Raw genomic sequence first — 552,921 nt, 5'->3', positions numbered from 1 at the left:
ACACACAGTTGACATAAAAGGATGGACATGTTAAGCAACAATACTGTGGTAGGTTATGGTGTTTCAAAAGACAAACAGTTGATACTAAGAGGCCAAAAGTCTGCCAATATAATACCCCCCTCACCATTACACAACTAATCACCAGCCTTCATGTTCATGCCGAGTTCTGAACCTGGACAGGCAACTTTTTTTCGCCCGGTGTGGCGTTTTGCTGCTGTAGCCCATCTGTTGTGCGTTCAGAGATGCTATTCTTCGTACTTTGGTTGTAACAGGATGTTATTTGACTTGCTGTTTCCTTCCTATCAGGGTGCTCAAAGTATTCTCCTCTAACCTCTGTCATCAACAGGGCTCTTTTTTTTTTGCCTACAGAACTGCTGCTCACTGGATGTTTCCTCTTTTTCAGACTATGCTCTGTAAACACTACAGACAGTTGTGTGGTGAAACCCCAGTACATCGGCACTTTCTGAAACACTCAGATCAGTCAGCCACCAACAACCACATTACAAAGCCACTTATATCACCTTTTTCCCCCATGCTAATGCTCACTTTAACTTCAGCTGGTCCTCTTGACCATGCCTATATGCACTGAGTTGCTGCCATGCGATTGGCTCATTACAAGTTTGTGTTAACGAGGAGTTGAACAGGTGTACCTAATGAAGTGGCCGTTTTTACCTTCAGTCTTTGGTGTGTTTTAGCTTTTAAATGTTAAATTCTCCCCTTTCAGTTTGCTGCATTGTTGAGTCATCTTGCAGAGCAGGAATCGTGCGCTGCTTTGACACTCATGAATTTCATGACTAATAACACTCTTACTGTAGAATTAAGCTTACATTAAATTCCGAGCGATGCTGCAAATGCCATTAGGAGAAAATTAAAATGATCAGCTGCGATGGATTTGAGCTCAGACCTCCCGAGCTGAAAGCCTCCACTTCACCGACGCACTCGGAGCAGGTCAATGAGCCCCTGGCCTCGGGAATGATGATCTGTTGTTGACCCTGCGCCCTGAGCCCCGGAGGAAAATAATGTTACCTCTGCAATCAGAGTGACACAGAATCACCCCAGAGAGATAACACTGAGTATCAGAAGGGTCTGCTGGCAGCATGTGATTGATGCCCAGTGTTAGTGTTTGCATAATGTTGTGCTTGCTTCTGTATACAGTTCTTCAATGCCAGCTGTGGTTGACTGCATTAAGAAGAATGTTGTGTTGCATCAGACAGCGGCAGCTAATGGAGGTCAGCAAGATGGGTGACACTACCTCTAATAGGCCACAAAAACGCTTGTTTTACAGGGCTTGACTTACATATGATTGGCTTAAGATATTTTCCTCTATTTTCTTTCGACGGTGATTAATTTTATGAGGTCTCACAGCTTTTTAAAAGGTGATTATGTACTCGAGATGAAGCTTATGGGGCTGGGAGAGAACACAGATGCACAGGTAGACATTATAAGTCATATAAATAAGCACAGTAAGTCCGTACACTTCACATTAAACCAGACTGTGTCACTTTTTTTAGCGCAGCAGTTTTAATAGAAATACCAAAATTTTCACCCAGGGCTGCAAGTAATATAAAGCTGAACTGCAGTAACCTTTATTATGTAAGAAATGATTCAGTATGTCCAGCAGGGGGCAGTCCAGCATTATCATAAACTTCTGCTGGGGGATTTTTTTTCTCTTTGATCTACCATCAACATCCATGTGATGAGTCATCACTCAGGATAGAAGTAAATTAGTTCAAGGGCTAATAGGCTGCTGCTCTCCACAATACGAACTCATTTGCTTGTGCCTCTATAAAGCCAATGAAAGTGCCGTCCCTTTTATCGTGTTTGTGTTCCGTTATTAAATGCACTCGTTAGACTCTCCAGTGAGAAATGCTCATCTAAACGTGCTCCCTGTTTTTGTCCTGCACAACTGAAGTGCTTTTTAGAAAAGAAAAACCCCACTGAGCATGGAGTGAAAATGTGCGTTTGAAGAAATCTTTTGATGTGAAACCACGAACCAAAACCACTTTGTTATGGCTCCAGCTAGTTTTTTTTTAAAGTAAAACAAACAAACAAACAAACAAAAAAACAGGATTATTTACTTTTCCTCACACTGTCTTTTGCTTACGGTGGTCACGCGTAGTCAAAGCCAACCACGTTGGGCGTGAGAAATTAGGTTAAAACCTCTTTATTCATCTGACCTGGTTGGGTAGCGAGAGCCTTTCAGGGATAAGCGTGATGCTTATACCCCCCCTCTCCATTTTGTTAAACAGAATTCCTAGTTTTCTCTTTGCCCTGCCTCGTCCCAAAGATTATCTGCAAATGCAGGGCTGCAATCCTCTTTTCCCAGGCACTTTGCTTTCATCCAAGGTCTGGATGGGATATTCTCAGTCTGCTGTTGTATATGTAGGCTTTTATTTTGGTCTACAGGTGTCTGCTCTGTGCCTCTCCTGGCAGAATTTCTTTACATGCTATAAATACTAATAAATTCAAGAAGCTGTCTGGTCATGAGAGCTACCACATAACCCGTGAAACACTCCAAAGGTGGCGTTAGCAGTCTTATGTGCATTTGTACACATAGTTCTGTGTAATCTCGAGCTCATTCGGGCATTTCTGTGGTGATCCTATTTCCTCAAGTCATTTTTTAAGTAGCTCTAGATTTATAAAGCCCCAGCCGAGGGTTACTGTTTTTTAGTCGTTCTTATAGACTGTATATGAAAGATGGGCATAGTCCCTCATCAGGTTGTCAAATCCCTCTGTTTTAGCATTTTGGCCATTTCAGTGTTTTGTGTTTTTTTTTTAAGCAACCTTAGTTATAAAGGTGTCTGGGTATGGGTGTATCACACACACGTAAACACCTGCCAATGAAACACAACTTCACAAACCAAAGCTGGAGCACCGACCTCTTTGACTGGTCAGTGGTGTAAGCAATCAAAGAACAAAGTCACTTTATTCATCAGATATTTCATGGAAAGTGTTCTAAAATGCACAAAACACAAACACTGTGTGCAAGCGCATGGCGTGCAATGGACTTTAATTCAGACCTTTTGAGCTAAAGTCTCCACTTCACTGAAGTACTTTGAGCAGGTCAATGAGCCCCCTCTCCCAGCCTCAGGAGATGATGTGAGGAGAGTAATACTACCTTTGCAATCCCAGTGACACAGAATTTCCCCGGTGAGATAACAAAAGGTTCAGCTAGCAGCCCGTGATTGCTGACTAGTGGTAAAGATGGATAATAAGAGGTCTGGTTGAGTGCATTGAGTCACGGTGTAATATAATTACACAGTCACACAATTAAACAGATGGGGAAATTGTAAAAAAAAAAGACACCCCTTGCAAATATGGGTCAAATTAAACATTTGACACCAAAGAGGTTTAAAGGTGGGTTCACTTGCTTCTGGAGACAGCCTCGAGTGGCCATTTGAGCCACTTCTCAGCTTAGGAGGTAGCCACCTGCTCATCATGTGTGACTTCTGAGCTATATTTTGTAGCTTGATTGTAGCCCTTTTTTAAGCCAACTCGAAAAAAGATGGCTTCTCATCAACATTCTAGTTGAGTTTTTCTACATGATTAAAAAAAAATGCTGCTGTAGTAAATGGAAGAAATCCATCAGTATGGCTTTTTGAGCTAGACTGCCTAGACCAGGGGTGGGCAATCCCAGTCCACGAGGGCCGGTGTCCCTGCAGGTTTTAGATCTCACCTTGGGTCAACACACCTGAATCACATGATTAGTTTGTTACCAGGCCTCTGGAGAACTTCAGGACATGTTGGCCGTTTATCAATGCCCAAGTACGCGAGTACGTACTCGCGTTCTCGGTGAGTATGTACTCGCCGAGAACGCACGGGAGTACGTACCCGCCGAGAACGCGAGCACGGACTCGCGATATGTACAATTGGAACACCTGCGTATGTGATGATGTCACAGGTCCGGAGTTTTTACTGCCGTCCCCTCCTAATTTAACTGTGAGTAACATGTTATGAAGCTTAACTGTAATCACAGCCAAACCGGTTTACTCAGGAACAAATAAAACACTGAAATACACCAAACATTAACATTTAGAAGTGATCTAAGTGACTTATATATCATTTTTAACCTCAGTAGTGAAACCTCTATTAATAAAAATAGTGTACATGTACATACGTGTACATACCTTAATAAAAACAAGCAGGTGAGATGTTAGAACGCTTTTATTTCTATTTTAGTGGACACTCAATACTATAGACAGCTGCTGGGGTTTCTTTAACCTGAGTAGTGAGAAGACCGCGAGCGGGGGGGTGAAAACGATGTGCCGGGAGTCCGCTGTTAAGTTTTGGACGAAATGCATTCTGGGATATATAGCTGTACCAAGTCCACACCGATGCATGCTCGATAAAACGGGCGGATCGAGAACACATCCGGGACTTTTTCGCGTTCTCGGCCTGATGCGTACTTCGAATTGGAACAGTACTTGGTCTCCGACTGATGACGTATCACGAGTACACGAGAACGCAAGTACGCACAAGTACGCATATTGATAAACGCCCGTTGAGGAGCTAATTTAGCCATTTAAATCAGCTGTGTTGGTTCGAGGACACATCTAAAACCTGCAGGGACACCGGCCCTCGTGGACTGAGATTGCCCACCCCTGGCCTAGACTGTCCCATAAATATAAAATATAAAGCTTTTGTTAATTTTTCACTGTGGCAAAACAGGAACTTTTCTGTCATTTAATTGTTTATCTATTCTTAATTAACTTGAAGTATATAAATGGCTGTAGGGGAGGGCTTTATCAGTATAAAACTGTAAAACGTCCAAGTTTTGCCCTCCTTCATATTTTCCAAAGCCTTAAAACGAAGCTTTTGCTGGGCCGATTCTGGCCCCCAGGCCTTATGTTTGACACCCCTATTCTAAAGTATCTGGATATCTGGGCTGGACAAAATGCGTGCTAATCCAAGCCCTAAGTGCAGCATAAAGTATTGAGATCATAATCTAATCACTCTACCTGACTCCTACTTGCTGTACTCGATTAATATTGATCACACTGTAATATGAGCAGCCAGAGGGTAAATGCAGTATGATCACATTCTTAAACAATAATAACACCCAGCGAGTTAAAACTCTGTTACTGTATGTTGTATTAGCAGAAAATAACAGCAAAGTGTAAATGTTTTGGATGATGTAAGACATCATCTAATTTCAGCCAGCTGTGTGTGTGTGTGTGTGTGTGTGTGTGTGTGTAAAGACTTATTTAAGTGCCTGTTCTCAGAGACCCTAAGTGCTCCCTTGTCCTTTAAAGGGCAAACACTCTAACCCTCTCTCTCCATCTTCCCATTACCTGATTTGCCTGTCTCCGTGTCAGGTTACATCTCAGTATTGACCGACTCACACTTCTAGCTTTATTTTCTTTCCCGCTGCTCCCACTCCTCCGCTCCCTCCGCCCCTGCTCTTTTCCTTTCACCATGTAATGCTTCTCATTCTCAGCGTGGGGGGTCTGTTAGCGAGGAGTGGCGAGATCCCGTCAGAGTGGATGTATGCGATTGGAGGAGAGTAATCCTCTGTGTGCTTTGCTTTCTTAGATTTTTTTTTTTTTGAGATGGAGGGTTGGGGGTCTTTGATGTTCTGTGGATACCATTTGAGACTGAGGCATTAAATGCGGATTTACAATTTCTGCCATAGATACTCTCATCCCTTATTTCCTTTCTGGTCTTTAAGTTGCGCATCTATTATTTAATGTATCCCTTCTTTTCGGTTGTGATGACAAAAATAAACACATTTATAGTTGTGATTTAAGGAGCAGTTATGCCTTCTTCGTGCTCGGACTATAATAGCATTCTGACATGACCGTTTAGCGGGGTGCTTAGCAAGAGGCCGATAAAACGTTTGGCAGATACTTGAAATCAATTCGGCCATGCCTTACTCTCAATAAGCCTACCGTCACACACGTCCCATTACCATGTGCTTGTGATTAAGCCCGGTGTGTAGGGCGGGTGAAGCCCTTCAAAAAGCTGTAGCAGACGTGCCACGTTTGAGAAGTCTTTGGTTGGAGATGCGTGTATATGAGTAACAGTCTCCTCCAGGGGAGCTTCTGCCTAATGTTTCACGGACTTACTTCATCTGTGCCTTTCTGTCATCTGAGATTTGCTGCTGTCTGATGTGACACACTGAAGCATTAGGCGCTCCTTGAGATCGTCTGACACAGAGACTGGAGATTTTCTGAGGGGTAATAACGGATACGCTCTCGTATGCACATTCTGCGCTCATGTGGCAAGAGTGCAGACGTGGATATACAATACTGACTCAACGCTCGCTGTGTTCTCACGCAAAGCCCACACGGGCGAGACACAGCTGAGACACACTTGCGCGGAGATGAGATGTGACATGTTGACTAAATACATGATTGGATGCACACCGTTCAGCCTGGAGTAACGAATGATCACGCGTGACGTGCACTTTCACAGAAACATCCAGCCTAACCTTTCCTCCGCTGATGAATGAGTCACAACCCGGACGCCAAAGGTGACCTTACATGGTGTGTGCCTCTCACTGTTGTCAGTGTCTGTACTTTTGAAATCATATCTTGTGGTTTTATTTCATTTAGGAACTCACGAAGAGTCTTTTTGTATGGGTGACAACAGCTCCATACTGGAAATTTTGGTATCAATCCAATACCAAGTAAATACAGGGCCAGTATTGCTGATACCAATACAGACACTGATGCTGTCAGCCTATAAAGACGGCTTATGTAGGGCAGAGGAGTGTGTCATGACTTATGAGATGAATTAAAATGTTGCAAAATCTGTAATGACCTCACTGTGAAATTTATTTTCCAACATAATTAGCTAGCACACAAAACACACCTTTTAAATGCACCTGCCGCTAAATCTGTTTAAATGTGCTATAGGCTTGAAATAAAAGACGTGACAGTCAAAACGATTCAGTGAGCTGAGTCGATCCAAAATGTGACGTCAACAGACTGCATGCTACCGATTGGCCAGTCAGTGGCATCACTCGATGAGTCATGAAAGTGACTCCTTCACAAAAATCAGAACCGCTCATTTTTAACCCAACAATGAGGGAAATGGCCCCACAAAAGCACTACACCATGGTCCCCGAGTCTGAAAAAAGCCATACACCGAGCAGTAGTGCTGGGCGATATGGAAAAAATATTTATCACGATATGAATTATTTTATATCACGATAACGATATATATCACGATATACCACCTGACCTGTGGTCATCTGGAAAGTATGCAGTCTGTAAACAGCGAGTGGAGAGAGTGCAGTCTTTGTTTTGAATTACTGTAAAGCATGTCGCAAATCCGGGTGCACGTAAAGCAGCACCATGTTGCGAAACCACAAGACAGAGTTTCTTTGCAAAAAATATCATTTTTTTATACTTTATTTTCTCTTGCATAAAGTTAAGAGTATGTATAGTGAGAAGACAACACTAATATATTTGCACAGGCTATTTAACCCTTTAAGACCTACCATAGAACCAAGTCCGCCAGAGCTTATCTTTACATTTATTTATTTTGAGTGTCTTCATAGTTTTATTTTTGAGATACACAAATTTTTATATACTACAGGAAAAATGAAAATAAATAAATGCAAATTTGCAAAAACACAGCATGTGCATCAAAATAAACTATTTCCAACAGTGCAATTTGACTTCTAAGCATCCCAGAAACGATACAGAAGAGCATAAAGTCAAACATGACTGTTAAAAATACCAACATAGGCTTTGAAGCTTAAAAAACTACATTTTCCGCGAAATGACGTCACTTCCGGTTTCGGACAGGTAATGGCGGACATGCGATAGTTCGGGCTGACTTATATTCCAACATAGGAAGTGTTATAAACAGCTGATCGGATCGGCAAAGCCTGTTTCTGGAATATTGTGTTTTTGTTGCTGCAAGTCTGGAATATTATGTTTTTGTTGCTGGAAGTGCTTTTTATGCAATTTTTTGCAAAGCTATATGTGGAAGAAAACCGTGACCTAGGGCAAGCTAATGGAATAAGATGTAAGTACAACTATGATTTCATATGCAAAAAAAAACATTATTGCGCTACCTTACGGTTACAGTTCTACAGGGATTTAAAAATAATTAGGGAAAACGGAGTGTGCCTGCTCCGACCGGTTGTAAAGGGTTAATGATATATTTTATGTAATAATTTGTAAAATTCGGGTTAGAAACGATATAAACGATAGAAGACAAATGGCACGATAGACACTTTTCTATCGTCCACACGATATATATCGTCATATCGCCCAGCACTACCGAGCAGAGGTTACACCATCACCTCGACGTCCTCCATTGTTGTGTTGTGTTTGTGTCCCATGCAAATGATGTCACAGGACTTTGGGCCACGTTGCTGTACCGACCCCATGAGGTGGCAGTGAGTTGAGAGTAGAGTTGAGGTGAGTTGAATCGATCCTATCGCACTAGTATTGGCCCGATACCAATACCAACATTGGTATCAATATTTGGATTGATATGCCTACCTCTATGCTTTACCTCAACGAAATGATTTTGATAAAGGCAAGCACACAAGTTGAAGTGAACAGACATTACTGCCACATTTTGACCAATTGCCACACAGTACTGTTGATGTATTACTTTATCATAATAAAGCAAATAGCTTTTGTCTTTTGATAGTCCAGGTAAGCTGTTAAAATATAAACTTAATTAAATCTTAAAACTATGACGTCACTCTACTTAATTTGATGTGGCAGGAAAATGCACGACATCCACAGATGTTCTTCTTACCTTTCAATCTTGGCCAGTGAGCCAGTCCTGGAACACATGTCTGTGGAAATAATACTGCATGTCTTTTTGGCCGCTCTCTTCAGGGGTCACCACAGTGGATAATCTGCCTCCATCTCACTCTGTCACAAGCATCCGCTTCTTGCCCTTCTCCCCCTCTTCTGTCTTTGGCCAACAGTAGCACAGTTTCCACCGACGCCCTGCTGGTCAGCAGCACTGGTGGTGGTCATTGTTAACCCAGGCCCTGACCGATGTGATGTGAAAATCTTACTGAGGATCTGCATGTTTGATTTGGCAATGATTTTACGCCGGATGTCCTTCCTGACAGAAGTCTCCCATTTACCAAGCTTGGGACTGGCAGTAGGAGTAGATTCGTTTATGGAGCCCTGTGGTTGGGTTAGAAATGATACTGTGTCCTGTGTAATCCATGCTTTTATGGCTAATACTGTGTACTGCCCAAATATTTTACTTTTATCCTTTAGCAGTACTATTCATTGAAACTTAAGCCTCATTGCATTGTACTGAATTGAAGTGATACTGGAAAGGATCAATGAACTTTCATGCCTCTCTTATGTTGTTTGGGGGTTTAAAGCCCAGTTTATAGCACTGCATTGAGTCTCTGTGGTATATTTGCATTCCTCTGCCATCATGACCAAATGTGCTCATGCAGGACTTGGAGCTAATAAATCTCGGAGAGCAGTTAGTTTTATTGAAACACATTGCAGGAAAGTGAGCAGACTTGACAACACAATCTGAGTCCATATATGGACTGTCAGAGGTATGAAAATGAGGAAAAACGGAGTTTGTTTATATTGTCAGAATACGAGCCATTTTATCAGCATGCTAGGCAAAGTTAATTCACCTAGGTTATCTTCTAAAGAGGTATTATCTTTGTGGTTAGTTAATATACTGTGTTTACCACCAAAAAGACATCACAGTTGTAGACATCTTCGTTTTGTGGGAAGATGGATATCAAGGGATGGTATAGGTCTACATGCTACATCTTAGCCTATGCTGTAGGTTTAAAACAGTTCTTTAAATCAAGCATTTGTCCAGCCTTTTCATTGGGTCACTCCTGAAACTTTACCAATGCTGTCTTTGGTATATGCCTACAGCAGGGGTGGGCAACTCCAGGTTTCAAGGGCCTGAAGGTTTTAGATATCACCCTGGGTCAACACACCTGAATCAAATTATTAGTTTATTACCAGGCCCGTGTTGGATCAAGGACACATCTAAAACCTGCAGGACACCGGCCGTTGAGTTGCCCACCCCTGGCTTACAGTGACTGTCCTGCAAAAAGGTAAATGTCATTTGACACACAATGAAGGTACAGAACACTGATCTCAGACCTGATGTGTTCCTGTGACGTGTTAGTGTTTTTATTATTTTAACTTTCTTGAAGCTTGCCATCTGTTGTCTATTCTCTTTCATTTCTACTGCCTACTGAGATATACAGCTAAGCTGCCATGTTAAAAGCCTCTAGTGGGCTTGCTGATATTTGTTGAGTTTGAAATATATTTAAAATTAACTACTGCTTCATAAAAAAGTAACACAGTTTATGCTCGCTCCACTCGTTTAGCTATATACTGTTGATAAATGCTGCAAGTTCATCGACATGTACATGCATGAACACATGAAAGTGACAAGGACGGAAACAGGGTGCATGTTAAGTGGTAATGTGCTCATAATATTTCTACTTCCTGATGCATCTTGACAGCATCGGCTGGGAGGGATGCCAGGCTGAGGCACAGATGTATTTATTTAATTAAGGGTACCAAAACGCTGTTCGTGGTTGTTTCACAACCTTTATATCTGTTTACAACCAAGCTTTATGTTGTAACTGATTCAAAAATATCCCTAAATCATTTTTTTAAAATTCCCAGTGCTGAACTGCTGCATATTAGTTCCTTTTTTGTGTAGCTTAATTGCGCTCTTGGTTTGTTAGCAAACTGGAAGCACTAGAATATTATAGTTTTGTAGTTTCTAATTGCTTTTTTTAAAATTTCATTTTGACTTTTTATATTTAATTCAGTTTAGTTTCACTTAGTTTCCAGAGTAGATTTTCTTAATTCAGTTTATTTATTGTTAGAATATTTCATGTTTAAAAATGTTTAATTTTGGTTTAGTTTTCATTATTTTCACTCTTGGTATTCTTAATTATTATTGTATGCAGTGTTGTGGAGTAACAGAACACATGTTGCGTATTTAAAATACAAATATGAGTAACTGTATTCCATTACAGTTCCCACTTAAATAGTTGCTAATTAGAATACAGTTACTTTGTTGAAATAAATGGATTGCATGGCGGTCTTTTCCTGTTTCATATGTTAGGCTATCCCCTCTTTAATTTTGGCAATTCCACGCATTATTGGAAACCCAAACAAAACAAGCAATAAGAGGCTCTGACCGGAAATCTGACTGTGCAATGCAAACTGTGTTTGCCAGCAGCCAGCATCAAAAGACTCCACCTACACCCTAAAGAAACATCTGGAAGTAAGTTCTTTTTAAAAAACTAACGTTAGCCTACTGCAACTACCTTGTTTTAGTCGTGGTAGCTACCTGGGTTATGTGCCACTTCAGTATGCTCGATGTACTATTGCTGTGTGGTCTGTTTAGGGTGACCAACCGTCCTGTTTTTTGCACTTGTTGACTTGTAAAAGCCTATATGACATTTTTTATTTTACCAATCATTAGCCGAACAGAGAAGGCATCGTTTAAATATGTTAAAGTTGTCTTTAAGCAAACAGTATTATTAAAGTTGTTCATGACTGAGCCAAGTGTCCTCTTTTTTTGGAAATCAAAATATGGTCACCCTCAATTTATTACTATTAATGAAGGCTGCATTACAACCTGCTAGCTGCAAATAATTGTGCAGTTCTGAAAGCAGACAGAAAGAAAACATATTACTAATACAGAAATCGTTTTCTATACGAGATCACTGCAAAAAGTGCAGCCTTATCTAATGTCTGCCCTGTTACTCATTTTATATTAAGATTTAAAAATCTAGTTGGTATTGCTTTCAGAACTGCACATGATTATTTGCAGCTAGCAGGTGGTTAATGCTGTCCATCAAGTCTAACAGTCTGCGGTCTATGAACTAACCTCAGCTAACAATGTTAGCTTGGTGGTGAGTAGCCTTCAGTAATAGTAATAAAACACACAGCAATAGCATATTCATGTAGTTGTAAAAAGCTTGACAATATATCAAGTAATCTAAAGTAATCAGCATTTGTTACACACTGAATAAGTTAATGTAATATGTTACAAACTACATTTGGGGCCATGTAATCTGTAATCTGTAGTGGAATACATTTTAAAAGTAACCTTCCCAACACTGATTGAATGGAGGGCATGTGTCAAAGGCGAAATCTAAGAAAATCAGCACAGGTGTCACAATAAAAACAATGAAACTTTTGAAAGCAGTTGACTCAGCCTTGTAGACAACCGGATTCTCAATAAACATGTTCATCAGTGCCACATTAGGCATATTGTAAAATAGTTAACTGTTTTTTCCTGTTCCCACTGTTTTAGTTAACTATAATAACCTTAGGAAGACCTAACCTAAAGTTCGTCCCTGGTCCCTGACAGAGTATTGGTTACAGTTTAGTGTAAAACCACTTATTACTATTATGTCCGGCAAGGAGGTCATAGTTTTGGTATCATTTGCATACTTGTCATTCTGTCTATAAACACAATAGGATTTTACATCTGTCTTTCTTTCAAGTTGATCCCAGAAAGTGTGACATCTTTAAAAACAAACAAAGACAATGAGCTGCCTAGCTAAGATAAACTAAAAAATTGAGGCACAAGTACTTAAAAATGTATGTGCCTTATACGTTGATATTTTATGTTATCTGATGTCCTACCTCCAATCATGGAAAAGGTGGGGTATTTTTTACCCCAATAAGAGATGCCCTGACAGAATGCTACGTCTCCATGCCCAGTCTCTACTGCACAGGCTGTGTTTTCAGTATGACTGAGGTTGTTGGTGCTGATTGCTTGTATGTTCACTAGCAAGAGTGTGCAAACACTGCGAGTTATAAGTTCATGATCTTGGAGGAAAGGATCACTTTCTTTAAAACTGTAATATATGGCAGTTGGCCTTGGCAGAGGGCCGCTGAAGTTAAATAATTAAATTAACAGCAGGAAGGAAGCAGAAGCCATTTCCGTGATATTCTTGGCTTCACTTCTGGAGACCTGTCATGTCGTCCATCTAGAGTGCTGCTCAGTTGACTGACCACAGCTTGGTTCCTCCATTCATGGTAAGCATGGACACCCCGTTTCGTTCATGAACAGTTGCAGGAACGGAAGCACCATGCGGGCCGTTATGTGGCAGCTCAACAGTGAAAGCCATTTCCTTCACTCAGATTCTTGTAAACTGTCCAAACTGCATCATTCGAGGAATCATCTGATCATCTTGGAGGCTCTGTTGATGTTAAAAAAACAAACCCATCCAAATGCACTAGTAATACTGGCAATGAATGCATGGCCCCGTGTGTCTCTGTAATGTGCTAATTACTGTTTAAATCAATTTGACTCTCTTGTGTCACTACCTTGGTGATGATTCACAGCACAAAAAACAGTGTGTGTTCAACACACAGTCTTATTGATTAAGATGTTGTTTTCATTGCACAGTGGTGTAGATGTGCAGTTTGAAGGCCACCGCACTGACCCTGACATTGCACCAACCTTGAGGGCGAGCAGCTCCAATCTCCCTTTGATTGTCGCCATGGCTACACACAGTGGGAGTCCTGCAAATGAAAATGTGATGATAATGGTGATAGTGATGGCGTTGGTTGTCATAGTTTGCCCCCAGGGCTTATACTTTCGCATCAGACCCACTATCCTCTGCCCGTGACCTCTGTCAGCTGCCCCGGGGAGACACTTGCCAGGTGAGAAAAGCGCGCAACAGGAATTAGAAGGACCAGGTCGACTGTATGTCCAGTCCCTAGAGCAAGGTTGTTTTTGTCTGTCCTTTTTTTTTTTTATACACACATAGTAGGGTTATTTTCTTTTCCAACTAATTTGGGAGCGGAGATGCATTTGGTGATATAATGAGAAGAGTGGTGTTGCCCTTAATGAGATTTTACTTTCTAATCATACTGAGTTAGCGTCAACTTTGGAGCCATTACACAGTGTTTAAACATGCAAGGAAAAAATAATGCTTTGGGAGGAGAAGGTCGTCCTTGTTCTAATAAGTGAATCAGACACTTTTTATGCAGTTTACAAGGGCACGTGCAAACTCGTCAAAGAAATACTGACTATGACTTCTGATTTACCATTTGTTTGGAAGATGCTGTGTTTGTTTCCAAGTGATTTATCTGTCATTTTTTGCTTGAGTGTTGTCTCCCATGGTGTATATGCAAATGAAAATGAATAAGTTAAAAGAGGTTTGATCTTTTTTCTCATTAAAAAAATTCTGTTCACAATTAAAGGTTGGGAATGTAGCCCAGGATTTGCAGGTTTGTTTTTTTTCACTTCGTTTCCATCCTTTTATTTTAGCTTTAATTCGCTGGATAGGGTTGAGGCTCCAATTCTTCTCTGGTGTGCAGTGTCTAGTCAGCTTAGTAGGCAAAGCTGGGAGCCTTTGTTTGGCAGTTTTTGTTATAGACATCTCGTTTTCAATTGTTATCCACACAGGTCTGGTCTCTCATTACAACAATTGCATCTCTCTTAGGCCAAACTTAGAGGCTGGTCATCATCACCCTGGCAACCTCCAGTCACTGGGGAAAAACGTGATTTTTTTTTTTTTTTTTTTTTTTCCCCAACCAGCAAGTGGTTGCTGGCAGTCACTGGGTGAAATTGTGTGTTTAGAGGATGCTGTACCAAAAACCTCCCTGTTATTGGTTTTCCCACTAGCACATTGCAGTTGTCACCCGTAAACTGCAGGAAAGATCCTGACTTGTCTGCGGACGCTTGGCATTTAGTGAAACTTGAAAAAATACCATCCATTTAACGGTGCAATTTTTACTTTTCTCCTTTGTCCAGTTTGCATTGCACATTTCACAGTTTCTCTACCGTTCAGCAAGTAGTTTACAAGTGTTTGCAGACGAGTTGCCACCTTCCGTAAAACTACGGGCTACCACAGCACTCTGCTACTGACCAAAGCAATCAAAGGTAGGTTTTCAGTGCAGTACAATACACCTCTTTGTGATCACACTAGTGACTGCCAACAACCTTCAGCACCCACTCGGCAAAGTTGCAAAATGCACACTTTTCCCTAGTGACCAGTGGTTGCCAGATGGTTGAAGACTGTTCTCTAGGCCGGTGTGATTTAAGTCTCAACTGCCTAAACATCCTCACGGACTTTCCTGATTGATTTTGGCTTCGTTGATGGTCCTGTACAAGCAAGTAGTAAAGCAAAAGAACAGTTAATGAAACTTGGACAAAAACTGGTGCCACCCTCCTCTTTTCAGATCTAGAGTTTAATTTAATTGCAACTGTATAGTTGCCCAGGAAGTCACCTTGAAATACTGATGCTTCATATCCACTCTGGCAGTCTCCCATAACCCATCAGTGGAACATCTCCAAACCTTTCCTGTGATCGCATCATCACAATTTTGTCTCTTCTTTCTTTTTATTAATTTTATCTTTAAGTGAGAGATACTAATATACCAGAAAATATCCCAAGATCACAAAACATGTCCCAAGCGAAACCTTTTTTTGTCACTGCAGGTGATAGGTGGGGAGAAATTGTATTCCAGAGCAGCAACCCGACTAAAAATACCTTAATTGGTATGTATCTGGGGTGAACAGAGCCCCACAGTGCTCTCTGAAACCATCTTAATTAAACCCCTCTCTCCTTCTTTAGTTTTGGTTTATGCAGGAGGATGATGTTAGTCCAGTACATATCCACTTTTAATGAAGGATAGTTCTTTTGGTTTGAGGCTACAAGCAGGTTGTAGATGAGAATATGTTCCTTGCAGGTTTTCCAAATGGGCAAACACAATCATGTACTCTTTATTATAGTTATTATAATTACACAGCAATTCTGATTTATTGTAAATCAGATGTAAAAGTAGACATATAAACTTGTGGCTAGTTTGACTTTTTCCTAACACACCGAACGCGATAGACGCGAGCGAAAACGCCCCAAACGCCCCTAATTTGAGGCGTGCACATTCGCACCTCGAGGCGTGTCCAAGAAAAATCCATCGCGCGTCAAAATTGCATATTTTGACGCGCGTGAACCGGAAATGTGGGAGGAAGTTGTGCCAGACAGTATCTTTGCTAGATGGCAGCTGTCGAGCTAGCGTTTCTATTTACTGTGGAGAGCAGAGCAGCAGCGTTAAGGACGTCCTCGCCGTACCTGGGTCCATCAAGTCCTCCAGACGGGTGAGCAGTTTGGTGAGTTTCACCACTTGCTCCAGGAGCTGGGCCTGGATGACGGCCGATTTCAGCGATATCGCCGTCTTTCCCTCGCCCAGTTTGAGGACCTGCTGTCCCGCGTTGGTCCAAGCATCGCCCGCCTAGACACCAACTACAGGCGCTCAATCCCACCTGCAGAGCGCCTGTCCATCTGCCTGAGGTCAGTAAAAGTGTTTAATACGGTAGTCCTTTATTGATACCTGTGCTAACATATGCTAAACTATCGTTTATACACTGCTAACATGGCTGTGGTATGCTAACAGTGAATGCCGTCGGTGTTTACTGATAGCAAACTGTGGTATGGAGACGACTGTTTATAATATTTCTAGTGATACTTGAAAGGTCTCATCAAGTCCCGATTTAATTCAATTTATGCTGTTATCAGTGTTTGCATTGATAGCATGGCTGTGGTGTCTATCAGTGTATGCTCTCTGTGTTTGCTGATATCAAACTGGTACAAGGACCACTGTGGGTTAATCTTTGTAGTGATACTCACTCCTTATTTACACCTGGTTTAATTCTGGTATAGATGAATATTTGTATGTAATCCTCGCAGCTGTCAGACTCTATAACAGGGGTCAGCAGCCTTTCTTAAATCTGAGAGGTAGATAAAATTGTGAACAGTTTGGTTCATCTTTAGTTATATGGTTCTATCTTGATAAGCTATGTCTTATCACAGATTAATTTTTCAAAAATATTAATGATTTAAGCAAGGAAAGGGCTACATGTCAACATACAACTCTTTATTTCTATTAATGTCTTACTTCATTCCTGCCTGATTTACATGTTTAGGAATTATGAGTGATTGGCTCACTGTAGTGGTAAAAGTTGCTACCAATCAAATTATGATATGGTAAAGTTAAAACAAAACACAACTGTTTTATATTATATCTAATATATATTATGTAATTATCCTTATAATTAGAAAATGTTTTATGTAAGATTTATGTTTTGTAATTTAAATCTGACATCACAAAAGTATTTTGGAATTTGAATAATGTATTTTGTAACTGCAGTACACATAATACTAATTTTGAACAATTTTGTCCAGGTTCCTTGCCACGGGGACTCCTTCAGGACCATCGTTCAGTTTCAGAGTCGGTGTGTCCACGGTGTGCCAGATCACCCCCAGGTAGCGACGGCCATCTGGGACTGTCTAGTGGACGACTTCATGGCTGTGCCTTCACCTGGAGACTGGCGGTCCATCACAGAGGGATTCCAGGAGCGCTGGAACTTCCCTCTCTGCTGTGGAGCTCTGGATGGGAAGCACGTCCAGACAAAGGCACCCCATATATCATATAGGAGACACACACATTGATATACACTAAATATTTATTTCATTTCTTTTTTTGTGGTGCCCAAATTTATGCACCTGCTTGATTTTGTTTAAACAATTATTGCACACTTTTTGTAAATCCAGTAAACTTCTTTTCACTTCTCAAATATCACTGTGTGTGTCTCCTGTATGATATATTTAACTGACATTTTTTATTGTAACAACTAACGATTTATACAGGAAAATACTGGCTATTAACAAGGTTGCCCAAACTTTTGCATCCCACTGTATTGGTATATTCTGTCATTAGTATAATATGAAATAAATTCTACATGTGTCAAGTCGTGTGCCAACATTTGCTGTGTAGTAGAACTGAGACATTAGTCATTATAAAAATTTATTTGAAATAATATTAAAATTCTCACAGAGAAAAACATTAAACATAAATATATAAAATATAACTATTTACAGAGAGACAGGAATAAAAAAAAAATAAAAAAAAGACCCAGCTGCTCTCCAGAGCAGGAACAAGGCTGAGGAGGAAATGCTCCATTGCAGACTGGCGTGGCCTCTTCAGGGACACCAGGATGGCCAGCTCCACCGCCGATGGACCGTCCTGGGACAGCCTTCGTCGCCTCGCCGTGATTTAATCGGCCTACAAATGTGGCCTCCGAAAGATGCGGCCCCTGAATTTGGACACAGCTACGATTGCAGAGACTGCTGCTTCTTCTTTGGCATTTAACGGCAGCTGGCATCCTTGTAGATGCATTGCTGCCATCTTCTTCTTTAGTCCGTTATTACACTCTTAAATCCTACTACTTATTCCTGCATCTTTCAGGATCTTACAAAGCTTCAAATGACGCGCCAGCTATTAAATTAGTTGTCAACGATTTTGATAGTCGACGTAATTGTGACTAGTCAACTAATCGTGGTAGCCCTACTGTAGGCATGTATTTTAATAGTGCAAAGTTGGACATTTTAACATTGAAGTCTATGGGGGTTCACTCACTTTTGGAGCTAGCCTCAAGGGCGACTAGAAGAACTGCAGTTTTTGGCACTTAGCTCTGGCTTCATTTTTCAGCTCTGGATGTTTCTGCTTGATATAACCTACTAAATATCCCCCTAAGAATTATCATTATAGTCTCTAAAGGTTCTTAACTCTGATTTGTACTCTCTGAGGACAAGATTAAACAAGGTAATAACCATGTTGTTTACTATTTGTACGTCTGAACATCCACAATAAATGGCAGAGTAAAATGTTGACCATCATGTAGATGGGGAAGAGGTCTTCTTTTTCCTCTAGGGGTCGCCACAGTGGATCATCTGCCTCCACCTCACACTGTCTCCATGATTCTTCTGTGGTCTTCCTCTTTTCCTCCTGCCTGGCAGCTCCATATTTGACATATTCGATATCCTCATACCTCCACAGGTATATCATCTGGACAACCTTCACACTCTGCATAGCTGCCCTCACTCTCTCCTTACTAAATTTCTTCACTTCCTGATTTACTAACTGTCCTCCATCCGTCCTCTTCTTTTTCTTTTTCTTCATTCGTCAGCTCCTCACACTACATCTTTTCAGCACACTCCCTTCCCCTGTCAGTACATTTCCTTCTCTATTCTTGGTCACATTAACCTGCTGTACATCCTTTTATACTCCATCTTTCTGTCTATGGAAAAAAGATGGGGGGAGAGGCGTTGTTAACATTTGAGCAAGCACTCTGTTATGGAAACATTCATGCTATTATAGTCAAGAAAAACTGCTTTTTACTCAATTTGCATTTCAGCTATTTGCCTATGACTAATCAATATCTCTGACTGAGCAATTAATGGTCCCATAGATGGCCTTGCATAATGCTGAGTCCCTGTGTGTGCTTTTGGAAAACAATAGGCCATGCCATACAGTGAATAAAGCTTTCTTTACTGACTCATAAGGCCATTCAGAAGCCTTGGATGGAAGGAAATGCAAGATTAATCAAAGACTACAATAGCGGAGATGGGCAGTTTATGCTGCACAGCCATCAGCAGAAGTGGGTTACTACTCACTAAAGCGCCTACAATACCAGCAGACTCCCATGCAGACATAGCCCATAAGCACTTTAATTCCTCCAGAGTTACTTTGTGCTACCATCCTATCCACTTGAGAGCCTTGACATCATTAATCCATTAAACTTTAAATTCCAGAGGATTTCTAGCCCTCCTGCTCCCAGATTAGCAGTTCAGTGCGTTTCTGTGTCAGTTCACTGGGTTGAAATTAATTTCTCGACTAATTTAGTAATTGCATGCCAAGCTTTTTTTTTTTTTTTTTTTTTTTTTTTTTTTATCTGTGCGAAGCATAAACTGCATCACATTGCCACTACACTAGAGGCAGGTTAGATTTTTCGGGAACTGTGTTCGTATTCAATCTGCACCCCGAGCTTATTATTACAATTTTGTATTTTTTTTATTTTGAATCAGTAGTCTACTCATAACACCTCATGCACAGGCAAAATCTGACTAACCCAATAAAAGCCAGATGAAAACAGACATTTCCTATTAAATATGTGAAATACGCATAGTGGAACGGTGCGTGCTGTGACCTGTCACTGAAAGGAAGCCTACATCAGGATGTAGACAGTGAAACATGCTAATTGGCACAAGCTTTTAACCACTTTCTCTGAATGTCTGCTCTCACTGTGAGTACGGTATTACACAGGATGGCGGCTCTGGGTAAGTGCTTCACTGCTACCGCCTGTTTTGCCCATTACGGATAAGCTCCTCTGACACACTGATGTAGAGGCTACTTCTTTCATACTCTATCACACGCGAGTGTGTGAGCATGCTCTTAGTAGTGTGGGTGGCACTGGCTGTAATGAGGGAGGGAAATGATGTAGTGTGTGATGACGAGTGACTCTCAATCTTTCTCTCTCCTCCCTCGGTCCCCTTCCAGTCCACAGGGTGAGTCACGGTGTGTGTCCCCCCCCCCGCCCAGTTCGCTCTCCAGAGAGGACGGAGACGCGCACCAATAACAGTTTTGTGCTGGCACGGGACGTCTGGACGCCGTCCCCGCTGATCGCCGACCACATTTGACATCTCTGCCTCTCAGTGTGACTCAAGTTCGCAGGGGGTCTGGTTTTGTCATGAGAAGGCATCAGCCAAAGAAAAACAAAAAAACCCTGTGGTGTCTCATCACCCGTGTATCCGCTTTCTCGCCGCCTCTGAAAAACATGACAGCGTTTCAAAAGCACATCAGCGTTGTTGTGACACTGACTAGAATTACAGTAAATTACCACATTGCACAGAGGTGTAATAACAGCATTTCTACTCAGCGTTCCCATGACGCCGGCTGCCGCCGCTCCGCCGCCATGGGGGCCCATCTGCCGACGGAGATGTTCAGCTCTGCCTTACAAGGCACGCACGAACACGAGGTGCACCCTGTTATCACGGCTCCCTCGCACATACGCATTCTTGCCCGAGGTGTGAGAGTTGTGATAATGGTGTGTCTTGCAAAACCCAGTCATCACGTGTCACTTCTGACAGCCACCGCTCGCCTCCTCTGGGCACACACCCACAGTCACAAATGCTGTGGTTGTCACACAGGTATGATGAACAGAGAGAATGGGGCTGGCAGGTTGTGCATCCAATCCAGACACTGAGGATTACATCCAACGTAATAAAACCGTATTGAAGAACGGGTCTCGCCCTATCTTCAAACCACATACCACATCTCTGTTAGAGAAAAAAATGCTATCATCTCTTGACAATAACATCATTGCGGTATGATCTCAGGTCTTCCAAGCATATTTCCAGGCTGGCAATAAGTGGAGCCGGTGGCTTGTGTGCAGTTGGTTAGAACTGTGTTCTCTCTGCCATCATCCCTAGTCATCCGTAATCCTGTGACTGCAGCTGTACACACAATGGGTAATCCCATCATGACTCAATTGTGTGTGGAAATAAAGACACACGTTGGCTGTGAAGAAGAGTTATTTGTTAAGGCTCAAAGGGGGCAGGGGTCTGTTGTTGTGTGTTCGCCGGGGAGGAGTGAATGGTATTAAACGTTCACCTGCCAATACGTCTCAGCTTGGACCGGGTCCAGCGTTGCTCCTGCTGCCACCACAGAAGTAAAGGGGGAGGTATTTTATTTTTTCCACCCGTGAATGAAGGTCTCACTCTTTTCAGTTTACTGAAGTTGCTGGATAACGTGCACGGTGTATTTTTAACAATGCGTCGAATCGCAAACACCAGCTTTCCTCGGGGTGAAAAAGCTTTTTATCTGGTCTAGGCCTTTTGCAATCTATTATTCAAGAGACAGGCAAACGTGAATTAGAATATGGTCGCTCGCAGGTTTTGTGCTCATGGAAAAGAGGAGGGGGGGAAGAGCCCCAACTGTAGTCGGTAATTGCAACTCTATAACTGGCAATTTCACAGAGGGATTTCCTATTTACAGAGGGAAACCATGCGCAGCTTGGATGCTCGGCATCACCACAGGCTGTCTTGCGTTGATGCCCGTTTGCGGTTTACGAAGCTACTGACCATGCTAGTGTGTGTCAGTCTGCCGTGGCCTCTATTCCTGCTCCTGCTTCACTGAATTTTGTGCACTGGCTCAGATAATGAACAGCCCAGCCCAAGGGGGACAATTAGCTTCTTAATGTGTCTGATCTGATCGACGTTTGCTCTGGCGAGTGGAAATCCTGTGGAGGAGCGAGCGGCGCCGCGCTAAGGCCGTTGGAGCCTACGAGGCTGTTACTGTGACACAGAAAGGATCAAACATGAAACATAAGCCTTCTGTCTGGCACCGCTGCGTTTCGCAGTTGTACAAGGAACACGAAGCCCTCTATGCATTTGGGATTTGCTGTCTGAACATTTTTTTTTTTCTTTTTTTGCACAGTTCATCCTCCAGATTCCCGCTGCTCTTAACACTCGAAGTCAGCAATTGCCTCAAGGAGCCGAATCCGGTACCTTTGTCTGGAAACTCCCTTGACACTTCAATCAGGCAGAGAGGCAGGGCAGACGCTTGGAATTTTAATCAAAAAGAGAATAATGAATTTGTAGAATTTGAAAATGTGCCTCTCAAACAAAATGCTCCCAACCCTCTTTGATATGGAAAAGCTACCACTCCCCTCTCCCTCCTTCATGAATGAAATTATTTTTCCTGCCTGTACAGTTGGCTAGCCCAGGGCACTATGACCCTTATTACACGAGCTGTACATGTGAGAGAAAACCCTCCACGTCTCTTTATTTGCCCTCCCATTTTTTTTCTATTTACTTTCCCCTGAGACTCGACTCTACAATGGCGCTCCAGCTGAGCGGTGACCCGGTGGTGCTCGGTGCCGACAGGGTGTTAAATAGGTTGTGGGGAGGTCTGGAGGTTATATGAAATTAACAGCTGGGGGTAGTTAATTACTATAGTGTGTGTTGCCCTGTTATGCACTTAAACCCCCTAAAGTAAAAGAAAAACCCCACTTGCTCTGTTGGAAGTTAACATCATACCAGAAACATTTGTTTTAGAAGTCAGAGAAATAAAATCTTGCTTGCTGTTTGATCTTAACGACTTTCTGTTCCTGAGTGCCGTAAGACAATTTAAAATTCTTTTTTCTGCGCCAATAAGTTTTTAAAAAGTAATGAAGTGTTTGAAATTTTTGTCCAACTTTTGTATTTTAGTGCACTGGTGGTTTTAAATTTTGTATCATTAAAAAAAAAACTACTCTCCACTATATATATTAAAGGATGACTGTGCAGCTGAACCACCAGAAACTCCATGTATTTAAAAAGCTTGACAAATGGGCTCTTAAATGTAATTAAATGTGCACTGGTTTGCCTGGTTTGTGCTGTTTGCCCTCACTGTTACATTGTGATTGGTCAAATGAGTTTACTTAGTCTGAAGCTTAACTCTGATAAGCTGATAAAACTGGTATAACTAAAGTGCTAATTGTTGAATTTCTATGTTTGCTGCCATTATTCTCCTGTCCACAACATTCATCCTTAGAATGAAAATTAAAAAATGACTTATAAATCAGTAATAGCTTCCACTGGTTTCCACTCCATGGAAGCCTACTTCTGCGTCAGTTCTGAGTCGTCACTTACGCCATAACCAGAACCCCATTTTAACTATGCCTCAGACTTCATGTAACCTCACATGCACCTCCAAGAGACGTAACTACACACTGGGTGAACATATATGATGACAACTTGAATGCTGTGGAAGGTTGTGGTGTAGGGATAAAAGGAGTTTCCCATTACTACGCAAGATAGGGTGTAGGTTCCCCACAGAAGTCTAAATCAAGCTTAAATTTTAGCATGATGGTTGCTGCTGTAGCCAGAATTAACTGTATCTGCACGAGTCCAAACCATCGCAGCCTTTTCCTCTTTAAGTCCAAACTGCTCAAACTGAGCTGTCCCTCCGATTTATTATTTCCAATCCTTTCCACACTGGTCACTCCAACTCAATTCTTAGCATTTTCAACTCTGCCACCTGTCTTTTTGGTACTGCTAATGTCTCAAACCCATATATCAACATCCCTGACACTCATCACCCATTCCACCCTGCCTGCACTCTCTTATGCACTTTCTGTTACCTTGGAGGTTTGACCCCAGGTATTTATTTATCATCTACCTTCATTACCTCCTTGTCTGTTCAGCTTTCCACCTGTCTCCATCTCATTCACACACGTATTCTGTCTCTTCAATGTATACATGTATACCAGTGTATACTTACTCTCACTGCAGATCAGAGTGTCATCTGCAAACATCTTAGTCAAAACCAAATCCACTCAGTATTGAACTGGTGAGCTTTGTGTAAGGCAAAAACGTTAACCAAGCCATGAGGGAAACTCCCTTTTTTAATATCCTACAACAATAATTTAACAGCACTTATGATGCTACTATCCAAATACATATGTACTGCATATATACTTAAACATTTGGGAATTGAATTGAACAATATCACCTTTTATTTTAATATGCTAAACCTGTTAGAACAGTTGCTTGTTTAAACAAATTGCAAAGTTAGCACTTACTGGAGACGTGTTTATGCCAGAGGACAAATGCAAGTCTGATGCTGAATCACATCAGTAAAATATCCTTTGCTAGGGTTTTTTTTTTTCATAGCTCAAAACATTGAGCTATGACCACAATTATATAAACAGAGTTACAACAAAAATGAACAAAACTGCCAAACGCAGAGGAAAACTTTAACCTGCAAGAAATAATTTGTTCCCATGATACAAAATATTGATTAGAACAGAAGGACATAGCTGTTATTAACTGTCAAAATACTGCATCCATTGATACAATTATAAAGAGAAAAAAGAAGAAATTGCAGTTTACACACAATTTGCTTTTATTGCACAGAATGATGTCTGTTCAGAGACACTCTAGAAGACAGTTTTCAAATTCATCCACTGACAGTCTGAGCTTGTTTCAAGTCTAAGTTTAAAGTGTGTAGCTGCAAGCAGGATTTGTGACATTACAACTAATCTGGGAGCCAATCCCGCTCCAGTAGCCGTATGACACAAAGTGATGTGAAAACTTGAAGCTTAGACAACTCTAGCACTAAGACGATGTGTGCTGCTGCAGACGGGAAACAGAGACATGAAAACTACTAACTTGCTCAAATCTTGAATTTTTAGGTGCGATAGTCATAGATGTGGCTTTCTGACTTTCTAAACACGTGCTTTAAATGTTGCAATGATGAAAAAGAAATGTTGCATTTTTATGGATTTTAATGCATTTTTATACCAAAAATGTTGAAATATTCCAGCTTGAATATGCATATATTATTGGACTGCTATCTATTAATTTTAGAATGAATCTCAGTATTTTCCCTTACTTTGAGGCTAAACATGACTTATCCCCATGCTTTCACTAACGCCTTTGCTCCCTCAGGGTTCCTGTGAGTCTCACCCGAAACCTTTTTTTCTCTTTCCTTAATCGAGAATAAAGATTAAAGGTGACTGGTGCTTTTGCTGTCAGGGACCCTGTGGGCTACTTCGCCTGAGAAGCCGAGGCTGCCAGTGAAAGTCTTTTCTGTCAAATCACTCCCTAATATTGTGTTTTATTTGGACGGCTTTTTCAGTCCTCCTTGTTTTACTTGGATTTATTGGTTTTCTTGCATTCTGCTCCTACTTATGCACTCAATTTTAGTCTATTTGATATAGTTTTGTCTTTTATATTTACTTTTTATCTTTATGTAATGGAAAAACTGATGAATGAATGATGTGGTGCAGTCATGTCTATGTTTTATAAAAAAGCAATATGGCTCACATTAAATTCATATTAGATAAAGGAGATCCAAGGGATTTTATGGTTTCGATAAGGGGAGCATAAGGATCTAATTTGTTTTAGTTCTGCTCTAACAGATACAGTAAGTCAGATGCTCCAGGTTGTGACACTCTGGAGTTACTGTTAGCTACAGCATATGGCAGACTCTTACTCTGGTTTGTGAGCCCTTTAATTAGCGCAGCGATCCAAATGAGGTTACTGCATTGAAGGGGAAAAAAATCGAATCAAAAAGAGCAGGGAAGCAAGAGAGATTGTGCGTGTAAATGGGATGATGGTGGGCAACAGTAAGGTTCGGTATGAAAGCGCAAAATGTTATGTAATTCAGTGTCTGATTATGTAAGTGCTCAATAGTAGGTATGGGCTGTGAGGGGACTCAAGTTCCCCACTATCCGCACGAGCACATGCTAATCATTGTTCTCCTCTGAAGTTCAGGCTAATTGTTTCTCAGGAGAGGAGCCTGGCATCCTCTTCTGCTCCTGCTGTGGAATCAGAGATGGTGTTGCATGCTGTGTTGTCAGACGTGCACAACTTTATTAGGCAGGTTTACCCCAGTGCCATTTAACATTAAAGACATGGGTCATAGGGAATTTTCTAAAGTGACTTGCTAAAGTACTTTGAACTTAAATTGCATATTTACATACATACATCATGTCCTGTGCTCTTGTCTATATTTATATTAGTGCTGTCAATAGATTAAAAAAATTAACTAATTAATCTCACAATTTTCTGTCATTAATCGTGATTAATTGCAATTACTTGATCAATAGCCTGGCTGCAATTACACTTTTTCAACTTTATATTTAAGCTTGTAACTGACATTTATGCAATATAATGAAGTAAATGGAGAATAAACACAAAGAAAGTGTGTTTAAATTCAAAGAAAATTTGAATCGTTTTCTTTTAGCACAGGTTCTCTCCTGTGAAATACAACTTTTAAAAAACCTATATACTAATACAGGGGTCTGCAACCTTTTACACCCAAAGAGCCATTTGGACCCGGTTTCCACGCAAAAGAAAACACTGGGAGCCGCAAATACTTTTTGACATCTAAAATGAAGATAACACTGTATATATTGTTTTTTATCTTTATGCTTTGTGTGAACAACTAAGGTGTGCTGCTTATGAAATCCATTAAGTGCAACAGAGAAAATTAAATTATATTTATGTAATCAACACATTTTAAACTCTTAAAGAAATATAACAAAAGGAAAGACACCCAGCTGAACTAAAATGATCCATGTAGCAAACAAAAACTGTTGTCAGCCGCCACCCTTATATCACCTTTGGGCTGTTGGAGCCTTGACCTGACTCTTAAAAACAATAATTGGAAAAAAGCACTATGCTGCTGAAAAATGAAAAATAGATATAATTCTGCCTAAATATGTATTTTACCTGGTTAATGCGTGCGGCGGGGCGTGGTTTGCAGCGCTGCTGCAGGGGAGGCGGACGCACCTGAGCGACACCCGCAATCACGCCTCGCTGCCTTTACGTCTGCGCTATCTGTGCTGTTGTGTTGTTGGTGGTGTATGTCGGGCTGTGAGCTGAAAAGCTACAGCCGGCTGTGGCGCGTACAGCAACCGTGTGTGAAAAGTGCTCAATAAAGAGATGCTCAAAAGCATGCTCATGGAAACATCGTCGGGTCTGCCGTGATTTGTTTACAATGGGACTTCTGCTCCTGAACCTCTGCGCACAGAGTCCGCAAATCGGGGCTATACAAAGTCAGTTTATGCAGGACTGTAAGCTGTCATCTGTCAGGCGTGAACGGTGTTTGTCTTTTAACATAGTTCACGGTGGAGAACAGCTGCTGACATAATGTGGATCCGAAGATCCATAATTGGCCTACCTGGGGTTGAAAGTCTCGATAAATGCACGGCGTTTCATGGTATACCAAGCTTCCATGAGTGTGACTCTTATTTTGAGCGATGAAAAAAATAATAGAATATAATTTTATTTTTATATTTCAGTATCACAATAATCTTCCAATTTAGAACTACGAGTTAAAAAGAACTAACATAAATAAAATACACTTCAGCTAAATACTTCTAATTTATTTTCCCAAACCAGGCGGAGCCGCACTATAAGGACTAAAGAGCCGCATGCGGCTCCGGAGCCGCAGGTTGCCGACCCCTGTACTAATAGGTAATTGGTATAATATATATTAGTGCTGTCAGACAATTACAATTTTTAATAAGATTCATCAATGGCTTACTCTGGATTAATTTTGATTAATCACGATTAAATATCATTCATTTTATTCTATATTATTCGCATTTCATTTTGCATGAGCAAACAGACTCGAGAAAAAAGGGAAAATATACGCACTTAACATGTTTATTGAACATCTTGCACATTCATGTTAACAAAAAACTCTGTAAACATTTATCCACGCTCTCTCTCTGTGACTCTTGGGGAGGCACTTCAAGTCCTTGAAACGAGGAACCAAAGCTATGTAACGTGCGTGTTCTCAAAGATATTAACAGGTCTACAGTTTGTTGCAATCCACTTGGCAATTGTGTCAGTCAATATTTCCGAGGTAGACTTACTGAGTCCCCGATGCTCCGTGAGTGGTTTGTCCCAAGCTGGGTGACGCATTAGCCAAAGTCCTAGCAGCATTACTGACTAACGTATGCTTCGCGTCAATGTGATATTTTAAGCTGGAGGAGCTTCGGTGAAAAGAAAATTCCTTCTTGCACAATGTGCATAATATGTCGGTCGACTGTTCCATCTTATTTTTTTAATACTCAAATTTCCCATCGAGAGGACCAATTTGTGTTTATCATCTTCCATATTGAGTTGATTGGTTCAGCTGCCCCTCACTACCAGATCAAGTGCCCATTTGCACATGTGCGAAAGTAACTCTGCTTGGACAAACTGCCCGAAATGCGTTGACAGAAAAATTTTCAGGGATTTTGAGTCATTCTGCACTCCAGATGCGTTAATAGCGTTAATTTTTTTTTAATCGCATTAATCGTGATGGCGGCTTAATCTGCATTAATGCGTTAATTTTGACAGCAATAATTTATATTTTATTACAATTGCTGCAATCTGTTGTAGTGACATTACATTGATGGTTATTTGTGTGATGATATAACTGGATGGATAAGTAGTTTGCAAACCCAGATTTGTTGTTTTTAAAAACATGTTTTTTCATTGTGACCAAGTAGCTTTATTGAAACTGTGACTATATGGGTGTGACATTAGGAAATTCAGTTCAATTCAATCCAATTTTATCTATATACTGCCAAAAAGCAAAACCAGGCTCAGGGAGGGGCGGCCATCTGCATGAATAGATTGAGAGAAAGACGGGATAAAGACGCGTCTTGAAAGAGAGCCAGACGCCGGCTTCATGGACAGATAAAGTTGGGTGTCATCTGCATAGAAGTGAAAATATATGCTTTGCCTTCTAATTGTACTGCCTAAGGAAGGCATGTATAATGTAAACAGCATTGGTCCTAGCATGGAACCCTGTGGAACTCCATAATTAACCTTAGTGTGTGAAGAGAACTCTCCATTTACATGAATACTTTGGAGTCTGTTAGATTTAATTCAAGCCACTGCAGCGCAGTACCTTTAATAGCTACAGCATGCTCTAATCGTTGTAATAAATTATTATGGTCAACAGTATCAAACACTGCACTGAAGTCTAGCAGGACAAGCACAGAGATGAGTCCACTGTCAGAGGCCATAAGAAGATCATTTGTAACCTTCACTTCACCTGTTTCTGTGCTGTGATGAGCTCTGAAACCTGACAGAAACTCTTCAAATCAGCCATTCCTCTGCAAATGATAAGTTACCTGTTTTCCAACTACTCCTTCAGGAATTTTAAGATAAAAGGTTGAAGATTGGCCTATAATTAGCTAAGTCAGCCTGGTCAAGTGATGACCTACTTGCCAGCTTGAAGGCCTATGGATAGGTGGATCGTATTTAAGATTGATGAACAGAATATAGAAAGGTGTTTGGCGGTTAGACTCCAATGGCACGTCTCGGCAGAACAGAACCCCAGCTGTGAAAGGCATTAGAGCAGGACCCCCTGGAGCCTAGACGCTGGTGGTGGAGATGAAGGTAGCTTGAATGGAGCTTGAGTGATAAGAGGTGGAGATGGGGAGGAGGTGGATTGCACAAACGCGCCTGCGAAGGAGAATGACAGATGCGCAGTGAGATTTAGTACGCGGCATTATTGCTTATTGGCCTGGAGAAGGCTGGGAGAAGGTGATTGGACTAGACCTGTCATGACACAAAGAGCTTGACAGCGTGGAAAAGTGGAAGTGATATAGCTTAGATTTAGCGGGCAACACCTAGACAGATGTGAGGCCATAGATCTTCCCAACCTGTTGCCCTACGATGACAAAGGACTCCTTTCCCCACGCTAACAGATCAATATGAGAACTGGTTTTACGCAGAGCTTTGAAGGGTTCATTCGCCAGGTGACTATCAGTGTGCCAGTGACAGTAATGTGGAGCAACTGGTCTCTTAGCTAGTTAATAGAGAGAGAATTTTTTTGTAGTGAAATTATACAGTCTTAAAAACGGTGTAACTTGTCCACTATCTAAGAATCCCATGCTGCTTTTTTTGGTTTTGATTACTTCTTCCTCTTCGTAGTGAACACCCCATCCCCAATCCCCATTCACTTACAAACAACTGTATGAATAATTTTAGCTCACTGTATAGATCATATATTTATATACCAGTCAGTCTTCAGAGCCAACCATAGTGCTACAACAGCTCTCATAACTGTAATGAATGCCTTTAAGATCAAAAGTGACTCACAGAGAACTTTGATTTTAGCGTCTCTTGATCTCATGGCTGCCATCGACACTGTTGTTCATGACATTTTAATTCAAAGGCTTCATGTTTCAGTTGGCTTAGCAGTTCCTGTTAGCTGGTTTTCATTCTAATTATTGAAGAGTTGCTTTTATGTTTGAGTAGGTAGCTTTAAATGTGTTGTAACAAAAATTCTCTCTGGGGTTCCACAAAGGTTAGTCCTTGCTCCACTGCTGTTCAACCTACATGTGCTGCCGCTTGGTATCATCGACATGCACGCGGCACATGGCTGTTCATCTGTGTTTCCCCCCAATGATCTTAGATATGTTAACATACATCTTAACATCTTAGCCTCTTGCTGTTGGTCAGATCAAATATACCATTAATGTGAGGTGAAACTGAAAAATGTATTGCAATGCAAAGCAAGTATTGTGAGGTAAGGCAAAAGTAGTGATTAAAACATTTCTCTAATTTTTTTTCTTTTTGGGGGGGGAGGCTCAGTAACTCAGAAATCTGCATACTGTATGCATGCAGATTGTGATACTAACATCGACTTCTCTGAATTAGAGATATGCTTGAGAGTGTGTTGAGCATCCTCCTTGTCTGTGCTCTAAGAATGATAAATAATGGATAACCTACAATAATCACATTAACTGGCATACACGGGAAAATAATGCACATTGCAGATAATGAAAACTATAAGAAAACCCACATAAGCAAAGCGAAGAATCTGGATTTTCACTTCAGCTCAAAATGTGTGCCAGAATCCAATAACATGCACACTGGAACTCTACATGACACCTGTCAAGTCCGGGAAATGGCTCTTTTCTGTTTTCCAGTCCCCCCGCTCCTTCAGGATGGCCTTGTTCGTTTTCTCACTGTAGAGACAGAAGATCACAGGCGCTTCTTCTTCTTACATCTCTTTCATTTTCACCCTCTCTTGTTTCTGCACTTTTCCTCTTTCTCTTGCACTCTTACGTCTCTCTTTCATTCGCCACGCTTCTGTCTTGTTTCCTAGCTCTTTCCTCCGTCTTGCACTCCATTGCTTCTTGTCTCTTTTTTGTTTTCTGAGCTTACTCTTTGTCTTTCAGGCCTTCCCCTCCTTCCTCGCAGCTGAGCTGCTGCTCTGGGATTATCCCAGATCATTTGACATCAAAATATCTTCTCCTCAGTGTTGCCCTGTGTTCCCCTCATCTAGACCATGTAATATTAAAGTCAGAGGGGACACCCTTGCTGTTTTCAGTGAGAGCTTGTTTGCAGCAGAGAAAAAGAGACCAGGAGCAGGAGTGGGGAAAGCGATGTCACCCACAGCAGAGCCAGCGAGATGAATGCACTTTGACTAAATCTTCCCTTTAGCCACTTATTATTATTCAGAGAGTCCAAACCCTGCTCTACTGCAGCTCTAAAAACGCATATAAAATGTGAAGGATGCATTTGTCAACACACAATGCTTTTTAAGGCAAGGTTGAAACTGAGAACACGCCTTCCTGACTGATTATGCACATAGATTAGTGCTGTACAGCTGCCACAAAAGTCATTGATCAGTCATTGAATTTAATGCGTCTCCTTGACGGGTGGCCAACTGTTTTGGAACTAAATGAACCATAAACATTCACCTATCAAGAAAGCCGTAGGGGACTTTTACTGTGGGCCCCGCTGTTGTGCAGCACGCCAATGAGGCTACATAGCAGCACATGTGCAATTAACACAGGACAGATGGTCCAAGTTCACATCAAATCAATGCCGAAGATGAAGTGAAGGGGAGGGAAGCCCGACTAGCCTCATGGGGCCCCCACGGCATCACTGTCACTGATGCATGCTTCAAATTGACATGTTTGATTAGGTGACTCCATGAGAGCGTGTTCACTTTGAAAGTGAAATGTTTGCCAGAGAATATTTACAGTACCCCTCTGTGTTTCGTAACACAGGTGGATCCGCTTTACGGAATCTGTCATTTCAGATTACTGTCATACATTATGCATGTGACGTGCCATTAGTAAAGACAGGTAGGGGCAGAGCAGAGCCAGGGGGGTCTTAATGAATTTTTCAGATTATGATGATAGGAGGATTTGCATTTGCGGTTGGCGACATTGCGTTTATTCTGGAAAATTGGCTGAGATTAAGGTTCATGGTTATGGTGTCCCTGGTACCTGCTAATACTATTACAAAGAGCAGCGAATAACAGGCCGTGTGTTTTGTGTGTTCCTTGTATTTGGTTAAATGAATTAATCTCTGTAGTAATCCTGACCTTGTTATGTTAATTTCCATGTAATACAGTTTACCATTGATTAAATCCAAGGGTGACAGTGTTTGCCACGCAGCACCATTCACATTATGTTTGACCATATTATCAGATTGTTGGTTATTGCATTTCACTTGTTATTTTCATGGTATTATATGACCATCATACATTTTAAGGTTAAAAGCCATTTCAAATCTCATCTCAGTATTACATGAAATATGGTCAGCTGTCAGGAACAGTTTTCTTAGGCTTGGTGCTTTGGAAATCTTTGAAAACTGGGGTGTAGGAACCACTGCAAAATTTGACAAGTCATATGGGAACAAAATTAAAGTGAAGCAGTTATTTGGTGTGGGATATATGGACACCCCATAGTTGCTGCAGATTTGTCAGCTGCAAAACTCATGATGTATCAAATCCCAACTGTGAGATGATCTGAGTTTTGTGGAATGCTGCTTTATCCACCTGGAAGCAACCATCAGAAGAGGGGGTGGCTGTAAAGGGATAGACATGGTCAGCAATAATACGTTTAATCAAGGATCAGTTGGGGCTGAAAGTGTGCTGAGAAAATATTCCTCACTCCATTACACTACCACCAGTGGATCCATGCTTTCATGTTGGTTACAACAATTTGATTCTACCATCCAAATGTTGCCAGATCAGACAACTTTTTGTTGTCTGATTGGTGTAAACTATAGCCTCCATTCCCTGTTCTTAGATGGCAGGAGTGACGCCCACTGTGGTCTTCTGCTGCTGCTTCATCCGTTTTAAGGTTCAACTTGACACCCACGTGTGCTCTTCTGCAAACCTTGGCTGTATCAGGTAATTATTTGAGTTATTATTGGCTTCCCATTTTTTCTGAGATTTTGCTCTGTGCTAACATGGCACATCACACAGTTGCTCCAGGTTTGTTGGCAGATTTGTTGGCTCCTCTTCTATCACATCTCGACAGGTGTCCAAAGCAGGCTGGCCATTCTTCTCTGACCTCTGGCATCAACAAGGCACGTCCACCAAGAGAACTGCTGTTCACTGCATAATTTCTCTTGTTCAGACTATTCTCTATAAACCCTAAAGATGGTTGTGTGGGGAAAAAACCCAGTAAATCAGCAGCTTCTGAAATGTTCAGACCTGGTTTATGGTTGAACAATGCTTATGATGGTACTTATAGGGAAAAGGAAAACAATCCTCATCACATTTTTAAATGTAAGATAAGAGGACAGTTGAATAGTGTATCATACATGATCTGCACCAATATAATACAAATAAAAATATAAAAAGGCAAGATAAAGCCACTATACAGCACTTTTCTACTCTGAGCACTCAAAGCCCTTTGCACAACTTGCCTCATTCACACAAGCACTTTTTCTATGCTCTTTCTACATACGTGCTTTCTATCTAACATGCACACACATTCATACTATGATGAATGCATTGGAGAGCAACTTGGGATTAGTATTTTGCCCAAGGATATTGGGCATGCAGATAGGAGGGATCGAACCACTAACCTTTTGATCAGCAGATAACCTGTTCCTTATATCTACCACTAAAGCCTCTTTTCCATTAGTATCTACTCGGTTTGACTTGACTCAACTCTACTGGGTTTTGGTCGTTTTCCATTACAACTGAGCACTATACCGGTATCTATACCGACTCGGCCAAAAGTCTCAGGATGTCATTTGTATGCACCACAAATACAGCAGAACAATGGAGGACGTTGAGGCAATTCTATACCTGCTGCTTGGTGTATGGCTTTCTGTCAGACTCGGTGATCACGGTGTTGGTTTGTGTGTAGCCATTTCCCTCCTTGCCAGGTTTCAACAATGGCGGTTTTGATTTTCGTGAAGGAGTCGCTCATGACTCATCGAGCGATGCTACTGACTGGCCAATCAGTGGCATGCAGGCTGTTGACGTCACATTTTCAGATCACTTGGAACCCTGGTGTACTAGGTACTATTACCTAATTAAAACCCTAAAAACTGAGTCGAGCCAAGCCGAGTAGGTACTAGTGGGAAAAGGGCTATAAGCATTTGTAAATAAATAAATATAATTCCAGTGTAATTTCAGACAAAATACATGGAAGTTCCATTTAATACAGGAAAATTACACCCTTCATCACATTTTATATTATAAAGTGTTATCACATTTGATAATTAGCACTAAGACACAACTGATGTCACTGGTTATGCATATATTTGTTTGGGTTAAGAGGTCAAAAGAATTTATTTAGAGAGCACGAATTTCCTTGCAGTGAAGTCAGTAATTGTTGAAATGACATCCCAAGAACCACATTGCCCAACTAAAATGCTAATATCCGATTTATTTGACACAACATAGATTTTATTTAGACATAATAAAGAGGAAGCACATTTTGTAAGTTGATTTATTATTATGCTTCTTTAAGTTCAGCGATTTATAACTGCAAATTAATTTAAAACCTAAACTAGGATGCTAAATATTTCAGACTGACTTTAAATTTCAGCCTCTGTCGGTCGAAGATTTGTTGATGATAATGGTGTAGTTTTTTTTTTTTTTTTTTTTTTGCTTCAACTCTGAAAAAGACAGGTCATAAACTGTTTTCTCCATTTGCTGTGGTCTGTTAATATTGTACCAGAGGCTGTGGTTTAAACTCAAACAGTCTTCACCAAGCAGAACAGAATATTTATATTTCACGCTCTGGCTCTACAGCATCAATGCAGAGCAGCCGTGATTATAACTGAAGTGTTGCGATAATGACCTCGCTTCGGGCACATAACAAAATATTAATTAGACTTTGCTGTGTTTATGAGTCAGCTGTGGTCGTTATGCAACCCAGGGAAGCAAAACAGCGAACAGTTTTTGATGTAAATTCAAACACAAATCCGCGGCGCCTCGTCTTTGGGAGCGAAATGAAGCTGCAACAGAAACAGTGGCACTATTACCCAGAGCAACGATTTCTTGACACATATTCATCAATAATGAAGGCTATGCAATGAAAAATCAATATGGCATAAATAAAGTGGCAGTTTTAATAGAAAGCTTCTTGCCTGATTTCCTTCAGCACCTGCAGAAGAAAAAGGAAGCTGTTTGCAGGGGAGGGGAGGCACAGCACAGATAGCATTATAAGCATCCTTGCTAATTAACTGCTTCTATTTCCCTAACCAAAGCCTGCAGTCTCTCTCCTTTGCTCTATCATTCCCTCCCCTCCTCTTGTTTGACAGCCCAGTCTGATTTGTATTCAGGTGGCTGTCTCTCCTGCTTGTGTGTGACTCTGCAGAGCAGGTGTCCATGGCTGTGGCTCAGACAATGATAGCCCACTGATAAGCTGCCTCACACAGGCTCAAAGACAGGCAGAGACCCTGTGTTTTCCACTAACAGGACAGATATGCTTTCAACTGATATTTTGTAGAAGATTATAGAGATTATATATGTTTTGGGGGAACACAGCTAAGCCTAAATAAATGTGTTAAGGCAGTTTCTGTTTCTACCTGTATAGTCTACAGGACTTTTTACTTCAAACCTGAGCTAAATTGACGCAAATGTCTCATTGCAGGTCTGCGTGAAAATGCTAGCAGCCTGTTAGCTTCCCTTAGCTTAGCCTAAAAAGGGTAAAACAGTTAGCCTGGCTCTGTCAGAAGGTAAGAGAAGTGCTTCTAAAGCAGAGATGCAAACTCTCATTTAGACTATGTGTGGATTTTTTTTTACAGTTTTCATTGCTGCTCGGCTTTACTGAGGAGTTTATAATGTTATGATACTATGATATTAATACTATTTAACCGTGTGACTACAGTCATCACAAAGTTGTACTTTTATTGATGTCACGAGCTGTAATAAATGTGAAGTTCTAGAAAAATGTAAATGAGGCTAAGCTTACCAAGCATAAATGAGTGTTTTGCTATTTTTGGAGGAGTCTCTGTGCGTGTGCCTTGATCAGCTGTTTGTAGACACGTGGTAGTACTTAAATGTACTTATGTATTCCTCTAAAACATAAATTAATTATTGATTATTAATTCTATTAAACCTGTACTACTAAGATATAAGCAAGAAACATAGGCCTAGCATATAGCATATTCCTGTCTGAGCATATTGGTTTATCTATAGTTGCCTGTGAGTAATCGTATCACTATTAGCAGCTGTATCCAATTCCTTCTCCTGGTTTTGTGGTGTTTTGATTCATGACAATGTGTGTGCATCACAAAATGCACCTTCAAGCCCTCTGAAACCATGCATGGCCGGAGGTGCACTGTTGTCTTTTAACGATTGTTCAACATATGGCAAGATCCCACAGGTCGAAGCCGTCTAGTATTCCCCAGGAGAACTCTTTTGTGTGATGATATTGTGCTGCCTGACCCCAGCATCCGGCATGGTACCACAACGATTATCTCCTGTAATCTTTAATAACATTCCAGGAAGGAAGGAAGGAGGAAGAGGGAGTGCAATAAACTGCATCTGCTGCTACAGGCCCTGGACAAGCAAAGCAAGAGAGAGAGGGGGAGAGAGACATGTAGTGTGAAGCACTGACCTGCATAGTTTGGCCTCAGCTCAAGTTTAAACTACTTGCACACAGTAATGGAAATTTTGCCTAGAAGCTGGGCATCCAAATTCGTTTCTGTCCAGCAATTAAACTGGTACAAAAGTCATTTATTGTTGCTAAATGTCAAGTTCATTTGGAGTTAATATTAAAATCTTTGTCTTTTTAAAATTGATTTGTATTAAACAAAGTAACTTTGTGACTTTGCTCACAGGAGCAATGTTTATGCTTAAGTTTCCTTAACAAATGGGGCCTAAGGGTATTTCACTCCCCACTGAGCTGCAGCGTTAATGTCAGTGTGTGCATCTGGGTGTATAATTGAAAAATAAATACATATAAATTAAGGATGCCAAAGTAACAACATGGTAATGCGATGTAAATGGAAAGCGAAATAAAAGGAGCAAAAGACTGAAATACTAACAAACTGAGCCTAAATTACATCAGCCAACTATCTTTGGAGAAGTTTATTGATGAAACTGATTGAGAGAAGATGCTGAGCAGCTGAGCTAACTGAGGCTACAAAACGCAGACTATGGAGTAAATATTCCAAAGGGAACTAAATATAGTTTTCCATTAGTCATGTGTCAAATGTCAGTGACTGCTATTGTGACGAGTGCCACTCAAGGGTTAAAGTGGGTGGGAATGATCCAGAACAGCGTTTCAGCACCTTCAGTTAATGAGCAATTAAATCAGATAGGCAAGTTAATGCATATGACTGTGGAATAAGTTCATTTTTCTTTGTGCTGCAGCCTGGGATTGCTTCCAGTGACAGCATGGACATACTTGCTCAGTAACAAGAAAATAATGACACCACATGAACCACTTACACCTTCATTACATCTGTGTTTATGGTGCAGATTAAGTAAAGCTGTGGTCAGGGTACTTCAGGAGGAGAGGCGTACACTACCTTTGAGTCATTTAAAGGTTGCATGAAAACATTAGGCAGTTTAGTAAAGGTAAAACTGCTTAGCTTGCAGTACTGTGTTGCATTATGTTACACTGATGCCAAGTGTTTGTGATCAGTGTTAGGTTCCATCAAGGGTAGCAAGCATCCGTTTTAGGTGATGGTGCTGATCATATCCTCTCACTGAATTCCACCTTTTATACAAGCTTTATAATGTCTAGTGGTTGGAGCTCAGCCATGTAGGGTGTGAAACATCTGCCCGTATCTTGTTGAATTCAGCTGGCGAAAATTGAAGTAAGATCGTGAAAAAAATTAACTGGAGCTCACAAAATAAGATCTTATGTGAATTATATCTGTGTGTTTCTTTTTCCCACACTGCATCGCTTTAACTGATCCTGACAAATCCCACTTTAACTTCTGGTGCCACTATTCGTGGAGGATTCATATAAAATTATTACCCAACCTTCCTTATCCCTGATACGTTTCAGAGTGTTTTTGTAAGCTTCTACCTCACTGTTCAGGCACACTCTCTCTACTTTTGTCAATTTTGTTTGTTCCTGATGTAGCAAAAAGCATTTCTTCCTGTAAAAACAACTGAACAGAACAGCTGAGCAACTTTGTGAACACAGTTGATCACTTAGCAGCTAAAGAGCTAGATATTTCATCAGAATTTGGTGAGGATCAAATCAAAAGTTGACAGAATGATAAAGCTGAAGTTGTATGTGGACATAAAAAACTGAGATAGTGAATAAAAAACTTCATTATCTCACTTTTCCATGTGTATGTGTGTAAACCCCCAGAGGACTTAGTAATAACAGCAGGCCTTGTGCACTGGCTATCAACCTGTGCAGTGGGGGGAAAAAAGATGGTCCGACAATCAAGGACAAGCACTAAACTGACCATATCAATCGTACATTTCGTGGAGGGGTACGAAGCTCAAGGTGGCATTTTTGGGTGATGGCGATGTTTGCCGCCTGTGATCATGGCTGAAGATTCATGGTGGCCGTGGATGCTCCATGTCTGCCTGAATCCAGGAAGGATATTTATGTTGACAGCGCTCCTTCTCCCACCAAGCCCAGGAGGAGGATCACACAACCCGTCACTCAGATTGATGTCTCCCCTGACGGCATAAGTTAAAAGGAAAAGGGGGAGAAGGTAATGAAGAGAGGCTAGGGGGAGCTGAATGCTCCTAGGGTTAGAAATGGATGGATATGATCTCTTGCTGCTTCATCATCGGTATTCAATTCACTGCATTGACATTCACACATGTACACAAATTATATGTACTGGGAGTTGTACCCAGAGCAGCGTTATGTAGAGCAAAGCTGCTCTGTTTCACAGAGGATTTGTTGAATATGCCTTTCATGTGTTGCCTGTTGGTGAGAGCAGGAGAAAAAGTGTGTAAAAGGGAGATACTGTATCAAATAAAATGGAAATAAAAAGACAAAATGAAATATCCTCCATGTGATCTCATTGTATATCGCCGTAATATTTATTTGGGATACAGCACTGCGTATCTAGCCACATCATCTTTGAAATGGGATGTTTTGTGTGTGTGTGTTTTTCCAGGTATGTTATTCAGCCATAGCCAAGACTGAATTTTTCAATCTCTGCATTCTTTGATATTAGAGGCGATTTGTTTTCGTATCATAGCGGCGCATTGTGCAACAGAGAATTTTCTTTGCACGGTGAGTGCCTCTACATAATGATGAGAGGAAACATAATCTAATTTCAACTTTCATTTACAGGACAGATTGTTCAAATAGAGTAATAACCATCTCCTCTGCCCCGCGCTGCCTCTGCTCCTCTCTCTCTCATCCTCGCCCTCGTTCTCTTGCTCTCTGCCTATTTCAGGCCCTATTCATTCCTTGAAGAATGCATTTGAAACCGTGCAAATGAGAACAAGTGAACAAATGAATGTTTCATGAATGTTTTCATGATGAGAAAATGCAAATGAGGATGGGTGAATGAATGAATGTTTAATGAACGCTTGTTTAATGAAAAGGACTTATTAACTAGAGTGCTGACTTAGCAGTGCGCCACAGCCCCAACCGACCATGCATGAAAGGCTGATACATTTAGATGAATAAGCGCTGCCTATCAGTTGGACCTGATTGACAGGACAGGGACATACTGAATAAGTGTTTAACTGTCACTTTCTCTTGCCCACCCCTATGTGCTGCACAAATATACAATATGATGTGGTAAAACTGGGCTGTGCCAGTTGAGCTATAGTTCTGGCTCAACTGGCACAGCCTAGTTTTGGTTGAACCCTGGATATTGGCCCACACAGATACCCATTCTATTTCCCTTATTAGTCCACGGCACAGGAAGAAGGTTCCTGGTTTCTTTGTGGAGTTTGTATGTTTTCCCTGTGTCTGTGTGGTACTCCCACTTCCTCCCGGTCACAGTCCAAAGGTATGTGTGTTAACTGATGTTTCTGTAATTGCGATGTGAGGTAGGTAAAGTGTTTCAAGTCAATAAAGCATACTGATGTCAGTTGTTGTCTAGAGCGCTTTGGGGGGGTCAGTGGCGAGGTTAGGGTGGGTGTATATACAGGTATTTTCTTTTTTTTGCTCCTTTACACCACAGTGGATTTTAATCCGAACAATCAAGCTTTTATTGAAGTGTAGACTCCCAGCTTTAATTCAAAATACTGCATTAACTGTTTAGAAATTACAGATCTTTGTTTACTCAGGACACATTTTTTGAAGCTCAAAGTTAAATATTTTTAAATACAAGGATTGTATTCAATATGTCTCAACCCATTAATATCTACAAATACTGCATTGCCCCCTTTAAGTGTTTGCCTTCAGTTTAGGACCCAGTAACTTAAAGGTGTGCTCTGTTAGGTTGAGACAGGGAGACTGATTTGGACATTGAAGGATTTTGTGAAAGATTTCTTTTGCCTTGAAGTGCTTGGATTGCACAGCTGAAAATGCATCTATTCAGACAGACTTTTGGATAATGGTTCTGTGTATTATGTTGTTTTTGTGTGATTAAGATAGTTTCATTTAACTGTATTTTTTAAAATCATTGTAAAGGACTTTGTAATGGAGTCCTGCCTTGAAAACTGCAATAGAAATAAATTAGACTTACTTACATTATCAGTTTGTACTATGAGGTCTGTACAGTCTGAACAGTCTTGCAGCTTTTGTCTGAATCTGATAAGAGAGTATGGCCCTGTTAACTTCATAATTCATTCTGCTACTTCTATCAGCAGTCACATCATCAATAAACACTAAAGGCCTTGATTGTAGACAGACACCTAGCTCAAGAGTATTCTTGACTTGACTTGATGTTCAGAGGTTGTTGTTCTTAACTTAACTGGCTAGTGGATTCCTTCTATTTAATTTCTACTTCTGGCTCTATTTAAAAGTGTCTTTATGGGATCTCCCTGCTGCCACCATTATGCTGCCAACCGACCACCATAGCAAACCTGGAAGAAATGACTGTCTTGCAAATTGGAACCAAAAATGTAAGACCACAAGGTATTTGTGCAGCTTGGCTTTAATATTAAAATGAGCACCTGAGATGTTACATCAGTAGCACATTGCATTTTAATTCACAAACACATTGAATTTAATATAACCTAGCACACAAAAATGCCTATAAAGTGAGAAACTTTCATTCAGACATTCTGATCTTGCTATTTGATAATTGAGTAATCTGTGTCTGGTGTTGATTTTAAAACAGGTTTTTTCCATTAAAAATAAAATGGCACTAAATTTGGTGTCATCGATGCTAATAGACTTTTTTGAGAAGGTTTTTAAGCTCAGAGCCTCGAATTTGTTCAAGGGGTGTTTTGTTGCTTACCTACCGACCGACCGACCGACCGACCAGTTCTTGTAGTAACTCAGGACCAGACGCTGATCCTTTCAGTTCTGTCGTTTGCAGGGTGGGGCATAGTAAGTAGGGTATTTGCAAAGTACATAGTAATTATAAGAAACACTTTTGGTTCAGATGACTGTCATGGTGTAAACACAAAATGGTGAAGCAAACATCGCCATTATCAGTGTTGGGTGTTGTTAAAACAAATAATGTAACCAGTAGTTAAGTGTTTTATTTACTTTTGCAAATCTGCATGACCACAGTTCAATTTTTCTCATGTTTCTCATGCCAAAAAACAAATAAAATAAAAAAATCCCAGTGTCTTTACACTCCGTGTCACAAAGCCATTTACTAGTAGAAAGTATTGCACCTTTGTAGTAAATATGAACCCTACCCCTCATTAAATCCAGGTTTTAAAACATCCATGGAGAAACGCTAATGTCATTCATACTTTAGGTTTAATCTGTCTGATGATTCTTTCTGAATGTATTTAGCTCCACCAAGGCGGTCATGTTTTTGGTAGTATTTGGGTGCGTGCATTTCATTCTGTCTGTCTGTAAATACAACAACTCAAAAAGTTTTGAATGAATTTTGATAAGACTCTGTAGGGGTGTAGAGTTGGGTCATGCTAATCCATTATAATCTGGTTTACATCCACCAAGGTTTTCAAGGTCAACTCAGTGATTTATTGGTAGAAAATTGACAAAAAGCCTTATAACTTAACTGTAACTATGATTCTTACAAATGTGGTGTGTATTGAAAGATTTAAGCCATTGTGTTGCATTTGACATAAAAAGTAATAAAAAATAATTATGCTTAAAATGATATCAAGTATATTAAAATGTGTTTCAACAGTTCGAATAAAAAATAACTACTTGTTTTTAGAAACTTCTTAAAAACTTCATAGTTACAGTTAAAAAGAACGAAAGGAACAAAATGAAAATATATAAAACACAGAACTATTTCCTTAAAAGTGGGGAAAAAAGCGAGTTAGCTGCCTTGGCTGCGCTTCGAGTGCTTCTTGTTATGAATGTAACTAATTCTGTGTTAATATTCTTGAAGCAGTTAGGCAGTTCATCAGCTGACAGGCTAGTATGTCACTTCCTTCAGGTCAGCCAGCAGATGTAAACAAACAAAAAACCAAAAACTCAAAACAACAACAAAAAAACAGGGCTCATCATGTCGCGGCAGAGTGGCACAGTTTTTTTTATCCCTAAATGAATTCAAGTATTTCAGCTCTAAACCGAACCATAGTATTCCAGTAACTGTCATCGTATTAACTTGGCAGAGAAAACACGCCAAATGGCACAGGCCACTCCGTCTCCTGTTTGACCTTCTACACCCACACTCCCTGCATATGCTGCTTCACTCTCTCTCTGTCTCTTTCCCCTCCATCCCCAAGCCCTTGCCTCTATCTCGCCATCTCCTCTCTCTCCCCCGTTGCTACAGTTGTGTTAGAGGGAAATGGGGCTTAACAAAAATATTGTCAAACTGCCTGGAAAGCCGAGGGGAGGAAGCTGGGCGAGCATATCCAAATAGCCTTCATTTGAATTGCTAATTTGAGCTCCAAAACATTAAAAAAAAGTGTTGACAGAGAGAGCAGAGCAGAGGAGAGTAGGTCCTTAATCAAGCAACAGTTTTAACTCTTGGGTGAGCAGCTTCAGAGTGATCAAAGCATTTTAAAACAGGGCAGACTTAAGCTTCTTCAAGGGACCTTTCTCACACATAGGCACCTCTCTCTCAGTTTCCCACTAATTCTGTCCCTTCGGTCGCTAGCCTCAACAATCCCCTTTTTTCACAGCTTGGGCTTTTGGATGAGAACTGCTTCTTCCTCAAAGAGCATGCAAATGTGCAAATGTATGTGCAACAGAGACAGAGAGCGCTGCAGAGAGGAGAGGGAGGAAGAAGGCGAGCTTTGTTAGAAATGTCTAAATTTGGTTGCCTTTGTGCAAATCCACTGATCTCTTTCAAATGAAAAGCAAAGAGCGCTTTTGTCCCACTAATAGGCTGTCCACATACCATGAAAACGCTTGCGTTGTGTCTGCACGCACACGTGTGTGTCAGTGACGAGGACCGTACACGTGGGTTTACATGTGCAGCCCAGTCTGCGGTCTGCAGATGCATGCAGGTCAGACAGGAGGGAGCTGCACATCAAATCACATAGTTACTCATGTGTAAGAGTGTTCAGTCACTAGAGGAGACACACAAACGCGACTGATTTTAAAAACACACCTTTAACACACATCTTTAACTTGAGGTTTCTTGGTCAAAGAAATTGATGTTAAGTGAGCAGTTTTGAATTCTGTTTCATGTTGATTATTGCATCATGGATGTAATAGAGATGAAAACATTTTCCCCACCTGGTCCGTGCTTCATGTGTCGGTTTTCTTCGGTTACTCTGGTTTCCTCCCACAGCTCAAAAAATGCATGCTGGGTTAATTGGTGATTGTAAACTGGCCATAGTTGTGAATGTGAACATGACATGAATTGCTACGCGTTTCTCTGTTAGCTCTGTTCTGAGCTGACAACCTGTCCAGGCTGTGCCCTTGCTCTCCCAGTGCCACTTGAGATTAGGTAGGTATAGCTGAATGGATGGATAGCTGGAGGGGCCATTCTTCACCAGAAGAGTGGGGATAGTGTAAGAGTATGCTTACACCATGCCAATGTAAGCACAGATAAAAAATAAGCAGAGTTGAGTGTCGCATGTCACTGTAATCACATTCCATTGTTCAGTAACGCAGTAATGTAACGCGTTGCTGTACTTAATTCAGTAACTACCTTATTGTTACATTTATGTTGTGACTCACGCTACAATGGCTCTTCAGTTATCTGCACTGCTTGGTAGATGAGTGATGAGTGCAGATATGGACATAAGTCATTTTCATATCAACAGTAAAGTGCAAACTGCATCCAGGATAGAAGCAACCACATTATACTGCTAACGAAACTTCTGCTCTTTGTGAGCATCTGCACAGACAGCATGGTAACACAAAGCTAGCCAAGAACCCAGTGTGATGATAAAGTTGAGTGCATGCTGACCCGAGCACAGCAGCCAGAGTCTGAAGTTAGTGATGAGCCGTCAGGTATGCAGCCTCTGTTTCTATCTATTCATGTTTCTACAGTAGAATCACTGTGGTGTCTCTTTGGGCTGGTTTTCAACTTTGCATTGTGCTGTTGGCTTTGTGCTCATATGTAAACACTAACAGAAAGATTGTACATCATTAGGATGGGGATCTGTGTCGGGGTGTGGGACTACAGCCTCAGGATTATATTCTTAAATGGTCATTATGTGACAATGCGGTTCAGATCATTTTATAGAATAACAAGAAAATGATTTAAAGAACAGTGTAACAAATGACTTTCTCTGGCAAGTAATTACATAGCGTACTACATTACTTTTAAGAAAAGTAAGTAGTAATGTAATGCATTACTTTTTTGAAAATACGAGCCCTCAGACATATTTTATTGGTTGGTTATCTTAATGACCTTGTAGTACCATATCACCCCATTAGAGCACTTCGCTCTCGCTCTGCAGGCTTACTTGTTGTCCCTAGAGTATTTAAGGTAGAATGGGAGGGAGAGCCTTCAGTTTTCAGGCCCCTCTTCTGTGGAACCAGCTTCCAGTTTGGATTCGGGAGACAGACACTATCTCTACTTTCAAGATTAGGCTTAAAACTTTCCTTTTTGCTAAAGCATATAGTTAGGGCTGGACCAGGTGACCCTGAATCCTCCCTTAGTTATGCTGCAATAGAGACGAGCTGCCGGGGATTCCCATGATGCATTGAGTTTTTCCTTTCCAGTCACCTTTCTCACTCACTATGTGTTAATAGACCTCTCTGCATTGAATCATGTCTGTTATTAATCTCTGTCTCTCTTCCACAGCATGTCTTTATCCTATTTTCCTTCTCTCACCCCAACCGGTCGCAGCAGATGGCCCCGCCCCTCCCTGAGCCTGGTTCTGCCGGAGGTTTCTTCCTGTTAAAAGGGAGTTTTTCCTTCCCACTGTCGCCAAAGTTCTTGCTCATTGTTGGGTTTTTCTCTGTATCTATTGTGCAATATAAAGTGCCTTGAGGCGACTGCTGTTCTGATTTGGCGCTATATAAATAAAATTGAATTGAATTGAATATTTTTCATATTAATTTCAAGTCAGTTTGAGTAATTGGAAACTGCTGTATAATAAACCTTGCACACTTATTTAGGACAACTACGATTAAGATGGATAAGCAACAGAAACTAGCAACAGTGGATGCGATGTCAGTTTGACATAAGCTTTTTCATACACTTAGCGAGCTGCTGGACGGCGTGTATAATGGGCAGTGTTGGGACTAACGCGTTATTAAGTAACGCGTTACAGTAACTACGTTATTATTGTGGTAACGAGCACGGTAACTAGTTATTATGCCAAAATCAGGAACGCGTTACTCGTTACTGGGATTTAGATAGGCTCGTTATTCGTTACTTCGTGTGGTGGATATCGCGGAGCTTCCACAGATTCAGTAACATTAGCAAGTGGTGGAGGCCAGCAGGTGGATGAGGGAAAGTGGAGGCAGGAGGAGGAGAGACTTGAGGCGGCCGCCGGTCCGAGTGTCAGGTGAACTGAACTTCAGGTAAGAAGTTATGACCTGCAGTCTATCTGGGTCAGATATAAACCAAGTTTAGGTGCAGTTTATTTTCGTTATGCTGACTTTTTCGTACTGGGTACTAGCTAGCATGACGGAGTTTCTATACAGCTGGGTGGGTGCTATGTTACTGATGTTGAACTTTATTTTGTTCATAAGATTAATTATTAGAGTTGCCAACCGTCCCCTAAAAAACAGAATCGTCTGGTATTCAGAGAAAATATTACGCGTTTCGTACTGAGGTGAAAAGGAACACAGTTTGTCCCGGACTTCAGCTACAATGAAAAAGACACAAAGCTGAAGCTGCACAGCTGCCTCTTCTTCTCTCATTCTCCCCCCTCCTTCTCCTGTTGCTACTTCAATCATGAAACTGATCAATGATCAGCTGATCGGCTTTTCTCTCTTGTTTGTTTATCGCCCACTTTGCGCCAGAAAGAGGAAACCAGCGGATGTCGCGCTAAACAACAGCAGCACGTTTAAGCTTGATCAGCTGTTGTTAGAATTTATTTAATATTAATTTCTAGTATCAGCTGATGTTTGCTGGAGCCACAGCTGTAAAGCTGCTGGTCATGATATCGGTTTGGATATGTGGTGAGAGGGAAACATGCAGATGAAACCAGGAGATGTCCTTACTGAATCATCAGAGCTGAACAGGTGATGGAGAAACAGGTTTATCTTTTAGGTCACATGAATGAGTTGAAGTTATGAACTGTTTCTGAGACACAAATAACACCAGGATCCTTTTCTATGTAGCTGACAGCTGGTAACTGTGCAGGGGCGGATCTAGCAAAGTGATGCCAGGGGCCAGGTAGGGCATTAACAGGAAGGGGGCACAAAGAAATACTTTTCATTCTTATTCTCATTTAAAATGTCTCGCTTTTAATAAATAATTATCTGAGTCTTACAACAAACGATTGATAGATTGATACATATATACCATCAAGACAGTGTACATCACTGTCACAACAGTGTTTGTTTTCATTCAAAGGCTTTATGATTTTTCCTATAATGGCGGGCCGGTCTCTAGTCAAAATGCCCGGGACGATTTTTTTGTCCCAGTCCAGCTCTGTATGCAGCTCATCTGCAGTCTGGTGTTACCTACATCTTCCTATTCAGAAGGCAGAATTTCTGAGTTCTGAGTACAATCAAAACCACCACAACTGCAGTTTTTGTGTTGGATGTAAAAAGCAGGCTAGAATCATGGCGGCGGTCGACGATGGTCCAGGCGTGGGATTTCTCTCATGGAAATGTGCACATTATTTTTTCCTTTCTGTTGGTAGGTGGCACAGTGCACTTGTGGCAAGTAAGCAAGCTAGAAGACTGGCAATCTTGCTGGGTATCCAGTTACGGAAGCAACACATTAACAAGAGAAGTCTGAGTAAAACCAAAGTTACTTTCCCTAGTAACTAGTTACTTTTAAAGTAATGAGTAACTTGAAGTAACTGAGTTACTTTTGATGGAAGTAACTAGTAATGTAACTAAGTTACTAATTTAAAGTAACTTCTCTCACCCCAACCGGTTGCAGCAGATGGCCCCGCCCCTCCCTGAGCCTGGTTCTGCCGGAGGTTTCTTCCTGTTAAAAGGGAGTTTTTCCTTCCCACTGTCGCCAAAGTTCTTGCTCACAGGGGGTCATATGATTGTTGGGTTTTTCTCTGTATTTATTATTGTGCGATCTACTGTACAATATAAAGCGCCTTGAGGCAACTTTTGTTGTGATTTGGCGCTATATAAATAAAATTGAATTGAATTGAATTGAACACTGATAATGGGGTCCTCACCTTCTATCTATCTCTATTGGCTTACCTCCTCCTCATTCCACTTTTTCCAGTGCATCCTATAATTTAGTCCTTTGTACTAACTGTGACACCAGTCTTAGATACTTTAGGTAGGAGCAGGGGCCAGTGTTATTTAGATCATCTGTCATGTATGGAGGCCCTACAAGAACAAGATGAGATATCTGAAGGTTAACTTTGTGTTATCTCTCAAAAACATCAACAATACTTCACAATACTTCTGCTACTAAATCTGTTAAAGGTGTCAAAATGTCTCTACTATTGAAATTACAAAAGGAATGTAACACACACACACACACACACCTACACCTACCTTCTGGAGGCATTAAACTGAATGAACACTGTATTTCATTTTCAACAATGTCATAAAAGTTTGTGCAGTTGACTATATAAAATGTGTAAAGGTGTTAAATTGAAGGACTAGTTCACACACATATGTCTGCAATATCTACTTGTTTCACACATCTCGACCAACATGAGCCAAATATTCCACACATGATCCATCAATCCGTATTTTTCCACTTATCCAATTCAGGGTCACTGGGAATAATTCAACCATGCATATTTCTTTCTGTTGTAACAAACTGAAACCCGCAACCATTTCTTCACTCTGTCTTTCCCTTTTCAAAGCCACATATTACAACCAAAAGAAACTGCTGTCGGATCAAACAGAATACACTGCGTTTAACCACAACACGACTTGAGATTAGACCGATCTTTGCTCTATGAATAAGTAAGGCTGCTCACATTTCACTCTGCGGCTGTAGGAAACCCATGAGTTTGGATCGTGGCCATGGCAAGGATGAAAATATTTTACAGTGAAAGAAGACACAGCGGAGGAATTAGTCGTCAAAAGAACGGAAATTGAATCTGACAAATGAGAGTGTATTTTATTTTTTCTGCTGCTTTTATCAATAGTGAATATGGATTTGTCAAGAGGTCTGCATATAATGTATAGGGTTCAGTCAGAGAAAGAAGAAAGAAGCCTGTGACGTTTTCTTTTTTAATTTTTTAAAATCGCTTAATTTTTCTTTTTTTGGAAATGTATTCTTTTTATAGCGTGAATGAAAGTCTCCCACCTCTTCCACTTGAGTAGTAGTTCAGGGATCCCAAGCACAGCAGCAGAATGTCTGAAAAAGAAAAGAATCAAGGTGTTGCAATGACCCAGTCGGTGTTCACACCTCAACTGGACTGAAATGTTGTGGCTGTGCATAAATGAATGGCTGCAAACCTCAATAAACTGAAGCAATGTTACAAAGAAGAATGGAATTAAGTTGCTCCACAATGATGCGAGAGACCAATAAAATCATATAGAAAATGCTTACTTCAAGTTATTGTTGGTAGATATATCTACAAGCTACAGAATTATGGTGTGTACCTTCTTTTCCACATGACTGTGTTCACTTTATCCACACCTTTTTCTGCCATTTATCTTGATCCGTGTTGTGGGTACAGCAGTCTTAGCAGACCTCTGCGACCTCTGTCTCCCCAGCCACCTGCCCCAGCTCCTATTGGGGGATACAGAGTCATTCCCAAGCCAGCCAAGAGACATAATCTCTCCCTCATGTCCTAGGTCTGCTATGACATCTCCTCCCAGTTGGACATGCCCAAAGTCGAGTCCAAAACAAAATGGTCTCAAAAGACTCAGGAGCACAGAGAACAGTCTAAAGCAAGACAGGTGTCAGGAGTCCATAACACATGGCCAACGGCTCAATAGTCCATCTCAGAGCACTGGAGCCCAGAGAACAGGCCAAAACAGAACAGGTGTCATGAGCGCAGCGAGTCCAAAAATCGCGAAGCCAGAAGCGGCGACGGGGTTCCAAAAGCCGTCCACAACAACGAAGAAATCCAGCCAGTGGCCTGGAAAGTGGCCGGTGAAGGCAAGGTGGTTCAGGCCGAGCTGAATCAGATGGTGGTGTACCAACGGTAGGACCAGACGAGGCAGGACCAGACGAGGCAGGACCAGACGGTGGCGTCGCATCCGCAGGCGACAGCGTGGATGCCGCTGATGGTGGCTGAACAGAACAAAAAAAACCAACAACCCCCAGCTGACTTGGCATGATGCTGGCCGGGCTCTCCAGAACCCCCAGCTGACGGGGGTTTCATCAAAACGTATGATGCCTTTTCTATGGCCTGCTTTAACAACGTGCTAACCTTATTTACAATCAATATTGTATGATTGTAAATAAAGCTGGCCGGGCTCCTTGGACCCTCCAACTAACTTGACATGATGGTGGCTGGGTTCTCCTGAACCCCCAGCTGGAACAGATGCAAGGCCAGATGGTACGGAAACCCCTGGCTGAGGCGAAGCTAGCTTGAGCTGCGTGAGACAGACAGCCAGTTCGGGTTGACTTTCAGGCTGCAGCAACACATAGTCCATTGTGGGCTGGATGAGTTCGCCTGAGCCCTCGGTGAAGGCTGATGCGGACTGTGGGGACAGCTCGGACGAGCTCTCAGCAGAGACAAGAGGTGGAGACAACCCAGCAGAGCTCTCAATGGAAGCTGCTGTGGACCGCTGGGAAGGGTCGCACAGGCTCTCGGCAGAGACAGAACACTGAGACGGCCCGGCAGAGCTCCCAGGGGAAGCAGCTGAGGGAGGCTGAGAGAGTTCAAACCTCTCAGCTGATGAACACAGTGACAGGTGGTTGAGCAAAAGACAGAGCTAATGACAAAACGGTAGCCTGAACTGAAGACTGAGCTAACAGTTGAGCTGATGGTTAAGTTAATAGCTGAACCATACACTGGGGAGAAGGCTGAACTGCAACCTGAGCAGGTGACTGCAACCTGAGCTGATGGCTGCTGGGCAGGTGACTAGGCTGATGGCTGCTGGGCGGCTAACTGGGCAACAGACCGGGTTGCTAACTGGGCTACAGGCCGGGCGGCTAAGAAATTAGAAAATTAGACCTAACGAGACAGAGGAAGCAAAACTAGAAACACTGACATAAGATGTAAACCTTCAAAATAAAACAGGAAACAATTCACAAAGACGCAGACTTGACACTGAACTAAACACGAGAGCACAAGAACAAAACCTAAGAACTAAACCCTTAACCAGAATAAACTGAAACATAGATTTATAATAATGATCAACAAAGCACAACAAGGGAATCAGAATATAACCCATAAACCAAAACATAAGAACTGTAAATGCTGGGTCAAAATGACCCAGAACCGTGGCAGTATTTATGATAAAGTAACAGGAATTAATGGGAGTACATGAAATCTTATTAGAAGTATTTGTTACTGAAATTGTGATATACAAGTTATTATTTCTATACACAAATTTAAAAGATACAGGTGGATTAAGTGTGCATTTAAACTACAAAAAGAAGAGAAAAGAAGCTCAGATTTGTATTTTTTTCACTAGCGATAAGTGCATTACCAAAAGAAGTCAGCATACCTCATCTGTTATTTGGAGTACAAGAGTGCTACAGCTTATGGATGTGCTTTTTAAAACTCTGTCTAGAGACTGCTGTGTACTGAAGTGCAGCTCATCCCGGCTATGTGGAGTATAATGTAGGTCAGATGTGTGAGCTGCAGTGCCAGTTCACAGCGATGACCCAGTAACGAGCCCTCTGTCCTGCTTGCTGTCAGCCCACCTTACCTGGCACAGAAGGTTAGGCTAGTCCCTCTGTGTCATGCAGGAACATCCAGCTGTCTGATCAGCTGCTGGATCAGCAGATGAAGGCATCCAGGATGTCATCGTGTTGACAGCTGGTTCTCAGTGTAAGGTCCAAAAGGAGGGGGAGAACAGCAGCAGTTGATGATTTTCATTAAATTAAATAATTATTCATTAAAGACTTTTTTTAGGGTTAAGGCTGTGGCTGTGATATTTTACCCAACATAAGCAAGTCGGGGGAGCTTTTAATTATTATGATAAAGTCACTCTGCACCAGTTAGCTCAACTTGTCTCTTTGCAATAGGGAACTTGACTTAACTGGTTGCCAGCTGGTTGTATTCTGGTTATATTAGTAAATAAAAGCAAGGTTGCAGAGTGCTCATGGACTTAAATCACAACTATGCCAATATGTGTGGAGGAATTTCTGAATTTCTGTTACAGGTCTATGAAGTCTGTGGATGTAGATAGCAGCAGATTTGCAGTTTTCCCCAGTTTATCATAAGATCTGCTTTTGCCTTTTTATCGCCATCTTGACGCGCTAAAGTCGCTTTGAATACAGCAGTATTTCTGTCCCCGAGTTCGAAGCAAAGACAGTCACATGACTGCAATAATTTTAGTCATGCTGTGACCTCCAACCAAAGACAATAATTATTTAATAATTTTCCCAAAGCCAATCAGAGGCTTCCTTTAGTAACAGAAGTGTAGCTAGAAAGTTGTGGTTCAGTTCAGTTGAAAAAAAATTAAACTCCTATCAAGAGAAAAATCCGCTGACTGATTTCTCACAAAGCCTGAAAACAGCTCGGTCCTTTAATTAATTAAAGCTACAGCTACAACAGTGTAATATAACTGCCCCGACAAACTATTTGAGCCAGGGTTGCACTAGTCAAACCTGTCCCAGTTTTCAGAAGGAACATAAAAAACAGAGAGGCTTCTTCTGTCGCACATGTATCTGCTGCTTTGATTTCACAGGAGGACCTTAGTTCCCTTAATAAAGTGCAAGAATAAACAAATTCGTACGTGGATAAGTTTATAAGGTTTACATATGAATTTGTGTATGATATAAGCTCTACAGTGTAGCTTAGGCTGGTGACTCAGATGAATTTCTCCTCAGCGGCACAGAAATCCAGCACCGATATGCACAGCCGTGAAACCTAATGTCTCGAAAAAGGTCATCCTCCGAACATTGCAGTAAAAAACGTAGATGTGGGGGGTCTGTGTGTCCTTTTCGTCACACCTGTTTTTTCTCCTGTGATAAATTGAATTAGCAGGTGGTACATTAAGCATCTTATGTTTAGTTTATGATGATAACACTCCCCCCCAAAACCTTTTACACCTCAGTTCCTCAGTCCCTCTTTTTCTGGCGGATGTTTAGTCTCTTCCCTTTGCTCCACCTTACTCCTGTACCTGCCTGCAAGGCTCCACGGTGGCTCTGTGTGTCTGTCGACTTAACGCTGAAGCAAGGCTCTAATCTGCCATTAAAACGGGGGGGGGGGGGCTTACTGGTGTTTCTCTTACAAATCCACTTCCAGAAAACCCCGGCAGAAATGCTGCACCGCATCCCGATGGATTAGCAGTGGGGCTACTGCGGGAAAGAGAGAGGAGACAGGATATAAGAGAGAAAGAGAGAGAGAGAGAGGAAGGAAGACAGAAGAGGTGTGGAAAGAAGAGGAAGAAAAGAAAGAAGAGGAAATGGTTTGAGAAGAGGACAGGAAAACGAGGGGATGGGAGATTAATGGTCAAAATGAAATGATGTGATGGAGGAAAGGTGAAAATAAAAAGACAGGTGGACAGGTAGACAGCTGCAAGGACAGCCGAAAGACAGACGGAGGACCAGGAGAACCTGAGTGAGAAAATGAAAGTGTGTTTTTTTGTTGTTGTTGTTTTTTGTCCAAACGCATCATTTGTGTGCGTGCTTACGTGGGAATGCTCAAGAGGGAGAAGTGAAAAGCAAAATGACACAGAAGGGGAAGGGTGTAAGAGCACAACAAGGAGGACAAAAGGTAGAACAGGGAGTGAGAGAGATGGTGGTGCTGCGTGGGTGTGCTGGTTGTACAATGACAGTTGTGAGCTGCAGCGTTTAATATCTGGTAACCACACAGCGTTTACTTAATGTTGTGGGCAAATATCAGTTACCGACAGGTCCCTGCTCTGTGTCTTAACCCCTCTCAACCTGTTCAAATATAAAACACATTTACTCTTGCGTTACTCCTCCGCTCTACCTTTTTTCTTCACTCTGCTTTTGGTTTAGCGACGGTCAGGCTGCCCGGCCCTCCCGGTGTCACAGCCTAGGCATGGGTGACACCTTTCTGAAGGCTGTCCATCTGTGGTGGGAACACCGGAGAGCCAGAGCAGGGGGCTGAAATGAAGCGCTCCTGACAGGCAGATGGCTCAGCTCCTCTGTGCCAGGACTGTGCCCAGTTTCCTCCAACCTCACCCCACCCCACTCCCATAAGTCACCCCCTCTTGGCTCAGCCCATCTGTGGATTGGAGTTGAGGGGGCAGGAAGGTGTCCTTACCTGGGCTGACCACCCAATATGCACGATGCTCATTTTGTTCTGGTTCTTTTTAATGTGTTAGAGGTCGGCGCAGCCTAAATCACACTCAGCACACGCAAAACCACCCACGCACATCCAAGTAGCTGCCCTTCTAAAGGTAAGCGAAAGGTCTTTTTTTTTTCTTTTTCTTTTCTACCCAACACTCTTGGCTTTCCGTGGGCAGTTGCCATGGCTACGGCAAAGTAAGCGACCACCTGTGGGCTCGCTTCTGATGTAAAACAAGGGGGAAAAAAAGCAAAAAGAGACAAATCACCAGACTGCAGACTGATTGACCGAGAGTACCCTGGAATAAATCCAACATTTCGTCTTCTCTGATGTTTCAGTACATTCAAGCAGGCAGATTTTTTTTTTTAAAAAACCCCCAAAACATCTTGATTCAGCAGACAGCAGAGTCCGCCGATCAATCAGATAGCAGCTTAGACACAGTGGGCACGGCCAGCAGATTTTTCAGCCCGGGTCAGAGCAGCCCGAACCCCCCAGAGCAACTCACTCCACAGATTCTTCTCCTGCTGGACATCAATCTTCAGAGCTGCTGTCTTGGCAAAGAGCAGATTTGATTTCTCCACTGAACAGTACTCAACCCTTGACCTCCCTCCCCTCAAAGGCATGGTACTTCCAAGTAGTTGCTATGGTTACTGTAAATCGGGTGGTGGTAACGGTTGCAGCCCTGCAGGATGCATAGCCACTGTGAACATTACAGGAATGGATATAAATTTGTACAAACCCCTTGCGAAGTGTAATTGAATGTAGTCGGTGAACCCACCCCCTGCCAATAAATTACCTGTTTATTTCTGGCCTTGAACAAGGTGACTGCCTGCAATATGTGCCAGTGTTCTGTGCAGCACGATGCTCCCAGCCTGGTCAGGGGTTGGATCCTGTTTAAAAACTCAGTCATGTTTGAGTGCTCTGCAGTCCCGTGCAGACGCTGCATGTTTTTCTGTGCACGCGTGTCCACAGGAGCGTGTGCTCTGTGTGTACGTACATGTGTCCAGGCGTGCGAGTACGTGTTGACTTGGTGCCAGTGGGTTCCTCGTGCCAGCACCGCAGTCTGGTGAGGCAGAGCGGCATGTCGGCTGCACAGCTGCGCGCGGCCAGCTCCCATTGGCTGAGGTTAACGAGGTAGAGAGCACATCTGCATCGGAGCAGGCCACGGATGAGTGAGAATGCAGCGCAGGCTGTTTTAGTCTCTCGCTCTAACTAGACTGTGTCTGTGGTAGACTGTGTGTTTTTCTTATGTGCGTGAGAACGTGCATGACTGTGGATTTATTTTTATACCAGGAAGGGTGGAAATGTGTGAATGGAGTAAAAATATAGTTTATTCCAGTGCAGGATTCAAAACATTCACTGCATGTGCAAACAGATACTCTGTAACAGCGTGTCATGTCACGTAAAGACCTTATAGCAGGAATAGATCAAAAGTTTCCATCATATAAAAACTTGAATTAGTTTGGCTGATACACGTTGAATGTGTGTACACTTTCTTTACAGGATGGGAACTTCCAGCGAGTTGGGTCACTGCAACATTTAAAAACGCTTGCGATCACTTCCTGTGATCTGTGGCGCTGCGTCATCTGGTCAGGTTATACACCAATAATGCATAACATTATGACCACCTGCCCATATTGTACAGGTCTCCATTTTGCTGACCTTGTTGGGGTATAAACTCTACTGGATCCTGAAACTGTGCTGTGGTATCTGGCACTAATGTGTTAGCAACAGATCGTTTAAATCCTGTAAGTTGCGAGGTGGGTCTTCATGGATTGGCCTTGATTATCAAGCACATCTTGCTGCTGTGCTCCTTAAACCATTCCTGAACCACTTTTGCTTTGTGGCAGGGAGCATTATCCTGCTGAAAGAGGCCATATACCTGCAGGGAATAAATGGCCTCCAACAATGCTTAGGCACATGGTATGTGTCAAAGTAACATCCACCATATTGTAAAAGAAAAGGAGCCTCATCAGACCAGGCCACCTTTGCGTATTGCTCATTGGTCCAGTTCTGATGCTCAAATTCTCATTGTTTATGCTTTGGTAGTACACAGAGGTCAGCATAGGGACCCTGACTAGTTTGCAGCCATGTAGCCCTGTTAGCAGCAAACTGTGATGCTCTGTGTATTCTGACATTCTATCAGATCCAACCACACTGGCCAGCCTTCCCTCCCCATGTGCATCAGTGGGCCCTGGGCACCCTTGACTCTGTCCTTGGTTCACCACTGTTCCTTCCTTGGCCCACTTTTCATAGATACTGACTGCTGCAGATAGGGAACACCCACAACTGCTGCAATTTTGAAGATGCTCTGACCCAGTTGTCTAGCCATCACAGTTTGGCCCTTGTTAAACACGCTCAAATCTTTATGCCCATTTTTCCTGCTTGAAAAAAGTCAACTTTGAAGACAAATGTTCACTTGCTCTCTAATGTTTCCCACCGACTAACAGGGGCAACAATGAAGAGATAACCAGTGTTACTCACTTCACTGGCAGTGCTCATAATGTTATGTCTGATCAGTATATATCAGCAGTTTTTAAAAAGTAACTTGCAATATGAGTTGCAATCAAAAAGTTCAGGGGCTTACTAGTAAAATCAAAAACCTTACCTTATTTAAATTTCCTTATACCTTCTCTTGTACCTCCTGTGCTTTTTTGGCCTGGTTTTGCTTATATTTCTTCATGAAAGTCCTGTTCTGATCAGTAGTGCGTATCCAATTTCACCCAGGAACTCAAAGTTCAGCAGAGAACAAGCAACCTCTGTCTCAATGTGACCCAGGTTTCACCTGCAGGATCATCAGCATTGTTCAGCTGCTGTTCTGCAACCCAGCAGGTGTTATTAGATTTCAGTTGGAGACTGAAAGTGGCCCAGCCCTTTTTACCTGGAGTGGCACATCAGTCAATTCAAAACCACACTGAAAAACTTTTGAACACAAGAAGTCACTCCTGGAATTACATGTGCATCAGACAAACTCAGCTTATCACAGCAAGAGGTGCAGTCATGCAAAGGGAATAATTTAAGTGAGCAATGACTGCTTGACAAACATGACAAAGAACTCCTTGCACTGTTACTGAACATTTTTGGGAAGCTTCAGCTTAAAGATGAAACTTTAGCAAAACCACTGCCCTGTATCCCGCAACTATTGATGCAAAAAACAGTGGGTGGAATGACTGTACTCTGGCGTCCCCCTCCTCATCTGTGAACTGATCTGCATGAGAGTTCACGCTCGTTTCTGCATGTGCTGTCCTGTGCACTCACTACTACGTCCAAGCATGATTGTGAGTGCACTCGGTCATGAATAAATATGCTTTTGTGCTTAATGGTGCTGCAGCACACAGTAGTATCTATCTAGGACAGTAGCATGTCGTGATTGTTGTTTACACAGCCTATTTACATTAGAAAGCCCCGTAACAATAAGCAGTCTCACCATGTAGAGCCGATAGCCGGGGGTTTTCACGTTGAAGCCCATCGTCCTTATTGTCTGCCTCACCCGGGGAATGTAGAATTAACAGATTAGCCAACTGGAGGGGTGGGGGGGCTGGTGGAGGAGAAGAAAATGCCTGCATCTGCTGTTTGATTTCAAAAAGGAAAGGCAGCAGTGATTGTTTGAGCGAGCATGTATGAATTCATATGTCTATTTGAGGATAATGACTGAAATCGTATGCGCACGGCACCTGATGAATGTAAGCAGGCCTTGATAATGTGCTAAGCCAAGTGTCTTCCGATCTGTCTTGACTATTTGGGATTTATTTTTCAGTCTGCGTGTGTGTTTGTGAACTGACACACTATGAAGTGACGTGCATGTGTGTGTGCATGTGTGTGTGTGTGTGTGTGTGTGTGTGTGTGAGATGGGGAATCAGACGGAGAGAGCAAGCATGGAGATGTGAAGAGAGAGGGCAAACATATTCCTCTTTACCTTGGATCCACTGGCTGAGTCACTGCAGATGGAGGGCATTTTTCATGCTGCATTGCTACACAGTTCCCTTTACTGCGTTATTTTTTATGACACTCCTCCCCAAGGATGCTGGAGTCTTAAGGAGGCCTCTGACTGTGATTAATATAACAGCCTTCCGTTACTGCCTGACATTTGAGATCTTCTCCTACATCAATGCACATCTGTCTCATTCTTCACCGGGCGGGTGATGGCGACAGCCTCGCGTCATGCTAGGGGAGGCACGGTGGTTAGCAGAATATTCAAACCTCCATCTGGCTCTTTTTGTCTTTCTTCCATTTTACCCCCACTGTCTTCTTCTTTTGCCTCTCTTCCTGTCATTGACTGCTTCCCTCAGACTCGGTTTATCTCACTTCCTTTAAACACACAGGTAGTGTCTCTCCCACTCCTGCTGATTTTTCACATGCCTCTGATGCTTCTGTTCCCAGTGGGTTCTAGGTATCACTCTTGGTTGGCCGGCTTAAATAAAACTCAGCCATCAATTATCAAACAACACTTGTTTGTCCCGGGAAACTTGCTGGCGTAATTATACAGCAGGCGTTGGAATCCAAGGGGTATTTTACTGCAATGTATCACAGAACCCCCCCCCCCGTAGAAGAAATCAAAACTGGGTCAGAGCTTCAAAATATCAAAAGAGGAGCCTTATTATCATTTCTGTGTATTGTTAAGCTTCGTATTCTGCCAGAGAAGAACTCTCTAAACAATAGGATAGCACATCTAGGATGGAAATTAGGATACAGTGGGAGGAGAGGGATACCAAGACTCCAGATGTCAGGGAAGAATGCTCTGTCGTGGTGTGTGTGTCCAAAGCAGCCTATCACTTCTAACACATATTCAGTGGCTCCTGCATGACGTTTAAAGCCTTCAAATCTCGGTCCCTGCACCGTTTACCTCCAGAATCTTCAGGGAATATCTTGGACCTGTGTATGTGCAACAGATCTAAGAGGGTAACACATATCTGTGTGTATATGTGTATCATGTAAAGTGCACGTGGGTGGTTAAATATATATGTCAGTTAGACACGAGCAATGTGCAGCAGCTGCACCCACCTGACTGCTTGTGCTGAGGAGTGTGATGATGCAAAGATGTGCATAGTGCCTGTCAGTGCAGTGAAAGGGAGGTCTGAAGGTAAAAAACATGGCTGTAGCTTCCAGGTCCCAAAAATGAAGCCAATCCACAAGTTACTTACAGCTGCGTTCTATTTGAAGGCCAGGAGATGGCAACACCTGTGGTTGCAAAAAGACCTCTGGTCCTAAAGAATCTATGGAAAAACAGCTTTCTGTCCTGACCTGTGTACACACTTATCTTTTGAGTTTATAGGCTCAGTCACTCACTTTAGGACATACTGAACAAAAATTAAGTGTATTTTGAAAATTTCGGTCATGCTGCATTTCAGAATGTAAAATTGTCCTTGGTATGAAACCACAAGCTCACTGGCTAGTAATCACAAGTCAGTAGCCAATGAGTGTGTGGTTTCACAATCAGACTATATCTTTTTGCAATCAAGATGGTGATGGCAGAAATGCCCATCTCAAGGATTCAAAACAGAACTTCAGAAACTAGTGGGGGATGTCGCCATAGCTACATCCATCTTTTACACTGTCTGTGATGCTGAGTCATTGGCTACACTAACAGGCTTGACTGGCAGAGTGCATCCCTAGACTGTATGGAGGAAAGGGAGAGACACAGATACCTGTAAAGTGCTGATAAACTACACATGAGTATTAAATTACTACAATTTGGAGGTCACACTTCTCAGCACAGATGCTAACAGAGCAATTATACAGGAAGACATGAGTGAGGTATAATTATTAATAATGCTCTAAAAAGTACCAAAACCACAAGCAAGATTGAAGCTGTCAATCAAAGCAACCATGCTGCTAATAGTGCATAAACTAAGGCTTTACTAGAAGTCTACTGCACCACCAGGTTAGTACTGTTGGCTCACAGAAAGAAGGTTGGAATCCATTGGCCAGCTCGGACCTTTCTGTGTGGTGTTTCTCCAGGAACTCTGACTTCCTCCCAAGACCCTGCATTTTAACCAGTGTTGGGGAGTAACAGAATACAAGTATCGGCATTACGTATTTAATCTCCTAGGACCTGGCGTTAGCTGAGGTTAGTTCATAGACTGCAGACTGTTAGACTTGATGGACAGCATTAACAACCTGCTAGCTGCAAATAATCATGTGCAGTTGTGAAAGCAGTCTATGAACTAACCCCAGCTAACGCCAGCTAACAATGTTAGCTCAGTGGCGAGTAGCCTTCAGTAATAGTAATAAATCACACAGCAATAGTACGTTCATGTAGTTGTACAAAGCATGACAATATAGTAAGTAATCCAAAGTATTCAGAATACGTTACAAACCAAATTTTGGGGCATGTAATCTGTAATCTGTAGTGGAATACATTTTAACATTGTATTTTAACATACATTAGCATATTCATTTTCAGCCAAAACTTCATGTCAAAACTTCATGTCATGAACCAAATCGCATTTAAGACAAAAAAGGAACATCATACAGGGAATTGCATTGTGAGGTTAACCATTCAGTGTAGATTTAATTCTATTTGAACATCTATATCAGTATTGTAGTGAGAGTGTGGATGCAGATAAGTGGAAATGCCTGCCACAAATAATCAAAGAAAACAAAAGCCAAACTACACACCAATCAAAAACCTGCCTGCTGGAGAGGATGGAGTGAGTCATATTTTGTTAGCAATATTTCATCTTTTAAGTATCATTGTGATCACTGTGGAATCCATGCTCCGAACAAGGATTGTCTGAATCAAAAACAAGTCAAATCTCCAAACTACAGACACTTTTTCCCTTCCCACTGGCTTCAAAGACCAAAGGTCTCATCAATGTGGACATTTTTGCTGTGAAGTAATGGCACACGCGGCAGGCAGTGTGGGAGGTTTATTTCCAAAAGGGGAAAGGCACAAATTTATCTGTGGTTCCCTTTGGTCCTGTATTTGCTGTCTGCAGTTAGTCCTTCTCTGATGCATTGCTTTAAAAGGCATCAGGGAAACCCGTCTCTCTCTCTCTCTCTCTCTGGATTCAATTGACACTAGTTTGTGTGTCTTGGGATTTTCGGCATGTGCAATACACACACACCCACACACACGACCTAAAAAAGCATATCCGCGCACACTCTGAGCCACACGAGGTGGAACACACATACACAAACACACCCCCTCTATGCAGCGCAGTAAATACAGTGATTTTGGCTCCATTTTCTCCAGGGTGGTGACAAGTCTCCCCCCCCCCCCCGCCACATGGTTGAAATGAAATCCAATTATATCCGTAATGCCTCTTCAACTGTTCTTCTGCTTTGAAGGAGTCAGCTTCCTTGAGTCACTACTGCTGGACCCAAATGTGCTCGGCAAACCAGTGATGCGCAGTGGTGCAAATGTGCAGTGGAGACAGATGTATTGCGTGTGTGTGTGTGTGTGTGTGTGTGTGAATTAGCGGCAGAATTCTTCTGTTTAAGTCAACTATCATTCAGAAGTGACTTAACTCCCCGCCAAACTTTGTTACTCCGGTAAGTGTGTCGCGTTGTTAGTGGGAATGGCTGTCTATTTGCATATTTTAATTAAATAGCAGGAATTTAGAATTAATCACTTTCTAAATTTATGGGCTAATTATATGGTTTTTGTCCTTGACATGTCAGCGTCACCCACCCGTGAATAAATTCATCACGGCCAAAGTTACGCTGACACCTGCAAACTTTGCTTCCTTCACTTACCCCTCAATTAGCCTCTTTTATGCTCTCTTCTGACACAATAAATCACATACTGTCACATTGTCTCTGTCATAGCACCCTGTGACAGCCCGATCGCGGAGATGAGTGGGCGGAAAATGCACGTACGGTGTGTGCGCATGTGCCCACGCATGTGCACGTAAAGCGACTTCTGAACACCCAGTGCACTGGCTAAAACAAAAGTAAATAAATAAAATCAAATACAGGCCCTCTTTGATAAAGTGGACATGGACGAGGTCTCGCATGTTTCCATGCCTCCCTCCCCAAAGGAGATGCTGTGTGCTTGGGGTTGCCGATTGAGCAAAGAGCGCATTGTGTTACTTTTTCACGAATAGCGCTTAAAATGACATGAAAGGGAGATCACCCTTTTGTCAGTTTAAAGAGAAAAGTGATCAAACTTGTGCAGATGAGGCTATTAAACGTGCACAGCTTAGTTTGTATGTAAACACGTGACATCTGCATTGTCTGCGCTTCATTTACACATCATTTGCACACAGCAAACAACCAAATTGGTGCTTGATGTGCACATCTCCCCGCGCTGTATAATGTCGTGAAACAACAAGAACTCGGCGGGGGATGCAGAAGCAAGAAAAAGGAATGCAAATGGCCCAGAGTGGAGCCAAATTTCTGCTACAGTCAAGATGTTCACCGCAAATAAGTGACATAAGATGTGTCTGCACGCTAGCCTGTATCCGAGCAGTGTACAGAGGCAATGTATCCACATTGCGCTTTTAATTAAGAACGCGAGTTTGGCAGATGGGTGTAAATCCAAGTTCCTTTTCCAATCCAAAATGCAAACTGGCACTTGTCATTGTCCATCTGCTTTATTTCCTGTTCTTGGGATTTAATATCAGCGGCTAATAAACCCTCACACCTTGAGCTTGAGCTCCGACCATGTGTATCCTCCACGCTGAAGCTAGACTAACTGCTTCCATGCTGCCACTTGTTATTCTGCATACAGTATGCTCCAGTGTGGTTCAAGTGATCGGCTGGATATAAATTCCAGAAGCATCACAAAAATCCTCAAATCCCCGCTACCACCCCACCCATCCACTTCACTGCTGATAGTTTAAAATTCAATATTCATGCACGGTGGGAAAAAAATAAAAAATCCAAGGTTAGTTAGAAAACACAGACGCCTTGTTACACTGACACTAATATAAAGCTACGGTATGTAGATCTTCTTTCGACCTAGATAGAAATCGAAGATGGGGTTTCATCTTCACAAATTAGTGCGTGCATCTGGATTTGCATGGTCTGATTATTTCAAGATTTATCAGCAAGATTTTCTCCAGACCTCTTTGACCTTGAAAAGACAGCTGCTCCGGCTGCATGAGATTAACAAGCCGGTGTTGTGGTGTTCTTGGTTGAGAAACAAAAATGGCTTAGAGCAAGACAACAAGGGTAAAGGTGTGGCACGATACTGAAACAAAGTTAAAGCCCCCCTGAGCATCGGCACTGCATCTGTTCAGTTGCATGAATCCTAATGCTGATTCACTACCTTTTTGTAGCTTTTCATTTCTTGACTGCTGCTTCAAGGTCACAACACTTAATCCTTTGAGACTGAAGGATCAGTTAATACTAAAGCAGTATTAACTGATTTTTTTTTCCTGTTTGTTTTGAGCAATATAGGGCAGTGGAGCAAGCTGTTTTCAGCAATGACATAAAACGTGGATATGTCACAGATGTTAGCAAACAGCTGCCTTTTGAAAGCACACAAAATTTAATATGGAGACATGCTGGCATGCAAATGTTTCCGCTCAAGCCAAAGAAGAAGTGCTTAAAGAGCATTTCATGCCTCCCATTTCCCCCTGTGGTCTCAGCATGATCGTGTTGAATAGGACCATACTCAGACCACACTGACTCGGTATGATCTCAGTCAATAAGTTATGATTTTTAAAAGTTTCTGGGTCTACATTGATGGACAGTTGTGGACTTGAACAAATAGTCGACTTGCATGCAATTCCATACCAAACTTCCCAACAGAAACACATTGCACTACTTCCAAAGACATGCTAACTACCACAAAACAGAACAAGAAACCCAAAAGTACTACTATAAAATGATATTAGATTAGAGGATGGATGAGTCCATTAACTGTTTAGGAAATACAGCCATTTTTATGCACACTTTCTCATGTCTTTATGCGTTCAGTCTTGTATTTAATAACTCTATCGGGTTGAGATCCAGTGACTGACTTGGCCATTGAAGAATATCCCACGTCCTTCCTTTGAGAAACTCCTGGGTTGCTTTTTTCCATATGCTTTGGCTCATGATCCACTTTTGTGACATGCTGTCTGATCACTTTTGAATCTGAGCAGAGAGTGCAGCACTGTACACTTCACAATTCATCTTGCTACTTCTATCAGCAATCACATCATTAGCAGCCATATCTTCCCATGCCATATTACTGCCTCCACCGTGTTTGACAGATGATGCGCTATACTTAAAATCATGAGTTGTTTCTCACCGTCTCCATGCTGTTGTCTTCCTGTCATTTTGGTTATGCATAAATAAAAGTATGGTTTCATCTTTCCAGAACTGTGTCAGCTCATCAGAAGTTTCTTTTAGATTTTGCTTTTCATTTCAAAAATGTACCAAATTCTTGATATATTTGTATAAAAATGGCTGTAATTCCTAAACAGTTAATTCACTATTTTTATAAACCCACTTCAATTAAACTTCAAAGTCTCGCCTTCAATCACACCATGGTTTTTTGATTCAAAATCCACCGTGAAAGCGTGGAGAGGCAAAACTAGAAAAAATGTGCCTTTGAGCAAAAAACTATTGACCTAACTACAGTAGCAGTGCAGTCCCAGCTCATCTACACAATAACTGATAGTCACATTGAACAACTTGCTCATTTCCTTCAATAATAAATATGAGCACTACCACAGGTGTTCTGTCTCAGTCCCCTGAGAAGTGTGCCCTCTAGACCCACAGCCGATGGAGTACATCATGATTACCCGTGGTACCGGAAATGAAGTGGCCCGGGGTGAGAGCGATAAAAGGAGTGGAACTTCTCAGCAGCCGGAGTAGTCAGAGTCAGGGGTCACATGTCATTTATCGATGTCAGGCTTTGCCCCGCCGTGCCTCTCTGAATGCTAATCGCTCACACTCTGCTGTGACAATACGATTAGACTTGATTAAAACAGTCTATTAGCATAGAACCCACAGGCTGGGCAAACATCCTTCTTTCCTGGAAAACATGCTCACTCTGAGTGTCAAAACTGCAACTGACTGGACGTGCACTCACTGTTTGTGTTTTTGGCAACCTTCATGCCCAGAATCAGAGGCAAATCAGCACTCTGTTTGTACAATAACCTTTTTCTTTGTCCTTGAAATACATATCGTGACCCCAAAGCTGCCGCTCTGACTAAAACCGGGAACTAATTATTGATCAGCTTTCATGCTGAGGTTTTGCAAGGTAGCCACCAGTTACCCATCTCCCCTTAGGGAGCTGACTAATCAGGGTGCGGTGATGAGAATTTTGACTTAACTAATCTCTGGATTGAATGGAGATTAAACGCCACGTGGGCTGACGGCTCTCCTCTTTGTCTTTTTTGTCTGGACGGGGATCTGTTCTCCTTATCTTATCACCCTGCCTCATTTCTCCAGGGCAGTTCCCTGCCGTTATCAACGTGGCTCCATCTACATGGAAATCAAAGCCTTTCCAGAAGTGGAATACGATTAGGGAGGGGGAGAAAAGTCTAATCTTTCCCCTTTTGGTTCATGCCACCAAAAAACCTATGATGAGCCGAGCAAATGAACAACAACACTCCCTGTTATTCTTAATTTAGGGACTGTGTGCGTATTTGCCTAAAGAGAGCCTGTGGAGAGGGGTTTGTTAATGCTGACTGGTTGACAGTGGTTGGGAACAGGGAATTGGGGAATTGACAATGGCTGCAGTGGACCCTTTAATCATTTGTAACTCTCAGTTTCACTTCAGCTCTTTATATAACTTCACTCTTCTCTGTGGATGACTGACTGGCCATCAGTAACACAAACAATAGTTGCCCACAGACCAGTTGTACCACATATTTTTGACATTGCCCCCATCTGATAACATGTGCTTGCTGCAGGTGGACATTCAACCCACAGCTGCCAATGCGTTACCACCGCTGAACCATAATTTCCCCTTCACAGTGGAGGTGGATGGATGGGTGAACAAGGTGGCACAAAAGTGACGAGTTCCTGCGTAACTGCGAAGCATTTCATCTGCGAGGCTCCTTTTTGTCTCTGGGCCTTGGAAATGAGGATTAACTCTCGCCTCACAGGACACAGCTGCCTGATTCCACTCCTGACACTGACCTCCTTTGTTTCTTTTTAATGACCAAAGAGTAGATGACTGTGTGTGTGTTTGTGTGCTTGTTTGTGTGTGTGTGTCCAGTAGCAGGGGTGTCCGATAAAGAGAGGGAGGTTTACAGAGGGGATTAAAACCCAAACAGCAGCTTCCCTCCCTGGTAAACAAAAGTACATGGGGATGTGCAGTGTGTGTGTGTGTGTGTGTGTGCGCGTGTGTGCCACTGCTCGTGACACCAGACAAAAAGAGGAAGACTGAGTCCATCTGTGAAAGCAGCAGGATTAAGCTGTGCTCAAGCCAGAAGCTACACGTCAATCAACCACTAAGTGTTTGTGCGTGTTCTTGTGCCAATGTGCATGTGCATATATGTGTGTGTGTGTGTGTGTGTGTGTGTGTGTGTGTGTGTGTGTGTGTGTGTGTGTGTGTGTGTCACATGCACAACTGTACATCCACATACATGTGCTCTTCTGATCCCACAGCGAGGACCCCAACTTTGCTGAATTCGTTCATAATCTGTGGGATGGAGCGAAGCCAGCGATACGTCAGTCACCCAACAAAAAAAAAGAGACAAACTTTATTTTTTGTGAAATGTGTGAACTCAGTTGGCACCCGAGCATGAATCGTATGTGGCTGACATCTCCCTCAAACTGTAATGTGGGATGAAGAAGATGCTTCAAAGTGCTTCAAAAACAACTTTGACAACAAGACGGCTGACAAAGTAACTAAACAATAATAATAAAATAACATAAATTCATTCTGCAGGAATGTTCTACATCATGAGCGTGCAGTCAGTCCCCCCAACACAGGCCACCCCCTCTCAATGGTTGCTGGTGCTCTGTCTCTCTTTGAGAAGCTTGTTGTCTCCCTGTCAGGACCCCCGACTGTTTGCCCATAATGCACCACCACTCCTGCATGGCACCCTGTGAGGGGTGGTGGTGGAGGGCAAGTCTGAAGCCTTCAGTGCGCAGGCCACAAAGACCAAAGGTAGGCGTGTGCTTGGAGAGGTGGGGGGCTTGACCTGGATGTTCCTCAATAAAGGACCTTGAAGGCAGGGGGTCATTACGCCTGCATGAGCCGGTGAGCGAACCTGGCTTTCTCCCCTTGACAATCTGAAGGGGTAAATTAAAATCAATACAGCCTATGATGAGGCGACTGCAGTGAGACAGGGGTGAGGGAAGGTAGGAGGTGGGGGACAGAGAGAGAGAGAGAGAGAGAGCTTGGACTTGATGGATGGCTGGTTAAAGGGGGATGATCAATTACCCTGATGGATTGCTTTTTGGGGATCTCTGAAATGAGACCGATCTCTGCTCTTTAAAGGCAAATTCAGAAGGAATGGAGGCTCCACTCCAGTTTGCATGAGAGCCCTGCAAGGCAGGAATATTATTCACTTACATCTTTGTTGTTGTGAGAAGTGGCAACTGGTCCCTCCTCCTCTCCAGAATCCTTTATTTTTCGAAAATGTTTAATCCCCTTCGTCCCCTCCCCCCTCCACACATTCTCCCTCCAACGGATCCCCTCTCTACATTATTCTCTGTGCATTTTAATTTTTTTTTCCTTCTTCTGTCACCGGGGGCCCAGTTTTTCCCCGCCTACTCTCCTCATTTAAGCTTGAAACTAGAATACTGGAGCCAAGAAATAGTTAATCTCTCCGGCTGCTGCTATGATTGGCCGCTGTATGCAGCGCTTCAGCCTCCTTGAATGAGAAATAGGGGTAACCAAGCAACTTCAGTGCTGGAGAGAAGAAGATAAAAAAAAAGCAAAAAGATGATAGGGCTTTACGGGATTTTCACAATGATGGAAGAATTTTGAAGCTGTTAACAGAAGAAAGAAAAAAAGAGGCAGAGGCAATGTGATTTCACCTTGAGTGTCCGGCAAATGGAATTAACAAATGGATTTTCTTAAACGCGCTTCCTCCCTCTCTCTCCCTCTCTCGCTCATTGAGGGGGGGAAATAGAGCGCTCAAATGAAGGAGACACAGATGTGGATTAAAACGCACAAATGGGACACTTCAGAAAAGCATCCACTGAGAAAAGGTGAGTAACATCTCAGCTTTTCTTTCTTTTTTGGGAGGGGTGTGGGGTGAAGAGGTGCTTCAGCATTAAACTGTGAAACTACAGAGCTGTTTAAGGATGCAAGGCAGCTCAGCGACATGTCAAGATTTATGGATAGGATGCGTTGAATGAAAATGGGTTGTGAACCAGTCCGCTGTGGTTGACCGGGATACAAACATACAGAGTGAAAAAAAAAAGAAAGAAAAAGGGAAAGAGAAACAAATGTGATCATGAAGCTGTGAACCTGATCGTCGGTGCTGCTTTGATGGATTTGAATGTGGAGTCCGCTGAAGCGCAAACGCCGGTTGCCTGTCAAATAACCCGCTGTCCCACGTCGAATTGCGCATAAATTACAAAGTGACGTTTGGGTTTTGATTGTTTTTAAACGATTTCAGCGCGTTAGCTGCTCACGGGGGCTTTTGGCTGTGGGATTTCGTGTAAAGGAACAAGTGTGAGAACAGGCGAAATCTTTTTTTTTTCTCCCCACCACGTCTGTTGCTCTCCCTCCCTCCACAAATATTCAAATGAAGAGATGTTCTGCTGCAACAGCAGTAAGTCATCCTCAAACGAGTGCGTGTTAGCCCGCTCCGATGCTGAGCGAATGGATGAATGATGACGCATATGTTGATAAATGTATTGATTTCAGTGCGGAAGCGGTCAGGGAATGCTCGGTGGGCTGCAGTAGTAGGGGCTGAGTACCTGTGGATGAACGGTTGGATGGGAGCGCACAGCGCACAACGGCGCCGGTCTGTCCGGCAGCGGTGAGCCAAAATGTGCCAGAAAAACCAGTGCGTGGGCCTTCAGTGTGAGTCCTCCGGTCAGCAGCGACGTTCGTGGGTCAGTGTGGAGGTGGAAGCATTCCAGTTAGTCTTGGAAGACGTGGATGAGGTGGGTGGGGGGTAGCGTGAGACACGACTTCCATTTGCGTCATTTAAAATTTTTTATTTTATTTTTTATGTTGATTTTTAATATATGTCTGGATTTGTAGGACTTACTTGTGTTGTATAAGCATGGCTAAACTTTGGTTATTTTATTTTTGTAAAGTCTGCTATCATTCTTGGTTCTATATTTAAAGATAACCCTAGACAACAAGGTGCATCCTTGGTCCACAGGCATGTCTTTATTAATTAAAAAGAACCACATATAGACAAAATATAGTTTTTTGTGTTAAATCATCCAATAGAACAGGCTGCTGTCCTGGCTGTTTATTATTTTGTTTTTCATAATCATAACCTCTCAAACCCAAACCCCCTCCCCCTTTGGGTAAAATTGAATTGGAGCCAGTGTTACCAGTTCAAATGCAAAGTTCATTACTGGACCATATGTCAGTCATGATGCTCTGTGTTTTCTACATGGGTGCTTGTGTGAGAGCAATCGTAAATGATGGGAAATGAGCATTGTAGTGGAAATGTAGTAACACAGCAGCCATCAGCTACAGACCAGGGTGCTGCTGAAACACTGTGGCTCACCTGCATCTTGTTTATGTCGTGGTTTGGTGGGATAAAAGTGAAGGTCTGGGGCTAGGATTCTCACGCTGGTGCCAAAGTTCACTGGCGATTTCTGCAAGTCGCCCAAACTATCCTTCGTAATCTCCTTAGTGAGGATGCTCTGCAACAGAGCCTAAGCTGTGCTCAGTAGCTCGATCGTGGGATGGATGTGTTACCACTCACACACACACATGCTACAATTTCCAGTTGTCACCCCCAGACATTTCTTTGCAGCCCAGTGTGAATTGTGGGGCTTAAGATAGAGCTCAACAAAACACTAGAGAGCATTAACTTCTCCAGTAAGGCCTTCTTTGTTGGGTCTCCCAGTGGAATCAAGGCGCTTCATTTAGCTCCTGAAAGCGAAAGCAGCCGGTGCATATGGTGGATATAGCTTATCCAATTAAGACCATAATGAATTTTCCCCTTTTGCATTTGGAGGAAAGGTGGTTTGGGTATTTCTTCTCTGTATTAACTCTTCACGATTGCATTGCAGCAGTGTTGGAGCAATTTCAGCTTGTTGTTTTTTTGCACTTCTTAAATCTTTGGGCTTTTTCACCCCTTTGCTGTACCGTGCCACACTCTGCTTCTCTTCTTTTGTTTCTGCTGAAAGCCTGGTGGATTATCGCATTTGTAGTTTCTCTTCATCTCGCAGCGGCATTACCTCAACGTGAACTACCAAGTGTTCTGAGGTAATGCGTCTAACGAACAGGGCCTCGCACTGACGCTAATGCAAAGTTTCAGACTCAGACACACGACTCCTGGAGTGGCCTGAATCTTTTATAAAAAAGTAGCTTTAACGAGCAAGATTGTGCCTGAGTTCTGATTTTTGCTGGCGGCCTTATCACATTTAGTCTGTTCATTAATAAAGATGTGGCCCCTGGCAGAGGCAGGTCAGGGGTGACCTCGCTTGCCGGAGTTGAACAAAAGGGGGGAGATTGCTCCGATAGCGGTGTATTGTAGAAAGCTGAATGATGCACACGTTCGCCCCCCACCACCACCCGCCACCCTCCTGGGAGTGTAATCACCATGACAGGTGCAGGGAAGGTTGGGGCAACTTAATGTGTCAGAAGCAAGAACTCAGACTACATGGTGTGAAATCAAAGAGCAAAAAAACAGCTTTCCATTTTACAGGGTGCCATGTGCTGCACTAGGTTTTGGGATGAGTAACTTTATTGAGTTTACATCAGCAAACTGGCACCATCTTGAAGTAGTCCAACACAATCCCCCATTAAATTGTTTTGTTTTCTGTTAATTTGATGAACAAACAAAGTGCTAAATACTAAACTTTAAAGGTATTGGAAGGAATAGCAAGTATAAGTTGGTTGCCATATTACACCGTGGAATCTGTCAGTATCACACATTGACCTGACAATATGTCCATTTTTGCTGTGGTCAGTTGGTGGAAAACACAAACTTTGAGGGGAGGACACATTTTGTAATTTTCTTGGGTCAGAGTTTTCATGTTGTTGTTTCTGTATTAAAAAATCATACAATATTAGGCATTTAAAATGGACTTTTATTAAAAAGTTGAAGGTAATAGCTTTGATTTGAATCAGTTCTTCACTACCCAACCAAAGCCATTTGGTAGCTAGGTCTCACTGTTACCCTGTGGTTGATTCTTTGTTGACAGAATGGTTTTTGTTGAGCCATAAACCAAAGGGAGTATGACTTTGTTGTGTTGTCTGCTAAAACTGATCTCACAAAGACTTTATCCCTGAAAAACAGAGGTATATGTTTGTCATGACTGACTTGTGTGATGCTGAGTGATGTATAGGCTTGCTAAATCACAACAAGCAACCTTAAAATGGAGATCCCAGAAACTTTCCTTACCTGGTTGATCGAGCATGCATAAGGACTTAAATGGAGACCAGTGAGTTTGATACTGATGCAGTTAATTTTTCTTCTCACGTTTACACCACCTTGCTCACTATTGCTCTGGTTACCTGTGGGAAAATCTTGCAAAAAAACCCCAAACTGTTTGTCTTTTAAAAGATATAGAGAACTTCTGGCCTTTTTAAAATTATATCAGTGATACATCAGTGGAACTTGTTCTCTGTTGTTTTAGTGGCTTTAATAAAAGTGATATCGTTAAAGCACTGAGAATACCTTAATTTCACTGCTCATAATACACAATAATTATCACTTGTTTAAAGTCACAGTTTAATTACAAGGTGTAATAGATGGTGTTCATTTCTAAATTTACATTTAGAAACACCATTGATAACTATCAGGACAACCAACCCCAGTTGGTTTTCACAAGGTGTCATTGATGGTTAATTACTGTGTGTTACAATTAATTGCAAAAATGAAAAGGATACCCATGTTTAGCAAGCACCTTAAGCTCTGATTTAACAAAGGAATAGTTATTGAAAGCTATTCAATGATCAGCAATTCATGCAAGAGCAAAAAGTGTAGCAACAAATCCTGGTCTACCCTACTAGCTGTTTGGCTAATGAGGAACTTGGATAGCACCACAAAGTAGTGCCTTCCTTTTTTGTTTTATAGTTGCAGAGTTGAGAGTTGCATATGGTCACTAATAGAGATTCATTCCATCCATTGTTGTGACTAACAAAGAACAAAGCACGAGTATTTAAGTCTTCATTCCCGCACCGGATAAACTTCTGTGCTAACAAGCTAGTGTGCAGCCAGTGGAGCCAAGCTAAAGCTAGCTGTTGCTGTTTGGTTTGAATCTTTATGCTAAGCTGAGCTCACAGGCTGCTGGCTCCAGCGTCTCATGCAGTTTAAGGTCATGTTGCCCTTATTGATTTTTTCATCTAACTCTCAGCATGAAAGCTGTTTTTAACGTCCTCTAGGACAGCCATCCTGCTAAGAACCAAAATATCCAGCTTGGACAGACTTCACATCAGCAATATCATGGTAACAGGACTCGCTTATTGAACAATCTCTCAGTAGCATCAGCAAGCAGTCATGCAGAATATAAAATGCGAAACTGGAAAATGTTCAAATGAAAATACTCTTTTTGGACCTGTTTCAGTATAAAAATTGGAAATAGTCCGCACTTTACATCCTCCACAGGACAGAGGCTGTACTGCCTTGCAAGTTTCTGTCTTTCGCTTCATAAAGAGTATCTGAATGGAAAATCTAATTCTGTTTATGCCTTATTAATACATATGTTAAGTTGTTTCCAATTAAGCTATTATATCCAAAATTAAACAAAGGCTGAAGATATTAAGCAAATAAAACCAGTCACATTTGCAAACAATCAAACTTATAAACTTCTCCATCCAAAGTGATCTCATTGTAATTCAGACAATTGTAGATAAATATGTACATTCTGCAAAAACAGCAATCAAGTACTGCTTTCCTAACCTCATGTCACTTATCGCACTGATCCTGTTGAGCTGATAATGAGGCACTGACCCTAACGCTATAAACAGTTTCACTGGAGTCAGATGGGGAAGTGAATTACCAGTCCGTCATACAGTTATTTCCATTGTGCAGAGGCGGGTGGCTAGTAATCCCTGTGCCTTGGCCTGTAACATCTGGTGAGTGAGTGAAGTGTTCAGTGTGAAGCCAGCAGTGTCAGCCTGCCTCCTCTGTTCAACCGGGGCAGCCATCACTGCCCGCTTCACTTCCAGAGGACTGGGCAACTTCAATGCATCAATGACACCAGCCATCACAAGGGACATGTAGCATGCCAAACCAATGATTCATTAGGACTCAATTAGCTGGGAGGCATGGGGCGCCCTGCCATATGCCTCGAGGTTCAACAGCAATCTGTACCCACTCCCCGTTACTATAATCTCAACTGTATTTTGGCACTGTACAGTCTGTACATGTGTGCTGTATCAGTGGTGTACAGTAGCAGCACAAGGTCTGCAGTCTGCTCCTTTCCGCAGAGGCATCGTCTTTGTGCTATTAAAACAAGTCAGTAGCAGAGTTTTAGCAGCTCTGTTTCCAGCCGGCCAGCTTTTGAGCTGGAAATGAGTCACAATGACCTTCAGCTCAACTCATGTTGCGCCAGTTGGCACCGTATGAAATACTCATCCATCTACTGAAGTATGAGACTGTGGAGCTCCAGATACTGTAAATCTTAGGAGGTAAGAAAGGCCCTCGCTCAGTATCGACTTCTCTTCCCTTGCCAAGAGGCGGCATGCGCTGCAGACAAGATCTATCCGCCCTCAAATCTAGTTTGTCTTCTTATCTGTGCCAAGGTAAAGGACCCCCTCACCTCATTCCACATGCCCCCGCCACCTAATCAAAGCCTTCCATAAACAGAAATAAATGAAATCAGATAGGAGCAGGAGGCAACCCCTTCAGGGTAAAAAAATCCATTAATCATCAACACTTTTGAGATTTGAAAAGCAAATGCTCATAATTTGCTTTGCATAATTTTACACTGATTTGTAGAAATTTTAGGTCAGACGTCCTTGAAGGAACGGCTGAAGCAGGTGTAGGGTTTTCTTTAGCGTATATATTTAAAGTGAAACCTCCCGTGCACGTAGGGAAATTAATATCGGCCACACGCCTCCCTCCCTCCATATCTCCAGCGTTTTCCGGCATATGATAGGACGGCTTAGCTGCTCATCCAAATCATATTTGATTGGATAAATTTATATGTAGGGCAGTGAAAGCAGGATGAGTCACTGAAAACACTTAACAAGAAAGGGTTTTTGGTAAGGCAGTGTTCTCCACACAAACAGGTTTGCATCTCACATGAACATCTTTAGTGGAAACCGGCCATCGTTCAGGAGGTTCTGTTGTTTTGGCTTTTGAATTTTCACATTTTAATTTTTTGGAGCAAGAAATAGAAAATGAATGCACATTTTTACACATTAAATGCCTAACGTTTCAAAAATGCCAGCAATGAGTGAGGATACAGGCAAAGGAAGTCAAGTCGGAGCCACTCTGCCCCAGTTGTAAGCACGTGCAGCCACCCAACTGCACTCCTCCAGCGTTTTCACCGCATTACCCAGAAACGCTGCGTTCGCGTGACCCAATTTATCAGTCTCTCCTCCCCATTCATCTGCTCTCACAGATGCACTACAGGAGGCTCCATAAGAGCATCCATCACCTCAGAGTAGTCAGATCCTTCAGTTTCATCCCGCTGGCCCGTTCTACAACCCTGTTCCCAACAGGCAGGACAGCGGGTCCATATGTGGCTGACGATTATAACAGAGTGCCAGGCTGGCAGCAGCAGCCTCGTGTTTCAGTCTGTAAAATATGTAATCAAATATAAGCTTAGCCGTGTTTTTCTTCCACTGACAGTCAATTTAAATATTGTCTCTGCCACATCTCCTTACTGCTGTACTTCTTCAGCCCGCTGGAGATAATTGGGATGTTTAGTTCAGCCCGGAGGAGCTATCAGATTAAGTTTTCATGTGATTTCATCTCCCCAGATTCATGTCTTTTTTTTGTTGTTTTCCTAAGTGCTGCCATTTCAATCATTTACAATTTCGGAGTATCCGAGAAGTTAATTTTTTTCAATTCACGAAAAGGAGAACTTTATGCCTCTTATGGGAGGCTGTAGTTTGTGTTTCCAATACTCGGGATGCCCTCATTGGTATAAAAAAGGGAATCCTCACACATCTAAAGAAGTTTCAGCAGCAAAGGCTACGTTACAGCATAACCTTCAGGATTCACCGGAAAGCTGGTGTATTAGACTGCATTAGTATCTTTTTGTAGCGGATAAACTGACTAGTGAGTGTAGAATGTCTTTCATGTGGCCAAGCTGGAGAAGAAGCAGGAAAAAAAATAGAAAAAACATATTATTCTTTCTATTTGCTACACCGTAAAGATGTAGAAAAGCATAAACAGCATAAATAGATGCTGTAAAACTGCTGTAGCTCTTGCTGAGATCAAAAGAGAAATCTTCAAAAACCCAAAGTTCTCATTCTACCCTTAAAAAACACAAAAAAAGAGACAGAATTTATATTCATGCGATCGAAAGTGCGGGGAATGATAGTACCACCTGAGTTATGCTTTTATTTTATCAGCGTACCGCGTGTTTTAATGAACAAGTCTGCTAAATTAAAAGATGCTGGTGCAGAACGTATCGTAGCAGCGCCTGCAGGGAAGAGCCTCTGTATTTTTTATTTTTTTTGATGTGGAGTTGCACCGAGCAGCGAGCATCTGGCACAGCAGCGGCGGTCAGCATGACGCCTTCTGACGAGACCCTTTAGATCACTTCTCATCAGAGCGTCGCAGTTGGAGACCACCCTGATACTTTGCTCTAATCAGCCGTCAAGTGTCATATTCAGAAGGCTTCACTCAGGCTTGTATCCAGCCTCCACTTTTGGTTTATACAAAACAACACCAAACACCGAAGGAGCAGCTCCTTAGAGAGAGAGACGACACTGGTGTTGCTTGTGTGTGCATGATGTTTTTTTGGGGGGGGTGTTTTCGCGATCTGTGCGAGATCCTGACCTTGCGACGCCATTGTAATGAGAGGCAGTGGAATATTTCACTTATCATTAGCAGCATGATTAGCTGCCAATGGGCTGTGCCTGACGTGGTTTAATCCTCCCAGTCTCCAGAGTGCGATAACATATGAGATGACAACAGTTTCACACCCAGTTTCACACCTCCCGTGGTTCCATACGTCGCAGCAGCCTAATCACTCATGTGAGATTAATGAGAGACGCTGAGGTGTGGTGGGAGATTCACTAATTACACCCGCGCATGCTGTAATGTAGTCGGGGGACTGGAGAGTTTGTGTGTCCGAGTGTATGTGTGTGGGTTTCTTAAGCTCCTTTTAATGTACAGTTTTATGAGATACCTGTTACTCCTTAGTGGGCGAGGATGAGCTACAACAAAGGTGACCTCGAGAGGAAAGAAGAAATGGCTGTGTGGAGAAGTGGAGTAACAAAGTCAAATCACTGCAAAATATCTTTAAACCTGGAACGTTAAAAAGTTGTAGTGTAGAGTTATTAAAGGTGCAGTTAGTAATTTGGAGGGGTTTATTTCAAAGAAAACAGATTGTTGCACTCATGAATGTGTGTGTAATTACGCCTTCAACAATCTGATGCATTCACACAGAAAATGCACAGGAGTGAGTGCAGATTTGTGGAAGCTGCTAAGTTCCTAGCATATTTGAATACAGTGGCTAGGAGGACATCTACCTTCCAATTAATCACATTTCACATATGTGGTTGTTGGAAACGTGTAGTACGCAAAGGAGAAGAAAAGTTGTGTAGTCGCTTGTAGGGACATGAAGGTTCATAGCTACGTTTTATTGTTAGAGACGGGGTCCCCTTCAGCAAAGAAGCAAAAAATGCAAAGAAAATGCAAAGAAAAAGAGACAACACCACTAGCATCACACACTCACATGTGCATAAACATGTTTGTTTATTCCCATACTGTCGCACTTACTTATTGTCAGCAGATTGGATTAGATTAAACATGTGACTGTTCAGGCTCTGGACTAGATTATAAGTGATAAGCTGATTATAAGTTAACATTATGCCAGCTAATTTTATGCTCAAATGTCCCCAAAATCACACTTTCCCTCTGATGAACTTAGTTTATTTACTAACCATCAGATTCCAATCTTAGATCTATTTCAAAGGTAGTTTTGCTAATGCTGGCTAACAGCAGCAAAACCAGCAACGCTTACAAACAGAAAGGTTCAACATATCCTCATCAGCTCACCTCAGTATTGCTGTTATTGGTCAGAAGTGAGCTTCACTTACTAATCAACTCATGTATGAGTCTTTTACAAAGATTCATAACCTCTTTCAGTATAAATAAAGGTGGCTGTTTCCCACCCAGCATTGATAGTGGACTGACAGCCTACATAACAGGAAAAACCTCAAATGCAAATCTGTCACTTTGCTATCTCAGTACACACATTACAGACAAATGGCAGCCAGAGTCTTTGATTTAACTGATTTCATTTGAGTGTTGATATTATTCAAATAAACTCATTACAAAAAGTAAGGGAATTTGTGCGTTGTTACAGCAATTATTTTGTTGCTGTAATGATTGTTCAGCAGAGTTGAGTATGTGGGCTGAATAACTGACCTGGAAAACTTCTCCGTTATCCAGGTCATGATTGTTTAAGAAGCTTGGAAGGACAGAGTATGAACTACTTTAAGTTTCTTGAAGATGTTTTTTACCTCTCATCCAAGAGGCTATGTCAGTTCTAAAACCAAATGGTGGAGCTTCCGAGATCGTCAAATCCTGGGACTGTCCACCATTTGGCTTTAGAACTGAGGAAGCCCCTCGAGTGAGAGGTGAAACATCTTCAGGAAACTTAAAGAGGTCTAGATGCTTTCTTTCCAAGCTCCTTAATCTGCCACTGAACCCACAGATGCATTACAAATGTGGCACAATTTAAGTGGAAATAAACAGGCAACAAACATTGTTACAACAAAGAAATAATCCACCAAACTCAATTTCCTTACTTTTTGTGCTAAGTTAAAGTAAAAATATGGTGTGTACAAAATGTATTTTTATACCAACAGAAAGAAACACACCAGCTGATTGCAGTCATTATGGAGAAGTCGTAATTTAACGTTTTTGATCTCTCTTGGCTGACTAAATCATACCATAGCTAGGATTATGCATTTGAATTAGGAGGGGTAAGAAAATAAAACTTAGTTGACTGCAATCTGCAATCTACTGACATATATTGGTGAAACTTTACACACTGTAATCACAGGAATCTTTTGGGCAGGAAATTTGGAGGGGCGACCAAATTAATTGCGGCACTTTTAAAGCAGAAGAAGGAATGTTTCAGAATCAGAATTCAGTTCCACCAGCTTGATGTGCGGCCATAAAAATGACGCGTTCGTGTGGAAGTGATTCGTAGTATTTGTTTTGGTAAGAAATACCAGACCCTCAAACTCAATACCAGACTTGAGGAGAAATCACTTTTTAGACACAAATAATTGTGTTATCTTGTTAAATCACACTGTCTGTTAATGTTATAGACAGGCAGGACTGATACGATTTACTGCCCAGCTCCCATTTTAACATTGCTCTTTTATTATTAGCGAAAGCTGCTAGCGTCTCTCTGAATGATAACCTAACTGGCAGCTAATAAGGCTATGCTAATAGCACTGGTCTTCTGTTTGCTACTGGGAATTTCAGACCTGCTCAGTTTTTCGTTTCTGCTATGAAATTCAATTTAAGCTTGCATGTCATGTTTTTGAGATACATATCAACGACATTTTGATACTTTTGAATATTAACATATATGGAATTTAAGCAATTTCCCACCAAAATTGTTGAAATGTGTTTAATCTAAAAACAGAGCAGAAGATGACACTAGAGATCCGTTAAAACATATTTCTGTCAATTTAGCTTAAAATAAAATTAGGTCAGCGTGCTAAAAAATGTTTGAGGCACTTGCTTTTGTCCTTGTGCTACACATCCATCTCTCGCTGCAAGCACCAGCGGTAGCCACCTCATCATGCTAGGATCAAATGTTCACTGATATCGGTTTTTCGTCGTGTTTATATTTGAATGAAATCTTTCCCCGCGTTCGTTGCTGACATCGCCCAGATTTGGTGAAAAAAAAGTTGAGATGAGAATGTAAAAAGTGGCATTCTCATTAGCTGGTACACGTTCAGCATGCTATCACAAGCTCAGCGTAACTCTATGCTCTGTGACAGAACCTGCACAAATGTTTCCCATGCTTCTTTTCTTTTGAACTCATCATGAAGAATCCGTTCAGATTTCAGTAAAAACAAACACCTTCCTTAATTTCGATGTCGCTTTTCTCGAGATCAAAGTTTTTTCTTAAATGCTGAAACGCATCGCCGTTTCTGTCCAGTCATCCTAGCTGTCTAACACTTGGATCATCATAACTAAACAACTGAACTTTGCAGGAAGAGAAGATGGCACTGTTGGTCAGATGATTATTAACTGATTACCTAATCAGATGTTAATTTTTAGAATCAGCTAGAATCTGAGTAGCATTTTTTACCACCCTGGTTTGCATATAAAAATTGTCTTTTACTTGCTTCACTTTCAGCAGCTTAGATAAGCCAAATCAGCATTTAGATTTAGATTTCATCTGGCATCCAGTAAATGAAAGTCCAACAAATACTCTTTCCTAGCTCTAATTCAGTTTTCCACCACTCAAAAAGTTGCTACCTGTTTCTTTCTTTTTTTGGTCTGCTTGATGCTGAGACATTAGAGTACAGTGGGATTTTCCAAGCACACTTCTCTGCTGTAACTAAATATTACACTATGGCTGTTTTCACACATGATATTGTTTGGAGTAGTCCTTTCTCAAATCTAAGACACCTTCTCACTTCTGAACATACCTCATTTTGTTGTGGCTCCTGGTTGACTATTCAGACATGTTCTCACATAAAACTCCTTCTGGTAATATAAAATTTGGGGCTATGGCGCATGTGTGAAAATGGCTTGTGAGAATGGTGAGAGTGGAGCAAAAAGATAAACCGTTTAAAGCTCAGTAAAGCTGACAGAGCTGCAGGTTTAGCGCATAATTCTCTGCAGGCAGATCTCTATGAGAAACCCACCTTCACAATGTTATTTAATGGTATTTTTAAAATGTAGACAATACCACTTTGTGACCAATATTATTAATCTAAACAGGTTAGAAATCTGAAGAAACTTTCGACAAATCTTTCACACGTCTGTTGCTCATTTATTTAGATCTATACAAGGATGTACAAATAATATTCCACATTACTACGAATCACTTCCATACGAACGCGTCACTTTTATGGCCGAACATGAAGCAGGTGAAAATGAATTCTGGTTAAACATTTCTTTCTTCTTTAAAAGAAAGTGACACAATTAATTTTGGTGCCCCTCCAAATTTCCTGCCCAAAAGATTCCTGTGATTGAAGTGTGTAAAGGTTTCACCGCTATTGCACTCAACTAATTTCCGTTTTCTTACCCCTCCTAATTCAAATGCATAATCCTAGCTATGGTGTCTTCTATAGGACACCCAGTGTTGGGAAGGTTACTTTTAAAATGTATTCCACTACAGATTTGTAACATATTTCGTTACGTTACTCAATGAGAGTAACGTATTCTGAATACTTTGGATTACTTAACATATTATCAAGCTTTTTACAACTACATGAATGTACTATTGCTGTGTGATTTATTACTATTACTGAAGGATACTCGCCATACCAATACCAACTATTAAATCTTAATATAAAATGAGTAACAGTAGGGTGGACATTAGGTAAGGCTGCACTTTTTGCAGCGATGTTGTATAGAAAACTATTCTGTGCGTATATAAAACAGGTCCGCGGCTCCGAACCATAGTAAAGGGACCTCTGGCTAATACGGTGGGTTCTGTGTCGGTCTCGTAGCTGAAAACTAGCTTTACTTTGTTGTCTGGGTCAACTTTGCTAGAGACAGAGAGAGGCGTTGAAAGGCTGCTCCAATGGAACTTATTGTTTCGCAGAAAAACACGAACACAGTGTACACTCGAGTCTTAATAGCCTATTTACAACTGGGCTACACTGCCCATGAGGCTACATTCTTTAGGGCTATGCCTGTAACACTCTGCCTATTGCCTTCCCATATGGAAAAGAAATAGTAAAAACTTATATGATTTACTCATGAAAGTGGCCACTTTCTCATTACTTTCATATATTGTTTTAGTAAGTATCCAAAACATACAAGTTTCATTTATATAATTTTTCAAGGGATCTTATATCTGTTTTCACTCTTGCATGCTTTTCATACAAGTTTCACACAAGACAGATACAAACTTTGTAAGATTTTTATATATCTTTTCCATATGGGTTCATATTAAATAATTTTTTGAACAATAATTTTTAAAAATATTTCTTCACATCATTATGCGGGCTGCAAGTAGAGGTGACATGGGCCGCGAGATTGAGACACAGGCATTAGAGCCTCTTAATGTGTGTTTTGTTTGGGTTTTCACCGGCGTGGAATTACCAAAAATAGAGAGGGGACAGCCTAACATATGAAACAGGAAAAGATGTCGTGTAATCCCTTTATTTCAACAAAGTAACTGTAGTCTGAATACCACCTTTTTAAACGGTAACTGTAACGGAATACAGTTACTCATATTTTGTATTTTACGTAACGGCGGTACATGTATTCCGTTACTCTCCAACACTGAGGACAAGCAAGTTTAAGTTAGCCAAGGGAGTTTAAAAACATTCAATTAATGCTACTCCATAATGACTGAGGTCAGCCGGTGTGTAAAAATACATTTGATTCATGTTTTTTTGCCATTTCAATCTTCCCCGCGAGAGTCTCAAAAATGGTGTTGAATATTTTCTTGGGTATTGGTGTTGACTTTGAAGTTCTGGTATTGTGCCAATCCTAATGGAGTCAGAACTATTGTGTTCTTTAAAATCCTAACTATAAGTGCAATATTGTGCCCATCTCAACATAGGCTTTAGCAAAATGGTGTGACAGCAAGTAGAAACAGTAAAAACTTTCATTTCAAGAAGGATGTTTTGGGTTTCCCCTCAAGTTCATTAATGTTTTCTTGCAGACCACAGGTAAGGCTTTTGTGCTTGATCATGAGCACTTTAATCTCTGCTACACAGGACTGTTGTTGGGAGTACTCCTCATATACCTGTCAATGATTCTGCATTAAACGTGCGTCTTTTAAGATGCAAATAGTTGGAAAAACAAACCGTGAAACTGTAATTCACTGTCAAGTTTCATGAAGAGGCTGCTTGTGTATCTTAATTATACCCATGACCCGTGTGTAATTAAAGAGGACACCTTTTGGCTATTTATTTAGTTCAAAGAGAACACAGAGGGAAGAGGGGGGAAAAGCCCTAATTGTCTCATTAATTACTCTCCACATGAAATAATGACCAAACCAAGGTATCCACAGCTCTTTTGTAACTGACAAAACAGAACAGAGGAGGGGTGGCAGCAAAATAAAACATGCTTTAACCTCTTTTCACAAACAGGCATTGTGTTGGAAGAGAGGGAGACAAAGAAAAAGAGGGCAAATGAGATCAGGGGCAGGAGGGAGGGGAAAAAAGAGGTGAATATGGAATTGAAAGAATAAAAAGGCTGAGATTGAAAATTGTAAATACAGAACAAATGAAAGAGAGGGAAGCGAGACAGAAGGAGAAAATATTGGCTGTGAGGTATCATGGTGTTTGTCCAGGCTTTCTCGACTCTGCCCAGTTTTCTCTCCCACCGAACATGGTAAATAGGCTGTTTTAACACACTGTTCAGGCACTGAGACACAAACAAACCAAATCAACACTAAATTAAAGACTCCTCGGGGAGACCACAGACTAACATCAGAGGGGGTGCTTTGGAAAGCCAGATTCAGCAATTAAGTGTTCCAAGAGAGGTCCTGGAGTCTCGCGCCAGTTTCCAGACCTGCTATATTGCCATGGCTGTAATTAGATGAATAAGAGAGGAAACGTAGTGTAGCTTGTTTTCTTGCTTTTGTTTACTGCTACCATTGGGAGCAAGTGACACTTTATTAGCCTGAATACGTCTTTTATTGAGGCAGTAGAGGCCTAAGAAATGAAAACTTCCCAAATAAACCCCATTAATATTTGCATCTTGAGACCTATGCTGTGAGTGTATTTCTTTATTTATGTCATGAGATACACACACAGACACTCACCCCCTCCTCATACTTGTTTGATCTAAAATGGGCCCAATATCCTCCAGCTAAGCTGGTCAAAAGGATAATGCAGGGGCACTTTGAAGGGCAGCTTCTCACTGCCCTTTGCTTGCCAGCCACGAACATGCTGGAGCCACGCCTTACTGAGTGCACAGCTCGGAGGCCTTTACGAGCAAACTTTAAATCTGCACAGCCAAGCAGCTGCATGACAACGCTTATTTATACCCTCAACTGAATTTTTTGTATGTATTTTCTTCCCCCTACTTCACAGCTCACACACTTCACTATTCTATCATCAGAGGCCCTCCGTCTTGTCAGAGAGAGGTGAACTAATGGGCCGCGGCTGAGCAGCCTGAGCTCAGAGGCTATCAGTTCCCCCGGAAGGCCAGGAAGGCAGAGAAAAGGAGAAAGGGGAGGTCCTTCTGTTCTTTAGCCACTATATTTCTTCTTCTTTCTTTTTCTTTTCTTCTTCTCTTTGGGATAACCAACTGCCCTCAGTCTGTTGGTTATCCCTTCCACCACACTGGGTCTTCCTTAGAGCAGGGAAACTGGGACCGTTTGGGGAGGTTAGCACCAATAAGCTTACAAAGACATAAAATTAATATTGATCAGAATTGTAACTATGGTTAAGGAAGTGATTCCTCCACTTGTATCCTCTATAATGCTATGTCTCAACACGATGCGAAGCAGGTTTCTCAACTCTACACCCACAGAGGTCCATTATCTTGTGACTAGTGTTATATCCTCATAATACTGTGGCTTATCTGAAAAAAAGCAATAACAGTTGCTTAAGCAGCTGATAATGTGAAAGTTAGAGGAAATGGTGTTGCACTCATTTAGAAGGTCTTATTTTGGCCTCTATTAAAGAAGCCCTCTGTAAAGCTGGAACATCTTTCTATTTGTCACCGACTGAGAAAAACAGTAGCTGTTCAGCACTATAAATAGAGCTCTGTTGAACCAAGTATTCCTTTAACCTTAACTAGCAATGGCTTTATGAATTTCTACACAGGTACAATGTTAACCATTAGAGATAAAATATTCAGAGTTGTCCCACAGATGTGCCTTTAGGTACAGCAACTATAATAACTACTGATTCTACTTGGATTCTTTCGCTCTGATCAGTCTGCATTATTTTTAATAATGTCTTCCTTTAAATCATTAATATGCATTTTAGACCCCATTCCTAAAAGACTGGTCAGGTTTCACCATTAATTAATGCTTCAAATGGATCTATCTTTATTAACAGACTATGTAGCAGGTTTTTAAGGTGGCAGTAATTATACAAATACTTAAAAAGGCATCACTTGATTAAGCTGCCTTACCTAATTATAGACAGATTTCTAACCCTTCTTTTATTTCAAAAAAATGTTGAACAAGTAGGTGTAAAACAGTTAACTGATCATTTATAGAGGATTTGATTATTCAGTCAGGATTTCGAGTCTTCTTTACGCACAAAGGTTAATTATGGAGTTCCACAGGGTTCTGTGCTAGGACCAATTCATTTTACATTATGCATGCTTTCTTAGGCAATATTTTTAGAAAACACTGTATACATTTTGATTGCTGAACAGATAACACCCAGCTTTATTTATCCATGAAGCCAGATGAGACAAATTAACTAGTTAAACTACAGGCATGTCCTAAAGACATCAAGGCCTGGATGACCTCTGATTTCTAAATTCAGATGTAATACTCAGTCCTAGCTGGGACTAGAAAATGAAAGCATATTTCTCCCCTATTAGCTCATCTTTAATGAGTCATTAAAGATGAGCTAAAATTCAGAATGAATTTAAAACCCTTCTCTTTATATACAAAATCTTGAATAATCAATGCTATCTTAAAGACCTTAGATCTTATTACCCTAACAGTTCAATATCCTAACAGAGAACTTCACTCTCAGACTGCATGCTTACTTGTGGTTCCTGAAGTTATCAGAAGTAGAATGGGAGGCAAAGCCTTCAGCTATCAGGACAGACATAGGCTTAAAACTTGCCTTTTTGTTAAAGCTTATAGCTAGGGCTGGATCAGGTGAGCCAGAACCATCCCTTAGTTATGGCTTAGGCTGCTGGGGGGCTTCCCATGATGCACTGAGCATTGTTTTTTTAAACTCACTTCTTCTCGTTGTCTATGTGTTTATACAGCACTCTGCATTTAATGATTAGTAATTATTAAACTCTGGCTTTCTCTCCTGTAGTTTGCCTTTTTTTCCTCTCTCTATAAAGTCCTTAAATTACAGCCTTGCAGAACTATTTCTATGGTGGACCATTACTCTGAAATGCTAACTTTAAATTCTTTAAACATTTTCTCGGTGGCCTTACAGCCATAACTAAGTTCAACGTGATTAACCCTCTCAAACCCCTGAAACACATGGGCAGAAATGTTAATAGATGCCATGCTACCATGAAGACCCATGTACCAATGAACCACTCGCTAATCAGGAATCTAATTTGTCCAACAAAATCAAATTAATGTTATCATAGATCAAAGGGCCATCAGACTCTGTAAGGCCACATAGGATGACCTTATTGTTGATTGTGAACCTGTGATAAGGCCTCTTTCAGAATAGAATAAAATGTCCAAATAAACATTTTCCAGAAGAAACAGCCGGTCGGTCTGTACGACCGTAGATAACACAAGTTAGCACAGCAAGGCTATTCTGAGAGGAGCTTTCCTAGGCCAGGTTGTGACAGTTGTGTCCCACTCCATAAGCTGGAGGGCATTTAGTAACGAAGATGACCAGCGCGAGGTGCCAGAGCCGGTCTGTCGAACAAATGCTCCACGAGCCCCGGGCCATGCTAGGCTCAGCTTAGAACAGACAGAGATGGTCCTGGGGACAGGGCCTCCCCGCTCCTCAGCTTCAACGTGCAAGCTGGAGTGCAGGCTGCACCTTCCGTCGGGACCACCGTGAATAGAGGTGTAATTGGCCATATCCAGTGATAGAGGGGTGTTCAACCTTTGTTGCTCATCAGTGGCATAGAGGCATACACAGAGGCTTGTCTCACAATATGAGGTTGATTGTGCAGTCTATTAAATACCGGTCTCAGGAGGAAGTGTTTCTCCTTGGAATGCTGGAGCTTAGAAGAATCTCCAGAAAGATCTGATTTAAAAATCGTCTCGTGCTCAGTGATTGCCTATTATACCCCAGAGACAGTAAACATGATTTAAAAATTGATCACGCTTAATTAATTGCTTTCCTCAGCAGAGACGACTAAAGAACTAGACTCAGTAAAATTGTTCAAAAATCACAACCTTTTGTTTCTCAGAAGCATAAATCAAAGCTGTAAATTATAGTTTTTATTTCATTCCAAACCAATTATCATGTTATGCAAATTTCTGGTTGTATGATACATGCAATAATTATGTAATTATGGAAAGCATTTCATCCTAATACAAAGAGTCTGCATGACAAGATACAGACACCTGCATGTCGCCCAGAGGGTCTTTATGAAGAGAAGGTAAATGTTCATATTCCTGTTGAAACTAGAAGGGCTGAATACATTGTGAGCGTCGTGTTAAAGAAGAGTCACCACACAGTAGGTTTGTGATGTTGATTTCTACAAACCAACAGGGTGAAAATGGAGACACAAACAGGTGATGCACATTTCGAGTTTTGAAAGTCAGGCAGATAAAAAAAAATGCCAGCAGTGGGTTAGTGGAGGAAAATAAAGACATGCATGAAGAAATGAAATTGACTTTGCTCAAGGAAGTTTCCCTTTGCACGTGAGAGCAGCAGAACAAAAATGAACAAATTAATAAATAAGTGGTGGCTTTTGTCGAGGGCTTTTAACGTCCCCTAACAGTTGAGAGAGGCAGGAAAAATGAGCGATGCTCGTTAACTCTGACCCAAATCCTAAGAGACAGTGGGAGCTGTTAAAACACGGAGCAGATTGGGGAGTCTGCGTGACCTAGATAGCATTGGTTTTGAAAAGCAGCCGTACTTCACATTAAATCGCTCCTACGTCTAATATAATGAGGCATATCTCCCTGGTCGGTAATGAAAATTACATTCTGATAAGGTTCTTTGTGACATCGAAAATACCTCTCCCACCACTGACACTCCGAGGCTCTGTCTGAGACGCAGTTGGTAAAGTGCGCCTTCGTCTGGACTTGGGTGGCATTATCTGGCTCATAAGCGCACATGAATTGTGACACATGGGCTAGACATCCAGAAGAGAAGCGCTAGTGATGAGACAGCCAGTGGCCAACTGTTGTTCAAAGACATTATATGTGTCTACAATTGACTTTGGAGACTAGTGGATTAATGCTACACTCACACTGGGAAAAACAGTGATTGGAAGCCATGGTATGACCAAAAGTATTGCAGCTGTGTGCAGTGAACTTGTGTGAAGTTACATATCAAGGGACTATATGTGACCAGTCGCAGTCACCTACCATCTTCAAAGCACCTTTGGCGTGATGGTAGTAACACAGGAATAAGACAGAGTCAGTCTGCTCTCAGTTTGTGGTCAAATTAGGTCAATTTGGTGATTGTATGCAATCTATTTGTGATAATATGGTGACTGACTGTAAGAAAGTCCAGCAAAATAGTGATTGATAGTGATGTGGCTGCTGCAGGGCAGGAATTTAACTACAAAATGCCATAGGTTTTTACTTTTACATAGGAATATAATCATAGTACAACCTCTTAGCAACCAATAGAGCCAAGTCCCATGTTGCAAAGAGATGTGTTGCAAATAAGTTGTGCTTGTCAATGTAGACTGACTCAATTCATTTCAGTTCAATTTTATGTATGTAGCCCCAAATCACAACAACAGCCAACTCAATGTGCTTTATATTGTACGAAGAACCCCAACAATCAGACAACCCCCAATGAGAAAGCACATGGCGACAGTGGGGAGGAGAAACTCCCTTTTAACAGGAAAAAACCTCTGGCAGAATCAGGCAGCCATCTGCCATGACCAGCTGGGGGTGAGGGGAGGAAGACCTATACTGATTTGCAATGTGTGGGCAATCTGTCTGTGTTTATGAATAAGAAGGTAATTATTTGCAAACCTTAGCCAGTCTGTCTGAAAGTGTTTGCATTTGAACTGTTGCAGTACTAGAGATGTATTTCATAGATAAAGCTGTTTTATTGAGCTTGTGGGCAGACAGGAAACACCTCTAGGCTCAGAGAGCACTTATATAAAACAAATTTAAATATTTATTTTCTAGACTGGACATAAAAGATGGACACTGTGACTGTGCCACTCATGCGGCAGCATTGCATATATTAGAAGGCAAAATGTGTCCACTGGATACATTGTCTATCCAGGTATGATGATTAATAAATAGTATGAAATGTTTTGAAATTAATCATAAAATGACTCACTGATCACACTCCTACTACACAGACTCACAATGTCACACAATGTCACGCGGGACAATGTGTGGCCGGTGCTCGATGGGCTGCATCTCTTTTCAGGACAGCGTAGGCTCAAGGCCTCTTTCTCCAACAATGGCACGTCACCATGCCAACAGAAGCTGTGCCAGCCACAGCGTCAGTTTGGCACAGCCACCGTGTTAGCGGTGGATGATTCAAGGGCATTAAAGCACAGTGTGTGTGTGTGTGTGTGTGTGAGTGTGGTGGCGGGGGGGTTCTAGTGTATTGGTGGCTGTGCCAGGATTCCCACCACAGTTTGCTCTGAAACAGCCTGTCATTCATTGCTTTCCGCTACTTCCCCTCCTCTCGTGCTGTTGGCCCGAGCTGGGAGCATTACCAATCCATCTTCTGAAAATTTGTTTTGCATGCACAGAAGCACCGGTCATGCTCTAATGTACTATATTTACTCAGAAGCAGAACATAAAAACAAGAACATCAAATATTTCACCACAGGTCTTCTTCAAGGGTGGGCGCAGAACAGCAAGCATTTGCTGCACTCTCATTACGGACTGATGATCCAGAAGAGATAATAACATCTTTGTTGATTTGTTAAATTAGTTCCTGCCATTTCATATCTTAATGTTGTAATGAGTGATCAAGGGGCATGTGTCTTTTTAAGTTCTTACCACCTCCATCTTAAAATTAACCACCACCCCCTGTCTCCTTGTCTTGCAGCGCTCAGAGCAAGTGACTGTGATGGGCTGTCAAACCGCATCTAAAGTACTCTACCAAAGAATAATATCCACTCCTGACCTACTCTGAAGAAAAATATTTCATTCGATCAATGTCGCAGTCTCCCCCGCAGGGGAATTACTCTTGAACAATAGGTGAACCCTAAGAAAAGAGCAACACTGGACCATGTGATACTTGACCTTCAAAGAAAGAACTCAGGTACACTCCAGAAGATGTCAAATTGGATCTGAAGCAGCTCTCGAGAGGATCGCCCAGCTCATAATTCAAGCACTTTTTCATGTTTTGTTTTATCATTACTCAAACACCATGGGCCAAAAGTGACAGAACATAGTTATTTTTGCTGGATCTTCATCTAATGAGGAGTACCAGACATCTCACCATGGATTTGAAGGAGATTTTCTTCACCAAAGAGCAACAGTGAGAAACATCAGAGTGGAGGGGGGGGATTGGACACTGGTGGCTTGGAGGATTAGCTAGAGTGCTGCTAACCCATGGTGGATCTGCTGTGAGTGGGGAAAGGGACTCAGCGGTGGAGGATGTCAGCAGAGGCCGAACTCCAGCCGGGTGTCAAAACCAGCCAGCGAAAGGAGTCCAGGAGGATCAAAGGTATGTTCTTACCTTTGCAACACCAGAGCGTCCGTAACATAGATGCGTGTAATACATCAGGCTCTGTTATGTTTGTTTGTCAAATGAGATAAAGGTCTGAGATATAACGTTAAGGGAAAAGTACTCAAAAGACACGAAACATGACAGGACGAAATGGGAACCTGAAAGTTTTCTTATCTTCATCAGGTGGTGAACGTAACTTTTCACCTCGTCTTGGATAGAGTTAAATAACGCTGGGTTGCACGGAAAAGGCTTCACTCAGTCAGGCTTGCCGAAAGGCTCCCTGTCTCATCCCGGGGATCCAGATGTAGTAACAGCTATTCCATGTAGCCCCAGGCTTTGGTAGCGACGTGATTTAGGTGTCATGGACAGGGTAATTCGCACTCTGTCGCTTTGATGAACAGTATAAGTGAAGTAATAGGACGAGGCATTCTCAGAATGTTCACTGGGAGATTGAAATGGGATTGAAAAGGCTGAGAGGGGGGAGGAACGAGGAGATAGAGGGGCAGAGAGAGTGGGATTCACAGGGAGGGAGAGGAAAGTGAGAAAGAAAAGGATGCTTTCTCTTTCTTCTTCCCCATCTTCATTTTGGCTTTTTTGTTCTCATTTCTCTGTCCACAAATAAAGCCACTCCCAGCTAGTCCAGTAAATCTGGCTTCTGCGGGCTCGCTGTAACGAGGCCACGGGGCCGGGTCCTCTGCGGCTGTTTCGCTGGCTCTGTCGACTTGCTCAGATAAATGGCCCGCTGGAGGAGGGCCCATCGATTTGAGTTAAGTGGAGGGGGGGGGAGCAGAGCGAGGGGGCAGTTGCACACGTGGCCATGTGGCTTATTGGTGGGGACTATCAGCACAGGCTATCAGCCCCTGACTTTACCATGCTAATCGCATGTGCTGCAGGGACTATTATCACAATCAGCAAACATGCTATTTAGATCCATATAAATGGAAATCAGGCAACATGAATACAAGCAGACTGTCAAGCAGCATGGTGACTTTGAGCCAGCTGGGGCGAGGTGAAGGGCACTATCAAGAATCGGGCTTATGACATACAGAGGAGGGGAGAATTATTAGCCCCCATGTACATGTCATTTTTTTAAATAAGTATTTCCGAAGTGCTATTAAACAGAGCAAGGAATTTTTAACACAGCTTTTCCAAACATCATGGTTTTATTTTGGATGCTTGCATTATTTTACTTTACACACAAACAGAATAATGTCACAAAAACCCAAAACTACAGGTCAACAGGTCAAAGTAATTAGCCCTCTTCATGCTAAAAGTCAGTTATGTGGCCTACTCGCTGGATAACAACCTCCAGTCATTTGTTGTAATGTTCTTACAAGTCTTTCATACGTCTCCTGATCATTTCCAGCTTATTCCTCTTTGGTGAATTTCTCTAAATTGTCCAGATTTGATGGTCTTCTGCCACAGACCGTAGTCTTCAGTTCATCCTACAGATTTTTAAGTCAGAGCTTTGTGCGGGCCAGTCAGTAACATTCTCTTTGGTCGTCTGTTTTGGGTTGTTGTCATGTTGGAAGACAAAGTGATGACCCGGACCCAGTTTTGGTGCTGACTGCTTGAGGTTTTCTTTCAAAATCTTCACCTATCCTTTATTTTTTAGGTGCCTTTTTAGTGTGTGAGCAGGCAGCCACATGCCAAATGGTTAGAACGCAGCTGTCCCGGTTTGAGTCTCCCCCGTGGCCCTTTGCTGCATGTCTTGCCCTCTCTTTCTCCCTCATATCCTGTCTATCTCAATTTACTATCCAATAAAAAAGGCCAAAATTAAAACTATTTATCCTTCTTTCTTTATGATTCCTTCCACCTTGACAAGTTTCCCAGTTCCTGACGCACTGAAGCATACCCACAGCATTATACTCCCACCACCGTGTTTCAGTGTGAGGATAATGTTCTTTAGGTTTAACTGATCTCCCATCTTTCTCCAAGAGTGTCTGTGGCCAAAGATCTCTAGTTTCATCCCATCTGACCAAAGGACGTGCTCCCAGTATGCATCTCTCTCCAGGTTGTCCTTCCTGTAGTTGTTCTGGGTCTTTAGAAACATCTCTCTCAAGTTTTCTTTCCAGAGTCTTTGAAATCTTTTGTTTCCTAGCTCCGTATATACTCTGTATCTGGAAAATAACACAGGGGGTTAATAATATTGACCCTGGTTATTCTAGAGTTTTATCTGAAATAAGTTTGTTATTGTGTGTAAATAGAAATAATGAATGCTTTCTAAAGAAAAGTGTCGAAAATCCCTTGCTCTTTAAAAAAAACACATGGGAAACTTTTGACAAAAACTTTAAATTTCATAGGGTGGCTAATAATTTTGATTTTATCTGTATATTGATAGATGCAATGAAATTTATGAGTTTAAAGCATATGGCTGTGATTATTTTATGTTTCTTTCTTGCAAAAAAGTTCACTTTAAAAGACAAGTAAAAAAAACACTACAAAAACATACTGAACTGAACAAAGAATTCATTCATGGTGCTTTAGCATTTGTCCCACCTGTATAGCACCTGACCAGCGGTGAATGAAAAGAAGTAAATGATTCAATGATCATTCAATCAGCGATGATTCAACAGAACCCAGTGTCCATGCTGTTACAGGAACAATATTGTAAAATAACGTAAAACTCCAGTTCCATCAGTTAATGAGTCTGGTACCTAAATGTATTCTCATAACAACGAACTTAAATGAATAGATTTGAATTTCAAAAGATAAACTTATTTGCCTTTTTTCCTGTGAGTTAATTAGAAAGGGTTCTTTGTTGTTTTAATGAGCCTACTCATAAGGGCTATATCCACTCACCAACCAGGTACACCTGTTCAGCTGCTCGTTAACACAAATATCTGAAGAGTCATTCACATGAAGGCAACTCAATGCATTTAGGCATGTAGACATGTGCAAAATGACCTGTTGAAGTTCAAACTGACATCAGAATATAGAAGAAAGGTGAATGAAGCTACTTTCAGTGTGTCATGGTTGTTGGTGCCAGACACGCTGATCTGAGCATTTCAGAAAGTGCTGATCTCCTACTCACACAACCGGCTGTACGGTTCACTGAGATGGGCCTGAAAAAGAGATGATATCTAGTGAGCAGCAGTTCTCTGTGTGAAAATGCTTTGATAATGTCAGAGGTCAGAAGAGAATGGCCAAAGTGTTTCCAATAGAAAGGCAAAGCTAACTCAAATACTCACTTGTTACTACCGAGCTATGCAGAAGAGCATCTCTGAACAGAAGACCTCATCACATGGCATGGGTTACAGTTTGTACAGACTCAACAAAAGAAGACAAAATGTTGCCTGCTCTGACTAGTCTCAATTTTGGCTGCGACATTCAAATAGGCTCAGAATTGTGGGTAAAACAACATGAAAGCATGCATCCATCCTGCCTTGTATCAATCTGGCTGGTGGTGGTGCAGTAATGCTGTAGGGGAAATTTTCCCGTGACACTCTGGGGCCCTTTGTGCCAGCTGAGCATTGTTTAAGCACCATGGCTTACCTGAGTGTTGTTGCTGACCATCTCTTTTTGACCACAGTGTACCCATCTTCTGATTGTTGCTTCCAGCAGGATAACCCGCCATGTCACAAAGCTTAGATCAAATTGGTTTCTCGAACATGACCATGAGTTCAATGTACTCAAATGGCCTCCACACTCACCAGATCTTGATCCAATACAGCACCTTTGTGGTGTGGTGGAAGGTGTGATTCACATCATGGATGTGCAGCAGACTTATCTGCAGCAACTGTGTGATTCTATCATGTCAATATGGACCGAAATCTCTGAGGAATGTTTCCAGGAACTTGTTGAATCTATGCCACAAATAGCAAATAGTAATAGTTGTACCTAATAAAGTTTGTGGTGAGTGTCTGTTTATGTTGATACTGGATAAAATATCTAATTCAGTTTCATTCTGGACCTGGAACCACAAGAGGGCATGACAGTGACAGCCTCATTTGTATTTACTGCTCTCCTTCTGCTTTCCCATTCCCATCAAGTTAAGCTTATTTGCAGACTGTTGGACAGATAGACAACGTCTTGCTTTCTTTTCAAGATTATAGTGAATTTAATGAAAGGAAATGACAGAAAAGTAAAGTTTTGGTCAGTAAGAGCAAGAGCTGCAAGATATGAGCAGAAAGACAGACAAAATATTGTGTTTTTATTTAATGACCTTGATGATGTTGTTGGTTTTTAGCAGCTTTGAATTCATTTTATTATTTTTCCTCATCTAGCACCTATGTTCCAAGTGCTAGATTCGATAAATTGTGCAAGGACACAGGTTTAATAGGCTGTTATCTTTAACACTAGGTTTTAAAAAAAAATGAAAGAAAGAAATATTTTACTATGAAACAAGAGAATAAATGTTCCTATTTAGCCTTTCAGAGACATGATTCATTCCAAAAAAGTCTCATGGCAGTTTATGACATCTCATCTGCAGAATTTTGTTCCTACTGCCCGACCATTCGGTGGTGACCTGGCAAACTACATCAAGTCGTATATTATGGATGCAAAAAATAGGGAAAATTTTTGAATCCTTTCAAAATGCCACAATCTTGCCACTCACAGAATAGAAAAAAATTGGAGATAAGCTGCCCATTACAACATAAAAAGATCTGCCCCCTTAGTCATGTCCTGGTTCATCCTCTAATGCATCACTTATTATTTAATTGCTTCTGTATCATTTTCATAAAATTCTGATGCATTTGTGATGAATGCGAAACAATTTAGGGTGAACTTGGTTTTTTGGGTGTCCGTTTTGGTTTTGGCACGCACTCATATCACTCTTCAATCTTCTCAAAACAGTGAGGAAAAATTCAAACCTGACTGCAGCAAAGTCTGCCGTCATAAAAACCAAAGCTCCCCTCTACCCATCGTCAGAATTGCTTTACATGCGTGACTTTACTCTATCTCCATAGCAACTGTTGCTCTCCCAGTGTAATCTGTGCACCAAAAAAGAGAAAGAAAGAAAAAAAGATTCAATTCAAAAAGAAAAGCATGGAGTTGGGGACATGGAAGACACTGAGAGCAGGGGAGAAAAGGGCAGAGAGCAGCTAGTAGACAAGCAGCAGAGTAAATCACCGGTCGCCTCCCATGCTCTAAGAGGCAACACAAATACTACCCATTCAAATCTATTCAAACACTATTTGCCAAGTCATTTGCAGGTATGCTTTTTCCCAACTGGGTCTTCATGTTGCGTCCCCATCAGCTCGGTAATAGCATCATGGAGCCCCCCCTTCCTAAAGTATAATCCCCACAAAATGCCAGCCAGCACACACCGTCTCCTGTGTGTGACTCCACAGCGAGTCACTGATCTATCCAGTGCATTGACAATTTGCACAATAGCCTTCATTAACTCTGAAACTGCTTTATTGATCAGCCGTTTAACCAAACCCTCAATGCTGCGTTTAGTGCCAAAGTTTGGTCGAGGAATTTTCAATTTATTTGTCTATTTTTACATCAGTGAGGGCTGGACGGGGAGAGCGCGCACCGCTGTTGAGATTTGTAAATGTGCTTCTGTGTGTTTGCTGAGGCTTGTGAAATTTCTTTTGCGCACATGGGGGGAGGCAGATGGCGCGGACAGACTTTGCTTTTCTCAGACGTGCATTCTCTTCGCTGCTACTTCAGCCTCCTGCGCTGACAGGAAATACCTGTCTTTTCATTTCAGAGAAAATATCGGCTGCTATTGCATATTTCATTATAGCTCGGAGGATGGTGTGTGTGTGTGTGTGTGTGTGTGTGTGTGTATGTGTGTGTAGGTGTGTGTGTGTGTGTGTGTGTGTGTGTATGTGTGTGTGGCTACTGGCAAACAGCGACTTTAAAGGAAAAGGACAGGAAGGCACAGATACACACCCAGAGAGGTTCAAAGGTTAAGCTGCCTCTATGCCCAGATCCCCAACAAAAAGTTTCTTGTTGCCAAGTCCTTATATCTGGAGGGGCACTTCTGACTCTCCATCTGCCGCCATCTGTCCCTTTGCTGTCCCCATTCTAGTGTGGCAAGAAGACGGATGCAACACTGTGATCAGAGACAAGCCCTGAAACAGTATGGAGCAGGGCGAACAGTAATTGTTCTCTCCATGGTCCTGGTGCAGAGCCTGCGTGTCACGTGGGAGGATTGGAGCGTTTGATTTAAAGCCTCTGACATCCTGGATTTTAATGCCCGACTCAGTTTTTAAAAAAAATTAAATCTTTGTAAGACTACTGAGAAACAAGGGATTTTGGAAATATTGGGAAGCAGGAGATGAGGTCTAAATTTTAACCCTGGACACATGCACTTCAGACCACCAGGCACCAGGACAACCCCCCAGCCCCCCGCTACCCCAAAATGGTAGGACTGTTGTGCCAGGATACATAGAGACAAACAGCAGACAATACCTCAGGCAATCCACTGTCAGAAAAATTATGAGCATCAGCCTTACGGGCCAGAATCATTGTGAGGACCGTTCAACCTTGGGTAATTGTAAATCCAGAAAGCCAGAGGAATATGTGTCACCTCCCGTCACGAACCCATACACACACACGCACACACACCTTCTCGCTTCTCCTCTCTTACAGTGTGTAACAACATGAAACAGCATGCCCCTCAGCTCTTTAGTTTTCAAATACAGCACACTCGCTCATCTGGATCTGAACCCAGAGCACGTAGTGAACAAGTTATGCCACTGACTCAAGACTCTCATTTGGTATGCAAGGCCTATTTTTTTTTTTTTTTGAGGATCTGTGCATAAACCTCTAAATCCTTCCTGAAGTGTGAGGAGGGCCGTGTGCGGTATGTAAAGAAACAAATGGCACAAAACATCTGGTTACAGCTCATCTGAGAGAGTTGCACTGAATTGGACCGATTGTATTTAAAATGCATCTGGAGCAGCATGTATTTTACATTACATTACAGAGTATATGAGTCAGTAAAATCAGGGTGGAATGCATAATACTGCGTGAACAAACCGCGGTCGCTTTGTGATCAACGATAATTACCTTCAAAGCAAATAGCACACGTGTGGCTACAGTTCGTATTTTTAGGGAGTTCGTCACTAAATCTGAGCGTCCGTTTCTTCACGCGCTGCGGTTGATGTTCAGATGTGCCCATTAGCTGTATAACTCCTCTGGCAGTGAAATAAGTCTAAATTAGACCCAGATTTGACAGTCGCTTGCTTAGAGATTTTAATGACTTTAGCATCCTCAAGCCCTTCCCCCTTTTAGAGAATTGTGCCCTCATGAATTAGTGAAGGAGTGTGCACAGCCAAGACAAGCACTTGCATTTCACTAAGATGGGGAGGTGGTGGTGGTGGTAGTGGGGGGGGGGGGACGCTTCTTAATCTGCCCTTTTCCGTAGTTTCCAATTTTTCCTTTTTGGTTTTGACTTAGAAATTGCAGAAACGGAAAACGGGAATTTGGTTAGATGTGGCAGGCAATGGCATTTCTGGGTGGAATAAGCCGATTTTGGCATAAATGTGACTTTGGAGCACAGCCTGACAGCCTCTGTTAAGGATGTTACACCTTGTCTCGTTGTCGCCCACAGCTTAGCCAGCCCCTTTAATGTGCTGCTAACTGATGTACTGCATGGTCTCCTGACCTAGATTTGAATGAGGAAGAGGCCTTGAAACTGTTAAATTCTCCAAGGTGCCGGTGACCTTGATTCGAAATCCCTACTATCTCTTTGTGCGACTGCAGCAGGGAGCCGGTGTTTTGCGAGTGACAAAGCCTGCACAGGTTATACAATGTAGACCTACGAGATAACGCTTGAGGCTTGAACCCACATAATCAAAACAGCGAGCGCTGAGACAAAATGAGAAAGGTGTCGGTATCAAGGAGATGTCAGGGTGGCTGGAGAGACAGAATAATCAGGAACAAGGAGGGGAGGGGATGACAGTATAAAGCCTCAGGCCATCCAGACACACACGTGAACACCCCCCACTGCCCCCAGCGGCTCACACCATCAGCCCGCCACCTTCTTGCCACCACCCTACATCCATCACACAGAGAGGGCTTGGGTGGATTGTGGGTGAGCGCTGGACCGAGAAGATTCCTCTCAATAGGAGCCATTCAGGCTGGTTTGTCGCTACCAATAGCACCCATGGGAACTCCAACCATGGGTAGCAACACTGGAGTAAGCACCCCCTCCCTTCAGTCCTGCCTTTGTGTGTGAATGCCCTACAATGCTCTGCGACAGGTGACTGTGGCGCTGACTGTTTTTGATGTTCCAGTTGTTTTCTCATTTAGTGCGCCGGCTTTATCCAACTTCATTTTCAATTTCAAGTTCAATTTTCTTTCCATCTTTGCGCGCCGCTGCTAATTTTCTATTCATTCTGCGTTTCCTATTCCATAAATATTAATACCGGAGCACAGAGACACACACACGCGCAAATACGCACGCACCTACGCACAGACGCCGCACGCAGAAGCCCGCGTACCCTCGAGACGGGCACGATAGCAAACGTGTTCAATTCATTTGAGCTCACACGTCCTCATTTCCTGTAATCACTCTCTCGTTCTTATTTCTCCGACTCTTGTCTGTTTCTCTTTCTCTTCCTCTGCAGGTCAGGACCGCAGTGAGGCGGGGCTTATTAAGCGTTTCCGCGGAGATGGCGTGCGCTACAAGGCCAAGCTGATTGGGATTGATGAGGTGACAGCCGCACGCGGGGACAAGCTGTGCCAGGACTCCATGATGAAGCTGAAGGTGCAGACTTCTTTGTGTGTGTGTGTGTCTGAGTCTGTGTGGACATCACTGAGCATCTTCAATCATCTCAGTCAGATTTGGAAAAAGCATGCTCAGACATGGCTGTACTGTCTGTTGTTGAATGAATCACGGTAGCTTGTCTTATCCTGTGTATGACTCACTGAGGGTCTGTTTGAACTGACCAGATGGAACAAATGAAAGTCCAGCCTTATTATTCCACAGCTCTGTGTCCTGTAGAACGCTACTGTAAGGTTGGCTTGTGCAAAATGGAAGCAGCTTGTACTTTATTTTAATAGCCTGCTTTATTTTTAGTGTTGCTCAAAGCTCTTCGCATTTATTCATACGTCGTTTTTTTTTTTTTTTTTTTTTACCTCCGGGGGAAACTGGCTCCCTATTCTGAGATACTTAAATCAGTATATCAGTTAAGTTAGAGATTTTTCACTTTTCAGCATGTGCGAGGAGAGTAACCATCCCATCCCCCCACCCCGATCTGTCTCCTGTATGTTTTCTCGTGTCACTCACAATCTATTTTTACAACCAATTTCATGATGTTACACTTGTGGCACATATGCAAACTGCGATAACATGACCCAGATAATACTTCAGCCAGTTTTCCTTGCGAAATATTGAAAGTAAACTAGATCAAATTCAGCCCTACAGACAGAGAGAGTCAGAAAATGCCTGCATAAAAAGTGGTGGATGAACGAGTTGGGTATTCTTGAACTTACTACATCATCTGTGCGTTGTTTCAATTGTTTTTAAATTAGAAAAAGTGTCAGAGAAGTAAGGTAAATGGTGGGGCTGTGGAGAAGGCTTTATTGGGGATCAGGGGCAGCTCCGGGGCTGAAATCCCCACCCACCTACAAGCGAGCGAAGCAGAGGAGAGCGCAGCAGGAGTGAGGCAAATGAAGGGGAGGGTGTGGGACACAAGAAGCAACAACAAACAGGTATGAAGGGCAGCGAGGATTATGATAGGAAGGAGACAGTTTGATGTATGAACTTCTACTTAAAAGGAATTACTCTATTAAGTCACCTTTCATGAGCTTCTCTCCTCTAAGTGACTGAGCCTGCACATACTGGATAGACAGACTGGTGAAAATGCTGCCTCTCTTTAGGTTTGTTGATTTGATTTCATGTAAAAGACATAGTAATAAAGACAGAGTACAGAGTAAACCATGTCTCATTACAATCAGATGCTTAAATCAGATATTTTATTTTTCAGCTTTGTTTTAATTTTTAGACCGTGGACAGCCACAGCTTTAGCTTTTGTGGCTTTTGTTGTTGTTGTTGTTGTTTTTTGTTTATTTGTTTGCAGCCAGGAAAAGTGATTATAATCATGAGTTGTAGTGGCTATTAGCTGACGCTAGCTTGGTTATCAAAGTCTATGTGCATCACACAGACTTGGATATCTGCCAATGATAATAAGGTTCAATCAAAAAATTATAATTTTGCTCAGTAAAAGTGGAGCAAAGACTCTTCAGATAGGCTCTTAGTACGTTTCAGCGAGCCATCTTTTTTGGTCAGATAATTAGATTGAAAAATATCTCAGAAAGCATCAACACCACAAATGCAGTCAAGAGGTCCAGTTCAGTGTTGTATATTAGCTGAGCTGAAGCCTGGCAGACAGCTTGCGGCAGCAGCTGTCTGTCCACCTGCCATTCAAAATGGCCACAAATTAGAAGAGTTATTTACAATTCTTCCCATGCCCAATAACTATACCGGGTGAAATAAGGTAATAAGAGATTTGATAGAGACAAAAGAAAATCTTATAGAAGGCTGGAAATGCAGTATTATTTCGCTTTAAAGTGTGCCATTTTTGGACAATATTAATGTCTTTGGGGACTGATTCACTGTCGAGCCATGAGTTCTGTTTGAAGAAGTCTAGTTTTTGGTATCATTTCATTGGCTTCTTGTCTGTTTTTAGCGCTGAAAGTTGCTGTTTCTTTGAATTTGGCAGTGTTTTGGGGGAATCTGCAACAACTAAACATTTTGAACTGCCTGATGATTTTAACATTCACAGCTCTGATGTGATTCTTATCTTTGGTAATGGTCATATACAAAATTGATGAATAAAACCTGGCTTCTCAGAGACAAAGACGATGTACTCTATTGAGGTGTACTGCAAATAGACCGTTTTAATGTATCATAAAGGCTCTGGTTTTACACTAAAGGAATAAGACAAATGAATGGCAAGTGATATTTATCAGTTGTGCAAAGAAGCAGCGCACAAGCATCACTGCAGTAAGTGGCTGCAGGATAACGCAGATGAACTGTAAATGCATATTCTCAATGACTTTCCTAGAGCTTAGATGTGTGGGAAGCCCCACTGGAAAAGCAGTATAGCCAGAAGGCAAAACCTCTCATTGCCCATACCCTTTTCAAACGATACAGTACGTCTAATAAAGCAACTTTTTCACTGCTTTGATCAGACATTTCTGGAGTGCCCTCCATATGACTCCGGTAGTCACCAGCTCCCAGCCAGTTACAGTCAATGGAGCAGTCGATACAGACCTGCTATTATCTGGACAGGGGATAGAGAGGGGGTACAGGTCTCTATTGAGCTGCCGTTCGCTGCTGTGCGGACTAATCCGCCAAATGGGGATGCCGATGACTGATTGACAACATCCATTGACTCTCCTGCCCACCCGCCTCTTTCTCATTTGCTTTATCCCTTTCCTGCTCCTGTTGCTTGTTCCGCTCTTTATCCTTCTCCCTCCTCCTTTATGTACTGTTATTCCTTCAGCTTTTTACTGTATAGTTATTTAAAGCTAGCTCGAAGGTGTTTACTGCGAATCAGGGTTTGTGGTTGTGTTATCAGGTAGGCTTTCAAAGAACTTCCCCTCCCCCTCACATGCCCCACCAGTCGTAGCAGATGGCTCCCCTGCCCCGAGCCTGGTTCTGCCGAAGGTTTCTTCCTGTTAAAAGGGGGTTTTTCCTTCCCACTGTTGCCAAGTGCTTACTCATAGGGGCCCATCTGATTGTTGGGGTTTTCTCTGTGTTATTGTACAGTCTTTACCTTGCGATTGCCATTGTGATTTGGTGCTGTATAAATGAAACTGAACTGAATTGAATTGAATAGCACTGATGCAGTTTTTCCAGACATACTGAGCGCAGAAGGCAAGCTTTTTCTACCCTTATCTCATCTTTCCTCTTCTCCTCTCTTCTATTTTCTCCCAGGCGTTGTTCTGTGAAAGACATGTCAAGCACACAGGTCGCATCAAAGGGAACACGGTGGAAATTTTAATTGTTTTCTTTATCAGAGCTGAGAATATGAGGAAAAAGGAGCTGGTGAGATCCATGGGAAAAAACATACTTCAAAGGCTGGATTGGGTTTTCAGTCAGCACTATGTGAAGTTGCCGAAGCGAGCTGACGTCGGTCAGCGGCGTGATCCATTCTGTCAGCAGATCTCACCTTATTGTTGTTAGCTAGCACTTGTGTATTGCCACGTTGAGGTGCAGCACACTTACTTCAAAAAAAGGGAGAGAAAAATGGTTCTAAAGGGGGAAATGGCAATAATAATATAACTCGCTGCACAAGGCGATGTGTGGAAAAAAAAAGAGCGCATGAAAGAACATCCTGTCCTATCACACTTTATGTAACTCCTGTCACCCTGCCCCCAATCTCTACCCCACATCTCCCACTGCCACACTCACCTGAGTCAGAATAGAAGAAGGCTTCATCACCTCCTTTTATCTCCTCATGTCGTTCCCTTTAATCTCCTGCAGGGAATGGCTTCCTCGGCACGTTCCAAAGGGGAGCACAAGCAGAGAGTCTTCTTGACGGTGTCTTTTGGCGGGATCAAGATTTACTGTGAAAGATCAGGGGTGAGTAGCACATTAGCAAACAGGCCCGGCTTGGCAGGGCTGCACTGCCGACCTCTGTGCCAGCTGCTGTATCGTGAACCTACACTGCAGGACATCCAGAGGGCAGACGCTCGTACGGCTCAGTTCACAACGGCTGCTCGGGCCGCCATCTTATAAGCCTGACTGCCACAGTTGACATATTCTTGCAGCTGCATTACCTGTAACACATCTTTCAGTGCGTTGACCATATTTCAATCTCTTCTCCAAATGCCAACACAAATCACGAAATTGCATGATTCATACAGGACAGTTTGCCCTTTAGCCCCTAAAAGTTAAACTTGACAGCACTGGATTGTGGGCCTTGCATTTGCTATACAACCCAAAGCCAAGTGGTTTACTCCAGTGCGATTAGGGGAGTGCTGCAGGACCTACTTAAGATCACTCAGGCCCTGTCTGTGTGCTAATGATAGTGCAGTAAGCAGTGTTATGGCGATGATATGAAATGGGCTGTTTCCGCCTGCATCCTGGCTTCCACCCCCACCCGGCGGACTCAGAGGCCTGCTGTTCCATTACAGGATGATCAAGGGGCTCGCTTCTCCCCCGTCCCGCGGCGTAGTGTTGGCTAGATAGGCCCACTCTGCTCATCAGCGCTAACCGATAATTAGCACTCAGTTCCACCCCTTAATGATCATTGCCGCTAATGCTAATTACACCGCCGGCTCCACCTCAGCTGTCATTAGAGCTAAACTGATAATTATGCAACAGCGCTTGTCCCGTGGCTGCCAGCTCCCGCCCGACCACCAACAGCCTACCCCTCAGCCCACCAAACAAAAAACCCCTCATCTTTTTGATAATATCTCTTGTCAATGTGACTGGTGGTGATAGTAGTGCGTCTTTCGCCTCTAATGAAAAAGAGCATTAAGCCTCCCGCCACGACCCGCGCAGCTCACCAGCTTTTTGACATGCTCATTTGTTGCTCGGAAATCATGCCCCCTAATGCTCCTCTTTTTATTTACTGATTACTGGCAGTAAATAACACTCCACACTTAATACCCCTCTTGACTTATTTAGGTGGAAATGGGGATCGCTAGAGCACAGGCTGTGTCAGCGAGCATTTAGATGGAAATGCTTCATGTAAAGCTGATGTGATTCGCCACTGAATTGAGTGCCCGAGTCGTATTAGTTTTGTATTTTACATTAATCTGAGGCATTACCGGCGACACTCGGCGCCGAATATCGGCTAATATTCAAACAAACGCTCCTCCCTGGTGTCTAAGCACATATCTTCTAAGAGAGGAGGAAGCAGATGGGTGTGAAGAGCTGAGTTACTCCTATAAACTTACAACCCAAAGTATAGTTTTGCAACTGCTGATATCTCTTGCTTGCTAATTTGGCGTTTTTTCGTCGAACGGCAACTCGAGTCTTGCTGACATCACAAAACAGCACAAAGCTAAAATCATGCCACTGGTTTATATCTTTAATGAATGCTAGTTCTGTAGCTACATTATCCATAAAGTTATATGCAGAGATGAGAGCACTCTTTGAAGCACACTCTGTGTTGTGTTGCATTTGGCTCAACAATATGCAAAGATGTTTTAAGTAGCTTTGACCTACTTTGTCTCCCAGCACAGTTTACAGTACTGTGGTCTTTTTTTTTAAGGGAGGATTTTAAATCATACATCAGGTTTTCATTTCTGCATCTTAAAGTAGAAGAAGACAAATAGGACACGTGGCACAGAAGACCTTTTTTTGTTTAGTTTTAGCTAACACTTGCATCTTTTTGTGCCATCAAGGTGCTCCTTCATCACCACTCAGTCCATGAGATCAGCTACATTGCCAAGGACACCCGGGATCATCGCGCCTTTGGCTATGTCTGTGGGAAGGAGGGCCACCACAGGTTTGTGGCCATCAAGACCGCGCAGTCTGTGAGTACTTTTCCCCTTATTACTTTTCCCCGTCTTGTTCTTTACATTTGGCAGAAAAGAGAATAAAGTTGACTTTGACTCTGACATGTTAGTTGATTAACTTTCCTACAACTCTGTTTAAGTCTCAGATTACGAACAGTGTAATGTTTGATTTCTTTCATATTTTAAGTACTATAGGTGATACTTTGATTATATACCATCTATTGCTAACCTTTTCTTAATTCAGTCCTTCACCATCATATTCCAATTCTCTCATCCAGGCGGAGCCTCTCATCATTGACCTGCGTGACCTCTTCACACTCATCTACGACATAAAACAGCGGGAGGAGATGGAGAAGAAGGCCCAGAAGGACAAACAGTGTGAGCAGGCAGTGTACCAGGTAGGATTTCCTGCGTGAAGTCTTTGCGTTTTCTTTTTTCTTTGTTTTCCCCTCAGTTTCATTTCTAATTCGGAGGTGAGATCACACGTTATAACTCCGCCTGCAATTCATTCACACAACAAATATCTTAACACGTTGGAGCTTCCTTTAAAGTGCGACGCTGTTTTGTGTGTTTGTCTGGACCATTGATTTCTGTTCTGAATATCTAACTACAATGGAAAAGCAACAGGTTTTGCTGGTTTGATTTTATCGTTATTATTATTATTACTGTCACTTCTAGGAAATATGTGTTGTTTTGTCTGTGATGTGCCAAATTACTGTTTGATTAAAAAGCAACATGCTGTCAGTCTATAATTGTGCCTGCTTGCAGGAAATGTCACGCTGCGATGAGTGTATTTTTTTGTCGTTGTTGCTGGTGGTGATGGGGGTTTTTTTTTATCATCTTCTCTCAATTTATTCTCTAATGAGACTGAAAAACAAAATGTGTCATCTGCCTTCTGTTCCGCAAACACAGACTATCCTGGAAGATGAAGTGGATGATCCAGTTTACCAGGTAGGTCCGTAGGCACTAAGAGCGGGAGCAAAACACTGCTGACTTTGATGCTTTCTAGCTGTTTTCACTTTTTACGCTTGGAATAAATATATAAACAGATAATCCTTAATTTATATCAGCCACTGACATGCTTGAATTAATGATTCATAAATATTGCACCATTCCAGTAATACACAGTAGACCATCTAGTGGACAGTTTTGTTCAACCATTCAACACCCATTTGCCAGTGCAGTGTTGTAAAACCATATTTTTTCAGTTGATCTGTGTCAATGTTCTGATTTCTTCCAAAGACATGCCCCCCTCCCCTTGACTGGTTGTTATTCCCGTCCCTTTTGCCCTGTGCATTTATTTGGCTCAACATTTTCTTTCTCTGTGTTTGCTCACACTGAATACAGACAACACTAACTCTTACTCTGAATGCTATGTTCAGTGATACGTCCAACCACCTCCCAGTTCACCTCTGTTCTTTGCTCTTCAAGTATGTTTTCACGTATGATCATTCCATTTGCAGCTTTCAATTTATGTTGATGTTGGTTGACAAAACTCCAGCCTGCTCCCAGAAGGAACTGTTTGACATCTGGGGAAACGTGCTTAATTGATTTCTTGCGAAGAGTTAGATAAGTGGACCAGTGCAACTCTCATGTCTGTATCACAGACAGTGTAAAAGCTAGACTTAGCTAACATGACTTCATTCATTGGTTCCTAAAGTCTTAGGATCAGTTTTACGAATGCGTTGTGCCAGCACAAATTGGGTTTAGGCGTAAAAACAAAGGGTACTGTTGGCATTTACAAAGACATCACAGTGACAAGATTGCGTGCAAGAGGTGGGAACTATACTTGTTGCACATGTAGTTCTCAAGATGCAAAATATAGGGACACAAATATTTAACTCAAGTGCACAAAATTATGTATTAATGTTTGTGACATGCAAATTATTGCTAAGTGTGCAAAAAAAGCACATCTTATTTTTGTGCTTGATATTGAAATCAACTGACTGCTCCTGGGTTTAGAGAGCAGCACAACTTTTGTAAATCACCTGAACAACTAAGCACACCTATAAATGCTATTTGGGCATTGCGCTCATGAGCTACTTTAACCCATTTAGTTAATCTGGCCCTTGGTTTTCAAGCTTCGAGGTTGGTGTTCTCACCATCACAATATTGGTTTAAAAACCCCCCACTAACAACCATATGGTAAAATGGTAAATGGCCTGTATTTATATAGCGCTTTAACAGTCCCTAAGGACCCCAAAGCGCTTTACATATCCAGTCATCCACCCATTCACACACACATTCACACACTGGTGATGGCAAGCTACATTGTAGCCACAGCCACCCTGGGGCGCACTGACAGAGGCGAACCATATGACAAGAGGGGCAGGTCTCATTGTGAACCCGCTCGCTCACTGGCGAAAAAAACTTGTAAGTCATTGGCCAATAAGCACAATACTGATAGTCCTCCATTCTAAAACATAGTATAACCAATATGACCTGAAATGAACAACTCAGCCCATAATGTCATCAGGAAAGACTTTGCAAGCGCATAACAGCTAATGACTTAACTTGTTGGCCATTTTGGTCACACTGTAGGGTTACTGTTTACAAGAGGAAAACCTGGTAGCTGAGGTTTGATGTTGCTTTTGTTGAAGTTGCTTTTTCTCTCACGACCAATGGTTTCATGTCCTGTAGGTTCAACATCACTTTCGAGCATTGTGGGCTTCAAGTCACACGAGAAGCCAATGTAGGCTCTGTAGTCTTTTTGCAACCACAGCCATCTGGTGGCCTTCTGATAGAATGTAGCTTTAAAGCACTTCCACTGGCTTCTCAGACTCAGAGGATACATTCATGTGTTATCCTGCCTATGGTCTGAAAACGGTACCCAAACCTGGAACTACAAGCCAGTTAGCTTAGCATAAAGAACTAATAGCTAGCCTAACAACCTGGCTGGGTCTAAAGAAAATAAATTAAGCTTACTAGCACCTCTTAAGCTCCCTTTTAAATAGTAAATTTTGTGTTTTTAGTACTTGGAAAAATCAAAGGGTAAAAATGACATTTTTGCTCATTTTTCCTCTTTGCTAACTTTGCTAACTTTCTTGAGGTGCTGTCCACCAAAAAAACATCCTAGATTTTTTTTTATAATTCAGTAATTGATATAATACATACTATATAACTTCTATCATTAATTAATGTGCTTGTTGCCTGGCTAGCTCTTTTCTGGTCTATATGATAAGCTAATTAGCTGGTTTCAGCTAAGTATTTACGATTGCCAGTGTGATAAAGTAGCAGTTCTCTCATCTTACTCTACACGCAAGATGACTAAGCACATGTCCCAAGACGTGAAACACTTCTTAAACGTTAAAGGAATTAATGACAGATTTTAAGACTTCATTAAAGGATCTTAAGGAAAATATTCAGACCAGTAGGTCTGTTTTCTCTGAAAGAGGTGGAGCATTTCTGAGGTTGAAGTAAGACCTCAAGCTAAAACCTCTACATTGCCTTGAACTATTGCCTGACCTGTTATACTTGTGCTCTTTCCTCTTCACACCTCACTCTTTTTTTCTTCCTCCTTTCATCTTCCTCATTCCTTTTTCCCATGCCCCATTTTTATACACTTCATATTCCTATCTCATTTCATTTCCCACTTGACGCCATCCTCACTCCTGTGTGCTTTCATGTATTCTTGTTATGTTTCACTACCTCCATCTTTCTGTTTTATATACCAATCTGTCTCTCTCTGCTCTCTCTCTTCCATCTCATTATTCTCTGCACCTATACGCCTTGCCCACTACTTCTGTTCTTTAGTACATAGTGTTTGAGGCTGGACACGAACCCCTCCGTGGCCCCCAGTCAGAGGAGAGCGTTTATCAGGTACAAAGACAAACATTGCCCCCCATTCTTCCTCCCTCTTCATACCCTGTGATAGATAATACAAACAGTACTAATATTATAACTTCGTAGCACATCTTAAAGATTTCTTAAAAATGCCAAACTTTCATAAGTACACCAAGCTAATGTTCCTCAAGAGGAAATTCTGTAGTAAAATTTCATGCAAACAAAAGAAAAAACTTTCATGCTGAATATCATTACACGTTGAGCACCAGCAGATCATGTTAAAGATGGTTACCTTGCAAACAATGATATCTACTAAATGGTAAAGGCTAACGCTGAAAAGTATCATAAAGATAATGAATAATGTTGGCATTAAAAAGGCATCAGCTTTACGTTCAAAAAAATGATGTCAGAGTCAAGGTCAGTTGTTTAGTCTGAATAGTTCACCCACAGCCTGTATAACATTCTGCTTTTATATATCCAATACGATGACCTTTTGGTTTTAGACCATTTGAAGCTCCAACTAGGACTCCAGGGAGCTGTCGTACGGTTTAATCCAACCCCCCAGCCTCCCTTCTCTTTCGCCCTCTCTTCTCTTCCTCCTCCTCTTTTTGCCTCTCTGTATCTTGCCTTCTTCTGAAGATGAAAGATGCAGAGAGAGTGTGAGATTAATCACTTGCCATGCCATTTGATCTCAGAGTGAAACAAGATCAATAGACTCGGGGAAAAAACGTAACCAAAAGTTAACCAGTCGAAGGAGCGTGGAGGAGCGGGGGGTGTGACAGATGAGTTTAAGAGCAACAGATAGTTTGGATAATTGTGAACGAAATAAACAGAACAGGCCAGAGCTCAGGAGGTTTTTTTCTTTATATATAGCCAGATAAACTAGTTGAGATGTGCTGTTGCCGATTAACAAATACTCACAAGCCCAGCACACACCTTTCTCAGGCACTGTTTGCAATCGATATTGATTTAAGTAGAATTGATTCGGTGGCGCTACTTTAAAATCTGCATAATCCTATTGCGCTAAACGATGAAAACGCATCTAAATAAATGGCCCAGATAGAAATTGATTCAGACATGTTTCAGCTCTTGTAAGTTCTTGTTCTTAAATACTCAGCCAAGAAAAAAAAAGGTGTTGAATGTGACTTACGTTTGACTCGACCTCCAATCCAATGCAGGTCCCAACCAGTCAGCAGAAGGAAGGGATCTATGATGTCCCAAAACGCCATTTCATGACTGTAGGTGTTTTGTTTTTTTGAATTATTATTTACTTTTCCTATTTTTCTACTTGCAAACCTCTCCTTAAGATCCTCTTGAAGGAAGTGCCTTAAGCCACCATCCATTTCTAGTAATTTAATCTGCTGTTATCTAATGGTTGCAGTTATGAATTACAGCCGACAGGCTTTTAAAAACAAACTTCTCGAGACAAGGACGAGTCACACAGGGGTGTATGTGTGTGTCTGCGTCTGTTTTTTTCTGTGACAACAAAGCTACTGATCATGATAAGCATGCTTAAAGAATCGAAACTAATTGATTTCTCAACCAAAAGCATGCATGTCAGCAATTTCAGACAACGTTAGAGGACGGGTCTCATAGCCGAAATCTGAATCGTTGCACAATCTGATTCATGTCAAGACAAAGAGTCTGTTTGCTGGTCCCAGCTGACTGGTGCAGGGGGCTGATTAGATAAACAAAGGAGTGGCTGCTTCATCTTCCTCAGAGATCGAGGACGAGAGGTTTGTAGGTGGGGGTGGGTGTCGGGTTGAGCTGCATGAGGTGTAGTCACAGTTACATACAATCCAAGGCCGCCAAACACTCATAAAAGCTTTACTTTAACAAATAGCATCTGACCAGAGAACGCCATAAAAAAACAGAAATGCACTTTTGACCCCCATCCCCCTGCCATGTCATCTAACTGAAAATATATTTCATCTCATCTTGCTAGGCTTTATGAGTTCTTCACCGCCATGCAGTGACTACGCTGTTACATCTCTCAAGTCGCTTGTAAAGAATAAAAAACATTTATTCAAACCAATTTTGTCAAGCATTAACCCAGTAAGAACCTCCATGTAACCCCTGAAAACAGCTGCGGCAAAGTGCTCTTCTTCTCCTCCTTCTCCTCGCTGTTTCTGTGCTTGTTGCTCAGCCTATCAGACAGATAAACTGTCCCAGCCCCTGTTGCTATCTCACCTGAACAGCCCATGCCAGTATATTAAGTAGCAGCGCTTCCATATCTCTAAGTGTTACTGCTTGTCTGTTCATTCAGTTGGAGCTTTCTGAGAGCCTTGAGCTCCCCTGATGTGTGTCGGTGCCGGCGGGCAGAGATCTGTGTACAGTGTTTACCTCGCTCCAAATTCTGACTCATTCTGTCCCCCTCGATGGTTTCGAAATGCAGTTACAATCGGTTATGTCCCAGCTTATCGGAGGAGGACATAAACGCCCTGTCCGCAGCAACGTGGATTGCTGTGATTCCTCCCCCTTTTCCTTTCTTTTGTTTGACCACGTTGTGTTTGTGTGTTTGTGTGTTTCTTTTACAGCATGTAAATCCTGTGTTTTTGTGCATTTTATGGTGAATCATTGTCTGCTTGTGCATGGCCCCCCCCTCCCCTCAAAGACATTTCACGCAACTTAGCCATCTCATAGTCTCTCCCATAGCTAGGTCTCCTCTCCTTTAAGTAGTGTGAGTGCAGGACAGAGGGGACTAGAGCAGGGGTCACATCTGCCTATAGGGTGAGGTGGCCTCATTGCCTCGGTCGGGTGGTTCCAGGAGCTTCTTCCTTCATTCATTTGATGATATAAACACAGTCCTCCCGTGTATGTGCTCACAGAGGGAAATCAGCATGATAAAGCAGCCCGAGCTCTCATGGGAGGGGTGGGAGTGGGGGGGGCTCTTGATTGGCACACATAAGAATATCTAATCAGAGTCTGCTTTACAGGGCTGAATAGCCTTTTACCCACTCAATTATAGCGAGCTACGAAAGATTCATTTTAGATCCATTTTCTGATAATGAATCGAGGGGACAGTTGTTTCTTGCCATCCGCGGCACAAACTGCCTTTGTGAGTAACATTCACTTCCCCGCACCTACCCACCCATGCAACCACCGTACCCTATCCGGAGATGAATTTAAGGCTTCATGGTTGTGCAAGTCTCATTTGCGTGATGTATCACTGGCCTTTGTCTTTCTCTCTCCCTCATCCCTCGGTTCGACTGACAGAATATCAACCACTTTGATCTTTTCGGCGACATGTCAACTCCTCCTTCGGTGAGTACTATAACTCAAACCCTCTTTTTTTTTAGCTCCAACATGTAATGTCACTTCATTTCATTAGGTTATTCACTGAGATCTAAATGACCTGAATATGTGGCAGACACTGCAGCCAAAGATATTGTGACTTTTAGGTGACTTTGATAGCACGGTGACATCTGTGCATGTGTGTGTGTGTGTGTGTGTATGCATTTCCTCCCAGATGCCCCCATCACCTGCCAACACGCTGGACCCTAGCAGGAGCAGCCGCCAGCAGCAACACACTCCTGCTGAGCTGTACGCCCCCTTCAGCCCCACCTCTGTGCCGTCAGGTATCCATACCCAGGCTGAAACGCTTCCTCGTTTTCCACAATGCGAGAAAAAATAAAGAACGCCGGTGGCAACGCGGCTCTTTGATGTTCGGTTCATGAAAAATCTTGCCAAGATTTAGCAGCGAGCGAATTTAAGGACCACACACAGAGATGCAGTTTAATTAGGCTGTAAACCTGTGAAGAGATACAGCAAAGTGGTGTTACTTGAAGGACCACTACAGTGATTTTGCATACTTTACTGAAACAACTGGCATTGTAAAAAAACTGAAGAAAAAAAGATATATCGTTTAAAACAGCAGCTCGCTGAAGAGCAACATCCTTTTAGATGCAAGAAACAGCAACCTTCACAATCATTCTTTTCACAGTGTGTCTGTCTAAGATAACAGCCCTTATAATATGAAGTCTGCAGGCCTCATGCAGGAACATTGTTGTAGTTCTTATATATACTACATGTGCAGCACTGGTTTCCAACTGGATTGTACATTGCTTGTTAAGCAACCTCTGTATGTTCCCTAATATACATTTATAGCCAGCCATCTGTCCGATTTTGACTTGGTTTCATTCACAGTAAGATTTAAAGAGTAATTTAAGTCATTCTGATGACTTGGAGCACTACAGCAGCAAATCATTTTCAAACAAGTTTGTGACTGTACTATCACAAATAATAGCATAAATGCGACAAAAATATGATTTGGAAAGATTATAGTGTCAAAATGAGGTCAACAAGAAAAGTCCCTGTGCTGAATGTAAGACTGTAAAAAACAATGATCTCCTCAAGTGCATCTCTTCTGCTCTTATGTTCAGAATTAAATAGCTCATTTTTAAAGATTAGAAGTATTTATAGATGAGTATCTGTCATTTTAATAATGTGCACTGAATTGGTAACCACGGAGACCTTTAATCGCTTCCTTTTCTTTTCTTTGTCACTCTTGTTCCTGTTTCAGGTTATATGACCATGGGTCCTGTGCAGGCAGCACAGTGGGCTCAGCAGCCATTTCCCGCCCAGGCTCAGACTCTGGCCTTCCCTGTGCAGGCACCTCTGCAGGTGGCTCAGGTCCTCCCCAGTGGTCAGCCGGTCATCTGGAGCCAGGCCAACATTTTCCCTGCCACACAGCAGCAGTGGGCAGCTATGGCAGCCTACATGCCGGCCCAGACAGTGGGCGTGGGGGGCCACGCCATCCCGGCCGCCATGCTCCAGGGCTTAGTACCCATAACCACAATGTGCCCCCAGGCCTGCGACCTATCAGCCCCGTCCTCGGCCATCACCAGCCCCCAGCATACGGCCGACCCCACCCTGCTCCAGAAGCAGCTCAGCCTGGGTAAAGAAGGCCTCGACTCAGATGCAGGTGAGGGTCCTTCCACATCGGGAGCAGCTGTATCAGTAGAACCTGGTGGTGTATCAGCAGGGGTGAGCAGGTGCGGCACCCCAGGCCTCATGAGTGTACCGGACACACTGGCCTGCAGTCAGCTCCTGCCACCTCCAGCTGCTGCGACCCAGGAAGAAGAAGGGAGCTGTAGCGACCTTGATCTCTCTAGGATGACTCTGAGTCCCGGTACATCGACTTCACCGTCTACTGAGTCTCGTAAGTGTTTTTTATTATTTACCTTCTACATAATTACTCAAACCAGTATCTGTGCCACTTTATTTTACTAGCTCAACGCATTTTTTCATCTTCTCGATCCCCTTTTGAAAAAGGTCAACACTTTGGACAACAGTGGGCTTACAAATGTTTGATTTAGTTCTGTGCAGATATTCCTTCATAGAGAATGACTGAATTGAAGTATTTTCTAAATCCACCAGGCATGTGAAATGTTTTTAATCACTTATATTATAGTAACAACTATATGTACTACCTTAAAATAAGTTACATGCATAGTTTTAATACATGTAATTTTAAAAAACTGGCTGCAACCACTTGGCTAACATTAGCTAAGGACTTATCAATCGCAAGTCATTAATCAATGAAAATACCACATATAATTGTACATTTTGTAACATAGTATGACCAAAATTTACAAAACACTTGTTTTATATTCACTGTGGTACAAATCAACACCCAGGCTAATTAGCAATTAGCTACTTAATTAGCTAATTAATTAGCAATTAGCAACTGGGCTAATGAGCAAATGTTAGCACACTAACATTGCTGTACACCTGCTAAAAATCAAAAAGCATATTAGCATGCAGACATTAGCATTCACCTCAATTTTATATAGCCTATGTAATGTCACAAAACTACTAGCGTCTGTACATCTTGCCTTGTGTCTTTACAGCTTTAACCAAAAAACTGTTAACCTTAAGAAAATGAAGAGGGTTGTCCTTTGTTTTATAGAATGTCAAGTACATTAGATAAAAAGGATAGGTGATGACAAGCAATAAAGGTCATAGTTTTAAACTTACTGCTTCCCTATAAGCACATCCATGCTACCAGCCACGATGCCAGAATACTCACAGAGCAGATTAGCACAAAATCCATCTATAAGTCCTTTTACTGTGTTCTGTAAATATTTTTTGTTCAACTTTATGATTATGTTCTTTTCCTTAGCATCCACTCCAGCCCCACAGCAGAGCTCATCTTCAGACTGCCCCCCTTCCCAAGGCAGTGACCCACCCACAGATCACTCCCCTGTTGACCCTGAGGGCAACTCCAGCAACGCTAAGGAGGAACAATCGGTGAGGACGGCCCCTCTGGGGGTCATGTCAGTCATTTAGATTCATAGATTTTTCATAGAACAGCTGACTAGCATGATGCTACAATCCATTACTGCCACATGGGTGACCTGTTCTCAATTATGTAACATGTAATTACGCAGATTAGAATGTCGTGATTATTATGGTCAAATTCGATGGGAGTTTAACCTTTTTTCAAGAAAAATGTCAAGTCAATTAAACACGAAAGGTCAAAAATGATTTAAGTGCTTTGATTAGATCATGTATAATAAGGCAGCATTTCAAGGTAATTAAACTCGATGTCACTTTCCTAAATGTTTTCCTGTTTTTCGGGAAATGCAGGAGGTTTAACAAGCTGAGGATCGCCTGATCTTGACAAACACGTCACGTCTAAAGGAGAAATTTTATTGTGTTTTCTCTCTCAGGGCTCTGCCGTTGTGCCCAGCGAAGCTGCTGATCCTCCACAGGATCAGACATGTCCACAGGAAGACAGCTAGAGAACATCAGACAGTGAGTGGGTATTTCATGGTTTCCTTCTTTCTCTGATTTTCTCAGTTAAATATCAGCTGTCTTCACATTGTTGCATTTGGGTCCTCTCTCCCCAGCTCCTTTCATCCTCCTCTTCCCTCTCTCTGTCTCTTTTATTATCCTTGTATTTTCACCTGTCAGTATATCTCCTTTTTCCGTGTGAATGAGTGGCCAGTTGAGAAAGGGCCTTGGTTTAAATTCTGTTTCTGTCCTCCAGCTCTCTGCAGTGTCCCAGAAATAAGGAAGGCACAATGTTGCCACCTTGTGACGAAAGTTGTAACAGCACTAGTGCTACTAAGTAATTTTGAAATATTTGCTGTTTGTCTTTTAGGGTGATGGAAGCTCTAAAGGCCGAAACATGAGCTCACGAGAAAAAGAAGAAAAGAGAGATGAGCGACTGTGAGCAGCAGCATCTCACAGCCTGAAACACAGACTGCTGTTTTTTTTTTTCAACCTTTAAAGGATGTTTTGGCAGTTATGTAATAGCTGGCTATCCTAGGATCTGCTTTCCTCCAGAGGCCGCTTACTGTACTGTACTGTACTCCAGACTTTGGCTTCATCGTCCAATCAATTGACCTTTCAACCAGGAAGTGACCTTTTATCTTTGACCGAAACTGACAACAGGAGGTGATTGCGTCCTCCTGTTCTGGATTAATGAGTTTATATCTGCAATGATATAAAAGACAAAAGAAAAAAAAAAACAACATGGTTACACTGATGATGCAAATTATTTTTTGGAAAAGAGAGAGGAGCAGCGTCCTACTGGATGCGGTTGACCTTCAAGTTCGTCAGCTGCCACCAGCAAACACTGTGCACAGCAGGAAGATTTGCCAAATGTTCTCATAGCGTCGCTCCACCGACTCAGCCATTTGCATGAACAGACCTAACGTGGGTTCAGCGGACTCGGCTGTGAGCAGAGCTGATCTCCGCGGCTTCCTTCTAGGCCTGCAACAAATTTAAAAAAAAAAGAAAGGTTATTTCATTTTTGTTTTTGTTTTATAAGCTGTGAATTCTCGGTTGATGACGCTGAGTCACTGCAGATATCCACATGACTCTGAGGCATCAGCGTGGAAATCAAAATTTGCCAAACATCTATTTTGTAAATAAGAATCTTCCCACTCCCCCACACCCGAGCCTCTGTGCCATAAGATAGCTCTCTGCCTCTTGGATGCCAACTACCTGTGTTTCTCTCAAACAATGCCCTACCAGCACCTCCTCCTTCTTCTTTTTTTTCTTTTTTTTTGACATCTGGACATTTGTTTCGCCTTTTTCTTTTCTTTTTTAAATTTCAAAAACTGTCTTCTGTTCAGTTAGTGAGAAATGAACTGTGAATCTGTGTTACATTGTCATTAAAAATACAATTTAAAAAAAACCTACTGGACCCAGTTTTTGCTCATTTTGAACTTGAAAAATGACACGAGCGACGGGGCCGAAACGACAACCGCTTTTTCTTTTTTGTTGTAGTGATAGGACGCTTTGCTTTTTAGATATTTGACATTTCCAACTGAGGTCACGTTGTTTACACTTTGCCTGTCATCTAACCGTATCTCTGGTTTAATAGGCGAGCAGAATCAACTCATCCTGCACTGACGTGGCTCGATCATGCCAAGCTCTGAGACGGTCGATAGCGTTTCGATGCCTTATCAGGTTTCTTTTTATCGTCTTTTATCGTTTTCTTTTTCATTTGTCGGTGTATACAGTAAGCAGGTCATTGTTGTGACAAAGCACTTAGGCATACTGTAGGTCTGCTCCACTGAAGTAAGATGGTTGAAAAGACAGGCAACTTTATATAATATGAACAATAGAGATATCACTATTAACTGCTAGACTTACAAAAACAAATGGTAACTGTACCCCTGCTTGTGTGAGAAAAATGAGAAATAGTCCCAAAATATTTTGTAAATTTTATTTATGGAATTAAGAATTGTCATGAAAAAGGGAAAAAAAAGGACTTTTGTACGTCTATGACTTCCCCCATACACTGTACCCATGCCACTGTTCAGTCACAAATAAAATACCATGTGATTCCCACCTTTGCCATTGCTGTTTTTTTTATTAGTGTGTGTGTGTATGAAAAATTACATCTCCAGACTTTTACAGATTCATCCACATTTAAGCAAGAATTTTAGAGGGGAAAACCCTTTGCTGAAACTGCAAAAAACTCATTGTCATCTGCTTTTTCGAAAAGTGGTGACTCTTTTAGTGACAAATCAAAAAGTTGCTATTGTGCAATTTGGTGTATCCTAGTTTTTTCTCCTTGTTTCCCTTTGTTAATAATGGCTTCCTGACAGCCACTGAGGCCATTTCTGATTTAAATTCAGTGAACAGTAAATAGATCAGCTGAAGATTCAGATGCGTCTGTTAGGACCTGTGTCGGGTCTTTCCTGGATTTTTCCCCCAGCGTGACTTTCAGATACTGTTTATCACTTTCTTCTGTCTTCTATTTGTACAGTTTCCTCAGATTTGTGAATGACACACTACACACCATGCTAAGCTAAGATGTGCCATTTTTGCTGCTCCTTATTGGTGCAAAAGTATGTCTGTAAAACTGTACTTTGGCATTTTTCATAGATGCAACTAAAGAAATGGGAACAAAATATCATTTAAATGCATTGGTTATTGGTTATGTGTAGACACAACACTGGTTTTATTCCTTGTTAGGTGCTTTCTAATGCTTGAAATATCCGTAGGTCAGTCTTAAGTGGTTTAACAACAACAACAACGACAACAAAGCCCCTCGTGTGAAAATGATCAGGTACATAGACAGGACTGAAAATAAGTGGAAAAGTAACCAATGTAAGAAAATGTCTAAAGACACAATTTAATTTGCTGGGTTCTGTTATTCTAGCCCAGTTTGAATGAGTAATAGGTCAGTGTTAGTGGCTCAACAAACAAACAGAAAACATTCCTGTAAAAATGGCCAGAAACATGGACTGGACTGAAAATGAGGAGAAAGAAAAAGAACTTTGAAAGACCTTTGGAAAGCCTGGAAAACTATCGCTCAAGACCACTTTAAAACATCACAACAAAGTCTGGCTCCTTCAAAACAAAATAGAAAGAAATTCGGGGTGGCTCAAGACTTTTGCACAGGAGTGTATATACTTTAGTACCGTACTTAAATGTCTGCATATGACTTAGCTTCTACCACTACTATCTTTACAAAGCAGAAGCCAAAATTTTGAGTGTATAACATGACAAAGCAGCCGTTGCAGACTCAGTGTGAGTAATGGCAGTTTCATTACTTTCACTGCTTTTCACGAAGTACAGCTGACTCCTGTGGTTGTGTCATTCTGTGAAATCCCACAAACCAGTCAAGATAAATAAAGCTTAAAGGTCGCACGTAGGGAAACATGATTCAAATGACTTTGCTGGAATTTTCTTCATTACAAACTCTTGATATTTCATCACTGGCATATTTTAATGTGTTTGAATAGGAAATACTTTATAGGCATCCAGAGTCATTGATTCCTACAGATTATACAGACTAAGGTTTATGAAAACTAAAAATACATCCATATATTTTGGGTTGACCTAACCTGCAAGCTCTGCAAATTCTATAATGTTTAAGTAAACTTGAGGTATGTGTCCCAGCCACACAGACAACACCATAACACTGGCTTTGTGGCCCTGAATGCCTGCAGTATTCTGACTCCAGCTCCACGTCTGACTTTAATGGCAGCAGTGAGTTCATATACAGTCCATTATTGATCAGGCTGTGTTTACATAGAGAGCAGAGTGTCTTCTCCTCATTCACAGTCAGTCACAACACACAAACATGCTTTCTATGGTGATACAGAGCAGTGCAATCAATTTGCACAGCTGTCTGCTCCACGTTACTTTGAGCTTGGTGCTGCTAAGGTAGGAGATTTATTTTTTTTAACTGCAATGAATTGATAAGCTTACTTTTCATTTGCTGAGTAGATTCAACTGGGATTAATTGTCGTAACTATTTATCTGTCAAAGACCAGCTGGCAAACTAGTAAGTTTAGAAGCACCTCATTTGACACTTAAATCTGTATTCCTTTCACAAGCTATTATATTTTGATTAGATGCTTTTGAAAAAAACACATGACCTTTGCTCCCAGTGCCGCATTGCTCTATTTGTTTTGATGTGGGTTTTTAATCTACATGTAACAGTAATGTTGCAGTGGCCACAGGAAGCAATGAAGACCCTAGCAGTCGTCAAGCCCGGTCAGTGGGTGACCCAGTGGTAATTCACCCAGTGGATTGCATTTTGTCAGAGTGGAGCGCATGGTCACGTTGTGACATCTGTCAAAAGAGGAAAGTAAGTATAATGGCTATGAGATGTTAGTTAAATCAGCAAGAACATACGGAGAAATCTGCAGAAATATGACTGGATCTCATCAGACAATCTGATTCATGCAGCTGTGCATAAGCAAAGCGTGTGCTGCCTCACAAAGCAGCCGGTCAGCTGCTTTGTGAGGCAGCACACGCTTTGCTGAATCAGAAGCTTTGTAAAGATAGTCAACTGACTAATACAAGCAGAAGTTTAGTCTGAATGCTTTAATAAAAAATTAGAAAGAAATACAGTCATTGTTAGTCCAAGAATGTGGAACAGCCTCTGATTCAGCCTCATGTGAATTTACCCCCAACAATGGTTGGTCATTGGTTATAGCAGTCGGCTAATAGTAGATCACCTACAGTGGAAACAGCTTGCCTGGTTCAGTCCACATGTAGAATTTGCCTAGAAGACCTGTATATTTTTAAAAAATCTGCTAAATTATGCTAAATATAAATATAAAATGCTAAAGTCATGATGCATTCTCAATCATCCAGGAAAGTAAATCTCCAAAAGTTGATTCTGTTCATCTGGACGTAGCGTTTTGTGGGAGAAACGTTTCTGTGAGTGGTACTCATGGCCATTGATCAGTGGTCTTTGATCAGTGGGTTTTGGTCAGTGGTTGTTGATCAATGGTCATGAGAATTTGCATAATTATGATTAAGGAGCTGACCTCCCAGCCCATTGTTCCTTCAGTGGGCTGGTTTCAGTCATTATGCAAATGTACTGTTTATAAGATTTGGGGAAACCTGCAGTCAGCTGAGACTGAAGAAGTCACTTGGATGAGTGACGAAACGTTTCTCCCACAAAACGCTACGTCCAGATGAACAGAATCAACTTTTGGAGATATAAAATGCTAAATTAGCCTGCGAACTATCTTAGCAGGGTTTCAATGGGAATTTTTGGCAAAAGGCAAATAAAATATACTTCCTAAAATATCAAAAGTTAAAACAAAATCTTTCATCTCAAACTCAGAAATCAAGCAATACTATTTTTAGTTGAACTAACCCACAGAATTTCTAGCCAGATAAACTTCTTAAATCAAATGTTACATTTCCATAGTCAGATTAGCTTAATTTAGCTTAGCTTAGACTGGATGAATCATTCCTATGGGGCTAGAATTGAGAGCTAAATCTGGAGCATTCTACATTTTGACACTTGTGACCTGTTTTTGTGAAAGCTGAGAGCTCAGTGTCTGGTGAAGGACTCGGCTGATATACTTCAGTGCTCTATTTTATCCACTTTACAAGTAAAGGGATTAATAACCTTGACATGACAAAGTGGAAAGAGCCCACTAATGTGATTTCAGCTGATAGCTCCCCGGGAGCAGTTTTCAGGCCACCGTTATTGGATACTGACAAAATCTCTTGTGTTTCTGTGACCCGCAACATCACAGTATCGCTATGCTAAAGTGGAGCAGCCTTCTCAGTTTGGAGGGGAACAGTGCAATTCCCATGCCAGGGAGGAGGAGGCCTGTAATGTTCCAGCCCGCTACACTTGTGACAGTGTTCCTCTCTGTGAGGGCTTCCTCTGCACCCAAACAGGTAACTCCAACACTAGTCGGAATAGAAACCACACAGCAGTAGTTTTTCAGTGTTTAAGAATTCACATTGCATGGACGTTACTGTTATGTGTTTGATATAATCAAGTCTTCTTTCCAGTCAGAAAATGTCAAATTATCTAGCAATTTTACTTTTACTGGGTTCAGCCACTATATAATCTTAAATTATCTAATTTTAAACAAAATTTTTGACTGTCCAACCTAGATACAACTTAAATTTTACTGATTGATCTGTTTTCTGAGTGACCAGAAGAACGAGATTGCAGCACAAATGAGCATCCTCCAAAGGGTGACAGAGGTTGAAATAGAGCGGCTAGTCCTCCACCATGCAAGGAGCCAGTTGAGGTGGTTGAGACATCTGACCAGGATGCCTCCTGAGTGCCTCCTAGGTGAGGTGTTGTGGGAAGAGGCCCCAGGGAAGACCCAGGATTCACTGGAGAGATTACATTTTGGGAATAAGTTGTGACTTTCTGGAGTGAAGATTCTTTATTTGGAACAGAGTCCAACTTGCTTTATTCCCTAAGCTTAGCAAACTGATGACCGCCACTTGACACTGAGACATGTTGAGAATCAAATCAACTCTTCATCTAATTCTTATCTAACTCTTCACTTGAAAGTAAAGATCCACTTTTGAAACAAATTTTTTGATTTTATGTTACAGATAATTTTGCAAAATGGATCCAGTTCTGCAAACATACTTATTCTGCACACTGCCTGTCTGGAAAGAAGTCATGGTTAAACGCCATATATTCCTCTACTCTCTGTCAGGTCGCTGTATTCCTAGAACTCTGCAGTGTAATGGGGAGGATGACTGTGGGGACATGTCAGATGAACATGGCTGCAGGAAGGTTCCCAAGCCCTGCAGGCAGGAGGCTGAGGAGTACTGGGGAATCGAAAACCTTGCCAAAGGGTGAGCTATGTTTCCACTAGTCTGTCTCTTGTGCGAGTCCAAATTATTGTTATTATTTGTGTTTTATGTACTTTTTATCTATCCAAGCATGCTACTCTTCTAAATCCAATCCATGCACAGTTAGAATTATTGCTGTTCTTTCAGAATAAACATCTTGAACAGTAACCTGGAAGGAGTGGTGCTTGATAACAGATACTATGCAGGCAGCTGCCTGCCCCACTACATCCAGGATGTCAGATTCAGGAAGCCCTACAACTTACAACAGTATACCTTTCAGGTGAAAAAAGCAGACAAACACACTTCTGCCCAGTATTGTGGTCTAGTATTCATAAACAAATTCATTTATTAACGGTTTATTGAAGTTTTAAAACAAAATTGTTACAAAAGTTTTTATCCTTCCTTTTGCTATGCCATTGTTATATCATTGCAGTATCATCTGTGTTCAAAGTACTCTTAATATGACTATTTTTTTTAAGTTTTTGTTATTTTTGGAACATTTAAAGAAACAGACATGTTTCTTTAAATGTTGGGGTGATTATAAATAAACCGTTGCTCACACAAAACACTTAATTCAGACTATATCTCACATTATCATCATGCTGTAGACCCATAAAAACAAAAACTGTCCCATTTTTCTGTTACAGGCTCTGTTTTGCTGCTCAGTCTTCCCAGCATTTTGTCACAAGCTGCATTTTCAGTCATTCTCTCCTTCCACCTTTTCAGGGATGGGGTCCGAGGCTCTGTCCAAAGTGTTAAAATAAGACGAACACAGGTCACAAGCCCAGTGTTTAACACTGAAGCCTGCTTTTTCTAGCTCTGGCACTTCGCCTCTGTTCCCCAACAGGAACAGTCTTGGTGATCTAGGAAACTTAAATTTGACCCAGCCCTCCATATATTTAAAACGTTTTCCCATATTGGGGAGACCAGTGGACATTCCCACATAGCATGCACTAGCTTGCTTTTTGGCACTTCCAACACAAGTCATCTTTACTAATTTTATAAAGTCTCATCTGTGTGTAATAGTACCTGTTGAGAATTTTATATTGGATAAATTTACCTCTAGCTTCCCTGATTTAAAACCCATTTTCAGAGATGATTGAATCCCATGTTCCCTCATCAAAGGAACAATCCAGATCTTTTTGTAAGTAAGTAAAAGGAAATTCTCTATAAGATTTTTCTCCTGAGGAGCTTTATTTTATCTTTCAAACAATCTCTAATTTGCAAATATTGCCAGAAATGGCCGGCTCCTTCCAAATTGAACTTTACCGTCAGATTGTTAAAAGACATGAGCGTGTTCTCTTCATTTAAATCACTTTTTTGTGCCATTGTGGCCAGTAAATTGTTTGTTTACCTTTTTTAATTTTGGGGTTGTGCCACAGGGGTGCATATTTTTGACAGTATGGGGACAGATTAAATCTCTTGTGAACCTCTTGCCACACCATTTTTGAAAACTTTAAAATAGGGTTTTCTACTCTTGTCTTGTTTTTGAGCTAACACCTCAATGGGGGTGAACAGAAAGGCCAGTTCACACCTAATATGACTAATTAACCATTAACATTTAGTTTTCACACATAACATTTAAATGGTTTTTCTGTCCACAGACGAGAGGCTCCTATGATTTTAGCCTGCAGGCTTTTGAATCCTACTCTGACTACATGGACTACACCATGAAGGAGCGCATGAGCAAAACCGTTGTTTCCTTCGGCTTTGGCATTCCAGGAATTGTCGAGTTTGGCTTCAACTACAATGATAACAAATACAGCAAGTCAGTTAAGAAACTTCGCAGTGCCTCTGGGAAGGTGAGGTGTCATGTTTTGTTTTGTTTTTTAATGCGTGCAGATCTCTTTACGTTACCTTGAACTTCTCACTCTATTTTCAAATATCCACATATCCAAAGTGTATGTTGTATTCTTAACACAGTAGGCACTGTGGTAACTTTGACCTGCATTCTCTGATGCCCAGACAAACAGCTTTGTGAGGGCCAAGGCAGAGCTGGAGTTGGCCCAGTACATGCTGAAGACGGATGATTTAATGCTACACCCCGAGTTTCTGCGGCGCCTACGCTCCCTGCCGCAGGCTTATGATTATGGGGAATACAGGCAGATTTACAGGGACTATGGCACCCACTATGTCACCGAGGCTGCCCTCGGAGGAGACTATGAGCACACCATTATTTTGGACAAAGAGAAGCTTGCAAAGACAGGTAGGAGTCCTCAAGAAGCTTTAGTTAGGCATGCTCAGTCAGTTGTTTCCATATTTAGATGACATGACAAGAAATCCTAGACCGTTATTTTGATCAGATCATGAAATTCCTAGAAATAAGCTGTCAACACTTTAAGACTGTTTGAACTAGTCTTTGCTTTGAAATAAACGGTCTCTGAGGGTTTTTTTCTCTTTATCCCAGAATATTCTTTAGAAGACTACAAGAACTGCGTACAGGCAGGTTTAAAGGTTGGCGCAAACATATTCGGTGTCTATGTATCAGTGGGGTTTCACGGGGGATCCTGTGATGGCCTGCTGAACGAGATGGGAGGTGGGGTCTCCTGTTTGATCATAGTTCTGTCAGTCTGTCTTACATTGAGCAAATAAGCTTAAGTAAGTAATTTGTCTCTTTCCAGAGGAGAAAGGGACTGAGAGTGAGGTGGAAGACTTTGTTGCTATTGTAAGAGGTGGAAGTAGCGAATCCGTCTCTGCTTTGTTGTCCAAGAAGCTTCCCACCCCTGAACTAATGAGGCTATGGGGTGAAGGTGTGCGGTTCAACCCTGACTTCATTCGCCAAACGGTGAGTTCAGTTCATTTCAGTTCAATTAAATTTTATTTATATAGCACCAAATCACAGTAACAGATGCCTCAATGTGCTTTCTATTGTAAGGGGAAGATACTAAAATAACACAGAGAAAACAACAACAATCAGATGAACTTCTATTAGCAAGGAAGAGCCAGGCTCAGGAAGAGCAGCCAGCCTGGGAACCCCCCAGCAGCCTAGGCCTATTGCAGTTTTTCTGTCTATTGCTTCTATTTTGGCAGTGCTACATGCTGGAGTCCCACACATAATACTCTACAATTGGTGTGTTTGTTTTCTCCTATATTTTTTTTTTTTACATAAATGCAGTAAATACTTCATTTTGTTCATTTTTTAAAATACTTCTCAGCTTCAGCTCAAAAATGTGAGGGAATTATCCACACGGCATCTGACCTCACTAATTGATGCATGACAAGCACTGGCACAATCACACAGAGGCAAAGTACAAACTGAGCTGATCAATGGCAAGAGCAAACACAAAATGATGCCAAATAGCAAGTGTGCCAAAGACAAATAGGCTGCCTTGCTGCAGCACAGTCAGGTTTCAGCACTTGTGGAGCTTCCCAGTAAGCTCAATACAAAAAAAAGGAGAGAATTTTATTTGGACAGTAAAAAGATCCTGGATTTAAAACAGTATTTATGTCTTATTAGACACGGCCACTCTATGAGCTGGTGACCTCCAGAGACTTTTCCCATCATGCTATCCTGAAAAGAAACCTGAAGAGAGCCCTGTCAGAGTACCTGGCAGAGGCTAGTCCGTGCCGGTGTGCTCCCTGTCGCAACAATGGAGTGGCTGTTCTGAAAGGTAACCCAGAGGATAGTTGTTGTTGTTCAGCAACAACTATTAACATGGAGTGATTCCTTTGTTCCACCTACTTTTTATCATAAGCTACTTATGATAGCTTTACTTTGATTTAATAAGAATGTGTCTTTCATCAAAGACTCAAGAAGTAATTGCAACATATCTCATTACAATCCCATTTTTCTAGTGTTTTGTTTAAGTTTCAGCTGGGACGCAATCTAAATGTGATATCTGGTGACGATTATAGTGATGGCAAATAGTGACAGTGAAGGAAATATCTTTTTTCCTTCTTAACAGGTACAAAGTGTGACTGTGTGTGTCCTGTTGGCTATACTGGAAGAGCCTGTGAGATCACTAATAGGAAAAAAGGTTAAGACAACTTTAAAAAGAATAATAATAATAATCTGGTAAAGGTGTTGTATTTGTTTTATTTATGTCCACTAATTGTGCTGACACACTGACATGAGGTATGGTATGATCCGTTCTGACAGAAATAGCCATTGATGGTAACTGGAGCTGCTGGGGTGCGTGGTCATCCTGCAGTGGAGGGCAGAAGACAAGGAGTCGACAGTGCAACAACCCTCTACCCAGCAATGGAGGCATGGCATGCACAGGACTGCAGCAAGAGTCTACTGCCTGCTTTTAAAATCCCCTGTCAAAGATGCCATAAAGATTTATAAAAGAGATGTTCAGTGTCTGGTACATTTGTCTTGTATTTGACTGTCCAGTGTGACATGATGATTCTCCTTGACAATGCTTCATCTCCTTATGCAAGTATTAAAAAAAATGTTAACCCCAATGGATTATGTCTTGATTCTAGGTCTCGTCTTTGTATTTTTTATCCCGACCTGTTTCAGATACTTAGCTTCTGTCAACAAGATTCGACCGTCAGTAATTCACAAAACTGTCACATAAAGTACAGTACTGTGCAGCCGGAGGTGCTGGGGTGCGTGGTCATTCTGCGGTGGAGGGCAAAAAACAAGGAGAGAAGTGGTAAATGGCCTGGTTCTTATAAAGTGCTTTTAAAAAATAAAAGTATATATATATATTTATTTATTTTTACCCTACTTGAGCGCTCAAAGAGCTTTTTACAACATGTCTCATTCATCCATTCATGAAAGCACTTTTCTCTGCGTCTAACACTCACAAACATTAACACTCAAATGGGACCATTTGGAATAATTTGGGGTTCAGCATTTTGTCCAAGGATACTTTGGCATGCAGGCTGGAGCAGTCCAGGATCAAACCCCCAGCCTTCCATTTGGTAGATGATCTGCTTCTACCTCCTGAGCCAAAAACACCTCACAGTGGAAAATAGGTGCAGAGATTTATTGAAACATATGAAAGGATCACAATAAATACAGTATGTAAGGCAAAAACAGAGTTTGGACAGTGGTAACAACCATTTCTCATTGGTGAGGATCAAATGGCACGTCTTTCAGATACTTTTCATTTGCTGTAGATAGTCTTTCGGGCAAGTTACTTTTTCATTTTTCCTCCACTTGTCTAGTTTCCTCAAATTTTTATTGACACACTGCACTTCTTTGGGAATCAGCTTGTTGGTGCAAAAAATACCATTTTATGCCTGTCAACTTGTGTTATCTTTGATATTCTTCATCAAATTGAAAAAAAATTCAACAAAAGAAAAGAGAACAAATTAAATCTTTTTGTGACAGGCTGCCAGCAACAGTAAAGGGCCTAATTTATCATTTAAAATTTGTTCTTATGTATAAAATTGGTTCTTTGTGATGTGTAGACACAACACCGTTTCATCCCTTGAGTTAGGTGTCTTTTTTTGCTTAAATGATTCATAGGTCAGTGTTAAGTGCAGCAAACAATAAAACCTTCCTGTGAAAATGTTCGGGTACAAGAACTGGACACACAAAATCTGCGTAAACATATATTTATTTGGAAATATAGAAATTCCAATTTTCTCTTTTATTTGTGAGCACTCCAATGTTTACAAAGGAATACAAAAAATGCTCACTAAGTAGTTAACACATCTTCACTCAGCAATCTGAAAGAAACCTGTGTTTAACAGGGCCACGTCTGAGAAGCAGAGCCCAAGCAGGTGGCTCCACCATTCTGAGGTGGAGGATTATTACACACTCTTGTCCTGGTCTTCCTCCTCGATGTACAGGGTGACCAGGCCCCCCAGCAGGACCACGATCCATCTGCCTTGGTTTCTGTCGATAAAAATTAAAGGTGTTGATTATGAAGTGTAGGGTGTAGATCCATTAACAGCTCAATTTTTGAGTTTCACTAAAAACAGATTAGATGACTATTTGAATATGAATGTTGAATCAGTGGAGAACTATCACCGCAGTCGGTTCACTCTACAAAAAGGCAACAGTCTGCAGTAAAGAGGAGCCGCTCCCTTTTTTTCCAAGGGGCCACTACAGCAGATGGAGCCACATATTTTGATTTGGCAAAGATCGCAAGCCAGATGCTCTTCCTGACACAACCCTGCCATCTAACCAGGCTTGATGACTGGCGCTAAGAGTACATTAGCTTGTGATCTTCCTGAGGCTGGGTTTGTGTTTCCTTCCCTTCTGGAACCGGGGAGCTTTTGGATTTAAGGTTTATGTGTTAACCACTACACCATGGAGCCACACAACAGTCACGGTACTGGGTCGTGTGACCCAGTGTTTGAGTTTTATTGTATTTTGTTATTCATTTGTGTTCTAGTTTCAGTTTAGTTTATCGAATTAATTTCTACAATGCCCAGGTTGCTGTTCTAGTCCTTTGTTTGTGGATCCTTTTGTGTCTTCTCCACCTTCTAAGTCTCCCTGCTTCGTGTGTCTACCTGTCATGTTTCATGTCTCTGTGGTTCTTGTTGTCAAGCTCGTGGCATGTCTGCGTCTCGTCATGTTTCCTGTTTATTTGGAAAGTCTTGTTTCCATGTTCTATGCGATGAGTTTACACTTCCACTGTGGCGTCATTATGTTCATTCTAGTCAGCTGTTTCCTCATGTGTCTCAACTTCCCCAGATCTCTTCATTTGTTTATTTAAGTCCTCTGTCTTCCTGTGTTCAGTGTCGCGTCGTCTGCGTAACCCTCCCAGTTATGTCTCGTCATAGTCGTCACAGTTTTCACAGTCATAGACTTAGTCTTCATAGTGTCATAGCTTAACCACATTTTCATAGTTTCAGTATCATAGGTTTTCATAGTCTGTTTTCCAGTTTAGTTGTCTTGCCTGCACTCGTCTTAGCTTTTGTTTTGCCTTCTGACATCAGCCATAATAAAGGCTCGCTTTTTGTTTAAAGTTCAGTCCCGTCTCCTCGCCTGTCTGTTCTTGGGTCCACCTCACACTCAGTTCATGGCAAAAACACCAAAAAACCAAACAGAAAAAAATAAAGTACTTAAATGCATTCAAGAGGAATAATTTTCTCTTGTATTTGCCAAGCAATCTAAAAGGTGACCACAAACTTTAAAATTACTTGGTTCTTATATTGCTCGTGCTCTACCTCTCCACCAAGTTTCAGACAGAATGACAAATGATCGTAGCATATTTCGTGGCTACCTACTCCTTAACAGAGCGGATGTTCTGAATGAAACATCATCACACATAAAGCAGTTATTAGGATTTCTTAGAAATCCCAGTTCTTTTGATTTTCCTATTCATCATAACCCTGTGAATGAAACATTCTCACATCACAGTCTGTGTAACATGACACATTTAACGGTAACCAAAATTTGTATCCATGACAGAATTTCTTCTCATGTCAACATTAACTACACAATTAAAATCAGAAATAAAGTCATCATAGATATTTAGATATCAACAAGTCATTCCGGTAAAGCTGAAGCCTGACCAGAGGGCTTGCATGTACCCTACAAGTACTGCAAAATTTAATGTAAAAACTAATTTTTAATTTTAAATGTTTCCTGTTCTATGTTAAACGATCAGCCTGTTGGCAAATTTAGTACAATGTGTATTACATTACACCTGTGGTGTTAAACTAATGAACAGAGAAATAATAAGATAAATTAACCATATGTGTCGGTGTCATATACAGAGATGGGCAGTAACTCATTACTGTAATCTGATTACTTTCCCCCAAGTAACGAGTAACGTAAGGGATTACTATTGCAAAAAAGTAATTCGATTAGTGTTACTTGTTGCACGCTCCGTTACTGCGTTACTAAACCGTGATTTTGTTTGTGAGAGTGTCTCATGACAATAACATATGAGCGTGCGACGTCCGTGGCAGCAACAGACGTGTGCAGATCAACAATGGATAATATGGAGTGCGGGAGAGAGTACGACCATGCAGCATTTAAAGCTTGGAAGTACTGACATTACTCTCAGTTTGATTCCGTAAAAAGTGACAAAAACATTAGCGTCCGCTGTACACTCTGCGTGGGAAGAAAACTTCTTTCTACAGCGAAAAATGAAACTCCAAATCTCAGCAAGCACCGAGCACGCCGCCATGGGAATGTGAAATTCAGAGAAACCCCCGGATCCCCCCCACTGACATGACCGCTGCAGCACCAGGCAAACCTCCTTTCCTGCTAAACAGGTGAAAATAGATTCAGGAGCAACAGGACTTAGTGCTGCTGAACCTTTGATTTTATTTATTTTAAGCTGTGTTTTACTTGCATCTATTTGAAAGAGTGAGTGTAAACACAAAAAAAATGTATTTTCTGCATATCATGGAATATGCAGAAAATAGGTTTAAATGTTAAACAAATTCCTTCAAATCAAGGAATGTTATATATAATTTAATTTTTGCTTGATGCAATGTGCATAAAGTTAAAAGATTAAAACTTTTAAGAGACTTTTTCATTTGATTCAGTTTTATATGATGGATTATTCAGAAAATAGAATTGGGCTGAAAGGTACCTATTCAGGTTGTGTATCATGTTTTTAAAAAGTAACCAAGTAATAAAGTAACTAATTACTTTTGAAAATAAGTAATCAGTAAAGTAACAGGACTACGTTCTTGAAGAAGTAATCTGTAATTAGTAACTAATTACTATTTTCAAGTTACTTGACCAACACTGGTCATATACAAGCGAAGCTTGTCTGCTGAATGTTAAAAAATTACGACTACAATATTTGTCACAGTTGTATTTTTACTTGTTTCTAATATGTCTTTTGAAATACTGTGTGTGATTTGAACATGTTCAGCTTGTTTCGGTTTCTTCTTCTCACCTCCTCGGTTGGTCTCTTCGCAGGCGTACCCCTGATAGCCTGAGCTACAGATGCAATTACAAGAAGTGCCTGAGAGGACAGGAATCCCATTGTTGCTGCAGGGGGCACAGCGGCACGGGTCAAACTGCTGCAGATACTCATCAAAGGCTCGCTGCAAGTTGGCCAGTCTGTCACCTACGTGGTCAGCAGCTGTGCTGATACGTACAAGCTCATGAATCGGCATGATCTAGTTTACAGGGCATGTGGGACAGAGACAGGACGAGAAGAAAGAGGAAAGTTCATTACAAGAAGATGTCAGCAGTGTGTAGAGATAAATGACACTCAGATTTATAACATTTGTTGAAGAGCAAGATTTATAATTCATCTTGATTCATACATAATTTTACTTATTTTTACTGAGTTACCTCATAATCAATGAGTGTTGGGTTATATTTAAGAGATAACCCCCACTTCCGGTATATGTCAGGGTTCCTGATGGCCCTCAGACCAGCGCTGCTGTCTGTGATTCCTCCGCTTACTTTTGTGACAACGTCCTGAATAATAGCTGAACTACCTCTTCTATCTGCGCGTACAAAAATAAAATAAAAACAAACTATAATCCTGTTTTTATAAGAAATGGAAAAAGTTACAAATAAAGCAAATACAAAATTGCATTTTATTAAGAATTTAACTAGCTAATGTAGATAAAGACAGAATTTCCATTTTTCACCTTCACTGAAATGTCCGCCTTTTTTGCATAATTGCCCTGACACCTTGGACTCTATTGCTGCAGCGGTGCCAACTGGAATACTCAAACCAAACGAGGCACCAAAGCATGAACCAGCTTGATCAGCGTTAATATCTGTAAACGTTGGGGAAAAGACAAAACAAGGGTTACTTTACATCACATGTGATAATGTGGTAGGGTACTCTGATTACAAAATGGAAAACTCCAGTACTTAAGTTTCTCAGTGTTGTTTTGTTGACAATCACAACATGTTCCAGGGTTCCCCCCATGGTTCCCTCTGTGATATAGTGGGTGCCAAATGTGTTGAAGAAGCGAGAGTACATCCCAAAGTCGTATTCCTCTGGGAGCTCCATGAGTGAAACATAGAAATCTTCATGAAGCATCAGCTTATTAGTTCTCATCTTGAAGCGAGCGGTTTGCACTTCTGAATTAAGCCGAATGAAACCTAAATCCTGAGGGGGAAAAAACAAAAAACAATATAACAACTAGATTTTGCACTTTGAATGTGAAACAACAAATATACAAAGAAACAAAGTGTGCCACCCTTCAGTTCTTTATATTTTGTTTCTGTGGCAAAGGGGTCTGGGCCAGACCCAAGAACCCAAGGTGCCCCATTGAACCTTGGTTGAACATAAAATAGTTTTTCTTTTTTTTCTTTTTTTACCAATCAGGTGATTGCCAAAGTGCTTTCAGTGTGTCCTTAAAAAAATAAAAAACCGGAGGAAGAAGTCTCAGGTTAAAAAAAAGAAAGGAAAAAACTACAGCAGATGAACAATGTCTGAAAATTATCTTCCCAAGAAATAGAAAAATCGAGCAAAAGAGGAGGAGCTGAAAGATGCATCTTCACTAGATCCATTTGGATCTTGTTGAAATTGATGGAATTATGAACACAGACAAGTACCATCATATTTTGAGCTACCACACAATACCATCTGGGAAGCATCTGATTGGTAACAGGTTCATTGTTCAGCATGACAATGATCCCAAACACACTTTTATGTTTTAATATAACATAATATAATAACATATGTGAATTCTGACCAGTCACAAGAGACAGTTTCACATGGACCTAAGTAAAAAGTTCATGGTTCAAAGAGTGCACCGCTCAGTCCCTTTTTTTTCTTGCTTTGTCTCACCAATATGACAGAAACCATATGAATAAGATGACATTTACTTAATTACACTTTGGATCTCACATTTAAATGAATGGAACGCTTACTTTGGTCTTCACAGTTCACAGCCAATTGTTTTCTTAATTTGTACATGCGTGTGCTTCTGTAATTATGAGCCTCAGCCCAAACTACTTTGGTCCATTAAAAACCAGAATCCTGACGGCATGCCTGCCTGAACGTTAACATCACTGAAGCAGTGTGGGATAATTTTGACCATTTTGCTTTGAAAGCCCTTCCAGAAGCCTGGAGAACTATTCCTGAAAACTACTCAAAGACATCTTGCTTAGAGAGTTTAGACTATGTTAAAGAGCAAATGGTAGTCATACCAAATCTTGACTTTCAGACTGATTTGAATTGTATACATTAAATTGACATATTTACCATTTTAATACCAAAATATAAAGAAATGAAGAGGAGCTCAATAGTTCCACACAGTACTGTACAATCTTGCTGACACTATATTTTTGTTTGACCACTGAAGCTAATGCTAGGTAGCTTAAAAGTTCTTAGCTTAAGGCACCTGTTGAGCTAGCTAGCTCAAGCCAGTTGGATTAAATGTGTCCTCTTGTAAACAATATAGTTAGCCATAGGTTAATTATTTGCTGGTAGCCTCAGTAGCTAGAAATAAGCTATTTAACTCTAAATTATTTAATGCTAAATTAAAAACGAATTAGCAGTGATTTTAAATAATTAACATTAATATATTAATATATTCGGGTGAAAAGAATATACCTGGCTTTTGAACCGTGTTATGTTATTGAGAAATGATTCTTCATTGCTGCCACTCAGTCCCACTTCCACATGGTAGATTCCAACTGTGAAGCCACCATTGGACGATGACATTGTTTTCCTTGCTTTCAGCAGGCTCACCATGTCATCAAAATATTCAGAAGAGCCCTTTGATGATGCTTGGGCCTGTAACAGGTTAGATACGTTCAAATATTTTTGTAGAAGAAAATAAAACAAAAATCAGAACATTACAGTACCATAAAATGGTAAGTATGGTAGTTGTATGGTTTCCTGTAGTTTTTTTCATCTTCATTGTAGTGCAGGTTCTCGCAGAATGCATCATAAGTGAATTTTCTCCATTCGCCATTATAGACATATTCACACTCTCCTCCAAAATATCTTGGGTCAAGTACATGATCCATTAATTCTCCACTTAAAACACTATAGCTACAAGAAAGAAGAACAGTGCAAATTAAGAAATTACATTTAGATACAGATATACACTTTTTAAAGACAAAGAAATAGTGTGATATGAATGCATATCAAAGGTGCAATAGGACCGGCATTTTGCAGCTAAAACTGTTTCTGGAGCAAAGCATTGTGTTTTGGGGGGGTCACAGGGGTGCCTGTCAGTACGAAGGTCCTGGGTTAAAATTCAGGCAGAACTTTCTTTGTGGAGTTTGCATGTCACCCATGCCAGCATAGGTTCTCTCTGGGTGTTCCAGCTTCCTCTCACAGTCCAGAGTATGGGAGAGGTTTATTGTCCACAAGTAGGAATGTGAATGGCTGTCTATCTCTCTATGTTATGTATACCTTGCTTCTCATCCTATGACTGCTAGGATAAGCTCTAGCGCCCCGTGACCCTGAAATGGATAAGTAGAAAAAAATGGATGGCGGAGTGAAATAGTCACAGTTTTAGATCAAAGTAAAAGATATGCCGTTTAACAATTGTCGACTACAGAAACAAACTTTAAGAAGAGGTACTTAATTAACGTATTACATAAATATTGATCACCAATTATCAGCTGATCACCAGTGGGTGTGACTGCTGGAGTATTATCAGGGTTGTGATTCACATTTATCCCAGCTACCATAGAGGGAGAGGCAGGGTACACCCTGGACCTTTCAGACAACACAGAGAGACAGGCAACCATTCGCACTCACATTCACACCTATGGGCAATTTAGGCTACGTCCACACTAGCCCGGATAGATTTGAAAACAGCGTTTTCGTTTGAAAACGCTCCGCGTCCACACTAGCGTTTTCAGTCGTTTTCACGGAGTTGTGCGTCCACATTGAAACAGCCGAAAATGCTTACGTTCCAGTCCCGCGCATGCGCAAAAGCGAGTGAGAATTAAAGAATTTGAAGAAAAGCTATCTGGAGCATGTACAAACTGATATTAATCTTTTTCAGGGCTGTCAAAATTGAGAGCAATCAAAACAACTGCTGTATAATGCACTCCGCTATCTTTGTTTAATTGGTCACATGACTGTATCACATGACTAAAATGCGTCATCGTTTTGAAATGTATGCGTTTTCGAGAGCGTTTCCAAAACGCTGCATTTTTCCTTGAGGAAAACACCGTCTCAGTGTAGGCGGGAGGCCAAAGCGGAGAGAAAACGATGCGTTTTCAAACGAAAACACATTAGTGTGGACGTATCCTTAGAATCACCATTTAACCTAACCCCACTCCCTGCGTGCCTTTGGAGGAAGCCGGAGAACCCGGAGAGACACCCACGCAAATATAAGGAGAACACGCAAACTCCAATCAAACCCAGGACCTTCTTGCTGTGAGGCAACAATGCCACCGTGCTGATATTGTTTGACAACTCCTTCATAAAAAAAGCAAAAAATGCTTTTATTGTGGCAGGGTCATTTTAATGCATTTATTTTATTTATAAGGTCTTGAAACAGCTTTGCATTTTATTGTTCACACAAAATATATTTTGACTTGAGGTGACAAAACTGAGTTCTTTTTTAAAAATACACACTCAAAGAATCTGCTAACAATCTTTTTACTTGCTGTTATATTTTAGGTTCTATTTTATAGCACCTTCAAAAGGTGCAACTTTTACTTTGAAGGCAAAATGTCAGTTTCTGATATGCATCGCATGTGTTTTTTCTTTTTTTTCTAATTAGTTTACAGATAATTGAATAAGCGAATGGTTCAGTGAATGGTAATCCACATCTTTATCCAAAACAAAAAGGAAGGCAAACTTTAGAGTGAACATTTTCTTCAACCTACTGGTTGTGATTAAAAAAAAAAAATCTTAGTATAATACAGAAAATCTCTGTTTGCGTGTTTGTTTCTTTGGCCACCAACTCCTCCTACACAATCAAGAGTTGAGCCACCAAGCTTGGCACACAGGTAAAAATTAGGCCCCTGAGGTTTTAATCAATAGCAGATATTATGCTTCATCGTGTTGCCTAGCAACTACCCAGCAGCATGGGTAAAACGTTGCTGGGTAGTTTTACGCATTTATGCACCTAGAATATTTTGTAAAAACATGAGATTATTTTTATTTTACCACAATTTACCACGTTTTTAGCCATAAAGGGTGAATTATAAATTGCACAGTGTCATGTTGCCTGGCAACCACCTAGCAATGGGCTAAAATTACCTATTTTTCTACATTTATGCACCAAAAACACCTTATAAATGCATTTGAATCATTTAAATCTTAGGCCACAAGCGGGCCAAACAATACTTGAAGGTGGTTAGTACCAGGGTCACAGCAGTATGCCAGTTTCGAGGCATAACCATAGACATTATAAAAGATGGATGCAGCCACTGAGATGCCACTGACTGCTACTGAAGTCCCATATTATACAACTTTCCATAGGTGATGTAAACTACATGTGCATGTGCATTCATCACAGCACATTCTTTACCCTTGCGTGCCACGCTCCGCACCAGGGATCGGTATGAGGGTGGAACACTTGTCGTTTCTCAGGTTAAAATTTTCACATCCATCCTCATCAGAAAAATCATCACAGTCTGACTCTCCATTACACTGAAGCGAACGGCTGATGCAACGCCCTAGAAACAAAGTAAGTAAGGACGCACATTTATCAGAATTGACTTCCTGACACACAAATGCTTGCAGCATGCCATGCATGTTAGTGAAAAGACAGAGAAATCACCTTCGGCATTTGTTGCCTGAATGGTCGTAGATGGTCCTTACCTGTTTCTTTGCAGGTGAAGCTCTCTTCACAGTAATCTGGGACCAGACACGGTGTGGTTGATGTGGGACACATCTCCCTCCTCCAGAGTATATCAATACACTCAGTCCCACCAAACTGTGAAGGTCTCTCTAAGTATCGGAAACTGAACTAAAACCAAGTTCAAAATGAGTTAAATTCTCTGAATTCATCCATTCATGCTCATAGTAGAAGAATTGTACAATTAAAATTGTACAACATTTGATATTTATTGATGAGTTATAAAGTTATAAGCGTGCTTCCAGGAACATCGGGGACAGAGTACAGCCACGGCCCACTTTATTGACTCTCCTGATGTGATCTGAGTTACTTTGCAAAACAAACTGTGAAAAGTCAGTGTTTGGAAGAAAGTTGCAGTAGCGAAGTATTGCACAAGCCAGCCATACCAAACACTGTGAACAACATTAATCATATTTAAATGTTTAGTGAAAAAAAGCATAATCACCTTTCTGTCTGTGCAGGAGTCACATGGTGTCCAAGATGACCAGCTCCCCAGTCTACAGTCGATAGGTGTTGGTTTGTTCACAGCTCTGGCCATCCTGGCCCACATAATGGTATTATTATCTTAGTTCCATTTATAAATCCCATTGTGCATGGGATATGATAAATAAAAGCTATTAAGGTGTAAATGCAAGAAGTGGTGAGGTGAAAAATACTGTACCTGTTTTTAGCTCTTGTCCATGGCGTCCTGGATGCGTCCACAATTGTGTCAGAACTGACAAACAGATGCAGTGTGCATAAACCAAGGAGTAAACGAAGGAATGTCCCCATAGTGAAAATAAACAGCGATTCCTAAAGACTCAGAGCCACATCGCAAATCAGATATTGTGATCCTGAAGGGGTCCTGAGGGGACTCTTGACACTGTTGTCTTGATCAGCCACAGTAAATCATTGATCAAGAGTAAACACATGCGATTACAACAGTTAGGAAAGTTTTTCTCTGTCTTTTTTTAATCATCTATTATAAACTTTTTCAATGACACACTTTACAAATGTGAAACTGAACCTTCACTGTGTGCAATGTTGATATCCATTTATTTAAATTATGATATGTAATGAAATTTTCCGATACCTCACCGAATTTCATGAATCTTGTTGGAGAGGTGAGAGTTTGACAAAAGAAGAAGCGTTAAAATTAAAAACTGCAAATGGAAAACTAATTATCATTATCAAAATAAATCCCTATCTACACACGTTGCGCCTTTCGACGCTCCTGATTCGTTGATCAAGGAAACGTGAACGCGCACGTAAGTCGAGTGCAGCACGCAGGTGCGTTATTCAGCGGCTCTTTCAAATTGTTTGTTTTAGCCTTCACCGTGATTAACCAAAGCTGTTTAAAAAAAATAAAGTAAACAGCGTCTCGGTATTAAAATTGAAGCCGTCTTTCAAATGGTCGGTCCTTAACAGTGATGACAGACAGAAGCTACAATGGAAGAGGTAAAGTTACAAGGCTTTTATAGCAGGTTTAATTAGCTAAAGGGCAGTTGAATAGAAAGCTAATTTACTTGTATTGCTTTTCTTTCTGCTAATGAGCTGCTGCTGCTGTTGCTGCTGCTTTACTCTTTCTAACACATGAGTATGGCTTACTTGAATAACCGATAGAAAGGGGTAAAAAATACTTTTGAAATAACTAATGTATCATTTTTACGACCAACCCAGTTAAATATATGAAAGTCGTTTCGGTGCTCGCAGTGATAGCAGGTTTTCTTTTGATCGCTTTTGAGAAACATGGATGTCTTAAATTTTCTACATCTATTATTGATTAAAACAATATATGAAGGCTTAATCTGTTCAGTAGCATCTTAATTAACCAACAAACACTTGGGTTTTAAATGACCAGCGACTTGTGAAAAAAAAAAAAAAAGCCTCGCAATTACCAAAAGGATGTAGAAAGAAAGCTTAAACCAGAGAAATTAAATTTAGGTGAGCGGATCCTACTTTAAACTCTGCAGTTAGAAAAATAGTTTTAAAGTACCAAAAAAAGGTACCTTCACGTGTCATTTGTATGATTGGTAGGTAAGGCAGGATTGGAAACTTAGAAAGTTTATTTTCATTCCTGTTTCTCAGCATATGCTAGCATTACCTGTTGAATTTCGGGAATTTTGTTGGACAGTTGGAACATAAAATTATTTCTGTATTACTTCCAGTGGAGTAAGTGAGGAAAAATTGTCTTTTGTAATTTTTGTAGGCTTATCTCTTTACCCCTTGAAAGCCTAGCAGCGGGAACCCTTGAAGCTTTTTTTTTTCTTTCTAAACTGAACGGTTTCTGTCATATTTCGGGCCTGTTTATAGAAACAATGACTGGGTTTGCATCAGAAGTTAGTGATGGCGGACTCTGCCCGTGTAGCCGTCCTTGGAAAAAGACAAACTCTTCTAATGGTTGTCACACCTCGTCTTTATGGGGGAAAAGAGTTAAACTGACCATATAACATCTATGTACTTGTGTGCTTTCTTTTACTTACGTTTTTTTTTTTTTTCAGGAGGGACCAATCAACTTCAAAGCACTGAGGGCCAAATTTCAGGAAGAGGCTCTCCTGGCTCAATCCAAAACCAGCCGTCCAGCTGTTGCTGAAAAACCCAAACAGATTCTTCCACCTGGAGGTCACTGCACTGTGGTTAGCAGTATTAATGCTGTTGCAGAAAACAAGACACCAGCACTTCCTCGTGTCATTTTCAGAGATGCACTGCGAATGTCTGGAGGCAAGAGGCCGATTTCCTTTCCGCTGCAACCTCAGTGGACCTCCCTGTCATCTCAGCTTACTAATGGAGACGGCACAGCAAGGCATTCTCGATACATGCCCTTGGTGCTTCCTGTCCTGCCCGCAAAAGATCAGAAGACAGAAACACCAGTCAGGAGAGAGTACAAACCCGAACCAGAGTCGGGGAAGGAAGCCTTGCCACAAACTAAAATCAAGAAGAAGGCTTTGCTGCTTCCATTCAAATCAGTCAAAGCATCAAAGGTCAGTGCGGAAAGCGGAGATGAGCCCACATATGATGATTTGACCACCAGACCGTGTAGCGCTCCTGGTGAGTTGCCATCAGTGGAAAAACAAACCACAGAGGATGGGGCTTCACTCCAAAGTGACCAATCGAACAGTGAATACCCCCTCTCCAGTCCAGATGTCCCAGTCATCCCTCCTTCAGCAGAGACCACAGTCGATTCCGACAATAAAATTATGAGCACTTTGGAGAGGGCCAAGAAGAAATTCTCACGCCGAAACATGTTGATCTCTTCCAAACCCAAGAGCTTGCATTCCCCTGACAACACAGGCAAGGAGTTCACTCCACCACCGAGGACCACTGACAGCCTTGGGACTGATCCGCCCACCCCCCCACCAGTGTGTCTTTCACATCTGGCTTGTATCTCAGCCCGGCCTTTCTTCAAAACCAACAACGCTTTAGGCAGTAAGCTATATGCAGAGTGACAAATGTCAAAATCTGCAGTTTCATCATTTGTGTTAATGTTATAACATAAACTATTATATACATTGCTAATACTATTCATATTTAATGCTTTTTCCCCTCAAGAATCAGGACTGGATAAGCAGCTTGGCAGAGAGAAATCTGGAAATCTGCCAGTGAAGACTGTTGAACTTCATCCACCATGTGTCCCACTAAAGAAGCCTCTGCCTGATCTGAGAACGCTGGGGCCAGTGCCGGCAAAGCCCCCCAGACCTCCATTAGTAGATCTCAGCTATTACCATGCACCTCTGTTTACTGGTATGAGAGTCTCAGCGAGTCTACAGACATGGCCACTGGGAGCAATAGCGGAGAATAGATTTGCATTAAAAACCTATTAGAAAATGTCAGCGAAGGTTAGCTGATGCGTTTTAGCAAATTCTGTCCTCCTCTTGCTGTCACATAGACAGTTTACCTGCATCTCAAACTGCGCATCAGGTGTTGGAATAATCGGACAAATGACTTGGGCTGCGATCAGTCATATTAGAAAACGTAGTTTACAACAAAAGGTTTCTTGATCTTAAGATGAACCTGATTAATGTTGGAAAAATAGGAAAAAATGTATCAGTCTAACATTAAAGTTTGGTATTAGGTTTTAACATCAGCTGCTGTCTATATACTGTCAGTTAGAATGATTATTTATTAGCAGTACTCCTAATAACATCTCAGGTTAAACAGATGCATGTTGGAAAGGGCTATCAGTCTGTTTATAGAGATTAATGTTTCATTTCTTCTTTTTTTCCCTCTTTTTGCATCTTCAGTTCTGTGGCAACAGTTCATGTGCTTAGGCATCAGTGACTTAGCATTATCCTCTCTGCAGTTCACATTATTCCTCTTTTTGTGGTGAGGCTTAACATCTGTTCAAATACTGCTTTTACTTTCTTATTATAGTGGTGTCACCAAGCGTTAGCCAAGCAGAGTCTGAGCACCCACCCGTCTCCAACCCTTTGCTGGATGCCCCAGAGTTTCCAGACTTTGAAAATACAGAGATGGAAACAGCAGAAAGCGGAGGTGTTGATGTTGCTGCACTAGAACTGGAGGCCTTAGACTTAGTCAGCGCTAACCCTCACACAGCTGTCGACGCTGAGCGTCCACAAGCTGACTTGTCAGCGCATGATCCTGCGGGGCCCGGTGTGAGCTCCATCATCCAAGATCTGAACCTTGGCAGTGAAAACATAATACCCCTTGATCCAGCCAGCTTCCCTGAACCAATAAACTTGTTAGAGTTCCCAGAGCCTGCTATACCACAGCAGAGGTCCCAGAGCAAAGAGGTGCTTGTCGATTCTTTTCCTAAATCTCCGTCTGATGAAACTGATGTGGGAGTTGCTGAGTGTCAGTCTTTCCCAGAGGAAAAAGAGCTTAGTAGCCACTCATGGTAAGTTTTATACTAACTGGAATCAGTTTTTTTTTTTCTTCATATAACAGTGTGTTGTTTATACATTCCCCTTACAGTGGACATCAACAGGACAGTTACTATGAAACGTATACTAACATATATGAAGATGTTGAGAATTTGAACAAATTCACTTTGAGCCAAAACTCCACTAAAAGAAAAGGCGGACTGAAGAGTAAGTACTTAACACACATTTTATTCTTAAAATAAAACCATTTGCAGATATTTATTCTCATTTTTAATCAGTTTGTTTTTGTTTTTTACAGATCCATATGCGGACCACCAACCAAAGGTAACTCATTTTTAAATCAGAGTATATAATCATCATAGCGACTTTAAAAAGTGTATTTTAGTGTGTATTTTGTATCTAGTGTTGTCTTGTTTGTTTTTTTTCTCAAAAGGAGTCGTCATGTGTTAAAAGGCAAAAGAATCCATGGTATGCTTTTTCTTTTCTTCATTCCCTCCTTCCCTTCTCGTAAACGTAATACTTTTGTTCTGTCATTGACACTGTGACATCCGTTCCCTTCCTATGGTTATCAAACTGCAGGGTTAGTGTATCGGGTGAACATTTGGCCCATAATCATATGCACAGGTATGTCAGACATGTAAATCTTTTTACTGAACATGTGGTTTAAAAAACAAACAAGCTACTCGTATACCTAACCCCTTTTGTCACATTTTTATTAGCATGATGAACACTCCCAACCCCGCCGACCATAAAGAACAGAAGAAGCGGGAGAAACAGCGATTGGAAAAGAAAAAAAAGGAGCAAAAAGAGAAGGAGAAGAAGGAAAATGAAATGAAAAAGAAGTTCAAAGTAAGGGGGGTGATTTGTTTTGAGATGACGACTTTTGATTTTAGTTTCCTTTGGCTACTGTTTATTCAGTTTTTCTAAGTCATCAGTTGGTTGGGAAATGTTACTTCCTGAATTTTTATTTTTTTTAATAAAATTTCAAAAATGGAATCCATGCAGCATCTCTTCAAAGATGTAAAACATTTTTGTGCTTTACTTTTTTTTGCTGCTTAGGTGTTTGTAAGACAGTGCAGCTCATATAATATGATAAGCTATAATAAGCTATAATGTATAACAGATGGGTGTGGCTTTAGGGTTTGAAAAAGTACCATATACCTTTCTTTCTAATAGCCAGCAGAGGGTGACACCTCTGTTTTTTGGAAATCCTTTCATCTATAACCTCAGTAAATGTGTTCCTGATGTGATCAATTTCACTGACTATAAGTCTAATTTCAAGTCTTTATGAATACAACAAAATGAATATTTGTTTTCAGTTTGCCAGCCTGTGAGTGTGTGACATCCAAAGGCAGCTTCTGAAAATGAAACCAATGCAGAAAGTGTTTAAAAACTCCAGTACCTTTAGGAATCCCCTTAGTCTCATGTTAAAATGTCCAACTTTACAGCATTAAAAAGCTTGTTTACAACCTGGTACAAAAAAACAGTTTTCACTGCTGTGGATAGTTCACTTGCTCATAACAACTCTGAGTGGCTAAGTTGATTTTACAGGTGTTCAGACACAGACAGCTGAAGCCGATCAGTAAGTGCTTTGTAATCTTAGCAATAATTAGTAGGTGTGTGTGTACGTTGCAGCCGCAGGGTTTATGAATGCAGCTTGTTCTCCAAGCTTGCAAGCATTAGCAGATTAATTGGCACTCCAGCCTCCATCAATCCAAAAAGACAGGGCAGTGGTCAAAATGTTAATATTGAACCTTAAAACTCTAACGTCATCGTGAATATGTCCATCGTTTACATACAGTCTTTTACGTGACCTCGTAGGTGACTGGGGACGAAGAGCCGATGTACCATGCCAAGGTGATGGTGGCCAGTAAAGTCCGCAAGAATGATCTGCCTGTGAAGAGCGGGGACACGGTCAGCATCATCCGCACCACCAACTGCCCCAAAGGCAAATGGTTGGCCCGAGACGCCAACAACAAGTGTGAGTTCACTTTTGTGTTATTTGTAAGTATGAAATAAGAATGGCTTAATAACATCTGGACTTTAAAAACATAGCATGGATACAACAGACGTTGATATAACAGGAGTGTTTCCACATTTGGTGTCATTACTTTGCTGCTCTCTCCTTGCCCTTTGCAGATGGTTATATTTCAGTGATGAATGTGGAGCTAAATATCAAGGAGATGCTGGAACTCGGCAAGAAGGCTCAAGCAGCAGGGCGAGGAGGCAACGTGGAGGGAGATAACATAAGTATTGGAAGCAGGTACTGGGTAGCACACTGATCAAATTTTTAGTTTCTCAATTAAAAAAAAAACAACAAATAAACAGTGTGTCATGATTCATTTTTTCTTTGTTTTTCAGATCCTCAAACCAGCCTGTTATAACAAGCAGTTGTAAGTTTCAGGAGGCTCTGCATGACTGACAGAGTGCTGCTGCACTGAGGCTGGATCCCAGCCAGTGTCACTTAACTGCTGTCATCTGCTTTACAGCCGGGTGTTATTTTATGATACTGATGGAATTCATGGGCTTTCATTAGCATGCTTGTCAGGCTTAATTGTTTATTTTATTCCTTTTTCCTTCTTCACACAGTCACAGATGACAGTGAGGAGTGGGCCTATGAAGATGAGACCCTCTCACCATTCAGTGAGAGCCAGTAAGATGTTTGGCATTTATTCAAAGCAGCTTTTTGATCAGTGTCACTTCTAAAAATGACAAATGAACACTAAATATTCTTTCTCTTCAATTTGGGTAGCAGCTTTTCTCAGCAGACGGCTTCAGTGCCCGAGACGCGTGAGTACATTTTTATGTCCCGTCCTTTTGAAGTTGAAACTGGCCAACAGAAGATGCCTACCCCCACCCCCACCCCCAGCCTCTCCTGTTTAAAGGGAACTCTGGTTGTTTTATGCAATGGCAGACTGTAACAGGCCTTTGATGTGCATTTTTACCATATGTTTTTCTTACTTACTCCCTCTAAAGTCTGCGTTTTAACTAACCCCGTTCCTGTCTCACCCTTCCGCTTACACCTCTGCCCTTCATTTGTTCACTTTGACAGCATGTGTTTATGCTGGTGCCCAGAACACACCGAATGACGCCAACCTGGAAGACCTGCACTCGCAGTAAGTCTCAAACACACGGATGTCAGAGCAGACACATTATTTCCCTTTCCAACCCTTCATAAACATTACTGCACTGCTTCTTAGCAAGTGTGTATATATACTGTGTTGTGGACTAATTTATGATCACTTACTGTGTTAATGAGCAAGTAAATATTAAAGGTGGAAGAGAAGCAAAAACAATATTGGGACACATTTTACAAGAGGTCCTTGAAGCTGTATTGTAGCGATACAGGGAGTGTTTCTAGAGACCTCTACTGATTACAGGAGAGACTAAAGACTATCATTGCCACACTGGATGATAAACTTAAAAATCTTAGCTGATTAACAGTCTGCCTGAGAAAGGCGAATCGCCAAACCGAGAAACCGGTTCTCTTTTTGTTAACCTGTTACCTGTGTATGGGTTTTCTTGATTGGCATAATTTTCTTTTACAAAATGATTAAAAACTCCAATTATAATCATCTGTGAAGTATTCCAGTTTATTCTTTTGTGCGAGCACCTTATAAATCTAAAAGCTATTCAATTTGTAATCACATCCAACAAAGGGAGGGCACCAGCTGGTAAAATATTGGCCAATTTACTTGAAATTTAAGCGAAATAATGAATCAGAAGTGAGAAAAGCTGCTGATTGTCTAAGTGAGCAAAGCTTGAAGTCCAAAATATTGGGATATTTTAAATCCTAAGTGGCAGAAATGGTTAAATAACCAACGCTTGCTACTTATCAACATCTTACTAACAGACAGATGGTCACTATTAGTTGTTGGGTTTTTTTTTTTTGTTTTTTTAAATGGTGGATTTGTAACATAAGTTTTTTTGTTTTTGTTTTTTTTATGGTACACTGAGTTTAGGTTAAGCCTAAAACTAAATTATAAAACTGACTTTGATATCATTGCCTTGAAGACTTTTACCTTAGCTGAAGAAAGCTTTTTGAGCCTTTTATCACCAAGCTTTTACTTTGAAATCTCAGGCCAATACAAATTTGCTAAAACGTTTTGTCTTCTGTTCCAGGAAGTTCAAAAAGTAGCCTTTAATAAAAAGCTCTGCTTCAAGGACTTTAGTCAAGGTGGTGTTGTGGTTGGGTTCTACTCACCCTGCACAGTCTTGTTTCTGTGTAAGAAAATTGAAGCTGGACAAAATAAAACAACTAAATTTGCAACATTACTTCTGCTGTTCAGAATTAAGCATGAAGCTCTGCAGAAGTTGGCAGTCTTCTTTCACCAGACCAAAAATGAACTTGATGATGTCCATGATGATGATGATGATGATGATGATGATGATGATGATGGAGCAAAGTTTACAAGGTTTTATTTTTGTAACCTTTAACCTCAGACACTATTTATGCAAACTTGTCGTGTTTCTAGCTGCTTGTCTTTATATTCAACAGCACTGTTCTTTCCTCTTCTTGTGTCCTGTTTAGCAGTGAACCTCAGAGTAAGTAGTTTGTTTTGTTTTTTCCCCTCCCCTCCTCTTCCATGGCTCCACTATTGTCACCACATGTCGCCCTCACTGATAATGGTGAAGCTAAAAACAGGGTACTCATACACACTGGAGACTTTTTCCCTAATGGAAAATAACTTGAGAAACCTTTATCTGCTTTAAATGACCTGGAGTCATGTTGCCGTTATTTTGCGTTGCTGGTTGTTCAAAGCTGACGTGACACTTGTATCTGTTCGTCTTTATCTAGACTTCTTGAGTGCGGTTGAGGAGCCTCCATATCCGTAAGTGTCGTCTGTTTCCTTCTGATCAGAAAGCCTAACTTTGTTATTATGACAAACATTAAACTGAGTACCCATAGAAGCATGTACTGTAGTACTTGATGTTCTTTACAACAGTTTATGAGAAAGATGGCAATGCCCTGTGTTCTTCTTGACAGTGAACAAGAAGTCGACTTCACAGAGCTGGAACTTCTTCCTCCCCCACCACTATATGCTGACACCTAATTATCACCCTGTGGAGCTTGATATTATGACTTTGACCCTCTGCTGTGAAGAAAAAACCCATCATGAATACTAATTGGACTGTGATATCACCTACTTGTTGCGAATGGTAGTAGTTGTTTTTTTGTTTTTTTTCTCTGGAGGTCACTGAAATGAGTAGATGGTGCACATATTAAACTGTTACACTTTGTCCAAATACCAGTAACTGTAGTTAAGTGTTCACTTGTGGTTGATTAGTTATGAATGTTTCCAGAAATGTTGTTTACATTTCTTTCTTTCTTTCTTTTTTGTTGTTGTTGTTGTTTCAGTGTAACATCTAATAAATAGTTGACATTGAGTTATGCTTTTAGGACACCGTTTGGTTTTCCTCTGCTGTGTTTATGTACAGTCTTCATTTCTTATGACTGAGGTTGAGGCAGGTGTTAGCAGTGGTGGGGGAACTCCAGGCCTCAAGGGCCGGTGTCCTGCAGGTTTTAGATGTGTCCTTGACCCAACACAGCTGATTCAAATTGCTAAATTACCTCCTCAACATGTTTTGAAGTTCTCCAGAGACCTGGTAATAAACTAATCGTTTGATTCAGGTGTGTTGACCCAGGGTGATATCTAAAATATGCAGGACACCGTCACATGAGACCTGGAGTTCTCCACCCCTGTGTTAAAGCATCCCAGCTCGGAGGCTGTGCTTATCAGGGTTACAAATGATATCTTAAGAACATATGATATGGGTGGGTGTTCTATCCTTGTATTACTTCACAAATGTGTTCTTTACCTCACTCTGGGTACTCTGGTGTCCAAAGACATGCACGCTGGAGTGAATTGCTCTCTGTGTTCATTGATATAAATGAATAATCTGGGCTGGATTTAGGCGGTGGCTGTGGCTCAGTAAGTTAATTTTGTCAACTGTAACTTGCATCTATTGGTGCATCTATTGCAGTTTATGTAAGAGCATGTCAGGCATAGGTTAAAAGTACTTTTTAATGAATGTTTGTGTAAATGGGTGAATGAGGATAGTACCAAGAAAGCACTTTGAGTGCTAAAATTGCTTCAGTCCAACCGCAACCCTGAATTGGATGAGCACAAAATCTAGGAAATTTTCCTACTGGTTTTTCCCTCCATCTATGAGTTATTTAAAGTGGAAAATGAGAACTTGCTCCAGAATTTGAAGGAAAAAAAAAAGTTTCTTTTTCTTTGCTTTGTTGCTGCTGTGTTGACTGGGGCGCCCCTCAGCCCTGAGAGGTGAGTGGGGTGAGTCCCCACCGGGCACATGGAATTAATTGAAAGAGGAGGAGCCGGAGGAGGGGTTTTCTTGAAAGGCTGTGACAGGACCTATCCCTGCAGAAACGAGTAAAGGATGGTTAGAGGAAGGTGAGCCAGTAGTGAGGAGCGAGTAGTTTCCACAGTGTTTTCCAGCTGATCAAAGATACTCGCGTGACCGCTCCTACTTAGGATTCCTGTAGAATAGCGAGACACGTGTTGTAGACCGAGAAATAAACTCCAGTAGCTACCAATTCATTTTTAGTCTTTCTTCTACTTCTTTTTTTAACCAAACGTGCAAAACGCTTTAAATGCAACGCTGTCTGATCTATGAGAAAGCCATGGCAGCCGACACGAAGAACGGCGGGAGTTCGCTCAACAACAATAACTGCAAAGACCACAGCAGGAGGAAGCTGCTGGTCGGAGTGGATCTGTTCTGCCTGTTTTTAGGTAAGAGCCCGAAAAATCACTTTCGCCGCGTCACGTTACCGTGGGGACCTTTGGCGGGAAGTTTGCGGCTTCTTACTCGTTTCATTGTTACTTCTGGCGTGTTTCAAATGGGCCGATTCTCGCTCGTGTGTGCCTGCCCCGGTTTATACGCGATACCAGGGATGCCGAACTCGTTTGACGTCGTGACACTCACTTTAAGTGAAAACTAGTTTTTTACTGCACATTTCATTCCCGACGCTTCTCAATATAAGAACAAGAAGTGCAGTTTCACGTAGAAATGCTGCTGCAGTTAGTAGAAGAAAGTGGACTCTGCAAGACGCTTTGGCCGGAAATTGTAAGAAATTTCAGATTAAGAAAGAAGTCTGCCCAGGCTGTCCTGTATTAATAAAGCTAAAGTTTTTGGTAATTCATTCATTGTATTTCTTTATTTTCTGTGGAGGCATAAAAAGAACAGGCATGTAGATTGTGGAAAAAACAGGAACTTTACTGTCATTTAATGATTTATCGGTTGCTTCATTACTGTAGTATGAATGGCTGTGGGGGAAAGTCTTAATCAGTATAAAAAGCTGTAAAAAAAAAATTCTGAATATGCAGTTTAAAGGTCAAAATGTATTCCTTATTTTCCAAAGACATCCAGGGAGGGAGATTAAAGTCCTTGCCAGGCTGATTCTAGTCCTCAGACCATATGTTTGACACCACTGAGTAATAATATAAATTTATTTTTCCTGTAGTTCATTTGTGATATTAAAGCACTGCATTTGCATTCTCTTTTCTTCATGTCTGCTGTAAAAATGTCTATTAAATAATGAGACAAAACGTGATAATATCACCAGTGATTCTGCCACACCAGCTTTCACAAACTTTGTAATTAAAGCAAAGCATTGGCTACTCTGGCCTGTTTATTTGGCTATTAAAGTACATGTGGTTTTCCAAAAATTACATTAGCTTAACCCCTAAAAAATGCAGTCCAAGTGGAAAGAAATTAATAAAGTGCTCCAGGAGGGATACATTTCTTTGGTCTCCACCCACACCTGTATGGACTTCTGCTTTGACTGTTCATTTTATTTTCCAGAATGTCCCACATTCCAAAGCAGCAGGAATTCTTCAGATCTGAACATCTGGCATAATATTTCTGTGTGTGTGCTGTAATTAAGGGAAGTGGTGAAAAGGTCAGAGCCGAGTGTGTGTGTGTGTGGATCAGTTCTGGTCCTGTGATGTTCAGCAGCTGCACACACTGGGTGAAACGTTCAGAACATGAAAGTCCCAGTTTTAAAAGTGGGGAGGGTGCTGTGTGGTTCAGACCTTTGACTTCATTTTCTGCTGTGATACAACCACATGTTTGCATTGTGTTGTTCAGTGGAATATTGGTGTAAAGTCATGATTGCAAACACCGCAGCAGTGGTAAGATAAAGCCACATCTATACTGGATAGCAGTAAAGCTATTGTTAACAGTGGTTTAGACTATAAACAATCTTTCTTTGACAAGCTATATTTAGTTTAAGTGTAATTCCTTTTTTTTTGTATCTCTGTGGAGGGTAAATCCCCGTCATTTCTTCTGTATGTACATAACTTCCCACAGAGGAGCTTGTCAACAAACCAAGTGTGTTTTTTCTGGCTAAAGATGTGGCTTGAACAGAGCAACCACAAAGAGGAAACGTCGGGCCCGCGCTGGTTAATCACCACTTCTCCTTCATTCTCACACACTGATTTGTAGTTCTGGGGAAAACTGCATCCCAGGATATTGCTCCCCAGCTCTGTCATGCACTTTGAGTGAATGTGCTCCCCATGGACCTGCCAGTGCATGTAAAGATAACAGGGGGAGTCGGCTGGATGAGAAAGTCATGCTGATTCAGTGTTGACTGGAACTCAATTGGGAGAAGGAAAAAGAAAGAAATGCCCCTCAATCAGCCCCGGGGCGAGGGGGTGATTGGGTTCAAGTTTACGCTAAGCTGTAGCAACTGATTCTCCAGTTAATCGCCTGATCACGTTTACCCGTGCCTTTGCCCAGCTTCACAACTAAACTCGTGATTGGCAGTTAATGGGTAACAGTCTGATTTTTTTTTTTTTTTTTTTAACCACACCTCACACAGATTTAGGAGAATTATGCTGGGGGTGTTTTTTTTTTTTTGCTTTTTTAAATCTTAAGGCTTGCTCACCAGAATGAGAAAAACAGAGAACCTCACTTTCGTAATGTGTTTCATTACTAATTGTAATTGGATGCGTTGGAGGCCAACACAAGCCTCTACAAGCAAAACTGAAACTAAAAGTGTCTTTATATTTAGAATCTGGTTAAACGGACCCTTTGGGAATAGTAAACATGAGCTTGGTTTCTTTCTGAAACAAGTTATTTCCAGTTAATCCAGTTCTCCTTCCAGGAACTCCGTTCGTAGGCTCCTGGATTCCTTCTTGTGACACAGTTTCCATAAAAAAAGCTTGACCCACAGACCTTCCAGAAAAGAGAAAAGCACTGAGGTGTTCCAGTTTAATAAATTTGTGTCAAATGACATTGTTAGTCCAGTGTAGCAGGCAAGATGTGAGATTCACATTTGATTTCACTGGGATTTTCATTAAAACCCAAGCAGGCAGACCTGCCCCCGCTGAAATTGTGAACTAGCTCAATCCCTGGATGACTGCGTGTGTGGGGTGAAAACCACTTCATCCGTGTATATGCCACAGCTGCCTCAGACATGTATGTATACATTTCTAGGCCAGCAGACAGTGAGGGATCCCTGCAAGTGGAAAATGTGCGTCTGTTTGTTTTTAATAGCCGTGTTTGGCGTGTTGGCGAACGCCTCCCGGAGTATAGTGAGGATTGAATTCGGAGTGTGCGTTCATTGCATATTTATTCTAGTTTCCACAAGGTGTGGCTGCATGGAGCTGTCTGGTCTTGATGATGAGTCTTCTGCCGTGTTTTGACGTTACACTGCGCTCATTCGTGAGCTGAAAAAGTAATCATCGGTCTTAGTTTACGGGGTTTGCTTATTTTCACGCTTGGTCTCCTCAGTTGTTTCGGAGAAGACGTGCAGGAAGGAGATCATGAACTGCAGAAGAAAAATCTTCCAACATTCTGCTTGTTTTTTATTGTCTTTGGGCCGATGCTGCTAGCGCGAAAGGCAGACTCGCGCCTGCTGACTGGTGTTGTTGTTGGCAGTGATGAGGACACCCTCCACCCCCTCGCCCTCCCCCCCCCTGACTTTTAGATGAGGGGAAAAAGAGGAAGGAGGGGAGGGAAAATCCCAAGATGCCACACTCACTGCTGATGCTGCAGCTCTGTTTCGGATGCAGGGGGTCAAAGGACTGTGGAAGAAAAACCTGAGGCAAGCAGGGGTCACTTTTTCTTTTTTTTTTCTTTCTTCCCCCCCAATCACAGCTTTGGAACCGTTGACCTCACGCTGGTTCCTCAAAAGCTGTGGCCTCTTAAGTTCATCAGGCCGTTTGCCATCCATTGGTTTCTTTCCATCAGTCTCTGGCCTTGTGGTTTGTGTGTTTGTGAATGTGTATAGATGCGGTCGCAGGGGTCAGGGCTCTTGGGTCAATGTGTTTCACATGTAGCATTTTGAGCTTCTGTGCCCTTTTTTTTACTTTTCCCCCCCTAAATCCTTTGTATCAGCAGTTTGAACAGACTAAGTCCCCGCTTTGGAAAGGCTCGTGTTGCTCTTTTCATAGCCAGACTAACCAAACTGAAGGGATCAGACATGCAGGATTTAGCCGACTTTAAACTGCAGCGTATTTTTACAGTTCCAGAGTTGTTAATATGTCCCACCCTGCTCTTTTTCGTTTTTCTTCTTCTTCTTCACTGGACCTGCTTCACAGCCACTCCATCCAGGTGTTTGTTTGAAGAACAACAGTGAAAGCGAGAGAATTAATAATGTGAATCCTGCTGAATGTGGCAGGACTTGCCCCGGCATTCAGAGTGCCAGAGTTCTGTCTGTAACCTGAGCTCAGCCCACAGCTGGACCTTCAAAGGCACCCCCGAGTCAGCTGTATGTTTGTGTGTGTGTGTGTGTGTGTGTGTGGATGTAAAGGGGCTCAGCAGTGACTGGCGCATGTGTTGACATTTATTTTGAGAAATTGTGCCCGCTCCCCCCCCAAAACGACCACCAGTCTGCTTGTTTTTCTTTGTGTCTGCAGATCACGCACGTCTTCAGAGAGTGGCTCGAAAGCTAAACGTTGCTTTGAAGTCGTTTGACAGTGCGTTTTCCAAATTCTGTCCGAGATTTGAGGCCTCCCCCTGGGTACCCTCGAATATCAAAGTCCTTGCTGAAGTCTTTTAGGAAATTGACAGGAAAATAAGCTGTTGTTTAGGGGGGGGGTTTGCTTGTATCTTAGCTACGCCCACTCTGTTTGTTGTCGGAAGATAAATAAGATCTTTTTGGCACTTTTGCCGAAAAACACTCGATCTATCGGACACAAACACCTCCCCCGAGGTGTCTTTTAAAAAGGCCTTTTTAAGAGTACTTGAAAGCCTCGGCAGGAAAGGAAGGAGGACTGATAGCGTGTGTTTTTTCTTTCAGTTAACAGCAGCGTTGCCTCCTAAGAACAGGGCCCATCTTACCCTCTTAATGGGAACTTGAGATCATTTGATGCTATTCTCGGCTCAAGCGGTTCACTTAAGTGCAAAATGATGATGATTTAATTTAATGGTTATCATTTTTTCTTCTTTTTACGATAACGGGCAACCGGGATGCGATAATCTCGTAAACTTACTGTAAATGTTTTGAATGTGTTTGTTTTTTTTCTCTGTTGATCCAACGTGTCTGTCTTTGGTCCTGTGTCTTTCCAACCATGCAGTGATGCTCGTTGCCGTGCTGTTGCACAAATTTCCCTTCCCGCCTTACCAGAGAGGATTCTCCTGCAGTGACAGCAGCATCCGTCTGCCCTATAAGAACAGCACAGTGTCCACCGCGGTGCTCACGGCAGTGGGCTTCACTGTGCCTGTGGTCTCAGTAAGTTCCTGCGCGGTGAAGTAAGAAAACGAGAGAACACGTCGGGACGCTCTCAGTTCATTACCGGCTGCACTGTGACACCTTAAGGGGGGGGTCTGATTGGTTCAGCAGCCTCTCGCTCACTCTCAGTGGTTTTGTCTCATTGACTGTAAATCATGTACATTACCGCCAACCATTTTCCACTGTGTGGTATCGTTAACTTTCAGATTTAATTGCTATCCTTCAGGCTGCCTCGGTTTCCATTTATTTCACTGCTTCAATAAAATTAAATATTTTACACTTTAGAAATGGGACTATATAATAATGCAATTACCAGCAAATCCCTAAGATGATCAAAGAGTCATCTAGTCTATGAAATAATAAAAAATGATCCTAAAAACACACACACACAGTTTCCCACAGCTCTTGCTTATGTGCCTTTTAAAAAAGATTATCAATTCACTACATTTTCTGTCATCTGCTTGGATTTGGATATATGCCTTATCCCAAAATACAGATATCTGAGCTCGTTTTTCTGTCAGAGAGACAGAGAATAAGTCAGTTTTAAGCTGGCTTGGAGAGTTAAGTCTGAAAGCAGTGATCACATGGATTGTCCAAAATCCGGCTTAAAACGGGTTTTAGTTTAACAAAACTGGAATAATTTCTCCATCGGTCACAGATAGCAGCCACAGAATGAACTGGAACTGAGTCCCACGTGTTCGCTCGTTACCTCTTGCTTGCATCCGCGTCCTCCTGTAATTTGCGTGGCATTAACCCAGCACCTCCATCTCTCTTTTCTCTCCCTCTCCCTTTCTTCTCCATCACCCATCCCCACCAACCCTCCTTTCTCTCTCTGTGCCGCTCGCTGCTTCTTCACACTAGCCGCCCTGCCTTTTTTGGTCATTGAGACCAGCGCAGTTCAGCCTTACCATAGAGGGTTTTACTGCGACGATGAGTCCATCAAGTATCCGGCCAAAAACGGAGACACCATTAGCGACGGTGTGCTTACCGCTGCTGGCATTCTAATCACCATCCTCTCTGTAAGTCCTCTCACCCTCACCACTAATGTCATCACCTCCTCTCATGTTTTTGCACCTTGCACATATACTAGCAGCACCGTTGAACTGCAGTTGATGTTAACCACATCCTTTGTCATCATCCATCAGTTTTTATTCATTGTTACAGCCATGTGTCCAGCACACAGACGATTTGTAGTAACACTGTTACACTTTTCCAGCTGTTAAATTAGTAACAGTTGTGTTTTCCACCAAGTAAACCCGTAATCTTCTCTGTGGGCTTTACTGTATGTGCTGAGAAATGTGGGGTTTATCGCTGGGCTTTATCTTACTGTTGATGCGTTCTGGCTATAAACTGAGATTGCCCTGGGAGATGGCTGGAACCACGACTCCTCGTACCTCCACTATCACACCTTGTTATTAGTTTCACCCCATTCTAGATAACAGCCAGTCAACATTTTCTCAGCGCTTTGCCTTGGGGGATGGGGGGTGGGGGCTTAAGATGATTCAGGTGATTGCAGTAAAAGGAAAGCACTGAGTGGGTTTTTGGAAATTCCTGTGAGAAAGCGATGACGACGTATGGCGAACCTGTGCACATTTCCTGTAAATCAAATCACATTTTTATTTGCCACGATGATGAAGCCCAACAGCCCTTTCTGCTCCAGATAATGTTGCTGCTTCAGGTTTCAGATGGCCCTCACCGGGCCCTGTAGAGAGAAGCCTAACATTTCACAAACACCTCAGAGTGCACAGCTGCACTGAGGCTCAACATAATCCACGCGTGTAAAACATGTTGATGCGAGTATAGGGTGTATAACAATCCTCGATAATGTTTAGACCACAGTTTTACTTGACAATTTCATTTGTACAACAAAAAAGCGGAAAAATGTTCATTTTACGAGAGGCCTGGTGATGAGGTGATGATTCAGTGATGATACAGTTGATGATACAGTTTGATGATACAGTCAACACCTGGTATTCGCGGGGGTTAGGGACCACACCTGCCACGAAAAGCTCAAATCCATGAATACCTGAGACCCCGTCTAAAAACGCTTGTAACTGCCTATTTTAATAGTGCAAACCCCAAATATACCTTAAATTATCATCCTTATGAAAATAAGGAGCGAATATTTTAGATGTCCTTTTTGAAAAAAATCCATGAATAGTTTGGAATTAGTCCACAGAAAAATCCCCAAATAGGCGGAAGGTAGACTGAAGATTAATTCCATTGTTGTAGTGCATTTCCAGTTCACTAGTTACGTAAACGGTTATTAAACATTACGTCTCAGCAAACTACAAACCTTCAGCATGCATTAAAGGCCTCACACTGGTAATCATGGTAAAGGAACTGTGGTACGATGCTGTAGATTCTTTGATCGTGGTTTTAGAATTGCAACAGGATGAATGCGCGCACACACAGTATTTTAAAGAAATACCACTGACATGCAAGAAAGTGAGCACAAACATCCAAATCACATGCAATAACGGATAAATAAGACTACAATAAATGGACAGCAAGGTAACACAAGCACTTTCTTAACTACATGCGAACCCATTATTCTTACATTTATAGTCTCGGAAGCCCATTCTCAGCCAAGAAATGCCCTGAAATACTCACAGTATGTATACATTACAGGTTGTCATTTTCCAAATGATTTATGTAATGGGTTTATCAATAAGACAACATCACACATCAATGAAAAATCACACGAATGCGTTGACATTTCTATGCGATGCTGCAGCCCGGACAGGAACATGGAGCATACACACATTAAAAATAATAATAATAATAATAATGATTCTGCTCAGCGCTGCTGCAGCACATGCTGTCACCTGACAGAGCGACATGTCGCCGGCTGTCATCGTCTCGCCCTGCAGTCACCAGAGCAGACTCTGGGCCCTCAGGGGCTTTTAATGGTGAGGAGTCCTGGCTGTGCAATTATGGTTGATGCAATGGTTGTTTGGTTAAATACTGTAATTGCTGGGGTGGAATTGTGGCGAAAGCCCCAAACAAGAAGGCTCTGCCAAATATCGCATTTTCCCCTGGCGCAACATGACTTTAAAATCCACGTTTTCTTTTTTTTCTTTTTTCCCCCCCGGAGCGTTCTGGCCAACCTCTGTTTTCTGAACCAGAAGGCGCAAACATTAAGCCATTTAGTGCTTCGTTTCCCACTATAAAACTAGAATCCAATGTGTCGTAAATGATTTATGCCCAACTTTATTAGAAGGGAAGAAAACACTGTGTCACTTTGGAAATGCGAAACTTTCGACATAAGCCACAAATCAGTGTCCTGCCCCACGATTATCTTTGAGGTTTCAGCGCAACAGCCATAGATGCTCGAATGCCAGCTCGTTCGCGAAATATAAAACAACAAAAAAAATCTCTCAAAGAAGGAGAACCAGATGTGTTTTGTCCCCCTTCCCCTCTTTCCCATGAAAGCCGCTGAGCTGTGTCGAGCCGGCTCTAAAGGCCTGAGTGGTGGGAAAATGACACGCTTGCACTATCAGCTTGTTAAATCTTCTTAAGGGGCTATCCCTCTGCAGAGAGACTTTCCCAGAATCCGACTTATTTCTGTGCCGCTCGAAAGAATTTCTTATGAAGCTGAGACACTAACATGAAAACAACCCACACGTCCCTTGTGAAATCTGAGCTGTTTCGGTAAGGCGGCCAGCGGAGGGGAAAAACAAACGTGTCCCCGACGTGCGCCTGTGGAGTCTGGCCACCAGAATCAGACACAGCGCCCAGCTCAGCGATTCTCCTGATTAGAACCACCGGGGCCCGGCCCCTCTGCCCCTCATCCCTCCTCCGATGCTGTTGCTCTGACTTCCATCCTTCCACTCTCGAGCTGAGACAACAGCGGATGAGGAGGGAGGGGAGGAGGGAGGCTGAGGGGGGGTTGCGAGGCGTTTTTGAGCTCCAGCAGCTGTTTTGAGTTACCTCCTCCTAAACACGCCTCACTCCATCAGTCGCTTGTTTAGACTGCGGTCTATTTACACACTTCTAGAAAACTATACATGGTGGACTCGGTCTGACTCGCCCCCCCATGTCATCTCACTGTTTTCATAGTTGTAGATGGCACAGGTAAACACTTCAAACTCTAAACAAGCTCTTCTCGAGGCCCTTCTTAAAGAAATCACTGCATTCTCTTGTAGCTGTAATAACAACATCTTTGGTCTTAATACTTAATAGTGTGTTTATTATTTATTTGTTCTGATATTTAAAAAATAAATGAATAAAAACTCGCTCAGGAATAGGTCTGTGTTGTCTTTGTTACAAGTTGTGTCACTGACATTGCTTTCCCGTCTCTCCCCCTCAGATTATAATTGGTGAGAGCTACAGGATCTACTTTTTGAATGAAGGCTCCAAGTCTTTTGTGGGGAACCCGTACATTTCTGCTCTGTACAAGCAGGTCGGGGTGTTCATCTTCGGCTGTGCAGTCAGCCAGTCCTTCACCGATATCGCCAAAGTGTCAGTGGGCCGTCTGCGTCCTCACTTTCTTGACGTGTGCGATCCTGACTTCTCCACAATCAACTGCTCTCTGGGCTACATCACTGACTACCAGTGTCGGGGCCCGGAGAGCAAAGTTCAAGAGGCCAGGTATAACGAGCAAAGCTCAAAATGTTCTAAATATCACAAATAAAATGCTTGATCGGCCACTGTGTTTTTAAGCCGTTTCCAAATGCTGACTGCCATCTGCTCTCCTCAGGAGGTCTTTCTTCTCTGGACATGCATCCTTCTCCATGTACACGATGCTTTATTTGGTGGTAAGTTTCTGACCTTTTTATTCTCGTACCATCTTACTCATCCTGTTATTCTCTGCATGAATACTCAGTATGTCAACGTCTCTCTCTTGCAGTTTTACCTCCAGTCTCGCTTTACTTGGCACGGAGCCCGTCTTCTTCGCCCTTTAACCCAGTTCACCCTCATCATGATGTCTTTCTACACCGGCTTGTCCCGCGTGTCTGATCACAAGCACCACCCCACTGACGTGCTGGCTGGTTTCGTACAAGGAGCCCTGGTGGCTTATTGCATAGTGAGTGGCTGCGTCGGAAACTTGTTTACTAGATTTGTTCAGAAGTCGAAGAGAGCACAGGCTAAATCTTTCTAATAGAATGATTCCTCTCTGATTAAGCTACTTAACAAGAGAGGATCTTGTCCAATCATTAGATTTTCTCCAACTGCTTTTTTGTGTGTGTGTGTGGATGCTGTTGGGGTCTATATGTTAAGTCTTAGGATGACAGTGAGCATTATCTATGGAGTGTAAACTAAAGATTTCCGTATCAGTATGTAAGAAAAAGACAGTGGTAATGATGTACTGTATTGGGTGAGACTGTGCCTTGTAAATGATGAAAGGATCTTTCCTTTCATCATTTAAACGCACAGTCTGTTTATAATTTATGTTGCAAAAAACATGTTTACAAGTGGAAAAAGCAAAGGGACCACATACAGAACCCTGAGGAACACCAAACTGTATTTCTAACGGACAGAAAGTATCAGTGGAAGTAGGAGGAATAAGACTTTAAATGGGGGGGGAAAATAAAAAGCACCTTCTCCACATTTGGAGTACTGACATACTCATAAAAATCCACCCAGGTAAACAATGTATTGTCTATTTTCTATCTTACATTCTTAACGTTATGATTAAGTTTTTAACATTTTGCAGTTGCGATGCTCAGACGTTAAATGAGTTTTCTCTCTATGCTCTCCACAGGTCTTCTTTGTGTCAGACTTGTTCAAGCCCAAAGGAAGACGCTCTACTTTGTCTTCAACCCCTCTGAAGAAAGAACTTGTTCCCGCCGTAGACATCAGAGAGCGGAGCAACCACCTCATCATAGCATAGAGAAGGCTGCAGAGTGACTGTATATAACCCTGACCTGTGCCTTTTTCTTTTTTCTTTTTAAATCCTCACTACTACAGCCACTAGTCAATACTGGATAATGGAAACTTCAAAGATCTGGAAAATGCAGACAGATACGGAGTCTTGAACATCTCACTGGATGAGAAGACGCTGCGGAAAAACAGTTAAGCAACTTTAGCGTTCTGGATGGAAATTTGTCTTTATTTCCCGTCCGATTCACCAGACAATCTCAGAGTGGAAAAGAGAGCTGAACTCCTTTTGATTGAGAGAGCCTTGTCCCTGTTTTCTCTTATGAAGATTGCTGGAGGTGGCCAACTGTCAGCTTAGAAATGGCAGCTGTAAACAAAGCTGTGTGCGGCTTTCTTGCCTCGGCTGCATCTATGAGTGCCGGGTGACACTCTACTCCTGCCACTTGCTCACTGTGTGACCTGTCCTAACAAACCATGACAACCAAACAAATTCCTTAATTTCAGGAAGGATGTTGTTTTCATTTGGTTTGATTGCAACATAAGCAGTGTGTATGATTTATAGCACTAAACTCAGTATTCTTTGTCACCACTTGAATGACATGAAGTGAAGCTTTTGGAAAGCTTTGTAAGCTGTCGGGTTTTTAAAAAAAAAAATGTGCACGATGTAATGTTGCTTAGAAGCTGCACATAAGTAACAGTAGTTGGAAAGTACAGTGAAGGTGTATGTTTTGGATGTGGGCCTGTTTCTGCTGGGTAGGACAAGCCCCCACTGAGCCATTTAATGAAATGCCTGTTGTATGTACCAAACGGGTACTCACAAGTGTTAGAGGTGTGTGTGTGTGTGTGTGTGTGTGTGTGTGTGTGTGTGTGTGTGTGTGTGTGTGTGTGTGTGTGTGTGTGTGTGTGTGTGTGTGTGTGTGTGTGTGTGTGTGTGTGTGTGTGTGTGTGTGTGTGTGTGTGTGTGGCCTTTATGGCCAGTGTACCTTAATGTCAAGTTTATATATCTCAGTGTTTATAGCCTACTCTCCAGCCAGAGAACAAGCACCTGCTCCAACCGACACATGTAACTCAAAACAGGAGCACTGTTGGGTGCAGGGGTTGCTGTACTATTACTAATTATGGTGATGATTCCCATGATGACAAATCCTGTGATGTATTGGATTCTATACAGGTGTGTGGGTGTGTGTGTGTGTGTTCAGTAAATCTACTGTATATGCAAACATACACCTAAAAACAACAAGACATGCACTCATAGAGCAGCAGCTACCCGTTTCAGTACCAAAGCACAATTTAGTCATTATTTTCAGCACATTGTAAATGTGTAATAACTCAGTCTTGTAAAGTAATACAAAAGGGCTAGCAACAAGCTAGGGCTAGCTCTGCATTATATAATAGACGACCGTTTTATAATGATGTCAGTATATTTGTATGTTTTTAATGTAATTACCTAGCACAATGATAACTGTAACCACTGGGTGAAATATCAAAATGTCATCCTGACTCGACGGAGTTGAAACTTTAATCTGACGTGTTTATAAACGTACTTTATATAGAATCTGAGCATTCTTGTATATATTTTTTATTTTTTCCCCCCCACATGTTGTTTCATGCTGCGCTGTGCGTGTGTACAGCAGGCATTTTGGTGAAATGTCCACTATGACTCTGACACCTGTGTAAATGGAATACGAGCTTCTTGAAGAGGCAGAGCATGAATATTAAGTTTTATAAAAAACAAAGCTCTCTAAGCAGACAGCTTCAGTACTTTTTTTTTTAAAGAGTTTGAGTATTTTTGTAATTTTGTGAAATTTTGTACAATGAAACTTTGTGACTATATCAAAAATAAAAATGTCTTTAATAAAACGCCTAAAACCAAGAGCGAGAGTGTTTTGTTTTATTCTACTTGAAGACAAAAAAGAAATTCTCCGTTTTTCTTTATCTCGGTAGTCGCTGGCAAGCCAGTGCGTGTGATGGAGCGATTTTTGGGTGTGGGGGCGATACTAGACTTCCATGTGCAGCTTCCTGTGGGGGAAATGGTGTACATTCCAGGCTTTAACCCCTCTCCCCAATGGCTCTCTGGAATAATATAGAGTCCACACAGAAACTATGGCAGAGTGGTAAAATACATTCACATGTGAAAACGCTTGGAGGCTATATAGTTTGCCTGCCCTTATATACTTCTATGTTGCCCGTAAATGTATATGTTATCCACAGGTTGTGCTGTTTAACTGTACGTTTCTTTATGTGCCAGCATGTTCTCCTGAGCTGCTGAGGCACGGCGCCCAGAGGGAGACCAGAACTGATTAGTTTAATAAGCTGCAAAATGTGTTTTGTTTACGACTATGTCAGGAGTAATGCTATTGTGTACCAGCTGCCTTGTGTTATGACTACTACTAAATTACTGTTTCCAGTGTCTTAATTTGCCACGAGACTACACCCTACTGTGTGTTTGTGTGTGTGTGTCCGCTCTGAGCTAGGCTACATTATGGGTTATTTTTATGTATTCTATCTGGAACACAGTCCAAAACAAAACATCTCAACAATTCCTGAATGGATTCACATAGCTGCAGTACAGACCTTTTTTGTACACTTCCTAGGTTCCTCCTTAAATCCTCAAGTTACCCTACACTGCCCTCTCTGTCCCACTGATACTCGCTTCTGCAGATCTGGCAAACGGGCCGTTGCTGGTTCATGTAAAAAGTATTACTACAGCTGTGTTATTGTCACCAGAAACTCTGCATTTAAAAATTGGGCATATTTAGATGCTGATGGCTTGAATGTAACAGACGTCTGTTTTCACGTAAATGTTCAGCACTCCAACTTTGAATTACATTTATTCTCTATAGAGAATGAACCCAGTTATTTATGGTGGTGATCATCACAGTGTAAAACAATGTAGGAAGCCATAAGCCATTATGATACCATTTCATCGGCTTTGCTGCAAATGAAAGTGACAACAAGTGCACTGGAGAGGCAACAAAAAGACCCCCTGTCAAGAAAGGGAACAGTTCTCCTTTCTTAAATATTGCAGATTTGTTGACTGCACATCCATGATGAAAATCTCCCATTCCAAAGGTGCACAGGCACCTGTCTGCAGCATCCAAATGTGCAGCAGAAATTGATCCTCATCAGACCAGGCAATGTTTCTCCAGTCTTCTACTGTGCATTTGTGGTGTGTGAACTGTAACCTCAGTTTCCCTTCCTTAGCTGACAGGAGTGGTGCCTGGTGTGGTCTTCTGCTGCTGTACCCCCACTGTTTCGAGGTTTGACGTGTCACATGATCATAGACGCGCTTTTGCATGCCCTGGTTGTAACAAGTGGTTATTTGACTTACTGTTGCCTTCCTATCAGCTGGAAGCAGTCTGGCCATTCTCCTCTGACCTCAGAGCTCAACGAGGCATTCTTGTCCAGAGAATATTATCTTTTTTATGGGCCATTCTCTGTAAACCCTAGATATGACTATGCAGGAAAAAATCCCAGTAGATCAGCAGTTCCTGAGATACTCAGATACCCGCCTTGTCCGGCCGACAACCACTCCACATTCAAAGTCAGTTAAATCACCTTTCTTCCCCATTCTGCTGCTCAGTTTGAACTTCAGCAGGTCGTCTTGGCCTAAACAGATTGAGTTGCTGCCATGTGATCACTTGATTGCATATTTGCAGTCGAATGGGTTCAGCTGATAAAGTGTCCGGCGAGTGCATACAGCCTGCACCTTTTTCATTAATTATTGTACCTTTCAAAATAAAGGAGTAAGAAAAAGTGTGTCAGACTTCGGCAATTACACCATTTCATTTGGGATGCTGTGGTTACATTAGACACGCCCGGCTAAAGTATTCAAATTTTTGTGTCTCAGTGCCTCTGTGTAATTAAAAACACAAGACGCTGTGAAAGAATACCAGCTGAGTGTATTTGAGTTGTTAAAATAAGAACTTTATGCGTAACATGTGTGGTGTAATCAACTCGTTTAAATCCTGAAGACATTTCACTTTTAGTTTGATCAACTGTTGGAAGTTTACAGCGTGCCAAATATGGCAGCATCTTCAAACCCAAGACGCAGAGTCGCATTCTCTCTTCAACAAATGCGCACATCCACTGGCACAAGCTTGACGCTGTGTTTCTGTTTGTGACCCGGTCCTGAACCACTTCATTAAATCATCAGTGGGGCATCAAGCTGTGCTCGTATCAACAGCTGTTACTGAAGGCGACAGAGGCTGTGTGCAGAGTACATTTTTACGAGTCACCAGACCAACAAACAAAGTCCTGTTCTGTTTTTTTGTTTGTTTGTTTCTGTGTTTTCCACTTTTTTTCGTTCCTGAATGTGATTCAGAGGCTTTCTTAATCAGCAGCTCTCAGCACTGAAATACTGAAATCCTTTTCATGTGGTTTGGAGGGGATAAAAAAAAGAGAAGTTGCTGCTGTGTTTTCCCACTGTGGTTTAACCCCTGTTATTTGTGAAGTAATTACTCTGTGTGACTTACAAATTCTTCCCATGAACTCTGAGCACTGTTGTGGTTGGTCTGAAGTCTTGCTTCTTTGTTGTTTGCCCCCTGCACACACAGAGACTTTAAAAGCCATCTAAGATTTTTTGCCATGCAACTCTTATTAGCGATGGTGTTTCTCGTCATGCGTGCACAATGTTCCGAGAGCTTCCTTTCAGATGTTTTTTGGTAGTTTGGACAGAAAAGAAAAACAGGATTTGTGTAGTTGTAGTTTTTTAATTAATGCAGTTAGAAGAAAAACGAGACCTGGTCTATTCTTCGACAAAGTTTGGACTTGCTGCTCCTTCAGTCAACTTTGAAGCCTGTCGTGGAGTTTGACGCCACATGATATTACTGGCAGGACTTGCTGAGGTCACTGGTCCTCTCCCTCTGACAGATGGAGGGATGCTGAGAGGAAGCGTGGCACACCCTCCGAGTGCCCTCGCTGATAAGTGACCTCATTACGGCTCCGCTGGGCGTGTTTTTCTTATTCACAGAACAGAATGATGACGGCTGGCTCCTCCGGGGACCTCGGCTTTTGAGCTGTGCCAAGTTTTCTGACTTTCTGAGAGTTTTTCTCTTCTTGGCTCATGGCTCACAATTAGTTTCAAAGACAATCAATACCAGGCTGAAATACTCACATTACACAGAAACACATCGCATTATGTGATGTCCCTATACCAGCAGCTTGTGAGAACATTTAAAGACCAGGTGTTTTTAACATGTTATTAAGTAGGCTTATTTTATCCGCTCCATCACTCATGCTAATACAATACAAGCTAACGCCCCTTCGGAGAACCTCTAAGCGCTAATGTTAGCCATAATATATTGCGTCCATGCCCAGAAGCTCTTATTCTTGGCAGAATCTTGGGGTTAAGTTCTGCTGCTATAAGCAGTTTTCTGAATACGTGTCTCTTTCCTCTCTCCTCGTTTCTCTCTTTGTTCTCCTTTTACCTGCAGAATGTAAACATCAGGAGGAAGGCCAAATTTCTGCCATAACATTTCCCGTATCAGGAACCTCAGCCTAAATCACTCTGAAATATATAGACTGCTTTGAGTTAGTAATGTTAGGATTGTACAGACACTACTGCTTGTTCCTGAAGTTTTGGAGACATCTCTCTTTGTCTGTGGAAGTCACATCATGTGTGGATGGCTAGCAATGATTATGTTTTTTTGATAGTGTCTTTTATTGCTTGTGATGGGGTGCTGATGATGACCGATCTATTGATCTGAGACATTTGTCTCCAGGGATCAGACCGACTGGGCTTCCGTCTTTGAATGGTTTGAAAAGGAATCCGTTGACATGATTCGGGCATTTTACAAGAATGCCTCCTGGACACCTCGTGGGTGAGGTGTTCCATGCATGTCTTAACGGGAGGAGGCCCTAGGGTAGACCCAGGATAAGCAGGGAAGATTATATCTCTCGGCTGTCCTGGGAGCACCTTGGTGTAAGCGGGAGGAGGTGGCTGGGGAGAGAAAGTTCTGGGCTTCTTTTCTTAGGCTGCTGCCCCCGTGACCCTTGCCCCGGATAAGCTGGAGAAAATGGACGGCTGGATTCTGACATCACAACAACCTCTGGGGAACTTTAGTTCGGTTCTCAGAGCATTCCTAACTATTATAATGACCTTTTGTCTGTTTAAACAGTCAAATTCTCTCGTAAAAAAACTGGATTTCCTGACAGTAAAAGCTTTTCATTTATTTATAGTATTGATTTTATACTGGTTTCTTTTCCCACACATTCCATAATGTAAAAGAGTGATTACATAATACATGGTGCATGTAATGACATTACTCAGATAATCATTCTGTTGAAATTTGGCACTTCTGTGATGTCTTTTGGTAACTGTTTCCTCTCTAAAGCGTTGTTGTTGTTGTGGTCATGTATTAATGGAAGAGAGAAAAATGACAAGATTTCCTCCAAGTTAATGTGTGCATTAATGTGTGCTCAAATATGGGACCTTGCAGGAGTCCTAGATTTTCTTTCCAAATTTTAACTCGCCAGTTCTCCAAGATTTTTTTTTTTTAGATGTATCTGTCCTAAATTTCAGATCCTGATTCATGTTGATGGTAAGGAAAAACAGATTTCAGAAAAAGGTTCTGAAAGTGTGTTGAGGGACCAGTATTTGATATATGATGTTTTCAGTTAATACATTTTCTGTTTGTGTGTGGTATTTTGCATCTATGGCTTCGCAGTCTGTCAGACAGATGCTAACATTTCACATCATTCAGATTCTTCGAGGGATGATCCGTTTCAAATTTGATAACATGATTATGAGGTGGACTTTGCAGTTTTAGCTACCCTAATAACTACAACACTAATAGAAGGTATGGTGAAAACTTACAGACGATTGTAAGTTTCATTTAGTGGGAATTTTACTTTACTTTTACTGCTTTCTATCAAGCCAAATATATTGACCTCCATAAAATCTCAATACCCAAGCAACATGTTACTCAAAGCCATTAGTCACAGAAAACCTGCCTCTACGTACCCCAGAAACATATTCCATCCCAGCCCCAACTCCTCAAACTGATTTCCCAGTCCCAGATCCCAAGGCCATGTACTCCCTCTTATTTCTTTCTCCGCTGAAGAATTTGAACAAATTACCTCCATATGTGTCTGAAGGAGTCCCATGGGAGGAGGGCCAAGAAGAATATAGTGCTGACAGAACACAAACACTGGCTTCATCAAACATTGCAAGCATGCTCTGATGCTCACCATATGCTCACCTGGCACTAGCAGGCATTTGCTGACAGCACAGCAGCATCTCACCAGTGAGGTTCTTTATCTTCTTCTGCCACATGTTCAGTATCTGAGGAGCGGAGGCGCGCGGAGGCTGGTCATGGTAGCTGCTATCACCGCTGAGGCAAAACATCACCGCACGGAGGAGGGTCTGTGTTTACACAAGCCTTCGAATGATAAGTTAACAGTGAGATAGCAAAGATTGAAAATGTCAATCAAATTTCAATATTTCTCTCGTACGTTAACAAAGCGCTCTCTGTGGAGCCTCAAAGAAGCAGAGAGGAAGACAGAGTATATGTTTCCGTGTGTGACTGACTTTACACCTCAGGTACTGCACTCAATCTCACTGAAACCTGTATTTCCACTGGCACCTGGCCAGAGGCTTTTGACCTTGTTCACTTTCGTTCTCATGCCACTTGCCGGTGACCTTTCAGGCAATGAAAAGCATGCCTCTGGAGAAATATCGCTTACAGAAAGCCTTCGCTGGTTTTAAAGAGAAAAATCACCTAATTAAGCGCAGCAGTAATTCATACAATCATCAATGTGTCTGGAGCTACGGTCCTCCCTCTGCGCTGACCTCCACCATTAGGAATGTGTGATTCAGCAGGGGAGAGAAAAGTGGACTGCTCCTATCTACTGAGCAGCAAGCTGTGCTGTAACAGAGCTACGGGCGGAGCAGAGGGACTCCATCAGCGGGCTCTGCCTCCTCCCAGGCGTCTTTAACAGCACAACATGCACAGATAGATTGAGGGGGAGGATCTTTAAGGATTTGGCAATAACAGCCTTTCTGAGTAACAAAAGTGCTATTGCACTGAAGGTTGTTTTATTGTGTAGTATTCCATTTGGACCCTCTGCTCAGCTGTTCGACTTGTTATTTGATGGTGATTAGAGATCCTTAGTAGAAATCCAACAACACTGGGTGCTGGTTTAGCTCAGTGGGTGAGCAGGTGACCATGTGCCAGGTTTGAGTCTGATCTGCATGCCTTCCCATTTCTCTCGCCGTGATTTCCTGTCTATCTTCACTGTTTCTATCCAATAAAGGCAACAAAAAAAAAATAGAAATCCAGCAACACATTCCACATTAGGCTGAACAGTTATATAAAATACCTTACTGCTGTTCTGCTGGACAACACTCACAAGAAAGCTCTAATTACTAAAGTCACCCCGTGGGAGCCCAGCAGGTTGGAATCAGTGACTCTGAGCACACTGGAATTTTGATTTGTTTGCTCTGATCATCTAAACCTAGCATCAGCGTCTTTTTACTGGAGGAGGTAGACAAAATTCTGACAAAGCAACATGTGAGTGAAGTCATGCAGCTGACTCACATCTGGGAAAAGAGATGGAAGGTGATGACTTAAGCCTTGGAAATGAAAGTAGCTGCCAAAGCATGCAATAGCCTCAGTCTGTTCTCGTAACCAGCGCTTATCAGTGACAATGGGTCGAACGTGTGATGTGAAAGTGGTCACTTTCTGTGGAAAACCCACAGGAGATTGTGTCCATCAGCTAAATGGTGTGATTTTCTTAATCTGATTATTTTGGTTTTAAAACCCACAACTTTACACTTCACTGTCCTCGGTTCACCCTCCCTGCTCTCGTTGGCTCTGTTTGCAGCTCTTAAAACCTAATGCACTCTACAGGCAAACCTTAGCAGCTCAAAAGCCAGACGTTGCCCTCGGCACTCGACGAAGAGTAAAACAGAGAAAAAGGAGAGAATACTGGACATCGTTTACAGACAGCTCCAAATCAATGACAATGTGGGCATTCCCACGAGTGGCCAAAAAAATCAATAAATGCAGTTAGAAAAAAACAATAATACAAGAGGTGGGGATATTGATAGTTTTTCTGAAATGAGATGCTATATGTATTGATCAACTGGCGGTAGCTATATTGATTAAGTTGTTCATCAATATTTCTGTTGTTGTACATCTATTAGTGTAGCCTCCTTTAGTCTATATACATGCATGTAATCTTGTTTATTGCTTATTTAATTAAGCTAGTAATAAAATAAGTATAATACATATGGGTTAGTGCTTTGGTAATCTTCTGTGGACAGTATATTAATAAGTCTGGTGACTTGATGTCTATAATGATGGATTTACTGCATTATATTCTTTGGAACAACACCTACAGAATCACTTTGTCTACACAGCCTGTAAATTAAAGTATAATTGTGGAGCTGTTTAATGAAACCAATACCAATAATAGCAAGTAACTAAAGGTAAAATGGAAGAATTGTGTTTTATAGTCTAGTAAGTTCTATTGTTTCCGTTCACCAGCTGAGGCAGGGTAGTTGGATTTGGTACTGTGGGATCCTGGCTTGGATTAAACAGTAACACTTGCGGAACGAGCCGTTTTATCTAACTTATTCAATTCAATTCAATTTTATTTATATAGCGCCAAATCACAACAACAGTCGCCTCAAGGTGCTTTATATTGTACAGTAGATCGTACAATAACAAATACAGAGAAAAACCCAACAATCATAGTACCCCCTATGAGCAAGCACTTTGGCGACAGTGGGAAGGAAAAACTCCCTTTTAACAGGAAGAAACCTCCGGCAGAACCAGGCTCAGGGAGGGGCGGGGCCTCTGCTGCGACCGGTTGGGGTGAGAGAAGGAAGACAGGATAAAGACATGCTGTGGAAGAGAGACAGAGATTAATAACAGATATGATTCAATGCAGAGAGGTCTATTAACACATAGTGAGTGAGAAAGGTGACTGGAAAGGAAAAATTCATCATGGGAATCCCCGGCAGCCTACGTCTATTGCAGCATAACTAAGGGAGGATTCAGGGTCACCTGGTCCAGCCCTAACTATATGCTTTAGCAAAAAGGAAAGTTTTAAGCCTAATCTTGAAAGTAGAGATAGTGTCTGTCTCCCGAATCCAAACTGGAAGCTGGTTCCACAGAAGAGGGGCCTGAAAACTGAAGACTCTCCCTCCCATTCTACTTTTAAATACTCTAGGGACAACAAGTAAGCCTGCAGAGTGAGAGCGAAGTGCTCTAATAGGGTGATATGGTACTACAAGGTCATTAAGATAAGATGGGGCCTGATTATTTAAGAACTTGTATGTGAGGAGCAGGATTTTGAATTCAATTCTGGATTTAACAGGAAGCCAATGAAGGGAAGCCAAAACAGGAGAAATCTGCTCTCTCTTTCTAGTCCCTGTCAGTACCCTTGCTGCAGCATTTTGGATTAATTGAAGGCTTTTCAGCGAGTTTTTAGGACATCCTGATAATAAAGAATTACAGTAGTCCAGCCTGGAAGTAATGAATGCATGAACTAGTTTTTCAGCGTCACTCTGAGACAGGATATTTCTAATTTTAGAGATCTTGCGCAAATGGAAGAAAGCAGTCTTACATATTTGTTTAATATGTGCATTAAAGGACATGTCCTGGTCAAAAATGACTCCAAGGTTCCTCGCAGCATTACTGGAGGCCAAGGTAATGCCATCCAGAGTAAGAATCTGCTTAGATACCATATTTCTAAGATTTTCAATACAATAACCTCAGTTTTATCTGAATTAAGAAGCTAACCCTACCCCTAATACTTATAAATAAAGTATTCCTAAAAGAGTTCAGTGTCCACCATTAAGTATACATCGCTAAATCGAATGAAAATAGCAGAAATGTAGAAGTAAATGTCCAATTTCTATTATGAATTAACTCATATGTCAGCAGATACAGCAGATACAGCAGTATTTGCAAATAAAAAGTAAGTGCAATTTTGCGATTTCATTAGTGCAGCATCCATTTCAAGAGAAACATCCCAAAGTGCTTCACAACAAAATGCTAGAACATAGAAAAAGTTAACCAAGGGCAAGTCTAAATGTTAAAGGGTCTAATGCTGGACTTCATTGGACTGTGTTGGTTTTAGCACAGTGTACCCAGTAAACTGTACTGCTGAACATTTATCAAAAGTAGTATCAGAAGGGACATCAAAAACAAAATATCTAAAATTCTTTCATGTGTTGGAACTCGCATCAATTCCCAGAGGTTTAAATGTTTTCTTGGGAAGGAAAATCTTTCCTCTGTGCACTGGATTCTCCAGCTCCTCCTTACTCCAGGCAGTAGAGATCCCTGAGTGATGCCTGGCCTTTCTCCGGAGCTCTGGGAGGAAAATCCTGTTTAATGTCTCCACAATAACATTCCCTGGGGTTATTTATTCAGGAATGTTAATGTGCTTAGAATCTACTAGCCAGTATGGCCTCTGACACAGGCTCCTCTGGGTTTTCCTATCAAGCATTCAATCAGGCGCAGCACTAGCTCTTTGGTGCTGCTGCCATCTGTTTAAACAACAAAGATTGATGCAGCAGGAATCTATTGATGACCCTGCAGTCAGACAGTGCGGCCTATCAGTGTGTGCACAAGACTGCCCGGATGCTCATCCACGCAGTGTGCGCTTCTGCCTGTGCTTTGCTTCAGTCTGACATTGTGACGTGCAGCAGGAAACAGAAGCAGTTTAATGTTTGCGAGGCCTTCTGTAACAAAAAAATTCATGGACTACTTAGCATGCCTGTCATGCATTGTAAATGCTGCGTCCTCTTCCAGGATCTGTGCTTTATGTCATGGTTTGACTGAGCACAACGCCATTACAGGATGTAAATGGGCCTCTCTTTACATGTGAGATTCATTACTTTTCCACATTCATTTAATCTCTCTGTAGGTCCCTAAGTGGAAACAGATGCACAGAGCAGCGTGATTGCTTAACTAAAAATTCACACACTGCAGGAGTTATTAACTAACAGTTCCCCTCTTTACACTGCACCTTTACTTTACAGTGTTTAGGCTTACTGTGAAATCCATAGAATAAATGTTTTCAAACACATACTTACTTGAATTCTTTCGACATCAATGAGAAGATCAATAACGCTTTCATATCTGCTATAAGGCGCCTCCAGCAGTGAGGCAAAATATTAATGATGCCATATAACTGATCATCAATATAGGCTAATGTTGTTATTTTTTTTTAAAAAAATGTAGTTGCACAAAACAAACACCACATCAATTTGATTTACCGGCGTGGGGGCGGTTTTAAAATCAGTGAGACTAAAGAGAATGAGGGTTTACACACTTGCAGTCAAGAAGAAGGTGGGGAAAAGCTAATCATAGAGCTAATAAATCAAAAATAAAGCATTATGAAAATTTAATTTTTATGATATACAGTAGTAGGCACATTTTTTGAGCCACCCCAAATTTCTTTATATATGCTAGGAAAATAGGAAGTAGGTGCAGAAGTTTTTGAATCAAGTACAAATTTACATTTAAATATACTGTAAAGAGAAAAACAAGATGGATTCATCACTCCATCAGACGCATCACCACGGATCTTCTGTAATTTGGTGTAACCTTCAAGAAGAAAGCACCATCAGGTATTTTCCACAATGTATTACATGGTGGATCAAAATCTGATGGTACTTTTTTAATCAGTTTTCACAAGATGCCCAACATCAGTGGCTGAAATGCAGCCCAAACCATGACACAGCCTCCACCGTGTTTTACAGATGGCTGTAGACACTCACTGTTGTACGTCTCTCCTGACCTCCTCCATATGCATTTACAATGATTTGAAAAAGTGGTGTTTGCATTCATCACTCTGTAAGACCTGCTGCCGTTAACTTTAGTCCAGGGTTGGTGTAATTTAGCATACCTCAGCATTTTCTCCTCGCTTTCCTTTTGTAAAAATGGCTCCTTGACAGCCAGCCACTGAGACTTTCTGAAGAGGCTTTGGCAAACTGTAGATGATCAACTGGAAAGCCAGATGCATCTCTCAGGTCCTGTGTCAGGTCTTTGCTTTCAGATACTGTTAATCTGATGTAGACTTTTATTTTAATTCCTGCTAATCATCTTTTTCCTCCACTTGTTTAGTTTCCTTACATTATTATGCCTGTCAAATGGTTTATATTGAGTTTAAAAATGAGAACAAATGATGTGTTTTTTTCCACAGGCCTCCAAATTATGGAGGCCTGTTGGAGGCCTGGTCACGGCAGATGGCCCCGCCCCTCCCTGAGCCTGGTTCTGCCGGAGGTTTCTTCCTGTGAAAAGGGAGTTTTTCCTTCCCACTGTCGCCAAAGTGCTTGCTCATAGGGGGTCATGTGATTGTTGGGTTTCTCTCTCTATGCAGGGTCTACCTTACAATATAAAGCGCCTTGAGCCAACTGTTATAATTTGGCGCTGTATAAATAAAATTGAATTGAACGGAATTGAAAATTATGCATTAAGACTTTTGTACAGCACACCTACATTATCAAGGGGCCATTTTCTTCTCCCTCACCTACACAGACGTCATCACAGAATCATTGTGCGATGTTTCTTTGTTTTCACCAAAGCTCACCAGATAAAGTCCCAACCTCTGTGCTAAGCCAAACAAGAAGAAGCATATGTGCACATGTAAGAGTGGCATTAATCTTCTCATTTAAATTCAAAACTGAGGGAAATATACATTTTTTTTCCCCCAGTTGTTGAACTTTTCCTCCCCTGTTTCCTAGTCTTGTTGTGCTGTAGGAATCCAGGGATCCTCGTCCTCAGTGATTGGCTTTGTTTGCATGTGACTGCCTTCCACAGACCACGTGAAGCAGCAGGATTTCCTGGCTTGCTCGCCTCATTTGTAATGCTGTTTTTCTGACCCTCGACTCAAACATGTTTGCCCTAGTTCATGCTCATTATTTGTGGATTTGGGCTCTAAGGATGTTAATATATCTATCTTTTTTTCTTTCTTTCTTTTAATGATCAGGGTGACTCTCTGCAGTCCAGTGAATGTGGTTTTAATTCTGCTCTTCACATGTTTCAGGTGTTTGAGGAAAAAAAAGTAGGGTAACTCCTGTAACAAACCTCCTGTCCTCTTTATGATCCTCAGTAAATCACGTTTAATTATAATGGCAGAAGCAGTAAAATCGTATCTGCTCGTAATGTTCCCCTTTCAATGATATCCACATTTTGACCATTTTTTAATGTTTACACAACTTTATAATTTCCCCAAAACTGGAAGTCAGAGACCCTGACTCATAAAAAAACAACATAATTCCTTCGGTGCGCAACTTTTTTATGATTAACCACTGCCTCATGTAACGCTGACTTTAGGGTGACCCACACATTTCCTGGAAGAGGTGGGTAGTAATTTATGCCCCCGTACACCAAGTGAAACCTGATTTTTATTCACTCCTCACTTCAGCTTCACGCTTTTTTTCCAGTCCAGGAAGCTGCAGAATGCTGTGTCACATTTGACAAATTTACCATCAGTGTTAATGCTTCTCTCTGATGAAGTCACTGAAACGTGCTCGCAGCAGTCGAGCACCTTTGTCAACAAACTTGGACATTTAATGGCCGAGCTTTCCTATAAAGTTACAACAGCCACATTCTCCTGGTATACACGATGACCTCACGGTGTTGACTTAGGCTTCGTTTTCAGGATTTGACAGGCTCAGTGGCGAAACTTGATCCGTACTCTTAAGAAAACAAAACTAGTGATTGTAAATCCCTGAAGTGCAAAGATATGACTTGATTGTTCAGACCAGAATGTGTCACCCTTTTACGGAGAGCTTGGAAATGTTGAATACATGCTGCCATCTGCAGGCCATTTCAGAAAATCTAGTTTACATTTGAGCTTCAGCTGAAGCTCTGTTACCAAGGTCAAAAGAAGGTCTTATTTATAGTTCTTATTATTCTCACTGAATCAAAGTGTTTAGCTGATGCACATTGTAAAAATACAGCAACTAAGTGGTTTAGAAGGTGAGAAGAGGTCATAACTTTTTGCTTTAGTAATGCTCAAAGATGGCACAAACCATTCTACAGGAATTTTAATCTTTGATATAAACCTTGCACTCATGGTTAATGCCAGATGTTAATTTTGTAATTTTGATGTAGGTTAAACAACATCTTTTTTTTTTAAGACAACATGTACAGGGAAAAAAATGTGTGCATTTATCTTATTAGCCCTGTGACAGGCTGGATAAGCAGAAGAGGATGGATGGATTTATCTGTGCAAAAGTTCATCTTTCAGGGAAGATTATGTAGTGCAACTAAAAGCAAAAACAAAATAGCCATTAAATTCTTACATTTATGCTTCGTGTTTCTAAAAATAAATTAACAACAATGACAGCAACACATTTCTTTCTACAAAAAGTCTTGATCCAGCCCTCATGACTTTTTATTTTCCTTCTAAGCAGCAACACTTTCCTGTTATTTTTAAAGGTTTCAGTCATTTTCAGTCCAGTCCTTATACCTGACTTCTTATACATAATTCTTATGTGCTTGTTTGCTTCTTTGTTTGTTTGTTTGTTTGTTTGTTAGCCACTTAACACTGACCTATGAGTAATTCAAGCCTAAATAACTCATTATAATCATTAGATTCCCATCCCCCATGTAATACCATCTGGATAGCATCTGATTGGAAATGGCTTCACAAACACACAGTGACACACACTGTTAGTCATGCAGTAGATTGGCCTCCCCAGAGCCCAGAGCTCAACATTACTGAAATTTACAGTAATTTGCTGTAATTTCTATTTACAGTACAGTTACTGTAAATCTCATCTACAGTAATTTGCAGTAATGTGGAATCATCCTGAAAACATCAAAAGAAGAGCTGCGAATGTCCTTCAAGAAATCTGGAGAAAAATTCCAAGGAAGCCTGACTAAGAGAATTCTGTCTGTGTTGGAGAATAAAGGTGGTCATACCAAATATTAACTTTCGGACTCCTTAGAAATGTGCTTAACCTGTTTTTATATGAATGGGGGTTTTTTTTGTTGTTGAGTTCTATATTTTGAAGTTTCAATAAATTGTTGCATCTTTTCTTGATTTTCCTCACAAAACGTTAAGAAATAAGAGTTGGCTCAAGACTTTTGCACACCAGAATACCTGCATATTAAAAACACAGTTCTGATACTGAATTTGATCCATTTATACAATTTCTATGAGGGCAGTAACAACAGCAACTACTGTGACTCCTATATAAAGTTTACCTGAAATGGTCACTATAACAACAGCATCGTCCTGGTGGCTGCTGAGCAGCTCCAGTAAAACCAGTGATGTTTTCTGTTCCACTGCTGAGATTTAAATGTAAAGGTGAGTGAAATTTACGAGCCTCTAAACCGAGGGAGGTAAAGCTAAAGGGCAGAAGAAATTCATCTTTTAAACCATGCATGAGATCATGACTCATTCTTTAACATAAACACTGCGCTCCCAGCTCACGCACAGACATGAACATTCGTTGTTTGGATTTGGTGGACACTTTTCGATACTTATTTTCAAATGAAGATCTCCAAAAGTTTTGAACTGCTGCTACTGTTTTGTATGTATGTTTGTGTATTTTGTTAAATTTCAGCACCATCATTGCATCATTACCTTGATTATATCACACATGAAACCTTCTGAAGTCTTGGATCTTGTTCATTATGAGGTATTGGCAGTCCCTCGCAGGCCTGTGATAGGTCCAGGTCAAGTTTTATGAAGCATCACTAACATGTTTTCTGCACTTTGCTTCACATTTTTAGTTAGGGAGATACTGTATCATCATTGCATATTAAACAGGTATTAAACAATGCATTTTCTGCACAGAAACGGGTCTTAGATGCGAAAAAGCAACAAGCATATAACCATCGGTCCAGTTTTAAAGAGGCATGAATATGGGGCAAAATGACAGGCAAACAAAAATAAGTCAACTATTTTAGCAGCTGGCAGATGTCAGCTTCCTCCCTGCTTGTTTGACCCATCTATGAGTCTAAAAAGTAGGTTGTGATTCTTTCCACTTGGGGCTTTGCAAATCTTGAGCACTTAAAGAGCCCATACAAAGGTTTGGGGGTTTTGTTTTTGTTTTTTTAATTGCATGAAATCTATTTGAGCAAAACACTTATGACAGCAATGATGATGAACAAGATCAACGTTACTCCAACAACACACTCAAAACAAACAAGTTCATACTAGCAGAAACACAACAACATGCTCAGTGGAAAAAAATGGTAAACAACACTACGCTTTGCATTCACTAGCATTCCATTAACAGCCCGATGAAGTACAGCTGTGGGCGATCCAATTTTCAGAGTGGATGGTGTTGCCACGAAAACTGAACCACAGTGAAAGAAGAGGCCAGAGGAAGGTCAGTGGGCTGATTAACTAATAGTTTGGTAGGTAAGTCAGAACCTACCTAGCAAACTATTGCAAGCTTTACAACAAATGCAAACATTTTGCAGTGATGGAGTTTCCACAAGCTTTGCATTTTAGGAGATCTGTCTCATTCTTCTCAGCAGATCTACTCAGCCTTTGTTAGTCTGGGTGTCAGTCACCTGTTAACTGTCATCCTTGGGTTCCTCCACAGATGGAGGAGTTCATATCTTAATTTCTTGAACTCCAGTTCTCCATGCCCCTGCACTCTGAAGTACTTCTTCTATCTGTATGGTTACATTATTCTTTCCTCATGTTGGTTCATGAATACAGCAAGGCAGGAGGAAAAGAGCTTAGATGAGGTTGACGTGAAGGAGGACATGCAGAGGGTGTGACAGTGAAGGAAGAAGAAGAAATATTTCATTAGTCTTTAGAAAAGCATCCTCATAGCATTGTACCAGTGCTACATCTGCCATCCCTCACCATCAAGAGGCCTGCACTTGCCTGTACATTCATTTTCTTCTTATCAGAGCACGTTTTTCGCCATGCTCCCATAGATCTTTAAGTGAAATTTAGAGAACTATGGGCAGTCTTGTGAGTAAAAGCTGTTACTTAGAGTTGTTTCCATCTAGCACTAATCTCACTTAGCTGGGTGTCTTATAGGGAACGACAGTTTGGCTGAACAATAACATAAAAAATAATCTGATGGTTCCAAAATTTTTATCATTTTATACTTCACTGGTTAACCAGCTTTTACTGGTTTCATACCATAATCTAAGCTGGTAAGGTCTTCAAACACTTCCTTTGAGCTCATGACCTCGTGTTTGTCTTATGTATACTGAGATTATGCGAATGCACCACTGAAAAACACAGGAAATCATTCCTGCCTGTGGTTATCTTTCTTTATAATCCCTTCATCTAAAAACACAAAAATTACACATCGTGAAATTTGTACACCCTTAATATCTGCTCATCTTTTACAGGAAAAAGGAAAAAAACTGTCAGTATTATAAGAGGGGCACCTCAATTTCAACTTTATATTTTATATTTTGTGTGTAACATATCGGGGATATTTATATATTAGAGCTATTTTGTAATATATTGTATTATTTAATATGGTACTTATTGTCTTGGAGCACCTGTGACCAGATAATTTGCTCTGGGATTACTGAAGTATTGTGTCGTTCTGGTGTGCACTGTGTACTGGGAAAACTAGTCAGTGGAATTTCCCACAGATGGACTACAGTCAAGTTTGAATACCTTAAGGCTTAAAAGAAAGCGAAACCAGACCGCCCTCTGAGTTTACGAGTAATCTGGATTAACAGGTAAAATACATACTACCCATTTAAAATTCAACCTGAAAGTGTGTGTGTGTGTGTGTGTTTATGATTCGACTCTATAAAGGCCAGTAAAGTCAGTCACGTGATTCCATATATTTACAGGGTATCCGGCGCGCTCTGGTCTGCGGCAGCTCGGTGCTCGCAGGTGTTTCTGAAGCTTGTCAGTGTGAAATTCCTGCCATTGTTTGAGGAATGCACAAAGGGCATTTCCACTTTCCGCCGTCATGTTCCGGGCTGCATATCTCTGTAGTAGGTTGTGAATGGTGACGGCAGTCAGCTGCCGCACTTGGTTTGTTCGTTCATACTTCCAGCGTTTTCGTGGCTTTTTCTGCGCTCCCGTGACAAGTTTTTGTTTGTTTGTTTGTTTCCCAGTCGCGGTCATGCTGAGCTGTGGAGCGTTCAGGAATATAACGCTCGGACTGTGCTGTAAGTCGACAAGTGCGGGCTGGTTTGCGTGTGTGTGAGGTTTAAAGGGAATTTACGCGCAAGTGTTCCTTCCCATCCAAAACCAGCGATCGGGATGGCAGAGGAGTTATTCAGGGATTACTTCCCGGATCTAACAGAGCTGGAAAATAAGATTGGGCTGAAGACACCGGAAAGTCTTCTGACCTGGATGAGAGATGCTCCAAATTGTGAAGGTGGCCGGAGGTCTGAAGTGACCGGCAGGGAAAACCACAGCGCTGATTTCCCCGAGGCTTTATCTGACAAAATTAACAACTTAAAAAAAGAGCTGGTAAACATTTCTGTGCTCACTAATAATTATTTCGTGTGTGTGTGTGTGTGTGTGTGTGTGTGTGTGTGTGTGTGTGTGTGTGTGTGTGTGTGTGTGTGTGTGTGTGTGTGTGTGTTATAGGTATATTTATAGAAAAGATTCCAAATGGAGTTTCCATTATGCGTTTTAGTGACTCACCATTTCCTGTGTATTTTTCCTTACTTGGTCAAAGCTAAGCTACAACTTGTACAACTTGTTTAGCAATCACTGTGACATGTATGAAGTGCCATTCTGCGCCACTTCACAGGCAGCAGTTTATTTCTTATGACAGCCACTCTTACCTGTGTTCTCACCACACCTGTCAGTGCCACATTCTGACTGGATTCCTCTGTTGACTCCCACCACCTTTGTTCCACTCTAATGCAATTAAAATGAGCATGATAGTGGGGTGGAAGGAGTGGAGAAGTTCATAGTACACACACACACACACACACACACACACACACACACACACACACACACACACACACACACACACACACACACACACACACACACACCTGTTTCTTCAGTTACACCTTAACACTCACTAACTCTGTGGCATTTCATCAGAGATCGCTCCGTTCTGCCGATGTAAGGATCCTACGGCAACTGGTGGCTTTGCACGAAGGGATCGAGACCATGCGCTGGCTACTGGAGGATAGGGGTCCTTTAACCAGTCATGGCAGCAGTTTAACAGGAAGCCTGAGCAGCCTGGAGAACGGGTCTTTGATGTCTCCCTCCAGGTGGGTGACCAGGTGTCCCACTCTCTTGTCTCCATGCCCCACATACTAAGGCAATGTCTCACATTTTAGTCTGCAAAAGAGAACACAGAGACACATAGTGTGATTTTCTTTTTAATTTTTTTTATTGTGATTGCTCCAAGCATGCAGTTTTAACAGCTTTAATGTTTTCAAAAGAGAACACAACCTTGCACAAAGACTGTTGGGATCAGGGTGTTAAAAAAAAAACTTCCATTTATGCTTACAGGTTATTTGTTTTACCAGCGTTTAATCTGCATACCTTTGACATGTTTTAAAATAAAACTATGTGTCAATGTTAGTAATGTGTCCCACACAAACATATTTTTTGCCCCACATTTAATTTATTGTGTTCTGGTCACCCAGCGTGTTACCCATTTAGTCTTTTGAAGATTAAATGAAGATGTTAAATATGCATACAGCTGCTAAGAGGATACACTAGGAGTAAGGTAAAGCTCTTGAACTAGAATTTTCTTGCATCCCTGCAAATATACACAAGCGACAGTTTCCTAAATTTAGTAGCCTATAGCATGTTGGCAGCATAATGCAAGATATTCTAAAAGCGGTTAAATGGAGAAGTTGGGGACCAAAAGATAGTCAAGGAGGTTTGTGGCAAATTAGATTCAACTGGAAAGACATAAATCACAAAATTCGTACATAAAATGCTGGCCAGGATTTTCAGGCCTTTGCACAAGTGGTCAAAAATGATGTGTTGCTGATTAACTCTAACCCATCAGAATAGACTTTCCTTGAGAGGAATGAACTTAAATCCTGCCTGTGACTGATGCATTTCTATTCCTTTTCCCACAGAGAAAACCCAGGCTACCCTGAGGAACTGACTGAAATAATGGGTGAAAATTCAGAGAATTCAAACCCTAAAAGCTATGCTGACATTCTCAGTTCAGACTCTAGTGAAGGAACATCTCCGAGTCCTTCCGCCTCCGAATTTTTGATCAGTCATTCTGCTCCTGGAAGTTTCGGTCAGACGTCATTTAGTCCAGCCAGTGGATTGAGTGATGAACAACCACAGGACTTTTTTCTAACGTATTTACCGCCAAAAGTAAAAAATCGTGGCGACACCATCAGAAGAGTTTTGCTTAGATCTTGCAAACCAAGAAAAAGCTTGGACGTGGAGACTTTTGACCCCGCTCCACTTCCACGAGAGACACAGACAGTACACCAACCTCAGGAGAGATTCACAGCACCTCACACCAATATTATAGAAAAGGAAGACAGTGAAACCAGTGAAGAGGAAGTTTTCCTAGGCTATGATGTCCAGTGGTCCTGGGTGCAATCAGAAGATGATGTGACATTTTTATGACGACCTCTGAACACAACTTCGATTTATGATCTTTGCTTTAAAGCTTTTCAACCAGTGGTCTGAGAGTTAAAGCACTTTGGCACACTTGTTAGAATAAGATTAAAGCCACTGACTAATGTGAAGACTGTTTCTCTCTGTGTCACTATATACTCTGTGTATTTGACTTGATATTTTTAAATTATTTGTTATAAATATTAAATAATCAGAAATGAATGATGTGATGAAGGTTTCAAACACCTGAATGAGATCTGAGCATCAGATTTTGTGTATTTGTTGTGTAACCATCGGGTCTTATGTTTTGTATTTGTTTAAATAACTTTGCTTAGCAGTTTTCTTATCTTGAATTTTATGGACACTGTGCTTTCTTCTTAAATCTCTTGAAGACACGGGGAAAAAATAGCAGAAGGTGATTTTTTTTTTTTTTTTTTTTCAATTTAGAGTAAGGCTTTTTGTATTTATGAGCCTAATGTATCTTTTTTATATAATTGCCAAGACAATAAAAGTAATTTATTGATACTCTTGTTTGTTTCTTAGAAGAAAAGCATGAATGTTAAACGTCATTATTGGTGAAATAACTGTTGTGTCCTAATATAGTTGGGGAATACATTTTTTTAAGGTAAAAAGCATCGTCTAACTTGTTAAAAGAACTACCATAGGTACTGCGCTGAGTTTGGATCTGGTGATTGCTAAAGCTGCGGCCTGTTTGACATCATTTTCAAAGTCATCAAACCATTCAGGGACACGTTTTTGCCCAGTGGATGGAGGCATTTTCATCCAGGAACTCACTGCCATCAGGACATGTTTCTGCAAAGGTTAAGGACAGGTGGTCTTTCACAGTGATCTGCAGTGATTCACCCCTATGAACCAATCCAAACTACTCACAAAATGCCCTCACAGCATAACAGAGCCGGGACAATCTAGGATCACAGGAATTTTTTGTTCCGCCTGTGCGAATTACAAATGTCCTGAGACTAAATGTAAACTTGGTTGTGGAAAAAGTGGCTACAAAAAGACTAATTGCAATTGTCAAAGCGGTTCATATAAGTTAGAAGTCCACTTTTTTTTTTTTTTTTTTTTTAATTTTGTTATATCCCTCTTACTGTTTTAATCAATTTGTTTAACTTCGGCATATTTTAAAGAACAGGAACAGGAAGAAACCAGGTTCGGCAGAGGGATCCAGTTGGAGGCTAACGAGAGAAAGATGGGGCAAAAGACATACTGTGGAAAAGAGGCAGGGATTAAGTTTTAAGCCTAAAAACTGAAGGCTCTGCCTCCCATTCTACTTTTGAATATCCTGGGAACCACAAGTAAGTCAGCAGTTTTATTATTTGTTTCTCTTTAATTTATCGTGATAATCATATGTCCATTGTTAGTGGTGTAATATGTATTAACGCAAATCCACAATTGATTATTTTAATTATTTCATGTTGGGGTTTTTTTTTTTGCTTTATTAGCAAAAATCGTATTTTTTCCTTTTTTTATATTTACATATTATCTCTAAAAACTAATGAAATTACGAGGGAAATACAAAAGCCTTACATAGTATGTGTGTGCTATTCTTTCCGATAGCACCTAAACGCAACGTGACGTCATGTATAGAAAACAGGAACTGTTTCAAAACGCAGGGATGTCTTCTCCGGGAAGGTAAATTTGCAAGTGCAGGTGGGTACGGAAGATGTAACGACTCGGATAGTTGGGAAGGAAACATGAAAGTTTGGTTTCTATGTAGTCTCCTTTTCGTCGCCCTGACGGATTGGACATCAGGAGACGACGGTAAGTGTTTCGGGCAGAGGTCACATAAAGTCCGACGTATTAGCACTTTTGCTAGCAGTCATGGCTGGCTTGCTTAAGCTTAATGAAGTTAACTCGTGAAAACACCTGAGAGACGCACTGAGCTGCCAGCGCTAGTCACTGAGCTCACAGTATATCTATGCAACGATGCTACTAACTGGTTATTTACCTTGGTCAAAGAACGCACTTTGTTTCTACTGGTCTATAGACATGTTTAGCCTTCATTGTTTGTTTGTTTGTTTGTTTGTTTGTTTGTTTGTTTTTAGTCTTATCTTGTCAAGTGTCCTGTATGCGTTTCCCTTCTCCCAACTATGTAAATATTTCAGTGTTTCATATTGGAAATGTATATCTATCTATATAGTGTAATTTATTTTTTATATAAGGTCAACGACGACAACCTACTCCTCACCCCACCCCAAGACACACACACACTTAATAAACAAAAAACAAACAAACACACAAAACCCCTTTCTTATACTGCCACATATCTTTGGTAGTATGAGTTAGAACAGTTGTTCATGAGCTCAGAAACGTATGCCTACATCTTGATATTAAAAATGTATATTTAAATATATTAATAACAAAAATAACCCAGCTAATTTAAAAACCTTAAGCAGTGTGTGACACGATTAACTGCTAATATCTGCAGAGGGGACTAAAATATTAATTAAAGATGAAGGTGTTTTGCTGGTTAAACTAATGACATTCAGTCCACCAGGTGATTTCTCATAGATGCTAATCTTAAAGTGCTGACGGCATCTTGTTAATTTGCCTGTTTTGTTATACTGGACGTGGTCAGAACTGCCATCTTTGCTGTAACATCAAAGCTTTCCTTGCCACTGTGCTAAAGGAGTTATTAATAAATTTTTCACACTCTATTTTCTCCACATCCCACATGTTGGCCAAGGTTCCTAAGAAAACAAAACTCATCTGTTATGATGCTAAATCACTGAAGCTTGCCCATGCCAGCTGTGTTTCCACACAAAGAGCATATCGTAACTGATCTCAGAGCAGTGAAAGCTGAGCCAGCAGCAGATTAGATGCTGGTCTCCCTTAAGTTTAGAGTCAAAGACCAGAGATTTATCCACAATGTGTTATGTGCAAATGACTATAAAAAAGGCTGCTGGCCTCTCAGCTTGTCCAGCTCCAGTCACTGTTATTGGGAACGGGGACTCGCATAAAATGGAGACAGCTACAGTTTCCTAAGAGCACGAAACAAGTGCACCTGTAATAGTTTAGTGCAGCCACAAGATGTAATGTAAAGGATGGATGCACACAGGTGAAGAGCTTTATGACAGCACTGTTTGAGATGAAAGGGGAGAGATAATTATGATTGGTAGATTTTAAATATGTCTATTGTTGATTGGACAAGGGGAGGACTGCTTGCCTTGCTTGTCCTGACGGAACGCCACTGCTTTAGTGTGCGTCTCCATGTTTTGAGAGAAACTCCAAGATGATAAGGTGAAAGACTGTCTTACTATTTTTCCTGCAGATGGACAGGTGACATTTGTGTCAGAGCTGTCATCCAAACCTGCCCAGAAATTGTCAAAGTATGGCTGGTACGGGAATGCGAGGCTGCAGAGGTTTCACATACCGGAGGAAACCGCCATTGCTCGCTGGCTCTTTTCTGTGACAAAGGGCCACAGTTTCCACTGCGGGAGGCATAATGTCACTATGTAAGCTATGAAGTTTATTAATAATGACCTTTTGTGACTCTTTATGATGTATTTTATCCCCCCCTAACCTAACTTTATGTTATAACCATTTTGCAGCTATATTCGATGGGGTGCCCCTCCTGTTATAAACCCCACAGGGCAGGAGTTTCCCAATACGACACTGTGGACCCCCTGTTTGTCTCTGACTTTACCTGTAATCTCAGAGAACTCCACAACTTTTAACCTCTCTGACCCCGCCGCAGGTGATTGGTATGTTGCTGCTCACTTGCCTGAAGATGATGGCCGCATAGAACAGAAGGTTGGTATAGAGCAGCGTATGGTGCATGTTGCATGTTGCTGCTGCTGCCACAGTTAGGTTATCCACCATTTTTCTTCCCTGATCCAGTGCATTAAAATTTCTGTGAAGTTACCAGAAGTATATGGAAGAAAGAATTTTCGTGGCTGTTATCTAGGGCTGGGCGATATATCGAGTTTTTAAAAATATCGATATATTTTTATACGAGATATAAGATGTGACAATATCCTTTATATCGATATAGTCTATGTTACGTTATAACTATGCTTGTGGAGCCGCAAGTTTGCCTCTCTTTCGTCCACTGTTGTCTCTACGCAAGTTACTCGGCCTCGCCTCTCCTTCACTGAACACAACTCCCCCTCCTCCCCCATCGCTTCACCTGCAGGCAGCGACAAGATGGACACGGCAAATCTCCGTTAACGAGTTACTGCAACATTTTCTCAAAAGTTGACTGCGCGCCTTATGTATGAATTCTGGTTGTGCTTGATGACCGCGAACCGATTTTATGTGATACATGGCGCTCAGCAATACGTAAAAAAAATGTTTTAGTTCGACTTTGGTAAGCTACGGAGCTGCACCGCTTGATGGATTGTCGGAGCATTATGGCTACCGAGGAGCCTCGCGGAGTGATACGTACTGTGCTTCAACGTAATATTACCGTATTGTGTGTGTGTATAAGGACCATAAATGGCACCTGTTAAGAGACATGGTTACGAAGCGGATTTCAAACTCCAGGCTGTCAGTCACGCAGTAGAAGTTGGGAACAGAGCAGCTGTGAAATCTGTATGTTATTATGCTCAGCGTCTATTAGTTTACATTTTGACTGCACAATTGTGAGCTCTTTGTTATGCACAAAAACAACATAGTTTTCTTTTATTTATGGAGCATTATTATTTAATAAATGCTCATAATTTATTTTTGAGTAGTTGTTTTCATGTACATCTATGCTGTATGTTAATAAAAGTGCCTGTGTGACATCTGGGACACAGCTTTGACTAAGAACTCTTTTTGTTCTTACTTTATGGCTTTAAAAAAATATCGAGATGTATATCTTATATCGCCATCCAGCTAAAAAATATTGAGATATGAATTTTGGGTCATATCGCCCAGCCCTACTGTTATCGAATTTTGACAATTATGTAACCTTTGTACTTGCGTGAGAGTGAGAGGGGGCAGACAATGTACATTGTTAGTATTCTGGTCATGTTACACTAGTACTCAAAATTTCCTTTATCACTCTAACTTGATATAGCAGTTTTGTTTTTTCATGCTAAACCGGCTGAACCACGTTCTTTGGCTCCGTTCCTCCTGCAAAAGTGTTTTCTTACTTATCATTTGATCTGTTTACATTTTATCTTAAATCTCTGCATTGTGTTGGTGTGCAGTAGTCTCCTATTGTTCTCCTGTAATCTCTCTTATCACCTCCTCTTATTCACTTATTCAGACTGAATGGCGCCCATCTGTATAAGAAGAAGTGTGCACCACAATCTTTTTACTTATAAACTTTTGTCTGTCTGTCTTTATCTGTTAGGGTTTTCCGTCCTGCTCCTATTTCTTCCAGCCTCAATTGTCAGTCAGGAGAGCAGTGGACACACCTGTTTTGCAGAACGGCACATTCCTGACACAAACTGCAGCCCCTGACAAACCTGCACGCCTTAAGTAAGAAGTGCATGTTTTATTTCCTGTATTTCCAGTCTTTGCACATTTTTTCTTTGCATCAGTCAGAAGACCGTAAGTGAGTGTATTTGTTCTCTCGCGCTTAGGTTGTATGTTCCTGAGTTTGCCTCTTCCCTTTCGGTTTCCGTGGCTGGCTGTTCATCAGAGGAGGGAACGGAGATGGGAAACTGTTTCCTGGTCCTCAGGCTTGGCTCAGCTTCTCTGCAGCAGGGCCCAGTAACTATGAACTGCTCAGGGTTTAGTTGCTCTGCAGCTCTCTCTAACCCACCTTGGGACACCTGGATACGAGTTGTTATTGAGAGCACCCGAGCCAACCGTACTGTTACCTTCAGCGTTGTCTCAAACTACACAGGTGAATAGAGAAATATGTACACACATTACACCTGTGTGTGAAATCACTCTTTACTCACTACAATATATAAACTATGCTGTGGGCCCAAAACATCCTCCAGTACCTTAAGAAAACGAGTCTAAAATATGGTCACTCTCTCATTGCATCATCATGAATGAAAAGAAAAAAAGTAGCCTGTCACAAAATAGACCCACATTTCTTTTCTCTTCCACTTTGCCAGTGAGCTCCAACTCTTTAAATAAGAAGTGTTGAATGAGTGCATGATTCCAGACACAACCTGTGTTTCTGTTCTAACCCATTTTCTTGTGTATCCATTTTGCTTCAGTGGGATGTAAACCAAAAAGTGTTGGCCTCAAAGCAGATGATGAGATCTTTAAGCTCCATGGCAACAGCAGTTATAGCAACTCCTCATCATCAAGCAACAGTTCGGTGCTTGCAGACACAGGTGTCTTCAGCAATAAATCGTTGTCATGGATGTCATGGTTGCTGGGGTCGGCGTGTGTGTGGAGCATCCCTGTGCTGTATGAGGAGGTGGATGTCTTGTCACTGCGATTCACCCCTGTTGGTGGAGCCAATGTTAGCGTTACAAATACACACCCCACGCTGCTCACGTACCCCCTGCACGCGCATGCCAGTGGTGGCACACTCAACCTGCAGCTCACACTCAACTCTGTGAGTAACACTGAATCGCTGTACTTGCATAGACAGATTGGAAAGTCACAGAGTTGAGCTTCCGTGGAGATTTGCATTGATACATGCGTCTGTGTGGTGCTTTTGTAGACTAACATGACATTGGGGAACAGCAGCAGTGTGGTTGCCTGTCTCTCTCCCTGGGCTCCAGTCCTTGAACTGAACCACTCTCAGTCGTGTCGCACAGGTACAGCAGCACTGATTCAAATTCACACACATCAAACACCAGAAAACATTGCTTATGCCTAAATGATCAGAACGCTTCGATGAAGAATTCCATGCAAATGTCTTAATTTATGTAGATGGATTATAAATCAGCTGAAAAATTTTCTGTTTAAATTATTTTTACATAAAGTTCAAGTGGGTTTTCTATTCCAATTCACTTTGTTATCATTTAGTGTAGCTTTATGGGATCTCTTAAATGTGTGTCATCCATTTGTCGTAGCTGTGGCTCAGGAGGTAGAATAGGTCATCTTCCAATCATACGTTTGGTGCTTTGATTACATGGTGCATGTTGAAGTGGTACTGAACCCTGAGCTGCCTAAGATTCTTAGGTATAGAAAAAAAAAAGTGGTTTTGTGATTGGGTGAATGACTAAAAAGTAATTTGAGTACTCCAGTACTGTTGAAAAGTTCTATACAATACCAGTTCTCTTATCATTTCAAACAAAATCTAACACAAAAAAGGTATACAGTATTGACAGTGGGTCTGATTTTTAGATGATAATGTGCTCTGTAGGCAAAACAGTGTGTTGTTGATTTGATGACAGATTTATTTGGAGGTTATGGTGTTGCTGTGAATGCCAGCGTTCCTAAAGCTGTGGTCAGTCTGCCTTTTCCTCAGTCAGCAACGTGGTACCTCACCCTGCAGCTTATATGCAACAGGTAAAGTACACACACACACTGCAGTAGCAGACTGTGTTTAGTTCTGCAACTTTTCGTGCTTCAGATATTTTTTAAATGTACACTAAATATGTACCACATCTTACATTCAAAATTTTTAGTTTGCATTTTAGAAGTTTGAAATTTCATGAAATGAGATGTCATTCATTCATTCATACTTTGTGTGTGTGTAATGTATGTATAATAATACATGCATGTGTTTGTGCTTTTTCTTGCAGTAGTAACTGTGGTAATACATCAGTGGTGTCTGTGACCCCAGAGGTGTTCCTCAGTGCCTGTGTAGAGGACTGTGGGTTATACGGTGAATGTAGACTTCTGAGATCTTACAGCTACCTGTACGCTGGATGTGTATGCAAGGCTGGTACGCCCACACACACACAGACACACACAGACACACACAGTCCCTCTCCCCTAAGAAAAGGCCTTGTTAAAGTTGTAGTAGAAGCATTAAAAAAAATCAATCTATGTCTTGATGCATGCTCAGTCATCCAGGTAAGGAAATCCCAAAAAGTTGATTCTGTTCGTCTGGACGTTTTCAGTGGGAGAAACGTTTCGTCACTCACCCAAGTGACTTCTTCAGTCTCAGCTGACTGCAGGTTTCCCCAACCTTATAAACAGTAAATTTCTTAAGGTACTGTTTTTCAGCAATTCAGTTTTGAGCAATTTGACTGAAAATCCTCCAGAAAGCACAGAGCCAGCTGCTCAATGAATGAATGAGACTAACAAATTTTACCATCGATGTGCTAAAATCAACAGAAGAGCAGATCCGATAGAGACTTGCAATGATTCTAGATAAGAAAATTCTTCAAAAGGTGTTTGAATTCACTGAGAAGGCTCATCTACCACAGCATGAAAAGTCTAAGACCAGTCAATAAAGGAATTTCGACCTACTTGTTGTACGTCAGAAACCACAGCAAAATACGGAGAGTGTCCTCAGTGGCCAGAAGACAGAAGGATGCCACACTGAGGATGTGGACAACAGGGTGAAAAAATTTTCTGACAGACAACTCATTCAAGCAGAGAAAAACATCCTTGCAAAAGGGTTGAACTTTGCTGTGACGCAGAGACAAATTCCGCTAGATCACAGCCACAGAAACAGCGATTCGAAACAACAACATTGCAGACGTGGAAGCAGAGCAGCTACGGACGAGAGTTTTGGCTGGGCTCAGCAATGCAAATCCCCCACCATCCAAAATCAGCACAGAGGTGAGGAAGGCACTCATATCGCTTAGTAATGACATCAACAACATCATCATCTCAAGGGTAGGTGGACAGTTTTGCTAAAGCAGAAAGACTATCGTGAGAAAATATTGTCACCGCTCACTGAAGCAGTGGAGGTAGCTCATAAGTGATTACAGGATGACCCCAACCTCAGCAACAGGACCACTCTCAGCACCCACCACGTGTGTTTGCTTTTGTAACTGTGTCTTAATTGCACCTATTTCACATAGAAGGGTCAGTACTACAGGCAGGAACATGGGTGTGCCATGGGTTCCCCAGTTTCACCCATTGTGGCCAACTTGTACATGGAATAAGTGGAAAAGAGGGCTTTGTTATCCTACCCTGGAACACCACTAAGTCATTGGTTGAGGTATGTGGATGACTGTTGGGTGAAAATCAAACCTCAAGACGTGCCACAATTCACGGATCACATTAACTCGGTGGACCAGAATTCACCAGGGATGATATGAAAGTGGCAGGTTAGCCTTCTTAGGCTGTGAGATTTCCATTAGTAATTGGGGACATTTAAAAGTTGATGTAAACTTATGATCAGCATTTAACGTTTGACTCTCATCATCCACTGGAGCACAAACTGGGTGTCATTAGGATGCAACAACACAGACCCAACACCATCCCCACAGATACAGCGGCCAGGGAAGCAGAAGAACATTGATCTATGGTCGTGATGATTTGTATATAAATGATCCAGAAACTGACCCCCACAGCCGTTGTTCATCAGTGGTGTTGGTCTCAGTCATTGTGCAAATGTAGTGTTTATAAGGGTGTGGAAACCTGCAGTCAGCTCAGACTGAAGATGAGTGAACAGAATCAACTTGTCACTGCAGCCTATATTTCACTAATATTAAAATATATCATGATCTCCTCCTTAGAAAATTACAGTCATGCATTTATTTATTTTCACTGTGTGTGCAGGTTGGAGTGGTTGGGGCTGCACAGATGATTCAACAGCTCAGTCATATAGTCACCAGTTGTTAGCAACTCTGTTGCTCACGCTCAGCAACTTGGCTTTCCTGCCTGCCATCGTGGTTGCAGTCAAACACGGTTACATCACCGAGGCCTCTGTCTACCTCTTCAGCATGTTTTTCTCCACGGTAAAACATTCAGGAACATGCATGTTCCTTTTTATACATGTAGACATAGTTATGAGTGTGTTTCTGATACATAAATAGGTTTAAGAGTCAATTGTTATGGTGTGGGGTTTTTGTAAAGAGAGAAGTTTTAGGAAATGAGACGGTGAACTTTCCTGTTTCTGCACTGTTCATTCACAAGCTTGGATTCTCACACATTGAACTTTTATAGCTTTAATATCATTTTGGCATAGTGTGTAGGTAGGACTGAGATATTCAGTAAACTTGTCACCAGTAAAGATGATACAAAAATAGTAATAAAAAAACAAGATGACCATCGGCAAATAATAATAATCTTAGTTTAAACTTTGATATTAACCCTTACTGTCATTTTTGTCCCTCTTGTTTGTAGTTCTACCATGCGTGTGACCAGCCGGGCATTGCAGTAATGTGTATAATGGACTATAATACTCTGCAGTACTGTGACTTCCTAGGATCCATCTGCTCCTTCTGGGTCACCATCCTGTGCATGGCTCGCATCAGAAACACATTCAAATATGTAAGATGCTGATTCCTGCCTCTTCTTTCATACCGTTGACACACTCTGCTAAGGATTGGTATATTATAAAAGCCTGTGTGGGTTTTTCTCGCCCCTTTGTGTGTGTAGACTCTGTTCATGCTCGGGACTCTGCTGATAGCCATGTCAATGCAACTGGACCGCACGGGCCTGTGGAACCTGCTGGGCCCCATCCTCTGTGCCATACTGATCATGGTCATTGCCTGGGTAAGAGATGCATTTTCCATCTGTTGCAGATGTTGATTATATTTTGGATAGTAATAAAACTGTTTCTCCTCTTCTTTTCTGTTTACAGGTGCGCAAAGGGGTCCATCGACGACATTGTTACCCGCCCTCTTGGAGGCGTTGGGTCTTCTACCTGATCCCCGGGGTGTTGTGCGCCTTAATCGGCCTGTGTTTGTACACTTTTGCTGAGACGGAGGACAACTACTATTACACACACTCGCTGTGGCACATCCTGGTGGCGAGCTGCGTGGTGTTACTGCTACCACCAAAGAAGAAAAACAGGGACATGTTTGGCTGGAGCAGAGGCTGGAGCCTGAACTGGAGCTGGAGACCCCGGGTTTGTGGATACACTCTCTGTGAAGGCAGCAAAGATGAACTCTACACTGTCACATAGTAGGTCAGGAGATGCTATGTCTAGGCAGTGGCTGTTTGACACCCTTAGACTTACACGAGCATCTGATCCCTGCTGGTGTTGACATTTTACAAAACGTTTCCAATTAATGTATTTTAAAAATCAAAGTGGACCTATATTCTCTTGGGTCTGCAGGTTTCTTATTCATAATTGCATTAAATTAAGTCTTAAACAGAACATGCACAAACACATTTGAAACCTCCACAGTGGACTATTTGATCAGCGGTTCATTGCACCAGCTTAATGTAGGGTTGAGCATCTAAACCTTAGACTTTATGCCCAGGAGTTTATGTGCTTTGTGTATATTTTACTAGTGTAGGACATTAATGTTTGAAATATTTATAAAGAAGTCTTAGAAGTCTTTATATTTAGTCTATTGACACTACTATGTTTAGATCCATTCGACACATGCTTGATCTTTAACTAACAGGTAGTTTTAATACTATCTTTTTTCCAGGGCTGCTACGCTCTGTCGTGCAGTCGTCCAAGCGCAATGCGCAATAAGACAAATTTATTAGACCATTTTAAACAAAACAACACCTTTGCCAAAGTCTGCTTATTACATTTCTCATGCCTTAATGTTCAATTCAGTCTCCTAAAGAGTGTTGGACTCACAATTGACTGTTTTATAGTATCAAAATGACCACTGCTAAAACCACAGCTAACAGCATCTTTTGATTTGCCCGTTCTTCTTTTTAGCACCTACACTACCCACAATGCAATGCAACACTTGCACAGTCAGTTGTCCCAGTAAAGAGATTATCTTTGACTCTATACACAAATATATAATATGGTACTGTAAACAAACTTTAATGTATAAAGTCAGTGTGATTCCTTTTTAACTTGCTCTTAAGTTTTTGTCCAAATAAAAACTGTCTTGACCCTTATCTGAGTTGCCATCACCCCTACAGACTTTGAGTTAGATGATATAAACAGGTGGGGAAATGTAAGTGTAATAGCAGTGTAGTAAATGTTAGCGTTGTAGCTGTACATCACTATATCTGAATGTTCAAATGTGTGAAGTGTATCTCAACATTTCTACCTGTTTCTGAGTCCTTAAGGATGTTTATAGCCGAGTGTGTTATTTTTGTGAACTAATGAAAAGGATTTGCGCACAACTTTGTGGTTGCACACATGTTTGAGTTCACACAGAACTCCTCTCCAGTCTACCAGTTTTACTTAGATTGTAAAGTGATATAAATGGAGAACAGACCACACTGTCATTTTTACTGCTTGCTGAAGCCTCACTGTAACCACAGTAACAGCACAGAAGACTCACCTTTTTATCCTTTTATCATTGCTCGCATATTTTTCTGACAGATGCACGTTGCAAAACAATGATGTCAGACTTTTGGCAGTGGAACTTTTCCACACCAGTCACATGGCTGACTGGTTTTTGCTATTCTGTTTCTAAAAACTATTCACATCCAGTGATAATAAAACAGCTTTATTGATGCTAAAATCCTGTGTGGGTCTACATTGTACCCCTCAGACGATATGTCAAAATCAGTAAGAGAATAGGAAAAGAATGTCACCTACAAGCAAACCTGACAATGGGATTGGTGTCATTAAAATCATAACCAAAGCCGTCCCTAGTTATGGGCTTTATTTGTACTTGGAGATGCAACTCATAGCTATAAATGTTAAAACTGAGTTCACTAACAATTGCATGTTTTATTGGAAGGTATCCATGCAAGTCTCTTTCATTTGTCTTCACACTTGTCTACAGATCTGCTTGCAGATACAAAAAAGTTCTCACATGTAAAATGTTTTACACATTCAGATACAGTAATACACAGCCAGCATACTTACGGCCCTGTTTTGTTTCCATATTCAGTTCGATTTCCATAATCATTGCTGAAGCTAAGTAACACCATGTCCTTCTTTTAAACTCTAATTCCGTTAAATTCTACTCCAAAACCACTTCCTGTATTCACCTGACGCACTTTATGATTAGATGCAATGTATATAGCTACCGATATTACATAGCAGAGCAATCCAGTGTTCATAGTGTGCAAAGTGAAACTCATTGAATGTATATTCAGAATTTAGTCTTGTGCCTCTTTGTGTACTTTGTATGCCTGAATGTGTGTTTTTTCTCTTCTACCAATAAGGCTGCTGAATACTTTCCATACTGTTTTATGTAAGATGTACACACTGCTTTACACTGTCTAGTGTGTTGCATACTGTAAGGGTTTTGCACATGGTTCAAACTGAATGTTTCCTACTAACACTCTTGCATTCCCTTTCTTTTATTGTTATAATGCTCTTTTTCTCTCATGTACTAGCGCGAATCGCATTGTTGAATAAGTAGGAGGATGAATAGGATTTCTTCAATCGCAACACACTGTTGCTCCCTTTGTGTAAACATGGAAAAATGTTATGTTCGGCATCAGAAGTGATTTTATTTCCCTGTACTGTCAGTCTGTCAAAAACCCAAACAGCATTTTAACCTACCAAAAATAAATCCATGTATAAAGAACATAATTTCATTTGTTGTAAATGCTTTTTATGTGGCTGTTCTTTTCCATTCCTAAGGCGAAGACACGCCATCGCCAGCACTTATACTTGGATAGCAGAGAGGGGATGGGGAACAAAGGGAAGCAGATTATCTTAATCCTCAAAAATGCTGAAAGTGGTTGTGCTGAAAGACGCGGTCCTGTGCGTGGGGGAGTATTTCCCTGTTTCCATAAATAGCTTCCCTCCATTAGTAAAATTGATGGTCCTGCAAAGCTTAGAGATCACAACATTAAGCTGAACTGCTTTGGTGTGGTTAGCGTGCGTGTAGACCTACCTCAGAAAAAAGTGTGAAGAATTTAAGAGCCTGTTTTTTTTGTTAACACATTGTTGCTGTTGAGTTGCATTTCAAAAACTCTGGAATCTACACTTCCTGTAATATATAAACTTTTTTTCTCTGTAATCCTGAAAACTTTGGAGGCTTGGTTCAGATCTATAGAGCTGAATGAAGCTTCCACGGGCTGAAAGAAACACTACAGTCACACTACAGATAAAAGTGGTTATGCACAACACAAAGAAAATTGTTGCAACTGTGTGTTTGTGATCTTGTTGCCCATGAAATGGTTACTTCAGAGTTGGGGACCAGGTCTGTGACCACTTAATTAGTTGGCCTCTTTTGGTGCATTGAGACGGTAATGAGGCAAAGCCAGTCTATCAATCTGCAGCTGAACTGGGCAACTGCTTGCAATCTGACATACTACATTGATTAACCTTGATAAATGTGCAAAAACCAATAATGACCACGAAATGGCTTCAGTGCTTGAAATACAACCATTTGGCATGAAGCCGAGTTGAGTCCCGTATATCAGACCAGTTCCACTCATCAGTGCAGACTGACCTGAAAGTGAATGGAGTCAGTCTGAGTCAGACTACGATTGTTTGCAGGGTCTTAAGGTGTAGATTTTATTTTACACATTACTTTTACATCTTCAGACTTCAGATAAAACGTTCTGAGAAGGAAAAGGGTGCTCACAGCTCAGGGATCACACCTGCCACAAAGGATCACAGGCTGTAGTTTTTCCAGGAAACGTGAAAACGTGTCGCTTTGGTCACATGCAGCCAGTAGAGGGAGCCAGCACAGAACGGTTATAAGGAAGTAGAAGCAACAGAAGTGTTACTACAAATAATGTGCCTTTTAAAGCTCCTGCAGGTAGCCATAGGAAGGGTTAAATGACCAAAGGTACTAATTTCAGTGGGAACGTTTGTTTAAATTTTTTTTCTGAGGATTTAAAAACTGCTTAAAGAACCCATGAAATCGATTAGCAGTGTGTGGTAGAAAGAGAGGAAGGAAAGGGAGCTCTAAAACCTGGTCACTGTATCCACACACTCCCACGGGTATTCACAGCATGCAGGGCTGAGGCCGTAGCACCACACTAACTGCTGCTGTGACATTTTATTGAGCTGAGAGCATGCTTGAGAAAACTGAACAGCAACCTGCACAACAATCACAGTCACACTGAGGCAGATCTCTGAAGAAATATCATGTTACCAACACCTTTACCTAAACCGGCTCAGGATTCTATAGAAAAAGAACACTTGATATGGGGATCATAGGAAAAACTATTCAGCACACTGTGATGGGATGACGATGCAACAATGAAGGGTGTATAAAAAGCTCTTCTCTGTGGTTCACTGGTCGTCCTTCAGTTTCATGCTGCTCAGGTGTGCCATGACACCTGTTTCTCAAAGCTTTAGTGATGTTGCTGCGGTGTACGAGAAGCTCCGTTTGACTTTAAAGAAAAAAACTCAGACTACAGAGTAAAGCGACCGAGTCTTTCTCTCTTTTGGGTTTTTTTTTTTTGTTTTTTTTGGCCTGGATCAGAAATGCGAGCCAGCTGCAGAGTTGGCACCTGCCCCCTTGGCAAGGCCTTCTTCCTCTGCTGCCTGGGTGGCAGTCTGAGCAGGGGAGGGGCTAGAGTGCCTCTGGCGTCTCATGAAGGGGAACACACTGATGGGAAGGAGAAAAGGAAAATGCGCTCAATAAATACATGCTTAAATTTGGATGGAGAAAAAAAAGTGGGATGAGTATAAAAATGCCACCTTTTCTTGGTTTCCTGGGGGACGATGGCTTTGGCCAGCATGTTCTTGTACAGGTCAGACTTGAGATACCTTGGGTAGGAGTCCTGGAAACAGACACACATACACAAAAAGCAGCTTTTAGCTCATGGGAAAGAAAAGATGGACTTCCACATCAGTCAAAAAAGTATGTTTTTTGTTTAAATCTGATGTTCAGAAACAGGAAAAGGCAAGTCACACATTTATTGTACCCAACCAAAGATTTGGAGAGCAAAAAGTAGAAAAATAAAAATTGCTTTCTGGCTTCTTTTTAATGTGTTAATTTACTTTCCTGCTGAGTGTAAGAAGGAAAGATCAATACACTCTCATATGTCATGCAATATGAAGCCGGTGCAAAGAGGTATCCAGCTTAGCTTAGCATAAATACTGAATACACAATGAAACAGCTTGGCTCTGACCAAAGGTGAAGCAGCACTTCCAAAGCTCACTGGTATGAAACTGATATTGATCCTCTCGTCTGACAAGGAAGCAAATGAGCTTTTTTCCCAAACTGTATTCCTGTAAAGCAGGACTCACCTAAAAGCACCATTACAATCTAGTAAGTGCATACAGTAATGTGCAAAAATCTTGAGCCACCCCTCATTTTTTTTTATATTTTGCTAACGTAAGTAGGTAATATAGTATGTAAGGCAGAAAACAGGCAATTCTAACAAGCTTGAAAGTCATTGTTTGGTGTGTTCACCTTTAATCTCCAACACCATCTGAACTTTGGGGAGGCCAGTCCATGACTGATACTGTTATACAGTTTGTGTTTTTCTATGCAAGTGTAATTTTGCTGCACGGGCAGCATTTGGGATCATTGTCACGCTGAAAAACGAAGTCATTGCCAATTAGTTGCTTTCCATGGGGTATTGTAGGGTGAATCAAAATCTGTGCATAAAATTATTTGAAAATTAAGTTTTCACTGATTTTTAGTTCAGTTTGTTGTCATTTAGCAAAGCTCAGCCTTTTGAGGCTTATTGACAGCCAGGCTTGTGCTGAAAAAGCTTCAGTGAATAATGATCGACTACATGGCCAGATGCATCTCTCGGATCCTGTGTTGGGTCTTTGCTGGAATTTTCTTCCTACTTCTCAGGGGCACGGCTTTCAGATACTGTTCATCTGCTGTAGATGCAACAATTTAGACCAGTTTAAAACAGGTTCTTTGCTAAGTTGTCTGTCATGTGTATAAACACTGGTTCATCACTTGAGAAATTGCCTCTGTGATGCTTGAATGATTCACAGGTCAGTGTGAAGCAGCTTAACAAACAACATTTCTCAGAAAATGGTCAGGTACAAGGACTAGATGGAAAATGAGTAAGAAGCAAGCCAGTGTCCAAAGAAAACCCCTGCAAGACCTTCAGAAAGCCAAGAAGAACTATTGACGAAGACAACTTTAAAAAATGACAAGAGTCTGGCTCTTTAGAAGCTAAGTATAAAGAAATGGCTCAAGACTTTTGGACATGACTTCATAACATAGCATAATTTTATTATCATTTGTGGGACAAAGGAGAGCGATAACCTTTAATAAATACAGAAAACCCACGTCAGGTGAAAAAGTATAAGAAGGATATGTGTTCCATATTCATGGCTCGCGCTTGCTTATAATGCATTTTTTATGGTTAATGGTAAGTGCTGTTACATAAAGGTACAGTGTGTGGGTGGGTGAGTCAGAGGTCAGACCTTCTTCATGAGGAAGTAAATGTGCATCTGCGCGTCGTCCATGACAAAGCGGTGCGGCCGTTTGATCCCCTCTAAGGTTTTATCCATTGTCTTGCTGTCGATGTTGACCCAGCGGGCCGCTCCGGGAGCCAGGAAATTCCTGGGTTACATAAAAGATGAGGCGCTCATCTTATGAATATGAAACACATGCATGTATCACGTGCTTGTCCACTTACTTGTAGACGTCTTCCACTTTCTCTACGATTTTGGAGTTTTCTCCATGTCTGATATCCTCACACGCCTGCCAGAAATACAGGTTCTCCGCTGAGAGCGGAGAGACACGCGGTGAGGAGCTGCGTGTGTGGTAAAACAAACACTGACGCAGGAAAATGTGACACACGGCAAGAGACTTTTTATAGCTGTGGAAAGAGTTCACACTGTACACATGCATGGGTGAGCAAATCCTTCTCCTGTGTTTTGCTCATGCCTCCTTCCTCTCCACATCTCACTCTTAAATGTGGCCCTTCCTCTCTCCATTCTTTTACCTTTTAACTTTGCCACATCTGTTTGTGACCTTTTCTGTATTTGAATTCTTCTTCTAATGATTTAAAAGATTGTTTTAACTGATTGCTGTGCAGCGCTTCGGCCCACGTCTCTGGTATTTATACAGGGCACATAAATATACTGAATCTCTTTTTCCAGTCTCGTCTTTTCCATCTCTCACCGCTGGGACTGGAAAATATCATTAAGAGAGATAATCAAATTCAGAATAAAGCTGATGTGAAAAACAATTAAATAGATTTTCCATGTGTAATATTGTAACAATCTATACTATATTCCTCATATTTCATGGATATTTTACACCTGTTATGCTGATTTCCAGCTGCAGTTTCAGCCTCGACAGGGACGTGGCTGAAGACAGGGTATGTGAGGACACCTCTGGTGCCCGCCAACATTGTGTTGTATTGATGCAAACATGAGCTGAAAGTGCAGGTGGATACAGACATTGAGACCTGCTTGACTGGGAAAATGGGTTATGGATCACTTTAAACATACCTATGCACAGTAACCGTTATTTTGGAACAAGACATAAAGTTTTGCAGTTTTGCCTCTGCACACCACCAAAGTGCCAGGTCTTCATTGCTCAGACAGCATTTAATGATGTCCATGGGTTCAAGACTTCAGGCGGTCACTGACTAAATCCATGTAATAACAATAATCCGTCTATTCTCTTCTGCTTATCTTTGTCAGGGCCACAGAGGAGCTGGAGCCTAACCCAGCTACTGCAGTGAAGAGGCAGGGTACACCCTGGACAGGTCGCCAGTCTGTCAGCTAACACATAGAGAGAGACAACCATTCACACCTATGGACATCAGTGAACCAAACCCCACTAACTGCATGTCTTTGGACTGTGGGAGGAAGCTCGAGTACCAGGAGAGAACCCACGCAAACACAGGAAGAACATCCACAACTCCACACAGAAAGGCCCTGCCCTGATGGTGGACCTTCTTGCTGTGAGGCAACAGTGCTAATCACCGCACCACCGTGCTGTCTTACAAAAACAATCCTTATATTTACGATTATTTTTGTTTGTACAAATTATTTTGAGCCTCTGAAAATGAGGGATAATGTTTAAAAATATTTTTTTGTTAAACTCCTTGAATTAAAGCTGAAAGTCTACACTTCACTCACTATTGAGTGTTTCATTTAAAATTCACCACGGTGGTGCACAGAGGGGAAAAAAACTACAAAGTCTGTATCTTTGTCCACAACTGTGATAGTGAACATAATAATATGAATGGTATAACAAGTGCATTTTGTTTTTTTATCCTCCAGTATTCAAAGCTAAATGCTCCATATTTGTAATTGGTTCCCTCGCTCCTGTTTCTCACCACTGAATTCCTTCTCCAGGTAGGTCATGAACTCCTTCCTCCCCATGGCATCGTTGAGGAGCTCCATGAAGCTGAAGCTCCAGCGTTCTACTCGTAGACGCGTCGGGACCGGCACTCTGCTCAGAAACGCACAACAAACAGAAATGTTACACTCGATGTATGATGCTGAGCTCATTTGTATTGTAACATGCTGATGTTTCTGTAGCGCTTCATAGTCTCAATTACTACTTAGTGTTAAATAAGGAAAAGCATGATAAGTACAGTACTTCAACTGTGAGAAAATATATATGATCTAACATGCTGCTGCTACAGGACTCGATGAAGTCTTGAACGTGTGGAGTACTGTACTGTGTGGACTGGTTATAATCTCTGCATTGTCTCACATTTCTGCGTTCATCGTCCAGTGCGCGGTGTCATCAGAGATCCAGGGGTTACTGGGCAGGCAGCCTTGCATAATGGGATCGTGGTTCAGGTACTGCTCGCTGTATTTCAGAAAACTGCACATCCACGCACCAGTGCAGTGGCATGCGCGCACACAAGAACACACATGCATGCACACACACACACACACACACATTATTATTGTATTAGTCCTGCAGATCATAAGAGTTAATGGCCACTAATTCCAGCTCGCCCCGGGAAGCATCCATTAGTGGCTCTTCTAGAGGGAGCACTAAGCTTTATGTGCATGTGTGCGCGTACTAGAAGACGCCGAGTTTGACTCGGGCAATCAGACGCCTATTATGTGTGTATCTGTGCGTGTCTGCATGTGAGCCTTTAGCAAACTGACACATACCCTTCTAGGCAGATGGATGATTTTACACGGTTTCTTCCAAGAGCCTTTCTACAGGCTTCAATCTGCAAACAAAGGCAGGAAGAAGAACGTTGTATGTGCACTATACACTTGTACTTAATCTGATGGCATCTGAATTACATGCTGTACTTACCTCTCTTTTGTAGTAGTCACTGTTCTAGTTCTGTAAAGAGTAACACGGGGTCATCATGTGAGGTCACACATTAAACCTTTATATAATGTATGTTACAGTTATAGAAACATATACATTTGAGGATAGCTTCCTTGTGACCAAATGTGTTCACAGACACACAAACAGTAGCATTAAATATATAATCTTATAAACAATGACAGCCTAGTATGAGATTACAGACTAACATAGTATATAGTGAATTAGATTTCCCATTTGGGACAACAGACACGACTGACTCTACCCTGTCATCTCAGGTCCTCGACTTTTTAACCTTTATTTACAATCATGATTATTTTAATACACTTTAATCATTCCTAATACAGTGCAGGTCTGTGGTAAACTTACTTTCAAACAATCCCAGCGGCAAGAAAGAACAAAAGGAGGCGATTAAACACAGAGTGAAAAGTTACATCATTAATGCATTTCTTTTAAGCAGGAAGTAGAGAAATACAATGAAGTTGCTGACCAGTGTGACTCTGCAGCTGAAGTTATTTGGTCGCTCCAATCCTGTGTCCAACACATTATTAACCCCAGGCTGTAAAAAAAGACGAAGAAAAACAAAAAATAACATATGAGCACGCAAAGTAAAATCTAAGTACAGTGTATTTGATGCATGTGTCTATACAATATCTGTGTGTGTGGGTGTGTGTGGGATGAGATGCGTGTGAGCGAGCACTTAGCCTCCCTAGAAGTTTCCACTCCACTAGCTCTGACTTTTAGTCCCAGGTTTCTTTCTTTTTCTCCAAGCCCTCATCCGTAATTCATAAGGTCAAGACAGGATGGAGTCCCTCCTCCAAAACCCTTATCCTCTTATTCACCCGCCTCCCATTACCCCTTTCATTTTCCCCTCCCCACTTTTCCCCGGCATGCATGCACACGCACGTGCACGCTTCTTCCTTCCCCTTTGGTACTTCTCTCTGCCTGTCTGTCTCTATCTAAGAAAAAACCAAACAAAGCTGGTGTTCAGCTAACAAACAGATGTGGAATATGATGATTTTTTCTTGCTCTCCTTGTTTCTCCCTCTCTTGCTCTGACTCTCTGTATATCAACTGAGGCTCTTACCAGGTTGAATATTTCATGCAGAAGGGAAAAGGGACTGTGGGTGAACTTTAGTGGGACTGCTGTCTGTTTTTATGCTGGGATACAGCTTTAATAGTTGCCTAGTATAGAGATGATCATGTAGCTGTGCTGTAGCGTAGCATGTACGACACAGTACAGTTGAATGCAGTACAGTGTTATTGAGCGTACCGGGGGTCTGTTGATGAGCCAGTAAGCCTGCTCCTGACACTCCAGAACAATGCGGTCAGCCTTCCGCCTCTGTTTGGACGCTCTGAACATAAATCACAGAGTTAGTCTCTGCACGCTGGTAATCGCACGTGCGTGTGTGTGCGTGTTTGCAAAAGAGTGCACCTGAGTTGCTCTCTGGCTTGCATCACAACAAAGTCCCAGGTGTGGTTGATCCTCTTGTGCAACAGACTGTACCTTTCCTAAAAAGGAAAAGGAAAAGAGGGAGGAGAGGAGGAGGAATGATGACACAGACTTCTTGGCCCAAATCTTCCTGCTGCATATTTCATAACACAAACACACACACTTTCTCTGTCTTTTAGATGCACATACACACACATGCTTTCCTCACCTTCTCATATTCCATCAGTTCACCTTGTTTTCTTATATTCTTTTTAGCCAGATAGATTGCTGTTAGGATATAAGAAAGAAAACAAAGAGAAAGAGGTGAAATCAGAGGTCCAAAGACCTGTACCTGTGTTTATTATATGTTATAAAGGCTCCTTTCTGCCTTCAGCTGCTCACTTATTCACATGGGTCTTCACAGCAGGTAGCTCCGTATATTTGATTTGGGATTTTTTTTTCCTGGGTCTCCTCCTGGTCTCAAACTGGGCTTCTCTTATGTGTCAGGTGAATTTATAAACCACTAAAGTATAAAAACTTGTGTAGGATTTTTTTCGCAAAGTGTTTCATATAAATAATTTTTAAAAAGAGTGAAAAAGACAGGAATCGTAGGATACATGTGAAAAAGAGCTTACATGTTCGTAATCATGATTATATAATGTTTTATATATGACATGTCCACTGGGAAGTGGACGTCGTCCCTCAGAGATCACATGTATATTTTGAGTTTTTTCTTACCATAGTCCAGCTCTGAGGCGGGCCACCTGGTACTAGTCCAGAAATATGGGGTCTGTAAAAAAACAAACAAACAAACAAACAAAAAGAAAAAGCAACATTTTTCTTCTTCCTTTTTATTTTTTTTTTATCTTGACTGAAACTGATGTTGAAGCAGTTGATGAAAAAGCAGCAGACTGGCAGATGGATGAGGGATTAGGAAGTAGGCTAATGGAGTGAGAGTGAAAATGGGAGATGAACCCTAATAGAGAGAAGGTGATGTTTTACTGAGAGATTGATGGAGGAAGGGCCAGGGTTTTAGAAAGTAGGCAGAATGGACATACTGAGCGGCCTGACCTGGAAGCGGTAGGGTGACTCATCGGGCCGTAGCACAAGGCACCTCGGCTCTTTGAGGGGGTAAATATATCCATATTTCACCAGCATGTTGCCAAGGTGCAGAGCCTCTGTCGAACACCACAGAAGAAGTCTCAAACATCTCACCAGATTGTTATTCAGGTTTTTTATTTATCACCGTGTCATGTCTGATGGCACCTGAGAGGGGATGCTGATTTCATTAGGACTAAAGCTTTTAGACTGAACTGACTAAGTAGCTGTGATTGGAAAAGAGCTGTTGGCACTGCACTTTTCTTTATCAAACATGCGAGCACTGTCAACCATCTCTCATAAATCGAGGCTTTGCTCCAGCAATGAAATGCCTCATCAATCTTCAGTCTCTCCTCATTTGTTAAAGAGCCCTACTTTTTTGAGTGACAGCTCCCAAAAAAAGCTGTGGGATGCATTTTAATCAGCTCCTACCGCTCTCTCTCTGTCCCTCTCTGCCTGACTCCACTCTTTTCTTTACTGCTGCTCTGAAGCAAAAGGGACCAGCGGGCTACTTTTTTCCCCCTCAACGTCTAATTTAGTTTAAAATCTCCTGAGGTGAAGATCTCTTTGGGGACACTAATCAAACTCAGATCATCAGGTGAGTTAATCAGACCCAGACCCACTGGGGCTAACCCCATTCCTGTTTACTGGAAACATCATCCCCTACGATGCACACACAAATAACTACCTACCGCGTCAGGCACCATATCCTGGCAACACAACAACGACACACAACATGCCGCTCACACAGAGATAGGAGAAAAACAGCAGATACGTAACAGTCAATCATCAAGCGCACATCGTATGCATCTGTACACCTACCCTCCTCGCTGATTCTGTATTTGTGCGTCAACCAAGTAATTATATCATGGCCTGTAAAAGAACGGAAAGAAACAAGAGGGGACGTGAGGAAAGAAGTTCCTCTCCAATCTTGGCAAAGCACACAGGATTCTCCAAAAAATGAATGCTGAATTATGCATGACTGCTGGGACAAAGTCAAGCTGCAATGTACCTATCCACCCAAGCGCACTGATTCCAATGCATACTGACACAAGGAGCATACTCATACACACACACACACACACCTGTCATGGCATGTGGAATGACAGTTATAAGAAGCCTCTGGTTTCTCATCTTCATGCCCATGTCAGGGTCCTGCATGGCCACTATCACTTTCTCCATCTGCAAGGGAGACACACACACACACACATACACACACACACACACACACACACACACACACACACGTAAACATGCACCTGGGCAACGAGAATAAGACCACTACACGAATAATAATAATAATAACAACAACAATAATAATAGTAATTTTATATTAATTTGTTTTTCTTCTTTAATCCAGTGATATGTGTTGGATTTGTTCAGCGCTGGATTTCCAGGATATTCTGTGACAAAATTAATACAACCAAAGAGCACGTGATCAAGCAGTCTTACCTTTCGAAAGCATGCCATTTGCTCCCGATGACACCCTCCTTTAGCCAGGGTGTTGATGGTCATCTTGCGGGATGCTTGGGATCACTCGACGGGACGGCAAAGTGCAAAAGCAAAGTGCTACCGGGAGAGCGATCCGAGAGAGAGAGAGAGAGAGAGAGAGAGAGAGAGAGAGAGAGAGAGAGAGAGAGAGAGAGAAGAGAGAGCGAGAGAGAGGGGGAGAAGAGAGAGAGGGAGAGAGATGGAAACATCAGGCTGTCCCGTGCCCGCCGGGCGCGCGCGCGGCTGTGTAGATTAGAGAGGATTACATGTCGAATAAATTTTTACTCAAGAGTTTCGGCACAAAAGAGGCAACTATAGCTTTTCTCTGTTTCTTTTTACAGAGAGGCTATATGATGAACTGAAAATGAAAAATATAGCTGTATACGAAATGTAGGCCTTACCAAAGCGTACCATATCAAGTTCTTTCGCTGTTATTTGAATATATACATATATTTAAAAAAAAAATAGTTTTACATTTGCAGAGAGTGTTTGGCTGGTCTACTGACCTGATAAGGGTAATAAATATAAAGACACTGCATATTAGTAAGTGTGCTGTGAGCTAAATAACTAAAAGGTTGAATAAAACATGACAGATTGTTGAAATGTATTGAACTGATTACATTAGTCAATAAATAGATGAATAAGCAAGCAAGCTTAGTATTTTTCATTTTATGCCATTAAAAACAATAAACTGGCCCTGAACGTCTGGGCTAAGAAATACATTTGCTGTTAAACAAATTTTCGTAACAGAAATTCTTAAAGATGCTTTCTCTGCTTACACATATTAGAATATCAACAATTACAGTCATTTCGAAATAAACTGGTATTTTGTATCTTTAACTATCTATGACAGCAAATACTGGTGCTTAATGATTTCTGTGGATTAAAATGGTTAAATGTTTTAATGATGATGTATTATATATCCTTAACCGTCATGTATTATATTTATAGCAAAGTTGCTACATATTGTTATGGATTTTGTTCCCGTCTCTCTTTGCTATAGTATCCGTAGATGTGATTTTGTCATATGGCTGTTTGCTTGTTTGTTTGTTTCATATATATACATACATACATATATATATATATCTATATATCTATATATATATATCTATATATCTATATATATATATATATATATATATATATATATATATGTGTGTGTGTGTGTATTTGAATAAAATAGATCAATTAATCAAACAATATCCTATCCTACTGTGTTATGTGTCATTATGTGGAACTAAAGATAAAATTATCAGAGTGAAATATTTCTGGTTTCTGCTTGGTAAAATAATTTACACAAAAATATTTAAATTAAATTAAATTAAATTAAATTAAATGCGTTGCCAGTTTACATCCACATGATTAACGACAATGAATGAACGTCAATGGCTGTCATTTTTGTTCCACACAGGCTTCCGTAGTAGCAGGAAGCAGTTCCGTCGTCGTTTTGAGACCTTTCGTGGTCCTGTTTTCAGCTAATTTGTGAAAGGGAATAAGAGTTTTTGCTGAGGTAAGTGCTTAACTCCTGCTTTTTGAATACTGCCGGGTTAACTGTAACGCGTAAGCTCTGTAGCGAAGGAAACACCTAGTGTTAGCTGCCAGCTAACACTAGCTGTAGCAGGATGGAGCAGACCATTGAGGAGACTCAGTGTGGAGCTGGTCCAATCCAAAAGTATTGACACTATAGACACGGCAAAAGTCATAGGCATAATTTAACGTGAAACCAGAGTTCAGAGTCTCTTTTTAAAAAAAATCATTGTCCACTGTTCCGTCATTTTGGATGATAAAACAAGCACAGCTAATGTTTTTGTTACATCTAATGTGCTTTGTTTGTTGTGTTGTTTTCTTTCTGTGGCACATATCACAATGTGTCAAGATTTAGCCAAACAAAAACCTGCAACATCTTAACAGCCCACCATGCAGTGCTGTTTAAAAACCTGCAGAGCCAATGTTACTTCATGAATTAAAACCGTTTAATACTTTCACAGATAGAAGAGACACAGCCTTGTTACCATGGACTTTTTATTAATACACTTCACATCATCATCATATTTAACGTCTTTCACATTGTTTATGTGCTTCTGTCAGGTTAGTGATGGGTGACATCCGTCAGTCATTGCTGCCTCGGGATGTGCTGAGTGCAGCCAAGGAGCTGCTGTACCACCTGGACATTTACATCTGTAACCTGGTGCAGTCTGGGAGGCAGCCTCCTCAGGTTGACTCAAAAACCCTGGAGCTGGTTGAGGAGTTCATTCTACATGCACCCAAAGATAGAAACACCCCAGCCAGGGTAAACTGGGACCCCAGAATGCTTAAGCACCAATATATAATATGTAAACACACAAAAGAAATCAGTCAATAACTCAAGTGTGGTTTTTTTGTTTTGTTTTGTTTTTTGTTTTGTTTTTCTTTCAGAGAATGAGTGCTCTTCAGGAGCTCCAGCTGTTGGAGATCATGTGCAGCTGTTTTCAGGAGCAAAGTCGTGATGCTGTCCGTCAACTTATGTTTGCTGCCCTTTTTAATCTCCAAGGCAACCAGGCAGATGAAAGCCGCATGGCACTGCTGGGCAAATTGGTCTCCATGGCTATTGCTGTGAGCAGGGTTCCTATCCTGGAATGTGCTGCTACCTGGTTGCAGGTGAGGACTCAGTCCCACAGTCCTGTGTTGTTAGTTGTGAAATCATGAGGTCAGGGAGAAATGACTAAAAAACACAACCACAACAACTGTTCTTACACTAGACTTTGATACCTGACAGCAGACGTTGTTGCATCTGGACGATGTATTGCTTCAGTGATGGTGCCATGTGTAATTTGACCAGTTTCACCAGCCCTTATCACAGTTGGCACTTTGATGCTTTAAGGTCGATGTTTTTCTCCTGACACTGTCCGGACCTGATGTGTCAAGAAAGGACTGCATGTATGTGTCCCTGTACTTTGGATGTACTAATCGTAGGCTTCTGGTTCTGTTTGTGCTGTGCAGAGAACCCATCGTGTGTACTGCGTACGCTTGGCACAGGTGCTGGTAGATGATTACTGTAGTATGGTCCCAGGCTCTGTGCCCACCCTGCAGAATATCCACAGTGCAAGCCCGCGCTTCTGCTGCCAGTTCATCACTGCTGTCACCACTCTTTATGACTTCACCTCAGGTAAAAAATAAATTAATTAATTAAAAAAACTTGAATGTAAAAACATGGAAACAGTTCGAAAAAAGACTGTGTTCGTTGGGGGAACATCTGATATTTAACACTTTTGTGTGTGTTTTCAGAGGAGCTCACCCCCCCACTCGAACTCCTCCAGATGATCGTATCGTGGATCCAAGATGACCCTCGTCTAGTCCTGATCACCTTCCTGAACTCGCCCATTTCCGGCAGCCAACCAATCACCTCGCTCGATGTCACACCGTTAGGGGGTTTGGTGCGTTGGTGCATCAAAGCACCACTGGTCTACAGGAGAGACAAGAAACAGGCGCTGACCAATGGAAGCTCTGAGAATGAGCCAGAAGTAGGGCCTCTCTTCTCTGCACTCCACTTAAGTGTCCTACAGGTTTGTGTTTGTGTTCAGATCCATCCAGTAAAAGACACGTTGTACACGTAAACCCTTGCAACGTCCACAGAGAAGGTCATTAGCCATCTCCTCCTTGTTCCTTATTTAGGTCTTAATGCTTTTGCCCACCATACTCAACGAGAAGGGGCTTTTTGGTCGCCTGGCACTGCTTCAGATGGAGTCCTTGGCTGCTCTGACATCTGATCTTTCCCGACTTTTGGACCAGGCTGACAAACACACGCACACGTCCTCCGCTGATACACTTGCACTGTCCCAGCTGGCCCTCGACCGGCTGGCCCAAGCCCTGCAGGTGGCCATGGCCAGCGGAGCCCTGCTCTGCTCAAGAGGTAACAGTGTGGAAAAGTGGTGTAGTGAGTGCCTGTACATTGTTGTGCCTGGGACTGGAAATTAATGTAATATTCAGCTATTCAAATCCAGCTCCATGTATGGCTTCTAAGTTCATTTTCTAAAAGAAACAAAATGACAACAAAAAACACAGCTGTAGATACAGTTGAGTCTGCCATTAACTCATCTGTATAGTATTCTAAGCAAGTATTCTAGAGTCAAATATGTGGCCACCTGTCTGACAGCTAAAGCTTGGTCCAAACTGGGTCATGTCATCATGTCATTTGATAATGATCCCGAATAAAGCAGCAAATCTACAACAGAGTGACTGAAAAACAAAAAAAATCAGACTGTTACAACATCTCGGTCAAAGTCCAAATGTCAATCTGAGTGAAATGTTGTGAAGAAGAATGAGCCACAATCCCTCCACAACAATGTGAGAAACTGTTGAAGTCATAAACAAAATTATTACTTTGAGTTATTGCTGCTGAATGTGGCTCCAAAAGCTGTTGGATCATGTCTTGTACTTAGTTTTTCACAGGACTAAATAGATTCCTGTGAAATCTACATAAACATTTACCACGTGTTGCAATTACTCTTTTGTTTTTTCTCTTATCTTTTAAGTTAAAGACCTAAAAAGATTGAGTGCATTAGTATTTAAAGACAAACTGATTTTTAAAATGTCACCTTGAAAATTAAGGAACTTTAACAAATGTTATATATGAAGGAAATTTCAGCTTTTAGAAAAGAATTTAGTAGCTAGGTAACCAGTTGTACTTTGTCTTAGCACACTATGTCTTTTCAAACATAATGTTGTCTTCACAGAGGACCTGAGGGCCATCTGTTCCCGACTCCCCCACAACAAGTAAGATCCAAGTGTTTGTTGTTTAGTACATCATTTCCCTTCACAATGTGATATTTGCACAGTGTTGTCGCCTACACTGTGCTTCAGCTTCAGGGTTTGTTTGTTTTTGTTTTTTTAACAAAATTACATAAATGTACCATCTTATAACCAGCGCCCTAGACTATATGGGAAGCTGGTTAAGGACTGAAGTTTAGTTGTTGAAGTGAAATTGAACAAACTTCCCCATTGGAAAAAAATTTACCGCTAAAGCAGTTTTATTTAAACAATGCAGTACCTGTCCTTTAATTTGATTACAAATTTAATTCCTGTGATTTTGGTTTCGTTTTGGCTTTTGTGGACCTTCCATTCTCATCTTTTTGTGTATTTGTGTTTCCAGTCTGCTCCAGTTGGTGCTGTCTGGCCCGGTGATGTACTACAACAACATCCACACACCTCCGCTGGCCTATAGTCCTCACGCCGCTCATTCACCCATCGCCCCACACCCCACACTCCCTGCACTCCCCACACACCGCGCGCACACCCCGCACGCGCCACTTGCCCCACACCCTTCCTCTCACCCTCAGTACCCAGCTCAGCCTTTTATGACAGGGATGCCGTTCCCCTTCCGACCCAGCCACTGAGAGAAAAATCCCTCAAACCGCTGGCAGATGTGAACGTGCGTGTGGACGTTTGGTAGTATGAAGTGAGTGTTTGTGTGCGTGGATTAATATGTGTGTTTGTGTAACTAGGGTGTATTGTCTGATGTTATTAGCACGTTTGCTTGTGAGAAAGTCTGTGAGGCTTACATGTTTGTCCAATAAATATTTTTTTACTTCCACCATGGTGGTGTTCTTTTTACCAACTATTTGTGGTCACCCTAGTCCTGTTTCCAGCACTAAACACTGAGCTTGTATTTTCAGGTGGACAGTTAGAAACTGAATCATCATTACAGGAATTAACCAAACCGCCTGTTAAAACATGACGTGACATGTGCAAGTGTAGGCATAAAGGCAACTTGACTCAGAGTGTGGACAAATGAGTAAAGGTAGACTGTTCGGCGTGTCCCAAACTCAATGTGCTTCATTACGTAACTAGGAGATGTCAGAGCTTTTGGAGCCCTGCCCTGTGTGCACAAGTTCACCCCTGTTGCGGGGCAGATAGCATATCATTGAACTGCAGCACCTCACCCTTTTCAGAGACCCCAGCTGCCCTCATGTAGGATGAAAATTGCATCATCTGCGATATTTTCTCTATAGCAGAAGCAATGGATGCCTTTAACAGAACAAAAGGTTAGGATAGGGTTGAATATTTTTGCTTCACTTCCTTATAGCATGTGCTTAGAAGGAAGTGAATAGTTTTCAATTTATTCATGTTATTTTGATCACTATTGTTGTCATTGTTAGCCATTCTGCTTCCTTTTCTGTTCTTACTGGAATTGCACTAATAGAGATGCACTTAGATTTCCTTCATTCCGTCCTGGAACACGTGCGACGAGACATTAAGTCTTGAATCCGCTCCAACAGTGTCAACATGTGGCGGCAAAATGGAATCCAGTTCACAAATGCATTTTGCTACAGCTTAAGGCTGATGGTAGTATATTCATGCATGTGCTGACTGTTTGCCCCCCCCCACACACACATCTCATGGGCGGAGGCAGCGATAAGGATAATCTCTTCCTAGAAAATGATGCTTTACTGTTGGGCCTTTAAAGGTGACACACGGAGATAGTATTAAAGTTAAAAAGGCGGGATCGATGAGAAAGCGTGTGAGCTTTGTTTCTACAAATGATAATGAAACCGGCCGGGCGGACTCAGATTTTGCATTCCAGTGTGTATTCTAACATGAAAGTTGTGTGGTTTGGTAAAAATGTAAATTAAAGCAGAATGCGATATGTCGCATATCATTTCCAAGATATGTAGTTTACTGAAAATTGTACAAAGGCCTCGCCTCTCCTTTTAGCAACACTCTGTCTTCATTGTCCTGATGAAATAAGAAAGGAATGTGTGGCCAACATTAAATAGCTTTTCTATTTCCGATCATGCAACTATTTAACCTCATCAGATGTTAGATGTTCCAACATTTCATAGGTAACTGAGTCTTCCAGCTTTTTTTTTATGTGTTACTGCCATTAAATTTCAGTTTTAACATTTGATATGTTCTTGTCGTACTAATTAACATTAGAAAATTATGCTGCACCATGTTGGCACACATGCTGGCCATAGCTGGTTTCATCTGTGCACTTACTGTAACAGATTTTCCGTCAGGGTTTCAGAGGATATTTTGGTTTGTGTTGGTTCAGTTCACCCTTGCCAAAGGTGTGACTGTATGGTTGGGCTGGACTGTGTGTTAACAGCTGCAGAAGCAAGGTTTCTGCAGGAACACCCCCTCAGTCACACAGATGCACCACCACCTTCATTGAGGCTGATTCCCTCAGAACTGCAAGCTAACCATAAACTAGATGGCTGGATTTTAATTTTTAATTTCAAACTAAAGTAATGCACATCAGTTATTAAGCGGTGAACGCCTGCAGCCCCTGGGCTAAATGTTACACTAGGTTTTCAATCTTTAACTGTGAACTCCTAAAGTTCATTCATGCTTGAAACAACATATCAGCAAAATAAATCATGGCACAAAACGGCCTCTTCCCCTTCTTCACTTTGCTTTTGAAAAGAGTGCAGGTGTTCAGTGGTTCTGCATACACTTCCTCTCTTACAAATACAGCAACAAGTCTGAAAGTCACCGGCAGTTTCAGCACCTGTCGATCTGAAGGTTTAAAGTAATAAAAATCAAACTGTCACTGCAGGACTCAAAGAATAAAAACAAGTATCTTTCACCAGTTACTCGTGTAACTGATTCTATTCTCTGAGTGAATGTGTACAATACATGGCATCAAAGCTGTCATTAACAGGTTTGTTCTATCATATCCAACAACACAAGCCTCTCTGAATAAAGAGCTGTAAGTCGGGCTGTAGCTGCTCTGGGACCACCCTCATTTGCTTTTCTCAAAGACAAGGATCAATACTGCTGACTGTACATCCTGCAAAGCTTGAGCTTATAATTCACTTTAAGCCAGAAACAAGCAGAAAGAGGACACAAAGCTGTTATTTTCAGGGGATTTAACAGTGATATGGGAAACTCAGGACAATTCTTTCCCATATCGTCCTGAAAGCTTCCAAGAAGCTCCTGAGATGAAGGTTTCATTAGCATCAGTGTGTGAGTTTGAAAACAAAGCCGTGCTGCTTTTCAGTTTGGAAAAAATACACATAGAAAGGATACTATCTTCTCTCATTCACTATTCTGCTTCCTGGGTAATTTATTAAGTCTGTATTAATGTGTGCACGGTGATGCATGTTAGAGGAGGAACTAAAAGTCCCTGCTACCTGCACATCCTAAATATTAGGGGCTTTTAGCATTTACCTGAATCACCTGCATGCTAGCATTTCCCAAACAGCCCTTGGAAGAAAAAAAAAATGTATGAGGCAAAACTTTGATTTTGCCACAGTGATGCACTAAAAAACAAACTCTTCATTCATTCATTCAAACTCTGAAATGAAATCAAACCTCTGCAGGTGAAACTGTCAGTGGATCATAAGATGCATTAAGATCTTCTTGGAGCCATTGATGTGTGAACAAACATGGGCATTGATCCATATCAGTGGATATCAAATTAGTTTACTGAACAAATGGCGGTAAAGAAATTTATTGTACCATAGTGCACTTTTATGATGGGGTAACATAATATTCAGAGGTGTTTCTGGGCCAATGAGCTGCAAACAGGCCAGCACAGCACCATTTTTTATCTGTGATCTCAGTGAGAAGAACATTATTAAAGTCAAACATTCCTGACGGCTTCATCAAAATCGGAGTATTATGAGCTTAATAAGAAACACAGAACTGAGCGCTCAGGTTGGATTTGGATTTCATTTGATTGCACAGGTGTGCATGAAAACAGGAGTGTATTTTATTCAGAGAAACAAATGTCAGCCTTGTGCAGCTACAGTAAAAGTCAGCAGAGTCTGCAGGATTTGTTCTCTGAGAAATGTCGTGTCTGCACAAATTTTCATGGCAGCCTGGTTGGTGAGATCTCCCTATTAAACCTATTCAGGAGTCTTATTTTGAAATATTCTCTAACTTAGAAAAGAGTCAGGGACCCATCAAATGTCATTAGTTTCAAAAAGAAACCTCATTTGCTTCTGTTTATTCAGAAGTCAACATTTTCGTGAGTAGAAAGGAAGGAAGGAGTTGCATGAGGTATTTCTTAATGATTTCAGAAAAGCGGTTGAGCCTTACAGCCTCTCTCCGTGTGCACAATGTACACGTGTGCCTTAGTAAATGTTTTGTTTTTTAAATTCCAGACATCTTGTTTTTGTCTTGTCTTTTTTTCTGAGAAAACATTTCCTCCTCTGTTATTGCACAGTTGGATTATTGTTACAGACGCCACACATGCTGGGGCATTATTACCCGATGCCTCACTACGGATCAGTGTGCCAAGTAATGATTAAAAGAGACAGCAAAAGCCGGCCTGAAAACATTCCTTACGACAACTTTACATTCTTGGCTTACACCAACACGGAACTACAACGACGTCTTGCTGTAATAAATGCTCTTGAACTTTCAGAACTCTAAATCCTTAAACGTGAAAGCACAGTTTCCCATGTCCACTGTTTTGTATAGAGAGAGATATATACACAGTAGTGTGCTTCTGAGTCCTAGCATTCAATGTTCTCAAACAAGTGGACTTCCAAAGCAGGTGTGACACAAAAATGTGGGGAAATGATGGCGTGGGAACATTATTAAAGCCGGCGCTCTCGTCACCCAATGACTGCTTTCTGCAAAATACATGTAAGCGGCCTGATGTCGGGCATAAACATGCAATTACTTAAGTCAACCCAAAAGAGCAATTACAGGGACAATTTCACAATCACACTAAGGCTGTTTTGGTTCAATAATCAATAATTAAAAGTGATGGCAAATAAACGAGATTGCAAAACCAGCTATGAAAGAAAGTTTACAAAGACCTGTTTACAAAGATTTACTAATAATTTACCATCAGTGGCGACTGCTTCGCTGCTGCCCACCCTAATGCCCAATCCCAGGGGTTGTTGATTGGTCAACCCTGTCTGAATGAACATGACAGTGAGTAGTATAATCACCAAATTATCAATGTTGTCTCCTTGTTTGGCTACTAAAGGCCAGACAGCATCAGTCTTTGCACTAAATTATTTACCAACTTTGGCTCCAGTGGAAATTTCCAAACTTTGCACTTCTAAGCCTTAGTTGTAGAATACTGCTCTGTATTAATTCTGAATATAAAGCATTGTCTTTACTTCTGTGCTGTGTGGGAATAAAAAGCAGAAATGGGGGGGGGGGGGAAGAACTTCAGACACTGACCACAGTTAATGGACCTTCAACTCTTTTCTTCTTCTAGACATTTTCACAGCTGCAGCACAAAGACAACACTGTTTTTGGACTGTGGGTGTATGACTCCCCCCCCCCACCACCACCACCACCACACACACACACACACACACAGACAAAAAAAACCCAGCAGACCGCTATCATGTCTGCTGTTCCTCATTTCAAGGTTTCAGTTGATGGAAGAAAAGCCACGATTTGTCTGGAAAGGTCATTCAAGGTAGACTGTGGTTTTAAACACAACCAAAATACTAAAAATACTGGAGGGAAAAAAGTACAGTTATAATATTTTATTAGGAAATGTTAAAGGTATATTTACTTACATAGATATAAATGGTAATTTCTAATTTTCTGGTTATAATATTCATTCTAGACTTTATAAACCATAATTTTGAAGGGTAGATATGGTACAAGGCCACAGCACAGCACACTATGATTCTTTTAAAAAAAAAGCTGAAGCTATTATAAAAAAGCAAATCCAGCAGAATTCAGGGTTGGATTTCAGTAAAGGTTTGCATCTTCCATAATTTGCACTTTCAACCTACAAGTAAAGATCAAGAAGCTTGGAAGAATATTATTAGTCTTCTCTGACAACTTTAATATTGTGAGTTATCAAAGTGGAGCAAATTTAACCTTTTCATACACACATACTTGGTTATGTTCATTAGCTCCTAGAAATATTTTATCAAACAAGTAGTCTCCATCACTGACAGTGTCCTTCTTCCATCTTTATGCATTTCTGTTTTGTGTGATTTGGAACATTTTAGTTTAAGTTAAAGATTGGCTGCTTTATTATACCACATAATCCCTCATCTACAATAGGTTATTCTTTGTTAGTACCTCCTCATGCTTATAAATATATAAACACAACTGCATGATGAATACCTTCAGAACCAGCTGGTATTTGCAGACAGAATCTCGCATTATTCATGTGCCATATGCTGTGCAAATCCTCCTTTCTTTTCTTTTACCTTTCTTTTAGGAAGAAACATGCTGTACTTTCCATCCTCACATTTGGTTTGTGGCATTTGACCTTAATAAAAACAATGAAACACACACTGAATGCAAAAGCAAATTTCCTGTTCTGCGAATAATCTCCTTGTCCCTCTATTTTGGTCTTGTCATTTACATATTGGGTTTTTTCACTTTTTTTTTTAATAGTTGATGCTATTTTATGTCATTTTGTTCCTTTATAGTAAAGATATTTCATTTGGCTGCATTGATCGTTGTGACAAAGACGCTTCCAAGTACCACGTCCACAAATGTACATTTGTCAGAAAAAACGGTCTACTTTTTGTGAAAGAAATAGAGCAATATTTTACGATGAAGATGTCGTCACAAATTAAAGAAAAAGCGAGCTCATTGCCGTCCTGTCGTTCTTTATTGCCCCCTTTCCTTCTCTGTTTCACAACACCTACTGCCTCTTTGATGTTCATACCTTGCTTTATACTGGCTCACAGTTTGATTTGACGGTAATAAAGGCTGTAAAAAAGAAAAATTGGCGCTTTGACGTTTCCGCTGTGTTGACGTCACGCGTGCGTAGCTCCTGCACGGCCAATAATAAGCGGGGTAGTTGGTGAGTGCAGTGTAACTCCCGGCTGGAGGGTGGAAGAGCACCGACCGAAGAAGGAACCGCGTGGTAGTCCTGTCACACAGCAGAAGGTCACTCAGGTTGGGTTGTGCTGGAGAGAAGGTGAGCTTTAAAAAAAAAAAAAGAAAGAAAGAAAGAAAAGAAACGATAACAATAAAAAATGAAGGCCTAGCTACACTATTTCAAGTCGAGCTGGGGAAGTGTTAAAGCTTATTGTAGCTAAAATAGATAAAAGTCGATGCAGATGGCACATGGCCAGCTGTCGCTTTCCTCAGAGTGCGATGTATTAAAATGTTTATATATCTCATATTCAGTTTACTGATGTGTCAAACTTCTGAGCAAATTTGCTAGCTCCGTATCCGAGCACGTGCACGTAGGTAGCCGGTCTCTTCGTGAACGCCACCTGTCACTTTGTCTCGCGAGCTACACGCTGCTGCTGCAGGGCGCCATAATGAAGCAGGCCGGTTGTCACGTTCAGCCAGCATTGCAGAGTATTGTCTCCCGTTCCGGTGTAAGCTAACGCCAGGTCCTCGTAACGACCCGTTCCTGTAACGTGGAGGTAACCGGGCCAGTGTCGAGCCTTCTCATTGACCTTGTCATACAAGCAACTGGCGGCTAAATATAAGATGATGCAGACGCACATGGTTGGAAGATTTTCAGGAACTTCTCAGATAATCTAACTCGCTGGTCTAAATAAAGGTGACAGTCAAATTGTCTCACATAAAACATGTGGAGCTGACTCTCGCTATGGATGAGTTGTCAGAGCAGCAGTGGGTGAACTTGACAGCCCTGTAGACTGCGAGCTGTCATTATCTTAATGGGTGCAGTTTTAATATAATACTTAAGACAATACTCTGTAGTACTGATTGTTATACAGGCATAGATGGCTAAATTGTGCAGTATCAGAGTATAACCCACAATAGTGAAAGTGAACAGGAAACGAAACTGTCCTGAAATGTAAGTGCAGCTCACGCAAGAGCATTGTCTCAACTTTGTTCAGTAAATTCAGGGGCATCCAGTGTCGCTCCTGATACTTTGAATCCAGAGTTTCCTGCTGTTTGAAAATACTTCTTTAAAAAAAAAAAAGGATTTGCCTGCCCTGCTTTTCCCCCAGTGTGACTCTCACATGATTTGCTACTCCACAATAACTCCTATGCACCGCTGACCTCCTTGTCCTCTGCTATTCCCACTATTGTCTTTTTTGGGGGGGGCGGGGGGTCTCTAGCTAGAAAAGGAAAAAAAGGCTATGTATATATGTTTAGCTAGAACCTGCTCATATTTCAACATATGCAGTCTAAACTATAAAGTGCATCATTTCATGTACATTGGTGAATGGTCAGGTGAGTTTTTCACATGCTGTTTCTTTGTTTGTTTGTTTGTTTGTTTGTTTTTCCCAGCTAAGGTTAACTGTGCTTGGGTGAGGTTTCCACCTAATTGTGTGGTATTTGGATGTAGGGAGTGTAGTCTGTCTTCAGGAAGGAAAAGGTCTTGTCAGTAAGTAATTGGCTTGTCATGGAAGGAATACTTCTTGAATGCAAGTGCATTTGTGGTAATTACATTATTTTATGAACTAATTGTGCTTTAAGTAATGCTCCAGTACTAGATTACTATTGGGATTTTTTTTTTTTTGCTTTTGGAAGCTGAATATACATAAACAGACAAGTTGCATAAAGAGCCCTTCACACACACAAGGGCTTTAATTCCCATAATGACTGTTGTTATGCTTATGTCAGATTTAAGGTGGCAGTGGCTAGTAATTATGTGATGTCAGCATTTTAAAATGGTCGGTTAATCTGGTGAATGAGAGTAATTGGTTCAGTTATTGTGTAAAACATTGGTGTGTTCCAACCTTTTTGTCCTTCTTAATCACCCTCATCTTTACAACAGTTCTGTTCTTGTTGCCAGATTGTTCCTCATGATGAAGCAACAGTTAGCCCTTTTTTTTTTTCTTCCTTTTTTTTCTTTTTTTCAGACAAAGGGATTTGTTCAGTTCTGAACTCTGTACGAGGAAGTTGCATTTGTAGACCCAGACTGTACTCCACCTCTCTGACCCTGACAGTGACATTTCCTTATTTTGCAGGACTGTGCAGTCCTTGAAGGTTGAACTTGAGGCATACTCGATAAGGAGCTGTGTCTGACAGCTTGAATGTTTTTTGGGAAGATAATCTTGTAAAAAGAGACAAAGTGCAGTGTAGTATTTTGTGGAAAAACACAAAATAACTGGTGAGAGTGGCTCGCTGTTCCAGATCTTGTTTTAATAACCTTGACCATGGTTTCACGGGGGGCAAATATCTCCTGTTACAGCTTGGTGGTGGGAGGGGGGGTGGACCATGCCTGCCAGTATCCTTCTCAGAAGGGTGGGGGACACACTCACTATCTCTTGGGCGCACACACACATGTTCAAAAGCTTCTTCAATGGAGATACAGCTTGTGCCTTATTGCTATAGTTATGGTTCAGCAACTGATGTACAGAAATGGACTTCTCCTGTGATGCAAAAATGCTTGTTTTAAGTAAAGTGCTGTTGAAATTGAACATATGAATTCTTGATTTCTATTTAATATTAATATCCATATGTTTCAAAGTCTCAAAGAGTAGCTAATCTGATTAAAGGATCGGCTTAGCTCAGAACCGGTATGCTTGGTATGTAAGGCTGTAGACACGGCTCTACCCACCTTAGAGATCAATTAGCTTTACACGGTAACTAATCCTTGCCTAGTTCTACTTTCTAAAGCTCACATCAGTCACACTTAAAGTTGTGCTGTCAAGCAGGCATTGAGCAAGAAAAATATAAGGCTGCTCATTTGTTGTCCTTTTTAGAGCTGATTTTACTGCTTTTCAGTGTGGTTCTGGTTTATTACCCTGAAGGTTGTACTAGTCGAGGTAGTCCTGCCAAGCCATGCTCTAAAGTTAGCTGTACTTCATAGTGCTGAGAATAGACAGTGTTTCCTGAACAACCTTACTGGGCAGGTTCCAACTTGCCTGTGCTCTCATTTGCTTTGTGGAAATATTAAGCTTTTTGTCTATTCTGTCTTGGAAGCTTGCCATCGAAGTCTATTAAGGTTGTTCTTCTGCTGCAAATTAGACCGAGCCTGCCCGCTCGCCTGTTTGTGTCCCCTTGGCATTTGCCCACACAGACCTTCCACACGCACTATCCAGTTAGAACATCTCGAGCTCCCATCTGTAGTTGCAAATCGGTCCTAAGGATAATTATAGGGTTTCTCCTGATAACCTATACCCACTATTGTCTATTTTAGTTTTGACTTTGTATTTAGTGTTATTATTAAACACTTCCATACCATTACAGAATGCATCAACCCGTGAATGCACAATTTATTTGTATGCCAACTCTCGGAGCATGTGGATTTCAAGTCGGAGTCAACAAAACAATGTTTTCAGTGTTTTTAATCAGGCCAAAGTTCAATGACTGTGATAGCGGTTCAACCCTGTGATTCTAAACTTTCCACATAGTAAAATGATCCACTCCAGGGTTGATGAGACAAGATTTGAGATGGCTTGGTGTCTTTTTGTTCTGGAGGGCACAGCTATTGGAAGAGACGTTGAGCCATCAAAATATAGAATGAATATATACATATATGTATGTGTGTATATGTGTGTATGTATTTTTTTAACATTTATTATTTGAATAAGCAAATCCCACAAAGGCCTGTTCTGATACAGGAAAAAATAATCTGTGCATACCTTTGAATACACAACAAGTGCTTAATGTTAAGCAATCAAAATGTGAGTATTCAAAATGTTTCTGTAATGTGGCCATAGCTTATCAACAAACATCTTTTGTGTAGCAGTGCTGATGGTTGGGAAATTTCCCCTGAAATTGTGATTGCAGTATGAATGTTGCAGCATTGTTTCACATTGTCTGCATGTGGTTCCTGTGAAGAGGAACTCCACTCCTTGGATTTTAAAACCGTTCAGTTACATTTTTGTCAGTTTTTTACCTTGTAAAGCATAGCAAGACAAAACGCTATGCTTTCAGGTCCTCCTTTAACATGCTGCGATTTCCAGTATTTAAGATTGTATGCAGAGAACTTTTATTTCAAACCTTGTTGGCTTTGTTAAACTGACACCTTGCTTTGTTTGGCATATGATTTTGTGGGAAGCCAGTGGTTTTGCATTCAGTTGGAGTTTACAGGGGTCTCAGATGGTGTTTTGTGCTGGACACTAGCCTTTTGTGCCTGGAAACGGCACTGTTTTTCTAGTTAGTAAGATAGGAAGCCCTGTGGATGTTTAGACAAGAGGTGGGGATGTATTGTTTGGACAATACACAAGTAAAACGGTAACACAGTGGGAGCACTGTAAGGGAACTGAAATTGAAGCAAAAATAATTCAAGGCTCGCACTACGTGAAGAAGAGGGTTGGTTCGTCACCCTTTATAGATTCAGTTGTGGCTGCATTCACCTACTCTGCAATGTATAACTTACTTTTTTCTTCTTCCTTATCTTTTCAGAATTCTGAGACGCAACAATGGACCAAGCAAGGTCAACAATATCCAAGATTGTAAGTATAAGTGTAAACCCTACAATAACAGGCTTTACTTTAAGCTTTCATCCTAAACAGGACATCATCATTTCCACACCTGAAATGACTGTTATTGCAAAAATGAGAACTTGCATGACCAGAATTAGGTCTGTGCGATATGACCAAAATCTCATATCCCGATATAAGACATCTATCGTCCGATAACGATATAAATCACAAAAATTTAACATTTTCTGTAAATTCTGTGAATCTTGGGCAGCTGAAGTGTTTCCAGCTGGGCGTCGCGTACCTGGAGTCGAGTGTTTTAACCGATGCATGAAACTATACATTTTTAGACATAAGTTGTAACGGCCGCCGTTTTCTTTGAGTATTTATTACACAGCGTGCTGCGGGGAAAAGCCTGTTCTAACGTTTGAGTCTAAGGTTTACTTTTTAGCACCTGACGACTTTTTTTTTTTTTTTTTTTTTTTTTTTTTTTTTTTGCTGCTCATCCGTAAACACTCTGCATACTTTTTCACGTGATTCAGTTTATTTTGAAAAGTCTCAACAGGATCTTGAGCTTTATTGTGAAAGGTTTATGTGGAAAATAAACAAGCGGACACGCGATGGTTTTACCGTCGTTGCTGCTAACGACAACGCATAAAAACAGGCGCTTGTCCGTCCGTAGTGTGGTTATATTAAATATAAGAGAAAGAGAGAACTTCAAGAAATTAATATAGCCACTACAGTGACCATCAAAACAACGAAAAAATATTGCTGTAAACAGTTTATTTTGCAACACCACGAAACAAACGATAGCGTAAAATGAAACGATAGATGTTTTCATATCGTCGTCCGACATATATATCGTTATATCGAACAGCCCTAACAAGAATGTAATTTTTATTCTATTTTGGGAATGAACACAGGAAGAACCTGATAAATACAGTTGTTACATATTCAGAAATGCATTTAATGTTAAATTGTTACATTGCATAATTAAATCAAATCAGAACAAAAACCTCTCACCTCTTGTAAGGTGGAGCCCAGATCCTGAAATCAAACCACTGCTGTTCTTTGGGAGTTACTGAAATCATTTATTGTGCTTACCCTAACTTTTTCTATTTCTGATAGTTTAATGGGGAGCCCCACTCCTACACACGATTCAACTTGACCCAGAATATGGAGGGTGACAACAGTCAGGTGGAGATGAAGCTGTCATCTGAAATAGATGAGGAGACTGGGGGAAATGGCGTCGGCGGCCGCCTGAATCACAACTCAAATCGCACACCCTATGTGGCTCAAAAGCTTGGACGTACACCCAAGAACCTCTGCTTTATAGCAGCCACAATCTTCCTCATCTTCATCATCGGTAAGAGAGAGAGGGGAAGGAAGAAGCTCTTTTTAATGTAGTGCACAATAACTTGAGTGGTTCTTTGGGGATCTGTCCCAGTGGATTGTGTGTTACTTGTGAAAAAGTGGAAGTTCACTGTTCGACAGCTATTTTAACATCATTTTCCTGTGTGTGTGTGGTGGGGGATGGGGGGGCACTTACCATGTGTCATTGTATCAGGAAAAACATGGCTTAGCTTTGAGCTGTCATCTGAGTAAGACACTTCAGTCAGGGTTTGGCTTGTGCCACTTAATTCAGTTGAGTCTGTTCCCATCCCTTATCTGGAATCACTGCCACTTTCAGGCTATTTGATTGGCTACCTGGTCCATCGAAATAAGGATTTGGCTCCCACCTGTGCACCCTCTGCTTTCCGTTATGAAGATATCCCCCATGAGACCGGTGCTGCTCCCCTCATGGACTGGGATGATGTGAAAAAGCTTCTTGCTCAAAAACTGACTACATCCAGTATGGACGCTGTCCTTGGGTGAATAGAAGCTCCATACACTGCCGCACTGCACACATTTTGTTATGTGTATTGTAATTTTAACAATAAGTAACCCGTTTTTGTTTTCCCTGTCACAGTCAGCTGAGCAGTAGCAACCACCGGGCTGGTTCTCCTGGTGATGAAGATCTGGGGAACAAGGTGCTCAAGAAGTTTAAGGAGTACGGCATGAAGACCTGGACTGATGAGCACTTTGTCAAGGTTCAGGACCCCCCAGCATCTGGATACAACAGAATAGTTTTCAAGAACGGGTCAGAGGAACGTCCAACAGGTTTCCTGTCCTACAGCGCCAGTGGAACAGCAAGGGTAATCAGAAGGCTAAATTATAAGTAGGAAAAATGTACAGTGACACTTGCAGTGACATTTCTGTTTCTGATGGTTCCAGGGTGCAGTGCTGTATGCCCGTTATGGAGAGGAAAAGGACCTGAAGCAGTTAAAGGACATGAACATCGACATGAATGGCAGAGTGATGCTGGTCAGAGCTGGAAGGATCAGCTTTGCTGAGAAGGTGGGTGGTTTCAAAATAAGATGAAACATCATTTGAACAGGACTTTATTCCCTGGGGTCCTTGTCAATATTTGTAGATGTCGTCTGTTCTTAAGCTTCAATAGAATTCTATTAGAATTTTCCATATTCCTGCAAATCCCAAAAGAGGACACTTTTCAACAGTTTTAACGCCTACATTTAGCCAAAACAAAACTTGTGTGTTTTTGTAACAGGTATATTCTGTACAGGTGAGACCTTCCAAACTGTATGATCTCTTAAGATTTGCAGATTTATACTCTTTGCCCTCCTCTCTTTCATCTGCCTCCTCCATCACTGCTTTCTCCTTTGCCTGCTCCATCTCATCCTCTTTCTCCCCAACTCAATCAGAATCAATATACTTTAATCCCAGAAGAAATTATGTAAACAAAGCCTCACGCTTCCCCTTTTTAGCATGAAACATCATATTATATTGTGTGATTCATTCAAATGATTTTACTGTTGGTGAACTTAGCTTCCATTCCCTTGTTTCTCTGCTTATAGGTAGCCAATGCAGCCAAAGTGAACGCCTCTGCTGTGCTGATCTACCCAGACCCTGCTGATTACTCGATCGGCGAGAGCAGTCCGCTCTTTGGACATGTGAGTGAAGACCGTTTTCACCCCTCAGGTGTAAATCACCTGGGAAAATACTTTAGATGAGTACACTGAAGGAAAGGGGAAGACTGATGCTTAAATATGAAATGAGAGGACAGATTTTTGACATATCGACAATACAAATGTTGTGAAGTGCATGCAAACCTAGCACTGTTCATAAGAGGAAGTAGTTGCGCTTCCTCTACCAGTGCAGTAATCTAAATGATAACCACAATAATAATAATAATAATGGGGTTCATGTGTTTAGTTTGATTAAAGCTACCTTTGAAAAGCTGTCATGATCCACTCAAAGCTCATCTTTCCATCTGTCTGTTTCCCACAGGTGCACATGGGCTCTGGGGATCCCTACACCCCAGGCTTCCCCTCCTTCAACCACACCCAGTTTCCACCTGTGCAGTCTTCAGGCCTGCCAAATATTTTGGCTCAGACTATCACAACAGGCATGGGATTGAACATTCTGAGGTAAGACACACACTGAACTGGTATCAGAAAGATGGTTGAAGCTTTTAATAAACAGGGCATCAATAAAGGGTTGATGTTTGTCTGCATCCCACAGGCAGCTCGGGGGTAGAGCTCAGCCAGATGGTTGGGAGAGCATCAACAGACTTGGAGATGAGAGCGATGTTATTACTGTGGAAGTCAACAATGTCCTTACTGAGAAAAGGATAAATAATGTCTTTGGGGTCATCAAAGGCTTTGTGGATGCAGGTACAGCAAAGATGATTAATGAGAGAGATCCTGTGGTCAGGAAATATGGAAACGATGTGAGTGATGAATGTCCTGTGACCGTCTGCAGATCGATACGTGGTCATTGGGGCCCAGAGGGATGCGTGGGGCCCCGGCTTTGCGGCATCAACCGTGGGCACCAGCGTCCTCGTTGAGCTGGCGCGTTCCATCTCTGACATGGTGGAGAACGGTGAGCACCTGTTGGCAGCTGATGTTGGGTTTTTAATTTCCAAATAAAATGTTCCTGGATGTACACATCATGTCAGATGCTGAGCAGCTAAAGAAGGTGCTGGCTTCATGAGTTTAAATGTTTCCACTTTGATAGATGGATTCAAACCAAGGAGGAGCATCGTGTTTGCGAGCTGGAGTGCGGGAGAGTATGGGAGTGTTGGCGCCACCGAGTGGTTGGAGGTAAGAAGTGCATGGCAAAGGTTTAGATTAGCTGCATTTTTCTTTCACTCAATAAAAATAAATCTTACCATTGAACTTTTTTGTGATTTCCTTCATCTTTGGTGCTAAAAGAGGCCACCCAAATGCATGAGATATCAATGCAATGAGATATCAATGGAAAGCCCAGGATGTCTTCCTTTTCTAATTTTATATTCTAAATTTATATTCTAATTTTTGCTTCAGAAATTTTGCACTGTCCACTTCCTGCTGTGACAAAACAAATTTCCCACGTGTGGGACTAATAAAGGTCATCTTATCTTATCATTTCGTACATCAGGACTTTTTAGGATGGCTCAAATAAGTCAAAAGATGTAGACCAAAAACTAATGCCCATTACAGAAGATGTAAATGAATAGGCTGGGTGTGAGTAGGATAATTATTAGTGATTGTGCTCTGTCTCATTCCTTTATTGGATATTTCTTTGTTCCAGGGTTATTTGTCCTCTCTGAGCATGAAAGCATTCACCTACATCAACCTGGACGGCATTGTGACAGGTATTTACTGCCATGGATGCAGACTTCTTGTACCCATGAAGCTGTTTAATGTCTAACTTGTACATACACATGCAAAAAGCATCACTTATTTTTCAGGATAACTAAATATTAGTGGTCTTGTCATTTTAGGTCAGAATGGGTTTAAAGTAGCAGCCAGCCCGTTGTTGCACAGCCTGGTCCAAAACGCTCTGAAAGAGGTAACTCCACAGCTGATCTCTTCAGTAGAAATAATTCTGTTGGTCAGTTTTATTTGTAAAATAAAACAAGAGTTTAATCAAAGCATTTGTTTTCTTCTTAGGTGAACTATGACAAGGACAAGTCTCTTCTTTCTCAGTTTGGAAAGAACAACTGGGAGTCTACTATGTGAGTCTGTCTAATTAAAGATAACAAAGTATAGCCAGTGATGATTATCACAGCCTTCTTGTTTGATAGTAGGCTGTCATTCTCACGCTTCTGTTTTTGCGTTTGATTTTGAAGTCTGGAGCCTCTGAGGATGGACAGTGCTGCGTATCCTTTCCTCGCCTTCTCCGGCATTCCCTCAGTCGCTTTCAGATTCAACTCTGGAAGTTCAGTAAGTGAATTCTTCTGTACTATAAGTTCTTAAATAGTTTCTGAACTCTTTTTAACTCATGCCAACTTTGTAGATCTGAGAGTAATTCTTAAAACATCCCGTGTGCCTCCTCAGGACTACCCGTACTTTGGCACAACCCTGGACACCCAACAAAACCTGAACTCTATCACAGCCAGCCAGGTTCCTCAGCTGGCTGTGAGAGCGGGCCAGTTTGCAGGTCACATAGCGCTGAGGCTGGTCCATGACCACCTGCTGCAGATGGACCTGAAGAAGTACAACCAGCTCATACGCAGCCACGTGGTTCAGATTAATACGAGAGTCAAGAATGTTCAGAGGGTGAGTGTTCACCAGTGTCCTTGTAAATCAAGATAGTATTTACCTTGTTGAGAGCAGGGCTGCAGAAATCAGGAGCAACTTGACTGTTGTCGTGGGTTTTTTCATCACTTGACCTAAAAATGATCAGTTTATTTTTTTAATGCCGTTTTTGTTTTGCCTGGTTACTCCTCATCGTAGAAGTCAACTGTGGTCAGGTCTTGAATGTCCAGCTTACCAACTTGAGTTTGAGGGAGGAAAAGTCATCCCTGCATGTTTGTGTGCTTGCAGTTGCAGCCCCAGCTGTTGCCCAAAGCTCTGACAGTGCGGTGGTTGATCATGGCCTCTGGCTCCTACAGCCGTGCCTCTAGCGCGCTGGCAGCCGACATCCAGAACAGCGACCTGGAGGACATCGAGATGTGCCGCGTGATCAATGACCGCATCATGACGGTAAGGGGGAAAAAAACTCAGCCCAGCAAGTTTAGTTGATTTCACAAGCTGCCACCTCTGCTCCTGATTAGCTGAAATTACAACTTTAGTGTTGGTTTAGCTACCTTTGGATCATATGTATTAAATGGGATACATCACATTTTAATCACAGTAAAGTGTAATAGTTGATGTAGGTAGGTAGTCTTCGGTTGCTGCTGCCTGCTTTTCAAAGGACAGGGCTGTCCAATACATTTGTTGATAACGTTGGTTTTTATCCAGCTCGTTCATGATGTCCGTCTTCTTGCTATAGGTGGAAAGGAACTTCCTGTCACCCTACGTTTCTCCCAGAGACAGCCCCTTCCGTCACATCCTGCTGGGCTCCGGTCCCCACACCCTCAAAGCTCTGACCAGCCACCTCGACTCTTTGAAGACTGCCAACCCCGACGCCGACGCCAAGCTGTTCCGCAAGCAGTTTGCCCAGGCGACCTGGACCATTCAGACCTGTGCCAACTCCCTAGCAGGGGACATCTGGTCTCTGGATAATGAAATCTAGAAATCCTTTGCCCTCCCTTGTTCATGGTTTGGCCCTCTTATTACAACTGGCAGTGCTGTTGTGATTAATCACCACATTTTCAGCGGATATCTACAAAGTCATCATATCGTTTCCACGATGTTCATTTTCCTTTTATCTGAAATTCTCTTAAAGCCAAACATGTTGCAAAGTGGTTTGTAAGCCTTCCGCCTTAAAAGGACTAACCTCTAAGAATCTTGAATTTGAACATGTGGTATTTAGTTATCACAGTCTTAAATCCCTTGGTGCTAATAATGACGACAAATGTTATGTGGAAGTACTACTTTAAATTGGTGTTACCTCTGAATGAGTTGGAGTTGGATTTTTCTTTACTTCCAGAACAGTATCAGGTCAGAATCACAGTAAAGACTGTGTTTGCCAGCTCAGATCTTTAGACCGTAGAAGCGCAGTATAATAACAATAAGCTAATGATTTTGTATTTGTTTACCACGAGGCAAACTGCTGGTATTTCTGCTACTGCTGCTGCGGCTTGGTGTTCAAACCTGAGCTGGTTTTTATTGGTAGCTAAAATATCTCATACTGTGCTGGATTCTGCTACACAACTCAGTCAGAAAATAGATTCAGGCATTCAGCTGCTGAAAGAAGTGCAGATTGATTTACAGCATGCAGCAGCAACAGTGCACACAGATTTGGAATAATTGGCTACTTTAAATGGGGGGGGGAAAAAAGTCCTGATTATATGCAAGAATTGGGGGAAAAAAAAAAAGTGATCTGAGTCAAATAAGAAACACATTTCTTGGCATTGGAGCTAATCTGTGCAGACCTGTCAAAGCAGGGAAAAGGTCCTCAACCATGTGGCACTGAAACGGAAACCGTATGTTTATTTATTGTGTTATTTATTTATCAGTGGCAGGGTTCACTATAAATAGTTTTTAATCACGTTTTATATAAAGTATAATTATCGGGGCAGTGTCTTCCATAATTATGACAGTTATACTGTCGAAATGACAAAAGCAGCATCTGCTAAAAGAAGTGTACATGTGCACCGACAGCTGGTACACAGCAGCAGTTTTCCCTCTCTCAACTGACACTGAACTGGTCTCTGAGCAATGCCAGCTCACACATCACACCTGACAATATTTACCCGTACCTGTCCTTTGGTGCATGTACACTTCTCATCTTGATGGCATTATCGGGAGCAGTGATTTCCATAATGTGAAAAACAGAAGGTAGTTTTGCCTACCAGTGTGTGCCGTATCGGAGGCAGTGCCCTCCATATTTCACTGTAGGGGTGGATGTTTTTTATATATCGGGGACAGTGTTTCCCATAATGTGTATATACAGTACAAAGCTACACATCGCACACGTTTGCATCTTTGCAATCCCATCTGGCGTTCCATGCTAATTTCTTCAGCGTTCCTCTCTAGACAGGCAGGTTGGCACCCGAGCACCTGATCACAGATCAGTGTCTGTGCCATTGGTGAGGCCAAGCAACCGATGTGCTTGTTTTTAGTGGGACGGTCTGTTTTGAAGCTTAACGCTGGTCTGCTTTGGTCTTTTCTTTGTATATGGAAAGTGTCTTTGCTTTAAGGAAAGCACAAATGCGTAATGTGGTTACAACAGCGTGGTCCAGTATCTCCGTAATCAGCTCCCACCCTGTGTTATGGATTTAGTTTAATGAATTAAAGTTCATCGTACCTTCTCTTTTGATGAATTCACTGAGATTTCCTTGTGCCTCTTCTTTTTGTTTCTGAGCTGACGAATACTTGGATTGTTTAGTTTCATGTATCAGGGTTCAGTTTGTTGTTTTTTTCCTGTTTCTCTAAGAATCAAACTAGTGTTAAAGCAGAGTTGCTAGACAGAAAACAAATGGATGTGAGTCCATTTCAAATGACTGAAAGCAGGATTCTGTCCAAAACCCATCTGACTGATTGTAGTTCACCACACTTGTTAACATGATACATTAACCATTCGTCATTTGAGTGATTTTACCTTAATCCTGTTGGTTTATAATGGGGCAAGTTCTGGAAATTGCAACTCCATTTTCAGCACTGGCTTGTAAGAATTAGCAGATGAGTTTTGGGTCAAAGGGAAAAGTGTAACCCTTGTTAAAGAATGTTTGAAAATGGTCGATTATTATTGTGCGTGGTTTTTTTTTTTGTTCTTTTTTTCCTTTCTCTCAAACTGTGCGCACATTTGCTTAGCTTTATTTCAATTGTTTTGTTTTGTTGCTGCAATAAACAATCACAGCTATTGGAGTCTTAGTTTCATTATTCATTCTCAATAACATGGACACTTTGTATCTTGTTTGTTAGGCTACTAATAAAACTCTAAAATTTGGCACTGTATTGTACGTTAGCTTATTTCTTTAGTTCTTAAAAAACAAAACTACCAATGACCTTTTTCATTCTTGATTGCCTCGCTTAATGGTGCTGGTGATCATGGTTCTCATGGTCATCTGGCGTCCTCTTCAGTCTCTAACTGCCCCAATGAGGGTTTCTCTCGTCTTATCAGCAGAGGTGGGTAGTAACTAATTACATTTACTTTTTGGAAAAGAATTACTTTCAGGAGTAGTTTTACTTGAGTAATATTATTATGAAGTATCACTACTCTTACATGAGAAACAATTCTGGCTATTCTACTCAGTGTGAATAACTTCAGTAAATGAATAATAAACACGTTTTAACCAAAATGCACGAAACACAAACCTACAGTTTATGTTGAAATGAGACTTCTTGTTTGTACATAAGGTTTGTTGTTTTAATATTATTCTATCTGCTGAGCCTGTTGTGCCATTTGAGAGGCAAAGCAACACCATATACTTATATTACCTTCTGTAAATATTAGTTTAATAATGATTTGGAAAAGTGTTTCTTAGATTTATTATTTTGTAATCATGTTATTTATATATAGTATTTCTTTTTCTGTCTTTAGTGCAAATTTTGGTATTTTAAACGTTCTTGTCTGTCTGATTATCTCATTTTTAAACATTAAATCAGATGTTATGATCAGTTACTCAATACTCAAGTAGACTTTTTTAATAAATACTTTTTACTCTTACATGAGTAATTTCTTGGATGGCTACTTTTTACTTTTACTTGAGTAAAACTATATTAAGGTAGTGCTACTTTTACTTGAGTACAATTTTTGGCTGCTCTACCCACCTCTGATTATCAGCAAAGGCTCTACTTTTGGCTCTGTATGATGTCACTGAGAGCAGCTGTCCAGAATATGGTCAGCTTAGCTACACGGCAGCCCCACCACCAGCTGTTAAACCTTTTTGTCTGTAAGTAGCAGCCAATCAGTTGGTATAAAGCCTGCCTGTGCATTGTGCTGACCCCAGGACACGTGTGACACTTTGGTTGTTCCTTACCCTTTTATTAAAGAAGTGTACCAACTCACTATTTTTTTGTAAAAAAATTTTCCATTTTATTTTTATTTACTTGTTTTTAAGGGAAATCCCAGCAAAACTTTGTAGCTTTCTTTTTTTTTTAAGGTAGCTGCTTTTGGTGATTGACCTACCTACTTGTGTGCCAGCCAATACACAACTTGCATGAAAAACAACAGAGATGCAGTAAGCAGAGTTTGAACAAAAAACAGACTTTATGCATTAATTTACTCAAGTCTACGTCCCAGGACAGAGCTGGATAAAATTACCAAAAACTGCAGCCCATTCTCTGATTAGGAGTTTATCAGTTTGGTGGCCTCAAATGTCCTGAGGGAAAAAAAAGCATTTGAGAATGTACCTAGTACCATTGAAGACGGTTAGGGCTGAAGAAAAAAACTTATTTTCTTTTCACAATTCTGAAAACAAAACGTCAGAATTCTGACACTAATCTTACAATTCTGACATTTCTTGGCATTTTTGACAGCTTTCAGAATCACTGAGAAAAAAAGGGAGTGGTCCTAATCCTTGACCTTTCCAGGGTGTAACCTGCCTCTCACCCGATGACGGCTGTGATAGGCTCCAGCCCCTGCGACCCTGAATTGGATAAGCAGAAGAAAATGGTCCGTCTTTTAAAATGCATGTACAGCCATTACAAGCATACAGACTAATTTCACTTTAGGTCAAGTTTACACCATTACAGTGTTACCCAGTCAGTATCACATCACTTTGTTGTTGAATTTCAAATTAAAAGTCTGCTGAAATGAATAAGTGCAGTTTTTTTTCTTCACATTCAGAACGCCATTATAAGGAAACCTCGTGTTTCCACGGACTCATTCACTTTAGATCAACAGCACACACCCTCACCATCTTACTCGTTCAATATTAAGTCAATCTGGTTTTAATTTTACTTTAAGTGAAAAGTATACAGCTTCACAGTGTTAGTCAATTAATATCAAATTATTTCAAAAATAATAGCAGTTTGAAATCACTTTTTTTTTACCTGAAATTCTGAATGCCATTATATCCAAATTTAATCCCTGCACAGCAGTTATCTGATTTATATTTCTTACTTTGTTACGCTCTCGCTAGATCCTTATTCTACATGGAAACGACACCAGCATCCTTCCCTCTATGGTTCAGCTTTTGCAGTCATACCGCAAATCATTGTGAGCAGGGAGACAATGTCAGGGTTTCAATTAAGTTCACTGAGACAAAGTCTACAAATGAACAAAAACACTTTACTGGTAGTTCTGTTGTTTGCTGGGTAATTTCCCCTGAATGTGTATTTTAGCCCATCTTGTTTAGATTCGTGGCCAATTTTAGTCACACGCAGTGTCTGATAACTATTAATCTACAGTTAAACTTTGTGCTGACTAAGGAGATGAAAAACCTGAAAGGCAAGTTTCATTTTGGTAAAAACTGAAATGGAACTTGTTGCAATTCTGGAGAACAGAAGGAGTAAAAAGGTTCTTCCCTGCTCACCACCTCCTCTTTTAATAAACAACAAAACCAGGAAGTAGATCCCCACTTTCTTTTTGTTTGTCCCCAAAGACGGTGACCATCCACCTTTTCAGGCTCTCGGGAATCTCAAATAGTAAGTTCAGTTTATTAACTCTTGAGGAGACTGTTTGACAAATTGTTGATATGGTGATGTTTTATATCAAATTGAATTGAATTGAATTATTTTTCTGCTTTATTTTCACTATTTAAGCAAATATTTATTTATTTTTTTGCTGGTTTTCTCATACATCATTATCTATGATGTGCTTTGAGCACACAGGAAATATATGCAGGTTAAGAGACAAGTTACCTCAAGAAAAGGACTGAGAAGGTGAAAGAAGGGCTAGAAAGAGTAGATGAGTGTGAAAGTGAAAGGAGACAGCTTTCCTGTGTTCATAATTTTTGACAGCTTGTCATCTGATTTTAAAACAGCACCTGCAATTGGCACATTTAAATGATGAGTTATTTATTAGAGGCATGTTTATGAAGAAGGAAAATGACATTTTTCACAGCGTGGGAAATCACAAGCTGGTCTTAATACTAATGACTAAACTGGTAGAGCTGTTAGATACGGTTTATAAACTCTTTATTTCAAATATGCCTGACAGAAAAGAAAAGATTGTGTCCCAGATCCTGATGTCATGGCTCCCATCAACAAACCATTCATGTCGTTTGGAAAATACAGAAGTGATATTTTCTGATTACCATGATTTTTTGGTTTTTGTCAGTTTAACAGTGAACCACACTTCTACACATGATTCGACTTACCCAGAATATGGAAGGTGACACCGGCCATGTGGAGATTATACAGTCATCTGACATAAATGAGCCGTTTGGGGTTGGAAATCACCTCAATCGCAAGTCAAGCCGCAAACCAGACGTCCATCAAAAATGTGGATGTACACCCAAGGTCCTCTGCTTCACAGCAGCTGTTATCATCCTCGTCTTCATCTTCGGTAAGAGAGCAAGTTGAAAGAGGAAGCTGTGGTTTTGTGTAGTGTTGGGGGGGGGGCACTTATCATGTGTCATTTTATCAGGAAAAACATGGCTTAGCTTTGAGCTGTCATCTGAGTAAGACACTTCAGTCAGGGTTTGGCTTGTGCCACTTAATTCAGTTGAGTCTGTTCCCATCCCTTATCTGGAATCACTGCCACTTTCAGGCTATTTGATTGGCTACCTGGTCCATCGAAATAAGGATTTGGCTCCCACCTGTGCACCCTCTGCTTTCCGTTATGAAGATATCCCCATGAGACCGGTGCTGCTCCCTCATGGACTGGGATGATGTGAAAAAGCTTCTTGCTCAAAAACTGACTACATCCAGTATGGACGCTGTCCTTGGGTGAATAGAAGCTCCATACACTGCAGCACTGCACACATTTTGTTATGTGTATTGTAATTTTAACAATAAGTAACCCGTTTTTGTTTTCCCTGTCACAGTCAGCTGAGCAGTAGCAACCACCGGGCTGGTTCTCCTGGTGATGAAGATCTGGGAACAAGGTGCTCAAGAAGTTTAAGGAGTACGGCATGAAGACCTGGACTGATGAGCACTTTGTCAAGGTTCAGGACCCCCAGCATCTGGATACAACAGAATAGTTTTCAAGAACGGACCAGAGGGGCGTCCAACAGGTTTCCTGTCCTACAGCGCCAGTGGAACAGCAAGGGTAATCAGAAGGCTAAATTATAAGTAGGAAAATGTACAGTGACACTTGCAGTGACATTTCTGTTTCTGATGGTTCCAGGGTGCAGTGCTGTATGCCCGTTATGGAGAGGAAAAGGACCTGAAGCAGTTAAAGGACATGAACATCGACATGAATGGCAGAGTGATGCTGGTCAGAGCTGGAAGGATCAGCTTTGCTGAGAAGGTGGGTGGTTTCAAAATAAGATGGAACATCATTTGAACAGGACTTTATTCCTGGGGTCCTTGTCAATATTTGTAGATGTCGTCTGTTCTTAAGCTTCAATAGAATTCTATTAGAATTTTCCATATTCCTGAGAATTCCAAAAAAAGGAGAATTTTCAACAATTTTAACACCTACATTTTACTGTTGGTGAACTTAGCTTCCATTCCCTTGTTTCTCTGCTTATAGGTAGCCAATGCAGCCAAAGTGAACGCTTCTGCTGTGCTGATCTACCCAGACCCTGCTGATTACTCGATCGGCGAGAGCAGTCCGCTCTTTGGACATGTGAGTGAAGACCGTTTTCACCCCTCAGGTGTAAATCACCTGGGAAAATACTTTAGATGAGTACACTGAAGGAAAGGGGAAGACTGATGCTTAAATATGAAATGAGAGGACAGATTTTTGACATGTCGACAATACACATGTTGTGAAGTGCATGCAAACCTAGCACTGTTCATAAGAGGAAGTAGTTGCACTTCCTCTACCAGTGCAGTAACCTAAATGATAACCACAATAATAATAATGGGATTCATGTGTTTAGTTTGATTAAAGCTACCTTTGAAAAGATGTCATGATCCACTCAAAGCTCATCTTTCCATCTGTCTGTTTCCCACAGGTGCACATGGGCTCTGGGGATCCCTACACCCCAGGCTTCCCCTCCTTCAACCACACCCAGTTTCCACCTGTGCAGTCTTCAGGCCTGCCAAATATTTTGGCTCAGACTATCACAACAGGCATGGGATTGAACATTCTGAGGTAAGACTCACACACACTGAACTGGTACCAGAAAGATGGTTGAAGCTTGTAATAAACAGGGCATCAGTAAAGGGTTGATGTTTGTCTGCATCCCACAGGCAGCTCGGGGGTAGAGCTCAGCCAGATGGTTGGGAGAGCATCAACAGACTTGGAGATGAGAGCGATGTTATTACTGTGGAAGTCAACAATGTCCTTACTGAGAAAAGGATAAATAATGTCTTTGGGGTCATCAAAGGCTTTGTGGATGCAGGTACAGCAAAGATGATTAATGAGAGAGATCCTGTGGTCAGGAAATATGGAAACGATGTGAGTGATGAATGTCCTGTGACCGTCTGCAGATCGATACGTGGTCATTGGGGCCCAGAGGGATGCGTGGGGCCCGGGCTTTGCGGCATCAACCGTGGGCACCAGCGTCCTCGTTGAGCTGGCGCGTTCCATCTCTGACATGGTGGAGAACGGTGAGCACCTGTTGGCAGCTGATGTTGGGTTTTTAATTTCCAAATAAAATGTTCCTGGATGTACACATCATGTCAGATGCTGAGCAGCTAAAGAAGGTGCTGGCTTCATGAGTTTGATTAAATGTTTCCACTTTGATAGATGGATTCAAACCGAGGAGGAGCATCGTGTTTGCGAGCTGGAGTGCGGGAGAGTATGGGAGTGTTGGCGCCACCGAGTGGTTGGAGGTGAGAAGTGCATGGCAAAGGTTTAGATTAGCTGCATTTTTCTTTCACTCAATAAAAATAAATCTTACCATTGAACTTTTTTGTGATTTCCTTCATCTTTGGTGCTAAAAGAGGCCACCCAAATGCATGAGATATCAATGCAATGAGATATCAATGGAAAGCCCAGGATGTCTTCTATTTCGTACATCAGGACTTTTTAGGATGGCTCAAATAAGTCAAAAGATGTAGACCAAAAACTAATGCCCATTACAGAAGATGTAAATGAATAGGCTGGTTCTGAGGAGGATAATTATTAGTGATTGTGCTCTGTCTCATTCCTTTGTTGGATATTTCTTTGTTCCAGGGTTATTTGTCCTCTCTGAGCATGAAAGCATTCACCTACATCAACCTGGACGGCATTGTGACAGGTATTTACTGCCATGGATGCAGACTTCTTGTACCCATGAAGCTGTTTAATGTCTAACTTGTACATACACATGCAAAAAGCATCACTTATTTTTCAGGATAACTAAATATTAGTGGTCTTGTCATTTTAGGTCAGAATGGGTTTAAAGTAGCAGCCAGCCCGTTGCTGCACAGCCTGGTCCAAAACGCTCTGAAAGAGGTAACTCCACAGCTGATCTCTTCAGTAGAAATAATTCTGTTGGTCAGTTTTATTTGTAAAATAAAACAAGAGTTTAATCAAAGCATTTGTTTTCTTCTTAGGTGAACTATGACAAGGACAAGTCTCTTCTTTCTCAGTTTGGAAAGAACAACTGGGAGTCTACTATGTGAGTCTGTCTAATTAAAGATAACAAAGTATAGCCAGTGATGATTATCACAGCCTTCTTGTTTGATAGTAGGCTGTCATTCTCATGCTTCTGTTTTGCGTTTGATTTTGAAGTCTGGAGCCTCTGAGGATGGACAGTGCTGCGTATCCTTTCCTCGCCTTCTCCGGCATTCCCTCAGTCGCTTTCAGATTCCACTCTGGAAGTTCAGTAAGTGAATTCTTCTGTACTACAAGTTCTTAAATAGTTTCTGAACTCTTTTAACTCATGCCAACTTTGTAGATCTGAGAGTAATTCTTAAAACATCCCGTGTGCCTCCTCAGGACTACCCGTACTTTGGCACAACCCTGGACACCCAACAAAACCTGAACTCTATCACAGCCAGCCAGGTTCCTCAGCTGGCTGTGAGCGGGCCAGTTGCAGGTCACATAGCGCTGAGGCTGGTCCATGACCACCTGCTGCAGATGGACCTGAAGAAGTACAACCAGCTCATACGCAGCCACGTGGTTCAGATTAATGCGAGGGTCAAGAATGTTCAGAGGGTGAGTGTTCACCAGTGTCCTTGTAAATCAAGATAGTATTTACCTTGTTGAGAGCAGGGCTGCAGAAATCAGGAGCAACTTGACTGTTGTCGTGTTTTTCATCACTTGACCTAAAAATGATCAGTTTATTTTTTTTAATGCCGTTTCTGTTTTGCCTGGTTACTCCTCATCGTAGAAGTCAACTGTGGTCAGGTCTTGAATGTCCAGCTTACCAACTTGAGTTTGAGGGAGGAAAAGTCATCCCTGCATGTTTGTGTCATTGCAGTTGCAGCCCCAGCTGTTGCCCAAAGCTCTGACAGTGCAGTGGTTGATCATGGCCTCTGGCTCCTACAGCCGTGCCTCTCTAGCGCTGGCAGCCGACATCCAGAACAGCGACCTGGAGGACATCGAGATGTGCCGCGTGATCAATGACCGCATCATGACGGTAAAGGGGAAAAAAACTCAGCCCAGCAAGTTTAGTTGATTTCACAAGCTGCCACCTCTGCTCCTGATTAGCTGAAATTACAACTTTAGTGTTGGTTTAGCTACCTTTGGATCATATATATTAAATGGGATACATCACTTTTTAATCACAGTAAAGTGTAATAGTTGATGTAGGTAGTCTTCGGTTGCTGCTGCCTGCTTTTCAAAGGACAGGGCTGTCCAATACATTTGTTGATAACGTTGGTTTTTATCCAGCGCCTTCATGATGTCCGTCTTCTTGCTATAGGTGGAAAGGAACTTCCTGTCACCCTACGTTTCTCCCAGAGACAGCCCCTTCCGTCACATCCTGCTGGGCTCCGGTCCCCACACCCTCAAAGCTCTGACCAGCCACCTCGACTCTTTGAAGACTGCCAACCCCGACGCCGATGCCGAGCTGTTCCGCAACCAGTTTGCCCAGGCGACCTGGACCATTCAGACCTGTGCCAACTCCCTAGCAGGGGACATCTGGTCTCTGGATAATGAAATCTAGAAAAGTCCTGTGCCCTCCCTTGTTCATGGTTTGGCCCTCTTAATACAACTGGCAGTGCTGTTGTGATTAATCACCACATTTTCAGCGGATATCTACAAAGTCATCATATCGTTTCCACGATGTTCATTTGTGAAAAGCGCAGCATGATGACAATAAGCCAATGACTTTGTATAGTTTACCATGAGGCAAACTGCTGGGTTTTTTTTCTACTACTGCTGCTGCGGCCTGGTTTTTAAACCTGGGCTGTTTTTTTATCACTAGCTAAAATATCTCATACTGTGCTAGATATAGAAATTTCAAATTGATTTGTACAGAAGCACCAGTGCATAAAGATTTGGAATAATCAGCTGCATTTAAAAACAAAAGGTAAAGCCTTGATTATATGCAAGAATTTAATAAAGTGATTTGAATCAAATATGAAACACATTTCCTGGCATTGGAGCTAATCTGTGCAGACCTGTCAAAGCTCCGGGGAAGGTCCTCAACCATGTGGCACTGAAACAGAAACCATGTGTTTATTTATTGAGTTATTTATTTATCAGTGGCAGGGTTCACTATAAATAGTTTTTAATCACCTTTCATATAAAAGTATAATTATCAGGAGCAGTGATTTCCAAAATGTTAAAAACAGAACGCAGTTTTTTTAATATTATGGGGATAGTGTTTCCCATAATGTGTACTTTCAGTACAAAACTTTCTATTTTCGCATACACGCAATGCGCCTATTCAACTGAATTACTTGATTGGATGAGTCACATCACGTGGGATGGCTTACAACGTACGCGATTGACCCGTTCCTGTGTACGTACGTCGAGTACCGTAAATACAAACGAAAAAACTGCGTACATCAGAAATAGCCTTACCGTAAGTACGTGGAAAGCTGCGCAGAGTAAAATATAAACGGTCTGGTTCCACACAGAACTTCATCTGGGTCCCGATCCGGACCGCGGTCCACCCATTGTCTACTCATGGGTTAGAATAAACAATGTAAACAAAAATATTGTCGTTAGAAAAAATGAGAGGAAGTATGTTACCACTGAGCGGTGACTCCAAACTCGTGATCTCGACCTTTCACGCCCATTTCTTTCCCAACTGCGCTAAAGATCTTCCTGCTCAGAGAACTGCGTCCCCCGATTTATGATGCTGACATCGGGGACAGAGAGGCAACAGTCTGACACAGTAAGTTCGCCATGCGACACATCAGAGAGAATTGAGATAAGGGTAAACGTATGTGCCATGAAAGTGTTGCGCATTTGTTTCATTTGCTCATTAATTTGGTAAAACACACTCTGGTGTAGTGTAGTCTGTGTCGTGGAAAGGACATTATCTAACTAATCAGATTAGTTTTCAGATCTATATTTCTCTGTGTAAGACACGGTCTGAGTGACTACAGAGACTCTGCGTGGAAACAACATCAACACCCGTCCGTGTGCTGCACAGTTTCTGCAGTCGTAGCGCGAATTGTTTTGACCTGGGAGCCGAGGTCGAGGATTCAACTACTGTTTGCTGAGCAGAAAAAGTTTAACTTTTTATTTGTTGTTGTGCTATTCCTTTCGTAACTTCCCCTTAAATGGCCCACATGTCACTGCAGTATGAATGTTGCAGTTTTTTTCAGCTCCCCCTTCCCCTGTATTTTCAATGGAAAACATGCTACGACAAAAGGTGCAATTTACGCCCTCCAGTTTAGACTCACTGTCCGCTTTAGTCACATGCGTTGTCTAACTTTGAATCCACAGCAGAATTCTGCATGTGCTTCGTCTATGACAGTCCTCAGCCAGCAGTGGAAAGCCTCTAAGTGGCTCTGCAGTATCACATATGAGTTAATGAAAAACAATCCTGAGTGATCAGAAACTCTCTTCTGTAATCTTGTCGCGGGTATAGTGTTTATGTGGCATACGTTTGACATTATGTGCATGTTTAACAGAAATATTTCTTCTGATAATGCACGTACCTGTAGATATGATAAGAACTGTACAGGAAAGCATTACTCAACCCATAAGACCCCAGACCCATTTTTACTTTAAGGAAAACAGTGGGACAGTCAGTGTTAAAACTTTAACAGAAACCTTCCTCAGTGTGTAAAGAGGTTTCTTATGGGCTAAAGAGATTCTTATGATTAGCTTGTATAGATTCTGTCCCATAGCTGAAGCTCCTTATACAACTGGCCTTTGACTTCTTAACAGTGGGGGAAATAATTATTTGATTCCTGATGAATTTGTAAGGTTACTCCACTTCCAAAGAGAATAAGAGTCTGTAATTTTTATGGTACTTTCATTTTAATGAAAAGAGACACAACTACAAATCCACAAAAAACACATTGCATAAAAGTTATAAATGTATTTGCATTTGTCACTGAGTGAAGGAAATAGTTGATCCCCTACAAACATCCAGAATTCTGGCTCCCACAGATTTCAATCAAACAATCAATCAATTACAAGCACTCCTGATCGCAACTCTTTATGAGTATAAATCGACCCAGCCCACAGAAACAGTTTATCCATTCCTACCTCGCCACCACGATGGGCCAGACCAAAGAGCTGGTGGTGTCACTGTGTCGACCTGTGCAGGACACTTGCCTTTTGTTCCCCTGCCAGCTCTGCCTTCAGGATAAGAAGAATCGGACCAATGACAAGACATGGGATATATTCTTTGGATAATGCAATGTTCCTGCAAGTAAAAAGCAGCAACACACTGCTCGCACTGTGAGGGATTTAAGTTGAATAAAAGTTAAATTCATGCACCACCTGCCTTTAAGTCTCTTTGAAGGATAAAATGCCTGTCATTTAAAGACTTAAACTTGGCTGGAGTAGTCCAACTTTTTGGTTTATCTTCTCAGAATCCTCTGAAGCAGCCATGGACCAAGCAAGATCAGCGATATCCCAAATTGTAAGTATTCAGTGAGTGTTATAAGATAAGTCTTAAAATAACAAGCTTAGTATTAAGCTTGAATCCCTCCCTTTATTTATTTATTTTTCCATTTCCAACTCTCAACCGAAAGGTTACTTCAAATATGCATTTCACTATGCAGCATTTCCTTTGGCACAGGGACACTCTACCAAAATCCAATTCACAAACCAAGACACTTTTCTCTTGGGGGATAATACAAACTAAATCCAAATGGAAAATCTGAATCTAACTTACCGCGTGTAGCTAATCACTAGCCTGCTAGTGCACTGCACTGAAACTGCTCCGGTGTAATGACTGACCTGCTTAGAGAAACTGTCGAGGCCGAACACAAGAACTTCAGTTTTTGGCACTGAGATGGAGAAATTTGAAGACTTTGAATTAGTAATGACAGTGAAACAGTCACTGAGGCAGGAGAGACTGTTGAGGTTTCTGGATTAACAGAAAAGTAAAATGGTGTATCGTCAGCATAGCAGTGGTAGGAAATGCCTTTGAAACTGTTTAATCGATGACTCGTGGTAACATATATTAAGAACACAGAATTGGATGAGTGGGCATGCTGTCCATGACTCCCACCCAGTTTCTATATTCTTTGGTTTTTACTGAAATAATATATTTTGCTTACCCTGACTTTTTCCGTTTCTGTTTTGTCAGTTTAACAGTGAGCCGCACTCCTACACACGATTCAACTTGCCCGATAATATGGAAGGTGACACCAGCCAGGTGGAGATGATACAGTCGTCTGACATGAATGAGGAGGTTGGAGAGAATGGCGACGAAGACCACCTTAGTCACAAGTCAAACCACAAACCACACGTGGCTCAAAACTTTGAATGTACAACCAAGAACCTCTGCTTCATGGCAGCTACTATCGTCTTCACATTTGTCATTGGTAAGAGAGGGAGAATGGCATAGTTGGCATATTTCTGCTTGTCTGAGGAGATACATACGCCTAGAAAGTTAATTTTTTTTAAACATTTTCCATTTGTGTGTGTGAAAACTTACAAAGTATAATTTTACCATCTGAAAAACATAGCCCAGCTTTGACCTTGCATTCATCTTAGCAACAGTTTATAGCGTGAATTTAGTCTGGAGGTGTAAGCATTCGTAGTATAAAAACTTTAGGTCTCTTGGTGCCTCACTGCTATTTTAAAATGCTGACTCTGTGCTTTGGTCTGGTCTTGGGTGTGTTCCCTTTCCTTGTTAGTAATTGTTTCCTCATTTTAAATGACTGCCACATTCAGGCTATTTGACTGGCTACCTGGTTCATAAGAATAAGGATCTGAATTGCTCCTGTGCACCTTCTGAAGATGATGTTACCCATCAGACTGGTGCTGTCCCTTTCATGGACTGGGATGATGTGAAAAAACTGCTTGGTGATAAACTAAATACATCCAACTTAGAGATTGCACTAAGGTGAATAGAAACCCCACACATTGCATGTACAGTGCTGTACAAATTTTATGTGCATTGCAGTTTTAAAGAGAATAACTGGGCCCTGTTTTCTTGCCTCCATTTGTTTTGCCTGTGTTCTGTCACAGTCAGCTGAGCAGTAGCAACCACCGGGCTGGTTCTCCTGGTGATGAAGATCTGGGGAACAAGGTGATAACGAAGTTTAAGGAGTACGGCATGAAGACCTGGACTGATGAGTACTTTGTCAAGGTTCAGGACCCCCCAGCATCTGGATACAACAGAATAGTTTTCAAGAACGGACCAGAGGAACATCCAACAGGTTTCCTGTCCTACAGCGCCAGTGGAACAGCAAGGGTAATCAGAAGGCTAAATTATAAGTAGGAAAAATGTACAGTGACACTTGCAGTGACATTTCTGTTTCTGATGGTTCCAGGGTGCAGTGCTGTATGCCCGTTATGGACAGGAAGAGGACCTGAAGCAGTTAAAGGACATGAACATCGACATGAATGGCAGAGTGATGCTGGTCAGAGCTGGAAGGATCAGCTTTGCTGAGAAGGTGGGATGCTTAAAAAGATGCAAAACTTGTATTAGTAAACTATTCAAACAGGAATAATCTTTCCTGGGGTGACTTGGGTAATACCTGTGCGTGTTGTCTCTTTGTAATTCCTTGGAAATCTGCCATGTCCCTAAATTTCAATTTGAAAATGTCAAAATATCAAATAGAAGTTGTGTGATTTTAGTCCAGTTAAAATCTGTGTGTGTGTGTGTAAAAAGTTTTGAGTTCTCTGCACTTTTCTTCACCCTCCTTCCTGCATGAGGCTGTGATGAATAAAAGCTTGGAGAACATTTTATGCATAAATTTGGGAGAAACTGTTTTGCTAAATGTCACAGAGATTCACACATAGAAGGGACATGTCTAAATCCATCAGATGAACAGGCTTAATATGTGGCAGCTGATTAACATAAATATTGGGTCTGCTGGTCAGATATCAGAAAATTTGAATAAAACAGAATTGTAAATCTGATGAGGTCATACCAGTGATACCAGTTTAGTGATTATGGGACTTAAGTTTACTTCTTTTTGCATGAAACACTGCAAAAAGATGGATGGATGGATTCATGCAAAATTGTTTGCTGTTGGTGAACTTAGCTTCCATTCCCTTGTTTCTCTGCTTATAGGTAGCCAGTGCAGCCAAAGTGAACGCTTCTGCTGTGCTGATCTACCCAGACCCCATTGATTACCCTATTGGAAATGATACTTCACTCTTTGGACATGTGAGTGAGGGCAGTTTTAAAATGTACTGGAATAAAACCCACTGAAGTGCTCTACGTGCTTAGTTTGTTTGATGTTCTCAAGATTCAAAGAATTGGAATGCAGTGGGAGCTTTTATGGAGTTTTGAGCAAGTGAGGGTGCTACCAAACAAATCATAACTCCCTGGCAATTGTTTGATTCCTGGTCATACAGTATTGCTGGTAGGTTCTGTAGAAGTATAGACAAAAAGACAGACAGAGAATATGAAGACTGATTTGACATGTCTTACGAACTCTAAAGTCTGTAAACCTAATACTGTTGCTAAGAGGAAGCGATTGCACTGCATTGTGTTTTTCTTCTGTTTCCCACAGGTGCACATGGGCTCTGGGGATCCCTACACCCCAGGCTTCCCCTCCTTCAACTACACCCAGTTTCCACCTGTGCAGTCTTCAGGCCTGCCAAATATTTTGGCTCAGACTATCACAACAGGCATGGGAACCAAAATTCTGAGGTAAGACTCACACACACTGAACTGGTATCAGAAAGATGGTTGAAGCTTGTAATAAACAGGGCATCAGTAAAGGGTTGATGTTTGTCTGCATCCCACAGGCAGCTCGGGGGTAGAGCTCAGCCAGATGGTTGGGAGGGCATCAACAGACTCGGAGATGAGAGCGATGTTATTACTGTGGAAGTCAACAATGTCCATACTGAGAAAAGGATAAATAATGTCTTTGGGGTCATCAAAGGCTTTGTGGATGCAGGTACAGCAAAGATGATTAATGAGAGCGATCCTGTGGTCAGGAAATATGGAAACGATGTGAGTGATGAATGTCCTGTGACCGTCTGCAGATCGATACGTGGTCATTGGGGCCCAGAGGGATGCGTGGGGCCCGGGCTTTGCGGCATCAACCGTGGGCACCAGCGTCCTCGTTGAGCTGGCGCGGTCCATCTCTGACATGGTGGAGAACGGTGAGCACCTGTTGGCAGCTGATGTTGGGTTTTTAATTCCCAAATAAAATGTTCCTGGATGTACACATCATGTCAGATGCTGAGCAGCTAAAGAAGGTGCTGGCTTCATGAGTTTGATTAAATGTTTCCACTTTGATAGATGGATTCAAACCGAGGAGGAGCATCGTGTTTGCGAGCTGGAGTGCGGGAGAGTATGGGAGTGTTGGCGCCACCGAGTGGTTGGAGGTAAGAAGTGTTGTTCATGTAAATACACGCTATTTATTACACTTTATTAGTTGCACCTTGCTAATACTGGGTTGGACCTCTTTTCACTTCAGAACTGCCTTAATTTTTCATGTCATATATTCAACAAATTGATGGAAAAGTTCCTCAGAGGCTTTGGTTCATATTGACATGATAGCATCACGCATTTGCTGCACATTAGTGAGTTGCATCTCACATCGGGTTCATGTCTACATGCATAAACTGGCTTATTAGAGAGCAAACATTTGAAAAGGTGTACCTAACAAAGTGGCTGAGTATAAATTTATTTTGGCTATTTCTTTGTTCCAGGGTTATTTGTCCTCTCTGAGCATGAAAGCAGTCACCTACATCAACCTGGACGGCATTGTGACAGGTATTTACTGAATGCAGACTTTTTATACCTCTTTAGTGTTCAGGTTTCTTCTCATGCATCTTCTTAAAAGACTAAATTAGGCGACATCATGAAAACTAAACATTAGGGGGTTTTTTTTCCAGGTCAGGATGGATTTAAAGTAGCAGCCAGTCCGTTGCTGCACAGCCTGATCCAAAACACTCTGAAAGAGGTAACTTCACATCTGATCTGATCTCACCATGTAAATGAAATAAATGCGTTTTATTTGTTTTATCAATTAAACATAAAATTCCCCATTAATTCCCAGTTAACCACAAATTCTACTAACATCCCAGCTGCACTGCAAATCCTTACACCCTGTTTTAGAGACACTGCAATCAATTCACCCGTGAACCAAGCACTGCAAACACTGTGTCTCAGCACAACTGGGAATAAGTGCTGTGTTTCACCTGTAATGGATTTGCAGAGGGAAGTGACACAAACCAAAAAAAAAGTATAGAAAGAAGTTGGACCGCTCTCACAGGACTCCCGTGCAATCTTTTACAACGGCCTGCACGCCCAGGCGGACTAACTAAAACACAACTACAAGTAAATCAAAAGAAAAAAGGACAGTAGAGACAGCCCAACAAACACAAAGTTTTCAATTAAACTTGCAACACACTCGATTTCATCAAGATCTAGGTCTTGATGAAGTCTTACTACAAATCATATCCACTCACACCAGAGTGAGTTAATCATCTGCTGAAATTCCCACTTTCTTTTTAAAGCTCCTTTGCCAATCACACAACAGAAAGCATCAAACTGCCAGGTGGCACTTATTACAAGTAGAAATAATTCTTTTGGTTTGTTTTGTTTTGTAAAATTTCTGAGAGTTTAATCAAAGCATTTGTTTTCTTCTTAGGTGAACTATGACAAGGACAAGTCTCTTCTTTCTCAGTTTGGAAAGAACAACTCTGAGTCTGTCTAATTAAAGATAACAAAGTATAGCCAGTGATGATTATCACAGCCTTCTTGTTTGATAGTAGGCTGTCATTCTCACGCTTCTGTTTTGCGTTTGATTTTGAAGTCTGGAGCCTCTGAGGATGGACAGTGCTGCGTATCCTTTCCTCGCCTTCTCCGGCATTCCCTCAGTCGCTTTCAGATTCAACTCTGGAAGTTCAGTAAGTGAATTCTTCTGTACTACAAGTTCTTAAATAGTTTCTGAACTCTTTTTAACTCATGCCAACTTTGTAGATCTGAGAGTAATTCTTAAAACATCCCGTGTGCCTCCTCAGGACTACCCGTACTTTGGCACAACCCTGGACACCCAACAAAACCTGAACTCTATCACAGCCAGCCAGGTTCCTCAGCTGGCTGTGAGAGCGGCCAGTTGCAGGTCACATAGCGCTGAGGCTGGTCCATGACCACCTGCTGCAGATGGACCTGAAGAAGTACAACCAGCTCATACGCAGCCACGTGGTTCAGATTAATGCGAGGGTCAAGAATGTTCAGAGGGTGAGTGTTCACCAGTGTGCTTGTAAATCAAGATAGTATTTACCTTGTTGAGAGCAGGGCTGCAGAAATCAGAAGCAACTTGACCATTGCTGATATATCAGTATTGACATTGATACAATGATGCCAATACAACAAGTTTTTAAAAAAGGAAAAAAGAGAAGAGAGAAACACACTTCAACCATGTTATGAGTGTTGATGTTACATAGTTTGTCCACCAGAGGTCATTCTGAGACTTCGCTGTTGACAACGTGTAACTGGAATGCCAGAAACACAACAACTATCTGATTACAGGCCTGTACTTCAAAGCTGGAATTCTTCCTATCCGGGTAACTAAAAGGTTTCTGTATTACAAAGAAGGTTCACTTCTCCTTCATTTTTATTTATATAGTGTCAAATCACAACAACCGTCGCCTCAAGGCAATTTATATTGTAAAGTAAAGACCTTACAATAACGCAGAGAAAACTCCAACAATTAGATGACCACCTATTAGATAGCACTTGGCGACAGTGGGAAGGAAGAACTCCCTGTTAACAAGACTAAACCTTTTGCATAACCATGCTCAGAAATACGCTTTCTCTTCCTAATCCCTGTCAGTACTCTGGCTGCAGCATTTTGGATCAACTGAAGGCTTAATTACAGTAGTCCATCCTAGAAGTACTAAATGTATGAACTAGTATATCAGCATCACTTTGAGAAAGATGTTTCTAATTTTAGAGATATTGCGCAAATGCAAGAAAGTAGTCTTACATATTTCTTCAATATACACACTGCAGGACATATGCTGGTCAAAAATGACTTCAAGATTCCTCACAGTGTTACTGGAGGACAAGTTAAGCCATCTATCCTAATGGCATATCCCAGCTACCATGGGGAAGTACACCTTGACCAGGTCAACAGTCTGTTGCAGGGCTTATATAAGCCTGTATTATGTAAACAGAATTGGTTCTAACACGGAAACCTGTGGAACTCCATAATTAACCTTGGTGTGTGAAATAAGACTTCCCATTTACATGAACAAATTGTACTGTATTAGATAGATATGATTCAAATCAATGCAGCAGACTTACAGCATGCTCTAATGGCTGTAATAAAATATTATGGTCAACAGTATTGGACGCTGCACTGAGGTCTAGCAGGACAAGCACAGAGGGCGTAAGAAGATCATTAGTACCCTTCACTAAGCTGTTTCTGTGCTGTGAATTCTGAAACCTGACTGAAACTTCAAATAAACAATTCCTCTGGAGATGATCACTTAGCTGTTTTACCAGTATTCTTTCAAGAACGTCTGAGATAAAGGAAGGTTGGATGATACAGATGTGATATTGAGTCTGAGAGATTAAGAGTTGAGATATTAGGTCTAAGTCACACAGTTGGCATTTTGCCGGCATTTCTTTCTGCCTTCAAATAGACTAAACTTTATTTATATTGTAGCTGTTTTCAGTCTTATAGTCTTCAGTCTTAGCCTGGATATGCTGAGTTCGCTTTGGGCTCTGAGCAGAGTCGGGCAAAGCGTAAACGATTAATCCAAGACTTAATTAGAGTAAAAGCAGATTATTTTGAAACTAGATCGTTATTTTATTAAGGACTCATTAACAACTACATAAAAAAATGTTATATTTAGTTAAATTAAATCTATTTATGTAGTTGAAAGCAAGTTGAAGAGATGTAGAGTAACTTGACCTCTCTTACTCTTTTGCCCAGACTCTGGTCAGATCTTGCATGTCCAATTACCAAATTGAGTTTATTGTGAAAACTAAATCACTCCTGCATATTTGTCTGTTTCCAGTTGCAGCCCCAGCTGTTGCCCAAGACCCTGACTGGGCAGTGGTTGGTCATGGCCTCTGGTTCCTACAACCGTGTCTCTAGCATATTGACAGCTGACATCCAGAACAGCGACCTGGAAAACATGGAGACGTGCCGCATGATCAATGACCGCGTCATGACGGTACGGCTTCCAACACTCAGTAATTCTTCTTGAGATACTCTGTGGAAAATACGGATATATCTTAGCAGTTCTCAGTAGACAGACATAGGGTCCTGCACTCTAAACATTAGCCTTCTTTAATTAAATACATAAATAATACACTGTAATTGAAATACCTCATGGAATGAGCAACATAATATAAAATATATGTTAAAGAAATAAAGGTACAAAAAAAGTTTTTATAGCAGATGATGTGTGACTCAAGTTACATCTAGTCTAAAACTTATCTGCTAAACCTAACTAGCTGCTTAAAAAAACAGGTTACTAGTTAGTTATCTGTTGCTGTTATCGTAAATATTTCCTTCTTTTAACTGATAATTATTAATTTAACAGGTTAATCAACGCAGCTAATGAGGTGTTGGCTTATAAAGTGGAAACAACAAAAAAGCTAAAGCTAAGCTGCTATCTGAGCTTTTGGCCAAAGGATTTTATATATTTTAGTAGCGGTGCAACAGATCAAAAGACTCACGGTTCGGATCGGATCAATTTTCGGATCAGCAAAAAAAAGTTTACATCACCATTTATTTATTTAAATATTTTTTGCCCATTAAAAAAACATTCAACTCAAACCTCATTCCACGCAATTATATAAAAACAAATTAAGGTGCAATATAGGGCAGTACAGGGAATCTACCACTCCGCTGTGATATAATGAGCGGTCACCGTCATGTAGATTTCCTTTTTTTTTTTCTTTTTTTTTTGTCTGTCCCATTTGGTTCTTTAGCCGTCAGAATTGTTGTCTGAAGACCAACAAGGATACCAAATGGATTTATTTTGCCAAATGGATCATCATGGCATTGCCGTATTGGTCCATTTGATCAAACTTTGTTGTTATTATTTATTTTATTTTCAGTTGTTACAGATGGGACAGACATGACTGGGGGATAGGAAAGGGAGAAAGAAAGAGAGGAAGGAAAAGAAAAACAGAAGGGAAAAGAGACAGTGAGAAAGGGCACTTACAAAGACAAAGAGAAAGGAAAAAAATCTCCTGGATCACCTGTTGAGAGAAAAAGAAGAGAAGACAAGCAAAAAAAACCAAACAAAAACAAAGCAACATACTAAACACAACACCATCACGTTAATCTAGCTAAGTGTGAACATCAGTAAATACTAAATATTGAAAGTTGTTGTGCAGCATGCAGGACAGACAGCGCACAATGTGCTTTGAAGTAGCAGCTAAGAAAGGTGTAGTTTGTCTACGAACAGTGAACACCCGTGTGTACACCTGTGTGGATCAACGCGCTTGTATACAAAAGGTTTCCCCATGTAACGGTCTGCTAGAGGGTGTGGAGGGCCATAGCCCGTCCCCAGGGCATGAAGCAGGCATGGAGGAGATCCAGGCTCCAGACATCCAGAGGCCCCAGAGTGCGAGAGCCCAAGGAGTACCACCGGAGGGGCATCCGTGCCACCTTCCTGGGAAGGGCTGAGGAGATCCCCAGACGAGGGGTCACCCAGTAGCCACGGAGCAGAAGCCAGAGGGGCTGCACTGGCGTGTGCCCGGCGGCTCTGCCAGCAGCCAGCTGTGCCAGAGTGAACCGAGTTGCAGGCCCGAGGCCAGAGGCCGAGGGCCCCTTTGCCCCGGAAGAGGCCTGACCGGCGACAGGCACCAGGCCCAGCCAAGTAGCCACCGGGAGTGAGCTGGTGCATACCTAAGCGCCCAGCCCGGACACCAAGAACCACCAATGCACCAACCCCTGAGGGCATCAGTTACCAGCAGGGAGTATGGTGAGGGGAGATAGCCTCCACACTTGGAGGGCCTGGGAGTACCCAGGGAGGTGGAGTCTAAGACCCGACCTGACATATAGACACAGACAAACAGGCACACACAGACATAAACATGCTTTCCCACCCTCATGCACACATATACAAACACTCAGCACTCACCCAACGTAGGGATAGACATACATAGACATGTACACACAATCATACTCCCCAAACATACTCTATGCCCCGGGTCCAGGTACCCTCGCCCCCAGAGGGGAAAGCGGCACCAGACCCAAGAGATGTGACCCTTTCCCCGGGGTGGAGGCAAGCAGACCGCCCAGGCTCCGCAGCAGCAGGGAGGCCAATCGGACAGCCAACACCTCCTCCCAGCCCCCGCCCGATGGCTAGTAGAAAACGGGGTGTGTGAAGACCCCATACCTCCCTCCTCCCGCTCATGTGTAGTGTTGCTGCGTGTTGTTCTAAAGTGCATTTAAAACAAGGGAGGGCATGGTGCTGCTGCCAGAGAGCAGCAGGTGTTAGCACGGCCCCTCCCGAGAACCCTCAATGTCTACATGGATTTAAAATTGAGAGGTGGGCACCGGCGCCAGAGGTAGGGTTGAATACACAGACCGTCCTCTGGGACGCCGTTAACGTGGTCACCCTCAAGGCCCTATATATATATGTGTGTGTGTGTTATGAGAGTGTGAATAATGTGGATGTCTAAGTTGTGAAATAAAATTGAGGCACAGGTGGCCAGAAGGGGACAGAGGGGGGGGGGAATGCCTCCCCTGCACCCTGGTGACACACCCGCACCCCAAGGCCCTACCTGTGTGGGTGGGTGTGGTGGAGCGGGAAGAGGGAGGCAGCCGGGATGGGGAGGAAAAGAAGGGAGGGCAAGATGCCCCTCCTTAGGGCCAACTCCCCGCTGACCCCAGTAGGCACCCCGTCCTCTAGTACCCACCAAGGCAAGGGAGCCCAGGCCCATCCAGACCGGGGCCTATGGCAGCAGCACCGCTAAGCCCCACAGGACCTGGGGAAGCCCACCCCACCCCACCGCAGAGGAAACTATACCCACCCCAACATTCAATCATCTCCAGACTACACAAGACAACAGACACCCAGGTTAGGTTTATTCTCCACCTCTCCTGTGTCTCTCCCCACCTGCAGAGTGGACTTCTGCAAGGATGGAACAACAACCCCTGCCAGTTGAAGAGCCCCCAGTTAGGCTGATGCACCAGAGGCCCCTGCGCCAGGGCTGAGCCCCGTGCACCCACCCGCCCACAACCTCGGCGACACACCGGCGAGGACCGAAGCCCCGAGGCCCAGCCAGAGCCCCATCACGGAGGCAAGCACCCCAACCCCAAGCCCTCCCGCCTGCCCCGGATCCACTCAGGGGCAGCCAGGCCACCAGGCCAGTAACCCACGTCCGCCAGTACAGACCATCCCCAGCCCCGCTGCATGCAGCCACGAGGAGAACACCCTCTAAGAGCGACCAGAGCCACTAACCAGGTTATGACCACAACCCCCCGGGTTGAGCCCTCCAGGGATAACGTCTCTAGGGGTTCTCCTGGCGCCCTAAGCCCGTCGCAACCTCCACATCAACCACAATAGCGAAGGCAGGACCAAACCATGACCCCCCGCCCCCACTAGGTGATGAAGCCAATCAAAGGAGCCCAAAGGGATTGATCAAATGTGGTGGCAGAGGCTGTATCAAGACTAATGTGATCTATTAGATGGTTTTATATTGATTAGAATTAAGATTATTTTTATTTTTCCAGTTAAGGAGGACCGTTTTCTTGGCGATGCATAGGGCTGTAAAAACAATGTGGGCTGTGTTTATTTCTGCAGTGACCTCATCCAAGTTGCTCAGCAAGCACACTAAAGGGGAGGCTGGAATGTTACATTTCAGACACTTTGATAAGTCTTCACATATCTCACGCCAAAACTTCTGCACTGGTGGACAGAACCAAAGGGCGTGGATGTAATTGTCTGGTGTATTGCCTTGACAGTGTGAGCAGTTGTTGGAAGATGTAAAGCCCATCTTGAACATCCGATGACCAGTATAGTGCACTCTATGTAGTATTTTGTATTATTGTATTAATTGCTGACTGGGATTTTTAATCAATTTAAAGGTTTTTAAGCATACCTGAGACCAGAAGTTTTGGTCTAAGCTTACTGATAAATCTGCTTCCCACTTTGCAATAGGAAGGGATATTGATTCATCTATTTTAGAAAGTGTTCTGTATATTTTAGATAATAATTTGGGGGACTTAAGAGTAAGAAAGTGTACCGCACTTGGTGGTGTTTGTAATTCAGCTTGACTGAGGTTAAATCTCTTTTTACTATGGATTTAATTTGTTGATATTCTAAAATCTTTTCTTGTTGATCCCATATTGTGTAACTAGTCTGTCAAATGGAATAAATTCTGTTCCCTCTAATATATGTTCTAAGTATTTAATTCCTTTACAACTCCATTTTGGAAAATTAATCATATTATTGTTTTGTAATATGTCAGGGTTATTCCAGATAGGTGTACGTTTCCATGGGATTAATGAGGACGCTGTCATTTTTAGAAACTCCCACCATGCTGTCAGAGAAGAGCTGATGTTGATTTAAAGCATTCATGTCTTTTGATGTTTGAGCTGATTGATAGGTTTGTAGCTTGCTTGAACCTATTCGCTGGAACGTTGAAGGCAATGTGATTACACAGCAAGCAAGACTCGAGTAGGCAACATTCTTTATGTTTCACGTGCACGGGAGAGAACTGGACAGGCGCCGTTCCTTCGCTTGACCCCAGTTGCTCTCGTCCGCTCTCCCGTAACACTGCTCTTTTATTGTGGTTCCATGAATATGCATAGGTTCATTAACATATGACCTCTTATATAGGTATACATGTGAACAAAGAATACCTTGTGTGTGTGTGTGTGTGTGTGTGTGTGTGTGTGTGTGTGCTGCTGACCAAAAGGGTCATAAAGCAGGAACAACATCCTAGGTCATAAAGAGGGTAACCTCCCCACACCCAATCTATGGTTCACCCTAGATAACACAGTGAAGCCATACAAAGGGCAGGAAGTTTTACCACATCAGACCTTCACAAGGATGTTTGCCTGTGATAAAACACTACAGCCCCCCACTCAGAACCTCGAGAATCTGGGGAGGGGAGAACAAAAGAATTCCTTTCAACACACAGTTAAAGTACAAATGGTAAGAATAAAAATGACAAACATTTAACAATTCACTCTAACACTGATAAATAGTAGGTCTGAAATTTCTAGATTATTACATAGTGCCTGTTCTACATCTAGCCAGGGCTCATCTAAGAAGCTGTGTTTAAACCATCTAGAGATGAACTGAAGCCTGTTGGCTAAAAAATAGTGATTAAAGTTAGGCAGATCTAATCCTCCTTTATCCTTGGTCCTTTGTAATGTTTTTAAGCTGATACGTGGGGGTTTGTCTTTCCATGTAGATTTCCGTTGCCCGGTGGTCCACCCATCTGTAGTCGGGCAACAGAAGATGCCTGGGACAGCTCAGCCATAACTTTAGACTTTTCCTGCTCATACATGCTTGGAATGATCTTGTCACTAAAGTGGACGCGCAACGGGATATCATAGCATGGCTCAAGCACGTTCATCATATGTTTGCACAACGGAATACGGCCTCATGTCTCCAGCTAAACACCCAAATAGCTTTTGTAATAGCTTTAGCCTGGTCGGATTGGGCAGCAAAGGGCTGCTTAAATGCCGCAAACTCCTCTACTCCTTCACTTGGAGCGCTAGCGCTGGCCATGACTATCGCTTGACAGACTGACCACGTGCACCATACACATATTTTTTTTTTTTTTCGAATCTTCAGATCATGTGCGTGCCGAACCGTGGAGTGGGATCGGGTCGGATCACGGATCAGCAGTGATCCGTTGCACCGCTATATTTTAGTGTGGTTTAGCTACTTTTGGATCATATTTAAAATGGAATACGTCATATTTTATTTTACTGCATTACTTTTTATCTACTGTAAAGTGCAATGGAAGTCAAGGTAGGTAGTCTTTTTCTTTTTAGCTGCTAACTGCCTCCTTTCATATGACAGAAAGGTCTGGTGACTCAAAACACTTTTAACAAACTCCTCCATGTTCCTCCTCCTGTTACTATAGGTGGAAAGGAACTTCCTGTCACCCTACGTTTCTCCGATAGACAGCCCCTTTCGCCACATCCTGCTGGGCTCCGGCCCCCACACCCTAAAAGCTCTGTCCAGCGACCTCGACGCTCTGAAGACTGCCAGCCCAGAGGCCAACGCCGAGCTGTTCCGCAACAAGCTTGCCCAGGTGACCTGGACCATTCAGGCCTGTGCCAACTCCCTAGCAGGGGACATCTGGTCTCTGGATAATGAATTCTAGAAAAGTCCTGTGCCCTCCCTTGTTCATGGTTTGGCCCTCTTATTACAACGGGCGGTGTGACAGCCAGTATGATGGTGTGATTAACAGACAGTTTTTAAATGGATTTCCACAAAATCATCACATCTGTTCCACGATGTTCATTTTCCTCTTTCTAAAATTTTCCATAAAACCAATATATGATATGTCATGATAGAAAATATGTGAACCTTCCGCTTAAAAAAACTTGAAGTTGAACCTTTGGTATTTTAAAGCAAAAATTCCTTCAATAGTAGAGCTTGAAGATGGAACAGATCAGCTGGGCCAGATGAAATGGGTTTACAGGCCTCAGGCCTAGTACCCCACACACAATTGGGGGCCAACCAATAACGTAAATTTGGTGAGAGGGGTGGGTTACGTATTCTCTTAAACCTTACACCTTGAAACCATATATGTACCCAAATAAGTGCACTTTTTCTGTCATACCAAAAATCTGATCTTTGGTAGAGTACAGTAGTCATTATTTCACGTGTCCTACTCCCCTACACTGTTGAGGCTAGTGGTCTCTTCCAATTTTAGCTAAAATTGCAGTACTTTAAAGGTGAAACAAGCAGAAGCAGGTTTAACAAATGCAAGAAAAAGAGAAGAGTGAGGTGCCCCCTTTATTATTTCTTCAAACAAATCAGGATGAAACCACTGCAGTTAGCGTTAAAGTTTTCCAGACAATATTGGACAAGAAGACATCCCAGCTAATCCGGACATTAGCAGCAGCTGGTAATGATAGTGAATGTTTATGACCTGAAACGATGGTTCAGAAACTGTGCTTCTTTAGATGATCCATCATATGAAAAAGCTCTGGCCTCTGATTTTAATAACAGGTACTCTGAGATGCTTTTGCTAAAGTGATATTGTGATGGTTATTTTTCATTTTTATTTCATCCAGCCAAAGGACTGATGTTCTCCATGGTATAGGACAAAGGATGAGCTTAAGCCAGAGGTATACATTGTCCGTCCATCCTTTCATAATCGATAATCGCTACTCCTACAGTATTTGTCTTTTTTTAGCTAAACATGCACATAATGAGCTCCTAATTAGTCCTTACCCACAAGGTCAAAGTCATAGTCACATTTGCTGTTTTCTGTGCTTGAAGACCAAAGTCAGGATAGAGCAGGGAGATGCTCTTCACCCTCGTGGCCCACACTGAGGCTATCCTCCAGAGACTGACAAGCATCCTCCAATCTTTGTGTAAGTAGTTTGGGCTCATTGTCAGCCAGAAAAAAGATGAACATCTGTGCATAAGATGGTCTCACCCCTCCTTCCATCACTATGAATATCTGCACCCTTGTAGATAACTTCCCTGGGTTCTGCCATCAACACTACCCTCTCACTCAATATGGAACTCAGTTGATGACTCAGGAAGGTAAACACTATCGTGGCCTTATTGTCCTGCAGGGTGTGTAGAAATAAAGCACTGACTGACCACACAAAGATCAAAGTGTACCAGCACTGTGTCAACAGCCCCTTACTGTATGGACGTGAAACCTGGATCACCTAAATGAGGCGGGAACATCGGCTCAACTCGTTCAACATGCGGTGCCTCAGAAGCGTCTTTGGATTCAGATGGCAGGACCGCTTTCCAACCACTGGGCACACCAAGCATCTGTGCTCGGTGGCTTGTAGCTATGATATTGACATGGCATGATGAGGGCCAAAGTATTGAAGATCGCGATATTTAAAGCTGAAAGGGGTGAAGGAAGACAAAGACGAAAACATTAGAGTGAAGGTTTTGCAAACACTTCAGAAGATTGCCCCCGACTTGAACTTAGAAGAGGCCGTTGATATTGTTCATCGCTTAGGGAAACGAGTTGATGGCAGAAACAGAAACATCATTATTTTTTTCACACAAAGGCGAATCAAAGAAGAATTGTGGAGGCGCACCAAAGATTCTTCAATCTGCAAACAAGAAGGCATCAGCTTTGCAGAGATGTTGCCGCAGGAGGACATACAAGATCGACAGCGCCTATGGCCTCTGGTGGAGGAGGCAAGACGTGCGGGTAAACGAGCCTACTTTCGTGGTCCACATGCCTTCATTGATGGACGCAAAGTTGAGGAAACACAGGAGAAATAAAAATGACAAAAACTGAAATAGTGGAAACTTGTTCGCGGTCTGAGGAGCTCAGCATTTAGTACTTTTTTTTCTTTTTCGTTTTTTTCTCATGTGGTGAGTGATATTCTGTCTATAGTTCATGTTGAATGTTAACATTTGTTTTGGTTCTTTAAATGTTAGGGATTTAAGAGAATCTGTTAAAAGAAAAGCCTTATTTTTGTATTGCAAAGATCAAAAATCACACTGTATTTTTCTACAAGAGACTCATTCATCTGATAGTGATGTATCTTTTTGGTCAAACCAACAGCAAAATCCTGTTTAGCCATGGCTCAACGAGGTCGGGGGGTGTAGCAATTTTATTCAATAACTTTCCTGGGGATCTTGTAATACAACGGACTGACTTGAATGGTCATTGGTTGATTGCTGTAATGAGAGTTGAAAGTTTGTTTTTCATTTTAGTCAACGTTTATGGATATAATAATGAAAGTCAGAATAAAAATATGTTAGAAGATATAACTTTAAATATTTTTGAACTTAAAGATCGATACCCTACGGAATACATTTTAATGGGTGGTGATTGGAATATGACTCCTGATGAATGGACTGATAGATGGCCCTCAAGGACAGGTAGACCACAAAAAAATAACCTAATTATAGAATTTTTGATAAACGACAATTTGACAGATATTTGGAGAGTAAGAAATCCAGGAATTAAAAGCTTTTCCTGGTTTAAACCAAATGGAGCTTGTAAACCTAGAATAGACTATTGGCTAGGAAGTGACAACATTCTTAACCACACTGTAAAAGTTGTGATGTCAAATGCACCTCTTTCTGATCATTGCTTTATTGAACTATGCTTAGAATCGGAAATTAGACAATCAAATAAAAGAACTTATTGGAAGTTCAATGCCAAACTTTTACAAAATGAAGATTACTGCAACATAGTCAAAAAAATTATAAAAGATATTATGGCTGACCGTTTAATTGTAGGATATATCAGTAAATGGGAATTCATTAAATTCAAAATTAGAGAATTTAGTATTCAATTCAGTAAAAACATAAGTCGAAAGCAAAGAGAATATGAATGTAAATTATTCCAAGAAATTACTTATTACTGTAGTAAAGATGATCTAAATAGCCAAGAAAGGAGTAAACTTATGGAGTTGCAAACTAAATTAGATCAGCTCTACCTAAATAAAGCAGAAGGAGCTTTTGTGCGTTCACGCGCCAAGTGGATTGAGGAGGGGGAAAGAAATTCCTCATATTTTTTAATTTAGAAAAGAGCAGACAGAAAAGAAATTTTATATCTTCCTGTTAATTGATGGCATTGAATGTGACGACCCTAAAATTTTGGAGAATGAAACTTATACATTCTATTCCAATTTATACTCCTCACAGTTCTCCCAAGCAGACTGTGATGCCTTTTTTGATCAAATAGATAATCTGATCCCCAAAATTGATGAATCGTTTAAGGAATTTTGTGAATCTGACTTTAGAATCGAAGAGTTAGACGCATCTGTTAAGAAAATGGCGCTTAATAAATCCCTGGTCCAGATGGGCTTACAGTTAATTTCTTCCAATTTTTGGGGAAGACTTAAGGAAATTTTATTCAAAGCTATACGGCCAGTATTGAAAAGGGAGAATTGATGTCTAGCATGAAACAAGGATTAATTACATTAATTCCTAAACCAACCAAAGATAAACGACAATTGGATAACTTAAGGCCCATAACTTTATTAAATACAGATTATAAAATTTTCTCTAGCTCAATTGCAACAAGGCTTAAACAAGGGGTTTCAAGTATAATTAGTGAGACACAATCAGGGTTTTTGAAGGACAGGAACATTCATAATAATATCAGATTGGTTTTAGACTTACTGGACTACAATGATCTAATTAGTGATGACAGTTTTATTCTTTTCTTGGACTTTTATAAAGCTTTCGATTCAGTAGAACATCCTTTTATTTTAGAAACATTAACTCGATTTGGATTTGGGGATAAATTTAGGAAGATGATAGATATACTGTATAATGATATAAATAGCTCTGTGTCGTTAGGCTATGGCACTGGTAAAAGATTTAGCGTTAAAGAGGAATTAGGCAAGGGTGTGGAAGCTCTCCGCTGTTATTCATAATGGTTGTGGAGATGCTCGCAATTCTAATTAAAACAGCAGCGTTGCCAGAATTGAGATTATGGATAATTTTTAATAATTAGTCAACTTGCAGATGACACTACTCTTTTCTTAAAAATGAACATCAGATTTCCCTGGTAAAACAAATAATCAATACATTCTCAAAAGCTTCAGGCTTAAAATTAAATTTAAACAAATGTGAACTATTGGCATTAAAGGAGTGTCATTCACAATTACTGTACGATATAAAGGTGAAGAAGGAGGTAAAATATTTGGGCATCACAATTTCAAAAGATCACAAAGTCTTAGAAAAAGTAAATATTTCAGATAATGTTTAAAAATCTAAGACAATCTTAAATAAGTGGTTACAAAGAGACATCACAATTTTTGGAAGAATATTATTAACCAAAATGGATAGTTTATCTAGATTTATATATCCAGCTTACTCTTTATCAATATCAAATAAAGTTATTAAAACAATTAATAGCTTGAATTTTAATTTTATTTGGAGGAATAAGTGCCATTATATATCTAAAGATGATTTGGTTAAACCATACATTGAAGGTGGTGGAAAAGCAATTGACTTTGATATAATGAATGGTGTCTTGAAACTTAAATGGTTAAAATCCTTCCTAAATAATCCACACTCCATTTGGTTTTTTATACCAAGTAAGGTCTTTAACACATTGGGGGGTATCGATTTTCTCCTAAAGTGTGACTTTGAAATTACTAAGCTACCTGTTAAACTCTCTGAATTCCATAAACAGGTCCTTCTTTATTGGAAAATGTTATTTAAACATAATTTCACTCCACATAATAGCCCAATTTGGAACAATAGATATATACTAATGAACAGAAAATCTATTTTGTCAATAGAAAATTGTACTTAGTAGTCAGTATAAGCTTTTAATGATATAAGTTTGCATATGATAGAATACTGTATGTTGACCTTTTGATGACTTAGACTGTTGTCCACTACAAGACTGTTTTATAAATTCTTTCTCACAGCGATAATAGCTGAACAAGCAGGAAGAGGAGAGCTGGACACTTTTATCTGCGCTCTCTAACAAGAAGAGGGGCCGCGTCCTTCTGAATCTCACAACACACACACATACACCTCAACCACTCTTATCTTCACTCCCTACGCACTAACATTCCTCTGCCTATGAATAGACGTATTCACTGTTGTATTATTTTTGCATATAAATAAAGACAAGTGCAAGAACAGAGCGCTGATCACTGTAACATCAGAACTGTTATCTGTGACTCTGTTCCAGGATCCAGCACTGATTCCTGACGCCGTGGGAAGCCAGCACCGAAGTCTGTGCACAGCCCTCTTAGACGAGGCCGAAAGCCCTGGGACGTTTTAAATTCGGGTCCAGGCCGGTGTTTTTAGTCTGGTCCACGGCGGTGGGATTCAGTCTGACAATCCGAACCACCAGTGAGACGTCTGAGGGTGAGAAACACTATTTTTGATATATAAAACGGCCGCAAAGGTTTAAAGAAACGTGATAAATTAGGTTTAAGTTCGCCAAAAGGAACTGTGTTCAGACTGGTTTTAGAGGTAACCGTCAAATACTTCGTAACAAATTAGCGCGCAAATGTCTGTGTGTGTGTATGTGTCTAGAAGTAAGTTGATTTACAGCACAATAAGCTGCTGAACTACTTCTATTTTATTTGTTTTCTTTGCTGAGGCTCAAGTACTGGTGACAAAAGAGAACGGTTGAGTTTCGTCTCGTAAAACTGATACCGCTTCATTTTTTAGAAGTGAAGTAGAAGGCCGTATCAGTAAACCACTCTGGAGTCAAGCGTGCCAGTGACGGCCCAGCAAAATCTTTGGAAATGGGTAATAAACAAGCAAAATTAACACCTGGTTAGAAAAACAACAAACCGGAGCAGGTAGAATAAGTGCAAATAGGTGGAGAAATCCACGAAAAGCTAAAAACCGCAGCTGGGAAGGGAAATGCAATCCCTCAGCTGTTACCCAGCTGAAAGCTGTCCTGAAACAAGAAATTACATTAACAAAAGACCCAAAGAAGAAATTAAAACGTGAAAAAGAATATAAACTTTTCCAAGCATGGGAAACTGAAGCTGAAAGGAGAACTGAAAATAAGAAAAAGAAAGAGGAAAATAAAAATCTATTTAAACGCACTTTCATTAAAGGATTACTACCACCCATTAGGTCTCATGTAGAAAAGAATTGGGTAACATGAAGATACGGGCACAGCAGATGAGGCGTTTCAATATGCTAACCATGCACAGACAGTGGTGAAACGGAAAGAGAAGGTCTCAGTTTTTGCCCTCGATGCTGACACTGTTCTCACAGCTTTTAGTGGAGGCTACAGGGGAGGTTTCAGAGGCCAAAAGAGAGGGAGAGGAATGCGTAGGGGAAGAGCAAGAGGTAGAGACAGACCTAGATACACACCAAACAGTAATTATAGCACTACATGCTGGAAGTGTGGAAAAAAGGGACATTTTGCACGTGATTGTAAGACACAGAGAACGCCCGACACAGAATGATTAGCTGCAACCACTGTGGCTGCCAGACAGATGAAAGAGAGAGACAGAAAAAACAAAATAAAATGAACAAAAGGCTAAATTGAATTAGAACTTAACTGTAATGTATTCAAGTTGATGATAGCAAGGATAACAACCTGTAAACTGGTATTAACAATGAAACATAGTTAGGATGAAGACCATGCCCAGAATGAATAGAACGAAAGAAAATACATAACTCACACAAACACATATTAAATGAAATAGAGAGATGCATAAGGTATATTAAGGTTGTGTCATTGTTCAGCCAAGGAAAATGTGTGAAAAGGAAAATGTCTCCAGCTTGGGAAAGGGTGAAACTGCAGATCACCCCCATCCCTCGATGGATGCAAAATAAAATATAAATAAAATATTGTAATATACTATTGCTGTTATATAAAAGATAATAACATTAACATAATATTAATATGAAGAGGCACCTCAGTCAGCTATGATGTGAGGTGGATAATTGTTAAAAGTAATCTGCATCAAGCTTAAGGTTGCTCAAATTCAGTATAATGACATATGAAATGAAGAAAATAAAGAAAATATGTAAACTACTTAAGTGCATAGAGGCACTTGACCTGCTCGAAAACCTGTCATCCTAGATGAGACATTGCTGAAATATAGAGCACACCTATACTAACAACTAAAAACCCTGTATACAACAGCTAAAGCTACACAGTTGAGAAGCTGAATTAAATATATGGTCACTGCTAAGCTGATGAGCAGGTTACACATTTTTTAGAGCAGGAGCTACATAAGAACACATCAGAGGGAGGGAAACAGCTATTAAAGCTCAAACATGAAGCTGTCTGTGGGCTCAGTTTTTTTCCCCCTCACGCTTCTGATTTGTTTTTGGCAGCAGCCTTTTTGCATCCTGACTCGTGTGTAAAGCGTTCAAGCCATCGGTAACTTGTTTTTTGTTTTGTTTTGTTTTTTGTTTTGTTGGGTTGAAAAATGAATAAATTTGTGATCATACCTGTGGATCACAGTGACACATAATGATTAGGCATATGATTTACTAATGCAGATGTAATAACTTTATTCTAAAATTCAAGGAGAACAAACAAGAACAACATCTTCAGTTGTGTATTGTTGTTGTTCTCTGTGCAGTGTGCTGAGTTTTGTTTTTGTTTCTTTTGTTTTTTGAAATGTTGCTTGAGTGATGAGTACTGTAACTTCTGAAGTAGCTCTCACCATGCGACCTTGATGATGATAAGTTCAGAGCCAGCTGAGAGCTGGGTTGTCTATTTTTTGTTTTGAAATGTAATTTTTGTTTTGAAAAAGAAAAAAGGGGGGAGGTTTTGTGTTTCTCAGCAAAGAACAACTACAATTTCATTTTCTGTTTTTGAGAAAGGAGAATTTATAACAATAATAATAATAAAACAAAGAGTGATGTTTTGCTTAAGTGTTGAAGCAGGCTAATACTGCAACATATAAATAAACTCCAATTATGGAGACCTGAAGTCACATGCTTAGGGCACACCCTCAGGTGAAGGCAGAAAGCTACTAAACAAAGAAAAGAAGCCATACAAAATGCGCCACAGCCACAAACTAAGCATTCATATTCTTTCTAACTCTTAGTGAGCCTGAGTTATGACCTTGGCTCCCTGTTTTTCTGCTTCCACCAAAGGTGGGGGTGACGCTCCCGTGGCATGTGCTCTGTTCTTTTTACTATCACAAAGGAAAAAAAAGAAAGAGAGACCCCTGCTCTCTGAATACAATATTCTCTTCATAACTCGGCAGTATGAAATGTCATGAAACAGCGTAACTCACTCACAGTAAATCAGCAGTATAGGATAATACAAACCTATCTAATAAATCTAATGATTTTCACATTCTTTTAACTCAGAAGTATGATGTGGCCTACAGCAGTATCATGATTCACTCATTTTGATTATAGGTATAATGTAATATATAACAGCATAATAATCTCACAACTGCTTCAAGCACATTTGCCTTTCTTAACACACGTGAGAGAAAGGCAACTGTTGAGAAAATGCTCTTTTGGGTGAGACAGGCCCAGAGGCCCTGCATGCAAGCTACTAATGCACATACATGCAATGAAGAACAGCTTACACTACAGCACACACTATACATGCGCCTATATCCCTCATTAGTGTTAAAACAGGGAAAACTTAATAGTTTTGTTATCAAATGCTGAAGTTTATCCACTACTAACAAATAAACTCTCTGGATTGCAGGACAACACCTTCAAAAAGAACGAGACTGGTATGACCAACCAGTGATGAAACAACAAATTTAGTGGTTAAGAGTCAAATTGTGAGATGTTTTCTGCTGATTGAATCATACAAGTGATTACTGAAGGAAGGAAAATTCCTTTTTTGTGCCTTTAAACGTGATCTTATGAATTTTAACATGTACCTGTGTTGTCCTGTCAACTTGGTGGGTTATGAGTTGATTATATGGTGAGAAAAAACAAAAAAAAAAGGGGGAGAGAAGGCTGACACAGGGCCTGGCCCGGTGTTTCTCCCCTCTCTGAATAACTCAGCCAATACAACATCATTTTCCTGTTCGTCTGTTTTTGTTTTGTTTTTGTTTTTCCCTCTCAATGCTTGATTACAGGCTGCTTTGCCGGTCCTGAAAGCCGAAGCTGACCTGGACTCCTGCTCTCCCCTCTACCATCTCTGACCCTGACCCTGACCAAATGCTGCAGCAGCTGGACCCATAACAACAATCTGAAAATGTCAACAGTGCTGTAGGAAAAGGATCTCATGCAGCAGAGATGGAGAGTGTTAAATCCAAGGCCCGTTTCACTACACGGGGGAGATTTCCAGACAGCTTCAGCTGACAGAGCTGTGACGAGACGCCCATTAAGCCCGAATGAAAAGTAAGGCCGAGCAAAAGAATGCTGACCTTGATAACTCTGCATTAACACTGTACAGGACAGTGACGGACCAACACGGATGATCGGGCAGCAGAAGAAAGGGCACCTCTTCAACCTGAGCCTGAGGCTGGGAAGAGTCCCACAGCTCTGGAAAACTTCCTGTGTTGTTCCAGTGCCAAAGACTTCACGCCCCAAGGACCTCAACAGCTACAGGCCGGTGGCTCTGACATCCCACCTGATGAAGACCCTGGAGCGGCTGGTCCTGGCTCAGCTTCGGCGCCTTGTGAGCTCATCACTGGACCCACTTCAGTTTGCCTACCAGCCTGGCATTGGAGCGGATGATGCCATCATTCACCTCCTACATCGTTCCCTCGCTCACCTGGAAACCGCTGGGAGCACTGTGAGAATCATGTTCTTTGATTTCTCCAGTGCCTTCAACACCATTCTTCCCCAGCTCTGTTCTAGGATGCCCTCTGGACCCAGTGGAGGTGGTGAGTGACAGGAGAATGGTGGCTAAACTGTCATCCCTGATGGACAACATCTCCCACCCCATGCATGAGACTGTGACAGCACTGAGCAGCTCCTTCAGTGGGAGACTGCGGCACCACGGTGTGGGACGAGAGGATTTTCGCAGGTCTTTCCTCCCCACTGCTGTTAGACTCCACAATAAAGACTTTTGCAGCTGATCAAACACACAAACCCACACATGTGCAATAAGACTGCTATACGTGCAATTCTTCTTCTGACGAAGTTGTGTTTTTGTATTTTCCTACTCAGTTGTATATAGTATTTGTATTTCTATTTTATTCTATTGTATATAGTATTTTATTTTATTTTATTGTATTTTATTGCATTCCAGTGTTTTCTAATTTCTGCTACATAACTTTGCACTTTTGCTGTAACAAAACAAATTTCCCACCTGTGGGACTAATAAAGGCCATCTTATCTTATCTTATCTTATGATGATGTGATAGAAACTGTACAACAAGATGTTACATACTGATATCTCACTTGAAAGTTATACTGACAACAGGAGGGAATGTCAATAGAAAATTGTACTTAGTAGTCAGTATAAGCTTTTAATGATATAAGTTTGCATATGATAGAATACTGTATGTTGACCGTTTGATGACTTAGACTGTTGTCCACTACAAGACTGTTTTATAAATTCTTTCTCACAGCGATAATAGCTGAACAAGCAGGAAGAGGAGAGCTGGACACTTTTATCTGCGCTCTCTAACAAGAAGAGGGGCCGCGTCCTTCTGAATCTCACAACACACACGCATACACCTGAACCACTCTTATCTTCACTCCCTACGCACTAACATTCCTCTGCCTATGAATAGACGTATTCACTGTTGTATTATTTTTGCATATAAATAAAGACAAGTGCAAGAACAGAGCGCTGATCACAGGGCCCCCACTCTGTTGTGAGCGTTCTGTGACCGCCCTTGCAAGTAAAGATCTACAGTGTGTGTCTCTTCACTCTTAGACTCTCAGCTGAAGAAGTGTCATTTAGAATAAATCTCTTGACATATTTTTATTCAAGATTGGTTATCAAAAGGTGTTTGGGCAATTGCCCATTTTGTAGATAAGGAAGGACATGTTCTAGAACATCAAGATTTTTGCCAAAAGTTTAATATCCAATGTTCTAAAAGTAAATTTAATCGGGTTATAAAATCCATTCCACTGTCACTTAAAAACATAGTTGTAAATGATATAATATATTCTGACATCTCCCCCAAGTTAAGGCAATTATATATAGATGATATTCGATTTTGTGATGTTAAATGCAATAATAAGTTTCTAAGATCTTCATTAAGGAGTCTTTATTCTCCAAATTTACTTAGACGTAATTACATATTAAAAGATTTCCAAAGGGAAGAAATTGAAAAAATAAGAATTGATTATATCACCTTCCCTATCCCTCCTAAAGGGAAAGAAGTCCAATTTAAAATTTTGAATAAAATTTACCCGACACATAGACTCCTTGGTGATAGATTCAAAATAGAAACTGGTAATTGTGTATTTTGTGAAACAGAAGAGGAGGATTTGGACCATCTATTCTTTTTGTGCAATTTTATACAAATATTTTGGTTGGATTTTCATACCTGGCTTTATTCCAGTGGGATTCAAATTACCCCATTTACCTTAAATATGATAATGTTTGGAGTGTTTTTGAAAGAAAAGAAAGCTAATTATGGTGTTAATGTGTTATTAATTTTGTGCAAGCAATTTATACATAAATGTCGTTTTTTTTAAGACCAAACCAACACTAGCTTACTGGAAAAACGACTTAAAACTGTTGGTTAAATCTTTGACTTTAGTTAAAAAGAAAAAGGCTGCTTTTTTGTTTCCTTTGTAGAAAATTTTGATTTAGTGAGTTAATAATCTGTTAAATTATGTGACCCCATCTTTTTATTTTCGTTTTCCTATGTATAAAAGTGAATATGTAAGGAAAGCTTATTCTCTGAATGTGTAATGTATGGTGCATTTTGTTTGTATGTTATCTTTACTAATAAAGTTTAAAAAAAAAAAAAAGTACGGGTCACGGGTTTCGGGCTGCTGTGGATGTCACGTGAGAGCTCCCTCTGAAGTGCAAGACTGTCTTGCATTTCAGAGGGAGCTCTCGGGAACACCTGCTGATTTATAGGAGGCCAACTCAATGAAATAATAGTAATATCAAAGAGAGGGCTACAGGAGCGTAAGGTGAAAGGAACTGACAGGTAGGTGCACTCATTAAATAGAAGTGACTACAGAGTACTTGCAGTCTTCATTTAGTTGGTGAAATGTTAGCTGAGTGTGCGTGCACTGAAACCCTTCTTCATGTACGAACAATATGGCAAGCCATATAGCCACTTTTCTCACCCGCTTGGTTAAGAAATGGCGTATTCTTCTTCTGACGAAGTTGTGTTTTTGTATTTTCCTACTCAGTTGTATATAGTATTTGTATTTCTATTTTATTCTATTGTATATATTATTCTATTCTATTTTATTCTATTGTATATAGTATTTTATTTTATTTTATTGTATTTTATTGCATTCCAGTGTTTTCTAATTTCTGCTACATAACTTTGCACTTTTGCTGTAACAAAACAAATTTCCCACCTGTGGGACTAATAAAGGCCATCTTATCTTATCTTATCTTATCTTAAAAAACGCCGTTTAATTATTCAAAACGCCGAAAAAAACGACGTTCTGTTCCGACAAACGCCGTTTTTTTCCAACTCTCACATGAACGCACCATCCGAGGAACATAGCGGCGTGCATCGACAGACGGATAGACTAGACTAGGGGCGTAACATAAATGGGGGCTCGTCTCTTTTCATTCGTGTAATTGGTTCGTTTCCTTGAGCTCGGCTCGACGGAATTTCTCTGCCTGTGTGTGTGTGTGTGTGTGTGTGTGTGTGTGTGTGTGTGTTCTTGTCTAGCTATCTTTGTGAGGACCGAAATCTGCATTCTACTATACTTGTGAGAACCAGCAGTCACTTAGGACACACAACCCGGTCCTCACATTTTTGAAGGCATTTAAAGCCATTTTTGAGGCTCAAAACGTGGTTTTAGTGTCAGGGTTACAATTAGGTTATGGTTAGCTTTAGGGTAAGGGTTAGGGTTAGGCATTCATTTTTAATGGTTAGGGTTAGGGTAAGGGGCTAGGGAAACCATTATGTCAATGAGGGTCCTCACAAAGATAGCTGAACGGGGTTGTGTGTGTGTGTGTGTGTGTGTGTGTGTGTGTGCGTCTTTTCGTTTCACCTTTTGTTGCGATGCTCCAGACACTTTCTCAACCTCCACAAGTCAGTGGGCCTCAAATTTCGACCCACTTTTTATGTGCTCTTCAAACCTTCATTTCTCCTCTAATTCTCTTTGGTGCTGTCTGTTCAACAGCTGCTGATTCTTGCTGGCTGTGGTTCCCATTATGTTAATCTATCATTTTGCTCCGGCCGCTGTGCTCGTGGGGGAAGGTTGATCCAGGTCCGTAATCACCTGTACTAACACACTAAGACACTCATTTAATATCATTTTCATCACTGCTCAATAACACTTTCATTCTGATTCTTTAAAAAGAATCAAATCACAGACAAGCAGGCAACACAACACATCACTCTCTCCACGTCAGATTTAAAACCCAACCTATTTCACCCCACTACTTACCTCTCACCTTTCCTTCTCCTTCTGTTTTTTTTTTTTTTACACCACAGAGAATTTCACCCAATTAAGCCTGTCTATCTCTACGTGGCTCCGAATTACACTCTTTTTCTTTTTAAAACACACTCGCCAGGGGACAGGCACACAACAATCAATAATTTCTACCACTGAAGTGAGTGATTCAACCTTTTTCATATTGTAGCACTTAACCTGTGATTATATAAATACGTCTCTTGTTCTACGTCAGAATAAACATCAACCTGTGATTACACAGTCGTCTCAGTGTTATTCTGGGGCTATTAAAGTGTCCTCAGTGCTCAAGTCGTCACCTCGGTCCTCCAGACGCCGCTGGTCCGTACCTGCGTCCAGAGTACGGTGGGGAAGCCAATCCGTAAACAAAATCCACACGGCCCACTAAGCCTCAACCTGAGTATTTTAGCAAATGTGTCTTCGCTCTAGTCCCCTCTAATTCACACATTCACTGTCACTGTCACCATATAAATCCTGAAAGTAGGTCTTGACCAGTCCTGCAATGTGGTTTGGTACACTGAAATAGTTGAAGGTCAACTACAAGATCTCATGCGGAACTGACCCAAAGGTGTTGGCAAGGTCTAAAAAGACCGCATGAAGGTCTCTTCGTTCTTTCTTGGTTGCATGAATCTGGTGCCAGATGACACTGGCATGCTCCAGACATTCCAAGAAGCCCCAGATGCCGGCCTTCTCCACTGATGCGTCAACATAGTTGTTTCTTTGCAAGAAAGTAGATAGTCTTTGGGCCAAGACACTGAAGAATATCTTTCCCTCTACGTTTAGCAGGCTAATCTGATGAAACTGGCTGATGGATGAGGAGTTCTTCTCCTTAGGGATCAGAATACCTCCTGCTCTTCACTAAGCCCTTGGAATCACTCCTTTTTTGCCATGCTACCTTCATCAGCTTCCACAGGTATTTGAGGACTCAATGTGTGGGTTTTTTTTTTTTTTTTTTATAGAGCCTAAATGAAATGCCATTGGGTCCTGGGGCCGATGATGCTCTTGCCTGCTTCGCCACCTTCTCCACCTCACTCCATGTGGATGGTCTTATGTCCATTTGGTATTCAGGTGCCTGAATAGACGGCATGTCCCTCGGAATGGTAACTGGCTCATGCCTCCGATCTTCAGAATAAGTTTTCCTCAGATGTTCTTCCGGGTCTTTTATGGGCATTTTGAGGCACCCACTCTTCAAAGAGGCCTTAACAAAGCTGTATGGGTTGCTGTATAAAGAGGTCTTTGTCTGTTCTTTCTTACATTGTCGTCTGAGGTGCTCTGCTCTTCACAGCTTAGTAAGCTGTTGCTTTATTTTTTCCTGGAGGGCAGTAAGTCCCTCCCTTTCTGTCTCATAGGCCCTCCTCCACTGTTTCCTCAGTTGTCTTCTCTCTTTCACTAATCTGTCAATTTGCCTATGTCTCACTTTACCTGGACTTTATCTGGTTTAGAGCACCTTTCTGCTGCTTCTGGGTCTTGTTCTTTACCGCAAATCTCTTGGCACCATAGCTGTAGATGATGGTCCCCAGGTTCTCCAACTTCCTTTCGACTGGACCCTTTTGTTGATCTAGTATAAGAACCAGTTCCGGGTCAATGGTTTCTCACTCTCTTTTCTCACTGGATCTGGGCCACATAATCTGAGCTTTCCTACCTTCCATCTTCCTTTCTGTTGCTGGTAGTGGCTGGCTAGACTCAATCTTGGAAGATTCTGTTGGCTGTTTCTGGATGGGCTCTGGGATGGAACATGATGTTGATTGTGGCTGGCTTACATGTGTTGCTAGCTGTTGGTGGCTAAACTCCATGCAAGAGGCTGATATTAAATGGATGGGCCCTGAAGTAGTGTCTGATATTGGGTGTGGCTGGCTGGGCTTTGGACTGGGAACTGCTACTGGCTGGATTTGACTGAGCTCCAATCTGGAGACTATGGGAAGGTTTATACAACAATGAACTTAAGGATCGGCTTAGCTCAGAACCGGTATACTTGGTATGTAAGGCTGTAGACATGGCTATACCCACCTTAGAGATCAGTTAGCTTTACACGGTAACTAATCCTTGCCTAGTTCTACTTTAGCAGAACTACTAAAGTTCTACTTTAGTAGAACTAGCTGTACTTCATAGTACTGAGAATAGACAAAGTGTTTCCTGAGGAAACTTACTGAGGTCAGGTTCAAACTTGCCTGTGCTCTCATTTGCTTTGTGGAAATCTTAAGCTTTTTATCTATTCTGTCTTGGCTTGCCATTGAAGTCTATTAAGGTCGTGCTCTTCTGCTGCAAATTAGACCGAGCCTGCCCGCCCGCCTGTTTGTGTCCCCTTGGCATTTGCCCACACAGACCTTTCCTCACTCACTGTCTAAATTGGACATCTTGAGGTCCCATACTTTTAAATCAGTCCTTTGGATGATTAGAGGGTTTCTCCTGATATTTGCGCATACAGAACACATCACCTATAACCACTATAGTACTTTTGACTTTGCATTTAGCGTTATTATTAAACACTTCCATACCATTACAGAATACATCAACCCGCTAATGCACAATTTATTTGTACACCAACCTTTGGAGCTTGTAGATTTTGAGTCAGCCAAAGTTTAGTGACTGTGATACCGGTTTAACTTCACATAGTAAAATGATCCACTCCAGGGCTTGATGAGTCAAGATTTAAGATAGCTTGTTCTCTTTTTGTTCTTGAGGTCAGAGCTGTTGGAAGAGACCTTGAGCCATCCAATTTTTTTTGTTTTGTTTTAATCAATTTATTTTTTGAATAAACAAATCCTGCAAAGGGTAAACATTAATAAAGCCACTGGCTTTAAAGTGGACATGATAATAGCTCTATAAAGGCTAATTTACATCACCTTTATGCTTCACCTGGCTGCAACAGTGAGTTTTATGTTCAGAAACCAACGATATACGGTCCACTCTTACTTTCCCTTAATTATAAAATGGTTCTACATTGGCTAGCTGCACTGAAACGGGAAAGTTCACCAGTTAGCTGTAATGTTTGTATTTGTAAAGCACTTTATAAATGAGGACTGTGTGGAGAATTGTTTTTGGTTGTATAACAATCAGTATTATAAATTGAGATCTAGAACCTTTCTTTAGTCAAATCTCTGTTCGGTCATAACAGAGCAAAAACCTCTCACCTCTTGTAAGGTGGAGCCCAGATCCTGAAATCAAACCACTGCTGTTCTTTGGGAGTTACTGAAATCATTTATTCTGCTTACCCTAACTTTTTCTATTTGTGATAGTTTAGTGGGGAGCCCCACTCCTACACACGATTCAACTTGACCCAGAATATGGAGGGTGACAACAGTCAGGTGGAGATGAAGCCGTCATCTGAAATAGATGAGGAGACTGGGGGAAATGGCGTCGGCGGCCGCCTGAATCACAACTCAAATCGCACACCCTATGTGGCTCAAAAGCTTGGACGTACACCCAAGAACCTCTGCTTTATAGCAGCCACAATCTTCCTCATCTTCATCATCGGTAAGAGAGAGAGGGGAAGGAAGAAGCTCTTTTTAATGTAGTGCACAATAACTTGAGTGGTTCTTTGGGGATCTGTCCTTGTGAAAAAGTGGAAGTTCACTGTTCGACAGCTATTTTAACATAATTTTCCCGTGTGTATGTGTGTAGTGAGGGGACTTAACATGTGTTATTTTATCTGGAAAATCATGGCTTAACTTTGAGCTGTCATCTGAGTAAGACACTTCAGTCAGGGTTTGGCTTTTGCCACTTAATTCAGTTGAGTCTGTTCCCATCCCTTATCTGGAATCACTGCCACTTTCAGGCTATTTGATTGGCTACCTGGTCCATCGAAATAAGGATTTGGCTCCCACCTGTGCACCCTCTGCTCTCCGTTATGAAGATGTTCCTGTCGCCCATGAGATTAGTTTCCTCATGGACTGGGATGATGTGAAAAAGCTTCTTGGTCAAAAACTGACTACATCCAGTATGGACGCTGTCCTTGGGTGAATAGACAACCATACACTGCAGCACTGCACACATTTTGTTATGTATTGTATTGTATGTATTTATTATTGTATTTTAACAATAAGTAACCCGTTTTTGTTTTGCCTGTCACAGTCAGCTGAGCAGTAGCAACCACCGGGCTGGTTCTCCTGGTGATGAAGATCTGGGGAACAAGGTGCTCAAGAAGTTTAAGGAGTACGGCATGAAGACCTGGACTGATGAGCACTTTGTCAAGGTTCAGGACCCCCCAGCATCTGGATACAACAGAATAGTTTTCAAGAACGGATCAGAGGAACGTCCAACAGGTTTCCTGTCCTACAGCGCCAGTGGAACAGCAAGGGTAATCAGAAGGCTAAATTATAAGTAGGAAAAATGTACAGTGACACTTGCAGTGACATTTCTGTTTCTGATGGTTCCAGGGTGCAGTGCTGTATGCCCGTTATGGAGAGGAAAAGGAGCTGAAGCAGTTAAAGGACATGAACATTGACATGAATGGCAGAGTGATGCTGGTCAGAGCTGGAAGGATCAGCTTTGCTGAGAAGGTGGGTGGTTTCTGTCGTGGAATTTTCTGTTTAAAAAAAAAAAAAAAAAGTTCTGCAACATGGTCAGAGCTGTGGTCAAGCTATTTATGGAAAAATCATTCCAACCACCTACATCTAAATGTGACGGTTAGCTAGAATTTCCCCATTGCATTTCAAAATAAGATGGAGCATCATTTGAACAGGACTTTATTCCCTGGGGTACTTGTCAATATTTGTAGATGTCGTCTGTTCTTAACCTTCAGTAGAATTCTATTAGAATTTTCCATATTCCTGAAAATGCCAAAAGAGAATTTTCAACAGTTTTAACATCTACATTTAGCCAAAAAACAAAAATTGGAGTGTAAGTGTGTTTTGTAACAGTCATGTACAAGATATTTTGAGGATTATGATTATGTATAGGCGAGACCTTGCAAACTATATGACTTAAGATTTGCAGGTTTATATTTTCATCCTTTTCTTATCTTTCTTCTCCTCTCCTTCATCTGCCTCCTCCATCACTGTTTTCTCCTTTGTCCGCTCCATCTCATCCTCTTTCTGCCCAACTGAATCAGACTGCAAATACTTTATTAATCCCAGAAGAAATTATGTAAAAAAAAAAGCCTCATCTACTGAATGACAAAAGTAAATCTGTGTAAACATTTATTTTTTTCATGTGTTTTTTTTTCTCTCTGACATTCTTGTTTGTGTCTAATCTGCTGACAATAAAACAACCTTCCTGTCTTAGGAAAGCTGACAGTGAGCTGGCTACATTGTGCGAGCTAACGTGAGGGTTGAGTGTCCTAAAAAGTTTTCAAGTTTAGTTGAAGTGCACATTGAAGTTTCACAGATGTTGACCAAACTGCTGCACAAGGATGATTAAACCAGACCCCGTAAGGTTTTATCAGTTATTTGGCACTCTGCTAATAATAGTAGTTCTGTAGCTGTGAGAGATGTCTGCTAATGTGCTGCACAAAATGCAGGAGAGGAGAATTTCTCAAGAGATAATACCAGATCAGTGCAAAGATGGCTTATGCTTCCTCTTTTTAGCATGAAACATCGTTTTATATTGTGTGATTCATTCAAATGATTTTACTGTTGGTGAACTTAGCTTCCATTCCCTTGTTTCTCTGCTTATAGGTAGCCAATGCAGCCAAAGTGAACGCCTCTGCTGTGCTGATCTACCCAGACCCTGCTGATTACTCGATCGGCGAGCGCAGTCCGCTCTTTGGACATGTGAGTGAAGACCGTTTTCACCCCTCAGGTGTAAATCACCTGGGAAAATACTTTAGATGAGTACACTGAAAGAAAGGGGAAGACTGATGTTTAAATATGAAATGAGAGGACAGATTTTTGACATGTCGACAATACACATGTTGCGAAGTGCATGTAAACCTAGCACTGTTCATAAGAGGAAGTAGTTGCGCTTCCTCTACCAGTGCGGTAACCTAAATGATAACCACAATAATAATAATGGGGTTCATGTGTTTAGTTTGATTAAAGCTACCTTTGAAAAGATGTCATGATCCACTCAAAGCTCATCTTTCCATCTGTCTGTTTCCCACAGGTGCACATGGGCTCTGGGGATCCCTACACCCCAGGCTTCTCCTCCTTCAACCACACCCAGTTTCCACCTGTGCAGTCTTCAGGCCTGCCAAATATTTTGGCTCAGACTATCACAACAGGCATGGGATTGAACATTCTGAGGTAAGACTCACAAACATCATACTGGTATCAGAAAGCTGGTCGAAGGGACCAGGAAGCAGAGTTGCAGTCTTACACGCCTCTCTGCAGCTTCTCTCCTCCTGCTACCCCCCCAAAAACCCATCTCCATTGAGACTGTGTCAGCTCCCAAACAGACAAAAAACAAACTAAAAACCAGCAATAAACAACTTAAACATAAAAAATCACAAAGAAAAAACAATACAGTATCCACATCTGAACCAAAGAGTAAAACAGTGAAATGTGGATTATTAAATATTAGGTCTCTCTCCTCCAAGTCAGGCAGAGGGGGCGGTGTGGCAGCAATTTTTCACACCAGCCTATTAATTAACGAAAGACCAAGACAGACTTTTAATTCATTTGAAAGCCTGATGCTTAGCCTCGTCCACCCCAGCTGTAAAACTCAGAAACCAGTCTTACTTGTTATCATCTATCGTCCACCTGGGCCTTACACAGAGTTTCTCTCTGATTTCTCAGACTTTTATCTGATTTAGTGCTCAGCTCAGATAAAATAATTATTGTGGGTGATTTTAACATCCATGTAGATGCTAAAATGACAGCCTCAACATCACATTTAATCTGTTATTAGACTCAATTGGCTTCTCTCAAAATGTAAAAGAACCCACCCACCACTTTAATCACACTCTAGATCTTGTTTTAACATATGGCATAGAAACTGAACATTTAACAGTGTTTCCTGAAAACCCTCTGCTGTCTGATCATTTCCTGATAACATTTACATTTACAATAAGTGATTACACAGCAGTGGAGAGTAGACTTTATCACAGTAGATGTCTTTCTGAAAGTGCTGTAACTAAGTTTAAGAATATAATCCACCCACTGTTATCATCTTCAATGCCCCGCACCAACATAGAGCAGAGCAGCTATCTGAACGCTACTCCAACAGAGGTCGATTATCTTGTTAATAATTTTACCTCCTCACTACGTGACGACTCTGGATACTGTAGCTCCTGTGAAAACTAAGGCCTCAAACCAAGTACCTGACTCCGTGGTATAATTCTCAAACACGTAGCCTAAAGCAGATAACTCGTAAGCTGGAGAGGAAATGGCGTGTCACAAATTTAGAGGATCATCATTTAGCCTGGAGAAATAGTTTGCTGCTTTATAAGAAAGCCCTCTGCAAAGCCAGAACATCTTACTATTCGTCACTGATTGAAGAAAATAAGAACAACCCCAGGTTTCTCTTCAGCACTGTAGCCAGGCTGACAAACAGTCAGAGCTCTACTGAGCCAACAATCCCTTTAACGTTAACTAGTAATGACTTCATGAACTTCTTCACAAATAAAATTTTTATCATTAGAGAAAAAATTACCAATAATCATCCCACAGATGTAATATTATCTACAGCTACTTTTAGTACCATCGATGTTAAGTTAGACTCTTTTCTCCAATTGATCTTTCTGAGTTAACTTCAATAATTACTTCCTCCAAACCATCAACGTGTCTTTTAGACCCCATTCCTACAAAACTGCTCAAAGAAGTCCTGCCATTAATTAATTCTTCAATCTTAAGTATGATCAACCTATCTCTAATAATCGGCTATGTACCACAGGCCTTCAAGGTGGCTGTAGTTAAACCTTTACTCAAAAAGCCATCTCTAGACCCAGCTGTCTTAGCTAATTATAGGCCAATCTCCAACCTTCCTTTCATATCAAAAATCCTTGAAAGAGTAGTTGTCAAACAGCTAACAGATCATCTGCAGAGGAATGGCTTATTTGAAGAGTTTCAGTCAGGTTTCAGAGCTCATCACAGCACAGAAACAGCTTTAGTGAAGGTTACAAATGATCTTCTTATGGCCTCTGACAGTGGACTCATCTCTGTGCTTGTCCTGCTAGACCTCAGTGCTGCGTTCGATACTGTTGACCATAATATCCTATTAGAGCGATTAGAACATGCTGTAGGTATTTCAGGTACTGTGCTGCAGTGGTTTGTATCATATCTATCTAATAGACTTCAATTTGTACAAGTAAATGGAGAGTCCTCTTCACCCACTAAGGTCAATTATGGTGTTCCACAGGGTTCAGTGCTAGGACCAATTCTATTTACATTATACATGCTTCCCCTAGGCAGCATCATTAGAAGACATAGCATAAATTTTCACTGCTATGCAGATGACACGCAGCTCTATCTATCCATGAAGCCAGGTAACACACACCAATTAGTTAAACTGCAGGAATGTCTTAAAGACATAAAGACCTGGATGGCCGCTAACTTTCTGCTTCTTAATTCAGATAAAACTGAGGTTATTGTACTCGGCCCTGAAAATCTTAGAAATATGGTATCTAAGCAGATTCTTACTCTGGATGGCATTACCTTGGCCTCCAGTAATGCTGTGAGGAACCTTGGAGTCATTTTTGACCAGGACATGTCCTTCAACGCACATATTAAACAAATATGTAAGACTGCTTTCTTCCATTTGCGCAACATCTCTAAAATTAGAAATATCCTGTCTCAGAGTGACGCTGAAAAACTAGTTCATGCATTCATTACTTCCAGGCTGGACTACTGTAATTCATTATTATCAGGATGTCGTAAAAACTCCCTGAAAAGTCTTCAGTTAATCCAAAATGCTGCAGCAAGAGTCCTGACAGGGACTAGAAAGAGAGAGCATATTTCTCCTGTATTGGCTTCCCTTCATTGGCTTCCTGTTAAATCCAGAATTGAATTCAAAATCCTGCTCCTCACATACAAGGTCTTAAATAATCAGGCCCCATCTTATCTTAATGACCTTGTAGTGCCATATCACCCCATTAGAGCACTTCGCTCTCACACTGCAGGCTTACTTGTTGTTCCTAGAGTATTTAAAAGTAGAATGGGAGGCAGAGCCTTCAGTTTTCAGGCCCCTCTTCTGTGGAACCAGCTTCCAGTTTGGATTCAGGAGACAGACACTATCTGGATTTTTTTTTTTTTTTTTTTTTTTTGCCTGTCCCGTTCGGCTCTTTTGCCATCAGAATTATTGTCTAAAGGCGAAGAAAGATGCCCAACGGATTTACTTTACCAAATGGACCATCCCAGCCTTGCCGTAATGGTCTATTTGATTCACCTTTTATTGTTTATTTTATTTTTTATTTTCACTTGCTAGATACGGGACAGACTTGAATGAGGAAAAGAAAAGGGAGAAAGAAAGAAAGAGGGGGAAAAACAGCGGAGAAGAGGGATGGGGATAAAGGGCAAAAAACAAAAACCAACAAAATAAGCAGACAAAAAATACATATATCGATCACCTGGATCACCTGTTGAGAAAGAAAAAAGAAAACAAGCAGAAGAAAATGAGAGCAATAGAATAAGCAACATCACGATGATATATGGGAATATAACACTAAATACTAAATATTAAACATTATGGTGCAGCACGTAAGATCAACAGCGCACAGTGTGCTTTGAGGTAGGAGCCAAAAAGGGTGTTGTTTGTGTGTGTGAGCACCCGTGTGTACACCTGTGAGCATGGACACGCTTGTTTTTAAAAGGTTCCTTCATGTAATGGTCTGCTAGAGGGTGTGGGGGGCCACTGCCCCGTCCTCCAGGGCCTGAAGCAGGTATGGAGGAGATCAAGACTCCAGACATCCAGAGGCCCCCAGGACACAAGAGACCAAGGAAGACCAACAGAGGGGCAGCCGCGCCACTATCCCAGAAAGAGCTGAGGAGAGTCCCAGATGAGGGGTCACTCAGCAGCCGCGGAGCAGAAGCCAGGGGGGGTTGCAGTGACGTGCCCGTGAGCTCCGCCGGCAGCCAGCTGTGCCTGAGTGACCGAGCCCCGGGCCGAGAGGCCGAGGGCACCCCACCCCCAAAGTGGCCCGAGCGAGCCCCAGGCTCCAGGCCCCGATAAGCAGCCGCCAAGGAGTGAGCCGGTGGGTACCTGGGCGCCCACCCCCGGACACAAAGAACCACCAACGCACCGATGTCTGAGGGCGTCCGCCACCGGCAGGGGAAGTGGTGGGGGGAGATAGGCCTCCAAACCTTGGAGGGCCTGAGATGTCCCCAGAGAGGTGGCGTCTGATACCCAACCTGACATATAGACACAGACATACAGGCACACACAGATACAAACATCCATTCCCACCCTCATGCTCTCATATGCTATTTCTACTTTTAAGATTAGGCTTAAAACTTTCCTTTTTGCTAAAGCATATAGTTAGGGCTGGACCAGGTGACCCTGAATCCTCCCTTAGTTATGCTGCAATAGACGTAGGCTGCCGGGGAGTTGCATTGAGTTTTTCCTTTCCAGTCACCTTTCTCACTCACTATGTGTTACAGTTTTTCTCCTTTGGTTTGGCTCATTTCTTGAAACAGAAATTACATTCTCAAAATAACATGGACAAACCTCCAAACCTCTTGGCAAATGTTCACAACAAAATGGCATTTCTCATTCATTTTATCAAATGGCAAATGCCTTAGTACATGTCTCAATTGTCTCAGTGCATCTTTGCAAATGATTAAGTACAAGTAGCCTACAGTTATACAGTTAGCCCACATTTAGCACATTTTCCAAATGAATAGATCTTGTAGATCTAAACTGATTAGTTGACTCTCAGTCTAATGATCATTCTCTCCAAAACATGTCACCATGATTTCAAGTACTCGCATGCACAACTGTCTGTTCAATTGTCAAAATTGGTCAAGAACATAATACCTCTGAACATGGATAGACAAGGCTAAGCAAACGGACAAGGGGAAGTTCTTCCTCAAAGAAGAGGAGGACTGAGAAGGCGTGGTGGAGGAATAGGGGGAAGAGGCCGAGGTGCGCGAAGACACTGTGCTGTCCCGAATGAAATTCAGGCCACAATTATAGACCATGTCATAAACCATGGCCTCACAATGGCAGGGGTAGGTCGTCGAGTGCAGCCTAATGTCCCTCGCTCTACAGTCTCCTCCATCATCCAAACCTTTCGCAGGGAAAACAGGTATGTACTCTATGTAATCTATGATGGAATTATATGTTGCATAGGACAGGGCACTGTGCGTGAGGCAAAAAATGTATAACTTACTGTAGAGATTTTGTGTGCATCAGTAGTAGGTCTATACTAGCAGGTGGAGAGGACTAGTGGAATGTTTTGATACTAAATATGACAAGAAAGATATTGAACAAATTACTGTAAACTATGGAATTACATAATTTATACAGTTTAGAGTAGTATTCCAGTCACTGTGCAATGTTGCATTAGGATTGTGGTGAAATTACTGTGAGTAAAACAATAATACAATTACACTGGTAACCTACTGTATTCTGTTCCATGTGTAGGATTGGACGACAACCTCGCGTGGGTGGCAGAGGAAAACTGCTCAATGAACAACAGGAAAGAGATTTGTAACATGGTGATGGCAAATAATGCCATCACATTGAGACAGATCCGTGATGCCATCCTTCAGGACAATCATATATTCCAGAATATAAACACAATAAGCATCTCCACAATAGACTGGGTTTTGAAGGAGCATCAGATGACAATGAAACAAATCTACAGGGTACCATTTGAGAGGAACTCTGATAGAGTGAAGGCGCTGCGCTACCAGTATGTAAATGTAAGTCAGTTACTGGTTGTCTCTCATTATAACCTTACCTGTAATCATAGTAAGCAGTAGTTCACTTATTTGGTTTCAATACCTCCTGTACCTGATTTCAGAATCAGTTTACTGTATGATACAATTCTCATTATAATCCTTATTTTGTTGTCTCCCAATCAAATCTATCTAATACTGTAGGTTTTACTGTAACATCTCAGTGAGTCATCAGTATTTCCCACTCCCCTTTCTCTCAAATACCCCTGCAGTACTTCCTCATAGGCCTATCACTAGTGTAGAACCACTGGAGTAGTGGCCTGTAGTATATTGAACCTGTGGGGGAGAACATGTAATTGTCTAACTGTAGTATATGACTCTTCTGTATGACTGATTGTATGTTCTTTACTCTATTTTAGAGAATAATGGCATTGGAAGGACATGAGACCCCTCACATCCTGGTGTTCGTGGATGAAGCTGGCTTCAACCTGGCCAAGGGCTGAAGACGTGGCCGTAATATTATTGGCCACCGGGCCACAGTGGATGTCCCAGGTCAGCGAGGGGGCAATATAACTATGTGTGCTGCCATTTCTGAAAATGGTGTGGCCACTCACATCCCCAGTTTTGGCCCATACAACACACACAAGCTCCTCATCTTCTTGGATCGCCTTCATACCGATTTTATCCCTGAACATGAGAGAGGTCTCATAGGGCCTCACCTACCCATTTATGTAATTGTGTGGGACAATGTCAATTTCCACCATAGCCCACTCATGGAGCTGGGGCTGGTTTGCAGCGCATCCAAGGATGGTCATGGGCTTCCTACCACCTTACACTCCTTTCCTCAATCCGATAGAGGAGTTTTTCTCTGCTTGGAGGTGGAGAGTGTATGAGCATCATGCTCAGGATCAGCCGTCCCTGCTCCATGCTATGGACGCAGCGTGTGACGACATTACAGGAGATCAATGCAGGGGATGGTTGCGGCATGCACGCTGTTTCTTCCCTCATTGCATCGCAAGAGAAAGTATCCGCTGTGATGTGGACGAGAATCTGTGGCCAGATGGACAACAGCGTGTAAATAATCAGGAGGGTGAAGACAGTGGACAAGAGCGGGAGAATGAGTACAGCGACCACTGAATAAGTCCTGGTTTTTTGATTTTGTGTTCATACAATTTACTACTGTAATGTACATTTTCTTTTTACATATGTATGGAGCTTTCTTTGCGTGTGAATAAAAAATGGTTATGATTTCCTTGGTAGTGTGAGTGCAATCTGTGATGTCAAACCTTGGAGGCTACTCTTTTCTGTTGTATATTGTTGGTCCTCTGCCATAGTGACAAAACATCTAAACATTTTGTATGGCAGTACTCACACAATGCCAAAGGGACGATGCATTTTGGGAGCACTGACTATTCACATTAGAAAGAAATGTGGTTTTGACACATGAGTGAACTGTTTTAGGAGAGATATAAGCTTTTGCAGGTGAGCTATAGTGTTGTGCTGAACTGTAAGAGTGTTTTGCCAAATGATCTTAGAGTTTTGAGAATGTAATCTCTGTTTCAAGAAATGAGCCAAACCAATGGAGAAAAACTGTAATAGACCTCTCTGCATTGAATCATATCTGTTATTAATCTCTGTCTCTCTTCCACAGCATGTCTTTATCCTGTTTTCCTTCTCTCACCTAACCGGTCGCAGCAGATGGCCCCGCCCCTCCCTGAGCCTGGTTTTGCCGGAGGTTTCTTCCTGTTAAAAGGGAGTTTTTCCTTCCCACTGTCGCCAAAGTGCTTGCTCATAGGGGGTCATATGATTGTTGGATTTTCCTCTGTATCTACTGTACAATATAAAGCACCTTGAGGCGACTGCTGTTGTGATTTGCTATATTTGCTATATAAATAAAATTGAATTGAATTGAATTGAATAGATTGTAATAAATATGGCAACAAAGGGTTGATGTTTGTCTGCATCCCACAGGCAGCTCGGGGGTAGAGCTCAGCCAGATGGTTGGAAGAGCATCAACAGACTTGGAGATGAGAGCGATGTTATTACTGTGGAAGTCAACAATGTCCTTACTGAGAAAAGGATAAATAATGTCTTTGGGGTCATCAAAGGCTTTGTGGATGCAGGTACAGCAAAGATGATTAATGAGAGAGATCCTGTGATCAGGAAATATGGAAACGATGTGAGTGATGAATGTCCTGTGACCGTCTGCAGATCGATACGTGGTCATTGGGGCCCAGAGGGATGCGTGGGGCCCCGGCTTTGCGGCATCAACCGTGGGCACCAGCGTCCTCGTTGAGCTGGCGCGTTCCATCTCTGAGATGGTGGAGAAAGGTGAGCACCCATTAATACTTTATGCTTCTCTTAGGCACTATAATATTATAATAATTTCCCCTAAATAAACAATTTCCCCTAGGGATCGATAAAGTATTCTGATTCTGATTATCATACGAAAGTATATCATTCATTTTCATTGGTATGCAAATAATACTCCGCTTTATCTATCGGTGAAGCCAAATGGCACGCACCAATTAGTTGAACGACAGCAATGTCTTAAAGCCATAAAGACCTGGCTCTAATTTTCTGCTTCTAAATTAAAACAAAGGTTATTGTACTCTGTCCTAACAATCTTAGAAACATCTAACCAGATACTTACTCCATACTGCATTATTTTGGCCTGAAGTAACACTGTGAGAAATCTTGGGGTTGTTTTTGACCAGGATGTGTCTTCAGTTGTTACAAAGTGCTGCACTGAGAATACTGACAGGGACTAGAAAGAGAAAACATTTCTCTGATACTGGCTTTGCTTCACTGGCTTCCTGTTAAATCCAGAATGTAAAATGGGAGGCAGAGCCTTCAGCTTTCAGGGCGCTCTTCTTTGGAACCAGCTCCCAGATGGATTTGGGAGACTGACACAGTTTCTACTTTTAAGATTAGGCTTAAAACTTTCCTTTTTAATACAGCTCATAATTGGGGCTGGATCATGTGACCCTGAATCCTCAGTTCTGGTGCAATAGGCCTAGGCTGCTGGGGGCCTCCCATTTTGCACTGAGTGCTTCTTCTTTACTCACCTCCTTTTCGTCCTGAGGTTTCTTGCTGCTAAAAGGGAGTTTTTCTTTTCCACTGTCACTAAGTGCTTCAAGTCTGATTGTTGGCGTGTTCTCTGTTTTATTGTAGGCTCTTTAGCTTCCAATATATAGATCCTTGAGGCAGCTGTTGCAATTTGGCTCTATATAAATAAAACTGAATTGAAAAAAAAAAACCAATGGAATAAGTAATAGTAATGAAACTGATGTAAACTTCACACCAGACGCTAATGTTTGTCACTGAGCAGCTAAAGAACGCGCCGGCTTCATGAGTTTTATTAAATGTTTCCACTTTGTCAGATGGATTCAAACCGAGGAGGAGCATCGTGTTTGCGAGCTGGAGCGCGGGAGAGTATGGGAGTGTTGGCGCCACCGAGTGGTTGGAGGTAAGAAATGCATGGCAAAACTGCATTAATAATTAGTGTACTATTTATTACATTTATTACACTTTATTAGTTGCACCTTGCTTATACTGGGTTGGACCTCTTTTCACTTCAGAACTGCCTTAATTTTTCATGTCATATATTCAACAAAGTGATGGAAAAATTCCTCAGAGATTTTGGTTCATATTGACATGATAGCATCACGCATTTGCTGCACATTTGTCAGTTGCATCTCACATCGGGTTCATGTCTACATGCATAAACTGGCTTATTAGAGAGCAAACATTTGAAAAGATGTACCTAACAAAGTGGCTGAGTATAAATTTATGTTGGCTATTTCTTTGTTCCAGGGTTATTTGTCCTCTCTGAGCATGAAAGCAGTCACCTACATCAACCTGGACGGCATTGTGACAGGTATTTACTGCCATGGATGCAGACTTTTTATACCTCTTTAGTGTTCAGGTTTCTTCTTATGCATCTTCTTAAAAGACTAAATTAGGCGACATCATGAAAACTAAACATTAGGGTTTTTTTTACAGGTCAGAATGGATTTAAAGTAGCAGCCAGTCCGTTGCTGCACAGCCTGATCCAAAACACTCTGAAAGAGGTAACTCCACATCTTCAGTAGAGACCACTAAGATGTAAATGAAATAAATGTATTATTTATTTGTTTTATCAATTACACATAAAATTCCCCATTTACTTCCAGTTAACCACAAATTCTACTAACATCTGGGCTGCACTGCAAATCCTTACACCCTGTTTTAGAGACACTGCAATCAATTCACCTGTGAACTAAGCACTGCAAACAATTTGGGTCTCAGCACAACTGGGAATAAGTGCTGTGTTTCACCTGTAATGGATTTGCAGAGGGAAGTGACCCCCCCCCCTTCCCAACAAAAAAAAAAATGTAAAGAAAGAAGTTGGACCGCTCTCACAGAACTCCCTCGCAATCTTTTACAATGGCCTGCACGGCCAGGCGGACTAACTAAAACACAACTAGTAGAGACAGGAGAGACAGCCCAACAAACACAAAGTTTTCAATTAAAATTGCAACGCACAATACAAACATACATTTTATTATACTGTTTGAAACCAAATCAAACTGCCAAGTGGTACTTTTTGCAAGTAGAAATAATTCTTTTGGTTAGTTTTATTTGTAAAATTTCCAAAAGTATTATCAAAGCATTTGTTTTCTTCTTAGGTGAAGTATGACAAAGACCAGTCTCTTTTTTCTCGGTTTGGAAAGAACAACTGGGAGTCTACTATGTGAGTCTGTCTAATTAAAGATAACAAAGTATAGCCAGTGATGATTATCACAGCCTTCTTGTTTGATAGTAGGCTGTCATTCTCACGCTTCTGTTTTGCGTTTGATTTTGAAGTCTGGAGCCTCTGAGGATGGACAGTGCTGCGTATCCTTTCCTCGCCTTCTCCGGCATTCCCTCAGTCGCTTTCAGATTCAACTCTGGAAGTTCAGTAAGTGAATTCTTCTGTACTACAAGTTCTTAAATAGTTTCTGAACTCTTTTAACTAATGCCAACTTTGTAGATCTGAGAGTAATTCTTAAAACATCCCGTGTGCCTCCTCAGGACTACCCGTACTTTGGCACAATCCTGGACACCCAAGAAAACCTGAACTCTATCACAGCCAGCCAGGTTCCTCAGCTGGCTGTGAGAGCAGGCCAGTTTGCAGGTCACATAGCACTGAGGCTGGTCCATGACCACCTGCTGCAGATGGATGTGAAGAAGCACGACCAGCTCATACGTGGCTATGTGGTTCAGATTAATACGAAAGTCAAGGCTATTCAGAGGGTGAGTGTTCACCAGTGTCCTTGTAAATCAAGATAGTATTTACCTTGTTGAGAGCAGGGCTGCAGAAATCAGGAGCAACTTGACCATTGCTGATATATCAGTATTGACATTGATACAATGATGCCAATACAACAAGTTTGAAAAAGGAAAAAAGAGAAGAGAGAAACACACTTCAACCATGTTATGAGTGTTGATGTTACATAGTTTGTCCACCAGAGGTCATTCTGAGACTTCGCTGTTGACAACGTGTAACTGGAATGCCAGAAACACAACAACTATCTGATTACAGGCCTGTACTTCAAAGCTGGAATTCTTCCTATCCGGGTAACTAAAAGGTTTCTGTATTACAAAGAAGGTTCACTTCTCCTTCATTTTTATTTATATAGTGTCAAATCACAACAACAGTCGCCTCAAAGCAATTTATATTGTAAGGTAAAGACCTTACAATAACGCAGAGAAAGCCCATTCAGTTGGAGGACCCCCTATTAGATAGCACTTGGCGACAGTGGGAAGGAAGAACTCCCTTTTAACAAGTAGAAACCTCTTGCATAACCATGCTCAGAAATACGCTTTCTCTTTCTAATCCCTGTCAGTACTCTGGCTGCTGCATTTTGGATCAACTGAAGGCTTAATTACAGTAGTCCATCCTAGAAGTACTAAATGTATGAACTAGTATTGTGCACTTTATGTTTAATATATGTATTTTGTTGTGCCTGAAATGAACAAATAAAAAAAATAATAAAAAAAAGTATATCAGCATCACTTTGAGAAGGATGTTTCTAATTTTAGAGATATTGTGCACATGCAAGAAAGCCGTCCTGCATATTTGTTTAATATATGCACTGCAGGACATATCATGGTCAAAAATGACTTCAAGATTCCTCACAGTGTTGCTGGAGGACAAGTTAATGCCATTTATCCTAATGGCATATCCCAGCTACCATGGGGAAGTACACCTTGAACAGGTCAACAGTCTGTTGCAGGGTTTATATAAGCCTGTATTATGTAAACAGAATTGGTTCTCACACAGAAACCTGTGGAACTCCATAATTAACCTTGGTGTGTGAAATAAGACCCATTTACATGAACAAATTGTACTGTATTAGAGATATGATAGATATGATTCAAATCAGTGCAGCACAGTGCATGCTCTTACAGCATGCTCTAATCGCTGTAAAAAAAATATATATATATATATTAGGGATGCAACAATACTCATATCGATATTGAACCGTTCGATACAGTGCTTTCGGTTCCGTACGCATATGTATCGAACAATACAAAATTTTAATTTATTTTATCAACTTTTCTTCTGACGATGCTGTCTGTGTTGAGAGCTCAGTGGATCTGCGTTTGACTACTCCGCACAGGCTGCACTGTCAAGTGCAGATCCACTGAGCGCAGTGCAAGGTAGCAAGACAGAAGCTAAGCTCGTTGCAACATGGCAACTGCCTCAATGGTAGCCGAAACTGAACCTCCCCCACCCTCATTCAGATCTGGCGTTTGGAACTATTTTGGTTTTCATGTGATGTATGACCCTGATGGTAAGCGCGTCATGGACAAAAATAAAACAGTATGTCGGATGTGCCATGCAATGCTCAATTACACTGGTGGGAACTAGTGCGTTAGCGCAGTTAGCTCGTTAACGTGTTGACGCCGTCCAGCCCCACACACGGGGCGATCCGCGGTAACTCGTTAACGGAGATTTGCGGCGTTATGGCGTTAACGTCATTTTAACGAGATTAACGCTGACAGCACTAGTGGGAACACAACGAATATGACTGCACATTTACGCCGACATCATCCTAGTGCAAAGACAAGTGGAAGCAGACAAAAACAACAAGCACGCATGCTACAAACTGTACCGAGTCATTTAGACAGCCGTTAGCACATGATTCTCCTTATGGGGACCTGATATGTTTAATATGCTGCTGAGAATATACCCCAGAAGAAGCGTATAGTATAGCTTTTATTTTGGAAAGAGACATTTCTCTGTAATAAACTCTCTTTTCCATAGATGAGTGATTTCTCGATCAGATAGATTTATGTTTTTAAAATTTTGTTGTTTCAGCAACATTACATTTAAAAACTGTACTTTTGGTATAAAATATGTATATGTGTATACATATATATATATACACCCAGCACGCCCCCTATATATGTATATATATATATATATATATATACACATCAAATGGTCAACCATATCAGACGCTGCACTGAGGTCAAGCAGGACAAGCACAGAGATGAGTCCACTGTCAGAGGCCATAAGATCATTAGTACCCTTCACTAAAGCTGTTTCTGTGCTGTGAATTCTGAAACCTGACTGAAACTCTTCAAATAAACAATTCCTCTAGAGATGATCACTTAGCTGTTTTACCAGTATTCTTTCAAGAACTTCTGAGATAAAGGAAGGTTGGATGATAGAGATGTGATAGTGAGTCTGAGAGATTAAGAGTTGACGCAGTTGTCATTTTTACAGTCATTTCTCTCTGCCTTCAAATAGACTGAACTTTATTTATATTGTAGCTGTTTTCAATCGTACACTCTGAAGCCTTAGCCTGGATATGCTGAACTCGCTTTGGGCTCTGAGCAGAGTCAGGCAGAGCATAAACAATTAATCCAAGACTTAAATAGATATTCTTCTTTTACTCTAATTATGTTTTGTTTGGGCGGAGCATTTGCTAATGAATCACTATTTACAATCACAGATATCACAGATTGTTAAATCACTAAATATCAATATCAGTCTTCTATGTCAGTTGGGCTCTAGTTGAGAGCAAGTTGAAGAGATGTAGAGTAACCTGACCTCTCTTACTCTTTTCCCCAGACTCTGGTCAGATCTTGCACATCCAGTTACCAAATTGAGTTTATAAACTAAATCACTCCTGCATATTTGTCTGTTTCCAGTTGCAGCCCCAGCTGTTGCCCAAGACCCTGACTGGGCAGTGGTTGGTCATGGCCTCTGTTTCCTACAACCGTGCCTCTAGCATATTGACAGCTGACATCCAGAACAGCGACCTGGAAAACATGGAGACGTGCCGCATGATCAATGACCGCGTCATGACGGTACGGCTTCCAACACTCAGTAATTCTTCTTGAGATACTCTGTGGAAAATACGGATATATCTTAGCAGTTCTCAGTAGACAGACATAGGGTCCTGCACTCTAAACATTAGCCTTCTTTAATTAAATACATAAATAATACACTGTAATTGAAATACCTCATGGAATGAGCAACATAATATAAAATATAAGTTAAAGGGAAAAAGGTACAAAAAAGGTTTTTATAGCAGATAATGTGTAACTCAAGTTACATCTAGTCTAAAACTTATCTGCTAAACTAACTAGCTGCTTAAAAACAGGTTACTAGTTAGTTACCTGTTGCTGTTATTGTAAATATTTCCTTCTATTGAACTGATAATAATTAATTCAACAGGTTAATCAACACAGCTAATGAGGTGTTGGCTTATAAAGTGGAAACAACAAAAAAGCTAAAGATAAGCTGCTATCTGAGCTTTTGGCCAAAGGATTTTATATATTTTAGTGTGGTTTAGCTACTTTTGGATCATATTTAAAATGGAATACGTCATATTTTATTTTACTGCATTACTTTTTATCTACTGTAAAGTGCAATGGAAGTCAAGGTAGGTAGTCTTTTTCTTTTTAGCTGCTAATTGCCTCCTTTCATAGGACAATGAAAGTCTGGTGACTCAAAACACTTTTAACAAACTCCTCCATGTTCCTCCTCCTGTTACTATAGGTGGAAAGGAACTTCCTGTCACCCTACGTTTCTCCGATAGACAGCCCCTTTCGCCACATCCTGCTGGGCTCCGGCCCCCACACCCTAAAAGCTCTGTCCAGCGACCTCGACGCTCTGATATCTGCCAGCCCAGAGGCCGACGCCGAGCTCTTCTACAAAAAGCTTGCCCAGGCGACCTGGACCATTCAGGCCTGTGCCAACTCCCTAGCAGGGGACATCTGGTCTCTGGATAATGAAATCTAGAAACGTCCTGTGCCCTCCCTTGTTCATGGTTTGGCCCTCTTATTACAGCGGGCGGTGTGACAGCCAGTATGATGGTATGAATAATAGACAGTTTTTAATGGATTTCCACAAAGTCATCACATCTGTTCCACAGTGTTCATTTTCCTTTTTCTAAAATCTTCCGTAAAACCAATATATGATATGTCATGATAGAAAATATGTGAACCTTCCGCTTAAAGAAACTTTCACAAAGAGAAAACAAATCTTGAATTTGAACCTTTGGTATTTTAAATATCACAATTAGAGCTGGGCGATATAAGATTTTTTCATATCACGATATGTTTTTGTCATTTCAGGCGATAACGATATATATCACGATATAAGCCAAATAACTATATTTGTAAGATTTAAATGTGCCGTTGCTCACAAGTAAAATGTGAAATAATCAGCAGCTTGTTTTGATTTAAATATTTATTTCCCATAATAAGTTCAACAGGGTAGATGTACTTAAGGAACATGAGACTTCAGTTTCAGATAAATAAAGGCAAATATTGCAAACTACACAAAAGGCAGCCGCTAAAGCGTTTAAGTTTCAAAATAAAACAAACAAAACAGACTACTAAATTGTCAATTCCACTTAGAAACAAAATATTAATTCTAAAAATAAATCTTAGTTTGTTTTACAGAAGAACAGACAAAATTGACTAACTTTTGTCAATATCAAATAAACTGAGAACTAAAAGGAAATTCTCAATTTCTCCTTGTTGTATAGCTTAGCTTTTCAAACAGTTTTAACAGTTACTTTAGTCTAACAAAAGCCGAATTAGCGCTTTCAGTCAGAGATTGAGCATGCACCGCTTTATTGTATTTCCAGACTTGCTTTCGGCACAATTTACAGTGCGCGCTACTCTGTTTTTTGTCAGACTTGAAATAGCCGAAATACCTTCACACTACGGAACTTCTGTGGCCCTTCCGTTCGACAAGCTCTCCAGCATTGGAACCATCATCTGTTTTCTCTTCGGTAACCTTCAGTCACACTCTCTGTTGATTTTTCTCTAGTCGGCACACTCATTTCCTCCAATACCTGGGCGGCACGGCGGATAGCTGCTTCCCAAACAAATACACATGTGCGGCTCGAAACTTGTGCTGTATGTAACAAGTCACGTGACGTGACGCTGCGGCTGTGATTGGTTCGGCTCTGCGCTACTTAATTTGGATTGGCTGTTCTTTTTTTTTTTTTAAGAGGACAAGAGAGATGAGGCCTATCGCAATAGTTTAATTTTTCTATCGAGAAAAATTAATTTCGCAATACATATCGTTATCGTTCTATCGCCCAGTTCTAATCACAAACTTCAATACTTTGGCCCTCATCATGCCATGTCAATATCATAGCTACAAGCCACCGAGCACAGATGTTTGGTGTGCCCAGTGGTTGGAAAGCGGTCCTGCCATCTGAATCCAAAGACGCTTCTAAGGCACCGCATGTTGAACGAGTTGAGCCGATGTTCCCGCCTCATTTAGGTGATCCAGGTTTCACGTCCATACAGTAAGGGGCTGTTGACACAGGGCTGGTACACTTTGATCTTTGTGTGGTCAGTCAGCGCTTTATTTCTACACACCCTGCAGGACAATAAGGCCACGATAGTGTTTACCTTCCTGAGTCATCAACTGAGTTCCATATTGAGTGAGAGGGTAGTGTTGATGGCAGAACCCAGGGAAGTTATCTACAAGGGTGCAGATATTCATAGTGATGGAAGGAAGGGTGAGACCATCTTATGCACAGATATTCATCTTTTTTCTGGCTGACAATGAGCCCAAACTACTTACACAAAGATTGGAGGATGCTTGTCAGTCTCTGGAGGATAGCCTCAGTGTGGGCCACGCAGTGTTGGGAAGGTTACTTTTAAAATGTATTCCACTACAGGTTACAGAATACATGCCCCAAAATGTATTTTGTAACGTATTCCGTTAAGTTTCTCAATGATAGTAATATATTCTGAATACTTTGGATTACTTAATATATTATCATGCTTTTTACAACTTGTTGGGATTCAGAGATTCTTTTATTGTTACCATATAACCTGTCTTATGATAAATGCATTAATAACATGTTCCACAGTATTATTTTATCAGTAATATTTCTTACAGGGTTCATATTGCATTGAATATGTTTGTCATCACATTGACCTTTCTATTCACAGGTTGAGTTCATTCTATACACACAATGCATAACTGTGCTTGTTTAGAGTTGATGTTCTATCCAAGAGGGTTTTAAGCTTCACTGGTGAGAGTGTCCAGGTGATACATGTTGAGGGAAGATGAGAACATAGCAGGTTAATTGCATGCATGCTTACAATACACATATTAATCTAGTAGCAGGCCTGAGCGAAGGCCCAAGTGTCTTCTGCTCCTTCTTGAGACTTGCTGCAATTCAGTCTACTTAGTGATTGATGACGAGGGTCAATTATTAGCCCTTAGAGACCCTGAAGCTTGAAGTTTATTACCTTAAAAGGCAGGTGTTATAGAAAAGAGAAGTTATATGACTGTTTATAGTTATTAAGATGTACGAGATGTGCTCATGTCTGTACACAATGTATTTTTGACCTGTATTGACGTGTATGTGTGGGCGTTAATTTTCTATGCTATAAAACCAGCATTCAATGTATTTTTGTCAGAGGAAGCCATATGCTGATGGTTCTTCTCCTGTGTTAATAAACTCATCGTTTGATTGCACTTGTCTGGTGCCTCCGTCGTTTGTTGTCTGGTCTGCAGTTGATCGATCCCGCTTCAAACTACATGAATGTATTGTTGCTATGTTATTTATTACTATTACTGAAGGCTACTCGCTATACCAATACTAACTAGATTTTTAAATCTTAATATAAAATGAGTAACAGTAGGGTGGACATTAGGTAAGGCTCCACTTTTTGCAGTGATCTCGTATAGAAAACTATTTATGTATCAGTAATATGTTTTCTTTTTGTCTGTTAATAATCATGTGGAACTGCACATGATTATTTTAAACTAGCAGGCTGTTAATGCTATCCATCAAGTCTAAAAACAGCTTGTTAATACACGGAGATCCTGAAGGCTGTTTACTAAAATAAAAATAAAAGTGCTCTAACATCTCACTTGTTTGTTTTTATTCAGGCGTGTGTGTGTGTGTACTATTTTTATTACGAGAGATTAAGTGTGTTTTTCAGTCGTAGTAATTGTGCTTAACTGTATGAAGCTTATTAGACTTTATGAAACAAGTGATGCGTAAAAGTGAATTTTGCCAAAGTGCTTAAGATACTTTTTTTTGTTTTTTTCTTAAAGAAATCTACTACATCATGTGTATTGTTATGTCATATGTAATTTCCATTGCAAATATTAATCACATTTAAATTAAGAGGAGATTGAGCTGTGATGTCACGATCGTGTTGCGTTCTCGGGAAGTCTGGACTCCCGTGTCAACTTATGAAGTCCGGACTAGCGAGAATGCAAGTAGGGGAGACCAGGGATAGTTGTAACGTGGGTCAGTTGTAACGCTTCCTATTTCTCCAATCAGGACTAAGTTTCAAATCATGTGATTCATTCTGTACATGCCCAATTCAGTTATTCTATTACATAGAATAACTGAATTGTTATTCTAACTGAGGCTAGCACAGTGCTAGCCTCTCTGCACTGGCTGCCTGTGTCTTTTAGAGTTAATTTTAAAATTCTCATGTTTGTTTTTAAATGCCTTCACAGTCTTGCCCCGCCTTACCTCTCTGACCTTCTTCATCCCCACACACCCTGTCGGTCTCTCAGGTCAGCTGACCAGCTGCTCCTGGAGGAACCGAGATCCAGGAGGAAGCTCAGAGGGGACAGGGCCTTCTCTATCGTGGGTCCAAAATTATGGAATAATTTGCCCTTGCACGTTAGAGAGGCCCCTTCACTGTCCACTTTTAAATTGCGTCTTAAAACCCACTTTTATTCCTTGGCTTTTAACCTCAGTGAGACTTAGTTTCTCTTTTAATTGAAGTAGTTATTTAATTAATGATTTCACTCTTCTTTTATTTGGTTTTTATTTATATCTCATGTAATTTTATTTTAAAGTTCCAATGTACAGCACTTTGTGTCAGCTGTGGTTGTTTTAAAGTGCTTTATAAATAAAGATCATGATGATGATGTGAAAAATTAGCACCCTTTGGCAAACAGACAATTTAAGAAGGGGGAAAAAAGTAATTTGTAAGCCAAAAAGTAAGTTTTTTTTAACTTTATTTAATTGATCGTCAATTAAATAATTGATCCCATCACTACAACTTACCCCACTATTCCTTTAACTTATATTTTTAGGTTTTCTTTTAATTACAGTATGTGTGCCTAGATATTGGAAGAGAAAGACTGAATGAGGGGTGACTCAGTGTTTTGGAGAGAGCATCAAATGATGTTAGAAATCAGGGAAAGTCCAACAGATCTGTGGCAAAATTGTATGGCATATGCCATGTCACTTTACACAGATTTTGTAAAAAGAGGAAGAGGCTGGAAGAGTAGGGATCAAGGGAACTGCCATGTGTAGGATACCATAGTGGAAAGAAGGTCTTCACTGATGAACGAGAAAGAATTAACAGAATACCTGATTCTGTTAATTCTGTATGCTGCAGATGCGTTTTATGTCAACGTGAGGTAAGTCAATAGGAACTGATAAAGGATAAGGCAGGGGAAAGTTCGAAATTTGTAATGGTGGCTATTTCAATTCAATTCTTCAATTCAAGTATTTATTGTCATTGTCAGAAAAAACCAATGAAATTGCGTTTGGAGCTTCCATACACCCGTGAATAAAAAATAATAAGTGTAAATATGACTCCAGTGCAATAAAAACAGTCCTTAACAGCAACACAACATGACAAGTAAGATTTGGAAATTGGATATGGTTATTGTCCGTGAGAGAGAGGGGGCAAAGAGTTCAGAAGCCTCACAGCCTGTGGATACAGGCTGTTGGCCAATCTGGATGTTCTGGCCTGTATGGACCTGTACCTTCTCCCTAAGGGCAGCAGGTGGAAAAGGTGACACGCAGGATGATATTGGTCCCGCATGATACTGTGCACCCTCTTCAAACAGCGAGTGCGGAAGATATTACTAATCTCTGGCAGAGTTGTTCCAATAATTCTGCCGGCTTCTTTCACCACCCGCTGTAGTGCTTGCTGATCGGCCTTGGTGCAGCTGGGAAACCACACTAGCAATCCATACATCCATACACTGTTGGGCCTTCCGTGCAGCTAAGGTAGTATGGTTGCCCCAGGACAGGTCCTCGGTCACAGTTACCCCCAAGAATTTAAAACTGCTCACCCTCTCCACCTCCCCACCGCCAATAAAGAGAGGCAGATGGTTACTGTGACCCTTCCTCCGGAAGTCCACAATGATCTCCTTGGTCTTTTTGGCATTTAAGACCAAGTTATTGTCGTGGCACCATGACTCTAGTTGTTGCACCTCTGTCCTGTAATTTGTCTCATCATTGTCAGATATAAGTCCGAGCACTGTAGTGTCATCGGCAAACTTAACTATGAGATTGGACGCACAGGAGGAAATGCAGTCATATATAGTATGACTGCATTTCAAATATAGTATATCAGAAATACTAACATTATTCATGATTAAAATTACAGGTAAAAGAACTGGCATATCAGCTTACAGTGAAACATGGATGCAAATATCCAAAGTCATGGGACGAATCCTTGAGGGCTGGGCCAGACTGGTTCTCGGCCTACATGAAAAGAAACCCAACTTTGTCCATTAGAAGTGCTGAGGCTACAAGTCTGGCATGGGCCACCAGTTTTAATAAACACAATGTAACAATATTTTTCAAAAACTTTGATGACGTTCTAAAGCGAAACAGCTTAACTGCAAATGACATATGTAATATTGATGAGACTGGCATAACAACTGTGCAAACCCCAGACAAAGTGATTACAAAACGTGGCACTAAACAAGTTGGGGGATTGACATCCCCCAACTTGTCTGCTGTCTACAACTCCCGTTGTCTTAGCAGGACCAGAAACATTTTAAAGGACACTACCCAGCCCAGCTACGATCTTTTCAACCTACTGCCCTCTGCCAGGTGCTTTAGATCCATAAGGGCCAGAACAAACAGACTCAGGGATAGCTTCTTCCCCAAAGCCATCACCATACTCAACTCAAACTTGTACAAAAAGTAATCTGCACTGAAATATCATCAATTCTCTGCCTGTCTGTCTCTGTGTCAGTACTGTGCTGTGTATTTATATTTATAGTAAGTGTATAGTTAAATTATTGTATAGTTTTTATAATGTGCTATAAGCACGTGTGCACTTTTATAGAGCTGTTTCTAATTTCGTTACACTATGTATAATGACAATAAAGGTTTTCAATTCAATTCAATCAGCAGGGAGAGGTTCACTGGTAACACTTGTATGTGCAATTAATGCCATTGGCAACACAATTCCTCTAATGTTTGTGTTCCCACGCATATGCTGTGCAGACCACTTTGTCAGAGATGGGCCAGTAGGAAGTATTGGTAGTGGAAATAAATCGGAATGGATGCAAGAAACCGAGTTCCTCATCTTTCTGAAGCACTTTGCAAACCACACCAAGGTCAGCCATTAAAAAAAAGTGATTCTTCCCATGGATAACCACAGTTCACACCTGTCAACTGCAATGGAATTGTGATGCTCACATTTCCCCCTCACTGCAGTCACAAACTCCAACCACTCGACGGGAGTGTTTATGGCCCTCTGAAAAAGATGGTGAACAGTGCGAGTCCTGGATGAGAATGGATCCAGGAAAGACCATGAGAGTATAAGAAATACCAGGACTTGTCAAGAAGGCACTTCCAGCAGCAGCTACACCAAAGAATATATAGCCTGGATTCCTGTGCTGTGGAATTTGGCCATACAATCCAAACATATTTGAGGAAAGTGACTTTGCACCATCACAGGTCACAGATCGTCCTATTCCAAAAGTCCATATGGACATTTCTCCAGCTGTCCAACAGTCTGCTCCTCTTTACTGCTCATCACACCAGTCCTACAGCTGACGATGTGACCACTCCTCCAGATGCTCACATCTCCAGTCTTCTAACTGACCACAAAGCTGCCTTGTACAGTGTTAATGCAGCATTGTAGAGGTCAGCATTCTTTTGCTCTGCCTCTCTTTTGGGCATGACGTCGCAGCTCTGTCAGCTGAGGCCCTCTGGGGTTAGGGAGAGGAGGCCTTGGGTTTTGTGCCCTCCATCTCCGCTGGGCGCAGTCCCCCTCCCGCGGCTCCGTCTGTTTTCAGGATGTTGCGGTGGGTCTAGCTGCAGCAGCGTGTCAGGGTCACGTCGGGGAGCAGGAGTCCAGGTCAGCTTCGGCTTTATGTAGTGGGGCATAAAAGGGTAGAAGTGGGTGAACAGGAAAAGGATGTGTTGCTTGCTGTGTTCTAAGGAGAGGGGAGGGGAGACCTGGGGCCCTGTGTCAGCTTTCTCCCTCTCTCCTCCCTCACTTTTTCTTCCTGCATTTTTTCCACTTTTTTTCCTTTCAAAGCTGCTTTCTCTTCTTTCCGCCCACACCTTCAAACACCTCTCTTTCATCATTCATCCAATGCACATCAACCAACTTAACCCCGTTCTTTGTCAAGATTTCTTTTTCTTTCTCACAACTTACTTTATGCCTTCTATTCCACACTTTTTACCAACAAGTCAAAGATTGAATTCTCTCCCAGGCCATCTGGTGGAGTGTGTGCCAAGGAGAGATCCACAGCCCAGCCATTTCCACGGCTGTGGTGACCGTCTTCCTGGATCCGGATCTCATGTTACTTGCTTAAGTGTCCTTAGCAAGGCCCTTTTGCGTTAACAGCCCAAAAGTGCTAAAATACCGTCACCTGCTGCCTTCACTAGCGCTTAGGTGTCCCTCTGCAGACTCTAAGCTACTCGGCTGACCTCCCATGAGCCACTGCCCCGGGGGCTATTAGATATGTATGTATGTGTGTATATATGCATATATATAAAATAATTTAAAAAAAATTCCCCGCTCGCCCTTGTGGGCGGTCAATCCTTTCAAGCTCGGGCTCGGGTCCTCTACCAGAGGCCTGGGAGCTAGAGGGTCCTGCGCAGTATCTTAGCTATTCCTAGGACTGCGCTCTTCTGGACAGAGATCGTCGATGTTGTTCCCGGGATCTGCTGGAGCCACTCGCTTAGCTTGGGAGGACGTAAATGAATAGGCTTATTCTGAGGAGGATAATCATTAGTGATTGTGCTCTGTCTCATTCATATATTGGATATTTCTTTGTTCCAGGGTTATCTGTCCTCTCTGAGCATGAAAGCATTCACCTACATCAACCTGGACGGCATTGTGACAGGTATTTACTGCCATGGATGCAGACTTCTTGTACCCATGAAGCTGTTTAATGTCTAACTTGTACATACACATGCAAAAAGCATCACTTATTTTTCAGGATAACTAAATATTAGTGGTCTTGTCATTTTAGGTCAGAATGGGTTTAAAGTAGCAGCCAGCCCATTGCTGCACAGCCTGGTCCAAAACACTCTGAAAGAGGTAACTCCACAGCTGATCTCTTCAGTAGAAATAATTCTGTTGGGCAGTTTTATTTGTAAAATAAAACAAGAGTTTAATCAAAGCATTTGTTTTCTTCTTAGGTGAACTATGACAAGGACAAGTCTCTTCTTTCTCAGTTTGGAAAGAACAACTGGGAGTCTACTATGTGAGTCTGTCTAATTAAAGATAACAAAGTATAGCCAGTGATGATTATCACAGCCTTCTTGTTTGATAGTAGGCCGTCATTCTCACGCTTCTGTTTTGCGTTTGATTTTGAAGTCTGGAGCCTCTGAGGATGGACAGTGCTGCGTATCCTTTCCTCGCCTTCTCCGGCATTCCCTCAGTCGCTTTCAGATTCAACTCTGGAAGTTCAGTAAGTGAATTCTTCTGTACTACAAGTTCTTAAATAGTTTCTGAACTCTTTTAACTCATGCCAACTTTGTAGATCTGAGAGTAATTCTTAAAACATCCCGTGTGCCTCCTCAGGACTACCCATACTTTGGCACAACCCTGGACACCCAACAAAACCTGAACTCTATCACAGCCAGCCAGGTTCCTCAGCTGGCTGTGAGAGCGGGCCAGTTTGCAGGTCACATAGCGCTGAGGCTGGTCCATGACCACCTGCTGCAGATGGACCTGAAGAAGTACAACCAGCTCATACGCAGCCACGTGGTTCAGATTAATACAAGGGTCAAGAATGTTCAGAGGGTGAGTGTTCACCAGTGTCCTTGTAAATCAAGATAGTATTTACCTTGTTGAGAGCAGGGCTGCAGAAATCAGGAGCAACTTGACTGTTGTCGTGTTTTTCATCACTTGACCTAAAAATGATCAGTTTATTTTTTTTAATGCCGTTTCTGTTTTGCCTGGTTACTCCTCATCGTAGAAGTCAACTGTGGTCAGGTCTTGAATATCCAGCTTACCAACTTGAGTTTGAGGGAGGAAAAGTCATCCCTGCATGTTTGTGTGCTTGCAGTTGCAGCCCCAGCTGTTGCCCAAAGCTCTGACAGTGCAGTGGTTGATCATGGCCTCTGGCTCCTACAGCCGTGCCTCTAGCGCGCTGGCAGCCGACATCCAGAACAGCGACCTGGAGGACATCGAGATGTGCCGCGTGATCAATGACCGCATCATGACGGTAAAGGGGAAAAAAACTCAGCCCAGCAAGTTTAGTTGATTTCACAAGCTGCCACCTCTGCTTTTGATTAGCTGAAATTACAACTTTAGTGTTGGTTTAGCTACCTTTGGATCATATATATTAAATGGGATACATCACATTTTAATCACAGTAAAGTGTAATAGTTGATGTAGGTAGTCTTCGGTTGCTGCTGCCTGCTTTTCAAAGGACAGGGCTGTCCAATACATTTGTTGATAACGTTGGTTTTTATCCAGCTCCTTCATGATGTCCGTCTTCTTGCTATAGGTGGAAAGGAACTTCCTGTCACCCTACGTTTCTCCCAGAGACAGCCCCTTCCGTCACATCCTGCTGGGCTCCGGTCCCCACACCCTCAAAGCTCTGACCAGCCACCTCGACTCTTTGAAGACTGCCAACCCCGACGCCGACGCTGAGCTGTTCCGCAACCAGTTTGCCCGGGCGACCTGGACCGTTCAGACCTGTGCCAACTCCCTAGCAGGGGACATCTGGTCTCTGGATAATGAAATCTAGAAAAGTCCTGTGCCCTCCCTTGTTCATGGTTTGGCCCTCTTAATAGAACTGGCAGTGCTGTTGTGATTAATCACCACATTTTCAGCGGATATCTACAAAGTCATCATATCGTTTCCACGATGTTCATTTTCCTTTTATCTGAAATTCTCTTAAAGCCCAACATGTTGCAAAGTGGTTTGTAAGCCTTCCGCCTTAAAAGGACTAACCTCTAAGAATCTTGAATTTGAACATGTGGTATTTAGTTATCACAGTCTTAAATCCCTTGGTGCTAATAATGACGACAAATGTTATGTGGAAGTACTACTTTAAATTGGTGTTACCTCTGAATGAGTTGGAGTTGGATTTTTCTTTACTTCCAGAACAGTATCAGGTCAGAATCACAGTAAAGACTGTGTTTGCCAGCTCAGATCTTTAGACCGTAGAAGCGCAGTATAATAACAATAAGCTAATGATTTTGTATTTGTTTACCACGAGGCAAACTGCTGGTATTTCTGCTACTGCTGCAGCTTGGTGTTCAAACCTGAGCTGGTTTTTATTGGTAGCTAAAATATCTCATACTGTGCTGGATTCTGCTACACAACTCAGTCAGAAAATAGATTCAGGCATTCAGCTGCTGAAAGAAGTGCAGATTGATTTACAGCATGCAGCAGCAACAGTGCACACAGATTTGGAATAATCGGCTACTTTAAATGGGGGGGGGAAAAGTCCTAATTGTATGCAAGAATTGGAAAAAAAAAGTGATCTGAGTCAAATAAGAAACGCATTTCTTGGCATTGGAGCTAATCTGTGCAGACCTGTCAAAGCAGGGGAAAAGGTCCTCAACCATGTGGCACTGAAACGGAAACCGTATGTTTATTTATTGTGTTATTTATTTATCAGTGGCAGGGTTCACTATAAATAGTTTTTAATCACGTTTTATATAAAGTATAATTATCGGGGGCAGTGTCTTCCATAATTATGACAGTTATACTGTCGAAATGACAAAAGCAGCATCTGCTAAAAGAAGTGTACATGTGCACCGACAGCTGGTACACAGCAGTTTCTTTCCCCTCTCTCAACTGACACTGAACTGGTCTCTGAGCAATGCCAGCTCACACATCACACCTGACAATATTTACCCGTACCTGTCCTTTGGTGCATGTACACTTCTCATCTTGATGGCATTATCGGGAGCAGTGATTTCCATAATGTGAAAAACAGAAGGTAGTTTTTGCCTACCAGTGTGTGCCGTATCGGAGGCAGTGCCCTCCATATTTCACTGTAGGGGTGGATGTTTTTTATTATCGGGGACAGTGTTTCCCATAATGTGTATATACAGTACAAAGCTACACATCGCACACGTTTGCATCTTTGCAATCCCATCTGGCGTTCCATGCTAACTTCTTCAGCGTTCCTCTCTAGACAGGCAGGTTGGCACCCCGAGCACCTGATCACAGATCAGTGTCTGTGCCATTGGTGAGGCCAAGCAACCGATGTGCTTGTTTTTAGTGGGACGGTCTGTTTTGAAGCGAACGCTGGTCTGCTTTGGTCTTTTCTTTGTATATGGAAAGTGTCTTTGCTTTAAGGAAAGCACAAATGCGTAATGTGGTTACAACAGCGTGGTCCAGTATCTCCGTAATCAGCTCCCACCCTGTGTTATGGATTTAGTTTAATGAATTAAAGTTCATCGTACCTTCTCTTTTGATGAATTCACTGAGATTTCCTTGTGCCTCTTCTTTTTGTTTCTGAGCTGACGAATACTTGGATTGTTTAGTTTCATGTATCAGGGTTCAGTTTGTTGTTTTTCCTGTTTCTCTAAGAATCAAACTGGTGTTAAAGCAGAGTTGCTAGACAGAAAACAAATGGATGTGAGTCCATTTCAAATGACTGAAAGCAGGATTCTGTCCAAAACCCATCTGACTGATTGTAGTTCACCACACTTGTTAACATGATACATTAACCATTCGTCATTTGAGTGATTTTTACCTTAATCCTGTTGGTTTATAATGGGGCAAGTTCTGGAAATTGCAACTCCATTTTCAGCACTGGCTTGTAAGAATTAGCAGATGAGTTTTGGGTCAAAGGGGAAAAGTGTAACCCTTGTTAAAGAATGTTTGAAAATGGTCGATTATTATTGTGCGTGGTTTTCTTTTTTTGTTCTTTTTCCTTTCTCTCAAACTGTGCGCACATTTGCTTAGCTTTATTTCAATTGTTTTGTTTTGTTGCTGCAATAAACAATCACAGCTATTGGAGTCTTAGTTTCATTATTCATTCTCAATAACATGGACACTTTGTATCTTGTTTGTTAGGCTACTAATAAAACTCTAAAATTTGGCACTGTATTGTACGTTAGCTTATTTCTTTAGTTCTTAAAAAAACAAAACTACCAATGACCTTTTTCATTCTTCGGTGCCTCGCTTAATGGTGCTGGTGATCATGGTTCTCATGGTCATCTGGCGTCCTCTTCAGTCTCTAACTGCCCCAATGAGGGTTTCTCTCGTCTTATCAGCAGAGGTGGGTAGTAACTAATTACATTTACTTTTTGGAAAAGAATTACTTTCAGGAGTAGTTTTACTTGAGTAATATTATTATGAAGTATCACTACTCTTACATGAGAAACAATTCTGGCTATTCTACTCAGTGTGAATAACTTCAGTAAATGAATAATAAACACGTTTTAACCAAAAATGCACGAAACACAAACCTACAGTTTATGTTGAAATGAGACTTCTTGTTTGTACATAAGGTTTGTTGTTTTAATATTATTCTATCTGCTGAGCCTGTTGTGCCATTTGGAGAGGCAAAGCAGCACCATATACTTATATTACCTTCTGTAAATATTAGTTTAATAATGATTTGGAAAAGTGTTTCTTAGATTTATTATTTTGTAATCATGTTATTTATATATAGTATTTCTTTTTCTGTCTTTAGTGCAAATTTTGGTATTTTAAACGTTCTTGTCTGTCTGATTATCTCATTTTTAAACATTAAATCAGATGTTATGATCAGTTACTCAATACTCAAGTAGACTTTTTTTAATAAATACTTTTTTACTCTTACATGAGTAATTTCTTGGATGGCTACTTTTTACTTTTACTTGAGTAAAACTATATTAAGGTAGTGCTACTTTTACTTGAGTACAATTTTTGGCTGCTCTACCCACCTCTGATTATCAGCAAAGGCTCTACTTTTGGCTCTGTATGATGTCACTGAGAGCAGCTGTCCAGAATATGGTCAGCTTAGCTACACGGCAGCCCCACCACCAGCTGTTAAACCTTTTTGTCTGTAAGTAGCAGCCAATCAGTTAGTATAAAGCCTGCCTGTGCATTGTGCTGACCCCAGGCCACGTGTGACACTTTGGTTGTTCCTTACCCTTTTATTAAAGAAGTGTACCAACTCACTATTTTTTTGTAAAAAAAATTTCCATTTTATTTTTATTTACTTTTTTTTAAGGGAAATCCCAGCAAAACTTTGTAGCTTCATTTTTTTAAGGTAACTGCTTTTGGTGATTGACCTACCTACTTGTGTGCCAGCCAATACACAACTTGCATGAAAAACAACAGAGATGCAGTAAGCAGAGTTTGAACTAAAAACAGACTTTATGCATTAATTTACTCAAGTCTACGTCCCAGGACAGAGCTGGATAAAATTACCAAAAACTGCAGCCCATTCTCTGATTAGGAGTTTATCAGTTTGGTGGCCTCAAATGTCCTGAGGGAAAAAAAAGCATTTGAGAATGTACCTAGTACCATTGAAGACGGTTAGGGCTGAAGAAAAAAAACTTATTTTCTTTTCACAATTCTGAAAACAAAACGTCAGAATTCTGACACTAATCTTACAATTCTGACATTTCTTGGCATTTTTGACAGCTTTCAGAATCACTGAGAAAAAAAGGGAGTGGTCCTAATCCTTGACCTTTCCAGGGTGTAACCTGCCTCTCACCCGATGACGGCTGTGATAGGCTCCAGCCCCCTGCGACCCTGAATTGGATAAGCAGAAGAAAATGGTCCGTCTTTTAAAATGCATGTACAGCCATTACAAGCATACAGACTAATTTCACTTTAGGTCAAGTTTACACCATTACAGTGTTACCCAGTCAGTATCACATCACTTTGTTGTTGAATTTCAAATTAAAAGTCTGCTGAAATGAATAAGTGCAGTTTTTTTCTTCACATTCAGAACGCCATTATAAGGAAACCTCGTGTTTCCACTGACTCATTTCACTTTAGATCAACAGCACACACCCTCACCATCTTACTCGTTCAATATTAAGTCAATCTGGTTTTTAATTTTACTTTAAGTGAAAAGTATACAGCTTCACAGTGTTAGTCAATTAATATCAAATTATTTCAAAAATAATAGCAGTTTGAAATCACTTTTTTTTTTACCAGAAATTCTGAATGCCATTATATCCAAATTTAATCCCTGCACAGCAGTTATCTGATTTATATTTCTTACTTTGTTACGCTCTCGCTAGATCCTTATTCTACATGGAAACGACACCAGCATCCTTCCCTCTATGGTTCAGCTTTTGCAGTCATACCGCAAATCATTGTGAGCAGGGAGACAATGTCAGGGTTTCAATTAAGTTCACTGAGACAAAGTCTACAAATGAACAAAAACACTTTACTGGTAGTTCTGTTGTTTGCTGGGTAATTTCCCCTGAATGTGTATTTTAGCCCATCTTGTTTAGATTCCTGGCCAATTTTAGTCACACGCAGTGTCTGATAACTATTAATCTACAGTTAAACTTTGTGCTGACTAAGGAGATGAAAAACCTGAAAGGCAAGTTTCATTTTGGTAAAAACTGAAATGGAACTTGTTGCAATTCTGGAGAACAGAAGGAGTAAAAAGGTTCTTCCTGCTCACCACCTCCTCTTTTAATAAACAACAAAACCAGGAAGTAGATCCCACTTTCTTTTTTTGTTTGTCCCCAAAACGGTGACCATCCACCTTTTCAGGCTCTCGGGAATCTCAAATAGTAAGTTCAGTTTATTAACTCTTGAGGAGACTGTTTGACAAGTTGTTGATATGGTGATGTTTTATATCAAATTGAATTGAATTGAATTATTTTTCTGCTTTATTTTCACTATTTAAGCAAATATTTATTTATTTTTTTGCTGGTTTTCTCATACATCATTATCCATGATGTGCTTTGAGCACACAGGAAATATATGCAGGTTAAGAGACAAGTTACCTCAAGAAAAGGACTGAGAAGGTGAAAGAAGGGCTAGAAAGAGTAGATGAGTGTGAAAGTGAAAGGAGACAGCTTTCCTGTGTTCATAATTTTTGACAGCTTGTCATCTGATTTTAAAACAGCACCTGCAATTGGCACATTTAAATGATGAGTTATTTATTAGAGGCATGTTTATGAAGAAGGAAAATGACATTTTTCACAGCGTGGGAAATCACAAGCTGGTCTTAATACTAATGACTAAACTGGTAGAGCTGTTAGATACGGTTTAGAAACCCTTTATTTCAAATATGCCTGACAGAAAAGAAAAGATTGTGTCCCAGGTCCTGATGTCATGGCTCCCATCAACAAACCATTCATGTCGTTTGGAAAATACAGAAGTGATATTTTCTGATTACCATGATTTTTGGTTTTGTCAGTTTAACAGTGAACCACACTTCTACACATGATTCGACTTACCCAGAATATGGAAGGTGACACCGGCCATGTGGAGATTATACAGTCATCTGACATAAATGAGCCGTTTGGGGTTGGAAATCACCTCAATCGCAAGTCAAGCCGCAAACCAGACGTCCATCAAAAATGTGGATGTACACCCAAGGTCCTCTGCTTCACAGCAGCTGTTATCATCCTCGTCTTCATCTTCGGTAAGAGAGCAAGTTGAAAGAGGAAGCTGTGGTTTTGTGTAGTGTTGGGGGGGGGGGGGCACTTATCATGTGTCATTTTATCAGGAAAAACATGGCTTAGCTTTGAGCTGTCATCTGAGTAAGACCCTTCAGTCAGGGTTTGGCTTGTGCCACTTAATTCAGTTGAGTCTGTTCCCATCCCTTATCTGGAATCACTGCCACTTTCAGGCTATTTGATTGGCTACCTGGTCCATCGAAATAAGGATTTGGCTCCCACCTGTGCACCCTCTGCTTTCCGTTATGAAGATATTCCCCATGAGACCGGTGCTGCTCCCCTCATGGACTGGGATGATGTGAAAAAGCTTCTTGCTCAAAAACTGACTACATCCAGTATGGACGCTGTCCTTGGGTGAATAGAAGCTCCATACACTGCAGCACTGCACACATTTTGTTATGTGTATTGTAATTTTAACAATAAGTAACCTGTTTTTGTTTTCCCTGTCCCAGTCAGCTGAGCAGTAGCAACCACCGGGCTGGTTCTCCTGGTGATGAAGATCTGGGGAACAAGGTGCTCAAGAAGTTTAAGGAGTACGGCATGAAGACCTGGACTGATGAGCACTTTGTCAAGGTTCAGGACCCCCCAGCATCTGGATACAACAGAATAGTTTTCAAGAACGGACCAGAGGAACGTCCAACAGGTTTCCTGTCCTACAGCGCCAGTGGAACAGCAAGGGTAATCAGAAGGCTAAATTATAAGTAGGAAAAATGTACAGTGACACTTGCAGTGACATTTCTGTTTCTGATGGTTCCAGGGTGCAGTGCTGTATGCCCGTTATGGAGAGGAAAAGGAGCTGAAGCAGTTAAAGGACATGAACATCGACATGAATGGCAGAGTGATGCTGGTCAGAGCTGGAAGGATCAGCTTTGCTGAGAAGGTGGGTGGTTTCAAAATAAGATGAAACATCATTTGAACAGGACTTTATTCCCTGGGGTCCTTGTCAATATTTGTAGATGTCGTCTGTTCTTAAGCTTCAATAGAATTCTATTAGAATTTTCCATATTCCTGAGAATTCCAAAAAAAGGAGAATTTTCAACAATTTTAACACCTACATTTTACTGTTGGTGAACTTAGCTTCCATTCCCTTGTTTCTCTGCTTATAGGTAGCCAATGCAGCCAAAGTGAACGCCTCTGCTGTGCTGATCTACCCAGACCCTGCTGATTACTCGATCGGCGAGAGCAGTCCGCTCTTTGGACATGTGAGTGAAGACCGTTTTCACCCCTCAGGTGTAAATCACCTGGGAAAATACTTTAGATGAGTACACTGAAGGAAAGGGGAAGACTGATGCTTAAATATGAAATGAGAGGACAGATGTTTGACATGTCGACAATACACATGTTGTGAAGTGCATGTAAACCTAGCACTGTTCATAAGAGGAAGTACTTGCGCTTCCTCTACCAGTGCAGTAACCTAAATGATAACCACAATAATAATAATAATGGGGTTCATGTGTTTAGTTTGATTAAAGCTACCTTTGAAAAGATGTCATGATCCACTCAAAGCTCATCTTTCCATCTGTCTGTTTCCCACAGGTGCACATGGGCTCTGGGGATCCCTACACCCCAGGCTTCCCTTCCTTCAACCACACCCAGTTTCCACCTGTGCAGTCTTCAGGCCTGCCAAATATTTTGGCTCAGACTATCACAGCAGGCATGGGATTGAACATTCTGAGGTAAGACTCACACACACTGAACTGGTATCAGAAAGATGGTTGAAGCTTGTAATAAACAGGGCATCAGTAAAGGGTTGATGTTTGTCTGCATCCCACAGGCAGCTCGGGGGTAGAGCTCAGCCAGATGGTTGGGAGAGCATCAACAGACTTGGAGATGAGAGCGATGTTATTACTGTGGAAGTCAACAATGTCCTTACTGAGAAAAGGATAAATAATGTCTTTGGGGTCATCAAAGGCTTTGTGGATGCAGGTACAGCAAAGATGATTAATGAGAGAGATCCTGTGGTCAGGAAATATGGAAACGATGTGAGTGATGAATGTCCTGTGACCGTCTGCAGATCGATACGTGGTCATTGGGGCCCAGAGGGATGCGTGGGGCCCCGGCTTTGCGGCATCAACCGTGGGCACCAGCGTCCTCGTTGAGCTGGCGCGTTCCATCTCTGACATGGTGGAGAACGGTGAGCACCTGTTGGCAGCTGATGTCGGGTTTTTAATTTCCAAATAAAATGTTCCTGGATGTACACATCATGTCAGATGCTGAGCAGCTAAAGAAGGTGCTGGCTTCATGAGTTTGATTAAATGTTTCCACTTTGATAGATGGATTCAAACCGAGGAGGAGCATCGTGTTTGCGAGCTGGAGCGCGGGAGAGTATGGGAGTGTTGGCGCCACCGAGTGGTTGGAGGTAAGAAGTGCATGGCAAAGGTTTAGATTACCTGCATTTTTCTTTCACTCAATAAAAATAAATCTTACCATTAAACTTTTTTGTGATTTCCTCAATCTTTGGTGCTAAAAGAGGCCACCCAAATGCATGAGATATCAATGCAATGAGATATCAATGGAAAGCCCAGGATGTCTTCTATTTCTAATTTTATATTCTAAATTTATATTCTAATTTTTGCTTCAGAACTTTTGCACTGTCCACTTCCTGCTGTGACAAAACAAATTTCCCACATGTGGGACTAATAAAGGTCATCTTATCTTATCATTTCGTACATCAGGACTTTTTAGGATGGCTCAAATAAGTCAAAAGATGTAGACCAAAAACTAATGCCCATTACAGATGTAAATGAATAGGCTGGTTCTGAGGAGGATAATTATTAGTGATTGTGCTCTGTCTCATTCCTTTGTTGGATATTTCTTTGTTCCAGGGTTATTTGTCCTCTCTGAGCATGAAAGCATTCACCTACATCAACCTGGACGGCATTGTGACAGGTATTTACTGCCATGGATGCAGACTTCTTGTACCCATGAAGCTGTTTAATGTCTAACTTGTACATACACATGCAAAAAGCATCACTTATTTTTCAGGATAACTAAATATTAGTGGTCTTGTCATTTTAGGTCAGAATGGGTTTAAAGTAGCAGCCAGCCCGTTGCTGCACAGCCTGGTCCAAAACGCTCTGAAAGAGGTAACTCCACAGCTGATCTCTTCAGTAGAAATAATTCTGTTGGTCAGTTTTATTTGTAAAATAAAACAAGAGTTTAATCAAAGCATTTGTTTTCTTCTTAGGTGAACTATGACAAGGACAAGTCTCTTCTTTCTCAGTTTGGAAAGAACAACTGGGAGTCTACTATGTGAGTCTGTCTAATTAAAGATAACAAAGTATAGCCAGTGATGATTATCACAGCCTTCTTGTTTGATAGTAGGCTGTCATTCTCACGCTTCTGTTTTGCGTTTGATTTTGAAGTCTGGAGCCTCTGAGGATGGACAGTGCTGCGTATCCTTTCCTCGCCTTCTCCGGCATTCCCTCAGTCGCTTTCAGATTCCACTCTGGAAGTTCAGTAAGTGAATTCTTCTGTACTACAAGTTCTTAAATAGTTTCTGAACTCTTTTAACTCATGCCAACTTTGTAGATCTGAGAGTAATTCTTAAAACATCCCGTGTGCCTCCTCAGGACTACCCGTACTTTGGCACAACCCTGGACACCCAACAAAACCTGAACTCTATCACAGCCAGCCAGGTTCCTCAGCTGGCTGTGAGAGCGGGCCAGTTTGCAGGTCACATAGCGCTGAGGCTGGTCCATGACCACCTGCTGCAGATGGACCTGAAGAAGTACAACCAGCTCATACGCAGCCACGTGGTTCAGATTAATGCGAGGGTCAAGAATGTTCAGAGGGTGAGTGTTCACCAGTGTCCTTGTAAATCAAGATAGTATTTACCTTCAGCAGGGCTGCAGAAATCAGGAGCAACTTGACTGTTGTCGTGTTTTTCATCACTTGACCTAAAAATGATCAGTTTATTTTTTTTAATGCCGTTTTTGTTTTGCCTGGTTACTCCTCATCGTAGAAGTCAACTGTGGTCAGGTCTTGAATGTCCAGCTTACCAACTTGAGTTTGAGGGAGGAAAAGTCATCCCTGCATGTTTGTGTCATTGCAGTTGCAGCCCCAGCTGTTGCCCAAAGCTCTGACAGTGCAGTGGTTGATCATGGCCTCTGGCTCCTACAGCCGTGCCTCTAGCGCGCTGGCAGCCGACATCCAGAACAGCGACCTGGAGGACATCGAGATGTGCCGCGTGATCAATGACCGCATCATGACGGTAAAGGGGAAAAAAACTCAGCCCAGCAAGTTTAGTTGATTTCACAAGCTGCCACCTCTGCTTTTGATTAGCTGAAATTACAACTTTAGTGTTGGTTTAGCTACCTTTGGATCATATGTATTAAATGGGATACATCACATTTTAATCACAGTAAAGTGTAATAGTTGATGTAGGTAGTCTTCGGTTGCTGCTGCCTGCTTTTCAAAGGACAGGGCTGTCCAATACATTTGTTGATAACGTTGGTTTTTATCCAGCGCCTTCATGATGTCCGTCTTCTTGCTATAGGTGGAAAGGAACTTCCTGTCACCCTACGTTTCTCCCAGAGACAGCCCCTTCCGTCACATCCTGCTGGGCTCCGGTCCCCACACCCTCAAAGCTCTGACCAGCCACCTCGACTCTTTGAAGACTGCCAACCCCGACGCCAACGCCGAGCTGTTCCGCAACCAGTTTGCCCGGGCGACCTGGACCATTCAGACCTGTGCCAACTCCCTAGCAGGGGACATCTGGTCTCTGGATAATGAAATCTAGAAATCCTTTGCCCTCCCATGTCCATGGTTTGGCCCTCTTATTACAACTGGCAGTGCTGTTGTGATTAATCACCACATTTTCAGCGGATATCTACAAAGTCATCATATCGTTTCCACGATGTTCATTTGTGAAAAGCGCAGCATGATGACAATAAGCCAATGACTTTGTATAGTTTACCATGAGGCAAACTGCTGGGTTTTTTTTCTACTACTGCTGCTGCGGCCTGGTTTTTAAACCTGGGCTGTTTTTTTATCACTAGCTAAAATATCTCATACTGTGCTAGATATAGAAATTTCAAATTGATTTGTACAGAAGCACCAGTGCATAAAGATTTGGAATAATCAGCTGCATTTAAAAACAAAAGGTAAAGCCTTGATTATATGCAAGAATTTAATAAAGTGATTTGAATCAAATATGAAACACATTTCCTGGCATTGGAGTTAATCTGTGCAGACCTGTCAAAGCAGGGGAAAAGGTCCTCAACCATGTGGCACTGAAACGGAAACCATGTGTTTATTTATTGAGTTATTTATTTATCAGTGGCAGGGTTCACTATAAATAGTTTTTAATCACCTTTCATATAAAAGTATAATTATCAGGAGCAGTGATTTCCAAAATGTTAAAAACAGAACGCAGTTTTTTTAATATTATGGGGATAGTGTTTCCCATAATGTGTACTTTCAGTACAAAACTTTCTATTTTCGCATACACGCAATGCGCCTATTCAACTGAATTACTTGATTGGATGAGTCACATCACGTGGGATGGCTTACAACGTACGCGATTGACCCGTTCCTGTGTACGTACGTCGAGTACCGTAAATACAAACGAAAAAACTGCGTACATCAGAAATAGCCTTACCGTAAGTACGTGGAAAGCTGCGCAGAGTAAAATATAAACGGTCTGGTTCCACACAGAACTTCATCTGGGTCCCGATCCGGACCGCGGTCCACCCATTGTCTACTCATGGGTTAGAATAAACAATTCTAACCCATGAGTTTTGTCATTTTGTCGTTAGAAAAAATGAGAGGAATGTTACCAGTGAGCGGTGACTCCAAACTCGTGATCTCGACCTTTCACGCCCATTTCTTTCCCAACTGCGCTAAAGATCTTCCTGCTCAGAGAACTGCGTCCCCCGATTTATGATGCTGACATCGGGGACAGAGAGGCAACAGTCTGACACAGTAAGTTTGCCATGCGACACATCAGAGAGAATTGAGATAAGGGTAAACGTATGTGCCATGAAAGTGTTGCGCATTTGTTTCATTTGCTCATTAATTTGGTAAAACACACTCTGGTGTAGTGTAGTCTGTGTCGTGGAAAGGACATTATCTAACTAATCAGATTAGTTTTCAGATCTATATTTCTCTGTGTAAGACACGGTCTGAGTGACTACAGAGACTCTGCGTGGAAACAACATCAACACCCGTCCGTGTGCTGCACAGTTTCTGCAGTCGTAGCGCGAATTGTTTTGACCTGGGAGCCGAGGTCGAGGATTCAACTACTGTTTGCTGAGCAGAAAAAGTTTAACTTTTTATTTGTTGTTGTGCTATTCCTTTCGTAACTTCCCCTTAAATGGCCCACATGTCACTGCAGTATGAATGTTGCAGTTTTTTTCAGCTCCCCCTTCCCCTGTATTTTCAATGGAAAACATGCTACGACAAAAGGTGCAATTTACGCCCTCCAGTTTAGACTCACTGTCCGCTTTAGTCACATGCGTTGTCTGATAACTTTGAATCCACAGCAGAATTCTGCATGTGCTTCCTCTATGACAGTCCTCAGCCAGCAGTGGAAAGCCTCTAAGTGGCTCTGCAGTATCACATATGAGTTAATGAAAAACAATCCTGAGTGATCAGAAACTCTCTTCTGTAATCTTGTCGCGGGTACAGTGTTTATGTGGCATACGTTTGACATTATGTGCATGTTTAACAGAAATAATATTTCTTCTGATAATGCACGTACCTGTAGATATGATAAGAACTGTACAGGAAAGCATTACTCAACCCATAAGACCCCAGACCCATTTTTACTTTAAGGAAAACAGTGGGACAGTCAGTGTTAAAACTTTAACAGAAACCTTCCTCAGTGTGTAAAGAGGTTTCTTATGGGCTAAAGAGATTCTTATGATTAGCTTGTATAGATTCTGTCCCATAGCTGAAGCTCCTTATACAACTGGCCTTTGACTTCTTAACAGTGGGGGAAATAATTATTTGATTCCTGATGAATTTGTAAGGTTACTCCACTTCCAAAGAGAATAAGAGTCTGTAATTTTTATGGTACTTTCATTTTAATGAAAAGAGACACAACTACAAATCCACAAAAAACACATTGCATAAAAGTTATAAATTTATTTGCATTTGTCACTGAGTGAAGGAAATAGTTGATCCCCTACAAACATCCAGAATTCTGGCTCCCACAGATTTCAATCAAACAATCAATCAATTACAAGCACTCCTGATCGCAACTCTTTATGAGTATAAATCGACCCAGCCCACAGAAACAGTTTATCCATTCCTATCTCGCCACCACGATCGGCCAGACCAAAGAGCTGGTGGTGTCACTGTGTCGACCTGTGCAGGACACTTGCCTTTTGTCCCCCTGCCAGCTCTGCCTTCAGGATAAGAAGAATCGGACCAATGACAAGACATGGGATATATTCTTTGGATAATGCAATGTTCCTGCAAGTAAAAAGCAGCAACACACTGCTCGCACTGTGAGGGATTTAAGTTGAATAAAAAGTTAAATTCATGCACCACCTGCCTTTAAGTCTCTTTGAAGGATAAAATGCCTGTCATTTAAAGACTTAAACTTGGCTGGAGTAGTCCAACTTTTTGGTTTATCTTCTCAGAATCCTCTGAAGCAGCCATGGACCAAGCAAGATCAGCGATATCCCAAATTGTAAGTATTCAGTGAGTGTTATAAGATAAGTCTTAAAATAACAAGCTTAGTATTAAGCTTGAATCCCTCCCTTTATTTATTTATTTTTCCATTTCCAACTCTCAACTGAAAGGTTACTTCAAATATGCATTTCACTATGCAGCATTTCCTTTGGCACAGGGACACTCTACCAAAATCCAATTCACAAACCAAGACACTTTTCTCTTGGGGGATAATACAAACTAAATCCAAATGGAAAATCTGAATCTAACTTACCGCGTGTAGCTAATCACTAGCCTGCTAGTGCACTGCACTGAAACTGCTCCGTGTAATGACTGACCTGCTTAGAGAAACTGTCGAGGCCGAACACAAGAGCTTCAGTTTTTGGCACTGAGATGGAGAAATTTGAAGACTTTCAATTAGTAATGACAGTGAAACAGTCACTGAGGCAGGAGAGACTGTTGAGGTTTCTGGATTAACAGAAAAGTAAAATGGTGTATCGTCAGCATAGCAGTGGTAGGAAATGCCTTTGAAACTGTTTAATCGATGACTCGTGGTAACATATATTAAGAACACAGAATTGGATGAGTGGGCATGCTGTCCATGACTCCCACCCAGTTTCTATATTCTTTGGTTTTACTGAAATAATATATTTTGCTTACCCTGACTTTTTCCGTTTCTGTTTTGTCAGTTTAACAGTGAGCCGCACTCCTACACACGATTCAACTTGCCCGATAATATGGAAGGTGACACCAGCCAGGTGGAGATGATACAGTCGTCTGACATGAATGAGGAGGTTGGAGAGAATGGCTATTTAAGACCACCTTAGTCACAAGTCAAACCGCAAAACCACACGTGGCTCAAAACTTTGAATGTACAACCAAGAACCTCTGCTTCATGGCAGCTACTATCGTCTTCACATTTGTCATTGGTAAGAGAGGGAGAATGGCATAGTTGGCATATTTCTGCTTGTCTGAGGAGATACATACGCCTAGAAAGTTAATTTTTTTTTAAACATTTTCCATTTGTGTGTGTGAAAACTTACAAAGTATAATTTTACCATCTGAAAAACATAGCTCAGCTTTGACCTTGCATTCATCTTAGCAACAGTTTATAGCGTGAATTTAGTCTGGAGGTGTAAGCATTCATAGTATAAAAACTTTAGGTCTCTTGGTGCCTCACTGCTATTTTAAAATGCTGACTCTGTGCTTTGGTCTGGTCTTGGGTGTGTTCCCTTTCCTTGTTAGTAATTGTTTCCTCATTTTAAATGACTACCACATTCAGGCTATTTGACTGGCTACCTGGTTCATAAGAATAAGGATCTGAATTGCTCCTGTGCACCTTCTGAAGATGATGTTACCCATCAGACTGGTGCTGTCCCTTTCATGGACTGGGATGATGTGAAAAAACTGCTTGGTGATAAACTAAATACATCCAACTTAGAGATTGCACTAAGGTGAATAGAAACCCCACACATTGCATGTACAGTGCTGTACAAATTTTATGTGCATTGCAGTTTTAAAGAGAATAACTGGGCCCTGTTTTCTTGCCTCCATTTGTTTTGCCTGTGTTCTGTCACAGTCAGCTGAGCAGTAGCAACCACCGGGCTGGTTCTCCTGGTGATGAAGATCTGGGGAACAAGGTGATAACGAAGTTTAAGGAGTACGGCATGAAGACCTGGACTGATGAGTACTTTGTCAAGGTTCAGGACCCCCCAGCATCTGGATACAACAGAATAGTTTTCAAGAACGGGTCAGAGGAACGCCCAACAGGTTTCCTGTCCTACAGCGCCAGTGGAACAGCAAGGGTAATCAGAAGGCTAAATTATAAGTAGGAAAAATGTACAGTGACACTTGCAGTGACATTTCTGTTTCTGATGGTTCCAGGGTGCAGTGCTGTATGCCCGTTATGGAGAGGAAAAGGAGCTGAAGCAGTTAAAGGACATGAACATCGACATGAATGGCAGAGTGATGCTGGTCAGAGCTGGAAGGATCAGCTTTGCTGAGAAGGTGGGATGCTTAAAAAGATGCAAAACTTGTATTAGTAAACTATTCAAACAGGAATAATCTTTCCTGGGGTGACTTGGGTAATACCTGTGCGTGTTGTCTCTTTGTAATTCCTTGGAAATCTGCCATGTCCCTAAATTGCAATTTGAAAATGTCAAAATATCAAATAGAAGTTGTGTGATTTTAGTCCAGTTAAAATCTGTGTGTGTGTGTAAAAAGTTTTGAGTTCTCTGCACTTTTCTTCACCCTCCTTCCTGCATGAGGCTGTGATGAATAAAAGCTTGGAGAACATTTTATGCATAAATTTGGGAGAAACTGTTTTGCTAAATGGCACAGAGATTCACACATAGAAGGGACATGTTTAAATCCATCAGATGAACAGGCTCAATATGTGGCAGCTGATTAACATAAATATTGGCTCTGCTGGTCAGATATCAGAAAATTTGAATAAAACAGAATTGTAAATCTGATGAGGTCATACTAGTGATACCAGTTTAGTGATTATGGGACTTAAGTTTACTTCTTTTTGCATGAAACATCGCAAAAAGATGGATGGATGGATTCATGCAAAATTGTTTGCTGTTGGTGAACTTAGCTTCCATTCCCTTGTTTCTCTGCTTATAGGTAGCCAATGCAGCCAAAGTGAACGCTTCTGCTGTGCTGATCTACCCAGACCCCATTGATTACCCTATTGGAAATGATACTTCACTCTTTGGACATGTGAGTGAGGGCAGTTTTAAAATGTACTGGAATAAAACCCACTGAAGTGCTCTATGTGCTTAGTTTGTTTGATGTTCTCAAGATTCAAAGAATTGGAATGCAGTGGGAGCTTTTATGGAGTTTTGAGCAAGTGAGGGTGCTACCAAACAAATCATAACTCCCTGGCAATTGTTTGATTCCTGGTCATACAGTATTGCTGGTAGGTTCTGTAGAAGTATAGACAAAAAGACAGACGGGGAATATGAAGACTGATTTGACATGTCTTACGAACTCTAAAGTCTGTAAACCTAATACTGTTGCTAAGAGGAAGCGATTGCACTGCATTGTGTTTTTCTTCTGTTTCCCACAGGTGCACATGGGCTCTGGGGATCCCTACACCCCAGGCTTCCCCTCCTTCAACCACACCCAGTTTCCACCTGTGCAGTCTTCAGGCCTGCCAAATATTTTGGCTCAGACTATCACAACAGGCATGGGAACCAAAATTCTGAGGTAAGACTCACACACACTGAACTGGTACCAGAAAGATGGTTGAAGCTTGTAATAAACAGGGCATCAGTAAAGGGTTGATGTTTGTCTGCATCCCACAGGCAGCTCGGGGGTAGAGCTCAGCCAGATGGTTGGGAGAGCATCAACAGACTTGGAGATGAGAGCGATGTTATTACTGTGGAAGTCAACAATGTCCTTACTGAGAAAAGGATAAATAATGTCTTTGGGGTCATCAAAGGCTTTGTGGATGCAGGTACAGCAAAGATGATTAATGAGAGAGATCCTGTGGTCAGGAAATATGGAAACGATGTGAGTGATGAATGTCCTGTGACCGTCTGCAGATCGATACGTGGTCATTGGGGCCCAGAGGGATGCGTGGGGCCCGGGCTTTGCGGCATCAACCGTGGGCACCAGCGTCCTCGTTGAGCTGGCGCGTTCCATCTCTGACATGGTGGAGAACGGTGAGCACCTGTTGGCAGCTGATGTTGGGTTTTTAATTTCCAAATAAAATGTTCCTGGATGTACACATCATGTCAGATGCTGAGCAGCTAAAGAAGGTGCTGGCTTCATGAGTTTGATTAAATGTTTCCACTTTGATAGATGGATTCAAACCGAGGAGGAGCATCGTGTTTGCGAGCTGGAGTGCGGGAGAGTATGGGAGTGTTGGCGCCACCGAGTGGTTGGAGGTAAGAAGTGCATGGCAAAACTGCATTAATAATGTGTGTACGCTGTTCATGTAAATACACGCTATTTATTACACTTTATTAGTTGCACCTTGCTAATACTGGGTTGGACCTCTTTTCACTTCAGAACTGCCTTAATTTTTCATGTCATATATTCAACAAAGTGATGGAAAAGTTCCTCAGAGGTTTTAGTTCATATTGACATGATAGCATCACGCATTTGCTGCACATTTGTGAGTTGCATCTCACATCAGGTTCATGTCTACATGCATAAACTGGCTTATTAGAGAGCAAACATTTGAAAAGGTGTACCTAACAAAGTGGCTGAGTATAAATTTATTTTGGCTATTTCTTTGTTCCAGGGTTATTTGTCCTCTCTGAGCATGAAAGCAGTCACCTACATCAACCTGGACGGCATTGTGACAGGTATTTACTGCCATGGATGGAGACTTTTTATACCTCTTTAGTGTTCAGGTTTCTTCTTATGCATCTTCTTAAAAGACTAAATTAGGCGACATCATGAAAACTAAACATTAGGGTTTTTTTTTTTTCCAGGTCAGGATGGATTTAAAGTAGCAGCCAGTCCGTTGCTGCACAGCCTGATCCAAAACACTCTGAAAGAGGTAACTCCACATCTGATCTGATCTCACCATGTAAATGAAATAAATGTGTTTTATTTGTTTTATCAATTAAACATAAAATTCCCCATTAATTCCCAGTTAACCACAAATTCTACTAACATCCCAGCTGCACTGCAAATCCTTACACCCTGTTTTAGAGACACTGCAATCAATTCACCCGTGAACTAAGCACTGCAAACACTGTGTCTAAGCACAACTGGGAATAAGTGCTGTGTTTCACCTGTAATGGATTTGCAGAGGGAAGTGACACAAACCAAAAAAAAAAGTATAGAAAGAAGTTGGACCGCTCTCACAGGACTCCCTCGCCATCTTTTACAACGGCCTGCACGGCCAGGCGGACTAACTAAAACACAACTACAAGTAAATCAAAAGAAAAAAGGACAGTAGAGACAGCCCAACAAACACAAAGTTTTCAATTAAACTTGCAACACACTCGATTTCATCAAGATCTAGGTCTTGATGAAGTCTTACTACGAATCATATCCACTCACACCAGAGTGAGTTAATCATCTGCTGAAATTCCCACTTTCTTTTTAAAGCTCCTTTGCCAATCGCACAACAGAAGGCATCAAACTGCCAGGTGGCACTTATTACAAGTAGAAATAATTCTGTTGGTCAGTTTTATTTGTAAAATAAAACAAGAGTTTAATCAAAGCATTTGTTTTCTTCTTAGGTGAACTATGACAAGGACAAGTCTCTTCTTTCTCAGTTTGGAAAGAACAACTCGGAGTCTACTATGTGAGTCCGTCTAATTAAAGATAACAAAGTATAGCCAGTGATGATTATCACAGCCTTCTTGTTTGATAGTAGGCCGTCATTCTCACGCTTCTGTTTTGCGTTTGATTTTGAAGTCTGGAGCCTCTGAGGATGGACAGTGCTGCGTATCCTTTCCTCGCCTTCTCTGGCATTCCCTCAGTCGCTTTCAGATTCAACTCTGGAAGTTCAGTAAGTGAATTCTTCTGTACTACAAGTTCTTAAATAGTTTCTGAACTCTTTTAACTCATGCCAACTTTGTAGATCTGAGAGTAATTCTTAAAACATCCCGTGTGCCTCCTCAGGACTACCCGTACTTTGGCACAACCCTGGACACCCAACAAAACCTGAACTCTATCACAGCCAGCCAGGTTCCTCAGCTGGCTGTGAGAGCGGGCCAGTTTGCAGGTCACATAGCACTGAGGCTGGTCCATGACCACCTGCTGCAGATGGACCTGAAGAAGTACAACCAGCTCATACGCAGCCACGTGGTTCAGATTAGTGCGAGGGTCAAGAATGTTCAGAGGGTGAGTGTTCACCAGTGTCCTTGTAAATCAAGATAGTATTTACCTTGTTGAGAGCAGGGCTGCAGAAATCAGGAGCAACTTGACCATTGCTGATATCAGTATTGACATTGATACAATGATGCCAATACAACAAGTTTTTAAAAAAGGAAAAAAGAGAAGAGAGAAACACACTTCAACCATGTTATGAGTGTTGATGTTACATAGTTTGTCCACCAGAGGTCATTCTGAGACTTCGCTGTTGACAACGTGTAACTGGAATGCCAGAAACACAACAACTATCTGATTACAGGCCTGTACTTCAAAGCTGGAATTCTTCCTATCCGGGTAACTAAAAGGTTTCTGTATTACAAAGAAGGTTCAGTTCTGCTTCATTTTTATTTATATAGTGTCAAATCACAACAACCGTCGCCTCAAGGCAATTTATATTGTAAAGTAAAGACCTTACAATAACGCAGAGAAAACTCCAACAATTAGATGACCACCTATTAGATAGCACTTGGCGACAGTGGGAAGGAAGAACTCCCTGTTAACGAGACTAAACCTTTTGCATAACCATGCTCAGAAATACGCTTTCTCTTTCTAATCCCTGTCAGTACTCTGGCTGCAGCATTTTGGATCAACTGAAGACTTAATTCCAGTAGTCCATCCTAGAAGTACTAAATGTATGAACTAGTATATCAGCATCACTTTGAGAAAGATGTTTCTAATTTTAGAGATATTGCGCAAATGCAAGAAAGTAGTCTTACATATTTCTTCAATATACACACTGCAGGACATATGCTGGTCAAAAATGACTTCAAGATTCCTCACAGTGTTACTAGAGGACAAGTTAAGCCATCTATCCTAATGGCATATCCCAGCTACCATGGGGAAGTATACCTTGACCAGGTCAACAGTCTGTTGCAGGGCTTATATAAGCCTGTATTATGTAAACAGAATTGGTTCTAACACGGAAACCTGTGGAACTCCATAATTAACCTTGGTGTGTGAAATAAGACTTCCCATTTACATGAACAAATTGTACTGTATTAGATAGATATGATTCAAATCAATGCAGCAGACTTACAGCATGCTCTAATGGCTGTAATAAAATATTATGGTCAACAGTATTGGACGCTGCACTGAGGTCTAGCAGGACAAGCACAGAGAGCGTAAGAAGATCATTAGTACCCTTCACTAAAGCTGTTTCTGTGCTGTGAATTCTGAAACCTGACTGAAACTTCAAATAAACAATTCCTCTGGAGATGATCACTTAGCTGTTTTACCAGTATTCTTTCAAGAACGTCTGAGATAAAGGAAGGTTGGATGATACAGATGTGATATTGAGTCTGAGAGATTAAGAGTTGAGATATTAGGTCTAAGTCACACAGTTGGCATTTTGCCAGCATTTCTTTCTGCCTTCAAATAGACTAAACTTTATTTATATTGTAGCTTTTTTCAGTCTTAGCCTGGATATGCTGAGTTCGCTTTGGGCTCTGAGCAGAGTCGGGCAAAGCGTAAACGATTAATCCAAGACTTAGAGTAAAAGCAGATTATTTTGAAACTAGATCGTTATTTTATTAAGGACTCATTAACAACTACATAAAAAAAATGTTATATTTAGTTAAATTAAATCTATTTATGTAGTTGAAAGCAAGTTGAAGAGATGTAGAGTAACTTGACCTCTCTTACTCTTTTGCCCAGACTCTGGTCAGATCTTGCATGTCCAATTACCAAATTGAGTTTATTGTGAAAACTAAATCACTCCTGCATATTTGTCTGTTTCCAGTTGCAGCCCCAGCTGTTGCCCAAGACCCTGACTGGGCAGTGGTTGGTCATGGCCTCTGGTTCCTACAACCGTCTCTCTAGCATATTGACAGCTGACATCCAGAACAGCGACCTGGAAAACATGGAGACGTGCCGCATGATCAATGACCGCGTCATGACGGTACGGCTTCCAACACTCAGTAATTCTTCCTGAGATACTCTGTGGAAAATACGGATATATCTTAGCAGTTCTCAGTAGACAGACATAGGGTCCTGCACTCTAAACATTAGCCTTCTTTAATTAAATACATAAATAATCAGTGTTGGGACTAACGCGTTATTAAGTAACGCGTTACAGTAACTACGTTATTATTGTGGTAACGAGCACGATAACTAGTTATTATGCCAAAACCAGGAACGCGTTACTCGTTACTGGGATTTAGATAGGCTCGTTACTCGTTACTTCGTGTGGTGGATATCGTGGAGCTTCCACAGATTCAATAACATTAGCAAGTGGTGGAAGCCAGCAGGTGGATGAAGGAAAAAGGAGGCAAGAGGAGAGACCCAAGCGGCCGCGGTCCGAGTGTCAGGTGAACTGAACTTCAGGTAAGAAGTTATGACCTGCAGTCTATCGGAGTCAGATATAAACCAAGTTTAGGTGGAGTTTATTTTCGGTATGCTGACATTTTCGTACTGCGTGCTAGCTAGCATGACGGAGTTTCTATAGAGCTGTGTGGGTGCTATGTTACTGATGTTGAACTTTATTTTGTTCATAGGGTTAATTATTAGAGTTGCCAACCGTCCCCTAAAAAACAGAATCGTCTGGTATTCAGAGAAAATATTACGCGTTTCGTACTGAGGTGAAAAGGAACACAGTTTGTCCCGGACTTCAGCTACAATGAAAAAGACACAAAGCTGAAGCTGCACAGCTGCCTCTTCTTCTCTCATTCTCTCCTCTCCTGTTTCTACTTCAATCACGAAACTGATCAATGATCAGCTGATCGGCTTTTCTCTCTTGTTTATTTATCGCCCACTTTGCGCCAGAAAGAGGAAACCAGCGGATGTCGCGTTAAACAACAGCAGCACGTTTAAGCTTGATCAGCTGTTGTTAGAATTTATTTAATATTAATTTCTAGTATCAGCTGATGTTTGCTGGAGCCACAGCTGTAAAGCTGCTGGTCATGATGTCGGTTTGGATATGTGGTGAGAGGGAAACATGCAGATGAAACCAGGAGATGTCCTTACTGAATCATCAGAGCTGAACAGGTGATGGAGAAACAGGTTTACCTGTTAGGTGACATGAATGAGTTGAAGGGAAGTTATGAACTGTTTCTGAGAGACAAATAACACCAGGATCCTTTTCTAAGTAGCTGACAGCTGGTAACTGTGCAGGGGCGGCTCTAGCAAAGTGTTGCCAGGGGCCAGGTAGGGCATTAACAGGGAAAGGGGCACAAGGAAATACTTTTCTTTATTATTCTCATTTAAAATGTCTCGCTTTTAAAAAATAATTATCTGAGTCTTACAACAAACAATTGATAGATTGATACATATATACCATCAGAACAGTGTACATCACTGTCACAACAGTGTTTATTTTCATTCAAAGGCTTTATGATTTTTCCTATAATGGTGGGCCGGTCTCTAGTCAAAATGCCCGGGACGATTTTTTTGTCCCAGTCCAGCCCTGCATGCAGCTCATCTGCAGTCTGGTGTTACCTACATCTTCCTATTCAGAAGGCAGAATTTCCGAGTTCTGAGTACAATCAAAACCACCACGACTGCAGTTTTTGTGTTGGATGTAAAAAGCAGGCTAGAATCATGGCGGCGGTCAATGACGGTCCAGGCGTGGGATTTCTCTCGTGGAAATGTGCACATTATTTTTTCCTTTCTGTTGGTAGGTGGCACAGTGCACTTGTGGCAAGTAAGCAAGCTAGAAGACTGGCAGTCTGGCTGGGTATCCAGTTACGGAAGCAACACATTAACAAGAGAATTCTGAGTAAAACCAAAGTTACTTTCCTAGTAACTAGTTACTTTGAAAGTAACGAGTAACTTGAAGTAACTGAGTTACTTTTTTAGAGAAGTAACTAGTAATGTAACTAAGTTACTAATTTAAAGTAACTTACCCAACACTGTAAATAATACACTGTAATTGAAATACCTAATGGAATGAGCAACATAATATAAAATATATGTAACTCAAGTTACATCTAGTCTAAAACTTATCTGCTAAACCTAACTAGCTGCTTAAAAAAAAACAGGTTACTAGTTAGTTATCTGTTGCTGTTATCGTAAATATTTCCTTCTTTTGAACTGATAATTATTAATTTAACAGGTTAATCAATGCAGCTAATGAGGTGTTGGCTTATAAAGTGGAAACAACAAAAAAGCTAAAGCTAAGCTGCTACCTGAGCTTTTGGCCAAAGGATTTTATATATTTCAGTAGCGGTGCAACAGATCAAAAGACTCACGGTTCGGATCGGATCACGGTTTTAAGTCATGGATCAGATCAATTTTCGGATCAGCAAAAAAAAGTTTACGTCGCCATTTATTTATTTAAATATTTTTTGCCCATTAAAAAAACATTCAACTCAAACCTCATTCCACGCAATTATATAAAAACAAATTAAGGTGCAATATAGGGCAGTACAGGGAATCTACCACTCCGCTGTGATATAATGAGCGGTCACCGTCATGTAGCTTTCCGTTGCCCGGTGGTCCACCCATCTGTAGTTAGGGCAACAGAAGATGCCTGGGACAGCTCAGCCATAACTTTAGACTTTTCCTGCTCATACATGCTTGGAACGATCTTGTCACTGAAGTGGACGCGCAACGGGATATCATAGCATGGCTCAAGCACGTTCATCATATGTTTGCACAACGGAATACGGCCTCATGTCTCCAGCTAAACACCCAAATAGCTTTTGTAATAGCTTTAGCCCGGTCGGATTGGGCAGCAAAGGGCTGCTTAAATGCTGCAAACTCCTCTACTCCTTCACTTGGAGCGCTAGCGCTGGCAATGACTATCGCTTGACAGACTGACCACGTGCACCATACACATATTTTTTTTTTTTTTTCGAATCTTCAGATCATGTGCGTGCCGAACCGTGGAGTGGGATCGGGTCGGATCACGGATCAACAGTGATCCGTTGCACCGCTATATTTTGGTGTGGTTTAGCTACTTTTGGATCATATTTAAAATGGAATACGTCATATTTTATTTTACTGCATTACTTTTTATCTACTGTAAAGTGCAATGGAAGTCAAGGTAGGTAGTCTTTTTCTTTTTAGCTGCTAACTGCCTCCTTTCATATGACAGAAAGGTCTGGTGACTCAAAACACTTTTAACAAACTCCTCCATGTTCCTCCTCCTGTTACTATAGGTGGAAAGGAACTTCCTGTCACCCTACGTTTCTCCGATAGACAGCCCCTTTCGCCACATCCTGCTGGGCTCCGGCCCCCACACCCTAAAAGCTCTGTCCAGCGACCTCGACGCTCTGAAGACTGCCAGCCCAGAGGCCAACGCCGAGCTGTTCCGCAACAAGCTTGCCCAGGCGACCTGGACCATTCAGGCCTGTGCCAACTCCCTAGCAGGGGACATCTGGTCTCTGGATAATGAATTCTAGAAAAGTCCTGTGCCCTCCCTTGTTCATGGTTTGGCCCTCTTATTACAACGGGCGGTGTGACAGCCAGTATGATGGTGTGATTAACAGACAGTTTTTAAATGGATTTCCACAAAATCATCACATCTGTTCCACGATGTTCATTTTCCTTTTTCTAAAATTTTCCATAAAACCAATATATGATATGTCATGATAGAAAATATGTGAGCCTTCCGCTTAAAAAAAACTTGAATTTGAACCTTTGGTATTTTAAATATCGCGATCTTCAATACTTTGGCCCTCATCATGCCATGTCAATATCATAGCTACAAGCCACCGAGCACAGATGCTTGGTGTGCCCAGTGGTTGGAAAGCGGTCCTGCCATCTGAATCCAAAAACGCTTCTAAGGCACCGCATGTTGAACGAGTTGAGCCGATGTTCCCGCCTCATTTAGGTGATCCAGGTTTCACGTCCATACAGTAAGGGGCTGTTGACACAGGGCTGGTACACTTTGATCTTTGTGTGGTCAGTCAGTGCTTTATTTCTACACACCCTGCAGGACAATAAGGCCACGATAGTGTTTACCTCAGTGTGGGCCATGAGGGTAAAGAGCATCTCCCTGCTCTATCCTGACTTTGGTCTTCAAGCACAGAAAACAGCAAATGTGACTATGACTTTGACCTTGTGGGTAAGGACTAATTAGGAGCTCATTGTGTGCATGTTTAGCTAAAAAAAGACAAATACTGTAGGAGTAGCGATTATCGATTATGAAAGGATGGACGGACAATGTATACCTCTGGCTTAAGCTCATCCTTTGTCCTATACCATGGAGAACATCAGTCCTTTGGCTGGATGAAATAAAAATGAAAAACATCACAATATCACTTTAGCAAAAGCATCTCAGAGTACCTGTTATTAAAATCAGAGGCCAGAGCTTTTTCATATGATGGATCATCTAAAGAAGCACAGTTTCTGAACCATCGTTTCAGGTCATAAACATTCACTATCATTACCAGCTGCTGCTAATGTCCGGATTAGCTGGGATGTCTTCTTGTCCAATATTGTCTGGAAAACTTTAACGCTAACTGCAGTGGTTTCATCCTGATTTGTTTGAAGAAATAATAAAGGTGGCACCTCACTCTTCTCTTTTTCTTGCATTTGTTAAACCTGCTTCTGCTTGTTTCACCTTAAAGTACTGCAATTTTAGCTAAAATTGGAAGAGACCACTAGCCTCAACAGTGTAGGGGAGTAGGACACATGAAATAATGACTACTGTACTCTACCAAAGATCAGATTTTTGGTATGACAGAAAAAATGCACTTATTTGGGTACATATATGGTTTCAAGGTGTAAGGTTTAAGAGAATACGTAACCCACCCCTCTCGCCAAATTTACGTTATTGGTTGGCCCCCAATTGTGTGTGGGGCACTAGGCCTGAGGCTGTAAGCCCATTTCATCTGGCCCAGCTGATCTGTTCCATCTTCAAACTCTACTATTGAAGGAACTTTTGCTTTAAAGAAAGGAGTGTTACAAACACATACCATGGCCACAGCATTGTGGTCCAGTATTATTTCCATAACTAATCACCACTCTACACTGTGGATTTAGTTTGAATGAATAAAACTACATTTTACCTTTTGATGAATTTGTTGAGATTTCTTTTGTTCCTTTTTTTTGTTTCATGTCTGCAATGGAGAGCCGAGCTTCTGTACGCTGAAAGAGGTTCCGTTCATTTTCTTGTTTTCTGTTAAATCAAAAGTTGGTGAACTTGGAAAAAAAATGTAAAATTCCTGCAAATTGTTAAAATATTCAGCTTAAAAAAAATTAAAATGTAAACATATTTTCTTGGCCTTACAGTTTACTTCTTCAATAAACACAACTATTTGAGTTTTGCTTAATTATTCATTCACATTGAGGTGTAGTAGAGGTGAGTGGACTCATCCAAATATCACTAGTATCGATACCAACACTGTTATTGGTATTGGACTGATAGTAACACTAAGTAAGCAAGTAGCCCACTGAAGTGTGTTAAATGATTTAAAATAAAAATTAACCTCAAATGTGCAATGAGAAAAATGCCTATTTTTAAAAGTTTTAAAATAGAAAAAGGATATATTTTAAACTGTGAATCATTTAATAGATCCTCGATGGAGTAGACAGATAAAGTAAAGCTGGAAATTGGCTGAATATGTTCCATTTAAATGTGAATTTGCAAAGTCTGACTTTATGCAACTTAATAGTTAATAAGTATTCATGTCAATGATTAATTAGTTTTTCGTTTCTTTTTTGTCTGTAATAAAGGCCATTCATTTAGTGTTGTTTTTCAAAATGATCCCGTAAACACAAAAGCTGTTGTGACACAATTTGACCAGAAGATGGACACAAAGTAAAGAAATCGTTAGTGCATCACTTGGCATTTGTGTTTTTTCCAGCGTGCTCAGGCAGGTGAATCTAATTCAAATCGGACCGTCAGCGGCTCGTAAACGTTTTACTCTCAATGACTTTCGGAATAACGTACGCCCGAAAATGATTTTTTGTTATAAATGAGCTGATTTGTCATAAAAACCTATCATCTATGTTAGTTCACAGAGTGCGCGCACCACCACCAAATCATAGCGCATTCTTCTAATGAGTTGGGCAGCTTTTAACAGGAGCTATAGGTCCTACCGCATTCCCTATCCCTAATTATGCTGTTCTCTTTAAATACACCCAGTTGTTATTTGTAGGAATCTGTGTGAAATATCTGAACACGTCCAGCGGCTTCATTTCAGTTTGCAGAGACAACTGTCGGCAAGGTGGTAGCATGAAAAATCTAAATGGGAGAATATTTCTTTAAGAGTGGGCTGACAGAGTGAATGCGCAACAGAGATGGGAGAACATAAAAGACCTCTCACTTCGCTACTTATTCCTGCGGTAAAACACACCAACCTACAAAAATGAAACACTGTAGTGCTTTAGTAAAAAAAGGGAAATGACTGGCAGATCGCAGGAAACTTGAAACATAACTTGATAGATAGATAGATAAATAAATAAATAAGGAGGAAGCATATGAAAACTAGTTATCAGGCACTCCTCACTGTGCCTTTAGTGGCTCAGCCATTTTTAACTGTACGTCATAATAATGTAAAGCATGACTGTGTTATGAAGCGATACTTATCAGCTAATTAATGAGTGAGCAAGCAATGTGACTATTTCCTCAGTTCTATAATTAAAATATCTTGAATGAGACAATCAGTTGATTAATTGGACCTTATTTATTTTTAATAAAAGCTTTCCGTATTTTTGCATGTTTTTTCATTTTAGTATATATTTTAAATGCCTTCTTATGCAAATACAAATAAAATAAATACATAAATACATATAAATTCAGATAAATTAAACAATGACTGCTCTTTAATGGAGTTATCCATCGGTAAACGTATAGAAGATCTTTGTGTTGTACAAGGACAGCACAGAACCGACGCCAGCAGCCTCTGCACTCATACCCGGGCAGTATTTCGGATACTGCTGCTTTGTAAGCATTCAGCAAACTTTCATCAGCTTCATCCACTCCACAGGACAGGGGGCTCTCGGGGATGCCAGCACCTGTTCATTTGTAGAAGTTTTTTTGGAGGCCAACTCAATGAAATAATAGTAATATTAAAGAGAGGGCTACAGGAGCGTAAGGTGACAGGAACCGAGACTAACAGGTAAGTGCACTCATTATACAGAAGTGACTAACAGAGTAGTAAACTGTACTTGCAGTCTTCATTTAGTTGTGGATATGTTAGCTTTGCAGTTAAAGTTGAAGTACTTAGTTGTCAGACGGCCATTTGTTCAGGTCCTCAAATGCAACGCGAGCCGGTTAAATAGGCTTGGTGGCGGGAAGGAGGCAGCAGGTGAGAGCTGCTGTCACCGTGTCTCTGTTGTGAAAGACCGGAGCACTTAAGTTACAACAACGCTGGTCACAGAGGGGGCCAACCTGACCATCTTGTACATGTACGTGAGTTTTATATGCGGATAGGTGTCTCAGGGTCCGGGCAGAGGCTCAGGCAGACGCTCAGGCAGACGAGGAGGGCACCCAGGTGTGCTTAGTTAGTCTAACAGGTCCTTTGTACTGAAGCAAGTCACATAGACGTATGAAAAGGGCAAAAGGTAATGTCAAGTGTCTATAAAATGTCTATTTTAAAAAAGCGTAGTGCGTTTCTATACGCGCACTTGACCTGTTTCTCCCTGTTTAACTTGCTTAAACAGCAATACAAACATTTCTGTTTGGGCTATGACTTGGATAAATACAGCACACCTGACCAGTGAGGGAGTCACGCAACACTCGCATAACAAGAGAGAGCGACAGATGATATCAGTGCCTACACTCACTGCATATATATTACACAGTTAGTCCAGAATGAGGACAGCCAATTCAGCCAATGCATTCAAATAGTTAAATAAGATCCGCAAACATCCTCCAGCCCTTTTCTTGTATATAAGGCGTGCAGCAAATTAAAGGAAAAACGGTGAGAAAGTGTCTATAGTAAGTTGTTTCAGCTTTGATACACATTGGCATTGATGCTCCCAAGAAGTGGAACACCGTTCTTCTAAAATATGTTCCTTAATTTAGTGTTTTCATGACACCTATAGGTCCTTAAATCGTTTTACATGGAGGGTCACATACAGCCCACTTTGATCTTAAGTGGGCCGAACCACTGATACACCCCTTTCAGTCAGTGTAAAGACCTTTAATTACACATTTAATCCCTGAGATATTTAAATATAAGACAAAGAAGTGCAATTTCAACAACAGAGCATACATTTTTGACTTTTAACTGTATTTTCATAACTTTTCCTGCTAATAAATACCTCTCTCATAGCCATTCTTACTAAAATAAAGTAATGAAGTAATAAGTAAACAGCGCTGCCAGAACTTTTTCTGGAAGTTTTTTGCACATTTATTTCTTACAATTTAAGTGTGAGGAGCTGTGCTGACACATTTCCTTGACTTATTACAGCAGTATTTATTTTCTACACGTTTAAACTCGGGGATTAAATGTGTAGAAAAAGCGAGATGCATGTTTGAACTTGTAATTCTTTTTCTTATATTAAGATATCTCAGGTAAAGGAGGATTTCACTAGTCTGGCCCACTTAAGATCAAAGTGGGCTGTATGTGCCATCCCTGGTCCATAGTGAAAAAACAATAACACTTCTGTCATTATTTATCATTTATTTAATTACTTTGGTGTAATATGGACATCACCGGGGAAGTCTTTATCCTTATCTTTAGTAGGAAAAGCTGTAAAACCTATGAAAATACAGTTTTATGCCCTCCTTCACATTGTTGAAAGCTATCCAGTGGGCAAGATTCGTGTCTTCTTTGTCGGGCCAATTCTGGCGTCCGGGCCTTAGGTTTGACACCCCTGCCTAAAATCATTCAGTGTCACCTCCTGCCATACGGATGGTGGTCTTGTCATCCCATCAAGACAGAACAGTTTCATCATGGGATGTTGAAACAGCCTCTCTCATCTCGTCAATCAAACCAACCCTTAAGAGTAAAAAAGAAAAAATGAACTTCACAGAGTGAAACTATGCAGCTCAGCCTCAGCTCTTGTTCCCACTTGCTGTACGTTATCTCCCCGTCTTCCGCTTCTTTCTCTCACCCACATGCGTGCACACATGACAAACCCCGGTGTCGGATAGGAGGCCTGAGGGCAGCAGAACAAAGCTTGCTACCCTCTACACTGTAAATCTAACCTCAGCTGACCCGGCCTCTGCATACCACAAAACACATACATGCGATACCTCCATTATGTGTCCTTTCACTGCAGATGCACTCTGTAGGCTTCATGTCTGCACTGCTCACACACGCCTGTCACATCGCACACGTTCTGCTGTAATAGCTGTCATTATCTTTGTAGCCTGTGAGGAGGGTTTATAGCTTTATGCTTAGCATTATGCAAGGCATTTGCACATAAGTGATTTTTTTTCTTTTCTTTTAGTGGCCAATTGATTTTAATGGTTTGACAGTAAAATCAAAATGAGCCTCTGTCTGCTGACAAAGTCCAGGTCAGGTTTTGACATCTGTTATTGTTGTCATTGGATGTCACGTCAATCATGGGTGTGAACTAGGGCTGGGCCATATCATACCGTTCACGGTAATACCGGTGTAATTTTGGGCAAATGAAATATCGCGATAGAATATGGGTAAAACGCGCATGCGCAGTGCCTATGTTTACATACGCACATGGCGGCGAAGCAGAATGAGAAGAGCGAAAGGGGATCATTAAATGAAACGGATGAACCAGAATTGGTTTGTAAAAATGCTGCAACTTCAGTGGTGTGGAACTGGTTTAGCTTTCGTCCGTCAGACACACAACAAAGCACTATTTTTGGTTGAGCATGCTAGCGGGTTGTCGTTATTACCGTGTTGCACAACTCTGTTGCTTGAGAAGCTCGCACACAAGAATTTCACTCACATGTACTGTACCAGTGTACCTGCACATGTGACGTGACAATAAAAGTGATTTGATTTGATTTGATTTGTTTGGAAAATACGGCACACTTAAAATCAATCCTTTGATTTTTCTGAAAATCGACAGTGCCCCTTATAATCCCGTGTGCCTTATGTATGAATTCTGGTTGTGTTTACTGACCTCGAAACGATTTTATGTGGTACACGGCGCTCGAAAATCTGTCAAATGTTTTAGTGCAACTTTGCTAAGCTACGAAGCCGCACCGCTTGATGGATTGTCGGAGCATTACGGCTATCGTAGGCAGGAGCCTCGCGGAGTGATACGTACTGTGCTTCAACATAATATTACCGTATTGTGTGTGTATAACCTCTTTTTAAGTTTTGTGGATATTATACATGGTTATGCTGAGGACATGTCAGCCAATTTCCACTGGAAATGCCTTTTGGTTAAACTGTCAGCAAGGAATTTGCACTGTTACATTTTTATATAACTTTAATGCACATAAAAAACAGCTGCTTGTTTAAGTGAAAATACATTGATGGGTTTTTAGCACTAATAAAGTTGTGGAGTTGTGAAGTATTTTGTCTCACGTCAATTATATCGTCAGTTATATCGTTATCGCAAATTTTCAAATGTATATCGTGATAAATATTTTTGGTCATATCACCCTGCTCTAGTGTGAATTCTTATTTAATATACATCTGACTAGGGCAGGGTGATATGACCAAAAATATTTATCACGATATACATTTGAAAATTTGCGATAACGATATAACTGACGATATAATTGACGTGAGACAAAATACTCACAACTCCACAACTTTATTAGTGCTAAAACCCATCAATGTATTTTCACTTAAACAAGCAGCTGTTTTTTATGTGCATTAAAGTTATATAAAAATGTAACAGTGCAAATTCCTTGCTGACAGTTTAACAGGATATGTTAAACTGTCAGCAAGGAATCAGGATATGTCGGCCGGTTTCCACTGGAAAACCGGCATAACCATGTATAGTATCCACAAAGCTTAAAAAGAGGTTATACACACACAATACAGTAATATTATGTTGAAGCACAGTACGTATCACTCCGCGAGGCTCCTGACTACAGTAGCCGTAATGCTCAGACAATCCATCAAGCGGTGCGGCTTCGTAGCTTAGCAAAGTGGTACTAAAACATTTTTGACAGATCTTTGAGCACCGTGTACCACCTAAAATTGGTTCGGTAAAAACGGTAATAACGACAACCCGCCTGCATGCTCTACCAAAAAATGTGCTTTGGTTTGTATCTGACGGACGAAAGCCAAACCAGCTCCACACCACTGAAGTTGCGCCATTTTTACAAACCAATTCTGGTTCATCCGTTTCATTCAACGATCCGCTTTCGCCCTTCTCATTCTCCGTTGCCGCCATGCTTTTTCCGCCATGTGCGTATGAAAACAAAGGCACTGCGCATGCGCGTTTTACTCATATTCTATCGCGATATTTCATTTTCTTATCATTGCCTAACATTATACCGGTATTACCGTGAACGGTATAATATGGCCCAGCCCTACATCTGACTATAAAAACGTGTTGACCTTTTTATGGTTTTTCTTATTTTCTCACAGGTTATATGTGAGTGATACATAAGACCGATAGCAATATCTGGTGATTTTTCTTTCTCTTTCAGACACATTAAACAGTTTTGCTAAAACTTGTTTGGAATAGTTATTTAGGTGTCCTTACTGAGATAATGTAAGACAATTTAGGTTAAAAAATCAACTTGTCCTGTTGTCACGTATTACTTGTTTATGCACGGTCCAACTCCTTTCTTTATGACGTTCTAAACCTGCTGCCAACGGGGAAAAGTGCCCTCTGGTGGACAAACCACTAATAACATGGTTGAAGGGTGTTTCTTTTTTTACTTTTAAAATTTTCATTCATTCGCTGGTAAATGAAAATTTATCAGAAAAAAAAAAACATATTAAAGATGTTCAGTTTCCAGTGAGCCAAGAAGCTAGACTTCAGACTGGCCTGGGTGCTTTGGCAGAATAAAGGTGACTCAAAAGGAATGGCGATGGCGCGAAAACTGCTTCTTTTTAGACAGTAGATGCATTTAAAGGCTGCATCAAAGCTCAGTAAAAGAAAATTAAGGATTGGTTTGAGCTAATGTGAAGTCAGTGGAAATTTGCAGCTATATCTTCACCTTTGTGTGACTGTGCATCAACACTGGCTGATTTATTACCAATATTATTTTTGTCCAACACACAGAAGATGTGATAAGAGTCACCCTTGCAGTTTCAGTCAGACGTCCTATGGTACAACTGTTGCTTGATCAGTATAACTGTGGCCTTCACATATTCTTATTATACAACAAGCTGAGGCTCTCTTTTTTACCCACCGCATATGTGTAGCTTTACAACACACTGAATCTGTTACTGCACAAAGCACCTGGTTGATTCGTGTTGATGTGAAAGTTGAGGTTTTTCTGAAGGAGATGCTGATTGGGTATAAAAATCCAACTCCAGCTAGCTCTGTAAAGCCTTTCCATTAATACACCATGACTGGTGTTAGCAGTATGGCTTGCACATTTTCCATAGCACTGCTCAGTGGCTGCTATTTGCAATTATAAGTGCAGTTGATTACAGTACACGTACTATAACATATTCAGTTACATTTGCATGAAGAAAAACCACATTAACTCCAAAAACTGTGTTAAAAAAAACAGTTATGCTTTAACACTATAATTTGCGTAGAGAAGATTATGATTCCTCGTATCTCCTGCCTGCACCTTGACCTCCTCACTCCTCTGGCTTAAATTTGGCTACAGCTGCTTTCACTTTTAACATGCTCAAACTTGCAGGCAACTCTGTAGCATCACACACTGTTTGAAGTAGATATTATCAAGCCCTGGCTCCCACTGAGTGTACCTTTTTACTCAATGGTGTCACATAAGTTGATATTGTTTTATGATCTGCTGATGAGAAAGTCCTTGTGCTTTGCAGATCCACATGCTCTCAGCAGCTGATAACCTTAAATACTTTAGAACAAATTGTTGTTTTCCTTTTAATTTGCTTTTGTATCATGTTGTGTTGTAATTTGTTAAGTTTCTATTGCTGTACTAAAGTCAAAATCCAGCATTCATCTAATTACTTGGAGGATGTTCTGTTAGTTACTAAACTAGTAGGACGTGGATGGCAGTCATATGACATGAATGCCTTTAACTGTCACAAAATCAGTCATGCTCTTCTCCCTTGGGGCTGATCTAGTAACAGACAGGACACATCTGTACAGCTGCCTGGCCGTAGAAATTGAAAGAACTAAAGATAACATGGCTGGTCTCTCAAATGTGAGGTTTTGATGCCATTTACCTTATTTGTTTAATCCGTTTTTTGTTGATACTAACTGATTTTAATGTATTCTGTATCTCAACTTGTTTTTATGTTATTTTTAATGCATTTAATTCTCCTTACTCTAATTAGTGCACAGCATTTTGTGACCCCTTGTTCATGAAAGGTGTTTTATAAATAAACAACACTTACTTAAATTTGGTTATATATGGGCATTTGATGGGATGTTGTAATTTACTGTTTTCCAGGGTAGCTAATCAGAATGAAGTTGCTTAACAGTAGAGGAGCCAAAACGGCTAGTTTCAGGCTTTGGAAGCACTGACGAGCTGCATCTACATCAAGTATATGAAAATGTATTGTGGTGGGAAACACTACACACCCCATAGTTCAATATTGTCACAATACTCCACTCAAAATACGATATTATTGCATTTTTTAATATTTTATGATACGCTAAGTATTGCACTAACATATATTGCAATTTATCGCCTCTTATCAACTGCAAATTATGTCCTCAAAGTTGAACTTTGTCAATATCCATTTTATCCAATAAAATAATGCTTTGTTGCAAAATGAGATCGTGAAACGCCAACACTGTCGCTGAAACCTGCCATAAATGTTGCCATAAGACAAAGTCAGTCTGCTATAAGTCTGCGATCAGTCTTTGATTGAACTAAGTCAAGTTGGCAATTACATGCAATCTGTTTCTGATAATAAAGCAGTTAAGTTTGATAATTGGCCGACAATCATGTTTGCTGCTGTCTACATAGTGTGAAATTCACATTTCACAGTTACATTTACACTTAGCAACCTTCCTGTTCTATAGGAGTATAACCGGAATACAACCAGATGGCAACCAGTTGATCCGAGTCCCCTAAAGTTGTGCTTTAAGACTCATTCAGACTAATGCCAACATGTTGGCAGTCTGTCTGCATTTATAAATTAGATGGCAATTATTTGCAAACCTTTGATAATCTCTCTGAGAGTCCAAGGGTTGCTGTCCTATTTTCACTTGTGTGACTGAGTCATTACCTTGCTCTGAATAAGGAGATCGCTTTGTCACGCTAAGTGTGTCCACTGTTGCTTTTCAGTTGAGCTGATTTAATGTCGGTTTGTTTGGCTAACGTTATCTAAGGATCTGAGCATGAGGTGAGCCTTTGCGTTCAAAGTATTCACAGAATAATTTATTTAAAAAAAATTATTGATATCAACATTTGGTGTCTCTGTAATGATACAATATCGCCACACAAAACACTAAGCTGTATGGATATATGTATGTTTTTTTCCAACCCCTATGAATCATGCAAAGGTACTGTAATAGACCTCAAGACTAGAACTATGTAATTAAAAATAAGCATAATGGGTCCTGTTTAACTTTTAATTTTCCGGGTCAGAAGTAAGTGTTTATCTTAATTGCTAGTTCCAGGATGACATTCAATTATAAAATATAATAAATTTAGTTTAATATTTAATTATGCAACGATTGTAGACGTAATTAAGCTGTAACTGATCTCGGCAGCATCCATTCCCACGCTTTGTCACTGAAAATCTGTGTGTATGTGTCAAAGAAACGCCTGCTTAATGACATGACAAATTCACTGCTTGGACTGAAATCTCTACACGGGGTCTTGTCGATGTGTTTAAACTAATGATGTTTGCATTAAATCGGTCATTACTGCTCAGAGACGGCATGGCTACGGAGGATTGGATGGGTAAAATAGATTAAGAGGAAGCTGTTGTCAGTACTGGCTCGATGCCGAGCGAGCAGTTAGTGCAGGAACAGTGCCAAACGTGTTCAGTGCCAGCTCCCTAACAGGATGTTAGAGTCTACATGGGTGTTGTGCCACCTTCCTGCATGAGTAATAAAAATCTCTGAAAATACTTGATGACTCAGAGTAGCGCAAGGTGTAGTTTAGACTGCATGTCCGAGTCGGCAATTAAGAATGGCAGATGGGGATAAGACCGGAGGCAGTGTGCCAGAAGTTTTCTGCAGGGAGGTGTTTCAAGTCAGCTTGATTGTTCAGCAGTTTCTCAACTCACGAACAACAAAGCTTGTTGAATTTGAATTGTTCCATTTTTTTTTCAATCATATGACTTTTATAGTGACTGCTGCTAAAGGGTAAGTCTGTTCATCGCAAACAGAAAAAACAGAATTGGTGTGAAAGAATTTAGTAGAAAAAGTGCGTTACATCTTAGTCTAATATGCCAGAAATGAGGAACACATGAAGAGGGAACAGTGTTCAACTGAAATGCTTTTTTTCAGTAATCATGGGGTACGCAGTTTGTTGTCAGTCTGGTTCTCATATACTGTCCTGGTGCTGTAACATACTCCACGGCTAATAGATTAATATTAGCATTAGACAGGGGTAGGTGTGAGGGATGTTGAAAGTGAGTTGAATTTGGGCTCTTTATTATGCTTATTAGTAACAAAGTACTAATGCCAATGTATAAGATGTTAACAGTCCGCAAAGGTAGGAGTCACTGTGGTTATCTAAGTTGGTAAGTGTCCTGCAAAAGTTTGGACAGTAGCACAAATTGTGTTTCACTTTCACTACACTTTGCTGCTTCAGCACTTGAAGTACATCAGCTTTTCCTTGTCCACCCACTTTTTAAGGATTGACCATGCAGAAAACAACTTTGACGATCCAGGACCAATATGGTGACAATCTGCACATTTTCCAACATGGTGGAGGGCTACGTCAGAAGACCCGGAATCTAATTAATGTTAATTGACATTTTAGGTCCATGGCCAGGAAAGTCCTCAGATGTTAATCTGATTGAGAATCTGTGGTCAGTCCTTGAAAAGTCGATGGAGAACCAGAAGCCCACAATTTGCAATCAACTTGGAGCGCTGTAGGGAAATGATTGCCATCAATCAGGGTTTGGCCCAGAAGCTGATGTTCAGCATGCCAGAGTTGCACAGGTTATGAAGGAGGGTCAACACTGTAAACACTGACTCTTTGGAAAAATTCCATTTATTTAAAAGTTTTAAAAGTCTTCATAATCTAAAAAAATCTAAATGCAAATGACTGACTATTAATTCAGCCCATAAATAACAGAAATATTAAACATGAACATGCTTTAATCAGTTCTATTCATAGGGAGGAGACTGATTTACTATAGCATATGTTCCAAAACCCACTAAAGATATGTACGTGCGTGTGACAGCAATAGAGAGTACTGGGTTTCCTGTAGTGTCTCCTATAGCAAAGATAGGATAGTATTTCAATTCTCCAAACCCTTCATAGTGTTTCCTCTTCCTCACTGTCTGCCAGAGAAAGTGTTTCCCTCCCATGTTGTATCACATGACACCCCAACTGCAGCTTAGCTTTGTCCAGAGGGGAGTATATATGCTAGTTGGCTTAGGCTCTTTGTGCTCCATCCTCTCAACCAAAAAGTCCAAGTGTGTGAGCTTTGCTGCTGAATTTTATAGCTTAATTTCATTTAAATTAAAATGAATTTTTAATGTACTTTACATGAAGCTTGTATCAGGAGTATAATTACATTTTTAGGTTGTATGTATATAAAAACTAAAGGCTTCTATTGTCAGTGTATCGGAGTCCGTATAAATGATGCAGTTCAAAGCACTTGTTTGGTGAGTGGTGACATTTTGACTTCATCAATGGGGGTGTCTGCATGAAAGAAAGGCTTTACTGTTGACAGTACAAAGCATGAATCAGCACTGACTCTGCTTTAAAAAGACAGGAGAAGCAGCGTTTCTATTCAGCCTGTCGAATCCCAGTTAATTATGAGCTTATGTAAAAACACAGAGTTATTAGATGGGAAGATTTATGTACTAAAATTAAGTGCTACAACAACATTTTAGCTCATTTTTTCTGCTTACTTTTAAATTCTACTATTTAATGCTTTATAACTCGTAGAACAATTGTTTCTGCCTAAATGAATAAAAAGATTTGCTCCATTGGAGTCAGAAGTATTAACTTGATATTCAATTTCACCACAATGCTAACTTCCATTACATTAAATTATAAACTTTTTTCAAAACATTACCCAAAAATGATAGCTGCCTTAAGTTGTGGTCAATCAGATGTTCAACTCACCAGTTAGTCAATATCTCAGTATGTTTGAGTGATTGTTCTCAGGTCATAAGTCACATTTTATAAATGATTACGAGTGTTTAGCCATGCTAACATTTCTAAGAAGATTTCAATAGGGCTAGCTGTAGAGCTACTTTGAACCAGACGCTGTCATCACTGTGTTAATCAATCGCTGTAGAAAATGTCCAAGCTAGCAGGAATGATTTTGTTGTGTAACGTCCTAGTTTTGTGTTGGCATGCTAACATTTGCTAACAGCTAATTTGAATAAGTATGTTACTTTTTCAGGTATTTGGTTACAATGTCAGTTTAAATATTTGACCTATTGATTTTACAAAGACAAATTTCTGTCAGCCGTAAAAGTTACAAGTGTTTCTGTTTCAGGCAGTTATTAATTTGGTAACTTAAAGGTACAGTGTGTAAAAATCTCACTATTAGATGTCAGTAGATTGCATTCAGCTGAGTTCTGTTTTCTTACCGCTCCCAATTAGAGTGTGTTGTCCTAGTTACGGTGGCCGCTGTAGGACAAAGAACTAGAAACGTGATTTTTAGGATACTTAAGCCTAATATTAGCTTAGCTGGTACAATGTTAGCTTATAACCAGTTGTTGTCGTTTTTAACTGGCTTGTTGTAAGCTCTTTATAAGGCGTACTATGTATGTACCCAGTCTCTAGACACATACATAAAACGCTATTGGTACAGTAGGGGCCAGTGTATTCAAGATGGTGGGGCAACATGGCGGCTTCCACAAATCAGCGCCCGCTCCTATGCATTTTTAATGGATTAATTCCAAGTTCATAACAATGCATCAATTTGTTGAAAGCTGTAATTACACACTAAACAAAGTATATTTATGAGTACAATATTCAGTTTTTCTTTCGGATAATCTCAAAAAATTCTAACTGTACCTTCAAATCAACTTAAATTGACTGTCATTAAGTAGTGAACAGAAAACCTCTTTTGTTTCTACTAGTAGCTTCTGTAGTTGGTCCTCTCACCTCAGTTAGGCACAAGAACTGCTGCTCTTGTGCATTTGTGGTGTTATAAGTGGCCTCTGTGCTCGGCTGTGTGTGCGCAGTTTATTTCTGGCCGTTCCCGCACCCTCTAGAGACTGGGTGGTGGTTGTGTGACTTTATATGCCAGGGTGAGGGCCACAGCCATAAACTAGCTTCTCCCTGTTGCGTAACAAAAATGTAAAGTCCCCTGGGATGGTGCGATGTTGCCCTCTGGCACTTTACAATTTTTTTGTCAATAGAAAAATGAGTGGCTAACCGTTTCAAGCCCCTGACACCAAAGCATGAAAGATTCATGTCGATAAATAATTGACCTCCCCGTGGCTATTTATCACTTAAAAGCTGCCAGACTGTTGAGTGTGCGTATTTGTTTACAATTCACGCCTATGAGCTTGTATGTGAATAGTGTGTGTTACTTTTCTGTTGCAGTGTCCACAGTTACGTACGGGGTCTGTTTTCTCAGAGACAAAGGAGTTGTTTGTCGGGCGCATGCAGGCAAAAAGAATAGCCTGGTGTTCCTCCTCTGACACTGTAGGCTCCAGTCAGCTACTTTACTAGGTGGTGGGTGGACTGTGTCCTCATGTGTCTGTGTGAATCACATTTTATTCATTCATACTGCCTTCTCCTGCAGAGGGCCCCTCTGGCATTCCTACCCCAGCCCCCAGACCTGGTCTGGAAAAATGCCAAGTCATGTCCAACATTGGCAGTTGCTTCCGGTAGTAGACTGCTCTAGGTATTGATTCAGCGGGGAAGAAGCTCATGCTTCTGTTTTGGAGTTCCATTAAATCCTTTGTGCTCATTAGTATTTTTGCAGAGTCATTAAAAAAAAAATCTAATTCATCTGACCGCGTGCAGTGTTTTCACTTTTCAGTTTTGCAATGAGGGAATTACTCATATCTGTTGTTAACTCAGTTCAGGTTGGTGCCAGCACTCTGTTGGGTCATGTATGTGTGTGGGTGGATTTTGTTGCAAAGAGTTTGACTTCAGCTTCACCTTAGAAGATGTGTTTCATTTTCAGTGAAAAAGGCTTTCATTTTCTTAAAGTGTTATGTGGTTATAAATGTGTTTTAAATTTACATTAATCAAGTCAACCACAAAGTTGTCATTGAGTATTATGTTTTCAAAATTAAAACACACCAAGTACTAACAATAATGCTCCTCGGAAGGAAAATTCCTAATGTTCAGGTGTGTAATTACCCACAAATGTAAAATCTTGGCCCACATATAATTCCTCGTCATAGTGATGAATTACAGTGGAGAGAGAGAGAGAGTTAGCTAGAGAGAGAGCTAAGCTGATCCTGTTGTCAAGGTTTGGATCCTTGGCAGGTAGAAATGTGTGGAAAGATTAGAAGTGAGTACATCAGAGGGACCGCTCAGGTTGGAGACAAAGTTAGAGAGTTAAGGCTGAAATGGTTTGGGCTTGTGCAGAGAAGGGACAGGGGATATACCGGCCAAAGGATGTCAAATATGGAGCTGCCTGGAGGATACTAGGAGTAGGGTGAGATGGAGCCAGATGATCCGCTGTGACGACCACTAAAGGGAGAAGCCAAAAGAAGAACTGTGGAACCAGCTCTAGAGTGGACACAGGGCAGCGTAATGATGCAAAAACGAAAATTATGTGTTAGTTATGAAAGAACCTTCATTTCATGCCGTATGCCTAGAAATTTTTAAGTAAGTAATCAAGTAATTTCCTGAGTTTTAACAACTCAGCTAACAGCTCATTCTGGCATCGCTACATTAGGGAGCTCTGAGGGTACACAAAAATCCACGGTGCTAGTACTAATAACATTTCATGCAAACACAGCACATCTGCATTGAAGCAACATTCAGACTCGTAATGTTTAATGAAGACTTGTAATGCTTAATGAAGTCAAAACTTGTTAAAGCATGTCCCTTTTTTTGCTTGTTTATATATTTTTTTAGGCTACTTCAGCAAGGAAAAAACTCCAAGGTCTGGTTTCGTCAATGGATGGAGATGAAATCATGTAGGGATGTACTAACCCTGCAGTGCCACAGAGTTGTAGCTCAGCATAATCTCACCTCAATGGATTGGGGCCCTCGTCTGTATGCGTTTGACCTTCTTTTGTCAACTTGAGAGAAGGATCTACAACGACAGAGCCAACACTGGAAAGAAAACCGGGTTTCTGTGGGTCAAATAGTGCAGGTAAGAAACTTGAGTACACATATGTGCTCATACCTCCAGTATCTTGGACAATAGCACTATTGCAGTGCCTTCTTTTTTTGGGAGCCCATTGTATTTGGGTGTGACTGTTTTTATGCGTAGTTTTCATCGTAGTGTACACTGCTTAAACACTTCACATGTTTGTGTCTTTTTACACACTGTGTCTGTGTGTATGTGCTGGCTATGCAAACATGAGGTCATGTCAAACATTGACTGTGCTTTGGTCACCGACCCATGGAGGTCTAAAATTGAACTATTCACCTTTTGAAAAGGATCAAATTCCTCAGATAATGTCATCAATGGTCATAATGTTAATTTTAAGTGTGTGTGTGTTTTAGTTGAAGATGGATGTGGCTGACCATTTCCTGTTTCATAATGCTTTTGTTTGTGTAACCAAAAGGGATCGGTCACGTCCCAGCTTAGTTTGTTTTTCTGGTCGCAGCCACTGAATAAGAATTCTTAGCTGATGAGGTAGAGTTAGGAGGAAGTGAGAGTCACACTGGTGGCTTTAATAGAAACCCTTGTATTCCACTGCCACAAACACAGACCCACGCACGGGATGCCTGCCAGACACTCCCAAGCAGGTGTCTGCAGAACTCAGCAGAAAGGGAAATAATAGTAATAATAGTGCTTATGTTTGAGTTGTTCTTTGCTTTAATGAAAACAAGCCCAACTGGATGTTGCCGTCAGGTTTGGCGTTTCTTTATCAGAGGCAGACTATAAGCAATGCAGACTGTATGCACAATTAAGACGACACATGTGCATTCACACTCTCTTGATTCGTGACTGGAGTGTTCTTGGCTCGTGCTTGTAGAACAGCTCTGCACTGTTTCGAGTCCTGTTCATGAATAAGGAGAGAAGATGAATTCTGCTTGTAAAACTGATTGAAAACATCAAGTTTGCTTGTCTAAAACTCCACGTGGTGCCTTACTTTGCGAGTCACTTGGGTTCTGCTGAGATTTGCGAGTTCATGTCATGAAAGAATCCATCTGGCCAGGCTTACTGGTCAGTTTGGACCAGTCGGTGGCAGCTTAGGATGTGTTTTAGTGTGACAGTAAATAGATGGTTCATACCATCACCTACAAGGAAAATGTGGAAATGTGTGCCCTTTCATCAACGGATCTTTTTGTCATGTTCCAGATGTTTCTGTGTAACAAACCATCACCTGCCTTAGGCTTCCTGGCATCTGCAAAACAATTAAAAGTAGTAGTTGTAGTAGGTATAGTTAATGAGTGCTTTATTCAAGGGTTACTAAACTGATCTTCTCTTAACACTGATTGTTATATACATAAAAGTAGAATGTCTAATGGAACAACAAAGAGGCCTGAAGTTAATGAGGTTTTTGATCCCATATCTGTTTAAAGAGGATGAGAGGTGGAGAAGAGATAACTTGTGATGCTCTTAAGAGGTATCCTATAGTTCCTGCCAAAAAAGTGATTTGATTAACAAACTCAACTGAAGGACAGAGGAGAAGTGGACAGAGATGGAGTAAGCGTGTGGACGTCTAGAAATGGATATTCTGCTCTATTCTGGAGCAGAGAGGTAAAGCGGAAGCTCCTAGAATAGCAGCAGTGATCAGTGAGTGTGCTTTTTGTGGAGAGTGTCTCTGAATGTTTGAAGGGCCTTTTGGGGCCCAGACTGACAGAGGAGAACTTGGAGGAAAGGGAGCCTCTGGGAGTCAAAGTGTGTGCGCGTGTGGGTGTGAGACAGTGTTATTTTAACCATGAACTTACATCCGGCTGGCACTCCATACACTCCCACCCCCGCTCCACTTCTCAGTCCAACTACCTGCAGGCGAGTTGTCACATGGCCTGCTGTTGGTTTCATTCCTCCTCTGGCTTTTCCTTTTCCTTTCACCATTCGCTCTTTTAATAATCTCTTCTCTTCTTCTGATCTACATGTATTACATTACCAGACCCCCTGAGGACTGGTGTGCTGTCTGTCACTTCCTGGTGTATTGTATGTCCGGCCTGTTGTCAGTGCGTCGGGTTTCCTGACTAAGTGTCCCTGTAATAGATTACCTTGTGACACTGGTAACACAGTCGCACAGCTCTGGGGTAGAAGACTCGAGCCTCTTATAATCTGAAATCAGTCTCTAAAAGATAAACGTCAGGGTGCTGACCTGCGTCTTCTTTTGATTCGTCTTCTTCATACCTGTGACAGGATTAATCACTGAAGTTTCAGAGCATCCAGGAATCTAGAAGTCGACTTCTATAGGATAATAACTTAGAAATGTATATGGAGTGACTAACTGGTGGCTTGTTGCATATCATATAACCTTTCACATCCTGCCAATGGAAAGTAACAAAGAAAGAAAGTTCTAGCATTGCCAGTTTCTTTTGTTTGGTCCATTGATCAGGAGTTTATGCAGTAGCATCAGTGCAATGGTTGCCACGCTGTCCACTAGCCCCTCTGTTCATCCACTGTCTGAAATGAGCCGTTTCTGCTCCCTTGAAGCCATCTTTCTTCTGATTGGCTGTTTGAACAGTTAGTGGTTGGGGGATGCTATGCTCACAGCCAGAACTGTGGGCTTTCACATATGTTTATTTGAATCTGTGGTCATGTGTAATATGAACATTTTAACAGTGTATGCACGACTGTGGAAAAACCTACAACCCCAATTCCAAAAATATTTGGATGATGTGTAAAATGTAAATAAAAGCAAATTGCAATCATTTGTAAATCTCAAGTCCAAATTTCACAATAGAACATAAAAAACATTAAAAAATGTACCTTTTTAAGAAGATTTTGATTGTTTTTAATTTGATGGCAGCAACAGGGCTCCAAAAAGCTGGAAAAGGTATTAGTACTAAAAAGAAACAGCTGGAAGAACATTTTAGAACTAATTAGTTTATTTGTGAACAAGGCAGTAACAAGATTGGGTATAAATAGCATGTTTGGAGTTTCTCTTATGTTAATATGAGCAAAGGAAAATCTGAAAAAAACCCTCCAAAACATGAAATTGTAGAACATTTTCATAATAAAGTTCCTCAACAAAAAATTATGAAGACTTTGAATATCTCATCATCTACAGTACATGATGTCACAAAGAGATTCAGAGAATCTGGAGATTTTTTTAAATCACTGCATTAAAGACAGGCACGATTCTGTCATGGAAATCACCGCAGGGACTCAGGAAGACTTCCAGGAATCACTGTTTGTGGAACATAGATATGATGGTTGGAGGTGAATCAGTGCCCATAGAACTGGCAGCTTGAAAATCTGGGAAGACCCCTTCAGTATTGAAAGCTATATACAGGTTTTAAAACAACAAAGTTCCCATCCAATCAATGTATTTTGTTAGGAAGCTCTCGCATGTTTCAGCAAGACAATCCTGACCCTCATATACTGCAGTTATTCCCACAGCACGGCTTTGTGGTAGAAGAGTCTGGGTGCTGAAGTGCAGCCAAGAGCTTTCACCAAATGGAAACATTTCAAAGAAAATCAAAAAATATTATCCTTTAAAATATGACAAAGAAGACACAGGACTGTTGAGCAGACAAGGATGGGAAACATTCGTCTCCCAAAAGTCCAGCAGATGGTCTCCTCGGTTTACAGACTCTTGCTAAAAGAAGACAGGATGCTACACAGGGGTAAACATGGCCCTGTCTCAAAAAAGTTGGAACGTGATGCTGCCATCAAATTCAAAGTGATAGTAATTTTCTTAAGTTGAAACATTTGAAATGTTCTATGTGGAATAAAATTTGAGTTTATGAGATTTGCAAGTTTAAATTTAGGTTTTATTTACATTTTACACAGTATCCAAACTTTTCTGTTACTGGGTTTGTATTAGTTTCAACTGAGGCATAGATAGTTTAGTCTGCATGTGATAATACGAACTAAAGAATTCACATTGTCGTCACACACAGAAACGCACGCATGGCTGCAGTGTATAGAGTGTGTTGTCTTCCTTATCTTTCACTCTCCTGATCAGAGGGACCGGAAGAGTAGCTTACATATTGACCACACACACCCACAGTCATTGCACGGAGTGATGATGCAATTCTTCTGACAGGTTCTTGACAAACCTTACATCTTCACACACACACACACACACACACACACACACACACACACACACACACACACACACACACACACACACACACACACACACACACACGTACAGCGTATGCAGGGAACACGATATTCAGCTTTTTTCCCTCCACACTGCTTAAATATGTCTTTTTAAGTATTTTTTACAGAGATGACAGTTTGAAACCTTTGATATTTTGTAACATTTCTTTCTTTATTTTAATGTTAGAAGTGTAATGTTGTGGTAATGTTGCAGTCCTTAGTGTGAGCTTGTTTATGAGGCCTTGGTGAGTGTATCAGTTGAAATCATTAAGCTGGTATTTTACTTGTGATCTTTACCAACTTAAAGGATAAGCATGACAACCGTTCTAGGCTGGGAGGTTTTGTTTTTCTAAAAATAGAAGACATTGCATCCTCCAAAGCTGCAGACAGACATTGCTAAGAATGATTAACATCTGAGTTTGAGCAATAGTCTGTCATCTGTTGTTGTTTCTACTGCAGTACTTTAGTTATTATCTTTGCTGTCGTCAGAAATATCCTGAAAATCATCATCACGATGAAAAGTGTATATGTAATTTTTATTGTATGTATTTCTGACACGCACATGTGAACAGACACACACACACACACATGTGAACACACTGTGTTAATGTTAGTGAGTTTTGTCTGTACTTAAACAGCATTTGAAATATATGGATGACTAAATATTAATTAAGTCAAGCCAGTATTGTTTTTTTCCTCACACTGTCTTTAGAAGAAGAACTTTCAGGTACAACAACTCAAATTAAACAAACACGCTTTGAGAGTGACTTCCGTCACTGTCTCACACTGCCCCCCTGTGGCCTGAGGAAGAAATGATAAGCAGACCGTATGGCTTCAGTTAACCGAATGGGCAGAGGAAATGGCTTTATCCAAGCACTTTGTTACACGTTAGAAGTAGAAAAGTGACGTCAGCGCCAGCATGTCGTGCTTAAAAAGAGAACATTTAGTTCGGATTAATGCATTTTTAAATGTTGTAAGACATTTATTAAAGAATTGATAGATGAATAGTCAGTGGATATGCAGCTAATTAAATGTTTTTCTTTTAAGATGACATTTGTTGGCTTCAGGCTCTCATTGAGTGAAAATTTATTAATTCTTCGGAACTGCTGACCATAAAATACATAAATCAAATACATTTATTTCCTTTGTTTATTGGAAACGATCACATTTTCATAAAAACAAAAACAAAAACAAATGGATTAAGTAATAAAAAATTGTCACTTAATTATTAGCCAAGGATAATTGTTACAGTGTGTCAAGTGCGTTCAATAAAGCAGTAAATTTTGAAACTCTGTACTTTGTACAGTAGTTTCTGTAACAGAAAGATCGATTTAATCATCTTCCATGCTGCCTAACATTACGGCTCAGCTCCAAATTATAGCATGCAGCTTAAACTAAAACGTAGGATCTGGATTCTGTACACGGCTTGTCTGGCATGTGAGCTGAGGCTGTGAATGAGCTGGTATGTTTGGTGTCATTTCAATGTCAAACACACACACACGCTGTCAAAGCCCCTGGCATGATGTATGGCCAGGCATCCAGATGGCAGTAAGGCACTGAGCGCTTTAGCCTCTGGTGGTATGCATACTTCCTCACCTATGACCTTGGCACAAATGCGCACATGCAGATTAAATGAGACCCGAGAACCTCGACCCATTCTCTGCTCCCTCTGATCCTGTCCTCCTTTTTATTTCCTTTTTATTTCTTTTTGATTTTTGTGTGTCCCAGTCAAACCCATGAAGATTTACAGCTAAATCTCAGTCATCATGAATTTTTACTTACATTCACAAACCTGAATTCTGATCTTAAATTGTGAATATGTAGACGTTTCCTTAAATTATTTGCAGCAGCGTTTTTATTTGATTAAAAATGCTGAATGTAATATTGGTAGTTACATGATTTTTGAAAAACAACAGTGAAGAGGAAGAGGAAGCTCAGATTTACCCAATGTGAAACTAAGACATGCAACATGGAATTGGGGGGGAAAACTACTCAAGGAGGTTAAAGTTATGAGTTTTAGTACCATGTCAAATGTTCACAAGGTAAATTTTAACACATTCATGCAGGTGTGTGTGTGTGTGTGTGTGTGTGTGTGTGTGTGTGTGTGTGTGTTTTTAAAAAGAATTGGAGGCTCTGTGGAAGCAATATGTATTTGCTTCATGTTAAATTCTATCCCACCTTATTTATCGTCCTAACCTAGCATCCTTATCAGCTTGAGTTACTCTAAACATGTGTGTATGCCTGGTCAGAAATATACATGAAGTACAGAACAGGATTCACATGGTTTATCTGGCCTTCAGTGTTGTTCTGCACGTTTTAAATTACCCTCTTAAATCCCAGCTGTTTGAGCTGATGGGACAGTGGAAAGCAAACACCACGCGCACTCACGTGCCCCTTTAACACTTCCTAGAAAGACAACATGAGAGCTGAGGATTATAAAGCTTGGAGGTCTATCTGTCTCTTAGTCTCAGTCACACTCACACACACACACGTTCAGTCTTTGTCTCCCCATCGCTCTCCCACACACACACATGCACACACCTCTGTCCGCAGTGGATTTACTGAGCGTGCCTGCTCACCCGTGATTCAGGAGAAATGGAAATCTTTCTACGAATGGGGTGATTAGAAAGGATTTGTTGAGGATAATATTTCTCATGACAGCTATGAAATATTGTGAGTGAATGGAAATCATTAAAGGGCTTGAATCAGTGCCCAGCTGCGATTGATCCTAACAGTGAGTTTGCTGGGTCAAGGCCATGGGACGGGCCATATTTCAAGAACACCGTTTTCATTAAGTTTCCACTTTTAGACTTTTACTGCTCGAAGCTCAAGTTAACAGCCGGTGGTGAGAGCTTACTGAGATAAAAGAGCTTTTGTTCATAGATGGGGGAAACCAGGTGGGAATCACTAGACGCACCATAATATGATGTTATCACGATATTGTTGCGATTTTTAATATTTTGCGATATGCTGAGTATTGTGATAACATGTATTGCAATTTAGCAAATTATGCCTTCAAACTTCATTTATTTTTTTTCCACCCCTAATAACCAGGTGGATCTAAACCAGTGTTACAAGTAAAGATTGTACTATAACACCATAAAAATGCTAAGGGAGCCACTGTGCCACAAATCCACAGTCGACACCCCAGACCATAGCTTCATCAGCTTCCTCTCTGGTCCTTGCTGAATCAACATTTTCCAAGCAGCATTGAACTCAGCATTGCAACAGCAGAGCCAGCAGTCAAAGTTCTTCTTTAGTATCATGGAGTAGTGAATCATACCATAGCATGTACAGCGGTTTTCACAGTCAGTGAGCTGAAGTCATCCCTTAAGGGGAAAAGATTTGGTCTCTGATGAGAAGTTGTGGGTGGGTGGACGTCGCTGCCGTTAACTGTAAGGAGAAATGTCTCTTAGTGCTGGGAACCCAAATTAGCTGTAAGGAAAATTTATCTGGGACCTTAAGAAGAAACAGGCCTGTAATACAATGTAAGACTAACCTCTAGAAACCCACGTTGCATGTCTATAGAATTATCTTTTAAATGGTACTTCATTATTAGAATATTAGTATTCCTTTCCAGGTAAAACCTTCTTTGTCAGGACTCGGTGTTTTATTGTGGAAGAATAGAAATCACACTGACCATTTGGCAGACAAAAGGTCTGTTGGTGGAAAAATATACTGATATTAGGGAATTAAACCAGCAAAGAAGATCTTGTTAGCCTGTGCTGATGCAATTTTAACAGTTCTTTTAATTTAATTAATTTATTTTTTTGCTGCATGTGATCATTCATTTATTTGTCTTGCATTGATTGTTTTTAACCGGCAAAAACTGGCAGTTAATTAATCGTGAGGAATAGAAGTAAGGAGTCATGTTTTGTCTGAGCTGTTTGCCGGTGATTCTGAAAAGACAAACATTTCTTTCAGAGTGGTAAAAGAGAGGTAATGTGAAGGCACTGCACTGTCTTTGTGGATCTAGAGAAAAAGGAACTGTGTTATTGAAAGAGGAACTCAAGAGTGGCAGAGAAAGTATGTGAGAGTGATGCAGAACATGTGTGAGGACAGCGAGAGAGTGATGAGGTGTGCAGTAGATGTGACAGATGAGTTGAAGGTGGGGGTGCGATTACATCAGGAATGAGTTCTGAGCAGCTTCCTGTTTGTGATGGTGATGGGCTGAAGTAAAAGAGAGCCTGGAGAGGTGGAGGAATGAAAGTTAATAGAAGCAAGATAGAATACATGTGTGTGAATGAGAGTGAGGTGGATGGGAAGGTGAAGATGGAAGCAGCAGAGGTGGTGAAGGTAGGTCAGTTTTAATACCTGGGGTCATCCAAAGCAAGATAGTGTGGACATTTAAATATAGGATCCAATTGGCTTAGTTCTGGTAATGGTGTGTTTAATGGGTGGGTGTTTCCATTGTCTGAAGGTAACAATAGAAGGATGTAGTGAACATACATGATGACGAAATATCCCTTTAAATTAAATGAAAGTCTTAATTCACAGTTTTCTCTTTGTTTTCAGTCTGATGGTAAGAAGGTTAAAGGCCTACCAGGCCAAAAAGGTGTGTCCAACTGATTGACAGGTGATAGGATATGATGCATGTTGGAGGTGGTGAAGACAGAAGGGGTTTAAAACTTGTGATTTTTACCAGATGTTGAAGAATGAGCTGCCAGACAGAAGGGAAAGAGGAAGACCACAGAGAGAAGCTGTGTTGTAGTGAGGAGGATGCTAGCGATAGGCTGAGATAGAGGCAGAAGATCTGCTGTGAGGAACCCTATTGGGAGAAGTATTCAAAAGTATCCCGTTCATTGAACCGCAGGTAGATACATAAAGGAGATTAAACTTTTAGAGACGTGTGTTTTGTTTCGTTAGAGTGAAGATTTCAAACTTTAGTTCCTCGACACAGTGTAAGTCATTCTTTATTTTTTCCATAACGAAGTATCCTTTCAGGTGAAGGCTGCCGGATAATTGACAAATCTTAGCCTGACAGTAAAAAAAAGATGGTTTTATGAGTCACATGGATTTTTTTTTAATGATAAGATGCAGACACACTGAAGCCATACATTTAGTTTTGATAGCTGATGACCTGTCATTCTTTTTAGACTGTAACTAATTCAGAAACTATTCTGCAGATTAGCTTATCTATGACTTGGATAGATACTATCACTTACATCTGTTCATGCAGGTAATAAATATAATACAAATTCAAAAGAAATGTAATACTTTCCACTAGATTACTCACACACTCATATAGTGCACCAGAGCTATACTGTCCAGTTACTACCCTGATTATGTTTCCACCATACAAGCTCCACAATCAGGAGTAGACATCGGGGATTTCATCCAGCTCCTGTTGAAAAGCTTAGTGTTGCCCCCAGAGCCTGCAGCCTACCCACCAACAGTCATAAAGAGAGGAGGGACCCAGGATTTGCAGTCCTTTTAGTCTTTCAGGATGCTTAACAGTCTCTTAAAGGTAGGTTTAAACAGGCCGCGATGCTTGGGCTGGGAACACTTTATCATTACACCCACAGCTTGTCTGCTGTGCTCTCCATCACGGGGACAGAGAAGGCGTTTACATGTTTTAACAGGCTCAGCTCTGTCCCCCCTCGACACGTGCACACACACGCACAAACACACACACAAACAAGATGAGTGTATTCTGATGATGCTGGTGAATGAGCAATGCACTTTATATTATCTACATGTCCAGAAAAAATGCAATCTTTTCCTGCAAAACAAAAGCTCTACTTTTAAGGTTGATGGGTGCTTGTCATCGGCTACAAACAGATTTTTAAAATTCAGATTGGTGCTGAATAATATTTTCACTGCGACTGTTGCCCTTCGGTCTTATCAGGCTGTGGAGCAGCCTATAACTGAGTGTGTTAACTTCATCAGGGGGCAGCTGGTGGGCAGCAGTGACCCGGTGTAACACCGCAGCTCAGCACCGCTCCATTTATCATGGCCTCAATTCACCGCAGATCCCTTCTGTTTTCTCGTCTCTCCTGCGGCTCATCTTTTCTTTTCTTTCACCGTCTCTTACTTTGGACAGTTTATGCAGTTAAACATTTCAGATAAAGAGCTTTACAAAGGTATCTGCTGTTACTCAGCAGTGCAGTATTGTTTATACTGCACTGTACGGTTTTGTATTTCGTTCTGTATGCCTACACGTTTCACATGATTCGAGAAAGTTAGAAACTGAATGGACAAATGTATCATTGGACACTTTAAAAAGAGAAATACACTGAGGGAGGGCTCACTGTATGACCCCATTTCAAAATGTGCACTTCAGCGCTCTGTGAAAGTCTGCATGGAAAAATTGTTTAGGAATTTTAGAAAAATGTGTATCAAAGTAAAACATGCTTAAAAAAATCAGATTCATAACTAAATGGTAACTGCAGTCTGAGTTTCTTGTGGAAACTATGGATGCCTGCTTGTTGTCAACCCAAGGTTTGAAAATCCAATACCCAGAGTGGGTATTAATTCAGTGTATGCTGCGTTGCTTAGTTTAACTTCTATAAAAACACCATTGAAGCACAGTTTTAGAGAAGCCTGTGCTGCCATACATCTTTCTTTCAGGGCAGGCTTTCTGTACTTTAGGAAAACAAACACACCGGCATGTATTGCAGGAGTTGGCATCTGGATGCTAAATTGACCTCCATCCATTCCAGACCGTCATTCCAGACCAATTCCCAGGCTCTGAACGGCTAAGCAGTTAAAATCCTCACTTTCAAAACTACAGCAGCTGGTAACCTCAGTTCTCAAATACGTGCAGAATGTTGTTAAGATCATAGGCAATGCAACACTGTGAACCTCACCCCACCCCGTCATGACTATTTAAAAAAAATGTTGTTGGCCATTAAGGTTGAAAGCTCTTGAGATTTGCGTCTAAAAATCTGATCCTGGTTACTCCACTAAAAGTAAATTTATATAAAGAGGGTTCATTTAAGATTGAGCTGTAAGAGGGATGGAATAATAAAACACGAAACACGAATCCATAGCAGGGGTAAAAGAGGAGAGGTCAGCATGTACTGCTAGAGTATGAGTTGATATTACTGCCCTATAAATACCCTAAAAACCTGGACACAGTAGGTGTCTGTGGACCTGTTTTCTAGTAAATGCAGAATCGCTGACCTACAGTGTGTGTAGCTGTGTGTAGCTGTGTATTATGAATGCGTGCATCCAAATCGTATCACTTACATTTGTAGAAATAATTATGCGCAAACCATGTGTTTCTTTAGAGGCGGACGCATATCACAGCTGATAATTGATTTTATATTCAGTTTGTCTCTTCCAGCAATAATGGAAATGACATAATCGAGATAAAAGGATTATTCTGTAATTTTTTTCTAATGCGAGTGAGGTAAGCCACGACATTTTGGATTTAGATTTTGAGCGAGAAACAAGAATTTAAAAAAAAAAAGAAAAGAAAATTGACAAATTCTAACTTTAAAAAGTGCTGATGTCTTGGTGACGTCAATATTGACCAAAATAATAATTTTTTAACTTTAATTACGTAGTCTTGCTGCTTTTGTTCCACTGCTGTGTTGTGTTGCGTGCCTCTCAAATTTGTGGAAGTCTGCTTCCGGAGGACCAGATCACAGAACGGAGGAAAGGTGGAGGAATGAGAGCAAGAAATGAATGTTGTGCAGTGGGCCGCAAATAACTGGCCTAAGGACATCAACAGGACTGGAGTGGAGTCGGAGATGGAGAAGAGAGCGAGAGGAGGCAAAACAAAAGAGGGGCGAGTGTTAAGGATATGAAAGTGGAAGGAATAAAGAGTGACATGGACTGAGGGGAGGAGGAGATCATGCATGCGTAAACAAATACTCTGTGCTTGTCCCAGAGTGCTTTAAAGATTTTTTTTTTTCCTCAATGGCGTCAGTTGGAGCGATGGGGAAGTGTCGTGTGTGTGTGTACACAGACGCACATGCGTTGTTCTTTTATTCTATTTTCCTCTTCACCCAGATGTCCACACAGCAAGGTCCAGATGGCTTGGATGTCCTCTATACTGGAGAGCTTTATACACACAAACACAGACAAAGCAGCATGGCCATGTTTTTCTCCCTCTCAGAGGGAAGATTAACTCTCCTCATTAGGGCTCCCTCAGCCTCTCCACCTCTCGCCTGACACTCTCCTCCCCCTCCCTTTCCTGTTGGCTTGACTCATCCTCATTGGCTGCTTTTATCAGGACCACTGCTGAGTGGATCGCCGTGGCTACAGGACACGGGAGCGGGGAGGAGGTGGGATGGGTTGATGTTGCCACGGTAATAGAAGAGGCGACCCCTCGCCAAATCATCGAGTGGGGAAAAAAAAGTGGAAGCGTGTGGAAAGCGGGTTAGAGGGTTAGGGCTCGAAAGGAGAGGAGGGGGGAAAAACAATAACAACAGGCGAGGGATTAGGCATCGACCGAGCAATCAGGAAGTCCATTTAGGACAAAGCAGAGTCCAAAATGCTCCCAGACTTCAGTCGGCATCGTTAGAGCCGAGCCGCCGGAATGAATAAAAAGCACACAAAGAAGGAAGGAGCTAATTCAGGTGAAAAATGAAAGACGTCACCCGGACGACCGCTGCCACTGCTTGCTGTGATTTTTCACTGTCGATGAGTAAGAGGAGGTAAGCTGGTCATGGTAGTGCCTGGGGCATGGAAATGGAAACGGAGAGCGCCGTCGCTGGATATGAGGAGCATGCGTCAGCATTAAGGCAGGGTGAACAAGAGTCAGAGAGAGAGAGAGAGAGAGAGAGAGGCAAGCAGTGACAGCAGAGATGAGCACAACTGAGCACGAGAGAGAGATTGAGGTTAGAAGCTGATGTGAGGATACAAGCGGAGCCTGTTAGACTTTTCACCTTCTGTGCCACACCTTGGCTTCATCCTCCTAACACTCCCTCCTCTTGACTGCAGCAGCTCCCAGGACCCAGGCTGGAATTTCATTGTCTGAGGGACAATAATCATCACTGAATGATTTCTGAATGATCCTTTTCACACCCCAGAAGCTTCTTAATGCTGCTGACATATGAAAAGGACAGACCGTTCAAGAGGATTGCCTTCTCTATATCTTCTCAAAAGAGGAGCTACTCCTGCCTGCACAAGCTGAATTGAGTTATTCATTCTGTATTAAGAATTATTGTTTGCAGATTATCAGCACAATTACACTTCTGAAAACTGTTTCCATGAAGATCAGCAGCTTTGTTTTCAGAGACTAGTCAGTTCCTGTCACAAAGGTGTGAAAATGATGAACTCAATGTCCGTCCATTTTAAACGAATGCTGACTCAACCTAAACGATGAAGACAATGAAGGTGGTATTACTGGATGCAGGAGTGACAGCAGAGTTAGCAGAGTAATAAGACGTATTGTGCCAGGCGTTGCGGAATAATGCAACGCTGCTCCGTGAACGACGCCCAGAATATCGCACTTGTCTTCCTGCATGGACGTCGAAGCGAGCTGACTGACCGACTGAGTGTGTGGGCTGCTCACTGGACTGGAGCAGCAGCTATTTGAGGACACATAGCACCCGAACAGGTACCGGCTGGGTCTCAGAACTCCACCATGGGGGAGACAGCAGAATACCAGAGACTGCAGGAGACGACAGAGTCGGATTACCAAAGGCTGCCTAGTGATGATGAAGAGGTAGAGCTGTACAGTTCCCTTTATTTTACAGTAGTAGGTAATAGTAGGTAATGGACTAATTTCAGCCGGCAGTATGAACCTGGGAAAGGGAAATGAAATGATGATTTATGGTTTCGTAGGTGTCTCTGTATTTAAAATCATTGCCATTGTGAGCATGTATCTTGTCTTGTTCAGTGTCACATTGGCCGTGTCATGTCCACAACACTTTGGTGAATGTACACAGCTGTTTTCCTGTGACATGACTTTCACTCCTCAGTCAGTGTCTGGCCGGGTTTCCCGACATTTAAGCATCCTTTTTCCCTTTGTGTCAGTTTGCGTACTGATGGATTAGCAGCACCCGATCAGGTGATCAAGGTGGTCCATCATTTTTAGTGTTAAATAATGTGGAAAATTTATAAGCTTTTTTTCTTTCTTCCCCCAAACAGACTCTTTGACACGTCAGAGCATAAGGGGTAAAAAAAGACAGGTGTAAATACTGGATGCCGTTAAGTTTACTTTAGTTTCAGTGGCATTGCTTGTGCGTGTTCATTGTCACACTATCCCGGCTTGCTGAAACACAATATTACAACGGCCATTGTTCTTAGTAACACCTGTGGCAAGACATACGTCTGCTGAGGGGAAAAAAGTCTGGTTGGATTGTGCAAACATAACTCCACTTCATAGATCTCCCAAAGTGCTCATTCATCTGTCAGACAGTACTACCTCTTTTACCCATGTATGTCAGTAGCGCCCTGCTCAGCCACCACGTACCCACGCACGGCACTTCTCGCCCACACACGAGGCGAGTTATTGCATGCAGAGCCATGAGGTCACTGATGAAGTGCTTCAGAATGAGGTTGGTGAGAGGCAAACTATGACATTTTATACCCTCCCACCTATTCTGCAAAGCCACACACAAACACACACACACATTATTTCACAAATGCTGTGAAGGCCCGACTTTTTTTTGTTGTTTTGTTTGGCTTTTAGGCTGGCCATTTAATTTCCACATCAAACCATTATGAAGCATCTCTGTCGCCTTTTTTTTAATGTTTTCACCATCAGAAGAAAGTGTGTAGAATCACTGAAAACGGAGCTAGATAAATAAATTCACCAGGTCGGTAATTCACTGTTTTACCCTTTTTTTGTAGAGCTGTTGTAAACTGAATAGTTTCAACAGTCTGCAAGTGCATTAGATGTCAGGGGTGTGTGTTGCTGTCACGTTTAGGCTGGAATAGATAATTTAAAATTCAGATTTGGCTTAAAAAAACAAGAAAAAACTGTCTGGTGTGAAATATACAATGTTGATAGTTTGGTCTTGGCTGTATTTTCAGTGTGATTAAAATGTGGCTAAAGCAGTTATTACTGGTAACTAAAACTAATTTTGAAAAAACAGATAAAAGTACAATAAAAGTAAAAATTGGACTTAAAAAACCCTGAAACGTATTGTGAATAATAATAAATAAACAAAACAATACAGTTTTATTTATATAGCACATTTAAAAACCTGAAGGCACACCAAAGTGCTTCACAGTAATACGGAGAAACAACATAAGTCAATAACAGAGTACAGATCGGGCACTAGCACAGACAGAATGGAGGCACTAATAGACCAGAAGAGTTAAGTAAAATAGGTGTCAAACCTCAATACAGGAGGAAGGTCAGATCGTGAATACAAAATATCTACTAAGAAGATAAAAACAGCAGTAAAATTAATAATAAAATAATACATTTAATAAAAAGTTTAAAAAGGGTATTAACTGGTCAGGAAAGCCAGGTTAAATAAGTATGCTTTCAATCTTGATTTAAAGGATTGGACAGAGTCCGAGGCACGAATAGAAGCAGGGAGGCTATTCCAAAGATTGGGTGCAGCTGAGGCAAAGGCACGATCGCCTCTGCTCTTCAGTCTAAACTTAGGTCTAAAACATACGGGAAATGTTAAGTCTTTGTTCATTTGGTCAAATTTGTTCTCTGTAACTATTTATATATAAAATATTTGAAACTGGGATATGTAAGCTGCCTACACAATGTTTCTTTTTGTGTTTCTTTTTATACAATTTTTACTGTAATGTGTATTCTAGAATTCTTAAAGTTAGACTGTAACAAAGTAAACAAAATAAATATCAAAAACTAATAAAAGCTTAACTGAAATGTGTAATTTCTACCATTAATTGTAAAAATGAAACAAGAAAAAAAGAAATTAATTCAAAATTAAAAAAAAAAAATCAAAATTTAAACAAAAAACTAAACACAAATTGAAAATATGTAAAAAAAAAAAAATTGCCTGAACAGAGTGATTTCACTATTGGTGAGAATTACAATTTGAACTTTTTCAAAATGAAGGATGTAATTTTTTATGTATTTATTTATTTATTTTTACTAATTTACTTATTATGCTTGTTTAAACATTTTATGGTAGCTCGTGTTTAAATTGAATTGTGTTCAAATTTGACTCACTACTGCTGCTACTTAAAGCAACGCCCTGCCCTGGTCTTCCCCGGCATGCACTGGGTTTCAGCCCTCCGGGACCTGCTGTTGATAAGCAAATATAGGGAGAAGATAAATGAATGTGTAGATCTGTGCGGCAGTTTAAATGTCATACTGTCCTGTGTGTGTTGAGGATCTGTGTGCTAGTTGAGCAGAGTTGAACCGATGGACGCTGCAGCTGTTGTGCTCTGTTTGGGGCTGAATCAGATCAGTCTCCTTCCACAGCTGCAGCTTTGTGCTGAATACAGCGGTTTTTCTAGGGTTAGCTTTCAGCGCCACAGCCTGCAGCTGCCTCATCTTATTCTGAAACTGGCTGAAAAACACTTAAGGGTAGATGTATCGGCGTGTATGGAAAATACTAGAAATACTTATTGTGTTATTAGAGTGACCATTTTATTCTCCACACAGATATGTTATGGATGTTTTTCCCCCTGTGGAGGATGAAGGGATTAGCGGGCAAGCCTTATCTGAAAATGATGAATTTGTGTCGGCCATGAGTATGGCTAGGCGTCCTCTGTGTTTGGAATAATATGAATGTAATAAATAATTTCTTTTGATTGAGCTACCTGCTGTGATAGATTTTTGGGTTCAATCATTTCATTCATGATATTTGATATTTATTTTAATGGCCCCTCCTTCTCCCTCTTAACCTGTTTTAAGGGATGAAAGGAAGGATTGCTCAGTATGGGTGTAATTCATTGTTTTGTGGGGGTTGTTTTTACAGTCTGGCATTATGCATATTAGGTCAAGCTACCAAAACAACATTTGTTGACAAAACACAGCACATATGTTCCTGAAAACTGGAAGTGATGACCTGGAAGCAGGCCACTGGCATCCAGAGCTCTCATCTTTCTCATAATCGGTTCATGGGCACATTAACGCCCACAGCCTCATACCGCCTCTCCCCTCCTGACTTTGTGAGTGATGAGTTCCTGTGGACGGTAAAGGGATTTAAGGAAAACGTAAAAGCCAGACCTTGGGAGATAGTTGCTATCTGTGACATCAGGAATGATGGATCTCTGTGTGTCTGTGCATGCTGTCCTCTGTCAGAGGCATTGTTTTTGTGTGTTTGTGTAGATATTGTGCTAGCACAATTTCCAAAAAGATGTAGTTCTACTACTCCTCCTTCTTCACTCTGCATTTTTGGCACTCGGCCCCCAAACCACAGATTGATGTTTTGTTACCAAAATGTTGGAACTTAGTTTAGAAATACACTGGTGCCCAGTAAGCTAGCTTAATTCCCAACATAGTGCCTCAGGATGAATCCAGTCGGTGTGCATGCCTTTGCACGCCTTCCTGTATACAGTGAGCATCATATTACAGAATCTACAAGTGTGTGTGTGTGTGTGTGTATGTATGTGTGTGTGTACCTGTTTAGACATCTTTGTGGGGACCAACAGCCACTAGTCAGCACAAAGTGCCTGTCCTCAAGAGTTTGAAGGCATTTTAAAGACTCAAAATGTAGTTTTAGTGTCACAGTTACAATTAGGTTATGGTTAGGTGGAGGCTAGTGTTAGGCAAACATTTTTGATGGTTAGGGTTAGGGTAAGCGGCTGGGGAAACATTATGTCAATTAGATGTCCTCACTAAGATATCAAAACGAAAATGTGTGTGTGCGTGTGTGTGCGTGTGTGTTTCAGCACTGTAACATAATAGAGCTCACAGCCTTTTGTTCTTCATAATCTTATTAGCTAGAAAGGTCCTAATCTGATGTCTGGTCATGGTAATATAATCTTCACGGTCAAACATTTAACTTGGGCTTTATAGTATTAGTGTCCTTTTGTAAAGCCACTCAGACTACTTTGTGCATGCATGCGAGGTCAGAGAGCAGTCTTAATGTAAGGCTAGTAGCAGTAAATCTTTAAAAAGAAAAAAAATCCAAACAGTTTTATCTAATTGAATAAATTTCATTGATCTTGATAAACGGGTGACATTTAGCCTATCCGCAAATGAGTTGCTGTGCAAATCAGCACCTGAGCTGCGGGCTTATACATTCATATTTCCTGCATATCGTATTTCCTTTTGTATTCTGGTTTTGGTGCAATTTGATGTGGCCATGCTAGTGTTGTTCCTAGAAAATTAGACATGTACTTCCTTCAGGGTCGTCACCACAGGTGATCAGGTTATTGTGATGTGATATATGTAGGTCTTGTGTGGAAAAAGACGCCATGTAAAAGTTTATTTAGCTAACTTTCACTTTCTACTTTAGCTTTATTACCATGAACATTGCACAGTGGTGTATTTTGAACCAAACTATGGCGTAAACCAAACCTCAGTCAAACCAAACAGACAGTGAAAACTGAGAAAAAAAAATCAAGAAAATCAACCAGTTATCAACTGACATTAGGTGTTTACTAAACTATCAGCAACTGATTTTATATCAACTGATGAATGAAAATTAAAAAAATAAAGAAGAGATGGGGGAAAAAAACATCTGATGAGTGTTGATGTTGCATAGATTGTTCACCAGAGGGCACTCTGCAACGTCGCTATGGCACCAAGCATGTATGGACGCCCAACCAACCAGTTGATCTGAGCAGTGTAAATGAGTAAGCAACTACACAAAATAAGTGCGATGGAAATCTGTTTGTTTTGTTTGTATGAGGGGGAAAAAAATACTGGCCAATATATCAAAATATCACATGTTTAAGTCACTAAATATTGGTATTGTTTGACACAAATGCCATCACGATAGTCATTTTGTGACTTACTGTAACTACACGGTAATGTCGATAGTGCCCTGGTTTTAAATGTTATCTGGTTCTGATTTTAAAAAAATGACCATAGTTTTCATCCAATTCATCCAAACTGAGATTTCAGCTTGTTAACTTGAAATTTTGAGGTACCTAAATTGAAATTTCAAGATATTTACAATTTGGACTTTTCTTCACTTTCAACATTTGAATCCTAATTAACTCTTGACCTTATTAAGTGAGACTTTTCTCGTTATTTCAGCAAGCCAAAAAAAAAAAAAATTGATAATACATTTTTGTCTTAATCACCAGCCACTAGTTGTCAAGACACCTCGAGGCATGGTAAAATGGGCTGTTTTTCTCTGAGGACTTTAGTTGGATTTTGTTGCCACTGGTATTAAACTGGCCCCACATAACCAGAATGGCAACTGATAAAAGTTTGTGTGAGTAGTGTAATCCCAAAGTCCTTTTAGAGTGGAAAAACAAATGCTTGTCACACACAGAGCAATGAAGACCCTTCTTATTAAGATTTGGTGCCCCCTAGTGGTCATATGGCAACAATACATATTGACTTATGTTAATCGTATTGCTCTAATCTCCTTAGTCAGGAGGCAGCTGACGGCTCTCTGACACATTCCTTCCACAGATTTCTAGCAAAGCATCAGCTGAACTTGGATATTTGATGGTACTCTACACAAACGCTGCATTATCACACACACAGCTTCAGTTTCACTAAACTGACACACTGGTGTCGCCATATTTCCTCTCCTTTTTATCCTGGCCTATCTCTTTATTTTTTTTAAATTCTTTAATTACAAAAATGTAATTAATAATGAGTCCTGTTTGAAGTGGTTTAAAGCTATTGTTTTGTTCACCTTCATTACTGTTAATCAATCCAACACACACACACACACACACACACACACACACACACACACACACACACACACACACACACACACACACACAAAAGGAACTGATAATTGTTCAGTGTTGTTCCTTTTGATGAATTAATGGAACACATTTTTAAAAAATCCAGTTATGTTAGTAACGTCCTTCTTTGTCCTGCTGCTGATTTTCAGGAATGTGGGCTATTTCATAACATCTGTTTCACAGTCTTGTGAGTTACATAAGTGCTCCAAAGCAAACATTACTTCCTTATTCATCATATCACTGAGGCTAACTTTACTGTGACCGATTCTATATTGGTATCTATTAAAATACATCAGCTCACAGCTGGCTGATGCAAAAATCTGAATAGTCTAGGGAGGTAGTTATGATATTAATGGGTCTACGTAATCCTTATGATTCTGGATGCTTGACTCCTATAGTAACTATAATATACTTTAATGCAATGCTGTCAAACAAAAGCAATAGAGACTTTGTAAACTAAGAAATCCAAACGGACGGCATTGGGAATTTTAGGCTGTTCTACTTAAATAAAAAAGTTTGGTATCCTTAGTCGACTTGTGTTAAGGTGATGACCATGACCTGCAACTTTCCACCTGTGTGGGGGCTTTGTGGATTTATTTAATTACACATCACGTTACATCCGAATTTCCAGCAGGATACAGTAGGCCATGTTCTCTTAAAGTTTTGGCTGACGTCATTCGGATCCCTCTCCATGTGGGCAAGGGGCACAGTAAAGAAACTCCAATGTGGATATCATCAGCTAGCACACTGTTCCCTGTGTTGATAACAGTATGGCCTGCCTTTGCCTGGCTGACTTCATTGAATCTATTATAACGTCACTCTAAAGTGAGGGAATTTGTTCACTTACACATTACAGTTAAAAATAATAATTTTTAAAAATCAAAACATTCGAATAAAGTCTGGCATTTAGACAGCTGATTAAAGTACACAAACTACACAAATAAATTGGTATGCGAACTCATGCTGCACAGCATCACCCGACTATCACAAATGCCTGTTTTCCCGTCTCTGATTAAACTCCAATACTTCATGATCAAACATCAAGTATTGGAGTTTTTATTTCCACCCCATAGCACCTCTGCCTGCTCACCTTCTGTCCACCCTTAGTCTGGTAAACACAGAACTTCCTAATTCAAAGCAGAAGTGTGTGGTAGTAAATGAAAGCGAGAGTGAGACGAGGGAGCATTATAAAAAACAAACTAGTGAAAAGGGAACAGCTAAGTCAAAGTGTGGATTGATAGGTAGACTTATGAAAAACAGCACAGCGAGCGAAAGAAGGGGGAGGAGGAGTGGCGAAATCGGAAAGGCAAAAGTTTAATAATATCTGCCTGCGGAGGCAGATGTGGCTTATTGCTGCCATTGGTCTGAAAAACAGCCGCTACGGGTTTGTTTATAGTCAGCGTGGTGGAAGAGAGATAACATTTTTAGAGGATTAGAGGCAGGAAATAAAAGGCAGTACCAAATAAAGAAGAAAATGCAAGAGTTTGGCCAGATCCTCAGGGATAAAGAGGAGGGACAGAAGGAGGCATGGGAGTGAAAGAGAAGGGATTAATGATGGAGTGAAGGATAGGGAGGAAAAGGGTGATGGCTGGAGTTTTAGTCAGCGCAAAAAAGACGTCACAGTGACAGAAAAGGAGTGTGCGAGTTTACCGCGGTTAAGTGACCTGAGCAGGTCTTGTGTAATCATAATTATAATCACGTGTTTTTTTTTTCTTCACTATTACTGTAAACTATTAGTCATCCACTAACAGATATCTGTAAACCTGTTTTGCACATTGTGTGGTTCATACCTCAGAAATTATTCATACACTATTTCATTGTCTGAATGATCCTGGTGGTTAATGATTGGTGCTTGAAGTATGCTTCTGGGTTTGTTAAGAAGATGCTCTTACACAATGCGCTGGTTATAAGTGATTTAAGATCATAACAAATAGATGTAAAATGAAACTTGAAAAAATATATAGTAGGAAAATCTACTGTTAAATCATAGAGATATTGATTGCCATTCAACAATAGATTTCAGTGACAGTTGAAAAAATATTACACTAAGCAGGTTGGGAAATTCTGCAAGGCAACAGAGGGAGAAGCTGAAAGAGCGCTTGGGGTGTGTGTGTGTGTGTGTGTGTGTGTGTGTGTGTGTGTGTGTGTGTGTGTGTGTGTGTGTGTGTGTGTGTGTGTGTGTGTGTGTGTGTGTGTGTGTGTGTGTGTGTGTGTGTGTGTGTCTTTGGGAGGTTGCATCACAGGAAACAAGCTCCCCGTCCTGCAGTTGAATGTGACCCTTTGGCCCTGGATCAAATGCTCCTCCGGGCTGAATACCATGAAGCCTCTGTCCTCTGCACCACGCTCTGCTCTGCACTGCACGGACGGCAGGAGGAGGAGGGTGGGAGGAGGAGGGTGGGGGGTGGGGGGGTCAGGACAGATAGGGTGAGGAGTGGAGTTGCAGGAGGGGGCAGGCTAAAGGGGTAGAGAAAATTTGGCTGATGCAGAAGTGAGAATTATAAACAGTCAACATGAAGCTCAAGCACATATGCTACCTGTAAACAAATGCAGACTGGCCCCCCTCCCTCCCCCCGCAGGCAGACATGCATGTTTTTAAAGCCTAAAAAGTGGAGCCGGAGACGCCGACTCTGGCTCGTCTGTTTGTGCTGCCGAGGGGATTGAATCGGGCAGAAGACGCTCCTATTTTTAGTCCCATGCGCGATGGAGGGATCGAAAAGCAAACAGACAGTATATGCACAGGCAAAGCAGAGAGAGCGAGACGGGGGGAGAGAGAGAGAGAGAGAGAGAGAGAGGCAGTGAAAGGAAGGGAGGAAGAAGGAGTGACTTATTTGTGAAGTTCTGCAAGTTTGGATGACTGGTTCATTGCTGTCTGAGGAGGGCACATGGCTGGACTTGGGCAGAGGGCAGAGCTGGGAGGCTTTCTCTGCTAGAAGCAGCAGCTTCCATTCGCTCTCCAGCCTTCTTTCCTAATATTACAAGCCAGTTTGAGTTCTCTTCTGCATTCTTAAGTGCTACATAAATGCCTCTTTGACTTCTTGTGGGGAGCTGAAGCAGTAGAAGGGGCTTAGAGGAGGATTGCCCCGCCATGGAATGCTGTAGATTTGCGTGCAGGGTTTCAGGAAGTTTTTCTTCCCCCTCTCGGGTTCATAGGTTTGGGTCCGGATCCAAAAAGTTTGTGCGCTTCTTAGAATTCCCTCAGAGATTCAAACCAGGGGTGCTGTGGCTCTGGTAATGATTTAAAGGACAAGCAGCAACCACGGGCCATTTAAACGTGTATGCACTTTATTTGCACCTACATTCATCCCAGACGAAGGAATTCAGGATGCGACGCTTTGACAAGCTGAAAAAGACATTCCCCTTCCTGGCACGCTTTCACGTATATCGAGTAAGTCTGCTCTGCTGGATTGTCTACTCTCCATATTCCACTGAGGGGATATCTTCTTTAGCATGACATGGATGCTTGTAACTATAGTCAGAGTCATGTGGTTTAATCAGTTGTTAGAATACATGAATCATGAATATGGTATGGTGGAGGTCAGTTGTCTGTAACTCTCCGTGTGTGTGTGTGTGTGTGTGTGTGTGTGTGTGTGTGTGTGTGTGTGTGTGTGTGTGTGTGTGTGTGGACTCTCCAGCTGGTCTGAGGCTCTCCTCTGGAATGGTTGTTATTGCAGCAGGATGTGAGAGCAGAACCGATTTAACACAGGACATGATTTTGGCCAGAAGGTGTGTGTGTGTGTGTGTGTACGTGTACGTGCACCTGTGTGAATATCAGCACCACCTTGAGGAATTCGTTCAGGCCAAAAGCATTTCTCAGCAGGGACACCATGTTGTTTCTCTGCATCTAAATTCCTGCATCCCTCATTCATTTCTCTTTGTTTTCCTGCCTGTTTGGTTGTTTTCAATATTTTTTGAAGTAAACACTAAGCTTGGACAGTTTAGTGCAAACAGGCTTAGCTTCTTAATCTGCCAGCATTTCATGATGCTTCTTTAAAATATGGTGAAATGAAGGAAACTATATAGATCACTAGTTATGGATTTCTAGCCCTGGTTGGATTCCTCAGAGTCTTAACGGAAGTCATTTCTAACGGTTGGGATGCAGCATTTCTTTCAAGTTTAACCTCACATCTTCAAAATGTACTTTTTCTGCTTCCTACTTTAGGAGAAGTTAAGCTGGTGAAGATTCAGGGTGTATCAAAAAGAATCACCTTAATTCAAAAGGCTATATGTTTCAAAGTAATGGACAAAGAAGCTTGTGGTAAATCCTAAAATGCATGTAAAGTTTTACATACAAAACTTGCATCGTTTACAAGTGCTCAGTGTGTCCCCAACCAGATACACGGCACACATCAATATGATAACTCGTCCCAACAACCACGTGAATCTTTTAAGTCCTCGCTTTCTACCAGTACATGTTTCAACCGTTACCAGTAAACAGCTGCGGATTTAAAGCACTTTAAAGTCAGATGATTCTTTTTGATACACCCTGTATAAAGCTCTTTCTTAACCACCTATATTAATTGTATCAAAGCTTATTTCTATGAATGTGTCTCAGGAAAAAAAAACCCAACATGCCTTAATGGGTTTATAATTTGGTTGCTTGTGGGCCGACAAATAGAAGCGCTTCATCTCCTTGATTTTGACCCCTCATGCCTCAAATGACACTGCCATGAAATGAGGCCCAAGAGAAAGCTGACTTGCGTCTTTGGCACCGTCCAGAGAAATAGCATTCTTTCTTCAGCGCTGACTGCTGCTGGGGAAGATTGTAAAGGATGAGGTGGGCTTGTTTTCATGGAAAAATGAAAGGATTAAATGAAAAATCATTTGTGTCTTGTTTGGGAAAACTTTTGCGTCAAACTCTTAATAGCACGTCTGCCACTGGCACAGCTTAACCCGCAGTGGACCAGCCAAAAGGGCCGTTGGATCATCTTTCTCAGGATAAGAGTCAGGCATGATGTAGCAAAATGCAAAATATGGAGATGGATTCAAATGACAGCAGCTCTAGTTAATCCTAAAACCACAGGCACTACTGTCACTGGAGACGCGAGAATGTTTCCTGGCTTACCAGTGTAGGTAGTTAATTGTCTGGTTGTACTGTTTTACTTCTTGTTTTCAACAAACAGGAGGATTTCAAAGATAACTTCAAAGAATGTTCTCAAAGTGGGACTTTAAGTGGACTCCTGTGGTTTCAGAAAGACAGCTGACCCATTTTTATGGTTATAGGAATGAATCTGTATCAGGATACAAACATCTGCCATAACCATTGGGGACTGAGCCCTCCCAGTAAATTGACCTCAGTCAGACCTCACATCTAAAATTCCTGGAAAATACAGAACAGCTCACTCTGAAAAGACATAGTAGATTTAGGGATAGATTTAGGGATTAGTCATATACAGGCTTTATTTTATGGCCCACCATTAGAAGTGTGTGTGTGTGTGTGTGTGTGTGTGTGTGTGTGTGTGTGTGTGTGTGTGTGTGTGTGTGTGTGTGTGTGTATGTGATCTTGAGCTTCTCAGGCCAGAGTCATTAAGTAATAGGAAATGACCTCTAACCAAGTCCCTCAGGAAGTTTAAATGGCAGCGAGCAAGGAAGCAGTGACCTTTGTGACACTGTTCTCTGGACCTCGTAACCTCGCCTTTGCCAGCACAGGAAGTTCCTCATTCGCCGAGTCTAAATACTAATCAGTGGAGTGACCCCTCCAGCCAGAGCACCCATCGTAAAGTTTTGTCTGCCTTTATGTGCGGATTAGGAATGTTTCTCTTTTTCCGTGTGTGTGTTGTTCAGCTTGGTTTACAAGTTTACTTCCTTAAAGTTCTGAGCAGGTGTAGCTGTTCTCCAGCAAAGCTGTTTACTGTCTGACTTTACTGTTTGATTCTAAATTGAACTTGCATCAGTTTGACACGATAGTCCTGTGAAGAAGCCCATCAAGATTTAGGTTTCTGGTTATGTTAAATGGATGATTTTTGTTTTTACGTTAAAGATTGATGGGCTGACTCGGTGTTGTGTGATGAAACCGTTTCGGGGCCATGTCTGGCTTTTCACTGACACGTTTGGACATCAGTTTTGCATAATTATTTCTTGTATCACTCTTCTTGTTTTTTGTTTTTTTTGGCACATTCATGTCTGAGCAGTCTACAGCAAGTCAGCCAAAAACAACTTTATTTGTTTTGAGCTTCAGTTAATTGAAGACTAAGTGGTTTGTTGACCCCACAGTGACATCAAATTGCAGTGAAAATGACTGTTTTCATTGTTTTTATCCTTTGATAAGTAGCTTATGCTACAGTATGCTTGCCGCTTTAGCCCCCTTGATCTTGAGTTTGTGACTTGATTTTTATAAGCAATAGGCTGTTAATGATTTAGTTAAGAGGGAACTGGCTCTGAGCTCAGTTTCCTCTCTTTCTCTGTTTGTTGCTGACTGACTTCCTTTTTGAGTGTATTTTATGGATTTTGGAGCATGCACTCGGAAAAGTGTTGAATGACTATTGAATGGGCTTAACTCCTCTGTGTGTGTCTTTGTATTTTTATCAGAAACTGGGCAGCAGCATGCAATGTGAGGAAGGGACCGAATGGTTGCTGGAACTGCTGATGGAAGTGCAGCTGCAGCAGTACTTCTTACGGATCCGAGATGACCTTAATGTCACGCGGCTGTCGCACTTTGACTACGTCAAGAATGAAGACCTGGAGAAAATCGGCATGGGTCGACCTGGTGAGACACAATACCTGTGTGTTTTTGTCAGTGAGTGAATGAGAGAACCGCAGTTTTGTTTTGCCAAAGAAGCTCATCCAGATGTTCATTTGGCATGTCTCTCTTGTGTGTTTAAATTTGTAGTCCTACTAGTGGCTTCCAGTGTTAGATACTTTTAGTATAAATGTTCCTTATTCAAAGGAAAAATCCTACGGACTTTATCTCCTCTTTGTCCAATGATTTGTGACCTAAAAATGAACTACATCCCCATCAGCTTCAGTTTGACTTTTAGTTTTAGTGCTAATTAGCAAATGTTGTAACTCTTTCATGCTAAATTCAGATGCTGAATATATTTAACATACATTATAAGTCTTAAAATATTGATGTTGGCACTGCCTTTGTTACCAGGCTGTAGACTGTAGAAGTAGATATTAGCTTTTAGCTCAGAGCAGTGGTTTAATGTAGCTAGATATCTGAAAGCATGGCTGTTGTTTAGTGGCTTGTTTTTATCAACTCTTTCAAGACTGGAAATGAGCACGAGACACAGAATTTCTGATTCCAGATAGTAAATCATTATTTATGATATGACATCTTCTCTGCTCATGTGTTATAATTCCTAATAAAGCAGTACTGGCCTTTCATAGCTTAATGAGCAATTTTTATATTTATGATGACTTTTATTCTCTGTATGCATCTATACATAGCCTTGAGTATGACTCTTGTGTTCAGTAATGGATGGCACTGTGTCATTTGGCTCACCCTTGATGTTGCTTGAACAAATCCTGCGTCACTAATGCACTTAATGTCATTACAAAGTCACAATTTGTAATTAGGTACAGTGAGAGTGGATATTAAAGTGTCAGATCTTTTGTCTGCGGTGTGTATAAAGTGGATCACAGCAGAATTGTTCTAAATCCAGTTACCAAAGCCCTCAGGGCCTGTGCTTCACAGCCGCTTAAGACTAATTACACCCACTTCGTATGCTCATATATTCCCTCACATGTCTCTCCACTGCACAGCTCACTGCTCTCTGGGGTTTTAATATCTTTTCTTCTTCCTCCTTCCCTTTGCTTTTTGCTCTTTGTCTCATTACATATCAAAGCTGGGTGTTTGGTTTTCTTCCTGTTGTGGTAAATGTGTTGAAATTCATTATGGCATACCCTTCTTTCGCTCAGATTCCTCCTGATGGATCCTTAAGCAGTTGCAGTCCTCATTTGAATGACTTGCCACTGACCCATTGCCTCTTTTTGTTTCTTCTTGACCGCAGGGCAGAGAAGACTGTGGGAGGCCGTGAAAAGGAGGAAAGCCATGTGCAAGCGCAAGTCCTGGATGAGCAAGGTGACAGACATAGACGAGCACAGCGCGCATCAGAACTCAGTATGGTGCACGGTATATTTGGCAGTATGTCGCCACTGTGGAATCCGTCTGGGTGTAACAGTGTGGATACATGACCACAGTAACCTGCGCCCTCCGCGCAGATATGATCAGCACCCCCTGAATGAATTCTGGCATCATTATGTTGTAATCTGAGGGAAAGATGTTAACATAGTCGTATGTGCTTAAAAGCAGCCTTTAACTTAATACTGCCTGTTAGTAGTGCAGAGGTTTTAAATCGACCACAAACATCCGTGATTGTGGTGAGGTGTGAATTGTCAAATGTTTGCATGTGTTGTTAAGAGAAAATTTCCTTTACTGAATCAATTAGCACATTGTTTTTTTTAGACCTGCGATGATTATAGGAGAATTTATTATTTTTTATATAAAGAGTAATTTTTCTCCAGAGGACACACGAGGAGGGCAAGTGAGTCCATATTCAGATATAAACATACACACATTTGCAAGGCTATTTTTGCTAGGACATTCATTTACATTGCATTCCCTAGCTCCTAACCCTAAACTGAACCATGCCAGGTTAACTGCCTTAGCCTAACCTAAGCCTAATCCTAACCTTACACTTGGCCCATAAAAAGGCCCTTTTAAGCAAGGACCAGCTAAAAAGACCTAATCTTCCAAAATGTCCTCAGTGTAAGGCTCCAAAACTGAAAGTAGTTCTCATAAAGATAGTGGGACACACACACACACACACACACACATCCCGTCACAACGGGCTGAGGAAGCAGATTACTCTATCTGAGGATAGTGCCAGAGGCGGAAGCAGACAGGTGTAATTATAGATGGCAAACACCGTCCTGTGAGAACCACGGCTACACACAGCCAACACATGCGCACCCACACAACTGTGACGGCTTCTCCTCAGTATTCCTTCTCGACGGTTAATTCCTTTGAGTATTTGCATCAGCACGTGTATTACATACCTCGCAGTTTTTGTGTCTTTTAATTACCCTTTGACTCTTTTATTAAAGGAAAGTGAAGAAGTAACTTAAAGCAAAAAAACTCTGTCTCTTTAAGGGGAATTTAATAAGACAGCATTTTGTGAATGCAGCTTGAGCCGAATCTGTGTGTCACCGACTCTTATGACTCCACTCGTGTGTGATTGTGTGTGTGTGTGTGTTTATGGGTCTGTGTGTGCGCGCCATAGTCAGAATTATTTGAATATCCAGCCCTCTATTTGAAACGAACTAACCACACCGTGACCACACAGAGGTGGTGTCTTTCAAAAAAGGTCTGCAGCATTATGTCATGTCTGGTCCAGTGTGAATGTGAAACCACATACCGCTTGCTACTGTTTATATCCAGCCAGTCAAATATGTTTGGCACCAGATATTCATTGACACCTCTTTTTTACTGATGACATAATTTCTGAGTACTGACCTTATGTTCACGAGCCAATAAGAGATGTTTTTAAGTGAATCCGACATCACTGATTTGATATGTAATGTAGTATTTGTGTTACCAGCGTAGGAGAGGCTGTTCTAGTGTTTTATCTGACATGTTATCGGCTTGATTTCATCCCTGCTAGCTAATATCACCACCAGTTTCTGTGAACTCCTATTTTGGTAAACAGTCTAATTCAAGTCCTCTAAACAAAGGTTTCCCTTGGTGGCGCCAAACGGCACACATATTTTTATGGGTTCGGATTTAGGAGACTGGGAATGAATCATTAACACACATGGACACACACACAGAAATGCAGGCATACAAACATAAGCACACAGAGCCATTCAGGTCACTTAATCTAATAGGACTTCTTAATGAGTACTTCCTAACAGCTAAGTTATTCCTGCTGTGTTGTTAGTACTTAAGCCAAGAGGCAGGAAATTTCTAAGTATTTTGTGTGTGTGCAAAAACATGTGTGCTCATGTTAGTACATGTGCATGGAATTTTATTTACTTTTTCCACAAACTGCATAATGTTTCCTTTATGTGTAAGATATGACCTCGCTGCACACACAAGAACTTGCAGTAATGGTTTTGAGACTGCTTGTCAGACTCTCACCATGGCATGAGTATGCTTTCCAACCACCTGCTCCTCATGTTGCACACATTACACAGATTATACATACATAGAAAAAGGGGGAACCAGGATGTAGAATGTTGCTGTTTATGCAAAATGTTAAATTATGCTCATATTTTTATGCTCTAGTGCCCCTCTCTCTGCTTTCACACTTCTTCATTTTCATCTGTTTCTCTCCAGGTTTTTAGTGGTAAACGTCCAGATGGAGGAGACGTGCCCCAGCAGGGTCAACCGGCTTCCTCGTTTCGTAAGCTGTCTCCCACACCACCTCTGGGCGTCGGGGAGGGAGTCCTAGTCACGCAGCCCAGTGGTGGCGCTCTCCTCGATGGGCAGCAGCAGGGTCTGACCTGCCTCATCCCAGAGAAGGACTTGACGCTGTTTGAGAAGCTGGGTGACGGCTCATTTGGGGTCGTGAAGAGGGGAGAGTGGTTGACACCTGCGGGGAAGGTGGTGAGGAGGCATATTGTTATACAATTTATCCACATCTTTTGCATGAAACATGTCGCTTGTTTGCATCTTGTGCAGGAACAGATAAAAGCAGGTGCATGAATGTTTTTTCTTTTTCTTTTGTATTTTTAATGGGATTTTTATCAGAACTTTTTAGACACTTTTTTTAGAGTATGAGGAGAAGCAGAATCTGATGTTTGAACTCATCATTTTTTTAGCTGAACGTGGCCGTGAAGTGTCTAAAGACAGATGTGCTCAGCCAGCCCGACGCTCTGGAGGATTTCATCTGCGAGGTCAACGTCATGCACTCGCTGGACCATCAAAACCTGATCCGCCTCTACGGTGTGGTGCTCACACACCCAATGAAGATGGTAGTGGACACACAGAAATGCACACGCACAGGGAGAAATATACAGACAGATAAATGCGAGTGCACATAACCGTTTACAGTAGCTGCTTTAACTCGCGGCCGATATCCTCTGTGTACACTTGCCACATATGCAAATGTGAAAGGACAAAAGAAGCTTTGAGTTTGTCCGTTCTTTTCACCCATGCTCTATTTCTCTTTTTCACCTGCATGCTGTAGGTGACTGAACTGGCACCTCTCGGTTCTCTGCTGGAGCGTTTGCGCTGCGTTCGTCCTCAAGGCCCAGTGTTGATCCACACTCTGTGTCAGTATGCTGTGCAGGTGGCTTGTGGCATGGCTTATCTGGAGCAGAGGAGGTTCATCCACAGGGACCTGGCAGCGAGGTAGGGTGCAGAGCTTTGGTAGAGGCAAAAAAAAAAGGTCAAAAACTACTGAAAAAAATACATTCAGGAATAATTTTTCTGCTGTGGTGAATTATTTATATTGCCTCTCCTATTCCTCCACCCAGAAATTTACAGGCCATTAACAGGAGACTTGGCCCATAAGCACAATGAGTCACTGGCTGGCTGGAAGCACTGGGTGGTCCAAGTTCTTGGTCTTGCCCAAATTAGACACTTTCACTTAAGTGCTGACACTATGTAGAGGTCTGGGGAAAAACCTTAATGGCCGGTACAAATGAGTCACTTTACCAGTTAAAGCTGTAATAAAAGGGTAATGACTACACACAGCTGCTGCGTGAAGGTTTGCTGAGCTCTCTGGGCACGCACTGTATCCTGTACGCTGGAAGCTTTCCGAGATAAAGATCTGCTGACTTTCTAACACACCAAAAAGTTCATAACAGATAAATCTCTTTATCTGTTATGGCACACCATTTAAGCTGCTTTAGCCTGTCCATAAGACCTAATCAGTGACTTGTCATATCTGTCACTAACGCCTTGCTGTTTCTCTTCCTGCCTCTGGCTATCATGTCTGCACATGGAAGGACAGGGAGGTCCCTGAACAGACCCAAACTACTAGAAATAACAGTTCTCTTTACATATTAGTAGATCTAACTAAAATATTTATTTACTTGTAAATGAGTTTAATCTTTTTAGTCATGCTCAGTCTCAATAGATGCTACATCTGCAGTCTTGTGCTTGGCCTATCAGTAAAATGCATATGGACCAAGTCTCCTCTACAATAATTATTGAAATAGTTATTATTAAGAACATTCGTTCTACATGTAGAAGAGTTCATTCATTTAGTGTTTTCCAGCTTGAAGGTTCATTTTAGGATTTCCAGCTAATTGTTAACATCACCACCCTGTCTGCAGGAACATCCTGCTGGCCGCGGCTCACAGAGTGAAGATTGGTGACTTTGGCCTGATGAGGGCGCTGCCTAACAACCACGAGCACTATGTCATGCAGGAGCATCGCAAGGTCCCCTTTGCATGGTGGGTGGAATAACGCAGTAGCTTGAGCTGTTATTTGATGTGCGACTGAACTCATTTCATTGTTGCTTTGTTATTAAAACTCTCAGCCAAGGCAGAATTTAGAAATCAGTTTTTTCAAAATAAGAATGAAAAACAAATCCTTCTCTATCAGAGTCGCACCAGGGAAACACCCCATTTAATGCCCTACTCCACACTTGTGCTCAGACTGTGCACAGCTGGTTTATAGACTGTAGTGTATTGTTTTTCCATGTTACAGGTGTGCCCCAGAGAGTTTAAAGACCAGAACCTTCTCCCATGCAACAGACACTTGGATGTTTGGAGTCACCCTCTGGGAGATGTTCACACATGGTCAGGAGCCTTGGCTGGGTCTTAATGGTAGTCAGGTAAACACACAAAAAGGATCAACAAAAACTGCTTTTAAAATTCTGAAGCCAAAATACATAAATTTGCTCATATATGCAGTGATATATATACCGTAGCTGTACTCTTTTGTCTTTAGATTCTCCATAAGATTGATAAAGAGGGTGAACGCCTCCCTAAGCCAGAGGATTGTCCACAGGATATCTATAACGTCATGCTGCAGTGCTGGGCTCAGAAACCTGATGACAGACCAACTTTTGTTGCTCTACGCGAGTTCCTGCTCGAGGTGGCGTTAGCAGTCATTTAACCATTGCTCTAGGATTTAAGCATGCATGTTTTCTACATTCATGTAACTTCTCTTCTGTCATCATGTTGTCATTATATAAATTTACCTTTAGCGCCACCTAGTGGTGCTATTTCAAAGCAAAAAGTGGACAGGCTGCTTATAATATCTGTTATATTTTTTTTGTCTTTGTCTCTTTTTTCAGTCTATGCCTACAGACATGTGTGCTCTCCAGGACTTTGATGAGCCTGACAAACTCCAGATCCAGGTCGATGACATTATCACCATCATAGAGGGGAGGTGGGTGATAAAAGGTCTTAAAATAATAATTAAACCGACACATCAGGGGCGATTCTAGGTTCAGACTTGCAGGGGGGTCTCAGCTCCCAATCATAATGGATTGCTGTGTAATTAATAATGATGGAATGTGCTGTTTGCAAATTTAATCAACCCTTTTCACATTTGCAGACCTCAGTTGAATTGGATAAACGTTACAATGGGATCTTCAAAAGCAACCTAATTAGTTGGGGGACCTATTGTTATGTGTGACAATAATTCAGAGTAAACAATCAGAGTTTCCAATCTTTTCCACATGTTTTAGGGTGCAGCCTTTAGTTATCAAACTCGATACAAAGGCTAAGTCATTAAAGAACTTAAAGAACCATTTGTGGCAAAGCAGAAAAGATGAAAAACATGCAAAAAAAAATTTCAGCCTCTTAACAACATAGAGGCAGTCCACCAACTCATCAAGCACTCATTCAGTACAGACACTGGAAAATCACGCTGCCAGTCCATAGACCTGTAAACAAAGCAAACTGCCAATAGCTATTTTATATTAAAGTTTCTGAATTAATATAAACCCTCATTTATTAAGCAGACTCAGCACACAGCATCATATATCAATATGCTCTCTTTTGAATGTCCACTGGCATGTTTTAAGTGCTACTTTGTGAAAAATAGCATTTGATATTGCTCCCTCATTCTTGCGGTTCTTCTACAATCGCTGTCTTTTCTCTCCCCAGCCTCCTCACTCAACTAGAAACTAGAAAATGACAAAAATATAATCTTATAATAATTATTATATCAGGCACAGACAACAGGAAAACACTGCTTAGTTATGTGAAAAGAGAAGCGTTATCATTTTTGGTGAATTTGACTACATGTCCACTCTTACCTGTTTCTTTTTGCTCTCTTTGCTTCGTCCTGCTCTCTCCCTCTCTAGCCTCTCTCAGTCTTTGTGCCGTCACCCAAAAGTTAAATGTTACAGTGAATAAAAGACAAACTGATCTACATGATCCATATCAGTTTATAGCAATATTCAAAATGAATACAGGCCGCTGCTGGACATAGACAGGTAATATCCTTTTGACTTGCTGTCACCTGGATCTGACGCTGTACTGTAAACTAACACTGAAGCCCAATTTGACTAGAATAGGAAAAGAAATATTTAACAAAGTAAAATAATAAAGTACAGCAGCTCCTGATATACCAGCAGACTAGTGAATCAGAAGGTTAAAATGAGCTAATAATCTCTAGTTTAAGCTACATTATCTTACACTGGACATAAAACCTGTTTTTATTCTATCCTGTACTGTTATAAATAGACAGATAGACATTTGCAGATAATTCCAGAAAATAATACTAAAATATGCTATTATTAGTTCTATTAATATTTTTAGGGGTGCTCTGATTAAATTTGGGTGTGACTGAGAACCCCCAAAATGGGTCTAAACTAACCTGTGCAACATACCAACCCCACTACTGATAAATATTGTCTTGAATGCAAACACAGTGCAGTGCACTGAGGAGTGTGCAAGGCTGCACTTTGGAGTCCTCCCACAGTCCAAAGACGTGTTTGTTTATCAGCAAGTCTACATTGCTCGCGGGTGTGAATGTGAGCGTGAATGCATCTGTCTCTGTATGTCAAGGTTTTACCCCATCTGCCACTCAGTGTCAGCTGGTACCAGCTGCAACCCCCACATTCACCTCCAACAGATGGGCCCGTAGCTAATGCAAGGGTGGTGTGGGCTGGAAAAAAAACCAACCTCTCAATGTCAAAAGTGGCAGTCTACTTTCATACCCAATAAAATTATCTGCCCTAATATGTTTCAGGGCAGAGAATTATTGGTGGCGAGGTCAAAATAAGCGCACCCTTAAGGTCGGGCAGTTCCCCAGGAATGTGGTGACTTCTGTAGCAGGGTTGTCTGCGCACGACATCAGCCGTCCACTCAAGAACAGCTTCATCCACACAGGACATGGAGACACCAACCCCCATCGCTGCTGGGGCTTCCCTGACAGGATCGATGAGTAAGGAACAGCTTTTGAAGCTCAGTTTGATTATTAAATGGATGTGAAATGGCATTTACATCATGCATCTAGTGATGTTTTAAATGGTCTTTCTGTTGGGTTGTAGTGATAGTAAGCACTCACCAATAGATGGCACTAGCGGGCTTTTTTTTTTGCAACGTGATTGTACAGCACCTGCTGTGTGTTAGTTATATGCATTTCACTGATGTTTCCTGCATTAAAATGTCTCATTCTTGCCGACAGTTTGTACCTCGGGAATCCCATGGATCCTCCTGACGTTCTGGGCTTGGACCTCAGTGCTGCACAGCCCACACAGTTAGCAGGACGAGCTAAAAGTGAGTGAAAGAGCTCTTTATAGAAATGTATACCTGTATAATGTATAACTGTTTCAAAACGTTTGCCTCAATACCTCTTCAGTTCAGTGACAGACTGAGCAGATGATCATATTCCTAATTTTTAAAGAGTGCTTCTTTCTTCTTCTTATTTCCATCATGCATTGCTGGTTGAAATTTTAAGATCTGCTGCTGCTGTGCAAAAAGACACTGAAGAGCTTGCTTTGCTTTTATCCTAACAAAGCTTTCAGATGTAATAGCGCTTGCTGTTTTTATTCTTATCTTAACATCTTTTACTGCTGTCATTTCTTCCCCTCTTTGTTTCTCCTTTGCGCTGGTGGCATCTGTTATTATTTCTCCCCAGAGGAGCCTCCTCCCCGCCCTCCTCAACCAGCAGTGTTAATCAAGAGTAAGTCTGGTTTCTCTCAGCAGCTCTTCACCCATTGCTCCTGCCCTCTCTGTTCCCTCCTAGCTCCACTCCTCAAAGGTACATCTCAGAGTTTTTCATCTTTTCCTTGCCTGTCTTTGCAGTGGACCCCCGCCCCCCCTTCTGTTCTTTTCTACACCTTTGTCCCTCTAAAAGGTGTGCAGTGTCCTTGCTGTGCATTGTATTCTCCAGTCACACCTGGCGAGTTTTTTCGGAGCTGTGTGTCTTGCATTTAGTGGTATTAAGTGATCTTAAACAGCCCTGGTATCAATGATCTCTAAACTACATCAAGAATATGTTGTGTTTTCATCTCCAGAACCTTCCTATGACCCAGTAAATGAGGAGGAGGATCTGACTTCTGCGGGACTAAAGAGATTATCACTTCGGAAAACGGGTTCTGTCAAAGGCCTCAAACTAAAACCGGCCGTGTGGGTCTCTGCTTCCAAACAGGGAGGTGGCAGGACTTCAGGCTCAGGCCAGAACACTAACAGTGAAGTGTCCCTCATTGACTTTGGGGAAGAGTACCCCATATCCACACCGTCCCCCTCTCCCGTGGTTGAAATTCCAATTCCTCTATTGGCCAAGTTGGCTTTGGAAGCAGAAAATCTCCTGGACAGGACTCCACCTCAAAGCCCATCCAAATCATTGCCCCGCCCCCTTCACCCTACGCCAGTAGTGGACTGGGATGCACGGCCATTACCCCCACCCCCAGCTTATGACGATGTAGCGCAAGATGAGGATGATATGGAGGTAGGGCTACACACTACATTTAACACTATGTCAAAATTTTATAAAAGTGGAATTATTTTGTGTTTTTCTGTTGCCTAAAGTAATATTACAGTGAGTTTGTTTCTTTCTCCGAAAGGTGAGCTCCATCAACAGCTCGGAGCAGCAGAATGAGGCAGAGCATAGTGATGGCCTTAATCCAGAAGAAACTCTGTCCTCTGGGCAAAAGGTCAATGATGAGGCTCTAGTCTCCAGAGGTTCAGACAGACCAGGTCTGGAAGACAACCTGTTTCTCCCCAGCAACCACAGCCAGGGCCTGTCTACCTCTTTTTCACAGTCTGCAGAGATCTTTCAAGAACTACAACAAGAGTGCATGAGGAGGCTCAATGTACCAGCAGCAAGTGCTCCTCGTTCGTGCTCGCCATTGCAGAGCTCAGTCTTGTGTCCCCAGACTCTTCAAAGTCCCCAAACCCATGAGGGACAACAGCAGAGTGTCCTCTCCTGTAACGAGGACCGACCCCAGATCCCCCCACGAGTTCCCATCCCCCCTCGCCCCATAAAGAAGGGGGACTACACCTCTGGCCGCTGGTCAAGGGACCTCTCCCTTTCTCCAGTGCCGACTGAAACCACTGAAAACGTTTCAGGCGCAGGCCAGGAACGACCACCTCAAATCCCTCCCAGAGACCCTTTGTCTCAGCCTGGATCAAGAACTCCAAGCCCAATGGGTCTGGTAGTGGGTTCCCCCCAGCAGAGGCTCTACTCTGTCAGCCCCAACACAATGCAGGCTGCCATTACAACCTGCCCACCAACACACACCTACAGCTCCTACCTCTCTACCTCTCCAGGTAAACTGATGCCTACTACACACAGCTTTGCTTCGGACCCCAAATATGCTGCACCCAAAGTGATCCAGGCCCAGGTGCAGGGGAAGGACGCTGCTAGCAAGGGCCCCTGTATCCTGCCCATCGTCCGTGACGGGCGTAAAGTCAGTAACACCCACTATTACCTTCTGCCAGAGAGGCCACCGTATCTCGATCGATTCGATCGCTTCTTCAGGGAGGCTGAAAGCCTTCCCGCCAACGATGTGGAAGAAAAGCATGTACGGCAAGCCAACACAGCCACGGTCAGACCGATGGTGGTCGGCAGTCACACACTGCAGGGGCACACCCAGGTGCAGGTCCAGCCGGGTGGTGACCTGAAAGCCAATTTCTCCTCCAATAATAACAGCAATCTGGGTTGGCCACGGTCAGGGATGAAGAGTTCAGTTAGTCTTCCTCGCGTCTGTTCAGACGGGCTGACAGCACCAGCAGTCACTGCTTTCTGTACCAGGACAGACGGAGGAGGGAACTCAGCTGATAGGGTCAAGATGGTAAGGTCTAAGATGGATGAAGTTCCTCTAAGAAAACTGAAAGTTATTAATTATTTACATCTGTATTTAGATGTCGAGGTTAGCCATGATGGATATGAAACCCCTGCAAGAAGATGTGCTGCTTGCTATATATACTTGTCCTTGTTCTTCTTAATGCTGCCGTACTTTTTGTCATTTTCTAAGAAGTATTAAGCAGATAGTCATCTGTTTATCGTTCAGTATCACTGGTGTTAAGGCAATAAAAGCATCGGTTCCTTATCCTAAGTCCCTTATCACACATCAAAGAACTAAAATATGAGCCCATTGTTCAGGGTAATTCATTAGCATCGGTCTAAGAAGCAGGCTTTAAATAGTCTGCAGTGCATATTTCATGAATGGCTTGCTTGATTCCTCTCAGTTGTAATGCAGTTTTCTGGAGCTCCTTATTCAATGTTTAAATGCTGTCTGTAAGGAAGAGCATGGTGGGTGTATGGCGGTGTGTTTCCTTTCCTTTTGCACTGTCAGCAAGAGTGAGGAATTAAGGTTGATACAGCAGCTTTTAATGACACAATTCTGAAAAGATCAACTTTCTTTTTCACCTTCAAATCATTGTGACAACCAAAAGAGACGGTATAATTTTACAACTGGAGGCAATCTTTGTTAATGCGTTATGCGTCAAATTTAACTAAAAAAATTGGAACTTGAATGTTTTATATCACTTTTAGTAGAAACATTGTTAGAATACGTGTTTTAGCTTTTTCTGTCTTTTTTGCAGTCTCAAAAATGTTCTCATAACTTATTAAAAATACACTAGTGTTCCTTATGAGACAAAGGCTATATAAATATTTGGTGAGAATCTGATTTCAAAGAACAAACTTCAAAGTTTCATTTGTTTCTTTAGGTGGGTCAATTGATCCTAGTGCTGTTCGAGTCTGGCTGGAGTCAGAAACGCTGTGAACTCTGAAGGCTCTCAGGCACTTGGTATTTTGTAGTTGATACGGCTGCAAAAAGTAGTGCAGTAAGAATGTGAGATATCTCAGCTGCATTGCAGAGGAGTTCAGTGCAAGACAGTATTATAATAATATAATGTATATAGCGTCTTGTGATTTTACTAGCCGTAATACCTGAGCTATTAATGTAAAACTGCAGTGGTTGGTAACATGGGTATCAATCAAGTTCATGCAAAGAGAAGTACTAACAAAAGAACCCAAAAATTCGGTGATTATGCTGCCATGAAGTCTCGGTACTCTCACAAACACCGCGTCAGACTTATCTTCTTGAAATTTGACCAGGCTTAAGGTGGGTTTTGACAAGGCAATAAACAGAAAAAGAGATGAGAATGTTCAAAACTTGATCTGTGCAGCGATGCTTAAATCCAGCTGGGATTCTTATCATGTTTAGCAGTAAATCCACTGTCCACCTAAAGGATGTACATGGAGATTTAATCTTAGATGATTTCATCACAAGGAAAAATAGTACTGTGACCCAAAAAAAGAAGTAGTGAGGAATCAGAGGTTTAGACTTCAGTGTTGTTGTGTGTCTCAGGTGCAGGAGGCGGTTCACGGTGTGACGATGGAGGAGTGCCAAGCCGCACTCCAGAACCACAACTGGAATGTCCAGCAAGCTGTGCATTATCTAAAGGTTTGTGCACTTACTGAAAGCTAATGCATTTCCTAAAGCTGTTCATCACACTATGACCGTTGAGTTGTTTCAGAAATTATATGTTGCTGTTTAACTCATAGTAGTGTTGTATGGAGGCCTGAAAATGGCAAAATTTAGTGAAAGGTGAGAAGGAAAAATGCTCCTTTAGGCTTCAGTCATTTTTAGTTTTTTGAGATACTTTTACTGACTTTTTATTAACTTTTGTTTATTCGCCTTTTCTAGTCTTGTTGCATATTGAAATATTATTTTTGAAAGGCATTATTTCCAATGGGCACATGACTATATGCATGTAAAGTGTAATAACTCCATGTAGTAATAAGTATGGCTACAAACCCTAACTGGAAAATTCTGGTCGGTGTTCATTTTTAATGGTGTTTATTTAAATCTTTACTTTTTAATAAGATGAAAAAAAGTCCGTATAAAGTTTCAAACTAATTCATTTTAAATAACAAAAGTAAAAAAGCTCAGTAGCAAAAGGGATGTAGTTCGTTTTTAAGGTCAGGTTCCATAGTCTTAAAGTACTGCATACACACTACTGGCAGAAACACCTTTGTGAAATAAAACTGTACAAATAAAGGGAACAAAACATTTTATGGCTCAGGCCATCAAAACAAAGACTGCATGAAAATCCGTTACCTCAGTGGTAAACACTTCAGTGCTGTAGAAGGATACTTGGAGAGCTGGTTCACTGAGTCTCAGATCAGTCGTTTGTGTAATAACAGGGTATATCTGCAAATGGGTACAGTCATTCACACTTCCTGAATGCAATAGGCTCATATCGAGATGTGATAAGAGAACTTTATTCATCCTTGAGGAAAAGTTGCAGCAAGCCACTACAAATGAAAAAGCATGTAGACACTCTGATATGTTTAGGGCGGTCTTTAACACCGTCTTAACTGGCTGTGGTTTTGCCCAAGGTGCCAGGATGGACGATTTGTTAGGACTTCAGTAGGCACAAGAGAACACTAGAGTGTTCCTTGATGGTGGTGGGAAAGTCTGTTAGACACAGAAAAAAGTCATCCACATGGTTCAGATTCTGCGAAGCTACAGGAATGTGTTTGTATGAAGACAGAAATAGTTTCACACTCACTGGCACTCCATTCAGTAAAAAAGATGAAAGCCTGTAGTTCTTTCCCTCGATGACCTGACTGTGTGAACTCGCTTTAACAGTCCCATCTTTTCCCTCTTGATAACTCTTTGGTCACTTGAACAATGTCTTGTGACCTGCCTCTCTACAGGTAGAACAGTTGTTCTGTTTGGGCCTGAGGAGCAGATCAGAGTGTCTAAAGCTGCTGGAGATGTGTGACTGGAACCTGGAGGTGGCCAGCACTCACATGCTGGATAACTATGGATCTACAACACGACAAAGGTAGTGTTTCCTACGGCTTTGCAATGATTGTGACTTCCCAGAAAGTATATATTACTTTAATATCAGAGTACGGTCCATTCACTGTCCAGCAATTACTATTCATCTGTCTTGATCCTATCTAGGAGCCAGAGCCTTCAGTCTACACTGAAGAAACTATTAAATGATGCTCATTTAATAATTTCTAGAGATTGCTACTAGAATTTTAATAGGAACTTCATGCTGACATAATGCTATTTTTCATATCTCTATGGAAAACGCATGATTAAAATCTGCTTCCTAGTGGAGCTGCTGAGATTGTTACTGCAGGTTTACTTAGTATATATATGGAAAATGTAAGCAGGCAGTCATATGATGCAATGCTGTTGTGGCGTTAATGAGATAGAGGCTCATATGTGGCTTTTAGATTTGGGAAGGAGGGGGGAGGGCGAGGGGGTGTAAGCACTTTTTAAAAAAAAAAGAAAAGTGTGGAAACATTTTGTAATGCTTGAATAATGTGGCACATGCACAGCAGCTAATGCACAGCAATAATGTCTCTAAGCACACCAGTAATTTTGGTTTGTGTGTGCGCAACAGTACCGCAACATGGCTGAAAGAAGTTGATAATTAAGTAGAGGATGTGGTGGCTGTAGCTCACTCATCAGACGTCACTTTACTGCTCTGAAATTCAACTCAAAGCATGCAGTGAGGCTTTTTGTGGATAATTCAGTGTGTTTGGAAGGTGCAGTTACAGCATGACCTACAGCTGTACTGGTAGAGTGAGGTTTTATTTAACTTGTACACTGACTAAAGGATTTTTTTAACACATGGAAACCATTTAGCAGAGGTATTTCAGTTTTATGTCCCATTACATTGTCATGTCATTGCACGAAATGTGTGAGAGTGACACTGCTGTGCGCTTTAAGACCGACGCACGAGTTGAGCGGCAATAACATGACTTCAAAACAGCAGAGGGAGCTATTTTGTAGCAGTCTGGTACCATTTGAATGTGATTTGATAAAGATAATTGTGGCGGACATTTGCACATCCCGCAGGTTTATCAACACGTGCGCTCCGTTTCCCTCAGCAGGGAAGCATTTCATGCCTGATAAAGGAGTGTGCGCAACAGGCACTGAAGTGCTTTTTGAGATCAATCAGACTGATATATTGATGCTCGCGGTTCAAACATTGATTTATAATTTTTTATGCTGATTTAAACACATCTAATAGATATGACGAGACAAACTGAAATGGTTTATTTACATGATTTCAAATGGTGCTCTTTATTTGTCTACATTTGCTTCAAATGTGTAATGTTTTGGGTTTTTTTGTGAAAGAAATATGAGCCAACTGGCAACAACTCTTTGTGTTGCATTATTTAAATGAATCTCCTGCCTGCTTGTAACTCTCCTTAGCGCCACCACAGTAGTAGTGTTAATCTCACTTAAAAGCCCCCAAAAAGGTGAAGTCTTGTCCAAGACAATTAGCACTTAACATTTCATCATTCATCATTTTTCACCACCTCTAAAGCTTCTTTCTGTTTGCAGACGGTGACAGAAATCTCAAGCTGCTGAGCTCTGATTGGAACTTCATCCGCAGTAAAACATCATCAGAGATGAATCATCTCCTGACCTTTTCTGTCTGATGGTTCAGCCACACTTCCAATCAAGACTGTATTAGAGAATGGAGAAATCAAGCACAAAATACCAAACTTCATTATGGCTGTGTTTGTACTTAACATGGATGTGTAGGGTCATATTTTTACTTTGGTGTGCCCACTCAAGGGCAAGGAATGACTGTACTTGTATTTTCAGGACCGGCGGGTTAGCCTGAAATGTCTCACAGATTCTGGGTGCTGCCACACTCAGATGTCGTCTTGTGAGCTACTTGCATAGAAAAAGAAATGGTTTGAAAGGAAATGTAAAGAGGCCAAAATGAGATGGCTAGCGCAATATACATAGGAGCACTTTCAAAAACAAAAAAAGTCTTTGTGTTGTGTCAAAGCAATGCACAGTTTACTGGAGAGCTCACATGGTGTACAATATCAGCACTGAACCTAAGAACTGTACCGTGTGCGTACAGTTCTTTAAAGATAAACCTCCTGTATTAGCAGCTATTGCATCACTTAGAAAATAATTTGTGAAGACCACTTTTTCAATTTTTAAAGCTCACACAGTACCTCTGAAACATCCAAGCACAATAAAATAAGCCATTTAATTGGCTGACAACTCTGTATTGTGCAGGAGATTATTCTGCCCATTAAAAGAAAGTGAAAATATGGAAATAAGCATCGAGTCAAGACAATTCATGGAAATATAAGACGGCAGAAGAAGTTTGTACACTTGTACACCTATATTCAAGGGTATATACAATATGCTATTTATGAGGAGGCATGCATGTGTGTATGATATTGTTTAATATATCTTGAACATAGTCCTCAGAGATGAGAGAAGACTGTTATTTCCATTACTTGTGACACCGTCTTTTTAAAAATATTTCATTCTCTTCTGTCTCTATTGCCACATGTGGCTAAAAAAAAACCCATCCAGTGGAAACTTTCTTCACTGCAGGTTTAGTCTTTCCTTATTTCTTCCCTCTAAACACTTTGCCTACACAGAATCCTGCGCATCAACCGAAAAGTCCTGCCAGCGTGCGGTTTTCTCCGTGCACCCAGAATACACCGGCAGCTAATATCAGCGGTGTAGTGAAATTTACCCCAAGGCACAGATCCCATCCCATAATCATCACTTAAGACCACAACTGTGATATTTTGGTCAGCAGCTTTAGGGGTAATAATTTAATACTGAGAGGACGCGTCTGCTCTGGGTGAACTGACTGCTCGATGAGATGGTACTCTTTTTTCTTTTTTTTTTTGACTGTATTGTCACTGCAGCAGAGCCAGTTAACAGGGAACAGTTGGGCTCCTCCTGATATTTATTCTTAGTATGTGGGGACGACGCCAGTGAAAGGAAGGAAGATCTACAGTAAGGTAGACTGAATACTTTTATGTGGCCAACCAAATGCTGGAAAGCAGTGCTTTACATAGTTTTTAGTTAACTCCCATGATCTCTGTGGTGCTCCTCTTTGAACTGTCTTTGCCAAAATATCTATTTTTCTTTCTGAATTACATTATATTACACGTAAAACACATAATATGTGTGTTTATGCATGAGATGGCACATATATGCTCTGGCTTTGGTCCAAACCAGAGCTCCTCAATATGTATACAAATCTCCAAGGATGCGACTGAAACAAATAAAGAATAAAAAAGCTAATACAGAGTCATAACAACCTGAATAATTAAGAGGCTTTGAAATAAGTTTTGAAATATATTTTTTAAAGGACGTACAGGACTGATTGTAGAAACTTCCAATAAAAGCTTTCTCCCATGTGCAATAGGGCTGCTGTCAATCCTCTAACCTCCCACCCTTTCTGTCAGTACCATCCAGTAGCAAAAGCAGAGATTTTATTTGTTATAATCTATCCTGCTAATTGAATAAGAAAAATCAAAAGAAAAACTGTTTTTCAGTGTAAAATGTTTGTTGACTGTTTTTCCGACCCAAAGTGAGATAAAGTTGTCCTTAAGCACTGATTCGGGGCCAGTTTTGCCATTTTCCCTTTAAAGTCATGCGGTGAAGCTGACTGTGAAAGCAGTGCGTAAGGACAGCTGCATGTGAGTGCTGCCTCCATAGTCTGTTCACGTGTTGTTCGTCTTCATACTGAGCTGCTGTAGTTGTATTAGAAGGACTGAAGTTAACCTTGTGGTGTTTTGGTGAACCCAAAGCAAAGTTCTCCTGTTGGGGTGTTGAAACTCTGATGTTCTGTTTCTGTTAAACAGTCAGATCTGTTTTGGTTTTTTCCAGAATCTGTGTTCATTTAAAATCTTTATTTTTTATTGGTTTTGCTGTTTCTCCTTCAAATTGCCATATTTTTTCCTCATTTTGATGTATTTGCCTTCCCAGATTGTGTTTCATTGTAAATGCCTACTGTACAGTTGGTTGTTATTGTCATGGATGGAAATGAAGATCATGCTGCGGAATTTATAAATGTATTTTTTACTAAAGAATTAACTATTTTTTAACTTGTTTTGTTCATTGTTTTTACTGAAATCTATACATTGAGCTCACAATAGCTAAGGTGAGGTGAGCAGCATCAAGATTGAATTCAATTTAGTTTCATTTATATAGCGCCAAAGAACAACAACAGCAACTGAAGGCACATTGTAATGTACGGTAAAGACCCTACAATAATACAGAGAAAGCCCCAACAATCGGACAACCCCCTATGAGAAAACGTTTGGCAGTGGGAAGGAAAAACTACTTTTTAAGAGGATGAAACCTCCAGCAGAACCAGGGTCAGAGAGTGGCAGTCATCTGCTGTGACCGTCTGGGGGTGAGGGGAGGAAGATGGTACAAAAGGCATAATGTGAAATGCAGAGTGGTATATTAACAGAGAAAGTGATAAAAGGTGAATGAAAAAGAAATGCTCAGTGCATCATGGGAAGCCCCCGGCAGCCTTGGCCTTTTGCAGGATTCAGGGTCACCTAATCTAGCCCAAACTATAAACTATGTGTTTACTAAAATCGACACAATGGTGAACTCGCAATAGCTAAGGTGACAGCAAGTTTAAAGCATAGAACAACAGAAGGTACAACAGATGAATATAACTTATTTTATGGGTTCGGTGTATTGATCAGAACAATTAGTCTGGTAAATTACAGTCATTCACAGTTCACGGAAGATTATCCAGGATATACTCGTTGACTAATGACTCATAAATCACAAGTTGGTAGCCAATGAGCATGTGATATTACAGTTGGACCACCACTTCATCTAAACACCAGGATGGCTCAAGACTTCATAATAAGAATTCAGCAATGGATTTTTTGTGGTTATGTCCATATTATATACTGTCTTTGAAGAGAACAGAGCAGGCATTCATGACAACAGATATGACATTAAGTCAGACGCAGCTGAAAGGAAGAGCTGGATTGGAGAAAGGTTGCAGTGATGGTGGGATGTCTGTGGCTCTACCAAAAGATATTTGCACATTTGATGTTTTCATGATGGTCGTGTTGTCTTAATACACCAGGAAAAACAATTTCCCATATGTGTTCCATCTTAGTTCTGGAGGCTGCAAAGCCATAATAAATTCTTTCGTTTTATTTTCATCAAACCATTCAGTTACCTCTTGTGTCCTAGGGATAAACTATTACTATTGGTACATATATATATACACTGGCAATTCCATTCATCTGCTTGTTAATCTAATACAAGTGAATCCCACGGCAGTTCATTAAGGAAATCCATGCCAAGATGATCAAGGCATCTATTGACTGGCAGTTCTGTAAGTGCAAATGCCTTGTTAATGTCAGAGGAGAATGGCCAAACTACTTTGAGCGGATAGGAACACAGTAACTCATATAACCAACAACTCATATGCCACCAAGGTATGCAGAAGAGCATCTCTGAAGACACAACACATCAAACCATGAAGCAGTAGCTGACCACACTGGGTGCCACTCGTGTCAGCTAACAGGAAGCTGAGACTGCAATTCATACGCTCACCAAAAAAACAAAACTAAAATCAAACCGATTTGCTGAACATGACGGTCAGTCCACTGTATTCAAATGGCATCCACCAAGTCGTCACCAATCCAATACAGCACCTCTGGGATGTGGTGGAACAGGAAATTCACATCACGGAGCTGAAGATGAGAAATCTGCAGCAACTGCATGATGATGTCATTTCAATATGGACCAAAATCTCAGAGGAAAGCTTCCACCACCTTTTTGAATCTTTGCCACCAAGAAATTACGGCAGTTCTGAGGGCAAACCAGGGTTCAACCAAGTACTAGCAAGGTATACATAATAAAATGTCATCCCCACCTAACATAAACAGACATATAAAAACTGATTACATATTTCACAGACAAAATACATTTGTGTGAGAGATATTTCAGACGCTGCCTTTTTCTGAGGTTTTGATTGTAAACAGTAGTTTGAAACCTGAGTTGTGTTTATTGTAAACAGCACGATTAAGGATAATCTTTTCCATGAGAGGTCGGACAAAGCCAGTGGAAATGGAAGAAATCACTACACTGAGCAGGCAAGGTGAAACCACATCCCAGCAAACACTTCAAGGGATGAGGGGAGTGTTTCAAATGAAGCACAACATCTGGTCTGTTGGCAGTAGAGAAAGGCGTTAAATTGCTTAAAATTGTGCCCTTGGAGCAGGTAATGTCTATGAAGGAAACAGCTTTGTGCGTGTGTGTGTGTGTGTGTGTGTGTGTGTGTGTGTGTGTGTGTCTGAAGGAGAAAAAGAGAGAGAGAGAGGATGAAAAAAACTGCACTAGGACAGTAGGTAAGTCCAAAACCCCAAACTTACTTTACAACATTTCGTCGATCACCTGACTGTCTTACCTGTAAACCCAATGCAAACAAAGAGCTTTTCATGTTGAAGAAGTGAAGCACGGTCAATTGGGTGAGTCAATCAGCTGATCCCAATGCGTCGACTGCAGATCAGCGGCTGAGACGCCACATCAAACAAGAGCCAAGGCTGTGTGAAGTGAACAGGAGAGCCTCACCAGGGAAAAGATACAAAGCATCCACTGATAACCGTGAGTCAAAGAACTCAGAGCGTCACAGACTGCAAAGCATTTTCCACAGGATGTCTCATGATGACTTTTTTTTGTACTTTATGCATTGTATCTAGTTACTTTGAATCCTCAAATTTTAAAAGCTACATTTGGTTGTAAGCCCAATATTTTTCGTATATTACTGTAATAAGTGTTAAAAATTCTAAACCTAATTTGACTGAAATTATTTCTATGAAAAAACAAATGAGATTACCAAAGAAAAATTGGCCGATAGGTGCAGAGAAACTTTACACAAAAACAAAAACTAAAAGAAAAAGTCAGAGGTTATTGAGCCAATAGGGGTGTGACTGCAATGCCAAAGAGCTGGTTTGAGCCACTCTTCAGTGTTCACATTTCTGAACGATAGTTAAATAGTTGGTGGACACTAGCTGCTATTGTTGAATTGATCTCCAGGATTGGTATTTATCAACGTTTTGGGGGCTAAAATAATTAAATATAGGTTCCAGTCAATAAAGACAATGTAAATCTAAGCTAATCAGCTGTGCTGTGGATTAATACTCTCCTCCCTCAGCCTTCCGCTGTTACATGTGGCGGATCGATCTGAGTCAATGAGGCCACGTTTATGCCCGTGATTATAGATGTTCTGACAATGCGACACCGCGAGAAAATAAACCCCGGGCGTCGGATGTGTTGACCGTATTGATCCATCACACAAACCTATCAATTCACCTTCATCTTGTATGTTCGTGTCAGCTGTTGCAGTGCAGCATGACTGAGGGTTTACAAACTGTTTCCAGTGCGTTAGGGTTTAAAAGTGCATATAACTGGCTCATTTGTTTATTGATGTTGTGGCTGTCTCATGGGCAATGAAACTGGACTACAGAATATAATGGAACAAAGTTGCCTATAGGATACACTGGCACCAATTAAATAAAAAAGCATATTTGATCTTTTTTCCTTCTACATCATTCACTGTCATGTTTCTTGAAACACGCTCTGCTTTGCTGCTCGACACAAAGAAGTCCTGCTTGCTAATGAGAGCTGGACCTGCATGCCCTCTATTTATCTTGGCAGTATGTTTGTGTGTGCGTGTACATTATTGTTTCTCAGTCCCTAGGCATGTTATTAATGTCTGGTGTTCCAGTTGTTTTGGTCATTGTAGCAGAGGGTTCAGAGAGGAGTCCCCTGAGAAATTATCTCAATAGAAGAGGGTAAATAAAGAGGGAAGAGAGACAAAGTAAAAGCAGCTGGGAAGCCTCCAAAAGAGCAGATAAAGAATGTAACTTTTGCCCAAGGAAAAAAAATCCTCAGGAATGTGCATTTATATATGTGTCAGTGTGTGTTTGTGTACCGTTTGCTTTAGAGAATATGATTCCAGTATCTGCCTTTGCTTTCTTCGCCCCTTTTTCTTTTTTCTTTCTTAAGAAAGGTATATTTTTCTCTCCGAGACCTGTCGTTTTCTCGCCATCTCCTTTGTAGTTCGGAGTTGAAACTTTAGCTCGGAGCTGAGCACATGTAACCCTGGTTAACATAGTTGTCAATAAACAAAAGCCTGTTAGTAAAAACAGTCATAAGAAACATATTACAGGTGATAAATAGAACATAATGGTTAAGGAAATTCATTAAAAACATCAGCAATGATATAATTCATGGTATAAGATTTCAATTGTGTTTAAAACGTGTTAAAAGGTTAAAACTTGCTAATTCATGGTGTTTCTATGTTAATTAAGGTAAAATGGCTAAAATATGTGTTCAGACTCTTATTGTGAAAGGGTACGCTGCAGCGTGACTCCTGTGATCAGCCACACCCAATCGGGTTGTTCCTTCTTTTTGATGCTGGAGAGGGAGAAATGCAGATAGTCGTTGCGGAGCTGCTGCCTAAACGAGTGAAAAAATATTAAAAAACAAGTCAGAAGCCTACATAAAGCCATTTTTGTACTCTGGAGAATATATTTTTTGTTTTTCCGACCTGTCTTTGCCTTGGTGACGTTGTGAACATAACCGAACGGGACTTGGTGAGTTCAGAAATTGTATTTTATTTCATGCAAGAAATGTTTTGTTGTATTATATTGCTCATTTCATGCAAATGGAAAGTCAAGGTAGCAGATTTATGCTGTTTTATGTTAAAAACGGTGGATTGGTGCTTAACCGACACACAGGCTGTAGTTCAAAGGCCTTTGACGGTATTTCAGCGCGCCATATTGGCGTCACCTCATTTAAGACTGAATAAGCTGGAAAAAACGGACTTTTACTGTTATTTAAGGGCTACCCGTGTGTTATTTTCAAATGTTTATGTATATTGCTTTGTTGTTATGGTAGGCCATTAAGGTTTGGATCGGGAAATGCCGAGCTAGAATCGGAGTTTGATCCGCTGAGCGAGAAACAAGATGGCGAGCCACCCAGGGACCCATTGAACTGTACCGAGCAGGAAAAAGGAAAACCGCCCCCTGCTGGACGTTGAACTCTTTCACTAAAAAACTGGTAGGATTAATCCATACACCTCTGCAAAAGAACAGTGGACTTTCAAAGCATTGGATAATCGTTCAGAGCAATTCCAGGATTTATAGTTAAAGGACACAGAGACAATTTTCTTTTGTTTATTTGTTTGTTTAAGGGATTTGTTCAGCCTTTTGCTGAATTGTTTTCAGTTTTTACATGTTTTTGTAATTTATTTTGGTCAACCTTACATTTTAATGCTGTAATGGTGTTAATGGAAATGTAAATAATTTTGTTGGGTTAAAACAAAATAAGAACTGGTTGAAATGTACAGGTGAACTTAGACCAAGATTAAATTAAATCTTGGGCTTAAAAGAACTAAGCTTGATTTAAATAACACAGTGTTAATTCAAATAGGTCAAAGGATAAACTTGAACTTAGAACTTGAAATGAATAAAACAATAACCTAGGTTGAAGATAACATCCTTTTAAAGCCAAATAAGAGGTTTTGAAATAAATAGGATAAATTAACAGAAATTACTGAACAAAAAGGGAAAGAAAATACCTCGTTTTCTTTAAATGTGAATTTGAATGTTTTATATAATGTTTGTCAACTGTCTATTATCTGTTTTTTTTGCAAAATAACAAGCCGGCAATTTAAACTTATTTTCTGGTCTGTGGTCTTTATTACATGCTGCACTCATTACTACTCTAGTAGTCGAACCTAACTGGTCCTAGTGTACTGTAACGACTCCAGAAGTGTTACAGAAGTGGCGAGCCAGCCAGGAGTAGTAATTGATCCCCAAGCTTGTTTTCCTGACCCAGACCTCAAAAATAGGCCAAGTCCGGCAAAATGGAAATAGTTGACAGAGAGAATGTTAAAATCCCAAACTCAGTTATTGTTAGTGGGATTACAGGCACAGACGCTGATGAAGCTTTAAAAGACTTTTTAAACAGATATGGTCGAACAGCGAGAACCCTTAAGATAGATGATCCCAAGTCTTCTTACCACAAAAATGTTATTGTGGAGTATGAGAGTGGGGCTGCTCTGTCAACACTTGAACCCTTACTACCTTACACACTTGAATGTCCGAATGAAGTCACTTATCAGATACGAGCCCTGTCACCTGAGTACATCGCAGCTGTTACCAACGTCGCCACCAACAGTTTTTTCAATGAACTGCAAAGCATTGCTAAACTTAGTGGCAAATCTTTTGAAGCTGTTCTGCATGAACACCTTTCCCAATGTGCTCAGTCAGTCACACACAGCATAGAAGCTCCTACCCCAGATGCACAAAGTGAACCAACAACCCAGGTACAAGCAAATGACCAACCTATCCAAAGTGAAACTGCAGAACCAATCAAAGCTAACGAACGCATCAGCGATTCTGAGTCAGTCAACCAGACACAACCAGATCTACAAACTACCATTCCACAGAGCTTTATAACACACCCTGAGGTGCAAAAGGTTGTAGTAGAGCACATTGTGCGAAGTGAAGCTCTTGTCTCACCAGTGAACGCCTCTTTCCGCCTCAGAAATTTTTCAGGCAAACTGCCCTGTCCTAGTCATGAGGTGGACTTTGATACATGGCGCCACAGTGTAGAGCTCCTACTTCAAGATCCCAATCTGTCTGACTTGCAACGCTCGCGGAAAATCTTAGACAGTCTTGTACCGCCTGCTGCCAACGTGGTGAAACCTCTGGGCCCTGAAGCTTTGCCTTCAGCTTATCTTGAACTACTCTATTCAGCTTTTGGCACTGTGGAGGATGGCGATGAGCTTTTCGCCAAATTCCTCAACACATTGCAAGATGCAGGTGAAAAGCCTTCACACTACCTCCATCGCTTGCAAACAGCTCTCTCAGAAGCTCTGAAAAGAGGTGGTGTCGTAGCTGGTGAAGTAGACCGACACCTTCTGCGTCAATTCTGTCGGGGGTGTTGGGATAATGCCTTGTTAACAGATCTTCAGCTCGAAAGGAAAAAAGACAAACCCCCCTCATTCACTGAGCTGCTGCTACAGTTGAGAGTGGAAGAGGACAAGCATACTGCAAAAGAAAACCGAATGAAAAAACATTTTGCTGCCACCAGACCAAAAGTAGCCTCTCACTCTATTGCTGCAAATGCTGACTTTCCTGCGCTCACCATGCAAAATGATCTAACTGAAATGCGAACACAAATAACTGCGCTGCAGAGTGAACTGACAAGATTGAAACCCCAGAAAGTAGACCCACCAGTAGATGCTCAAAAAGATCTGGTCACAGAACTAAAGGCACAAATCAGTCAGCTCCAAAGCCATCTCGCAACATTAACCCCGAACCCTCCTAGGAAAAAGTCCAACCCTCCAAAAGCTAATGCTAAGACCAACTCTAAAGTACCAGAACAAACCCCCTTGACATCCCAAGCTGCGAAGAGTAGGCCCAAGCCTGGATACTGTTTCCAGTGCGGCGAAGACGGCCATATTGCCTCTGTGTGCCCAAATGACCCAAACCCGTCTTTAGTCACTGACAAAAGGAAACAGTTGAAAGAAAAACAGTTACTGTGGGATAGACAAAACAAGCAAACACAGCCTTTAAACTAAAGGGAGCCCTCATTGTGGGACAAATGGGTGCTACGGATAAAACCAGTCCCACCGAACCTTCAGATAAGCCCAAAACCGATTCTCAAACAGTAAATCAGCCACTGTGAAACTACCCAAAGGTCTAATTGGAGCTAAGTACACTGCTCAAGTAAAAATCAATGATCAAGCTTGCAACTGCCTTCTTGATACCGGATCGTAAGTGACCACAGTGTCCCGGTCGTTCTATGAAAAGAATCTTGCAGACCTTGAAATCCATCCAATACAGGACCTGCTAGAAGTCGAAGCTGCAAATGGTCAGAATGTCCCATATTCAGGCTATATTTGTGTCGACATTACCTTTCAAAGAGCTGTTTTGGTACTGAACTTGCTGTGTCTTCTCTTGCATTAATTGTTCCAGACACACGCTCTAGTGTTCAGTCTTCTCTCTTAATTGGCACTAACACTCTTGACCTTGTCTTTGAAAGCCTCTCCTTGGCTGATACAGACCTCAGTATCCTGCCTTATGGTTATAGAGTAGTACTGAGCGTGTTACAACAAAGACACAAGCAAAAAGAGGACGACAGCCTTGGTCTTGTCACTCTGTCAGGAAGGAGCCTGAAGTCATTCCTGCAGGCCAAAGTCGAGTCTTAGAGGGTTTGGTGCACGCAAAACTGAACACTCAGGCAGGTGGGTAGTGGTCGAGACCCCTCTACATCCTCCTTGCCAGGTGGTGTCTTGGTCACCAACTGTCTACTTACCCTTGCTGAGAAACCCTCACAAAAGCTTCCAGTGGTCCTGCGAAATGAAAGTAAGCATGACATAGTTATCCCTGCGAAAAGTGTCATTGCTGAAATGCATGCTATTCAAGAGATCATACCAAACAGTCAGATCACAGAGCAGTCTAAACAGACTCCCAGCTCAAACCCTGCTGAGCTTAACCTTAACTTTGCTGATTCTCCAGTCCCTGCTGAATGGAAAGAACGAATCACACAAAAGTTAAGTGCTATGTCGGAGGTTTTCGCACTACACGATACAGACTTTGGTTGCACTAACAAAGTGAAGCACCAAATCAAACTGAGCGATGAAACCCCCTTTAAACACAGACCCCGTCCCGTACGACCACAAGATCTTGACGCTGTACGGAGGCATTTGCTGGAGCTAAGCGATGCAGGTGTCATTCGTGAATCCAGTCGCCATTTTCCTCACCGATAGTGGTGGTAAGGAAGAAAATGGAGACGTAAGACTTTGTGTAGATTACCGCAAGTTGAATCTGAACACCATCAAAGACGCCTCTGGCGCTTCCTAATTTGGAAGAAGCGTTCTCCGCCTTGACAGGATCGAAGTGGTTCTCGGTTCTTGACCTCAAAAGCGGGTACTACCAGATCGAAGTGGATGAGGCAGATAAGCACAAAACAGCCTTCGTATGTCCGATGGGGTTCTTCGAGTTCAACAGGATGCCCCAAGGCATAACAAACGCTCCCAGCACATTTCAAAGGCTGATGGAGAAATGTATGGGCGACATCAACCTTAAGGAAGTCCTGGTCTACCTAGACGACCTTATAGTTTACTCGAAACCCTCGAACAACATGAGACCCGCCTTCTCCACGTGCTTAATCGTCTCAAAGAATACGGTCTGAAGCTATCGCCTGAAAATGTATGTTTTTCAGACGTCAGTTCGGTACTTAGGGCACATTGTCTCCCAAAACGGTGTAGAAACAGACCCCGAAAAAGTAGCAGCGTTAAAAACATGGCCAAGTCCCAAGAACTTGAAAGAACTCCGCTCCTTCTTAGGGTTTGCGGGGTATTACAGACGGTTTATTAAGGACTTTTCTAAGATCGTAAAACCCCTTACCAACCTAACTGCTGGATACCCCCCACTGCGGAAAAGCAATGGCTCTAAGTCCAACTACATCCAATACTTTCAGCCAAAAGCTCCTTTTGGGGAGAGATGGACAGAGAGTTGTCAGAAAGCGTTTGAGGCGATTATAGACAAACTGACTTCTGCCCCAATTTTAGGCTTTGCCAACCCCAAGTTGCCTTATGTATTACACACAGATGCAAGCACAACTGGGTTAGGGGCAGCTCTTTATCAAGAGCAGGAGGGAGAGTTGCGAGTAATTGCATACGCAAGTAGAGGACTATCGAAAAGCGAAAGCCGTTATCCTGCTCATAAGCTTGAGTTTCTTGCCCTCAAATGGGCTGTAACGGAAAAGTTTTGCGATTACTTATATGGCAGTCCTTTCACAGTAATAACTGACAGTAACCCTCTAACTTACATTTTGACCACCGCTAAGTTAGACGCGCGACGAGCTATCGCTGGTTGTCCGCCCTGTCCTCTTTTGAGTTCCAGCTTAGGTACAGAGCAGGCAAACAAAACATGGACGCAGATGGCCTGTCTCGTCGTCCGCATCTCGAGCCATTAAATGACCTTGTCTCTCTGAAGGAACAGGAGCGGATCCGTCAGTTTGTGCAACACCACTTGCCTGGCACCGATCCTTTCACTCACGTTCCCTCTCAAGCTGTCAGTGCAATCTGTGAGAAACATCTAGTCCTCCAGTCTCTTGACACAGACCATGCTCTCGCCTGCCCACTCGTGACATCTCTGTCTATGTCCGTTGATGCTGTTCCCGACAGTTTCGACCAGTGTGATGCTTTTCCTGTCATTCCAAGCTTGTCAGAAGAAGAGTTAAGACAAAGTCAAAGAAACGATCCTGCTATCAATGAAATCATACACCAGCTTGAAACAGGTGAAACATCTCCTCCTACTGTACGCAACGAGATCCCACAACTTAGCATCCTTCTGCGTGAGTTAAACAAACTTGAGTTGCAGAATGGGATTTTGTACAGAAAAAGGCAAGTAGATGAAGAGGCCCAGTACCAGCTGGTTCTTCCTGAAAGTCTAAGACCTATGGTGTTCAAAAGCCTTCACGATGACATGGGTCATTTTGGTCTTGACCAGACCCTTGATTTAGCCAGAACCAGATTTTTCTGGCCAAAAATGGCCTCAGACATAGAACAAAGGATCAAAAGCTGCAGCAGGTGTATTTGCAGAAAGACCCTGCCAGAGAGGGCGGCACCCCTAGTAAACATTCAAGTCACCAGACCTCTAGAGTTGGTGTGTATTGATTTCTTGACAATTGAACCAGATCGCAGCAACACTAAAGATGTCTTAGTTATTACAGATTTCTTTATTAAGTATGCTGTAGCCATGACTACTCCCAACCAAAAGGCTAAAACTGTAGCCAAGGCCCTGTGGGAAAACTTTATAATCCACTACGGTTTTCCCGAGAAGTTGCATAGCGATCAGGGAGCAGACTTTGAATCAAAAACGATCAAAGAGTTATGCGACCTAGCTGGAATTCAAAAAGTCAGAACTTCACCCTACCATCCCAGGGGAAACCCTGTGGAGAGGTTTAATAGAACCCTGCTAAACATGTTGGGTACACTCAAAGACGAAGACAAGAAACATTGGCGTGACTTTGTTAAGCCTCTTGTGCATGCGTATAACTGCACCAAACATGAAAGTACAGGATTTACGCCGTACGAGTTAATGTTTGGCAGGCAGCCTAGGTTACCCATTGATCTTGCCTTCAATGTCCCCTGAACCATCGCCAGCAGCAATCTCACTCACAGTATGTTAAAGCCCTCAAATCTCACCTTCAGGAGAGCTACCAACTGGCTACCAAAAATGTTAACAAAGTTGCTGAACGTAACAAAGCTAGATATGACAAACATGTAACGGAATCTGTCTTAGGTGTTGGAGATCGCGTGCTTGTAAGGAATGTTCGGATTGGGGAAAAAACAAATTGGCTGATAAGTGGGAGTCCATCGTCCACGTGGTTGTAAGTCAAAAGACAACCTCCCAGTATACACAGTCAAACCTGAGTATCACCATGGTCCCACTAGAACTCTCCACAGAGACCTTTTGTTACCTTGTGGGTTTTTGCCAACTGCCCCTGAAAATCCTCCAGCAGTCCAAGTAAAGCCTCATCGGCCAAGCACACGTCAACACCCAACAACTGATCCTGATGAACCTGAACTTGAATACCACTCTGAGGAGGATAACTACCTCTGTATTACCCTCCACCTCCTCCCAAGGAGATCTCAAGGTCGATTGAGGAATACAAAGTAGTCTTTCCTCCCAAGGCTAAGTCAAACCATGCTAATGAGCAACCCAAATCAGACAATTCTCAAGTCTCAGAACATGTGACAGTGTCTGATATTGCTGAAGAGCACATGGACATGACGGAAACTGTAAACTTACCTGACTGTGGAAACCTACCGGATATGGAAAACTTACCTGAAAATGACAAAATACCTGAAATGGAGAAACCACCTGAAATGGAAAGCTTGCCTGAACCTGCAAAGGAAGGAGCTCAAATAACTCAACAGAATGAAATGGACAATGCATCGGATTCAACGAAAACTAATGATGAGGAAGCAACTCAAACTCAGGTGAATGGAACTGAACCTGTAAACAATGAAACTGAAAGAAATGACCCTGAAGCAGAGCAATCGCTCAGAAGATCATCCCGAGAGAGAACAAAGCCCAAGCACTTAACTTACCCTCAATTAGGCAACCCTCTTGTTGGCATAGTTCAATCTTTGTTCCAAAGCTTAAGTGAAGCTGTGACAGGCTCTATTGAAATCCATGATATCCAGGTAGTCTGATCTATGCATTATGCAAAGGGACTTGCATACATTTAAGAGGGGAGGGTGTAACCCTGGTTAACATAGTTGTCAATAAACAAAAGCCTGTTAGTAAAAACAGTCATAAGAAACATATTACAGGTGATAAATAGAACATAATGGTTAAGGAAATTCATTAAAAACATCAGCAATGATATAATTCATGGTATAAGATTTCAATTGTGTTTAAAAACGTGTTAAAAGGTTAAAAACTTGCTAATTCATGGTGTTTCTATGTTAATTAAGGTAAAATGGCTAAAATATGTGTTCAGACTCTTATTGTGAAAGGGTACGCTGCAGCGTGACTCCTGTGATCAGCCACACCCAATCGGGTTGTTCCTTCTTTTGATGCTGGAGAGGAGAAATGCAGATAGTCGTTATGAGCTGCTGCCTAAACGAGTGAAAAATATTAAAAACAAGTCAGAAGCCTACATAAAGCCATTTTTGTACTCTGGAGAATATATTTTTGTTTTTTCCGACCTGTCTTTGCCTTGGTGACGTTGTGAACATAACCGAACGGGACTTGGTGAGTTCAGAAATTGTATTTTATTTCATGCAAGAAATGTTTTGTTGTATTATATTGCTCATTTCATGCAAATGGAAAGTCAAGGTAGCAGATTTATGCTGTTTTATGTTAAAAACGGTGGATTGGTGCTTAACCGACACACAGGCTGTAGTTCAAAGGCCTTTGACGGTATTTCAGCAGCGCCATATTGGCGTCACCTCATTTAAGACTGAATAAGCTGGAAAAACGGACTTTTACTGTTATTTAAGGGCTACCCGTGTGTTATTTTCAAATGTTTATGTATATTGCTTTGTTGTTATGGTAGGCCATTAAGGTTTGGATCGGGAAATGCCGAGCTAGAATCGGAGTTTGATCCGCTGAGCGAGAAACAAGATGGCGAGCCACCCAGGGACCCATTGAACTGTACCGAGCAGGAAAAAGGAAAACCGCCCCCTGCTGGACGTTGAACTCTTTCACTAAAAACTGGTAGGATTAATCCATACACCTCTGCAAAAGAACAGTGGACTTTCAAAGCATTGGATAATCGTTCAGAGCAATTCCAGGATTTATAGTTAAAGGACACAGAGACAATTTTCTTTTGTTTATTTGTTTGTTTAAGGGATTTGTTCAGCCTTTTGCTGAATTGTTTTCAGTTTTTACATGTTTTTGTAATTTATTTTGGTCAACCTTACATTTTAATGCTGTAATGGTGTTAATGGAAATGTAAATAATTTTGTTGGGTTAAAACAAAATAAGAACTGGTTGAAATGTACAGGTGAACTTAGACCAAGATTAAATTAAATCTTGGGCTTAAAAGAACTAAGCTTGATTTAAATAACACAGTGTTAATTCAAATAGGTCAAAGGATAAACTTGAACTTAGAACTTGAAATGAATAAAACAATAACCTAGGTTGAAGATAACATCCTTTTAAAGCCAAATAAGAGGTTTTGAAATAAATAGGATAAATTAACAGAAATTACTGAACAAAAAGGGAAAGAAAATACCTCGTTTTCTTTAAATGTGAATTTGAATGTTTTATATAATGTTTGTCAACTGTCTATTATCTGTTTTTTTTTGCAAAATAACAAGCCGGCAATTTAAACTTATTTTCTGGTCTGTGGTCTTTATTACATGCTGCACTCATTACTACTCTAGTAGTCGAACCTAACTGGTCCTAGTGTACTGTAACGACTCCAGAAGTGTTACACACACACACTGTAGCACAGGAACAAACCTTGAGTGTGCGATGGATCGGCTGGCTGTGGAGCAGCGAGAGACAGAGTAGTGACAGGATGACAGGGTAAAGAGAGATGCACAGGAGAGATGCTCGAGAAGCCGGAGCAGAGAAGAAAAACATCACAAAAGATGGAGGGACTGGAGACTGGACTGAGGGAGAAATGGAGGTGCGCTACCGACATGGATCCCTCTATTTCTTTTCTTTCCTTCCTATTTCTGTCTCTCACACACAAACACACACTTGCTTCTGCTTCTTTAAGTAAAGCTCTTCACTTCAATATATATTATGTATAAATAATTTCTCCATGTATGTAACTATTGTTGGACTGAGCTACAGACTTGCCATTTGCTTACTGATACCTAGTTTTGCTACCACGAGGATACTAAGAAAAACTCCTGATTGGAGACAAATTCTACAAATCATACTGACGACTCTTACTGAATTACTTTGGTGGTGAGGATGTCTTTAAAAACCTCACGTTTCTCAGCCACATTATGAAGAGTTCTTGCCCCTTTATTCCTCTCCCCATGTAGTACGTTTTCTCTTAACGATGAGGTCATTTTCCTATAATTACGACATGTGAGTGCTGTCTTTTTTAAACTCTTATTGGAAGACACAGAAAGTCATGGCGATAATAACAAGTTTTCACTTTTGCAGTTAGTTTGTAAATTGACTCCTGGCTTGCTCTAGACCAGGAAGTGTGAAACAGCAATGGACAAATGCAAACTGGTTTGTAATTAACACTTCAGTTATGAATATTTTTAGGTCTTCTTCTGCAGTTAAAAAAAAAGTTGCCCATTTAGCTCACTAGAAATTGTACTTCTCAAACAAATTAAAAGAACACTTTGCAAAAACACATCAGGGCATCACTGAGCTCCTGGATAGTCTGAGGTGCAACCTAGGGGGAGTAACATAAGGTCCCACAGGTGTTCTGCTGGATTAAGGTCAGGTGAGCGTGGGTGCAGTCAATAGTATCAATTCATTAGGAACTGCCTACATACTCCCACCAAACACCTGCTCTCATCTGTGAAAAGCACAGGGTGCCAGTGGTGGACCATCCAATTCTGGTATTCTATGACAAATACCAGTCAGTCGTCAGCCACCAGAGGACACTGGACCCTGAAACCACCCTCATGAAGTCTGTTTCTGTTGGTTTGGTCAGACACATTGACACCACTGTCCTGCTGGAGGTCACTTTGTAGTTCTGGCAGTGCTGTTCCCGTTCCTCCCTGCACAAAGAAGCAGATGCTAATCCTGCTGAGTGGGTTAAGGACCTTCTACGGCCCTGTTCAGCTCTCCTAGAGTAACTGCCTGTTTCCTGGAGTCTCCTCAATGTTCTTGAGACTGTGAAGGGAGACACAGCAAACCTTCTGGGAATGGTATGCATTAATGTGACATCTTGGAGGCACATGTTGAACAACTGGTGCAAACAATGTAGGGTCCAGGTAACGCCTCAAGCTACCAGCAGTGACACTGACCCTAGTCAAATACAAAACTATTGAAAAACACCCAGAAAAGATGAGGAGGGAAAAATATCATTGGCCTCCACCTTTAAAACCATTTCTGTTTGAGGAGTTGTCTCATTGTTGCCCCACTGGAGCAACAAGTGGGGCAACAATGCCCCACTTGTTGCTGCTTTGGTGTAATTTCATTGACACCAAAGCAGCTGAAACTGTTTACCAACAGCCACTGCTACCTAAATGACCAGATCAATATCCCAATATCAACTGACTTGATGCTATACTTTGATTAAAAAGTGTTCCTTTAATTTTTTTGGGCACTCTATAAAATATAAAAACAGTAAGGTCAAACAAATAACAGCAGGAATACAAGCAAATCAGCACAAAAAGTTGGACCGAAAGAGGCTAAAATGCCAGATAGCAATGAGGAGCAGTGCAGAACTAGATTTAGAGTTCTATTGTTAATATAAAAATTCGGATTCACTTTAAGACAGTCTTTAAAGAAAAAAAGATTTATTTTCTGTAATTTTAACAGTACAGTAAACTGTGTCCTGTCCTTAGATGGACCGATCAGTAAAGCTTAGGGAGAGTATATACTGAAACTGACTCCCAAGTCTACTTGGGTGGCTGAGTGAAAACACAGAGCGTGTTTTGCCATTGAGAGTGTGGACACAATAATGAACCTCGACGCCCACAAGAGCAATTAATCATGGCCATAGGTAGCCTTGTGTTCAATGTCCCCGTGACCTTGTAGGTCATTATAGGATTATCTAACCTTTCACAACTAATGAACAGTTTTTAGCTTAGTTCAATACGTGCTGTTTAAAGCTTCAGCTTTTAAATCATAATATTGACTCACACTGAAATTAATCCCAATAGTGCTTTGAACATCACATGATGCAATCAATTATGCCGAGCGGTTGTCGAGCATGTCCTGTCATTTGGCATAATGAGACATAAACATGGGAACATCAGCTGTGAAATTTTCAGGGACCCGTTATGGGGCGCATGAATGACTGTAACATTTGTACGTTACGTGCACGCTCCCACTGCCGACCTCCACTCATGGATGTAATTGGATTTCTGTAGGCATATTGTATGGAGCAGGTGCTCGTGTGAAATGTGCAGGAACGGTAGCTTCAAGGAAGGAAGACGAAGGGGTGTGATGTTATTACAGTCACACAGCTGCAGGTTAAAAAGACCACACTGTCTAAGTTTTTTTTTTTTTGTGCCGCAGCGGCTGCTGTCTGTTCATGCAAATTAAACAGGGCGGCTCCATGTTCTTGAAGAGTAATTGTACCTTAATATAAGAAGGCAGTGACATTCATGCGTATCCCATCTTCCTGCATAGTTGCTTTAATGACATTCCTGTGCCAATAAAACCTCTCACAAAGCTCCTTTATATGTCATTACACTTTCTGTCAGCCAAGCATTTTGACAGCAGTTTCTACATACTAATTTACAAAACTGAGAAAAATTATTTCCCTAATGGCAAATTCTTGGCTGTAATTAGTTAACATGTGTATTAATAGTGGAGAAAAAGAGAAAACTTTAGCAAACGCACTGCAATTTTTGTCAAGGCACGGGGGAAAAAGCCTTACAGAAGATCACATTGTAAAATAAAATGACAGGAGAGGAGATGGGAGGAGGAGTGAGCGTGATAAGGGAAGGTATATGTTTGCAGGAGAAGGTGGTGAAGGGTGAGAGGAAGAAATGGGAGCTTTTTTTCCTTTAAAAACTGGAGAAATGAGGAGGAGCAACTGATTGGGGAGATGTGAGGACTCGGATGGTGGGAAGAGAAATGGGAAAATGCTTCAGTAAAAGAGGGAAACGGAGCCCTGGAGGCCACTGGTTTAGAAACTGACCCTTCAGTGATGTAGCAATGGGGTCCAAACCAATCTACAGTACATTAGCACATGGAAAAGCCTTTCAAAAATAAGCCATTATAGACTGCTGGTGCAGGAGGTAACAAGTGCAGGGGAGAAAATGGTATTTTATTAAGAGTTTTGCTGCTTTCAGAAGTGAAGAGTCTTAAAACATTTTTTGATGGAAAAGAGTCGATAGCTTGTTCACCGTGTAGGGGGCTACAATAACTCAAATTTGATTTGAGATTTCTCCCTCACAGGTACAGTGGGGAGAGGACAGAAATGTTACATTTTATGTGTGTTTAAAAGAAAAATCATTTCTAAAGTGACATGAATTTGAAAAGATTCTCACCCATGATTTTTGTCAGATGTACGCCAATAAGAAAAAGACATAGAAGAAGTCTCATTCTACTGTTACTGAGCGAGAGGCAGTGTGCATCCTAGAAAGGTGGCTGAGATCCTTACTGCTTTTCTTTTCTTTCTGCCATACCTTTATATAACTGAAGCAACTATGATTTCCATTCATCCATGCAAAATTAAGCTAGTTTTATAAGTAAATCATAGTATGACACATACTTTTAGTCTTGTCAGATCAGAGAAACTTTATTAGTCCTAAAGAGAAATTGAGTTGTCATAGCAGCAGAGATAGCACAGAAAACAAAGCAAGAAGTGTAGAAATAGAGATACAAATGTAAATGGACACTAGTATTAAGACTAATGCTCCGGAGACATTAACAGGTAAAAGATGCTGGTAGGTATGCAAATACACACCGAGGCGTGACGGAGAACAGTGAGCTGTGTATCATCTGGTTCAAACCAAAGTAGATGAGTTAAAGAGTTTGACAACGGCAGGAAGTAATAACCTCCTGTATCGTTTCTTCAGACAAAGCTGAAGTTGTAAAAGCTAGTATAAGGACTGTAAAGCTAATATATGGAAAATAAACATAACATTGATAAAAGGTTAATTTTTTATTTTAACTTCTTTTGGGAAAGAATTAATCTGCTCCTGTAAGTTTATAAGAAAAAAGCAATCCAAACTATTCAAATGGACACCAAACAAAGATGTTAAACATTTAAAAGATTAAGGGAAATTTTGAAATAGTACATATAGGTGTTGGGACCTAAAGTGAGTCATGACATTGGCACAAACACAAAAATTACTTTCAGGTTTGAGGAAGACTGAGAAGAAAAACCCAACGCATCTGTGTGTGAGCTTCTCCAGAGGAAGGGGGAGCCTCTCTCATCTCTCCCTCTCTGCCTGTGAAGCTTCTACTCCCTCCCCCGTCTTTTTTCCCCGTGTGAGATGATCCAGGTATATCATCATGGGACAAGCCCGTGGTCCACAGAGCTAATTAACAGCAGCTAAACGTGACGTTTAACCCCAGTTAAACAAAACATTTAAGTAGAAAACTTACATAACTTTACTTTTTTTTTAAAATAAAAAAAAGATTATTTGGAAGCAAAAAAAAAGAAATATTTTTTGAAAAATATGTTAAGAAGATTGCTATTGTTTATTTCCAGAAAATATATACTGCATTACTGTTTATTAAAGCTTTCTACCGTTAGCAACTTGCTAAGCTAAGTAGCTAGCTGATACTCCCCGGGTCTGATCATGAGGCTGGGCGTTTTCTTCTAATGTAGTATGTGAGGTTCTCAGTAGTGATCGTGTTTATGATTATCACGATCAAACCAACAATAATTACTCCGCTCTAATGAAAGCTGACAGTGACAGACTGCACCTTTTTAAAATAAATCCCCTGCAAACGGGTTCTTTAAATATTTATCCTTCTCGACTAAAGGACCAATCAAACTGCAATGTTTTCTCTTTTATAATGACCCGTCTGCTCGTGTATCGTGTATGTTTTTGTAGAATTTTGACGCCACCGTGCACCTGCCACTTTATTAATGAGCTCAAGCCTAAAAGCAAAAGAATAATGTTCAGACACCTGTGCCATCGATTAAGCCGAATCACTGACGGTAAAGCGTTTAAGCATTATTTGTATTCCAGTGTTTGCTGGCTGCAGTCAGCACTGTCTGCCAACAGAAGCAGGTGAGTAAACAAATTTGTTTGGAGGCTGAAAGTGAACGAGAGAGTGAGTGAGTGTGTGTAGTGAAAGTAGCAGATGCTGTAAAAGACTCCCACATCCCTTGTTCCTCTTAGCGTTTTTTTAAGCTTTCATAGCTCAGTTTTCCCATTTACACATATACACATGCAAACACTCCATCTTCATGATCATTATACTATCAGTTTGTCTGCCTCACTCCCCACAGTGGTTGTATTAGACTGTCATAAACACACACTGTTAGACTTTTCATCTCCACTTTACGGTAACATACTGGCGTCACTGTTGCCAGCGTCATACCGTGACGCCATGTTACGGTAGCTTACCGTTCTGCAGGATGATACCGTTTTTTGCTGGTGTGGTATAATACTCTTGGACAAATTATGGTAACGCACCGTAGCTTTTTTTACGGTATCTCACTGGCGTCACTGTCGCCAGTGAGATACCGTTATGTCGTTATGTCGTAAATTACGTCAACAAAGTAACATCATACTGTGATTAAGAAATTGGTATACTACCGTTTATTCACGGTATGTCACTGTAAGCCCGCTGCAAGGTAATAAACTGCAATATATTAACCAGTAACTTACCGTTATCACGCATCATCAGTACCAAAAATATTCATCTCTGCTAGAGGATACCGTGTCCCAACAGGCGGTCATTTACTGTTTAACAGGTCGTAATTTACCGTAATTTCAGTTAACAGTAACATACTGTAAGAGACTGGAGGGTTCCAAAAAAAAACTGGATGGATGGATGGATAGATAGATAGACACACACACACAAAATATAATTCATGTGCTTTACACCACTTTTTATTTCAGTTCCGATTTTCCTCTGCAGAAATACACATTTCCAAAATCAAAAACTGAAACGAACTGAAAACATATTTTGATTGAGAAAGCACTTGTTTTTACTAAACCATGTAATCCATTATTTTCTCAGATGGTTGTACAAACAATAACGATATTATGTCATATCCATATCATGGCAGACAACATATGCTCAAGTGTTGGGTTTTCTTAGTTATATTTTGTAGGGTCTTAAACCTACAATGTGAAGTGCCTTGGCATTCATTTTGTTGGCACCATACAAACAAACTGAATTGTAATGAATATAATATCAAGCCGCACACTTCTGCCTTTATATACACTTTGTCCAAAATACTGGCTCACACCACCAAATCAATGCACAAAGCAGGGTCCACAAGGACATGGATGAGCGTGTGTGGTGTGAAGGAACTTGACTGACCTGCACTGAACCCTGATCTTGCTTTGTGGACTGAGTTCATTGATTTGTAGGGTGAGCCAATACATGTGACAATTAAAGTGTAAGTAGCTGAAATAATTTTTAACAAACGGGTAAAAGAAGGGAAAAAAATCAACACTGTTGCACTCAAAAAACCTGTTGGACAGAGACAGCGTCTTGCAAGATGGCAAGAGAGCTTGTCTTCATTGTTGCTCATCTTGTGTAAATGTCCAGAAAGCATGGGCCACGGATCATCTGTGGAGACACAGGTAACAACACATTGGTCACTTAAATTATACAAGAAATTCACTAAAAATGGCAAAAACAGTTACCTAATTTGAAGTTCTCCACTCAAATTCAGTAAGCCACTGGAGGAAAGTTGTGACATGAGGGTTAATGTGAACAACCTTTCGCTTCACAGTGGTCCCAGTCTTTCTGCTTGTCCCAACCTTGGAGGTACATTTTGTTCCCTCTTCAGGGTTTATCCTTACAAAAAACCTTGCACACGCTGACTCCTGGTATTCCAGGTTCAATACATAGAATGAACCAAAGAAGACTGACATTGCATCAGCAAAGATGTTCTCTTTGTCCAGCTCAACAATTACACGCCCCTCTGCACTCACCATCCAGCAGGTGGCGGTCATTGAACTTTGTCCTTAAATGTATAGGGGCAACATGTTGTCATTATGCAACATAAAATAATTTCAATACTTCACTTCTTCACACTGTCTAGATAGTCATAAAGCAAATAGCTATGTACAGTTAATTATTAATGGCCTTATGTACATAAGTCCGTTTTAACATATTATAATTGTACATAATTGGGAATTATTCTGCCCATTAAACACACCTAACAAAGAGTCAGCCCAGTTAAATTACCGGAGATGAATCAACTGTATGGTTATTTTGGAGTTTATAGTTTGTTCTGCTGTTAAACTTTACAGTATTGACTTCAGTATTTTGCTGTTGGTGTAGCTAGATTACTATGTTGATCAGTAATATGTAATGTGAAATTTGATATTGTTACTTTGCTGGATTCACTGAGACACATGTCCAACAACCTTGGTTTATAAAGGAAATTACAGAAATTTGAGCTAACAAAACAGAGACTGGATACCTGTGTCCACGAAAAGCTTCTGTGCCAAACAGAAATTTTAATATGGTCTAATCAGCTCTATTTCATAAATGACTTCTTACCAAGCATAATCAGCCTTGGGGTGCTTGGCAGGCTTTTAACATGCAAACTGAACAATATAAATTTGCGTGCACTGAAGCCACAAAATTTAGAAATACACAGTTGCAAAAAGTTCAGTGACCAATTACCTTTCCTGAATGACATATGCAATGCAAAAAATAAGAGTATTGTCAATAGGGTCCAATTCCCAGTTTTACATGATCAAAATTATTCACAAAAGGCTTCAATAAACAGAAAATGTGTGCCGACAAGAGAGCAGTGCACAAAAACGAAAAGATATTTGAGCTCGACGCTTTAATGGGTTTAACATGACTTAGTCAGCACTCCGCAGTACAGGTAGTACAAGCACACCTGAAAACACTGACCAGCTAACAGCTTTAAGCATTTGGGCGCAACCTCGGTAGTTCACCGATTCACCTGTTGCAAACGTCCAAGTTTCTATCAAGTCTCATAAATCCATCGGCAACTATTACCTAACTAGTCTTTTGAGTCTCCACATTCATAGCTATTGACATTTTGTCTTAGCATTTGAATGAAAATATCCTGGTACGGTAGCTTAAAAGTCAAAACAAACAGTAATAAGAACGCATTTCGGACTTCTCTCGAATAAGTGAAAAAACACTTACCTTCAGACTGATTAGCTGGTTCTGATCCAACTTTAATGTGTCCCATGTCAGTCCGTTTTAGGGAAAAAGTGTTAAGTGGTTTCATTTAATTTTGGGATACTCCCGCATGGACGAGCAATTTGGAGTCTAGCAGAGTTATCACGAATAGCATACGATCTTCAGATATAATCCAATCAACCTTGCATTTAACCCGATTGAACATCCAGTTACCTCTGACTACTTCTAAGTTGCACATGTTAACGGTCTCATCATCACTCTGTGCTGCAGCGAACTGGATCTGTGGCACAGAATAGTTGATGGTCATGTTGTTCTCCTGCTTTGCAGCTTTGTTTGAGTGTGAATTGCGGCTTAAACGTGCAAAACTAAGAGAAGCAGATCAATATTTTCTTCTTGTTGTTATTTAATGGTGGTTGGCAACCAGCGAAAGGAGCATTAACCACTCGAGCAATATTTTCTATCCCCATTGTTGTTTTGAAAGTGAATACCCGACGTGTGCGTCATACGTCACGTTGTACGTCAGGTGAAGGTGTGGTGTCGGCTATCGCACCTGTCGCATTAAAAAGCTTTAAAAACGTAACAATTGCTTTAAAAACACAACCCAACGCGCTAAACTGTGATAATGTGCAGAGCATATTATTAGGTTAGTTCACTGTAGTTAGGCAGAGGTGTCTTAAAAAGTACCACCTTATACAAAACAAATGAAGGTCCAGAAAGAATAAGAAGAGAAAAAGGAACACCCTGCTAAATTAAGTCATTTTTAAACATTACTCTAAATGTAGCCATTAGTATTTGTTGCTGGCCATACAAAAAATAAGTATACTTCAATTATATTTCCCAAGTATACCTTACCTAGTACGTATACTAATAATGCTTCTTGGGACTATATTGGCCCCGTTTTAGTACATAACAGTATTCTTGAAATTAACTTTTAGATGTACTTTTTGTTCACCATAATTGTACTAGCATAATGTCATAATGTCTACAAGAGTATAATTAAAATATACGCGACTCTATCACAATACTAACCTTACAAGTATACTATTAATTAATAGCATTACTAATGTTTCACATTGTTTGACTTAACAAATACATTTATTAATATATGAGGTTCCATTCAGTTCAAGGAATTAAATTTTAGTGTGGCTGCAACTTACTCCTTAAGTTAAAAATTATGCTGTAGTTTATATGTTATACTACTTTCACAGTGAATCACATTTTATGGTAATACACTCTGAATGAGGATTTAAGTAATTACTCTTAGATCTACAGTAGAAAACAACAGAAATCCGGATGGTGTAATAGTATAATCTCAGTAACATCACAAGTTGTTACATTTGCTGTATTTTACAGCTGTTTCCATGAGTACGGTGAGTTACCGTAAAAATAATGTAATCTCATGGAATTTTCCCACAATTACATGCAAATTACAGTACTAAACTGCTAACATCCTTTAGAGTTTTTTACTGTTGATTTTGCAGTACTAAGCTATGGAAATTACTGCAAAGGCTAACAGTGCAGTTTAGTATTTATGCAGTAACACTCACACTGACACTGTGGAAAAGTTGTTGGAAATGTGTTTAGAAGCTTTATTTGTACTAGTCTCATGAACCTACAGCCAGTGGTTGGTTCACAGTCAGCAGTAATGTAGAAACAGAAATCATCATCATCTCGTTCCTGCTTTGCGTCAATCATCCAAACCATGGATGTGCAATTCATTTTCCCAAAAAGGGGCCACAATTAGGGCCTAATTATAACATCTTCTCTTACTGGTAGTGGTTTAATAAGAGATTAAATTAATATTGAGCAGAATGAGTTCAGCTTATTGCTGAGGCCCTCCACAACAGTCCCAGTTTCTCACAAGGCCCTGTGGGGGAATAAATTAGCCACCCCTGGTCTAAAGGCTGCCAGACTGAGCAGCAGCACCTCCAAAGCTCACTACTCATTATCTTTAATCGCCGATCCATTATGAGACGATGGGCCCCTGAAGGGAGAGACTTATGAAAGCCTCAAATCTCTTATACGTCAAAAAAGGCTTACAGTGCTTTTAGCATCTTTGCAGTATTTACAACTTTATTTGTATTCATTTTATTATTAATTTAGCCCATTTGTGATCTTTTTAAGGGCTGTTTTGAGTCTGTTTGTGTTTTCTTGAGTGTGTTTGCGATTGATTTTCAGTTACTTCCTGTTAATTTTGGTTCTCTGACTGTTCCGAGTGTGTTTGTGGCCGTTTGACTGACAGACACCTTAAAACATGGATTGGAGATCTTTGCACAGCACATTTTAAGGCTCAAAACAGTTCAGGTGAGGCTGGAGGTGAAAGTAATGAAAGGTATAGGACAGAAAGCCTCGGGGTCCCCTCAGGATTAAGTGAAAAGGTTGCTACACCCAAAGGACCCTTTCTGATTGAAACTAGTTTTAATTTTTAATCACAGTAAATAGCTAAATAGCTTCAAGTTCAGTCAGTAACAACAAGAACACAGAGACCAAAACAACATCGGCTCCATGGTAACACCTGGGTAGTGCTGTTACTATCACCTGATGATTTTTGAACAGGATTCTCCAAACACAGTGTTTGTTTTACCTGGAGATTTCATTTCCAAACACCAACCTGAACCTACAAGCATCTCTCGCTATTTGCTGTGACTCGACGAACGCTTTGGAAAAATATCGACAGCTAAACAAGTGTAACAGCGACTCTTCAGTGTTTCCTGAGCCCAAATGGACCCAACATTTGTCTCAGAAAATCTGGTAAGCTTTTCTCATGTGAGCAAGCAAAAGCTTTTTTTGAATTCTTTGCTCAAAATTTGTCTAAAGCTTTCATAATCTTCAGGAAGCAGAGTACATTTTGGAGTTTAACTTTCATTTTTATTACTTAAACATTTGTAAGCACTTTTAACAATACTCTGTGAACATTTGTGTTTTTATAACATCTGTAAGACTCAGTTTTTGCTTTTTTGTTGTGTCGCCTTAAAGTTTTCTAATGCCACACATCACACTGTTTGATTGATTTTTCTAACTATGGACTTTTATCATTCAGGCATCTTGGGCAGTGCAGACTAGCGCTGCTGATATGAAACAGCAGCAGGAAGCTAACAGGATTGCTGAAAGTGAAACGGTGCAAGAATTAAAAGATGCACTCCATTTTGCCACTCAGGAGTTGAAGACTGCAAAGGAGGAAAATGCATCTTTAAAGGAGAAGATTGCCGTCCTTGAAGATGCTCACAAAATGGAAGTGAGTAGCCTCCAAGAAGAGCTCAAACTCAAGGATGAGGCGCTTCAAAGATGTGTGAAGAAAAGAAGAGCTCGAACCAAAGCCTGGGTAGAACTCCTGCATGAATCGACGATAAAAGACATGGAGATAAACACCAGGGAACAACACTGGAGCAGCAAGTGGCAATCAACCAAGAAGAGCCTGAAAGAGGAGAAGAAAAAAGTGGAGGAGCTCCAAATTAAGAACAAGCTTCTGTTTGAGAAATTACAGGAAAATCTGGATGAATCCAAGAAGGCCCTTCAGGTAAGATGTCTCCGCTATCACTTCACTTTACCATAATGTCATGTTTGGTCCTAACAGCTTCTGTCAGACTGAGTCACAGTTCAGTAAAATACATTTTACTCTGTCTACATAGGAGCTTGCACCCAATGCTGACCACCAGGAAGAAACCCTGGAAACAAATTCCCATGAGGAAAAACTGGAAAGCCACGAGGGAGAAGAGGAGGGAACGGACAAACCAAGAAAGGACAAGAAAAAGCAGGAAGAAAAGGAGGAAAAGCAGGAGACAGAAGAGGAGATCGAAGAAAACCTCGAGAGAAAAAGTGACGAGAAGATGGAAGATAAAACAGCAACTGAAGATCTAAACCCAAACCTCTGCCTGGTTCCCATCCCTCTCCCTCCCTCCGACTCTTGCCCTTTACCCCCTGTCCCTACACCCGAACTCAACCCCTCTGCCTCCACCCTACCTTACCCACTCTCTCGTGCTCTTTCCTACTCTACACCCAGCTCGTATTCTTTACGCCACACCCTTAGTCTCCACACCTTCCCCCAATCCTCCTCCCAACCTTACTCGGTCTCTCGTGCTCCCTCCTACTATTTACCCTTGTTTTCCAAACCTGTGCAGCCCCTAAACTCTAATGAAATTTTTGATCTGCTTTTTTGTTCATTTTAAAATAAACATGTGAAATTTCATTGAACTTACAGTCTTTGTTTGGATCATTATTTAAGCTATAGCAAAATATTACAGTTTTGTCCAGAAGAGATTTATTAAAAAAGTATAATCTCATTTAAGTGATCAAGAGTCTCTTGTCAGAAAGGTTTAACAGTTTATAAAGGTTAAGTTGACAGTGACAGACTTTATTTTAAAGAGCCCCAAGATAAGAAACGTGTTGCAGTTAACAAGCAAGAAAAAAGGTATTTTTATTATTGTGGCTTTCAGATGCTAAATATCTAAACCTGACATACGGCACTATTAAGACCTTTGAATGGGTGAAAGCTAGTAATGAAAAGGCCTCCTACTAGCATGTATAAAAAATGAAGCTTCAACTTTTATTCCATATTTGATCTTCTTTCCTTTTAATCATATACATGTGAGAACAAGACAAAATGATCAAAAAGGATTTATTTAATAATAACAACAAAAGACTGTATATAAAAGATAGACATAACCCGCGTGACCAGTTGCCTTCTGTGTTTTAGGAGCTAGTATTGGACTGTATTTGAGCAAGATGGTGAAATGCTAAGTTACCAGCTGAAGCTGTCTGGCTTGGCTAATAAGTGTATCAAACACCTTTTGGGTCCAACACACAAACATGGATGCAACGCAAAAAAAAAAAAGATCTGAGCATAAGAGACTTCTTGGATGCTCTGTTTCTACAATTTGCTGCACAGTAAGCCATATTATGTTAATTAACTGCATTAAAATACACCAAGAGGCACCGACACCACAGTCAGGAGTAGACAACTAACATGGAGCAGAAATTTCTTTATTCATATAAATTCTGGTAGCAAGCCGAGAAACCCAGAATCTGAAAACCAGATTTGTTTGTAAAACATTTGTCTCTATTTCTCTTGGTTATCCAGTGTGAGATATTCATACAGCTCTATTTTACTTGGCGCTCCGCTTTTAAATAGAGATGGACTGATCCGATATTACGTATCGGTATCGGTCCGACACTGACCTAAATTACTGGATCGGATATCCGAGAGAAATAAAAAATGTAATCCGATCCATTAAATATCACGAAAGCACCTCACAAAACTTGCGACATGGCATAACTCAGCTCATAACCTTAGCACGTCGGAGCAGTATGCATCACATGATAGAGCGGCTGTGGCGTGCGAGACCTGTCGGCGGTCTGGTTGAGTATTTGGGGCATCGCTACCAAACCGGCGTTTCATCTCTGAGAAAGGTATCCCAGAGAAGTAAAGCAAGTGTGCAAGTTCATCGCTGAATGTTTGTAAAGCATTCCCACGTAAAGCTTAACAACCGATATATGGAGCGACTGCCTCTTCTCTCTCCCTCCCTCTCCTGCTGCTACTTCAATCATAAAACTGATCGATGATCAGCTGATCGGCTTTTCTGTCCCGAGTCCGTCTCTCTTCTTTGTTTTTGGCCCACTTTGCACCAGAAAGAGGAAACCAGCGGCTGAACAACAACAGCACGTTTAAGCTTGATAAGCTGTTGTTAGAATTTATTTAATATTACTTTCTGCACCAGGATCCTTTTCTACGTAGCTGACGGCTGGTAACTGTGCAGGGGCGGGTCTAGCAAAGTTTAGCCAGGGGGGCCGATAGGGCATTAACAGGGAAAAGGGGGTACAAAAACATACTTTTCTTTCTTATTCTCATTTAAAATGTCTAGCTTTTAATAAATAATTATCTGAATCTTACACCCAAAGTTTTAATCTGATGTAAAATGTATAGAAGTCCATTACTGTATATAGTAACTGTTAAGTCTAATATATAACCTGGTAAGATATAGTGCCTTTTCCTTTGGGAAGATACCATCTGTGCAGTCTGCAATTCTGTTGAAGAAAGAAGTTGAATCTATTTAATTATTCTTGAAAAATAATTGATTTCTGTGCATTTTTCTTTCCACACTGCATCAAATTAAAGTTGATTACGTCGATTAAGCATCATGAGGTGGAGGGTGGGGGGTGGTTCCCTATGTTTTTTTTTTTTTTGCTGGGAGTTTGCAACCCTATTAGTTAGGTTGGTTAATATTTCCCCTAAGTACTCTTTAAAATACCAGAATAGGGAGGATGGAGTAGGTTGGAGTAAATTAGATTGATCAGTGTTGCTGAACTATGAAATATTTTGGGTGCAGTGTATTTTTTACATACAGGTATAACAGAATCGCTTTAGTGGGTTTTTTTTTAAACTTGAGTATGAACTTATACAAAATGCGGCAAGATATTAAAAAAACAGTTTTATTGATTAAAAATACACTATATAGGATTCATATCGGTATCAGCAAATATCCAAATTTATGATATCAGTATCGGACATAAAAAAGTGGTATCGTGCCATCTCTACTTTTAAACACTGAAAATTTACCACGGTCTCAATTTTAACATTCCTGCTCTTCTTCAGTGCTCTCCCTCCTTGCTCTCTCTAAACCAATTAGCCCCTACACCCTGTTCTTTAATTACCATTCACCATTAAAGAGAGTCCAGGGTCGGTGGGACCTTTAACTCCTTAAGCTGTCAGTCCTGTGTCTAGGTTGTTTTATGCTGTCGCTTCTCTGTGACTCACCAGAGTAAGGCTTGCTGAGTTTTCCTTCAATCATTATGCTGAGCTGCATTCTGGCTATAGCTTCATACTTTGTCTGAGAGAATTAGCAATCTTATCTAGCTCTAGGCAATAAAGTATGTCCTCAAATGTCAAACCATTGCTGATTGAAGCTCATGTTATTTTCTTAGCTGTCAGTCAGACATCTTTGGGCTCAAGAGTTTTATAGTGGATTCCTTTAAATTCTGTAATTAAAATGAATCCTCAACAAAATAATTTTGGTAGTTCTAAAAATCACTGAACAGGTTTAAATTGTTTTACGTTTCCTGCTTTTCTGGTTTAGTCAGTGTGTTTGTTGTGAGCCTCAAATTGATGCTGGCTTATGATTCCCCCCCCCCGACTACTTGTCATTAGCCTGGGAACCGGTTTCCTCTGTCAGACAATTTCACTTCTTAATTTCAGCTGGCATCTACATCTCACCCACAGGCAAGAAATGATGAAATGGGATGCTTATCAGAGGAACACATTGCACAACTGGACTCCAGACATCCCAAGTCTGCAATCTCCATTCTCGCTGATTTGAGCTGGAACTGGTTACCTTTCCAACCCGTAAGGACAAAATATTAACTTTTTTCAGTATTTTCCTATATTAAGGGTACATCTTGCCTGAAGCACTTCTGACCAGGCAGTTATTCAGATTGTACCATCAGAATTTCAATCACGCCAAACTACTGTGGACCCCAGAGCAAACTGAAAAGCTCATAGACTGCAAAGTAGTCACTCTCTGGGCCGTTTGCACTCCTAGGTAAAACTCTTCTTAATGTGCACCGAGCACCTTACGCAATTGTTTTCCATTGGCAGTTGTCATCATTTCATTCTTATTATCACTGGGGAAAAAGAAACAATACACAAACTCCGTCAGCAGCTCAATATCATGGCTCCTGAAAGCCCCTAACATAACAAGAGTCAGGATCTCTACCTCGTCCACAAACTTTTGTTTAGTTTAACCTAAGTGGACCAAAAGTTGAGCTGAATTCAGTTAAAAGTCAGTTAAAATAAAGTCCTTGTAAGTTCTCCTTTCTGAAAGCTGACACACAGTTGTAGTTTTTGCCTGAGCTGCAAAAATCACAGTAAATAAAGCTGTCAGAAGAGACATCACACTGTCCTGGAGTACCAAGACATTCCTGCTTCCTGCTGTGTGTCTGCATTGTTCTTGTAGACTAGACTGGTGACACCACCATAATCTGCCAGCAGAAAACATGCTGTTCTTGAATGGAAAGGAGGCAGTAGGGCCTCCATATACTGTATAACACCCACATACTGGCCTCTTCAACAAATGATTGTCCTTAGTCTGTTGTGAAATTCATGTCAGGAGTACTGCAACTTTTTTGATGGTGGTTTTCTCGAGTGGTAAAGTGTAAACAGAGGTGATACAAGATATGCTCCTTAATGGTCAGACTCGCCTGCACTATCTACAACATACATCAAAGACACATACAGGAGGGGTCTGTTACACAAGGACACACATTGGGTTAACAATCAAAAGTAGCTGGTGACTTGGGTGAGCACAGTGGCCAGGATGTAGTCTCAAGAGCTTAAAAAAAAAAAGCAATCGACCGGACTTCTTTGAGTTCGTGAAGATGTTTCAGCTCTCACCCAAGAGGATTCTTGCCTCGCTCCATCAATAGGGGTCCCCTGAGGAAAGGTGTGAGTGGGGTTGAAGCATATGGGAAGGGATCTCAAGACTGCATTATAGGTGGCTGATAGCTGGTGTCGTAAGCCACCACTATATAGATCAGGGGTGGGCAACTCCAGGCCTCGAGTGCCGGTGTCCTGCAGGTTTTAGATCTCACCCTGGGTCAACACACCTGAATCAAATGATTAGTTCATTACCAGGCCTCTGGAGAACTTCAAGACATGTTGAGGAGGTCATTTAGCAATTTGAATCAGCTCTGTTGGTTCAAGGACACATCTACAACCTGCAGGATGCCGGCCCTTGAGGCCTGGAGTTGCCTACCCCTGATACAGATGTAGTAGGGATGTGGCCAAATATTTGGACTGTGGTTGTTTCAGTCAACACCTGGGCCTTAAAGGAAAAGCTGACTGTTTAGAAAGGTTGGCATCATCTCTGACTGAATAATTAATCTGAGCATCCAAAGACAACAGGTCGGGCATTGGCATTACTCGGAGTACTCACAGTGTTTTAAGTTCTAGAACATTTCATTTTGCATTGCATTTTTGAACCTCTACCTCTCTTTACTTCCGAGAAACTCTGCGTAAGATGTGCATTTTATACCCGGCCATGTTACTGATCTGTTGCCAATTATTTTAATTAGTAGCAAAATGTTCCTCCAGCTGTTTCTTTTGTACAACCACTTACTTTTCCAGCCTTTTCTTGCCCCTGTTTCAACTTATTTGAGCCATGTTGCTGGCATTAAATTCAAAATGAGCTAATTTTTTTCATGAAATAGTAAAATGTCTCAGTTTAAATATTTGATATGTTTCGTATGTGTGAATAAAATGTGGCCATGTGTGGTTTGCAAATCATTGATGCTCTTATCTGAAGGTAAGGCTGAACTGCTTAAATGTAAAATAAGTTTCAGATGCTACAGAAGTTTGTCATTTTTTTAAGCAAAAAGAACCCTTATTACAAATGTGGAGAAAAAAGTGTTGAAAATGATTTTAGTGTGGCTTGAATATTTTTCTAATATAGCAAATCAAACCGAAAGTTTTTTTAGAAGACACACTTCCCTCCCACACAGTGTCAGTTAGCATAATTGCAATTTAACAGTTTCATTTTTGGCTAAATATTATATATGTGACTCATTTGTTCTGCATTTGACCTTAACTGTTTTTGATTTTGAATTTTTAGACCTATTATGCTTTATTAATGTAATACGTAAAGTCTTCATAACACAAAATGAGGCTTTTCTATCAGGGAATAAACCCCATCAAAAAGAACAAAGCTAATAAAACATCTAGCCTCACCACTGCGGCCTGCTTCTCTTCTGCCATCTGTCCATTTATTTCTGTCTTGAACAGAGGAGTACAGAACAAAGCAGAGCAGAGCAGCCAGACCCAGGCTGACCTGGGCCTAGTTTCTGATGTACAAGCACTAAGATCCTCAAAGTTTCTCCAGAGGTATCAGACAAAGCAGTTTTTAGCTCTCACAGCACGAAAGGAAGGCAAAAGATTGGGAAGTTGTCTGTAAAGGTCTGTGTGGTGGGAGACGGTCTGTAAATAAATAAGTGAAAAATAAAACATTTGTGTCTGGGTACCTGAACTTATCAGGGTTTGTGTGAATGTTAAATTGATTCAGCAAACAAATGAATAAACTAACCACTGTTTATCAGGGCAGCCTGAGAAATAGTGTTGAACAACACATTTAACATTTTAATTATAACAGATGTCTACTGTTTGTTTGCAGTGCACTAGCTAAAATAAGCTAAAATAGCTCAAATAAGTATGGTGGTTTACATGATACTTCGCCAGAAAACTGAGCATCGGAGGGGGAATTTCTTTAACAGTTTTACACTTTGTTATCTGTTTCTTTTAATTAAATTAATTTTTCATTTATATAGTACCAAATTATGTGCCTGAAGGTGCTTTATGTTGTAAAGTAAAGACCCTACAATATTATTATTAGTATTAATAATAATAATGATTTGGAATGAATTTGAATTTGGAGAACAGTGAACAGTGGCTATAATCAGTTTGATTTCACAGTTTAAATGGATTTCAGTGTTTTCTGTTTATTCAAATACTTTAACAACTACTAATACACTCTTCCTGTAAATGTCTTAAAAATATTACTTTTACATTACTGGTCACAAGTACTTCATCCTACATGCACTTGTGTGCTTATAGAGCATATGCATCAGTTACACATTAGAGAGGCTCTACTGACAGCAACATACCAGCCATGATGCGAATGAGATGCGGGACCACACCTATTGCCAGACTGGGACTTCCATTAGTGTTTTGAGTATATGTGATGCAGGAAGTGAAAGTTTGAACTTTTTCATTTTTTATGTTTCCTAACATTTTAAAAATTCAGGATTAACATGCAAAAAAGCCCAGATTTAATCTTAATATATTGATAATTCTCTCCTCATTTTTAAGTATTGTGGTTTAACAATGATGGAAATTGATACACGCTCACTTGTAGTCCATTCATATATGATTAAACTTCTGTTAAAAATGCCATTACGTTTACAAGAAACTGCCCACAGATCAATATCTATAAAGTGTTATCACCACAAGGTCTTTAAGGATAAAGACAGAATTGCACTTTGTTTAGTCTTGAAAGTGGTTTTTAATTTTGTTGCATCTGCCAAACTTACTTAGCTGGTCTTACCTTGTGTTTATGATGGACATGTGATTATGCCTGTTTCCTAGCAACATGTGCTGTATTGCCTGCACATGTTGCCTTTGCTGATTTGTGACAATTACGAGATTCAAAGCTATTAGGATAGGATCCAGTTTCACTGTTCATTCTGGGATGAAGAAATATTTCATGTAAGTGTGCATTTAGCTGGTCTGCCCCTGTGACCCATGACAAAAACAAAAGAAAAAGCAATTTTATTGACACTGTATTGGGAATAAGTACATCAATAGGGCAGCATAGCCAGCAAACAAGTACACTGACTGTGAAGTGAACTAACATGATTACAAACCAAAAGAAAAAGCTGTAGACAAGGAAGCAAATAACTGTTTTTATTCAGCTGGTCTCTTCCCAGGAAGTGACAGAAGGAAACAGTATACAGATCAACTCAGCATGGTGAAGACATTTTTTTCAAAGGAATCAGTGAATCAATCAAACCACTGCGTCTCTTCTCCTGAAAATGTCAGGATAATTGTTGCCACCTGAAGCTGAAAGAGTGGCTCAATGGAGAAAGCTGATAACCACTATCATGACACCCACTCTCTCTGACTGGGTTTTAAGAATTTGTTGAGCTGGCTTACACCAAGACAGTCTGTCTTCATATTACAAACCTCAGATAAAACAATCCTTGAAACTGTCTAGGTCAGGGGTGTCCAACTCCAGGCCTCCTGCAGGTTTTAGATCTCACCCTGGGTAAAAACACCTGAATCAAATGATTAGCTCATTACCAGGCCTCTGGAGAACTTCAAGACATGATGAGGAGGTAATGTAGCTGTTTAAATCAGCTGTGTTGGATCAAGGACATATCTAAAACCTGCAGGACACCAGCCCTTGAGGCCTGGAGTTGACACCCCTCGTCTAGGTGAAAGGACTGCTGAAACAACACCCAGTTATTTATATTTAGCCAGAAAAGCTGTATTAGCTTGAATCAGTTTTTAAAACTTCTTTAATATGGGATATAAATTATGGAATAATCTTCCTCTTGACATTCGCGCATCAGATTCTATTCAATCTTTTAAATCAAATCTAAAAACGTACTTGTTTAACCTGGCTTTTAAGGCTAAGCGTGGTTTTTATCTGGCTCTACATTTATATTATGTAATTATTTTATCTTTTATATTGTGATTTTATCTGTATCATGGTTCTACTGGAAAGCACTTTGGTGTATCTTGGTCTTTAAATGTGCTATACAAATAAATTTGATATGATATGATATAAAGAAAAATTAAATGGTCGGGTGTTATTTTCATATTTAAGGTGTGCTGACTGCTTCACAACATGTGCACCATAGCATGAAAGAGCACAATAAAACGGTAACACTTTATAATATGATTCTGGAATAAGGCCCAAATACCCTGTAATTATGTGCAATTTTGCAGGTAACAAGTCAGGTTTTTGCAGGAAACAATGAAACAATTACACTGTAATTACCCTGTACTTTTCAGGGCACGGGCCGTGTTATGGAGCGACTAAGTTGCTAGTACCCTGTAACAGGCAATGCACTATGCTGTACCATCACAAAGTAGTCCCAGTCTTAATCATATACTAACTTCACAACTGCTTACTAGGTTCATATTATGAGCTGCACTAAAACTAGCCCTTTCGATCAAGATATTGGCGTCTACAATCTATAGAACCATCATAGATGGAGAAAATGATTATGTATGTTCAGTATGTTCAGCATGAAATTTGTGCTAAAATAAACAAAATGAGTAAACAGGTTGAATGTGTTTAATATTTGTTTCTTCTTTTAGTGACTATCCCTGATCACGTGGTCCACAGGTACAAGTTTATTATGAAAAGATACTAGAAAGCCCTGAGTCTGCTGCAGAGACACCCAAGTATGACAGTGTGAACAAAACAACCCTGTCACAGACCACTGTTTAGCTTTAGTATGTGCAATGCATTAAAAAAACCCTATATTTATGAAGTTATGGTATTATCTTGCTGTCTTGTAAAATATTATGCAAACATTGACATGTCAACACTTTTTCATTTTTAATGGGGACAAAGTAAACACAGATGATTAAAACTACAAGGCTGATAGTGTTATATTTAAGTCTGGTCTTTTACATTAATTTTGTAATACAGCTTCTAAAGTTGTTGCACATGTGTCCCTTGTTAGAAAGGTAATTGAATTGACTCTGATCATTACATGGTTGTTTTGATATACTGGAGTTTTGAAATCACAACCACCTCTAAGGTTTACAGAGAATGGTCCAAAAAAAGAGACGCTATCCAGTGAGCATCATTTCTCTGTGTCAAAATACCTCGTTGGTGTGGATGTTTCTAGCAGGAGAAGGTGCTACTATGAATGTCGTGGGAGGGTGGATCTTATGCAAACTGTGATATGACAAATAATTTATTTTGATTTTAATGCTAAAGTGGCTGTATTAAAGAGTGCTGAAAACCTCAATTTTTGTCTATACAGGTGGGCATCACTGGAGAAGGAGAAAGCCTTGGTGTGCTATTCTACTAGTTGGGATGACTTTTAATTAAAGTTTAATGGAAATGACTCACCTTGTCTCCATTGCAGGCTCAGATGAGCGTATGCTTGGACAAAGAACTTATCACTGTATCATTTTGTTATTTAAAATATTAAGATACTTGAATAGTAAAACATCCATTATGCACAAAATTGCTTAACCAGCACTTATTTAGTAATTACTTATGCTGTACTTAAAATGAATAATTCAATACTTAAAATTACTTGCAGTACAATTTTTGTCTCCTTCCCTGTAAAATACCTGGAAGTCAGTCAAGATTAAGTTATAATAACCCCAGAATTGTGTCATTGTTTCCTGCAAAAACCTGACTTGTTACCTGCAAATTGTACATAATTACACGGTACTTGCACCTTATTTGTGGTATACAGACCAAACATTTCCTGTTTGCATTTCATATTAAAGGCTCTTCATTTCTTGACAATTCTGAGAAAATTTGCATGTATTTACACTTAAATAGATTTTGGCAAATTACATCAAGCATTGCATAAAACATTATGCACATTATAATTTCTCCCCCAATGTAAATTAGTTCAGAATTTACATTATTCTGCCACCAATCCAGAATCATTTCATGTGTTTCTGAGAGAAAGAACGAGAGAATAACCATTCAGTGGTGAAAAATGATTGAGAGTTGTCGTGTCTGACACTGATTGTTAGAGATGTAGAGATGAAGCTGAGGCTGAGAGAAGGAGCCAGTGTGGTAAAATTAGTCTTAAATTTAATTTTGTGCTCAGTCATAAATGACTATTGTACATAAACCTGCCACGTTGTATGTCCTTCCACTGTTGCCACAGCTGCACCAAGCATGTGCATGTGTTGGTGCAAGTTATTTTGAGCTCCAGTATTTTATAGCACCACACCTCAGCTCAGGAGGTCACAAAATAATCCCAAATAGCTGGAGCAAATCGTGGCATCACCTCCAAACAACCATGGTGTCACCTCCAAATACTGTGACAGGTTGTGGCATCCAATGGTGCCAAAAGGGGTGCCACACTGCTAAGTGTTATTAGAAAAGCTTGTGCATGGCCACTGCAAAGGACTCTATGACCAACTACTGACCTTGAAGGCTTAGGAGGAGCGGCTTCATTAAAGGTAGCTTGGAGGGACTCTGAGACTTTACTCATCCACTCTACATATGCTTTGTGGACTTGGACAAGCCCTGGGCTATGTTGTGGAAGATAATGCTGGACGATAGGGCAGGTAACACTCGTCCTTCTATGAACTGCACTGAATAAATATTGAATAAATATTTGTGGCAGGAGGTTAAGAACGTTTTGTCACCATATGGCACAAGCCAGATTGTGCCTTGAGACGTATTCACCTTGTAACTTTTTAAAAATGAATATTAACATACAGCCACTGTGTGAAGACTCTCGTGATCTGACTCTAAGTGTGGGGTGATGGTGTTCAGTAGAAAATTGTGGATTACTCTCTTCAGTTTTAAATCATGTCGGTGACGATCAGAACCTGATTCCTATAGGTCCAATGCAGAGGACAGGAGAGAGACTCGAGAGAGGGAATTACATATCCCGTCTGGCCTGTAAATCTCTCAATATCCTCAGGAAAGAGTTATCAGGTGATGTGGATGTGGGGCTAGTTTGCTTAATGTGGGCCTCATGAAGTTGGTAACAACCCAGTGTGAAGCTGACCTGCCCTCTTCAGCACTGGCTCACATGCTCTGGCTCGCTGTGGTGATCCTGATGTTGGTGCTCTATGAATACTCCAGTTAAATTCTTTACCTGTCTCTTATCTGGACAGGGAAAGGCATTCTTGTTCAATGATAACACAGCCTTGGCACTTTGATGACAGTGAAATTCAACAACTCCAATTCCAAACAACAAAAATTCCAATACCTGGCTGAAACCAGCTTCAGGCAGGATTTGTTTGGTAAAACTTATCATGTGCAGTCTGGCGTTTGTTAAGTTCAACATATTTTCTTCTGAATTTTGGAGAGTGTACAAAGTGAGGCAGATGGTGGTGGTTAAGAACACTGCTTTGTCAGATACTGCAGATTGCACACTAGATTTTTGGTAACAACAAATGAAATCCCATGCACCAATTCACCGACTCCCTATCCAACCCAGTTAAACAAAGCAGAACAGATACAACGTGACTCACTGTAAGGCCCATATTTGCACTTTCTCATCTTTAACCTGCTCAAACAATGACACTCTGGGAAACTTCTACAGCGGTTTAGTGTAGAAAAGACCTCAAGGACTGATGAGGCAGTGTTACTTTTGTTTATGTACGGCACAGTTTATCACAGTTTACATCACATTGTTGCATCGGTATTTCACTTTGGTTGCCTGCAGCGTACATACAGCCGGCTACAAATATTGAGTGGCTGCAGCGATGTCACCACTTTTAATTTGATATCGCCGTTTTACTACACAGGCGTGGAATCCAAGTCTGATTCTTTTCTGTATTTATGGCTTTTGATATTGTTCACTTTCTCTAACTACATGCAGGTGCTGTAAAACATGCACTGACTATGGATCAGTGTCACAGGCAGATTTTTTCAATCCTACACAGTAGAAGAGAAAACTCCATTACAATGCTACAATGAGTTACTGTTTGAATTCACTGCTGATGCAGTGTCTGAACGGCTGGGTCAAGCATCTACTTGACACACGTGTAAACTTACTGATAGTATTACCTGCTGTGTGACCAGCGTGCTGCTTTGCCCATGGGGCTCTATTATCGATAAATTTCCTCTTTACAAAAAAAATTAAATCCTCTTTCTCTTCCTCTACATGTGCCTCTCTCTCTCAGTGCCCCATTAGTGCTGTGAACAGCTGCCAGGGACGCCCAGGGCTGTTGGGTAAAACAGTGAGCAGCGCTGACAGGAGATAGTGAGGAGAGGGCAAGAAAAAAATATGTAGTAGAGTGATGATAGCATAGAGGAGAGAGAAAATCAGGATGGAAGCCTATGCTTGCCATGAGGACACTGGTAGAGAAACACATCAGGACGAACACACGGTACAGTATGTACTGAATCTATAGGTAGAGATAAGAAGTTGGAGTTCTTTGGGAAATGTTGGGGGTCTGAATGTACTTTCTCTGCAACTTTTTCACCTTAGACCTCTTTATTTTTTCTCCTTTCTTATATCTTACACGACTGTCTTTGGCATCTTTGAATTTATATTGAGAATTAGATCAGAGTCAGAGAATTTTGTCAGCGTGTGTTTGACTTTTCCTTTATCCTCTGATGCTTCTTTATCTCTTTTTGCTCTCTCCCTCTGAAAAAGCAGTATTGTTTCTGACATCTTCTCCCTTCACATCATCATAACTACTAAAAAAAGGAACTCTGCAGCCCCTTTCTCCTAAAGTATAATGCAGCAGGTGCGTGGTATAAGCAACTCAAAGCACTCAAAAACATTAAATGACTCAAAACATTAACCTTACCGTAACCTTAAGTGTTACAGTAGCTGTGCAAAGATACTCCAGCGTCTCAAGGAACCTAATATCAGGCTGAAAATCACAGTTTTACAACCTTTTCTTTTTAAGTTTTACAAACACAACACAGACTTAGTTTTTAAGGCAAAAACAAGATGCATCAAGAAATAACCTTTTGGTTTTTTGATCGCTCTTAGTACTGTAAGGCACCGATATGTATTTTAAATGACGTCTTTAATACAAATGAGACAGAAAACTGAAATATGAATCCACGGCAAGAAGTGCCATCAGGATGGTTATGAGCCACGGGCGATCGTGGCTCAAGAGTTGGGAGTTCGCCTTGTAATCGGAAGGTTGCTGGTTCGAGCCCCAGTCTCGGTCGTTGTGTCCTTGGGCAAGACACTTCACCCGTTGCCTACTGGTGGTGGTCAGAGGTGGTGCCAGTGTCCAGCAGCCTCGCCTCTGTCAGTGCGCCCCAGGGTGGCTGTGGCTACAATGTAGCTTGCCATCACCAGTGTGTGAATGGGTGGATGACTGGATATGTAAAGCGCTTTGGGGTCCTTAGGGACTAGTAAAGTGCTATATAAATACAGGCCATTTACCATTTATGTTTTTGTCTCTACACAACAAAGTGTTGAATGAATTGATAAAAAAAACTGGTAGGGGATTAGACTGGAGTCATGCTAATAAAATCCGGCTTGCATCCACCAAGGTCTTCAAGGTCAGCTTAATGATTTATATGCCGAAAATTGACAAAAAACTTTAATTTTTAAAACCGCAAAATTTTAAAAATCTGGACACATCTGAAAGACTCTTCTCTTCCCTTTGACAATCAGTAAGTCAACTTTAAAACTTACAAACTTCTTCAGAACTTCCTTGTTTCAAGTAAAACAAGATAACTGCAACGACACATACAGTATGCTAATTGTTTCTCTAATAGTCAGATGACAGCTGCAGCTCCACAGGCAGACAGTTATCCTTTTACCCCTTTGGTAGAAGTATGAAGCATACAACTATAGGACGTTTAATATTCCTCCACTGCATTTTGTATTCAGTACACGAAGACTCCTTTACCCTCGGCTTTACTTCCTCATGCAGGCTGACCTTGTTTTTAATTGTTTTTATTATTTTTTAAGTTAATGTAATGTAACGTAACTAGTGAGCCCCGGCCCTGGTGCAAAACATGCCCAGCATGTCATAAAGCTTCACATAGTTCCTTGTGCCACTGAGTCTGCCCTCACATCCCTCTCCTGCTCACAGCATGCTGCCACTCTCATTATTACAAAGCATAAATTAAACAGCCTCATGCTTTCTTCACCGGCAGATTGCTTATAGAGGATTTATGTTTCTGTGTTAGATCTATACCATTTGCAAGTCCTAACCACAAACTCTTTTGAAACCCTACATCGTAAACTGAAGTGCACCTCCACTGAAATGTAACTGTACATCATCATCGACAAACCCACACAGGTTTAAATACTGGCAACTGCGTCAGCCACTTACGTAGGCTCTACATAAATTCATGGCAGCTATAAATCAAGCTGAAGTCTGTTCCGCATTTGACAAATTCTGGTGTTAGAGCAATAAAACGGCACAACTGGTAACATCGGAACTGCCTCACCAATGTTTCAACACAGATAAAACCAGATCCGGTCACAGTGTACCTGCCTTATAAACACTTAACACAACATTAAAATACCTCTAGTCATTGCCTAATTCTAGCAGGTGTCTTGTGTCTGTGCTGCTGCTTCAGCTTAATGTTTCTATCTTGTCACCATTTTTCTTTTAAAGTGTTTTCTCTTCTGAACCCCACAGTTTTGTTAATACTCCATCACATAATTTTGTATATTACTTAAGACATTTCCTACTAATAAACCATGTTTGTGTCAGACAAACAACTGGCTTGCACTTTGTAACATTAGCGGTGTTTTAAGCTGAGGACTGCATCACTTGCATATATTATAGTTTTCTATATATGCAACCAATGCAGGCTCTCTCATGAAGGTTATTGTAGTTGACTAAAGCAAAGAAATAAATAAAACCAAGTATGAAAATAATGTAATAACTAAAAACAAAACTAAACTTACAAAACTACCCAGAATTCAGAAAAATGTATAATAACTGAATGTTACTGTTAATACATCTACTTTCTCCTTAGAAGATAGCTGGATGTGTATCTCTACATGTGCATGTTTTCTGCATATAGGCTATGTACACCTGCAGGTGAGAGTAGATTAATGGGGGCGGCTCTGAACTAATGGGGCTCGGCTCGGCATGCTTCCAGCTCTCAAGGGAATACCTCTCATCTCCTCCCCTGCCCTCTCTCTTCTTTCTGCAGTCCCAGTTAATCTAGTTTTTACTGCCTAATTTCATGTTTATCTATTTTTATTCCTGTAGTAAAGGGTCCAATATCAATGATACACCTTCAGGCTCAGTTGCAACATGCACTGCTACAGCCTTACATTCAGTTGGCGCTGAGATCTTTTGAAGGCCCTCGTCAATAAAGTCTTGTATCCCATGACTAACATGAAAAAAATGAGATTAAGGAGAAGATCCTGACTGAGCTATCTTTGCAGCACAAGCTCAAAAGGACTTAAGTGATTGACTTGGTCATTAAAAAGGACTTAGACAAGCTACAGATTAATCAGGTCACTCTGTAGAGCAATGACTGTTAGCATAGACTGAATTGATAGCAAGGTCTTGTTGTCTTTCACTCCCATGAGCGAGTCATGTAATTAAATGTGGAATTTGAAGTGGGCTTTGAAACAAGGCCAATATGTCTACATTGTTGACATTCAGTCTGTGCCTGCTTGCAAGTAGCATACGTTTCAATCTGAAGTAAAGGCAAATATCCAAATATTAGTTTTAAAGCTACTTTATTTAATCTACAACATTTTGATATTACTCAGTTTCTGTTGAAGGGGTTTTTAGACAATTTAGAAATTACAGTAGTAAACATAGCTAACTACACACAGAGTACTAAAAGAATGACAGACACTAATCACAGACTGTGGAGTTACCCACTCGCCCACTGAACCTGATATTTGGTCATCAATGTCTTGTTGCTTTTTTTAACACTCAACATGAAAACCCTTAGGGATGACCCATGGAGGACAAAAATGTCTTATTTAAAAAAGAAAGAAAAGAAAAGAAGACAGATCCCCCACTGATCTGATCTGAGAGTGATTTTTAAAAAATGACCAAAGAGACAAAATCATTTTTGTTTTTTTATTTCAATTGCTAAATTTTTGTCTTTGCATCCAGTGTTAGTTTTGGGTTTAGTATTAGTTAACTATTATAACCTTGATTTGATTAACTGATTAATAAATGTTGACCATTCTTTGCTATTGGACTTCGTTGCACATGTGACCATCAAAGTTTGCCAAAGTAAACCTCACACTCAAAATGTTGGTGGGCTTTTGGTTATGTTTTTATAGGATGTGTTATGGAAGTTTTCATTTAATAAAACCTGCAGACAAACAGTGAGCGGTATCTAATATCCTAAATATAAAATATTTAAAAAAGAACATAACCAAGCTTGGTGAGAGAGCAGCCATCGCGGGGCACGCGGCCAGCAGAGTCTCTCCCGAGCCCGGCACAACCCTGGGTTTAAATACCTTCTACAGAACAAAAGGCAAAACACAGCTGTTTTACACTTTTGGTCTCCCCCAAAGAAAGAGTTCACACTCCCCTGTTACCTCTTGCAGTGGTTGATTCCCTTGTCTCTCCCCCATCCTCAAAGAGAAACAAAAGACTCCACTACCTGTGGAGTCTTCCAACACTGGTGCCAGGCTTCCTGTGCGAATGTTCCTCCCCAGCTTCCTGAGATAAACTCATCCGACTGTTTAACGGCGTGAATAAGGTGTGAAACATTGAGACATTTAGCAGACATGCTAAAAACCCGAGGAACCAAAGCATTATACCATAAAACAATGTGACCAATACATAAATGAAAGAAATTCCAATACAGATGGGTGAAGTAAGTAAGTAATATGTTATTTTTATAACGCCTTTCAAGACAATCATCAGTTGCTTTACAACAAAATTCCAGAGCATAACCAGCAGCTGAACATGTACTGTACTAAACGTTACCTCACTGGTGATGTAAGACTGTTCAGTAACACCATTATTACCTATTTGATGTGTAATCACAGATCCAACTTTTCCACCTTTGAACGTTAACCTTTTTTTCTCATATCGCTTCAGAAGCAAATGTCATTTTTCCACTAGCTGACTTTCAAACAAGAAAAAAATAGAAATAAAAAAAAAAATAATCTAATGAGCATGACTGTCTGTCAGTTTTTTTCCTTCTCGTTGGCCTTTTGCGTCCTGCCAACATGAAAGACTTCTATTTCACCCATGAAAGATCAACAATTAGAAAGAGATAGCGTGCTTTTCATTTACATAGTTCAACATCGAGTGCAGGCAGCTCACCTTTCCTTTCAAAGGGGAAGGGGAGGGGTCAAAGCACACAGTCACCTTTGACAAAAATCTGGACAGTAATGAGTTCACACATAAGTCTGAGAATGGACTCTCTAATGGCATGTAAAAGTAAAAATGTTGCTGCTTCTGTCCTCAGTACAGGTGTCAGGGACAATTTGATAACACCACTACAGGGCCCAGGCTAGATCACTCTTCAGCTGCTACCTTTAGCAGCTTAAGAACGCAAACACAACTGTGTCACGGTCAGTGTTGGGACTAACGCGTTATTAAGTAACGCGTTACAGTAACTACGTTATTATTGTGGTAACGAGCACGGTAACTAGTTATTATGCCAAAACCAGGAACGCGTTACTCGTTACTGGGATTTAGATAGGCTCGTTACTCGTTACTTCGTGTGGTGGATATCGCAGAGCTTCCACAGATTCAGTAACATTAGCAAGTGGTGGTGGAAGCCAGCAGGTGGATGAAGGAAAAGGGAGGCAAGAGGAGAGACCCGAAGCGGCCGCCGGTCCGAGTGTCAGGTGAACTGAACTTCAGGTAAGAAGTTATGACCTGCAGTCTATCGGAGTCAGATATAAACCAAGTTTAGGTGGAGTTTATTTTCGGTATGCTGACATTTTCGTACTGCGTGCTAGCTAGCATGACGGAGTTTCTATAGAGCTGTGTGGGTGCTATGTTACTGATGTTGAACTTTATTTTGTTCATACGCTTAATTATTAGAGTTGCCAACCGTCCCCTAAAAAACAGAATCGTCTGGTATTCAGAGAAAATATTACGCGTTTCGTACTGAGGTGAAAAGGAACAGTTTGTCCCGGACTTCAGCTACAATGAAAAAAAGACACAAAGCTGAAGCTGCACAGCTGCCTCTTCTTCTCTCATTCTCTCCTCTCCTGTTTCTACTTCAATCACGAAACTGATCAATGATCAGCTGATCGGCTTTTCTCTCTTGTTTATTTATCGCCCACTTTGCGCCAGAAAGAGGAAACCAGCGGATGTCGCGTTAAACAACAGCAGCACGTTTAAGCTTGATCAGCTGTTGTTAGAATTTATTTAATATTAATTTCTAGTATCAGCTGATGTTTGCTGGAGCCACAGCTGTAAAGCTGCTGGTCATGATGTCGGTTTGGATATGTGGTGAGAGGAAACATGCAGATGAAACCAGGAGATGTCCTTACTGAATCATCAGAGCTGAACAGGTGATGGAGAAACAGGTTTACCTGTTAGGTGACATGAATGAGTTGAAGGAAGTTATGAACTGTTTCTGAGAGACAAATAACACCAGGATCCTTTTCTACGTAGCTGACAGCTGGTAACTGTGCAGGGGCGGATCTAGCAAAGTGTTGCCAGGGGCCAGGTAGGGCATTAACAGGGAAAGGGGGGACAAGGAAATACTTTTCTTTATTATTCTCATTTAAAATGTCTCGCTTTTAAAAAATAATTATCTGAGTCTTACAACAAACAATTGATAGATTGATACATATATACCATCAGAACAGTGTACATCACTGTCACAACAGTGTTTGTTTTCATTCAAAGGCTTTATGATTTTTCCTATAATGGTGGGCCGGTCTCTAGTCAAAATGCCCGGGACGATTTTTTTGTCCCAGTCCAGCCCTGTATGCAGCTCATCTGCAGTCTGGTGTTACCTACATCTTCCTATTCAGAAGGCAGAATTTCCAAGTTCTGAGTACAATCAAAAGCACCACGACTGCAGTTTTTGTGTTGGATGTAAAAAGCAGGCTAGAATCATGGCGGCGGTCAACGACGGTCCAGGCGTGGGATTTCTCTCGTGGAAATGTGCACATTATTTTTTCCTTTCTGTTGGTAGGTTGGTAGGTGGCACAGTGCACTTGTGGCAAGTAAGCAAGCTAGAAGACTGGCAATCTTGCTGGGTATCCAGTTACGGAAGCAACACATTAACAAGAGAATTCTGAGTAAAACCAAAGTTACTTTCCCTAGTAACTAGTTACTTTGAAAGTAACGAGTAACTTGAAGTAACTGAGTTACTTTTTTAGAGAAGTAACTAGTAATGTAACTAAGTTACTAATTTAAAGTAACTTACCCAACACTGGTCACGGTGCAGAATTAATAACATCAGAAATATTAGGTAGGAAATATCTACACAGGCAGCGGTGGCACTGCCTTATGTTTCAATGCATGCATGTATATGCTTGTGTGTGAATGTGTGAAGATCTGTGGAAGAGATTATAAATGGCTATCTGTGCTGCAGCACTGAAGTGAATCTCCAAATGAGGTATCTTCTGCTGCAGCACATTTGTCCTTGCTATGACAGAGGGTCTAAAGATGCTGGCTTTACACCCAGAGCGTATGGTCTGTGTGGGGGAAAGCAGAAAATACAAAGAGAATGCAAGTGAATCCAGTTTTCTAGGGTTGTGCAAATGTGGATTTTTTTTTTTTTTTTTTGCCTGAATTCAAGTTAAGCTCACTGTTTCCTTATGCAAATGTGTTGGTGGTGTTGGACCTTTTAACCACTCTGTTTTATCTATTTTGATCTCCCTACACTGGAGCTTTTTTATGCAGTCTCAATAACCATCAGAGTACCTGGCATTAATGTGTTACACCTCCCTTTATTGATGGGAGACATCCCTGTGCAGACATCCCAGCCTATAGCTGGTTATTGGTTATTCTGACAAGACAAACAGACTTGCTAGCAGATCTCACTGCTTGGCAATATGTAAATTATGCAAGTTTTCATGCAGGTACAAATGAAACATGGACTAGATCTGACAAGGATGCCTCCTGGGTGAGGCGTCCCACTGGGAGGAGACCCCGGGGCAAACCCAGGACAAGTTGGAGAAACTATATCTCTCGGCTGGCCTGAGAACGCCTTGGTGTTCCCCTGGACAAGCTAGAGGAGGTGGCTAGGGAGAGGGAGATCTGGGGCTCTGTGCTTCGGCTGCTGCACCCACAACCTGGCCCCAAATAAACGTAAGAAAATTGATGCATGGGTAAGTTTTTATATTTAAAATTCCCATTTGTTTTGAACTACCAAAACTAAGAACTTTAATAATGAGGGATAGTACACAGAGTGGCACATTTTAACTATTTTAACTTATCTTTTATTCCACAAACAAAACTTTTGATGAGAATATATAAGGCAGGTTCCCTTGTAAGACTATTTGCTTTTGGGCTGTAAACAGGAAGTGCAGCAATAAAAATGATACACTGACTGTAGTAAATCCGCTCTTGTAAAAACAAACCTTGCTCTGTAGAAAAGTTGTATTTTCAACAATAACTCTGAATCCTTGAGTGAGGAAAGGATTTTGCTGCGACTCACTCTGATTGTTAGGATAATTCTAAATCATGTTTAGTGCTCACTTCTTCTCACGATATCACATGTGCTGTTTGTTAACAGAAAGAAGAAGAACTCACTGGTACCTGGAACCCATGATTTTAACCTATGGTTCAATAGTCGATGCATAATTCAATACAATCAAATCACATGACATAGAATTCAGGTACTGATCACTTTGTGATCCCTACCGTGTCTGAGCATAACTGAGCCCCTGCCTCCATTCGGTTTGCTGACTGTGATCTCTATCATGGAACATGTTCCCACACTGATCAAGCATAACTTTGCCCAGTTTGAGTGCATCCTTAGATTCAGTCAGTCTTGTCTGAAGAGTCAGTCTTGGGGGCCCAAGATCACACTGGACAAAAGTATCGATCATGATGTTTTATGTGCTTAACAATGCAGATTTGAGTCTGACAAAATTATATCATGTGGACAATTTCTCACATCAAATTGTTTTCTGATAACAATGAAGCTGCAGTTTGTTATGGAAGCAGGGAGTTTGTACGGTACATTGTGTCTCCATGAAGGGCCTCTTCATCTCCCCCTCTTTCTGTCTCTCTCTCTCTCTCACACACACACACACACACACACACCCTAACAGTACCAGACCTCACAGACAAGCGAGGGGCGAGTAAACTCGTGAAATAGAATTCTAATTCGAGAGGTTTTTACCTCCCCCCGCGTCCTACCCACAGGCCTCTCACTGACATCATGATGAATGGCTTTGAATTTGCTAGATGTGGATGTCTATGTGTGCATGTGATTGTGTGTATGTGGGAGGGTTCAAGGCACAAAGGTTGTCACCCTTCGGAACCCCCCCCCCCCCCGTTAAGCTAATTAAACCTAGTTTTGAAGAGCAGCTCTGTTATTATTTATTTACTTGTTTGTCTCTGAGGCTTGGGGTGGATTTAACCAGGCAGGGCATATTCAGGGATACGCTTGCAGTTAATGAAACAACAGAATGAGGGCAAGTCATACACTTTCATATATGATATTGTGTGTGTGTGCGTGTGTATGTGTGAAAGATATCTGTACTTCAAGTTGTTTACAAAAACATCTGCTGATTTATTGATAAGGACTTTTGGACACAGATTATTTCTTGCCTGCAAGTAATATAAAACAATATAACTCACTGCAGCCCTACCAAACAATGACAATGGCCTTGACTTAAAACTGAATTTCAAACAAATTTGGCTACCAGGCCTGACTGCGGCAAAGAAACTGCCAGCTTTGTGTTGTAAGCTTCTATTCTTTTTAGATAGCAGACAAAGGCTTGTTTAAGAAGCAGTCACTGTGGGGAAATCTACAGCAAAGATGAATCATAAACAGACCAACTCTTGGCAAACAAATTTGAGTTGAAAAAGAAGAAAAACAACAATTGCGGCACTGATGGCTGTTATATTCCATTTTATTGTTAAAGTCAGTCTTCCATCAAAGTGAACGGCGTGTGCAAGCATATGCAATTGTCACTGCATTTCTTCTTATAATATAAAATGAGAAGACCTTTGTTGTAATTCACCTTTATATAAATGAAGACTTATAGGCATATAGATATGGTCAAGATCACCTGCTGAAGTTCAGAATGAGGAAGAAAGATGATTTAAGTGACTTTGAATAGGACGTGGCTTTTGATTATATTTTAGAAACTGCTGATCTGCTGGGAATTTCCCACACAACCATCTCTATGGTTTACAGAGAATAGTCTGAAAAAAAAATAGTGCAAGTTTTGCACCAGACAGCAGAAAAGCTCAGGGCACTGGCCACTTTATTTGTTGTTAAAGTTACATTAGCAGATAATATTATCATTTGGTCCTTGATTGTTGTGGACGTGTGATAGATTTATTATATATATGAGTAGGGAATATTGTTAAAGGTGCAGTCAGTCATGGGATTATTTGAAAACCAAAAAAGATGACTGTACTCCATTCAACTCCATTATGAGAACTGATGTATTCTCACAAATGTAGAATTAATTTGTTAACAATAGATAGCTGTGTGGTGTCTGATGCACAACACAAGGCTGTGTCAAGGTCACGACTGGGTCAGGACCATGAATACACAGAAGGTGGTCTTTGGTAACAATGAGTTGCCCGTCAGCTACAATAGTTAGGTCAGTCTCTCTCAAAGTTTCTGTACCACATGAATAGGATTTTGCACATTTTTGTACGAGTCTCAGATATGCATGCTACTGCACTGTTTCTTTGCCTTCAAATCAGTTACCCCTACAGCAAGTTTCTATACTTTAGCTAGCATTCCAGATATATCCACCAGACTTTTTGCATGAAATAAGGAAATGCAAAGTATCTAAGGCAGAATTATAGTAAAATATATAGAAATTACAACATAGGGATGTGTCTAGGGCTAAAGTCTGGATAACTTCGCACTGATAAAAAAAAAAAATGGATCCAACTGCATCTTCAGATAGCAGAATGAGTGTAACCTCATTCTCCAGCCAGTAAAAAACAAGAATAACAATCAATGTACTTTGATACCCAAAGTCCAATTTAAGGTCACTCCATCAATTCTCTGAATATTTGTGACCGAAGCCTAAAGATGGAGAAATAGCAAAACATCAACAGATTCATTATTGTGACCTCAGGTAATGTGGCACATTTACTTGATGATACCCAAAGAGCCGGCATCCATATGGGATGGCTGTAAAAGGTACTGCATGTGCTCAAGTATTCCTTGGTGACTTGGACTGTATGTTTAATGCACAGCTCCCATGGCAAACCATTACAGAGTCTTCTGTTAGACACAGCTCCTTCTCTGGGGAGAGCAGCAACCAATTAAAATAACCTTGAATGGAAGATGCTCTCAGGAAGGATTATGTGCCAGTTGGTGACAGGTGGACAAGGGTGCCATGTTGAGCCTCATCACAGGTATGTGTGTTTTCTGGGAGAAGACAGTTAAAAAAAAAAAAGAGAGGTTATTATGTTGAAGTATTTGCACATGGGATCTTCTGCTGCATCTGCGCCAGCTGTTGAGAGAAAAGAAACATGGCAGGGATGGTGGGAGGGATTTGACATCAAGTGGGACATCAATTTCGAGTTCTGTTATTTGTAAATAGCTCACAGTGTACATTTTCAGGGCTGATGTAGCTGTCACTCGCACTGTGACAGTGAGTAATGAGCTTCACATGCCTTTGATTTTCATTTAGTGGACTCTCTTCTATCCCATTTAGTGTATTAAGGTTGGTTTATATTACTTTTATGACTAATTACAGTTAGATGCAATAACAATCACCCATATATCTGAGTACTTCTTCCAGCAACTTTCAGTTGTTTCTTCATGCATGTTAATTATAATGTCATAACAGTGAGCTGTCAGTTAGAAAATTAAGTATTTACTATTTAACAGCAACCATCTGTTTTGTAAGTCAGTGCCTATTTTCATTGTAAAATGTTATAAAAAGATTCCAATAGTAGGTAAAGAAGGACTTAGCAAATGTTAATTTCTATATCTATTTAAAATTAAACAGGACCAAATGGCTAATTCACATCATGGAGCCCTCTAAAAAACTGACATAGATGTAAGTCTGTCTGTGAAGCTGCATTTAAGAAATAAGTGCTTAAAGTTTTAAAAACATGTTTAGCGCCATCTTCTGTCAGCACGGGACGTGACGTCATGTGGTTGGTTGGTTGATTGTGGCTAATAGACTTGTTAGCTAACTAGTGACAGAACTGATAACTCATAAGTACACTAAAACTACAAATCAGTTTAAGGGGGTCACTTTTGTGCTGCCCCGGCTGCAACAATGAGTTTGATGTTAAACCACGGATATACTGTCCATTTTCATTGTTTGTCTCTTTAGCAGTAAGTGGCTGTTCGTCGTTTGGCTAGCTGCACTCAAATGGGAAAATCCGTCTGTTAGCAGTAATGTTAGCGGTTTGTAAAGCACTTTATAAAAGAGGACTTTGTGGAGGAGAGCCCATTTGAGTCAGGTAACAGGTTGTTCATCGGATGGACAATGTCAGGGCTCAATGACCCGTGAAAAGGAATGGACTCAAACGCAGAACCAAAAACCGGAGGCTGTGACTTTTAACAGAAATTTATTTTACTATTTATTTCTTGACAGAGAAAGCTTAATAGCAACTAAATTTAACAGTGAGCAATGGCTAGGTATTATGAGAAGTGCAGAGCTAAGGCCAGAACATAAGCTGAGTCAGGTCACAGGGGCAGGAACGGGCCGATGGAAACTATAGTGGACCAGGGACACTGGAACAAAGGAGATAATAATCAGATTAGCTGGAGGAGGAGGTGAACTAGATCCGAGTGAGTACAGAGGTGATGTGGGTGCGCAGGGAGGCAGGCAGGTGAGGATGGCAGTTTGCGAGAGTGAGTTTTACCAGCAGCGGCAGACCGGAATCCCGAGGCTTGACTCTGGCGAGAGTTGGAAGATATATCCAGGTGCCGACTAGGGAAGAGGAAAAGAGGGTTAAGCAAAACACGCTGAGGACATAACAGAATGTGAGGCAGAGAACTGACTATGGTAAGCAGACAATCTGGTGAAGGTTCATTGTGAGCGCTGGTCATAAATACTGCTGGAGTAATTGCCAACAGGTGAGGAGCAGGGAGGAGCAAGGAGGGCTCCACCCAGGGGAGCCGATGCTGTGGAAAGTTACTCAGACTCACCCAGATCATGACAGACAAGCTTAAGTCAGCATCTGATTTTTCCTCTCCTGGCCGGCTATACTGAGCAGCGACAGTAGCTGATGTGATCAAAGCTATTATATAAAATAAAATAATCTTTCCTTATTCAGCTTGTCAGTCTGCTGACTCAAATTCAGCTTAAACTTAAAGCACTTATTTCTTAAATCCAGCGTCACAGATGGTGTTTTTGAGAGCAGGGCTCCGTGATGTAAATTAGCCTTTATGTGTAGCGTTTCATGTGTCTTCAAAACTGGGATTTTGGATTGTAATCCATTCACACAGGAAACATCATATCTCAACATGTTGAGATATGATGTACATGGTGTACAATGTTTTTTTTTAATTTGAAGAAAATGGATTGGAGTACAAAAGAAGAAGAAAACAAACAAACAAACAAAAAAGCTTCACAGGACCTGAGAGATGCATCTGGCCTTCAGCTCATCTACTGTTCACTGAAGCCTCATCAGAAATGGTCTCAGTGGAAGTGTGGCTGTCAAGAAGCCATTCGTAAGGAAGGAAATCAAGAGGGATGCAGAATTATATAAGACCTTTTTAGTGGAAACAGGTCTGATGTAATGATGATTCCAAATTTTAAATTTTTGGGGCTGCATTTCAGCCAGTTGTGTTAGAGATCTTGATAAAACTGTTGAGATTATGAACCCAGAAAAGTATTGTCTCGTCAGATTCAGGTCTGGAGTGGGACAAAAAATTAGCCACTGCATACATTTGAATGAACAACAAGTCTGGAGAACTATTTCTGAAGACTAAAAGTAATGATAAGACAGCTGCCTAAGAGAGTTCAGGCTGTGCTGCTGAATATAAGTGATCATACTAAATATTGACTTTCAACGTTGTTAGAAATGTACAAACTTTGTTTTTGCCTTATTTACTATTTCTCCAATAATCAACAAATCACTGCATCCATTTCCCATTTTCCTAGCAAAATATAAAGAAATGGGCTGTAACTCAAGACTTTTGAACAGCACTGTAAATTCAACTAACAGGATGGTAGATAGCCATCACATCAGTGGTGCTAATGGTGGTTTATAGCAGCAACAAATGTCACATTACTTTGTATTTAGTTTAGTTCCACTTGTTTTAACAAAACAGCACATGCCAGTTAAAATCTGACACATTTAAACTTTGTGAGCTTCAAAATACGAAGACGAGTAGATGAACTGTGACATTAAATGTCACATTAAAGTTAGACAAAGAAATTACAATTTCTAAGTGTAGGAAGTCTTTGTGTGTCTGATACTTGCAATAGTGTTTCTACCCAAGCATAAACTTAACTATAAACATACTGAAGTAAATCTAGAAGCCAACATGTGACCATGGCGACAAAATGAATCATTAAGGTGTGAATAATTTGTAAACCTACAACGTATGCGCTGCATATGATTAAATGGTTTTTACTTATATGGGGCTTTGTAACTTCAGAGTTGAAAGTCAGTTCCGGTGCATTCAGATACTGCACAGTATTAAGGACTGATCTAGAGATAAAGTGAGACAAGAAACAGCACCTGATCCCTGCCAACCCTTCTCGATGTCAGCACAAGAACAGACTTGAGAGAGTAGAATCATAAAAACTGATGGTACTTTTTTTGCTTTTGTTGTATTGTTGACTGTGACCCCAAAAGTCCTGCTTGAAGTCTGTGTCCTGCCATATCTCACTAGAATTGATACTGAATTTTTGTGTGAGGACATCTGTTTCCCAAAAACTGGGTCAGTAATGAGCACATGTAGCTATTAGTATTAACACTAGCTGACATAATTTGAAGATACAAACATATAGCCAGGTAACAAAGTGTATATATATATATATATATTTATATATAAAACCACAAAGTTTTCTACAGTATCAGCTGTAAAGTAATGTGTATTATAGCATAGCCTACGGTTTTCTTTTGTTGTTGTTGTTTTTGTTTTTGTTGGTAAAAGAGTAAATTGGAAAATTCCATAACAACAACAATTATATTTTGGCATTAAAAATTTCATTTTGATTGTAACACGTCCCCATAAAGCTTCCCCACTCCAAGCGCATAAAAAATGATTATGGTAATGCTGTTAATGTAAGACAGCTGTGGCAGATAAATTTGTATTTAATCTTACTAAGAACATGTGATAAGCACAGTAATTAGCCTGTTTTTTGGGTACCCTGCAATGCTCAGGTCCTACTTTGCTATATAAATGTAATTTTAGTCTGTTGTTGGGTGATGTGACGTAAATGATCATAATATTCAAATTAGATGTAAATGTCATGATTTTAAATTGGAGATAATTTATATGAATTTCAGGAGCAGAACCACAGCTCGTACACTCTCCGTCAGGATCCAAACGCAGAGGCTCGACTAAACAAAAGCAAGCCGTTTACTGTGGCTGATGCAAAACGTGAACTAAACAGGAAAACCAAATTAAACAAGGAACTAATCAGTACACTATACAATTACTTGACAATACCTTGGAGACATGAGGGAGGGTTAACCGACGCACCAACAAAGGTCTGAGGACGACAGAGACAATATATTACAAATAAACTCAGGGACGATACAAAATAATACAAAAATACAAAATAAACTCGAAATGCTCACACTCTCCTTCCAGGTCTCTGTGCTCTCTGCACTACAAGGTGTTTGTTTTCATTTTCATGCTGAGGCCTTCCCAAAACGGCAACGTCAATGAATCCTTACTCCATCTGCCATTATCTACTAGAAATGCTGTCAAAGCTACAGGAAATGAGGATGTGGTCCCAGGTAGTTAAATAATAACATGCTTTTCTCAGGTGTCATAGATGCACAATAAAAATGGACATTTTACCCCATTGGTAGTTGCTTGCTGGCCAACACAGTGATATCATATTATCTGTTATAGGTAAGTTTGGTTGCTGAACTCCTGATTTGTGTCAGAGGGGTCCGCTTCATATGTATCCACAATCCCTTCTCTGCACATGTTCAAACCACTTCAGCCCGGCCTCTCTAACTTAGTCTCCCTGCTTAACCTGAGCTCTCCCTCTGATGCACTGACTTGAAATCCTGTCAGTCCTGGTTACTCCTAAAGAGAATTGTAGCATCTTCAGCTCTGCACACTCGGGCTCATCCTCCTGCCTTTTCATCCAAACAACACAGCTTGATAAAATAGATCCTTTTTTTAAAGTCACACCCAACACAACACTCTTATTGTAGTGACTGTTTGTGGTAATTGACACATGCACAAGACTCGTCTAGAGAATTTTAATACGCAACATGAGCTTTATCTCTTCCATTATAAATTCCATTATTAATGTTATCAATAATTAAAGAAAAGCAAAGCTTGTGGACACTGATCTCTTGGTTCACCCCAGTTGCTTTTTTCTCTCGTTCTGAGATCAATAAGAAATTGCTGTCTCAAAGTTCCTTAAACCAGATGGTTCATTTTGGTATTTCACTGAAATTGGTCTTCTGGCAATCGTTAATTGAATAGTTTGAGATCAGAGAAAAACATGATATTTTCCCATTGGGAAAGTTTGTTTTGAAGAGATTTTTTTTATGACTTTGACTTAAAAAGTTCTGATTAAAAAATATTTAGTAATGAATGCAAATATTTAAGCAAACAGCTAACCAATTTTCTTTTCTGCTCAAACTGCACTAATATTGCTGAAACTGGTTCATGTGTAGTTCCGAGAGGAATAATATAATGAAAAGCAGTTTGTGTATCCATCGATCTATCTGTCTGTCTGTCATCAGTCGGAGGAAGCCATAGAGAGTCCACACACACATGAGGAGAACATACAAACTCCAGATGGTGGATTTGAACCTTCTTGCTGTGAGGCAACACTGGCAACAATTTTCTAAACAAATTAAATTGGAAATTGAAGCAGCGTTTGAGTCTCCCTGGACATTCCCCTTTGCTTAATTATTTTCACCCCAAAAGTAATTATGGAAAGCACAACAGAAGACTTAAAGGGATGAACATTTCTCAGATAATGATGCAACTTTTTCATTTTAGAATCGATGATTAAATATATCAATTTGAACTAATTTGCTTCACAAGTCAGTCAGTCTTTCTCCTCACACACACACACACACACACACGCACACACACACACACACACACACACACACACACACACACACACGCGCACACACACACACACACACACACACACACACACACACACACACACACACACACACTCATATATCATTGCCTCTGAGAGGTGATGGTAGCTTACTTTTAATTTGTAGGAAAATGTGTGGAAATGTGTGGAGCAGACTGGCAGCCATCCTCTCAGCTTACCTCATTCAAAATGACAGCGAGCGTGCACAGGAAGTGTGTTTTCACACTGAATATCATCATCACCCACTCTCTACAATATGTCACCCTTTCACAGACAATAATGGCAGTGTGAATCTGGCTGAGGAATGTCATGTATTAATATTTCAGAAATGTGTTTTTTAAGCTGTACTCTCTCTCTTTAGCTTTCTCTCACTTTTCAGGAAAGAATAAAAGAGGAATGGGAAAAGTCATTCACCCTTCTTTCATTCTTGCTGTTTTTTCCCAACGTATCGACTAAACCTTCCCTCCCTACGATGCTGAGAGGATTTGTTTGTCATGCCAAATGGTTTTCTTTGACTAATAGTGCATTAATTGAAGCAACCTGACCTTGCCTGGCACGGGCAGACTCTGTTGTCTGTGTATGAAGCACAATGACAAATTATTCAGAAAATAAAGAGGATAAGATCTCGTAATTGATGTCTGTACATAAACACCAACCCAAAAAGCCAGATATTCAAAGGCACTTAACACTGTCTGCTTTCTAAAGCCTGGAGGTAAAAGGCTTACTAAGGATTCTCAAAGCTTTAAAAAACTATATTATGGTCCAAATAATGACAGATAGCAGGAAAAATGCTGTCATTTTCCTTCCTTGCCATTATCTGTGTTTATGTAACAACACTACTTTTGTTATTGCTACATTCACATGTTCTTCCCTCATGCCCATTCATTTAAAGAATGGTATGCTTGTATACCACAGGGTTTTATATACTGTATATCTGTCTATATATACAGTAATTTCACAAAGTATTCACACTAAATATTGTCATTGTATTTCTTACGGTGAAGGTTTGCAGCTACAGTTGCCTGTATTTTACTGTAAATCCAACAGAATGTGTTTGCAAATGTTATAGTGCTTCAAATTTTATTTCATGTGGATGAAATTGACTTTTTTTTTCTTTTTTTAAAAACTAGCTTTAAAAGCTTTTTATTCTATTGTCCCTGTGGAGTCAGACATGTACTGGACGTTTGCATTCTTAGATGCATTTATTCTCAGTTTTGATTAGTATCCTAGTTTTGCTGCTGAGAAGCAGGACCATAAAAAATGATGCCACTTCCATGCTTTACCACAGGGAAGGTGATGCTCTCACATCTTTGAATGCAAATATGAAGCACTCCAAACAGGCGCCCATGTTTGGCTTTGTTGACTAATGCTTCTGTAAAGCTGCTCTAGAAGAATGGTTGTCCTTTGACATGTTCTTGAGACAGTTTCAATTGTGGATATGTACACCTACAGGAAGTTCCTCGGACTTCATGGTGTGCTTTTTGTCTTAAAACACAGTGTGCATTGTGGTATGCTGTATACACAGATGGGAGTCTTTTTAAAACGATGTCTAATCAATTTCCACAAGTGGATTCCAATGAAATTCTAGACACATCTGAAGGATTAAGAAATCAAACAGGGTGACTCTTGGTACAGCATGCATCGTCACAGTTAAGGCTCTCAATGTTTTTGTAAATTAGATTTTGGATTTTGTGGAAACTTGCAAAGAACAACAAGTTTTTCAACATTGTGAGAAAATGAGAGTGTACAGAATGTACACTGAAAGGAAAAAAAATATTTTAAGAAACACATATTTTTAATTTTAACTGTCTAACTTTATTTAAATTGGGGTTGTTATAATAAAATCCCAAACGGTGATTTGACTCTACATTTTGACAGAGAATTGTTGAGAGAACCATCAGATGTTCCCAAGCTCCCAAACTGCCCAATATAACCTGGTTAGGTTATATTTGAAAGGTTGCACTGGTCTCATTTCACATTAAAATAATGTTACTGAATACTGAGCATTGTTCTTTAAACAACAAAAGCAACTTATAGTTTATGGTTACTGGATTCATTTGTCCTGCATACATACAAATGCCTGAACTGTTAGGAATAGAAACTTGGAATTATTAAGGGATTGTGGAGGATCTATTTTACTTTTGGAAGGTCATAACTCTTCATGCACGAGCTGTTTATTTTATTTTTTTAATAGACCCTGACATTCATCCTAAACTATTTTAGGTTGTATTACTGTTGGCACAATGCCTGTTTGTTGGCTTTTTTGCCCATTTAGTTTAAAAAAATCTCACTGAAGCTATTATTAAATAAAACTGAATAAACTAGTTTAAAAAATATCATTTGAGAAAATGAGTTCTAAAAACACGTCTTTATTTGGACTTAAAAAGCGAGAGATGAAACACAAGGCTGTGTGTGTGTGTGTGTGTGTGTGTGTGTGTGTGTGTGTGTGTGTGTGTGTGTGTGTGTTCTAAGCTTTGTCAAATTTCTGTCAGACTTTCTTGACTTTGGGACTTTTGTCATTTGGTCATTTGAAGTCCCAGAATGGAATAGGGCAAACAGAGCTAAGCATACCAATTTCCTGCTGATATATTATTATTCCACAAGTACGGTCCCATTTTAATCTGTGCACATGCACTGGTGCTAAATCCAATAGCTTAAGCACCTTTGCCCTGGATATTTTAAATACACATTAATATGGGGCGCGCGGGGGGTGGGGGGTAGGCTGGTATTTGTCTCCTTTTCTAAAAAAAAAATCACAAACAAACAAACAAAAACAATTAAATAAATAGCAATCAGCTCTATTTGCATCTTCATCAATGTCATTTCACATACATGATAATATATAGATACAATAACTTCATGTAAAACACGAGACACACTGCTGTTACACTAATCTACTAAGGTACTGTCTTTATCTAAATGTAGTGTTAGAGTTTTAACATTCAGAATATATTTACATTTAGAATAAAACTGGTTTAATGCCCTGACAATGTGCCTTAGCCCCAAAAAGGTCAAAACCACTATTAGGCTGTACGGAGGAGTCTTTCTGTGAAGCTGATATTGAGCAACAAGCTTTTATATAGGATGATAGAACTGAAGAAAGAGGAAAATGAATGCTGCTCTGAGCATTGTGGGAAGGATGAAGAAAATTTGGAGCATGTTAGAAAACTAACATTTCATCTTTAAGCTTTTATTTATATACCACAGGAATCATAAATAAAAATAATAAACTCTTAATGCCAAGCACAGCTCATTAAACCATGAAGTTATTGTAGACTACAGTATCTGAAATAAAGGGTTAAATGTGGGGATTTCAGAACGTGCAGTATTATAGACATATTACAGATTTATTCAACCAATCAAGTTTTTAAACTACTTTCAAAAACTTTTGGAACAAATTGATACAACATAGACCAAAATACTGTTTTTAGTTGAGTAATTTTAGACTTCAACAGAATTCAAAGACAGAACACAAAGTGGAAAATAAACTCCTTAAAAAAAATTCTCCTGTATATTTTAATACAATTCAAGGAAAAATCCCCCAAATCCATTAGCAGTATTCAGATGCACTAAAATGCCCTTTTTATTATTTTTATATTTTACATTGCTGAGATCATTTGTGTTTTAACATTTCTAATTTTCATTTTCAGTTTGCTTTAACATTCACATGAATTTCTCTGATGATAATTTTATTTAGAAGAAAAGCCTAAATGGAAAGAATTAATAAAAGAATAAACGAACTATTATAGCATTAATTTTAATTTTTACTATTCAAACATAAGGACACAATTAGACACAATTAAAAGTAAGACAGGAAAGCGTAAATGCAAAAAAATAAAAGCAAATGATTGCATTGGTCCCTCTTTTGCTGCCAAAATAGCCCTGACCCATTGAGGCATGGACTCCATCAGACCCCTGAAGGTGTGCTGTGCTATCTGTCACAACGATATTAACAGTAGATCCCTTTAAGTCCTGTGGGGCCCTCATGGATTGGACTTGTTTGTCTACCTCATCCCACACATGCTTGGCTGTTTTGAGATTTAGGGAATTTGGAGGCCGAACCAACATCTCAAACTCACTGTGCTCCTCAAACCATTCCTGAATCATTTTCGCTTTGTGGCAGAGTGCGTTATCCTGCTGAAGGAGGCATCAGGGAATACTGTTTCCATGAAAGGGTGCACATAAAGTGCAACACTGCTTATGTAGGTAGTACGCATTAAGTAGCATCCACATCGATAGCAGCTGATTTCCCATTTGATTTGGTTTCCCAGCAGAACAATGCCCAAAACATCATCCTGCCTCTGCTGGCTTTCCTTCTTCCCATAGTGCATGGCGGCAGATATTCCCCAGATAAGTGATGGCCATCCATCTGATGCAAAAGAAAAGGAACTTCATCAGACCAGGCCACCTTCCTCCATTGCTCTGTGGTCCAGTTCTGATACTCACATGCCCATTGTTGGCGCTCTCTGCAGTGGACAGGGGTCAGCATGGGCACCCTGACTGATCTGCTCAACAAACTGTGGTGCTCTGTGTATTCTGTCTCTGTTACAACCAGCATGAACTTTAGCTCGTCTGTTGGATCAGAACACACAGGCAAGACTTCACTTCTAACACATCGACTTTGAAAACAAAATGTTCATTTGCTCCCTAATATATGCCACCTACTAACAGGTGCCATGATGAAGAGATAATCAGTGTTATTCACTTCAGCTGTCAGTGGTCATAATGTTATGGCTGATCATTATATCCATTTGCCATTTCCTTTGTCCTCTGTTTTTATCTAATAAAGGTATCTAATGATAGGAAAGAAATTCTATCCTCTCCAAAAATCTTGGAATAAACAAGAGGGGGAAGAATAATAGGTAATATATTTCCATTTCAGTGGAAGTGTTGCTGTTACACATTACAGGTCTGTGAAGCACTTCTCTGGAGCGTCATCAAAATAATGGTCCATGAATATCGTTACAAGAGTGGGTCAGCTCACTCTGAACAAAGCATCGTGTCCTTGATTTTTCACAGGCTTCCTGACCTTAACGTTTTTAAGGACAACATACTTAACAGTCTTATCATAAGACTATAAAACATGCAAGAATTTAAATTAATTGTAAATACACCTTTTAAAGAGCACACAAGCCATCTGCCTTTGTAATAAATATAAATTGTCTTTCTGCTTTTTTTCCCACCTCATTTCTCTTGCGCACACACACATTTACGTCTCCTGGGATGAAATGTTAGCCGGATCCAGTCCAGGCACTGAAGGACACATGTGTCAGCTTCCATAATCTCCAATTTCATTTTCAGCCTCTTATCTGGTAGGGGGAATGACATGATGGGCTGAGGGTGGGTTATTATCCTGCCCAACCTGTGTAATTATGATTAGGATGAGTGGTATTCTGGGAGGAATTGTTTGTATGTGTGTGTGTCTTTGTGTAGGTGGTCTTGTTAGATGTAAGGAAAGGTAATCCATAAACCCTGTATCTCTCCAGGTTACCCTTTCCTCATCCCTTGTTTTTCCACTGTTCCTTCTTCACTTCCTCCTCCTCTTCACCCCATCTGTGGTTTCTTTAATGGTGAATTGGCTTTCTGCTGCAATCTTATCTAGGAGTATGTCAATGCCTGGTGGACCATACATTCCTTGCTAGCTCATGGATGAGAGACAGAGTGCAATGAGAGTTGAGCTGTGCTTCCACTCTATTGTACAAAGTAGAGTACAGCCCCAGTTGTTGGTCTCTGTAGGCTACTGACTCACACACACCAACACACTGAGATATGCCGTGTGCAAATCTCTCTTTCAAATAAAAGCACTCACCATAATTTCTGCAAGATCTTAAAACACAGCAAGCCAATTTCAAAGATCTCCTATGACAGTACAAGAAGACCTAAAGTGCTGGAATCTTCTCTTTGTGTGTGTGTTTGTGTGTATTTTAACTTTAACATCTTTTCCTAAGGTGCCTGCATGTTTGATAAATACCCTCAGCAGTACTAACTGGTGGTTGGCAGACCAGTTAGAGAGAATAATTAACAATCACCATTTTTGCCTTCTTGCTTTTGAGCTGTGCTATTGATTCCTTTTTTGTCTTGGCTGTGTGAAACGTAGCCATTAGCAAAGTAATTTGGGTTCTTGTTTTGACAGGAATGCTGCAAACAAGTCACCGCTAATGCACACTGACCAGCTGAGTGATTGCTGCAGAATTCATTGCACAGTCCGTCCCGTCCTAACCATATCCCAATCAATTACCATCACACGTGCTGCTATAAAACATAAAGAGAAAAAGACGTATCTCATCGAAGCATGAAGGAATGTGTTATTGATGCCAAAATAAAGCAAAATCAGAAGAAAGGGATGATGAAGAAGATGACTTTGATCAATGACTAATGGTACCTGAAGTCTCAAGACTCACCAGAATGGAACTGTTTGTACACTCAAATAATCTGTAAATTATATTAACTGATATAAATACTGATACCATTGATCTCCAACAGATGCCATTTTAAAATAAAATTCTCTGATTTGATTAATGTAAAATAAAGATAAAAGAAAGTGCAGTGCTGTGAAAAAGTCTAGAGTCACCCTTTCTTTGTTTACATTTTGCTTCTAAGGAGCCAGAATGCCATGTAATGTTTTAAAGTGGACTTTCATGAAGTTTTTCAAAGATTGTCTTTGGACATTGGTTGCTTTCACACTCATTTTCAGTTCAGTCCTTTTACCTGACCACTTTCAGAGAAATGTCTTTGTGTTTTTTGAACCGATTAACACTGACTTGGAAGTCATTCAAGCATAGAATGACACCTCACTCACAGGATGAACCAGTGTTGTGTCTTAGTCAGAGGTTAGCAAGAAAGAAGCGTTTTATTTTTGCTTTATTGAACAGTAAATATAAATCCCTCAACATGATTGGGACTCTAACAAGATAAAAGCTAATTTACCATTTTAAGATTTTTGAACAATGTTAAGATGAAAAATAATCAGTTACTTTAGATTATAGATAAATTGAGTCTGAATAATTCTTCAGATATGCAAAACAGCAGAAATTTAAATTTGTAAGATAAATGTATGAAAATGCACTAAAATGAAACACAGGTACTTTAACCCTTGATTTTTACTGTGACCATTAGACACAGTGGTCACAGACTGAAGCTACAGTAGCAGATGATGATGTAATTTGATCTCTTTTCAGTTCATTTCAGTGACTTGACCATGTTTACCGTTCTTCCCATATAGTTGCACCTCAGTAGGATTTCCTCAAGGGTGCTCATAACGTCCTGATTTAAAGAAGAAGACCAAAAAATGACAGAAAATTCTGGGTACCTATTATTCAAAGTATTTTTTTTTCTTAAATATGACTTTTGTTAGCTGAATATAAGCAAAACACTTTCCCTCTGTGTCCCCATGAAAAATTATTCTTCTTTTGTGCCATTTGTGCTCGCTTGATTTCATATCGTAGGACCAACTATTAAAGAAAAAGAGATTAGACATCATCCCGGAATTCATACCTTCCCATGATGCCCAGTTGTACCTGCTGCCGTCTGTTACTTGAATCAGTCTCCAGTTTCCAGGCCTCACATGCCCGAGTGATGCTGCAGCATAATTTGCTCATTTCTCTTTTGCTTGTCAATACAAATGTTGCCAACTGTGATATTTCCTGGCAGGCTGCCATGCTGGTAATGTCACAAATTTGCTGAACATAAAAAGTTAATGAGGAGAGAAGATGCAAAGCTGGAACAAAAGAGAAAAGACGAGGTTTGTGCCTCAATGACACCCAAAAATAACTTTACTATAAGAAAAACAAGCAGTAGCTGATTAGGCTGCACACAGAAAGTTGTAGAGACACAAAAGAGTGACACATTCACCTTATTCATTGAAATACAAGTTTAATCTGACCTGTCGCTCAGTTATTTCAACTATTGTTTACTGCTGTTCCGCTCTATGAATAAGTGTAGAAAATAGACACTTTTTTCTTTAACATGTCTGGAGTTTAGTGTTTCAGCTTGACTGGTCTATTTATGAAACTGGTTCACTGGCCTGTCCCAAAATTTACCAGTGGGTGGCCGCTGTTAATTTACCACCCAACCACCAAATGACTATTTTCAGACATACCACTGCCCTGTATTCCTGCCTGCTGTCAGCTGCCACTGGCTGCTGATTTCATCATGGGAAATCATCCATCATTCAGCCCATAGGGTATCCTCCTTTATATACCACTATCTGATGCACACAAAGCACTCATCTCACTCTCTAATAAGAGGTCTAGAGACTGGAACCCAGGGGCATTTCTTTTTTCTTTTTTTTCCAGCTCATTTATTTATCTTCACATGTGCTGTGCCAGGTTGTGATTTTCAAAAAGCAACTTCACAGCCAGGGATGATAGTGTTGACCCTTGCTGTTTTGACTGATCACAGCTGATCAGGTCAAACTGGGATGGTTTCTCTCCATTAACCAAACCAAGACATGCACAAACTGATACCTCGACACTTCTATTTGTGCTTTCATTAGTAATTTCGTTGATGATTTCATTAGTCATGCAATTTAACCCCCCACCACAACCACCAAATAAAACAAAAACCAAAAAACCAAAATCTTGCATACTGATATATAAATGCAGATAATTAAAATTGTGAGTGGAAAAAAGTTTAAATTTCATTTGTGAGGATCTTTCTGACCTGACCTGCAGTTGTCTTGTCATGCTTTGCTTTGGAAAGTGATCTATATTCTGAGACAGGAGCGTTTCCAGCTGAGTAAAGGCCATCCTCTTTCAGGAGGTCAGGTTAGAGCCAATGCAAGTCAAGAGAACTCCGCTGCTCAATCAGCTCACCGGCCTGTGGATCAAAGACAGCCTGTTATGCACCCTATTACCCTGTTTGGCTGCAGATTCAGTGAGCTCGTATGGTCTAAGTGTTTCTTTGTGATACCAGTGGTGTAACTACTGTCTCACGTTTAAATGCAGTCTGCAGTTACAAATCCAATGTGATAACTAGAGTTTACATGGTGCGTGGGGCCGATCAGGTTAAATTTGCAGCTTATAGAAATATTTGTTTTCTTGAATGCACCTGTGAAGACTCAGATATTATATAGTTGCTGTCAAAGAAGATTATATCACCTTTTTCCTGAATTTAAAGAAATCCCTTTATTTGAAAACAAGTCTTCATCTGCACTATAGGACTGGCTGACTGGGTTAGGTAAGGGTGATACATGGATAAACTCCTTTACACTGAAGGAAAGTGAGCAGTTGTCATTGTCTGCTCTTCTTTATGAACAGTTCATAAAAGAGAGCTAAAAGAAGAATAAATTGTGGAGTTTATCAGGCTGCTTCAAACTACTTTTTATGTTCTGTATCTGCAAGATGGACATTTTTGCAGGATGGTTTCATTCATTAATGGAAAAAATAATATCCAAACATACTTGGCTTGCCTCCTAACACTAATAACTATTTGTGCCACCCTTGGCAGCAAGAACTATAATAAAGCACTTGTAATATCAGGCAATGTTTCAGGGGTGGCTGTAGCTCAGGAGGTAGAGCAGGTCACCTACTGATCGGAAGGTCGGTGGTTCGATCCCTGGCTCCTCCAGACTGCATGTCAAGTATCCTTGGGCAAGATACTAACCCCAACTTGCTCTCCGATGCATCCATCGGAGTATGAATGTGTATGAATGTTGTTAGAAAGCACTAAGTGTAGATAAAGTGCTTGTGAGAATGGGTGTGATTGGGTGAATGAGGCGTGCTGTATAGAGCGCTTTGAGTACTCCGTGAGAGTAGAAAAGCACTATATAAGAATCAGTCCATTTACCATTACCTCACTGTGGAGTGGACAAAGTTTCCTTCCTTTCACCTTCTATTGGTCTTATGTTTGTTAAATCTTTAAAATTGTGCATATGATGTGTACACATTTAGAGATGCTCACATAAGAATGACTAAAGAGCTCTAAAGATAATGTCAGTGTTCCTGTGAGTCCCATGTTTATTCTACGGCAGTGATTCTGCTAGAACACATTGCTGTAATGAGGCCCGCCTTGTACGAGTTACGTCTCACCTCTGGCCTTCAGGAGATTCTCAACTATTTCCTTTCTAATCCTCATTCCAAGCACCTTCTTCCATCTCATTAGACATGCTGAACATGGCCCCGCCTGACTGACATAAACACACACGTGTTCAGGCACACACACACACACAGACACACAGACTTTTGTAAAAACACACACAACACCTCTGGAAAAATACTGACAAAAAATATGTGTCTCATTACTGTAACCTCGCTTCCAGGTGTAGTGCATTAATCAGATGTGGGCAAGAAAATATCATTTGACTTCATTTGAATATTTTGAAGTACTTTAAGCACCCAGAACTGCAGGAGAAATAAGTAGAGGACGGTTGTTTAAGATTATCTGCAGCAGTTGAAGGAGATGCTGTTCAGCTACATTTTTTTTTATTGTAGAACAAGAATATAATTTTCTCATCTAGAGTCAGGTCCATCTTTTTCATTATAGACTTTTAAATCTCATCTCCAGTAATCACCCACCAGCAGCACTCCTGAGGAGGTGAACAACGCTGTCACTATGGAAACCTCTAAGACCTGCAGATGTGCTGCAGAGGTCTTATATACACAAAGCTGAAATTAATTTCAAATCTTCACGGAGCACCAACTTCCACAAAACAGAGGTTCTTTATTTTACTAAGAGTAACAGTCTGATCTCTTCGAGTAAATTGCCAGTTTTCACCAGCTGAATACTCTACTGTTATTGTGATTTGCACGTGCTACAAGGTCCAGTAGAGTACTCCGTTTCACAGTGTGGGCATTTTAATTTAAATTTGGGAATGAAATCCAGTTTGTATTTTTGCTTTCTGAATTTGTGTGTTTACCTTGTTGGACATATATAATGTATACTGAAGAGCCAATAACAACACCAGGTGACAGATTAAATTAATAACACGATCTTGTTAGAATATAGTGCTCTTTTAGAAAAGCTCAGGTGTTGGTTTGTATGTTAATTTGACAGTTTGACATCTAACTCCACTTCCACCTAAACATTGCTATAGACCCTCCTCTCATGCAACTGGCACTCCTGATACCGTGTAGTCTCCTGCAGGAAAATGCAACTTGCTAAACTTCAAAATCTACTCAGGAACAGTCTGAGTAGGCTAAAGGGCCCAAGGCACTGACTTGGCCTCTAAACTCCCTAGATCCTAATCCGAATGCTCCACAACACTCGCAGTTCATTTAGGCTCCACCCACTACCCACAGGACCTGAAGAATCCACCACTGATTTCCTAGTGCCACAGGACATGTCCATAGGCTGGACCCAATTTGGGAGGACACAGAGCACATCATTATGCTGACAATTTTAATATTATGGCTGATTAGAGTATGTAGATCCAAATACCCATTTCAGTCTAAAATTTTACATGGAAAACATTATAATATCAGTCACTTAAAAAGTATCAGTTATCATGTTATAGTATATCAGAACCAGAAGCACTTTTATTGCCAAGTTTGTACACAAAAGAAGAATTTGTCGCAGTGTCATGTTGCAAAAAAACCCAGTGGTACAGAAACAGAATATATGGTATTTGGAGTATATATAATATATACATCTCTCTCTATATATATACATATATGTTAAAAATATGCAAAATGCAGGTATGTGCAAAGGGCTTTTACTCAGAAATCTTAGCTAGACATTACCCTGACCAGACAGCTGCAAAACAGCTCAAACGATCTATCCATGTGACCATTAAGTTTCTTATACTTCCTTCCTTCCTTACAGTTATAATTTCTATTTGTGTTTACCTTAATATTTCCAGTAATTCTGTCATCTTCCTGGGTTTTTTGTCCCAATTTTTATGTTCTAAACTCCTATTTCTTATTTGGCATTGGAGTTGCTTTATCTCAGTTTTTAGGCTACACTTGTATTTTTGCCTCCCTCCCTCCTGCATCTGCTCTTATCTTCTTCGTTTAGTCCTCAGTCTCATATAGGTAGTCGGTCTTGTCCCAGCGCTTGTTTACCTTTCTGTTTCTATGTTAAATCTATGTATCTGTTGCCATGTCAACTTTGTATGTGAATCTGTCACCTGTTCACTTAGTTCTTGTTTTATTGTGATGCTTCCTCATCTCCTGTGCAGTTCTGCTTCCCTTGTCTCAATAGTATAAAGGAGCTTTAGGGCCACATTAAGAAAAAAAATATTAATGATCATTTTGAGATCATTCAATCACCAACTAGTAAATGGTGGTTAACAGGGAGATCCTGACCAGTGTCTGGGCATGTAAGACTTACAGAGCACTTGCTTTGTGCAAAAACAGGAATCAGCTCAAATGTTTCCCCCAGCAAGTGATGAATTAAATAATTTAGAGAAAAAAAGAGTTGAAATACTATTTGGAAAAACGATAAAATGTGTGTCTCAAACAAAAACAAAACTGGTGCGTTTGCTATGCCCTCAGCTGTCTTGTGATGCAACATACATCCTCTTTATTGCACGAGAGTGTAACCATTGATAACGGTGCATCTGTCCATTACAAGACATTTCATTTTGTACAAATCCACTCTTCCAAGTTTGTGTGGTTTTCCATCTGACCAGATGCAGCTTTCTGCACCATCTTTTCAACATCCTAATACTTATCACCACACTTCCTTGTTATAAACCTGATTCTGAACTCAGTAAGTCAGAGGGTATAGAAACTGTGGTAGTTTGTCTTGAAACAATTGTACACTTGTTATCCACATTTCCACTTTTTTCTCAAAATAGATTTTCAACTTTAATCTTGAAATTTTAACTTTTTCATTTTCAAAATGATCAGTACATGTTTTTTCCTTAATGTGGCTCTAATTCTTCATCGTTCAATTGGTCAGATTCAGCTCAGCTGTTCTTCCCAGGTGTATCCACTAATCTGGTTTCTAGCTAGTCCCTGCACCTGTCCCGGGTTTCTCTGGTCAGGACCAAGACCCAGGACATCCCTGCACCACTGCCTGCTCCTCGGGTGGGGATGGCTGGCATCTGGTTGGTCCCAGCACCCATGCCTGTCGTTGTTGTCCTGGCCAGGACCCAGCCCATCTCAGCACCTCTACCACTTCTGTGGGTGGGGGTGACTGGTGTGCGGCCAGCCCTTCTTTTTTCTAACCATTTCCTCACGCAGTCTTTCACAGTCTCTGTAAGACTCAGTCTTTCTGGGATACTCTTTTGTTAATATTATTATTTCCCAGTCTTTTGATATCACTGTATCTTTATGAGCACTTAATTTTCAAAAACAACTTCATGTGTTAGTTTTAACATTTGATATGTTGTTTTTGGACGGTTTTCAAAGTGTAAATGTAAAAAAATGTAAAAAAAAATAAAATTAAAAAAATGTAAATGATCTGCAGTCTTTTTGCCAAATGCTTTCTCATAGAGGACCGTCTCATAGTTTGAGTTTCCTCTCTATTACTGTATTATCTTTACCTTAAATATATAAAGCATAAAAGCAAATATATGAAGCAAGATGACTGTTATTGTGATTTGGCACTACAGAAATAAAACTCAATTGAACTGAGCACTAAAAGAAAAACTATGGTGGTCCTTTTTCAGAAATTATATAAGCAGGGTCTGGTTAATAAGATGAAACACTTTTTTTTCTACCTCATTTTATTTGAGTTTTTAGAACCATCTATAGTTTTTAGTAAGACGTAGAAAACACTTTCATCATAATTGGTACGTGTCGAAATGAGATTATGTTTTTAAGAAAAATTGCTATGTTTTGTTAAATGCTTGTAGAGCCAAACAAAAGCAGGTTTGACAGCTTAAAAAATAAATAAAGCACTTACATCTTCTGAATGAACACAGTATTTACACAGTCAATATAAAAAAAGACCCCATGGTCACAAAGTTTAGCCAGTTTCTCGTCTCTTCCGAGTCTCTGTCCATTAGTCATCAGAGCTGTCAGCACTATATCCAGATACATAATGAACAAGAGGGCTGTTCTGTCACCTCTCCGTCACCTACTCCATCCGCTACCTCTTAATCAGGAGGGAACCTGTGGGGGTGTAATGTGGACATAAGTCTTTTTCTAAATCTGGGATGGAGGTTGACAGGGTAGGTCGTCTTTCCCTTCCATCAAAGGAAGTCAACACACAGAGGGACACGCACACATTTGGATTCACCGGCATCAGTGTCTTCTAGAAGAGCCAATATTTATGTAAATGTACAAATTTAACCATCTGCCACGACACAGATGATTGGACGAGTTCATTAACGTTGCAGTGGTCTTCAATAAAACAGAAAAGGGTTACCCATTAAATGGCGAACACACTGCTTAGGGTCTCATTGACTCTCCCAGTCTTTTTTTAAAGTTTGAACGAAATTTTTAAATATGACTGCACATGCAGCCTTGTAATGTGTGACACTGTAAAAAGTAGCAATAAAAATGTCAACACTACGGAAGTCTCCCTTGTGAGGTTATCGCACTCCTCCTGGGCTGTCTAATTAACTCACTGGAGTGATATCTAACTCTATCTGTCATGGTCCTGGGCCACGTTGGCCCAGTATTCTTAGTTTTCATGTGTTTTGTACTGTTCTTTCATTATGCCGTGGTTCCTAGGTTCTGTTAAGATGTCCCTTATTTTGGTTACCCCCTGTGTGCTCCTCTGTGTATCTGTGAGCCCTCGTTTCCCCTCCTTGTGTTTCATTCCATGTCTCCCCAGCCCGCTACGCCTGTGCTTTCCCCGTGCTCTCCTGTCTCTCTCTCCTCCTGTCTGCACCTCTGTACTTCCTGTTTTACTTTGACAGTCTCCCGTCAGTGTCGCGTTTCTCCTGCCATGTCTTGTTACGATTATCTGTGTCAGCTGTGTTCCCCGTGTGTCCCCACTTCCCTCGTTAACCCTCTGTGTATTTATGTGCATGTCTCTCTCAGTTCAGTGTCGCTTCGTCAACGTCTCTTTCCCGAACCTGTGTGCCTTCCCGTGTTCCCTCGGTCTTCTGTTAGCATTCCCAGTTTAGTTCTGTTTCATTGTATAGCCTGCAATAAAGCAGTGATTTTGAGTTCAGTTCCTGTCTCCGTGAGTTTTGCGTTTGGGTCCTCATCTGCCTCCACACAGCGAGTTCATGACACTATCAGAGGTTATGTCCCCACCTGTTTATCTAATGGGCTTCTTCTTCCTCATTTTCACGAGCTGTCTGTTATTCTTCACCCTATCCCTTTGTCTCCTTGTGTCCCTGAGGATGTGATTTAGATTTGTCCGCAGACCAGGTGGGAAATGACTCGTGTTGCTGCTCATATGTCCATAGTGACAGATTAGGCACAGGAATCACTAGCACCAAGCCAAGGAGAAGAAGAAAGAAGGAAAGGAGACGGAGCAAAAGGGGAAGCAACAGGAAGCTAATGCGTGGAAAGAGGAGTACCTGTGGAATGTGAAAATTGAAAAACTGAAAGAGATGGCAACGAAGGCAAGTTGGGGAGGGGGGTGACAAAAGGAGAATAGGAAAGAGATTCTAATTTATAGCTGTGGAGTCACAGATGACATAGCAAGGAGAAGCAAAAAAGACAAAAAGAGGGAAAAGGAAGAGAGGTGATGGGCAAAATGAGATGATAACTAAAACAAGAATGTAAAGAATAACGCAAAGAACAAAGAGGCTGCATAGATGATACTGCTTAAGTTTGTTTCTTAAAGAAAACATGTCTGCCCTTTAATGCAACCTTTCTACAGTATCAATGTGTGAGTAACTGCTCGGCTTAAGGACCATAGTGAGCAGTCTACCAACAGTTCTCTGGCAGCATGAAGTCTGCCTGAGCTACAAAATGACCTCCAGCAGGACTCTGGTGTGAATGTGCCTGAACAAACAATCAGAAAGAGACTTCATGAGGGTGGCCTGAGGGCCCGATGTCCTCCAGTGGGCCTCATGCTAGTGGGAACCGTGGTGCCCGATTGATATTTGCCATAAAATAGCAGAATTGGCAGGTTCATCACTGGTACCCTGTGCTTTTCACTGATAAGAGCGGGTTCAACCCAAACACATGTGACAGGCATGAAAGGATGTGGAGAAGCCGTGGAGAACGTTACTCTGCCTGTAACAGCATTCAGCATGATCGGTTTGGTGGTATGTGGCATATCCACGGAGGGATGGACAGACCTCTACAGGCTAGGCAACACCACCCTGACAGCCATTAGGTGTCAGGATGAAATCCTCGAACTAATTGTTAGACATGAAGCAGCTGCAATGGATCCTAGACGATGCCCTGCCTCATGTAGTGAGAGCATGCAGACAATTTACTTTTAATTAAGATCATAAATACCTCTTTCAAACTATGTATGACCATTAACATTTGTACATGTATATTTTCACCATCTCCTTCTCTTCCTCCACCACTGCTCTCTATCCTCCCTCCTTTCTACCTCATCCTCTTCTTCCTAACCTCAAGACTCATCTCCTGAACTGAAGTCAGGGCTCTAAAATACAGAAACTTGTACAAACATGCTTATATGTTCCCGATATTGTCTCAAATACTGCTGACTACTTTAGACACGCAGGCCTCTGGTCTCCTGATAGCTGACAACAATACAACTGCTTACACTCAATACAGATTAAAAAACAGCAAGACATGTTTGTCTCACAGTCGCCACCATAGCTCGGATTATGCACTTGAATTGTGATAGGTAGGAAAACAGCTTTCAGTTGACTACTTTCTATAGAAGTGAGATTGTACACACTCTAACTTTACTGTAACACCACAACAACTTATTTTAAAGGTAGTTAACAGCTAACATTAACATGAGAATATTGTAGAAATGGTCTCAATATGCTCTTCATGCAAAACACTCATTTTAAGCTGGAACTCTAATATAGCTTAAACTTAACAAACGTTTGATGTTTTTCACACTCCTTTGTTTCCAGATTTTCTGTGTAGTAAGCATAATTAAGCATTAGTGCTATTTAGCCAGTCAAAAACTCGAGTTTAGTTTGTTTGCTAAGTATTGCTTTATCTACAACCTCTTGGACACAGCTACTATATATGGAAATACTCCGAACGTGACAGACTCATGTGGCCAGTTACAGATGTAAAACCATGACTGAAAAAATCACTATTAGTTCATGTTATCAATGGTCCATTGCACTATTCACTCATCATATAACTGAGACTGTTGGTTCAGATGACCTTTATTACTTGGCAGCCCTGTTTTCACCTTCACGCTAACTAAAAACAACAAATATCTAAACCACACATACAGTGGTGTGAAAAAGTGTTTGCCCCTTTCTTAATTTTATATTTTGTTGTATTTAGTTTGTTATTTACAAACTGCATTTTGTGTTTACTTGTGTTATCTTTATCTAAAATTCAAATTTGTGTGATGATCCGAAACATTTAAGTGTTCATATGAAGGGGGCAAACACTTTTTCACACCAGTACAGTTGTGGTCATATTTCTAAATCATTAGCTGTTTTCTGGCGTTTCCACTTTGGTGCTCTGTGCTTCTTGCTGTGCATTAGTTCATTAAAAACCTCCCCTTTTGTCAGACTTTTTCCAAGACTGTGTGTGCCTCGTCTTTATCTGCTATTAATCTCAGCGCTTAGTTGGTTTCACAACATCCCTGACAAATCACTTCATTTGTTCACTGCCAAATAACAGAATACTATCTATAATTTCACACTCCTCAATAACTGTCACGAGCCCCCTCAGGTAAAATGATAAATAATTGCATCACATGTATAAATCACAAATTTCTGCTTCCTCAGCTTGTTGCTCGAATGGCTGTTGGTGTTTACAAGTGCCAGCTGAGAAACAGGCCTCACTCCTCATTTTCTTTTTCATTTGCTCCTCTTCTCGTATTGCCGCTGACAAAGAATAATTGCTGTCAAATGAAATGATGATACTTCAGGAGGGACATCACTCCCAAGGGAGCATAACTGAAACATGTGACTCTGCGTGCCGGAAAACACACAAAAACACACATCTCTGATGAGGTATCGAGGGTTGTGTAGCAATTTCATCGATTCATGGCTTCCATAACAGCAGCTTTTCATTTAAATGGGAAATGCAATTGTTTCATGCTGTTGGGATGCGCGTAGTGCTGACATAGCAGAGGAATGAAGCTTTCTCGGCTCCTGCTTACCTATGGGGGAAAAAAGATCATATTACTGATCATATTTCTCTGGCTTTAACTCATCTGTGTCAGCTCCCTGCTGATTTTAAATTTGGCTAGATTCTCAGAAAATTAGCATGTTATTGTATCTGCAGAGGCACAAGGATGTCCATATTTTATCCTTTGTGGTTTCTACCTTATAGAGACCAGTCGAGAATCTCTGGAGACAAATTTGTTCCTTAATGTAATGATATAACTTTATATAGTAAAAGTATAACATTGTTACCTCCACCACGGAAGTCATGTTTTTTGTAGTGTTTGCGTGAGCGTGTATCTTTCTGTCTGTAAACACAATAGATTCAAAAGTTTGAAGGAATTCTAATAAAACTTTGCAGGGGTGTGGAGTAGGAGCTTGTTAACAATCCATTAAAATTTGGATTACATCCACCGAGGTCTTCAAGGTCAACTTGGCGATCGTGGCCCAAGAGTTGGCAGTTCGTCTTGTAATCGGAAGGTTGCCAGTTTGAGCCCCGGCTCCGACAGTCTTGGTCGTTGTGTCCTTGGGCAAGACACTTCACCCGTTGCCTACTGGTGGTGGTCAGAGGGCCCGGTGGTGCCAGTGTCCAGCAGCCTCGCCTCTGTCAGTGCGCCCCAGGGCAGCTGTGGCTACGATGTAGCTTGCCATCACCAGTGTGTTAATGTGTGTGTGAATGTGTGGATGACTGAATAGAGCGCTTTGGGGTCCATAGGGACTAAATAAAGCGCTATACAAATACAGGCTATTTACCATTTACCAAATAAGCAAAAAGTCTCATAACAACTGATGTGTATTGTATGGAAAGTACTGTATAGTTTCAAATATCACGTCACATGTATAATGTCACATTTGACCTCTGACCTCTCCTTCGTGTGAACCCTGCTTCCGGGTTCAAACTACTCTGTGTTTATCAAGGCTGTTGTGTTTTTAACATTTTTTTAATGCTTTGTATTACCACTATTCATTTTAAAGCTCCGTTTTTAAAGCCTTATGATGTAACTACAGCCCAGCCCATGCAGCAGTATATTAATGACTGACCTCATATTGTGGATGGATTATCTCAGATGTTCTCCTGACTGAAGATTGGTCCGTTTACAGCATCCTGCCATGAAATTGCATTTCTTGCTAACCATCGGAAACCCTCATGTTAACTTTTATTGAGTGGAAAAAGGTTAGCATTCATCCTCCAGCTTCATTGTGCTAATGTGTTTATAAATACCTCATTATAGTTTGCTTCCGAATATCGTGTCACATTTGACCTCTGACCTCCTCTTTGTATTTCATATATGCCTTTCTCTCAAGTTGATCCCAAAATGAGTCATATCTTTAAACAAAGTATAGTCAAGAGAAAGAGACTCCACATCCACATAAATAAAAAAATAATTAAAAAAAAGATAATTGTACTCAAAATTATGTCAGTAATATAAATATAATTTCCTTTTTTCTTACTGAGCACTCAAATCTTTGTCTGTTTCACATTTGATTTAGCTACCATACACAGTGAGATCTCACCAGGCAGACATCCAGAACCTTCTTGCTTTGAGGCGACAGGTTGCAAACATTCAAATCTAAAGGTAAAATTAATATTTGATCAAATTTCTTTTCAGTTTGGAAGACAGGCTGTGAACTGACCAGTGTTGGGTAAGTTACTTTAAATTAGTAACTTAGTTACATTACTAGTTACTTCTCTAAAAAAGTAACTCAGTTACTTCAAGTTACTCGTTACTTTCAAAGTAACTAGTTACATTACCTTGGCCTCCAGTAACACTGTGAGGAACCTTGGAGTCATTTTTGACCAGGACATGTCCTTTAACGCACATATTAAACAAATATGTAAGACTGCTTTCTTCCATTTGCGCAACATCTCTAAAATTAGAAATATCCTGTCTCAGAGTGATGCTGAAAAACTAGTTCATGCCTTCATTACTTCCAGGCTGGACTACTGTAATTCTTTATTATCAGGATGTCCTAAAACTCCCTGAAAAGTCTTCAGCTAATCCAAAATGCTGCAGCAAGAGTACTGACAGGGACTAGAAAAGAGAGCAGATTTCTCCTGTTTTGGCTTCCTTCATTGGCTTCCTGTTAAATCCAGAATTGAATTCAAAATCCTGCTCCTCACATACAAGGTCTTAAATAATCAGGCCCCATCTTATCTTAATGACCTTGTAGTACCATATCACCCTATTAGAGCACTTCGCTCTCGCTCTGCAGGCCTACTTGTTGTTCCTAGAGTATTTAAAAGTAGAATGGGAGGCAGAGCCTTCAGTTTTCAGGCCCCTCTTCTGTGGAACCAGCTTCCAGTTTGGATTCGGGAGACAGACACTATCTCTACTTTCAAGATTAGGCTTAAAACTTTCCTTTTTTCTAAAGCATATAGTTAGGGCTGGACCAGGTGACCCTGAATCCTCCCTTAGTTATGCTGCAATAGACGTAGGCTGCTGGGGATTCCCATGATGCATTGAGTTTTTCCTTTCCAGCCACCCACTATGTGTTAATAGACCTCTCTGCATCGAATCATATCTGTTATTAATTTCTGTCTCTCTTCCACAGCATGTCTTTCATCCTGTTTTCCTTCTTCACCCCAACCGGTCGCAGCAGATGGCCGCCCCTCCCTGAGCCTGGTTCTGCCGGAGGTTTCTTCCTGTTAAAAGGGAGTTTTTCCTTCCCACTGTCGCCAAAGTGCTTGCTCACAGGGGGTCATATGATATGATTGTTGGGGTTTTCTCTGTATTTATTATTGTGCTATCTATTGTACAATATAAAGCGCCTTGAGGCGACTTTTGTTGTGATTTGGCGCTATATAAATAAAATTGAATTGAATTGAATTGAATTGAATAGGGAAAGTAACTTTGGTTTTACTCAGAATTCTCTTGTTAATGTGTTGCTTCCGTAACTGGATATCCAGCAAGATTGCCAGTCTTCTAGCTTGCTTACTTGCCACAAGTGCACTGTGCCACCTACCAATAGAAAGGAAAAATAATGTGCACATTTCCACGAGAGAAATCACGCCTGGACCGTCGTTGACCGCCGCCATGATTCTAGCCTGCTTTTTACATCCAACACAAAAACTGCAGTCGTGGTGGTTTTGATTGTACTCAGAACTCGGAAATTCTGCCTTCTGAATAGGAAGATGTAGGTAACACCAGACTGCAGATGAGCTGCATACAGAGCTGGACTGGGACAAAAAAATAGTCCCGGGCATTTTGACTAGAGACCGGCCCACCATTATAGGAAAAATCATAAAGCCTTTGAATGAAAATAAACACTGTTGTGACAGTGATGTACACTGTTCTGATGGTATATATGTATCAATCTATCAATTGTTTGTTGTAAGACTCAGATAATTATTTTTTTTTAAAGCGAGACATTTTAAATGAGAATAATAAAGAAAAGTATTTCCTTGTCCCCCCTTTCCCTGTTAATGCCCTACCTGCCCCCCTGGCAACACTTTGCTAGACCCGCCCCTGCACAGTTACCAGCTGTCAGCTACGTAGAAAAGGATCCTGGTGTTATTTGTCTCTCAGAAACAGTTCATAACTTCCCTTCAATTCATTCATGTCACCTAAAAGGTAAACCTGTTTCTCCATCACCTGTTCAGCTCTGATGATTCAGTAAGGACATCTCCTGGTTTCATCTGCATGTTTCCCTCTCACCAGATATCCAAACCGACATCATGACCAGCAGCTTTACAGCTGTGGCTCCAGCAAACATCAGCTGATACTAGAAATTAATATTAAATAAATTCTAACAACAGCTGATCAAGCTTAAACGTGCTGCTGTTGTTTAACGCGACATCCGCTGGTTTCCTCTTTCTGGCGCAAAGTGGGCGATAAATAAACAAGAGAGACGATCAGCTGATCATTGATCAGTTTCATGATTGAAGTAGAAACAGGAGAGAATGAGAGAAGAAGAGGCAGCTGTGCAGCTTCAGCTTTGTGTCTTTTTCATTGTAGCTGAAGTCCGGGACAAACTGTGTTCCTTTTCACCTCAGTACGAAACGCGTAATATTTTCTCTGAATACCAGACGATTCTGTTTTTTAGGGGACGGTTGGCAACTCTAATAATTAACCGTATGAACAAAATAAAGTTCAACATCAGTAACATAGCACCCACCCAGCTGTATAGAAACTCCGTCATGCAAGCTAGCACGCAGTACGAAAATGTCAGCATACCGAAAATAAACTCCACCTAAACTTGGTTTATATCTGACCCAGATAGACTGCAGGTCATAACTTCTTACCTGAAGTTCAGTTCATCTGACACGCGGACCGGCGGCCGCTTCGGGTCTCTCCTCTTGCCTCCCTTTTCCTTCATCCACCTGCTGGCTTCCACCACTTGCTAATGTTATTGAATCTGTGGAAGCTCCGCGATATCCACCACACGAAGTAACGAGTAACGAGCCTATCTAAATCCCAGTAACGAGTAACGCGTTCCTGGTTTTGGCATAATAACTAGTTACCGTGCTCGTTACCACAATAATAACGTAGTTACTGTAACGCGTTACTTAATAACGCGTTAGTCCCAACACTGGAACTGACACATTAGAATCTCAAGGAATGACTTATAAATATGTGCACTCATAGTGCACTTGCAGAGGTCACATATCTAGCCTTTGGGAATGCATTCTTGTAGTCTACATATGCAGAGACAGAAATGGGCTTTTACTGTACAACAATGGACATAGCGACTGAGGAACAACCAGGCTTGGAAAGCCTTTTGTCCTTAAGCAATAAAGCAAATGTCAAAGCAATATTCATGCAGGGTTATACAGCATATAGGGTGATAAATCACCTTTCTGACTTTTATGCCCTGGATTTCTGCTGCAATTAGCAAGCTTCATAAGCTTAACTGTGAAAAAGTAAAGTGACATGTTTGTGAAGTCTGTCTACATTTCACTTAACCATACATTTATCCATCTGGTTTCTATAAGAGAGCCACAGGGGACAGGTGCCATTACCTGCATGTTTTGAAAGCTCGTGGCACTTTTCATGTTTAGTGCTTTTAGCACAGCGCTGTCAGGCTGTACAGGAAAATGCATCATCTTCATCTGGCTCTGCTCGGTCTAAAAAAACCAAGGTGTAGCTGACACAGATGTATAAAACGTGAAAAACATGGCTTTAACAACCAGTAGACCAACAGAAAGCATGATGTGCTGTCTCCTGAAACGCATAGAAGCATATCAGTACTGATCCTGGAGTTCTTGTAGCAATTCAGAAAGAGTTACGCACAATACATTTCTTTTAAAATGTCCTTGAAGACCCGTATGTTATAGTGTTTGTGTTGATTCATGTTTATAGTTATAATCTTGTTGTGTGTTTGGTTCATATGCCTCCTTCCTGTCCCTCTTGTGCTCCCTTGCCTCACTGTTGTCTGAGAGAGTGTTTTCTTGGTCCTTATTTCAGTTTACTTTTATTTTTACAGTTTGTTCTTGATCTGGTCTTCACCGCCTTTTGGTAGCATTTGCTTACGTGAGTGTCATTATTCCGTTTGTATACATGATAGCTCGTAAAGTTTTGAATGAATTGCGATAAAAATATGCAGGGATGTGGAGTAGAGTCATGTTTACAATCCATTAAAAATTTGGCTTACATCCACAAATGTGGTGTGTATTGTTAACATATAGAAAATATCATATAAAGACATCTAAATATCATGTCACTTTTTACCTTTTCACCTTTTTGACCCCAAAATGTGTTACATCTTTAAAGAAACTATTGCCAGGAGAAAGAAAATGAGCTGCCTAGTTAGTTAGAAATATGCTGCAGTATAATATTATACATAGGGATGGGAACTGATAAGAATTTAGCGATTTTGATTCCATTATTGACATCACCACCATCTTTAAGCAGAGACGTTACATTCATGCACATGTTGTTTGCAGATGTTGGAGGTGTTTCCCCTCTTTGCTGTGATCAGTGTTGCACTTGTTACTTTTCTTAAAAGTAAGTAAAGTGAAGTACATGAATTAATTACACCCAGGAGTATACTACATTGTACTACTCATTATATTATTTTCACCCTCTCCATAAAATGACACATTGTCTCATAATTACCATTTAACAATATAAACCTACAGTCCCACACACCAACACATATCCCCATCGTAAAGAAGACACACATATGATCTTTCTCTTAGTATTTAGGCATGAACACAAAGACGGCGACACAAAGCAAAGTTGAAAACCAGCACAACAACACAAAGAAACTGATGGCTACTGTGATTCTGCTGTAGAAACATGAACAGGTAGGGTTGGACAGTTACTCAGCTTTAACATCACTCCTCTTAGCTAGCTTAGTGTTAGCATGCTCGCAAACTGCCAAAGTTGTGTTAACAGCATAATGCAGTTGTTTCTGTTCTGAATGCTGTTTGCACTGTACTATCGTGCAATAAAAATACAAGTAATGTACATGTCCTCGCTGCAGACTGTGCCACTGTTTTCCGCCTCTGGCACTCAAACAGAAATCAGCTGATTGTAGTTCAGCCGATAAGTAGGATGGACAGGCAAGCAGAGGACCAAGACCAAGGTCCTCTGCTTGCCTGTCTCAAGGACTGAAGTCCCATCCCTAATTATATATACTAAGCTCATTTTATTCATGTACAGTTGTTTATAAATCAGAACCTGTTATTCATTATCTACTCCAATGTAATGTTTGTATGATCAAAGTAAAGACATGCACTAAGCCATGCTACCCTTATCTGACTTTTTACTGCACTACAAACTTCTTAAAGTATATCTAAAAGAACAAAGTAAAGAAAATAAATATATCCAAAATACAATACTACTAAGTGAGCTGAGTTGGCGAAGGTTTGCAATCTTGGTGTCCTTGAAGTTTAATTGTGAGTTTGGATAAAAGTTCTTTATTTGTTTATCTATTCAGTTTCAGTTTTGTTTAAGCCGTTTGGTCATACGTAAGACCTTCACTCTTAAGGTGAAACTTAAGATTGTTTGGACTTATAATCTGGGGGAAACTATTATTACTATTTTTTCCCTTAGAGTTATTGTCCCTGAGGCGCATCTGTATATATTCTGCGCCTTCTGCAACCAGAAATATGCTGAAGTGTCTTTTAACAGTGACTCTGAGCCACTTTCAAGGTTTCTTTATGCCACATGTTCTTTGTAAAGAGAGATGACACCCATCAGGACTGTGTCACTTCAAAATATTTGCACCATCATAATTACTCCAGTACTACATTTTGCTTCTTATGACTGAAATGAATAAATGAGCATCCATGTAATTATGTGGGTGATTAACCTGCCAAATAAAATCAGAATAAAAGTGTTTTTTATAGTCTGAACCCATTCTTACCTTACTAATCAGAAGGCTGGCGGTTCAGTTCCTGTCTGCTCCAGTTTGCATGCCAAATATCCTTGGACAAGAGTCTAAGCATGAATGTGTGTGAATGTTAGGTAGAAAGAACATAGAAAAAAGTGCTTATGTGGCTGGGTGAATGAGGCAATTTATGTAAAGCGCTTTGAATGCACAGATAGAGCAGAAAAGTGCTATATAAGAACCAGTCCATTTACCAGTTAATTTTGCTGGTGCTTTAAATGTGTTTAAAGTCATGTTTAATCTCCCCAGTGAGCCAGTGTCTAAATAATAAAGGTATCTTTGCTCCGAAAGTCTGATATTTTTTCTATTTATATCAGAAAGTGAAATAATACATTCTTATTGATTTCCACAGTGAATTACAGCACTCTGCCATGTGCAGGAATGTGTTTCACAAGTAACTGATCATAATTACCAAACAAAAACTGCAGACGAAGCTATGGCTGCCAGCAGGTACGAGGGGTGCCAGCAGTTCAGCAGGGAAGAGTCAACATATTTAATTTCATATGATATCAGTACATGAAATAATTGCTGAGACATGACAGTCATAATCAGTTTGGATTGGGTGTAACAGGCAAAAGACCTGAAAAAAGAAATTCAAAATCAAACTGATAACCTTTTTGAAGCTTGGGAATATTATCTGAGCCAAACTGATTGACATTTGGAACAAAAAAACCTTCCACACCTTCCTTGTTAGGAGAGAAGCTGGCTTTTTTTTCACTGACATGTTTCCGAGCAGAGAGCGGGAAAAAAGACTCTGGGTATTTGGAAAAGTCTGACGACTGAACTTTCGGCTCATAGAGATTACATGAAAATGAGATGATTAATAATATTAATAAAAATATCCACCACTGCAACCGTATGTGTAAGTTTAACAGTGCACTTTAAAGACACCATGATCATTGTTTGTAGAATTTTAAATGACCTCAGCACATATTTGTGGACAGCTGCAATGACATGCACTTGATTTGACACCTGCCAGTCTGCCACAAAATGCTGAGCTGCATCCTGAGCTGCCTCTCACAGTCTATTCTCAGACAATCCCCCCACCTCCCACCACCACCATCATATATTCTCCTCTGCTGTATCATGTCATGACAAGCTGTGTGTCAAGCACTTAAAGCATGGGTCTCGAGTGACACATGTGTCCAGATAAAGTAGGGGCTGTGGAGGGCCTGTGTATTACATTTGTGGACAATAAATTGATATGATCCACAGCATCACGCCTCTTCTGAGCTTACCCTAAAGCCCGTGGTACATTAAGTTGCAGAGAAGCAGTGGCCACTCTCACAAGGTCAACGTCAGAGGCGAGGGTAACAATGATGTAGGAGGAGGAAGGAGGAGGCATGAGGATGATGAAGGAAGCTGGGAAACCTGCTTGGTCAGTTCAGTTTAGATTTGTATTGTTACGTTTGTAAGAGCCCTGGATTGTTAGTTCATTATGTAGATTTGTCATTTAATTAAAACCTCCTGTGTCCGCATGTCTAACCAACTCGGCCCCTCACAGTTAAATAGACAACAAGAAAAGGCAAACTTGGAGGAAGAGAAGTTATGATATATCCAGCAGAGCTGTACAAAGCTTTATTGCCATTGCTGGTGAAGTTCACTTGGTTGCTGAACTCATGACTGTTTTCTAACTCAATTTAAAGCTCAGATATTGGTGTAATTGCAGCTTTGGCCTGCTGAAAAGCACATGAGAGAATATCATCTCAACAAACGGGGTAATAACTCCAGAAATATTACTCATTTTATTATATACTGTTATATTAAAGTGGAAACGACACAGCTGGCTGCCCAGATGTGTGAGTGCTTTTCATAAATAAATGTAAACCCTAGCAATTGAAAGCATAATGTGGGACAGGGCGAGCAGAACAGGGCGAGATTGTGAATTTGGGTCTGAACATACCACTGAGAAAGTGAACATGTCCTTTTCACCTAATAAAACACTTGATGTTAATAAATGTAACAATTTACCCATCTGAAATTGGGCTACAGTGAAAGAACTGTTTGTCTCTTTGGGGGAACAGCAAGACAGATTTAATGTGACCAAACAGGTAACAGTCCATAACAAATCAACTAAATGTGATATTATCCATAAAGCACCATTCTGCTGGCACTTTTCCTCTGATTTACACATAAAACAGAATCTCTGAGACAACCTTCTGACCCCATTTGCACTTCATCGCCCTGGACATCTCCTCAGAGCACAGTCGCCAAATTGACCTAGAAACCCACCTAAATACCAACCGCCCAATCCCACTGCGATGATTAAATGAGGGTGGTATTCACAACAGAAACCCAAGTGTCTTAATTCAACTCAATTAGGCCTGCATATGGGGAAGATGTTGTCAGAGTAAATGTCGCTGTACAGTTTTCACGGGTAATTACCTCGCTCCACTGTGACAAGGGGCCTATTTGGTGGAAAGTGTTAGAACAGACTGGGAAGGGAAGACTAAGTTTCCGCATCTAATTCTGGAACTTTCCATTGCATGCAAAGTCACGAGATGCAAAAGAGGGATATTTTTATCACAGTGCTTTAGCACCAAATCGTTGCCCTCCCACTCTCATGCAGCCGATATTTGTTTGGCTACCAGGATTTGCTTTTAATCATCAGCTAATTGCTGACAATAGTTGAACTGGTGGTTTTTTAATTATTATTTTTTTGTGTACATACTGTATTGTCTGTGTCTGCTGACATGACACATAAAGCAGCAACAACCAGAAGAGACTCAAAGTTATGTTATTGCTGATGCAAACTGATCTATTTGTTCACTCAGGGTTTTTTTTTTTATCTGCTTACTGTCACTTCAACATAAAACTCAGTTTAAATCAAAGTGAAAGGCGACATGCTGTTCCTCGCACAAATGAAAAAAACAACAACTGCATTATCTGTCAGACACGCCACGCGCGTGTTTAGAGATAAGAGCTGAGAGGTTAGTTTAGCATGTGGAGGAAAGGTTGCGCTTGTTTGACTCAGAAGTGAGTCAAGGTTCAGCAGTGCAGGGTGTGCTCTCTGCACACAAATGCTACGACTCCTCTCTGCCTGCAGCGGAATATACTGACACCAGGAGAGAAGATGCCTGACACTCATCATGTTTTAGCATTTCACTGCTCCTCGTCATTCCTGCCTAAAAATGCAATCCATGGAGTTTCACAGTGCTGGCAGATTGGAGGCGGGTGGGGGTGGGGGGGTTCCATTTCACAGAAAAGAAAGAAACTACTGCACAACGACAACAAAACCCGTAAAACTAATTTCCTTGTATGTGTGTGCGTGTTTATGTGTGTGTGTGTGTGTGTGGGGGGGGGGGGGGATACGCCCAGCTATCTGCACATCTGGATGCTTGTGACTTCACATGCAGAGTTTCACCTTCCGCTCAAACCCAGTGCTGCACGGTGACCTCGTTATCATCTAAAACAGCCCAAAAGTCGGCTGGAAATCTCCCCATTAACGCCGGAGTGATTACTTCATTCAGGGCGGCTCATTGCTTTTGTGCCTAATTTAGAAAGACTGCACGACATTTTCTACTGCGAGAGATCCTTTCTAAATAAAGACAGTGAAAAATGCTATAACTGGTGGTGATATATTAAAGAGCCGAGAGCTTCTACCTTTGTACTGCTACGGTATTGACTTCATTAACATGCATGGCAGACTTGGACACACCGTTGATTAGTGGAATTGGTGCTGCCTGCGTGTTCAGCACCTCGGACAGCGCCGAGCATCGATACCTGCACTGAGGACGTCAGCGCAGAGGTGGGGCGGGGGTGGTGGTGGGGAAGAGCAGCTCCTGAAACTTTATTGAGCGGGACTTTTCGTCGAGTCGCGCTCTGAGCACGAGCGGGGTGGCGTTTCTCTTCGAGGAGCGCCATTATCGCCCGATTGGTCGATGCTGCTGGATGCCCAACGCCGCTCCCTCCACCCACACCACCCTCCCAGTCACTGAACGTCAGCTGCCGGAGAGCGGGCCAGGGTGATTTAAACACGGACAGAGAGAGAAGGTGTTTCTGTGAGAGACAGGAGCGTCTCCGGAAAGAGTGCGAGTGCACACTGTAGACATCCACAGGGTGGAGCAAAGCCCACCCAACTTTCTTTCATTTCTTTTTAAAAATATATTCCCAACACTCCCCTCCCCCTGAACAAAGTTTTGACATCCCCACCAAAAAGAAAAAGCAAAAAAAAAAAGAAAAAAAGAAAGAAGCAAAAACAACAACTATTTATCACCCCACATGTCCGATTGGCTCTACTTGACGTTTCTTTTTAAAGCAACAAGTGTTGTCGGCTACGAGCAGATTTGTCTTCTGATTCTTTTTTCCACACAGGAGGGAAAAAAAGACATACCAATGATATATTAGCTACCGTGGTCACTCGGTGTGGCACCGCAGTGACACCAGGACTGCCATGATCGTGTCCAACGTGAGCCTGAGCGGCTGCGCGGATTTCAACAGCGCTCTGTGTGCCGGAGCCGGGGAAGGGCACCTGGGGGGCGGATCATACCGGACCACTCTCACCCCGACTGGGAACCTGGTAGTGGCTGTGTGCCTGGGCTTTATCGGCACTTTCGGACTTATTAACAACCTGCTGGTGCTTGTTCTTTTCTGCCGCTACAAGATGCTGCGGTCGCCCATCAACCTGCTCCTGATGAACATTTCCATCAGCGACCTGCTGGTGTGCGTACTGGGGACTCCGTTCAGCTTCGCGGCCAGCACGCAAGGAAGGTGGCTCATAGGGGAACGAGGCTGCGTGTGGTACGGCTTCGCCAACTCGCTCTGTGGTGAGTACAAATGCGGGATCAGTTAGGTGGTGCTATTTGTGCGCTATAGGTTTCTGTTCTGTGTACAGGCTCTATATTCTTTATTTCACACGAGGTCGTGAGTGTTGCTGCGCGGTATGCGTGGATCCTGTCCAGAGCACTGCGCTTTGTAGACTTGATGATGTTATGCTTTATTTGTGCAGATGAAATGATGATTTTGAAAAAGAAAACGTAAAAATGTCCAGCTGTCTCTCGTGCCCTGGGTCATGTGTGAAGCCATATCAAACTTTCACAGAAAAGCCTAAAAATCTTCGGACTGCTAATGAATTAAATCTTGAAATAATGAGCAATGCTCGTGTGCCAAGCTGGAGACAATTAGAACCTGTTATTACGGCTGTTTGTTCGTTTTGCATGGCTCGTCGCTGCTGGAACAAGGCATTTTGTTTATTCCAAGCTTTCTCTCGTTCTTTTCGTGCATTTTGGGTGCAGTCTCCTGCAGTCTCCTACGCCATTAAGGTCTTTCATTAAGGTCTCGCTTAAAGTGGAGGTTATCTTATTACGTTTTATTGTTTTCAAAAAACAAACAAACAATCAAACAAAAAACTCATTCAGCACGAGTCAAGTGGTTCATGAGTCCAAACCGTGATTCGAGTTGCACATCTCCTCTCATAATCCCGATGAAGCTTTCACATAAAGATGCGCAGGTTTGGTCCAGGTAACGAGCTGTGCACGATACTGCTCATTATATATGTGGCTGTGGTCTGGATGGAGCTCCGTGACAGATCGTACCGTGCCGGTCCCTTCTGCAGCTGTGTGCATCATTATGACATTTTCCTTGTCATAAGACAGCTCCACGGTTTCACGAAAGTAATTTAGTCATTTTAGAAATCGTTTGTTCAAATTCCATTATGAACTCTGCATGCATGTCACAGGACTGTCAGCAGGTGATTTTTGTTGCCTCACGCGCTGTATATATGGTGTGCAACCTGCTATTAAATGGCCACTAAATGCTTATTACCATTTAGTTGAGTGGCTGTACCTGAGGCGAATCAAACCTCCTCACTGTGCACTGTTCATTTAGCTGCTCCTGCAGGTCTGTAGCGGGCTGTGGCGACGCTGTCTGCCTCCATGGCAGGTACATCTGCAGCATTTGTTGCAGAATAAAACATTTCCAAGGGGGAAAGCTGTGTAATGAGAAAATGGGATGCTGCTATACCTTTGCTCAGTGGTGCTGATATAAATACATTGGGTATAATGATGCACACAGTAGAGAATAATGCTGGTATATGCACTTGCTTGATACTGGGCCAGACTGGATTGCGGAATCCTCCCAAAAGGCAGTTTAAAGTAGAGCGATCAGACCAGGTGTGCTATATACCAGCAGCAAACAAGGAGTTTAAATTAGCATTAAACACAAGCTTACATTAATTGTCCTCTAAGAGTTGTATTAATTAAAACCGTCAGTGGACACATCCAAGTCACTTGGATGAAGTTCTTTTTAATGTGAGCCTTATTTCTGTATAAAAGATGAAAATGTTCTTCTGTCACCAGGAGTCCTTGGCTGAGTGCCTGATTTAGTGTTTAATGAACAGAGGGACTGATCGTTTGTTAAAGAACTATCATTGCTTTCCAAACTTTCCATTCAGTCCAAACAACCTTTGAAAGCCAGGCAGTCACAGACACTGAAAGACACGGATGTCCAGTCTTGAATATTTATCACTGCTGTATATTATACCAGTTCCCTCTTGCTTTTAAATCAATTCATATTTCAGTAGCTTGGCAGCTAAAAAGTTGAAAAAGAAGAAGCTTAAACTCACTTTTGTATAATTTTGGAAGAAATCGACACAAAGTAGAAGAAAATGCAGTTGGTATAAAGTTCATTTTATCCCTCGAAATGCTGTAATACTTGTTTGCAGTCTGATTATTAAGCCCTCAGAGTTCTTCTTGTTCATACTGAACTATACTTAACTGGATATGGCTAAGTTTGGATGTCAGTAATATGCATTACAGTTGTGTGGAGCTCATCAGTTTTGGTTTCCAGCAGTAAAGCCCACAGTTATTAGCCAAAGCCTCTTATTATTCCTAAAGTTCACTTTTCTGTTGAATCAACACACGCAAGTGACTTTTGGGAAGACTTAAAAAAACATTTGATGAAAAACTGATAAATTTTGAGCTTTTCAGTTATAGAGACCACAAATTCTCTCTGCAGCTGCAAACGGACTGAGTGTTCATGCTGGATATCTGCGGTCAGCGGTCGCAGCCTTTCAGTGATGAAGTTTGCAAGAGCTGATAAATCTTTTCTAAAACTTCTCTCTCACTCACATCTAATCTTCTGATGTTTAAAGGCCTGCTTTAAGCTGAGAAATGGCCACTGGAGCCAACATTAGGCCCTCTGATACCTGCTGCAACTAAAGATTTCGGGCATTTGATCTTATCTCGAGTAGGATTACAGCTTGTTAGCCACCTATGTGAGAGTCCAGTTTCTGTGAAGCAACAGTAGAAAAAAAAAAGTAGCAAAAATCCCTCTGAGACAAAAGTCTGATTTCTACTTGAGAACCATCTGTGTTACATAGTTTCCCATCATTACTTTATGGTCATTCTGTGGCTCTGAGGTCTTCAAGCTTCTTTGTGGTCATTTTGTGCATTTTCTGAACACTGAAACCTTCCTATCCAGGCAACAAAGGAAGAAGCTAAACACGCAGCAAACAAGTCCAGCAGGGGTTTTAATCCCCTGCGTTTATCGGCTCTTTCACACCTTGATCTTTGGCTAACATTTACACGCAGTGCACACTAACTAAATTGCATTTTACTTTCCACAAGAGCCTCGTGAATCTGTCAGCCTTTTAAATTCAAAACAGGCTCTCGACTGGTACGCTTGCTTCCTCTGGGATAAGTTGGCAATTTCCAAAACTTCATTTTTGTCTTATCATGGCGCAAAAAAGGCAACCTTCCAATCATTTCACAGTATCTGAGCGAGCTTTGATCGCGTCCACCGTCTCGCCAACTCGAGTGTTAGACCAAGATTAAGCACCATCTGAAAATATGTAACACTGACCTCCACAAGGAGCCAATTTATTAAACATCTGACAAAAAAAACTGGGCTTCTGCAAACTTAAATATTGCAGGGAGACAGAGTGTGTGTGTGTGTGTGTGTGTGTGTGTGTGTGTGTGTGTGTGTGTGTGTGTGTGTGTGTGTGTGAGAGAGAAATATCTCACAGACATCATTAGAGCCTCCACTGGTTATGGATGAGTAATTCCTCAATGGCCTCATAAAACCAGAATGAAAGAGTGAGGGAGGGTCAGAGAAAGGAAAAGTGAAATTGATTGTTTGGGTGAATAATGCCGGGTGCCGCTTTGACAAAGCGACAGTGTCTGTATTCGTCGAATCTCCACAAAGCTTTTCTGAGTGATCGATGTTCTTTCAAATTAGAGGGCATCACTGTCAGTGACAGAAGACATTGTTAGCGTGGCGTTAGCACGTCGTATTCCTGCTCTCTCTTCACATCGATTTCTTCTTTCTGCTCACAGTCTTAGATTTTTGAATGACTGAACAATTGAAGATGCATTGCACTGACTTTTGTGCCAAGAGCACCCACTGAAGACAATTTGTGGAGACGCATGCATGTGCGTGTGTGTGTGTCTTTATCTGGACCTCCTCACCCACTGCCATCAGCCTCCTGGCATCCATTCACCTCTTCTACCCGCCTCTTTGCATTTTCTTCTCTGTCTCGCTGAACTTTTAGTATCTTCCATTATACTGAAGATGAACAGGACAGGATCTTTTTTTTCTGTCTCTGACAGCCCGTCTGTGTCTTCCTGCATGCCTCCTTCTTCAAGCAGGCTCTGCACACAGTCACTGGATTAACCTTGCACTGCTGGGGGCCACTCACCACATATTGGAGTCAGACTGCTTTCCCGCATACACTCACTCGCTGACCTGTGTACAGCAGCATCACCAAAATAGGCGGGCAAACTGATGAGCGTGCACGTGGGGAGAAAGGAAAATGCACGAATATGTGCATCATGTTGGTGCGCACAACTCTTGGCCTGAGTGTTGTTAATTTGTCAGGACGCTATGCAGAATTCTCAGTGGGGAGAAAGAAAGCAGAACAATACTGCTCTGCCGTAAAGGTCAAAGCAAGCAAGCCGGCTAATGAGCCACGGTAATAAATACTGAATTAAAGGTCTTGTGTAGCAGAGACCCAAAAATATGTTCAGGAGGTGATGTGTGTCTGGTGTTCAGCATTCATTAGTGTGAATGATCATGTCCGTACGCTCTGACTTCTTATCCAAAGTGGAGAAAATCGGATGAGAGGTCCGCACGTTTGATGTCTCTTAGCAGACTCGGTGCGCCTCGCGCTGGTTTCGCGCACCTGTGAGGACTGAGGAGAAGACACAGGGATTGGGATCTTCTGAATAAACACAGCTTTACTCAATCCTGTGTTTTTCATTCAAACTGTCTTTTCCTGGATATGTGGTATCAAAGGAGTGATGCAGAAGCAGATGCTTTCTAACAGAAAAGCAAGAGAGAAGTGTCGAGTGAATATCACACAGGCAGGAGAACAAAGACTGTTCCTTTATACATATAAATATATATATGTATATATTTCAGATGTTATCACATCACAAGATGTTTCATTTTGGAATATTACATTCAGCTGATACATTTGATCCTGTCAGAGCAGTAAAAGATTGATGCGGGGTGATGTTTGATTTCAGATGCTATCAAAGTTATATCCAAAGATGTGCGGGTGTCTTTCATGATGATATTACATGGCCTCTAATAACGGATTTCCTCATATAAAGAACCTTGCAAAGCAGAGACAGCGTTGTACTCATCAGGTAGGTGGAAGTTGTAGTGGATCTGCTGCTATAATCTAGTTTTCCCATTAAAAGCAATGAATTAAATCAACTACAACAGTTTCCATGAGCCTGAGGCCAGAAGACTTCAGCAACATGATGCCAGTATTCAATTTTGGGTTAATTTTGAGCCGTGGAAGAGATTTGCTAATTAGTTTTTAGTAAATATGAAGTTTGATTTATTGTGGCAGTTCTTAAAAACTGTTTAAGGGATATTGGAGACATTTATATTCAGCTGTTGTCTGGAAGATATACACTATGCACATGCTGACCAACCTGACCCGAGACTCATGACCACAGCTAATAAAGTATGTTGTTTAAGATGAAATGCTCTTCTCTTCAGCTAATCTAGCAGTGTATTATCTTGCTCATGCTATTAGGGATGCATCAGTACTGTACTCTGGATCAGGTTACAGTTATACTGCCACATCAGGCTGCCAGCTCAGCTTTTAGTGCTGCCGCAGTCTCAGGTACACTCAGGTAAAGACATTTCTTAAAGGTGACCCATTCTGCTGATTTACATTTTCCTATTATTACTGTCGGACTCTATTGTATTTTAAACTTCACAGTTTAAAATAACCTTTATTAATCTCATACTGGGCCTTTGTGAAGCCCTTCAGCTCATCTAGTTTATTTTTTCGTTTCTCTCCCTTTAAGCCAAATTTTTTCTAATTGGTTAACCTTCACAAATAGAAAGTTTGAACAGCAGATGGGTGGGGCTGCTGTTCCTGAGATGACTGTATTCATCACACCCCCTCTCTTTGGCATCATACAGAGAAAAGAACAGAATAAAACCATTTAAAGCAGAGTGCTTAAAGACATCTGAAGCCTGCACATATGCTGCACTCATTATATGAAACTCTAGCGATGGTTATCCAACCATTAACCATCCAAAACTGTAATTTTGTTGTGGCTGTTCTTCTGTCATCTGTTCCCTTTATGTGGGTTGCCACAGTGGATCATCTGCCTCCATCTCATCCTCTCCCTAGCATTCGTCTGTCACACCAACCTTCTGCACGTCCTCCTTCACTACATCTATGAATCTTCTCTGAGGTCTTTCTCTTTTCCTGCTGCTTGGCAGCTCCATTTTCAACATCCTTTTGCCAGTTTATCCACTCCCCCTCCTCTGCACATGTCCAAACCAGCTTAACGTTGCCTTTCTCCACACTGATCAACCTGAGCTGTCCCTCTGATGTACTCATTTCCAATCCTGTCCATCCTGGTCACTCATAATGAAAATCTTAGTATGATCGACTCTGCCACCTCCCATCTTTTGTCAGTGCCAACATTTTCAAATCTTATATCACAGCAGGTCTCACTGCCATCTTGTAAACTTTCCCTTTCCCTCTTGCTGCTGTCCTTGTGTCACAAAATCACCCCTGACACTCACGCCCACTCACTCCACCCTGCCTGCGCACTCTTATTCACCCCTCTTGTGCACTGTCTGTTGTCTTGGGTGCTTGATTCCATGTATTTTGCTGCCTTTGCTCCTTGCGGCTTCACTGTTACACCTGTCGCTTTTCTCCAGTGTATATCTCACATACCTGAGAATACGATTTTTCATTTTTAGCTGCTTGGCCACCAGCTGGCAGAATTAAAAAGAAGTTGCAATCTTGCTCAGTGAGAGTTTGTTTATTTGAAATAAACTCCTCTGCTGAAAATATGGAAGCCTTTACAATCACTATAATCACTATAGTCACAAAAATTACATCTATTATATTGTTTCTCCTAAGCTGATGACTTGGGGGTCCGTGCTCCACAGCAGCAAACACTATAACAGAATTTGGTGTGCAATAAGAAAATCAACAATAAAATGAACCACATGAGTTCAACTTACTTTTGTATTATCAGATTCTGCTTAACTGAAGTATCTTCTTTGGACTGGAGCAGCAGTATGTGCACATTTCATGGTCACTTAACGACAAGTTCCATCATTTTTTCATTGCCTTAAATAATGAGAGATGTTTATTTTCTTATCAGCAGTGAGACACATTTTTTTCTCACTGTCTTTAAAAATGTTTTGCACGTTATCATTACAAAAATACTCATCAGATATCACTATGATGTGTAATGCTTAAGATTTGGGAACTTTGCAGAGAATTCAGAAAATGTTTCCTTCTCATGTCACTGAATCATTCTGCACAGCAAAGGTCAAACATCCGCCTGAGGAAACACCGACTTAAACACATAATGGAGTAGAAAAGGAATTTTTTGAAAGCGTTGCTACTGGACTACAGCAGAATTTACAGATCATACCCAGCTATAAACACGACCGCTTTAGATCTCAGCTGAAAAATGACAGTAGCCCGTCCACCTGCTGTGGGAGGACGGTGTTACCAGGCTTTCATATCACAGAAAAAAGAGGGAGAGAGAGACAGAGAGTAACAAATTTGGCTATCTTAAAAAAACAACTGGAAAATATTTTTTTTAGGGTTGGTTCTTATGAGCCAGCCAAGATCAAACAGAAACATAAGTGGACTGTTGTAAAACTGTGTTGACTTTAGAATATTGCTGTAACAGAGCTAATAAAAGCCCTGAGCTAAGCAGTCTGTGCAGGACAAACCACGTTGAGTTTAATATCTGGGGGTAAACAGACAAGCACAACACACTGTACCACAGAGACTGTGTAGTCAAGGGTACATAGACTATAATGATTTCAATGTATTTGGACAAACAAGACAAAAATACTCAAAGTTTGCAACTACAGAACTAAACTTTGTTTCCATTCTGCTGACTTAGTTTTCTCTACCTAACCTCATCCACAGTTTATTTTTAAAATACATCTAAAATAATAAGAATAATTAAAAGTGGTCATTAAGGATGGCCCAGTGAACAGGATAACAAGACTAAAATTATCTTGTGTATTGAACAGTTACATATATATATATGTATATGAAAATGGTTTCTGAGATTTCTGTCTTGTGCTTCGCTGCATTGAGACGCTGTGGGTAGTGCCGCTGTTTATAATGTGCAGTGTGGGTTTGCTGCAGGCTCCAGACTATAAATATAAGATGATTTCTTTTGCTATAGTTTTTCTATACTATGATAAACTTTAAAGCTCACTTTAGCTGCACTTGTGATGTCAGGACGTCTTTGGAAGGCTTTATATCACAGTGACTGTGCATGGTTTTCTCACTAGAGAAGAAAAACATTTGGACAGGCGGTACACTTCAGTCTGTATTTTATGATCCCATTAAAGGTGAAATATTATAATCAAGCTTACAAAAGGAGCACACTGAACAAGCAGTCTGTAGTCTTGCTGTATGTCTGTGCGTGTGTGTCACACTTACATGTTCCAGATCATGAAATATAATTTAATATTTGACAAATAGAAGCTGAGTACGTACACTCGGAATACAGGGAATACCCTGCAGGAACGAGCAAGAAACAAACAAGCAGACTACACAGTACAACACAACAAACAGAAGCAAACTGAAGGTTTAAATACACAAGAGCTAATGAAGGAAAAGGAAAGAAGTCATTGCCGTCTATCAGTCTGGAAAGGGTTACAAAGCCATTTCTAAAGTTTGGGACTCCAGTGGACCACGGACCACAAATGGAGAAAACTCAGAAAAGTAGTGAACCTGTTGGGTTTAAGTCAACCCTGCTGGTAAACAGAACCTGTTACTGAAAGCAAACACACAGACACCAGTGTACATTTTACAGTGTACAGAGCGTTGGAGAGCAGTGCTGCGACTCGCCTATCCAAGCAACTCCAACTCGTCTGCGTCCGCCTCACTCTTTTATTGACAACAGGGGTTACACATAATTCAGTTAAGCACGTGACAGTTTTAAGGCACGTATATGTGTGTGAGCAATGTATACGCCTGTCCATGTGTGTCTGTGTGTGTGTGTGTGTGTGTGTTTCCAGCTATACCATACATAGACATACGACCTTTCAATGAACTTAAACTGTGTGTATGGGGTATGCAGAAAAGCAGAAGTAAGCGTCTTGCTAAACTATAAAAACAGGAACTTGCAATGGTCATATCTCAAATGAACATTTAAAGGTGTAAAATCTTGCACCTTAAAAGAACATGGTGCTTTCTAAATGTATAACATAGCTCTCTGCACTAAGCTGCATTCTAAATAAAGATAGCACGTTTCGTCAGCACAGACACAGATACTGGAAATGTTAGAAGGTTGAAAATAAATCCTCTGACTGTCTGGCTTTTTCTTCATAATGATAGCCATATTAGGACACATAAAGGCAATGATTATATATCTATATATATTAGCACAAATGACAATATAAAAAATATCAATTCCAACAGAATCTTCCCAGGAATTGCAAGCCTACCAAAATTACTCCAAGAGTGCATCGACGACTCATCCACGAGGCCACAAAAGAATCCAAAACAACATCTAAACTTCTGTAGGGCTCACTTCTCTCAGTTAACGTCAGAGTTCATGATTCAACAAAAAGAAAGACACTGGGCAAAAATGGCATCCATGGAGAGTTTAGAGGAGAAAACCACTGTTGACCAAAAAGGACACAAAGGCTCGTCTCACATTTGCACACATTTGTCTTGATGATCCCCAAAACTTTCTGGAAAATATTCTGTGGACTGATGAGAAAAAAGTTGAACTTTTAACCAGATGTCCTGTTACATCTGGTGTAAAAGTAACACACACACACAAAAAAAAACTCCATCCGAACAGTCAAACATGGCGATGCTAGTGTGATGGTCTGGGGCTGCTTCAGCACCTGGATGACTTGCTCTAAATGATGGGACCATGAATTCTGCTCACTGCAAAGAAATTCCTGAAGGAGAATATTCGGCCATCGGTTCATTTCCTGTTGGGTTATACAGCGGAGTAATGATCAGAAACACACCAGCAAGTCCACCTTTGAATGTCTCAAAAAAAGAAAAACAGAAAAAAAAGAACAAAAGCAAAATGAAGGTTGTGAAGTGGCCTTGTCAAAATCCCAACTCAAGTCAGATTCAGATGCTTAAGGATGACCTTAAACACGTTGTTAAAAAAGTCTCCTGTGTGGCTGAACTGAAACATTTATGAATGTTGAAGAACAGTGGATCAAAATTCTTACACAGCGATGTGGAAGACTCACTCCCAGTTACACAAACTCTTGATTGCAGTTCTTGCTGCCATGGGTGGTACAACCATTAACTAGATTACTTTTCACACAGGGTCAGGTAGGATTGGAAACTTTTTCCCTTACTAAATGAAATCCTAATTTAAAAACTGCATTTTATATTTAGTCTAGTTATCGTTGTTTAATTAACATCAAACTAACTAAAATGAGTTTAATGATCTGAATAGTAAGGGGGAAATACCATATGTGTCTGTATGTGCATATAATACCTACCTTTGTATTTCTGTGCTCTAGGCATTGTGTCCCTCATCTCCCTGGCTGTCCTCTCCTATGAGCGCTACAGCACCATGATGGCTCCCACTGAGGCGGACTCCTCCAACTACCGTAAAATCTCCCTTGGCATCATCATGTCCTGGGCGTACTCACTTATCTGGACCCTGCCGCCGCTCTTCGGCTGGAGCCACTACGGCCCAGAGGGACCTGGGACCACCTGCTCTGTCGACTGGACAGCCAAGACAGCGAATAACATCTCTTACATCATCTGTCTGTTTATATTCTGCCTCATCGTGCCCTTCCTGGTGATTGTGTTCTGCTACGGAAAGCTACTGTCTGCCATCAGACAGGTGAGTCAATATGGGGATGGAGGAGACTTTCAGTCACCTTGCAGGACTGGCACAGGAGAGCCTGTCTTTTTTGTGTGGGAAAATCCCTTCAGATCAGCTGAAATACTCAGACTAGCCTCGCTGGCACCTACAAACATACCACGATATGATTGGCTGACTTAAATAAGCAAGCAGTTGAACAGCTGGCCCTAATAAAGTGGCTGGTGGGTGTATATTAGCCGGACATTTAGGCGAATGTTTTTCTAACATATGTCAGTGTTGTGCTTGCAGCTTATAGAGTGGTAACATTACTCATATGTGACTCAGCAGATGCTCTCATTGTAGAGAGTGCAATGAAATCCTGTCTACACCTCAAGACACTCAATATTATAATAAATCAAACAGGCAATGTGAAAAAGCACAAAGCAAAAATAGAGATTCAAAGTCTTCCCAGCTTTACTTAGAACAGCAACATGCTGCTTTAAAGTGAGTCACAGGTCACTGATTCAGAATCATTTCCAGAGCTGCATATATGCACATCAGAACTACTTTAACAGTGAATGAAAAAGAAAGAAAAAATCTTTGAAAACCATACAGAACAGTGATTCAACCATTTCTGTTTTCTGGCAGTTAAAGCAATAGTTTTCAGTTTGAATAACTTTGCTCCAGTGATGTGAACCAGTGAACCAAAACCTACAGCTGGTTTATATACTCTTTCCTATAGCAGAGCTAATTATGGTTAGGAACATCAAACTGGTGAAATGTTACATTGAAATGACCATCGGTAAGTGTGTGTCTGTCTTTGGGCCACAGAACAGCTGCACACACACCAAACATACACACGCACACACATCTTTTAGTTTCCACCGTTATCTGAATCAGCCTAAAAGCACGAAGACTTTTAAAGTAATGGTCTCTACACAGGGATTATGTATCACATTATTTTGCTTGTCTTTCCAGCTAGTTTGAATTAGCATCCTGAGTAATGTTGTCAGTTGCTGGTAGCAATAAAGAGCCAAATTTACATAACGTGAATTTACATAAGTGCTTAACAACCGAAAGTAAAGTGTACAATGCTGCGGTAGCCCGAGCATAACAGATTAGTTATTACTATAAAATGACTTTAGGTGAACAATGTGTGTGAATGATGGCTGCTTGTTCCTGTTTGGTTTTGCTTCGTTTTGTCCGTGCTGAAGAAAGTTTCTGGGCCTCAGTCTCCGTTATTCTATGGAGACAAATTGAAGTGTTGTCTGACACGTGACAGGTAATCCTGCTCTTTCTACGACTACATACACTCATACTTGTATTGATTAGTCTCCCTGACACTGACAGTTTCTTAATGAAATCACAAGTGGTGATTGTGGACTAAGTGTTTCTCAGGAAGAAACATGTCCTTCCATGCAACAGGCCACTTCTTCACACTGCCCTCCGTTCTATGGATAGTCAATATTACTTTGCTGTGAATTACACTGGACATGTCTTTGGTCACCACATTTACACAGTGACACATTGCAAAAAGATGCTTGTAGTGGACCTGCTGGTGTCACACTGACACACACTTGTTAAGTGAATAGACTGTATATAAAAGATGGCCTTGGCTTAAATGCTCTGCATTGGGTTACTTGGTAGCCATTAGAAATGGTAATATAATAATAATAATCATCATCTTACTCTAATAGTTATAGTGTATATACTCATGTCTATTCCTATCATTCATTCTGCATTAAACCAAACAAATGATTAATAAATAGATGTATTTATATATAATTATTAATTATTTTCTCTGGTGTTTACGAATGTACAGTCATATAATGATGATCAAAAGAATAGGATAAATTAACATAAATATCTGTCTTTTAATACATAAGTCAAGAACCGCAGGTCTGACAAAAACCGGCCATAGGGTGTTGTTTTGAAAGGAACACCACCACCACTACTACTACTACTACTACTACTACTATTAATAATAATAATAATAATAAAAAGAATGATAATACGTATGAATGTGAGTGCGAATGGTTGCCTGTCTCTATGTGTTAGCCCTTCAACAGACTGGTGACCTGTCCAGGGTGTACCCTGCCTCTTGCCCTATGGTAGCTGGGATAGACTCCAGCCAACTGACCCCCCCCCTGAAAACGATAAACTGAAGAGAAGAGAGGGGAAGAGAGAAGAGAATGGATGGATGAAGATAATGACAATGAAGCCAAGAATGGCCACCAGGGGGCAACTCTTGCCCTTAGCTCCATTGCACTAAGTTCATTGTAAAGTTTCTGTTTCCTTATTCTTTCTTATCACATTCGGTTATAACACCAAGAGTGAAATTTGAAAATGCTTCACAAAAGGAGTTTGTTCATCAGTTGGTGACATCACAGTGGCTATTTCCATCACATATGTTTTCAATATCCACTGATCAATGCAAGGTGGTTAAATCACTAAATAAAAGGAAATTTTACAAAATGAAACAAATCAGAGTGAAAACTGAACAAAACAAAGATCAAAACATAATGTTTTTACATAATATATGTAAAATATGATCTCTGGCACCACCTTCTTGTGACACCAACCTCTTAACGTGGACTTTGCTCCTCTTTGAATCATTTTGTTATCATTGGCGCATCAAGGCTCACATTCCAAAGTCCATCCCACACATAATTTGAAGAAGCCCGCAGCACCCTGGGATGGCAACGTACTGAATTAGCCTACAAGCCCTGCTCTGTTGGGCAACTTTCAACACAACAAGTAAATATAAAATACTGTATGAAAATTTGTTCTTGATCACAGTAATGAATATTTAACAGCAGTTCCCTGCTGTGGGGGTGAGAAGGACAACAGATGATCCAAACTTTCTGTGTTTTCTGGGATTTGCTCCTTTTTCCCCCCTCGGCTGAGAACTGTGGCGTGAGCCAACCGACGTTTGCTTTTTCACATTCTGTCCCACGCTGACTGAATCAAACAATATGAGCAGAGACAGTGTGGAAGGCAGCGCTTCCTCCTCTCACTCCAGGGAAGCCAAACAAGTGTGTCTGTATGCGTGCACACACACACACACACACACACACACACACACACACACACACACACACACACACACACACACACACACACACACACACACACAGAGAGAGCAAGACAGAACAGCAAGAACAGGTCCCTGAGCAATTGTGTGTGTGTGTGTATCCTGATAAATTCCAGTGTGAGACAGAGACACAGTGGTCACCTAAGATGCATAACAATGAATCTAATGGCAACAACGTGGTAGTTTTCTTCCTCTATTTTTATGACTTTGCAGAGTTAAAAAGCGTGCTTCTTTTCCTTTTGTTCTTTGTCTTTTGCAAACCTTATCTGTCTGCTGCCTTTTCTCAAGTGCACACAGTTCTTTGTATAAATGAAGAAGAGAAAGTAACAATATAAAGGTCTCATTCTCAGTCTGTCTTTATCCCATTTCTCCTACTTTTCTTTCTTGCTCATATATCCATATGCCAGCTGGAGCTTCTTTGTTTCTTTTCGTCACCCTTGCCTTTGTGTAGGATCACATGTGCTTTCTTTATCTTTGCTTGTTTTAATGGCTGCTCTGAGTTCTTCTCCCACTGATGGTGCAATGTAAAACAAAGCTTCTCCCGTCACGGTCACTTGGGACAACTGTGACAGATAAAAGCAGCTAAGCCACTTGTTCAGCAAAAGCTAAAAGACCTGAACCTCCTCAATCTGATAATGTGGAGCTGGAGCAGTCCACGTGGAAAACATTGATTCTGCTTTGGGTTTAGTCCAGGTTGGTGTAAATCACCGCCTGTAGACAGGGAGATTTTTCCAGCTTATGATTGAAAGACTAATTTTATGTATTGCAATATAAATCACACAGATCGGTCTTTGAGGCTGCAGGTTTTAATGGTGTTCACTTTTATAAACTAAACTGTAAACGGGCTCAAATATGTAAAGACGGATCTGAGATTTCCCATTAAGAATGAGAATTTCTGTTTTTTACAAGGTTTAGAATTTATGTTCATAGCATCCACACTGAGGGGCCGTCACTCAGAAGAAAGGAGCGATTGGACCAGAGTGATGATAACAGAATTTAGCTTGACAGCGTGGAAACAAGGAAGTGATGTAAAGAGCCTGCAGCAGCCCGAGCAACCAGGAATGCAGGGGTTGGATCAGTGAAGACTAATACAAGATGTCCTAATCAAATTTACGCATAAGATTCATTATAAAATAAATAAGGATTGTTTGAATTGTGAACCAGGCAAAGCTTCTCTATAGGAGTCCAAGAAAAAATATGTAGCTGGAAATGAACACAACAGGCCCCCAGTAAAAAGGAAACTAAACTTCAAGGTTTCCATCAAATCCTCTCCAGATTTTAAGAAAAAAAAAAGAAAACAGGCAGGCAGCCAAATGGGTACAGCCTGTCTCTACTTGTTTGAGCATAGCTGTCAGTGTTGCCATCTTTTTTTATTTCTCCTGCTCTCTTCTTATAATGTGAAACAGCGGTCTTTATCACTGCAGGAAACAGATGCTGGCTGTCCTTTCTCGGGTACTTGACTGATAGAACATTGATTTTTAAATTTTAGCTTCAGATCTATGAGATTCTGCCTGGAGTATGATTCTAAGTAGTTTATATGAATTTCTACTTAACATGAATTTCTGTGTATTTAAACAGTAACATATTTGCAACAAATGGCTGATTTATCACAGTTAATTTTGTATTATCGCAAAGAGATTGCACATAATTGGCTAATTGATCACATTCAGTCACAACCTGATAGCAGTAAAACAGCATCTGTTTCACTGCTGTTTCATCTCCATCGAGACACACTGAGGTAATTTTGAACACAGCAGCTGACTACGAGTGGTCACAGACCTGCTCCCTGACCACAATGTTTCAAAGGCACCAAGACTGAAAGTTCATTGTACATGGTTACAAGGATCATGGCATAATTGATTATATTGGATTAACGGATTATAATCTTGTAATCACTTGCCCTTGTATCCTCTTAAGCAAAGGGCTGCATATCACAGAGTTGTAACCAAGCAATGCTTCCCTTTTTTATTGTGTTACCAAAAGGTCCACCCTTGGCTCACATCAGTCATTATATTTCCCAATACAAAGACTTTCTGACTTTTTGCCTTCCACAACAGATGAACAACGCCAGAAAGCAAGAACAGCAGTTTCAACAGAGACACGTGAATGAACTTTATCTATGACAAATAGTTGGGTTTTTAATAGAACACACACACACACACACACACACACACACACACACACACACACACACACACACACACACACACACACACACACACACACACACTAAGCTTTCTTTGGTTAGATAAGTTGTCTTCTCCCTTGTGTGAACATCTTTACCTTTGGTCTGAATTCATTAAGTGTCCCTGTGGAACAATATTTCTCAAGCTTTTTCTGGGCTACATGGCAGAAAAAGATAGGCAAGGAAATGAAGATTTCAAGAGGAAGTGCAGGAGGCAGAGATGACGGAATAACAAGCAGGGCTGGTGGTGATTATGGTGGGGCGGCTCTCAGACTTTGACTACTGGGGTCCTAATTTTGTACTGGCCTACATCACGTAGTGACCTTGTGCTGATCGTGTGTTGATTCAATGGCCACGGGGAGAGTTTTTCCCGTACCTTAACCCAATTGGTAATTTTGTGACCTACTATTTCACAAAAACAGGCAGGCAGTGCGCTACAGGGGAACGTCTATGCAAATTAGCTGGTGAAGCTTCAATTAAGAAATGACACTCCACATCACACACAGCACTGGTATTGAGGGATCATATGTATGTTGCACCAGTATAATGCATAAAGAGCTACAATGCAAACAGCATTTTTCATATTGTAAATAACAAAGTTGATAAACAGAGTGAAATGTTTTTATATAGAATTTATATTTTGGCTCGCAACTTATCAAATGTGAGGATTTTTTTTTAAAAATTACTGTACATTAAATATATTTGGATATATTGGTCGGACAAAACTAGCTGCACCCTATTATTGTGAAGAGAATGGCAAAAAAGAAGCAGAGGGTTTCAGACAGGCTATATTGTCTTGTACTCACACTAGGCACAGTTATCTTACGAGGCCATGATTCGTCCCCACTCTCCTGCTGGCCTGTGCTCTGCTGGGCTTAACCTTCTGGGCCCGATTGAGCTTCACTTTATCTCTTTTGCTCCTCATATTTTTACTTGATCACTCACCTCTCTGTTTTTCCTTTCTACCAAACCTAAAGGAGGATCTCAACTCTTCTCTCTTTTTTGCTCACTCTCTCACATAACACAGTTTTGGGGAAAAAAAAATAAGACTGTGAAAGTCCTGTGAAAAACTATGTACACCCTGTGGTCAAACAACTTTTTGAACCATATTTATCAGCAATAACTTGCTTTCCATATGACTCTCTTAACAACATTGCTTCAGTCTATTGACATTTAATAACAGCTCTCTTAAGGTCCCATTACAGCACCTTGATTTTTTTCTTTTTCAGTTATTCTTTTGTAAATTTGCTGCTGTGCTTGGGATCATTGTCCTGTTGCATGACCCAGTTTGGACCAATCTTTATCTGCCAGGCAGACGCCTTCACATTTGACTCTGGTGTACTTTGGTATACAGAGGAATCCTTTGTCAACTCAATGACTGCAAGGTGTTCTGTGGCTGCAAAACAAGCCCAAATCATTACCCCTGCACCACCATGCCTGACACTTGGTATTTGGTGTTTGTGCTTTTTTTTGTAGTTTGTCTGAGTATTGCATTTTCTCACCTTGGGTGAATTTGCTTAGATTTCCACTCCTGGGAAGATTGTGGCATCGTATTAAAACACCTGAATGCTCCAGACCAGCAAACTGCTAAAACCTTTGCTATTCTATGCAGCCACATTTGCTGATTATCAGTTAATTAAGTGCATTTGATTAACAGCACTTAATTACCCTAATAAATCCTGTGGAAGCAGTAGTAAGGGTGTACTTAGTTCCTCACAGACACAGACGACACAGATTGACATTATTGGGACCATTTTGTAAGTGGTGAACGCCAGTCTGTCACATTCCCTGGAGATTTATTAGTTATTTAACACAGCAATGTTTGAGTTGAGAGTCACAAAGCCAGCTACTGTTGAGATCATGTTGGAGTTCTGTGCTTGGTCTGCAAACATAAGGCCCGGGAATGCGACTCTGACCTTACTTATGAGAGAAAGTGGGTGATTATGTCAGTCTCTGTGGGTTATGCACTTACAGGTACAGTTGAAATGATAAGGCATTAAATCATGCCCATCAACACCACTAATGACTATTTTTCTGTGTAAAGCAGGAAAATATAGGATCTTATATGCATGTTGCTGTATGTTGTGAAAAGCTTAACTTGAGAATCTAATTCTACAGTATTTGACAGGAAAGAATCAACGGTGAACAGCTGAGTGTTGTGTTATTTGCAAACGCAACCTCCCCATTTTAGTGCCATCGAAGGTAACTCTCCCCAGGGTAACAGCATCAAAAAGTCAAAGGAAAACAGAAATCTGTTGGAATGAACAGACAAAATACAATTCATAACAAAACTTCAGAGATAGTTTAATGCCTGCTCCTCGTCTCTGCTCACGTTTCATAAAGAACATGCCGCTCGTGTCCAAGTGGGCTTTGGGCACAAAACTCGTATCCGTGTTTACTTCTTTTGGTTCATATTAGTACTCCTGATGTTCTTCACACTAAAAATTCACCACATGTATAAACACAATACACTCAAACATCAGAAGGCGGAGACACAGCTGTGAAAATAATTCTTGGCAACACTCAGAAGGAAATTTGCTTCTGCTTGATATGAACTTTGTTTGGCAGAATACTTGAAACTAGAATGCGCAATTAAAACATACAATACTTCTGGATGCCCGAACGGATTAAACTTATGCTGTTTATGTGTGACTAATAGTGCCTTGTCTCATAGTCTTGCTGGTCCCTTGATTTTATTGCATGCTTTACCGGCAACCCCTCTGCTCTCTATGCATCCAACTCTAACCCGGTGTCTGCTCTGCTGGCATGTCTGGACTGTTATCTTATTTGTGCGCTCTTCTTTCTTATTCTTATTTTCCACACATTCACACTCTGATTGTGCATCTCAGACACTTACATTTCCAATGTTTGTGCACACACATATCATATATAAGAGTGGCTCATTTCATTTTTTTGCAGTACCTACTTTAGTCTCTATTTTCTTGCTAGCTCTTTCACATTCTTCCTCTGTCTCCATGTGCCCTGCTCCTATATTCTTTCCCTTATTCTGTGCCATTATCATCCATCTTCTTCACCTTGGTTGTCTCACTTGCCATTATTGTTTCCATTCAGTTCCCACCCCTCACCACCTCTCTATAAAGCACCCCAAAAAGTGTTGTTTGTGTAACAATGGAGCAGATGTTAACGCCTGAAAGCAAAACTTGTAAAACAGAAGGTGGGAAGCCCGTGTTCTGAATGATGTGCATATGCCTGATGTTTTATTTTGTTTTGTTGTGTTCCCAGCTGATGCAAATACTGCATAAAATTTAATTTGCTGACAAAAAAGTTACATGAATGCAAACAAACAAGAATAAATAGCTGCTGTGAAGTTTGTCCTGTCAACAATTAAAAATACGCAGAACACACACCCAAAAACGCGAGTGGAGGACTTTCAGCACTCCTGAGCCTGGGACAGTAGAGAGAGTCATTGCATATGGGGCGATGATTTGGATCCAATCTATTGCAACTTTTAATTAAGCCACTAAGCACTGTTTCAAAGTGAAAACTACTGTTAATTAAACGAAACTGTAATGAACAGGACTCAGAGCATAAAGAGACTCACGAAGAAAGAACTTTTCCTACTATGGCTGAATGTTATCTCCAGTAATTCCTATAACTGTGAGATCTTCAGATTTTTATTTTTAACTTGTTAATTTATAATCTCTCTCAATTTAGTCCTATTTGGGGAAATGCCTTATTTGTACCAGGAAATTTGGACGTAGGGTTCCAGGGTTGGGCAGAAAAAGGTGTTAGGAAAGTGAGTGATCTTTTTTGTGATGGAATAATGCTTTCATTTGAGGATTTAGTCTCAACATTTCAAATCCCCCAAAAACACTTCTTTAAGTATTTACAGATTAGAAGCTTCATTTCTTCCATGCAAAATCAGTCTCTCAACGTTCCCCCCTTAACTAATTTAGAGGAGTTAATGGTGAAAAAATGTGGTAACAAAGGCTTAATTTCAACATTCTATAACTGGATTGTCTCTGCCTCTCCAGAAACATCAGTTTCTAAGTTAGAATCTTGAAGAAATGACCTAAATATTAATATTTCTGAGGAGACATGGAAGTCAATTTGCTTAAAATCACAAAAACAATCGATTAATAGTAACCTAAAGCTATTACAATACAATTGGATCATGCAAACATCTGTAACACCGGTGAAATTGAACAAATATAATAACAGAATTCCAGATACATGTTTTTAATGTGGAGAAGCCCGTGGGACATTTTTCCACTGTATATGGGAATGTCCATGCATTTTGGCAGGAGGTAATGAACAAAATAAACCAAATTTTAAATACAAAGATTGCTTTAGATGCAGAAATGTTGATACTACATATGTATCCTAAAAATCTTAAACTAAGAGCCCATCAAATTAAGTTTATGGATTATTGTACATTACAGGCAAAACGTATAATTGCATTAAACTGGAAAAAATCAGATCCTCCTGCTATTGGTGCTTGGATAAATTCTTTGGCACAGTGTATGGCAATGGAAAGGATAATGTATTTTCTCAAAGACAAGTTCACATATTTTGATGATATTTGGAAGCCATTTAAAAACTTTATAAAAGAAGTAAACATTGGACAACTCTGCAGGAGTGTGGATGAGGGGAAAATTGTTTAGTCTGTGCTAGCTATTTCTATTTTTTTTTTATTTACTTATTTTTTATTTTTCCTTTTTGTTTCCTTCAATATGTATAAATGCCACATATTGTACTAATGTATGCATATTTCATGTGTTTTTGTTTGATGTAGGTTTGGGAGAGAGCAGGGATGGGAAGTGAGTGGGGGGGGGGAATTGTTACCAGACCAAGATGCTGTATAATATTTCAGATCTGAGATATTGACTCTCAAACTCTGAAAGTCTAGCGATGATCCAGGTAAATGTAATAAACTTTTCAGTGTCTCAGAATTTAAGGTTTGGTTTGATTTTTCTTTTCTTAACAAATCAAATACACTAAATGTCTTCTGGGAAACACTCTTACAGGAGGTTGGTTACCCGCTCAACCCTATAGTGCTATAGTGTCACCCATGTATGTTGTCCTGCAAGCTTATCCTTAACTTTCTGGGTTACCAAGGTGATAACATTTTGAGATTGATTTCAGAAAGTCTCCACTCAATTTTTTTCCCCATGTACTGCAGCTGGATGCTATGTCTTTGCAGCACATGATGATGACAGTGGTCACTTTCTTTAAAATGAATTAGTGTTTTTTTTTTTTAAAGGCTGTGTAAAGACTTCCTCTCCTTACACCCTTCCACAGTTTTAGCCTCGGTATAGCTGAGCACAACGGTTCAGTGAGTGATGGTGCTGTGAATTAGGACCTTTATGGATTCGGCTTGTGGTACATCTGCAAATAGGATCTGGGGAATTGGGAAGCCAAGTCAGTGCTATCTTCCTTGGGCCTTTCCTGGGTGCTTTTTGCAGTTTGGTGGAGTTTATTTTACTGCTGGAGGAGCCCGTCATGGAAAATCATCACCAATAATATTACACTTGGTCTGAAAGAATGTTTAGGTGGTTGGTGCAGTAACCGTGAGTGCAATGTGATGACTCTCGGGTGTGACACAAGCTTTCCTGTAATATATTGTGTTATTATCAGATGATCAATAGCATTTACCTACCCATTATTTGGTTTACATGTGTCGGCTAATTGGTGTCAGTTCTTGACCATTATTAAACACATTAATAGTGGTCACAAAGTACATTTTAAAGCACCTCCTTATCAATGAAAATCTGTCTCATTACTCTTCCTCAAACCTCATCTGCCTTTCCTCTGGAGAACATCTGAAGCTGTTCATTTGCTCGTTTGTTCATTTATCTGAGTAAATACAGATCAAGTATAAAGTTTTATAACAGAGTTGGTTAAACACACATAACATTTAAGACATAGAACCTTGAAAACCCAGTGCTGAAAATCGCAAGGGTTCAGGCTTGTGGTTTTAACAACTGTAGAAACAACACATCAGCCTTATAACCAATGTTACACTACAGCTTAGAGTCTGCTCCCACCCTCACGTGCACTTGCAGCAGCTCAGGCTTCACTCATTACTGGAGGTGGAGCCAACAGTTGAAACAAGAACAGGACAGTGGTCCTAAACCGTCGGGGGATTATTGAGGGTCTTAGTCCTTCCACCCCAATGAACCCTTGGCAACAAAGGTGCATTGCCATTCTGTGTCGCTGTCCCAGCCTATACTCTGCCTCTGTTAGCCCCTCGGACAATTCAATTTCAAAATGTGGTGCAGTGGGCGGAGTTAGTATCAGAGCTGTGGGCAAGGTTACAACTTAAACTGCATCAGTAATAAACCATAAGTCTTTATTTCATATCCCATGTCAACCTCCCTCATTACTTTTTAATGACGCTCTGTGAAATCTACATAATGAAAGAATATTAATAAGTGGCAATATTTAAGAATACTGTAATCATAATGCCGTTCCCAGTGTCCTTAAGGCTTTTATTTAATTTAGCAATATAATTGTTTTAAACTGTAATTCATCCTTTGTTTAAGAAACTAATGTGAGACGTAGATTTAACTTGGATTCTAATATTATGTACATTCTGTTAGTGTAAACTGTGCCATGATCTGAGTGAGCGTCTGCTGTTTTTGTGCGTTTTTCCATGCTGGCTCTGGTTCTCTGGTATCCGCCTATGTGGGCTCGTTTCCACACCGGCATCATCCACCTGTGATCCATCAGTGGCAATCAGCAGACAAATCGGCTACACGGTGAAAGTTTCAACATGGAAAAAGTTACTTCATTGACCCACAAATCTCCAATGTCCACATTATTTGAACTGAAAGGATTTCCTGTGTGTATTACTGACCCAATAACTCAAACAGTTTGCACCACATGGGGAGAAAATTATTCAATTATTCATTATTACTGCATTAATTATTGACACTTGCGCCATGGCCCTCTGTTAGGAGACAAGGTTTGGATGACTGTCACTAAAATACCAAATAGTGTAAACTTGCATCCTATTAATTCCCATTACGTTTGTCTCCAAACCAAACTGGGACAGGAAAATCTGTAAATATCAGCCTCGATTCTCCTTGTGCTGAAAGCTTTCAAGTTGGCATCCCAAAGAGGAAACCAGAACGCAGGCAACAAAGTAAAACTGAAACACTGTAAATCTCAAAGCTCTTCCGTCATCGAATTAACTACAGTGCTTTACTTCCTAGACTCCCAGTCTTTACTGGTAAATGTAATTGGATGGTTCTGTGGGAAATATAATTAATGTTTATTGGCAACATGTGGAGGCAAGGGTTGTTGCCCTTTTATTCCTGAAAATGATTTAATTTGATTAGATCAAAACTTAATACTTGGTATATATTGTGTAGCTTCCAAGGCAAACCAAAGTGAACCACACTGTCGGTCTTTCTGAAATCACAGTCAGCTTTTTGTTTTGTCAAAACAGAAAGTCACGCCCTGATATGTCTTTGGCAGACTGACAGTGACATGCAGACAACTCTGCAATTCCTCAATGAGTGAATATTAAAAAACAAAATAAAAAAAGCAGAGAAGCAAAAAGCGGAAAAAATCAACAAACAAAAAACAATAACATCTCTTTTTGTGTATTTTTGGAGAACGAAAAAAGTGAGTGATGTACAATCTAAAAAACTATGAGGTTTACACAACAGCCGCCCCAAATTAACAACATTAGTAATTACCAAAACATGTTTGTTTGTTTTTTTAAATTGTTAATCAGTCAGTATTAACAAGCTATCTAAATAAAATTATAGCTTGGTTGCAAAAATATTATTATTATTATTGTTGTTATTATATTTATGAATTTTCAAATTTACAGTTTTACATATTTTTATTTTTGTGGGTGGAAATGCCAGATTACAGTTATTTACTAATATTTTGAAACAGAAAAATTAAAAATAATAAAAGGTTAAAATTAATTAAGTCAGAAATTTGCTTGTTTAATTTCTGACTTGATTAATTTCTGACTTTGAGCATGACTGTGCCGGCTCCAATTCAGTAGTAAGTTTTGACAGACTTCTAACATATTAGTGTTTCCTTGATTTTGTGACAGGTGGTCTAATAAGGCTGTTAATCACTGTGCCTGTATGGCATTTCACTTTTTACACACGTTCCAGGCTCTCTGCCTGTCTTGACCTAGGAAGCTGTGTCCTAATTGAACTATTTGAATGTGAAGCAGCCTCTTCTGTGGTATTTCCAGCCTCTGCAGCCATCTGTCTGTAGGATGTATCATCATTTCATTTTTGGCTAAAACACACACCCACACTCACGCTTATTAATTCAACAATGCAGCTGAACTCAAACGGGCTCTTGGGAATTATAGCGGTGCTTTTTTGAAATATTTTTCGAGCTGCATGTTTATTGATGATGGCTGCCTGCCTGCTATTGTCACAGTGTGTGCTTGCCTGGCTCTGCTGTCTCTTTCCTAAGGATATAAATCTAACAGACCTCTTGAGAATTCTGCACTGAAAATGGAACAGCGGCCAGACGTATTATTGCTTTGATTGGGTCCTTCCTGACCTACATCTGTGTACTCTCTTATTCCCTGGCCTTCCTTCATAAGGTTGGTATGCATGAGGGAATGCTGAATTCTGTCATAGATTGATATTCCTAACTTGGCAATTATTCTTTTTGGGGGGAAAATCAAGGTCTGTAATTGGATGCTCTATAATTCTCCTTCTGCTTTTCCAGCTTTTTGTAGATGTCCTCTTCTTCTATACAACACTTCAGTCTCCATTTGTAATGTGTTTCTTTTTCTTTTTTTTTAATGCCCTAACGCTCTTCACTGGCAATAGAAGAATTACGTTTTAGTGAAGCTAGTTACTTTTAAAGGTTCATACTTCAGAGCTTAACAGTGGAAAGAAACCATGCTTTGTTGAAAGGAAGCTCTAACAACAATCCTTTTAGGCTTATTGTGGGATTATAGTATGTTTACCTGCATCATTACTGGCTTTTATGTGTTTTCTGATTGGCTCCCTGCAGTTTGTCTTCTTTTTGCCTCATATTAAACTTAAAATCTTGAAACACAATCTGCTTAAAGAAGCACTTCTTAGGACTGTCACCATATCAGTTTTTCTATACATGGTTAAAAGAATTCACTTTAATGATTTTACTGGATGAACTGATATAACTAAATAGAAAATGATATTGTAAATGGTGCCACATTTGTAAGGAAAATTATTTTGTGAGCAGTCACTGTGGAGGCTCACTACAAATAACGCTGTAACTTGGTTTTACTGTTACCACGTTAGAGGTTGCCTTATGGCTCAGGCCGTGTCCAGATCAGTTAAACATAGCATGCTTGGAGCAGACGCCAACTAACCGCTGTAGCAGGGTCCATGCTCACATGCCCGAGTACCAGCAGCTCAAAACAAGAGTCAGTAGCAGAACAAGCTGTATGGCATAGGCAGAGAAGATCTGACGAGACCCACATACTCAACTCTCCTACTCAACCCACAAATGCATTTTCCTTACAAATGTGAACCATTTAAGTGGAAATAAACAGGCTTTCCAAAAACATAAAATGTAATACCAAGAAGCATTGTTACAACAAAGAAATAATGCACCAAACTCAAATTACCTGATATAATACAAAGACTAACTATACTGTGTATTTTGTCTCTTTTCGGAAAACAAATTTCACTCAAAATATGAGTGAAGGGAGGTGGAGAATTTCAAAGAAAGAAAAAGTGAACCAGACTGTATATGTAAAAAGCTTTGGACTGTTAGACAAATCTATTTAGGAACCTGAGCTTTCAGGAATACAACAATGTCAGCACACACTGATCAACAGTTAGTCTTAATCTTTTAAAGAGAAATGTAGAAGCTTTGACATGCAGAGTGAGATGAAACTTCCAAATTATTATCTTTATATTCAACCATCGAGTAACTGAAAACTTCATGCACACACAAACTGATCATAAGCTGCAACCATACAAAAGAGAATAAGTGCATTTCTTTAGTGATTTTTCCTGACCTGCTACCCAGCTGGTACTGTGCTTTAGCATTTGGCTACATCTTTTTAAAAATTTGTTCCTTCTCTCACCAACTTTCTATTGACAGGTACAGTTGGACAGGTTGTTATGTGTGCATTGATGTTTGTCTTTGGGGTGCACACCTGCATGTTATGGATCCTATAGATGCCGTGGTGAGAGCATACAGTCTGTAAGTGAGTGTGACAGAGTTGCACCTGACGCATTTATTCTGAGCCCTTCGTCAGCTCATTACTACTTTTATAATATAAATGACTCAACTTATGAAAGGCTGTCCACATTTTTTGCACTCATTGCAAGTTTGACCACATGGCTGCCTCTGACCCATGATACATGTGACAGAAGAAGGATTGCTGCAACACGTGGGGTCAGGTTTGCAATAAAGAGGGCATCAAACATGCCAACGGAGCCTAAAAACACAGAAAACCTTTCTAGCCCTAAGCTCTGTAGTGTTGCACTGTCTAATTGCTTTTCCCTCCACTATAACAAATTGAATATTCATGTAGCTCATTAATTTTCTGCTTTCAGTTTAATGTCCCCCTGATGTATTAAACTGGAGGCTTACTGGGGCAATCTATAATTTTTATACTAAATGTGTTTAAAATCATACAGAGAGAAATCTTTCTGGCAAGGTGTTGGTGTGTGTGTGCACGTGTGTGCACGTGCTAGTTTTAGGCAGTTTCAGGACACACTGAGAGATGAGCTGTTAGCTCCCTGCTGGTAACTGATGAAACACAAGGACATAACACAACCTTTCTCTTTGACTATGACTGTATTTGTGTACAAGTTAGTGAGCATGTCTGAGGGAGTAACACAGAAAATTGCTTTCCATGGGGAACACTATTCGTTTAAAGGCTTTTTCCTGTCTTTTTAAAACTTAGGTCAGAGCATTTTGTAAGGGGCTTGCGGCAAATGACCTGGAAAAAAAAAGAAGGAAGAAATCGTATGTTTTTACAGCATCATATTTGGCCTAGTTCCAAACTGCAGTGATTAAGTATGTAGTCAAACCCTTTAGCATAGCAGACTGCTTCAGGTTTGACGGGAAACTATTGTAGTTTTTTATTAATGCCTTAAATACTCATTCAGATAATCAAACTACTCCCTGGACCACAATTAAGATTTCTAGTTGGAACAACAACAGGGTTGTAGGAAACAAGATTTTGTTTTTATATATCTCGTGAAACAAACCAAATCTGCCAATTTTCTGTGTAACACATAATAGAAAAACTGTACAGTCTTCATTTGCTGTGAAAAACTTAACTTTAGAACTACTGTGATGGTGATAATCACAAGCTATGTAAAAAAAATTAAGGTTTTTAGTCAAATTACAATTTTCTTGAACCCCAGATCATCTGGCTTCATCCTATGATGCTAATTCTAATCCTTAATTAAAGACGCTGTGCAATTGAACTATATAAATTGTGATGATAATATTCATTTTATGGACTACAGGTCAAAAAAATCTGCTTCATTTTTGGATTTTGTCTCTAATACAAAGCAAAATTGCAGTAATTCCCCATCAGCATCCCTTATTGGTTCAAAATCTCATTGAAAGAGTCCTTAAAAAATTGGATAAGTAACCTATTACTGTTTGAATATTATTGCCTTGATGCAGAAAACACATTATGTTTATTGCATAAATAAAGGGTACGACCACTGAAGGGAACTGGACTTCTTTAAAGATGCCTCTTTGAAACTTCAAACTTCCTGTTATTGCAAGGTCCTGATGTGCATCTGGGAAAATGTGTCTGGATATAGATGTAACAAACAATTTCAGGCCCGCACTGGTGAAGCCAGCCATGTCTATCACATGCTAGATTGTTGCCTTTCATTGTAATTCATTCATTTCATACCACAGTTTGGTTTAGCCATCGCCAACAGCGATTGTTTGCCACCCTTCCAAATGTGGTTGCAAAGTTCTGAGTGAAGCAGTTTTAAACCTGTCTTTTTGTCAGTTCTCGTGTTGTTGCCGCTACACTTGTGAGTCAATTTGATTGAGCTAGCAAGCTATCGACACACAGACAGACCCGTCAAATGAATTGCAATAAAACACTCGGTCTTTCACAATGCCTGTCACAAATAAAAGCCTTCAAGCGTCCAATTTAGTTCATTGAAGTGACAATTTCCCTGTAGATTTCCACCTTAAATCCAATTTCTTTTTTCTTTTCTTCAATTTACAACGAGATCTAAGCTAAAGATTTCAGGAGCTGGATTTAAGGCATTTTTAATGTCAAAAATGTCATTTGTGTTTGGCGTGGAAGGCATGTGCATGAACTGCTATAAATGTGTCTTTGACACCTTCCTCACTCCCAGCAGATATGAATCATTTCATTTTCTGTAGCTAGTGAGCTCTATAAAGACTTTTGACATCAAGGAAGCATCAGTCACTTAACCCCCCAATTTAAAGTCCATTTAGAGCTGCAGGAAACAGGACATGAGGCAGGATCTCCAGACATTACCAAAAGCAATCTAACAGTGAAAAAAGCCCTTTAGGTATACAATTCAACAACTCAATTCTACATCTCTGGTACAGTGCTCTGCTCTCCTTTTGGTTCTCACAGTGTTATTACTCTGAATGAAAATGAATGCCCTCCACTTCAGCATACGCACGCATGCAGCTCCCATCCATTTACCACATCTGAATTTCCTGAATTTCTGCAGCAGCCAGACAGAACGTCATCTTCAATGCGATTCTGATTTCCACGCTTAAAAAGTTGTTTGTCCGACAAAGCGGCTGGCGATGCTCGTTCCCCTGCGCTCGGCAGATTTACTCGACTCCCCCCGATTCAATTCAAGTTACAATCATTCTTTTTTGCGCGACCGTACAGACACCTCGATGTGACGGCTGAGGGGGTGCGGGTGGAGGGATGAGAAAAGGCAGCAGCGAGTGTTTGTAAAGTGACTCAGTGGAGCGTTAGGGATTCTTGCTGAGAGAGACCCTTTGATGGGGCGACAGGCGGGCGTAGTGTTTGGCAGGCCACGGGAGACTGGTGGTGTACAGGACTAATGCAGCAGACACAAATCCTGCGATCAATCATGTTTAGCAGCCAACAACTGTGTTGGCAGAACACCCGGGCCGACTCAGGAGCTGAAATGCTGAGGCAAAACAAGCCATTCGAAAGTGCTGCGCTTATGTCTTTTCCCCTCCTGGGTTTTGCCTATGTGTGTATATCTGTGTTTGTGTGTGCGTACACTCTCGTTTCTGCGACCAGGTGTGTGTTTAAATATAAAACTATATTTCAGATAGATCTGCTTTATATTTTTGTTTTCAAATGCTGGAACATCTTTGTGAAGTTCTTGAGGTTATATTTGCAGAGTACATACACGGATGAGTCTGAGTGTATATTTTTGTACATTATGTATGTACATCTGAGTGAGTGTAGAAGCCACACACACACACACATGCACAGAAAAAAAAATGTCAGCATAAGACTGGAGTTATGCACAGCTGATTGGCTGCAAGAACCATTTCCCCTCTCTCGCCAACATCAAGCATTTGCTTTAAGAAGAGAAATGTCTCGTACGATCACTGATGTGTTTTCATGTGACTCTCTGCATTAGTTTCACGTCTTGTTTCAGTCACTGCGCTTTCCCTCCCCCCTCTGGCACAGTGGGGATATGATGGAAGGGCGAAAAAGTGTGATTAGATTGGTGAGGATGTATCTTTCTGAAGTGTTCATGTTCTGGTGCCAGCATTTTGACTTTGCTTTGATATCGTGGTGCAGTTTTAACTGTCAGAATCCCGCCAACGGGGGCTGAACACAAGTCATACGAGGGAATTTTCCGAACAAGTACCGACAAGATTTAACTGTTTAATGTGTAGATTTTCAATATAACCATGGTGCCTGAACCCAGTGAGCCGCTTTTATTACATTTACAATCCCAGTTGGCCCTGATTATCCAGAAGTTGAGAGTTCTGGTAGTGACACGTGATACGCTTGCGTTTAATAAATGATACGATCGAAAGCTACGAGGAATCGCTGCGTTTGTGAGGGTGAGTTGAGCTGTGGCATTAGGGGTTCAAATTGCAACTCATTAAATGAACGTTAGAAGAGGAACCCCTGCAACAAGCACGCATGTCTCCACATAACTGCACTCACACTCAAAAGTCACGACGTAAGTTTTTGACTTGCACTATTTCATTTTCTTTTTTACAGACTTGAGAGTGTAAAAAAATGGTTTCTTTGAAAGACAGTGGGAGATGTGGAGTAAAGCACTTCAGAAAATTGCTTCTAATCTTTCCTTTCTGGCTGAGGAGATGTAGCTTTGCAAAGCTGTTGCAGCTCAACTCTCTCCTGAGTTTTCTTCCAGGTGTTGACAGTGCGTTCTGGGGTGCATTCAGGCATGCTAGACACTAATTATTTTGAGCGATCTGGCTTAGGTCTCGGTTTCCCAGAGGGTCTCTGAGGGTGTGTGCACTCAAAGAAGGGTCAGGGAGGGTTATTTGCACCTGCGTGACAGCCTCGTCTCTAAAGGTTGAGCACATGTTTGCGTAATCAGCGAGTCAAACATGGAGCGGCCACAAATTTTTCTCTGGCTTGGTAGAGCTGGCAAAGCTCTACCAACATCACCTGCTGTTTATAGCTCCCACAATGCCAGCCCATAATGAGGACAGAAAGACGAGGGCAGCGGAGGGGGAAGCCTCATCAACGGCAGCACTTTAGTCTCTGCTAATTTGGCTTTAAAATTGCACTCACAGGAGGAGAACTCAGCTATAAATCTACCTGCATGCAGCTCCTCCTTCTATCCCTTCATTTCAACCCCTCTGAGAAATTCACTCCTTTCTCATTTCTCCCTGCTGAACCCATCCACCCCCGGCCACCACCACCACCATACGTTTACCTCTCAAACAACCTCTCTCCATGTTATCTCACTCTATCCTCTTCGCCTCCATCTTCCTCTGCCTGTTTTCACCCCGATGTCTTGCTCACACTGCTTGCTTTCCATCGCTGCACCGCTTCCAATCTCCCAAGCTAATAGCTAGTGTCTGCTGCTGCTGCTGCTGTGCTGGCGGGTGTGAAGGAAAGCAGCAGCAGCTGGGGAAGGCACAGGAGGTATACTGGCTGTATAGGGCCTCCCAGGGCCTCAGAAGCCAGTCTGCCAACCACCTCCATCCGTGTGATCAAGTTAGCCAGCCAGAAGACTCCAAATTAACTGATTATGTGGATTAATTAAGAACATTTAGGGTATGCAAGTACTGTTGCATGTGTAGGGCGACAGAGGAGTTGGAAGCATCTGGTATAAGCGTGGGGAAATTCTCGGTCACCAGAAGTCATTATGAACAAGATTTTATTTTCTATTTGTAACTCTGTTAGTTAGGACACAATTGTAAATATCAGTGAATGGACAGAAAGGGAGCCTATCATTTAATACTGCAAGAGAGAGACGAGGAATATCTGAACACAAGAAGTTGTGAGAAACAAAATTAGAGCGGAGAGCTGATAAGAAATGTTAAGTGCAATGACTCTTCTGTTCCCTTGTTGATTTATTTCTGCCTTCCTTGAGCACTGCGCCAAGATGATTATCAAATTCTCTCCTCCGTCAACCTGCAGACCAGTTTTATGTTTGTTTGGGACATGCTGGAGGTGACTTACCCTAATGCCGGGTGCACAAGAGACATACCATCTCACCTGGCATCAGACTTAACCTATACATGACCACCAAGCTCCCAATTTTTTAGCAATAAAACATACTCTTACATCTACATAATAATCTATATCCTGACACGCAACTGGTTAATTAAGAAAGCAACTGTGATCTCAGAGTCATCTTGGCTCATTTGTCTATTAGATTACAGTGCTGTAAAAAAAAGCAGCTAATCCCATCAGTGTGTCATAAGGCACAGAAATACACAAATGGCTACCGTGCTTGAAGTTGCACCCTCCTTATTACACGCAAGCCCATAATTTTCATAGTTTTTCATGCATGCTTTGAAATAACCTGCTGTTTGTTTTCCTTTTGCCACATGCCTCCAAATCGGGATTATCTGGTGCTGAAACCTGAAAAATTCATTTCTAAACCATGACAGGATATCGTGACAGAAATACAGATTTGGAAGTTAATTTGGCACAATGCGGGACTTTGTTGTCAAACTTTTGAATGCAGCCTTTTGCTTTATTTTACTCTGAAGAAAATGTGCATAATATAGCAGAGCTGACAGTCAGAAAATAAAAAGTGAAGGAAGTCGAAAGGTGAAGTCAGAGTGGGAGTTCTGAACGCTTCAGATGTGTGTACAGCACAGAATGAAGCTCCAGTGTTTAAATGTTTGAAGTGTCAAATAAGATGAGATGGTGTATGAGGTGGAATCAGTGAAAGCAGCTGATATATAATCAGTGAAAGGAGTTTAACTAATGGTTGAAGATTAAAAAGTCAAAGCAGTCAAAGCTGAGCTAAAACAATCAAGTATCAAAGACGAGTATTAAGTCTGACTCGGAAACAGAGTCGTGAAAAAACGATATTGTGCAGACTTTTTATTTTATCCATAGAAGACAATATTTGAGTTTTAGATAAGATGTTTTTCTTTTAAATTGAAATATTTAATCTGGTGACCTAATCTTTCCTCGTGTCAAGTGCTAATTTGTGGCCCAGTCTGCACGGCAACGGAAACAGACCGATCCAATTGAGTCAACATGTCCTGGAAAATAAACTAATTTGCCTTGATTGAAAAAAAACATAAAATTATTTAGGAATGAAGATAAATGTGTGCCACACGGGCACTGCTGAATGAAGCAAGAACAGAGGATAATCTTCTGCTTGTAAAGCATCCAAAGCTTTTAATATCTCCACATCAAGTTTGCCAATGAGTAATTCAATGCGTGCGGTGTATAGACTACCAAAATAAGCAAACAACAGGTTGTGAAATATTCTCCTTGAAAACTAGCACTAAAAAATGGATAGGATGGAGTGTACCGAGCTTTTCCCCTCCAGACTCTTCCATCACCACTGACAGTACTATAATGACTCCTGTCTGAGCCCTGCAGGAGTCCTGACTTGCTTCTAGACAAGGAACTGTCATACAAAGCCCACATAGCAGCGGCAACTGGAGCATGGGGATGTCTCTCCCCCAAATCCATCAAATCTCCTCCATCTCCAATCCATCTCTCCTCATCCCAGCTCTGCCCTGCTCTTTACTGAAACTTTAATCATCCCCCACCTTGACCACTGCAACACCTACTGCAGCCATGCTGCTGAAATATTGGTTTGAAGTGAAAATCATCCCCAAGTTTTCCAAGCTCTGTATGTTCTACTACTTTCACCTTGAAATAGTAGAATATTAGACCTGTAGATGTTCATCCCCTCCAGCTTTATCAGGACAGCTTGATTTCAGAGTTGTCCCAAATATTTGATACCTTTGACGACATTCACCTCAGGGCTTAATCTGCCTCTGATATTATTTTTAAAGTGACACAGAAACTCTGGTCTATCGCTTATAATGCTCCAAATTTAAAATTGGCTGATTTTAATTGCACTGTAAAAAGTACAAGGTCTAGGCGATGGTTGCGATTCTCCAATCATAGATACATACACATGCGTGACACCTTTTTCCTGTGTATGGATCTCAGCTGAGAGGAGGGAGACGAAGATGGAAAAAGAAGGTCGACGTCCTGAAGTGAGGACATGTCTTCTGCCCTTCAGCAATGTTTCAAGTGCTCTTCTTGTCAGTGTTTCAGCAGAACTCTGCTGATAATGAATGATACAACATCTTCCACATGAGTCTTTGTATGTTAAAAGGGAGTTTTTCCTTCCCGCTGATGCAAAAGTGCTTGCTCATAGGGGGTCATGTGATTGTTGGATTTTTCTCTGTATGTATTATTGTGGGGTCTACCGTACAATATGAAGCGCTTTGAGGCAACTGTTGTTGTGATTTGGTGCCGTATAAATAAAACTGAATTGAAAGTTGTGATAGCACACCTTTTTTAAAGAAGTAAACAATAACTTACCAAACACATTAAAGCTATGTTAATATAAAAGTGCCTGAATGACAATGAAAAAAAATATATTATTGAAAACAATCAAGGTTGGCATGATGGCATCATGGTTAACACTGTAAACTCACTGGGTTCAAAACCATCAGCTGACTGAGGCCTTTCAGTCATTTTGCATATTCTCCCTGTACCTGTGTAGACTCTCTCACTCTGGGTACTCTGGATTTCTTTCTATCTGCTTTTCTGCCTCTCTGTGTTAGCCTTGTGATAGACTAGCAGCCTGTCAGGTTATACCTCACCACAGGGTACCTTGTACTGTATGGCAGCTGGGATAGGACTCAACTTGCCCCTTACCCTGAATTGCATAAGTGATAGAAAATGGATGGACAGATTTGGTAACCATTATTCTATTGTAGTCGTGAATTATATAAAAGCCCCCCCCCCCCCCAACACACACAAGAGTCTAGGTCATACCAGCATCTGTGGCCAGGAACTGAAAAACTATGGAGAGCAGCTGTGTGATATCTTAAAGTATATTTTTGCACAATCCCTTAAGCTGCAGAAGGTCCCCGAGCTCTGGAAACATTCCATTATTGTCCCCAATGTCAAAAGTAATCTCCTAAGTTTCAGGCCTTTAGCTTTGACATCCATCCATCAATTCATCCATTCATCTCATCCACTTATCCAGCTGGGGTTGCTGAGGGCTGGAGCCTATCCCAGCTGGCATTTTTGGGTGAGAGCTGGGTATAGTGTCAATACATACCATCGCAGGGCTCACACAGAGACAGACAACCATTCACACCCACATGCATACCTACAGCAGACCTAGAATCACATGCTAACATGACATTCACATCTTTGGACTGGAAGACTAACTGGAGCGCTGAGAAAACCCACACAAGCACAAGGAGAACATGGAAAGTCCACACAAACAACTCGCTGCTGACAAGCAGATTCAAACCCAGAAACATCTTGCTAACCACTGCACCAACGTGCCACTCCAGCTTTGATTTCTTTGGCTATAAAACCATTACTTTAATGCCGCTGCTGGAACAGCTAGAGCCCTTACAATTTGCATCTTGAGGGCCACAAACCTTATTCCAGATTCTTACTTATTGATTTTTCTTCAGCGCTCAATACCACCCCAGTCATTCCTGCTCACAGAGAGCCTCAATTATTGCTTTGAACTTGGTTTTGATTTTGCCTTAATTGGGTGGATAACTGACTTTTTAACCACTTTTTAACCAGCAGGTTAGAGAGTGTGCGACTTAATGATGTTCTCTCAAAACAGCTTTACTTACCCACTGGTTGCCCTCAAGGTTGCTGTTTCTCCCCTGGTTATTACATCAGCACAAATCAGTGTTGCAGCAACCACGATGACAGAGCCATTAGAGAGTTTGCAGAAGATTTGATTTGGTTGTTGCGTCAGAAACAAAAGATCTGATCAATAATTTCAGAAAGTCGCCACCAAATCACTTTTAATGGGGTTTAAAAAATTTTTTTTACCTCTTATGTTTTAGATCTACAATTTTTGTTTTGAGCTTTGAATCCCGTATTGATGATACCTCTAAATTGTCACATTTCTTTCTGTGGAAGATTCATTTTTGACTCCCTCCTGCAGAAGTTTTAATCATTTGGTTAGGAAACCTAAATTTGTGTCATACCTGGACATTAAAAAGGCCTGTAAGATCTCAGTGAGGAGTCAGGCAAACACTTGATCATTTCTTATTTGAGCTGACCCTAATCTACACTACAGGGAGCTCGAGCTTTTGACCTCAGGTCACCCATTTAAGGTGCTCGTAAGGAGGACTAACATTTTCTATGTCTCTTGATCTTGAGTTACACTCTTAAAAGCAGTTCACATCCTGGCTACCTGGTTAACTTTCACTATGCTGACACATTGGCATATTTGTACTTGGTATTGATTTCCATTTACCTTCATTAGTTTGGTGATTTATTGTCGTTGTCCCTTTGAACTGATCGTCGTTATGACGATCACTGCCACTAAACAATAGAAATATGCCTGAATCTTACAAAAGGCGAATGATTCATGCTGCTGTGACCTGGTCATCACTCCTCTTGTTTTGGAATGATCGCTCTACACTGAGCAGAAGAAAGAAGGTTATTTTTCTATGAAAGTACATCGTGTTCCACCTCATTATGTGTTGACTTGTTTTTGTGTTTTTGCCCAGTGGTTTATAATGACATGAGAAGGAACAGGTTCTACCATTCACTCATTTGAAGATCTTTTTGTGAACATGATGTGTGAATGGCTAAATGACAGTAAAGCATTAACTGTCATATATCACAAGTAACAATCTATTTTGCGTGTCTTCCTCACTTCGCACACCGTCTTCATCTTTTTGCATGTGGCACATTGATATTAGAATATATCTCTCTGCCTACTGATGTCAGTGTGACCCAAAAGAGCGAATATGTTCCCCCACAGAAAAACACAACATAGCTGAGATGTACTGAAAACAGGCTCTAATGTCAACTTAGTTACTTAATTGACAAAATCTGTTTTGTCTGTTCAGCGGGATGCACACATATGGATACATATGTAGAGGCAGGTATAATAAAGTTAACTCCACAAAACAGGTATTCTCTATTGTGCATACTGCCATATTTACATAATATAAGTAACTGCACATAGTAAACCAAGTAGTAAGCCATGGAAGATAAAAAATAGCTTCTTCTTTTTTAAAAATTTTGCATGAAAGCACAGTAACGTCTTAGTTAAAAGTAAAGATTTTGTGTATAATACCACTGTTAGAAATGGGATGTGTGTTTGTTTGTAAATGCTATCCACACATGGTACAATACAGACACTTTTTCTTTTCATTTCCTAACATACTACATATCGCACTGCTTTTTCATTGTCGGCAGCTTCACTGGCGGTGTATCACACTGTTGTTTTCTTACTCTTAACAGTCTGTCTGAATCCATTTTCTAGGCGTGAATTCCTGAGTTTGTTGGTTTTGGCCTTTTTATACTCAGCAGTTTGCATGCACACAACAGTTTCTTCTGCTGCTGAGCCCAGCTACAGCGATGCCAGCACTTCTAATAATTTAGCATGTTTGTCTTCTCTGATCAAAAAACTTTCACTCTCTGAGAATTCAACAGAAAGAATTCAACAAGGACATCCCTGATTTTTGGCACACAATACACCGGGCTTCAAAGCTTCAATGCTAATCATAACACAGATTTACTTTAGAAGATATTCAGTCATACAGCATCAATAGAGAGCACATGCAAGAAGTGAATCAAAATTTGGCAGATGAGTGAAAAGCTCTGATTAGAATGAAATGACTGTGTAAACAGCATTGTTGACCAAACAAAGGGCTGCAGATTGGGATGACTACACAAAAGGCCACATCTTATTTTTTGCATATAGTGTTAATATTTCTGTATTATCATATTATCATTTATATTGATGAGCTTAAGAAGGTTCCTCAACTGACCCAACAAATTACCATGTGTTGCTTACCAGCATAGCCAGTATGAGTGTTGTCTAATCTGATGGCCAGTTTTTCTTGTCATTATATTAGAAAAATTATAACATCTTGAGTCTTTTCTTTTCTTTTTTTAAAATTTTGTTGTGAATTTGCTGCTGTGCTTGGGATCATTGTCCTGTTGTATGACCCAATCTCCTAAGAGAGAAGAGTTCAATTTCTTAAGGCAGACAGACCTTCACAATTTGTCCACACACATAGTTTGAGATGTTCAAAATTTGTTCACAAAGTATGAACAAGTTCAAATATGAAAATATTGATGAATCACTCATTTGTGCAGGTAATGTTCATATGCACAGTTTATGTGCAGCTGTGTAAAGAAGAGGTCTATTGTCCCAGAAGTCCTTGTTCAGACACAAATTCGCTTCTGAACTTTTTAAGATAGAAAAGACTTCCTCCTCGCAACCTTTCCAAACAAGTCATACTTCATACTTAAACAGTCTTTTTCTAATTGTACTGTCATGAAATTTACCATTTAACATCCAAAATGAGGCCTGTAGATTCTGAAACGTAGCTCTTGCGGTTTCACAGTTCTGATCTCCTTGGAAGACCGGCAGCTGTCCTGAATATTGTCCACTTGTGAATAATCTTTCCCACTGCAGAGTTTCTTCAAATTGTTTGAAAATGGCCTTTGCTGGATTTACTGACAAGAGCAATCTCTTCTCAGAGATCATTGTTGATGTATTTCCTTCTTGGCATTGTGTTAACACACACCTGAATCCTCCAGACCAGTAAACTGACAAAACCTCTGCTTTCACGGAGGAGCTCACACTTGCTGATGATCAGTTCATCAAGTGCATTTGATTTTCAGCACCTGGCTGCTACCTACCATCTTAATTCTTGTAGAAACATTTCAGACATTGCGTCGACATTTTGTTAGTTTTTGTTGAATAAATACAAATATCACGTGTTGATGATCATCAGGGGTTATATCTGTCTAATTTTAAATCCTGCTGAGGATCAGATAAGAATTGTTTATTATATCCTGATATGTGAAAACTGAGTATTGAAAGAGTGTTTTTTCCTTCTTTTTACTGTGACTGTAGATAAAAATTTAAATGATAATTCATGAGTGTTTTTTGATCTGCAACCTCTGTGTGAGGTCTGATTAACTGATTAACTACTGCTCTCATTGGTTATAGGTATTGGTCAATCACATCTGATTCACTGTTCACACTGAATGCAAATAATAGTACTCGTTGACTGTATAAGATGCTTTACATAGTATCCACTCAAATGTTACACTCTGGTTTCATAATTGTATCCTCTTCAAACTGAGATGTCCTGTGTTTGTTATATTTGCGTTTTAAGTTGATAAGTTTAAAAAAAGGCATTAGGGAAATCATTTGTGCCCAAGTTTTTTTTCTTTCATTTACAAAGATGATTTACAGATGATGAAAGCAAAAAGTTGTTTCATGCGCCCTGCAGTTCCTTTTAGTTTGCTTAGAAATCTAGCGTTAACATCACGGCTCGCTGGCCAGATGATTTGTGTGAATAAGCGGCAGCCACCAGGGACGCAAAAGGAGACAGCGCTCCTTCTGCCATCACAGAGGAAAATTAGCCATGAGATATTTAATTAGGTTGACAAAGGCTGTAAAGATATTCTTCCTGGACAAGAATATCTCTCCTTTCTTTCCCACCTGTCTAGCTATATGCTGTTAAATATCAATACCACAATGGACCATTGCCACTAATCTACAGCTCTATTTCCAACTGTCATGATGCCGAGCGAAAAGGAAAGAAGCAAATGTTCTTGTTTCACTGACTGCCTCCTTATATCAACATCATGTTGCCCTTCATCAGAAGCCATCTATTATTTTGAGGCTCATTATAAAGCTTGTACTCATCAACATTTTGACAAAAGGCTGTAACAATCTGGGCCGTCACATGGACTCAAAATGTAAAGATTAATTCCACGGCTTTGGGGATCGCTGTTTAGCATATGAACCAGTTCTCTGTAAGGGCAGTCAATTTGTCAGTCAGCTTCTTTCAAAAGCCACTCAGTCTTTGATTGCAATCATTCTACACTTACTCTTCATTTCCTCAATTTTCCTGTGATCTCTGGCACTTCATTTATTTAATCAGAGCCAAGATTGAAGCTATTAGCCACCTATTTTGCAGCGCTGACAAAGTGAAAAAGTGGAAACAGAGTGAAACTACAAGTAAAGCTGAAAAAATGTCCAAATACACAAGACGAGACAGTAAAAATGCAAAAATGTGTGTATTCAAGTAAGCAATGTGGCAAAATATGACCTATAACCTTTCCAAATCAAAACTACACAGGCAACAGTTTGACTCTAATGTAAGCTAGTTTTACACAGCGGCGTAAAACAGGTGTGAATAGGTGTACCTAATAAAATGAACAAGTTTACCATATAACAAGCAGGTTTAAGGCATTAATAAATTATCAATATAAAGTAAATAGAGAATACTTTGTTTGCAAAGGAAGACTTGTGAACAAAACCATGATGGCTTCTTATGGCTTAAGTATAATGGGCGTTATTACACTCAAAAAGCAACACAAATGCAGACAATGCAATTTAATGATATCAACTGCAAAGCATCAGCTCCAAATCCCAACCAGTCTGTGAGCGTATACAGGCTTCAGGCGTACATGTCTGAGTGTGCTTGTATGCAAGAACAAAGGGAGACAGAAATGAGCAGCCACAGACCGTCAGAGGTGGGAACGAAGCAGTGTAGGTGTATAAGCAAGCGGACGGGGTTTTAGAGCTAAGTGGGAAAGTTTGGATTCCTGTGAGAATGTTTTTTATCTCCTTTCAACACTTGAGTCAAAATACCAAAGCAGCGATCCATGGTTTGTTAGTAAAAGGAGAAGATAGACAAGCATACCAAATCTGATGTGAAACCACTCCACAGCGAGAAGAAAAGAAAACACTCAAAAGTTTGATTTGGACGCGAAATCATTAAGGGATCAAAATTGCATTGAAGATACAGTATTGAAAATCTAATAGCACAAAATAGTATTGCTCTTTTTCTCTATATGCCATGTTTTTGTTAGTTTTCACTTGATCGGGCTTTGAAAATACTATACTAAACACTGATAAAAGTAATGAAAAGTACAGGTATGTCAGTATGGCAGCTTTGTAAGTAACAAAATAATTTGAAATACCCCAAATAAAAGCTAATCTTTAACTCTATTTTTAATATATAGCGTCCTGTTTGTTTAAAAGAAAATCAGCCACACGGTGTTTTCCATCATCTTGCAGACCACAACTATTCAAATCAGCTGGCGATGGTGCCATATTGAACAGCAGCATTGACGTCTGTCTGCTGCAATAAAAATGCAAAGCTTGTTTTCCCTTCTTAAAAATATCGACCCATTGTTTCACGAATTACAAAGCCTTTCTTTCAGGCAAATTGTGTTTTCGATGAAGACGGTCCAAACAGGCACATTCGCAGCCGTCTTGTTTAGATGTATATTGTTGCAGATGTATAAGCACACCTGTCTGGTGAAAGCATACTGTACTTCTATACTGATGTGTATATGTGAATACAAATGGCGAATGAGCGACGGCCCAGGGAGTCCACGAGAATGTGAGTTTACAGCCTGCCTGAATAATGCTAATCATGCTTCGCCATATTGTTTAAACCCTCACAGCATACATAAACATGTTCAGGCCGTACACCGAGAATAAAACACAGAATATCAGCAGCAATGAAATTCATAGTAAAATAATATAGCTGCAAATCTGGAGTGAGGGTTAAAGGATATTAGAGTGTGATCAGATGTCACAATGGCGATGATGACTGATCACTGGGGTCAGGAAGTTTTGAATGTTTACATCATCTTTTTTTTACTAGTGTGTGATTGTGTGTCAAAACAAAAAACAAAAAAAAGTCCCAACACTGCTGGAGTCTTTCTTAAAAGAGGCTCCCTGCCAGAGAGCGTCTCCGCGGCCATGAAACTGAGTGACAGCAGCAGACATGTGGCCATCGGGTAGCAAAACAAATCTGGACAGTTTGGGTTTGGGGAGCGCGAAGATGCTTGTCAAGTGCGTGCGTGTACGTGCGGGAGGATGCATTATACTTGCTAGATTCAACACGATACTTTGATATTTTAACAAACAAAAAACTTCAGTTTATTCAAACTTGATTCTTCTTTGTATTTCATTTATTTATTTTTACAATTTTCAGTAAAAAAACCAACGAACTTTCTGAAATCTGAGAAATATGCAAGATTTCTATCAAAGACTTTCATCAGGTCATAAAAATGTAGTCGTAAATGTAGTCGACACTGTCATTTATCTTTGCACAGAAATTACTAATTAACTCAAAGTTATCTGTCAGTTTTAGTAGTGTTTACATATTACAGTTTGACATTTTTGGGACATATGCTGATTGACCTTTTGCAGAAATTCAGACTAGCACAGGATACAAACCAAGGTTGTCCAAAGGAAAAAAAGAATATGCCTCCCAGAACTTCTTATGCTCACTTATAAGAATGATGCACTTGGTTTATTATTAGGCAGACAACTGTGCAGCTCCCAGCAAAGAGACTCTCTGCTACGTAAGTTCAGTTAAACTTATCTCAGTGACTGCTGGCTATAATTATATTAACAAAGAGGCCTAAGAAGAGTACTGACCTTCTAATTTAACTCTATGTAAAGACACTGGTAAGTTAATTTTCCCAAAATGTCAATCAATTGCTTTAACTCGCTGAGCGTAATCTTATTACAGATGGGAATGTAGGCTTATGTTACCAAAATGAAACCCAGAAGTAGATGTATTGACTATATAGTGAGCATTTTATCCTCCTCTTCCAACAGCAAAAGGAGGGAAAATGTCTGACCACAACGTCTCATCACAGGAGATCGCCGGCTTATTAAGGTTTCTTGTCCTCGTCTTTTCCCCGATTGTCTCCAGGTGAGCGGGATCAATGCGTCGATGAGCAGGAAACGTGAGCAGCGCGTGCTATTCATGGTGGTGATTATGGTGATGTGCTACCTAATATGCTGGCTGCCTTATGGCATCATGGCCCTACTGGCCACCTTCGGCCCACCGGGCTTGGTCACACCGGAGGCGAGCATCATCCCCTCAGTCCTCGCCAAAACGAGCACGGTCATCAACCCAGTCATCTACGTCTTCATGAATAAACAGGTAAGAGGAGGGAGGGCTGAGGCTGGGGTCAGTACCTTTTTCTATTTCGCTGTCAAAAAGTGGCAGCCGGAGGTCTTCCTGCCCACTGAGGCGAGTGATTATTTCAAGGTGGATTAAAATAATAGAAATTACTCCTTGTTCTCTATTCCTGTCAGGTGAGTCAGCGGCTTCTTGACACTGAATAAACTAAATTATGTACTTGCGTGTGCATGGTGAATAAGAAGGTCTTTGAATCTACCTTTTTTTTAACATATTTGACGAACTCTGCCAACTCTTGGTGTGATCAGCTAATGAAAACCGAGTGCTTACGTGTCTGTTTGTCACATCACAGGGGGGTATTTGCAGTGTCGTGCAAGTACACGTTTTCTCAGGTGTTCGTCATTAAAATTGTAAAAGATCTCATTTAATCTTGGCCCACGCTCAGGTTAGACAATATGATGAGACCCTTTGGGTGTTATTATCTTAAGTGGGAGCACTGCTGTCTTGGTCTTATTTGCTTTTCTACTTTAATTACTGTTAAGTTGCCCGTGAGAAGAATTAATAAAGCTCACCTCCGGAGCCTACAGTATGTCATATGACCCTCATAGCTCATTTCATGTTACTGTTTTCTATTTGTGCTGCGCTAAGGTTCCAATCGGCTGTAACCTCTTCTATCCCGGCTTACTTTTTGCAAAGCAACAAGTACATAATGCATGAAGACTACCCATCAAAGCTTAACAAAATACCATTTTTAAACAGTCAATACCTGAGCTGGTCTGCTTCAGTGATTTTGTCAACTTTTTGATGCAATATGAAAAGTTTTGTTGTGACCAAAACAATAAATAAGCTGTCAGCGATCAGTGGTGTATGAAATTATAGAAAATCACTTAGTTCTAATGGCATCACCCCAAAGAACAAAAGAAAAATGTGAAATATATTCTAACCTAAATGTGTTTGTTTTTATTTTATTTTGTTTTATTTAGGATCCAATTACTGAGAGTATGAAAACTGGCTGAGAAGCATTCAGGACCATTACAGTTGTGGTCACATTCAGTACATTTGCCAAATTTAAGTGGAATCAGGAGAACAAAACTCATAACTATTCATCTGTCGGGAACTGACAGGAAAACAGAAACTTTTGCCGGCGTCAGCGTGGGCTCCGCTCGGACTCTTTTGACTGGAGGGCCAAAGACATAGGGGGAAAGGATGAAAGACGGAAGACACTGAGGACTGGGAAGAGAACCAAAGATCAGAAATGTTTGTTTTCCGTGTGTCAGTGGCCCAACATTCAGAGAACCTCTGCTTGTACATATTAAATTATTAAATACTATGGTACACAAAGAAGTTCGCATCCAAATAAATAATCAAAGTAAACCTTAAAAGTAGTTCCACATTTGTCATGCAGCTGTTGTTGTTTTGTGTTATTTAATTAAATCCACAGACTAACAGTAAACAGCTATGTTATTGTTGAGTGATGCAGTGATGCAGTAGTACTTTTTTTATTGAGCAGCGTCAGCCCGGGCATGACGGAGCTCAGAGCCCAGTGCAATAGTTGAACTGGATCTCAGATTCTCCTTCCTTAAGTGAAACTTAACGACCAGTAGGAACCAATACTGACACAGTTTACCCCCAACGAATGTGACTGCTGAGGATGTTTTTGTCAGCTGATCATTTCTGGGTTCTTGGCTTGGCCTTGTTTGCTGGTGTTTTCTATTGTTTGTGCTAAAGTCACATTCAAGTTTTAAATGTTTAATTCACTGGTTGTATAAATGGTTGAGGCATAGACTTATAGAGACGTTCCAAAGCATCACGATGGCTCACTTGTTCATAGTGTTGGGCACTGACAGATTAATTTGTGTTGCTCTTGGTAGATTACGTGAGTCATTACTGAAATTAGCAGATTCTGACAGAGCTGTTTTAATGTGTACATTAATGGTAGGGTCAGTTCCATAAGTAGTTGGACAAAGATACACTTTTTGTAGTTTTGCAGGGGGTTTTGAATCAAATAATTAAGATTGACTGAACTTCCAGCTTTAACTCAGGGCTTTTTCAAAACTTGACTTTTGTAATTACTAACTATATTTAAAAAAGACTTACATTTTTGTAGTTTTAGAGTTAAACCTGGCAGTCTTCATACCAAGAACATTTGGATTGTTTGACGATCCACTGTGGTGGTGTACAGAGGCAATCCACAACAAACTACCCGCTATGGAACAATATTTTCCACAATCACTGCTGCAGTTTTGCATTTGTGGCCTCTCCCTGATTTCCCCCATTAGGTGAGCGGTCATGTCAAAGTAACATCCACACGAATGGATACACCAGAATGCCTAGTTCTTTTTTTATTAAGCTCACATTAGTTATATTTTGACTGCGCTCCCAAAGTTAACTCTAAATTTCAAGTTTACTTTATTCTCCACCCTTTCTTATCAGGGACCTCTCTCAACTCAAGCTCTCTGTGCAAACAATACGTTTAAACTCAAGATTTAAGATGTTTTGTTCGTTTCTGAAACATAGTTCATCATAGTGAGCACAAATAGGAGAAGATAAGCGAGACTGTCTCACTGAAGCAGACTGATAAAACTTCTTTTTTCTTTCTAATCTTTATCATCTCATTCTGGTCTATTAAGTGAAGCACGATGAGAAGCATAATGTTATGTAAGGCTTTAGCCCTCTCAGGATATCTCTGTGCAGTAGATCCTGAGATGTACTGTACAGAGAATTATATGCAGTCGAGTATATTGGAGAGTAAATCTTATCACCATTTCTAAGCCATTCAAAGTGCAATACTTTTTCTCAGGTTAAAACTTTCCATACAGGAAAGTTACTGTGTTACTGCCAAGACTTCTTTTACTGTGGAGTTGGACATCTACATACAAACTCAATATGCTGCTGACATCTGGAGATACTGCATTCTTCTCCTTATATTTTACATCAGACGCTGAGGCCACCGCCACAGCTAACTGACCTTACAGGGACATTTTAGCCGACACGTCATCAACTTCAACTTCCCCTGGGAGGGAGCAAGCGGGAGAGAATGAAACCAAATGTCCTGTATGTCATTTTCAGTCTTCAATTCCTCCCAGCCCATTACTATGGAAACTGTGAGTTGAGGCGAGTTGAAGACTAAAAATGCTGTACAGATACAAGGATCAGCTGGTTTGTCCCGTCAACGATCAGCCCCACTCACAGCCGAGACCCCCGGGGTGGTTTAAAAAACAGGAATTATGGGTAAGTTTAATCATCTGTTTATTTTTGAATCACTACTTGAAAATAAACTTGTGAATATGCTGCTTTATATATAGATCAATCCAAAAATATCTGTATATTGTCACAATTGTCACGTTTTCAAAACTAAAACCTGAGTATGATTTTATTTGACTGACATAAAAATAAAAACTAGACATTTTTAAAAAGTGAACTAATGACACCAGGCTGTGTACTTGGAAAAATATACTAAAACGAAATAAAGATATACAGGAACTGTCTCTAGTGTAGCATCTCGTACATGTTACAGCGCTTTAATGCAAAGACAAAATACATACATTTTAAATGTTAAACTTGAAAAACTGAAAAGATGGTGACTGAAACAAGTAATAGATCATTGCAGTGTTTGAAGTCCTTACCTCATCATCTTAATCCAACAATAAGTTGTCGTAAAGACCTAACCTTATCATTGAAGACAGGGATTGCATGCATCCATCCACCCATTCGCTTCCGCTTATCCTTTTCAGGGTCACGGGGGCGCTGGAGCCTATCCCAGCTGTCTGAGGGTGAGAGGCCGGGTACACCCTGGCCAGGTCGGCAGTCTGTCGCAGGGCTAATCATAGACACAGACAACCATTCGCACTCACAATCACTCACTATTGGCAATTTAGAGTTTCCAATTAGCCTAACTCCACTAACTGCATGTCTTTGGACTGTGGGAGGAAGCTGGAGTACCCGGAGAGAACCCACGCAAACACAGGGAGAACATGCATGTATGCCAAGGTAAATTATATGTGTAATGGTGTTATTGCCTCAGTCCAGCCCCATAAGTACCAAGTCACACTTCTTGATGTTAATTTTAAAACAATCAAGAACAAAGACAACAAGGACCAACTAGGCTCGAAATTCAAAACAACTGTAGAGGTTTGTTTCCTGGTTATGAATATTTTGCTGATCTCCTGGGAAGAATTCAGTCAGTGACGCTCTACATCACAAAAATTTGAATTTGCAGGAAATCCAAAATGTTCCCACCTTTTCACCTCGGAGTGAGAATATGACTGATTTACAATATAAACCAAGATCAGCCTCTGCTGAATTGATGATGTGCCAAAAAAATAATATCCCCAAAATATCATTCTATTCACAAGTTCTTATGTGAATGAATCATTGTTTTTCCAGCTCCAACCCTCTGATTTTTTAATACAATCTATGGTCTGGATTATAATTCATAACACTGGGGAGTTTCCTGGATTAAGTCAAGCAAATGTCAAATGAAGCAGAAGGTATCTGCTGATGGCTATCAAAGAAGCTTCCTGCCATTCACTCACCTCATACAAATCCCTTAAACTACAAGACTCTCTTCTGTAATGTAGAAGAATGACTGACTGCAGTTTAACTCTTCTCAAACTGTGGAGAGAGCACTGCAAATGTTTTGATGTATGTCATACAGAGAATTCAGTTAAAATATATCTATTTGGGTCTATCCATTTTCCATCTAGTCCTCCAATAAGGATGTTATTCAATACAAATGCCACATATTTTTGGAATGTGCTGGACCTTTACAAACACAGACAATAAAGATCCATCCTTTAGAAAAAAACTACTTTCATGTTCAGTCATAGCAAAACTGAATAACATTAAATCCAAGACAAAGTCTGATGTTTTTAAGAGAAAGTTGAGCTACTTATTGGAACTTTGACCCTCCTCTTCCCATATAGTATCCGCTCAGTTCACAGGGTTCATCATCCACACCTGCTCTAACCAGTCTGAGATGACCCTTCCTGAGTTCTCTACAGCCCTTTCTCTCTGAAATATTCTGTCAGTGCATCTTGTTCCTTCAATCTCCCTGTCATGCTTGATCTATTTATCTGTCATTATCTTCACCTTTCTCCTGACCTCAACCTTGATGCCTCTGTGTCCTAATTTACTTCATACTCTAGCATTTGTTTGTTGTCTCCATCTTTCTCTCTCCCATCTTTCTAGCCCTCATCAGTGTGGTGTTTGGACAGCTGAGGGAAGTGAGGGAAGTGGGGAGTGAGCATCAACACTACAGAGAGGTGCTGATCATCTTGTTTCTTTTTCATCTCCTCGCTAGCTTTCACTCTTCGATGACCTAAAGGTTATGGAAATACTGACAATAGGGACAAACGTGTTGCTTATAGACACAGTGCGTGAAAGATCTTTTTGGTTATGTCCTGGGGCATTTTGCTCTTCTTCTCCTCGGCATCTGTTCGTGCCCAGCAAGGTTTTGAGACATAGTGTGCGTGAGAAGTTCAATGAGGAGTCAAATGATTACGGGCTCTCATGAGATGAGGTCACAGTGTGGTAAAAAAGTTTGAGATATGTTTTTAAGTCGGAGAATAAAAAGTCTTAAAAAGACAACACTTTGCAACTTTGCCAACCTGTAAGGGGCTCTAAATCAGGAGATTGTTGATTAAACTGAAGCAGGTTGAGTACACAAACTACTTATTTAATGTTGTATTTAAGGAAGAGCGAGGGCCTACGGTGGCCCCTAGAGACAAAGCACATTCAAACTCCAAAACACACGCAAACTCCAAAACACAACGGAAGTGCTCCAGGACGCTAGGGGCAGTGTTGAGCTCGATTTGCAAAATAAACGGCAAGTTTGTTGCAAACACATGGAGTTGGATACCGGCGGAAAACACCTGCAAGGATAGAACAACCACGCTTTATAAGAAAGGTAATGTGCAAACTGTTGTTTGTTTGATTTGTTTTTAATTACTATGAATGCTTGGTTTATGGTGGAGTCAAATCTGATGTTAGCTAACAGTCAGTGTGCTTTGCTCAGAGAAAAGCTCAACACTGCCCCTAGCGTCCTGGAGCACTTCCGTTGTGTTTTGGAGTTTGTACGTGCTTCAGAGTTTGTACATGTTTTGGCGTTTGTACGTATTTTGGAGTTTGTACGTGCTTTGTCTCTAGGGGCCACCATAAGGGCCCCAGTGCAGACTCGTAGGCAGGCTTCAAACTTAAAACAACCTTTCACTGGAGGTAAATCATAACCCATCAAAGAATGCAATTATAGTAAGGCTCACAGGGATATAAGGGATACCAGAACTATTAAATGAAAGAGTCGTGTCATCTCCGTTCACTTCATTGGACCATTTTTTACAGGAATGGTGGAGCCTCACAATAGTTCTCAAAGTTAACAACTCTGTATGTTTTCAGCACACATTCCAACTGCCCACTAAGCGCTTGCTGGAACAATTTGAAGGCTACATGACCCTGAATTCTGAACTCCCACTGAATAGGATGACATAACCAAAGGCTACAATGAGACAAGGACTATAAACGCACACCCAGTAATCAGGGAGATTAGACAAACCAGGAAAACTCACTGGGGGAAAACAAGACTGGGAAAATTAAAACTGAACACTAAACACACGGGACAAGGATTAGCAAAATAAAACAGGAAACACTAAAGCAGAGACAAGGACTCAAACATATGAACTTGACACAGAAAGACAATCACTGAGACTAACACAAAGACGAGCCTGAGGGAAAAGGAAGGAAATACAAAGCAGAACTTATAAACCTATGTTCACCAATAACTAACCAAAGATAAAAGACAAAAATAATAAAATCGGAAACCAATAACAGGGGTCAGATATTAATAAAATATAATAATAAAAATCACGAACACATGGAAACACAAAACACTATAAACCAAATTTAGGAATAGAATCTGGTCTCCAAACCAAAAGAAACCCACAAAACTCAAAACTGTGATATTTAAGAAAAACAGCCGTCTACGTGCTGCAGTTAGAGATGTTTCTCCAAACTAAAGTAGACATTTGGTTGGAAATAGTGGTGGAAATCATTGAGTAACACACAGTATAATGCTATCATGATAGTTCCACAAAGTAACAATATTAATCAATATTAAAAATTACTGTCAGATTAGATATTCACATGCAGTGGTAGCCTATTGATATAACAGTGCCGTCAACAGTGCCTCCTCCAGCTTAGGCTTCAGTCACACTAGAGTATAAATAGGATGGCAATTTCCATCTGGTGAAGAAAAGCCAGTAGTTGGTGAGTCATTCAGATTTTTCCTGTCTGGGGTAGATTGCAAGTAGTCACGGCAACCAACGAGCATGCAGCACCCTCAGCCTCGGTGACCACTTTTGTCACAATGTGATTGGTGGGAAGCAACTTGTCTCGGTCCAATCTCAATCTCAGTCAGATTGGCGGAGGTTTACAGACGGAGTACATTCACCATCTAGTTTATAAATACAGACAGACTGCCAACATGTTCTAATCAGAGTCAGTCTGCGCTGATCGGCGCAAAAGATCTGCTCCATCAAATACTGAACCACACAAATGTCTGACAGTATATAATGTTTTGTTTTCTTCTGCACATCACAAGTGTCAGCTGCTACAAAATGAAGCTTTCAGGGTTGCATGAAATATTAGTTTTTAATAAAGCAACTCTGGATAAATCCACTCCTTCATTCTTTGCTCAGTTGTAAGAACCACACACACTCCTCAGTAAATCTTAAGAGAAAAGTTCACCCTTGTATCATAAACATATTGATTCTTCTTCAGCATCCTTCAGAATCTTTATCTAAACTGCCATGCTCTTGTCAGAGAGATACACAGCATTAAACCTGCACTTTCACTGTGTTATTTTGTTAGTGCATTACTGGCATTCTCATTTTTGAGCTGCAAATTTGCAATGCTCTTAAAGAATGCAGGTTATTAATGAAATAAACTACTTTGGTTGCTTATAAATCATTCAGATGTGGACCAGTCTATGGCTGAGGGTATCGTGCTTGATGTGTGAATTCTGCACAGGTGGCGAGTCCCGCTCTAAGGTACGGATTTGCAACAGATTTGAGATTAATCACAGTTAATTGTGATGTTATTGCAAACAGATGGCATGTAAGTGCCAACTTTCGGTAGCACAGCAGTCTCCCCCAACTCTTTTCTCTAGTGTGACTGCAGCCTTACACATAACTTTGCATAGCACCTCTGTTGACAGGCCGGCACTCAGCAGCTGAATACATCGACACGAGTGAATGTTAACATCACTGAAGAGAGGCCAGCTCCAGTTTCAACACTGAGGTTTTTAACAGTTATCATGGATGTTAACCTGGCCACCATTTAACTAAATCTAGAGCAACAGAAATTATTGTGACATTTTTCAGAGTGACTCTTCTCCCAAAGCTCCACCACTACAACCAGTCTCAGGGTTGCAACACCTGCTGAATCCCACTTTAACCCATGACTGTGAGTGGAGACAGTCACTCATCTACACCTACAATGTAAGTAACAGGAAACAGATATTTTTTTACATTTACTTTGTTTTCCTCTGCTTGTATTCTGCAAAACAGATGTTCAAGTTGAGTCCATTCATTAGAATTAGAATTTAATTTGAAATAAAGTTTTTATTCTCTTATATTAATATTATTCTATTATCCACACAAAATAGCTACTTTTTAATTTTATATGTGTGGTTTTATATATATCACACACACACACACACACACACACACACACACACACACACACACACACACACACACACACACACACACACTTACATATATACAGTCTATAGTTTGGACACACCACTACATATTTAATGGTTTTTCTTTACTTTTACTACTTTCTACATTGTAGATACAAACTGAAAGCATCAAAGAGATGAAGCAAGATATGTGGAATTATGTAGCTAAGAAAAAATGATAAATAACTCTAAATATGTCTTATATTTTAGATTCCTCAAAGTAGCCACCCTTTGCTTTGTTGACAAACCCTTGGCCTTCTATCAGTGGGCTTCATGATGCAGTCACCTGAGATGGTTTTCACTTCACAGGTGTGCCTTATCGGGGTTCATTTGTGGAGTTTCTTGCCTTCTTAATGGGTTTGGGATCATCAGTTGTGTTGTGCAGAAGTCAGGTTGGTACACAGCTGACAGCACTATTTGACAACTGTTAGAATTCATATTATGGCAAGAACCAATCAGCTAAGTAAAGAGAAACAATAGTACTTTAAGAACTGAAGGTCAGTCAGTCAATAGTAATGTGCAGTTGCAAAAACCATCAAGCGCTACGACAAAACTGGCTCACAGTCACCTGATCTAAACCAAATCAAGATGGTTTGGGATGAGCTGGACCACAGAGTGAAGGCAAAAGGGCCAACAAGCGCTCAGCATCTCTGGGAACTCCTTCAAGACTGTTGGAAAACCGTTTCAAGTGACAACCTCATGAAGGTCGTTGAGAGAATGCCAAGAGTGTGCAATGCAGTCATCAAAGCAAAGGGTGGCTATTTTGAAGAATCTAAAATATAAAACATATTTGGATTTATTTCACACTTTTTTTGTTTACTACATATGTGTTCATTCATAATTTTGATGCCTTCAGTGAGAATCTACAATGTAAAAATAGTCATGAAAATAAAGGAATGAGAAGGTGTGTCCAAACTTTGATTGGTAGTTGTGTCTGTGTATGATTCAGTTACACTATTGTGGCACTTCATCTTAGCTGCCCTTGAGTAAGCTTTCACTCATTCTTTCACCGTTTCCCCTGTGTCTGAATTTCTTCTTCTATTCTGTAAAATAGTTGTAAACATTAATTCGCTGTCGTCTCATTTGAAAAAGCAAATATATAAGGAGACATAAAGTAATCAGATTAGTGAGGGGAATCTTTTTAGAGCATCCATATAAGAATGACTGTCTCACAAGAGAAAGTCACGTGATATTAATATATTGTCCCGCCCTTATTTGAAAGTACCAACAACCAAAGGGCAGAATATTTAAAATCAATTTCAAAACAAATAAGTAAACAGCGTGTGGTGCCTGCGCTAATTGTAATGGAGAATTATGGAACCCAGTGCAGAATTCCATAATTCCCATTGTGGTTTATTTTTTTCTTCATTTTAAGCAGCAATAGAGGTGTAGTGGAATAAACCATTGGGCTTTGGCGCCACAAATAACACTTACTAGAAGCCTTTATTCGGTCTCTAATAATCAGTAGTTAAAAAATGATCAAGATACAATCTGTGATATTCTGTACACATGCTTTCAATTTGGAAGTGCTTTTCAGCAATTACACTAACACATGTCTGGGTCACATAACATGCTACTGTCGTGAATCTAATTAAATCAATAAATGCCTTTTGAACTAATTATCTGTGTTTGTCTCATTCCACATGCCACATGTGTGATTTCACTGTTGTGATGCCTTAAATCTAAGCACATGCTGAGAAAAAGTTTCACTGTATTTTGCACCCATGAGAAAATGTAGTAGACTATAAGTATACATGAAACTCAGAAAGTATACTAAGTATACTACGTTTACTCAAGAGTGGCATCTTCAGAGTCATTAACACGAACTCAGGAGGAGGACTAAATTGGAGTTTAATGCCAGGCTTCGTGTTGAGAATATGTTACAGATGTGGATAAAAATGCGTAGAATTGAAAATAAACCCGTATACCTTGAATGCATTGTTACATTTTTAACTTGCTGCTGAGGCCTTTAATTATTCAGGATCTTTCTATCTGTCAATGTGCAAGAAATACCCAGGTTTACGCTGGATAACACAGGAACTCTTTATTTTTATTTATTTATTTTTTTGTTAAGAGGTTGATATAAAACACCTAAATCTGCATGAAATCACAATCTCGAGACTTCCAGTTCTGTTTCTTGGATTTAAAAATGTATCCAGGGGTCCATTCACTATTTATTATATCCTGACAGAAGGTGTATACATTTCAATGCTTTCCCTCTGTACCTTGGAGACAGCCTGTCCTTTCTTTTCACAAACTGTGATGTATTCTGACTCTTGGTGCCGCTGAGAATACAGTATTTGTGGAAGTGTAGATCTGTAATGGTTCAGAGAGATAATGTTATCAGTTAGAGGAGTTCTGTTTACGGTAAGGCAGTTTGCTGTTTGTTAGTTTAAAGCCAGTCTTACAGAATTTGGTCCAAAAGTACTTAACCTAAATTTATCTTTATTCATTTTTGTATTGATCTTGCAAATAATACAATTTACTGCATGATGTTACTGTTGATGAAGAGGCCATGATCAACTGTAAGATTAAAATGCTTTTATCCATTTAAGTTATAGCTGATTTATTTCCTGCTTATTTGATTGGATCCACCAAGTGATGTTTACAGACCAGCTGATTTAATAAAAGCTTTATGTCTTAATTTTGATTACAAAGAAATGCAGTTATGATTGCTTTTTATATTGTAAAGCTCTTCTGCAACTTCAATCATGCATCCAGCTTTTTGCACAGTGCATGTCTGTCATTGTCCATTAAGCTAATATGCTGAGAAGCACTGGAACGTACTGGTGATAATTCCAAACCGTGAGCTCAGGTGAAGCCCTGTAATCATCCCATTTACCTGTGAAGAGCAGTGACGCTATAGTGCAGAACCTAACAGAGCAAAATCCATGATTACGTTGAACAGTACTTTTCGTATTATTTCCCACTCTGAGTAGTTACTGGGAAATGAATGAAGAACTGAGGGGTCCTTCAAAATGTCCTAATTGAGGACTATCTGTTAATTAATTAGACTGAACAACACAGTGCAAAAATATTTCACTTATGTCTTATGTATCATTTTTCCCATGTTACAACCTTTAAAGTGACTTTACTATATAAATGATTTAGAGTTCAAAATAAACCTTATTTATCTCATATTAGACCTTGGTGCAGTCCTACAATTCATCCACAGTCTGAATCAAGCTGTTTTAGTTCTTCTTCAAGGTCTTCCCCTCTCTAAATCAAGTCTTTAAGTCTTCTGACTGGCTTCTCCTGGCATTATGCAGAAGAAGGAATAGAAGTACATGTCTAAAACATCCACCATAACAGCAGATGAAAAAAAATAAGCATGTTAATTCCAGTTTGTAATAGTGCAAGTCTGGATCTCTCACACTCACATAGAAAGGTAACACTCCATTACCTCTCAAACTAAAGATATAAATGCGCTGTCTCCTACTGTCTCCTACTCGGGGGCAGAGTGTTTGACAGTGAATATATGATATACATCATCAAATATGGATTTAATTCCAAAGGATATTAGGTTCGTGTAATAAGAACAATGATGCTTATAGCCTTCACAAACAAGGTGCTGAACATCTGAACTGCTTTTCCGGTGAAGTTGCAGTAATGGAGCTGGTAATAACAGGGTATTGCAGGAGCTGCAAAATTAAGAGGCAAAGGTGCTGAGCTCTTTGCCTCCCACCACTTCAGAGACATTTTCATTTTGTCACAGTTCACATCGAACACATCTCTGTCCCAAAATAGAAGAAACTGCTGATTAAAGCAGGCCCAAAAAACTGGTAGTTAAAGTGATAAATTTATGTTATTTAGGGTCCACCGGGTGGACACAACCCTGTCGTCACCATGTCAGAGTTTGTTGGGGGTTTTTGCAGCATTTCCCCAATGATTGTTTTGTTTCTTTAATAGCCTTGCACCTACATGATGAGTACATAATTGTACCCCTTCCTAATGCTAAAGACCAGTCACCATTTCTCCAGCAGTGGGACTGTAATTTTCCTGGTACAAGGAGGGCTTGGATATGTTCTACTATGCCTAAAGTCCTTGTTTTTCTGTAGCAGCACACAGTAGGGGATCACCTCTGTTTGTAGATCTGCAGGGCAGGTCTCAGCCTCGAGTCAGCCTTTTTCTGGGACTAAAGTGCAGTAGCTCACCAATAGCCCAGTGAACGCAGCATGAACCCTATCTTTGTTTCCTGCTTCATTAATTTAATACAGTGCAAGTTCAGAGTTACAGAGTCAGCGTCCTCTTCCTTTACAGCCTATTTTGTTATACAGAGACCGAGCGACACCACAGGTCCTCAATTTCTCTTCTCCAGAGGGTTGTTATGTTTATCCAAAGCTGACTCTGCAGCATTAAGAACAATGGACATAATGATTGTGGATGCCAGTGCTGCTCCAAAACTAATGGGACATTATTCCCACATCAAATACGGTTAATGCAAAAAGTCAATTATTCAGATCAGCATGATAGAATTTTATTTTCCCTAAAACACAAACAAAAAAATCTAATTCATTTTATTTGTTTCACATTCACATTTTCCTCATAACATCAAACAGCCAACACCTTCTGAAATACAAGACATTTTAGGGTAAACCCCAAAGGCTGGGGAAGCTGGCTGGTGAACGGAGGCTAGACCACAAACACAAATGTAAGTGGTAAAAGCAGAATAAACTTAACAATGTGATTATGTGTGTGTGTGTGTGTGTGTGTGTGTGTGTGTGTGTGTGTGTGTGTGTGTGTGTGTGTGTGTGTGTGTGTGTGTGTGTGTGTGTGTGTGTGTGTGTGTGTGTGTAAATCTGAAAAAGAGGGCATAGCCTTCAGGAAGAAATCCATGGTTTTAAAAGGCTACTTGAACGAAGCCTTGTGCTGAAAAAAAGGTTTCTTTTTCTTCTTGTTTTTGTCTTTTAGCACCTTTTGCTTCCCCTGCTGTACAAACTTTTAATGAAATGATTAAACCTTTTGGATTTGCCATTTAGCAGGTTTGACTTCAGCATGGAGTGCACTTTCTGTTTTAACTGGCACAACTTTCATGTTGTTAAAAGTGCTAAATTATTTGTGGCACTGCACAACACACAATGAGAACCTAATTGGGAACATTTGGAATAACCACGTATGAGAATACATATACAAAATAAACCCATTTTCTCACCCCTGCATTTTTGTGTGTGTGTGAACAGTAAGCACTGAACTCCCATTTAATTTGAAACATTTCTTTTAAAATACAACACACCCCTTTTATTTCTTCATAATTTGCTTCCAATCAACCAGACTGGAAGCCAAGAGCTCAAGTAATAGTTCTCCTGGCTTTCTAGAGAAGTAATTTAACTTTTAATCTATGAAAAATGCTAAAGATGATAGAGTTTCACAGGAATAAAATAGTGTTCTTGCACTAACAAGGTAATTTTCAAAGCCAGAATATAATAAATCTAATATAGTGTTATATATTAGAGGAGATTGAACAAGTGGGGTGAAAGAAGAAATGGTAGCCCTAAAAAAAGAAAATGGTCTCAGGTGGAGGAGTAGCTGTCAAGCCATTCCTAAGGAAGGATGAGGTATGCCAAATCACACAATAACTTGTGTGAGAATCAGTGGCAACAGGTCTTATGGAGAGATGAATCCAAATTTGAAATTGTTAATTTAAATCAACACCCATATGTAGAGGTCAGGAGAGAGATCCAGCAGTGACAGTCTACAGCCATCTGAAAAACACAGTGGAGGCTTTGTTGGGGATCTTGTCAAAGTTGACAGAATTAAAATACCATCAGATTCTGATCCATCATGCAAAGCCATCTGGAGAGCATTTGATTGGCAACAAAGTCATTTTTCACAGCAAATCAGTTATTACATTGAAAATACAGTGATGATTAAGTGTCATCAGCTGGTTATTTGACTTAGCAACTGCATTTGGTGCATTTACATAAGCAGGCAAGTGAAAACAATAACCCTGTTTTCCATCACAATTTACCAGAGAGAAGAGTGAGAGTAAGAAAATAAAGATTATGTGTCACTATAAACTTCCTTCTTGAAGAAGCAGTAACCTTGCTCAAAAATGCATCAAGCTGGTATTGTCCTTAAAGCAATATTAGAAAAAGGTATAAAATGCAGCCTAGAAACATTAGAACTAAGTGTTTAGTTCATAAAGTTTTGTCCTCTGTGGTCTCTTGCATATAACTGTGTAGTTTAAAAGAAGCTTGACCATATGTTTGTGCTGTATGCTTGCCTCAGTTTTACAGGTGCTTCCAAGCCCTGCTGCAGTGTGAAGCTCCTCGACGAGGCTCCAGCTTAAAGAGTTCCTCCAAGGTCCCCACCAAGGCCATGAGGGGAGTAGCAGGAACTGGTCCCCGCCGTACTAACAACTTCCTATTTATGGTAGCCTCATTGGGTCAACCAGCTGCCACAGTCCCCCAACTGGGGCTCTCATGTGAACCTACTATCGATATCACAAAAGCCCCTTCTTCAGACAATAAACCTGTTGTAGTCTCACTAGTGGCTCACCGTGATGGCTGACAATTGGTTATATAATCATAAAACCCTAAGGTCCCCATCCAGGAGATCAGTGAAAATGAACGAGGTGAGTTACTGAGCCTTAAAAAGCGGCGGTCTGCCAGTCCAGGTGGATTCAACGTGGCTCCAGCATTAACTCTGGCCTGCCTAGTACAGATGATAGATCAGTAACAAAGGGCTGTCTCTGGACAAGGCCTCAGACTGTCTCTGGAAAATGTGAGCAACAATCAGAGATGACAGTAAATCTGCAGAAGCTGGGAGTCTGTATTTTTTACGGAGAAAAGAAACACTCATGACCCTTTCTTAGAAAGCACGTTTAAAGGATGCTCTTATCAGAGTTCTGGAGAAAGCACTGTCAGACTGTAATAAAAGAGGAATTATAAGGATCATTTTGTGCAATATCTCATTCTCTTAAAATGTCATAACAATAGCGTGTTCAGGAGTGCAGGGGAAGGGCGATGATAGGTCTGTACTGATTGTTACTGACAGCAGTTACAAAGTGAAGTGAAATTGAAGAACACCAAGCTTTTTGAAGCCCTTCAGAATGAGATGACTTTAATAATCTGTGCAAGGGGATTGCTTTTGCAGCACTTGCACAAATAAAACAAAGTTGTAAAATTACACAAGAACACAAGAAAATGTAATGCAATAAAAGTACCTGAGAAACCACAGAGGTGCAAACTTAGATGGAAGTGGTAATAACTACCACTACAGAGTGGCAAACTCTATAGAAAACTATAGAGTTGAAGTCTTCAAACCAGCAATAGTAGCGGTCACAGCAGTTACAAGAAAAAAATCAAACGAGTGCGAAGAAGTCAAAGTGTTAAATTGGATAAAGAGGAGTAGCATTCACAATTAAATTGTTTAATAAAAAGTTAATTGTACATTTACCATTGCTAGCATGCTGGGGGTGTTTGGATTTTTTTCAGGGAGATAGACTTTAGAAAGAAATACTGTAACTGCAAGTTGGAAATCACTGTACAGCCCATTCAGTAATGGCTGTGAATGTGCAGTCTAATATAAAGGAGTTTGATGAAATGCAGCATCTGGCAATGTTAAATAGTTAGCACTTGTATACCTCAAAAAAATATATTCATGCTGTGTTTTGTTATCAGAGATTTTTAAATGTGTATTTAGAGGAAAGAGGTAACATCCTAAAATGTTAGTAGAAGATTCAGATAACTACGAGTTTATTTTATTGTTCATAAGCATGCTGTCTGCAAAAGTTTGGACACAAATCAGCTTGGCTCATAATCTTCACAGTAGCTGATATATTTATTTTCTCAAGAGTCATTCTGCAGAGTTTTGCAGTTCAAGAATCAGTATCACATCTGACAATGTGAAAGTACTCCAAAGTGTCTCCAAAGCACTCCACTGCAAGCAACTCGTATAAGTTAAATGGAAAGAATTTTGTTTTCCATGCATTTGTCAGCATCTTTTTTGGGGTTTGTTTTTTTTTTTGCTAAGAAATTTAAAATTTCTCCCTTCTTGAAATGCAAAGATTACAGTAGAGTTTCTGAATGCATCAAAGCTGTGTTGTCAGTAAATGTTTAAGCTGTATATGGTGTGGAGCCATTTTTGCTACTGCATACAACAAACACCTGTTGGCTACAACAATGACAGCAATGACAGGTGAGGTGAAAAACATTGTCTCATTACCAATCTGTCAGTGTGTAGGAATTATTGGGCAGCAACAATCAACATTTTTTGAAGTCCAACCTAGAAATAACTTACAAACAAGAAGAAATGGTAAGTGTGCCCATTTTTCTTGGTCAGCTTCTAATGGCTGGACAACTGGACTACTAGCATTTCCAAAATAGTGATTGTTGTGAATTTTTCCCAAAAGCGAGCTAAAGAAGGAAAACAAGTAAACCAGCAACAGGGTCATGAGCACCCAAGACTCACTGATGCACGATGATTCCTTGAAGGAGGGTTGAAGGCTGAAGAACACATTTTCTTTTCCATTATGTTGACAGCTGAGTGTGTGTGCATTATTTACAAGAGGAAGAGATGGCAGCAGGATGCACTATTGGAAGTAGTTAGGCAGACCAAGGCAGTGTAATACTATGGGAAATGTTCTGCTGGGAAACCTTTGGTTTGGGAGTTCGTGTGACACATTAAGATGTATCACATAAATATTGTTGCACACCATGTATATTTCATGGCAGGGTATTCTGAAATGACAATGGGCTCTTTCAGCAAACTATGCTGCAATATCAACTGCAATGTTCAGGAAAGTTGACTAATATAACAAAAATTTGATGGTTTTGATTTGGTCATTAAATTCCCTTGATTTTACTCACATGAGATCTGTGATTTGGGATGTGCCAGTTTAAAGTAAAACAAAAAACCAAAACAACTGTTAATGTCTTCATGCCTGACAACCCAGAAGGTCTCGTGGCGTTCATTCATCGACTGCTCAGAGCTGTTTTAGCAAGAGGGGAGCACAAAATTAGACACTGTTGTGGCTGAATGGTATAAGTTTGTATTGGCAATTTTTGTAAATCACTTTTACCACAAAAGCTGTTTTGAGTAAAAACAAAACAAAACAATGTTAATAATTTTGGAGGTGCATTGTTCAATAAATTTTTTACATCTAAATATACCTGCAGTGCGTTTTTTGTTTTTGTTTTTTTGCAAAAAAATCTTTCTGAAGCAGAATGGTCAAAAATTCTAGATGTTTGACTTGGATGTGTTATGGGAAATGCGGGTGAGAGAGCAGAACGCATGGAGGCACAGAGTTGCAATGAAGGAAATTTATTTAGAGTGAAGGGCGAATTTTCAGGGACAGTGTGTATTTACAACAGAATGTGAATGGAAACGCGGAGCCAGGACGTGCAGGTGAAGAAACACACACTGGTAGTGCACTCGATTTGGTACTGTTTGCCAAAACCTCCAGAAGGAAACGAACCAGACGAGGCGACCCAAAGAAACAGAGAGGCGAAATCCTGGGGCGGAAACAAAACCCTGTACAGTCTCCGCAGGCTCCAGTAGGCAGGCGGGCAGGTTTACAGGCACTCCAGAAAGGACAATACTCTGACACTAGACCTCTGTCAGGCAGCTCCTAAATAAAGTCTGATGAGTAACAGGTGTGCCAGGTTCAGTGAATTGCTGCCCCGCCTACCTATGCCAAAAAAGGAGACACAAAAACACACACAGACAAAACACCACACAACCATAACCCGGCTCCTAACACGATAAGCAGTTTAACCCATAAGAAATAACAATAACGCAGGTGTCACTGCCCCTTTACACACTGAGGAAAGTTTCTGTTAAAGTTTCAAAACTGACTCACCCATAGTTTTCCTGACAGTAAAAATGGGTCTGGGCTCTTGTGGGTTAAAGAAGACGGACATTAGTAATGTCTCATGTATGTATATGTTAAGCAATGATTTGTCATTAGCTGTTCAGGGGATGTTATGGGTGCATATAGAGCTATTTAATGTAGTTTTAGGGCTGGTGTCATTTTTTGTTACTAGTTCAAAACCCACATTCAAATGAAAATGTTGACTGTGAGCTCTCAGTCTAAAAAGCTTATTGCCTGCATAACCCTCAGCCTAGAGGAGATTTATGCTACATACATTTTGTGGTGAAGCTCTTAGAGCGCCACCAATGTATAGACATTTATTGTAAAAGAAAAAAGCTAACATGAGATGTTAATTATAGCTGATAAAACCTTCGGCCTCTTTCAGCTGGAATCATTTACCAAGTGTTTAAAAAGTGATTCAGACTTCTGATTGGCAAATCTACCTCTATTATAACTCTAAACTAAGCTATAATGGAGACTTCAACACTTTTGGAACATCTCTATTCTGAGTGTTTTTCAGTGTTTAAACTATAAAATGACCAGCATAGAAAGATCAATTTTTACAATAAATTATTATTATCTATTCTTTCCAAGCTGTAAAATGTTGATCAGTGTGTAGAAAGTATTTTCCAATGCATCTTATGTTCATAGTGCATGAACACAAGTGGTTACACTACAGCCCAAGTTTGATTCTTCTCTTTTTATCTCTTCTTGGCTCTCAGTATCAAAAGCACAAAGACCAAAAAGTACATCTTAAAAAGCATTGCTTTTTTCATGCTGTTATTAATACTGAATTTCAGACTATGAGTGTCAGATAGCAGAAGAGTTTTTTCATTACTTGAGGTCCTGGGAACTACTTCCAAGGACCTTTAATATCTCACATCCGGGTAGAGTTGGGACACAATCTGTCTCTGACATTATGATGATGGACTTCATTAAACCTGAGTCTCAGGGCATAATGTCTGATTATTTAACTGAATAGTCTCAAGGCTAGACTGAAGATGGGGTGAGTTTGTTCTTTGTTCTTTGATCTTATATCAACAGTGATTATAACTGAGTATTATTACATTGTTCTAGAAGCTGTGAGTAATAATGTAAAACAAATATCTGCCTATGAGTCAAGGAGTCTCATCTAATTATTCTGATTGTAAGTCAGATTTGACAAAATAACTGTCTGAGATGATGTTTTAGGACGGTTTGTTACTTACAAGTGATTAAAATGATTGCATTTCACATTGTAAAGTTAAAACATATTTCTGAATTCACTAATAAATTGAGTAAGACAAAAATAAAGAAGTTATTAATAAAAACTGAGCACTCCTTGAGAAATAGTGCCCTCTTTTTATCCCACGTACCCCATAATTCACAGTATGATGAATATACCTATTTTAGGGTAAGTCTTGAAATATGAGATGATGGGTGTTAATCATTTTACATGATTGTTAAAATGCCTGTTGTGGTCACTACCACAAATCAGTAAAATTCTAATGCAAAATGTTGCCATTTTACTTCCAGCAGGTTACCATATTAGTACCAAAATATTATTATACAATTACTAATTGGTTTTGCCTCATGGGCATGTTTGTTACACAAACTGTTCATAAAAGACAGTCACTTGGATAATACTTTGGTAATTAGGTGGTAATACCTTCCTATTTCCACAATATTATCTTCTTGTTACCACCCCATAATTACCACATTATTACTGAGCTGTGGTGGTATCCATTCACCAACTAAAGCTATGCATTCAATCTTTTTCTTTATTACTTTTTTAGTACCTCTCCACGCATCTCAGCCAAGTGTTTTGCCAAGGGCTCCTTAAGTTATAGTGCAAAGAGAAAACAGACAGGATTGGAAAAAAGTTTAGCACTGCTCAAACACAGATTTATCCCTTAATGTAATAAAACCATATGGCTTTATCTTCAAAAATAAAGTATGTCTTATTTGCCTATTAAAGCAAGCATGAATGAGAGAGTAATAGGATGCGGGTTGATTTTGATGCATTCACTTAATAGGGTCCCCATCTGGTATAGAGCATAAACATGTCAACATGTATTAATCTGTGAGTTAAAATGTTTTATTGTGTTTTTATTCAAGCAACTGAGAGTAAAAATGGGTTACCCCTTATTTCCAGTCCACCCTGTGCCAGTAGCAGCTCTAACAGCAGTTCTTCCTTTTAGTCTGTTATTATTCTCTTTCTCACTTGCAGTGGACTTTGTGACTCTGTTGCTAACAACACTATTGCAGTCTGATTAAAAACAGAGCATGTCATTAGTTATTACATTAGTTTATGTTAGCTAACTAATGACAGAATTGATAACTCAGAGGAAAATAACCACAATAAAACTAAAAATCAGTTTAAAGGGATCACATTTGTTCTGCCCCTGGATGCAACAATGAGTTTTATGTTAAGAAACTGAGGCTATACTGTCCACTTTTATTGTCTGTCTCTTTAGCAGTAAGTAGCTGATCGCTGTTTGGCTAGCTGCACTCAAACAGGAAAATCCAGCTGTTAGCCGTAATGTTTGGGTTTGTAAAGCACTTTATGGATAAGAACAGTGTGGACGAGTGTTTGAGTTACCAGACCAACAAGCTGGAGTCCACACTCCAGCTTTTTCAGTCGGAAAAAAGGTCTCAAAAAAGTGTGGTACCTCTTCCTTGAAGCCGCTAGTTTTTTTATTCTTCCTTCGCACACATGACCTATTTTCCCTGCAGGCACACCGATGGGATTCCTGATGGTGCTTCAGTATGAAACTTAGTTATGTCTGTGGTGTGATGTGCATATAGTGGCCTGTTATATTGTAAACTGTCTGGATGTACTTGGGAAGAGCTGATACTAATGGTTCCTGAAACACATGGAGTGTTTGTCTTTGAGTCCTGCCAAACTAGCCAGACTAAGGCAGTTGTAGTATCTGGCAGGCTGCCCGGTAACCGGTGGGCCCAGCCAGCTCTCTGATGATAAAACACACTGTAAATGAGTGCAGACAGCCCAGGGGGTTCCACGGATAATTGATTAATAAAGTCCACTGTCACATGAAACCACCCACCATGACGTTTCTCACAGGCTTCCCAAATGATATGTTTGACCACTTACAGGACAGGCTTAGAGCTCAACCCAATAACATTTAGACAGTATCAAAGAATGTCCTTGCAAATTGTTGCTGTGGCTATGAGGGTTTTGTTACGTTTTACCTGCTTGTAAATGATTATTTAAATAATTTATTCCTTTTACAGCTTGATTGCCATTTAGCTTTGGATTTTATCTCCTTTGATTGTATTTGATTTGATTTGTTAATAGGTTACATTGCATCTGCCAAGTCTGCCAATAGTTACATACATATTGTTACAGAGATGATTTCATATTTCATTTTTTTCCCATTTATCTTTGTTATTTGCATATTACTGAATCTTGTGATATACTGCTGCATTTGGTCTATAACAAACTGCTACAAACAAATTGCCCTTGAGATTAATGAAATAGTTTGTACTGCATTGTATTCCATTGTTCTGCACTGTATTGTTTCCTTGCTGCAGTGGCCCCGATAGGAAAGACTTAGCTCTCTTGCAAAAAAATGTAATGCAGTATGTGCTGCATATATCAGTGGCTGCTGCCTTCAAATTGCTTGTGCTACCGAGTGCATCATCCTTGGAATAGCAAGTTTGTATAATGCAAGGTTATACTCAGTACATGCTGCATTTGGAGACTATACAGGTCGAGTATTCAACAAGCCACCGACTGAGGCTCGAAGATGATAGGAATACAACAGGTTTCTATAAATAATCATATAAGCACCACTTCTTCCCAACTTTTCCTCCGTCTGAGTCTCACTGAACCAGCCTTGGTCTTTCTAAAAGGTTCCCAATTAATTTCCGTCACTGCCCCCAGGACAGTTCCTTATAGGTTTGCTGTTCTTGTCCTGCTGATCCATGACCTCTGGATGCAAAGATTTATTGCATCTGGTGGTTCTGTATACTTAGTGAATGTAGGTTTTGTTCCCTGGCGCCTGTTCATTTAGTTACAGGGTTTTGTAGTATAGAAACCTTTGCAGTCATGTCACAAAGACAATCTTTGGAATCTCATTTTGCTGCACTTTTAATTAAAGATGAAAATTATTTCAATATAAGCTAAATTACAAACATGTTTTAAAATCTGGTGGTCTGCTGGACTCTGCACCACTCTGCCTGGTGAGAGTTTTCGACCCAGCTTTGTCAAGGTTAATTAGTGTATTCAGCTTTAAAACTCGTGTGACAGTTTGGTCGAAATGAGATTTATTAATACAATAAAATATTAACCGATGGGGAATTTCTCTGCCAAGGTGGCTCACAACTGAAGCCCGTCTGGCAATAAAGTGCTAAAGGAAACATTGGTAGGCGCTGGATTGATATACTTCATGGCAGATCACAGACTGTTTGGGGGATCTTGGGAGCATCAGATACACTGATTATTATTAAATGTTGGCATCACTGCAATGGCGGGCATGACAAACATGCCTATATAAATTTTAAGCACCTAACAAAAAACTGAGGAAGCCAGTGATTATTTTTTATAATTATTCACATAGTTAATACCCTGTTGCTAGCCACAGATCTTGTTCGCCCACTTTGTAAAGTGCTCTCAAGGCAAAGCTTAGTAACAGAGTCTGTTGCTCTCTTATTCATCACTGAGACATTTTCCACTACATCTCCTGCAAACTTGAGAGATAATTTTTCTTTCATGTCCTTTTATAGCTGGTGGGTGTAACCCGAAGCAGTTTTTGGTTCTTGCTGCTATTGATAAGGGCCTATTCATTTTCCCATGATGGCTTTTCAAACTGTCACTTCTTGCCAAAAGCTTTATTCAGAGAACATTTAAGCTTTTTGGAGCCTCCCATTCAGTTGTGCTTCAAGGTCATGAGCAAACATCCTCTTTTCGCTTTGTTGAGTTCTGCTTTATTAAAGACTCACTAAGTTATAGTGGGTATATTTATGAAAAGAGACAACGATGCCTTGATTTGATGCATATTTTGTTTTGGGGGGGGGGGGGGTTCAGAATAAAATTCATGTTTTGGGTGCACTGTGTTGGCTCTTCTGCCCAGGGAAAGTAATTAACTGAAGGGTGAAATACAAACCGTCTGCTGAACAATGGGCACTCAACCAAGAAAAAGCTGAACTCACAACATTAGATATTAAATCTCTGATCCCCTGTGGTGGTATAAGAACCACAGAAAATTATGTAGATGGCTAGTCATGCCTTTTACTGCAATATTAGATGATTTTCCACTCCAAACATGCAAAATGATATTTCAGTCACTCATCCTCCTTAAAGTCCAAATCTTTAAGACTTTTAATACAATCAAAAATAATGTACAGAGGTTTTCTAGTTGTACAGGCTTCAAATAGTTTATCTTTGCATAGGAAATACACAAAAAGGAAAGCTTATTTGTGTTAAAGTTTATTTTCTCTCAGCAGTTTAATCTTTTAGAGCAACTGCACTGATGGATGGATTCTGCCACAGCAGCAAGGAGTAGGTGGAGCCTACAGGATGAAAGATTTATGAAGCGTCTAAGAACAAGAAGAAGAAGAATGAGCTTGCAATAATAATAATTGTAATAACTGATGAGAAACATTACTGTTTCAGCATAAAAGCATGACATAGAGCCCACTGCATGCCTCCCATCCTGCACATAGCTTTCAACAAGTCACCTGACATTAAAGAGCTGCTGTATGCTGCTAGTTTGACACACTTAAGCCCAATCATAAGGTTTTAATTGGAGCCTTGGGAGTCAGTAAGGAGGCCAAGTGGACAGTATCAGGTCATCTTTTCAGTGAAGTCATTGAGGACCATCTACAAATAGATCCACACTGAGGTCTCTGCTGTGAAAAAACTACTCAGTATAAACAGAAGCATATGCACATTGTTGTTTTGTTTGCTGTAATGTAAACAGATGGGGAGGTTTCACACTGACTGGACTAATGCATGTGCTTGTCTGAATTCGAAAACTTTGATTAAAGGGATCATTTGCTTTATTTCACATTTTTGTGCATATGAGCTTGCCATTGTTTACATTTCCTTTCACACAACGCTAAACTTGTCTAGAGAAACAATTGGTCAGGCACTTGAAAACAGTGAAAAATGTGTGTGTGTGGAGGGGGGGGTTCTTTCTATGCATGTCACAGTGATTTATGTTAGGGTTGCTGTCTTTGTAATCATCCATAAATGGAGACCAGGCATGGTATTGAATTTAATTACTCAGTGACTAATAGCAATTAATTGAGGAAAAGTGACAACAATGTAAGGTTATTACACATAACCCTGCTGAAAATTTGCATACTGTGTTATAGAAATCCACAAGAAAATCCAAACATGAGGGGAGAAAATTTCCAGAAAGATGGATAGCCACAAATCTTAGTGTGAAGACAGAAAAGACTAGAGCAGCACAAAAATGTATTTATCACAAAGTAAGAAAATGTGGGGGTTTTTTCCCCTTGACCACAGATTTTTAGATATGAGTTTTAGAATTTTATGAGTACACATCTAAACATCAAAAAACAGACCCGACCAATCTGAGCTTTCATTAAAATGCAAGCATTTTTGTGTTCTTTTGCTTTTATTATACAAACAATAAAATGTTAGACTCAAGCAATCACATGCAATCCCATCTCCAAAAAAGTTGTCATTTAAAAACATGTAAGTAAAAATAAAACATTTTGTTTTTCATGATTTGTCAAACATTAGTCACCCTCGATCAGCTACAAACAATCTTTATGAAGCCATCCTGTTACACTGTTCAGGTCGTTACTCAAAAAAAGTAATCATACTTTTCTTAAAAGTAGTGCAGTATGTTTTTTAATTACCCACTAGAGGAAGTAATTTGTTACACTAGTCATTACATTACCTTCTCGTTACTCTATAAAATGACCTGAAACACCTCCTTACATAATAACCAGTTAACAATATAAACCTATAGTCTACACTTTATCATTGCTCTTTTGTTCTTTTGTGCAATAAAAAGTTATTTCCATACCTTGGCTTCCGAAAAGTTGTAGAAACTCCACCATCTCCCACCTCCCGCACACTAACTGAAATCAGCTGACTGTGCGCAACTGCACAAGAAGAAGAAAGCATGTGTGTGGTTTTTTTTGTTTCTTAACATCAACATAATTGTAATGTAATTACTGAATCTAGTACATTAAAGAGATGCATTACCACCACTACTGAAAAATGTAATGTGACTACAGGAACACCCAACACCTGTTATGTAACACATACAAAGTGCGTTGTGGCATTGTCTTGCTGAAACAACAAGGCCTCTGCAAAACAGATGTAATGCACATCAGCTGCATGCTGTTGCAAAGCTTGTACTTCAACTGCAATTTGATAGTACGCTTAATGGTCCCTCTCCTCTTTGCCAAAAGGATGCAGTGATTTCTGAACATTTCAGTTATATTATGCACTGTCGGTCATTAAGCTCCAACATTTTTTTGCATTTTTAAGTAGCATTAATCAGCTTCTCCACACTACTTTAGTCTTTTGTTGTAAATTCAGTATGTGACCCACTGAATTGTGTTAAATTAATTGGGATTTTTTTGGGTAAATGAAAAAATATACCACAAACATGCAATATGAAAACCATTTCAACCTTTTTACTGTTAACTGTCCCATCTATTTCACATTTAAACACACATTGCCTGTTTCTGTTTGTTTAGAGACGGGCACATTTACGCTGCAGGTCACAAAAAAGGTCCAGTTTAAAAATATATGAAAAGCTGAGAGGTGTGTTTTGTTGTGATAGCTGATTATTTTGGAAAGTAAAAATAGCAGTGATTTAGAATTGTGATTAAAATTTGCACATTTTGATGAGTCATCTCATAAATTAGGTGTCACTGCTCTCCCCTACATGAGCTGCCTTTATAAGTTACACGTATCAGGATCAGTACTGGTATCAGCAATACTGGCCCTGTATTTACTTGGTATTCAATCATTACCATAATTTGCAGTATCATAGAGCAGTACTGATAAGTTTTCCTCTTTGCATAAAGTGAGCTACTTAATAAAAGGTTGCTCTGTCTTTCTTAATTGGCTTGTGTGGTCACACATAAACCCTATGCTCACTCAAGCTCAAGTAGTAATGATGGTTTTTCTTAAACATGTTATTGGGATTGCAAACTCTCCTCTCTCCTCATGTCCAGTGTACATACTGGACATAAGCTTTAAGTCAGCTATACAGAAATAAAGGAAACAGGATGAAAGATAGAACGCAACCTTGAAAACCTCAGATCCACCGAAACAGGAGCATCAGCTTGTGCAAAGTATATACAGGCGGGGTGAGCAGAGTGCCTTCGGTTCACATGTCAGCTGGTGAGATCAGAAGCATTGAACGCAGTGCTTCTGAAGAATCATTACACTTTCCATGACTGAAGTTGATGAAACAGTCTGATAGAGGTATGAAGACCTCGATGTCTTCAGTGTCACAATATCAACCTGTGAGGAAATCTGAGTCTAGCCGTACCCTGTTTAAACTGTGAGTTCTTGCCGGAAGGTAAGATTATGAAGGAGACCACTTGCATTTCAAGTAAGGCCATCAATTAAAATTGCTTTTATTTTTTGTTATATATGTGAATTTTCTTTCTCTAACACTTGCAGGGCCTTTCCACCTGCCTATCACACACGACAGTCAATCAAATAGCAATCATGAATGAAAACAACTAGATCTTGGACACCTTACAAAAAACATCATGCGTTGCGTATGAACAAAAAATACAGAAATAGTAGCCTCAGAAATGTAATCACATTTATAAAAGTCATATCTTTCTTAGACTGTAGATGCAAAGCAAGCGACAAAAAGGAGAGACAATTTCTCAAGTTGTACAATTGAAAGATGTACAAAAAAAGATGTACAATGTGCTCACCACACACTAGGACACTGCAGTAACTAGTCAGTGATATGGGTGTTTACAGTTTTCATAACAAAACTGTAGTAAATTAATGTAAGTTATAGTTGAATTATATGAGTAGAATTCAGCTGAGGGTGACTTTATTGAGCACGGGCCCGTTCTTCGTACCTCGCTAAGTAAGTTAGCCGGATTTGAATTTTGACGATTTCGCGTGATCTTGGATCGTTCGGTTCTCCGAAGCTCATCTGGGACTTGCTGTCATAGCAACAGATCCGTAAGCGTAAACCTGGTCGGGAGCAGGCTTACTTTATGTAAACAGGATTAGATCGCGGCCACTCAGGTATGTCCGCTGCAGTTATATGAAAGCAAGAGCGATATGTCGCCACTGTTTTACCATAAATAAATATTATCAATGTAACTAAAGATAATGCAGTATTTGATTCTGTTATTGATGTCATACAGATACATACAGGTCATTTCCTAAAAAAAGGGAAATGTACTATTAATCATTCTATTTCATGTATTTGATTATTTCAGATGTAATTCATATTTTAGAGTAGTAATAGTAAATTACTACGTGCAATCAAGATGAGAGACCACGACTATAAAAGCGAAGGTGGATTTGGGAAGTCTGTCGCAGCCATGTCCTGTCCGTCTGTACGCGAGCAAGGAAGGTGCAAGATTGATAAGGAGAGTTTTCAGAATTTAGCGTATATTGCGGGATAGACAGGATCCTTTAGCTCAGCGCGACGGTGTGCTCATAGAGAGATATCGATTCTCCCGTGAGGGTATTATTTACTTTCTTCTTTCTTCCCCCCTCTCTCTCTCTCTCTCTCTCTCTCTCTATATATATATATATATATATATATATATATATATATATATATATATATATATATATATATATACTTACTGTACTGTATATACTTACTCCCGACTTACTGTGCATGCTTCAGTCACCCCTTGCATGGGAACAGGTAAAAGTGATGGAGTGTTATGTCAAACTACACACAAAAAACCCACAATGTCAATAAATGTCACAGTACAAAAAGGGGTGTGACGAGGGGTGCAGGACCACCACCTGTCTTTATTTGCTCTGCCCTTTTCTTGGTTGTTGTTATAAACAAACAAACAGATTATTCCCAGGGTCTCTTGTCATAGACTAAAAGCAATATAAGTGATAAATATTACCATTCTGTAGAATATTCTTATATTTCACTTTTACTTTTTCCCATGTTCTAGTGGGTCCTGTTGTGGCTCTAATGTGAAAGAGGATATGATGTAATATAATATAATGTGGTATAATATAATATCACATGATATAATGTAATATCATGGATCACTTACGAGTTTAATTTGTCAGCAACTTTCTGCCAGCCGTCTCTCCTTGCTTTTGCAGCCTTTGCAGTGTTCCCCTGCGTTTTAATTAAACTCTGAAACTCCTGATATCCCTCAATCAAGAGTTCTTGGTCTGCTGCCGTGAGATACTGCGCGCGCTCCTTCGACATCTTCGCCGACCAATCACAGGGTTGCCGATCAATGTTTCTACTATCGATGCGTAGCCCCTTTTAAGCCACCCAGTGATCTCAGATTACTTCATCCAGCTATACTAATCGTCAACAACAGGTGTGTTCGGAGAACCGGATTAGCGAGCTCAAAGTTAGCGCGATGATTTGATCTTGGATGTGTCATTTGATCTTGGATGTAGTAAGCGAGGTACGAAGAACGGGCCCCAGGTCTATAACTCTGATGCTGTACGCACCACCTTGATTGATGTTATCTGTTTACATTTACCTGGCATCTCCTTCCCAATGACAACATTCACTTTGTGAAAGATGGCAAGCATGTCTGACAGACAAAAATATTGTTCAGTTTGAGCCTGACATAAGATCTAATACTGCATGAATACATAAGCACCAAACACAACAAAAAAGCAGGTCTTTGGCATTTTATCCATCAACTTGTAAAAAGAATTAGGCAAAAATAAAAAATAGCTAATATAGTATGTATTTTGTTTGGATGACACTGATGACGATGCCGATGCCACTAGGAGATTACCTCTGGCAGCGACTCAGTGTCTGCAATCCAAATTGTTCTCAGAGTGCACTCCTCCACAATAAAATCAGTGAAGCTGGTCTGAGTGCAAACTCCCCTGCCTCTCTGCGTGAGAAACTACTGACACACACAGTCACATTCTACGAATCAATACATGTTGCTTCTGCACAGGGCGGAACAAGTGTCAAAGTAAGAAACACTGCAGACCAATCAAGAGAATGTATGTGGGACTAACTGCATGGCTTCACACATTCTGTAAACTTTGCAGAAGATCAGATGGAACCACTAACAGGATCTTACGGGGGTATTTGAGCCCAGCAATAAATAGATGGGCAACTGCAGGTACCCTATTTAATATTTTCAGTTAGGCTATTTATATTACATGGAACTATTCTACACTAGCAATTACTTTTAATGGGAAATGCAGCTCAAGATAGTTAATTTATGTAATCTTCTAATCATTCAGCTATAATAACTGTGGTTAGTGGTTCCATCAGGTCTCCTGCAAAGTCAGAATGTGGGTAGCCATGCTGTTAGTCCCACATATGTTCTGCTGATTGGTCTGCGGTGTTTCTTACCTTGACTCTTGTTCTGCCTCATGCAGAGGCAATGTGCAGTGATTTGTAGAATCTTACTGTGTGATAATAGTTTCTTGCACAAAGAGGCATTAAAACAGGTATGATTCTGTCATGGACATCGCTGCATGGGCTTATTTAAAATGAACTGAGATCAAGTGGAAAAGTGTTCTGTGGTCAGATCGCATACTGCAGCTGTTACTACAGCATGGCTTCAGAGTAGAACAGTAGAACTGGAGTACCTGCAGTTCAGACCTTTTCACCAATGGAAAACATTTGTCCCATCATAAAATGAAAAACAAAGAAGATCCAGGACTGTTGAACTTCTAAAATCCTGTAACGGACAAGAATGGAACAACATTCCTATGCCAAAGCAAGGATTGAAGTAAAATGAGTGACAAAGGACGAGTGAATCAGACTGCAGAGTAAACTTGCTGTATACTATACAAGCTGTAATCAGCACTGCTCAAACTGTTATTTGTTTTTCATTAAAATCTCATTATATTGATGAGAAATTTTGTAGATCGCAGTTAAACGATTAATGAAATCATTCATCATTATTCAAGATTTTTTAATGAATGCTCATGCAGGTGCACAGAGAACCGTTTTAGCAAACATCACAGCATTTGCTGTTCCAGTCACATATTCAGGTTTACCATGTGAAAGAGCTAATGGATCGGTGAATAATCACTTTTCCACAAAAAGCTGAGAACTGTGTGATTAGAGGACCAGTAAATTAAGCTAGTTTGGAGGACTGAGACCACCCTTTAAGTTATAGTTTCAAAATGTCCAAAAAAGCAGAACTTGCTTCCAAAACTGAAAGAAAATCGCAACACTGAGCCAAATGTTACCAGCAAAACATTAGCCACAATGTACAGCACCACAAACAAGTACAGGCAAGTATTGTTTTGTCTTGAGATAATGCAGAGGAAAAATGTACTTAAACATTGGGAAATGTACACAAGATAAAAAACAGTTATTTGTTATTAAAGAACAATTGAAATGCTAGATTCACAGCAAACTCAACTGAGACAATATTTAGGTTTTAGGTGATAGTGTGTAAATAAAAAATGAAACTTGATTCTGGACCTTAAAGTTGCAGTGCACACAGTAAACGTAGTTATTTTTTATATTAAAAAAAATCAAACTTACTGTCCTTTTCAAACCACAAAATAAATACTCCCAACTGGAGTGTAGTGAAGAAGTAATAGAAATAATAATAGAAATTATAGTGTCCCAGTTCACTGCTCCAAAAATCCCCCTGGTTTGCCAATGGCAGCATTCATTCTTAACAGCTTCTCTTTTTAAGCCATGGCCCTCAACCTTGTTTACTTACAGTTCATCAAGTATCCATCTATTCCTCAGTGCATACTTCAGTCCATATTTATCACCCCACTCTTTCTGCCAATTTCCATCACTTTCTCATTAGCTGCCACAACTTTACTCCAGTATCCCCAGTCAGCAGTAAACTGGGCCACGCCAAATTAGTGAATTCTCTGGGAAAGGTACAGTGGAATACAAGAAGCTCAAATGCTATGGAAGTATTGGGAGGGTAATCTCTGAATGAGCTGGAAAACTAGTTCATGCATTTATTACTTCTGGGCTGGACTACTGTAATTCATTATTATCAGGACGTCCTAAAAACTCCCCGAAAAGCCTTCAATTAATCCAAAATGCTGCAGCAAGAGTACTGACAGGGACTAGAAAGAGAGAGCATATTTCTCCTGTTTTGGCTTCCCTTCATTGGCTTCCTGTTAAATCCAGAATTGAATTCAAAATCCTGCTCCTCACATACAAGGTCTTAAATAATCAGGCCCCATCTTATCTTAATGACCTTGTAGTACCATATCACCCTATTAGAGCACTTCGCTCTCGCTCTGCAGGCCTACTTGTTGTTCCTAGAGTATTTAAAAGTAGAATGGGAGGGAGAGTCTTCAGTTTTCAGGCCCCTCTTCTGTGGAACCAGCTTCCAGTTTGGATTCGGGAGACAGACACTATCTCTACTTTCAAGATTAGGCTTAAAACTTTCCTTTTTGCTAAAGCATATAGTTAGGGCTGGACCAGGTGACACTGAATCCTCCCTTAGTTATGCTGCAATAGACGTAGGCTGCCGGGGATTCCCATGATGCATTGAGTTTTTCCTTTTCCGTCACCTTTCTCACTCACTATGTGTTAATAGACCTCTCTGCATTGAATCATATCTGTTATTAATCTCTGTCTCTCTTCCACAGCATGTCTTTATCCTGTTTTCCTTCTCTCACCCCAACCGGTCGCAGCAGAGGCCCCGCCCCTCCCTGAGCCTGGTTCTGCCGGAGGTTTCTTCCTGTTAAAAGGGAGTTTTTCCTTCCCACTGTCGCCAAAGTGCTTGCTCATAGGGGGTACTATGATTGTTGGGTTTTTCTCTGTATCTATTATTGTGCGATCTACTGTACAATATAAAGCGCCTTGAGGCAACTGTTGTTGTGATTTGGCGCTATATAAATAAAATTGAATTGAATTGAACTGAATTGAACATAGAGAGGTGAATTTCCTAGGGAAAACAAATGGCATGGCATTCCGTATTTCATTAATCACTAGCTTGGGTGACAGCTAGACTTAATTGAAAAGGCAGGCATATTGAGCCAATCTCTTCTTTTCTTGTGTAAACCTTGAAATGTCATTTTTATATATATTTTATATTTTTCCTCATCTCAGTCCCAGTTCTCCACATTTTTTGTCACATCCCACACACACTTTGTTGTTGCTTTCCTTCCACGCAGCAGGTATGATAGAGCCAAATAATGAAGAACGTCTAACCATATGCCTATAATGCATACATGAAAGAGGAAACTCACAAATTACATTTTGCATGTCATTTTTCTTGTGTGTGTGTGTGTGAGTGTGTGTGTGTACCATGTTTACATATCTTTGTGGGGACCAAAAATTGGAATGTTACTATACTTGTGGGGACCCACAGCCCTTATGGGGACAAAATGCCGGTTTGAAAGCATTTCTGAGACTCAAAATGTGGTTTTAGTGTCAGGGTTACAATTAGGTTATGGTTATGTTTAGGCTAAGGGTTAGAGTTCGGCATTCATTTTTGATGGTTAGGCGTAGGGTAAGCGGCTAGGGAAAGCATTATGTCAATTACATGTCCCCACTAAGACACACATGGCTGTGTGGGTGTGTGTGTGTGTGTGTGTGTGTGTGTGTGTGTGTGGGTGTGTGTGTGTGTGTGTGTGTGCCATATTTCGTTAAAATAAATACAAGAGTGAAGAGTATCCAACCTCTAGCTGCTTAATGGGCAGCACATTCATATGCAATGTCAGCAGTAATAGTGAAAGTGAAGAATAAAAATAGAGGATAAGAAAGACATATAGTCAACAATACAAACTCAGACTGTACAAATACTAATAATGCTAGAGCTGAGAACATGTCTACAATCTCAAAGCTTCTCTGACTTTGACATAGAACAAGAAGAGTTAGTAAGGGTAGTAACACGGATATATCAACAGGTTATGCAGCAATGATATGATAACACGAAGAAATAAGGTTTTATAGAGCAAACCTACACTGAAAAAAAGGCCATGTTGGATTTACTTGATTCAATAGTGGACATCGGTTGCACACAAATGTTCTGCTTTGGCAGAAACGTAAACAATTGAGTTCAATCAACACAACTTTTTCATATTCAATAAACCTGTGCATTTTGTGTTCATAAAACGCGATTGAAACATGTTTAGATGAAGTAAGTGGAGCTCTTGGAATATTTTAATCCTTCACAATTTTGTCATTTTATTTCAACACTATTCAATAACTTTTACCCCAATACTACTTGGTCACTTAAATACTACATGTTCTCTTCATATTATATAATGTTCAACAAAGTCTAGATCCTGGTTACCATAAAAATTGAATGGATGTACAACAACTACCATCCTCCTATCTTTATCCTGGAGGGCTGGAAAATAACCCTGAAGTGATAGGCAGGGTACACCCTGGACAACTCATAAGTCTATCACAAACAACCATTTGCACTTACATTGACAGGTAATTTAGAATCACCAATTAACCTAACTCTAGCATGACTTTTAACTGTGGGAAGAAACCAAAATACCCAGAGAGAAACCAGTGCAAACTAGCCAGACTGTGGATTTGAACCCAGGATCTTCTTACTGTGAAGCAACAGCACTAACCACCATGCCAACAATCCAGACTTAACAAAAGTAGGAAAGCTATGATTTCAAGGCTTGATGCAGAATTTTGTTGTACGTTTTTGTCCTTGACAGGTTAAACCACAATAAATAGCAATAGCATACACGTGGTGTGTGTGTAGTTGTCTGCCTCTTCAGTGATTTTCCTGCAGTTTGACATCTCATGCGATCTTGTGAATTTCATGAGTTCAGCAACTGACCACTCTTACTAGATTGTATCATGTCATCTCAACAAGAACAAATTAAGTTGTTGAATTTCATACAGATCCTTCATGATTTAATTACGTTTATAGAAACATGATATTATTGTGTTTAAATTACAAATTAGACTTTTTTAATGTAACAACCACCCAATTTGCTCGATTTGACTGAGATGGATGCCTTCCTGAAACCACGATCCAAAGCGTACGAGACTGAAAGTTATTGACTTACTTCACTCGAACATGATATGAACAATTTAATCTAGCCTCTCTGCATGTCATGTAGTTTCTACACTATATAGTTACACTTAACGTTAAAGCATGAGGCAATTGTGTTAAATACATGCAAGATGCTTACATAAATCCAAGAGACGGCCAGTCCCTTTTTTTCAGTGTAGAACCTAACCCATACCCACTGGAGGATATTGTCTACTAATTTCTCCTACTGTATTACTGTATGTGGGGTAGAGTACTAATGTTTAAAATGCATGAATTACATGAAAGACAGTGTTGTTATTATGTGACAGAACCAAATAAAACTAAAGAAAATTAAGGAAATTTTCCTTAAACATCATATGCTATCACAAACATTAACAACTCTCGTACAAATAAGGATTTAATTAAATATTAACCAATATAGAGAACAAATGAGGGTGGAAACAATCATTCAATTAAGATCATACACTCAGAATCTGCTGATTGTTTTTCCTTTCTGTCATTTGTGAGCTACCATTTATATTCATGGTCTTCCACTGTCATGTCACGGTACATTACACATGACAGCAAAGAGCAATAGAAAGACAGACAAGGTTTGCCTCCATCTCCCAATGCCTCGCAGCAGACAGAAGGGAAGTGAGTCTCTCAGGAGACCGGGTCAAAGATCCATCCATCCTGACGAGGAATGAAGGGCGGACGTGTGTATGTTCAATTATTCCAAGGTGCTTTTGAGGTCACTGTGAGTTAATTAGGAAAACAAACGGTTATTTTAATGGGCTTTTTAACCCTGAATCAGGACGTGTGTGTTGCTGTGGGGCTGCAGCAAGTTGTTCATCATTTATTTTAGTGTGAAAAGATCGAAATGACAAATTATTAGGAATTAAATGAATTTCAAGTGAAGTGTGGACAAATTTTTAAGTTGCTAGCAGCGTATTCAAACCCAAAGCTTATTCATGCTGTAAGTAACGATTAAACATTTAATAGGGAAAAAAAGGTATTTTGACTAGCAGTCCCAGACTAAAAAATATTCATATTCATGTCTTAGGCAAAAGGAAAACGAAGAAAAGGATTATTATCTCTAGAGCACAGAAGGAAGAGCCAACTATTTATTTTGATAAATTACAGAAGTGTGGCTGGTGTATTTTCTTTCAGTAAATTCACCGATTAACTGAGGGGCGATGTTTGCTATTTAAATTAACTTTATTTAAACATTGTTTAGATAATCGCTCCAGCAATATTAACCCTTCACCCGTCTGAGCTCAGCCCTCTGTCTGTGTGTGTGTGTGTGAGAGAGAGAGAGAGTACTTGAATTCTCCTGCCAATTTCTCAAGGTTTCTCTTAATCTGACATTTGTCGTGCTGTCAACAGCGAGTGTCATGCCAGCAGACAGAAAGTCACTGTCTGCAGTAGATATAAGAAGGATGATTACTCGCTTCTAAAGTGCTGAGTCGTTTCTGCTGCTTAATAAGTGCAAAGCAGCCGTCAGTCTGTCAGGCTGCAGTGACAGATGGTTAAAACTGTCCCTAATTGCAACAGATCTGCAAAATATTCTATGTGGTGATCACAGGCACTCAACTTAGCCCAAAAGATTAGTCAGCTGGATGCACTGGAGTTGTAATTTTTTCCCATCTGCAGAATCAAACATATTAACCTTTAAACTCATTGAAAGAGAAACACCGTCGGACTGCCACACGTCCCCTCCATGTCATTGTGACTGACCGTGTGTGCGCTTTGGAGGCCACGTTCTACCCCAACCCCCACACTGACTGCCCAAGTACACCATCATGTGGAAGCTACCGCATGGAAGACGCAAACCTGGCCGCCCCCGTACAACATGGCGGAGGACTTTCATCGATGATTTACGCACCTTAGACATTGCATAAGGCCGAAGCAGCCGCAGCTGATCGAGTATGCTGGCGGACATTTGCCGCCCAATGCGCTGAACGGCATAGGTGGACCTAAGTCTAAGTAAGTGAGTAAGAGAAGCAGTGGGCTACTAAACACCACATGTGCCATAAAATGTGACTCAGCAGCAATGGCACCCTAATGCAGTAAAAATGAACAGTTGGCAAGGACCCAGTAACTCAAAATTTAGTAGAGCATACTAATCTGACATGTCCCAAATAAGCACCTGAGTCGTGACCTAATAGTTTGATATATTCAACTGTGTTCGTTTGCACATGATTTGGTGGACATGTTTGCATGATTGCACTGTGCTGCACTCTGACACAGCACTGCAGAACCCACCGGCTGCAGACTGATCAATATATTATATGTACCTTGCTGCTTTCCAATGGCTATTGGGATTCAATGAGCTCAAGCACACACTTTTTATCCAACATAAGACAGCTGTGGAGAACAAGCACTGTTTGAATCCCTCATTCCAGCTATAGATCAATACAGACTGATTTACTGAGATTCCAGTGTCAAACACAGTAACCATTGATTTTTTTTTTCGATTTAAAAATATGGCTGTGGTGAGATTAATAAATGTTTAACAATGTGTGTCATAACCATTTTTCTGCCATTTGCTCTGAGTGTTTAATTGACTGTTGTTGAAAAATCAAGAATAGATGTGGTAGAATTTCCACGTTCCCTCAAAAACACAAACAATGAAGTCCTTCATTTGATACAACTTCCTAACTGCTTGCAACTCACATATATGCCATGCAATGGTGACTTGGTAGCACAAAGCCATACAAATGAGTGAAACAACTTTGAACGTGTGGGATTTACCAAAATTACGGATGTTTGCATATTTGTGGACTCAGGATTTGCTGGCTGCATATCATGATGTGAATCTGAGATCTGGTGACTGTGGAGGCCATTTGAGTGTTATGTTCAAAAAGACAGCTTGAGATGATTTGATGATATGGCGCATTTCCCTGCTGGAAGCAACCATCAGAAGACGGCTACACTGTAGCCACGAAGAGATGGACATGGTCAGAAACGATGCTCAGTCAGTACTAAGAGGCCCAAAGTGTGCCAATAAAATATCCTCCACAGTATTACACCACCACCACCAACCTGATGCATTCATTTGCTTCAAGGGTGAATGTGTTTTGCGGTCAGAGATGCTCTTCTGTATACCAGTGGTTATTTGTGTTACTATCAGCTCAAAGCAATCTGACCAGTCTCCGTTAACCTCTGGCCCTATTTTCTTATTCTGGTTATGTGTGAATCCCAGTAGATCAGCGGTTTCTGCTAGATCCGCCCACCTTGCACCAACCACCATACCATCTTCAAAGTCACTGAAATCACCTTTCTTCCCCATTCTGAAGCTCGATTTGAACCTCATTGGGTCGTGTTGACCATGCCTGCATGTCTAAATGCATTGAGTTACCACCATATGATTGGCTAAATCAATATCTGTGTTAAATCCGTTTATTTAGTTCAATATAATTTATTGCATATGTATTAGTGTTTTATATTTTATATAAAATGTATAGTCTTTAATGCAGGCATAGTATCAGAAAAGGACAGAACTAGTAAAAACTGCATGTTGGTATGCTAATGATGTCCCTGTAGGATGCTTTTCCACTGAGTGACCTTCCTCTCTGAACTGTACACATCTAACAAAATGCAGAGCAGGAAGAGGAGGGGACTGCCAAGGGAACTGAGCAGAAAGTTAATGAACAGCCTTCACAACTGACAGGGGATGTTTATAGACACACGGATGCACAATCATGCCTCTGCTAGACAGATCAGCAAACCACCCACATGATTGCGCACACGTGCACCACCATCACTGCTGGTATTTCTACTGCCTCTTGTGCCATCCCATTCATTTCTTCACTTTATCCTCCCAATTCACTGAGAAAAAGAATCCAAAGAAGACTGAGAGAATGAGACAGCAGGGAAATCAATTTGCCGTCTCTAGGGCACTGAGAAAAAAATGTCTTGAGCTGTCATAAGTGGGAGAAGGAGAGCTTGTCATTTTCAGACATTTAATTA

General features: G+C 40.7%; 16 protein-coding genes, 3 long non-coding RNA genes and 3 pseudogenes across 40 annotated transcripts; 19 read left to right on the top strand and 3 right to left on the bottom strand.

The window, feature by feature from the left end:
- Nucleotides 1–7,732: 7,732 nt before the first annotated feature.
- On the top strand, nucleotides 7,733–33,906 carry LOC120434340. Of its 2 annotated transcripts, XR_005609056.1 has the most exons (3): nucleotides 7,733–7,977; nucleotides 33,343–33,446; nucleotides 33,577–33,906. It is a non-coding gene; the product is annotated as an uncharacterized LOC120434340 (long non-coding RNA). The 2 variants fall into 2 exon arrangements; XR_005609055.1 differs by having other exon boundaries at nucleotides 33,343–33,906.
- Nucleotides 33,907–89,602: 55,696 nt separating this feature from the next.
- Nucleotides 89,603–126,326, top strand: LOC116314279. The gene is made up of 25 exons (XM_031732261.2): nucleotides 89,603–90,207; nucleotides 98,739–98,878; nucleotides 102,605–102,703; nucleotides 104,476–104,607; nucleotides 104,868–104,987; nucleotides 105,502–105,540; nucleotides 108,343–108,408; nucleotides 109,551–109,610; nucleotides 111,589–111,636; nucleotides 111,842–111,950; nucleotides 112,895–113,533; nucleotides 114,497–114,624; nucleotides 115,047–115,115; nucleotides 118,877–119,007; nucleotides 119,287–119,434; nucleotides 120,846–120,993; nucleotides 121,779–121,920; nucleotides 122,065–122,197; nucleotides 123,522–123,719; nucleotides 123,883–124,123; nucleotides 124,325–124,453; nucleotides 124,539–124,702; nucleotides 125,375–125,528; nucleotides 125,823–125,894; nucleotides 126,017–126,326. The coding sequence occupies exons 1-25, from the start codon at nucleotides 90,138–90,140 to the stop codon at nucleotides 126,169–126,171; spliced, it is 3,534 nt and encodes a 1,177-aa protein (XP_031588121.1). The 5' UTR covers nucleotides 89,603–90,137; the 3' UTR covers nucleotides 126,172–126,326.
- Nucleotides 126,327–127,412: 1,086 nt separating this feature from the next.
- c8a (complement component 8, alpha polypeptide) lies at nucleotides 127,413–137,411 on the bottom strand. The gene is made up of 11 exons (XM_031732888.1): nucleotides 137,195–137,411; nucleotides 136,979–137,072; nucleotides 136,497–136,644; nucleotides 136,204–136,351; nucleotides 133,568–133,757; nucleotides 133,314–133,496; nucleotides 131,621–131,861; nucleotides 131,392–131,523; nucleotides 131,087–131,244; nucleotides 130,683–130,908; nucleotides 127,413–127,711 (listed from the first exon to the last, which is right to left on the bottom strand). Exons 1-11 carry the CDS (start codon nucleotides 137,302–137,304, stop codon nucleotides 127,560–127,562), a joined length of 1,782 nt encoding a protein of 593 aa, XP_031588748.1. The 5' UTR covers nucleotides 137,305–137,411; the 3' UTR covers nucleotides 127,413–127,559.
- Nucleotides 137,412–137,750: 339 nt separating this feature from the next.
- si:ch211-188c16.1 (uncharacterized protein LOC562677 homolog) lies at nucleotides 137,751–146,741 on the top strand. 9 transcript variants are annotated; one of them, XM_031732094.2, is made up of 19 exons: nucleotides 137,751–137,970; nucleotides 139,014–139,938; nucleotides 140,062–140,253; nucleotides 140,884–141,367; nucleotides 141,445–141,560; nucleotides 141,652–141,677; nucleotides 141,787–141,821; nucleotides 141,933–141,977; nucleotides 142,073–142,202; nucleotides 143,175–143,334; nucleotides 143,493–143,616; nucleotides 143,715–143,746; nucleotides 143,943–144,006; nucleotides 144,109–144,143; nucleotides 144,406–144,469; nucleotides 145,643–145,768; nucleotides 145,885–145,898; nucleotides 146,152–146,185; nucleotides 146,341–146,741. In XM_031732094.2, the coding sequence occupies exons 1-19, from the start codon at nucleotides 137,962–137,964 to the stop codon at nucleotides 146,405–146,407; spliced, it is 2,682 nt and encodes an 893-aa protein (XP_031587954.1). In that variant the 5' UTR covers nucleotides 137,751–137,961; the 3' UTR covers nucleotides 146,408–146,741. The 9 variants fall into 9 exon arrangements, with proteins under 9 accessions (XP_031587954.1, XP_039458311.1, XP_031587945.1 ...); XM_039602377.1 differs by having other exon boundaries at nucleotides 137,753–137,970; nucleotides 144,106–144,143; nucleotides 145,888–145,898; XM_031732085.2 differs by having other exon boundaries at nucleotides 137,753–137,970; nucleotides 144,106–144,143.
- A 995-nt stretch (nucleotides 146,742–147,736) lies between these two features.
- On the top strand, nucleotides 147,737–160,750 carry LOC116314746 (phospholipid phosphatase 3-like). Of its 2 annotated transcripts, none has more exons than XM_031732875.2 (6): nucleotides 147,737–148,108; nucleotides 152,900–153,054; nucleotides 157,367–157,647; nucleotides 157,757–157,814; nucleotides 157,907–158,083; nucleotides 158,762–158,900. In XM_031732875.2, the coding sequence occupies exons 1-6, from the start codon at nucleotides 147,970–147,972 to the stop codon at nucleotides 158,888–158,890; spliced, it is 939 nt and encodes a 312-aa protein (XP_031588735.1). In that variant the 5' UTR covers nucleotides 147,737–147,969; the 3' UTR covers nucleotides 158,891–158,900. The 2 variants fall into 2 exon arrangements, with proteins under 2 accessions (XP_031588735.1, XP_031588728.1); XM_031732868.2 differs by lacking the exon at nucleotides 152,900–153,054 and adding an exon at nucleotides 153,916–154,073 and having other exon boundaries at nucleotides 147,738–148,108; nucleotides 158,762–160,750.
- A 15,360-nt stretch (nucleotides 160,751–176,110) lies between these two features.
- Nucleotides 176,111–180,879, top strand: LOC116314151 (leucine rich adaptor protein 1-like). Of its 3 annotated transcripts, XM_031732063.2 has the most exons (4): nucleotides 177,633–177,779; nucleotides 177,903–178,263; nucleotides 178,855–179,027; nucleotides 179,853–180,879. In XM_031732063.2, the coding sequence occupies exons 2-4, from the start codon at nucleotides 178,051–178,053 to the stop codon at nucleotides 180,361–180,363; spliced, it is 897 nt and encodes a 298-aa protein (XP_031587923.1). In that variant the 5' UTR covers nucleotides 177,633–177,779; nucleotides 177,903–178,050; the 3' UTR covers nucleotides 180,364–180,879. The 3 variants fall into 3 exon arrangements, with proteins under 3 accessions (XP_031587932.1, XP_039457686.1, XP_031587923.1); XM_031732072.2 differs by lacking the exons at nucleotides 177,633–177,779; nucleotides 177,903–178,263 and adding an exon at nucleotides 176,111–176,185; XM_039601752.1 differs by having other exon boundaries at nucleotides 177,615–178,263.
- A 1,094-nt stretch (nucleotides 180,880–181,973) lies between these two features.
- pgap6 (post-glycosylphosphatidylinositol attachment to proteins 6) lies at nucleotides 181,974–193,761 on the top strand. Its single transcript, XM_031732855.2, has 13 exons — nucleotides 181,974–182,136; nucleotides 183,647–183,830; nucleotides 183,927–184,128; nucleotides 185,657–185,784; nucleotides 185,889–186,154; nucleotides 186,480–186,826; nucleotides 186,935–187,031; nucleotides 187,614–187,728; nucleotides 187,965–188,107; nucleotides 189,901–190,079; nucleotides 190,468–190,614; nucleotides 190,723–190,839; nucleotides 190,928–193,761. The coding sequence occupies exons 1-13, from the start codon at nucleotides 182,070–182,072 to the stop codon at nucleotides 191,249–191,251; spliced, it is 2,316 nt and encodes a 771-aa protein (XP_031588715.1). The 5' UTR covers nucleotides 181,974–182,069; the 3' UTR covers nucleotides 191,252–193,761.
- Nucleotides 193,762–194,656: 895 nt separating this feature from the next.
- rgs11 (regulator of G protein signaling 11) lies at nucleotides 194,657–204,490 on the bottom strand. The gene is made up of 17 exons (XM_031732841.2): nucleotides 204,339–204,490; nucleotides 203,972–204,068; nucleotides 203,709–203,759; nucleotides 202,860–202,966; nucleotides 202,527–202,578; nucleotides 202,018–202,076; nucleotides 201,792–201,868; nucleotides 201,630–201,711; nucleotides 200,848–200,916; nucleotides 200,343–200,366; nucleotides 200,192–200,253; nucleotides 199,779–199,892; nucleotides 199,396–199,511; nucleotides 197,740–197,827; nucleotides 197,525–197,663; nucleotides 195,827–195,909; nucleotides 194,657–195,734 (listed from the first exon to the last, which is right to left on the bottom strand). Exons 1-17 carry the CDS (start codon nucleotides 204,399–204,401, stop codon nucleotides 195,605–195,607), a joined length of 1,413 nt encoding a protein of 470 aa, XP_031588701.1. The 5' UTR covers nucleotides 204,402–204,490; the 3' UTR covers nucleotides 194,657–195,604.
- Nucleotides 204,491–205,764: 1,274 nt separating this feature from the next.
- c18h7orf26 (chromosome 18 C7orf26 homolog) lies at nucleotides 205,765–209,946 on the top strand. Its single transcript, XM_031732829.2, has 8 exons — nucleotides 205,765–205,887; nucleotides 206,466–206,667; nucleotides 206,793–207,014; nucleotides 207,357–207,522; nucleotides 207,642–207,919; nucleotides 208,029–208,266; nucleotides 209,090–209,129; nucleotides 209,506–209,946. Exons 2-8 carry the CDS (start codon nucleotides 206,473–206,475, stop codon nucleotides 209,747–209,749), a joined length of 1,383 nt encoding a protein of 460 aa, XP_031588689.1. The 5' UTR covers nucleotides 205,765–205,887; nucleotides 206,466–206,472; the 3' UTR covers nucleotides 209,750–209,946.
- A 6,130-nt stretch (nucleotides 209,947–216,076) lies between these two features.
- On the top strand, nucleotides 216,077–227,865 carry LOC116314271 (transferrin receptor protein 1-like). Its single transcript, XM_039602536.1, has 18 exons — nucleotides 216,077–216,216; nucleotides 220,581–220,630; nucleotides 221,726–221,963; nucleotides 222,288–222,468; nucleotides 222,567–222,792; nucleotides 222,872–222,994; nucleotides 223,513–223,608; nucleotides 223,946–224,085; nucleotides 224,180–224,331; nucleotides 224,420–224,539; nucleotides 224,675–224,760; nucleotides 225,230–225,293; nucleotides 225,423–225,490; nucleotides 225,592–225,656; nucleotides 225,771–225,864; nucleotides 225,979–226,200; nucleotides 226,468–226,626; nucleotides 226,916–227,865. The coding sequence occupies exons 2-18, from the start codon at nucleotides 220,598–220,600 to the stop codon at nucleotides 227,156–227,158; spliced, it is 2,310 nt and encodes a 769-aa protein (XP_039458470.1). The 5' UTR covers nucleotides 216,077–216,216; nucleotides 220,581–220,597; the 3' UTR covers nucleotides 227,159–227,865.
- A 2,733-nt stretch (nucleotides 227,866–230,598) lies between these two features.
- On the bottom strand, nucleotides 230,599–238,628 carry LOC120434443. Its single transcript, XR_005609090.1, has 3 exons — nucleotides 238,487–238,628; nucleotides 238,081–238,118; nucleotides 230,599–231,119 (listed from the first exon to the last, which is right to left on the bottom strand). It is a non-coding gene; the product is annotated as an uncharacterized LOC120434443 (long non-coding RNA).
- LOC120434444 lies at nucleotides 232,079–233,265 on the top strand. Its single transcript, XR_005609091.1, has 3 exons — nucleotides 232,079–232,119; nucleotides 232,754–232,981; nucleotides 233,186–233,265. It is a non-coding gene; the product is annotated as an uncharacterized LOC120434444 (long non-coding RNA).
- Nucleotides 233,283–238,049, top strand: LOC116314252 (annotated as a pseudogene).
- A 34-nt stretch (nucleotides 238,629–238,662) lies between the features above and the next one.
- On the top strand, nucleotides 238,663–255,349 carry LOC116314712 (annotated as a pseudogene).
- A 4,328-nt stretch (nucleotides 255,350–259,677) lies between these two features.
- LOC120434441 (transferrin receptor protein 1-like) lies at nucleotides 259,678–289,511 on the top strand. Of its 6 annotated transcripts, none has more exons than XM_039602543.1 (18): nucleotides 266,559–266,658; nucleotides 267,821–267,907; nucleotides 271,353–271,585; nucleotides 271,887–272,067; nucleotides 272,183–272,408; nucleotides 272,488–272,610; nucleotides 273,727–273,822; nucleotides 274,154–274,293; nucleotides 281,797–281,948; nucleotides 282,037–282,156; nucleotides 283,209–283,294; nucleotides 283,642–283,705; nucleotides 283,831–283,898; nucleotides 284,496–284,560; nucleotides 284,674–284,767; nucleotides 284,881–285,102; nucleotides 288,013–288,171; nucleotides 288,866–289,511. In XM_039602543.1, the coding sequence occupies exons 3-18, from the start codon at nucleotides 271,396–271,398 to the stop codon at nucleotides 289,106–289,108; spliced, it is 2,229 nt and encodes a 742-aa protein (XP_039458477.1). In that variant the 5' UTR covers nucleotides 266,559–266,658; nucleotides 267,821–267,907; nucleotides 271,353–271,395; the 3' UTR covers nucleotides 289,109–289,511. The 6 variants fall into 6 exon arrangements, with proteins under 6 accessions (XP_039458474.1, XP_039458473.1, XP_039458475.1 ...); XM_039602542.1 differs by having other exon boundaries at nucleotides 271,348–271,585; XM_039602540.1 differs by lacking the exons at nucleotides 266,559–266,658; nucleotides 267,821–267,907 and adding an exon at nucleotides 259,678–260,002.
- A 4,829-nt stretch (nucleotides 289,512–294,340) lies between these two features.
- LOC116314262 (transferrin receptor protein 1-like) lies at nucleotides 294,341–301,512 on the top strand. Its single transcript, XM_039602406.1, has 8 exons — nucleotides 294,341–294,482; nucleotides 297,314–297,424; nucleotides 297,554–297,621; nucleotides 297,723–297,787; nucleotides 297,901–297,994; nucleotides 298,108–298,329; nucleotides 298,595–298,753; nucleotides 299,039–301,512. The coding sequence occupies exons 1-8, from the start codon at nucleotides 294,341–294,343 to the stop codon at nucleotides 299,279–299,281; spliced, it is 1,104 nt and encodes a 367-aa protein (XP_039458340.1). The 3' UTR covers nucleotides 299,282–301,512.
- Nucleotides 301,513–304,905: 3,393 nt separating this feature from the next.
- Nucleotides 304,906–310,300, top strand: LOC120434440 (transferrin receptor protein 1-like). The gene is made up of 16 exons (XM_039602538.1): nucleotides 304,906–305,101; nucleotides 305,309–305,489; nucleotides 305,588–305,813; nucleotides 305,893–306,015; nucleotides 306,242–306,337; nucleotides 306,672–306,811; nucleotides 306,910–307,061; nucleotides 307,150–307,269; nucleotides 307,409–307,494; nucleotides 307,961–308,024; nucleotides 308,154–308,221; nucleotides 308,323–308,387; nucleotides 308,501–308,594; nucleotides 308,708–308,929; nucleotides 309,190–309,348; nucleotides 309,634–310,300. Exons 1-16 carry the CDS (start codon nucleotides 304,921–304,923, stop codon nucleotides 309,874–309,876), a joined length of 2,220 nt encoding a protein of 739 aa, XP_039458472.1. The 5' UTR covers nucleotides 304,906–304,920; the 3' UTR covers nucleotides 309,877–310,300.
- Nucleotides 310,301–310,754: 454 nt separating this feature from the next.
- Nucleotides 310,755–325,802, top strand: LOC120434439 (annotated as a pseudogene).
- Nucleotides 325,803–327,365: 1,563 nt separating this feature from the next.
- Nucleotides 327,366–385,940, top strand: tnk2b (tyrosine kinase, non-receptor, 2b). Of its 5 annotated transcripts, XM_031732795.2 has the most exons (19): nucleotides 327,366–327,604; nucleotides 340,681–340,921; nucleotides 367,253–367,430; nucleotides 368,677–368,747; nucleotides 371,004–371,273; nucleotides 371,489–371,641; nucleotides 371,857–372,020; nucleotides 372,950–373,069; nucleotides 373,326–373,452; nucleotides 373,569–373,715; nucleotides 373,918–374,012; nucleotides 375,825–376,019; nucleotides 376,263–376,354; nucleotides 376,716–376,760; nucleotides 377,095–377,528; nucleotides 377,644–378,873; nucleotides 380,398–380,493; nucleotides 381,753–381,883; nucleotides 383,407–385,940. In XM_031732795.2, exons 3-19 carry the CDS (start codon nucleotides 367,268–367,270, stop codon nucleotides 383,411–383,413), a joined length of 3,540 nt encoding a protein of 1,179 aa, XP_031588655.1. In that variant the 5' UTR covers nucleotides 327,366–327,604; nucleotides 340,681–340,921; nucleotides 367,253–367,267; the 3' UTR covers nucleotides 383,414–385,940. The 5 variants fall into 5 exon arrangements, with proteins under 5 accessions (XP_031588655.1, XP_031588621.1, XP_031588639.1 ...); XM_031732761.2 differs by lacking the exons at nucleotides 327,366–327,604; nucleotides 340,681–340,921 and adding an exon at nucleotides 354,409–354,635; XM_031732771.2 differs by lacking the exons at nucleotides 327,366–327,604; nucleotides 340,681–340,921 and adding an exon at nucleotides 363,552–364,112.
- Nucleotides 385,941–390,156: 4,216 nt separating this feature from the next.
- LOC120434124 (zinc finger CCHC domain-containing protein 18-like) lies at nucleotides 390,157–393,657 on the top strand. The gene is made up of 2 exons (XM_039601655.1): nucleotides 390,157–390,473; nucleotides 390,778–393,657. Exon 2 carries the CDS (start codon nucleotides 391,748–391,750, stop codon nucleotides 393,467–393,469), a length of 1,722 nt encoding a protein of 573 aa, XP_039457589.1. The 5' UTR covers nucleotides 390,157–390,473; nucleotides 390,778–391,747; the 3' UTR covers nucleotides 393,470–393,657.
- A 17,226-nt stretch (nucleotides 393,658–410,883) lies between these two features.
- On the top strand, nucleotides 410,884–412,526 carry LOC116314143 (shootin-1-like). Its single transcript, XM_031732049.2, has 3 exons — nucleotides 410,884–411,086; nucleotides 411,376–411,852; nucleotides 411,965–412,526. The coding sequence occupies exons 1-3, from the start codon at nucleotides 411,057–411,059 to the stop codon at nucleotides 412,499–412,501; spliced, it is 1,044 nt and encodes a 347-aa protein (XP_031587909.2). The 5' UTR covers nucleotides 410,884–411,056; the 3' UTR covers nucleotides 412,502–412,526.
- A 59,132-nt stretch (nucleotides 412,527–471,658) lies between these two features.
- Nucleotides 471,659–529,605, top strand: LOC116335265 (vertebrate ancient opsin-like). The gene is made up of 4 exons (XM_031758912.2): nucleotides 471,659–472,031; nucleotides 482,221–482,549; nucleotides 514,091–514,324; nucleotides 529,269–529,605. The coding sequence occupies exons 1-4, from the start codon at nucleotides 471,659–471,661 to the stop codon at nucleotides 529,548–529,550; spliced, it is 1,218 nt and encodes a 405-aa protein (XP_031614772.1). The 3' UTR covers nucleotides 529,551–529,605.
- The last annotated feature ends 23,316 nt before the right edge of the window (nucleotides 529,606–552,921 follow it).

Source organism: Oreochromis aureus, linkage group 18 (genome assembly GCF_013358895.1).
Source record: "Oreochromis aureus strain Israel breed Guangdong linkage group 18, ZZ_aureus, whole genome shotgun sequence".
NCBI classification, from domain to species: Eukaryota; Metazoa; Chordata; class Actinopteri; order Cichliformes; family Cichlidae; genus Oreochromis; species Oreochromis aureus.
The sequence above is the reverse complement of the archived record's forward strand: the minus strand, read 5'-3'. Positions and strand labels throughout refer to the sequence as shown.

Coding starts and splice junctions, on each gene's coding strand:
- si:ch211-188c16.1 (XM_031732085.2), top strand. Junction 140,254..140,883: donor CCATGCACCTCTGTTTACTG/GTATGAGAGTCT, acceptor TTCTTATTATAG/TGGTGTCACCAAGCGTTAGC. Junction 143,747..143,942: donor GCCTGTTATAACAAGCAGTT/GTAAGTTTCAGG, acceptor TTCTTCACACAG/TCACAGATGACAGTGAGGAG.
- LOC116314279 (XM_031732261.2), top strand. CDS start 90,138: ATGTCAGCAGAGGCCGAACTCCAGCCGGGTGTCAAAACCAGCCAGCGA. Junction 115,116..118,876: donor CATGTCCACAGGAAGACAGC/TAGAGAACATCA, acceptor GTGTTTACATAG/AGAGCAGAGTGTCTTCTCCT. Junction 124,703..125,374: donor CTGACTTCATTCGCCAAACG/GTGAGTTCAGTT, acceptor ATGTCTTATTAG/ACACGGCCACTCTATGAGCT.
- LOC116314143 (XM_031732049.2), top strand. CDS start 411,057: ATGGACCCAACATTTGTCTCAGAAAATCTG. Junction 411,087..411,375: donor CATTTGTCTCAGAAAATCTG/GTAAGCTTTTCT, acceptor TTTATCATTCAG/GCATCTTGGGCAGTGCAGAC. Junction 411,853..411,964: donor AATCCAAGAAGGCCCTTCAG/GTAAGATGTCTC, acceptor CTGTCTACATAG/GAGCTTGCACCCAATGCTGA.
- LOC116335265 (XM_031758912.2), top strand. CDS start 471,659: ATGATCGTGTCCAACGTGAGCCTGAGCGGCTGCGCGGATTTCAACAGC. Junction 472,032..482,220: donor CTTCGCCAACTCGCTCTGTG/GTGAGTACAAAT, acceptor TCTGTGCTCTAG/GCATTGTGTCCCTCATCTCC. Junction 514,325..529,268: donor ACGTCTTCATGAATAAACAG/GTAAGAGGAGGG, acceptor TGCTTGCCTCAG/TTTTACAGGTGCTTCCAAGC.
- LOC116314271 (XM_039602536.1), top strand. CDS start 220,598: ATGGACCAAGCAAGGTCAACAATATCCAAGATT. Junction 221,964..222,287: donor CTTCCTCATCTTCATCATCG/GTAAGAGAGAGA, acceptor TGCCACTTTCAG/GCTATTTGATTGGCTACCTG. Junction 224,332..224,419: donor CAAAGGCTTTGTGGATGCAG/GTACAGCAAAGA, acceptor GACCGTCTGCAG/ATCGATACGTGGTCATTGGG.
- LOC116314262 (XM_039602406.1), top strand. CDS start 294,341: ATGGTTGCCCCAGGACAGGTCCTCGGTCACAGTTACCCCCAAGAATTT. Junction 297,622..297,722: donor TCCAAAACACTCTGAAAGAG/GTAACTCCACAG, acceptor TTTTCTTCTTAG/GTGAACTATGACAAGGACAA. Junction 298,754..299,038: donor TCAATGACCGCATCATGACG/GTAAAGGGGAAA, acceptor TTCTTGCTATAG/GTGGAAAGGAACTTCCTGTC.
- LOC120434124 (XM_039601655.1), top strand. CDS start 391,748: ATGGAAATAGTTGACAGAGAGAATGTTAAAATCCCAAACTCAGTTATT.
- LOC120434441 (XM_039602540.1), top strand. CDS start 271,396: ATGGAGGGTGACAACAGTCAGGTGGAGATGAAGCCGTCATCTGAAATA. Junction 272,409..272,487: donor GCGCCAGTGGAACAGCAAGG/GTAATCAGAAGG, acceptor TGATGGTTCCAG/GGTGCAGTGCTGTATGCCCG. Junction 283,295..283,641: donor GCGCCACCGAGTGGTTGGAG/GTAAGAAATGCA, acceptor TCTTTGTTCCAG/GGTTATTTGTCCTCTCTGAG.
- c8a (XM_031732888.1), bottom strand. CDS start 137,304: ATGGGGACATTCCTTCGTTTACTCCTTGGTTTATGCACACTGCATCTG. Junction 137,073..137,194: donor TGGACAAGAGCTAAAAACAG/GTACAGTATTTT, acceptor TATGTGGGCCAG/GATGGCCAGAGCTGTGAACA. Junction 133,497..133,567: donor ACCATACTTACCATTTTATG/GTACTGTAATGT, acceptor AACCTGTTACAG/GCCCAAGCATCATCAAAGGG.
- tnk2b (XM_031732761.2), top strand. CDS start 354,555: ATGGGGGAGACAGCAGAATACCAGAGACTGCAGGAGACGACAGAGTCG. Junction 367,431..368,676: donor AATCGGCATGGGTCGACCTG/GTGAGACACAAT, acceptor TCTTGACCGCAG/GGCAGAGAAGACTGTGGGAG. Junction 376,020..376,262: donor TTCCCTGACAGGATCGATGA/GTAAGGAACAGC, acceptor TCTTGCCGACAG/TTTGTACCTCGGGAATCCCA.
- pgap6 (XM_031732855.2), top strand. CDS start 182,070: ATGAAAGTTTGGTTTCTATGTAGTCTCCTTTTCGTCGCCCTGACGGAT. Junction 184,129..185,656: donor ATGGCCGCATAGAACAGAAG/GTTGGTATAGAG, acceptor TTTATCTGTTAG/GGTTTTCCGTCCTGCTCCTA. Junction 190,615..190,722: donor TCAGAAACACATTCAAATAT/GTAAGATGCTGA, acceptor TTGTGTGTGTAG/ACTCTGTTCATGCTCGGGAC.
- LOC116314151 (XM_039601752.1), top strand. CDS start 178,051: ATGGCAGAGGAGTTATTCAGGGATTACTTCCCGGATCTAACAGAGCTG. Junction 178,264..178,854: donor ACAACTTAAAAAAAGAGCTG/GTAAACATTTCT, acceptor GCATTTCATCAG/AGATCGCTCCGTTCTGCCGA. Junction 179,028..179,852: donor TCTTTGATGTCTCCCTCCAG/GTGGGTGACCAG, acceptor CTTTTCCCACAG/AGAAAACCCAGGCTACCCTG.
- c18h7orf26 (XM_031732829.2), top strand. CDS start 206,473: ATGGGTGACATCCGTCAGTCATTGCTGCCTCGGGATGTGCTGAGTGCA. Junction 206,668..206,792: donor ATAGAAACACCCCAGCCAGG/GTAAACTGGGAC, acceptor TTTTTCTTTCAG/AGAATGAGTGCTCTTCAGGA. Junction 207,015..207,356: donor GTGCTGCTACCTGGTTGCAG/GTGAGGACTCAG, acceptor TGTGCTGTGCAG/AGAACCCATCGTGTGTACTG.
- rgs11 (XM_031732841.2), bottom strand. CDS start 204,401: ATGACCATCAACACCCTGGCTAAAGGAGGGTGTCATCGGGAGCAAATG. Junction 200,254..200,342: donor GTGACTACTACAAAAGAGAG/GTAAGTACAGCA, acceptor CTTTGTTTGCAG/ATTGAAGCCTGTAGAAAGGC. Junction 195,910..197,524: donor TTTACTTCCTCATGAAGAAG/GTCTGACCTCTG, acceptor GTCTGTTTCCAG/GACTCCTACCCAAGGTATCT.
- LOC120434440 (XM_039602538.1), top strand. CDS start 304,921: ATGGAAGGTGACACCGGCCATGTGGAGATTATACAGTCATCTGACATA. Junction 308,025..308,153: donor CCTGGACGGCATTGTGACAG/GTATTTACTGCC, acceptor TTGTCATTTTAG/GTCAGAATGGGTTTAAAGTA. Junction 308,595..308,707: donor GATTCCACTCTGGAAGTTCA/GTAAGTGAATTC, acceptor GTGCCTCCTCAG/GACTACCCGTACTTTGGCAC.
- LOC116314746 (XM_031732868.2), top strand. CDS start 147,970: ATGCAACGCTGTCTGATCTATGAGAAAGCCATGGCAGCCGACACGAAG. Junction 154,074..157,366: donor TTCTAATCACCATCCTCTCT/GTAAGTCCTCTC, acceptor TCTCCCCCTCAG/ATTATAATTGGTGAGAGCTA. Junction 157,648..157,756: donor AGCAAAGTTCAAGAGGCCAG/GTATAACGAGCA, acceptor TGCTCTCCTCAG/GAGGTCTTTCTTCTCTGGAC.